A 576,716-nucleotide genomic window follows, 5' to 3' on the forward strand; every position below is an offset into this window, starting at 1 on the left:
CTTGTAACTTGCTTTAGTTAATGGGACATTAGAAACCATGAATAGCACTTTGGCACTGGGGCTTGCTTTCTTGCTGAGGCCACTGTATAAATGAGCCCAAGCTAGTGTCTTGAGAATGAGAGGCTGTGTGGAGAGGAACCAATGTACCCTGGCTGTGAGCGAGACCACCCTGGATCATCCAACCAGCCAATCTGCCAGAGGACCACAGAGGAGCACACTCAGCAGAAATCAGCCAAGCTGGCCCAGACAGAACCACCCAGCAACCCCCAGAATGGTGAACTGAATAGTTGTTGTTTGGAACCACTAATATCTAGGTTGTTTGTTATGCGGCAAAAGCTAACTGATATACTTGATTACACTAAAGATTGTTTTCATTACATCTAAAAATTACCCAGAAGGAGAAATCATCTCTTCTGCAGTGACTTCCCTAAATGTCTCTCCCCTCGTATACCCTAAATGGCTAAGTTGGTGAACCCTCATATGTTTTTCTACAGAATCAGTGTTTATGTCTGCCTAATACTTGCCACGATAATTTCCACTTATGCTTTTCTGTTTGCCCTTGACCCTTGACTGTGAGACCTTAGGACAGAAACCTTGTCCCAATTATATTTCAAGCCCCTAACTCATTTCCCTGTGTTATGCTGAGATGAACAAAATGGAATATACCAAACGGTATCATTCATTTGTAGAATCTTAAAAAAAAAAAAAAAAGTGAACTTATTTACAAAACAGAAACAGACTCACAGACAGAAAATAAACTTGTAGTTACCAGAGGGGTAAGCGGGTGGGAAGGGATAAATTGGGAGTTCAAGATTTGGAGATACTAACTACTATGTATAAAATAGATAAACAACAAGTTTCTTCTGTATGGGGAACTATATTCAATATCTTGTAGTAGTGAAAAAGAATATGAAAACAAATATAAGTATGTATATGCATGGCAAACATTATGCTGTACCCCAGAAACTGACACAACATTGTAAAGTGACTATACTTCAATTCTTAAAAAGAGGGAAAAAAAGGAAAAAAGAAAAATGTAATTCTCTATTAAAAAAAAGAGGAAATGGAGAGTGAGATGCAGAAAGTAGCCAACAATAGTTTGCATTACTCACAGGCTGGAGCCTAGAATCTTCCGCCAGGACGATCCACACCTACTAAGCTCACAAGATCCCAAATGAACTGATGCTCATCTGGCTGAGGACCCACCAGAACATGCAAGTCTGTGTCTTGTGGGCCATGGATGATCTGCCTGCTTTACTTTATACACATTTCCAGGGGTAAAAAAAGTTTCATTCACATATTCCAAAGACATCTAATTTGTATTATTTTCCCCATTTTACAACCCATGCTGGGACAGGGAGATGCTCTGTTTACCCACAATGACATACCACAAGTCCCTCAGTCACAGGGAAATCCAGGCATGACTAAGGACAAAAAATAGCTTGCTTAGCCAGCTGCCACTGGGCCCAGCATGCTCTGAGCTGTATCTCCATCACCTTGCCCAGTCCTTACAGCTCTTGAAGAAGTTATGACCACACCCGTTTCACAGATGAGGGCTCAGAGACTCAGAGATGAAAAGCCTGAGGCCCAGGTAGAGGAACCAGCTTTTTCTGATTCCAAAATGCTGCTGCTGAAATGCGTGATATAAATGCTGTAGAGCCACCATTTTGATACCTTATTTCTCTCACCCACCCTTGGAGCTGACTCCCTTTGCAAAGGAGAAATCATCTCAGAAGTGTTGCTTTGCCAAAAGCCAGGCAGCCAGGAAAGGTGATGGTCCCTGGCTGGGCAATCTTGCATCACTGTTTGGCCTGTTAGCAAGACGGGGCTGCCGGAGACAGCCTCAGCAAAGCTGTCACCTAAGCATGTTGTTAGCAGGAAGGGTCGATGTGCAGTGGCAGGCAGTCAGACAGGGACAGCAGTGAGGAAGATTAAAATAATTACAGCTCTAATTGATCAGCTCTGCTCAAGAGGAGATTAAAAGGGAAAAGGCATATTGAAGAAGACACTTGACATCCGCCCTGGGCCAGATTCCATCTGTTGCTGTAGCCAGATCTCCTCCCCTCCCTCCTGGCCCTTGGTCCAGCAGCCCCCACTGCAGAGCCCAAGGCACAGCCTTGATGAAAGTCATTCTTTGTGGAAGGCATCAGGTCATGCTCCCATGAAGAACTGCTTTCACAAACAGCAGGGAGGAAGCAGCTCCGAGCAGTAGATGGTAGCCTCTCGTTGGCAATTTCCCAGCATCAGATTGCCAACAGCATGTGGAGAGCGAGGAAGGAGATGCCAAGAGCGAGGCCAGCCCAGGGCAGGGGGCTGGAGCAGCAAAGACAAGCCTGTGCCTTGTCATCCGATAACCTCACACCAGCAGACACAGCCTGGGCTCCCAGAGCATCAGCCCCAGATTCTGCTCAGCACACTTCCTGACTCAGCTTTTGGCTTCTTGTCATTTGGGAGCAGGGCCAGGGAGAAGTTTTGCCTTGTCCCTGGCACCCCTTTGTAGGGACTGTAGAAGGGCAGAAGCAGGGACTGGGGCCAGGGAGGAAATGAGAGGGCACATGAGGATGGAGGAGCAGCAGCCCTGGACTTGCCAAATCTATCTGTTTACACAGGGCCTGAGCAAGGTGAAGAGCAGGAGATGGGGAAACTGGAAAAACCTCCAGGCTGCCTTTCCCACATGCGTCCAGGCGATCATACCATCACACCGAGAAGAAGAACGGGGTGATATCTCCATCCTTTATGTCTGGGCTCACTTCTGACGTGATATGATGCAAAGGAGGACCAACGTAATCAGAGACCAGAAACCTCAAGGTTCACTTTCTATTATGGAAGCTGTGGCAGGAATCTGTACAGGGTTCAAAAGAAGGAATGGTGGGTCAAGAGATCAGGGCAGGGCGATCATTCATTCACCCTGAGGGCTGTGGAGAACCGAACCACTCCTCTCTCCTCACTGACAAGTTTAAGCCAGTGCTTCTTGAACTGAAATGTTCATACCAATCACTTGGATTTTAAAATGTGGATCATGATGCAGAAGGGCTGCAGGGTGAGGGCTGAGAATCTGCATTTCAGCAAGCTCTCAGGTGGTACTGACACTGCTGGTCCATGGATCACAGTTTGAGAAGCAAAAGTCTAAGTTGTTTCAGAAATAGACAAAAGAAACTCGGGGGGATCAAAGCACTTTTTTTTTTTTAATGTGATGTGATGTGATGAAGATTCTGCTGGCTTTGAAGATGGAATGGGGATATGAGCCAAGGAATGTGGGCAACATCTAAAATCAGGAAAAGCAAAGCATTGTTATTAATGTTAACTTGGGATTGGCAGTCACATCTGGACATAAGGCTACAATGGTCTCCATGTCTCTTTCTCCCTTCTCCTCCATCAGCTGAATTGAGGAGAGCTGCTCCTTGAAAGCAGGGGCATCCTGACTGATCCAGGACCACAGCAGGAGAAAATGGAAACCACAGAGCTGAGGGTTGGCTGGGCCAGGAGCAGACCTTGTTTTGTCTGCTGTATCAGTCAGCATAGGCTAGGTTATGCTGCAGTAACAAACAACCCACACATCTCAGGGGCTTAAAAAGATGTTTCTTTGTTACTCACATAAAACCTGCTGTGGGTATGGGTGACTCTCCAGGAATTTTCAGAACTCTACCTTGGCTTCCACCTCCTGGCACCTCCATGTCAACCTGAGCCCCCATGGTCTCCATGACAATGGGGTTGTGGAGCCAAGGACTGGCCATGAAATGCTTTCATCTGGAAGTGACACTGATCCCCTTTGCTCACATTTCTTTGACCAGAACAAGTCACACAGGGAAGAGCAGAGGAGGAAGAGGAAAGAAAGACAAATGAACTCACTTCCTCCTGGGGGGACAGTGAAGTGGAGGTTCCCCACCTGCAGTCCTCCACAACAGCTTGATTTGAGGATGAATCATGGTTTTATAAGAGGCACTTTTTATAAACTGATGTTATATTCTTACATCCTGCATATTCTAACATAATAGTCTCCTTTCAGGTGACCTAGGATAGTTTTTGTATTTTGGATTTTTTAAATGCTCTTAGGTTCCAATCAGAGGAACCAGGAATCCAGGAGACCCAATTTTTAGTTCCAAGTTACCCTCTTCCAGTTCTATGATGTTAGACAATTGGCTCATCTTTTTTTCTGTAAAATTGCACTGTATTGAAACTAGGTTGGCTATAGAGACACAATGAAATAACAGATGGGATGTTAAAAGTACAAATGTGGCAGGCTTTTGTTACATGCCTATGTCTGTCACAATATCTTTTTGCTCTTTCTCTCACCCTTTATATGAGAACACCAGACTGTCTTCAATTAATGTAAAAATAATTCTGGGTTTCCCAGGGATTATCTCCCAGATCTTCTAAAGTCCTCAGTCTTCAGCCACACCATCGTTCTCCTCTCTCTCTCCAGCTCAGGGATGGAGCAGAATGGAGCACAGAGGATGAGTGCAACAGACTGTGCTCAACCCTGCACAGCTGAAACTTCAACAGCGTATTTTAGGTCCTTTAAAAATACCCAGGATTAAAGCCAACATGGCAAAATGTTGAAATGTCATGTTTTCTTGCCTTAATCTGGTAAAGGATATTTCATAACAAAGGAAAACCATACCCAAAAGCCATCCAACATCATCCTTGATGGTGAAACGATAAATGATTTCCCTTTGAGATGGGAACTCCAGGGAATAAATCTAATAAAAGAGGTTTGAGACATCTAGCCCATAAAACCATGAAATCATATTGAGAGAAATTAAAGAATATCCAAATAGATGAGTTTGTCAGACAATATTGTAAAGATGTAAATTTTCTCTGTTTACCTATAGATTTGATGCAATACCAAACAATATCCCAACTGCCTGTGTTTATGTCAAAACTTACAAGCTTATTTTTAAATTATAAGCAAGTGCAAAGGGCCTCAAAGCCAAAGCAACCTTGAACAAGAAGAAAAAATTGGGATGATTTGCTCTCCCAGATATAAAAAAAATATTCCAAGCCTATGGTAACAAGTAGACAAGAATAGACAGTCAGAGCAATGGGGCATAAAAGAAACTGACCCATACATCAATGGACACTTGTTTTATGGCAAAATTTGCAGAACAGAGCAGTGGAAAAAAAAGAATGGATTTTTCATCAAATGGGACTGAATCCACTGAATATCCACTATGGAAGAAAATGAGTCTTTTAAACAAAATATTAATATCCATACAGAAACAGTGAAAAATGATGTACAAAGTCAATTAATCAATTTCATGTGGATTGTAAATCTAAATGAGAAAAGTAAAGTAATAATGCTGTTCAAAAACCCATAAAAGAATATATCTTCATATCCTTAGAGTAGGCCAAGATTATTTTAAGAGCACACAAACACACTAGTCATAAGGAAAAAAGCTGTTAAGTTCATCAAAAGACACCATTAAGAAAGTGAAATGACCAGGGAGGGGGTGGGTATAATTTAGTGGTAGAGCCTATGCTTAGCGTGCGTGAGGTCCTGGGATCAATTCCCAGCACCTCCATCAAAAAACAGAAAAAAGAAAATGAAGAAAGTGAAATGGTAAATCACAGGGTGGGAGAAGATATTTTCAACACATACAACTGATAAAGGGCTCATATTTAAACTATGTAAAGAGTTCCTACAAATCACTAAGTAAAAGGCAGAAAACCCAATAGGAAAATGGAAAGAATATTTGAGTAGTCACTTAATCAAGAAGGCTATCCAAACAATTAGTAAATACATGAAAAAGTAAACACATGTTCAACTTCATTTATCAGCAAGAGATTGCAAACTAAAACCACTTAAAGATACTCCTACACACACTCTGGAATGGTTAAAAATTTACAGACTGACAATACCAAGGGCTCAGAAGAATACAGAGCAACCAGAATGCAAGTTGGTGCATTCACCTTGGAAGACTGATGAAAAGTATTCATAAAGTTGAGCATAGATTTACCCCATGACCCAGTGATTCCACATGAATGAAAGAACACGTACAAGCATGCTCACAGCAGCATTGTTTGTAATAGCATAACTGGTAAGAACCCAAATGTCTGTAAACAGTGAAATGGGTAAGTAATTATTACATTCATGCAATAACATACCCCATAGTGATGAAAATGAGTGTTCTATATAATGATACACATGAATCTCACAAACATACCGTGAACTGAGAAAAGCCAACCACAAAAAAAGTATATATCATATGATATATAACAAAACAAGTAAAATGAATCATGATGTTATATTTCTGGATAATAGTCATCTTCGGGGAGAGAGGAGGGAGGGACAGTAATGGGATGGGCTATGGGGGGCTTCTGCAGTGCTGATCACGCTCCTTGTCTTGACCTGGGTGTCAGATACGCAAGTGTCATCATTTTGTGATAATTAATCGATCTAGACATTTACCATTGGTGCACATTTCTGGAAGCATACTCTACTTCAATAAAACTTTAACTATTAAAACTTTGAAATAACATTTTAAATGTCATGTTCCCTATTGGACGTAAGAGTGAGGGAGAATCCATAATCTATGATCGATGTTTCTAGGCATTTTTCCTAATGAAGGGAGACCAATATGTGCAAAATCATTGGGAGAATAAAATTATTTTCTTCAAAAAAAGAAAATATTTTCAGGCTTTTGTGATGAATATTGTTTATGCAAAGATAATAATCATCTTATCTGCTGAAAGAAGGTTCACTAGGCCGAAGAATGGAGTTCATTCTTCCCCAACAAAGAAGATTCAGAGAGCTGAGTCCCTGGGTGTTTTTACTTGGAAAGGTTCACATGAGGATACCACTGGCCCTGCAGAGAGTCACATGAAAGGATGAGGAGTCTGAATCCCCTAGGAGTACCATAATTATTTGCTAGCTCTCCTGTTTTGGAATTCGGTGATTCTCAAAAGCATCCTTTTTGTCCATGCTTCATCCAGCACACAACTCCTGACATTTATTTGCATCAGCCAACTTAAAGGGCACCACCTCTCACTCACCAGGCTGTGCCCAGGCTGCAATTCCTATAGAGGAACTCAGCAGGGTCAAGCTGAGAGGCCCTTGGTTCTTCTGCCGGCGCTGGTGTACCTGTGAGTGCTGGGAAGCGACGTGCACTCTGGCGAGAATCCTGTGTTCTCAGGTCCCTGAGACTCACAGCAGCACGCCGTGAGGAATCAGGACTGGGGATGATAAATCTGGCAGAACTGCTCTTGTCATTACCAGCAAGTTCCCTCTGCCTGGAATCTTAATAGATGGAGGTCACAAATAGAAGCCTCTTGCTACTATTTTTGAGAATAATAATGCAGCTGATATTTGAAGCAGCATCCCCAGCAGCACTCAAAATCCTTCCCATGTGGTGCTTTCATGAGCATTTATAGCACTTAGCTCTTCTGGCTTCTCAGACACCAAAAAGTAAGCAATTCAGAGACACCAACTGAGGGTGAAAATGATCCGTGGTGTTGAATACACACAGTACGTACTCCTGGAACACTTGTCAACCGTTGTCCCACCAGCAACAAAAATGTACTTTCAAGCACTCAACAGAATGCACTCAGCAGCAGACTTTAGTCTAATTGTGTCAGCGAGACGCTAACCAAAATAGTGCTCTAGAGAGGAGCGCCAACCTGCTCCGTTTCCATCACCACTGCCTATTTTAGGGCCCTTGCTGTTCCTCCCCTGGACTGCTGCGGGGGCGTCCCAGTTCACCCCAATACCAGCGTTGTCCAATTAGAACTTCTGTGATGTTGGCAATGTTCTGTGTCCGCCCCATCCAGTGTGGCAGCCACGAACCCCATATGACCAGTGAGCACCAGAAATGTGGCTCGTGTGACTGGGAAATTGAGTTTTTAAATTTAAATTTTTAATTTTAATTTAAATAGATACAAACGTTTATGGCTGGCATATTGAACAGCACAGCAGTGGCTCCTCCATGGCTCTCCCAGCCAATGTCTCCAGCGAGACAGCCCACAGCAATGACAAAATACACAAGAGTGGGGAGCAAGGATTGTAAAAAAAAAAACTAGAGAAGTGTGGCCTGGTACTCACAAATCTCCTTCCCCTTTTTTTTTTTTTTTTTTTTTGTTTCCTGAAAGAAAAGTGTGAAATCTGAATTATTTTTATAATGTTAAATCTCTGTCTTGAAAACATTAAAGACAAAATATCTTGGAACCAAGCCAACCCTTCCTGCTGATCCCATCCAGCCTGAGGGTCACCAGACTAGAATCTCTGTACCAGTTAACTTCCTAAGAGGAGGTGAAACTCTGTGACACCGCTGCTTCAAAAATCACTCTCCACCACCTACAAACAAAGCCCAGGCTCCCACCCAGACACTTGAGGACTCCCCCACTGTGGCCTCAACCTCTCTCTTCCCAGGCTCCCGGGCACACGGCCTTCTACTTGTGCTGGACTGATCTTGGGGTTAGTTCTGCACTTCACCCTCTGGGACGGTTTTCCATGTCCCCTGACCCTTAAATAAAACTCATCTCTTCTTCTCCAAGGATGCTGACAGTCAGGGGTCGGCCGCATGCCTTTTGTACTACGCGTTAGTCCCCGGAAACCAACCTTGTACAGCTTTGCTGTGAGGGCGAGCTACTTCATGAATGTTTGTCCAAGTCAGATGGATTGAACAGCAGTTCCTTACTTCACCCTTTCACAGCACTTTCCAGAGTTCCCAGAGATCTCGGTGTGTTCCAGAATAAACAGGCAGTTCAATAAAAGACAATGCAGCCGACTTAAGGAGAAACTTGTTTGAGTTCTTGGTCACAGTCCTTGGATTTTCATAGCTCAAAGCAGCCAGGGGCCCAGAAGGAAAAAAATCACACCCTAACCAGGAAAAGATTGATACATAACCACCCCAGAAAAAGAACGTAACAATGGCAGTTCTTTTCCTGAGTAAAGGAATAAAGATAATTTCAGAAGGAGTTTTATTCTTCCTACTTCTTAAACATTTTTCATGAAAATGTTATTTCTAGTTAAAAGGCATGCATGATTATGGAAGAAAAATAAAAGGGAAAGGAAATGGCAGAAGGAAAAAACACTCACTCATAATCACATTAGCCCCAAAATAACAACAATGTGTGCATTAGGCTTTTCTATAGCCTTCTTTTTTGTTTGTTTTCTGCCAGTATTTGGTATTCCACTTTTAAATCATCATTATAATACAAAAAATGTTCTTATGATACAAATAAACACTTTCACTTTCCATAACATTCCCTCAGGTGGACGTGCTATGAATTATTTCTCTTTTGTTGGCCATTTAAATTATTTGCAAATTGCTTTCCCGTCAATAAAGTTCGAGGACCATCACCCATGCATGTCACGTTTTCAATATTTAGAATTATTTACTTAGAAAATATTTTTAAAAATAAAATTCCCAAGGCAAAGAGTTTGAATATCTTAATGGTTCTTACATAGAATGCTAAATTCACCACTTTCCTATTGAGATGTCAGAAGGGGAAAACAAATTTAGTGAGGGGGAGGGGAAATGAGCCGCTGACTGGCATCTTGTTCTCAGGCTTGCTCATGACCTGCCTGCAGGGAAAGCCCACTGCATTGTCCGGGGGAAGCATTTTCTCAGGGCTCAGGCCAGTAGAGGTGTGACCCATGAATTGGCAGATTTTCCTTGGCCAATTGCTTTTGACTTATTTAAAAAAAAAAAATAGTTACCACTATGACCAAGCCAGAGTCTGGCCTCTAGTTGTGGTTTCAAACAGACTCACTAAATTTAAAAACACAAAATCACATATGTGAGGCTTGTTCTGTTTTCTTTAGTCAGAGGCCTGCAGGATGTCTTGGGGATGGAGGGGTGGGGTGCACGTGAGGACCAGTGGGAGGATGCAGCCCCCACCCTTGCCTCCACTGTCTGGTTTGTCCACCGTCCTCCTCTTTTCAACTGGTTTGGGAGGACAAGGGACAGAAGGGATCTGGAGAGCCTAGTTTTGTGTATTAATAGCCTCTTCAATAATCCTGAGAAAAGAAGAAACTGTTCTTTCAAAATGGGAACCCAGAATTCTTTGGAATCAATATTTATTCTCATCTTTTTTAGGAAAAAATGAGAGAGTCAGACTCTTGGAGTGAAGCTTCTGCCCAGGTGGCCATGAATATTTTTTCCTTTTCTTTTTCTAATTTTGTAAGTTATGTCCAACTTTTTCAAGTTTTATATGCTATGACCAACCTGTTATTGACCAATTGATAGGAAAATTGGAGGAAGGCAGGGCAGTATCCTCATCCGCTCACACCTGTCAATCAGCCTTGCCTCGTCCTGGAGTCTTCACGCGACTTCTGAGTATTTGGCAATATGGACTTTCAGTCCTGGTGGCTTAGAACCACGGCCATCATCACTCCGATAATTAAAGTGTCACTTTTGCTCCAAGGTACTTTTTCAATGTTTGTTCTCAGACACCAGCATCAGAGCTGTAAAGAAGGGTTATGGGAATTATTAAGCAAGAGCGTATACCCGACGCACCTCTCATGCTGAGAGCTACACCGCGTTGGATTCAAGCACAGCTTTTGAGTTGTTCCCACCTGCTAGCCAAAACTTGTTTGGAAACATCTTGAGTCTGATGTGTCCAGGCCAGCTCTCCCCTGGTACATTTGCATGGAGGTAGAACAGATGGTCACCCCACATTAATAAAGACAATACAGCACCCCCCACCCAAAAGAACACAGACTCCAAAACCTGAAAGAAAAGAAAACATTTTGTCCTTGACGTTTCTTCAGAGAACCGTCAGGAAGTGCAGACTTGGGGAAAGCACCCTACAAGTGTCACAGGTCGGAAGGAGAGTCATCTGATAAAGCTCCCAGCCTGTCTCTTGCAGAACAGCTCAGTGTTTGAGGACAGGTTCTGCGTTCTAATGGACACCGCCTCCTGCAGTCCGCATGGTCAGCAATGTGTTTCCGACCACTTTCTGATTAATCCCTTAAGAAAAGAGAACACCTCTGCTCATGGTTAGAGCTTGAAGTTGAGGCCACTGTTTGGCCGATGAACTGACAAGTGGGGGTAGTGTGGTACCCCGACATGAGGGGCAAGTTTCTCATTAACACTGCAAGGGTCTCTGGCCCCATGATTGGAGTTTGATAGTAACACTTGCTACAAGTATGATTTAAAAAATGAAAGAAGAAAGGAGAACATCTCTCCTGGGAACAACTTTGTCATCACCTTTCCTTTTGAAGATTTTATCAAAGCAAACAAAACAGCGCTCCTTCTGGGTCATCACACTGAGGGCGACCTAAGCAAGAAAGAGGAAGAATGCAGTTCACGGCTTATACTTTCACATGCCTTCCTAAAATGACCCAGTGAGTCCTGTGTGCCACCCACCACTGCCAATCCAAGTACTTTGCTCTGCAAGGCTGGTCTTCTCACTTCCCCCGAACACACCCTGCAATTCCAGCCAGAGTCCACACTGCTCCTTTCGCATCTCCTGCTTAAGTGGCCTTCTTCGGAGCTGGTTTGTGCCTAACACCTCCCTCAGCTTGGAGGCTCCCACAGCTTATGGAGTCCTGACTTCTCTACTCTTGCCATCTCTCCATCCCACACAGTTCTTTTTCCTCCCAGGGTCCCACCTGTGCCCACCCCACTTCGCTTTCTCAGCCATGCTCAAAGAACCCCCAAGACAAGAACCAGATCATAATTTAACTATATTTTTATCTCCCCAAGAACCTAACAAAAAGTGGAGTTCATAAGGAGTGCTCGGGAAATGTTCCCACAGAGGGGAGAGGAAAACATCAAGGGGCAGAGAGGTTAAAAAGTCTGCCCAGGGGTAGGAGTTAATAAATGACAGAGCCAGTGTTCATGCCTCTTCAGCAGGTGGTGGTGGTGGTCGTCAGGACTGCGTGCTCACACTGTGAAGGTAAAGCAGCTTTGCTCCTCAGCCTCCCACCGAGCCTGGGCAAGAGAGAGCTGATGGCACTTAGCATGTGCAAACTTTCCCTCCTCTCCTGTGGGAACTGTGCTGGTCATGGTGCTAAGAAAATGGTCCAGAGCAGAAGAGGCTGCCAGGTGAGGAGTCCTGCCTAGTTTCTGATCACCCATCCCTGAGTGCCCCTGGGAGTGACCCAACCACAGCTCACTCTCCAGTTCCTTTCAGCCTCACTGTCCTTTCAGCTTCCCCGATCACCTTTCAGAGGGTAAATTCAGTCTCGTGTACTTAATCTTAAAGTCTCTTCCCCAGTTCTGGGAGGTGAACAAGGACAGAGCCCAACTTTCTAGGCTGAAAATAAAAAATCAAATTGAACTCATTTACTGACTCTAAATAGCCTCTGTATAACAGCCAAGCCACCCCTAATTAAGTCTAAAATGATGCTCTCCTATGAGCTGTGCTTTATCGATTATACTCAGCTCAGCACCAATCAATCATTCTATCTAGGATGTCTATTTCAAGCTGCAACTGATGAGTGAGGCTTTATAACACTTCGTGGGATATACATGGGCTCCAGCTGGACACTGGGAGGTTGTTATTCAACCTCCCAGGCAAAGGTTTCCACCAGAGGTCTTGGATGCACTCCTCTGTGTCCCAGTGAGGCCCAGGTTGCTGGGTCAGCAAAGTTCTGATCAGCAGACATAAGGACGCCTTGTGTTCCTGGACCCAAGGGGGGAAAAAACCCAAATTCATCCTTTCTGGGGTTTCACTAAAACTCTGTCTCTGAAGACTTGGTGTATAAAGAATCTATAGCTACATTATAAGTCACCCCAAACTTCCTGGCTGAACACAATTACTTATTCAGCTCATGATTCCAGGGGTTGGCGATCTGGGCTGGGCTCAGCTGGCTGGTTCTTCCGCTTGTCTCGGCTGGGCTCACCCACGTGTATCACACCAGCTGCCCAGCCAGCGGGGAGCTGGCTGATTTAGGATGCCCTCTGCTGAGACAGCTCCTCTCTTCCAGTGTCTCCTGCCCTCCAGCAGGATCCCCCAGGCTCGTTCACAGGTCTGCTGCTGGATGGGGCTCCACGAGCCGCAGGAGAGAGAAAGCAGTAATGCAGGAGTGGTTTTCAAGTCTCAGTTTACGTTGCATGTTTGCCTTCGTTCTGTTAGCCAAAGTGAGTCACACGGACAAATCCAGAGTCAGCTGACCACTTGATTCTCTAGCACAGTTTTAATCTACCCATGGTCCTGCATTTCGGCTAATTTGGAGGTGGGGGGAGCATGACTTGAGTTCCTGCCTACCTTTCATTTTCAAAACATTATCTCTTGATCATCTACCATGTAGCAAGCACGGCTGGAATCATCTACATGGGTTGCATGATCCACACAGTAATCCTACAGGGCAGGAATTGTTGTGTCTATGTCACAGACAAGGGAAATGAGGCTGACACAGTGAAGCGAGCGGCTGGTCCAAGGTCGCCCCTCTTCCATAAAATGGCAGAGATGGGATTTGAACTCAGTTTCATTTGAGGCCAAATTTCATGCTCTTAACTATCAACCACCCCTTCCTATAAACCCCTAAATGTTTATTAAAATGCTTTAGTGTTTTCCTTTTCAATTATGAGGCACTGGATAACTTGCTAGAGAGGATGGTGATTACTATGCATACACTGCCACAGGCAGATGTGTCTGCTTCCAGAAGGTTCTTCCTCAAGGCCTAGAGAAGCCCAGGAGTGAAGACAATACAAAGGCCCAGCTCTGCCCTCAGGCCTCTTCTGAAATGGGGCAGGTGAGCCGCAGGGAGCCACCGAGGCCAGGGCGGCTGTGGGTCCTCCGGGGGCATTCAGGGCTGCTGCGGGCCTGCCTGAGGGTACAACAGGGTGCCCCCAAAACAGAAAAAAGAGAATCACCCTCCACTTTCCAAGATGTCAAAGCCAGCTCCTCACATTTCACAGAGATAGATAACTGGCCGTGATTGGCATACAGCTTGGAAAGAAAAGGTGCCCTGGGACCCCCTCAGGGGTCTCAGAAGAGAATCCTAAAGGCAAGAGCCTCAGATTAAACTGCCAGGTTCCATTTGCAGAAAGGAAGCCGCCGCTGCCCCAGCGCCTCCCTCCAGGGTGAGCCCCAGGCGTTTACGCTCTTCGCTCTGCCGCTCCCAGCCCTGTGCTCACAGCGACCTGCAGAATCACAAGCTGCCAATTCAAGAGTCTGGAAACAGACTGGCTGGCTAGGAAGGGAATGAGCAGGGGGCTGGAAGGAGAGCAGGCCTGCTGCCCTTATTCAGTGCTCTGACAAGGGAACTGATTAGCGCATTGCAGCACGTAAGAGGGTTTGAATTACGGCTTCATATTATACTTTCACTGCAGCCCTGGAAGGAAGGTCAAGAAGGGACAACCACCTTGGCTTTGCAGGTGAATGTGGCACTGATCTCTGTGGGTAACCTGCCCAAGATAGTGCCCTGATTGTGCGGCTTCGGTAAGAGCCACACCCAGGTCTTCGGACATCATGGTTTATGTTTTATTTTGCTTTAAATTTTCTCTCATGCTTGGCTTTCTGTGGACACCCTCGGTTCTTGAATTATTTGATGAAAGGAGTGCTTCTGTAATTCTAAGCATGGCCTCCCCACTTCAGTTCCTACAGCCACAAGTAAAACACCCCAAAACAACTCCTGCCGTGGCTTACAGGGCCAACATGGGCTATATGGGAATTAACACAACAGCAGTTACTTGTTTCAATTTTCAAGGTAGTTTCAACAGTACTTTTGGGTACCTCTCAAAGACTAACTCACTGAGAAAACTGGCCGGAAGAAGAGGTTCAGAGTCCCTAAACCCTCACTGACTTGTTCCCAAGGCTGTAAGGTCCCATGGCTTGAAAACCTCCAGCTGTCTCCCTGAGCACACAGGACAGCCACCATGTTGTCAGCTGGTCCACAAGACCTGCCACCATTATTCATGCGGTTTTGTTTATTTTCCCTACATCCTCAGCTTTGGTTAACTGACTCCCCAAAGTTCTCCCCAGCTCCTCTTTGTAGGAGATGGACTTTGCTTTTAGAATTTGTTGAGGCCCATTCTTAAGGATGGTTAGGCAAAACAACCTGGACTCATCCTTGATTCTTTCCTCTCACACCCTGTGTTCAGTCCATCAGCAAACCCTGGTGGCTCAGCCATTCTCATCACCCCCACTGCTCTGTGGCTGGTCCAAGCCCAAAGCCTCCTCAGTGTGGATTATTTGACATGATCACATATCACACTTTGTGGTGGTTATTTTTACTGCACTGGGTCCTCTTTGAGGACGGAGACTATTATTTTTATATCTATGTACAAGAATGCCACTGTCTCATGTGTGAATAGCCATTTACAGTTCACCCGCATTTTTCTTCTCACATATTGGACTCCACCATTTCACAGGTGAGGACAGTGGTTCAGAAAGGTCACCTACTACAGCTAAAGGTACGGATCTCCCGGGTGATAGAGTGGGCCTTTGGGTTCCAAATCCATTGCCTTGTACCTTGGAGCAGGCACTCATTAAATGGTCATTGAAAAGTATCCTTACTTTTTCTAAACAAGAGTAGGCAAAGGTGGGAGGAAACTTGAACCCTGCATCTATTCAGGTGTGTGTTTTGAAAGAATTCACCAGGGCAATTTATTAACTTAATTAACATGCTAACCAATCAAGACATTATCCAGAGTTTTGTTTGCATTGTTATAGGCCCCTCAAAAGGAACTGAAGAATTTTTTTCACCGCCAGGAGTATTCAAAATGGCCCCAAATTGAAAACCATCCAAATTTTCATCAACAGGAAAATGGATTAAAAAAAAATACAGTATAATCACACAGTGGAATCCTACAAGGCAATGATAACAAATATAAATGAAACATTGTTACAAGTGAATCACACACGCATGATGTTGAGTGGGAAAAAAACAAAACACAAAGGAGTATGTACAGAATCATTCCATTTACACCAAGTCTAAGAACAGGAAAAAAAATATTGATGACAGATGTCAAAATAGTAGTTACTTCTGGATGGTGGGGAGGGTGACTTTTGATTATGAAAGGGTACAAGGGAGCACTATGAGGTGCTGGGGATATTCCATGACAAGATACAGCAAGCTCCAGCCATGGGACAAATCTGACCCATTGCCTGATTTGGTAAAGTTTTCTTGGGACACAACCAGGCCAATTTATTTACACACAGGCAATGACAGAAGGAGTATTACAAACAAAGACTTTCCCTCCCCCATTGCCCCACAGCCCGCTTTCCCCTTTGGTGACCATAAGTTTGTTTTCTATGTCTGTGAGCCTACTTCTGTTTTGTAAATAACTTCATTTGTATCATTTTTTTGAGATTCCACATATGAGGGATATCATATATTTGCTGTTCTCTGAGTTATTTAACTTAGTCTGATAATCTTTAGGTCCATCATGTTGCTGCAAATGGCATTATTTCATCTTTTTTATGGCTGAGTAATGTTCCAGTGTACTTATGCACCACATCTTCTTTATCCAGTCATTGTCAATAGACATGTAGGTCTGCAACTACCTGGCCCTCCACAGAAACAGTCTACTGACTTCAATTGTATATCGTGATCTGAGTAGTGGTTCCGAGCATGCTTACATATGAAAAACTCCATCAAACTATATACTTTCAATTCTTACTCTAAACACTTAAGAAGAAGGAAAGGAAGGGCAGGAAGGAGGGAGAAGGGAAACTTTAAAAATACAGAAATAGTCCTAGAACAAGTCACTTGTAAAGGTCATGCCGGGCATCCAGGGGTGGATGGGAAGAGATACAAGCACATTGTGAGCGAGAACTATGTCTGGAGCTGCCGAAAGGGGGAGTAATATTATTTTTCAAATGGACTCATTCCATCAAGGCTTTGCAACCATTTTTTGGAGTCACAGATGCTCTTGAGGCCCAACGTGAGCCTGAATCCTTACTCTCCTTCCTTCCTCAATGGGCGACTTTAAACAAGTACCTTACTATCGCCAGCCCTCAATTTCTTCATCTGTAAAATAAATATAATAATAATACCTATCTCAGTGTAGGAGAATTAAAGGGCATTAATATATATGAAGTGCTTCAAACAGAACCTGGGGAAGACCTCTCAGTAACCACTGATGAGAGAACACGATGGAAACCGTGATGCTCTCGCCAGAAAAAGAAACTCACGTACATTTGCAGGCTTTGAAGCAGGATAATGGGGCATGTAGGACATCCCATAAGCCCACAGTGGCCCTAGTTGTTGCAGTTAAGGCATCACAAAGGCATGGCAGGCCCTGGGCTGGCTCCAAAGCCCCAAGAACACTCAGGGCTGGCACACAGCACTCCTCTCATCGCAGACAACAAGCAACAGCCCTGAGGGGGGCCTCTGCCAGCCTGCTGGCACACTGACATCTAATTGTACCAGCTTCCATGCTAACTTGCCAGGTGATGGGATCCAGGAAGCGCTGCAGGGAAGCACTGAATGGCACCTGCTGTGGGACAAAGCCAGTCCTCTACCTGGAGCTGCGCCTGCGCGTACGAAGATGCAGGCAGTAGAGCCCACAGCAGCCAGGCTGAGACCAGAGCAGTCGGGATAATAGCTCATCAAATTCATTCATCTCCACTGCCTTCAGGGGCCATTTGTCATTTGGCAGAGCACAGCTGGCCTCCCCAGACATACATTGTTTGTAAGAACATGGCGGGGTGGCGGGGGAGTCATGTCCCAGACAGCTGGAAGGGCCCTGACTCCACTAGACAGGTGTTGTGATGCATTGCTCGGTGTGGGAGCCCAGACTTCCTCCACATGCAGCTTGGGGAGAGTGTGAGCAGGTGCCTGCTGGAGCCGTGCCCCTGGGACACGTGTGTTTGATGTTCCTTGGCACTCAGGGTTATCTGAGAGAGCTGAGGCCACTGGTTACTTCCTGCAGCCAGGCCTTACTGGCACCAGGGGCCATGAAAGGGCTGAGAATTGAACGAATTGCTGTCCTACCACAGGGAGGGGGTAGAGGAAGCTTTGTGATTTGTCTGCAAAGGACCAGATAGTCTCTCATCTTCTTACTGTTTCTCCAGCAGGAAGACAACCTAGATTCCTTAATGTTTTCTGATACCTTGTTCATACGTGAGCAGTAAGAATCAGACAACCTAACTACCTCAGCATCTTTTTCCCTAAGTAGGGATTATCTCGCTTGTTCTATCTGGCTTTTGGGGTTCTTGTAAAAGTCACTGACTGCTAATGGATCTGCTTCCAAATTCACTCACATTGTTGGCAGAATTCACTTCCTGGCAGCCACAAAACAAGGCTCTTGGCCAAAGGTCACCCTCAGCTTCTAGAGGCTCCTGCAGTCCCTTGCCATGTGGCTGTTTCCATAGTATGTGTCGCATGACATGGAAGCTTGCTTCCTCAAAGCCAGCAGAGGAGAAGAGAGCAAGTCTAGTAGCAAGAGTCATATATAATGTAACATCATAGGAGAAACATCCCATCAATTTGCCATATCCTGCTGGTTAGAAGCAAGTCACAGATTCTACCCACATTCAAAGGGAGGTGATTAGACACAGGTCTGAATACTAAGAGGCAGGAATCATGGAGTCACTGGAAAGTCTATTCATCATGGAGAATGAAAAGAGAAGTTCCAATCTAGGGAGCCATGGACATCAAGAGGAAGTGATCAGTTGTTAGGGATCCTGAGATCCAGAAGAAGAAAAGGTCAATCATATTGGTATTACTGAACTTCACCTTGAAGCATAGATGAGAAAAATATATATACACACAGAGCTCTCAGAGTTTGCACTGCAATCTCATATGTCACTTAACATTGCTGCACATCCTGCAATGGAGCTTCATTTGACAGAAGAAAAAGCTGAGATTCTAAGGGGTTGAGTAACTTTCCCAGGGTCACCAGCTGATAGATGACTAAGCCAGAACTGATATGCAGGACTTCCATTCCCTAAGTCCATGTATTTCTGTAGTTCGGTTGTAAAAGTGGATGATTTGACAGTGACATCAGCAGAAATGATGGAATAAAGACCTCTGAAAATCCTTTCCTCCATCAAAGCAGTAAGAACACTGGCAAAAAAAATTTTTTTTTAATAAAATACACTCTTAAGAGCTCTGAGAGTTAACCAAAGTCTTGCAACACTGTGGAGAGTCTTCATTCCAGAAAAAATGTTTGAATCTTGGTAAGAACAGATAGTGGTACTTTAACTTGTCCTGTACCCATCTCCTCTCGCCAGCCCCATGGTAGCCTTGAAAACTAATAGCCACAATTACAGTGAAAGCCAGCAGCCTAGAAGCCACTGCAGGGAAACACTCCTCAGATCATTCTACAAAATCTATGTGATCTCTATCAAACTGTCAATCAACTTTTTTCCAAAAATTAACAAAATGATCCTAAAATTCTTATGGAAATACAAAGCAGAATAACCCAGGATAACCAAAATCATCATGAAAAAGAACAAAGTTGAAAGACTAACATATCTCAATTTCAAGACATCCTATTAGCTACAGGAATCAAGACTATGTGGTACTAGCATAAGGATGGATACACGGAACAATGGAATAGAAGTGAGATTCCAAAAATAATTCCTTATGTTTATGCTCAGTTGATTTTCAACAGGGATGCCAAGACAATTAATGGCAAAAGAATAGTCTTTTCAACAAATGGTATTGAGACAACTGGATAGCTACATGCAAAAGAATGAAAAGTTGGATCCTTACCTCACATCATATAAAAATATTAACTCAAAATGTGTCAAAGACCTAAATGTAAAGACCTAAAACTCTTAAGAAGTAACCTTAAGCATAGATCTTGTGACTCTGGATGAGGCAATACTTTCTTAAATATGATACATACCACCCCCCCCAAAAAAAAGAATTAAAAAAAAAGAAAGAAAGATGAGTTTCATTGAAATTAAAAACTTTTGTGCTCTGAAAGATACTACCAAGAAAGTGAAAAGAAAATGTACAAAATGAGAGAAAATATTTGTAAATCACTTGTCTGAAAAAGGACTTGCATTCATAATATACAAAGAACTTTGACAACACAATTATTTTAAAAAAATAAACCAATTTTTTAAAGGGAGCAAAACATTTAAATAAGCATATCTACAAATGGACAGTAAGTCCATGAGAGGATGCTCAACATCATTAGTCATTAGGGAAACATGAATCAAACACAGTGAGATGCAGCTTTGCACCCTCTAGCACAGCTGTAATCAAAAAGACAGATAGTAACAAGTGTCGGAAAGAATGTGGAGCAATTAGAATCCTCACGCACAGCTGCTGGAAGAATGATACAGCAAAATGACACCGCTGCTGTGGAAGACTGGTAATTCCTCAAATGACAAAGACAGAGTTACCATGTGACCCAACAATTCCACTCTTAGGTATGTACCCAAGAGGACTGAAAACATATGTCCACATGCAAACTTGTATAAAATGTTTATAGGAGCATTATTCATAATAGTCAAGAGCAGAAACAACCCAAATGTCCATCAACTGATGAATGGACAAATAAAACTTGGGGTATTCAGACTACAATGGACTATCATTGAGCCACATAAATGAATGAAGTACTGATAAACTCTATAACATGGATGAGCCCCGAAAACATTATGCTAAGTGAAAAAAGCCAGACCCAAAAGGCTACGTATTACATCATTTTATTTGTATAAAATGTCCAAGATAGGCAAATCCATAGAGACATAAAATATGGAAATGGGAAATGACTGATAATGGGTACAAGGTTTCCTTTTGGGATGATGGAAATGTTCTGGAATTAGATAGTGATGATGGTTGCACAACTTTGGTATTGTACTGAAAATCACTGTATTGAGCACTTTTGGGTTGAATTTTATGGTATGTAAACTATATCTCAATTTTTAAAAAAGATTGATGAACTAATTAATGGAAAAGAAACTTGAAGTGTGAGAAATACACAATCATACAATATTACCTGCTCAGTATTAACCTTAGGATCTTTTCTGAGATTACTAATTAAATATTTGCCCAAATTGACTGTAAGTATATGTAGTATATATATCCCCATACACAAATGCTTAAAGTATCTTAAACAGTATGTCTGAGTGGGATGGGAGGTGAGACATCTTAAAAAGCTACTTAAGAATCATAGACATTTCTGGTTGGCACAGAAAATGGTACCATCACTGTTTGGAAGCTTCTTATAAAATTAAACAATATATATCTACCATATAATCCAGCAATTTCATTCTTAAATATTTACCAAACAGTAATGAAGGGATGTGTTCACAAAAGATTTGTACAAGAATATTCATAAAAGCCTTAGAAAAGCAACACCAACCTGGAAATAATCCAAATGTCTATCAACAGGGGAATAGTTAAAGACATTGTGGTATATCCATGCAGTGGAACACCATTCAGCAACAAAAAATGAATGAATCTCTCACAACAATAAAACTGAATTTCACCGACATCATATTCAGCAAAAGAAGCCAGACTCAAGATAGGATACACGGTAGGGGAACATGCTGAATTAATTTGCTGTGAAAGAAGTCAGAAAGTGCTGGTCTCCAGGGGAGAAGAGAATTGACCGGAAAGAAGCATGAGGTAACTTTCTAGAGTGACAAAAATGTTCTTTATCTTATTTTGCCTGGTAGTAATGTGATTGTATAGAATAATTCAAATCAACTGAACACCTATGATCTAATGAATTTTATTATATGTGATTTATAGTTCAAAACAAAAATTTTACACAAATTATATATTATATAGTTTTTATATACTATGTACAATGGTATATAGTTATATACAGTTATAATATTTTTTTAATTCAGAGAATTCTGATGTGCAACCACATTTAGGAAACACTGATTTCATCTAAGAACTCTTTTTTTTTTTTTCCTTAAGCTTCGGGAATAGCCTGTATAACAATTTCCATTTACCAACTTTTTTTTGAACTTCCAAGTGGACTCTGAATTGAATTGGCTTCAACAGCCTGCGGAAGCACCATTTTAAAGAATTAAGCCATACATTAATTTATTTTATAATGACAAATCCAGCTTTCTTCTAAGCCTTTAATTTCAATCATCTGTCTCCTCAGGGCAGAGCCTGGCTAAATTGTGTGCCTATGCTATTTCTCTAAAATTCCTAGTGCAAACAGAGAACATAGTTCCCGGACATAATTGATATGTTAGGGAGCACATTGTCACATTCTCTGTTATGACTATGGGAGGTGCACTTAGAGCGAACAGGAGGCTTGTGTTTACACAAGATGAGAACATCAAAGTGTTTCAGCTGAAGCTGCTGGTCACATTGATTTTACGGAGAAGTTGGCAGTACTGTCTGTATACAGAAAATCCCACACTCCACGGCAGCATGTCCTACATCTCCTGCAAGAGACGCCTTTGTCAACAAAGGCTTGCAGACAACCTTTCAGCCCTCAGAGTTATTCTTTGAGGGAGAAAGATTGAATAAACACTACAGAAAAAACACATCCCAGAGAGCACAGAGACCCTGCATCAAGAGAATTTAAAACCAGTTCTGGGGCTCAGAGTGACATCTTTGAGAACACTGACTAACTGGAGGGCAGGACTCCTAAGTTTATGGGAGAAGACTCAACAGTCCTTCAAAATGTGAACATGACACTTGCTAACCCCCAAAGCAATCATCCAGACATGCTCACTCTTAATTTTCCTTCACGTTAAAAAAGAAAAAAAAAAGAAAGAAAAAAAGAAAGAAAGAAATGAAAACAGGGTCAAGTATGAGCACTTAGTATTTGCAATGCAACAACTTCTGAGTGATGTCCATGAATGAAGTTTGGAAGGATGGTGGTCAACTCAATGTATTTTCTAATAAAAATTTTAATAGCTTGATTGAAAGCATACTATGTGGAAGGTACTGTTCCAAGAGTTTTAAGAACAGGAACTCACTTATTTCCTCAAAACAACCCTATGAGTTCAGCATTAATATTATCAGCATTCTATAGTTGAGAAAACTGAGGCCCCACAGTGGAAGTTAGTGGTGCCCAAGGGCAGGCAGCTAGTAAGTTTCCAAGCTGGGTTTTGAGTGGGGTTGGGCTGGCAAATTTGGCTGCAATTTGAAATGACCTGGGAAACTTTCAAAAATTCTGATACCTGGGAACCACTCCTAGATGCAGCCTGGGCATCTCCATTTTTTAAATCTAACCAGGTGATTCTAATTAACAACCAGGGTTGAGACCCACTAGTCCAGAACCCTCACAGCTTATGTCTCTGGTCTGCTGCCTTCTCTGAATCATTGACTGAAATTCTTCTTTAAAAAAAAAAATGTTTATCATTTTTTTAGAGGAGAAGATAAGTAGGCTTTTATTTATGTATTTATTTTTAATGGAGCTACTGGGGATTGAACCCCGGGCTTTGTGTATGCTAGGCACACACTCTACCACTGAGCTATATCCTCCCCTCTGAAATTCTTCTAAAGTGAGCCTCCCTAACCTAGGATTTGCAGACATCCAGGCTACAAACATTTCCAAAATTGAGTATTTTGTCACATACAATTTTCTTAGTAAGACAATTTCATCGGATTCTCTGAAATAACCTTGACTCAAAGTTAAGAACTATTCCAAAGGGAAGTATAAATCAGAACATATTGTAGCAAATGTCTCAGTGAGTATTTAATTTGCTTGGGTTTTTTTTTTTTTTTAATTTATCTCCTGTGGTGGCAGAGGAGCCAGAAAGTCACTTAGCTTTCAGGAGAAAATCACAGTGGAACCACAAAGATGTCCTTTTCCCTGAAGAAGGAAGTAGAAGCCCTGGGTAGCAATCAGGGTAGCAATGTGGTCTAGAAAAAGGGGATAAAGTGACAGGTTAGTGTACCTCAAGGAGGAGAAGCTGTAAGTCCCCGGTGAAGATGTGGAGTCAGGAGACTGCAGGTTTGCGATGGCTTGAAAAACAACCTGCTGACTTCCTAGGGTCCTTGTATACAGAGAACTGATAAGCTCAACCAAAGAAGAGCATGCACGGTGCAGCTGGCCCTCATAAGGCAGGTGGTTCCTTCCAGGAGCCCCAGCACCTTGGGCCAGCATTGTCCCTCAGGCTGAGAAGTTCTAAAAAAGAGAAACGGTGCTGACCTGGTGTAAGGAGATATTAGCAAAGATTATTGGCAGACATGATACCTGAAACCCCTCAGGTCTTTTGGAGGATTCATAAGCAAATGAGATAGTTTTCTTTGGTGTTCCATCTACCTGCCAACTGCTGGCAGCCTCTTATGCAAAGAAAGAGAAACAAAGAGGACAATGAGTTTTTCTGTGAATTTTCTAATTTATCAGAGAAAAAGTATCAAGAGCTTACTCTCCAGTGTAAGATAAATCCAAATTCAAATGTCCTCTCTGCCATTGACAAGTGATGTTGCTTTGAAAAAGAGCCTTAGATTCTCGAGCTCTCACCTGGGAAATGGGGATAATAATGCCACATACCTGCTAGGGTTGTTAGAAACACTGATGAGGCATGCATCTATAGTGCTGACCATGTGCAGCACACAGTAAGCCCTCAACAAATGCTAGCTATATTGAAAGGTATCTGATGTGGAGCATAGTTAGTACTCAGTAAATGTTTCTTCCATTCTTTTCTTTCTTCCCTTACCCTCCTGCAGTCAATTAAAATGGCCACAGAATCTTTATGGCTCATCCCATTAAATGAGTCTATTCCCTCACAACTTGACCCTAGGCTGGCTTTTAACTTGCTTAGGTGTCAGGCAGCCTTCTGTGTTTGCATCTCACGTGCTCTTTCAGCAGCTTCTCTTGCTCTTTGGGAATGCTGCTGCTGTGTGGAGAAGCCTGAGCTGGGATGCTGAAGATGTGTGACCCAGCCACAGGCCAGCACCACCCTGCCATACACAAAAGGGAAGTCATCCTGGACCTTCCATCCCTGATGAGCCTCCAGATGACAATAGCCACAGAGTGACCCCAACCAAGACCAGAGGAAGAACCACCAGGAAGTGCCTAGCCCAGAGGGCTGACTCACAGAACCATGACAGTATTTGTTGTTTTAAGCCACTAAATTTAGGGGTGGTTTGTTACACAGCAGTAGATAACTGATACATCTTCCTCCTTTCTTGTTCAGTATCAGTGAGCCTCCAGATGATTCAAATTTATTAGACATAGTTGAGAGCTAGGGGTTAGAAGATGGTACGAGAAGCTAGAATTTTGTAACAGGAGAGACTCAGATGCTTCCTGGCAGTTCCTGTAGGGCAGCTTCCACTGGAGCAAGAGAGAGATGCATTTGCTTGGTTGTCTTAAGTGAGCTCACTAACTTCCATCAATATCTCTGCAATTGCTCATTATCCCAGATGAAAAACAACATGCAGAATTGAACTGGAAGAAAGCACTCTAACTGCACTATATAGACATAACCTATAGATAACAGCCGCTTAAAGAATATGATGCCAAAGTATCTCTTAGCACCACAGAAAATGTGCACTGTGCAATTTTTAGGTTAACCAATTAAAAAACTCAAGCCCACTTAGAGGTTTATCCCAGAGACACAAGGGTAGTTCAACATACACAAATCAATCAATGTAATACATCACATCAGCAAGAGAAAGGACAAAAACCACAAGATCATCTCAATAGATGCAGAAAAAGCATTTGATAAAATTCAACACTAATTTATGATAAAAACTCTCACCAAAGTGGGTATAGAGGGAACACATCTCAACATAATAAAAGCTATATATGACAAACCTACAACCAGCATAGTACTCAACGGTGAAAAACTCAAAAGCTTCCCACTAAAATCTGCGACAAGACAAGGCTGCCCATTATCACCTCTCCTATTCAACATAGTCTTGGAAGTCCTAGCCACAGCAATCAGGCAAGAGAGAGAAAAAAAGGGATCCAGATTGGAAAAGAAGCAGTAAAAGTTCACTATATGCAGATGACATGATACTATATATAGAAAACCCTAAAAGGTCCACACAAAAACTACTAGAGCTGATCAAAGAATTCAGCAAGGTAGCAGGTTACAAGATTAACATACAAAAATCAGCTGCATTTCTTTACACTACCGATGAATCAACAGGAAAAGAGAGTAACGAAACAATCCCCTTTAAAATAGCACCCAAAGTCATAAAATACCTAGGAATAAATCTAACCAAGGAGGTGAAAGAATTATACATGGAGAACCATAAAACATTGATTAAGGAAATTAAAGAAGACTTAAAAAAAATGGAAAGACACCCCATGCTCCTGGATTTGAAGAATCAATATTGTTAAAATGGTCACACTGCCCAAGGCAATCTACAGATTTAATGCAATCCCTACCAAATTACCCAGGACATATTTCACAGAACTAGAACAAATCATAATAAAATTTATATGAAACCACAAAAGACCTAGAATTGCCAAAGCATCACTGAATAAAAAGAAAGAGGCTGGAGGAATAACTCTCCCAGACTTCAGACAATACTATAGAGCTACAGTAATTAAAACAGCATGGTATTGGTACAAAAACAGACATATGGACAAATGGAATAGAATAGAGAGCCCAGGAATGAACCCACAAACTTTTGGTCAACTCATTTTTGACAAAGGGGGCAAGATCTTACAATGTAATAAAGACAGTCTCTTCAGCAAATGGTGTTGGAAAACTGGACAGCAGCATGTAAATCAATGAAGCTAGAACACTCTCTTACACCATACACAAAAAATAAACTCAAAATGGATCAAACACTTAAATATAAGACAAGATACAATAAACCTCCTAGAAGAAAACATAGGCAAAACATTATCTTACATACATCTCAAAAATGTTCTCCTAGAACAGTCTACTCAAGCAATAGAAATAAAAGCAAGAATAAACAAATGGGACCTATTTAAACCTACTGCCTTCTGCACAGCAAAGGCAACCATAAGAAAACAAAATGACAACCTATGGAATGGGAGAAAATTTTTGCAAAAGATGATATCGACAAAGGCTTGATCTCCAGAGTATATAAGCAATTCATATGACTTAACAAGAAAAAACAAACAACCCAATCCAAAAATGGGCAGAAGATCTAAACAAGTAATTATCCAAGGAAGAAATACAAATGATCAATAGGCACATGAAAAAATGCTCAATATCACTAATTATCAGAGAAATGCAAGTCAGAACTACAATGAGGTATCACCTCACACCAGTCAGAATGGCCATCACTCAAAAGTCCACTAATGACAAATGCTGGAGAGGCTGTGGAAAAAAGGGAACCTTCCTTCACTGCTGGTGGGGATGCAGTTTGGTGCAGCCACTGTGGCAAACAGTATGGAGATTCCTCAAAAGACTAGGAATAGACTTGCCATATGACCCAGGAATCCCACTCCAGGGCATATATCCAGAAGGAACCCTACTTCGAAAAGACACCTGCACCCCAATGTTCATAGCAGCACTATTTACAATAGCCAAGACATGGAAGCAGCCAAAATGTCCATCAACAGATGACTGAATAAAGAAGAGGTGGTATATTTATACAATGGAATAACATTCAGCCATAAAAACTGACAACATAACGCCATTTGCAGCAACATGGATGTTCCTGGAGAATGCCATTCTAAGTGAAGTAAGCCAGAAAAAGAAAGAAAAATAGTATATATATGAGATCACTCATATGTGGAATCCAAAAAAAAAAAAAGAACATAAATATAAAACAGAAACAGACTCATAGACATAGAATACAAACTTGTGGTTGCCAAGGGTGGGGGTGGGGAGGGATAGACTGGGAGTTCAAAATTTGTAGATACTGAAAGGCATATGCAGAATAGATAAACAAGATTGTACTGTATAGCACAGGAAAATATATACAAGATCTTGTGGTAGCTCACAGCGAAAAAAAAATGTGACCATGAATATATGTATGTTCATGTATAGCTGAAAAATTTTACTCTACACTGGAATTTGACACAACATTGTAAAATGACTGTAACTCAATAAAAAAAGTTTTTAAAAAAACAACTTTGCATCAGAAACTAATTATATATTGTAAATATGATTAGTCATCTCAAGTAACTATAAGATGAAGATACTGTTTTGTCCATTCTGCAGATTTGCAAGCCAAGATGTGCCTCATTTAACTTACTTCTCAAGCTCTCACAATTACTCACTGGCTTAAGTAAAATACAAACTATCAGATTCTTTATTTAGAGCTTTTGATCTTCTCTAAATGTGTTGACCTTAAGATCCAGAATCAAGGTTTTGAGGTTATTGAGGAATAAAAATAAAGATATTCAGTCTATACCCTCCACTAATGGGCTTGGAAATATACTCAGGGGCTTCCCATTTCTCTCTGTCTTTCTGTTAAATGCCCAAGCCTAGAGACATCATTATACAAACTTCCCTGTAGAGAGGTTTGCCAGTGAGGTCTCTGCCTCTAATGTTCCTGACCTGCCTTGAGAGAGAGAGAGGCTGGGACTTGAAAAAAGGGGTCCTCAAAAAAGCAGTCACCAAGCTCCCAGGAGATCCATTCTCCAAGATGAGATGCAAATCTACCCAGTGGATGTCCCTGGCAACTCTGAGTAGATAATGATTTTCCTGATTCTTTAAGGTTTTGAGGGTCTCATCTTCCAGAGCAGTGATTCTTGATCTTGAGCTAACATTAGAATTAACTGGGGATTCAAATGACTCATTTTTTTTAATAACCTGTTCAACTCTCCACTCCTGGTAATGTCTTATGTCATGGTCAGTGTATGTCTTGGTTGCGCATTGGTAGAGAACTTACACTTGGTGTAATAAGCTCTGTACGTGGAGGTGAAGGGAAAATGTGGCAGAAAACATGGCTATCCCTTTGGACAGGCTGGGTCTGGGGAAAGATGTACATTTCCTGAGGAGTAACTCCGGACTTAGCGGGCAGTGCACTGCACAAGACTGGACAAAATCCATCTTCCTACACCTTGGCCTGCAGCTATGTAGAACGTGTGCCTAGTTTGAAGAACCAAAAAGATCATATTCTGTTAAGGAACCTGGAATTCATGACTCCCACTAAGAATTGATGGCCATTCTTTATACTATATCCAGAAAATGCTGTCGGTGTCTGGCTCTAAGTTCATCTCCTTACATGGACCCTCAACCTCCGAGGAATCCTTTTCTCTAGACCAAATACAAGATCTGCATTAACCCACCCGCCCCCAGCCAAAAAAATAGAGTGTCACAATTTTCCAAGCACCAGTACATAACTGGGCAAGCCTGCACATACCCCACACATCTTTACTCATCACCTAGGCTCTAATTAAGGGACACTAAAGCTCCAGGCAAGACCCATTGCCCTACAGCCATTGTCCTTGCTCAAGACTCTCCATCTGGTGCCCCAACATATCTGATGCCCGAGCTTTGGGATGGTGCATTGTAATTCACTGTGAAAATCATAAAGCAGAGTGTTTTCTCAGAGTGCCCACAATGCAGCAGACACTTCACAAATATGTACTGGATCAAGTACTATTGAATGCCCACTCCACTGGCCTCCTCACAAGCCAAAATTACGCTGCAATCAGCAAGGTCCTGCACCCAGGCACTGCAATAACCCAGATGCTTTGGAGAAGCAGCTGCCCCAACAAAGAGTTCAACCAGGCTCAGCCCTCCACAGATTCCCCAATGAAACTATTTCAGACTGTGAGCCCTTATCCATATGCAATTTTACAAAGACTTCTAAAAAATTTTTTCAAAGTCCAACACCAGTCCCACCTCCCTCTCTTCACAGGGAAATCAAGACAATAAGTCAGACCTTAGGATGTCCCTTCATGATTCTGCCACTCACCACAGAATATTCATGGCACCCTCTAAAAACATCCACTTTCCTACTCGCTTTTGGTCCTCCCCAAACAGATCAGTTTCTTCGTATAGATTTTTCCAATCTATGAGGTTCCACCTTCTCCATTTTAAAAAGGTATTCAGAAATGTGATGGACATCTCCCAAGACCACCCTGCTAATCTGTGGCAAGAGCCACAATCCAGAAATAAGGTCTTTTGGCTCCCGGTCCAAGGACACTTTTGCCAACATCAATTTAATGATCACTTGGAAAGTAATAAAATTAAAAATATTTAAGAGAGCAAAAAGCCATACATAAGGTGGATTCAGTTCTCATCTCCTCCTTTATCCTGGAAGAATATTATTAGCTATTAACTCTCTTAAGGACAGCAAGGAAGTGAACCATCTCATAATTGCTTCCCTCTAGTATAAAGGAAAAAAGAATGTCAATTCAATATCTAACTTGGGTGCAGGAGAATAAACAAGACCAATATAGAAATGATCCTTTTCTTAAAGGAGATTCATTGTGGAGTTCTTTTTTTCTCCTATTTCGCTGGCAAATTAAAAGCACTCACATTTTTTGAGCACCTAACAGGTGCCAGCACTATTAGAAGTATTTTAGACATGTGTACTCATTTTATCCTCAAAATAACCAATGGAGTAAGGTCTATTATCTCAATCTTATATATGAGGAAACTGAGGCATGGCATAGATGGCTTAATTAACTTAATAAAAGCCATGCTGCAAATTCTTGCTGAAATTTAGATTTAAACTCAGACTCTCTGGGTCCAGGGTGGTGTCCTCTGCTGATACTGCTTCATCACATTATGGGTAATATTAAGATCAAAACAGATGAATTTTTAGAAACAAGATATATTCTTGCCCCTGGATGCATTTTGCTCTGGCAACAGAGTCAAATATGAGATTTCCAACATCTCCTGCCTCTCAGACATGAATCATGGTGTCTTCCATCTGACAGAGCAGATTGCACTGTCATCCAGAAATATAGTCTATAAAAGGTTTCGTGGAGAACAGGGTAGAAACCACAGATGCACCCATCCTCTTCCTGCTGCCCACTTAGGATAAATTCAGCCGGTGCCATCTTGTCCCATGAACTTCTCCAGCTTGGACTAGAACTGGGCGCCCACTCATAGAATCAGTTCTAGACACGACCAGGCACACACAGGCCTTCCCATTATTCATTCTCTGTCATTTTTACGCTTTGCAGCTGAAGCCATGGTTAGTTCTTTTATTGGTTGATTTGTATATTTGTAAATATATTGGTGACAAGCCAATAGGAAAAAGGCATCTTTCTGAAAGGTAGTCCTATAGAATAAGTTGGAGATTACCTTGAGAAATCAAGGTTTAAGCATAGTGCTGTTGATTTAAAAAGTGGCCACAATTTTGCGAGATGAAGTCCACTTCTCCATCTCTTTAATCTTGGCTGTCCATGTGACATGTTTTAGACAATGGAACATCAGAAAATATGACACAAAATGAAGATTAAAGAGTATAAATTGAGACTTGTCTTCTCTGGTTGAAACCTTATAAGCATCATGTCAATGAGCCCTAGCTAGCCTGGTGAAAAAGAACCACGTAGGGGAAAACTTAGCCACCCCAGCCAACCGCCACCAATCCGTCAGACATGTGAGTGATGCCAGCTTAGATCAGTCAGCTGTCGGAAGACCCACTGGCTGACGACAGATGCATGACAGAGCCCAGCAGAGACCAGACCAGCTGGTCCATCCCGAAGAACCTCCAGCCAACCCACAGAATTATGAATTAAGTAAAATGGTTGATACTTTAAGCCACTAAGTTTAGGAGTGGCTGATAACATCTCAAAAGCTGATACACACGGCAAACCATGGGAAGTTAGCTGGAAAAAGCAAAAGGCCAGTGTAAAGCATATTATTGTAAAAGACAAGCAAGAGATGGGAATGCAGTGGATTTTGTTTCTTTACACCTGGAGCTAGTTAAAGTGTAGGTAATACACTTTTCAAAGAATGGTAAGGAACTTTAGAAAAGGTTTGTTTAAAGCCTTTTAAAGATTTGTTTAAAAAAACAAATGGTCTCTTCTGGAATAAGCAGAGCAAGACCTATGTCCATTTTGCAGACTGTCAAAAGGTCGCCAAAAACATTCTAGACATTACCCAGTAAATGTGACCCATTGGACCTTGTCCATATGAAGGATAGAACAAGCTTTTCCATCTTCATCATTGAAACCTCACATATTCTATTTAGCTGTTCTCACTATCAAAAAGATTCCACATTCATGTATCCAATCACTCCTCAAATATATATATCAACACATGCTGTGTTTCAAAGGGCAGTGCTTGATGCTGAAGCAAAACCAGTCATGGTTCCTACCCTAATGGCACATAGGTTTTGAAGGGGAAATGGGTGATAGATGGACAGATGAATGGATGGATAGATAGACAGACAGACAGACAAATGTATGTATGTATGTGACAAGTGACAAGTGCCACACAGGTGATTTGTGTCAAGCCAAAGTTAGGGAATTTGGCTTCATCAGGGAGGTTGCAGAAGCCTCCCTTTGAAAAGAATACTTGAGTTGGTATCTCAAGGATACATGGCATTAGGCACCCAGTTTGAGGAGTAAACACTCATTTGGGGCAGAAGGATCAACAATGCAAGGGCCTTACATTGTGAGAGAGGAAGTAAGAATGAAGGACTGAAAAAGACCAGGATGCCTGTGTCAGTGAGCGATAAAGGCCACAACTCAGCAGAAGCTTAGAGGATAATACTGACCTGCAACATAGCTAAGAAAGGCCCAGACTTTAGAAGGACCCAACTTTAGAAGGTTGGATTCGTCCAGCTCCATCCTTTTCTATGCGACAAAGATCTGGGGCTGAAAAGCTGTTGCCCTACCAGAGTTCATGCTCCCCCTTTTCTAAATCATTCTTCCGGTACAGGATATACAGAGTTCCTTCTTCAGAGAACCCATCCCTGCTTCCAGGGCCTGAATGACCTCTCTCTTGGGTCCATACTTCTGAGTGTAGACCATGTTATTGGGAAGGTAGCTCTAGTCCTGCAAAATGGCCACAGGACAGCTGTTGGTGGGACTGTGGACAGATGTTGGATATGTGGGTGGGGTGTCTATTTGGGCTCAAGACTTCTTTGATATGTTATGGTATGGAACTACAAAGAGCCCAGGAATTGAACTGGAAACAGCTTTCTAGTTTGTTACAAAGGTGTATTTGTCAATATAGAAAGCTAGAAAATATTTTATTTAACAGTTAGTTTGATTTATTATTTTTAAATATTCAGTTGTTGGACTTATAGGCCTCCGTTTCTACTCTTGCTCAGGGACCCACCAATGTTAGGCAGGTTTGCCAGGTAGCTAGGCAGTGGCCAAAGAACACAAAACCTTGCAGGTCAGTGCCTCTTAATCTTTAACATCCCTGTGAATTACCTGGGGATCTTGTAAAAATGCAGGCACTGATTCTGCATTTCTAACACATGTAGGGACCACACTTTAAGTAGGAAGGTTATAAAGCATGTTAAAATGTCTTGTTTTTATTTTTGCTTTTTGAGTTTTTTAATCTAAAGAGCCATTCTTTGGCTCACTTTGGTTCTTGAGGGATTTCAAGCAACATATTTTCCTTCTGAAAAGAGGACAATAGCTAGGATGTGAAGAAAAGACTAAAGGACAAGGAAATGTGCAGGCTACGTTGGGCAGGAGAGGAAGTAACCACACAGAGAGACATTTAGAAGGTGAGATCACAAGACTTGTTGAATTGGAGAGGGGGAGAAAAAAACAATGTGACCTCAGGAAAGACAAAGTTCAAAAACATGAACGAGTAAATAAAGGAATGAATGAATGGCCTGTCTTTCAGCAAAGACTTCCGAAGAGCAGAACTTAAGTCAGTCTTAGTGTTGTGTGTGATTTCAGAGAGTTGAGAGGCATTTTTTTCTGTCCCTTGTAAATAGTTGGAAGCCATCTTTAACCTTCCTGGGTTTTTTTTTTTTTTTTCCAGAGAGCTAAAATAACAGAAGTGACAGCAGTTATAATTATAGCCATAACCATCTTCAGTCATCTGCCTTCCTTCTGCATTTAGTAAGGTCATCTGAACAGTTTCTTTCCTTAATCAAGAGGCTAGAACACACACATGCTCTTCTCTAAGTGACTTCTCTGGTGCCCAAGTGATTAAGAACACTGCTCACTCTGCCCTTCCTCGGATGACATTCTGGACCCAAGCATCCTTTGGGAAGATGCTCTCTTCCTATGTTGGAGAGGGTCGGGGAGGGCTGCTCTCTCAAGAGAGGCTTGCTTGTATCCAGGTTGGGCTCTTGGGAATGCTTCCTGACTTCGGAGGAAACTTTACTTTCTTTGGGACATGGGAATAGGATTCAGGGTCCTCTGGGGCTAACCACTCAGCTGTGCCAGCTGCAGAAGCACGCTGCTCAGGGGAGCTGGAGCCTCAAGGGAACTGGTTATCACCAGCAGCACATGGCACACTGGATGTGATGCCGACAGCGGTTTGCTGCTCGGCTAACCCCACCCCCGCCTTCCTCTTCTCCAGCTTTCTTCAGTGACTCACGAAAGACACGAGAGGTAGACTTGGAGGAGCTTCCAGCCTAAATTCAGGAACAGTATCTTAGCTTTCTCATAAATAGTCGAGGAAAAATTGAAATTCAATGCACAGGACTCTCTGCCTCGTGTATCACTTAGTTCCCATTCTCACCCTGAAATGGTCCCTAAAGGGCAGGCTTGATTCACACACATCTCAAGAACATCTTTATCTTTTTTATCTTTATTTATTGTCCTCTTCTTGTCCAACTTGCTGCTTTGGAACTATGTACCAAATATTTATGTGTGTGTTTACTTCCTGGCTTTAACCCACTTCATCATTCCCTTCCATGAGGCTTTATTCTTCATGAAACCGGCTGTCTTCCCATAATGCCCATGAAAGCTGCACCCCCCGCCACCTTCCTCCTCCACAGTCACCATGTGAAGCTGCCTGACTCAAGTTTAATTCATAGGGACCCTTGTTTCTCTCTCACTCTATAGTAGCCTCAGAAAAAGGCATTTGGGTGATGTGCCCCATCCTCAGCCTTTCCTTTGCCTGGTCATGATGACTTGTAGACAAAGCCAAGTTCCTAGTGCTCAGGGCTCCTAAAACAGTGTGGGGACCCATAGGGGTGGGGCATCAAGAATGTTGCGGGCCTGGCGGTGCAGTAGGGAGCAGTGGGCCCTGTGGTATGCTGGACAGCACCCATCCCACTGAAAGGGGACAGACAGCCTCTTCTCAGGTCCGGCCAATAATGTCATACAGGAAGTTATCATCATACGATCCAATTTTTCACCAGAAATTAGAAATCCAATTTTAATGTTAAATCTTCAGATTTTTGGCTTCTGGCTCATTAACTAAAAAATAATGAAATAGCACATCTGCCAGCCTGCAGAGTAGGTCCTCTGGTCTGAGTTCTCTTGGCTTAAAGCACCCCATAAACACCTTCCCATCACAGGTATTTGGTAATACATTGTATTAGCTCACCTGGTTATTTTTACTCACAGTGCCCTGGATATCAAAAAGAAAACTAGTTAAAAGAGCTCAAAATGTTAGCCTACAGCTCCCAACATGTCTTCTATCAGGTTGTAATCTGAATATAACTGGACAAGCTTGAAGTTTCTCTTTGTTGTCAATGCATCTGAGAACAACAAAATCTGCCTTTAGAAGCTTGAAGAACAGCATTTGCCTTTATTCTAGATTTCCTTAAAGGGATGACACAAGAGTATTACCAAGGGCGTGGAATTCCTCTTAAAACTAATCTTTATTTTTTTTCCTGCCCAGAGTCCCACACAGCAGCTGCCAAGCAGATCCCAATCTTTCTTGCTGCCTCTGTGTAATCCCAAAATGTTCATTTCCCCCTTTTAGTGCCCCTCTGCTCGGAACGTGACTCTCCCATTCTGGGGAGAACACATTGCTTTTTTTCTCAAACAAATCAGCCCTCTTGAAGTGGAACTGTGGCAAGAAAAATCACACACCTAGAATGTAAGTTATCCTCATTATTTGGAGACTCTGTTATCACGCCACTCAAACAAGTGACCTCTGAAGAGTTTGTCACCTTCTTGCAACATTCCACCATCACTCCAAATCCCCAGAGCAGTAGCCGTGATCACTCATAGCTCCCAGGGAATTTTTCTGGACTTGAGCTAATTCTCCTTAAAACTAATTTGCTTAATGATTAGTCATCTCAGGATCAAGTTATTTAATATTTAATCCTGCTCTGAATCCTTTCTAGTATCTATCCTTTTTTGAAATCTATTTGGCTTTTTAATCATTTTTAAACTAATTTGCCTGTGGGTACTTCTGAATTATTCTTACATTTTAAATACCAAACTTGCATCATTTTGGAAATGTACCTTTTGGGTGTCTTTTGCTATTTTGCATGCAATTCAATATTTTAAGGATGTTTTAGCTAACTGTCTAATGAATTTATTTTTGTATTTAATTGAGACTTTAAGATCAAAAAAGTTTGCTGAAAGATACCAAAGAAGATACAAATAAATGGAAACATATCCTGTGTTCATGGACTGAAAGAATTAATATTGTTAAAACTTCTATACTGCCAAAAGCCATCTATAGTTTCAATGCAATCCTTATCAAAATTCCAAAGGCATTTTTTACAGAAGTAGAAAAAGCACTTCTAAAATTTATATGGGCCCGCAAAAGACCCCAACTAGCCAAATAAATCCTAAGTAAGAATAGGGAACTTCCTGTTTTGAGCTATAAAGATACTATACTACACTATAAAGATACTATAAAGATATAGTCATCTGCTAAGGGGATAATATTCAAAATATATAAAGAACTCATACGACTCAATAGAAAAAAAAAAAAACCTCAATTTAAAAATGAGTGAAGCACCTGAATAGACATTTCTCCAAAGAAGACATACAAAAGGCCAACAGAAACATGAAAATATGCTCAGCATCACTAGTCATTAGGGAAGTGCAAGTTAAAACCACAATAAGATATAACCTCACACTTGTTAGAATGGCCAGTGTCAAAAAGGTAAGAGATAACAAACGCTAGCATGAATATGGAGAAAAGAGAATCCTTGTGCACTGCTGGTACGATTGTAAATTGGTGCAGTCATAATGGAAAACAGTGTGGAAAATCTTCAAAAAAATCAAAAATAGAAGTACCATATGATCCAGGAATTTCAATTCTGGGAATTTATCCAAAGGAAATGAAAACAGTAACTTGAAAAAATATCCAAACTCCTATGTTCATAGCAGCATTATTTACAATAGACAAGACATGGAAAAAAACCTAAGTGTCCACTGATAGATGAATGGATAAAGAAGTTGTGTATATACACAGTAGAATATTATTTAGCCAAAAAAAAAAAAAGAGGAAACCAGGATTTCCTAGAATTAGTAGGCAATTTGCAACAACACGGATGGAATCTGAGGGTATTATGCCAAGTGGAAAAGTCAGACAGAGAAAAATAAATACTATATGATCTCACCTATATGGAATCTAAAAATTAAAAAAAAAAAGACAAAAACAAAACCCAAAAAAACTCATGGAAGAAGACATCAGACTGTGGTTACAAGTGGCAGAGGGTGGGAGAGGGTGAATTGGAGAAAGGTGGTCAAAAAGTCCCAACTTCCAGCTATAAATAAGTACTAGGAACGTACCATACAAGGTGACATTAGCTAGCACTGCTGTCTAACACATAGGAAAGTTGCTAAGAGAGTAAATCGTAAGAGTTCTTATCACAAGGGAATTTTTTTTTCTTTTTTCTTCTCGTTTCTTTCTTTTCACTTTCATATGAGAAGATGGATGTCAGCTGAACCTACTGTGGTCCTTGTTCCACAATATCTGTAAATCAAACCTTTGTGCTATCCGCCATAAACTTACACAGTGAAGCATGTCAATTACTTCTCAATAAAACTGGAAGAGAAAGGTTTGGATTCTAGATGACCTCTGTGTGCAGTGATGTGCCGTGGAGGTTCCGCACTGCCAGGGCAGGGCAACTACAGTGCTGTGTGTACCCTCTCCTGACACCGGCTCTGCCCACCCAGCCTGGCCCCTGCAGTCACAGGCATCACCAAGCTTCTCCACTGGACAGAAATTTTTGTCTCTTCTAGAGAGACAGTGGCCCTGTAATCCGTATAACCCAAAACTCTTCCTGAGAAACTTTATATCTATTCTGGAGAGCCTATTACTAATGACCAGAAGTAGCCAGCTTCCCTGCCACAGGACATAAAACCTCCCCAACCAGCATGGATTTGAGGGCCATCTCAGTGCCTTAGTGTCTGTTGGCTTTGGCTAAGTACTTGACCTCTATGAATCTCTAGTCTAGAGCTTCCTCCATCTTTAAATCGATAGAATCATAACTACCCTCACAAAGTTCTCGTTACAATTGATAAACATGTATCCATGAAGCGCAGGATACATGGGAGGCCTTCAGTGAGGGAGGAGGAGGCACAAGAGGAGGAAACTATCATTATTATTCTACAGAAAAGAGCATCTGAAACAAAACTGGCAGAACAACACTGTTTAAGAATTAGGGAAAACTACATGGTGATGCAAGAAGGCTTAGCCTTGAGCCCAGGGCTCCCACATAAGCAAAGGCTTGGGTGCCCCCCTGACGTGAGACCAGTGGAGCTGTCCAACTTGAAGAGGCCACATGCACTGGGACAATGAGGATGTCCACGGAACCTATGATGACTTAACCCTTGTTCACTGTCCTGTACTGGAAGTTTGGTGCTTCAGCACTTTGATACTTGGAAGAACCACTGGTCAAAGACCCTGCCCTTGTGTAATAATGCTAGATTTTGACTGACAGTAAAACAGTTCAGTAAACCTACAGAAGCCAACCTGGGTAGAGAGCCAGCACAGTAAGGACAGAAAGAAAGCAAGCCAGGGCCATGACCCAACTATGCTGGAAGCTTGGAACCATCTCTGGACTCTTCAATTATATGGGCTAATAAATCCCTATGCTTTAAAAAAAAAATAACCAGTAATGGATAGTTTATATTGTGTGTATTAGTGAAGCCACCAGATATTTGGTAAAACAAGTGAGTTTCCTATTCTGGTGTTGAGTCATAGAACAAATCTTTTTTCTTCCAGTTTTATTGAGCTATAATTGAAATACAGCACTGTATAAGTTCAAGGTGTACAGCATAATGATTTGACTTACATACATCATGAAATGATTATCACAGTAAGTTTAGTGAACATCCATTACCTCATATAGATACACAATAAAGAAATAGGAAAAAAAAGAATTAGAGAAAACTGCTCATGTCCACTGGGCCTATGACTTCATGGAAAAAAATCATTCTTTAGCACCTTCTCTGAAAAGGTCCAGAAAAAATGATGAAAGCAATCTACCCGAATTAAAATTATGGGGGAAAAAAATCAACTTTTCATCCTGTCCATTACCTCTTTGTTCCGCACCTCATGACCTTGGAAATATTTTTGGCCATTGTTTTGTCCAGAAATCCTCTGAATTACTGAGTCCAGGTTATATGTGTTTGTTCTTCCCTGGCTCCCAGGAACCCTCTCTACACCCCTTCATCAACTATTATATTTCTGTCTGCATCTGCCTCAGGCAACCGTTCTTTGTTGAAGGATTAATAGGTGATAAAAGAAGGTATGAACGCCCAGAAGCACCTGGGTGAGGCTCTTGCCCTGTCGTGTTGGAACTCGAAAGTAAAGCTAGAAAATACTGACGACGAAACATCTGACCCTTGCACTCTGTTTTCAAGGATCTGTAGAACACGCATCTCATATTACAAAGGGCAAATGTGTCAGGTGTGGAGAATATGTGTTCTTTCTGATCTGCCTTTATGTGCTCCATTTGGCCCCCTAGAGAGCGTTAGAAATGGAATATCCAAAGTGTGGGGCTCCTCCCCACCTCCAAGCCACCCTAAAGCTGGATCGTTCTCATTTTCCTGTTAACCAAGGAAGCTCGCTCTCATTAAACTTCTCTCCCCATTCTTCACTCTCAGGTTCATCTTACAGAATAAAACTGTCAGCACTCATTAGATATGACCAATGACTGCTAAGCTTACCCCAATGCCCAGTCCAATTTCCATAAAATCACACTCTGCTTTCCCAAACCAGAAGCAACCAAGAGTCCTCATAGAAACAGCGCCGCAGGAAAGATGCCCGCTGGGAGTGGGGACGTGCTCCTCGTAGTGCGCAGGCGCGGGCAGCCGCCGCTGTCAGCTCCCAGCTGGGGCAGCAGGTGGAGGAGAAACCATCCAGCCAGAGCCTATGAGGCCTGTGCTCCCCGCCGGCCCTGCGACTGTGCCCTGCCACTAACTAGCACAAGTCACTCCCCATCCAACTTCTCCCCAAAGCCAGGACTTGAGAACAGTGGGTAGGCCTTTTCCAGCTCCACGGGGCTCCTCAGTCTGCCTGGCCACCGAGCTCCCCAGGCTCCAGAAAGCCAGCTCCCGCACACCCGTGCAGAAACTGTAGCTCGACCTAAAACATTTTGTTGGTCTTTTGAAATTAGTGCAGATGTTTCCATCTTTCCAAGCTTCTCCTTCCTCTGTTTGATTCTTTGTTTTCCTTATTACAAAAGCAGCATATGCTTATTATAAAAACATTCACAGACACTGATCAGCAGAAGAAAAGAGAAATTGCCCCACAATGCCAGATTCCTCCAGTCTGTGATGTATAGTTGGAGTTTCTACATATTATCTGTAGCATTTTTCAACTGAATAATTCACTGACACATTTCTCCTCATCTTTTTATATCACTTGAAAACACAATTTTAATGGCTACAGTTACTGTCTTGTAAGATTGTCCCATGAATCAATTTGCAAATTTATATTTTTTTCTTTTGTTGATGTTTGTTTGTGCCATCCTGTCCTCTCTTCTTTGAATGATATACCTAGTTGCTCTAAGGAATATTAATATATACATAAAGAGCTCAGGTTTTTTTAATGGCTGCAAATTCTTTGAAACTCCCCCAGCTGAGAGGAGTATAATTCTGCTCCTCTTTAATCAGAGCTGGATTTATGATGCACCTGTAACTAAGAGAACAAGGCAGAAATGATGCTGTGTGATGACTAAGGCTGGACCAGGAGAGGCCAGGCAGCAACCACTGACTGTCTCAAGAGACTTGCTCTTAGCCTGCCTGCTCTCAATATACATTTCCTTGGAACCCAGCCGCCATGCTGTGAGGAAGCCCATGCGTCATGGAGGGGCCATGTGTAGGTGTTCTGGTCAACAGCTTGTCCTTTAGCCTGAGCGCCAGACATGTGAGTAAGGAAATCAACCCGGATGCTAACCCTCCAGCCCCAGCTGCTCAACCCCTAGATGTTCAAGTCACCCCAGCCAGTCAGGTCTTCCCAGCTGAGTCCTCAGTCATCATGGAGCAGGGAAGGGTCCTTCACTTTGCTATGTTCAAATTCCTGGATCACAGAATCTGTGAGCAAATAAGAGTTGTGGGTTCACACCACCAAGTTCAGGCGGTTTGAGCCAGCAGTAGTCCTTGGAGCACCATAGCCTAAAACTCACATGATTTGGAGGCATGATGGAAAGCACATTGTCAAAGACAGAGTTAGAATAGGAAAGTGGCTAAATGGATTTATCTTAGCCTACAAAGGAAAGGAAAAGACTGCAATTCAGGGAGGAGCTCTGTGTCTCATGTATAAATTTGTTAGCAGCATCATATTTTATGTTTGAAACAGACAGTCATGGATGCTTAAAATATCACTGAAGTTCTTATAAAAGAGAAGCTTGCAAAGAAAAAAAATTACAGTGAGCTCAAAAACAAAAATAATCTTAGCACCTCTGTTTGGAAAGAGATCATGGCTTACTCTGAAACAGGGCAATGTTGAAAAGTGGTTCAGAGTAAAAGTTTTGGAGTTAGATTCAGCTGGGTTTAAAATATAGCTCTATTACCACCTTACCAATTCCCTCATCTCTCAGGTAGAAAGAAGACCTCACTCACAAGTTTGCTGTGAGGATTAACGGGTGTAATGGCTGTCGTGTGCTCAGGATGGTGCCTGGTAGAGTTATACGTGGCCAACTGTCACTGTCATTATTGGTGTTTCTGTTTTGGCTACTATTATTGTTAGAGTCGTTCCAGCCTAGCAGAGGAGGAAGGATGATTGTTTTGCTTGGAGAAAGCGAAAACACAACAAAGAATATTTTGTTGCATTTTGTGATTCTGGTCACTGCGGTAAGGGAGAGAGTTTATGGTGTAGAGGGGAAGAGACAGTGGGATGGTTGGATGGAAAAGGGGAAAGGGATGATGCTCAGTCCCTGTGGGGTCCTAGGGTAGAGTCCTAAGAGACGTACATTTAAGTCAGAAGACCAGAGGACTTGAGTATATTCCCTTTCTTACTGCATTGGTGAGGCTTAAAGTTCACTCACTCAACCTTGCATTCAGTTAGAAGAGAAGTGTGCTTATACACTGGGATCCATGGAAGGCGTGATAAGGAAAAATTAGTAACAAACAGTACCCAGTCCTCCACAAACCCTCCCTATTCACGGTCAAGCTCTGTAGCTCACAGGTACTGTGATGTAAGACTGTAACAATTACAAAGCGCCCTGGAGGGAAAGAGAAAGGAAGGGGAAAAAACCTGTAAAAGTTGTAACAGTCTTTGACAGTTTACTAAGCTCTTTTCACTTTCACCATCTCAGTGAGTCTGAAAATAGATACTATTACTATTCTATTAATTTTACGGATGAGAAAACCAAGACAAAGAGGCTAAGAAAAGTATCCAAGGTCACAGGGCTAATAAGTGACAGAGGCGGACCTGAGACTCCATCTCCACCTGTTCTGGGTCAGCACTTGTGTCGCATCACTGGGACTCCACCAGCTACACGGTTTTGTTACGCCGAGGCAAAGACACAAAGCCCCCACCAAAGGCTTCCCATGCTTCGAAGCCTCCCTCGTAGTCAGTTTGGGCCATGTGACTAGAATTTAGAGCTAAACCAACATAAGTACTTGTGGGCTAAGGCAGTTCAGTGTCAGTGTGCCCCCTTCAAGGCTCTCTTCCCCTTGGGAAGGTACCATGGAGACCCATGTTGAAATGGCGGAGCCTCCAGAGGAAGGAGCCTGGATATCTGAGTGTCCATTTGGAAGAGCGCCTCCACCAGTCCATCAGATCTTGCAGGAGAGAGAAACTGTTCCTTGTTGAATGAAGCCTCTGAGATTTCAAGTCTTCTTACTCAATAGAGCCTCTCCTACCTGGCAAATACCAAACCCTGTAATTCTGTGCCCAGCACCATGCTTGGTCCTGAGGGTAACTGAAATTGTAAGAAAGTTTCTGCCTTTAAGAAACCGACAAAAGCTACTAAGCTATATACAAAGTGACGGGCTTTCTAAACAGATGGCCAGACAGAGCCAGCAACTTAGGACCCATAAATACCATTAACAGGCCCTGCCATCACCTTTGGGAAGAGTTGTCACGTAGGCACTGTTAGACAGTGGTTGCCATTTTTAAGATGTTGCTGCAGGTCAGCAATCCAAGGTGCCTGACTCTCCGCCTAAAGCCTCCACATCTACCTTTGCTGCTTCATGACTTTGCTTCATTTCAGGTATGTGATTGTGTTATCACTCTTAGTGCCTTTTGTCCAGACACCTGGTCCATGGCCTGGGTGTCATTTCCTCACCCCATCCTTGCCTCTTGTCTTGGAGCTAAAGTCTGCCCACGATGGCTGGTTTCAATCATGCTGTTACCTCTCTCCTGGCAGCCAAGGATAAGCACCATGTTCAGCATCCTGTTGACTAAACAGCTGGTCAGGAGAAAGGGTCTGTCACCTCGACCAAAGCCCTGTATACAGACTTTAGCAAACCACTCAGTCTGTTCATCTGCAAAGTGAGGAAGCCAGACAAGATGAGTACCGAGGTGTCTTCCAGTTGGAAAAATAATACTCATGATCATGTTACTAGTCAGTGCCAGTGAAGGGGTTAGGACCCCACTGTGGGCCACTGCCCTGTTTATCTGACACATGGTAGGGCTCAATGATTACATTACATTTGACACATGGAAATTTCTCAGGATAGTCACCCAAAAACTCAGTAATAACTTCCATAAATAGTGATTTGAAATCCTGCTTATTGTTTGAGAAAACATGTCCTCATTGCATTTTATCAACCCTGTCTCTTCCTCTTTTCTCCCTACTCTGTAGGATAAAGGAGAATTTGCTCCTTTATTCATCCACCTAATAAACATTTATTGAGTGAGCTTCAGTGGTGCCTGTGCTGTACCAGAGCTGGAGATACAAAGATAAAGAAAACGTGATCCCTGTTTGGAGACCCAAAGCATTTTTTCAGAAACAGGTCCAGGCTCGGGGGTGTCATGGATTGTAGTATGGGGTCCCCTCCTCAGGGTCACTCAGAAAGGGGTCTCAGGGTGGAGTCTTACAGCATAAGTAAGAGTTCACCAACTCTCATGGGTTATATGAACCTTTCACCCAGTTTACTCTCTAAGGGTAAACTGTCAGGTCTTCTGGAGAGCGAAGAAACAGTGCACCCTTTCCTTTCTCAACAGCCTGGTTTTGTCACTTGACTTCTGAGATCCTTGATTCACTAAAGACTCAATACCACCTATTTAGAATCCCCAAGGCCAAGAAGGCAGCTTCTGTCTTACTCCGAGTGGTTTCACAGCCTCCTTACTCTGGGGCAATCGAACTCAGCTCCTCTAGTTTTAGAAATGAGAGCCCTGGAGGGACAATAATTTCCAAAAAGAGTAGCTGTGTAGGGAATCACTTCAAAATGCCATCCCTGTAACAGAGAGCAGGCCCAAACACCCACGAGGTGGCAACGTGGTCTCTCACTGAGGCAGGAATCCAGCTCCACGTGTTATGGAACCAGCACCAGGCCAAAAATGTGAATCCCACGTCCTGGGAGGATGTTACACAGGAGAAGTCCCCTCATGAGCGAGGCAAGGCCAGGCCTCCAACACGACACCAACACGACACTAACACGTCACCCACGCGTCACAGTGGGCTTTGCGCTTCTCTCCCCATGTAAGTACTAATCCTCGTTAAGGATCCAAAGAAGCCATTCACATTTTCAGTAATTTATTGATTTCTCAGGGGTTAACTCTCAGAGAAGCCACCCTCACCTCTCTGACCTTCCCACCTACAGCCCAAGTTTTCCTCTGCAATAGTGTGTTATTGTAATTCTCGATTCTTTTAAAAAAATTTTTTTTAATTTTTAAAAAAATTTTATTTTATTTTTTGTTTTGGGGGATAATTAGGTGTGTTTGTTTATTTATTTGTTTGTTTGTTTGTTTAATATGGAGGTGCTAGGGATTGAACCCAGGAACTTGTGCACGCTAAGCATGCAGTCTACCACTCGGCTATACCCTCCCCCCTTGATTCTTAATTCATTTATCAAAAGGAACTTCTCCATTTTTGTTCATTAGTGAGTCCTCAGGTTTAGAAGAACAGTGACTAAAACATAGCAGGGTTTAAGTGGATTGTATTTGCAAATAGAAGGATTTGTAAAATCTTGAAGAAAAATGTAGAGTTTGCCTTCCTCATGAAGGAGTTCTGTCCCTGGATTCTAACCTTGGGAAAATACTTGAAAGCAAAAATGCAAATATATTTCCTGAGAGGACTAAGAGATGAGGCTATTACCCATCAAACCCAAGTCATTACAGGAAATACCTAAAATAGTCTGGATCCTAAATGAACCCCAGAGAGTCGAGGAACAAATGGGATCTCACCCACTCTTAGTCAAGAGAGCCAGGGATGGGCTGGGTGATACCCAAGAGGCTATAGTTCTCCACGGTTCTGGGGATAGGAACAGGGGTTCTCATTCAAGACAAAGAGAAGTGGGAAGGGGGTGAGGTCAAAGGGGAGAAGTAAGTGGGAAACAAATACTGGAAAGCTATGGGGACAGTCAGCAAGGTTGTTAAATCCCAGGGTAGGTGTCCAGAGTTATGCACCAAAGTCTGGCTGTGAATCCAGAGTCAGCATCTGGGAGATCAGATCAATCAAAACAAGGCATGAGTTGTGTGACACTGGGTGTGACTGGGAGAAGAAGGAGAGAGCTATCAAGAGCACTGCCACCGTGACAGCGTCACAGCAGGATGACAGGGGCTGCTGCCCTGGGCACCATGCTTTAGAGCCGAGTTGTCCAAGAGAGCTACAAATGCAAGCCATGTGGGTAACTAAAAGTTTTCTGTAACCACATTTTTTTAAAGGGACAAAAGAAACAACTGCAATACATTTAATGAGATATTTTAAATTCTTTTTTTTTCTTTGTACTCTTTCTTCAAAATCCAGTATGCACTTTATAATCAACTTATTCAGGAGCTCTCCATTTGGACTTGCCACACTGAAAGTGCTCAAAAACCACATGTGGTTAGTAGCCACCATATTGGATAGCACAACCTTAGGGCAACCCACTCTTCTGTTCTCTTCTGTCCTCTTCTGGCTATACCTCTCATCATGGGGCAAGGAATCTGTGAGGCCCAGGAGACCTACCTACCTCGATCCCTTACACCTCCTTCTAGATTATACATCAGACATCTGAGACTTTCAAATTCCCAGCCCAAAGGATCCACAGCCCACTTCCAAGGTTTGCATGGGTCCCTTCCCTGGGTACATCCGAGGGAAGGGACTACCCTTCTGAGGGTGAACTGGACTGCTGCTCTGTGCACTCTTGAACCTGAGGAGGTCCAAAGGGATGCCTGTTTGTAGGGGAGAGTAACAGAGCACGGACATGTGGGTTAAGATTCCTGTGCAGGACAGAGTTGGGGTGGGGAAGAGAAGAGAGGCAGGTCATTTGCTGACCCAGGGAGCCTGGCCATCTCTCTGCACACCACCATGTGCCAGTATAGAAACCCTAGTGTCTAAGAATTCCATATTTAAAAACTAAATTTGACAAGGTAGGAAAATAGAACATATCTTATTATTTAAGAGTTTGTTAGACTAATATATAACTTTAAAATATTCAGCTATAGTATGTGAGCCTCCATTTTTACTTGTGGCCTTGACTCCACAAATGCTGAAAGCAAACTTCATCCTCAGTTTTTATGATTTACTGTAATATCTGTTATTTACTTATTTATTTAATTTCTTATTTGTCTTTAAGGAAGGTATGAGGAAACTGGTCCATCTTAACAGATCAGGAGTACAATGAACTCTAAGTGACACAAAAGGAAAAATAAATTATTTGGCATAACGGTTTGAGGTTCAATTTTACTAAAGAAGATGAAGTTATATTCTTTCCACTATAGAAAGTGCCCCTGTTTCAATTAGCATAATTAATACCCTGATCTCTTTGTTCCCACAGAGCACTTTATTCAAAATTTATTTTTTGTAGACTACATTATACATCTTTGTTTTCTTCTGAAACACTTGTTCTTTATTTTGGGAAATCACAGACTCTTTGCATAGTAGTCTATTGAAAGCCATGAGTCCTCTCCCCAGGAAAAAATACATGTGCACAGTTGGGAGTACCATTTCATGGAGTTCAGGATGTTAATATCCCTGAGTTTGACTGGGCTTCATGAGGGAAGGCACTGATTCTGTTCTGCTCCATCTGAAACACACTCAGTGCCCAAGTCAGATAGGGTGAATCAGCAGTGTGTTTCAGATAACTATTGCCTTTTAAAAACCATCCCCAAACTTAGTGTCTTAAAAGAAGAGTGACCATTTATTGGTCAGGATTCCGCTATTCAGGCAGGAGACAGTAGGGATGGCTCTGCTCATGTGCTGTTGGCTGAGGCAGCTTGACTGGGGGAGTGGAGGAGCCAAGATGGCATCACTCACATTCTGGTGCCTTGGCTAGAACCAGCAGGGGCTGGATGGACTTCTCTCTGGCTCTCTTTCACTTTCCCTGTAGTCTCATAGCTCCCAGGACATCTCTCCACATGAGTTCTCCAGCAGGATGGTCAGACATCTTCATGGGAGTCCAAGGCATCAAGAGGGCACTTCGGCTTGTGTCGTGTTTGTTAATATCCCATTGGCCAAAACAAGTCACATGACCAAGCCCAGAGTCAGTGTGGGAGGGGATCGGATCACACAAGGGTGTAATTAGCAGAACATGTGGTTTTACTGGTGGACACCAGTAAGCAGTCTACAACACAGCCTTCTTGGAAAAAAAAAAAAAGGTGGGTAGACAATTATTAAAAGAGCAAATAACCTCTTAAAAATACTTCACAAGGAAAGTGGGGTGTCTACTTAATTCCTCCCATCAGACCAAAAGCCTCTTTCTCAGGGCATCTGACTAGATCATATCTTCCTGTTAGGCACTACCCAAGAACCCATGCCTTTCTTCCTAGCTATATATCATAGCTTGTAATAATGTGTTAGTGTAAATATCTGATTTCCTATCATCCAAACTAAACTATGTGCTCTTTAAGGACAGAGACCATACCTGTCTTGCTTACCATTACATCCCAGCTCCTGGAGCAGAAACAGGCACATAGTAGACTTTCATAAATATTTGAGGAAGGAAGGAAGGAAGAAAGAAAAGAGGAAGAAAAGGATAATGGGAGGAAGAAGGAAAGAAAAGGAAATTCCATATGGTGTAAGTTACAGGAGTTATGATTTGATTAACAGTGACAGTCATTTGATATTAGTGTGTGCCAGATATGAGGCTAAGGCTACTATCCCATGTAACCTCCAACAACCCTATGAGAATTAATATTATTCACTCCATTTTACAGATGAGGAGACTGAGGTTTACAGTGGTTATGTGATTTGCCCAAGGCTGACGAGCTAGCCAAGTGGCAGAACTGGCATTTGACCTTGAGCAGTCTGACCTCAGAACCCACACTGTTAATCACTCTTAACCTTTATAGCACCTCTGAGGACAAATTAATGTTCAAAAGCAAAGGAAAATACTTAACAATGCAAACTAATTTGAGTATCCCCTCAAGGACTTTGAAAAAAATATGAATATATACCCAAAAGAAAATGAAAGAAATGCTTATTGCTTTGAGGGGAAAAGAGGTTTCAAAAGAAAGGTGAAGATTTAGCAGGAAAATGGCCTGAAAAATGAAAGCATCAGGAAGATAATGAGGCAGAAAGGACTGACAGGGAGAGACGCTCGAGTGGGTGGACCTACATTTCATTAGGAAGGGGGTGATGCAAACACCTCCCAGAAGGTGGGAAAGAGGATCAGCTAGTTAAAGTATTCAAATTGGCTTAGCCAAAGACAGCTCCCAAGATGAGTCATAATTTCAAAGAATTATGGACAAAAAGTGTGCAAAATAGAAAATTTTATAGCAGGTACAAGTTTTTATTAATCACAAAACTCTCACATGAGACTTCTGGTTTTCCACTGCAAACAGAGATAAAATACATAAATCTTTCTCTATAGAAAAATTAAAAAGGTATATAGCCCACACTCACCAGAATAGCTAAAATGAAAAAGAGGTGAATAAAAACTAAGCATTAGTGAGGACGTAGAACAATGGAACTCTCATTACCTGTTGTACCCACTGAGGAAATCTGTCAGCATCAACTGAAACTGAACATACATGTGTATTCCATGACCCAACAGTGTCACTCCTGAGCACATACCCAACAGAAATGCATCCATGTATTCATGCAAAGATGTATAGAATGCTCAGCAGCACCATCCAGAATGGGCTCCAACTAAAAACCACTCAACTGCCCATCAACAGTAGAGGAGATAAATCAATCATGGTTATTCATACACTGGAATACTACACAGTAATGAGCATGAACAATGCACAGTTATGTACAAAATTATGGATAAACCTCAGAAACATGAACATTTAAAGTAAATTTTTTAAAAAAGAGGCAAACTACACTATGGAAATCAGGATACCCTTGTGGGAGAGGCAATTGTGCCTGAGAGAGACTACTTGGGCCATCATACATTTCTCCGTATGGATATTATACTTTCATAAAAAGGTCAGAGAAGTTATAGCCATGTTCAAAAACAAGATAAACATTGCCAAAAACCCCAAACTAAATAGTGTCATGAAGAAATAAGAAGAAGGAGTGGGTGAGAAAAAGTCAACAGAAGTCGTAGCATCTCCTAGTCATGATCTGTCAGGGACATAAGAGGATTGTTCTAGAGGTTCCCAGAGGAATCCTTAGGCTGGAGATTTGGGGAGAGTTCACATCCCCCCCCTTGTGATGTCCTTGTTTTAAGTCTCTCATCTTTCTTTCCCCAGCTCCAGGCATTGTGCCTTACACGTGGTGGGTTCAGAGGAAATGAATGAATGAGTGATGAATAAACAGAATGAAGTGTCTCTTCTTTAAAGGCTGTGCCTTCAGTTGGATTCCTCTAGCAGCAAGCCCTGACACAAGGAACGTGTGAGTTTATGTGGGTGATGCTCCCAGGAAGCACCTATGGGAGAGCAGGGAAGTGAGACAGAGAAGGGAAGGAGACAATAACCAAGTGAGTTAATGAGTGGATTTCCACACTGGGCAGCTGGGGCTCAATCCCACTGGGGAGCTCACAGTATGAAACATACCTCAGAGTGGTCCCACCTGAGGTGTGGGGAAGCTGGGGTTTTGATCCTCCAGCTTGCATTTGTCCTTGGTAAAGTCTGTGCCCACAGGGCTAACTCTTTGGCATGCCTTGAGTCACAGGTGCTTCCAGTAGGATGTCTTGGCATGGAGGGGGTTGCTGAAGGGAAGAGGGAGGGGCACCCAAAGCATCTGCTACAGGTGGCCATGAAAAAATCCTCTTCAGAAACATAATGTCATTTACCTCCAGTGATGGACATGGGCCATGACTGAGGACCAGAAAGAGAGGACTGAGGTTCAAGAGCTAAAAGTAGAAATCATAACAATCGCAATAGGAAACAACTCTAGAGCTCTCTTCCCACTCCTTGATGTTTAAATCCTTCCTTGTGATGGTCACTCAATGAACACCCATGAAGTAACCGACCTGAGAAGCTTCAAGGAAAACAGCAACTGAACTCCAAGTGTTTCACGTCCCTCTTTTCATCTGTCTGCCCCAGACTCTTAACTGGTTCACTCTGAGAAGGGGCATGGGCTGTCTGGTTCACGTGCTCATGCAACTTACAGCAAAAACGACCACAGTTTTCAACAATGAGGCATTGTACAAACTGGCTTCCTGTCCTCTGTTTCCATTCCAAGATCAATCAGAAGCTGGAAAGAATGCAAGATTCATTTTGAAATCTCCAGAAAAGTCATCCAGATGCCAAATTTTAAGATCAGTATTTAGAAGATTGAAGACTTGGCTACTTTGGAAGCAGAGACATTCTCGACCTGCTCTTGCCCAACCCCACTGATCTCATTAGAAATCTCCTCAACTGTGGCTGTTAATACCAATTCCGTAATACAGTGAAGCTTGGACTTAAATTTAAGTTTCTCAGTTAATCATCAAAATTCGCCTATCATGGTAGAGAAGGGAACTTCTAGTGCCATGTAATCTCAGATAATAAATGAGACGATGAAAGAGGATTTTTAACATGTTATAAACCCATAGGGCATTGAGACTACATAGGAGTTTTGAAGTGCTGGGTTGGGGGTGGGGAAAATTGAAAAAAATTAGTTCCAAGCAAAATCCATTTGGATACAGTTTCCAGAGGCAGAGGTATCAAGGGCCTGAATGTCTGGTGAGGAAAGGTTATTTAGACCTGCCCTTTCATAATTGCTCCCTGGAAAAAAGTAAAGTCTTTGGATGACCTTTTTGTTTGTGATATGGTGAAGCCACCAAAGCCAAGTATTATTGTTTATTAATCTGCAGTGGTGTCCATCCCAGTAGTGGGTACATAATGGGTTCTCAATAAAATATTGATTAGAATAAATATTTTAAGGTGTTTTGCATGGAGCCATGTTTAAAAGAAATCTCTCTGGAAATAATTTTCACATTTACAAAATTTTCAAAATGAGCTATCTTTTTAAAAAATCAAGAGTCTGGTATACCTGAGAAACTGTCGTGACAGCTGCAAAATCTGGAAGAATATTTGCCAAGGTTCTGGTAAGAGCTGCTTTCTCATCCTAGAGGGTATCTGGGGATGGGAAGGAAATGGTTCAAAAGATATGACTTGCCCTGACAGCCTACCTCTGTTTCTTTGTCTTGATGCTCCATCTTGTGGGAAAGTACAAATGAGAGCATTTAAGCTGTAAGCCACATCCCCTTTCTTCACTTCTCTTTTGTACTTAGCTCTTGCACTAGCTGAATGACATTCCCTTAGCATCTGTAATCGAGTTTTATAGACATTAAATTAGTTCCAAACAAAAGATCTGAAAAATATGTGAGAATATGATGTGTACAAGGTGGTCTGATCTGGATGGCCCTCCCACTTCCTTCCTCCTCATGGGAACAGAATTCAAGGCTGTTCTGATTAATGGTTTTTTGGCTGTTGGTTTTTTCTTACCCTAGCGTTCTGCCAGGCTTCTGAATTTCCTTGTCTCTTAAACAGAGCAGAGCTACTCAGTGAACAGTTTGGATCCCTTTGGTTTTAGAGAATTTTTTTCATCTTTTCCCCTGCTGGCAGTCATGTTGGTTTCTTGGGTTTTACTTTGCTTTGTAACTGACTTGTGGTTGGACACTGTTGGAGGGAGGTAGTTGGGAAAAGGGCCTGAAAGATAACACTATGTCAATTCTATTAATGCCAGGGAAACATGGACCAAAAAATAGATCTAAGATCAAGTCAGATTTAGCCTTTGGCCATGTGGGGGAGATTGTGCTTCTAAAGACATAGCCACAATGATAATCTCACACCCACTGCTTTTCTTATGATGTGACTATGACACTCCTCCCATTGAGATGTGGTGTCCATCCCCTCTCCCCCTGAGCTGGGGCTTGTGACTGTGGCAGAAGGAAAGCTATGTGACTTCTGAGTGCAGGTTATCAAAGGCTAGACAGTGTTCTCCTGGGACACTGGCTTGGAGTCCCAGGTTGCCGTGTAAGCAGCCTGAAGCAGCCATGCTGTGAGGAAGCCCAAAACAGCCCAAGCAGAGACCACATGAGAAGCTCTGAGACCACACAGTAGGAGAGAGATGTCCGCCAGCCACCACTGTGTCAAGTCCTGTAGTTCTGCTGCCGCCGCCTTCTACCTACAACCACTGGACTCCTGAGCCACGGCCACCACTGGGCCCTTCCTGAATCCCTGACCCTCAGAAACTATGAAAGACAGTAAAACTATTTTTGTTGTTCAAGTCACTAAGTTTTCGAGTGATTTGTTACCCAGCAATAGAAATCCTGAACACCACTCATGTCTTAAAAATTCTGACCATCCTGAATTGAAGAGAAAACAGAATTTAGATGAGACCCCGTTAATATCATATTATTTTCTTAGTGATAATTAGTATAATACATTTTCAACAACAAGAATATGGTTCATCAACCATGTGATTTTAGTTCTTCTCAACTAATTTGCTCATTTCTAAAGCTTTGTGTTACAAGACCATTTCAGGAGTATAAACCTAATATACCTAAACCAGGTAAACCCAACAAACCAAATTATAACCTTGGTGTGACAGAATAAATTAATTCAATCTGTCAGACATCTATGAACATGGTAACGTGTTATATAATTGGTTTTCAGATGGGAATTGCCCCCAGTTTTGACGGTCTGATCTTACAAAAGGCTGACTCAGTAGGGACTTGGTTTACTTGCATCAGGTGTACTTAATTGGCCTTGGTCTGCATTGTGGGAGGGAAAGAGCAGAGCTGACGTGTGTCCTGAATGTTGACTCAATGTCGGAATGACGAAAACACAGGTCGTGAATGGACAGAAACTAACTTCTTTGAAGCCAAATCCTTTAGTACATGGATTTTCACAGGATTCAGACACAAAGTGTACCCCACCAGGTAAGCTGCCATGTGCCTTGAGAATAAAGGACTGTATCAGATTTGGCTGGGTAACAAAGCACCCCAAATTTTAATGGCTTAAAGCAATAACCTTTTAATTTATTTTATGATTCTGCGGGTCACTTGAGTAGTTCTTCTGGCTTGGGTTGGCTCAGTTTATCTCTGTTGGACTGTCTTCTGTGACTATGGTCATTCGGCAGGGTGGCCAAGGGCTGGGCGATCTAGGACGGCCTCACTCAGACACTTGGCAGTTAACAGGCTGTCAGGCAATGGGGGGGGGGTTCTTCTCCTCATGGTCTCTTGTCCTCTGAAAGGCTAGCTTAGGCCAGGTGTCACCAGGGTCTCAAGATTCCAGATGCAGCAAGAGAGAGCAAACCCCAAAGTACAAGTTCCATTCAAGCCTCTGCTAACACCCCATTAATCAAGACAAATCACATGTCTAAGCCCAGATTCAGGGTGTGGAACACAGACTCCACCCTTGATGAGAAGAATGGCAAAGTCACATTGCAAAGAGGTGTCCATTCAGCAGAGGGCAGATTTTAGGGCCATTTTTGCAACCTGCCATCAGGAGTTGCTGATGGTCATACCATAAACCTACAGCAAAAATCCAAGAACCACAGCTTTCATTTCCTTCCACAGCTGCTGCCAAGAAGCATACAGACAATCCCGCCACCCCTTCCAGATCTGTAACAGCCTGTCATCTCCCAAAAAGGGCCAGAATATTTAGTTCTGGACAGTTAGCTCTGAGACACAGAACATAATATTTTTTTAAACACATAATGATACTGATTCAATATAACAGCTGTGAAAAGATCATAAAAGAAGAGGTTAGGGAAAGACCCATCAGAAATAAGATTAGAGATGATATTTTAGCTCTGCAGATTTCACTGGGCCTGGGGAAAAGATGCACAGAAAGAAAAAGGTTAGTTAACTTTCTCCCTCCTAATAAACATTATGAGGACAAATACTCTGTGCACATGTACCCTTTTGGCAGCCTGGTTAATTTGTTAAGCCCAACTGAACACACAAAGAGGCCTTTTATCTTCATCAAACCCGATGAGGATGAATGGCAAACTGCAGCATCATTAGTCTGGCCTGATGGGCTCCATCAAAGGATCTGGAAAGCTCTTAAATACCCAGATGACTTCAAGGTTGGTTGGGTTAGGGCTTGTTCGTCTCTTATAACAAACATTGGCTGCTCCTACCTCTACCCATAGACACAAACAAGCCATCATCAGCTTCCAAGTGCACGCAGCAGAGAAAGACGTGAGTGCACAAGCACACACAAGCACATGTACACCCACACACACACACACACACACACACACACACACACACTCAACCAGCATGATAACTGGGAGGGAGGTATGAGAGAGAAGAGGAAGATGGAGAAGACAGTATGTCCCCTGCTCTCTCTCTCTGGCCATATTGATGATGTGAGCTCATGGGAGGAGCCATCAAAGACATGGTTAAAAGCATAGGCTTTTGAGCAGACTGCCTGGGTTTGAATCCTGACTCCACCACTTTCTAACTGGGTTACTTAACCTCACCATGTCTCAGTGTCCTCATCTGTTAAAACAACAGAGCAACAAAATTCATGAGGCTACTGTGAAGGTGAAGAAAGCTACTATCCTTCAAGGGCTTGGAATAGAGCCTGCCCCGTCGTAAGCCCTATAAAAGTGTTACTGAAAAAACATGACCACCAGGGCCAGCATGAAGCCGCTGGAGAATGACTTTATAACACTCTGAGTTGCTTTGGAGCCCAAGGAACAAAGTGTGGCTGAAATCTTTATGAGCTTTGGAATGTACTGGAAGCTTTGGAATCATTCTTCTTAAACAGGAACCTTAAAATTAGAGTTGTGGGATGGGCAAAGGCAGGGATGGAGCCTCTCCAGGGCACATCAGACAGGAGAGGAAAGATAGTGGTGATGGATCATGTGACAACAGACAGACTACTTCATGGGTGCATGGAGAGTTCCTTTGTGGACCTTCCAGAAGTAAGATGCTGGGGGTGACTTGATCGTTAGGGTTTGGAATCATCAGGAGGTGTCTTCACCCTTGTGTTTGGCAACTGACGCTGACTTTCTCCTGGGATCTTCTCTCGGACTGTCAACCGGAGCATCCACAAATGGCCTCTCCATTGGCCTCAGCTTCCTCACAGCATGGCGAGCTCAGGGCATTCAAACTTCCCCTGTGGCAGGTCAGTGCTCCAAAAGTATCTCAGGTAATAAGGAAGAAACGGTACTGTTTTATGACCCAGACTCAGAAGTCACAGCACATTCCTTCTGCCACTTTCTATTAATAGTTAATGAGACACAGTCTTGCCCAAGTCAAAAGGAAGGGAGCCTAGACTGCACATCATGATGGATGATGTGTCAAGGTCACATGGCAGGCGAACGTGTAGAAAGGGAGATCTCGTCGCAGCTAAAATGCAATCTGCAACAGGGGCTATCAAGCCAGAAGACATCCGCATCACACACTTTTCATTTAATTTACCTTAACTTTGGATGAGCAAATTGTCCACTTAGCCTACACTATCCTGCTCTTTTTCTATGGCACTATAACAAAAGGCAGTCCCAGTAGTATGCAGCCATTTTGTGCTTCCTGATGGAATGGAGATTGGAAACTAGGAGGCAATTACATCTTTTGAAGCACAGCAATCCTATATGGTAAAAGGTTGACAGGACTTGGTATGTGAGTAAAGCTGGGTTAGCAAGCACAACGGGGAATGTATTGGCTCAGTGCATTGGCTCATGCAGGTGGAAAGATGCTGAATGGCTCATAGAACTGAAAGGAAGACCTACATGACTCAGGACCTCCAGGACAATAACTGGGGTCTCAGTCCTGCAAGCACCTCTTTCTCTGCCATCAGTCATCTCTGCTTGGCTCTTCCCTTTTTATGTGTTGTCCTTGTTGTCTCCTACTAACGACACGAGACCTTATCCATGAGGCTGCGAAAATGACCAACCAGTAACCACTTGGTAAGACAGAGCTTCTCCCGGTGTCATGTACCAGTTCCAGGGGAAGACTCTGATTGGCTCTGCTTGGGTCACATGACCTCACCCTGGGATTACTGTAGCTGGGGATGATGCTCTGTGCTGAGCTGAGGGGTGGGGTCACATATGTACTCCTTGGCCCAGGGGTTGGGATCTGTTGCATCTACTGAGTACATTTCTTTATCTAAACATATGTGTATACGCACATGCTTGGTCATGAAAATAAACAGTAACCCAAAGCCCTTATCTGCATCTACTCTAATGTATTCTGTTGTCCATAGGAATCTTGACCTGAAGAAAGAGCTGGCTATCTTAGCGCTAAGAGTAGACCAGTATACCTGTCTGGCAAGGACTGGAGAACAGTGATGGACATGCCAGGTGCTGGATGGAATTCTCAGGCAAAGGAATCAGATGGTGTTTAACTCTTCAATTTTAGCACCTTGAATCTTGGAGGGTCCCTGTTCTTCAGAAAGATGACATTGGCAGTGTGATCCTTCTGGATCAGAATATGCATCATGTCCTTCTCACTGGGTACAGAGCATTTCTCTCAGAAGACTGAAAGCAAGACTAGTGAGCTGCCTTTGTGCAGGGCTGGGCCGTGCCATTCAAATCCAACCCTCTTATTTGGTTCTAAAAACTTTTCCAGTGGCCCTTGTGGGGCCAGTGAGAGCTGCAGTTTTCAGAGGGTCTCTTAGAACCATTTTCGCAACCCTGAATCAATTCAACCTTTTTCAGTCTTCTTAGTGAGCTTGACAAATGGCTGTTCACAGGGGAAAAAATTTAGATATAAGATTTGATGTCTCGCTGGGTATAACTCTGAAACAAAATTCCTATTGGGTATCAAGGCGAGCATTCAGACTGCAGGGCTAATTGTTTCGCATGTGAACCCCTACACCCTGAAAGTGGTCACTTCTGTCCATCGGTCTCCATGGACTGAAAAGAACTTTCCAGCAGCTTGGGCACATCTCCTCACGATCAGGTGATCAGTAAATCATTTGCCTCGGTGCATTTTATGGTTGCCCAATACACCAACACGACAAAAGTTTGAATTAGATAATGCTCCTGTTTACTATCAGAAATTAGTCACCTCACAGGGCTGGCAGATACACAATTACAGTGTGAGCTTCTAGTAAGTGGAAGGTTTTTTTTTTTTGGGTTTTTTTTTTTTTTTTTTTTTTTTTTTTTGATCAGCTTCTAATAAACGCAGAAGATCAAAGGAAAATAACCACATCCCAAGATTTCTCAGTATCAATACTACAGGTTTATTGTTTATTTTTCTGGATTTATTGTTGCTCCTCATTTAATAATAAACAATATCATAGTTTGCAGAGCAACCATGGGATACTATTAAGGCAACATTAAACATGAATCCCAAACTTTCCATGTTTCTTCTGAGCCCGGAAAGGGACGCCTTCTGCAGGGTGTAGTGAATGTTCATACTGGAGAAAAGTTCCATTCTTGCCCCTACTAGACCCTGGATGCCGAGAAAACAGCCCATCATGTTAATAAATACATGTCACACCAGCATCCATGTTTACCATGAAAAGGAGTATCATACTTTGGTATCTGAGTGGGGGCATATTCCAGTGACTTTGAAAGCCTATGTATCTTTTTCTAAACATAATTCATCACATAATGATTGAATGCTTACTGCGTACAAGGGATGGTCCCCTGAGTTTCTCACACTTTGCAATCCATAGTCTAGGACCAGGACACTGGGATATCCAGCTTGTATGGACCCCCTCAGGGGTGAAACCTGAGTCCTCATCTCTGTTCTAGCTCTAATACCTGGCACACATAGGCACTAAGTAAATGCTCATAAATCAACAAACAATTCATGCCAACACAGAAGCAATGAAAGGGTGCAAAATGTTCCTGGAAGAGGAGATTCATAAATTGAATCTGAAAGGATGGGTGGAATTTTGTCCAGGAGGGGAAAATGGAAGAAGGATATCCCAGACAGAAGGAACAGGAGGGAGGCAGGGAGGGGAAAAACAGGAGGCGGGGGACTCTGAGATCTCAGAGCACTACGCCTGAGGGCAGAAAGGGAGCCACTGAAGGAGGCACCAGTCACGGAGCACCAGAGCGTGGGCTTGAGTCTGTGCACCGTGGGCAGTACCGGGGATAAGAAACAGAGACAGGTCGTGGTTGGCCTTCTGATTTAGGAAATTACTCAGGCTTCAGCGTGGAGATGGGGATCTGGAGGTCCTGCGAGAGAGGAGACAACTTAGGTGTTCTGGCCATCCTGACCCCCTTCTTTGCCACCACAGGTACACAGTACAAGCTGGCTTTGGACTGTTTCCATCCCAGTGTCTCCTGAGAATCTCAACAAGGTGGAAGAAAATAGCTCGGGGCCCCTTCTCAAGGCACCTCGAGTCCTGGACACTGGGCTTCAGGGGAGCACTTGGTCCCAGAGTAGAGCTTGGCCTCCTCACCCGGCCCCTCCCCTCCTCCCGTCAGTGGGCAGAGCCGGGAGGACAGGGGGCAGGGATGAAGTGTTGTCTCCTCTCTCCCAGTTTCAACATTTCTGAAGACAGGCCTCCCTCAGGGGCAAAGAGTCCTGGTCTCGAGCCACCACCGGGAGGACAACCGTAAACGAATGCATTGCCAACAAAGAGTTTCCCCCAGCGGGGGGAGGAGGCCACTTTACTCCATGATGATGACCATTAGAAACAGATCCAAAATCCCAGGCATCCCGGTTCACAGATGTCCCCAGACGGAGCACCCCGAGACCCCGCGTGAGCGCCAGACACTGTTCCCAAGGTGCTTTCAAGGACACTGTAGGTTTGGGAAGAAAAAAGCCCGAACCTTGTGCTGTTTTGTAAACATCGGAGACTGCTTACCTAATGTGAGCCCTTTCCAGGATAAATCTGTGAAGATAGAAAAGGTTTCTGAAGAAATAGTCAAGAAATCAAAGTGACTCAGACTAGAAAGAAAAGTGTCCGCGAGGACCCCCGACTCCTTTGAATCCAGGTGGCTGTTCTTTACAGCAAACGGAGTCTAACTGATTTGCCAGCTCCGTCAAAAACCCAGACAAGGAAATGTGCTTGCTTTGTAGCAGATGGGTTTAATCTGAACAGAGAGAGAGAGAGAGCTGACGGTGGGAAAGGTGATTAGGAACTGCAGTGGGTCACAGAGAGCCCCTCAGCTGGTTCCTGCTGCGTACTCCCTGTGCACCCACCCCGGGCACTGCCCTGTGCTGAGGGAAGTACTCATGAGCAGAACTAAGATTCCTGCCCAAGTGGAGCTTACATTCCAGCTCCGTGGGGTCTAAGGGGGACCAAACCAATGCGGCTCAGGGTGGCTGAGAGCTGCCAGGCACCTTAGCCCTGTGTGGGACAGTCCAATGTGGACAGTCCAGTGAGGGGGACAGCGGGGACAGCCAGGTACAGTGATGAGGAGGACAGGGCTTACCTCCAGGAGAACCAGGATGGGATTAAAGGATTTGGATGGGCAAAGAGGCAGGAAGAGTCCATGAACCTGGAGATGAGGTTTTGGGTTTTGACAAGGGCAGAACGTGAAGAAACTTGCAGCCACACTGAAAATAACGGACTGCATCTCGGAGAGAAAAGCATTCGCGGCGAGGTGGGAGATGAGGGCAGACCTGCTGAGATGAATAAAGGATGCTTGGAGAACGGCAGCGCCCAGAGCAAGAGGGCAATGAGGCACTTTAGTGAGGACACAGGTGGGATGATGTGACCCCGAGCAACAGCTAAAAGAATAGGATTCAGTTGCCGTTTGGATGGAATCCGTGAGAAGCAGCGGCCTGGAGGAGAGTGGCCGGGCCTTGTGAGTGGAAGGCAGGTGGTGTCACAGGCATGCATGGGGAGGAAGGCGGAAGAGAACACAAGAGCTGAGCTGAGTTCAGTATCGCTCAGACTTTAAGCGGACACATCCTAGCACGAGATGCACCAGGAGAGGATTCAGGAAACGACCTGCGCACGACCCCAGGTCCGGTGGCTCAAGGTATGTGAGGACTGCAGGTGTGGGAGCCAAGATGACAGCCTCAGAAAGGAACAGTGCATGACCATGGGCATATCAGGACACTGCATACTGGCTCGCTGCCTGCTGCCTGGAGGACGCCAGCCCAGTCCTGGGGTACAGCCTCCTTGCTCTTCAGAACCCTTTAGAAATGTGGTCTCCAGGCCCCTCACCTCCAGTGTGACTCGGAACGCTGGGCTCTGACTTTCCCTGGGATGTCCGACAACTGATTCAAACCCAGGTCCTCCCAGAGCTTGACGCGGGGGCGTACCTGAGTAGGGAAGTTCATTCACATCCCTGCTAATCCACTCTGCAAGTGATTGGACCCACGCTCTCCACACAGATCCCTGGTTTTAGGGGCACAGTGGATAAAGGGGAGCACGATGGATAAGAGGGAAGCACAGCATGCCTCCAAAGTTCTCCAGCCGTGGCCCTCCATCCTGAAGGTAGCATGATTCACAGCCAGGGCTCCCTGCTCTGTGGTCCCCTCGGAGGAGAAGCAGTGGCTGCACTTCAATGAGTTCTTCTCTCACTGGCCCGGGCAGCCAGGCCAGCACCGACTTCACGATGCCTGTGCTGCAGGAGTCAGTGTCTCCTGGGGACACCAAGCCTGGATGAGAGGCAGCTGTTTTCACCCCCTCCCTGGCTTGGCTCTGCCCCACCGTGGTTCTGCTTCCCTGCTTCTTGATGTCGGAGGTGCAGGGACAGTCCCAGCAGGTCAGCAACTCTCTTATCCACAATCAGAAAACCTCCTACACTTCACGCATCTCCACTAGGGACGTGTGGGGCGTCACCGCTGTGACACACGTCCACTCAACACGAGACAGCCCAAGGCATCATTTCCCTCGAAATGCTTAATGCGCTTTTACAGCAACCAGGACATGCGCCCACTGGAAATACCATAAGATTTCAGTTAACAGCAGACACCAAAAGACGACATAAAGAACCTAACAACAAGGCCCACTGGAGCCCTTTCATTCCTGCACGAAGTGGCGACCAGAGTCACGGGTGTGTGTAGACTAGCTCAGGGGTCGGCAGACTCCTATAAAGGGGCAGACAGTAAACATTTTAGACTGCTCTGGGCCAGATCTGTGCTGAAACTGTTCCACTCCGCCATCATAGCAGCCACCAACAATACAGACGCAACTGGGTGTGGCTGTTTCTTATAAAATGTTATCGACAGAGTGGGCAGTGGCCCACACGAGGCCTGCCAGCAGCAGCTGGCCAGGCAATATTTGATGTGGTGCAAAGAGATAGAGTAGGAGGAGAGAGAGAGCAAGGTCCCAGTAACAGCAAAGGGTTAAAGATGAGCAGTGTAGACGTCAGATTACAGTGCGGCAAAGAGTCATGGTTACGTGTGTGTACACACACATATAGACTTGTATAAGATACGTGTGCATGTATCATGTATGTACAGCTGTGTATATGGATATATGCACACACATCTATTTCGCTGTGTGTGTGTGCATTACACGCATACACTTGAGGATTCTTGTTTCCGGCAGTTTTGAAGATTGGATATACTGAATAAGCATCCTATCGAAAAAGCAATTCTGGATAAAATAATGCATCTCTGACCTGGATTGGGAGTCGGGAATCCTCAGAGGAACCCAGAAACAGAGGAGGAGCCCTCCGTGTTTGCATCAAACCAGGAAGGACATTGAGCTTTTCCTTTGTCAGCTGCCTGGGCTCCGGGGAAAGGCCTAGAAGCCTCGTCCAAGGGAGGCAAGGAACCGGACAGGAGCCCTGGTTGTGCTTATCCCACACCTGTCATCTTAGGGGTGGCACCGCTGGAGGGTCTCACGAGACTCAGTTTATACTCACAGAACAGCTGACAAAGAATTCAGCACAGTTGCAGCCGCAGAGCAACGATGTGTGTAGAAAGGGGTCAAGCGCAGGTGCGGCGGGCGGGGCATAGCTCAGTGGTCGAGCGCATGTCCTGGGTTCCACCCTTAATGAATGAATGAATGAATAAACCTAAGTACCCCAGCTCCCCCCAATTTTTTTAATTTAAAATTTTTTTAAAAAGGAAAAAGAAAGGGGTCAGAAGAGCACAGCTGAGTCTCATAGGAGAGCTCTTCTCTGCTGAGCACTGGTGCGTGCGCGCGTGTGGGCGCTCGCGTGCGCGTGTGCGTGCGTGTGCGTGCCTGCCCTGGTTGTGTGTGGCGGTGGGGCAGGCGGGTGAAGCGCCGTGGTACCTTGCTACCAGCAAACCTGTCCATGGTGGGCATCTCTTATAAACATATTCTAGCTACATGACCGATATTAATCATTCAAACACCGCCACCTCCAGCCGCCACCAAAACCAGGAACAAACCGGAAACTGGAAACCGGAAACTGGAACGTTGTTACTAATCAGTAATCACAGCTGACAGGCTGCTCCCTTCTGCTCCGTGATTCCAGGTGACCATTTATCAGTGAACAGACGCCAAAGGCTTAGCTGAGGGTCAGTAGCTCGGAAGACAAGCGTGTGTCAGTCTGGGCCAGCGGAGGTGACCGCGTGCCACACACCACATCCAGCTGGGACTCACAGTGTCAGGAACACCTCTGTGGTCCAAGAAGCCCCAAAAGATCATTTGACTTAGAGCAGCAGTGCCCCAGGTAACAGGCAGGAACACAGATCCTCTGTGGAGAAACTCAGTTTTAACCAGGGCCTCAAAGAACTCACACCAATCAAGTTCACAGACAAGCTGCAGGAGCAGGGAGTGTCCAGGGCAGGCACACAGATGCGGGTTAGGGCTAGTATGTCCAACCAGTCTGAGGAATTCAACCTAAGACCCCAATAGTCTATGAACCAATTGCCCTCGACCTTTAGCCAAGGATGCTCGAGTCAGGGAGTTTCTGTAAAACCAAACAGAACCTTCATGTTACAGCACTGCGATGGTAAACACACTAAGGAAGTGAACGCTGGGATGCTGGCTCTCAGCACAGCTTTGATAACATCAGAATCGTTAGAAAGAATCTTGGGAACGTCTCCCTTGCTGTCAGATAAGCCAACAGAAGTTTCCTACAGGAAAGTTATTCTAAAATATTCACCAAAGGGTCAATGGGAATCCTGAAACAAGGTGATGAGAAGATGACTTTTCTGATGCTGATTTCTACAAGAAGACCATGTATCGTTAAGGAAGCCGGAAAACAAGGAAGCGACAACAAGGTAAGAAGAAAGAAGGGGAGGAAGGGAAGAGAATGGATAAAATACCATCCTGAGGTTCTAAAAATCACTAAAGAGCAGCAAGGTGGATTTGAGTGAGAAAGTGTGATACTGTTCACTGAGGTCCTCAAGAACTTCCAGATGACCTGGCGCCCCAAAGCAGAGAGGTCTGGTTTCACACCCGCTGCCATTCCACAGGCGAGGAGGTTAACTTCAAAGACTCCACCAGCCTGCTGCCCTCTGTGGACGGGGCACCCAGCCTGGAGGACAGCAAGCAGAGCTCTGAAAAGGCTCTTTCTCTCGCCAGCCTAGACCTCCCTGTATCTGGGAGTTTACTTTTTGTGTGTTCATCCTCAGCGGCTCCTGACCTCTCCCTTCTGCCCTTTCAAAGAGCCAGCGCCCCGTGTCAAAAGGCCATGTGCTGCGCCGAAGTCTCAAACTGAGGATGGGAATGCATATTTGATCAAGATCTATGTAAATTCCACTCACCCACAGAGTGAATATTTCCCTTTGCTTTGAAAGTCCGGCTCACCTCTGTCTGTATTTGTGTTTCTTCAAGCAGCAAAGCCTTCATTTATTATTTTCCATCACTCTTTTATATTCAACCTCCCTCATTTTAAATTCCTTCTTAAAAAAGTAATGTCTCCCCCAATAGATACAGGCTTTACAAAAAGGTAAAAAAAAATCACAGCATATTTTTTGTACCTGGTGTCCTATATGTGAGCTGCTTCCAGGAACATCACTAAGCTAAACAAAGCCCAGCCCTTGCCATTTACCTTGACTACAGTTTTGAATCATATTTTGCCGCAAATGATATCCTTCTTAAAGCCCAAAGTTAAAACTTTAAATATTAAGTATTTTTTGTAACATATAATAGTGTTTAATAACACAGGAGTCATTTTCACTTTAATCTATCACATGAAGACCAAACCTATAAATTCCGGGTTTTTTTCCTCCTTTTTTTACTTCCTCTGAGAAGCCAACTAGGTTGTCCAGAGAGGCAATAAGAACTATGTGAGGATCTTATTACAATGCAGGTTCTGAGTCAGTAGGTCTGGGGTAGGGCTAAGATTGTGCATTTCTCACCGTCTCCCAGCAGCAGTTGACGTTGCTGGTCAGAGGACCACAAATGGGGAAGCAAAGAGACCACAGCAGTGGTTCTCACCTTGGCTCCACATGCAAATCCCCTGAGAAGCTCTAAAAGCAGAGTTGCCTGGGTTCCACCCCGCAGATGCTAATGGAATTGACCTGGAGGGTGCCTGGCATCAGACGTATATGAAAGCACCTGGGGGATGTTTTCCAAAGTGCAGCTCAGGTGGTTAAAAGTGGTCTAAGGTCACGTCCAGCTGGCAGGCATCCCCCATCCTCACCTGCGAGGGCAGAGTCTGTGGTTTTATATCTAGATCATTATGGAAGTGCAGCAATGCACATAGTGTTCTCAATGTCATCCATGTGCTTAAAAACCAAACAGGACTCCCGTGGGGTGAGTGATCAGACTCCCGTTCCCACTTACACTGAGCACGAGTGCATTTGGGCCAGTTGTTCCCATGGACACAATCTGACGGGTCCAATGTGAAAAGTCTTGCAGTCTTGCGTCTTTTATCCCATTTAAGCATCCCATACAAAAATTCTGGGAGGAAGAATCAGTCTTTTGCGTTCTCCAGATAGGAAGATTGAGGCCAAGGTAAATTCATTACTTGAATCATTAGAGGCTAGTCTAAGGCTGGGTTTCCCAAAAAGAAGTAATGTTCTATCTCCACCTTGTGGAACAACTAAATGTTTTGGCAAAGACTTAAGGTAAGGAGCTTAGGTTCCTGAGGATTTAAGAGTCAGCCTAAAATTGTCAGAGCCCCAGGCTGCAGCCTTCCTGATACTGAAGATGGGCAGTCTGGGTAAAACCCCTGCCTGCCTTAAAGACCCAGCAGGCTGCCCTCACACTTGCAGAGACCCCACCTGTGAAGACAGATACTGTGTGACTATCAAGGTTCCAACATATGTTGAAAGAAAGACAAATACAATGAAAGAAATTGTGAAAAGCAGGTTTGGCTAAGGACACAGGTAGAGAAGGGACATAATATTCAGAGCACTCCTTGGGCAAATTTAGAAAGCCTCTAGGCATCTGGAATTGCGGATAGTGATACACCTTCACTGATTCACTTTTGGAAACCTGTCTCAAGTCTACAGTTGTAACTCATCACTCTACTACTTCTTGGCAACTGGACCCTAGGTTCTGGTGAATTTTTCTAATGTGGTTGAACTTCTATATGAAAGGTCATCATTTCCTCCATTTATTTTTATCCCCTCTCTATGACCTCACAAATGCTGTTGAATAATGAGATGACCTTGGGGACACTAAATGAGCATTCCAGTGGCCAGATTCTGCTAGGTCAGAAAGGATCCAGTGGTTACATTCATGGTGAGGTTCCTGCCATGTTGATGTGTTGGTAAAACAAACCACTGCAAAAGGATTGTTTCAATGCAGAGTCCAAATCCAGGGCTCATTGTGAAGTCAACTATAACCAATCATCACCAGCATGTGAATGCAAATGGGGATCGAAATGTTGGGGTGACCATCAGCTTGCATTCAGACTTCAGCAGATCTATTCCATGTATTTCTGAAACTGCCAACGGGGGGTTCTGGTATGCGTTCAAAAGTCCCAAAGGGCACTGCTGCTGTCCTGCCAGGTCCCACTCCCCTCTGACATTGAGCCACTAAGTACTGCTGGTCAGCAATCTTGCCCGAAGGGCACCAAGTTAACTGCCACTTAGTGGGGTTCCCAAGCAGGGCTGCCTGTGCCCCAGTGTGTTCCAGTATTTCAGTCTCTGTGTCTAAAACCCAGGTATGCTTGGGTCTCTCTGAACAAACCAGAGTTGAATCCCAGCCACCATGTCTATTCACAATGTCTGCTCCCCTCCCACATTATGTAAGAGTCTTCCTAAAGCCCTTTTTTAATGATGAGTTTTCTTCCAGAAGACTCCAAGCAAATAAATGCCAGCTGGGCTCTCCCACTAGTCCACCAGTCATGCCCAGCCTTTCTGGACACAAGCAGGGGACCCAACTGAGACCAAGACAAAGACCATAAAAGCAGAAAGGTATTTAGCCATGAATCCAAAGAGATAAGTACAACTTTTTACTTATGGCCCCTTTTCAAAGCCAACAAACACATATTTAAGCTGACAAATGGTGAGCTGTTTGCTGTATCTGATATTTGAAAGGAAGCCCAAAATTTCCAGAACAGTAGGAATCTACCATGTGGTCTAGTTAGAGATGTTATTGGCATCAGAATAAACTTGCCAAATGGGAAAACCCAAATCAGATTATTATTCAGGTAAACAAATTTGAAAATGAAGGCTTTCCCTGATGCTTTTAACAAGGGGCGAGTGGACCCCTAAATCAAACATTTCATAAATAAATTAGCAAAATGCATTAGGTGACACTAACATTAATGACACACACCAGATTGCAGGGTACTTAATCAAATCTTTTCAATGTAGGCACTTCCATTGTGAAAGGGTCAGTACTACAGACAGCTCAGAAGACAAAGCAAGTCTCTCCGATGTTTCTGCCGTCACCAAATGTTTTTCTTCTGATCTGTCTCCAGACCTGACATTTTTTGCAAATTAAGTTGGATTACATTACCCATGATAGCTTAAATTCAATTATCCAAATAACTCACCAGCCAGCTCCACGACTAAATTATCCACCTGCTGCCTGAACTTTCAGGGTTTGACAGCACGCCGGCTTCATTTTTACTTTGAAAAGCAGAAGTAGACCTGAGTTTCTCTTGGACAATATCCTAGGAATTGTCTCCCCTTTTAACGTGACTTGAGGGATCACGGTCAGATCCTCCCTGTGAAAGACAAAACAAGACACACGTGTTCAGCCGCAAGGGCTGAACGTTGTCACTCCTCTCCTCCCGGTGCTATTCCTCTGATCTGCTTTTAAGCCCATTTATCACGGTTTCCAATTTTACACAATCACAATCTCAAAACACTGGAATAGACATCTTTATCTCTGTGCATCTCTCTAGCTCGAAAGGAAGCCACCTTTTTTTCTCCTCTTTAAAAAATTTTTATTAAAATTTTTTTTTGCTTTTACATTCTTTTTACTTTTCACTATTAGCGTATGTTTGGTTACCCTTTTTGAAAAAAGCAAAACAAAACAGACCAAAAAAAAAAAAAATGCTTTCTCTAAGGGCATCAGGGTCAGAGGTGGAAATCTACAGGAAATAAGCTAGCAGCAGGAAAAGACTCAGACACATGTGAAGTCCAGACTGAAGACAAAGGCACACATTCCAACGCTGCCCAAATCTCCTGCCTCAGGTTTTAGTTCTCTTTCCCTTGCTTGCTTTGCCCCAGCATCACTGGTCCTTTTTGCCCCTGGGAATGTACAAGAGTCCTGGTTTAGGGTTCTGGAGAAGTCACCTTTTTATTTATGAAAGTACTGTCCTATTACCTTTCCATGAGAGACCTTGTAGGTTTCTACTCTCTCCGATGGTGTGTAAAAGCTCACGTCTCCCTTCACTCATTGACACTTCATAACATACATTTTTAACTTTTTGCCATATGACAGGTCAAAACAGCAGGCCATCATTGGCCCCTACATTGCTATGGTTACTTGAGATTATACCTCTTTTCAGGCTTATTCGCCCCTTTTACACAGAGCTCTTAAACCTGGTATAGGGAGTTAGAATAGTCTTTTAAAGTATAAACAGAAAAAAAAAAAAGTCGTAAGATTAAAAACTGCCAAAATATATGTTGGTAGAAAATTTTCAACTAATGAAGACATGAGAGTCAGACTTCCAGCTAATACTGAATAAAAGGTAAAAGACATCAGAGAAATATAATTTCAAGGTTATATTTGAATAAAAGGATGGAAATAGAGAAGATGGTCTTAGACTGGGAGGCAGTTCTGAAAAGGGAGTGCTCAGAGATGAGGAGGGAACTGTGTTGTGATGGTCAGATCTGTTTCCTACAGCTGCCGAAACAGAAAACCACAAACTCACTGGGTTCCAGCAACACAGAGGTGCTCTGCAGGTCAGAGGTCTGGCAGGGCTCTCCCCAAGGCTAAGATCCTCCTCAAGGCTAAGGTTCCAGCAGCTGCATTTCTTTCTGGAGTCTCTAGTTTCCAAGGAAGGGTCTGTTTTCTGTCCATTTGGGTTCGTTGAAGTTGTAGGACCGAGGCCCCTGTTTACTCACTGGTTGTAAAGTGAGGGCTGTTCTCAGCTTCTAGAGTGGCTGCATTCCGGCCCTTTTCCCACATCTTCAACATTCAGGTGATGAGATTGAGCCCATCTAGGGAATCCAGGCCAATCTCGCTGTTTTAAATTCAGCTGCCTGGCATCCTTAATTTCATCTGCCATCTGAATTCATTTGCTGCCAAGTGACAGGACACACCCGCAGGTTCTAAGGATTAGGGCATCTCTGTGGTCCTGGGGGGAGAGAAGCATTGTTCTGCCTACCACAACCAGCCTGATATTAGGGATGTTCTCAAAAGCCCCAGAGAATGATAAACCTTGTATTTTTCTGGCTGAGTTCAAAACAAAAACAAAAGGTCTGACCTTCCTTAAAGCTGATTTGAGGAAGCCTTTGATTCACTCAGCTGCCAGCTGGAGTCTTTTTTCCTTTTCTTTCTCTGGATCCCCTCCCCTGACTGCCAGGCACTGGACACCATCCTGACTTTCCCTGTGGCTTTCCAGTGAGCCAGAGCCGCGTCCAGCTTCAAGGCAAAGTAGGAGACACAGCCCCTCCCTCCATCCGCGGCATACTTCATCCCCTGGGTACAAAGCAGCCCTGCCTCCACTGCCCGGTCTCCCTAGCTCTCTTGTGGAAAAGGCTTCTCCTGCTTCTGATGAGTCTTGGAAGGAGCTGGATGAGATGTACAACTCCCTTTATGTCCTCCCCTGTCTCCTCTGGTGACGGAGAACATTCAGGCAAATTGACACCTGGTAAACAACAGCTCATGAAATATGCACTGAGGGATCTGATTCTCTCTCCTTTTTTTTTTTTCCTACTTTCTTTTTATTTTATAAACTATTTGATTTTCTAAATAGGGATTAATCTAGTTAAAAGTTCTGTGTACTGAACTATTGTGTAATTTTTTATTGAAGTAAAATATACATAACATAAAATTTACAATTTTAACCATTTGAAAGTGCACAGTTCAGTGATATTAAGGGTCTCATAGAGTTTTTTTTTATTGAATTATAGTTGATTTACAATGTTGTGTTAGTTTCTGGTCTGGATCTCAGAGGTTTTTTTTTTAATGGATGGAGTAAATTTGTTTATTTAATAACTATTAAGTGCTCGTTCAAGTACATAGTTGAAAAGTTGTAACAAAATGCACAGAAAATGAAAGAGATAAGCTATGGAAAATGCAGAAGGTCCAGAGTAGACAGGACCAGGGAGGTTGTGTGTGAGGAAATTGGGGCTGCTTTGTGGAGACCCTGGGCCTTGAAGGGTAAATAAACAGAGCAGGGGGTGGAATTCAAGTCAAAGAAACAATTTGAGTAGCAGTCTTGGAGCTGGAAAAAGAAGGAGGTGTGTGAATATAAGCCATGAAAGATGAACTGAAGAGAAATCATACAATATAAAACTGGAAAAGATTTCCTAGGGAAGGCCAGATGGGAAGGGCCTGGAATGCAAAGCTAAATAATTTGAACTATAGATAAAAGAAAAAAAGACACTATGTTCACCTACAAAACAGAAACAGACCCGCAGACATAGTAAACAATCTTATGGTTACCAGGGAAAGGGGTGGGAGAGGGTAAACTGGGGAGTTTGAAATTTACAAATGTTAGCCACTATATAACCTTTAATGGGAAAAAAATATGGGAATGAATATATGTATGTATGTACATGATTGGAACACTGTGCTGTACACCAGAGTTTGACACATTGTAACTGATTGTACTTCAATTAGGGAAAAAAAAAAGGAAAAAAAAACTGAAAGTTTTTGAGTAGGGAGGTGATAAGGAATTGAGGGACAAGACAAGGACATTAATTACACTGTCACAATAGTTTAGGGAACAGGTAAGTGGACTCTGTACTAACAAGGGTAAGGGAAGGGAAATACCAGGAGAGGATTTACACCAGGCGTCTTCAGCTTCCATGCCTACGGGAATATAAGGTAAGACAGAGGAACTGGTGGGGGCTCGGGCGATCTAGATAGCCTGTCTTTCTCTCTCTCTCTTTTTTTTTTTTTTTTTTTTGGCTTGCTTACATTTTATTTTATTTTATTTTATTTTATTTTTATTTATATATGTCGTTTTTAAAACTGAAGTATAGTTGATGGACAATATTATGTTACAAGTATACAATATAGTGATTTACAATTTTTAAAGGCTATACTCCATTTACAGTTACTATAAAATACTGGCCATATTCCCCATGCTGTGCAGCACGTCCTTGTGGCTTATTTTACGTCTGATAGTTTGTACCTCTTAATCCTCCACCTCCATCTTGCCCCTCCCCCTCCCCCGATAACTGCTAGTTCCTTCTCTGTTCTTTTCTGTTACATTCACTAATTTGTTGCATTTTTTTTTTTTTAGATTCCACATGTAAGTGATATCTTACAGAATTTGTCTTTCTCTGTCTGACTTATTTCACTGAGCAAAACGCCCTCCAAGTCCAGCCATGCTGTACACCGGAAAATAATACAACATTTCAAATCAACTGTACTTGAATTAAAAAGCAAACAAACAAACCAACAACCCATTTAAAATATGGGCAGAAGAACTCTACATTTTTCCAAAAGAGGAAATGCAGATGGCCGAAAGGAACATGAAAAGTTGCTCAACATCACTAATATCAGGGAAGTGCAGATCAAAACCACAATGAGAAACCATCTCACACCTGTCAGAATGGCCATTATCAAAAAGAACAAATGTTGGCAAGGACGTGGAGAAGAGGGAACCCCTGTACACTGTTGGTGGGAATGCAAATTGGTGCAGCAACCATGGAAAACAATATGGAGGTTTCTCAAAAACCTAAAAATAGAACCACAATATGGCCCAGCAATTCCACTCCTGGGCATATATCCGAGAAAAACAAAAACATTAATTCAGAAAGATACGTACACCCCTCTATTAACAGCAGCATTATTTATCATTGCCAAGATACGGAAGCATCCTAAGTGCACATCAATAGATGAATGGATAATGAAGATGCAGCATAGATATGCAGTGGAATACAACTCACCCGTAAGAGAGAAGGACATTTTGCCATTTGCAGCCCTTCATTCCCCTCCCCTCTCTTTTTTCACTTCAAAAACCAGAATTTTATAACTGGCATAAACATTGCATCAAAAACAACAAAATACCTAGAAATAAACTTAACCAAGGAGGTTACTTATACTCTGAAAACTGTAAAACGTTGATGAAGGAAATTGAAGATGATACAAAGAAATGGAAAGATATCTTGTGCTCTTGGATTGGAAGAATCAACATTATCAAAATGGCCACATTACCCAAAGCAACCCACAGATCCAACACAACCCCCATCAAAATACTTATGACATTTTTCACAGAACTGAAACAAATAACTCCAAAGTCCACATGGAACCACAAAAGACCCCAACTTGCCACACAATCTTTTGTAGGTCTTTTCTTTTTTTCCTCTTTTTTCTTTTTGTTCTCTTTTCTTGTGGTTTCATGACTAGGGAAGTTCCTTTAACATTAGTTGTAAAGCTGGTCTGGTGGTGCTGAAATCTTTTAGCTTTTGTTCATTTGTGAAGCTTTGATTTCTCCATCAAGTCTGAATGAGAGCCTCGCTGGATAGAGTATTCTTGATTGTAAGTTTTCCCTTTCATCACTTTAAATATATCATGCCACTCCCTTCTGGCCTGTAGAGTTTCTGCTGAAAAATCAGCTTGATAACCTTATGGGAGTTCCCTTGTATGTTATTTGTTGCTTTTCTCTTGCTGATTTTAATATTTTCTCCTTATTCTTAATTTTTGTCAATTTGAATACTATTTCCTTGGTGTGTTCCTCTCTGGGTTGATCCCGTATAGAACTCTCTGCACTTTATGGACTTGGGTGACTGTTTCCTTTCCCATGCTGGGGAAATTTTCGGTCATTATCTCTTCAAAAATTTTCTCAGGTCCTTTCTCTCTCTCTTCTCTTTCTGGGACCCCTATAATGTGAATATTAGTGTGCTTCATGTTGTCGCCAGAGTTCTCTTAAACTATCTTCATTTCTTTTCATTCTTTTTTCTGTTCTGCAGTAGTGATTTCCACTAATCTGTCTTCTAGCTCACTGATCCATTCTTCTGCCTCATTTAGTCTGTTCTTGGTTCCTTCTAGTGTGCTGTTCATTTCAGTGATTTTAATCTTCAACTCTGGATATTCTTTATATTTTTCAACTCTTTTCTAAAATCTCCACTCTGTGCATCTATACTCCTCTTGAGTTCTCTGAACATCTTCACCATCATTACACTAAACTCTTTCTCGGTTAAATTGCCTATCTCCTCATCACTCATTACTTCTGGGATTTTTATCTTGTGCCTTGGCCTGGGAGATATTCCTCTGCCACCTCATATTGTCTGTCTTTCTATTTGTATTTTTAGGTAGGTTAGTTACATTTCTCGACCTTGGAGAGGTGACCCTCTGTGGGAGACATCCTGTGTGTCCCAGCAGTACACTCCTCTGTTGTCACCCAAGGGCCAGGGTCCAGCCAGTGCCAGTGTAGACTCTAGCCTGTGTTTGTGGATTCCTTCCATAGGCTTTGGGATTGTTGTTTTCTTATTTCTAGTACCTGCTGCTGGTGGATGAGGCTGGACTAGAGGCTTATGCAGGGTTCCTGGCAGGAGGAGCCAGTGCCTGCCCACTGCTGGGTGAAGCTTAGTCCTGGACCTCTGGTGGGCAGGGCTGTGTCTAGAGGCCTTTGTGGCTTAGGAAGTCTGCTGGTGGGTGGGGCTGTGTTCCCACCCTGTGTGTTGTTTGGCCTGGGGCTTTCCTACAGGCTGTTGGGTAGGGCTGGGTCTTGGTGCTAATGATCCAATCAAGATGTCAGTCCCCAGGAAAGCTCATGTAGATGAGCACTCCCAGAATGTCTGCCACCAGCTTTTATGTCCCCTGGGTGAGCCGCAGCCATCCCCTACCTCCCCAGGAGACCTTCCAAATCCAGCACGCAGGTCTGGCCCAGGTTCCTATGAAATCACTTCCTCTGCCCTTGAACCTGGCACACGTGAGATTCTGTGTAGGCTTCCCAAGACAATGAAGTCTCTGTTTCCCAGTCCTTCTCAGACCCGGAGTTTCCTCATCTGCAAAAATGAGTGTAATGAACACACTCAGAGCATCAACATGAAAACTGCAGAGGGCAGCCCTGGAGAAACCCAGAGCATCATGCAGGCAGCTTTTCTACCCTTTCCTTGTGGGCTGTAGGACCCACCCTTCTTCCCTCTCTACTCTTTGGACCCATTCTCCAGAATCATCTTGGAAGAAACCCAAAGCACTGAGTTTGAGTCTGCAGTCCTAAATCTTCATCTCCAAGCAAACCCATCACACTCCAGAGACCCAGGATAAAATGCCGCTGGGGTCCCATGACAGCCTCCTGGCCTTGTGGTGAAACTCAGAGCCTGGTCCACAGAGCAGAGACAGGAGAGACCAAAGCCCTAGTCCCAGCCCTGAGCACAGTGAACAATAAGCTGCCTGGGAGGGATCAGCTTGCTTGATTTTGGATGCTTCAAGCATATTAAACAGGAACCGAACAGCAACAATGGAAGCAAGACTCGGGGCAACGAAAGTGCAGCCATTAAATTTGCATGATTTCAGAGCTCGGGACATGAGTGTTCATCATTAGGGTGCTTTTTATGTCAGTGAATTTATAATGAACGTAGCTGCTGGAAATCAGCACTGCTCATGGCAATAGCTCAGCACATGACGCCAGCATTTTAGGAATTGTCATCAAAACCATTTCACTATAAAAACCAAAACCTTTAATAAGGGAAGAAACCTAAGTGCCCCGACACCATTTTTCAATGGGCTAGAAAGGTTCACAGCTTTCAGCTAATGCTTTCGTGCTGTGGAGCCTCGGGGAGGTCCGAAAAGAACTCGATAGAGAAAGTTTAGTAATTTGTTTAATTCACAGGTAGTGAAGTCTAGCTAGTTTCTAGCTCATAGCCTCCTGTCCAGAGTCATTTTCACAATATTTCAATCTCCAACCCAGCATCACACACACACACACACACACACACACACACACATTGATGAAGAGGCCACTCCTCAAGGGGCCAACCAAAAATTGAGTTTTCAATTTTTTGCTCAGTCCTACCCTAGGAATATCACCCTGACTTGCTAACTATGGGCCCCGCAGTTCGAGGACCCTCTTTTCAGGCTGAGGACCCCTAGACGGCAGAGCCTGAGATGAGGCTTGAGTGTAAATGGTTTACTTGGGGTGGGAGGCCTCAGGAAGCACTGGAAGGGAGCTGGGGATGAGACCGATGGCAAGCTGCCAATACAGAGTGTTGAGGTGAGCAGGTCACCACTGTGGACAGCCAGGGCTCAGTCCCATGGCCGGCCTCCGGGAGACCACATGGGGCACATCTCGCAGAATTCTAGTGATGAGAGAGCCGAGGTATTTATCCACCAATTTCTCTTTGTAGTTGGTTCAAGGCTGCACCAGGGAAACTCCTCTGCACTTCTGTCTGCCCCACACGCAGACCAAGAACAGTCCTGCAGCTGGCAGAAGCCCTCGGGCGTCTTCAGGTGCCAGCAATGGGAAGCTGTCAGCGTGGAGACACAGGAATGGTGAGCAGCATGAGAAAGTGGGCAGTGCACTGACAAGGTCCGCTTCACACTGCATATAAACCTGCCCAATTCCAGACTCTCCCACTTGTCTTCCCCCTCTTAACAGGCCACTCAGACATGGACCCTGGGAGCTCTCTCTGGAGGCCACTACCTGTGACATGCCTTTGTGCACAGTCCTGACCAGGACCCACACTGGCAAATAAAGGCAGTGGGGGCAGGTGCAGATGGGCCCCCAGTGAGAGGGAGAGGTTAAGAGCCTAGATGCTATGGTCCCACAGACTCCAGTCGGGACTGGAGTCCAGACCTCCTATTTCCCACTTCAAAGTTATATCAACACTAGGCCATGATATTTTTCCTGAGCCAGACCTATCAGCCAGATTTCTAAAAGGCCTCCCAAAAAAGCAGCCCCAAAGACGTGCCATAGTAACACTAGACTTGTCCAAACTCCACCACAGACCCAGCAGGAGAGACTTGATGCTTGGAGAGCTGTGAAATGCAACAAGAAAAGGCCGTTGTTTCCTGCAAGAGCCTGCAGGCATTCTGGGAGGGCACTGGGAAGGATAAACTCCAGCTTGGCAAACTCAGAGCGATGGCACAGACGTACACACTCATTATAATCCTAGGGCCCAGCACCAGGGAAGGAGAGCCATATGGAATTGATTGGGCATAGCAGGGCCCAGAAGATTGTAATTTAAAAACAATTTAATTATAAAAAGAAAAGAAGCAGACCCCAAAGGGAGGACAATGGCTGAGAGTGTACGTGAGAGAAAATTCTTGTGTATGTACGTCCAGGAGGAGAGACGGTGAGAGAAAAGCACAGAAATAAATAGAAAGACAGAGAACAAACTGAGGGGGAGAGTGAACGAGGGGAAAAATAAAAAAGGGGGAGGAGGGAAATAATTTGTTCCAGACAACAAAAAGTAATTCTGGTTGATTCCAGTTTAAAATTACCTCTTGGCAGAATATTCATAAAGCAGCGGGGAAGGATTAAATGAGGATCCTTCAGGAGAGGAGCTCCCAGATGGAGGAGCAGGAAGAAAGGGGGCATCTCTGCAGGTGTCTGCACTCAGTACTCACCGTCTCCTGTCAGAAACCCCCGCCAAAGACTCAAATTCCCAGGAGATAGAGTCTGGCCTATTTTTGATCACATGACCTACCTTTGGTTGAGGGTTTGGGGGACGGGTCTTGGTTCACAGTCTCACAGGGGTCACATAGAATGAGGGAGGGATGGTGGCACTGAAACACAGCAAGTGAGGCCAGGCAGGCAGAAGCATCAGACGTTCACTACCAACAGGGACCCCCAAGAGAGGAGGCCAGTGGGACTCAGAGTTAGCATAGGACCAGCAACAAACCTGGGAGAGACCAGGAAACACAAAGGGGAGGAGATGGATAAAGAGGAAAAAGGTACAGATGTAAGAAAAGGATGCAGAGGAGAGAAGGTAGATTAAAAAAAAAAAAAAAAAGGAAGAAATCCAGCTTCTATATGAGAAGTAGGAGCCAGGCAAGGGGCAAGGAGAGAAGAAAGTGGGGCAGGGATGGAGAGGATGTCAGGGAGTCACGTGGGCTCACTCATGACATCATGGATCTGTGATGATGTGAACTAGAGGCAAACTGTTTCCTGTGCCCCTGAAGTGGTTGGCAAGTAGGAGGGGCCCCCAGCCACCCTAAGAGAGTGAGGGTTGGCCTCCACTCCACTCGCTGTGGACACCCACTCTGTGATTTGCTGTCCACAATTGGTGCTGGTCCAGTTCTCTGCTGCTGCAAGACAAACCACCCCAAGACTTGGCAGCTTGAAACCATTGTTCTCACTCAGTGCTCTCTGGGTTGCCTGCACTCAGCTGACCAGCTTCCACGTGGCGTGTCTCATGCAGCTCAGTCAGATAGCAGCTGGGGAGGCAGCCTCTGAGCCGGGATATCCACGTTGGCACGTTCATAAGTGTGGAAGTTGATACTGCAGCTCAGCTGAGGCTGTCGACTGAAACACATCCATGGGGCTTAGGAGTTTCACAGCGTGGCAGCTGGGCTCTAAGAGGGACTGTCCCAGGAGGGAGCGTTCCAAGGGGTGGAAAGAGGAAGCTGTCAATCAAGCCAAGCTAAGCCTGAAGCTGGCCCAGCATCTCCTCTGTCCTGGTCAAAGTGGCCACAGCGGACTTTCAGGGATGATCCAGCTCCATGCTCTGTGAGGCTCCGACACACGGTGCATCCCCCGGCCTGGCTGGCCGGGCTCTTCACACTCTCATTATTACTAGTGTGGCTGGGACTCTTGTTTTTCTAATTCTCATATGTATTCTTTCAGTAGACCCATTACTTGCGCTTATGGAGTTTTTAAATCCCAAGATATCTTACTGACAAATATAGTTATTAAAACAATAATGGCCACCATTAAAGTGCTCACTGCATACCAAGCATTCACTGTCTCATTAATTCTCATGCCAACTTGAAAGAATTTACAGGTGAAGAAACTGAGTGTTTAGAGAGGAAGTTCAACATGAGGTTGGAGAAATTATTCAAAGTTGGATCAAAGAAAGTGAACTGGATTCAAAACTAGGTCTACTACATTCTAAATCTTCATCAGACTCTTCAGCACTGTTTTGAGGTCTTTTCTGCAGCAATGGGTAGCACCTTTACCATCCACTGGAACAAGACAGGGGGTAGAGCATCCTGCACCATCATGAGATCACAGTTTGCTCTTGGTTCTGAGCTGGAAGCCATGGGCTGATCCTTGGTGGACACCCGAAGGCCACAGTCAGGAGAGATCCTCTCCCATAAACTCCTTGTCTGAGAGAATAAGAAGGAGACTGCTGGGCAGGTGGACCCTGAGGACGTTCAGCTGGGGCTTCTTCAAGGAAACCAGACAGAGGACTGGAAAGAAAAGTCATCCTGTCACTTGCTCTGTTAGGCCACGTGGACACACAGAAACCACCCCAACGGCGAAGTTCCTCTGTCTCATAGGCAATCCAAACGTCTGTTTATCTAATTGTGCTTCTTTTTACACACACATACATATATATTTTACAACTGTGCCATCTGTGTTACCATGGTTAGGGTTGTGCCAGCGTTTCCATAAAACTGATAGTAAATCTTTATTTTCTGAGGTTCAGGAAGAGCTTATAAAAAGTGGATCTAGACTGAAACTCACTCCCAGCAATTTCCAGCCAAAATACTAAGAGATTTGTTGGCAAATTAAACAAACATCAGTTTACTTGGCAGGCTGAAAAAGTACAAAAGTTTACTATTTCCAGAGGCGAAGATGCATTCATAAAGAAGGAGAAAAAAGTAAATCCTGGTATAAACAAGATTATAGACTCACATTTAATTTTTATGTCTTTAGGCCATTCCTTTGGTTAACTTAAAATGTTAAAGTCAGTTTAGTACTGTAAAATCTACAGATGTTTCCTGATTACATTTGCTAGAGATCTTTTGATAAAAAAGCAGTAGAAATGGGCAATGGCTACCTTAGGCAAGAAGGAAATTCATCAGAAGTTTTGCCAGATCCCACAGGGTTACGGGGAGGAAGGGGAGGGCATGCTGAAGAGCCAGGGCTGAGAGGGGTGGACGCAGGTCCAAACGATCTGGGAGCATGAACCACTTGGTGGCACCAGGTCTAGAATGAAGGCACTCTAGCCCTTTCATCCTTCTTTGCAGCTTTTGGTCTAGATTCAAAATCCCAGCAAAGGGTGTGGGGACCCAAGCCTGTCATGTGACTGGTCCTTGCTTCTACTGCACCTGATCCTTAGGTCTGCACAGCAGTGGGGGAAGCATCCAGCAGCATCAGGTAGAACTTTCATAAAAGAGAGACAGAGATGGAGAGAGAAGAAGAAGGTGGGGGAGGGGAGGGGGAGGGAGGGAGAGAAAGAAAAAAAGATAGAAAAACAGAAAGAAAGAAGGAAGGAAGAAGAAAGAAAGAAAGAAAGGGAAAGAAAGAAAGAAAAAGAGAAAGAAAGAGAAAGAAGGAAAGAGAAAGAAAAGAAAAGAAGGAAGGACGGAAGAGGACAGAGAAGGAGGGAGGGAGGAAGGAGGAAAAAAGAAAAATAGCAAACCACGTGGATGTCAAATACTAGGGAACTGGTGGAGAGATTATGCTACAAATACACAATGGAATATTATATAATCATTTAAAGTTATAGGAAAAATACTCAGTGACTTGGAAAGCTGCAGCCAATACAGTTTTAAGTGAAAAAATAGGTTACCAAAGAGTATGTGCAATATAGTCCCATTTCAGAAAGGAATAGATAAACAAACAAGTAAAAAAGCATGTACACATGAAAAAAACTGGCGATGGGATTTCAAGTTATATTTAGTTTCTTATTTTAGCTAATCTCTGTGACCTATGTTTTTAAAAATAGATGTGTATTGCTTTTGAAAAGATGATAGAAAACAAAAACACTTTTCAGGTTCAAAAACCTCCTTCTATTGGCGCCCCCATGTTCTCTGCAGCATTAGTCACGATGGCTGAAGCACGGAAACAACTCGTGTCCATTGGTGGACGGATGGAGAAGGAAAATGTGATATATACACACACACAATGGAATATCATTCATCCATAAAGAAAGGAAGCCCTGCCATTTGCAACAGCATAGATGGGTCACCAGGGTATTATGCTAAGTGATATAAGTCAGACAGTAAAGGCAAATACTGTGTGATCTCACGTATGTGGACTCTGGAAAAAGAAAAACAAACAAATAGAACAGATTGGTGTTTGCCAGAGGTGGGGTGTGGGGAGTGGGTGAAATGGATGAAGGTGGCCAAAAGATACAAAGTTCTTATTAGTTATTATAAGTTAAAGTTATTTATAAGATAAATAAGTCCTGGGGATGTCATGTTAAAAAATAGCAAACAGACAAAACCCACCTCCTCCTGAATCTCTGAGGTATATTCAGCAAATAGTACTATTACCCCATCTCACAGATGGAGAAGTTGAGGCCCAGAGAGGATACAGTCAGGCGGAATCACAACACGGAGCTGAGGCAGGAGCCTGGCGCCCCAGCCTGCGAGCCCCAGTGCCCTCCCCTCTCCCCTCTTCCCTCTCCTCTCCAGGCGCGCTGCAGTCATCAGGATGTGACCTTGACAAAGCGGGTAGGACAAGGCAGCCGGCACAGCCCTCCTGTGAACCAGGCCCGCCTCCCCGCTGTCTTTAGCTCTGGGAGCTGCCTCAGAAGCCTATCGAATTTGGGCTTTTCCTCCTTTTTTTTTGTGGGAGAGGATCATTAAGGTGTTACTGGAAACTCCATGTGTCATATTGGAACTGCTGGATGTTACCTTCCATGGGCCGTTTTGAAATCATCTCTGCATCTGAAAGGTCACTACCACTGGCTAAATGGCATTGATTTCCTGGCATTTACAGATGTCCATGACGACTCCTGACGGGGCCCTTCATGGACTGAGGAGCTGAGCCAGTGGGAAGCCAGTGGCAAATATCTCCTCTGAACAGAGTCATCATAAGAGAAAAGCAAGCTGGAGGCTCGAGGTGAAGTACAGCCACCCTTTCCTGAGACGACTGTGGCCGCCGCATCCTCACAGCCCAGCCCACCCAGCCGCAGCCTGGGGGCTGGCATTTGGCCTTTGAAACCAGGACACCCAGGAGCTCCTGTTTGCAGCTCCTCCCTCCACCAAGCACCCAGTGAGTCGTGTTCCACAACAGACACTCAGACCCTAGAGTAGGCTTAGTGTCAGCAGGGCTGGGGCTGGGGTGCAGGGTCCGTGGGTGCTGCTTTTCCCCATGAATTCTGAAAGCTCTTAGAAAGAGCAGTACAATTTCATTTAAATGCTTTTAACTGGAGAGACCTCTGTCAGTGCCGAGGACTCGGGGTGGTGCCTGACGTCAGGAAGGCAGGTGAGCCGCAATCCACCCTCACATCACTTTCTAGCATCACTGCGGTGGCGTAAAGTCAGCAGTGAGTCTGTGCTCATCCCTTTGTTCGGCGCCCTACCATGGCCCCATGGCCCACGATCAAACGTTTGTTGAGAGCTTCAGACTAGGCTGTGTGTGAGGATGACGGAGACTTTCATCCAAGGGAAAAGATCAGATGGAAAGCCCAAAGCAAGTTAGTTCACTAATCTCCCAAACCAAACACATACGCCAAATTAATCCACAGAAATCCATATTCCGACCTCCTGTGTGGGTTTCTATTACTTGCTCTTTCCTGAGGCATTTAGGGAAGGGTAAGATCCTGGATTCTCTCCTAGGAAGTCTCAGGTTTCTGACAGGGGTAAAAGGAGCCTTGGGTCTAGTGTCTGGACTGAAGTACCAGCTCCACGCCCAGCAGCCACGTCACCCCAGAAAAGTTACCCATTCCAGTGGTGTTCGAAGCAGGGTCCAGGGCTCCCTGAGGAGTCCCTTTCAGGGCTGCACAGAACCAAATATTTTCCTAATATCACCACAATGTTAATTGCCTTTTTCACTCCCTTTCTCTCATGAGTGTGCGATGGAGTTTTCCAGAGACTACAAGATGTGTGATGTTATCACATCGATACTAAGGGAATATGTGCTTGGGTATTCTTGCATTTTAAATTTTTTGTTTTAAGTTCCGATGAGTAAGTATGGATTGAAATAGTCCACAAGAGCTCTCTGAGCTCCTCAGTAAGTTCTAAGAGTGTTTGAGAACCGCTGACCTAATCTCCTTGCCCCTCTGCCTCCAACAAATCAACAGGCTGTTGCAGAGATCAGATGAGATGAAGTACATGGCACTGGGGGCAACACACCAAAATCTACCCATCCCTGCCCAGTGCACCATTTCCCCAGCTTGTTCTGAGCACTCAGCGTTACCCTTCATGGAAATGGGTTTTATGCCTGTTTGGAAGCACACCATGCCCCCTCTCCTTAGTGCTAGGTCCTTGGCAGTATCCCAGGCCTTCCCCTTAGATCCACTTTCTGCCTCCAGCTCCCACTCCTGGCTTGTGTGTGTGCCCTCTCTGCAGATACCAGGTTCACTGCATCTCATCAGGTGTATCTGGTAGACATCATAAGACCACACCTCTGTGGGATGGAAGCAGGGTCTTTCTTAAAACGAGTGGTCCACCGCTCCAGGAAGTGGAGGGTTCCAATACAGCACCCAGAGCTTGGAGAAGACCCCTCCACGGTGTCTTTCTGGGTCTCGCTCTTGGGCCAAAATGGGGAGGAGTGTAGGTGGACTTGTGGTACCTTTCGGCAGCAGAGGAAAGATGAATCTTGGTACCTGCAGAGAGACCAGGTGCCTGGCAGAAAGGACGCCCTTGGTGGCAGGTTTCTTTGTACCTGTTACTCCCCAAATCCTCTGTATTAAATTCTCAGGGGCTCTTTGGTGCTTCAGAAAAAAGAAAACCCTGTATTTCCCCATCCTGGCATGTCTGAGATCTTGGAAGGACCATTTCCTCTACAAGAGGTTGACCCTGGCATTCTGCATGTGATGAAATAGAGCAGGAAAAGTTTGGAGGCAGGAAAATCCTCTAAGGATAGGGGAACAGAGAGGAAGTTTGGATTGAATTGATATTTTGGGACTGAAATGTCAGAGTTGATCTGATGTGAGGAGTGAGAGAAAGGGGGCAACTGAGGATAATGCTGAGGATTCTGGCTTGGAATACTGATGGAAGAGAGGCCATACAGAGTGTGGTGGAAAAAGAGTCAGACTGGGAGGGAAGAACAAGAGTGGTTAGAAATTCTGGTCTACATCTCAGGCTGAGGTTAGCCAGAAGGTCACAAAATGACAGCTGAATCCCTCAGGGACGGAGCTGTGCCTGGAGATGTTTCTGAAGCAAGCACAGCATAACCTGCAGCAGCTGGAACAATGAAGCTGGCAGAAAAGCAGCAATCTGTTTTGGAAGATTCTCCAGAGTCCCTGTCATTGGTTTTTATTGTCAACTGTCTTTCCTGACTGCACTTCTGGTCCCTGACTTGATTTCCCTCTTGGCCTTCAGATCTGCTTTTGTAATCCCCAAATCTTAGCCTTCTTCTGCTCGCCAGATCATCTCTCTTCCCAGACTTTGTCCTCCTGAATCCATCTGTAATGCTTTGAACATCCAAGGCAGATATCCCATGGCTAGTCCTGCTGTTCAGTTCAGCCCACACCCTTGCTTTTTGCGCAGTCCCAAGACCAGCCCAGGAAATCTTTTATTTTTGCCTTGCTGAGTCCCTTTACTAGAAGCTGAGGGAGGAGTGAGATCACAAAGGAAGAACATGTAGAACAAGAAAAGAGAAGGATCCCAGGAGAATGAGAACAATAAGCAGCCATTAGCAAACTTGAAAAACTCCCTTCTTCCTTCTGTGGTGTGCATTTTCAAGTCCTGTTTTCAAGGGAACGAATTTAAATAGCTGATTCGGAGAACTCATGTAACTTGGGTATATTTGGATTCAAGCCAGACCTCTCACCCTGAGAATGATTCAATTCATTGTAGCAAATGTTACTCCATTCAAAAGTCATATGTAACAACAAAAACAACAACAAAAATTTCTGCAGTCTGCACAGTGGTTTGTTGATTTGTAACAATTGTTTATATAAATAATCTCTTATATCTTAAGAATATAGGTGGTCCCTTATAATTCACTATTGACTGAAATACGTTGTTTACTAAATATTTTGCAGAAAGATGAGAAACGATACTAGTTGGGACCAAAAGTTTGCTTAGTTTGGCTCATTTGCAAGTTTTTGCTCAGTGATGGGTAAACTAAAGAACTATGGTAACTAAATTTCTTTCAAGGTGGTATTACAGTGTCAGAGGTATGGTTCATCTGTCAATTCTGACCTCAGTGACACTTTGTAAATTCCCCAAAATGCTACTTGTCAACTACTTGAAATGAGTAAAGTTGTATTAGTCAGGATAGGCTAGGTTATGCTGCAGTGACAAACAATCCCTAGATTTCACTGGTTTGAGCAGAAATGATTTATTTATGATACATGTTCATTACATGGAAGTGGAGGGGTTTGCTCCACATCATCTTCACTCAGACACCCAGGATGGTCACAAAAGCAAGAGAGAGAGGGGAAATGAGGAATCATCATTGACTTTCAGTCCTAGAAGTAACATATGTCATTCTGTTCACATTGTTTTAACCCACAAGTCACACAAGTTGGTCTGAGTTCAATGCGGAATTGAAAATAGAAAACTAAGTATTTATGAACAACTGAAAAATTCATCAGAATAAGAATAAAGACATCTTCATTTTTAAACTCTCTGTTCATCAGCAAGGTATTTAGCACGAAGACAAAAGCAGAGAAAGTAATACAATATAATGATCCCAGAACACATGTTGAAAATAAATTATATAATGTTAGGAACAAAATATTTAGGGAAAAGAGATCACATAATTCATATTTTATTATATCAATAAGATGCAAGCACTTTCAGTGACTTGCCCAAGATCACACAGCTAGTATGCAGTGGTCTTCTCACTTCTAGTCTAGCAATCTTTGTGGTAGGAGCCTTGCAAAAATAGAGTTTAAAAACTACAGTAGTAATAAAGGTACAGCTTGCAAGTGAATTCTTTTATGTTAAAAATATTATTTTTTGTCACCTAAGGTGAAGTAGAAAAGGACTGCCCCTTCTTCCACTGTTTTTCCAAACATTTTAAGTAGTTTTCATGTTCCCACTCAAAATTTCATAATATATACAGGGAGCTGTGATCCCAGAATCTTACAGATTCCTCAAGTGTGTTAAAGTATTTAAGTAGCCAAACCATGAGTCTCTGCTCTGCTTGCCTATCGAGTGTGTCCTCTGAGGTCACATGTACTGTCAGATGCTAGAAGTTGACATCATCTGCCTGACTGTGTTTCCTGGACAAGGATTTCTGAAAAGAAAAAAAGCAAATTGGGGGAAAGCCAAGATCCAAGGGGCACAGCCCTTCACAGAAGAACTTTAATCTCCTCTACGTTGGGACTGAAAGTCACCCTGCCATAAAGACCAGGAAATGTACTGCCTGGTTGTTTTTGTTTTTGCTGCTGCCCTTTTGGTTGTATTTGAGGGGATGTGAGGGCTGACCAGTACAGGAGCATAAGCATATTGTTTCTTCCTTAGTGTTCACAAAATTAAATGTGCAGTTCATCTAGACTTGAAAGGCTATAAGAAAGATATAAAAGCCAAAGAACTATAGCAAATGATTACAGCCCAAAGATTGCAGGATATAAGAACAAACTAGGGTGGAGGGTGTTCTCGTCAGCTAAAGAAGGAATTATTTGGTGGTTAAGATAAAATTAAAGTATCAAATCTATGAGAATAACCTACACTTACCAATAGTTATCATCTTGCAGTCTCAGCAATCTTAGATCCGGTGCATTCCACAGTTTCTGCGATGTTCACACCAAAGACCATATACGTGCCATCCAGCCATTCAGTGTTAACAGTGTGGATGGAAAACCAGGAACCATTTGTGTTCATGGATAAGATCCAAAAATTCATGTAATTCTGCATGAAATTCTCATCAGGAAATTTCTTCCCATGGATAGACTTGTTACCTGGGCCATTATGGTAGGTGAACACTCCATCCCAGCACAGAAACTCCAGAATAATTCTGTGAAAGCATCATCTTGAAAACCAAATCCATTCCTTCCAGTGCTGAAAAAACTGACATTTTTTGCTGTCATATGGAACTTACACTGAAAATAGCTTGATGAGATATAGCCTGGGCTCTCCCTCAATGTTGATGTTGACTAAGGCTGGGAGTGGGAGAAGAATGGGCTGGCAAGACCCTGGCTCTGACTGATATCATCTGCAAATCAAGGACCCAAATATTTTTAAAAGAACAAAGTTGAAAATACATGTATGAAAAACTCTAGAAGTATGTTAGCACATTTATGATTTCACTGACATTCTTCACAGGAGTGCAAGATGAATTATATAACAGTATTTAAAAATATGCTAGAATGGAAGTAGGAGTTGAAAGTATAGAGCATCTTACCGTCCCAGTACTTTCATTGCTTTATGAAATGCCTTTGCTAAACATAAGCTTCTAATCTGAACTTTGTTCAATTCACAAGCAAGTAAATGGAGGCACAAAATTGTGACCACCCTACTTGATCTCTCAGCAGCACTCAAAACTGTTGGCCGCTCCTTCCTTCTTGAAATATTCTCTTAGCATGACCAGGGCCCCAGGAAAATCATGAAGTCCCATTCCTTATACATATTTAACCACAAACACTGCTTCTGTATGTGGAGACCTGTTGTTGTGCTTTACCCTCTGGAGATACACCAGAAGACAAAGATCCACCTCTTCCTTGGCTTTCATGACTCAGTACTGTTTTGATTTTCTGCCCACTTCTCTGGCCCTTTTCTATCTCTAATATAGGTACACGCTTCTCTCTCTGGCCATCTAATATTGGAGCTCCTAAAAGTTTGGTCATTAAATTCTTTTTTTCTTCTCCCTTTATACTCTCTTTATTATAATCTATAAGACTGAGCCCTCCATGCTAATCCACAGCAGTGTGGTACCGTAGTCTCCCATTACCACTGATTCCAGCCTCATGCTGAGACAAGGTTGGCTCTAGCACCAAACATGATCAAAGCCCCATGGTGAACCATGCTATTCCAACCTTGCACCTGCCTAACCACAGGCACTTTCTGTCTGGGAAGGCTACACCCTTTGGAAAGATACCAGGGAATAGGGAGCCAGATGTTTCCATACATCCATAGAACTTGTGATTCTGGCTGATAACCTTCCCTAGAACATCCACCTCCACAGACAGGTGATCACCCAACCTGAGTATTCTCTTCACCAGCTTACTTATTCTTCCCTGTCAGGCCACTATGGTGCCTCAGGGGAGTTGAGACATAAATTTAATCTTCCTTGAGACTGGTTTCTATTTAATGTCTTTTCTATTAAGTCATAATTTCCTGTTTCTTTGTGTGTCTAGTAATTTTAGATTATATCCTGAGCATTGTGAATGTTATGTTTCATAGACATTGGATTCTGTTATGTTCCTCTGAAGGGTTTTGTTTTTGTTGTTGTTTTATTGCTTTTGTCTTGTTTTAGCAGGCATTCAACTTGGCTGTATTCAAACTCAAAACTCTATGCTCTCTGCAATGGGTGGCAGCTCAAATCTCAGGTCAATTCTTTTATCTTTTGTGGCATACCTGGATTCTGGCTCATGCATCCATGCTTGAGAGGTCAGAAAGATAATCCGGATGAGTTTATACATAGAATTTGGGGCTCCCCCTTTCTGGTTCTCACCTTTTCAGGGTTCTCCCTCTCTTTGCAGTGGCTGGGTATCCCTGGACTCTATCCTCTGGTTCCCGAGCCAGGAAGACTGTGGGTTTTATAAAGTTTTAGCCTACACACCCACTGCTGAGTGGGGATTTTCTTCAAGTTAGAAGTTGTAAAAAATGGGAAACTCTCCCAGTGCTGGTCCTTTCTTCCAAGGGTAGAACCCATTCCAGTTTCTGCTTGCTCTTGGTCACTTTCCAGTGCCTTCAGTGTGTACATTGTCCAGAGCGGCTCCTATTCCTCCTTAGAACCAGCCTCAAGGCAACTCCAGGGTTTGGATCTCCAATTCACTAGTTGTGATAGTTGTGTGACTCTGGAACCATTTTCTAAAATATAAAATGAATATAATGATCCCTAGCTTATAAAATTATTATGCATAATAAATCAGACAGTGAATGCAACAACCACACAATAAATGCCAGTGTACTCTCCCCACTCAGCCTCCAAATAAGTTCATAGTTAAAAGTCAAAAATAGACAATGGAGCCCATCTGGATCACATGAGAAAATGGTTTGTTTGTTTTTGTTTTTGAATGAATTATTATAAGATTGACAAAGGAGAGCCTGAAGCTGGCCAGGGCTGAGCCTTGTATTTTTAGAGGTCTATCCCATGTACTATTTTGTAGGCAGCTAAGCGATTTTGCCAATCAAATTGATGGTGACATATTTTCTTTCCTCTGCTGAAAACATTCAAGCATTTCCTGAACAACAGTTATATTCTATAGGTGAGTAATTTGCTATAGAAATTCCACTGTCTAAGGAAGGAAAATACAAATAGTATCATAAAACTTTTCATAATACCAATAAATGCAGTAGCATTTAACATGTTTCTTTAAGTTTCCCACAGGACTGAAATGCAAAGCCATAATAATATGTAGAAAAATAACTTGAAGTTTGGAATACATACACAAAAGTTCACTAACAGGAGACCAAACTAATGTACAATTGGGCATGAGAACCAAATTATAAATAGATCCATAATTTCTTAATTTCACTTGTTTACCAAAAACTGCTTACATCATGTAGATAAGCCCCTAATGAAAACACAGCAAGGAGTTAGGCAGGATATAACAGATTCACTTTTGAATGGGTTGCTTTTTAGCTGCTGGCCATGAGGGAAACATACAAGACAGTGCCTATTCCAAGAGTGAGTGGGAATTCCCTGGAAATGATCTCCTTCACCTGTTCTCTTAAAAGTTCCATTAGTATCTACATACCTGGGCCACCAATAAGTAGATTAGTGGTGCGTTTCAAAGTAGATTAGTGTTCCCTATGCATTTAACTAAAGTGGACTTCATTCCATCATCCTTAAGAGCAAAATTATGCAGAGAGAAATTCCTTATGTGCAGACATTGACGACAAATATGTCTCCTACTTGAGTCCTTAAAATGATCCAGTTGGCTGCAGAGTTCAGAATTTCTGGACTAACATACAGACTCATGCTTTTTCTCCTGAGAGCAGAAGTGTCACCTCTTCTGTGAGTGGAAAGGAAGCGGGGAAGCTCATGTCCCTGACATGATGTGACTCTCATACTTTCTAATATGGTCCCACTTACAAGTCATTTTGTTAAATGGTAAAAATATTCATGTCCTCCTTAAGTTAATAAACCTGCAAAGAGAGAAGTCAAATTGAGATGTTTCTCTGGCTCATAGAGTCAGGTCACTAGGCGTGGTCTCATCAGAGAGCACGTCTCAGGACTAGTTAGTGCCATAAACATCAAGAGAAATTATTTCATAGATGGGATGACAATGCTCTATTCTGCAGCTGGGTTGCCTTTTTATTGTAGCTTACCTCACAATAGCAAATGTTTCAGCCTTGAGCCATTTTATGTCCAAAAATGTACTTCACTGCCTGACTTTTTTCATAAGGACTATAACAAACGGCCACAAGACTCCTACCCTAGTGGTTTGCAACTATGGCTATTCATTAGAATCATCTAGGAAACATTTAAAAAGTGCATGCCTGGGCCTCACTCTCAGAAATTCTAATTTAACTAGCCTGGAATGGAGCCCAGGTATAGTATTTTTTTTTAAAGCACCCTAGTTAATTGTGCAGTCAAGGTGGAGAGTCAAGGCGGAAAACTGTTCCCTCCAATTCTCTCTCTGGTCGTAGCTTGCAAAAGTGAGCCTTTGTGGGTTCCAAGAAGATACAATCTTTCTTTCTTTCCTCTTTGTATTGATTCCCCTAAAGAATATTTTTACTCAGACCAAAGAGAATATCCATCCTTTGCACCTGACTCTGACTCTATCCCTTGGTGATGGGCAATGTGTGAAAAAAGGGAGCAGAGGGCCAAGCAGTTGGGAGGGGTCCAGGCTCACCTGATTCCTGCTGCTCTTTGAGAGGCACCCACGTGTCCCGATAATGACAGCAGAAGAGGAAGATAATCATTCAGGATGCGACTGTCCTAACGGGCACCAGAGGAGACCATGCATGGCCGGGGGCTGGTTGGGAGAGGTAAATCCAACAATAAAGAATGATCGTATTGAATATCTATTTCTGTGCACAATGGTGACCACTGTGTGGACCAAGTGGTGACAAACTCTCCCACGAGCCATCTCTCACTTGCTTCTCTGATTGTAGCTGAGCCCCAAAGCCCCAGGGGGTTTCCTTCCCCCCGCCCCAGCTCCATCAGCTCGTGTGCTGACACCATTTTTCAGAGTCTGTCTTAGCATTCTCCTCTATCTCACACATACACAAAATCTTTACCCTAAAGATTGATTCGGATTTTACAGGTGCTGCTTCAGTGACCCTCAGAAAGGATGCAGTGGCAATGTCTTATCTGTGAGAAGCCTAAAGATAACACAAACGAGACCCAGCTTGAACCACTGATGACACCCAGTACCAAATTTACCTCTGATTCAAAGTTGATGGGAAATAGTGAAACACAGCCAAGCAGGATTCCCTCAGGAAGACGCTAGACTGCCAGCCTAGCTCCCCAGACATCCGTTCTCTCCTGCCTCAGGACCGACAGGTTTCACTCAGGGGTTCAGCACCACCTCTTGTATGTTGCTTGAGCAGAGGACATGGTTCTGTTGCAGAAGACTTCCTCTTTACATCTGTACCTTTACAGCTATGCTTTTTTTACACCTCACCTCGATAGCATCTGACTTAACACAGAGATAATGCAAATGAGATTCGACATGAATCTTTGATCAGACCTAGTGCCAAATTTACCTCCGATTCAGTTTACAAGCAAGGGTAAGACACAGCAATTAGCAAACAAATTACCTAGGTTATGGGACATTTTCCAGTGAGACCTGTCCTGTAATGCCATAAATTTCAGGCTTATTTACAATAGGCAACTAGCACAGACTGGGTTTATCCTGGAAAAAAAAGCTCAGCGACAATAATTCTCCCTTATCTTCCTGGTGATATTGTTTATGTGTTTTCCAGGACATCTGGTTACCAGGGAGTTTGCAGGGGAATTTTTGTCTGTTTCATCTCTCCCTTTCCTGGATGCCCCAAATAAAGGCCGAAAACGGGCAACAGATTTTCCTTTTTAGCACTCGTATATTTTTAACAACGTTTCCATGCCCTGTGCCATTTTGACACCCCCAAGAAACCCCTGGAGCCGGCGGGGCAGGATTCTTCTCCCCTGAATAGAGCAAGGGGAGTTCAAACCCAGAAAAATGGAATGAGTCACGCAGAACCTTAAAGCAACTTGGGGACTGAAGCAACTTGGGAAATTCAGTCTTTGCTCCTTAATATTCTGTCTTAGACTTTCCCCTCTTCAACCCTGATTCTCTGTCAAGAACAATGAGTCTCCCCTGAAACTTACATGTATATAAAGGCAGAAAATAATTTGTTTTAAATGATGACCACTGGATAATGTATTATCTGTCCCAGTAACTCCTGAGAACCATAAACCCAAGAGCTCTGAGCAGTGTATGTGTTGGGGGGTTGAGGATGGGGGGTGGAGGCAGATGTCTTTCTAGCCACTGCTTCCCGGGAGGAGAAAGCAGCCCCCAGGTCGTGATAATGATGACCTGTTCTCTTATACACACAGAATGGTCCATCATTTAAAATTTAGAATAGCCTGTTCTTGCTGTATTCATCTATGAATCCCTGGTGCCTGGGAAAATGGACCCTACACATAGTAGGTGTACAGATGTTTCTGTTGGACTAGATATTCTATATTTGGAAACTCACCATATGCTTTTGAAGCAGGAAGTTCAGAAATAATTATCTATACTTGACAAATGAGGGAAATAATGCTTAAGGAAATTAAATGGCATGTTGAAGTTCACAGGTACTAAGTCTGCAAATCAGGGCTCATCCCCAGATCTTAGTGAACCTGAAGAAGGTTCTCCCCTCCCCCTGGCTTAGGTAAAGTCTATGAAAATGCCTTCCAGTCTCTTTTGCAACCAAGGTCAGCACCTTTACCCAATAATCTCTCCACTGATGATGTAACATTTGCCCCTAATAATCTCCAGTTCAATTCGTGTTACTCAAAATGCAGACCCCGAAAACCTTCTGGACCCTTGTAGTCAAGGGGGTGACAAGGTGAGGAGTGAAAACTGGGCACTTAGTGCAAAGGTCCTTAGCATCAAATACCCATGTGCCTTAAACAAGCCCTTCAGCCTAACAAGCTTCCACTTCCTTAGCTGTAGAAGGAAGCAGTTAAATAGCCCGTCACTGTGTCCACAGTGAGCTCTAAAAGTCTCTGGTAACTGCTACTTTTTTCCTGCAGTATGCACCTATTTAAGTGGGTCTTAAGAAACTGGAATTATATTTTCTTTTATTTTCTAGCCTCGTGGTGAGACAGTATAATTTCACTGCCTGTATGATTCCCCCAGGTGAGATGTGTGGCCGTCATCTTCAACCACTTTCTGGATTAATCCAGAGGAGAGCAATGAACCTCATCTTTCCCCAGGGTGTGACTCATTCAGTGTCGGGTCACTGCTGTGCCATTTAGGTATGTCCCTTCGCCCCGGAAATCGTAGGGGACCAGAAGACACATTTAAGACAACTCTTCCTTTAGGATTAGACAGAATAACCCAGAGCTCCCATCGACTAATGAAAACCTGTTTAAAGTTTCCCGAAGAGATCAAACAAATATCAAAGCAGCACAAAAGAAAGAGGGGAAAAGAGGGAGAGGAGTGAGAAATGGGGCAAAAGAAAAGGGAAAGCAAGAAAAAAGGAGGCAAGAAAAGAAAGGAACGAACTGAATTCAGGAAATTCTCGCCCCATGCTGGGCGTGTAATTCAGGTTGTTGGCTTGGATTTTCCCCACGACCGTGCGAACCTTCATCTGCACTTGGCGACTGAGGAGCCTGGGGCTCAGGGCGGCTGCAGGCTTACATCACTCCAGGGCCAGTCAGTGAGCAGCCGTCAATCAAGTGGGCAAGGGGGAGTTAGGTGCCCGGGACAGGAGAATGCGGGGAGACGGAGCGGGCTGGCTGCCCCCAAAAGAAAACAATGCCAGGCTCTCAGCAGCTAAACTGGATGTGTCTGGTGGCCAGCTTCAGCCATGGACATCTGGGTTTGCCCTCTGGTAGAGCAGCCTGGGATACAGGGAACTGTACTTCTGGCCAGTGCTCTGGCCACTTCAGGCTGCTTTTTTCATCAGCAGAGGACAGAATCGGTTTGGTCAAGGCTTACTTTACTTCTGTCCCTGTTCCTGGCAGCCCAGCAGAGTCAGCATTTCCAAACCCTGCCATTAAGTATTCCATCACGGACTTGCCCAGACACTCAGTGAGTGATGCGGATGTAAACACAACTATTGCTCTGAGGACCTTTAATCATTGGACCCAGCATGGCTGGGCTAAGAAATCCAGAGCCCTTTAGAGAGTCTCCCCTGCCCACTTAGCTCAGTCCCTAGGGGTGGGGAGTGGTTATCCGCTAAGGCCGCTGCTGTCAGTGATGGTCACCTCTCAGGGGGGACGGCCAGACTTGACCAGACACACCCTAGTCAACCCCCAGCTCCTCCCAGGAGCCCACCCTCCTTAGCCAAGAACACTGGAGCCTGGGACATGCCTCCTACTGGTTTAATTTTTCAAAAATGCATCCCACTCAGCAATATATATTTATAGGAATGCTTTGCTTAGCTAAAAGCCAAACAAGAGCCACTTTCTGATCATTCAAATGACAAAAAAAAAAAAAAAAAAAAAAGCCTGCATAAGAAATCTTACAGAGCTCCAGAAGTTGTAATTTTTATCCTGAAATTCTAGTCACATAAGAATCTGGGAGGTCCCCCTCAAATCCAGCCACCACAGTGATTATCTATTTAGAGGTATCATTTACCTCTTATTAATTCCCAATACACACATGTGTGTATTGATTTTTATCTGTTCATTGATACTCATCGTCAAGTCGTGGTAGAAGAGAGAGCCCTTTGGGTGTCCTTTGGGGTAATTTCCATGCATGGCTGATACCCAAAGCATCAGTGCCAACACTCTGGTCTCTCTCTGATGGTCACTGTCTTTTGTCCTGGTTCTGGGTCCAGCGTGAAGTCTCCTTATTCCCATGTGATGGGTTTGGTTGTTGTGACGCTCCTTCAGTCCCCCTCCTGTTAAATTCTACAGCCACACACTTTGTCATGTGACTTTGGAAAGCCCCCCGCTGCACAAGACAGAGTATTATTCCCCCACGTGAGTCATGCTGGGTTTGGCCCAATGATTGCTCTGGGGGATATAATCTGAGCAGAGAGCAGAGGCTTTGCACACGCTGCCCACCACGAGCAGAGCACGCCCACGGAGCCGCTGCCTCTGATGAGCCCGGGCCCCAGAATGGTGACACAGGAGCAAACCTGAATCCAGCCCAGAGCGAGAAGCAGAGCCATCCACTGATCTGAAGTCACAGGAGAAAGAAAAGCACCCTCTGTTGTTGTAACTGATTGAAGTTTTGGTGCTTTTATTGGCAGCATTACTGCAGTCATTGTAATTAATGCTCATTTCCAGGAGACACACCTTGAATCTAAACAATCTCTGGTCAGGACTACAGCCCAAAGCAGCTGTTACCTAGAAGACAAGGTCAATTGGATGCATGCAGAAAACGAGTGTGAGTGGCCCTCAAAGCAGCAGCCGAGCAATTCCCGCCTGAACAGTGACCATTTGTCTGGGAGGCTGAAGGTGACACAGTCCCACCAGGATATAAAATTCACACACATGGGCTCCGTATTTTGTGCTGTCGTCACTGAACAGGTTGTGGAAAACACGGGTCCTATGAGCGAGCGGTGCTTTTATAACACACGTCTTTCCTTCACCGCCTCCTGATTACAGGTGCAAAACAAGAACTGTGCAGGGTTTGTTCGAGTGCACACTCATACACATTGCCACGCCAGCCCCATTCCATGCAGCCTCCTGACTTTTCCCTTCTGCTTAATATAAGCTAAACTGTTTGCAGTTAAGCTGTTACACACAGGTAGTTAAACACAGGTTCTACTGTCAAATACTAATACTGCTCACCAAACCACCACAAGCACTATTCCATTCAAAAGTCACAGCAATTCTAGAAATTAGGGGTGATTAGAATTCCCATTTTGCAGATGAAGACATGAGGCTTAGCTGGGTGAAGTAACTTGTCTGAAGCTACACAACTAATTTATGCACCAAAATTTCAACCCAGGTCTCTCTGAGTCCAAAGCAGCCCCCTCCCTTAGCATCGGCCCCTCTTTTTGTCATCAATCTCCTCTCCTCTCCTCTCCTCTCCAATGTCAGGTAATTTGTTGGGCACCTAAGTTGAGCTCTGTTAGGCTCACAAGTTTATCAACCCTCAGCCCAGCCAGATCCTTTGTAGGCAAATAACACACAGGATCATGACAGTGGTTGTCTGACCTCTAGCTTTCAAAGGAAATAAGCACAAAACAACCCTACCTCACAATCATAGACGCCACGTGCCAGTTCCATGTGGGCATGCAAGATGACTTGGGCATAGAATAAGCTACAAATCTGCCTTCAAGGAAGGTGCCTTTGGGGGTAGTTCTCCTGGGGTAAATCCATTGATCCTTGGGGTAAATTTTATGAAAACTGGATGAAATACACCTACTAAGAAATCCTGACAAGTCAGTTGTGTTCTTCCCAAGAGCTGCTGCTGAAGGTGTCTTGAGATTGACCAACTCTTGGTCCCATAGGCAAGAAGCACCCTAAGAGGGAACCGAAGAATGACAGTAAGCACGAGCTTTTCTCTGTTTTCCTTGCACAAATGCGTCCTCCTTGGAAGTAAGTGCTGTAAGCGATGTAAAGAACACGGACGCTGGAGTCACACCGGGCTGGCCATAAAGCCCAGCTCAGCCATTCCCTTGTGGGACCCTGGGCGAGGGAACGGCCTCACCTCACCGTAAGTGTCCGTTTTCTGTCTCACAGATCGGGGATAATGTCTTAAGTTAGGTTTCCCAAAAGCGTATCCCAAGCATTTGTGTTATGAGGGAAGTGCTCCCAGGAGAACCTGGAAACTGAGTGGGGGAAGTGGGAGAGAAACATGGAGGAAACCACACGGGTGTAATTTCAGGCCAAAGTCCTGCACTGGGGAGCCCAGTCCTGGAGGGCACCCTGGGCTGGAAGTGATGCCTCAGTGCTGGCCCCACCCAAAGGCGCTTCCACACCCCTGCACCCGTTAGTCACTGTGGGGGCCGTGGGAGAGAGGGTGGATGTAAATTCTGGGGCGCTTTCATGTCTACAAAGCAAGCTCCACTTGGCCAAGGGAAATCCCATGGGAAGAACAGCCACAGGGGTTTACCATTGGAAGCAAGAGCGCACCGCGCCCGGGGCGCACAGAGGACCAAATGGGTGAAGAGGACCCAAGGTCCTCTGGGAGGGGCACCAACGCTTTTCACCACAATAGTACTTCTCCTTCTGGATCCTATCTGTATATGTAGATCTCCTGACCTGACACATAGAAGACACGTGGTAAATAATATGTGTTAGTGTTGTTATTATTATTACTATTATTATTATTGTAATTTACCCATAAAATCTTCCCCAAAATGACCTCACCAGGTTCATAGCCAGAAGTCTTACTTACTCTTATGTTGTGAAGCCCACATACTCCATTTACCAGACAGATTAATGCCTAAATACTGGTTTTGATACAGAAAAAAATGGGACACAAGAGGATGGCTGAGTCCCAGGTCCCGGTCGAATCTCCTGGGACTTGCCCAGCCAAGTGAAGGTCCTTGGCTTTGTGCAGGAAAGAATTCAAGAGCGAGCCGCAGTTGAGTAAAAGTAGAATTATTTAGAGAGATACACGCTCCGTAGACAGAGAGCAGGCGGTCTCAGAAGGCAAGGGGAAGGCCGCGAGGTGCGGGGCTGTTAGCTTTGATGGGCTTGGCAACTTCCTCTGCTAGCAAGTGGGAGGATTATTCCAGCTACTTTGGGCAGGGGCGGGATTCCCAGGAATTGGGTCACCATCCACTTATTGACCTTTCATGGTCAGCCTTGGAACTGTCGTGCACCTGTGGGCGTGCCATTCGGCATGCTAACGTATTATAATGCAGCTCAAGGTCCCCTGGGAGTGGAATCTTCCGCCATCTTGGTACTAAGCGTTGTGTCATTCTTCAGTGGTTGTGGCCTGCCCCCTTCCCTCTTGTCTCAATTTCACATCATCAGCTTTCTCCGGTGGGCACCACGTTTATCACCCGGTCTTTTGAGGATTTCCTCCGTCCTGTGGGGATGGCCTCTACTTGGTGTTACTCTACTCTCTCCTGCCAGGTGGGACGTTTGTGAGGGTGGCGGGCGGCCGAGGGCTCAGGGCTGAGGGCTGCTCTCTCTCAGCAGTGCCGCTGGGCCCCCAGCAGGACTTGCTGTCCCCAAATCCTCCTCTCTTGTGAAATAAACTTTTGGCCTTTTTAAGTTTTGCCTATTCATCCTCCCCCACTAAGAGCTAGGGGTTTCTTAAAATGACCCACAGTTCACAAAAGGGCTTCATGTCCCTTTGTGCCTAAGCTCCTACCCTCAAGAGTCCCGTGCTGCCCTGTCTCCCCAGGGGCTCAGGACACACACAGGAACGATGCAGCCTGGGCTTTATATAGTTAATCATCCTACACAATCAGCCTTCTCCATGCGCCAGGCAGGCGAGCTCATCTGTGAAGGAGCCTCCCCTCTGTGACTAATCCTCTATGTTACAGGATGGCGCATCCTTCCAGCTGCCCCTTCCGCCCATCAGCTTGGCAGAGCCCCGTCTGCTCACGGCTGGACACCTCCTCTGGCCACGCTAGTCCGGGCCTCGTTTTCCGGGCTGCTACCAGGGCTGAAATTAATCTAAGCAGAACCCCTTTCACAAGAGTGGCAGCAAAGATCCAATTCAATTTGCTTTCACTCAAGATTTCCCAGGAGTCGGGCCGAATGAGATAATCAATGACAATTACAGGGCTCGGCCTGCCTGGCGGCGCCACGGCGTTAAAAGTGGGGAGGATTTCTGCTTCAGTGCTCACCCAAGTTGGTGCCGATTCGAGCAGACCCATTCCTTTTCTCGGAGGCTCTAAGCCAAACACGCTACCAACACACTAGGAAGGTAGAGGCAGTGGGTCCTCCTGCCAAGAAAAGAGAATTCATTTTTGCTTCTCCTCCTGCCCCAGAACAACAACAGAAATGTACAGAGCATCTGGAGCAAAAATAAGTAGGCTGTTGGACCCAGTGATGCTGAAGAGATTTAATTCAGACGGGCTAAACTTTCCTTCTCTCAGCCAGAGGCTTGTCAATGCCTCTGCAAGTAATCCAATCAAAAGAAAGTATTAAATGACTTGTTGCTCCCACCTTAACCCAGAGAGGACTATCTTCTGCTTGGCTGACGGTTCTGAAAGATCACAACACCCAGGGAAGGAAAGTAGGAGCAAGTGACTCAAAAGGTTCAAAGAGGTCCTTCAGATTCCCCACATCCTCCCTGTCACTCCTGTCTTTCTTGCCTCTGCTAGTCTTGTACCAGCTCGCTGGGCGTGGGGGGCTCCCCCGAGGTCTGCACACTTTACAGAGACTGTGACCCAAAGTGGGGATGTGAGTGTGTATTAGTTATGTTACCTATTGCTGTGTAACAAATTGCCCCAAAACTTAGCAGCTGAAAATCACAAATGTGTACAATCACCCAGTTCCTGTGGGCTGGGAATCCAGGAGCATTTCTGCCATGTGATTCTGCCCTGTAGTCTCTCACAAGGCTGCCCTCTGGGTGTCAGCTGGGGCTGCATCCTCTCAAGGGTTGGCTTGGAGAGGATCAGGCCCTGAGCTTACCCAATAATGTGGCTGTTGGTAGGAGGCCTCAGAAGATCAGCTTCCAGGCTCACCACTGAGAGCCTTTGCACAGGGCTGTCTCACGGGCTGGCAGTTGGATCCTCCCAGAGCTCATGACCCAAGAGAGAGTGAGAGAAATCACCCATGATGGAAGCCACAGCCTTTTTGCAACCTAGCCCCAGAAGTGACTCACATCACTTTGCCATATTCTACTTGTTGAACTGAACCAGGAAGTCTGGGTCCCACTGCGAGGAAGAAGATTACACAGGGGCGTGAGCACAGGAGGCAGGGTCAATGAGATGGTCTCAGAGACGACTGGGACAGAAGGGGGACCTGTGCCCTAGGAGAGGTCAACTGAACGTGAAAATAGAAGGACGTCATTGTGTCAGGCACTGAGCCATACATGTCTGAACAAACATCTCTCTGTGCTATCGCTGATTCCAGGGAAGGGGGGGTGTGTCTGCACTCACACAGACTTGGTCCAGATGCTCAAGGTCAGAATCAGAGCCAGACTCAGGGCCTGCTTTCCCCAAAACTTCGCTGAAGCAGTGGGCTAAGGATGTGCATGCTGTGCAGGTGCTGCCTGGGTCCGGCATCCAGCACCCATGGTCAGCAGCACAGCCAGGACTGCAGGCAGGGACCACGGAGAGGTCAAGAGTAAGGGAGGAGAGAGGGAGGCCCTGGGCTAGCGAGTCTGGTTGGTGATCTCTTCTCTCCTTCTGTGTAAGACGGTTACAGCCATGGCCCAAGGATCACACCCCCCAGCGGCACACCCTCCTCCCACACTGACTCTGGGCTTGCCCATGGGACGTGCTTTGGCCAAGTCAACAGGATGTAAGCCCTATAAAAGGGCTAAACATTAAGGCTTGCCCTCTGGGAATACCACCCTGAGACCGTCACGCCATGAAGACTCCTCTTGCGAAGAAACCAGAATCAAAGAGCACATGGCAGGAAGTTCCAGCTTTCCTAGGTGGCCATCCAGATGGGCCCGGCCCCAGCCGACGTACCCCTCCAGCTGGGTGCGGCCTCCGGAGTGGTCCGGGGCAAACTGGCAGAGAATAATGGATCCAGGTTACTCAGAATTGTGAGAAATAGTAAGTGGCTGTTGCTTGAGGCCTCTAAGTGTAGGAGTGATTAGTTACCCAGAAATAGTTATCCGATATACTCTTACTACCACCAGAACTGTCAAACCTGCCAGCACAGACAATGGTGGAATTTAGAACAATCTTACGGTCCCAGAGGCCCCCAAGCCAAAAAGTAGTGTCTGCCCAATGCCTTCAATCCCTCTCTCTCTCAGGTACATCACAGAAGTAGTTAACAAACATCAGCTCTCTGGCTGTCCTTTTCTTCCCCAGAGGGCGTCTGGGCTTAGCTAAAGCAGCTGAATTCTACCACAGGTAAGTCTTCGCCTTAAAGGAGATTATCCTAAGAAATGACAAACCAAGGGCCCTTTCCAAGCCTGGGCTTCTTGAGAGTCCGGAGGAAATGAAATACAGAAATTCAGGATACACTGGGTTCTGAAAAGGCTTTGTGGGGAACAAGACATCAGTGCATCCCACTGTGTGATCCTCGGGGATGGTGTTCAGTACAGTGGCTACCGGGCTGCAAGGTCACCTGCCCAGGTAGCTCTCGAGGGAAATAGTTTTTCATTTACCAGCAGGTGAGTAGACTGGATCATTTGAATAACTTGAATGTCATGGGAGGCCACATCCTTCTGTCTGTCGAGAAGGACACGCTCTCCAGGCAACATGGCTATCACAGACAACGGCTTTTCCCTTGCCCCCTCCATCAGTGTGCAGAGTGGACACCCACTAGGAGGTGAGGGGCAGCATCCCACCCCGCTCCACCGCCTGGCAAAATTCCACTGGCTTCTCAAGACCCAGCCCCAGCATCACCTGCTCAGGGAAACATCGCTTGCTTTCATCCCCCCCAGCCCACATGGCTGAGCAAGGGCCCCGCAGTCTGCACCGTGACCTCATCACACCAGGGTTGGCTGTGCCCCTCTCCCAAGGACTTGGGGCCACTTTAAGAGAAAGGATTTTGCCGTGATCATCTGAATACACTTAGTAGGTACCTGACACGTGATACACATCTGGTGACAGCTGAATTCTTTCATTCAGAAAACACGTATCAAATTCCTACTTTGTGCCAGGTACGTGCTCTGAGGTCACAGCAGGGGACGGGACACACAAATTCCTGCCTTTAGGTTGCCTGGATTCCACTCAGAGGAGACAAACGATAAACAGAAATAAGTAAAATACAGAGTATACAAAAAGGAAATAGACGGCAAGCAGAAAAATAACACAGGAAAAGCGTACAAGGAGTAGCAGTTTTAACACAAGCTGATATTTGAGCAAGGACTTGAAGGCAGAGAGGGATTGAGCCAAGTGTGTCTGAGGGAAGAGCATTCTAGACACAGGAAACAGCCAGTGCAAAGGCCCTGAGGCAGGGGTACACCTAGATCATTTGAGGAGCAACAAGGAGGCCAGAGTGGCTCTAACTGTGCAAACGAGGGGGCTCCTTGTGGAAGATGAGACTGAACTGATAGTGGGCTCGGTGCAGTCTGTGTAGGGCTTTGCAGGGCGGAGTACAGATTTCAGCCTTTCTTCTGAGCAAGATGGGAAACCACTGGGGGATTCTGAGCAGAAAAAAAGGATTGATTGACAATTCAATTCAGCGAGAAAAGGACTGTGGGAAAGTGTGAGTGGAAGCAATTAGGAGGCAATAATAATAACCCTGGTGAGAGCCAGCAGGGGCTTGGAATAGGTGGTGAGGAGCGGTCAGACCCTGGGTGCGTTCTGAACGGCGTTTCCTAACAGATCCCAGTGGTGGGTGAGAGGCGGAGACGCAGGGGTCTCCAGGAACTCTGAGATCTGGGGTTTGAGCACCTGAGAGGGAGGACCGGCATTAGCTGAGGCAGGGGATGGCAGGGGGCCCAGGTGTGTGGATGGATTGGGGCCACCCTGCACACGTCGAGTTTTGCATTTTAGTGGAGATACTGAGGAAGCAGTGGGATGTCCGAGGCTGGAATCCCTGGGGGAGGTGTGGGCTAGAAGTGTACATGTGAAGGAATGAATACACTTGAGAGCCTTACTTCACTCTTCTGATTTCACTCTCCTCTGCAGAACCTGGGGGAGAGAGGATGCTAGTGAGATGTGAGATATGAGACCGGATCGTCTACCTCCTTCCCGGTGTGGACATCCATCGTTTAGACAACTGAGCAGCCCACACTGTTCACCTCATTGGCATCCTGCCTTCACCTGGCCTCTCTGCTTCTGATTCCATTTTTCAGGTTCCTGGAAGGCATCACTCTGTCAAACAGACTTCCCGGCGCAGCAGGAGAGCCAGCCGACAGCCGTGGGTGAGCAGCCCAGCCCCGGGGCTCCCAGACTCCCAGCTGAAGAGGCAATGCAGCCAGCAGAGGGAGGCACTGTCCTCCTGTCACCACTGGGCAGCAGTGGCTGCTGAGGGCAGGCAAGCAGCCGCCCACCAGGCAGAGGCGCAGAGGACCTGATTTTTCCAACACTGAACCCGAGGCTCTGCGCAGAATTGCCCTGGAAGTAGGGTGAGTACATGCCCAGCTTTGCCCAGGACTGCCTGGATTGGTGTCTTTTATTCCAGCAGTTATTAAAAGCACCTCCTTTCACTCTCAAAATTACAGCTTGCACAGTGACCTGTCTTAAAGCCTTTGGACATCTTTTACCCAAGAGCCCTAGCGTTCTGTTTCCCTGATGACCTTGAACTTTCTGACTTTTAAGCACTTAGGAATCCATTCAAACTCTGCAGACCAAACTTGGAAACACAGCAAATGTTCTAAATTATCATCTTCTTACTGTCCTCACCCATCCGCATCACCCTGCTGCCCACTTCCGCCCTGGAAAGAAAGGAACCAGGACCCTGGCAACAGTCTGCATATGACCCTCCACTTAGAAATCACCGGGGTCAAAGATGCCTTCAGGGTGCCTGGGCTTGCCTTCTTAAGCCCAACCCTCCTGAGAGTCGTGAAGCTGACAGTGCGAATAGCTCCAGTAATCTATGCAGCTGGCAGTGGTGGGGGGGTGGAGGGGGGACGGATAAAACCACACTCCCTGCTTCTGTATCCATTCATATAATCGCTCATCAATAACCTTTTTTCCCACTCATGCAACAAACACTTCTCAGCTGCTTCCTATATGCAAAGCGTAATAGAGGATACAGGAGAGATTCATGTCTTGACCTTACCCTTGGATCTAGCACAGGTCATCAACATGGGCAGAAATCACGCAAACCTGATGTAGCAAGTGAAAGGGACAAAAAAGGTCCAGCTGATGGGAAGGCAACCTGATGATATGAAATCCTCCCAGCATTCAGCCCGCATCCTGTGCGGTCTGTGCACTTGACAAGCATTTGTTAAAGTGCCACTTACCGAGGCCAGTCATGGACGTGCTTGGTCTCATTTAATCTTCGCAGCCGTTCTCCGAGGTCGGTACTATTGCTTCGGCTTTGTAGATGGGGAGCCCGAGGCTCAGACAAGTTGGCTGAACTGCTGAAGGTCATGTGGTTGCAGAACACACGCTGGAACCAAGGTCTGTGTGCGTGCCTTTTCCAGGTGCCGCCTCCAGCCCAGGCCCCCACTCTGCTGCAGGTGACAGTCATTTCCCTGGAACTCACAGCCGAGCCCTCATGGAAGGACCCCACCCTCTTCCTCTCTGGCTGAAGGCCAAGCTGGGTCTAGGGTGGGACGGCGCCCTGGCTTCAGCTGCAAGATTTGAGGGGGCACCCCAAAACTTCAATAATCAAGATAAGATAGTCTCATGTAATAGTTTTTAAAAATATAATTGACAATCTGCAGCACTTGGGCCGGCTGCCTGTCTCTGTAAATAAGATTTTATTACACTTCACACGTCAAGCCAGGGCACATCCATCGGCTGAACCTGCTCTGGTTTTCTTGTGGAAAAGAGACTTTCTCCGGCTTTTTAGCCCAGAGGACAGAGCGCTGGTCTGTAAATAAAGGCCACTTGGGTTGAGTCCTGGACAATCACAGTGACACCAGGAGGCAGATTGCTCTCTAATTCCTTCTCGGAGCAGGAGCGACCCTGATGCGATTTTCAGACATGGGCAGGAAAGTGCTTGGAGAGCTGGGCCAGAGTGGCCAGGAGCATGGAGGACCGTGCCGATGGCTCAAGTCCTGGGTGCCCGGAGGGATCAACTCGGCCATGTGGTATGACCAGAGAGGGACCCGGCACCACATCTCCCCACCATCAGTGTGAGGGGAGAGGTAGTTATTTCGAATGCACATGGTCTGCAGCTGCCTGGGCTCCACCGCACACGTGCAGAGACACCAGCACCAGAGCCGAGCAATTATTAACGGGGAAGGAGAGCGCTGGGGCCCCCAACAGCCATTTTTAACCGTGGACATTATTGCTCGATTTTGAGCTGCACCCAGGGACTCGTAACAGGAAGACATAGTGCTTGTTTGTGGAACTTTTATAGCTAATTGACATTTTTCCAGTGCTCCCCTGACAGCTGTAGTTACTCCTGATTGGAAGGGCCACGGAAAATATCAAGTTATGCACTGTCTCCAGAGGGGGCCGTATTTCTGATATACCACTGGAAAAAAAAAGAGTAAATAAAAAGCTGTCAAAATAAGCACGCTTGAAAGTGAGAAAAAGCAGCTGAAATGATTGGCAAAAGAGGTTCTCTTTGTGCAAAAATAAGGCATGCTGTGCTTATACTAATTGAGGATGTTTGACTCTCTGGGACTGTCAGATTTCCTCTCTTAGTCTTGGGAACATTTTCCTCCCTGCTATATCCGCTCTTTGCTTTACAGACAAAGGGGAACGCTGACATAAATGTCTCCTTTCCCAGCCTATGAGCCTCTTGCTACTTAGAGGTTCCCATGCTCTGTCCTTGGTGCTAGCAGAAGTCAGTGCATTGTATTCTGGTCTAAGTCAAGTTCATGAGACAAAAATAAATAGAATATGGAAATACGCACCCACAAATTACCCAGGAAGATTGGTAGCTAGAACAGCACAAGATACACCAACAGAAGTGAGGAATCACTTGGCATAAATGCCAGTTTGGGTTTGTAGAAACTCATGAGGGTCTGTGTGGATCCATTTACTCTAGGCTTCAATCTAATTTTCTTGACTCAAAAGAGTCACTGATTCATGTAGAATGAGTTCATTTGTGAACGTCATTTTCAAGACAGAACAATATTCCAGATGCAAACTACCACATATAACCAAGTTTTCTAGTGGCATGGGTGACTGTATCGCATCTTGCCAACCTGGAGGGCGCCAAGCCCCATACTTTCCTTAATTGAGAATATATCTCATGACAAGTATAAAAATCATACAATGCAATTGAATGGCTATATTTAGTATCCAACATCCATGTATCAAAACTTGTGCACTTGAGGCATAGGGGGGACTGTCAAGTATTTGCTCAAAGCCTATGTTCACTTACTTTGCACACAATTCAGATGAACTCAGAGATCAGATTTCTAAGTCAAAGCAGTAATTAAAGAGAGGAAGAGGAGTCCACAAACAATAAATGCTGGAGAGGGTGTGGAGAAAAGGGAACCCTCCTACACTGCTGGTGGGATGTAGTTTTGGTGCACCCACTGTGGAAAACAGTATGGAGATTCCTCAAAAAAATTAAAAATAGACTTACCATATGATCCAACAATCCCACTCCGGGGCATATATCCAGTGGGAACTCTAATTCAAAAAATATATACGCACCTCAGTGTTCATAGGCAGCACTATTTACAATAGCCAAGACATGGAAACAACCTAAATGCCCATCTACAGATGACTGGATAAAGAAGTTGTGGTATATTTATACAATGAAATACTACTCGGCCATAAAAAAGAATTAAATAATACAATTTGTAGCAACATGGATGGACCTAGAAATCATCATTCTAAGTAAAGTAAGCCAGAAAGATAGAGAAAAATACCATATGATACCACTCATATGTGGAATCTAAAAAAGAAAAAGAAAAAAGGGGACACTAATGAACTTATCTACAAAACAGAAACAGATTCACAGATAGTAAATAATCTTACAGTTACTGGGAGAAAGGGGGCGGGAAGGGATAAATTTGGGAGTTTGAGCAAATGTTAGCCACTATATATAAAAGTAGATAAACAACAAATTTCTTCTGTATAGCACAGGAAACTATATTCAATATCCTGTAATAACTTTTAATGAAAAAGAATATGAAAACAAACATATGTATGTATATGCGTGACTGGGACATTGTGCTACACCAGAAATTGACATATTGTAACTGACTGTATTTCAATTAAAAAATAGATATACATGTAAAAGGAAAATAAACAGAGAGGAAGAGGGGTTGCTAGAAGCAGTCACAGTGATGGCAGAGGGAAATAGCAAAGAACAACAGCCTGGCAACAATGGGAAAGATTTTTAATTCAAAAGAGTTAGACATGAGAACCCCATGAGTCCTGTACACCAAGTCTACCGGACACAGATCCGGGAGCCCAAGGTAGCCCTGTGGGCCTCCACGTAAAATACCAGCCAATATGATAAGGAATGCCCCGGAGCCACTCAGGGGAAAGTCACATTCTGGAGCTGCAGTTAAGGAGCAGGAAAGGATACATTTTAGAAAAAAAAAAAAATTCTAATTCCTAATGTTCATTAGAGTTGTTACCATCACAAATCAAGGGAAATTAAAGGGCAAACTTGGTCTCCAGTAAGAGAAACTCATCAAATTAACTTAAGCAAACAAGAGAGGGCATTAACTTCCCAAGTGAAACTTCACAGTTGATCTGGCTTCAGGTGCTTAAATGAATGTCATCAAAGTTCTCCATCTTTTCATCCTACTTCCCTCTGAAATTTTCTTTCATCCATCATTTCAGCACTGCAGGACAAACAGACCTTCTCTGCCTCAGTGGATGAAGCCTAAATCCTGGGAAGGGTTCTTACTGGCCCAGCTAGGGTCCTGTGTCATCCCTCAACCATTCCCCGTGGCCAGGGCAAGCTGTGCTCTGACTGTGGTCACACAGCCACACAGCCATACAGCCACACAGAGGCTGGGGAGGGGTGGGCGCAGCTCCATGGCCGTATGGGCTGAGAGGAGGCTCCTCTCCGGAGCCAGAGGAAAATCTGGAGGCTGATAGGCAAAGAAGGAGGTAAGGATGCTGTGTGATAAAAGCAAAGGATGTTGGCTGCACCATTAGCTATCATAAAAGCTCAGCTTCCTAGAATGACTCAGTGTCTGAGAGTTTTTGAATCCCAGGATCCCTAGGAGAGAGACTGCGATGGAGAATTGGGTGCAGGTGGATTTTTGCAGACGGCTCCGGGGACGGCATCGGGGAGGCACTGAGGGAAGCTGGGTTGAGCAGATGGAGGCGTCAGGATATCACGAATCTGCAACGGCCACCTCGCCTGTCCCGCAGAGAGAGCTCTGCGCTCAGACAGCCCTTCTGATTTACCCTGAACCGTGATGCGGGCAGCGCTTTGCACCTCCCGCGTTGACCAGTCACTGGATGTGCACCGCCCCCGGGGGAGGGTCCTAGTCTTGGGGGAGGGACTCCGCTGAGGGTCACCCCTGGCAACACCCCTGCGTCTAGGGAAACCGGTGCTCCATGCGGCTGCGGAGATCTGGGAGGAGCACCTGCCAGAAGCGTGCCCAAGCCGAGCCAGTGCAGCGAGGAGTCAGAGGAACTCTCCCGAATGTGAGGCCATGGGCTTCAGACTCTATCTACCCCGTACCGGCCACCAGCGTGGCCGGGAGGCACCGACCTCGGGAAAGGAGGCGGGCAGCCCCGCGGACAGGCGGGGGCCACGCCGCGGTCCGGAGCCCGGGGAAAGAAAGACGCCTTCGGTTTTGGAGCACCTGCTACGTGCCAGTTCCATCTGCGTTTCATTCTATCGCACACGGGATTCTAGGAGCACCAGATGATGAGAATGAAGATTCTCTGTAATTAATGAGCTATAATTAAGAAGAAAAGGTTCCAGAAACTTAAGTGCTGGTTCTTGGGGCCTTGTATTGAGAAAATTCTTTCCAAATTTAGATTACAGAAACCATACTAATAGCAGAAAAAAGAGGAACCCAAGGCTTCTGCTAAATCAGTTCAAGGACAAGAAAAAGACGAGTTATTCAAAAGTGAGCCCCAGGGGTGAGCAGCGCGCGTTTCTGAAAGTGTGTCAGGGGAAATCAATCCCCAAGAAGAGGTAGGAAACTAAGGGAAAGTCTTAAAAAGGGTAATCATGCAATCAGTCTACTTTTTGAAGGCTTCTTTTTAAAAGAGAATCTCTCTCACGCACACACACAAATTCCAGAAAATTAAGTATAAAGAGGGATGGGGTGTTCTAAAACAAAGAGCAATGAGATAAATGTCGTAGGACACGACCAGTTACACACAGAAGATGTGAGAAGTAACGTCCTCTCATTTGCCCTTGACTGCTTACCTTTTTTTTTTTTTTTAACAGAAGTTATTAACCTGGAGTTTGTAACTGAGCTGAAGAGGTCCAGGGTATGATACCTTGAAATTGATAAAGTGTGTGCATGCCCTCATGAGCATTCACCCTTCTGAGGAGAGTTTCCATAGGTTTCAGCAGGTGTTTAAAAGAGACCTTAATTCCCAAAATGTTTAAGAACCAATGTCCCAGCACAAATGGTGACTCTAGTGAGTAAACAGTTGTAACAGGAATAGAAAATATTGAGGAAGTGCTTTTATTTCCTTTTTTGAGTAGATTTCTCATTTTCGTAGTTCAAAATTAGAAATATCTAATAGTATTCAGTAAAGAGTTCTTCCACCTCCCCGGCCACATCTACATAATTTTCTGCCACATAGCAAATAATATTACTAGTGTTTGCACAGCTTCCCAAATGATGTATACTCTCTATATTTGTGTGTGTGTGTGTGTGTGTGTGCTTGCATACATCCTGTAACAAGACGTACAACCACAGACTCAGATGCATCACCTTTGTAAGGATGCACAGTCCCGACACGATTGTGTGTCCCCACGTTATGGCTGCCAACGGAGGGTGCCGCTGTCTTGTCAAACTTCCCTCTGAATTTTTAATGTTTTCATTTAAAATAGTATGTTTGACACAAAGGAGGTTATTAAAACTGTATAAAGCAAAGCAAAACAAGCCCAGGCGTAGCTTGTTATGGCTGCATTGACGTATGTGGTAATTATGTCAAGGTTTCTGCAGGCAGAGGAACAGAGATGTAACCTTGGCTCTGTTCACTGCTCTCCGAGGCAGGTGAAGCTCAGGGACCACTAAGCATGGATGCTGACCAGGTGGGTCTGGTGGGGACAGGCCAGCAGAAAGTGGGAAGAGACCAGCGAACATTTCAAAGCACTGGTGTCCAGAAGTGTGTTGGGTTTCTGGCATGTGTTATCCTATTTGACCACCAAAACCAACCTAGGTGACCCTCTCCCCACTTCATAGGCAAGGAAGTAAATGCATGGATGGTTCTCTGATGCAAAGCAGATCCACAGTCCCTTCTCAATAGCCTTTCAAATCCAGAATGTGCTGAATTCACAGAATGTTTCAGATTTGGAGAAGGTAACATGAGGCAGTGACCCGAGATCATGCGACGCTCCATCAGTCTGAAGTCAAGCTCCATTGTCATCTAACAGGAATACTTCTGCAGCAAAACAGGAAGATTGTCACAAAGAAGGACCAGTGAAAATTACAGATACTGCAACCTCACGTCACTTCCAGTCAAGTTTTGCACCATCGAGACTCTATCAAATCTTGGGGAAAAACAAAACAAAACTAAAAAACCTCTTTGATGTCAGAGTCCTTGGGTTTGGAATCATGAATTAGAAACGATGCACCATATTCATTTTTTTTCTGGTGTCATTTCCTTCCTTCCTTCCTCCCTCTTTCCCCTCCCTCCCTCCTTCAGTCCATCACCTCTTAATTCCAAGAATGTGTTCTGTAAGGTAATAATAGGTCTTATTTCTATCAACAGTCACCTCCCTTCCTGATTTGGGGGGAAATTGGGGTTAAAAATGTTTCTTTACTGAAGCAATGAAAGCAAACCTTGATATTACAAAATGCCTTGTGAATTTCCAAAAAAGGGAGCTAAGGTGCGTCTCTGTTCACAGACGACCATGGTTGGCCTCACAGACAGTGCCCCTCTCATAAACGATCCCTGGTGTGAGTCCCCTGCGCTCCTGGGCTTTCCGTGTGCCTCCTCCATCTCCAGAACTTCAGGCTCGTCCTGTGGATTAACTTGGAGAAAATCGGCTGAAACTTCTAAGGATCTCTGTTGCAATGTGGAAAACTAATCCTTGTGCTTGCCCAGAAAGAGCCCAAATTTTAGGGATCTTCCAGTGCTTATACTATAAGCATCTTAATAGATAATAAAGTAGAGCTTCAGAGATGAAGTGTTCTAAAATGGATTCTAGTTGAAAGTACAGATTCATTCAATGCTTTGTGGGTATGTGTTTAAATCAACAACACTGGAGCTTATGATCAATTGTGCAGGGCCCTCGTTTTTGGAATGGCAGCATTTTATGTGAGGAACATACACACACACACACACACACACACACACACACACTCACACACACAATCTAGGGAAACTTTTCATGAACGTAGCCAAAATAAATTATTAAGAAACATAAAAAAACAGAATTCTTTCTTGGTTTGCTTTTTTAAATTTAAAACTGACTATAAAAAATAAAATATATAGCCCACCATAAAAATTCTGAAAACAGAGAAAAGAATAAGGAAGGATATAATTCTCTGCTAGTTCTATCTTTGTGTGTGTGTATATAGTATCTATTCTATTTACATATAAATGTATATATTTTTATAATAATACAGTGTCTGTTATATTAATTAATAATATACTTAGATTGTTATTTATTAATTAAAACTAATAGGATGAGTATTATATGATACAACAAACTAATGTTAGTATTATATTAATAATTATATGTTTTAATAGTGGAATCATGATCATAACACTAGGTACCACTAATTGAGCTCTGATTATGAGCTAAATTTGCACATACCATTTATAAGCTGTTTACTTAGTAATTGCCTTCATTTAATTCTTCTAAGTCTCATGCAGGTGCTATGATGAATCTCCATTTTCCAGATAAGAAAACTTGAGAGCTCAGACAAGTGCAGTGTCTTTCCCGAGGTCACACAGCAGGTCGACGGTGCAGACTACCATTCAAGATCAGGCTGGCTCCGGAGCCTGCAGGCTCCCTCCCTGGGCTGTTAACATTCTCCTGTAAGCTGCTTTCTTCACTTAACGCGTCACATTTCTATTTCTATGTCAGTAAGTATAGACGGCATGGTAATTTCTAAGGGCTGCACTGCATTTCACTGTAATAGAGGCACAAATCTGTGAATTTGCTAAGCTCTTCCTCGATTTATAGGCATCTGTTCCATTTTTGTCTGGGTATTTCTGTTGTTACAGCATGACAGTAAGTGCTCCTGGACAATGCTGTGCATTTGTCTGATTATTTTTGTAGAATGTCAAGTGTCTATTGCGAGGTCACAGACCATCCTAAAACGTAATACCTTCTAACAGCAACAATTTATGATTTCTCACAGCTGTGTGGGTGGGCTGGGCTCAGCTGGGCAGTTCTTCTGCTCTGTGAGGTACGACTGAAGTCATCTTGAGAGCCGGCTGGTGCTAGGCCGTCTAAGCTGGTGTCCCTCACGTGTCTCCTGGTTGGTATTGTCTCTCAGCCAGAGCCTCTCTCTGCAAGTGGTCCCCCCAGTTGTAAAGCCAGACTTCTTTACATGGAAACTGTCAGACCCCCGAGGGCCTAGCCTCTGAAGGCGTACACTTCACTTCTGCCGCTATACACTTTATCAGTCAAAGCAAGTCTCCAGGTGGGCCAGAAGTCTGATGGGTGCATGACAATTCACGATGTAACAGAGTACGTGGGACCGGAGGAAACATTCTGGCCATCTTTGCAAACGATCTACTGATAAGTCAAAGCGCATGAAAATGACAAAGGCTTTTGACAAACACTGTCCCCCAGGGAAATTACACCAGTAACATCCCTTCAGCAGAGAATCAGAGTGCCTGTTTCTCTCTGTCTTCAGAAATCTCTTGGAACTTTTATCAGCCTGAGGTCTCTCTAATAATAGCACAGTGATGACTTCATTCTAATGTTTAATTTCTAGTAAAGTTGAACATCTGTTGGTATGTTCATGGGTCACTTAAATTTCTTTTGTTGGTTTTAAAATTGTGTGTTCATGTCCTTTGCCATTGTAAAAATCAAAGAGTTTTTAAAAAAACATTAAAAAAGTGGATTGTGTGCCCCTTTTATTAATTTGAAAGTGCTCTTTACTCTTCTTTATATTATTAATATTATGAGCTCTTATATTATTCATTCTTTGTCACATATGTTGCAAATTTTTTTCCCAGTTTTTGTTTTGTGTTGTTTCTGATGCAGACACCATCTGCATCCATTCCACACTAACATTCCCACCACGTCAGGCCCAGCTAGTCTAGATCCTCCCGTGCACCCCATCTCCTCAGGTACAACCTCATCCTGGCTACCATCCACCCTGTGGAGCATCTAAGATGCTAGTTTTGGGAGCTGGTCCAGGGAAATAAGCTGTGTGACCTGGCTCACTCTGGGCTGCATTTCTGGAGTCCAAAGTCCCCACCAGTCATGTTGGATACTTTTATAGTTCAGACTGGATCTGGGAAAAGAAACAGCAAGTTTAGGACATCTCAGAAGAGTTATCACAGCAAACCAAGGGTTCTCATTGCCCAGCAGGGAACCAAGGGAAGCTTGTTGCAGCGTCCTTGTAATGAGACAGTCACTGTTTCCATCCGTGCTTGTGGAGTGTCCCTGGAGACCAGCAGCTTCCCCTCCCCAGCATCAGAGCTGGGCGGCGGGCACCTCAGAAGAATGTCATTCAATGCAGAGAAGTCAGGCCTCTGAGCACTCTTCCAGGTTTGGAGAAGATTAAGCTGCAGCTTTGATGGCCCAGAAACACTAAATTGTGAGTCAGGCCTCTTTGATGGGAATTTGATGGGGAGGCTACAGTCCCCAGTTAGTCAAATACTAACCCAGGTATTCTGTGAAAGTCTTTTGCATATGTAATTAAAACCCCCAATCAGTTAACTTTAAGTAAGGGAGGTTGTCTTGGATAACGTGTGTGGGCTTGACTGAATCCATTGGAAGTAGAATCCATTGGCCTTAGAAGTAGGGCTGATAAACGTCCATCAACAGATGATTGGATAAAGAAGCTGGGGTATATATATGTAACAGAATGCTACTCGGCCATGTAAAGAATGAAATAATGCCGTTTACAGCAACATGGATGGAACTAGAGCTGATCATACTGAGTGAAGTAAGCCAGAAAGAGAAAGAAAAAATACCATATGATATCACTTACATGTGGAGTCAAAAAAAACCCACAAGTGAACTTATTTACAAAACAGTGACAGACTCCAGACTCACGGACATTGAAAACCAACTTACGGTTACCAGTGGGGAAAAGTGGGGAGGAAGAATAAATTAGGAGTTTGGGATTAGCAGATACAAACTACTGTATATAAAATAGATAAACAACAAGGCCCTACTGTAGAGCACAGGGAACAATATTCAATACCTTGTAGTAAACCATAATGAAAAACAATATGAAAAGGAATATATATATATATTTTTATTTAAAAGTGAATCTCTATGCTGTATACTAGAAATTAACACAACATTGTAAATCAACTTACTTCAATTAAAAAAAAAATTAGGGTCGAGATTTTAGAGAAAGAGAAAGGGAGAGGAAATCCCATCTGTGTGTTACAGCAACCTGAATCCCGTTGCGAGACCAAGCGACACTTGCAGGATTGGAGAACTCAGGTTTATTATGCTCGTAGGCCCAGAGGAGTCAACACTCCAAGCTCTGAACCCCTTCTGTAGGTTTACACAGGATTTTAAAGGGTTTTAAGTTTCGATTAAGTTCGTGCCATATGAAAATAAGGTTTAGAATGGACCAATCAGGAGTGGCCTTTCAGGAACCAATGGAATTTTAGGGGTAAATTTCGTTTTCCTAGAAGCAAGCCATTTTACAGAAGTGCAAAAGCGGGAAGGCAATGGCCCTGCCTGGGAGGTCTTGCTGTTCCCTTTGTGGGTTTTGCCCCTTCATGTGGACAACAGCTTCTGCCCATGCCTGTGGAGCCCACACTGCTGTGTCTTCCCTTCGTTAATGCTGCCCTGTGGATCTCAGACCTGCTTAGCCAGCCCACGGCTGCATGAGCATCCTCTCTGTGAGATGACAGGACCTCACTGAAAGCCAGGAAGCCTACCGGAGACCCCTTGGGCCTGGTTGTAAATACTGTCCCTGGACGGAGCCATGGAGGGAAAGAGGAGAGAGGGGGAGAAGCACGAGGAAGCAGGTTTCAGGGGCCGGGCCAGCCTGACCTGCTGAGGACCGAAGGGAAAGAGGAGGAAGGACGGATGGATCACATCTCGTTCGATGGTGGGGGGATGACCTGGGAGGTGGGAAGACTCTGCACTAAGGGCCCCAGTGCACACCTGCACAACTGTTTTGTGGTTTATAAACTGAGGCCATCTCTGCTCAAGAATCCTGTCCCCAGGCCTCTGCCAAACCTCCCCCCCTTCCTCTGAAATCTGATTTCACGCTCCGGCGTGCCATGACAGTCCCAGGTTGGGGACATCTGACTGCTGTTTCCAGACTTCCTAGAAACCCAGCTGTCTCCCTTCCCCCCTGTCCCACAGACACACGCGGGCAGTGGTCGCATCTGGCATGTCTGGGGGCCTCTGGCTGTCAACCTCCCCCTCCTCTCTGCTCCAGCTCGGAGCCTGGAAGCAGCTCTCCGCCCTTGGGGTCTGGGATAGCATCTCCAGTCCGTTCATGCTGGAGCAAGAAAGGCCGGTCCACCCCAAACGCAGTGTCTCCTTTCCTGCCCAATTCGGAAGGCCCAGGAATTTAGGCCAGAACAGTTTGAGAAGGAGTGGTGTTTCTCAGCAGCTTTGTTTGGGAGTCACATTTGACCCCTTCACCACCCCCTCATTCTTGTTGATCCCATCTCTGTGGGCGCCCACTCTCTCCTCCCATCCCCACGGAGGGTGCTCCTGCTAGGGCCCCTGTTCTCCATAGTCCCCCGGCTTTTCTCACTTCTTCCCTGTTGGCCCGCTGGTCCCTTTCCAGCACTAGCCTCAGGGATCCTTTTGGAATGCAAGTCATCACTACTCCCAGTTTCCAGCCCCACAACACACACACCAATCCAACTTAATAACATGGGGCACGCCAGGCACTGACCTAGGGGCAGCAGCAGAGAATGAAAATATAGTCTTGTGCACCCCCAAACTTAGCAGGTGGAGGGAGTCAGACAGAGACCCTGAAGCTGCCGGACAGATGAAAAACGTCCCGTTTTCCCACTGAGTCGGGGGTGACGTCTGACCCCTCACTGGGGGCTTTTCGAACTTGGCCCCAGCAGCCTCAGCCTTCACCCTGGCCCTCACACAGCCTCAGCACGCTGGGCCCCTGCTGGCCCCCAACACACTGAGATCATCCTCATCGCCCACTCCTGCTGGCGTGATAACCCTGGGGAGCACCCCCCACCCCATCGGTTTCCTGGTGAATTTCTCCCCGTGTTTCCAGGTGAGTTCCGATATCCCACCTCGGGGGTCTTCCTGAAGAATTATGAGGCTGGGAAGAAAGCCATCTGGGTCCCTTTTCTTGCAAGAATGACACTGACCGAAGCTGGCCAATGGTCTTTTAGCCTCGAGAGGGTGGAAACACTTCAGACAGCCATAGGGGGTGGTTCTGGGGAGGGAGCGGGAGGGAGGGAGGGAGGAGGGGAGAAGAGGGAGCCATCTGGAGCTGGCCTGGGTCGTGAACATCATCCCGCTCATCCATTCCATGACTTCTGTGCAGCACCTGCTGCCTATCGGGTGAGCCATGGACCTGTCCCCGCCACCTGCGTGCTGGTTGGCTAGAGGGAGGGGACAGGCGTGCAGACACGCCCACGTCCCCATCCTAGTCAGACCCCGGGGCCTAAGTTCACCAACTGGAGCTGGAAGCTGCAGTTGTATTTTTGTTTTTCTCCCACAGAACTTTGTCGCTGTCTCTGATACCAAGGAAACAGACGTGGTTGGAATAGAGGAGTCGGCACACTTAACTGACTGAGTTACTGAATGTGCGTAAGGCATAGTTCATATAGGGTAAAATTCACTCTTTACAGTGTTCAGCTTTATGAGTTTTGACAAACACATTTCATTATTGAAAAAATCATTATTAATGTAATGCTTGACTCAGTTCTCTAATACTTGTTTCCTATTTTTTTTTTTGCTGCATTTTCTTTGATCACCTCTGCATCAATGCTATATCATCTTTAGAGAAATAGAAAAATAGGCTTTTCTTGGTGTCCCCATTTGTTCCTGGAAATGACACATCTTGTGGGCCGTGCTTCTTGTCTGAAGCACCAGCTCGCTGATCTCCCTACACCAGCCCCTGGGGCCTTGGCCTCGGTGGTGCTGGTCCAGCTCAGCTAGGGCCCCACCCCCGCCCCCATCTCTCTGCAGCTGCTTCGGTGATGGAGGCAGCTTGTGGGCTCTGCCCACAGTGCTTGTGGGATCACTGAGTGTCAGGGATGATGCCAGAGCTGCGGGCAGAGACCACCCACCCCGACCCGCATGCCACGAACGGCTGGGCTGCTGCTTCCTCCCCAGGTCTTCACGGGAGAACCCAGCTCCCTTGGAAGGAGTCTGTGCACGTGAGAGGCTTAGGCTTAAACATCTTCAAGGTAAGTCTATCCGTCTCTGCCTCTGAATTTCCCTTAGGACAGCAGGGGTTTTCAGGAAGCAGCAACTCCTCAAGTCTCAAAAGATGCACCCTTCCATTCATCACTCTTCCACGCGGTGTGCAAATACAAAGATGGCGCGTGGGACCCTCTCGGTCCTGGGAGACCTCTTCCTGCTCCGGGAAAGAAAAGGGGCACACCTCAAACAGGCAGAGTCTGAGCTAGAGACTTGTGTTAAAAGGATGGTGGAAGAGGAAGTCGAACCTACGTGCTCGAACACGTTTTCTGAATTACCTGTATTTTGCCATTCCCTCTTTGCAGAGCGGATGATGGCTAGTGATAGAGATTGCTTAAAATATGTTGTATCTACTCAGACTTCCTCACTTTTAATTGAGTTCCCTTGAGTTGGTAGGTATGGGTTTGGCTTGTCCCCACTGATGAGCCCTGTGATGGTGTATTTTTCAGATGGCAAATGGAGACTGTTACAAGTCCCAGCCCTGGCACCTTTATGAGCTGAAGCTCTCCTCGTGGTTAGATGTATTCTCCCCCACTCGTCATCACCTGCACCGATGAGCCGGTAGTCTGTCATGGATACCAGAAACTTTAATGAAAATAAATGAAGTTCTTTCAGCCTCCTGGACAGCTTTTATTTCAAGAAGACAGAAAAACACCAGCCCAGCCAGTGTGGGCTGACTGGAGGGGTGAGATAGGAAAGCAAGCAAGAATTAATTGTTCATTTCATTGCTTGAGGATTTTATTACAGTACTGAATTGAGTTTGAGCCCCGGAACCAGAGGCTTTTCTGTATCATCAGAGTTAGTCATGTGATCCTGGAATCTCTAGCCTGTTCTCTTTCCTACGTGACCCCCCTGCTGCCTAACCTCGCCCACTTCCCTTTGCGCTACCTCTTGGACCTCTGGGCACAGGTGAGCGGAGAAGCTCCAGTGGGGAGACAGATCCCAGCTTAGCAGAAACGGCCACCACCTTAGGAAAGTAGTCACGCAGAAGGACCAACCACACACCGGGAAAAACAAAGCCAGGACTCCCATCTCCCACGTCCTTGCTCACAGGATGTTAACGTCTCTGGGAAATAGCCATTCCCAAGTCCTGAAGCTCAGAACAGCCAGAAAAACGTCGTTACAGTCTCTGAAGGTCAGTGTCACAGCCCAGAATCTGGAATGTGACCGCCGATCTCGCCTCTCCTGGGGATAAACACAGAGAAGCAACTTCTCAGGTGGGCAGCACTCAGATCGCTGGGGCAGGAGGGGTGAAGCTGCCCACCTTGAATGGAGAATCCGCGGGGGAACAGAGATGATTCCACACAGAAAACGACCATGGGAAACCACTGCGTTTACTCACAGCGTATAAACTCCCTTGCCAGACGTTCTGGAAACATCCTCACCTTTGACTGCCGGGCCTGCCCAGACTGTCGCTCTGCATCACAGGCTCATGGAATTAGAGTGGTCCTCGCCAGCGATCTTCTTGGTCCCAGGAGGGAAGAACATAGAAAAACCAAACTCCTTTTGGCCCAGGAATGGGTGTCCCAGGGTGTTTCAGTTCCCTGCCTTTTTAAAGCAGACTTTGAATAATTCTTTCCATTTCAAGAAAACTAACCTCTAGCAAAGCCCAAATGAGGCAGGAGATGCTTGCGGTAGCATTTCCCACGTGATGAGAACCCACTGCGTAGGTACACATGGTAGTGGCTGCTTTGAGAGAGGAGTGTCCAGTCTCTCGATTCCCCCCCAGTAAAGGTCTGGAACAATTTTATCTTTGCAGGTAAACCTGCTGGAGGGCAGAGGCCGTGGAGCTCAACTCCCAGGCCAGGGTGTCCCTTGCCCAGCAAGTAGTGCACACAGCAACTCAGGGATGCCCAGGGATGGGCTGAGTGGGGGTCTGGAGGGGACGGTTTCTAGATTGTTCTCGATTGAGAATCGACTGGTAGCTGCTGAGGGTTAGGTCCTGGAGGGCTTCAGCTGGAGCAGGAGCTCAGTGTGCGGGTTAGTGAGCACTGATCCCGCAGCTCCGAGCCCACCCGTCCCTACTCTGCTGGGGCCAGGACTCTGCAAACCTAGTTCTGCTCTGCCAGCGGCCTCCAGTTAGGCTCTGCCGAGACAGGGCACTGGGGGGAGACAGCGAGGCTGGGGGAGAGGGAAGGACATGTTCCCGATTATCTGCTTCCTGTTTCGGTGAGCATCACCCCAGCAACGCTTCCTGCTGGCTTCCTCCTGCCGATTAGATTACTTCCTGTTCTTGTCAGCGTTGCCTCAGCCTTGAAGCCCTGCCGCAGTGGCCATGCGCCCAGAAGTGGCAGCTGAAGTCAGTCTGCAGTTTCCTCGACCTTTGCCAACAAGCTTGGCCGTGGCCCGACCTTCAGAGATGCGGCCCCTCGTCCACAGAGGCCTGATCCCTACCCCAGCTAGGGACCTTTCCTTCCCCCCAGCGCTGACACCAGCAGCAACGCCGTGCCCCCTCCCCACAGGGGGTCGGTTTTAGCTCTGTGGGGGGCCTTTCATCCATGCTCTCAGTTTGAATAATTCCTCCATCTCGTGTTCTCCCAGCCCTCAGAATGGCAGCTGCTTCCTGCAGTTACTACCTCTGTGATAGCTTTGAGGTTTTTGTTTTGTTTTTACCTCCTCAGTTAACTGCAATTATTTTAAATTCTCTTCGTGAAGGTAACTGCTGTGACCTCCATCTCCTGACTCTCCCAGAGCATCCTCCCCTCATCCGGGCAGTGGCCCGGGGCCTGGAGCTAACACAGGACACTGACATCGGGGCCAGTTAGCTCTCTGCCCTGGGTAAGCCACCCTCCTTCAAGCTGTCTTACCGTCAGTAAAATTAAGAGATCGAGCTGATTCAGAGATGGCAAACGGCAACCACGGGCTGGGGCTGCCTGCAGATTTGATGGGTCCATTTCTGCAGCAGGACCTGAATTCCCTCCATGAGGTGTGTCCTCTCCATCCACACTGTGTTGTCCGTGTAGCTCCTGGATGGATCCGGGATCCAGAATGTTTCTAAGGCTCCTTCCAGCCCTGACCTGCTCTCGTCTCCCAGCAGGTGCGATGCTGTCCGCTTCACGTGGCCTTTGCTCGGAGCTTGGAGAATGCCCCATGAGGCGCAGGTGCGGGCAATGCAAGGAATAACTGGCCCCTCTGAGCAGCACGGACTGCTGGGAGGTGCTGAAAACCGGCCAAGTTGTGCTGTTCGGGCACTGCCGGGTGGTAACCTGCTCCTCGTCCACCCCAGATGCTGCCTTACTGGCAGGTTTGCAGGGAGAGACAGCGACTCTTCTTCTGCACGGCTCATGGATGCAGCCGGAGGCTTGGGCGCTGGGGAAGGGTGTTCGTGGTTCTCAGAAACTACAGGGGCTCCTGCCACGTCTGAGGGTCCCTGACTCAGTCAGGGGCCTGCCCAGCTCACTGGGGTCACAGCCACATGTGTCAGCAGGTGGTGTGCAGAGATGGGGAGGCACTTGGTAGAGGCAGCTGGACTCTGACTTACCTGCTGAGGAAAAGGGGCGTCCCAGACAGCCAGGAGGCCCTAGGTGACCCACCTCCTCCTTCCTCTGGTTTTTAACTTAAATAGATTTGTTAAAAGCTACGTGGGGAGACTTTGAAGAGCCCCCACTTCCCCAAATGAGCTCTTGCTTCAGGCGCGCGTACCCGTCCGGGCTCTGGGAAAGGAGGCTTTTGAGCCAGAACAGCTGAAGGACGTCGTCCCCATCAGAGAAAAGCGCTGGGCTCAGTGGTTTGAGATCTGCAGGGCCCGCTCTGCACGACCTGCCACCTGCCACCCTCCACGCAGCTGCCCCTCCCCCTCCCCACCACGTGCCCTGGTCCCGCGGCCTCTTGCTTCTGTGAGAAGCCACCACTGGCTGCAGCCAACAGTCCCCTACTGGTGATGCCGTCAGGGGTGGAGGCCAAGGGGGACCCTTTCCTGCCTGCGCCCAGCAGAGAAGCTGGTTCACTCAATGGCCCAGAGAATTCACGCAGGAACAGCAACAATCCTTCTGAAAGACGGCACTGAATCGTACAAACTGGGCCAGGCTGACATGGTTTGGAGGCCCCGGGTTAGGGTGCCAGCCTCTGGGCCACCCGGCCCGCTTCACTGAATCGCGTTCTCAGGGTGCCTGAGAGGTGTCTGCTCTCTAGTCCAGCAAAGGGGCGTCTCTGTCCATCCCCGGGATGGGTTTTAGGCTGTCTGTTTACTCTGAAAACAATCTTTCCCTTTGTGGGGGCGCTGGGGTGATTATGTCCAGGCCCAGCATGTAGAGAGGTGACCTGGCAGCCAGGTGGGGCTGCAGGTGGCATCCCCAGGCATAAAGAGAACCCAGCGCTCTGTGCCTAAACCGAGCCCCCAGCCAGCACGTGGCTCCCTGACAGCTGTGCCTGCATGAGGTGCCCTGGTCTGCTGTTTCCAAAGCCAGGAGGAGGTAGGAGCCCGAGGCGGGACCCGGACTTTACTGGGGCCTGCAGGCTCCTGCAGGATGGGGGTTTGGACACACGCAGCTGGACCGCCGATGGTCTGGGGAGATCATGCTACTCGAATGTGCCAAGGGTCAGAGTTGCAAGCGCAGGACAGCCGGCCCCTCGAGGGTGCACGACAGGGCAGCGCTCTTGGCACCGACCTTGCCCCCAGGTCAGTACTTAATCAGGAAGTTCGTGTCTCCCTAGGACACGTGGCTTAAAGGGTGAGTCTTAGTTGTCATGTGCTCTCATCTTCCTCCCCTGGAATATCCTTCTGAAACATGTTAGCTGATGGCAGGCACAAGCCCATTTGCAGAATTCTGGCCAGTGACCTCTCAGGTGCCCTGTCACCTGGCCTCTGCCTCCCTCTCCAGCCCGCCCCTCTCTGAAGCTCTTCCCTCTCTGAAGCTCTTCCCTGCACCTGGGGCACCTCTTTGCTCACATGGCACCTGCTCAGGGAGACCTTGGAGCCTCTAGGTTCTCCCCCAGCGCCTCCTACTCCTCCTTCCTAACATTTCTCCCAAGTTGCGGGCACGTAACTGCAACTCTTGGTCTGACTGTGAGTGGAGTGAGAGCCCCCTGAGGGCAGGCCCCTGGCCCCGCTGCTCACCCTGCACACGGCCACCTGGTGGGGACAAGGAGGAAGGCGCAGGAGAGTTTGTACTGAACTACTAGCAGGTGAAGCACGGAGCACTGATGGGCAGGCTGGTCCTCTAAGGACCAGGGATGAAGAGAACGCAGCCAGTTCTGAGCATGCTCCGTGCATCCCTCTCTCAGCCAGGCCCTCGACACAGCACGTGGCCAGTGGAGTCACCAGAATGGTCAGATTTGGGGCTGACCCTCCCTTCGCCCTCCCTGCTGCGGGAAGGGGACCGGGGCGGTGGCTATGACATGAGTTTACACTGATAACTTCAACTAGGGCAAGCACCATCCACACCTCTGGACCTTTGGGGACTTACCTCACTATGTCTGCCCCTTCCCCCTCCCAGCCCGCAAGGGGTACAGAGCAGGAGAGGGGCCAGCTCACAGAGAACGGCTCGCCCCATGTGCTAATGAGGTGGGGGAGGCAGTGGCCTGCACAGCGGGGGCCAGCTCAGCCGGACCAGCTTTCCCATCAGGCTCGCACACGTCCCAGACAGCAGACAGCGGGCCCAGGGACCGCCAGTCTTCAGATGAGCCCTCCGCTCCAGACCCTGAGGGGACCGCTGCCCTCCTGGGGGCTGCCCAGTGTCAGAAAGTGTGGGAAGTCCCTTATAAATGTAAACATGACTTTCCCATCCCCTTAGAGAGGATAAAAAGCCAGGCTCTTAACATAACTCGCACTCTCTGTGAATCAATTGCTATTACATTCATCAAAATTAGGGTTTAAAACACTATATGGGAAAAAGTCACACAAGACGGCAAGCCACCTCCACCTTGTCCACGGCTTCTAGTTTGTTTTCAGGAGAAAAGCTAATAGAGCTTAGAATCAACCAAAGTGCAAATATTAAAAGAAGCTCTTAATCACCACAAATTGGTATTACTGTCCGCTCTGATTCTTTTCTCTGAAGCTTTGAAGCAACAGCTTTGTCCCCCCTCCCCCCTCGCCTCCCTCCCTGCTGGGGAGGGCAGGAGACTCAGAGGGAGCAGACCCTGGGGCTGCTCTGCAGTGAGAAGCTCTCAGGCACAACTTGAAGTGCTTCTGGAAAGATACAAACACTTCTGCAAATACTAACTGGGCAGACGGATTCCGGACACTTTGGGGAAAGCAACTGCTTTCAAGCAGAGAAGATATTTAACAATATTTTTCATGGTTTTTTTTCCCCAGATTTAAATTCTGGAGACCGGTTTCTCTTTTCGGTGACCTGCCTTAACGGTAGTGAGCAGCTGTGTAACGCTAACCCTGCGCGAGGCTCTCGGCTTTGTGCGGGTGCATCTTCCCCGTGCGTTTCCAGTTTTGTCCTAGTGCCCCTCCCCATCTTCATCTTAAAGACAGATGGCTTGCCCATCTTTTTTGCAAACACATCTTGTCTCTCTCTGAACGGGGGAGGGTCTGCCTTATCCAGCAACAGAGAAGGAACAAATCCAAACTGATGGATCTCAAATTTGCACAGAAGGGTCCTTTTTCGGAGAGGTAGTCCTTAGGGAAAAAGCCTCATTATTTTCAAATAAAGGCGTTCCAAGTGAGTATAGTTAAAGAAAGGACATTTTGCATTTAGTCATTTTGCAAGAGATGCACAGAAGGGAGAACCTTCCAGAAAGTCACGGGGTAGCCTTGGGTGCCAGAGCCTGGAGTCTGCAATTCCCCGGTGAGAAGTGCCTGATGTTTGCAGGGAACAGGGATGAACTCACATCCTTGAACCCCTTCAGTTCAGTCAGCTGGCTTTCTGTCCCTCCCTTATTTTAAATGTTACTGGTCCTACTGGACTCCCAAATAAAGAAGCCTCTGGAGGTAGCAGCCTGGCCAACTCCAGCATGACCCAGCAAGCTCCCCGTTATCACTGTAGGCTCAATCTGAAACATGAGGCTGTAGAATTTATAATGAGAAATGTGTGGATTTGTTTTGACTTGGAAATAACTCTGTACGTGTGAAATTAAAAATGTGGGCATCACAGAATCATTTTCCACCTAATGTATGAGCATCAGAAAAATCACTCAAAACTGAAGAGAAAAAGAAGTCAGTAATCACGGTGGAAAGAGCCCTTGTTATTAAAATGAGGGTTACACAGGAGTCATTCGTCAAGAATGAGCTTCCTTAGATGAATGGTCTTAAGTTTTCCCAAAACATAAACCACTTGTCATGATAACTTAAATAAATGTAAGCATTTGACTTTGCCATGGAGTCATTTTACCTAAATTTCCAGACTCCTCTTATTTGAAGAAAAAAAAAAAAGACCTTTCCAAGAACAAATTCTAACTTGAACCACTCCTGCGGGTGTGTGTCACAGGAAGACGGAGGACAGGGGCTCGTGGGGCAGAAACGTTCAGCTCTGGACCCATGACACCTCCAGGCACCATTTTAAGCATTTGTAAAAGACAGCGAATTTAAAAACCTCTTTTCAACACAGCCGCTTGGGAACAGGACACCACTGAATATTCTCTCGTGCGTCAGGCTTGAACTGTCACCTGTGTTCTCTCTGAGGGGATAGGGGTGGCTTGCGGTGGGTGCAAAATGAGTAGTAACCCACCACGGCACAGTACCACACTGCTCCCTGCCTCCAAGAGCAAGTCTGAGGAGACGGTGGGGCAGGCAGGGGACTGTGTGCTGCGGGACGTGTTGGGGGGAGGGGGGAATCCCATCCATACAGGTTGAACCCAGAACAGCAACGTGGCCCAGCTCTGAGGCTGGGCACCACATCTCCACCAGAGCTACGCTTCTGAGTTCATGGATGCTCTAAGCTACGAAAGCTTCTGGTTCCTTCTGTTCTGACTCTGAAACATATGCTGTCTAGAGCTCTGAGTGGGTAGATGGGGGCCAGACTGAGCAGAATGAGATCTTCCTGCATACAAACATAAATAGAAGCGCCTTGGGGCCTGGGTACCCTGTTCATGAATCTTCAGAGCATCTCTACCTCATGGGCCAAGAATCTTCTAGGTGTCTGTCATTAAGGAGCCAGCATGACTTGCTTACCCGTTACTCACATGCCTAAGTTAATTACAGGGCTGAATTTGAATCTTGTTAATTCAGAAACAGCAGGACCTGGTGGGAGCCAGGCCGAAGGGCGCTACACCGCCTGCGATCAGACACGGGTTTGGTCTAGGAGGGCATGCTAAAACTACCTGAAGAATTCTGCTGCGTTCCTTGGATTTGTCCAACTGACTACAAAAGTATTTACAGATTGATGGCACCTCAATCTGAACTGCCTGGAGTGTCACCTTGGCATTCCTTTGTTATTTGATGCACTTGAAAGTAATAAAATCTGTATTTGCTAATTTTCCTTTACTCTTTTCAATGAGTCCAAATTAATGAAGCTTCTTTAATTTTCTCATCTGTCATCCGTCTTCTCTTCACTCCAGGAAGGGATTCCATTATTTGTTTAGAGGAGACTTTCCATTGGCCTGTCCCCTTTCCCTCCAGTTTTACTCAGATCAAGGTGCCTTTGAGTCTGATTAGAAGTGTGGAGTTCACATCTAAACACTGGGGACAGTCCCTCCGCCCGTCGCCGCGGGCTGGAACGGAACCCAGAGGTCACCCTGGGCAGCAGCTTCATTTTCAGGTGGGGACAGAGGTTCAGAGAAGTGAAGTGACCCTCGCATGTCACAGGCAGCTTCACCCAGAGCCTGTCAGGTCTTGAACCCTAAACTCAACACTAATTACCTAAGGTGAGGATTGGAGTCAAAGGGTCTTCCAATTTCCTGCACTTCTGACAAACACAGGTCTATTCTTGCCAAGTTGTTACTGTGTCCTGTGTGATTTTAGTAAAATGCCTGCCCTAAGGCTGGCCTCGGATACAAGTCCAAGAGGGCGGGAGACAGATTATCCGATCAGCTGAAGAAAACCATTTAGTTTACTCAGCAGAAGAGGGACAATCATCAGCGCTTCGACTCCTTTTAAATAAATGACCCATGGTTAATTATTATCTCCCAGCTTTTATCCTTTAATCTCTAGGTTTAAATTCTCCAGCAGTAATTGCCCCTAACCTACGCCTGTAATCACAACTGCAGACAAAAGCAAATCTTCCTGCAGCAATTAAAAAAAAAAATCCTCCTTTTTTTCATGCTAAACTATGATATCTAATTAGTACAATAATAGTTCTCCCCTTATCGGGATAATTGCATCTTTAAATATATTTTTCAGATTGGAGAGCTCTGTTGTGAAGGCATTCGAGAAGACTGAATGCCAGCATGTTTTGTTACCCATTCATTTGTGACTTCAGTCATTACTATAACGACATCTTCTGCAACATGATTGCTAAATTATACATTAGGTATCTTTCCAAGCATATTAGATAAATTTTTAAACAGACCAGTAGGAATGATCATGTCACAAACTTCAACTGAGCTACAGGATAGATTCCATAACTTCATTTAATACTGACAACGGCTCAATTTAAATCTTGAAAAACCAAATGCCTTTAATAAATTTGGTGTGAATGATTATATATTTTGATACAACTATCATACAAGAGTGCATACATATATAAATCACGAGTAGAATTATATACATTTCAATATATACCCCATATATATTTTTTCTACTCACATTTCTCTCTTTAGTAGAACAAAGTAGTTTTACTGTACATAGATGTGCAATGCTACATTAAGTCCTGAGTCATTTAAGGAATCATTAATAAGCTACAGTAAATTCTAGTCTTTCAGCTAAAGATCCAGTCGATTCAGCAATAAAAATGTGAAGAAAATGTTTAAAAATATGCATTTAGCGAGGTGCTTGTTTTGTGCTTAGCAGAGAAAGCTAGAAAGCGTACAGCAGCCATTTGGGTAAATTTTCTCGAATATTCAAGATTAAACAAGTATCGTATTTGAATGGATTTATCAAAGTTTTAAGTGATGTCACCAACATCCAATTTGTCAAGCATGGAAGACTCCAGTCATGACTGGACTGAAAATCCCTTTTGCAGAATATGAAATTCTGTGTAAACATCAGCGTTTAGGTATTATACAAAAGTTCAGACTCAAACAGGGAAAAACGGAAATATAGTGAAGTAATTTTAAAGGCTTTTCTTCGGATACAGCCAGCCACATGGAAGGAATATAAAAAATAAGAGTGTATTTGGCGACAGAGGAAACCAGATGCAAGTCATTAGGGAGTTCTGGTCAACCCCCACTTCGGGAAGCCCCAGGCTGGCTTGGCTCTGAGGGTCCAGGGTAATCGAGCCATAAGGACAGACTCCGAGCACAACAAGGAGGAAGCAGACAGGGAAAAGGCCACATTCAACTGTGATGGACAGTCACAGCTGCCCGGCAGGGTCACCATCGGCAAGCCCGGCCTCCTGGGTGTGAACCCGTGAGGGGCCCAGGCCCTGCACCGGGGGGCCGCGCTCGGACGAGAAGGCACTGCGTCGGTGTTCCTCCATCACCCGCGCTACCCCGTCCCGTGGCTGCTGTAGTCAAAGACTCCTTTCTTGAAGAAGGGCGAGAACTCGCACACGGTGTGTTTGGACAGCGTCAGCCCCACCTTGTCGATGTGCAGGGGAGACGTCGCGGATTGCAGCATCACGCTGAAAAAGTCCCTGAGGTACCTCTGGGGAAGAGACAAGAGGCAAAAGCACGGTCAAGACACTGCTGGGGGCAGTCGAGGGGAGGAGAGGCTCGTCCAGAGGCACGTCCCTCCCAGCGCGGAGGAGCCGTCCTCAGACACAGCGCGCGGGAACCTCCCTGCCTGCCTTCCGCTCGTCACGCCAGCCTGAGGGACACAGCCACCACGTCCACCGTGCAGGGGACGCTTCTGTGGCTCAGAGCTGACTCCCAGACATGGCTCAGGCCTGCCTGCCTGCAGACAGCGCAGAGGACCGCCAGGCGGTGCCGGGCAGGGAGCGGGTGGGGGTCTGGGGCAGGGGGCGGGCTTTCCAGCCACAGTGCCGCTAGTTAATACCCTGTTTTTAATGAAGTCATTTCCCTCCCAACTCACTCATTAAATAGAAAGACAAGTAAGCAGAGAACAAGAAGGCCGGCCGTTGGCACGATGCTAAACGTGCATTTTTACAGCACAGACGCTCTGCTTGGATCCTGCTGATAAACTACAGGCAAAGAAATACTGGGGACAAGAGGGTCAGTTCCAAGCACGGATATTTACAGATTGTTCTGCAAATCCTACGATCACCAGTGAAAGTAAGTCCTTGCTAAGATGACCTGCTCTGAACCCCTTGTCGCCCCTCCCCCGTGCCAGAGCAGCTGCCTCTTTGGGCCGCGAACACCCAGAGCACGTCTGAGACTGGGAACCGGGACGCTGGGCTGGCATCAGACGCGGGTGCTGGCGGGATGCATTAAAGAAAAGGGGACACACAGAAATAGTGTATTTCAGGTCAGGCAAATGTTTATCTCTAACAGAAAATGGGGCGGATGGGGCGGTTTTAGGCCTGAATCTTTATTACTGTCTCAGCTTGTTTAAAAAAATATAAATCCTGTTGCAAACTTAGAAATTAAACATAGTAATTATGAACTCAGTAACAAAAGAAGCGTGTCTATGAAACATGGCCTGGAACAGTGGTCCCCAACCAGGGATGATCTGCTCCGTAACAGAGATACAGAGATATTTTTTGTCCCTGGGCGGTGGGTGGGGGTGGAGGCCAGGGACGAGGCTAACATACTTGCCCAGTACAACCTCTGTGCAAAGAACTGTTGGGCTCCAGATGCCAATAGTGCCACAGCTGGGACACCGTGGCCTGGGGGAAGTTGAACTCAGCTACCTGCATGAACTGCCAACTTCAAATTTACCTCTGAAAGGAGACATTCTGCTCAAGGACAATTTGGTAGCTACTGCCTTAAAAACAGTAACAAGGATCACTAATAATTAACATTTGTGTAGGAATTTACAGTTTCTAAAAATCTTTAGCATCTAATTTTTAATGCTTTGTGGAAGTATAACTGATGCCTGGTAACCGCATATTTCAAATGTCCAATCTGAGGCGTGCTGATACGGGTATAGGCTCATGAAACCATCCCCAGAGCAAGAAGACAAACATTCATACCACAGCCCAAGGTTCCCTGCATCATCTAATTTGAGGTTATCTTCATACTCTGCCTAGAATTACCTCTTTTTATTACTGTAACACCCATCATCAGGTGAGCAAGTCTAGTAATCAAGAGAAGAGACTTGAAAACAACGGGTTTTAACTCACATTCTCTTTCCTTTATCCAATATTCCTCTCATTAGTCTTGTGGTAATCCCTCAAGAAAGGCTCTTGAAACAGAAACCAGGTCCAGGTAAGAAGGTGCCAAGACCAACTGCTCCAGTCCTTATTTGCACCAGAGACGCAAAAGGGAACCTTCCTGGACTTTTCTTTGGGGAGGGAGGCTGAGAACACCCACCCAGAGGGACCTGAGGGCCATCACACAGGGTTGCTAGACAATATGGACCATGCCCAGCCAGCCAGCGCTTGGGATGAAAAGCACGTGTGCGAAATGCAGAGTGAGATGATGGGGCACGTGGAAGACGGGGCACCTGCCGTGGTGCCTGGAGCCACACCCTGTCTGCGGTGCAAAGCGGAAAAAGAGCCGGCATCTCAACAGCTCCCATGCAGCCGCTGTGTCTCCCAGGGCGTGAAAATGCAGGCTGACGCTCATGACAAACTCGCCTTCAAGATGAATCGTCAGGATGGAAGGTGTTTAAATCCAGGAACAGGTGCTGTATCAACATTTGTCTTAATTAGTTCACCAGGCAGGGGCCCTTTAAAGGGCCTGCCAAGCCTGAAGGGATAATGAAGAGAGACGTGGAAGTAAAAACCATAAATAAAAGAAAGGGAAAGAGAATGTACTGGAGACCCCGTTCCCCGCCCCGGCAGCACTATACAGAGAGAGGACGACTGCTGCAGGTGATGCAACTGCTCAAACTGAACACATTAGCGTGCCTCGAGGAAACCTCGAGATGGAAGGATCTGAGGCAACTGATTCTAAATATTAGGGATGAGCTTTTTCTTTGCAAAACAAATCTCCACTCAGCAGGGTCGGGCAGCCTTGGCTCCCTTTACGTAGACCGCTTCCTTGGTTAAAGAAACACCGTGATTAGGAAGTGTTCCTCGCAGTGACCTCGGAGTGCTCTGAAGTGTATGTGGTGATGTGTGACCTTGGCTGGTGGTTCCAGAGCCACATGCGTGAAGTGGACAGAGCCAGTTCCTCCTGGTGAATGACAAACCCAAAGACCAGGGCTGGGGGCACAAAACGGAACCAAAATTCCAGATGGTTCCTGAGGTCACGGACAGCACCTCACTCTTCTGTGTAATCTCCCACCATCCCCGGCACACCACCAGGCGGGGGAAAGTGCTTACAGGAAATCTTCATGACTGACTTTGATGGTTAAGTTCAAAAAATTGAAGTGAATAGAGAGAAAATGGCATTCCTCATAAATGTATAGCCTAATGAGTTTTTAAAAACTGAATGCACCAGTGTGATCAGAGCACGATAGAAATACTACGATACTTTTAGAGCCCAGACAGCCCTCCTCACCGCCCCCTCACAACCCTTCCCTTCCCCAGCCGCTGTCCTGGCTTTGGCACTACTGATGGGCTTTGCCAGTTTTTGAACCTCATGTTGACAGGATCACACAGGAGATACTCTCTTGAAGTTAAGGACAGCCGTGGTGTGTTCGTTTTCGCCGCTGTGCAGTATTCCGTGTGACCACGCCCACCCACTGACTCTGGCAGTTTGGTTCTTCTGTCTGCATCTTCTTCAGTGATGAAACCTACTCCCACAGAATGGTGTCTGGTGCATGGGATCTTGCGAGCACCGGGTCCAGGGGCAGAGACAGTGATTGCACAGAAACCTGGGCCAGACTGGCCTGCTGGTTTTGGAAGTTCTCCTGGGGAGGTAGGGGATGGCTGCGGCTCACTCAGGGGACATAAAAGCTGGTGGCGGACATTCCGGGGGTGTTCATCTACATGAGCTTTCCTGGATTGCATCATTAGCACCAAGACCCAGCCCCACCCAATAGTCTGTAGGCTTAAAGGCTGGGAAGCCTCAGGCCAAACAACATACTAAGTGGGAACACAGCCTCACCCATCAGCAGATGTTCTGAGCCACAATCACCTCTAGACAAGGCCCTACCCACCAGAGGTCCAGGCCGAGCTGCACCCAGCAGTGGGCAGGCACCGGCTCCTCCTGCCAGGAAACCTGTACAAGCCTCTAGTCCAGCCCTATCCACAGGAATGGTGTCTGGTGAGTCAAGTTTATGACTATTCCTCCAGGAAAGAAGTTTCCCCTTAGGGCTGCAAGCCTCAGGCCAAGACCAGCCAACACGCTAGGAGTCTGCTACTGCACGTGTTCAACATACACTATCATTATATAAAATCTGCACCTACGTGCACACATACTTATATTAGTCATTTTTGCTGCCTGAGCGCCCAGTGTCTTCCACAGCACCTGTGGCTGAAGGGAGAAAATTAAAGTGCTTCTTGTCACAGCTACCCTTTTACTGTTGACCCAGAGACACCCCTGCCGCTGCTGGTGTGTGGAAACCCGCCCAGGACCGAGCCGCCTCCCCAGGGCAGTGCACCTGACGGAAGAGGGTCCCAGCGCCTGAAGGCCAGCGGGCTCGGGGGGCAAAGCAGAACGATCCCTGAAATGCAGTGTCCAGTTTTCTGTTTCTTTCACACGGCATCTTCTCTGTTAAAAGCAGAAATAAAAGCAGGCATATTTAAAATCTTGGGACCCCTCAGGGACCACATAAGGCCTGCAACCCTTGCCCGCCCTGGTGGGGTGGCGGGTGTCACACCGGATGCTTGGTCAAACGCCCTGGATCGGGGCCGCTGAGAACAGAGCTGCACCCGCGGCGGCTGTGCAGGGATGCAGCCCTGCCTCAGAGGCTCAGAGGATGAAAGTCAGACAAAATCCAACCTTCTTTCAGTAAGACTGTGAGCCGGGGATGGAGTGGCGGAGCCAGAGGGGGCCTGCGGATGTCTGAGCCTTAGCCACTGAGGAAGGGGGGAGGCGCCAGGAGGGGACAGGGCACAGAGGGGCTGGCAGGGGAGGGTGGCTGGGACAGAGCGGGGAACAGCAGCGAAGGGGGAGAAGGAAGACAGTGCCACCGTATTGGGGGTGGAGGCCCGCAAGCTGTTTCTCAAGGTGGCAAAAAAGACTTGAGAATGGCAGATATATTAGATACTTATCTAGGTTTTTTTACTCTTTGTCGCTTGGACCAACACTAAAACATGAGGTGTTTTCTTACCAGCACTTCCAGGAAAATCAAATTCAGACAGCTAATCTTTAAGGCACACTTTGGGATGACGCAGAGTACCTTGATTTCATAACCTGCCTTTCTTCTCTTTCTTCTACTGTCCTTTCTTCTGTGGCCATATTTGACTGTTTTTTAAAGTTAATCTACACAGGGGCTGTGAGCGGGATGGGGAGACGTGCAAGTTCCTGGGAGGCACAGGCCCCCATGGGTCAGTTCCAAATAAAGTGTTAAACTGGCAGGTGCTTTGAAAAAAGATCCCCCCACCACAGACACAAAGTCCTGTAGAGGACCACGGACTTGCAAAGGGGAGGCCGACAGAGGCCAGTGGAAGGATGCAGACACACAGACTGTCAGAGACCCTGTGCCAGGGTAAGTTGTCCTTATTCCCCTTTACCTCTTACCTGCCAGCATCCTTCCGAGTGCCTCCTTAGGACGGTCCCCCACGTGTCCACACCAGGCTGACCAGCCGAGTGCCTCCTTAGGACGGTCCCCCACGTGCCCACGCCAGGCTGACCAGCCACCACCTCACCCCTCTCATGGAGAGACCACTTATCAGCAGTTTACAACGCCCCAGGAACAGCCAGAACTTTCAGTGGTGTATCTCATCTGATGACCACAACAATGCTCTGAGGTAGGGGCTGTTATGAGCTCCATCTTCTGGATGAAACAACTGAGGCCCAGGAGGCTTCAGAAATGTCCCAAAGGTCAGAGCGTAGATGTGGGAGCTCCAGGACTCACACCTGGATCTTCTAGCACCAGAGGCTGGGTCTCAATTACCAGGCTGCCGTCCACCGTGTCCGCCACCCCCTTTCTCCAGGGGACCCCCTCTCCTGAGCACTGAGATCTCAGTGGGCCAGGCCATCTGTGCTGGGCATCCTGGCTGCTTTAGCCAGAGACACTGCCTTTCCCGTCCCACCAACGCTCTCACGGAGACCAGGGGCACCAGGTGATCTGGAGTTAACGTTCCACACACACTGGGGAAAAGACCTCTTTCCGAGGCTTATACCCTTCCACGTGGAGCCCCACGTGGCTCTGCTCAGGCTCCGCTATCTTACTTACTGGAGAAAATGCCCTTGGTGGGCGCTAACCATTACTTGACTGCCCTTGCTCTGTTTCCCAGCCCTCAGAGCATTCACATTTCCTCCTGAAAAACCACCTTCCCCTCCCTTGGGGACTGGTTATCTGGCTGACTTAGGGCAGAGGGCTGGTGGTTTTCTCCCATCCATACTCCGGGATGGGCACCTCATAGCCAGAGAGCTAAGCAAAGACACCACCTGGAGGCTGCTGGGACCCAGGGTCCTCGGGACAAGACTCTTCTAGAAGGCAGAGCCGCTGCCATACAGCATCTCAAGAGTTTATGCAAGAAATTCAGGGCAGATTCAGGAGGGCTTTTGGTCTGCCCAGTCCCAAGCCCACTTGCTTACAGTGACCACGGGCATTTCCTACTGTTTGCCATCAAGTTAACTGATGCTCCCCTTGGGGTTGGCAGGTACCTGTCACAACCAGAGGAAACCTTCCATCAACACCACATCCAACTCCTGGGAGGGTAGTCTGTTGAGATCAAGGCATCTGCCCAGGGCACTTCTCTTAGGAAGAGGTCAACTCCAGGAGGCTTTCGTGAATACTGTTTCAGATGGGTCAGTGGTCCTACAGGTCGCTGCCAGCCAAGCACGAAGCTGGAGGCTCCTGCCCCAAACCCAGAGACACACACAGGCCCACCTTTAAAGTGCCACCGCCGTTTCAAAACACAATCACCAAACACCATTAATCTTTTGAACCAAGACACAGGCGAATATGGTCTATTGGCTGTGTTAATGAGTTCTGAAAGGCGAAAACACACTCCCTACGGCAATACAAGGTAATTCGGCAAGAATTTAGTCAATTATTTTAGAGCTTTAGCCGGGCACCTCAATCAATACACTGCATTGAGGAAAAAAAAAAAAGGAAAGGAAATATAACGTGCTGCTTACATGCTACTTCACTTTAAACATTCTTGAAGAGGGTCGTTAACATGATTCATGGGTGACCTGCAGTATAGCGGCAGTCTCGGCTCTGGCTGAGAGGAAAGAACCCAGTTCCCGGAGTTACCTGGGTACAAGCCGGCCTCCAGGTAGCCTCTGCTGAGCTTCTCTTTTCAGCTCGGGAGATTCTGCATGAAATGCTGGTCTGCTCAGAGGGGTGACCATGTGCTCTACAGACCGTCCAGGCAGAAACCAGCGAGGTCAGCAGGGTGCTGGATGATGGCACCACTCCCACCTCGCAGCCATTCCCTTTCAGGTCTGGGATTTGGAAAGAAGGGAAGGTTTGAGACCTGGGAAAGGAGAGGTGCGTGGTACCCAAGCTCAGCAAACAATGTGAACAGGGAGCCAGGCCAGAGAGGGGAGGCTCAGCGTGGGGAGGAGCAGGGCTGGAAGGAGAATGTGGGGGACCTTGAATCTGGGTGTGGGTTCGCAGGCACTTTGTTCAAAGCCTTTCCCAGTTCAGCAGAGCCTACGACGCCCGAGACATGCCGAGGAGGCGGAAGACAGATGAGGAAACAGATCTCAAGAGGCAGTGACTTAGCCGAGGTCAACCGACTGTAGGAAGCTCTTCAAATTCATGAGAAATCCTTGAAATTCTCAAGGTGGATCCTTTAAGCCTACAACATAAGGTGTAAATGTCAAGGCAACCTTTCTCTTTGGGGCCATCCATACCTGCTCATGGGGTATCTCGGAATTCACCTTGAATTTCAATCAACCGCCGTGTGTGTGTGTGTGTGTGTGTGTGTGTGTGTGTGTGTGTGTGTGTGTGTGTGTGTGTGTGTGTGTGTGTGTGATGTAGGAATGAGAAATGGGCCTCAGAAGCATTTCAAAGACCTTACTGTTTTATCTTTTGGCTTCTTTCCTTCTATTTTAATTAGCAGGGGGATAAAATCGTGACCACTTTATGTTAAGAAGTTTCCGTTTTAATAGGGCTCATGACTCTAACTGCAGCCTACTGCTTTATTCGTGTGCAATATTTCACCCCAGCTGTGTCACCCTAATGATTTCCCAGCCATCTCATTGTTGTGGAGCTCTCTTCATTTTACAAAATTTCTAACATCAATCCATAATTTAATTTAAAGTTATTGAAATTATTAAAATTGAAATGTTCTTTAAAAATGTAATAGGGCTTTAGCCACCTCTCCGCTGTGACATATTGACAGACATGACAGTTCAGTGGCATTCCTCATTTCCTGAAGTCATTAGCCATGGTGGCAGCTTAAAGACAACTATCAGTCTGATACGACTTAGAGCTTCCGCTTACCTTGCTGTACTTGGAGAATTCATCATTGACTGGTGGGCTCTGAAGATGGATCCGACCTGGACGGAGACCCACGGGGGTATTTCTAGATCCGACAGAGGTCTGGTCATCATTGGCCAGGTGTTATGAATTGACACAGTGGGTCAATATTATTCACCCAGCCAAGTCTCCCCAGTTCTAAACTCCTATATATTCTCATCTGAACACCTCTCTCTGGCTATCCAGGAATCCTAAAAATGTGTCTCCACTGAATCAACCACACCAGGTTCCTTTCCCGGCATGCCCCCCAATTTCCTCCATACTCTGATAAAATTAGGACAGTCTGAGTCAAGCAACTCAATCATCTGCCGGGTGCCCAGTGCTGAACACGGCAGTCACAGCACCGCCCCTGCCCTCCTGCGCCGTCAGGATCACTCTGACGGTGCCGCGCTCCTGTCTAAACTCTGCTTGTCCTTTCAGGGCTGAACCAGTTTATTCTCTGTTGATGCCTCTCTCTTCAGACCCCATTCATGCACCCAGCAAATATTTCCTGACAGCATTCCTCCTGCTGGCACTACTGCAGACTCAGTGATGGACGAGCCTCATTCCTGGCTGAGTCACGTGCAGGCCTTTGGGGAGACGGAACGGGAAAAGCAGGAATTAAAACACGGCTCCCAGGAAAAGGAACGAGGTGCTTCTAGAGAGCCTGGGGAAGGCATCCACCCTAGTCTGGAGAACTGGCAACCTGAGGGGTGAGTATTGAGGTGGGAAGCCCCATAAAAAGACCGGCAGGACCCCCAAGCAGGGCCACTACTCTCCTACCAGCACCATCCGGTTCCCTGGCCCAGAGGCTCTATCTCACTTCTTGCCTCTGAAATGGCTTACTTACCCCTAAAATTCTATTGGTTCCCTGAGCTCACTTCTGATTGGTTACTTCCTTCACTCCTGATTGGTTATTACTCTCACCTCTGATCGGTCCATTCCCCTCACTCCTGATTGGTTATTTCTCTCACTCCTGATTGATCTATTTCTATAAAGCTTGTTCCTAGTTGGTCAACTTCTATGATACTTTATTTGCATATGATGTTGCAAAGTGTAAAACTGGCAGCCTATAAAGGCCTGTGTAAACCTACAGCTGGGGTCTTGGAATGTTAACTCCTCTGGGCCTGCTGGCATAATAAATCTGAGTTCTCCAACTCTCCAAGTGCTGCTTGGTCTCTCGCCCAGATCAAGGTTGCTATCACAACTGAGCTGTAACACCGAGCTGTAACACATTTTTCTGCAACCCTGGACAAAGATGCTGAAGGAAGCCTGTTCTAGGCAGTGGGCAGAGCAACAAGCCTCATGGTGGGGAAGCAGAGCTGGGGGCAGGGCCAGCAGTCCAGCAGGCCTGGACTGTGCACTATGCAGTGTGGGGGACACGCTGCTCACAGGTCAGCTCTCCACCAGGTCCCAGATGGGGATCCCACCCTGTGCTCTGACGGCCTCTCTTCTCTCTGTTCCATCCAGTCCTGCCGGGGCTTGGGTGGAGCCTGTGGACTTGTTTTAATCAAGAGAATGCCTTGGAGGTAACGCTGACAGTGAAGAGGTCACCTTGCAGGTTCTGGTGTCCCTGCCAAGCCCAGTCCTGAGTGGGGCTATGTTCAGAATGCAGTCAGATCAGCGGCCTGACCGGATAGTGACACTTGGAAGAGACGAATTGCCCGCTGAGCCCTGCCCACGTTCCAGAACCTCAGCATCACAGCAAAAATGGTGGTTTCCTTAAGGCACTAAGTTTTGGGGTAGTTTATTACTCAGTGACAGATTACCAAAACACATGTGTTTGGGAATAAGGGAAGAGATGAGGGGATAAATGAAATTAGCCAAAGCAGAACAGAAAATGCTTTGGTTTCTAATTTATGACTAGCCATAAATTACAGTCCTGCCCTGCTTCATGCCAACCTCTTCCAGCCTCTTCTGCATTTCTAATGAATCTTTCTGTCTCAGCAGGTATTTCTCTTCTGTCCTAGGTTTTAAAGTAAATCCTTGGAATAAGTAGTCATCATTTGAAATATGGCATTCATTTCTTGATGTTACATAGAATTCCGAGAGCTCCGAGCTAAAATTCATCAGGGTGGAAACGTTAGTCGTGATTACAGGATCCAAACTATTCATTACAGCTATTCAGAGACTCTTCTTTATGAGTTTAATGACATAAGCGTATTGTATTGAATTATTATGGTACTGCATCAATTGCACTCATAAATTTAATATACTCAGTCTGGTTCACATATTCTAATAAAATCCAGCAAGCTTTAAAAATTTTATAAGGGACGTGCATTTAAAGTCCACGTGATATTCGGTTTTTACAGGCTGCGTTCTCGCTTGGAGCATGGAGGAGCTCCAAGGAGCCTGAAGGCCGGCCAGCGGGCTCGGGGGGAAGCCGTGCAAGCAAACGAGCCCCATCAGAAAGCCCGGAGTCTGGCTGGACCAAGAAGTGGGCTGAGCTCTTCTCCAGCACAGGTCACTGTCCGTGCCATCTTTTTGGCTCACGGAGGGGAAGAGAGGAGTTGAGTGTCTGCTATACGTATGAGCCGGAAGGGACCACACGTGTCAGGAGGAGACACAGAGCTTTCAGACCATCTCCCAGGCCCTGCTCTCAACTTCGTGTGGTTGAAGCAAAACATGGGAGGAGCCCAGCTTCCAAGGCTCAGCCCGGTTCTTTGATTTTTATTTACTGGATCAATGTAAGAGATTGATACTGAGCCAAACACATGTGCGGAGCAACCCAGCATCCTCACCGTGGAGGGGAGGCACACCTGGGCCGTCGGGACCGTGAGGCTGCTGGAGTCCAGCCACACACCGCGAGCCAGCTCCCGGGGACTCGGTCACCCTGCAGCCACCACGCTGGGCGCCAGGACAGGAAGTCCCTGAACTCCTCTGCGCCTCTGTTTCCTCATCTGACTGTCTTTTTAGGATCAGAATATTAAATGAGCTACTGTCTGTAAAGTGCTCGGAGCAGGGCCCGACTTGCAGGGTCTATTAAGTCAACGTCACTGTCACCTACACAGCTTTGTCCTCTGGGAGTTAATGGGCAAATGTGTTAATCTTCTCCTCTTTCAGATGTTTATAAACACATGGGCTTAAAGCATGGAAGTATTTAACGCTTCCCCCTTCAAAGGAAGGCAGGAGGTGGCAGGGATCTGCGACGCCTTTTCCCAGTCACTTCGTATCAGATATTGGCAGACCCTTTCTTGCAAGAGCTGCTTTAAAGTAAGGAAGAGTTAAGACGTTTTTCAAAATGGGGTACCATATTACAAAGAAGTTAAAAAAAATACCTAACCATGCCAGGTAAATTAATTATCCCCCAAAGATCATTTTAAGATACATTTTGGAGACTGAGATTCTGTAAAGTGCCATCTGGGAAAAAAACCAAAACAAAAACAGACACAAGCCAAAAAGAATCTATTCTTTTCTTTGTTTCTAAGCTCACGATTCCTTCTGGCGCTGTACAAACCTTCAAAGAGGTTCCTGACATTTGGAGAGAGAAGGACCACTTTCAATGACCCACTTGACTGACAGGTTTTCAAATGAGAATCTTGCTGTGTGGCATCTCCTGGCTCTAACGTACTTACACTCAAACTCAAAGAACCAGGTCCTGAACACTTAAGAATCAAGAGGCGGTTGCACATTAATTACCGGCATCCCAGGGTCTCCCTTTCAGTGGAACCGGGAGCTGCTGCGGGCGATGCTTCGGGAACCCTGAACGGCTACCTCTTTCCTCTCCACCAGCTGTGCCTGTGGTCCGGCAGGACGATGCTTCCCTTTGAAGTCTGGCCTAAGGTCATCTGTATGTGGATGGCAAGTTTTCCTTGGCAGTCCCTGAACTGGGCCACCACTGAGTAACACGGAGTCCCTAAATTCAGGCCAGGAGGGTAAGCTCCTGAGACTCAGGGTGGGGAGACCCACTGCCCCTTTTATTTTCCTCTGGACTCGGGGCTCTTGACAATCCCTGTGGGACTATTTGCCTTGCAGATTATCCTCCAGCCTTGAGAGTCATTTCTCAGTGTCCACACACTGCCCTACACCCCGGGGAGGGGGCGCCACGGTCATGCCCCAGGTGTGATGAGGACTGGGGCCCCGACGGGTGGGCCTGTGACCCTGCCGCACAGAGAAGATTAGACAGGGATTTGGATTATCTGCACCAATGATCCCCTTCACAGGGGACAATGACTGCGGCTTAACGACGTCAGGGAAGGTGGAGGCGGGGAGAAAAGCCAGATCAAAACTTCCCTAAATAGAACATCTCTCATTTTCAAAAAGGAGGGAGTAGGTCTATATTTCACATAGGGAAACGAAAATAAATTCCACTGCCAAACAGATACGAGCTACAGAATTAAGCATCTATGTTAAAAATGCACGCCTTGCATCCATGTCCTTCCTGCATGGGGCTGTGCTCGTAAAAGACGTTCTCCATTAGGTGATGGGTGCAAAGGTGGCCGTTAGGTAATATTTACTGATCTTGACAAACAACAAGAGGTTTTCTTTCCTCAGTACCTTGTGGCAAAATTTCACAGGTTTACAGTGTCTTCTTTCTCCTGAACAAGGGATATTTACTAATTTACTATAGAGAATGACGCCTCTCAATTTATGCTTCAAAGTCAAACTTTAGAAACTTGTAGCGCTGTCCTGGACATCTCTTATAGCCTGAGCAGCTGCTGCCAAAGAAAAGCAGAGGACGTTGCCCACAAGGTGGGTGATCACACCCGTGCTTCCCTGGATGCTCGCGTCTGGCCGCATTCAACGCCAGGCGAACCCCAAAACTGTAAGCATCAGTCTTTCAGTCGGCAAGACTTTTAACATCAGCGGCTGTTTTCAACAGAAAGGCTGGGCTGGTATTTCAGTAAAAGTTAAGGAATACTGACAACACGTGAATGAAAAGAAGCTTGTTCAGGTGAAAAGGAAATCTCACCAGTTAGGGGGTCCTGGAGAAAGTGATGGGGGGGGTGTTTAATCTAAGACACGGGGGCTAATCTGACAGCCGCAGACCCAGCCACAGGAAAACTCCCTTTCCAAGGAAGAAATGTCAGTTTCTGTGGACTGCACTGTTGCTCAGATATACCCAGATTCTTTCAAGTAACAAACTGCAAATAAATGCAAACTGGAAGGCGTGCAGTATAAATGCAAAAGGAAAGGTGTGGCAGCGACCCCATATACCGAGAACATAAACAGCCTCAGGAGACAGAGGAGATGGGCCCCCGCCGCTCACAGCCTCACCGCAGAGCCCTGGACGAGATCACGGTGGCCCAGCGGCTCCTGCTTCCAGCTGGCTAAAAAAAATCCACTCAGAGAAAGGCAGTGACTTCCTTTCCTGCCATTTTCTTCTCTGATCAGCAATTCATTTTTCTTGATTTCAATAGTAGTTTCTTCATTTTACTTATAAATCATATGAAACAGGTAATCTCCATTAGAAAACAGATTAGAGACAGTTTTTTTTTTTTTCTTTTGGTTGCCTGGGATGAATATTATATATGTAAATGGAAACGCTCTGCAGCGAACTGCTGGGAATAAAGGTAAGCCTCCCTAAAAATGGATGGGCGCTTTACGTGGGCCAACAGCAAAGACAAAACTTGTATGGAATTGGAACAAACTGAAGTTCTTATCTGTCACCAGAAACCCTGCTGTCCAAGGGCTGCGACAGTCCTGACTCACTACCACTGTGAAGCGCAAGAGGTGCGTAAAGCAGGAGAAGCATCGCTGGGGGAGAAAAGTGACCGGCGGAATCCTGGAACAAAGACGCCGTTCACAGAGGCCACAAAGGACAGAATGGAGGTTCGCCGGCACAGGCCACAGGGAGCACCTTTCATCTAAGGAAAGCCCAGCTTACTGGGGAACAAGTCTGAATAAACGGAGTGAAGGGAACTGAAGCATCTTCAAGAAAGCCCAGTGCCAAGTGTGCGGCTGTGGAAGAGAGGACAGGTCGTCCCCAGTGCTGATGCACACAGCGCGCTGACTACGTCGCAACGTAGTGGAGGCAGGACGGAGACTGGCTCTTAAGCAAATGTGCTGGGAGAATTTTGACCGTGTCTTTTGGGCTTTTGCAACAGAGGAAATGTATGAGGAGGAACTGACACCAATGGAAATAAACAAAATTGGCTATTTCCAGAAGCAAGAAGCTTGGCCTCTGGAAGATGCAAAAATAAACAGCGGGATGTTAAAACAAGGGAGGACGGCGAGGTGGACCGCAAGGCACAGTGCTTCTTGAACAGTCTGCGGGGAGGAAACAGTTGAGGGGGAGAGCAAGAGAAATGAAAGCAGAGGAGGGAGGAAAGTGAGAGGAGGACCCGGCCAGGAGGCTCAGCACAAGCAAATGGGATTCCAGAAAGAAACAGAAAAGAGAAAATCGTCACAAAAACCTCCCAGAGATGAAGGATGTGAGGCAGAGAAAGCCCACGCGGACAGCCACACCAAACGCTGGGGACGAGGAGGGGCCCTGGAGCTCTCGCTGGGAGAGAGGCAGAGAGAATCACGTCACACACGAAGGATCGGGAATCAAAATGGCTTTGAGCTGCCTGACAGCAGCACTGGAGTCAGAAGACAAAGAAGCCATCCCTTTGAAGTTCAGAATGAAAATGGTTTCCAACTAACAGATGCAGCCAGGGTGCGGGTGAAGAAAGACACTGTCAGAGACGTGCCCCCAGACGTGGACCTCTTACACGTGCATTCGCAGGAGGCTGCGGGAGGTGTGCGCCACCAGAACGAGGGAGTGAGTCAGGAACGAGGACCTGGAGCACAGGGAGCCAGGGAACCGACTCGAGAGAGCAGAGGATGATGGAGGAGGGAGGACAGGGAGGATGTGAACCGGGTGGACGCGAGCACGTCCGAAACTGACACGGATTTTAAAAAAGGTTTAAAAACTACACACAGACACAAAACAGCAACAGTTTCACACTCACACAGACACACACACGCACACTCACAGCAAAATGGTCAGAAAGGGTACACGCCCCACCTGTAAGGGCAGTTCCCTTGGGCAGGTGACTCAGTTTGAGATCCTCTGAGAGCAGAGACTGGGGTCATTTACTTAGGGGGACTGGACACAGACACAGAGGGGTGGGAAAGCGAGGGAAGAGGAGAAAAGTCAGTGCAGGGGTGCCGCAGAGGAGGTTACTGGGCTCCGTCCCGCTGGGGGCTCTGAGAGACAGGGAGCAGGTGCTTCCGAGTCGTCCCTGTGATGGAGGGGAGGCGGGCATACTGACCCCAGCCTTGCATCCCTCCAGGTCTCAGAGTTCCCTCCAGGGCCTCTGGACAGGCCGGATCAGGCTTGAGGGAGTGGCCTTGGCTTTGGAGAAGCCCGAGGGGGCAGAGCTGAGAGGCCCTCAAGGCAAGGGCCATGCCAGCCCACAGGGGAACGACCAGCCCCGGCCAGTGTCACAGGGAGGGCGTGAGGGTGGGACTCAGACTAGCACATGGACGTGTCAGCCCTGGGATGGGACTGGGGTGGCGATGACAAAAGGGTTCCCGGCTGCAGCAGGCCTGTGGCTCGGGCTCCCCACACTGGGTAGCCGGTGACGGGGACCAGGCCTTTGCTCCAGGCTCCAGCTGCTTTTTCCTCCCAGTGCTCTCCCTGTGTGCTTGGCACGTGGTTTTCTGATGAGGACTTTCTGACTTTGCAGCAAACGTACTCATTATTTTCCTAAGGCTAAACAGGTATTTTTGAAGGGTTTAAAATACAAGTTTTACTGCAGCCTTAGGCGGTAAGAACTCAGGTGAAGAGCTTAGGCACTGGCCTAAGTGAAGCCATCATCAAATGACTGCAAAGCATTCAGAAACGGCGCCTGTGAGCTCCCTACCCACCCACTGTCTCAGCTCACACCCACCAGACCGGACTGCAGCATCTCCATGGGAGAATCTCCCGAGCAGCACCTGGACAGGAGTATCTCTGGGGCAGCATCTCCATGGGAGCATCCCTGTGGGAGCATCTCCCCAGGAGCACATCCAGGGCAGCACCTCCCCGGGAGCACCTCTGCGGGAGCACCTCCGAGATGGCTGCCAGCCAGGAGCTCCTGGGCCTGGGCTGCACTGCAATCACTTCCAGGAATTCCTGGGCTTTATGTTTTTACAAGATTCTTATCTTATTCCATTACGTAACTCTATCTATATAATTTATACAATACACAGTATTATACCCATATCTAGATCTATATCCAATATTGAATTTGATCTAAAACTGCCATCTCTATACACATCTATAACCTGCATCTGTATTACACACCTATATAACTACATTTATCATTATGCCTATCCACATAATATATAATGAAATCAACACAATTTTACCTTATTAGATAATTCTTTACCTTATTTTGTAATTAATACTATATATATATATATATATCATTGCCCTCCTCCTCCTCCAGTGAGAAATTAAGATTGTGATGCATTTACCACAACATGATCAGGGCTCCCCGGTGGCAATCCAGATCCCGGGAAGAGCAAAGAACTTCACGGGGACACCCCTTATTACGCCCAGACGGTGTGTGCACTGGGGGAAAGGCTAAAGCAGCAGCCTCCAGCAGAAAGAAGCAAGTATAACCGAACAAACATGAGCACTGCTAGAAATTAACGGCGTAAACATGACACTGTCGTACACGTGACTCCGAATGGTTAGGAATTCCTAACGATTTTAGTAACTCGGCGTCACGGGAAGGTGGTCAGTGCTCTCCCACCCTCCATCACCGCCAGTCTTTCCCTCTCCTTTTAGCTGTATTTTATCTGGCACTTCCCCTGGGCCCGGGAGCTAATTAAGTGCTTCAGTGTAAAAGGCCTTTCCTCCCCATCCATCCCTGTTGTGCCACAGCATGAATGTGAGATGTGAGGGGTGGCAGAATGAGGAAACACTAAAATGGTACTTAATTATGCAGAGCAAACAATGAGGTCAACAGCAGCCTGGAGCTACATCTGGCAGGCCAGGTACCGCCTGGTACGGGCGCCAGAGAAGGGAGCTGCAGCCGCCTCCTCCGTCTGTCCCTGCCACGTGGGATGCCTCCTTCTGCTCCACGGCAATGAGACATTTAATAAAAGAAAACAAACAGTGATGTCTCGTGTCTCTAGACGGAGAGCTGGGACAGCCCTCCAGCTGTTTGACGCTGCAGTGCTCAGGCTTCGCTTCATATTGCTTTAAAAAGTGGTGGGGAGATGAGGACTGTCTACACCCAACTTCACAGTGGGGCTGCCCGGCTCCAAAGTCCGCCAGCGTGAGATGTGCTGCGCTACGTCCCCCTGACGCCATTTCCTTCAACAGAAAAGAGCTGGTGAATCTCTGTTGTATCTGTCAAGCCCCACACACCCTATAAAGGAGCACGGCCCAGAAGATGACATATGTTACTGATTTAATGGGGCCTGCACATGACGTGGGACTGTACCTGGGACTGACATCAGAATATCAAAAGCCCAACAAAAGGAAAACATTACCCCTGCAGCTAGCTGTATCTGGGGTGAACAGAAATGGCTTCTGTCACTGTTAGTTTGATACGTCAACTTGGCTGGGCCACAAGGGGCCCGGATGTTTGGTCAAGCATTATTCTGGTGTGTCTGGGGGGTGTTTTTAGATGAGGTGAACATTGCAGGCAATAGATGAGCTGGTGCACCACAGAGCTGGGCTGCAAATGCAGGTCTGATTCGAGAACCTTCTGTGTTATTCCAACACCACGTGGAGTTTCCCCTCTTTCCCAAATCTTTGTCCTAGATCACAGCATCTTCAGCAGCTCTGACTTCACGGAGCGCCAAGAGGAAACAGCCCCCAAACTCCAGCTCAGTCTCCTCTGACGCAGTGACAGCCACTTAATCCCCTTCAAAGACTCTGCCTCCGCGGATGGTGGTAACGGACTGGTAACCGACAACAGCCGCTGCTAATACGAACAACCAGATAGCGAGAAAAGGCGAGTAAATAAAAACGTTAACTGAGGAAGGAAATGGCTCTTTCTGGGCAGAATTTCTCACCCTCTGCCTCTTTCGATAACGGTCCTACCATTCTCCGTTCTGCAGGATCAGCAGAGCGCAGACGGAAAGACGTTCGATTAAGCACAGAATTGCTGGGTATCTTTCAAGTAGCCAAGTAAGTGGGAAAACTCAAGGATTTTCACCTCCTGAAATTTACTTTGAAGCTGAAAGGGTTCGACCTAATAAGTGTCTAAACCAAATGATTCTACTGTTGGAACTGAAGGTTTGAAAGTAACGTAAAACTAAAGCAGAACGAGACACCGTTGTTCGTCAGAAAAGCCGGCCTGTGTGCTGCAGGCCCCATGACCCGGGAAAGTGGCACCTGGCTCGGGGAGGGTTAGGGTGAGGGCTGGGGGCACTGGGGGGGGCATACCAATACAGCAGCTGCTGCTAACACTCTTATTACACGGCGGGTGAGGCACGTGAACTGTCAAGACTTTATTTTGAAAGCAGCTCTTCATTTACCTCACTGTCCCCGTGAGAAAAGACGACACCTGTGAGCTCTGGGTGACCCTCTGTTGTGAGGAAAAGAAACGAACCCGGCCGAGAGCTGGCCCGGCTCCCACAGCGCAGCTCAGTATGTTCCTGTCAACTGCCAACAATTCCACAGGACACGCAATCAGGCAGGGCTGCTCTGTGACCATGAGACAGCAAGACAGACTGACAGACCACTCCACAACTGTGTCGGAACACAAAACCACGAGCACTGTACAAACCATGAAAATGAGCGAATATCCCCCTACTCTGGCTAATAGGGTGGCTGCTGTGCTTTTATCAGTCATGGGTTTTAACCCCACTCTGTTCTTTTTGCTTCCTCTTCTGTAAATTATTGACACCCAGTCACAGAATTAGCCCAGCATCCAATCCAGAGCAAAGCCTCGCTTCCTTGCACTCTGCCCTGAATGACTAAACCTAACCCCAAGTCCTATTATAAATTCTTGGTAACACCTTGCTGAATGACCCCTGCTTCCCATGGTATCTGTTCTTCCTCAGTGCAGTGAGTTACTAAATAGAACACTGTTAAAAAGTAGGTGTGTTTCTGGGGGGTCACCAGCTGAAAGGCATTGACACTGTGTATTTCCTCACAGGCAGAAGCTCAGAGGATGCACCAGGGAAGCCGCGCCTCTCGGTGGGCGGTCTTGCCATCAGCGACCTGGGAGAAGTGCAAAGGGAACACAGCGGCTGTGAGTGACAGCTACGTGTGAATGCAGTGGGGCTGCGCTCATCTCATGATGATCCTGGGCCCCCGATCCTTCTCACACTGGACGACAGCGCGACTGTGATTAAATCGTCAGAAAGCATTTCCACTTTTCCGATGATAATTTTACAGGTTGAAAGAAAGGCTGGTTTTACAGCATGAGATTCCTGGCATCTTCCAGGTATCACCATGAATAAAAATGTTCACATAATTTAGTGTCTCTGCCCTCAGAAATGGATTTTGCAAGGTGATGTGACAAATGGAGACGCTCACGCTGCGACACACTATGAGCTCTTTGTCCGTCCCTGGCTCTTAAGGCAGATCTGAGATGTGCGGGAGGCACCCTCACTTCACTGTCATTGTCCTCATCCCTGCCGCCATCTTCACACTCACCGTCGCACCACCTCTGTTTCTGAGCGCTCCTCTGTGTACCGGGGTGCAGGCTATGCACGTGGTCTCACTCAGTCCTCAGGTCGACTCCTGGAAGGTGGAGGTATCATTTACCCTCATTTTACAGATCAGGAAAATGACAGTGACATTAACTCCAAAGGAGCAAAGCCAGGATCCAAGCCCAGGACGACCTGCTCCAAGGCCCGCACTCTTAGCTTCATGCTATTTGTATCTGTCTTAATAAAGCTCCAGCTAACGAGGTGCATGTGGGGAAGACAGAGGAAGGGGCCCTGGCTGCTGCCTTCTCTAGCACCTTCAGGAGAACGTCCTAGAAACTTCTCAGGATCTGACTTCCAAAGGTGGTGTTTTATTCTTGAAAGCTTTACTGTTTTGGAGGATCCCACCTGTTTTCATTAATTATAGTTACTCCTTGAAATGCTAGACTATTGAGATGATTAGTAGAAATGTTTCCAAGGAGATGAGAACATTCTCTGAAATTAGTGATCCGAAATGCAGCTCTCATCCATCAACAAAAACCAAACCCAAAACTCATGTATTTGGAGCTAGTGTGAGCAGATTTTCTGAGAATTCAGTGAATAATTCAGTGAATGGGAAGCATGTGTGAAATATGGGAGATGAAGAATTTAATTAGATGATGATTCTGCTGCCTTCAAGTAATGGAAAAGTACAACAGGGAAGATCTGAGATGTGAATGTACCTTCTTATACCAGCAAGAAAGTAATTGGAGTCTTACAAGAAGTAAGGTCAAGTCTCACAGACATTCCAGAACAAAGTGTGCAGGGAGACCCAACCCCGCCTCGAGCTCAGGGCGAGCGGAGCAGTGTGGGAAGGAGTAGCTCCCAAACACACTCGAATGAACCGAGGCTTCGCCACCGACTGGCTGCGCCACCTTCTCTATCCTCCCCGAGACCCAGTTTTCTCGCCTGTAAAATGGAGATGATAATAGAGGTCACCCCAACAGCTGGCGGGAGGAGTAAATGGCAGGGCATAGACGCATTCCACGTCGTAAACTCCCCGTGCACCTGAGACGGCAGCAGCTGTGTGTGAAAGCACACGGGACTGCCAGGATCCCACCAGTCTGACCCACGACAGTGGCAGGTTCAGCCTAACAGTGACGAGATCTGGCGCCTTTCTGCTCAAAGATGACTCATCAGGCAGACTGATGTGACCCCTTCCCGCTACCTCACAGTCTCGTCTGCCAGCCTCCGTCTCCTGGGCTGCTGTCCGCATCACAAGAAGGGAGCTGGGAAACGGTCACACGTGGGGAGTGTCGCGATCATACCCCTTGGACTAACCAGCCAGCAGGGCCCGCCCACGACGCACACACTTAACACGGGGCTGGTCCCGGGGCCGCCATGGCGGCGACAGGGAGACGCACCCGCGTTAGAAACCGTCAAAGCGTCTAGGGTTCTTTACGAGCAAGAGCACCAGTCGGCACAGGAGCATGAGCTGCAAAGCAGAAACAGGCCAGATTCCAGCCAAACTGCTCCAGGTACAAGCCGGACTTGTCACGATAACTGTGTGGCTGGAGCTGATACAAGCTTATCAATAAGAGTTAGTGCTGGAGCCAGACTCACGCTCCTCCGTCTCCCATCACCCGTCTCTCACTCAGCCCTGCCTCCTTGTGATGCAGCGGGCTGCACGCGCAGACCCTGGCCCCACACTGCCACCGCCACCGCCGCCGCCGCCGCCACACACACCAATGTTCATCTCCCCGGGGGGGATCTTCATCGCTAAAACATCCCATAATTTCTGTAAAAAATGACCTATCATTTTTTACAATGATTATTTTAACATTTTTACAAATAAGATTTTGCTTACATAAGATGAAAAGTGGCAACATGGTGTCTATGTCTTTAATGTGAAAACATTTCATACTTTTTTGCTGAGAGACTCAAACACAGCATCCAAATCCTGGAAATATTTTAAATATTTTGATAGCGAGGAAGATCGAAACGTGACTGACTGCTTGCTTAAAACACAGCATTATACGGCTCAATCAGCATGAAGAAGTTTATAAAGCTGCCTTTCTGGATTTTAAAAATTGTCAGATAACTCCCTGTGAGCAAACACTATGTACGTTAGCGTACCAGTACAAATGTGTCCTCCTGGAATCCGTCTTTCTGGGTGTGCCTGTGTACTTAATCACAGCTCTAGGTAAAGGTTCACACAGAAACTTACAAACATATACTCTTAGGAGGAAAGAAATGTCTCAATTATCTTGACTGTCTATGTAACACCCAGCACCGTCTCCAACATGTATTAGGAATTAAATAAATGTACATCGAATTAAATCAACGAGGAAACTCAGGGAAAAGAAATGTTAATTTTCACATGAAAATGAACTAAATCAGTGACTACTGATATTAGATCAAAAAAAAAATCACAATAGTTGCAGAAAGCTAATCCAAGGGTCTCAGATGAACTTTCCGTTAAAGCAAAGTTGAATTGCACTCTCTCCTTGAAAAGAACAACTATTCTAGGATGTGACTGTGGACGCTGAAGAGATGCATCTCCTTTAAAATGTAAACCCCTATATCCACAAGGTGTGGAAGCCACCAGAGAAACAGTCCCAGGCACGGGAAGGGTCTTTGTATTGAAAGAGACGTTAAACTCACGGTTACCAGGTGGGAAAGGGGGTGGGAAGGGATAAACGGGGAGTTCGAGATGTGCAGGTGCTAACCACTATCTATAAAATAAACAAGTTTCTTTTTGCACAACACAAGGAACTATATTCAATATCTTATAGGAACCTACAATGAAAAAGGATCTGAAATGAATATATGTGTGTATACATATGACTGAAACATGAAGCTGTACACCAGAAATTGACACAACACTGTAAACTGACTACACGTCAATTAAAAAAAAAAAAAAAGAAACATTAACGCAGAACGCTGTCCGTCAACTGCTGGCTCAGTGGGGCTAAGTGATAAAGTAGGAGATGCTGAAAGAACAAACATGGGTTCCACCTGAAGGTACCAAGTATGAAAGAGTGGCCTGGACGTCGCCCTGACTCTGGAGGCTGCAGGGGAAAGACGAGAGGCCCTGAGAGCGGGGTCACAGGATGCCCGCCCTGCGGTGGCACCGCTGCCCCACGGGGATTCAAGCAGAGCCCTGAGGCTGAGCAGGGATGACGACAGCCTCTTTTCTGTTAGTTTACAAACTTGTTTTTATAGATCGCCATCTGCATCTTCCAATCAAAGGCAAGTCTGGATAACTGAGGCAGGTAAGAGCTTGGCAAAGAAAACCATCACTGGTTCTATTGTTATTTTTATATTTTTTGTACGCTACTTGCTCAAGGAGGCTCACCACGGAAATTCTTCGAGTGAATGTCAATCCTTCAGTCGGGCATTAGGGTCATGTCACCTCCCAGGATGACTTATAGAGGCCTGCAAGGACCCATCCAAGCCTCAGGTGTAATAGTTCCAGGGCCTTTTCAAACGTGTAATTCTCCACGTTAACTCCCGTGCTGTGCCTGTAAGCATGGCCACACCCTCACACTCGGCTCTTCTCCGAGCAGTTCTATGCTGAGGATCTCAAAACTCTAAGATGCCCTTCATGGACCACAGTACCCTACTCTCTAGATTCCCCATGGCCCCCACTCACCTCCTTTTGCTCTCTCAGGAAACTCCAGCCTCAGGATGTTTCCCCACCCCTCGGTGCCCTGGCTTTCACTGGCCTCCACAGGCAAGCATCTCAACCTGGCCATCTCCAGGAATGAGGTTCACACCTGGTTTTTACGGAGGACTTCACATTTCAGAAAGGGCTGCCTTGGGCCTTCCCTTATTCGATTTCATTTGCAATGGGTCTTATTTTTATTCCTCTTAAAGGAGTAGCAGCAGAGGGGACTCTGCGAGGCCCCCAGGAAGCCTGCTGGCCAGAGCGAGCACTTTGTCATCTCTTCCTGTCTGCCTCAGTGGCCCACCACGGCGAGAGAGTCGCCAACAACCGAGGGCCACCTGCGACCACGCCTCAGCACAGACACTGCCTCAGTGGCACCCAGTGCCAACCAAACAAGCAGCTCTGTCCAGAAAAGAAACACACGCTGTACAAAGCAGTCAACCGTGTGTGCTGGTGGGGAGGCACTCAGAGAAACAGCAGGTGTGCTGAACCCAAGTTCTCCATGGAGCTGGCTCAGAAGAGGGAGTTACAACAAGACAAACAAAACCTAACCAGGACGAAAATAGGTATGCGTCTTTTTGCTTTCAACCATCTTGAAAAAGTAACAATGATGCAATACTATAAATCTTCAGTTAATTAATTCAACTTCTTGGCAGCAAGCTCCGTACCCCCATTCCGCACCGTGTCCCATCTGTCTACGTGAATATTTAGTTCTCACCCACCGCCTGCTTCCCAACCCTTAGAATAAATGTACCTCCTTAAAAGCTGGGAAAACGCTCTGTGAGGCCAGAGCGGGAGGCCTTGTATTGTAAGTAAACTGATGTCAGTCCTGACAGTCTGCTGCTGCCACCTCCCGTGTTAATGAGGCAGCACCTTCACACTTGAGAATCAGAGTTCAGTGACTAAGGGGACTGATTCTCACCGGTCAGACGGCCAATGCTCTTCACACAGAGAAAGGAAAGCTTAATTCCATTACCTCTAAGTGACTTCGCCTCTCAGCAATCACCCGTTCGTCCTTGTTTCCAAACAGTTTCTTTGGAGGGAATTCAAGGGTAGCAAGCTGAAATAGACATTTTACAAGAGATGCATTAATGTCACACCTATGGTCTCGGGCTCTTATTACCCTGTCATTTGGACTCTCCATCATGGGGTAAAAAAAGACAGAGGTCAGAAGTGTAAAGATGGTAGGTCCTGCCTTCCTTGACCACCAACTGTGTGACCTTGGAAAGGTCATGTGAGGCACCACAAAGATCAAAAGAGAGAGAGGACTGACGGGGACGCAAAGGAAGGAGAGACTGGAGTCTCAATGTTTTGTCCCAGACGACACATTGGACTCTGCCAGATGGTGTTTCACAAGTTTTATTTTATAAAACACGAGTTTGTTATTCTTTTAGCCCCTCCTTATACTAAAATTCAATTGTTTTTGTGCTGAGGCGAGATTTTGAAAACTCAGCTTGCATACTACCTGAACATTCTGTGAGAGTTCTCAGACCGTTACAACGGCTCTTTAAGCCTTCCACGTTGCCTTTCCTCAGCTACTGATGCGAATGAAGACTGCCCGTGTGAAGAGACGGCTTCTCTTTCAGTCTTTTCTCCTTATTTCCCAGGGAATAAAGGTTCAGAAGTTGCTCTAGCCAGGTCTTGGAATTTCACAGGTGTTTTCCTCATGCTTCTCCTCTTGCAAGTATAAAAATCGTAATAAAAACGTGTATTATGGACTCCAAGGCAAGAAAGGACTCTCTAATCTGGTGGGAACCTGACCAGCCAGTGTCACTTTGGCTGAATGAATGCTAAGCGGTAATAGTTACTGGTGTTGATGAAATTCCCTATTTTCTTCCTTCCTCGCCTTGTCAGATTCAGACGCATTGAGAGGCCAAAGAAACATTATTCAGGAAGCGTGAACATTTCTCCCACGATATAGGTCGCAATATGCCACAAAATTCCTGTTCTATACACATGCAGATCTTAGTTGATTTAAATTTATATTGCCACAGTGGGAGTCAAAAATTAAGAACTAGCGTCTGTATATATAGCACTGTGAAAACTTAGCACTCAAGTAGAATACACATACAGACGAGATCGGGCGCGTTCAGGGTGGTATGGCCGTGGACAGAATACACACACAGAAAACGCACGTGTCATAAATGCACAACCTGATGAATTTTCAACATCTCAACACGCTGCAACCACCACCCAGATCAAGAAACAGACCATCCCCAGCACCCTGGGGAAGACACCCAAGTACCCCCCTCCTCTGTCCCTTCCTGTTCTGTACAAAGGCTGGCGCCAGCCTGACTTCTAACAGCATCATTTAGTTTTTCCCAGTTTTGAACCTCATGTTAAACGGTGCCACGCGGCATGAACCCTCGTGTGTCTACGATCATCGCTCCGCCTCACAGTTGAGAGATCTGTCCATGTGTCACGTGCAGTCAGTCTGCTCTCTCCTGGGATTGAATGGGATTCCATCGCGTGAACACCCACTGCAGATTTGGTCGGTCTCTTGTTATTGGGCTTTTGGCTGGCCTCCAGTTTCTGGCCACTAGGCATTGCGCTGCTATGAACATTTTCCTGTAGGTTTCCTGATAAACATACGCAGGGATTCCTACTGGCCATAGTCTTATGGGTAGGCCACATGGAATGCAAGTGTTCAGCTGTGTTTGAGATGATCAAATGGTCTCCAAAGCGGCTGTTCTAACTGACACTCCCACCAGCAGTGATTAAGAGACCCCAGCGCTTCAGACCCTCGCCGTCCCCTGGTGCTGTGTCTTCTTCATCTTACGGTTCTGGTGGCGATGCCGTGACTTCCACCGTGGTTCACACTTGCATTTTTCTAGTGAGCTTGGCGTTGAGCATCTTTTCACATACGTGCTCACTGACCATCTGGTAACTCATTTTGGGGACGTGTCCGCTCAATTCTTTGAGCTATTGGTATACACCTTTTTCTTATTAAGAGTGATTCTCCCTTTTCATTCCCTTCAAAGTGTCTCTGATGACTTTATAGCCCTTTTCAAAAGTGAACCGAAGTCGGGCAGAGATGTGCTCCTTGCACACTCAAGTGCCGTCTCCAGCAAAGCCGGGAACCCTTCGGGTGGACGGGGTGTGGCCCCCCTTCCTCCTCCTTTTCTCACCAGTGGTCCAACTGGGCTGCTGACATTCAAATTCAAAATCGGTTCCCGGTAAAGAGAAAGACCACGGGCGCTGCGGTAAGACAGGCCCAATCTGAGCCTTGGTGTGAACCACTGACCAGCTAACTAGGCTGTGCTTCTCCGAGCCTGTGTATTCTCTGCTGAAAAAACAATGCAGACGATGGTACTCAACACGAGCAGGTTTCTGTGAAGATTTGGTTAAGTCATGCGGAATGGACCTTAGCTACTCTCGTGAGTTACCAGGCCTCTGGGTAGCACTAAGAAAGTGGCAGGCCACATCCCCTGGTCCCTTCCACCCGCCCCTGCCCCCATCCCTGGACTGGTGATGTGGTTCAAGGAGCAAAACTTTTCTGGAACCCTGGCTTCATCGGCCCAAACACACTACCCATACGGTGCAGCTTAGGGAAGACAGGTACCCAGAGCGTGTCTTCTGGGCTTCATCCAGCCTCAAATTCATCTTGAACACATGTGTTCCCCTGCCCCACCCCCAACCCAAATGTGGTGATACTGACAGCCTGGCAAGCATGCTTTCACAGTTGGATGTTTTGTCATTTTCCTATGTGGCTGATGAGGTGGCGTGGTTTCTGCCAGGGGAAATTTACAGTCACACTAGCATGCTCAGTCGGATGCGGTGCACTGAAAGGACCCCAGGCAGCTAAACCGGGTGCAGAACAAGCATTTAAATTTCCTCGTAGTCAACAGCAGCCCTCCATCCTGAGATAGAGGCTAACAGTTTGTGCTATGACTATCCACCCTGTGAAATAACTCCGTATAAATTATGTGTTAACACTGTTGCTCAGATTTTAGGAAGAAAAGGGCAAACTTAAACAGCATCGAGGCACATTGTCATAGGACCATAATGGTCACCAGTCCCGCTTCAGAGATAAAGAAATGCAGGGTCAGAGCTCAGGGACTTAAGAAGGTTCCAAGTCGTGGGGTGGCTGAGTTAAGGCGAGGAATCGGGACTGACTGTAGGTTTTCACGGCAAGGATGTAAAAGGTGTCTGCAGGGTATAGAAGCCCCTCCCCAAGTCCTCAAGCGTCTAGAATTCAGATGAAAGACAGTAACCCTTCCTTCAGTGGATGAACTGGAAAAATGAGGGACAGCTGCTGCCAGTGGTCAAAGGTTCAAAGGGAGCCGTCGACGGAACCACACTGAGGACCTGCACCCAACAAGGCGTCAGGGACAGCAGCGGGGTGGCAGGAAGGGGGTGAGTCTGCAGGCAGGCTCCCCGGAAGTCTGTCCTGGGATGTACAGGATGGTAGTTCCTGTCACCCTACTCTTCACATAATAAAACACAAGAATGATGGAGCGAAGTGTGGGAGGGAGGGAGAAAAGGAAAAGGAGCAAAAGTTCCGACGTGATTCAGGGTGAACACACGTGGCCTCGCCCATGTCCTCCTGGTGGGGCTGGGATGTGAACAAGCTGAAGCAGAAGGGCAAAGCTGTGAGGCAAGTTCTTAAAAAAAGTATTACCTCCATTAAAATAATTATATTTACATCAGAAACAGCCTTCCAACCTCTTCCCTCGATAGAACAGCAAACCCCCTCCATTTCTCCTTGTTAGAGCATCTTGGCAGTGCTCTTTGGGCCTTACTATCCACAGGCTCTTAGGCTGAATGAGATGAGGTTGCCAGTTCTCAAGTTCAGAATGGCTGAAAATCAGCAATCCCATCCGGTTAAACCCCGCATAAAACTGTGACATCTTTTAAACGACCACTAAGGCCAGGACACGTTTCCAGCTGCCTTCACCTGCCAAGCGTAAACATTTTCACTTGATGGATTGTTGACTGGTTGTATCTAAACCAATAGCCTTTCAAAAGGAAATTTTTTTTCTGAAGGCATTCAAAACTGAAACAGAAGCAGAAATATATTAAAGAATATGCAACACTGAGCAGCCAAGGAGTTGTGGAAACAGCACGGGAGTCACCGGAGCCATTCAGGGGCCAACAACTGTTGACGTGGGACAAATGATAGGACCACTCCCAACATCAGCCCAGCCTTCAGAAAGAGGGGAAAAAGAAAAACAAAGACCACCACAGGCTTTACTTGGATTAGGGGAAAGAGAGCAGGAACGTTGCTCTATTCTTAATATTACAAAGTCCCTATAATCCTTTATAATGTTACACACCTTTAAATATTATAAAATCCTTAAAAGAGTTCAGAGATCTGGGCAGAAAAGAAGCCTGAACTTTTTCTCTCCAAAATATAAAGCCACAACCTCGTTTATTTTAAAACAGAACAGCAAAAGCAACCCTCTCTAGGTTTTATTTCTGAATTGTGAATTGTTTAAACTGCCCCAAATATTTTTAAAAAATGGACAATTTACCAAGACAGAAAGAACCACTAGTCAGGACAAATTATGTGCCTGGAGAGCCAAAAAAAGGGGAAAAAATATCTCTTCTATTTTGCAAGAAGTGTTGCTGTCTGAAAAGTAATATTTCCAACAAATTAAGAATACAAGGAAGGCTCCGGGCGGGGTGACCCTGAGCTGCCCCCTCGCTTCTCTGCTCCCGTCCTGCACACTTTGACATCTACTGTCTGGGTGGTTGGTTGGCTTCTCATGTTAAACAGAAACTTTTAAATAAAATCAGTATTATTTGGACATCTGCATTTCTTCTCAAGTTCTGTACATTTAAAAATTTTCATTTTTACTGCTTCATTTTTTTAGTCTAGCAGACAGTGGAGATCTGATTTCCAGGAGAAACACTGTCAGGAACAGTAAATGGCCATCCGCAGGTGGGGAGACTCCTTTTCGATTTCCTTTGGAACCGCTGATGAAGGAAACAGTGTCCTACGTTTCTCAAAATTAAAGTTTCTGAAGTTCTGTGTTCCTCACAATAACTGAATTTTAAAGGAACTCAGATAAATATTTGTTATTTGTATAAAATTGATCGAAATACTTAAGATTCAGTTATGAGCAAAAAATAATTTTCTTTTTTTAAAATAAGATTTCATTTTCTGGTAGAATCGGCTTGCTAATTTCTACCCCAAAAGAATGTTGGGATTTTTATTGGGATTGTATTGAATATACAGATCATCTGGGGAAGAAGTGACATTATCAAGTACTGAGTTCACCACTCCATGGGGGGAAGAAAAGATTCCATTTTCGTAAAGAGTGAGAACCATCATTTCTTCTTATAACTTGCATGGAGAGAGTCTCATGTTAAAAAATGTGATTAAAACGGAAATAATCTTTCCTCAAACCATAGCATTGGATGGAACAGCTCTGGTTACAGATGGTGGAGTAAAGCCTTTATTTGCTCCCCTTAGCTCCTTCAAAAGCACCAAAAACAACAGAAGAGATGAAAAGTAGAGGAGGCACTCTGTCACCCAACTAGGAAACCACCACAGCCCAAGGGGCAGGTCTGGCGGTCCCGGGGAGCGGAGCCTCCCCCCACCCCACCCCTCCCAGCTGTCCACCTGAGAGGGTGTCCCAACTCCCAGGTATTCCATGACGCTGCGATTAAAGAGACAAGCTGGGGACAAGGAGAAGGCAGGGGCACCTGCAGCAGAGAGGAGGGCAGCGGGGGCTGGGAGAGGAGGACCTGGGCTGCTCAAGGTGTTGGAGGGAGAAATGGCCAGAGGAGGCACTGCCACAGACGGTGACCCTCAGCCCTCGTCAACATCAGAAAATAATGGAAGATGTGTAGCAATGCAAAGGAGAGAGATGGACAAAAAAATTCAGAAAAGTTCCAGGCAAAGGTTTAGGTACATGGTAGCTGGCAGGCCTCCTCCTCTCCAGTTATCTGTCCCCTCGTTGTCCCCATGATTCACTGGTGTCCCCCACCCTGCAAAAACTAGTCCACTTCACTTAAAGATGAGAAATAATTAGAAGGAACCAAAACTGAACTATGAATCAAAGGGCGTTGAGGAGATGCTGAATGAAAGATAAGCAAAAGGCAGACAAAGAAGAGACACAGAAAAGACAGGAAGAATTCAGGCAAGAAATTACCTGTAGTCTTAAGGAACCACAAACATCGTCTCTAAAGAAAGAGCCAAAAGAAGTGAATGACACATCGTTTTTTTTTAATATTTTTTCCTAGAATCACATTTAGTTCGGAGGTGGTAGTGGAGAAAAATTTAATTTGAAGTTGAGCAATTTCGTCAGTTTTACTTGATTTTCTTTCACTTCTGTTAAATTCAAAATTAAACTTAATGCTTATAATTAAACATAGCATATCTAGAAGGATAGTGTTATAAAATGATTTCATTCTTTATTCCTATTCTTTTTATTTCCTCATTTTAAGTTCTTTCTATCAATCTACATATCCATCCCTTTATCTGTGCCTTTTCATTTAAGTACTTAAAATAATGCCCATTAAATGGTCATATTAATTATATTTAGATGAATGATTTTGAGTCATCTGCTGCTTTCTTCTTATATTCTGTGAATTTTTTTTATAAATGAGCATGCATCATTTTTATAGAAACAATAAAAAGTGATTATGCCTTTTACAAATTGAATGTAACAGTTAAATTAACACCATAAGCCTTTTTCTTTTCATAACCTGGGATTTGGGGCAATCAGATTTCCAGTCTCAGCTCAGCAAAGAGCTGGCTGTATAATCTCTCTAGTTCCTGGTTTCATCATCTTTTAAAATGAAGGAGCTGAACTAAGAATTTAAGTTTCCTTTCAGTGCTGAAATTCTGTATCCCAGGTGCTGACGATTAGAATCTCTCTACACTGAGTTAGAAGCAGCACTTTAGATACCATGGAGATATTTTCCCTATTATCTTGGCTGTCTTGCTTTTGAGGAGTGTACCTTACTGCCTGTAAAATCTTCATAGCAGCCGTATTTGAAGGAAGGCAAACACGTGCACAGGGAAAACAGAGCCTGATATAAGAACGAAATGCTCATCTTCAAGGGGTTGTAGAATAGGAGGATGGAGACAAACAGGGATGCAGTATTCATAAGAAAACCCTTAAAATGTTCTCTTTCTGGGTTGGACCATGAGCTCGCCTCTCCTCGCAACCACAACAAAACTACAACCGACTTCTGAACAGCCATTGAGAAAAAAGACTGGAGCCTAGTGAAATGCTCTCTTCCTGCTAAAGCCGTGTCCTTACAGCAGGGCTGGGAAATGATACTAAGACTTTCGTGCTCTTATAGGAAAACTGTACATTAAAGTTAAAAATGATGACTGAGGTCAAATACATTAGATATTTACGGGAGACGGGACAGGCCTAGAGAACACTGGGAGAAAACTTACCAGCCCCATGGCCTACTTTGTACAATAAAGAAACTTGATTATGCAGAGTAAAACATAGGAAACAAATAGATGAGAATAAAAATAGCACATTTCTAACATTTCTTTGGCTGAAGAGAAACATAACGACAAGAATATTCTGTAATTTAGTAAATGAAACATAGTCTAAAGACAAGAGGACTGAAATAAAAGCCTTTTAAAAAATGAAATCGATAATTTTGAGGCCAACTGGTTTCCAATGAAATTTGTCTTGCCTTCCTCACTGCCAGTGGAGTCTAAAAATCCAAATTAGTAACGTTATTCTGCATGTTCAAGAAACAAGCTGCTGACTTCTAAGCTGAACAGTATCGCTGTATCAAGAATGATGAATAGAGTCAGATAAGGCAGTGGTTCCTTAGAATAACACTAGCATAGCCGTTTTATGGAATTATTTGTGAATCTCAGTTTTGGGGAAATTAAAGCATTGAGCTTCCATTCACCCACCAAATTGGCCAGCTATGTGTATCTGTACGTACATTTGAAACATGATCAGCATTCTCTGTTGCTGTCATATTTCTCAATGATCTCAATGATCTCAGAGCGAAACCTTCATCTACAAGATGACTTTTCCTTTTCTAATTCCCAGTGAACTGACACAGACTAATTTCTCCTAAGAGCCACCATGCTCAAATCCTGACTTAGGTCGGCCAGCCTGCTGCCACCAAGAAGACAAATTAAATGTAATGGAAACGTTTGCTCTTATTAGAAGCCTTTCTCTCTTGGCCAAGTGCACTTTCTAGGTTAGCCAGGTGGTCTTGGAGGCAACAGCACAGGTTTTGATAAATGGCATCGTTGTTCCTTTGGATATAAATAACGGCAGCCCTAATATAGGAAAGAAATTAAAATGAGCAGTAAAAAGACTTGCCCATCTTTTATGATTTTATAACAATTAAGCAGCTAAAACTGGATTATAAGTCACTGAAAAAAATCTGAGAATAACTAATAAAGTATGGGATCTCTACTAACGAAAGGAAAACATTTGACTTTTGTTACCACCTAATAAAAGTGTACTTTATTGTCGTTCCTCATTTACGAGGCACCTTCTTCACTCCTGTAATACTTGGCTACCTAACCGGTACCCGGTGTTTAAAGACTAGAGGGGAAAATTCTATATGGCACACTAATTGGTCAAATCAGCTCTAAGCTGTCTCCTGCCAGCAGACGCTCCTCCACGACAGTGTCTGAAGCACCCACACCCTGCGTGGTAGTGGTTGTAAATTTCAGCCGCCCCAGCTTTGGAGAAATGCAAATAATGAAAACTCATCAAAGGGCTGCCGTAATTCTCACGGCTGACTAGATGGAAGCATTTCTGACGACTCAGAATTAATGGCAGCTCCCAAGGCCTTATAAGAACAGCTGTCACTGAGAAATACACTCAAAAACAAACAAGCAATTCTCTTCCAAGTTTGATTTGTTAGGGGCACGAAGCAGCAACTCTTCAGGACAACCTAGATGCATTATTAAAGGAGCAATCAGCTCCCTTTAGACCTCTGCTACGGGAAAGTGTGTGTAGACACGTGCTCTGAGCCCCGCCCCGAGCTTGGCACATTCTAGAAGCTCATTAAGGATCTGCTCAACGGACAAGGCAGAATCCTTTGCTGGCCGTCCACGTTGCACAGCCAGCAATTAGGACATTCCACTACAGAAGGCTGCTGCCCTGTCCTCACTGAAGTGCTAAACCTCAGTGAGACCCTAGGTATAAACCCATGGTTGGAAATAAAGTTAGGATTGCACCGACTTTGCTATATTTGGGGTAAAAGATTGTAACTTTTCCACATGAACTCCCACTCCTTCCAAAGCCAGTGTCAGTTTTATTTAGGCATAAGCCAGTGACGATGGATTTGAGGACATTCACACAGGTCATGACAATTTTTCAAAGTGAGAAACATTTCAGATCTGTGAGAATTTAATATTGCATTTTTCAGAATAATTATGCAGTTGAATCAACCCAAACTTGTTTCCAAAAATTAGCCTTACGATCGTGCAGTCTCAGGGACAGAGACATGACAGGAACTGGTCATTATCATGACATTCAACAGAGGGAACCCTAGTTCCCATCCATGGGGTCTTGGCTCTGTAACAGGTTCTTACAGGGAACAGACTTGCTTCTCTCTGGTCTCATTGGGAGACACTGAAAACTCCACCTCCCTGACTGAACATGGTCATGGACAGGGAGACTCAGGACAAAGGAGGGGGACTAGGAGTCAGGGGACACGCACCTTTCCTGTGCCCCGAGTCTTGGTGCGACTTGGAACAAGCCTCTCTGGGTACTTGACTCCTCATTTCTAAAATGAGAAACTGGACCACTCCATCTGTTAGGCCCCTCGGAGCACCTGTGTCTCACAGCGTGCAGACGGTGCCAACTCACTGTTAGAGAAGCTTCCTTGCTGGCTGGAGAGGAAAACCTGGGTTGTTGGGCTTTTTTTTTTTCAGTTTTAAAATGAATTTATTAAAGAGTGGTCTTACAAAGGCAACAACATAAAAAGAAAGCTCTGTTTCTTCATGCTGCATAATAAAGGCAACGTCAGAGGGTCAGAGTCACCGGCTTCCTCCTGCTGGGATCTCTGCCAGCTCAGCACAGCGCAGGCGCTTCCGCGGTGCTAGAACAGGCTTTTTTTTTTTAAAGTCTCTTCGATGCTTCACTTCAAAAAGCAATAAACAACAACAGAGCATGGCACTAAAAAAGCTATCTTTTCCTATTCAGTCTGTAGTGCTGGCACCACCACAGGCTCCAGTTTTCACTTTTCCCACTTTAATAAGTTTAATACGCTTCCCAGTCTTTGGTGACCAAAGAAGCAATCAACATGTTTTCGTCATCTAGGTTTAAACCTTCTGTAATTAATTCTGACAAGATCACTTGTCACTGGAAATCACGTTTTAGGTCTGGTGATCGATAACAACGAGTCAGTGAAAAATCAACTAATGCTTCCAAGGTGGGTGCAGGAGAAGCGGCAGGCAGCCTCCCAACCAGGGGTCCCGAGGGCAGCCTCCGGGGGATATTCTTCCCCAACTACACACTCTCAGGCCCCACGTCAGATGCGCTGAAGCAGAATTTCCTCGTTTGGGGCCTGGATCCGCATTTCTTGGAGAAGATTCCCAGCTAATTGATGCCTTTTGCTCCCCAACCCGCCTCTGAAAGCAGTGACTCGAATGCCGATCGCCTATCAGGCGGGGAGGAAGCTGTGCTACAAGCCACGCGGTGAGATACCCGGGCCTCTGATAACTGAAGCTGGCAGCCTTGTACTCGTGCCTACATGGCTGTTTGCTGCTTGAGCATTCCAGGGGGCCGAGTGCCTGGTGCAGCTGAATTCATCTCAGGCTTACTGAACGCTCCCCGTGGCTGTGGTTGGTAGCGTTGTAATCTGGGTAGTGAGTAGATCTACCATTTTTATATTAAATTTAGAATGCTGGTTATAAAACTGTTTAGAATGCATCTCAGTGATGGATAGTAAATGGGCGTCCAAGACAAATACAAGGCCAAGAGCCAGTTTCTTTTCTTTCCCTTTTCTGGAGCTGCTTTGGGGAAATTACTTGGAAAATAGCGAAGGTGAGAAATGGTCCTATCAGTACAAACGGAAAGTCCATATTCTAATTAAATAAGCCCTTGCCTGATCGTTTTCTCCCCTCCCAGTGGTATTTGCTGGGCACCAGAGACAGCCGGACGTGGGGCTGAATGGCTGCTCTGACACAGCGATCTTTCATGTTTTACCCGAGGCTCTGAAAATACTTCTCTCCCTCAGTGCTGCACGCAGGAGGGGCCCTCTGGGGATGTGGCTGATGGAGGCGGGTTCTGTGTGGCGCTCGGGGACTCTGTGGTGACTTGGCTGCGATGCAAGCAGGCAGCCGGCCTGTCCAAGCACCTTATGCTCTCACCACACACGTGCATTAAGGCTCCCTTAGCATTTATTTTGATGGTATGTTTTAATACCTAAAATATCCCATTTTTCCAGGTTCCTCCTCTTGCCTCTGGGCAGAATCACTATTAGCCAAGACGACAAAAGGGCCCTCAGTGATCGATTCCAGTGCTAACCGCTTTCCCTGTGCTGTGACTCTTCCCAGGCGTGAGGTGCCCACCAGGCTCCAGCGCTCGGAGGGGAGGGCTCCTTGAAAAATGTCCTAAAATAAAGTCCTCTGAAAATCCAGCAGAGGTGGCATCTCTGAGCCTCCCAGAAGGAGCAGCTCTCAGTGACCCTCTGATGCTCCAGGCCTGTGTCTGTCACTTTATTACATGCGTCAGAGCCCACCAGACCACACACCCAAAAGAGGGGAGGGGGATGGGAAACCAGGTCTTCACTATTCATTCCAGTGGCTGAAAGCTGATGTGGTTTTAAAACATTCTTTCTTTTCAGCTTCTTGATGAGCTATGCTCTTGTGACTCAGACTATGACCTGGATCCGCAGGTAAACTTCACGGACAAGACACGTGGACAGGGACTCTGCCTCGACCGTGGAGAAAAGAAGAGAGAACACTTAACGGGGCTTTGTTTCTGAGCACATAACTTGACTGATGCTTAAAAGGATGATGCCGATTTTAATAGAGTAAAAAATGCGCAGTTTCCACAGAGATAAAGAGCACTGTGGAAGTGATCTGAGTGACAAAATGTCAAAGGCAGGCTCTTCAGCAGACGCCAACACTTCAGAGTTGCTCTCGCACCGTATTTCATCTGAGGCTCTCACAATCGGTCACGAGCTAGCTGTGGCCTTACCGTTTTACAGATGTGGTATCTGAAAACACAGGGTTTAATCCAGTTAAGAGTCACAAGGTCAGTGCAGAGGGCGGGGGAAGCAGGCAAGGAAAGCGGGGAGGAGCTGTCATCTTGCACAATACACGTCAGTGTATCAAGAGGGCAAATTAATTCAAAACAAAAGGCGGAGCTGTTTAGAATCCAGAAGAAAATGCTAAGATTAAAGGAAATACACAAATAAAAATAAAACAACAGTTTCAAAAATCTTGACTAACGCAGCCCCCCCCCCCCCCCCCGTGAGAGCTCAGCCCACGGGGGCGCGAATCAGGAAGCGGGAGGAGCGTTAATCGTACGTGTGGTCCACACCACCTGCTGTCAGCCTGCTCCCTCTGTGGTGTTACTTAGGACAGATAACTTAGTTTCTTTCTTTATTCTATATTTATTTGCCACCAGGCAAAATGACAGACTAACTTTTTCCTTGGTTCCTGCTTTTTCCTGCTCTCAGCTCCCCAGCCCAGCGTTTCGGGGACCCAGAGGCTTCTCATCCTTTCGATCCGTCAGCTCACTTGGCCTGTGAGACCCCCAAGTTCCTTCTGTTTCCTCCAGACACACTTTCTACCGAGTAATCAACCACCCTCCCCCTTTTACTTGGGTCACCACCCGAGGGGTGCCCCTTGGGGGTCCTTCAGTTGCCATCACGCTCCTTAAGGACACATTAGAGTAAATAATTGAGCAAATGAATGTGAGTGAACAGGGAGATCTGAAGACTGAGCTGAAACCTCCTCACTCATGGGGGTGAAGGCCCTCAGGGCTCTCGGCCCACCCGGTCTCTGTGTGTCCTTTCCTAATCATGGTTTGTCATAAATTACGTCTCTCAGAACAGCTGTGGGATCACCACATCTCTTCACAGATGCAGTCTGCGCATGCAGACAAGCAGGTATCTCCAAGCGCCCACTGGGCCGGAGTCACAGCAGCAAAACTCAGGAAACTGCCCGTATGTCCATCACGAGGACTGTACACCAGGACAGGTGGTGTGCCCGCTTGGTTACTAGGCGCCACGGCTCATGGTAAAATGATACACTGCTTGATGAACTGATGAACTGCTTTGTGGACCAGGGAAATGACAGCACACGGCTTCTCCGGGAAAGGTCACTCCCGTAACTGCTCATGTCCCTTGTAGGGACTCTGGAAGTCCTGCCCATGGACCTGCTCCCAGAGACGGGCTCTCCTGCTGTACTTGGTTCTAGGGCAGAGTGGTTCTCCATTCTGCCCACGTGGGCCTCATCTCCTAGCAGTTACGCCCTGGGAGAGGCGGGGCAGAGAGAACAGCCCCTGGACAGCTGTGTGGACCGCGGCCGATGATGCTGCCAGCCCCTCCTGCCTCGGCCCTGCTGGGGAGCAGTGACCTCTGTGTGACTTCGTGCCCAGGTCACTACGTGTGGCCTGTGGGGGTCCTGTGAGTCCGAGTGTGTGGCTGGGCCCAAGAAGACCTTCTGAGGGCACTGCAAATGGCTCCATCTGAGGGCTAGATCAGGAGGAACTTTCATAGTCTATGTGTGTATCTCTGAATAATTTCAATCTTTCACTATAAACATGTAATTATCTGGAGATTAAAAAAAAAGAAAAGATTACTGAAGGAAAAAAACAACTCTCCATAACAGAAACTGTGACATCAAACTCCTTCAGAGGCACTTCCCCAGGAAAGCATGGCTAGAATTCCAGAAGGAAAAGGGAATGAGGAGGGTGTCATTTTAGACAAAGTTCTGAAAGTTTATAAGCTACAGCCAACACCAAAGTTCTGAAGTGAAAGAAGATTCTCTATCTTGGCAAGTAAATTACAAATTCTGGATAAACTGAATTCAAGTGTGTTTTTTCAATATTTTTTTTCAGTTTGGTTACAAATTTGGAGCCTTAAGTGACTAGGTAAATTTAACATGTATCGTTAAAAAAGAGATCGTCAACCACTTTTTTGTGCAATTTAGAGACCAAGAGTAGCTGTCTGTTTCTGCTTCCACAGAAACAGTGAGCCCAGTTTGGTTCAGGCAAACTTGATTCCACTAGGAACTGAAACAGCCACCCCTGCGAGGAGGCTCTCAGCATCCTTCCATAGGAGCCCTTCCGTTCTCTTTCCTGAGGAAGTTGTCCCTTCAAGTCCAGTGATTTCCAGGATGCTGCCAGGCCAAATGGACCATCTGGAGGTAGCTGACTACTTGAAGAAGATAAACATTGTGTTCAGAGGTGGCAGTGACACCAGCAAGAACGAGAGCGATCATAATGGATGAACACCTAACACACGGACTATTGATCTCAAGCCCCAACAAACGCTCGGTGACTAAGAGGTGAAGCGAAGCTGCACAAAAGAAATGTCAACTTTACGGAAAAAAAAAAATAAAGCTGATACTCATCTTGATATTTAAGCTTCATCTGCAAATGTTAAATGGACAATGCTGCCCTCTCACCAAAGTGAGATTTACCACGACTTAGAATGACATGCTGCTGTGTTTTTAGAGATAACAGTTTTTCTCCTGTTTTCTGTTTGTATTTTATTGTTTGGTTAGAAATAGGAACTAGAGGTGAACTGTCTGGGCTTCTGCTCACGGCTGTGGCACAAGAGGTAAGCTCGCCCACCCCAGAGCCCACGACCGTCAGAGGCACACACGGCCCAGCAGGAAGCGCCGGTGAACAAGGAGGACTCAGCGCTGCGGCACGGAAAAGCTCCGCGGCTTTGGTGGCCCTGCAGCTTGTAATGAGCACAGGTTCCCTCCCTCCAGGCAGCTTGTCTTCGGATCTCAGGATGCAGGTTCAACCACTGCTCACATGCTCCTTTCCCTTTCAAATACATGCACACATGTCTGCGGCTTCTCTTTCATAACTCACTCTTCTTCTGTCCTTATGAGAAAGAAACTGTAAGCCACAAGGTTGGACGCAGCATGGAAAGGCACCTTCCCATCTTGGCTATTGTTTAGATCACGAGTCTGTCTTCAGGAGAGGGGTTTTGGGGAGAAGTCATCTATGAACAGAATGGAAATTCCAGCTGGCTTTCAATGTTCAGACTGTCTCTTAATTCCAGCCGGTGGTTTCCTATAGCACTAAGAATAAAATCCATAGTGCCACGCGATCAGGTCCCTACCCAAGCCCCTGCCCTCCTCTCCTCACACTTGCCATCTTCATGGGTCTTCTGGTTCTGGAAAGGCCCCAAGCTTGGTCCCACCCCAGGGCCTTTGCACTTGCTGTTCCCACTACTTCAGATGTGCTCACCTCCAGATCTGTATGCCTGGCTCCTTTTCAGCATTCAGAACTCAGCTCAATCGCCCCCTCTGAGATGGCCTTTCCGTCCTGTCCATCCACACCACACTGCCACACCACCTTGTATTTTTCTCCACAGTGCTTAACATGATCTGAAGTCCTCTTATTTGTTGTTTTTTTTGTGTGTGTTGTTTATTGCTCATTCTCTCTGCTTCCTGAGAGGTGGGGTGTGGCTGTCTCACAAGTGCTTGCACAGTGTGGAGCTGCTCCCTGCAGGCATAGGATCAAATGAAGGAGGAAACCAGCTCGATTTTCTTCATTTGGAGGTCACTTAATTTTTTCAGCCTGTATGTAATACACTCTTTTTCCTCTTGAAAATAATTTTACATATGTGATAATCTCTGTTCATTCATTTTTCCTGGTACCAGGCATCCGTCTCAGTTCACAGTTTCACATCCTTGTTAACCTCACGTAAGCTGTCTTCTATTATATCTTTTAAATTTTATGTTTATTATTTTATGTTTTTAATTTTATGTTTATTGCTTCTGTCTGCTCTAAAACTTTCTTTCAAAACACCAATTAGAACTGTGTATTAATTCTTTGCAAACTCATTTAAATATCTCTCACCTCATATTTCAACTAAAATGCCATTTTGTCAGGGAGCCCAAGCCTAAAACATCCTTACCCTAAGGGCCCAATATCTTCTGCTCATCACTTTTTACCGATATTTTTCCTACAAGGCATGTACCTCACTTAAAATGCTAATTGCCACATGGAATGCTTAGTTTTAAGTGTTAGTTATTATTATATTTTCCTGGTCTACTGTCAGTCTGTCTCGATATAAATTTAAGATACATAAAGGAAGACACTTTTATTCCTGTCCACTACGGTATTCCTAGAGTCCAGAAAAATGTGCATATGTAGAATGGTGTTGAACAAATTAGCATCGAAAGAACTGATATGAAATAAATCATGGAATAAATGACATATATATAAAATAAAATAAAATCCTGGTAAAGTCTGTGCCCTTTTGTTTCAAGTAAACTGTTTTTTTTTTCCCCATCTACTAACGTGGGAATTTAGTATGTTAATATGAAAATCTGCACATTATTCAAGTACCGATGCGGTAACTTATAATTAAGCAGTTACTGAGCCGCAAAGCTCGCTAAAACAAGTTGCTCTGTACGTTTGATATGTACACGATTACCTCTCCTTCCTACTGTCAATATTAACTTGAGACACAAAGAATAAATTGCAGAAACAAACTTAATAACTTGACCTTGATGGAGCTGCTTCTGAAACTGAAGCCTCTTGGGAACACTGAACTATAATTCATGCCTGAAGCTTCTTCAGTTTTTAATAGAATACTATTATGATAACAACGGAATTTCAGAGACAGCTCAGTTTTACCTGGACTCGAGATTCTTCTACACATCAAGGAACCATTTTATCAACAGAAAAGTATTTCTCTTTCTAGTGTATATCAGATAAGAGAGTGTGGAAACCATGGAGATGTTAAGGAAACATTATGCATTTAATATGAAACAAATTAGGGACACACGTCTGTCTAAACTATTTTTTAGACTATCATAAAAAACTATAAAAATAGTGCTGAAAAGCGATACTCAGGAAAAACAAGCTAAACAGACGACTGCTGATTGATTTGTAGTCAGTTCACATCAAAAGAGCTGTGCCTACAAGGTTCCTTTAGTTCAAGTAAAAATAAACAAACAGATACTACTAACGATTCACTTGGAAGATACACATTCATTTTAAGAATACTTTTCTTTGCTTTAAAGTATCTTAAAAGCCAGTCTTTGTCCCAAAATAAGATCACTAATGTATCCAAACCCTCTGGATATCCGATCAGAGGCATGAAACAGCGCCTTGCCTCCAGATAATTCAACGTTTACTGTCTGCCTCCACTCCATGTTTGACAGCAAATTTACTCCTCGTTATGTGGAAGTTTAAGCACCAATGTAGTCTTTTTTTAAGAGAAAAAAGGGCCAATTCCTATTGAAAAGTGTATTACTATTTCATTTTAATTTGAGAAGCTGTAAATTGATTCAAATATTTATTTAAAATTCATCGTAAAATTTACGAAAAGGACAGAATTCTTTTATTGCCACTTTACTATCATTCAAAATTTTGCCTTCAGAAAAATGTTCACATTGTGTAAGAATACATATGGAGCAGAGGCCAAAAATTAAAAAGTTATCTTTTTTTGTTTTTTGGGTTTTTTTTTTTTTGAATCATTGACTTTGTATTTATTTGCATATGTGACCAGGTTAATACAAAATCAGTTTTCAGAGTTTGGATAGAAGGCTCCTAAGTTACCAAGATCCCTGGGAAATGCTCACGCTGGCCCTGGAAATGACAGCTGTGTCACAGAAGCTGGGGGTGCTGTGTGACTTACTCTGATTCTTCACCCTGCACTGACCCCTCCTCCAGGCAGTAAGTACATATATGGGTCAGATACTAACAAAAAAAGCAACTGCTTGCTCATTGTTTTAATACCTATGGATGATGAGGGACCTTCTCAAAATAGCTTTGGTGGATGCCAGGTGGTGAGACCCGAGACAACTGGTGAAACCACATTTCATGCCTGAAAGTCACACTTCGAATCCTGATAAAAAGCTATCTTTGAAAGATGAGTAACTGAAATAAAACTTGGTGACATAAGCTAATACCTAAAGAGAAAGGGCTGGGATGGGAGGGAGGGGAGAGGGCACTGATAATGCAATCAACTCATTTATTTTATAAGACAAATGTTCTTAACTGGAAAGAATTGTTTCATAACTTACCTCTGCATATTTTAACTTCAATGTTTTATGCATTTCTCGAAAACGACTGTAACGCCTGAATACGGTCCACGTCTCGTCTAAGACAGTAATCTATTCACCAGGAAAGTCAAAATAAATCAGCATTAATTACAGGCAAAAGTGGCTAAATTTGTTTAAAATAATTTAAAAATTAACAAAAAGTGATTAGCATGTAAATTTCATCAGAATTGAAAACATTAATCTAGCTGCATAAATAAGACTTATAAATAATCATTGTACTCTGCTTGAGTATGCATCTGTGGTTCCCAAATCTGCTTGTAAGCAGCATGTGCCTCTGTAAAATGAGGGACAAAGTTACCTCTCAATGGCTTATAAAAAGTGTCCCTTAACTCCCCACTTGTGGTGTAACATGGAAACCCCATAGCGTGACCTTCCTGTTACAGAGAGTGCCCAGATGGAATGTTTACACATTTAATATAAAATGTCAGTGCGGGTTACCAGACGCCACCACAGTGGACAAGAGGGAAACAGACGAGAGAAGGAGCAGCAGAGAAACAAAGAAGGACGAGGAGGAGTGGGAGGAGGACAAAGGGGTAAAAAAAAACCCTTCCTGCATCTCAGTGATTATCTGTATGAAAACACACGCTACGTTCTGCTTTACTGCAGGATTCTCAGTCCAGCCTTTAACCGGCAGTTGAACTGACCGTCCCTATTGAAGGACGAGGTGGATATTCTGGCGCCCCCCGGTCACATACCAAGGTCACGGGGACCAGGAGAGGCTAGGAGACACCACCAGCCCCCTTCCAAGTCGTACTGGAAAACACAGGCTCATGAGTCTCAAATTCCTCTCTCACTTCCGCCCTTTTCTCCCAGCTCCAGACCCACGTCCCCATCTAGGAGACATCTTTCTTCAGATTGTCACACAGGAACTTCAAGATCAGCTTGTCTGAAACCGAACTCGACACATTCTCTCTTGTCTCAACCCTGCTCCTTCTCTGTCCATTTCATCTCGGTGAGTCGCACCACCACCCGCCAAGCTATGCCAGCCGGATGCCGATCCCCGGCTCCCCCCAACATGCCACAGGCCGACAAGCACCAGGATCTGCTCCTTTGGCCTCCCAGACACTCCCTGGCGCTCTGCCCTTCCGTCTCTCACCGTCACCACCATCTCACTCTGGGCCACCAGCTCCCATGTGGCTTCGGCCATGCCTCTCCCAGTTGTCAGTGTCCACAGGTGTCCCCTCCAGTCCCTTCTCTGCACAACCAACGTGGGAGCGTTTTTTTTAGCAGCAGTATTTTTCTGTTTTCATTTTTCAGTTTTATTAGGTAGAATTGTTACAATTTGACTGCACAAATAACATATGTTGCATGTAAATACATGAATACAATACGCTGCACATATTTTAAAATTTACATACATGTACTGTTCATTGTCTCTAAGAACGTTTAGAGCTTTAGCTTTTTAAACTTACATAGTTATCAAAGGAATGAAGCCAACCATAAAATAAGAATTAATTCAAACAGATACATACACCCTGCTACTAACAGCAACATTATTTATAATTGCATCCTAAGTGCCCATCAATAGATGAATGGATAAAGATGCAGCATATATACGTGATGGAATACAACTCACCCATAAGAGAGAAGGATATTTTGCCATTTGCAGCCCTTCACTTACTGTTTTTTCACTTCAAAAACCAGAATTTTAAAACTGGCATAAACACTTCCATTGCACCAAAAATAACAATATATCTAGAAATAAACTTAATCAAGGAGGTTACCTATACTCTGAAAACCATAAAATACTGATGAAGGAAACTGAAGATGATACAAAGAAATGGAAAGATTTCTTGTGCTCTTGGATTGGAAGAATCAACGTTATCAAAATGGCCAAACTACCCGAAGCAGTCCACAGACCCAGTGCAACCCTGACAGGGAAGCTTTTTAAAACTTAAATCTGATCATTCTCACACTCCCCTCCCTTAGGTTCCCTAATAGCTTCACGCTGCTCCTGGGAAAAGACCCACATTTTTAAACTTAAAGACTCAATTTTAAATCCGTAACCCACTGCCAGGAGCAGACTCGCATCCAGCCTCTTTCCCTCCCCTCAGGTGTCTCCACTCCTGGGCAGCCCCTGAATGCACCCACCCCTACCCACGCTGGTGGGATGCTGGGCAGCTGTAAGGCTTTGAAGCTGGTTTGCAAGTCAGCCAAACTTGGGGAACACGGACCCCACCGAGGCACCATGAGCAAGGCCGGCATGATCAGCAAGGGGGCTCCTTAGGGTAAGAGCAGAGCAATTCACCACCCCGGCCAGACACAAAGCAGGTGTCGAGAGAGAACCAGCAGGAGTGGGCGTGATGCTGCTGGCTTGCCAAGAAAGCCCAGGAAGTTAACGGACCCACACCCATGACCTGGGAGTAGTGAGACGGAGGATGAGCACAGGGAGACCACCCTGTCCCGGGACTCTGGAATCCACAGTCCCAGAAGGAGCCTGGGTCTCCCTCCTCCCCCAGACTCGAGTGCTCCCTGCCTCTCTGACCGCTTCCACTTCCTCTTGAACTCACAGGGAGTCGTGCAAATCCTCCCATCCTCAGCCTCTCCTGGGAGCATCCCCTTCACCTTCGCTCTCACTGAAACCTGCCTCTCCCCGAGGAACCCTCCCCGCCGTGGCCTCTCAAGTAGGGGCTGTGTTCTTTCTTCCACACCCGTCATCCCCTCGTGCCGGGATGGGGGTAGACACTCTTGGGCATCCATCCACCTTTCAACCCACTTCTCCTCCAGCCTTTCTAAACCCCCTCCTATGTGGAGCCCACGCCTTCACATCCTCCCTGGGTCCATCCTTCTCGCAGGCAGTTCACCTGACAGCCCCGACTCCTTGCACACCTTAGGTTTTGCTCCCTGTTATCTGCTCCAGCACTACGGAACTCCTGCCGCAAATCTTGGTAATTTCAGCAACTAACAGACGACCCCTCCAAGGCCCTGACCTCCTGCTCCTTGACCTCTGCTGTGGTTCCTTCCTCACTCAGCTGGGGAACCACGGGCAGGCAATACAACCTCTGCCTTACATTCAACCTCCGATCTCTTCGTTCTGCTCTTGAAATTCCCTGGACTAAGCGAGACCACAGTCCGGGTTAAACCCAGCCGTCTGCTTACTCCCGACCTGCACTGCCTGGCAGGGTGGGGCTGAAGGGAGACATGCCACCAAAGGGCTGCCTGGTCCCCTGTGAAAGTCACTGTCACCACTTTCAAGTGAGCCTGGACGTCTCCCACCAGTCAGTCCACAACTCCCAGCTCCACCCACTCTTCCGTTCTCTTAGGTAACAGTTTTCTAAATAGCTTACTTACTTCATCGTTCTCCTCAAGCCTTCACCACCTCTTTCCCTGTCCTCACTCTCAGATGATAACCCGAATTCCTATTTCACTGAGAAAATGGAGGCGATCAAAAGAACACTTCGACAAGCACCGTCAACCCTGTCTACCCCTCGCCGCCATCTGCCCTGTACTGTCCATTCCCCCCAGTTACCCGGCATCAGACACACATCACTGCCCCCAGTGAAGGCCGACCCCTCCTCTTAACACCGGGTTCCTCCCCGTCCTGCCTTCTGAAGGATGCTGCAATCATCTTCTCTCTCCTGCGCTGACACGTTCCCGTCTCTGCGAGATTACTTCCGTCAGCACCCGAACTAGCCACTACTTCTACCACCCTGAACGCCTTTCCCTTCCAGCTCTCTCCTCATCTCTGTCCTTCCTATTATAGCAAACTCCTTGGGAGACTTTCTTCTTGAGGTCATCAGTTTCCTTCTTCCCACTATCCCTTGAGTCCACTAGCCGCCTCGCCATTCCACTCACTGCTCTTACCTCCTCGCACCAAGGTCGTCAACAGCCCCCACCGGTCACTTCACGCTGACCCACTGGGCACCTCTTGTTCTTGATCTTACTGGATGTATCGCAGGGCTTGATGGGACCGACACCTCCTCTTCGAAACGCTGTGTTCCTGTGGCTGCCAGGCTGCTGCCTCTCTTACCTTAGTTTCCCTCTGCTGGGATTTCTCCTCATCCCTCTGATCTCTAACAACAAAGTGTCCCAGAACTTGGCCCTTCAATGTGTTTTATTTTCTCCCGGAGCTCATTCTCTCAGTGATCGCATCTCACCTCATCGCTTCAATTTATACTGACGATTCCCGGGGCGCTCGTATGTCCCCTGCACCCAGACTCATCCATCCAACTGCCTACTTGCTACGTCTGCCTACTTGCATCTCAAGCTTAACGTGCAAAACTTACCAGAATTAACCTCACCCAAGCTTGCTCCCCTTCCTGCTCCCCCATCTCAGTAATGGCAATGCCAGCCCTTACCTGTTCAGTCCAGAAACGCTGGCATCACCCTTGAGGCTCCTCTTTCTCCCCACACCCAAGCAGTCCGCAAACCCTATCCACCAAACCCCAAAATACAATGAGAATCTGACACCAATCACCATCACCCCTGCTGACATCTTGGTTTAAGCCACCATCATCTCTTGCCTGTATTATTTTTAACAGCCTCCTACTTGGCCCCCCCTTGCTTCTGCTTTTGCCCCACCCCCCACCCCAATAGTCCCTCCATTCGTTTCTCATGTTAAAAATTAAGTTTCAGATGAGGCCATTTCTTTGCTCAGATGGGACATCCTCCCACAGGCGCCCCAGCTCACTCAGGGCACAACAAGTTCAAGTTCTTCCGCTGACCTACAAGGATCTCTACGACCTGTCTCCTCCCTGGCCTCATCTCTGACGACTCCTTCCCCTGACTCTGCCTTCCTTGCTCATCCAGGATACATCGAACATGCTACACAGTGAGGATGGCCTCGGGAACACTGGACGTGATTTTTCCTCCTTCTGGAATGTTCTTTCTACATGCCTAGCTCCCTCACTTCCTTCAAGTCTTTGCTCAAGAGCCAGTTTGTCAGTGATGCCTTCTCTGGATATGCTCCCGAAAACTGCCCCCGCCCCCACCTCCACATTACTTACTCCTCTCTTATTTTTCTTCTAAGCACATCTTACTACCGAACATGGTACTGTCATACCTCTGAGATCCTGTGGGTTTGGGTCCAGACCACCACAGTAAAGTGTATATCGCAACAAAGCAAGTCACATGACTATTTTGGTTTCCCAGTACACATAGAAGTTATGTTTACATCACACTGCAGCCTGTTAAGTGTGTAATAGCATTAGGTCTACGAAACCAATGTACATACCTTAATTAAAAGATACTTTATTGCTAAAAGATGCTAACCATCATCTGACAACACAGGATTGCCACAAACTTTAATTTGTATTAAAAAAAAAAAGAAAAGTGCTTATCTGAGAAGTGCGGTAAAAGAAGGTATGCCTGTATATATTTATTTCTATGTCTTGGTTTTTGTCTCTTTCCCACTGAAAGAAGTTGCAGGAGAGGTGGGATTTCTAGCTCGTTTCACCACACCTGGGAAGGGGACCTGACACACCAAGGGCATCCTGATGAAGAGCTGGAGGATGGAGCCCCAAGACGGGCTTGTCTTAAATGTACTCAGGTTTAGCAGCAATGTTTTGGTGCATCTCTGGTACAAGAGCTGGCCTCAAGCAAAAGCAGGGTCCAGATATGGATTCAGATAATGGGACACCAGCTTGTGCGGCTCTGGCCTTCAGTTTCTTCTTCTTTATCGCTTTCACAGCTCATTAACGTTGGACCACTTTTTGAAATCTCTAATTAATGAAACGGCTACTTCAAATCGACCTCGTAATTTGAGGTTTCATTCCTCTTTCCCACGGTGGCCCCAGAACAGTGCTTTTATAAGGGATACCAATTTCTCTAACAACTTGCCCAGACCAAATATCGGGGAGGGCACACACGGCTGAGTGACTTCCCGGGCAGCAGAACCAGGGACTCTGGGGACAAGATGACAAGACAGCAAGATAAAACCCCCGAGAGAGCCCCCAAAAGCATCCAGTGCACCTCCTTCTGCTTTCTCAGTATGAGCCCCCAGTGCCCAAAATGGGATGTGAGATGCCACCACGGAGGGTGGAGCTGGGAGGAGCCAGAAAGATGGCCTGGTGTGGGGGGAGCTCTCCAAGGGGCGTAGATGTATTTCTTTGAATTGGGCTTCACGAGGGCCATAGAGGTACCGGAGGGCCCTGTCTTCCCTCTGCCATGCTGGCGACTCCGAGTCTCACCATTAATGAATAGGGAGGGGACTCTCTGGAGCCGCTAACATGGTACATAATTTCCCCCAAATACTGAACAATGAAGATCATTATTGACGCCGTCTTGGTAATGGCTCATTTTGTTGCCTCCTTGTTGATATTCCAATAGACTCACATTAATAAACCCACACACACATCTCAGAGACTTCTGCCTTCCGCGTATTTCTGAACCAGCAGTTCTCAGAGTGAGATGCCCGTCTGGCGGCGAGCTTCCCTTGGGAACTTGTTAGAAGCGCAGTCTGAGGTCCCACCCACACTTACTTGGGCTGGAACTCTGGGGTGGGGCCCAGCAACCTGTGTTTTAATAAAATCTCGAGGGGCCTCTGATGCAGGTTTCCGCTGGAGCAGCTGTAACCCCCCATTAGCGCTGCTACCTCCAAACCGGAGGCGGGGATTCGTGGAGAACGTGGCGCGTTCTCAGTGTGTCTAACACAGGCTTAGAGTGAGACACAGAGTTGCAGGTTTTTTCCCCTTGAGATGTGCACCTGAATCCAGGTTAAATGTGGGGATTACAAAGGCTCATGCTCCCTGCCTGCCCCCTCCCCTCCCAAAGCAAGAGCCCTTGGCGTGTCCCCTGGGACCTGTTCCAGCTGACCCAGTGCTGCCCTTCTAACCCCAGCTCCCAGTGGACTGAAAATCTGACACTTAAGAAACAGGGCACATCTATCAGTCTTTGGATGGATCTTCTGGGTGGCCTCCTCTGCTGCCCACCCCATCCCATGGCCGGACTCATCCTGCTTGGCCTCAGGGCGGGTCCAAGTACGGGTCCTCCCTCGGCGTCCCTGCTTCTCCCCCTTCCCCTCCGAAGGATGGCTCCCTCCTCCACGACTCCTTAGCACGTAACTCACTCTCTATTCAGGGAACATGTCCCAGAGTATCAACTATATAATCAATCTTGCACTGATCAATCTACATAACTGACACTGATTACATAAACGTCTCTCCACCTTACAATATTTTAAGATCTTGTGGTGGCTCACAGCGAAAAAAAGAATGTGACAAGGAATATATATATATCATGTATAACTGAAAAGTTGTGCTCTACCCTGGAAATTGACACAACATTGTAAAATGACTATAACTCAATAAAAAAAAAATGTTAAAAAAAAAAGATTTTAAGCCTTCTGAGGGAACAGGCCTTTGGCAGTGATTGGGGTGGAGGCGGGAGGACTCCCGCGGAAGGGACGGGTGTTTCCTGAGCTGCCACCACGTGCAGACACGGCAGCAGGTGCCGGGGGTTCCCTGAGAGGTGTACTTAGCAGGTAAGGCGCCAGTACCTTGGCTCTACTAACTCTGCTCTGGTGGCTTCTCTGAGGTCCACCTGAATCAAAGGTTATTTTAGTCAGTCACACAATAGCATATTTTTTTGTTTTATGTGCACTGAGAATATGGTGCATTCTCAATATATTTGTAACACAAGTTTACAGTGGGGCATAGAGAGAGTCCCTACTTCTTTACCCTTGAGATTTTCTCCTGAATCCAGGTTAAACACAGGGATTACGAAGCCTCAAGTCCCTGCTTTGTATGGAAAACACAGAAGTCTCCACTTGTCCATCAACATGTGAACAAGACAAGGACAGTGAGGATGAAGGAAGACGACCATCGTGGCACCACGGAAACAGTGGGTGAGGCAGCCACGTGGGCCCCCTCTGGTCCAACCCTCCTCGGTCACAGGGACATCCTCACACCGAGAGCTGGGGAAACAGCACACGTGAGGTTGGGGAAAGCTACCAGAAAGTAGAAATAGACAGTAGAGTCTTAATTTGCCCCAAATTAAAATTGGGCCCAGAATGAGGTGCTGATGCAGAGATGAGGGACAAAAGGTCACTACACCAAATAAACCAGGTCGGACACCCAACTGCCTTCCTCAGTGCTGAGAACGCAGGGCATCGCTACCACGTAACTTTGAGGAGCAAATTCATTACTTCTCTCCCACCGGCTGGTTCTGCTGATACAAATCCATCTTTCCTGGGCTGTAAAATGATCAAACGCAACTTAAACACCATAAATGTGTCCACAAGATGAACTGCAGTCACTTATGGACAATTCTCCATTGAGTGCTTTCCACGTATTTATGTTACATACATATTTTGCTGGTTTAAGGATGGTTGATTTTAAGACCTGTCATGAGTACATATTTGCGTGTGTACATCTCCCGTATAAGAAGCAGGATCAACAATTTTTCATCCAAAGAAAAACACTCCAACCGGCCCCATGTAAATAAGCAGTTACTTGCAGAGGTCTTTTCAACAACACTTATTTTTTTTAACATTTGGAGGAGCTTCCTCAAGTATATACCAACGAAGTTCCTTGGATTTAGTAACAGTTTTGAGAAAATGGTCTAATATCAACCAATATTTACTAAGACAAGCTTCGTCAGATTTTGGCAAAATATAGTCTTATGCAGCAACGTAACTATGAACACACTTCAGGAATCATAAAATACATTACAAACAGAGTCTGGCTTTAGTGAAAAATGATTTGGGGGTAAGAATGAGTGCAAGTAGGTGTGAGAAAAAAACTCCCCCCAAAACACATCAAGAAACAAGAGGTGGAAGGAAAAAAAAAAGAAAAGAAACCAGGGGTGGTCTCTACACGGCCTTGAAAGGGGTGGGTCCTGTTAACTGAGGCGCAGTCTGTTTCTGAACATGGTCCTCGGGGTGTGCAGGCGTGGGGATGAAGGCCACAGAAGAGGGCTGAGGCCGGCACCTCCCTGCCCCCACCCCTGCCTTAGCAAGGGGACAGCAGTTGGAGCTCCCAAGGGACATCTAGGAAGGGAGGGAGGGAACACTGGTGCTTTGGGGAGAACATAACTCTCTAAGGGGGTATTGCCAGTTCTCTGCTCTGAGATGTGCAATGAACTTCCCTCTTTGGTTCCCCAGGGAAACTTCAACCAAGTTTATATACTCTTCCGTCTGGGAAATCAAAGGAGTGCTGAGCTCTGCTGCCTAGTGGACACAAAGGAAAAGACACTGTGTCAGCGACCATCCAGAGGACTGGAGGCAAGGAGACAGCTGTCATCTGAACCATGCAAGTCCTCAAACTGTGTAATGAGGTCCTGAACTGAGCATGTGCCACCCCCCCGCCCCCGCTGCAGTGGGCCCCGTGAACCAGCAGCTCTTCCAGCTACAGAAATTCCTAAGGGAAGAAGATGGGCGCTGGCAGGAGGACGTGGTCTTAGGGCCAGCGCGCCGCACAGGGAAAGGGGAGACCAAGGTCCAACCCTCCATCTGCCCCCATCTGGCAGTAACGTGGAAGGGAGGTTATGGTGTTTAGAGAGTGAAGACTGCTGGAAAGAGGAGAGCCATGCAGATGTAAGATTATTCAGCCAGGAGATGCCCCAGACATCCTCTGTGCAGGTGCATCACCAACAAGCACAGACAGTGGCTGGAGCCTCTGGCTTCTGAACCCGGTCTGAACCTGGTGCGCCGCGCAGAAAGGAGCCTGGCGGTAGACCGCTGCGCTACACCGTGCTCTGCACAACCACAAAGTGATGCAGAATCAAATGGGGCTTTCTAGCCGGCCAAGAGCTCAGCTTCCTCAACAACTAGAAATATGACTTCTTTACGCTTCAGCACCTCCACAATGCGGGTGATACCGTTAATTTCAGTATACTTAACTTTATACAGTAATTTGAAGGTAAATTGGATGCAATGTACAAAGACCCTAAGATTCTGGTAAGATGGATGCCTTTCAAATCTAAGATCATTACTTCTCCCCTCCCCTAACACCTCTGTGAAACAGGTGAGGAACAGGGAACACTATTCCACCTTAAAATGGTGGGAAATTGCAAGAATGACAGCCTATAAGCAGTTCTCCTTCAAATTATCCAGGCATTCAGAGGCAAAGCACAGAATGCAAACTCTCTACCAGTCATCGCTGGAGACTGGAATAATGAAAAGCTCTGAATGAAGACAGACCTGGGTCCTGACTTTAGCCCAGTCACTAACTAGCTGTGTGACTCTGACTAAGTCACGCAACCCCTCCAGCCTCAGTTTCCTCATCTGTGAAACGGACTCACAACACCTGACCTATAGATGAACTGAAAAACGTGAAAGCAACTGGCAGAGCGCTGGGGTGCTCGGTCACCGTAACTCCTGCACCCTGATCGCATTCCTAGAAAGGCCTTCCATCACGCACTGTTATGTGAAAGGCCAGGGTGCTGGTGGGCAGGAAGTGCACAAAGGGAAGTTCCTTTTTGTGTATATTTTAGATGAATTTTGATGATTTCTACATATTGTTTCCATGATGATTTGACCACATTTTCCCCTGTAATTATTATGATATATTTTAATTATGTCCCATTCAAATAAAAATGGATACTTAAAAAAAAACAGGGAGGGGGCAGTTCAAACCATTCTGTGACTGCCTTTAAAACAAATTTTATTCTGGGAAGACATGTCAAACGCCCCCAAATTCTGAAATTAAGGAAAGGAAATATTAATATTATGGAAAACCAAATTTAAAATGAAAATTCGAAGGATGGACTGCAAGGTGGTAACGGCTTGTGTTCTGTGCTTGCGACTCCACCTCACTCCCCGTTCATCACTCCTCACGTGTGCAGCACCGACTTTGTGAAGATCAACACAGCCACCCAAGTAAAGCAATATAAAAGTTTAGTTTTGGGTTGAAACAGGAAAAGGGAAAAAAATGTTTCTTTCTTATTCTTTTCAGTGAAAGGCAACATTCTCAAAGAGATAGGAGGGATGCTTAAAAAAAAAACAAACTTAGGATAAAATATGATTCTTTAAGTCCCAATGTTATTTCTTTCATTTTTTATTTATGTTTGAAAATAGCACACAGATTGAATATTTGAATGTAGATGGACCGCATCTCAGGCAACGCTCCGTTTGTCTCGGCTCTGCTCACACACATGCAGGGGAGTCAATTTATCACGACATAAGAAGCAGAGATTCAGGAGCCAACACACAAATCCTTCTGAACGTTTACATCCTATCAAGTGGGGAGTATTTCTAAAAGATGCATGTGTGCACAGTTTACCAAATAAATTGGAATGGCTCTTGTTTCTGTTCTGCCAAATAAAGAGAAACTTCTCTGACTGTAAATGTGACTGCTTCAGCTCCCAGACTGCACATTTTCTGGGCATTTCCTCCTCGTGCCTCTTGGCAGGTCTACCCACCATCAAATTCTCTAAGTTTGTCAAAACTTAAACAGTTGGCCCAATTTACAAAGTGCCTGTGACTTGGCCAGAATTCAAGAAAAAAAATGAAAGCACACAGAAAAATAACTGCAAAATCTGAAAACAGGCAAGGATTTGGAAATGGTCAGTGTCCAGGGTGACACTAACATATGGCCTTGACTTCCAAAAAGTGCTGGAAGTAGTGATGATTATCCAATAAAATAAGGGAGGGGGCGGCGTGGAGATGACAGCTTTCTGCACTGTCGGGTGAGAACATGCCAGCAAACGCCAACCTACAAACCACAACGTCTCCACACAGTGGGGAGCTGTTTAGTAACAAAAAGAAACAAGTTACTGTTACACTTAAGTGCACGGATGGGTCTCCCAGTCACAGGAAGCGGGGGCAGAGGGGCCCGGAAGAGTAAATGGCCTCATCCCCACGGCACATCCAAACAGACCCAAGTAATCCGCAGTTACGGAAAGCGGGTCAGGGCTCGCCTGGAGCATGAGAAACTCTCTGCGATGATGGAAAAGTTCTGTCCTGATTGGGGTGCTCTCTCTAGGGGGTGCACACGTATGTCAAATACACTTAACACATGCGCACATTTCACTGGGTGTAAATTATGCCTCAACAAAGCTGATTTAAAAAATTAAACATGACCAAAACCCCCAAATTTTATACTAATTGACTCTCACAGTTAGTTCATAAAAGAAAGTTGTTTTTTATCCCCCAAATAAAGACAGAAAAGACAGTCCTTTTGAATTAAAAGCTCTATTTTTCCCATTTTAAAGCCCAGTGATGGGAGCCTCCTCAGGACTCATCAGGGAATTAGATGAGCATCTGGGAACCACCTTTCTCTTCCTGACTTCCCGCAAGGTCCCCTCCCTGCACCCTCCCCCGCACATTCCTTTAACAGGGAGGAGCATCTGGCAACGAACAGATCAGGCTGGAGGATTGCAGCTACCAGACTGGGCACTAAAATGGAAACGGGCAGGAATAAGGAACAATTTAAGTAACTAATAAATTCTATTTAAAGCAGAGAGTAGGAAAGGGCAGGAGGTAGAGGCAACAGGAAGGGAAGGGCGAGGGAGAAGCTGGCAGACAAGCCTTCTGGAGCTGCCACCCATCCACGTGCCAGTGTCCTCATGGGCTCTTGGGGACCTGCCACCTCAGCCACTGGAGACGTGTGTCTGGTGGGTCCCGTGTGCGCCTGAGTCAGCTTGGCTCCTTAGATGAACTGGATATAGACTATGTATGTATGTATGTATGCATCTGTCTGTCTATCTGTCTATCTATCCTTCTTTTCCTTCAAAGAAGCTCTAACTAGAATAGACTCTAAGAAATATATACACAAGATCTTGTGGTAGCCCACAGTGGGAAAAAAAATGTGACAATGAATATAAGTATGTTCATGTATAACTGAAAAATTGTGCTCTACACTGGAATTTGACACAACATTGTAAAATAACTATAACTCTAAAAAATGTTAGAAAACAAAAAAGAATATCCTCTAGGAAAAAAATAGAATAAGAACACTTTCAAAAAAAAAAAAAAAAAGAAAATAATACTGTGTACCTTCCTCTTCTTAAAGCCATTGGCTCACCAAGAGAAGAATTTAGTAGCAGCCAAAATATTACCCTGAGTGTGACTTTTTGTTCTAGAAAACGTTGCCCGTGCATGAAATACAGTGATGGGGACAAAAAGGGCTGGCATAGCTGACTTTTAAGCTGAGAAACACTGTGGGGGAATAAATGACGAAAAGAAAAACAAAACAGAAAACCCCAAGCCCTCAGTAAGACACAACAGCACATGGAAAGTCATTAAGGGGTTTGAGTCCCAGGGTGCAATCTCACTCACTCCTGACACCTTCATATTTTTATTTATTTTTAATAACAAGCACTTGTCCAGCACTCAGGATGTGGCTGGAACACTTCCAAGCTCTTCACAGACACAAGCTCCCACGGTCCTCACGCCAACCCAGCCAAGGGACTTCCTCGTCCCCATCTGAGGGGTGAGCCCAGCGAGGTTACGGAGGAGTCACACTCCCCCGGCACTTTTCCGACAGCTACGCTTCTGTTCCAACTTGGCTACTTTGTCTCATTCTAGGCGGGAAAGAATATTCCCATCACATTTGTTCCTAGTACTGGGCCCTGCTGCTTCTGTCATTGGGGTACCCCCCCAGCCCCCCGGAACAGGGGGCCCTCAGTCCACCTCCCCATGAACGCACGAGACAGCCCTTCCTACTGGGAGCCCTGTGAATTCTCCAGACACACGGTCCCTGCCCACCTCCGGTGCTGACGAGGACAGCTCCTGGGATGAGAACAAAAAGCCAGGAGGAGCAGGACACGCCTGCAGACAGGGCTTTGATCAGCTCAGAGAAAGCGGGCCTGGATTCTGAACGGAGCCGGCTACTTCCTGTGTTTGGTTTCCCTAACTTGCCTTCACAAGGGCATCTTCACAATTCTGGCCAGCTCTGCATACGGCTAGGACTGTAATTTGTTGCAATTTTTATTTAAATCAACCCAGTTAAAAAAAAATTAAACATCTTCTTTATTCACATCTTCAGTTCTATGCATGAAATCAATTTAATAGTTATATTTTCTTAACATATTTATCTATTAAAATAAAGGAAACTTATGTACCCATTGAAATCACTGCGTGTCCCCCAGTGCTGTGCGTCCTGTGTTTTGGAGAATTCAAAATCTGAGCTGGTGAAAGCCAGTTTCTACCCTCTAGTTTAAAAATACGGAAATAACACAAACACACCTTCGGAAATGGTCTTTATGTATGAATACATCATATACGTACAAACGGAACTCTACACACACACACTCTTAAATGGCTGAGGAAAGAAAGACCAGAATTAGGCATGAGGTTGGGGGCATGAGGTGGACGTACTGGATCGAGGACATGGTGGGACATTTTAATGAAAAAATGCAGGATCTGGCCAGTCAAGTCCAACCACCACCACCACCACCACACAGGTATCATGTCTTTTCAACAGAAATCTCAAATATATAAACTAATGCACAGCTTTTGTTTTTAAAAAGGGAGGGAAACTCACTATATAGAAATAAGAATCACCAAACTTCATTAGAAAAGTTATTTGCGTTGTTTCTCAAGGAAGAGTGAAAAGACACACATGCCTCAAGGTAGGACCCTGGAGCCCGGGGCTCCCCTGAGACGTGCTGGGAGGCGGGGGAGGGGGCTGGTCTCCTTAGCCCTCCTCCCTCCACAGTAGCTCCAGGCTTATCTGCTTCTACAGGGTCCTTCCTCATAAGAGATCATTTGAAGAAAGGGCTCAGCTAAGAAGAAATCTGGAAACCACTGGTGGTGTCCAATTGCCTCTTTTACCAATGAGGAAACTGAAGCTCAGAGCACGTCAAGAGTTTGGGTCACTCAGCAAACCACAGCTGAATCCGAGTCCAAAGCACTCGACCTCCAGATTCCGGTGTTTGGCCTGACCAAAGCCACCTCCCAGCTCTCCCTCCCGCAGCCACGGAATGGCGATCCTCCCAGGCGCCATTACATCAACGCCCTCGCCTGCCCTTGAAAACGCAGAAGTGCGATGAGCCGTTCACCCCGAGGAGGGGGTGGCGGACAGCAGTACTGAGTGAGCTGTTAGGAGTCTGTGGAAGTCAACTAGAAATATGATGAAGTCATTATTTTGGGATGGGATGATGTGAGTTTAACAGGCACATCTCTTTCTGAAAAGTTGTATAAATCAAGTAACGCCTGAACAGATTATTAGGAGAGCTTCCTGCTGAGCAGCAACAGAATCACGCCAAGGGAAACAGCAGTAGGAAGCGCGGCGGCAGCTCTGACTCCTCCTTTATCATCCACCAAACACCAGACTCAGCGCTTCTCACGCATCTGACATCCCCGTAGTAGCAGAAATATTATCGGCCCCAATTTTATAGATTAAAAAATTGAGCCTAAGCCACGGTAGGGTGACCAGCTGTCCTGGTTTGCCCGGCAGTGAATGGTTTCCTGAGGTGCAGAGCTGTCAACACTGAAAGTAGGGACAATCGGGCAACTGGGGGAGGGGCTGGGGCTGGTGACCACACCTGTGGGGCCGGTCAGGGATGGAACCTGCGGGTCTGCCCGCCTCCCCACCCGCCACCGCCTTCTCTGGGGTAATTCCTCTCCATGTGTTACAGGCCAGACTTCCACACACTGATTTAAAGAAGGGCGTGGCCAGTACCGTGGGAAACACGTACACAGGTGGCTCCATCTCCCCTTACAAAACAGACAGACGGCACCGCAGAGCCGCAGGCCTCCACCCTCCAGAAGAGTGAAGAGGGAACACTTACCTTGACCTCAAACTCGAAGTGCTCGTCCTTCCCTTGCCCGCAGAGCACGTAGCGCGGAATACTAATTTTGATGGGGTCCTTCAGGTCGCCTGGATTTGCTCCCAAAGAGCGAGAAACCATCCTCTGTCAAAGGCACATTGGGGAGAACAAAGAGATGGAGATCACTCGACTGCCAACACCACGCGCTTCAAGCAGAGAACAGAGCATCGGACCAGCAGCGTTTATTTAGAAAAGTGCCGGGTCCCTTTGAAAGAGAAACTCTGAGTCTCTCTCACGACAAAAGACCATGTCTTTAGGGATGCCACTCCAAAGAGGCAGGGCTAAAGCACTTCAAAATGTTGTCTGGCTTTGATGTTCCTTCCAATTTACAAGAACAAGTGAAAAAAGGGGCAGATTACACATCTTGAGTTTAAAAAAAATCAGTATAAACCAGATTCTTTGCTGAAAAGTCTTGATCACGGAACAGCTTCTTTTTCCTTCCCAGACTGTCAGACGGCTGCACGTAAAGCAACAAGGCTGGAGATTTTATTCAAATACACATGGTTAACTTCTGGGCATTTTCGTAAGGCAGGGTGGAGTGGAGAGGTCTTTAAACCACCATTAAAAAGAACCCCAGGTGTGTTCTTGAGGCGCCTTCTGATTAATAATCAACTTAGCTCTGACAAACGCTTATGGTCTGGATGGTGGGGAGGCTGAGGCGCCTGTGGAAGATGCATTTAAAAAAAACTTCAAAATGAGTTCTCTTGAGTGTGAATGGGAGTAAGTCTCTGAAAAATCCTTACCACTTACACTCACCTAGGGCTTTAAAAAACATAATACGTTTTTGAAGCAGTAATAACATAATTAAAATAATAATGATACGTAGCATTTATTGAACACTGACTGTCACCTAGAACTGCGCTGAAGGCTGATACGCATTGTTTCATTGAATCCTCATGACCCCTCCCCACCATGAGGCATTAACCATTATTAACCCAATTTATCAGCTGAGAGGCCCAAGGCCGAGAGCGGAGGTACCTTGTAAGAGTTTAGGTAACTTAGAGGCAAGTGGAAGAACCAGGATTCGAACTTGGGTTAACCGAGAGGGCCCACCGGTCACAGCACTGCACAGCTTTCATGAAATTTCATTTGTCCGTTTATTGAAGTAGAGTTCATTTGTAATATTGTTTTAGTTTCATGTGTACAGAAAAGTGATTCAGTTACACGTATATATTTTTCCAGATTCTTTTCCATTATAGGCTATTCCAAGGTACTGAATATGGTTCCCTGTGCTGTGCAGTAGGGCTCTGTGGTCTATCTGTTTATATATGGCCGTGTGCCTCTGATAACCCCCACCCCAATGTACCCCTCGCCCCGCTTCCCTCTTGGGTTATCGTCAGTTTGTTTTCTATGTCAGTCTGTTTCTGTTTTGTATATAGATTCCTTTGTATTATTTTTTAGATTCCACATATAAGTGATATCATACAATATGTGACTTTCTCTGTCTGACTCACCTCACTCAGCAACTATCATGAAATTTTAAAATAAGCCCGTCCACCAAAGATAAGAGCTAATGAACACTTCAATGCACACAGAATTTAAGAGGACAGAAACCCCATGAATATTCAGTTAAACTCACTTATTTGACCAAAAAGACAAGGCAGGCAACAAGCTGCATTTCCCTCAGGCAGAAAGGGGTCCTGGACCTTGGACCCTCAGCTAGGTGTGGCAGGAAGGTCCCCTGTGCTGTGTGTGAAAGCTCGGGCCTCTGGGTGACACTCAGTCATGCAACTGGTCTCAGGTGGCCGCTTGGGACGGCACAGACATCTCGGCATGATCTGAAGTCACCAAAGCCTTTTACAGTATCTTACTCGTTCACTGTGTGGCTGGTTACCCAAAACAGGAGCTGTTCATCTTCCTGCAATGGTACCTCTGCACAGCTGTCCTTGGTGTCAAAAACCACAGTGCAAACGCCTAAAAAGAGAGCTTCTCAACACGTGTATTGCCAAAGACCTTTCAATTCACCAAGAGTATATTTCTAAATCACTGTAAAAGTAAACATTTCCCAAAACATGGAATGTGCTTATCTATTTGAAGGTGAAAAGACTGAGAAATAATCCAGTGGTTCTATTTATTTTCAACAAACAGATTTAAGAAATGTCTTTGACCTCAAAGGCCACCCACGGTTTAGCCATGGAGTCCTTAATCTGCGGCCTTAACTCTGAAAGTCTGTGGGGTGCTTATAACTATATTTTTCAAGCAGGAACATAACCTCTTTTCCAGATGTGACCTGGTCCCTTGGGAAATGCACTGGGTCCAGCGCACGTGTGCCTTTGGAGTTGCGAGGGGAGAGGCGTGGGGTCCGAAAGCAGAACCACCCCAGCAGAGGGGGGACGCGGCTGCTGGGATTTTCAGCAACAGTTGCTAACACCAGTTTAGAAGTCAAGACCCGCTCGCTCCACCTCGGGAGGGCCCTGGATCCTCCCTACCTGCTTCACCCAAAGGCCCTACGGCAGCCACCTCTGCACAGCCACAGGCTCCGTCCTAAGAGGCAAGAATGGAGAAAAGGAGGAAGGAAGAAGGGCAGTGACTGTCCCCCTTCGATCAATAGGAACCGTGTATTATCATGTGTATTAACGGGACCTCAAAAAGGAGTGCATGACAATATCAACGTGTGTAACACACTCGGTCCTGAAACTCGACCCTTGCCTACCCCCTGAAGCAATCACACAAGAGGGGCGTGGGCTCCACGTGGTGTTCACTTGATGGACTCAGAGGCAGAGGAGCAGACACAGGATCTGGTCTCTGAGTCACAGTCGCCCACTCTCTCTGCGCCTCCATTTCACCATCTACAGAAATGGGCGGGGAGTTTTCCGAACCTCATCCACGTGGCAGGAACCCAGCTGTGAACAAGGCACGGTCCCGCCCTGTGGGACAAGCAAACTGGTAATTGCAGCAGGATTAGACAGTTACTGAGTGAAAAAAGAAATGTGCACATTGCTATATAAATGCCGTAAATTTTACTAAGGAAAAAGAGCAGTCAAAACCGCCCAGGTACGCTGTTAACCAAGCGATGGAGACCTAACTGTGACCACCCAACGCCTTTTCCACTGGCATCTCCCGCTAGGACGCGCAGTCAGACATCGCGGGCTTTCACTGATCGCCAGCACCGGGCCAGGGCCAGCAGCACCGGGCACCTTTCACAAAGTGTCTGTAACCTCTAAGACCCTTAGTGTTGTGGCTGGAGAACAGGTTCTTGCCTCGCGCAGGAAAGAATTCAAGAACAAGGCGTGGTAAAGTGAAAGCCAGTTTATTTAGAGAGAGACACACTGCGTGGACAGGGTGTGGCCCGTCTCACTCAGAAGGGAGAGCGGCTTAGGAGACGCACACTCCAGAGGCAGAGTGTAGACCATCTCAGAAGGCAAGAAAGAGGGCGACCACAAGGCACAGAGTTGTTAGTTTTCATGGGCTCGGTAATTTCACAGGCTAATGAGCAGAAGGATTGTTCCAATTACTTTGGAGAAGGGGTGGGGATTCCTAGGAATCGGGCCCCCACCCACTTTATGAGCTTTTACGGTCAGCCTGGGAACCGTCACGGTGCCACCGGGTGAGCCAAGAGGCTCCAGGTCTACTGGAGGCCAAAGCTTCCGCCATCCTGGTTCTAACCAGTTGGTCCTGCCCTCAATAGCTGGGTCATTCCTTCAGTGGTTTGCCCTGCTCCCTTCCCTCCTGTCTCAGTTTTTCTCAGCTGCATTAGGTTTTTTCTTTTTTTACTGGAGTACAGTTGGCAATGTTGTTAGTTTCTGGTGTAGAGCACAGAGGTTCAGTTATGCAGGTGAACATGCTCCTTTTCATTCTAAGCTGTTACAAGGTGTTGAATACGGTTCCCTGCGCTGTACAGTAGAACCTTATTGTCCATTTTATATACAGTAGTATTTGCAAAGTTTTAAACAAAGATTTGGTTTTTCTACTCTAGGTGGACCATATTCTAAAGTTAGCAAACATTACCTTAACTTTCTGTTTTTCTGTGTCAGCTTTCTAAGTGGGTTAAGACTATAACTGATGGTCTGGTTATTACATCGGCATTTTAAGACTAGAAAGTTCTTTATTTCTAAGAATAAATAATTGTGAAATTGATTGCTAATGAAAAGTTGCTTGAAGCTTAGGCTCATAAATCCTTCAAAGAAAAAAATTACTGCCTTTGATAACTGAACTGGGTTTATGAATTCTGTAGAGACCAGTTATCCAGGAGAAACTGGATCTTACAACATTACATGGCCCCCTAGATCCAGGACAGCCCTTTACACACCAGGACATGCACGTGACCTCAAGAGGTGGTTCTGGGTGGTATACAAGGGCCACTGTCCCGTTCAGGGCCAGACAGTGAAGAATAACTGAAGAGGACATTACTGTTCATTATTTGCACGTTGTCAGAGTCTCACACTGTTGCCTGTGGCCACAGTTCACTTCAATCTCACCTGACTGCACAGTGACTAAAAATTAACAGGTGTAGAGAAATGAACACCTGCAGAAATGAATTACAAAGAATAAGCCAGGGATTCGAAGACATCTGAGCAAAAGCATAGAGAAAAATCAAAAGAGTATGTGTTTCCATCAAATCACTGCTGCAACGTAACTTGTAGACATTACTTTTTGAAGTCAATTTGATGAGAAACGTTGAATTCTCAGGATACAGTATGAAAGGTTCCTGACATTCTCAGCTATGTTTCTGCTGAGCAGGAAGGAAAACTAACATAAATGTCTCCTGAATTTATTTTTTATTTGAAAGTAGCTGTGTTTTGAATATCTTGAGTTTTATGGTAGGCAAGTAAATGTATACTGTGTCATATTATATCCTATTACTTATGAGAGCTTTTAAATTTCTATGAAATTATTTATTTTGGAATCAGTCAGTTTCTTGGCATGTGGCAAAGAGGATTCTTAGACCTGGAAGGGGAAGCTGATGACATGTCACAGTTGGAGGTAAGGAAACAGGAAAGTCTGTATGTTTGGAAGCACGTCTTGCAGTGGATCTTGATAAAGTCATAGGACACGTCAAGGAATTTTAAATGCACCGTGGAGTGGTTCTATTCAGAAATAAAAGGTCAGGGAAAAGTGAGTAATTAGCAACCTGGATTACATTTCTACACATAAGAAATACCATCCTTTAAAATAAGATACAAAGAAATATTTTTCTGGTAACTTTGAGTGAAACAATGTACTGTGTCAACAAATACACTGTTTTTCCATTGATGGGGAAACACTACAGTTGGGACCTCAGCCAAAAGAAGCAGACAGAACACAGGCTACGTTTTGAATGTGCAGATTAGCATCTTCTCTTCGGCAGGCTGTCTCCTTCAAAAGGGGCAAATTAAGGAAACTAATAGGAAGTAGCATTAACAGCCACTCCGACTGCTGTCGGCACTGCAGAGGGCACGGGATGGACCAATTCTACAGGGAGCCGTCAGCATTTCCTCCTAAATGCTCTAATTACATGCCAGATGGCTGAATTCAGTATGTGCTTTAACTATGACAAGGTCAGACCTCAGGACTGCCATCTGATCTCCCAAACATCCAAGCTTTACTTCTAAAATACAGGCAAACCTGGGCTTTTATCAGATTTAACAAAATTAGTTAATTCTCCTTCCTCTGCTCCAGCAAAGCCCGTATTTCTAAGTCCTTCTTTTTCAACCACACGTGCCACAGGATAGTTCTGATTAGAGCTATTTATGCATCAAGTACCCACTGTAACCCAGCAGTTTGAAAACGGGGGTCTGGGGCAGAGATGGCGAGGATCTGTGACATTCTCAAATACGAGCCATGTCATGAGAAACTGGGCGTAGAGGTAACCTGTGTGGGCAGGTGCCACTTACAATCATGGCAAAGAGCCCAGACGTGCTTGTGTTCCTCTGCAGAAGGTGAGGCTCCCTGTGCAGAGAAGGGACGTGGGGCTAGTACCACACCACCTCTGAAGGCTTAGTCCAGACAACGGAACGGGATTTGCTAAGGCACGTGGCACTCCCGCCTGGTACCCACGGTACCATCCCTGTCAAGGTCAGGACTTACAGCCCGACACGTGGAAACACTCTAACTGTGTCTCATTTTAGAAGGTGAGTTTAGAAGACTCACATCAGGAAACAGAAATAGGAGCTTTCAATCAAAGGAGTATTTCTTTTATCTTGATCTGCATCTATATTTATACATCATTAAGGATAAATTACAAGTTGTGTTGGATCCAGACGCTTGTGGACTAACTTGAGTTTAGTGGTTTGGGGAAAAATTCCAATCTGTGATTCTTACTAGATTATTTCACCCATGTGGATCTGAATTGATCAACACTGTTTCAAGATTTGAAAATGCTGAACATCTGGCAAATGTTTCAACTTGAAAGTACTAAAAATGTCCCCATCTTTCTCCAAAGAACGTTAATGGTCATTGTCTCTGGATAACCCGTCATTCAATGGTCAGTTTAAGAAAAGACTAAAAAGCAGGTCTGGTATGACTGACTGAGAACATGACAGTAATTGCCAAGTGGCCCTTGTTATTAAATATGACGACAGGCAGTTCAGGACGCCAGGACGGAAGGGCAGGTCTTCTCCCTCCTGGCCTGATGACGTCTCTGAGGCCCCAGCAAAAGCACCGCTCACCTTCACCCACTGACTCCTGCTGAGCCCCGGTTTCGGCTCAAACTGTGCTGAATTCTAAGGTTCAGTAGAAACCAGAGTCGGGGTGGGGGACTCGTGGGGACTCTCTATCAGGTTTCTGTAGAGCACACATTCCAACTGAAGGAGCAACTCTGGGCACACGAGGTCATCAGTACCACATTGACACAACGGTTATATCCACGCTTTTCTCCTACAGGAGCCAAAATGCAGGAAGTAAAAAGGAGACACACGGCATACAAGAGACAATGGAATTGCAAAGAAACTTGTAAGGCAATTAATTCCTAAAAAAAGAAGAAAGAAAAAAAGAGAAAGAAAAAAAAACTCATAAAAAGAAAAATAATCTTTAATGTCTAGAAATTCCAAGAAAAAAGCTTACAAGTCAGAAAAAAATCAACAATTCTTCCAATTATTCATTCCTATGGGAAAAAAAAAAAACGTATACAGGCAATGTTGAGAATAACCGTGACTGGGAGGCAACACTGTGCAAAGAACGCGTGTTCTCGGGTAAGGTCTGGGCTTGCGTTCCAATTCTCAATCGAGCCATCCTTTCAGACATGAACTGGAGCAGGATGACAATCTCCCAGCCCAGGAGAACCGCTGTGGGGCTCCAAAGGAACAACACGCGGGAAAGAACTGGGCAACGTAAGCCACAATATAAAGGGTGACTAGGGTGTTACCACCGTAATCCACTGCGTCTTCAGCAACAGAAGACTTTAACAAGACGGTAGAATAAAAAACATGAGTAGTGACTTATAACAGACTCTCTCTCCTTTACACCAACTGTGTTATTCAGTTCCATTCCTTATCAAGGAGGTTTTTAAAAATTACAAGGGTGCATCTTTAACAAGAGATTGGACGGTGGAGGTTTGGAAACTGGGTTGTGTAAGAACCAGCAGAGGGACTGAAAAGCCTTGGAGGTCAAGAAAAAAGCAGAAGGTGAGAGAGAGAGAGAGAGAGAGAGAACTGTCTTCTTGAAAGGGTTGTGACATACCAGCACTGTGGAACAGACTTGTTCTGTTCTGTGACAGGGACAGACAGACAGCAGATGGAGACCATGATCAGGAAGGTTATGGGAAGAACGGTCTAACAGTGAGAGCAGGTCCCAGGAAATAAGCTGCTTCAGAGACAGACAACGGTCAGCCCATGGAGGTGTCAAGCAAAGATGGAAAATAAGTTCAGCTAGTCACTAGTGCCTAGATACCTCCATTAAAGAGAGGTCCTACAAGTTTTACCTGAATGTTATCGTCATTGGACTCTGGGGACCCTGACGCAGCTCAGCCGTGGTCCCAGTTCTCTCTCCCAGCAGCAGGAAGAGGGGGAAGAGCAGCAGATACCCTCGCTATGGCTTCTCGGTGAATGGAGTGCACACTTCCTTGCCCCTTGACTTTGGACTTGGAGGTGTGACTTGTGCTGGCCAATGGGATGTTAGCAGACATGACGCAAGGTTGCCTTTTTGTGCTTCTGTCAGCAACATCATGACCACTGCCCCTTCTGCACAGGCCCCAGAATGAGACATGTGGTGCAGACCAACCCTCGCTGAGCTGGAGATGACCCCAGCCCACGCCAGAGCTGCCTCAATTGACTTACAAACCATTAGTGAGAAAGGAAAGCTTTTTCTTTTGTACGTCACTAAAATTTTGAGGGTTGTTTGATAGCTGGCAATAGCTGACTGATACAACACATCTATCACAAAAGACACGTTAAAAAATGAAGCAGTGCTGTCTAACTGTGTTACTATATTAACAAAGGACCCCGTTAGAAACTGGTCTATCCAACCATCTGCTTGACCATCAGAGAAGCACTAATAAAACTGCTCTGATCTACTTATCATTCAAAACTTTAAATCATCTAGGAAAAAGAATGTAAATAAAAATTACTATAATTACTACTGCCGGAAGGCATAAGTATTCTCTCCAAAGGATGTGCACACATTTTTTTCTTACGTAATGAGAACGGGGAGACAAACTGTTTTGAAATGTTTTTCAACAAAGACTAAATAAATTCACCCTGCCAACCGCAAGTCTGCTAAACAGGCAGCTGTGTGCAAAATGGATTTTAATCAAATCAGATGAAATCACTGTTTCAAAAGTACTCAAAGAGGTATTGTCTGGACGGCACTAATAAGCCCCACGACGTAAATGTTTATGCCAATATCACAACAATGCTAACTGCCACTTTAATAAAGTATGCATGAACCTGTTTTTTGTTTTCTGATGCAGGAACTCATTACAACGGAGGAGATGGTCCTCAGGCTGGATGGCGAGGCTCCCGTGCCTGATCCACTAGGGCAGGCTCCCGGCTCAGACCTCCCAGAGATGAGCCAGTGAGCCAGAGCGGGGCCCTAGGATGGAAGTCATGAGGATAACAGCACAAACGCTACTCCCCCAGCTTCTCCAGGCATCACGGCAACCCTAACCCTCACTTCACGGATGGGAAATCAGTCTCATACCGGGAACTGTATTTGCTCTCAAGGTGGGAGGAGTGACATGTAAAACCCGAATTTCTGGAGGCTGCGTCTACCATGTAGGGAGAACCAAACGTGCCCCTCGCCCTGGCCGACTTGGACCATTAAGCAGACTGAAGGAGGTACCGCTGGTAATGGGATCTGCATGCAAGCTCGTCCCTGCTACATGTCCCATCAATGGACAACATTAAACACTGTGATTTATAACATAGCAGAATTACCGTTCTCACCTATGAGGACCAGCCTGTCTGTCTAATACATACATACCACTCTGCTAAAGCTGTGCGCTGCTGATGTGTTGTTTCCTCTCCAACCACAGCATCCCTCTGCCGGCATCTCCGACTCCACTCTCTCTGCCCTTCATGACCACTCACTCTGTTCTTCTTATCAAGAACAGGTGAGAAAATACACAATGAGACCATTTAAACTAGGGAACATGTTACTGATATTACAAGACTATCATGGTTTATTTTGGAAATTTCTTCCATGGTAGAACACCTACCAGCCAAGACTGGGAAAGGGTAACTCATTTTAGTGATGTCCTTATCACAGACTCAAAAGCCTTCACATATAAGGCAATAGGGTGTGTGTGGGTGTGTGTGTGTGTGTGTGTGTGTGGGTGGGTTGGTGGGTGGGTGTGTAGGTGTGTGCACTGTGGAAGAGGTAAAACATCTGAATTCTATTTCCTCCAAAAGACAAACAGCCTCACTTGGTCACCACCAGCCAGCGTAAGTGGACCCTGCCATACTCTGTAGGGTCCTGCCTCTCCCTGCTTGCTTCCCCAGGACCTGGGAGAGGAAGACAAATGCAGAAAACATAGACCAAGTAAAGCACCTCTCGGTCACCTCTGCTGGGGAAGAGGAGACATGTGCACTCTGGCCAGTGGGAGCCGGTCAGTTTCTGGAAGGATTAGCCCTGACATCGGCCCTGTCATGGAGGAGGGATGGGGGCTACAACACGTACGGTGCACATTACCCAGAGATCTGGTCAGAGCAGAGAGTGATCCCTCCAGGCCAGGCTAAAACGGCCGAGCGGCTCCACTGCGGATGGCACTCCACCAGTGGTGACCGCGGGCTCAGCGGGACGCGGCTGCAGGGAAGGAGCGTGGGGGGGGGGGCAGGGGCGAGGTGGGCATCCCTCCTCCTGAGACTGTGGAAGCCCAAGGAACAGGAGAGCATGGGCAGGGCAGCCCAGGTCGGATGAACTAACACTCAAAGACGTGTAAGCTGATGCCTCAGAGGAACGTGAACAGAGGTGGTCTGTAAAAGGGAGAGGGTCAGCCAGAGGAGGGAGATGCCGAGAGCCCAGTCTGAGGCCTCCCGCAGGGCAGGAGGGCGACACCTGAGAGGTGCCTGCCAAGGGGAGACGGGCCTGAGGCCGCCCTGGGTGGGGACGCGTCTCGAGGTGAGGCCAGCAGGACACCTTGGTCAGAGGCTGGGAGAGGGGGTGAGCTGAGGGGCAGGTGGGAGGGTGGCCAGGGAAGCACCGAGGCTCCGAGGTGGCCTCTGTCTGCTAAGACAGCAATGGCGACCGAGCAGGAGGCCAGTGCACACCAACACTGAGAGGGGCCGGGCACGTGGGGGCAGGTGGCCCAGGGGAAGGGGCGTCAAAGCTAAGCCAACAAGGAAAGAGCCGAAATCACACACGATGGAAAGGAACAGTCCAGAAGACGGAAAGGAGGAAGGAAAAGTGATGACCTGAGGGCGACGACCCCGCAGGGTCCCACATGTCGTGGGGGGAGGGCGTTTGCAAGCCCCAGGGCATCTGGGGAAACCGGACGTGTCACTGCTGCTCTGCTACAGAGCCGTCCCGACCATGGCCCGTGCGGGGGGTGTCGCGAAGGCCCCTGCCAGACCCGGCCCCTTCTCGGGCAGCCCAGATCCGCCAGCCAGGGCCAGCAGAAGCAGACGGACTCTGAGGCCGAAGGCCACACGTCAACATGAAGCTGACAGAGTCGGAGCTGCTCCCCTCAGCCGACAGCGCGGTGGGCCCAGCGCACAAGGCTGGGGTCCAGGAGTGAAGCGGGCGGCGAGAGAGGAGCTGCACCCGCACTCTGCGATCTCCTCTTTTATTTTACTGTTGCTACTTTAAATATTTACATTTTCAGTTTATACAGGTCTGCATTTTTCCAGTTTCAAGTCAGCTAGCTACACGGAGAAGCTACCCCTTGTCCTGGACTGTTTTCATCATGTTTACTTTTATGAACAATTTCGAAAGACATGCAGACCATTCTTACACGCCTGCGCCCTAGAGCCTTGTCAAGTGTGAGATCAGCCACAGAGCCTCATCGTGAGAGTTGAGGGTCAGTTTCCAGACCTCAGGGGCCACACTCTGACCACCCTCCGGACACAAGGTGCTGGAGCACAACTGGACGTTCTGGGCTCCTCGAGAGGGCTCTGCGGGACTGCTTCTTGAACCTGCCGCTAGTTGGAGTTTTTGCAAGAAGACAAGTTCCACCGTTGGTGGTGTTTTGGTCTCCGGAACGACAACACACCTGAACTCACTTAGAGCCCGGCACCGGGTCACATCAAATCGCGGCCCTGGAGGCGGCGTACTGAGTGCGCGGGTGTGGGGGTAGAACACGCGGTCCTCCCTCACCAGGGCAACGTGGGTGTTCAGAAGGACTAGCGACTGGCAGTGGCCTTGGCCGGCGTCACCCTCGACTCTGACCGTCGTGTAGAGCAACAGCTGAACCTCTGCCAGGGAGGGGACGCTGCCTTCCAGATTTCTGTGAAGAAAGTAAATCAGGTCCACCGAAGTATTCTGGAATTTGGATGACCACCGAACGCCGCTGGCCAAGACTAAATCAGGGACGTCTGCCCTCCAGTCGAGAGAGAGCTGGACCAGATCTTGTTGGAACAAAGGATGGAGAGTGCAGGCAGTGGCCTCAGCCTCGGACGTCAGGACCCTCAGGAGGTCTCGGCATATCTGTTGACAGAGGTTTTTGTTGTAACTAAAGACGGTGAGCAGGAGACTCTCTGCAGAGCCCAGGAGCCGAATGCTCTGCCCACCAAAGCCGACGTGAATCTCCTGCAGCCCAGAGAGCGGCAGAGCATGAAAAATGCCCACAGAGCCCGGGTGATGCCCGGACGGAGCCAGCGCGTACAGAGCTGAGTGGACCAAGAGCAGACACGCCGGCCGAGGGGCGGGCTCCGCGCAGTTTGCCACCGCAAGCCAGTACACGCCTTGGACCTCATGAATGTCGCCTACAAGTTCTGGCAGGGAGGCAGCCACGAGCTCCAAGAAGTCTTTTAAAGGGCACTCTTGAAGTTTCAGCATCTGGTCTGGGAATCGCACGAGGGTCTGCTTAAACACGGAGCCCCTTCCGGCATCTCCAGGTTCGAGGCAGCAAACGGAGCCTGGCGAGGAGTCTGGCAACGCGGCAGCTGCGGGGGCAGGAGGCAGGGCTGGTGCTCTGTAAGGCACTGTGCTCCCTGCCGGCCCAACAGCCCCTGCCTCTCCACTGCTGCCGCCAACCTGAGCTTCTTCGGGAGAAGAATGAGCTTCAGATGATGCCCCACGTGACTCCAGGAGCGTGTCCAGGGGTAAGAGTTTCAGGATCGGCAGCCTGCCAACAAATGCTGCTACGTGGGTGGTGAGGCTGCTGGGGTCACACAGGCTCCCCACTTGCCTGGCGTGGCTGATCACCCTCGTGCCCGCCTGCCACAGGTGACTGCTGGTGTCTTTATAAAGGTCTGAGAACCGGTGGTAAAAATACCCCAGCCCACTGTTTCCCTCTGTCCTGAGGGTCCTCGGTGACCCTGGAGAGCGGACTGCTGCAGCTGCTGACTCTTCCTCGCCTTCCTGCTCCCGACAGAGCTTCGCAGCTGCTGCCCTTGGAGGAATGCTGTCGCCAGAAGCGCCTTCAGAGACGACGAGGCAGAGGAGCTGATGCTGCCAGGTCTGCTGGCCCTCGCTCCCTACGGACACTTCCCGGAACGTGCGCTGCAGCAAAGTCCAGCTGGACGTGATCCCTGGGCTGTGCTCACCTCTGTGAGTCGTCGGCTCACAGACGTTTTCGGACTTACCCTGAGAATGTTCTGCGACGCTGGTGCTGCTTTCATTAAGAAAAGAGAGTTTAGGTAGTTCAGAATGTTGTGGTTGAAAATCACACTCAGGATGACTGTATTCGCAATCACTGTTGTGCAACGGCCCGTGTGCTGCAGGCTGAGACCCCCGCAGGTGGGTTCCCCCACCTGGCGCCCAGGAAGGGGCGGTGGGGCCAGAGATGCTCTGGGTTGCGGGACGGCTCTGGCGGTGGTTCTGGTCCACCTCCCTCCTCTCCTCTCGGCCAGGAGCATCCAAGACATCTTCGGGCAGTAACGGGGCAAGAGAGCTTTTCTGTCAAAAACAGGTGAAATGAGGGGTGGCACCTTTCATGACTCTTTTGCATGTGAAGATTCCTGCAGTCATTGGTTTCATCATGTGGATTAATGCAGAGGTTAAATCGAAAGCCTACGCCATTCATGTTGATTGATCCATGATTTAGGAACAGAGAATCTGATTCACACACAGAGCATCAATTTCTGTAATTACATCTCTTACAAATCGCCAGATATTTTGGTAGAAATAGGTTGGATGGGATTGGTCTACAGTATCCATTTCTTGGTCTAATATTTCATTTACTCAAAAATAAAATCTTAAGAGTTTTGATTCAATCTTCAAAGTGTCAAATTTAGTTCTGAAAATTAGTCCCTGACCATCTGTGCAAAATGGAAGCGTAATCAGGGCATAATTGATGCAAAACAGAAACTGACACGCATTCCAAGCCCAGTCATGTTTGTCTCGCCTCCTGGTTTGTTTCACGGGAATCTGTCACTATATCTGCCCTGGTGAGACGGCCATCACGGTGTCTACAAACCAGCACCAGGAAAGGGCCCCCGCCAGCCTGCGGCAGGCCAGGCGCGTGGACACAGTGTTCCGTTCTTCACAAGTTTATGGGCTGAGGAGGCAGACATCCAGGGAAGACGGCGTCACTCCTGGGTGGCTGGGTTGAGCGCGTGGTGGCGGCCACTCGGGCAGGCCTCCCGTGGAATGCCCACCCCTCCACTGCTCACTCTGTTCAATGATGTAAGACTCCTATCATTTCGTGGTTTTGCTTTTTTTATTTTTTAATTTAGGAGTGTATGGGAAGGACAAGTCCCTCAGTGCAGGAGAACAGAAGTAAAGCCCTACAAATCGTACACCCAAATAAGCCCTGGCTTGACAGTCCTCCAGAGAAATGAGCTAATCAACCGAGAGTGTTTCCTCCGTACCACTGCCAGCGCGCAGTCTGTGAAGCAAGCAGGGCTTCTCAAACACCAAGAAGCACTCGGCTTCAGTTCCAAACCCCCTATCTGATCCTGATTACATAATTCTGCCTTTTAAATGCAGACCAAGGGAAAGGATACTGTTACAAATGAAAAACTGGGCAAAGGGCCTCCACCACAGCTCCATGCCGTTCAAATAAAGTCAGAGCAGTTTGCAGCCGGCAGGATTCCGTTTAATTTTAAGTCATATAATAGCTTGCCTTCCCTATTAGCCATTAATCTCACTGGGACTTCAAAATTCTAATTATGCAACTAAACATTAAGGAAATTTAATCACACGAGCATGCCGTAATTTAAGACGACCCCATCAATCTGAAAAGTCATTACCTACCTCATATTTTAGCTTACGTTGAATGGTGCCATTGTGAAGTTTCTCATTATCCTGAAAAGAAAATAAAAGCCCTCTATATTAAATTATACCATGTTCACAGAGGAGGGAAGAGAACTGATTTGATTAGAAATATTTATGGGAACAAAATTCTAAAGAAACATACTTGTCATTCAACAATGATAACCCTTCTAGAGAATTTCCATTCCCAAGGAAAACCTGACTGTATCGATCCATCTGCCTGTAAGAGGACTTAACCATTTATTCTGAGGCTTAAAACTCTAAGAATAATATTAAAGGCAAGATTTCCTCAGGACAGTTCTTAAAGTGCTGGGTAGAAATGAAATGCATTTCGATAAAAACTAACTTGTCACAAGTATTTATCTCCTCGAAGGCAAAATTGTATTTCTACTTGGGATAATTTAACCAGTAAATGAAATACTTAGGGAAATTGGCTGTATTGTTGGAGAAATAAGACAGGTGTTACATGCAGAATTTTTATAAATCAAAACAAAGTAAATTACGTGTTTTAGGAAGCTTCATACTCAGTTAAGATTTTCCCCTGTAAGTTCAAATTTTAAATAAATACTCTTGAATTAACACCATTTGTAAACAGTTCAGCTCCACCCAAGCAATATTTAATTTTTCTAGAACATCCTACGTCTTAATTCTCTCACTGAGAAACAGTCAGTAAAAGACCCACTGCCGGCTACTTATTGAAAGGTCATCGTGAAAACCAATGACCGTATTGTCTGCTCCTTCACTCACCTTCCCCGTATCCGCAGGGGGACTGCTGCTGCCACCAGTCAGGCGATGCAGGTCCTGGAGACGTCTCTGGACTTCTTCCTCAATGTAAGCACTGATCCTGAAAACAGAGGACACGGGGGTGCTCAACCTCTTCTAACCACACAGGGCATTTTGAGATCCTTCCTTTATTCTGCCCTTTATAACCGAGAACCTTCTTGTTCTAAATATCAAACGTAATGACAACTCAGGACGGCAAACATTTTTCTACTTTCTAAGACATCCAGTGCCACGTGTTCACTGTCAGGGTTTTCCCCAAACAGGAGAGAACTGGATGGATGGCAGGATCTCGGGAATGGAAGGCAGACTAAGGGACCCCATCCAAATCTCTCCTGGATTTCCTGAGCGGAGCCCCTGATGCCGGGGAGGGGAGAGTCACAGACACTGGTTTCAGACGGCTGTGGTCTCAGGACCACACTTCACTCACTGAGCCTCAGTTTCCTGACACACAAAACGGTGATAGCTATTTCTCACAAGACACATTTCAGAGGATTAAAAAGAGAAACAAAAAGAAGTGCATGTACTCTCTACAAATCTTCACCACTGGACAGACAGTGTCTCACACTGCTCCTGCTCTGTCTGGTCACCTTTCCTTGGCCGAGAGATGCCACATTTGAAAGGTCTCTACCTTCCAAAACTCCTGGCAAAGGGCCAAGACAGCCAAAGCCACAAGCAGCTGACTTTTGAGGCAGTTGTCAGTCGAACATCTGGTACCCCTTACAGTGCAGGGGCAAGTGTCTGAGTACAACCACCTGCCCGGGAGACCAGAGAACTCTGGTTCCGTCTTAAATCTTTTGAGTGGCTCAGACCTGTCCAAAGGCAAGGCTCACTCAGGTCTAGGCTCCCTGACCCCAGTCCTACAGACACTGAATTAGATGGATTATCTGAGATGAACTGTTCAATATGTTTACTTCTAGCACACTAGGGAAAAAATCACAGGTATAACCCTATAAAATAGCTCTGTACTGTTGGCCATGGCTAAACGACCTTCTGATATGTTGGGTACAGAGACGAATGCTTCAGGTGAAACAGCCCGGAAGGATGGAGTTAGGGTAATAAAATGCAGTATTTACCTGTGACTATTTCAGTAAAGAAAACCACGTGTGAGTGCACCCGAGCGAAGGCCTCTTACAAATGAATTATCTCCCCAGACAGACCTTTACTTAAATTTTAAACAAGCATCACAGAAGATGCAGACTTAGGTTTAGAGGACTACAGAGGCTCACGCCATGCTGAGCACATTCTGAGATCCAAATATCCATCTCCTAATGCCCAGGGCTCAGACTGCCCGATGTGAAATGTCCCTGTGACACAGATGGGGTCGAGGGATGTGAGAAGACTGATCAAGTCGATGTGCCCAAGGGCTCTAAGCACAGAGCAATTCACAGTGCCACTCAAGGCGAAATCATCTTCCTATAGGGACATCAGATACATATTTATGCTAGCCAGGATCATTCTGAGTCGACGGGGGCAGTACTTGTGACACCTCATCTGTTTGTAATCAATGACTTCTGTAAGCTGTCAGCACAAGGTCCTTCTTCTTGGTATAATTCAATTAACTCTGCTTTTCTGTTCCTCTCAGCCTGACCTGGCATCAGTCCTTTCTCGATGAGCTGGTTTCCCTGAACCTTAACTCTACCTTCTCACGACGACCACTTGCACCAGAATTCCTTGGGTTTGGCTGGCCAGGTCTCAGGTCTGGGGACCTTTAAATGACACCTCTGCCTCACCCGACCCCGGGCCAGGCAGCAGCTGATCAGGACAAAGTCTGTCTCAAGGACACACACTGCTTGTCGCCTTTGACATACAAACTGATCGATATAAAGTACAGTGAGTCATTCAGTCACATCAGAAGCAGGCATGACATCAGTTTAGTGTCCAGTACCTGGCATCCATCAGAGGGACCAGGTGAGACCTGGCAGCACTGGACGGGAGGCTGGAGGAAGCAGGCTTTCCCTCCGAGGTCCCAGGATGCCCTTTCTGACCACCGTCAGCCTCGCAGACCTTCTGCTTCAGCTGCTGGATTTCCTGCTCTAACCTGCAGAGATGCAAGTTCTGTGAATCCCTCCGTTAACAGCATCTCCTGAGCACCTGCACTAGAAACCAGGGGAGACCCAAACAAAAACAGTGAAAGAGCTTCACCTTCCGGCAGAAAAGCTACCCCATATCTGTGAGACAAGGTATGAGATGTAACAGGCCACCAGAGGGGTTCAGGACAAGTTTAGGGCAAGTGCTCTGGCATCCAAAAGTTGGAGAGAGCTCTACCATCAAGGGCAAAGACATCCCCACTGTGCTCAGCAAAGCCTCAGAGGTAGATGCACAGGATTCTGAGCCCCAACCCTGGCTTCACCAAAATAGCTGCTTGTTGACTGTGTATCAGATCCCACTAAACACTTCTGTTTGACCAAAGAGATCTTGGCTTTAAAGAATTTTTTAAAACCATCAATCTAGGAGAGCCTTCATGGTCAAGGCAGTTCTAAGTCGAGTCTTTAGATGCTGGTGGGAATTTGGACACTTGGAGACGATGGTGGAAGGTTCCCCAGGTGCAGAAGGCAATATGAACAAAGAAGCTAACCCACGAAAGCCAGCAATCTGTGTGGAGGCAGCAGGTGTGGAGAAGGGAAATGGTTCATAAACAACTAGGAAAGCAGGCTGAGTATCTGGAGAAATTAACATAAAACATATATTGTGGAACCAAACATTTATTTCTAATGAAAATGATACATGTACTATGAGGTCAAGTGTGTGCAAGGCTGGTCTCCCACCGACTCAGGGAACACAAGACACACTGGGGGTTGCATCCCACTCCCTTTCATGAAACCTGAGTCTCAGTTTCTTTACATATCAAATGAGAGGGTCAATTAGTCTCTCCAAACTCCTTTGGCTTCAAAATTCCGAGATTCTAGCTTCAGATGCTGACATAGCACGATGCCACCAGCTCTCTGGTGTCACCAGCAGTGATGTGACTGCTCTATTCCGAACGGTTCTTGGCTCTCGGAAATGAGGTCATGGGAACACCAGGGCAGGTGCCCCCAGGCTCCGGAGGAGGTGACACCCAGCTTAACTCAGCCTTTTGTCTGGTTAGCGAGTACTTACTGAGCAGCTGCTTGAAGAGCATGGAGTATTCTCAGAGGAGGAGGGAATAAGGTGTTAGGGGCCAGGCGGGCAAAGGACCAGGGAACAATGTTAACCCAGAAGTTCAGAGATGTAAGGAAAACGAGCCAGATGCAAGCAGGTGGTCACCAATGTTTTGATTAAGATGACGTCTACAGAGTTGTTCAAAGACATTCTCGGGGCTGGGCAGTGGGAAAGGCTCCAATGGGGCCCTGAAGGCTAAGCAGGACTTAGACAGGGGGTTAAGGGACAGCAGGGCGTCCCAGCACACGTGAAGAGCCAGCCTGCCCGGCAGCAGCTCTGCGGTTAGCAGACGGGGGACAAAGTGGCCCCGAGCTGGATGGTCAGGAGACCTGGATTCGACATGCAACTCTGCCGTTTTCTAACTGCCTGACACTTGTCCCCGGTGGCTGTATAACCATTGAGGGAAAAGAAGAAAGCAAATGGGTTACATTTTGTTCATAAAGCAAGCTGACAAGGAAAGACAAGTTCAGTGCAGTAATCGTCCAGTTTGGCTCCACGTGAATTGGAAATTTCGCGGCCGTGGGTTTTGACAAGCGGTGAAGTCAGGGTGCATGGTGGGCCCTGCCGCAGCCGTGAGAACCAAGAAAGATAACAAGACACAAAACCCACACCCCCGGAGAGCTGCAGGGCCTTAACAGCCAAAGCAAAGCACTCAGGATTTGTTGGCCTGAATCAGGGCTTAGCAAGGTCCATTCCATCAAAACACATGCAGCTCAGAGCCTCCTCTGCGTGGCTTCTGGAGGAGCGCCGACATCACGAAATCACTTTGGTGCAAATCACCACGTGTATCCACTGTAACAGAGTATTAATACGACACGGCCAGGGAGCGAAGTTGGTTGACAAAAGCTGGAGACACGGGGCTAAAAGCTCACGTTGCATTCTAACCTAGCACCGCAGGATACGAATTGAGGGCGTGCCCTCCGCCCCTCTAAATGTCCTGGGCCTGGAGCTTTGTCCAGCAATTTCATTTACATAACGTACCTACAATCATTTTCTTAAACCGCAGACCTATTTCTCTGAAGTCACAGCATTATGGTTTTTGATTGTCACCTGGTGCTGTCTTGCCCCAGGGAATTACCGGAGAGCGTGGTAAACAGACTCCAGTTTAAGCAGATGTTTGAGAGGAGGTGGCCCTGACCTCTCCAGGCAGGACCATGGATGGAGGCTGCAGCAACTCCTCATCAGCATGGACCCCAGGCTCCACCAAGGTCAAGATGGGCTCCTAGACACGAGAAGACCGGGCTTCGGCTGCAGCCCCTCGGGAGGTACTGTGGGGGACAGCGTTCCAGGCTCCCAGACCTGGGCTTCACTTAAGATCTCAACCGACCAAAGGGTCTGGAACTAAAGAAAATGCACAGGCCCAGGCTCTCCCTGTGAGGGTGAGGACACTGTGGCCTCAAATGGACGCGCCTGCCCACGGCTGCAGGGCAGGAAGGGGCCAGGCAGGGCATGAGTCCCCTTGCAGGACAACAAATCAGTGATGTGTGCAGACCAAGTGACCGTCAGCCTCTCTGGGAGTCTTGGCATCGCGTCTGCAGGGCTGGCAGAGAAAGCCTTCTCCAGTTCACGTATTTATTTGTCTTGAGAGCCTACCAGGAGTGTGGTGTTGGGGAATGGGGTGGTGGTGGGAGATAAATATTCTTTCTTTACCATGAAAATCGTGCTAGTTCCTGGTCCCTGACATCAAAAGAAGTATCAGTAAATCATCACCCAACGTGCTTGAATACACTGCCGTGTCTGCAACATCCGGAGGCTTGTTTGTTTATTGCTCAGTACAGAATCTCCAGGCCTCCCCGCAAACACTGTGAATCAGGAGGGTTGGGGAGGACTGTTCTGCAGTTCGCTGCTAGGTTTGGAGATCAGGGTCCATGTAACCTAAGGACGCGGGGGCGAGGCTTCCCCAGAACAAGTGCTGGTCATGGTCACGGTCACAGGGAAGACGTGCAGTCAGGGGGGAGGATGGGGAGGGAAAGAGGGAGGACGGAGAGGGAAAGAGGGAGGAAGGGGAGGGAAAGAGGGAGGAAGGGGAGGGAATGGGCAGCGGAGGGAAAGGGAGTCAAGGGCAGGGAAGGGAGGGCGGGGTGGGGGGACAGAACAGAGGAGGGGAGAAGCGGCACCGGGCTGGAGGCTCACAGTCCTCTGTATGGACCAAATACGAAACACACTTGGAGCTCAGGGAGGCAATGGACAAGGGCTCTGTTTCCCCTTTTTTTCAACTTTAGGCCAGTGATTCTAAAACAAGGGTTCTAAAGAAAAAGAAAAGGCGGCTTAGGGGTACTTTTCTCAGGTTTGGTAAAACAGACATTTGCTGGTAGATCAGAGAATGCAAAGGATGAAGGAATTACTTTTTAAAGAGACAGCGAGAGGCACAGCCATCAGGGGCAGAAATGCACCATCACCGGCCACGGTGTCCCCGCGGCTCCACTCACCTCTCCCGGTCCTTCTCCAGGGCTTCCTGCTTGGCCCCCGGGCTGGCCTGGAGCCCTGACTGCTCGTCACCATCACTGCCGGGCAGGGTGGCCGGCTTCAGCCTCTGCTCGTCCGTCCCCAGGCCCCGGGCAGCGCGCCTCTGCAGAGCTGAGTGCCTCCTCTCCAGCCTGGCCACGGCCTGCTCCAGGACCTCTCTCTGCTGCTTCTCCCGGGACTCCAGGATCTCCTTCTCCTTCCTCCTTACCTTCTCCTCCTGCCGGGCTATGTTGGCCGTGAACTCGAAGGTGGCCTGGAGCTTCTGCAGCTGGCTGGCGCTGGCCTGGTACTGTGCCAGCTGCTCCTCTTTTTCTTCCATCTCTTTCTCCACTTGATAGAGAGTGTTGTCTAGGCCCAGAGGACCCGCGTCAAGGATCTCCAAGGCTCTCTGCTTTTCCTCTATCAGCGTCGGCAAATGACTCTGCAGGAGGCACTGGAGCTGGCGTTCCTTGTGCTGCAGCCTGCACTCGGCCGCCTTTATGTTCTCTAAACCTTGAGCCGCCTGGGCGACGTCTGTGACACCCCCGTCACTTTTCTCCCATGACCTAAATTCTCCTTCGTTTCCAGATTTTAAGTGCTCCAGGATTTCCCGTTCCTCCTCGACCTCCTTTCGCAGGAGGTCCTTCTGCTGAACCAGGTCCTGCTCCAGGTTGGCCAGCTTGACCAGCTGCCTCCGCTTGAACTCGAAGAACTGCAGCTGCGCCCTCTCCCGGTCGTCGCCGTCGGCGTCCCCCTTGGCCGGGGCCTCCCGCACGCGCAGGAGGGACTCGCGGATGCGGGCCAGGTCGCCCCGCTCCGCCTCCACGCGCTGCACCTCGCCGCGCCGCAGCAGCCGCAGCCCCTCCTGCTTCTCGCGGAGCTGCTCCTCCAGGTGCGCCACCAGCAGGACCTGCCCCTTCTCCTGCTCCTCCAGCCTCCTCTTCTCCAGCTCCAGCCTGGCGTGCTGGTCGTCTTTTTCCCTCTTGAGCCGGTCCAGCTCCTGAAACATCTGGGCCGTCTCGGCCCGCTCGTGGCTGTCCAGCTCCTGGGGCAGCTGGAGTTCCTCCTGGACGCGGAGCAAGCTCTCCTCTTCCTGCTTCTTCTTCTGCAGCTCGGTCTCCTGATGCTCCCTCAGCCTCTCCTCCTCGAACTTCTCCTTCTCGGCCAGCAGATCCTTGAGCTTGCTCTCCAGGTGGAAGCTGCGGCGCTTGAGGCTTTCCTCCTGCTGGCGAATCTGCAGCTGGACCAGCTCCGTCTCCTTGCGCTGCGTCTCCACCTCCTGCTGCATCCGCTCTAGCGCAGCCTTATCCGACTTCTGCTTCTCCTCCATCTCTTCTATGAGTTTCCTGCAACGCAAACCATCAGCTGATCATGATTTGATCCCCAGGTTCAAATGCAGCTCTAACTTCGCCCGAGACTGACACGTCCTGGAAATGGACGTTCAGCAGGAAGACAAACCCTTCGCTAAAGTAAGGAAGACGGCAAACTGCGTTCCTTCTCACACCGGGGGGTGTGGTGTGTAATTTTTCCACTCTGTTAACTGTCCAACATATCATTTACCTAATCTCCTGAAGTAGCCTCTAATACCACTTCTTTGCAGCACCTATAAGCATAATGTGTTATGCACAATATAATTTTAAAAGCTCCCTGAGCGCAAAGAGAAGGAGCCATGCCCAATTTAAATTTAAATGTGTATAATTTTATTCAGCCCAGTGGCTAAAACTCAATGGAAATTCGGTTACAAAATGACGTTAAATAAAAATGCTTATGCTGCCCTCAACGCATCAGGGTCAAACATCAAAGTCAAGATAACCCGCCCTTCACTGCTCCAGCTCAAGTAACTACCTGACACTTAGCATTTAATCGCTAGTTTAGGACAAGTGTTCCTCGCCAAATGACCCAAAATATTAGTTTATTGATGAATAACATTGAAAATAATGGGAATCTCCAGGGACTCTTCAACCCGTGACTTGGGAGGGTCACATGTCATGTTGTGTTTTGGACAGCAAACGCTCCTCACTGGGTGCTGAGACAATGTTTCGATTCCTCAGAGTCCGGCCTCCATCTCCTCAGCCACCAAAGCTCTACCCTACATGATGCTGGAAACTGAACTCCTTCACCTGTAACATCCAGACTCCACACTCTAGGAAACACATCTGGTGTGTAGATTTTCTATGGCCTTAGTTTCTACTCTAATATCTGTCCTTGGTCCAATTCCTAGCCTGTTGATTAGGACAGGAATAAAAGAAGGATAAAACACTAATATTTTATCAAAGGATTATATTCAGAACATATTAAAAAAAAAAAAAACTCTCCAAATCAATTAAATAATCAGATGCACACACACACCCCCCTAAAAGAAAAGTTAAGAACACAAAGGGGTGAATTAGGGAATGGAATACAAATGGCCAGTGTCACAAGGAAAGATGTTTAAAAAGTAAGGAGGCATAAGAAAGGGTAATTCTCATTCTTCTGGCTTTTTTAAGGGTGATAATATTAAGGAAGATATACTTTATTAGTTAAATTTAAACAAACCCATATTTGGTGTATCAAAGTGTAATGAGTGCATTAAATTTGCCTTCTGACTCTATTCCACAACCTATCTCACAAATATTTGAAGACGAACTATTTAAAAAATTCACACATGAAGTAAAATGAACTCGCCGAACAGAAATGAGCTACACTCATCAGACATGTAAGTGATGGGCATGGACCAGAGGGAGATGACAGAAACACAGGGGAGCTCGGTCCAGGACATCCACACAGGCACCCACCACTACGTGCTGCTGAGACCACACGGCTTACCTTTTACTTTCTAACTTCTCAAGTTCTTCACGCTGTTGCCGCTCAAATTCAAGCCTAATAAAATCAAGTGAAAATGAGTCACTTTCATTCTATGTAGTTACATGTCACAAAGAGAATCAGTTTCTCAAGTTATGATTTTTAATCGCTATGGATTAGCACGTTTAAAATGTATTCTTTGCACTATGACTACGATTAGAAATTAGACATACTTTGGGGGGTGCTTGAATTCAGGCTGAAAAGAACATATTTTACTTGAAGGAAGGCAAACAAAACACCACCGTGTGGAAAAAAGCAGGGGTAAAGGAGATTTCTAAACAACAGCATGTCTACTCCATGCAGCCCAGCCACTGATGAGAATATAGAAACGGAGAATCTCTACCTCAGACAGATGGGTCCTTTTACAGGAAAAAGACTGCCAGGGAGGGAGGGAGAGAGAGAAAGCAGACATCAATTAAGGAAAGAATTAACTGGGGGAACATCAGGAGAAAAGCAGTAAGGTACTTACAAGCCAAAAGCCACGCACAAATTGAAACACCTTTTTACACGCGTCAAATTTCCCAACCATTTCTTGAAGCAAACACCCCAACGAGTCAGCTGTTGGATTTTACACACTTCCCATGGCAATCATTACACTAATAATAACTGGGTACTAATAATGATTGCCAACAGAAGCCAAATGCACATTTTTACTGCTTGATAGATGGTTATTCTCCATGTAGGTTTCTCAAGGCCCTCCTGTAATTAGCAGTCATATGATATAGGAGTTACTGGGGGCTACAGACTGTGAACCAGCCGCCCACAGTGGTAGCAAGATAAAGGGGGCTGGGGTCACTGGGAATTCTAAAACAACTCGCTCAAATACTGATGACAGAAGTTGATTTCTTCTCGAATACTAGATTTAATTACTTCAAGATTTCACTACTCCTATTAAACAGCATGAACTGTTAATTCTTAAACTTAGACATTTTCCTGTTGTGGATTCAGATACAGCTGAAAAAGGCTGAACTATGGAAAAATTCATCATCAATTGTTTTCCTTGGGTACCGTGCATATCCAGGTTGGCTACGGCTACCTTTACAGTGAGCTAACAAGGTTTCAAATAGATCTGTTATCAATTTAACTTGGGCTCCAATTGAGAGTAAGATGTCCGGTGGCTTCTGTGAGCAGAACTGAGCACTGTGTTGAGTGATTTACACATTTTCTTACTTTGTCTTCCCAGCAAATCCTGAAGAGAGCAAATCATATCTCCATTCTACAGATGAGGAACCCAGAGCTCAGATTTGCGAAAGAACTAGTCCAAGGTCACAACGGTCAGACACGGGGGAGCCAGGACTTGAACCCACATGAGCCTGCTTGCAAAACAGCCTCAGTTTATTCATTTTATGAGCAGTGTTTAAGTTTGTGATATATAATAAAAGTATTAAATCCTTCACTGAAACTTGTTTAGGGTGAGATTTATCTTCTTATCAAATGAGAATAATCTGTGGACCGATGGCATTTCCATCCACGAGAAATGAATCTCATAAACACACATGAAACGTATTTATTTGCTAGTTCCCGAGCCCTGTCCATGGGCCATTCCGCTAAGCAGGCACAGGGCTGCACTGAAGTTCATATGTGATCATTCCTTTCATGTCACAATAAACTGAACCCTGCGGATGCTTCCTAGTAGGTATTTTTAGACTTCAGAAGAGTTCAGTCTTCCCAGAGATAATTACAGTAAAAAAAAAAAAATTACTGGATAAATCACTTTCAAAACCTGAGGGTTTTCCTAATACAACTGTCTTTACTCTCGATTTTTATTTTCTGTGAACAGCTCAACGTGACCATCAGTAGACAATGTCGCTCTGCTCTGACAGTGTCAAACTGCACAGTCATAAGCCAAATGCTGCCCTGAGAGGTTCGAATGAAAACCTATCACCTGAGGACAGTTTACAAGTGCAGGTGCTGGGCTGGCCACTTGGCAAGCAACACCCTCACTCTGTCCTCCCAACCCTAGCGGGTCTCATCCCCACTTTATAAAACAGGACACTGAGGCTGACAGCCAGTCCCGAGCGGGTGGGGGAGGCGGGGCTCAAATCAGTGTGGCACTAAAATCTGTGCTGCTAACCACTGCAACTGTTGCTAGCGAGCTGTGCGGTCTCAGAAGGCCATAAAATGTGAGTTTTGATATTTTCATCTACGTCTTTCATCCAGCACAGTGACAGGTGCTGTGCTAGGCACAGGGAATCCAGCAGGCAGTGAGGGAGATGTGGTCGCTGACCCTGCAGGGCTCCTAGTCTGGAAGTGACAGCTGAATAAATGCAGGGGTGCGTCATGAGCCACGACTGCGGAAGGACATGATGTTATAACATAAGGAGTGGGTGCTGGTCTCGGAATCTGGCAGCACCCAGAATCAAGGCAAGCGTCCCAGGGAAGCTTCTATCTAAGCTGCGCCCTTCCTCCTCGTGCATGACGACGTGGAAACTCAACGGGACAACAGAAGCCTTGGAAGTGCCAACTCTGAACTTGACTCTAATAGTGGCAGAAAAATGTCTTGGAACACAGTTGTCGAAGAGCAGAGAGAACAGAAGAGGTGGTGGGGTGTAAGAACTGATAAGGACAAGCAGAAAGACATGGCTGCGTATCACTCGAGCTTGGAGACTGTCGGTTTACAGAGGCCCCCCCACCCCGGTCCCTGTGACCACGTTGCTTTCTTTGTAGTTTTGAGCTGAGATGCCCAGATGCAAGTTCAGGGCAGCGAGACAGTTCAATGATTCCAGCAGGATCCTGGCAAGCAGGAAAACCAAAGGACCACTTGAGGATTTGGGGAGAGGCTGGCGTAAGTGCTGGCGATGAAGACTTGATTGGACTGGACAGTAAGTGGGGGGAAGACAAGGCTTCCAGGCAGAAATAAGAAAGCAAAGACATTTCCAGGCTGGAGAAGTGAATGCTACTTAAGTAACTAGTTGGTAGGACGTGTTATCCCCTGGAACCACCGAGATAACAGCAGGGCTCAGGAAGACCAAGGTGAGGCTTAGAAGGAAATGCCAGGAAGGCAGCAGAGGACAGCAGTGAGGAGGGGCAAAGGCACCGGAAATGAACAGATCAGGACTGCCCCGCAGGGCAGACGGGCGGTCCTGGTAGGGGATGCCTAACCGTCTGGGCTGATGAGACCACTGGTCCTAATGAAGAAGAATGAATTCATTTCTGTGACCTGCTTCTAAATAGGAAAAAAAAAAAAAGTTTGATTGCTTTCTACTGAAAGCAGGATGTCTTTGGTAAATAATGATCCCCATTTCCTCAAAAATAAGAGTTAAAAAAATAATTAAGATGCTCAGTCTTAAAGTTCCAAACAGTCTGAGGAGCATCGTAATTACACAGTAGGGAACTGTATTTTAAACATGAGCTGATATCAGCTGTTGTTGGTACAGTTTAGCCTCTGCTAAATATCACCTATTTACTAATCATACTTTAAAATGCACCTCTTTCCACAATCAGTGATGATTATTTCAGATAGCAAACCTCAACAGACTGTAAAATATAAACGCGAGTGTGTTAATATCCAGGAAAAATACCAACTGTGATTGTATTTTAATGGGGCTACATTGTAAATAACCGTAATTCACTGTCTTACTTTACTGAAATTATCTTGGCCCCAAATGCTAATTTCCTAAATGTTATAATTAAAAGGAAAACCAGAAAAAGGATACAAGTTTTGCAGCTGTTTTTTAGCATTTTAAAATGACAGTTGGAAGTATATACACTGTGTTAGGTCCAACAAAAAATGCGTAGCACACAATCTATTTTTATGAGAAACAGCACCCCCCCCCTTTTTTTTTTGCATTGAAAGGCATCTAACATTTTTAGGTATAACTGCACGCCTTGCAATTTATATTCCTGTTGTCATCAGCAACAAAAAAGCAAGAGGGTGGGAATTTCTCAGTTCGCACCATTACGTTGAAAGTGAGACTGTGATTATCAAAAAAAAAGGAAAGAAAAAAAAAATTTTAACGAACGGAAAAGCACGCACTTTGAGTCCCTGTGTTGTCCCAATGGTGATTAGGTTTGTACCGCAGATGTTTCACTTTCTAAACGGAGGAATGTGGCCACTCAAGTCCAGCCGACACTTGACCTGGCAGCTGCAGGGCGGGGTGAACAGGGTGTGGAAGCTGAGGGCCAGACCCCAGCTGAAGGGGGCTCTCACCTGACAGTGGAGCTGAGCTGGGGGGAGGTGGCTCCTGCATGGAGGGTTTCAGTAGGTATGTGCACAGGTAAGGGAAAGGCCCTTGGTCAGTGGGGAGGACTTTCAGGTTATCATCAAACCCAGGGATGACTCTGTGGGTGTGTGACAATGCACAGGGCCTGCGTTCATGCGATGCTGTACTGTTGGCACCTTGAAATTCTTAGCATTTGAACAAGGGGGCCCCCATTTTGATTATGCACTGAGCCCTGCAAATTATGCACCTGGTTCTGAGCAAGTACATGCCATTTTTCAAAGCACCCCGGCCCGTTGCCCGGAATGGCTGGCGGTATTCTGGTCAAGGACGGACGGAAGGGAGCTAGAACAGACTAGAACTCAGTGTAGATGGTTCACTTCTCCCGGAGCCTTCACAAGAGGTAGGTTTTGACCACAGTGGGTCTGTAATCACTTGGACCAGAACAGCCGACCTTCTCACCACTCTCACCATCCTTGAGAACTTCTTACAGCCAGTCTCAAACCACCTGACGAAGAGCAAACCCCGAGGAGACCAGCGAGTCCTGAAGACTAAAGAGAGGGTCCGGAGTTGGGTGCTGGAGTTTCTGCAGGTCCTATCCCGTCGTGCCCTGACCTTGAGAACCTTGTTATTCTAGATGTTCCTTAAAGGCTGAGCTGAAACCAGACACTACGCCAAGTAGGCAGAGGGAGACTCATGAAAGGAAGACCCCGGCCATTCACCCAGACTCTGGCTCTTCATGGGCCGGCCCTGCAGGCTCCCTGCGTGCATCACGGCTCACGTAGGCTCTCCCTAGCGAGCTAAGAACAGCTGCTTTATAGAGTCTCCCAGTCTCCCTACTTCCCCCCAAATCACCGTGCAACACAACAGTGGACAGCCCTGATACAACTGCGATTCGAAGTGCGCGTACCTAGATGAGGGGCTCACCATGCAATCCGATCCAGGAAGTTATTAAGCCCCTTTTAAGTAAAAGTCAGAGTTTATAACACAAATATCCCTAGCAGTCTGCGGGTGGTTTTCTAATGAACTTTCAAATCCCGGGTCTAGAAAGTACCCAGGGAAGACTGCCCAGGAGCCAGCCGTAAGGCTTTTGTAAGCAAATAGAAAGTGCTTGAAGAAACAAAGATTACCAATCCCCCTCGCCCCACCCCCCACCCCCCCTCTACTTTCCAGCTCAGAGACTGAGGCCCAGAGCGCCTTCAGGAGAGGCCCAAGGTGACCTTGTGAGAGAAGCTAAGAGGAAAGTTCTCATATTCCGACTCCTCCCCCTTCTTACTTAAACTCTAGAATGCCATCTCACCTCCTCAACCAGACCGGTAACGTGCATCCCAGAACAGTCCCCAGGTTAAAGCTGGTTCACCAGCCCTGCTGGACAAACCAGAAGGGTGGCCCCCCCGGGGAACTTCCCGTCACTCCGCTCAGCCACGCCTGCCACACATCCGACAAGCCTTCACCAAGCACCTACCAGGAGCAAGGCAGTGTGCTGGGCGCAGAGTGGATAAACTACCCCAAGCAAAGGAAGGAGTTAAGAGCCTTGTTTGGCTTTTGCTTAGAATAAAGCGAAGCAGCAAGAAATAAAAGTCAGAAGTGAGACAGTAGGCTGTCCCCTGGGTCCATCTGCTCACGCCATGCTGGCCGAGGCTGACACTCTCGGGGGCACCTTCCCGGGACAATCTTTCCTGCCACTGCCCTGCGTGGGCCTCCGCACAAGGCACGGAGCACAAGGTACAGGGGCCAGGGGTCCACGTATCACCGATCCACTGGATCCACATGCCTTCCAGGTGTCAGGCACCACCCCGGGCCCTGCAGACTCAGCACAGAGAACCCAGTTCCTGCTGTCACAACCCTTCTGTTCCAGCGAGGGGGAAGCCTAACTCATGGTGAGAATGTTGTGTGCCAAGTGCTATGAAAAAGAATGAAGCCAGGAGGGAGGGTCAAGAGAGACGGGGACAATCAGGAGAGAGCTGAGGGCAGGGAGTGACTGTGAGGAGGCAGCTAGTGCCACTGAAGGACAAGCTGAGGACCAGGGGACAGTGGTGGCATGAGAGCAATTTTGGCCCAGACCACCCAGGGCCCTGCAGGTCACAGAGGGCAGCCAGCCCTGTCCACCAGGGATCCTCGAGGACAGAGACCCGCCTTAGCTGACGGTGCATCCTGGGGCCTCCTGCCAGGCACGTAGTAGGTGTTCAACCCACAACTGCTATAGGTAGTGATCTGAAGCCAGTGACGTGAGGCCCAGAGCCAGACCACAATTCCAGAGTCACTGAGCACCCGGGCAAGGGGGAGACGTCGTCAGCCAGTGCAGAGCTCTCTCTGCCTCAAGAAATAACAACTCGGCGGTGCTTCCAGCCTCCTCAAGATTAAGGTAATTAACTGCAGCAAGTGTAGAAGACACAGGGGAGTGAAGTACAGTGAAGCCCCTCATCACGATTGCCGCATCTCAGTACAGGGCCTTTAGTCCTCACAGCTGAACATACAGATGCGGGAGCCTGCAGGTCTATTTTGTAGCCTTTTCCTCTTAATTCATACTTTGGACAGGCCCCCAAATCATTAGCAGTTCTTCCATAGCAAAGTGTAACATCATAATGTTATGATGTAACACAGTAATGTTATGACGTAATTGCAACTTTGCAATTTAGAGGCACCAGGACCACGTGAGCCGTCTCATACTGCAGGGAACGAACGTGGTAGAGGATCCTAGCCAAACAGTTTGGTGGGATCTACACCGGGTCGCCCAAGAAGAGGCTGGTTTAAGAAATGAAAAGCTGCGCGTATCTGTGGGCAAGGGGAGAAGAGAGAGCAGAGAAGGGAAGTCTGAAGATGCGAAAAAGACTTAAAATGCACCACGGTTCCTCTGCCCTGGCAAGACATCGTGGAGGCGAAGAGTTTTACATGTCTGCTCCGCACACCTGGGACTCCTGCAACGTTGCGCTGAAGGATGAAACGCTCCCACGTCTAACCAGGCCCTGCGTGAAGTGGGAGCCTCGAGGCTGACGGGGCTGAGGGTGGTCCAGGCAGCGCCGTCCGCACCCCCGACCCTCCCTCCACCGCCCCCTCCTCTTCTAGGTCGTCAAGCCCCCCTTTCTTTCTCTCTCTCCCTGACACCTCTCCCTCCACCTTCCTCCCCTTGTTTCTTTAATGTGAGCCGCAGGTAGCATCAAATAAGGTGCTCAGGGGCGTGTGGATTTAGCTGAAGACACAATAAAGCTGAAAAGATTTACATAAGCTGATTAAATGCAATGCAATCAACAACTTATTTGGGAAAAAAGGAAAAAAGAAATGGTTCCAAAAGTCCTTAATGATTAGAGTTACATTATGACATAAACAGGAAGATGAGCATTCAATGGCCCACGGGAAAGTTCCCAGGAAAATGTTACAAGAAAAAGCAGAACACTGAACGTATCTCGACTGTGGTCTCAATTTTGTTTTCTTTAAATGCTCTTTAAAATGCATGATTACAGCATCTGATGTACAATTAAATATATATAGTATAAAATTTAAATATTACAAATATAAACCAATCATTGTTTCTTGGTGGAAGGACTCTGAATACCTGTGATTATTCATTTCTGAGTGTTTTACTTTTTTGTAATAAGCATTTCAATTTATAATGAGACAAACTACCTGTTTCAAAATTTTGTCTTAATCTACTGTGGCTGTACAACCATTTTACTTTCTTTTTGCTCCTTCAAATCTCTAGCCCATTTCCATTCATCTCCAGCAGTGATGATGATGAACCCAAGTGGATCAAAAGAGACGGTGAATAACATCTGGAGTCGCTGGTGGCAGACGGCTGTTCAAGGTTAGAATTACGGTCTGGGATGGAAGAAGAGCCAGGGGGCAGGAAGTTCCTCCTTGGGGCACAGCAATTCTCTCTCACACACATTCGATCAACAAGCACTTCTCAAACACCTACTTAGAAGCAGGGATACATTATTAAGAAAATTAAAACTTTTTACTAAATATACTAAAAATACTCCACTAAATATACAGACCGAGAGTAGGCAAATGGTCGCAGCAACAGAGACAGTTACACTGTGGAAGATGGTACCACAGAAGGACAGAGTGATTAGCCAAGGAGACGACATGAGGACTGGGGCTGGCAGGGCCTCCCGGAGGAAGTGGCACTTAACCCGAGATCCTGGAGACTGTCTACGGCTTAGGGGTGTGAGGAACGGACGAGCGTTCCAGGAGGAGGAAATGGCACGTTTCCAGTGAAGGCCTGGGAGCAAGAACAGACGTGTGTGTAGAACCACCAGATGAGTCAACAAGTCTCAGTGCGCTCGTGGCATGCGATCGAGGTACTTCAGGATGTTCCCTCAAAGGAAAACCACGCTGCCATGTAGGATTAAGAGGACTCTATCGCCTTCCACCCCTGCCCGCAACGGCCGTCCATCCCGTCACCCGGGGGCGCCTCCCTTCCTCGGCTGGCCCGCGCAGTGCAGCTTCAGCGTGTGCAGTGACACGATGCTGCGGGCGGCAGACGTGCAGCCCCGCACAGACGGCGCAAACCTAAAGCAACCCAGAGAAGACGGGCTGCACTTTGAATCCAATAGCGCGTCTTTCTGCCTCCGTGGAAAACAGGAAAACACAGGCGCTCATGACTGAAAGCGGCTCGCGGTGGGATTGCATTCAAGGACAAGAAAGATAAAAGCTAAGTCAGTACAGACAGACCTCGTTTTACTGCGCTTTGCAGGTTACTGCTTTTTCTTCTTTTTTTTTTTTTTTTTTGACAAGTTAAAGGTCTGTGACAACCCTGCGTCGAGAAGTCTGTCAGTGCCATTTTCCCAGCAGCATCTGCTCAATTTGTGTCTCTGTGTCACCTCTTGGTAATTCTCCTGATACTCAGGCTTTTCCATTATTATCATATTTGTCATGATGGTCTGTGACCAATGATCTTTGATGCTACTACTGTAAAAACATCATAGCTCGCTGAAGGCTCAATTGATGGTCAGCATTTTTTAGCTGTAAGTGTTTTTTAGACATGATGCTATTGCACACTTAACTTAAGTATAATGGAATAATGCAGCATAAACAATTTTTAAATGCACTGGTAAATCAAAATATTTGTGACTCTCTTTATTCCGATATTTGCTTCATCACGTAGTCTGGAACCGAACGCGTGTGCCTGGAACTGACACTGCTCTCTGTTAATGGAAGGAAGAAGCTCACTTCCTTCCACTGCCTTCATCACAAGCTCCACGAGACCATGCATCTTCACAAGCTGTTTAAGACACTCCACAGCAACTGCAAAGTCAGTAAATGGTCCATAAAAAAGCAGCACCACTGAGACCAAAGACTGGAGAGGAAGTCAGCCTTGCAGAGAAGCAAACTTTTGAAAAATGGTAATTCCCAATAAAACAAACCAGCAGAGACAAACACGGTAAACAACCATCAGCTAAACACAGGCTAACTACCAAATCACCCGAAATACAAATATTGCCAAGTACAGGCATAAAACCTGCATGCTCAAGGTCAGCAAAAGAAGGGAAAAAAAAGGTTAAAGCAATTAATAAAGTCCCAGAAAGTGAGAGAAGACAGAAGAGTGGAGCTGGCACCTCCAGGCAATGTGACCTTTCCTCCCACGATGTGCAGTGAGGACCATGACCTCACCTGAAGGTGCAGGTCTCACCAAGAGCATCTCCAGCTATGGCCAGAGGGTTTCTGAGCCCCTTCTACATTGGTATGAATTCAGAGGGAAACTGAATTCACTTAGTACACGTTTACTGCATGTCTATTAAGTTCCAGGTGCTGTGCTGGGCACGGAGCAAACAACAAAACTCAATTCCGTGCCTGTTTTCTGCAAGCTCACGTACAATAGAGTGAAGCTAAGGTTCAGTACAGCGAAGGACACACCCCTTTACTGGTGTCTCATTTCTTTCCCTGCGGTATGACGTAGTGTGGTGTATTTATCCTTCTGGCTGACGGAAGAGGGGAGGGGGGAGGGGGGAAGAAACGGGTAGGGGAGAACCTAAGGAAGAAACAGGGGAGGGGCTGGAGAGAGGAAGGAAAATGACACGACTTTCTTCCCCCGTAACTGTTGTCAGCTGTCAGGTAAGAAGACCCCACTATCTGGGTGCCTTTGGCTTTTTGCATCCCAACCCCAGAATGCTCGTTCGGAATCCAGTTCCTTCCAGCTTTACATTCTGAGATCCCATCCTGACTCCTAGCCAGAAAGGAGCAGGAAGGCTGGAGCTAAGCACGTACACATTCTCGTACAGCTTGGAGCTCAGTACAGGACAAGTTTGGTGCTTGGTGAGTCCTTGGTGACGATCGGGATGCCAGGACATGCTTCCAGGGAGAGCCACTGTTAGCAGGATTCCCCAGATGGCAGTTCCTGTGCACACAGCTTAAAGCTGCATCCTAGAGCGTGTGCTTACATGGACACAGTCCACACTTCAACAGGATCCCTCTGCAGTTTGCAAGCAAGTGGAAATTCTCATGCAGGTCAGGGGGAAATGAATGGTGGAGACATATGCAACCATCCCATAGAACAATCTATGAACCGGTTCCAAGAGCCTTAAAACTATATACACCCTCTGCCAGGTAATCCCATCCTCCTTTTTTCTCCCCTGAGGAAATAATCAGGGATAAACACAGAGAGTTCGCTATAAACGTCACCGCCACTGCTTGTCATAGCTCAAAACTAGACAACAAAGTACCTGCCAACAGCAGATCAGCACGGTACAGACTGTGCACATAACGGACTCTCACATGGAAGTTAAAACGATATAGGATCGAGTTCCCGTCAAACTGGCGGAGTGGTAGGACCACAAGCTCGCCTCTCCTCACGACTACAACGAAACCACAACTGAATGCTAAACAACTTTCGAAAAAAGACTGGAACCTGCAAGAAGGATCTTCTGCAACTGGAAACATAAAGAGGCAACCACGGCAGGAAGGTGGGGGGGCATGCTCGTGATATAATTGGGCTTCATACCCACCGTGTGGGCAACACAAGCTGAAGATTTGTTAAGTCGCAGGGCCCCCCCACCCCAGGAGTGAAAGCTCTAAGCCCCACGTCAGGCTGCCCAGCTCGGGTCCTGGCACTGGGAAGGGAAGGAGACCCCAGGGCATCTGGTTTTGAAGGCCAGGGGGATTTGGCTCTGGAAGCCTCACGGGACTGGGGGAAACGGAGACTCCATTCACTTGAGAAGTGTACACGGAAACTTACAGCACCAGGTCCAAGGGCAGAGGCAGTGATTTCACAGGAACCTGGGCCAGGCCTGCCTGCTGGATTTGGAGGGTCTCCTGGGGACGTGGGGGGTGGCTGCGGCTCACTCTGGGGACATAAAAGCTGGTGGCAGACATTTTGGGAGTGTTAATCTGCATGAGCTTTCCCGGAGGCTGATATCTTGATTGGATCATTAGCACCAAGACCAAGCCCCACCCAACAGCCTGCAGGGAAGCCTCAGGCCAGACCACACACAGGGTGGAACATGGCCCCATCTATCAGCAGACTTCCTAGGCCACAAAGGCCTCAGGACACAGCCCACCCACCAGAGGTCCAAGACCAAGCTTCACCCAGCAGTGGGCAGGCACTGGCTGCTCCTGCCAGGAAACCTGCATAAGCCTCTAGTCCAGCCCCATCCACCAGGCGCAGATACTAGAAATAAGAAAACAACAATCCCAAAGCCTGTGGAAGGAATCCACAAACACATAGAAAGACAGACAGGAATATGTCCCAGGCCAAGGCACAAGATAAAATCCCAGAAGAAGAGATAAGTGATGAGAAAGAGTTTAAAGTAGTGATGGCGAAGATGTTCAGAGAACTCAAGAGGAGTACAGATGCACAGAGTGAAGTTTTTAAGCAAAGAGTTGGAAAATATAAAGAACACCCAAACAGAGTTGAAGAACAAAATCACTGAAATGAACAGCACACTAGAAGGAACCAAGAATAGACTAAATGAGGCAGAAGAACAGATCAGTGAGCTAGAAGACAGATTAGTGGAAATCACTACTTCAGAACAGAAAAAAGAAGAAAGAATGAAAAGGAATGAGGATAGTTTAAGAGAACTCTGGGACAACATGAAGCACTCTAATATTTGCATTATAGGGGTCCCAGAAAGAGAGAGAGAAAGGACCTGAGAAAATTTCTGGAGCGATAATCACTGAAAACTTCCCCAACTTGGGAAAGGAAACAGTCACCCAAGTCCTGGAAGCGCAGAGAGTTCCACACAGGATCAACCCAAAGAGGAGCACACCAAGGCACATGGTCATCAAATTGACAACAACTAAGGATAAGGAGAAAATGTCAAAATTAGCAAGAGAAAAGCAACGAATAACATACAAGGGAACTCCCATAAGGTTATCAGCTGATTTCTCAGCAGAAACTCTACAGGCCAGAAGGGAGTGGCACAACATATATAAAGTGATGCAAGGGGGAAACTTACAACCAAGAATATCTATCCAGCAAGGCTCTTGTTCAGACTTGAGAAATCAAAAGCTTCACAGATAAACAAAAGCTAAAAGAATTCAGCACCACCAAGCCAGCTCTGCAACAAATATTAGGACCTTCTCTAATCATCAAACCATAAGAAAAGTGAACAAAAAGAAGAAAGAGAGAAAAAAAAAAAAAGACCTACAAAAGATTGTTTTGGCTATTCGGGGTCTTTTTGTGGTTTCCTTACAAATTTTGGAATTGTTTGTTCTAGTTCTGTGAGGAATGTCGCGAGTATTTTTACGGGGGTTGCATTGGATCTGTGGACTGCTTTGGGTAGTGTGGCCATTTTGATAGTGTTAATTTTTCCAATCCAAGAGCACAAGAAATCTTTCCATTTCTTTGTGTCATTTTGGTTTTCAGAGAATAAGTAACCTCCTTGGTTAAGTTTATTTCTAGGTATTCTGTTGTTTTTGATGTAATGGAAATGTCTCTGCCAGTTACAAAATTCTGGTTTTTCAAGTGGAAAAAAAAAAAAGCGAATGAAGGGCCACAAATGGCAAAATATCCTTCTTTCTTATGGGTGAGCTGTACCCCATTACCTATATACATGCTGCATCCCCGTTATCTATTCGACTACTGATGTGCACTTAGGATGCTTCCATATCTTGGCAATTATAAATAATGTTGCTGTTAATAGCAGGGTGTATGTATCTGTTTGAATTAACTCTTATTATGTGGTTGGCTTTATTCCTTTGATAACTATGTAAGTTTAAAAAGCTAAAGCTCTAAACATTCTTAGAAACAATGAACAGTACATACATGTAAATTAAAAGATGTATGTGCAGTTAAAAAAAAAAAAAGATCTATCAAGCCATGAAAGACACAGGAGAAACTTAAAAGACACATTACTGAATGAAAGAAGCTGGTCTGAAAAGGCTACAAATTGTATGATTCCAAACAAATGACATTCTAGAAAAGGTACAGCTAGAGAAACAATAAAAAGATCGTGGTTTCCATGGGTTTGGGGAGAGGGAGGGAGGGAAGAATGAATAGATGGAGCACAAGGGATTTTTAGGGCAATGAAATTATTCTGTATGATAGTATAGTGGTGGCTACATGTCATTATGCATCTGTCAAAACTCATAGAATGTACAACATCAAGACTGAACCCTAATGTAAACGATGGACTTTGGTTGATAATAATGTGCCCATGTTGGTTCATCGATTGTACCAAATACATTGCACAGATGAGTGATGTTGAGGGCAGGGGAGTAGATATGTGTGGGTGGGGAGGGCTACGTGCAAACTCTGTATTTTCTGCTCAATTCTGTTGTGAACCTGAAACTGCTATAAAAGAATAAAGTCTATTAAGAAAAATGATGTAGGATCATATATACGAAAGCAAAAGATACACAAGTGCAAAAAACTCTTACAAGTCAGTGTGAACACATGTGGGTAAAAGAATACATACAAATGAGTACAAAAATAAATGTGTGTGTATATATATATATATATATGTAAAATGTAAGTACATATATAACGCATGCACGCACGCACACACACACCCACGGAGAGAGGCAGTGATGGCCAGACAGTGAAACAGACAGAGGCAGAGACCGGACAACAGGAACATGTTAACTGCAGTAATTTCTTCTTTTTTGCTTGTTTGTGATTTCTGAATTTTCCATAATGAACACATTAAAATAAAAATTTAGGTTAAAAGCAGTCATCATGCATCCATCTTCATCCCCTGATCTGGGATGACCTCAGATGGTCTTCAGAGTTGGGGCCCTTCCGCAGCTACTGAGCTCTGAGTGGTCCTGACACCCACTGGCCCACCTCGACGCTGCACCCCATGAAGCTCCTCGGATGGCTTACCCAACACAGGTCTGATTTCTTACTTTGGATATTTTTTGGACCAACTGGGTTTGAAACTCAGGCGTCTGCCCTCTTCAGAATTTAATTATCCACATCCACTATACCCATTTAACTGCGCTCGCTATTGGTCAGTGCTTGAAGGTGGTTAACGCACAAGCGAAAATTTCTCCCTTGATCTTCCAGACTGAAACGAACTTGAAATGTATATAATTTTGCTTAGAGAACTTTCAAAAAGCTGTGAAAGCTTCCACCTTCTGCCAAGTTGGCTGCCTGTTCGCCGTCTCAGAGCAAGAACGGAGGCTGTCTAAGGAGTGGGCTTGGCTGCTTCTTAAAGACACTGCGCTACTGAGGAGGAATGTTTCCTCTGCAGCAAAATTCATTCCTGGCAAAGACCCTGGCTGGGCGCTTCTCCAAAGTGGAGCTAACTCCCAAAGGAAGGCACCAGGATGCTTTGCCTCATCCAAATATTCTCTGGCACCAAGCAGCACGCATGTGTGCATACAAATCCTGGTTCCCAGAGAGCCTGCGATGTGATGTGGGCCAGCAGTAAGTTCCTAAACTACCTTAGAAATGATACACCCAACATTTTGTGCCCAGTTGGGCTGATAAAATGTTCTTAGATAGCAAAGACTTCACTTTTAAAAACTCCAAATCTTACTATGATTCAGAGCTTGGGTTTTTTTTAGACATGGGCTATTTGGAGAATTACTAGGTTGCCTGTTGAACAAAGACAAAAAACCAGCTGCTTTGAAGGTAAGCTGGATATTACTGGATACAATAATTTGCAAACCAGATGTTCTTCTTTCAGAGAGCTCTGTTCTAAGAGGAACTGAGTACTAAGTAGTATACGTTTTTAATCTATTGCAGAAAAACCATACTCGGATTTATATGGTATCAAGGAAACCGAGAGATATGTCCATTTGTAACAGCTAAGAAGGCCATAAAACATGCGAATGAGCTGGCTGAACCAAGCCTGGCAGGGCTCGAGGCGCTCAGAGGGAAAAGGATCGGCGTCAGATTTACTTTCATCAGTTACTCACCACCCCTACGGAGGAAGCTGGATTTGACATGTTCTGTCTTTCTGTATTTCCAAACACTGTTTTCTAAACTGGACATTCTTGAGGAAATGGAAGGAAAACAAAAGAGTGCAGAAAAACCACAACGAGGTACCAGCTTCACTAACAAAAACAAAACAAAACAAAAAATAAACTAACAAGAAAAAACTAGAAAATGACACATACTGGTGAGGATGTGGGGAAACCAGAGCCTCGTGCACTGTTAGTGGGACTGTGAAACAGTGCACCTCCCGTAGAAAACAGTGCAGCAGTTTCTCAAAAAATCAAAAACAGAATTACCATAGGAGCCAACAATCCCACCTCTGGGCATATATCCACAAGAATTGAAAGCAGGGACTCACAACAGGTATTTGTACATCCAGGTTCATAGCAGCATCATTCACAATTGCCAAGAAATGGTGTCCACTGACAGGTGAATGGATAAATAAGATGTGGTAATATACATGTGATAGAATATTATGCAGCCGTAAAAAGGGAGAAATTCTGATACCTGCTAAAATGTGCATGAACTTTGAGGACATTAAGTCAAATAGCTAGTCACAAAAAGATAAATACTCTATGAATCCACTTCTATACCCAGAGCCAAATTCAGAGACAGAACAGAAGGGTGGTTGCCAGCGTGACAGGGAGGAAGAGTTGGGACATTATCCTTTAATGGGTAGAGTTTCCGTCTTCTGAGAAGAGTTCTGGAGGTTGGCGGCAACAATGTGAACACACTTAACAGCCACTGAACCACACACTTAAAAATGGTTAAGATGGCAAATTTTATGTAAAGTGTGTCTTAGCACAATTTAACAAAAGAGTGAAGAAATGAGTCAGCAAATGCTTACTAAGTACACAGAAAACCATTCTCTGTTGTATTTTGGGCTGTGCATTTTAATCATAGTCATAAATTCTAAACACGCCACCCACAACTCACAAAAACGTTACACACGCGCAGATGTGATGAGTGTGCAACAGAACCCGGGCTGCAAATTCCCCTCCTCCTAGTCCCTCCTGCCTGAGCCCCGAAGCGCATTTCCTCAAAGCACGGCTGTCTGTCTAGACAAGCGAGCGGCACGCGCCCAGGCCGGGCTTTCGGAAGCTCCCCAGCCCGCGGACCCTCGGCACAACTCCTGCCCGCACACACCATGTCTGCTCACAGTGCCGGCCTCCCCCAGCACGTCTCTCCAGAGGAGCACTCCTCCCCACGCACACGCCTCGGGTCCCACACGGAATCCAGTTCACCTGTGAATCCTGGACGGAATTCTCCGGTGGAGCTGGGGGGATGATGTGGGGCTCCCACATGGCAGGGGTCCAGGCCTCACTCTCTGTTCTCTGAGGTAAAGCATCTTTAACAGACTTCTCCCGTCTTCCTGTCTTCAACATCGGAGGCAGAAGTACCAGACCAGAGACTCGGGGGAGGTACTGCCGAGGTTCCTCATGACCTGCTACGCCCTCCTCGCCACCCTCCCCGACAGGGCTCCCGGCTACTTCCTGCAGGCTGCGTACTGCCATGGCACTGAGAGCACGCAGAATGGGGTGAGAACCGGGGGAGCACTCTACAGGAAGAAAGGCCCGGCCCCCCGAGCTTGAGGGTAAGCGGGTTCCAGTTACTCGGCCTACAGCGCAGATCCCAATACGCCCCTGGAGCTGATCTCAGTGTGGAGAAAGACTCCTTCTGGAAGTCTCTGGGTTTCTAAACGAGCCAACACATGACAAGGCCTGGCTACAGGAAGGGCATCCCTTCCGAGGCACATCTGCTCTCCTCCCGCGGGACCTCGGCCCTGGATCACACGCTCCCTGGCCTTCGCGCCCAGCGGGCTCACGTGCCTGTGTGCGTTCTCCTGGGCAGAGAAAACACTGCCCTGACGCTGACGGGCCGACTGCACACAGCAGACCCTCGGCAAACACGCTCTGCTCTACTGAAGCACCTCAGTCCTATGTTTCCATCTTGAGAAACGAACATGCTCTTGTGTCCTGGGAGTCGATTTAAGTAACAATTATTTAGTTCATCCAAGTATTGAACTTACTTTGTTCAGTTTTCTTCCTGTTTATCGTGTGGTGCTTCGTTTAGCCCAAGGGCATGTACACCTGTAACATCAAAAAAGGTGCGAACAGCACGGCTTAGCCGCATCCGGCTTGTTTCCCGAGAGGCTGGAGCAGATCACTCTGCAAGGCGTCTGCTGCCCATAAACCAGAGGAGGCAACTTTTCTCCAGTTATGTTCTAATTCATGGGTAATCATTCTCCACAGCAGGTGGCAAGTTGAAAGGGGCTGAAGGCAGGGAGGATGAAGGTCTGACGAAGTGTTAGGTCATTTGCATTTGAATTTGTACAAATGAGTACTGCTCGGGTAGCAGATACGAAATGCATCTGCCAGGTGGACAGGGTGCGTGGTGGTATCCGAGGCACCTAGAACCGTCTCCTTAGGCGGCTGCAGGCTGTTTCCTGTCGAAGTCTCTGCCCACCTGGGCCCAAGCCTTCCCTTCACCATGAGGGGCTCCCTGAGTTTTGCTTGAGGATCCGGAACCTGACTGTGAGGTTATCCAACTGCTGCAGTGTCACCTGGGAACTGACCCGTGCCACGCAGAAACGTTCCTTCGCATCAAATGCTATTTTCCACCATTTGGAACATCCATGTCCAGTGGAATCAGCAAAAACCTTCCCCTGAAGGACTCATGTATCTCACTAAAATTTCATTCTTAATCTGTTTGCTAAACATTTACCAAGCACATTACATGACAGAACACAGAAGTTAGTAAGAGGAGCCTCTGACAGTGAAGATTTCCCATCTAATATTAGGAAAGACACTCACACGGTGTTTTTTTTTTAAAGCTTTCAAAAAGTCAACATTGATTACTTTGAAAATGTTCAAGACTTTAAAAACGTCCAAAGGCCTAAAGATACCCAGGTTTCAGATAAGGTTACATGCAGGCACTGCCTTTAGGTTTCTCCGTCGCTAAAGCCTGAATTTCAAACTGTTCAGTGCTATACTCTCATGATCCCTCCACCTGGGGAGTGCTGAATGCCTCTGGTTTTTGGCACACTTTATCAAAAGTTACCGCTCCAACAGTGATGAGAAAAACAAAGGCGGTAGTGATCACTGTCACCAAAACGAGAACGTTACCATCCAGAGAGAAAGTCACCATAGCAATGGCAAAAGTCAAAATGGTTAATCCAGTAAAGAATCCAAAGAATCATTGCAGAATCCATGTGAGCACTTTACCTGGGTTACTCTCTGCAACCAGGTCTGCTGACTATTAACCTGAGGTGCTGAGATCATGAGCCGGTTCGGTACTAAATGCAGCTCTGAACGCAGAGACTGAACTTGCCCCCAGCCACCGGCCCAACTCAGTGCTCTCGTGGCCCCCACCTCAGGAGCAGCTGCACCATCTGCCCGAGGACTTAACCCTGATGCCTGGGACCCCGCCTCGGTCCTCTGATGCTCCACCTCCATGGTTACCAGCCAGACCCAAGCCACTGCCACCTCCCACCTGGACTTCGAGCTTGGAGATGAACCCAAGCAAGCCCTCTCTGTACCCAGCAAGGGCTGAGCCAGCCACACGGCACAGAAGCGGCTTTCTCAATGGCCTCTGGCTTTTATGCTGCATTCTCCAAATGACACACACCCTAGTATTTACAGGACATTTGTCTTCTGTTTCCTCTACTGCTTAAAAACCTCAAATGGTTTCCCAGCACTTTTAGGAAACAGTCAAACTCCTTCTGGTGGCCTCCAAGGCCCCCAGCCGCCCACCTCACCTCTGCCCACTCCTGCAGCTCAACTCCATCTGCCCTGGACTCTCCCCATGACTCAGTCGGATGCCACTACGCTTGCTTCTGGAACACTCTCCACTCTCACCTTCCCCGCTGCACAAGCGTCATCCTCCCTCCACTCAGGTCTTAGTTTAAATGTCCCCTCCTCAGGGAGCCCTCCCTGATCACGCCATCCAATTCCACCTAAGCCATTTTATTTTCATTTCATGTTCATTTTCTGCCTATCTTTGTAAATTACCTGTGATCGCTTCTCTCGAGCAGCAAGCTGCAAACCGACCCCAGGTCCTGTTGGTAGCTGTGCCCCTGTGGGGAGAACCAGGGAGGCTTCCCAGGAGGCGCTCAGAAAGGGCTTGCTGACAGATGCGGGTACATTGCAAAGAAGAGGAAATCGGGGTGACAGGACTGGAGCCCTGACAGTGAGGAAGGGACATTTATTTCTGACTGGAGGGAGGAGAGTTGGGAACAGCGTTGGGGGAGATGGCATGTACTACACTTTGAGGAGATTCATGCCGGGCCCTGGAACACGCAAATGAAAAGCCCCAAGGGAGCTGGTGGGGCGGGTTGGGGGGGTCCCCAGGACATGGGAGGGCAGGGCTGGGAGGAGGACGCAGTCAACGGGGGCTGAGTGATGTGGTGAAGGGCTGGGATCTGAGGTTTCAGACCACAGAAAATCAATGAAAAGTCTTGGGGATGAAACTAGTACACTCTGACCTACATTGTGCAGACACAGAGAAAAACTGTTTTAACTTCAAAACCAGCCAGTGACAGAAAACAGCAGGACTGTGGAGAGACTACACGTTCTCCTGTGTTCAGAGGACTGAAAAGAAGGCCTGAGGTCCCCTCTGTAAACACCAGGGAAAGAGGGGCCCACAGGTGGTGACCCTGGGTCTCAGAGGACAGGCTGAATGCAGACCCCTTGCTGGTTCTCAGAGGCACTAAGCAGCCACAGAACATTCCCAAGTGTTTTCACAGTAGAAGCCACCACCGTCAAGGACACCGAAGCAGGGACCCGGATTCCAGGACTGGAACTGGGTTTCGAGCGGGGAGATGAAGCCAAGCAAGCCCCCTCCACACCCGGCAAAGGCTGAACCAGCCACACAGCACGAGCAGGTGAGGATGTGCGATTTCAGGTGACGTTAACCCTGAAGACCTGCGTGTTACATTAAGCCTGCATAAAGCGAGCATACGAATGAGTCAGTCTCCGTCATGCTTAAAGGAGGAAGGTCAAACTACCAGAAGGGCTTAAAGACCTATGATGAAACGTGCCTCCTGGAAGTACCAATAACCCGGTTGTTCTGAGACTGTTCTCCCGTGTCAGGGGCCTCACCAGTCACCACGGCTGAGTCCAGGCAGATTTATTCAACGGGCACAACTCTTCTCAGTGACCGTGTAATAAGATGGAAAGGCTTCACGAGTGGTGCAGGGAAAGGCTGACCCAGGGAGGAACGTGCTTGCATGTGCTCCCAGAAGGTCTGGGAGGAGGAGGCGCACAAGAGCCTGCAGCCATGGGGGTGCGCTCCCCGGGCAGGAGGCCCCTCTACGAGCAGACACAGGGCAGGGCGGTCACGTAGCGGGCAAGGGAAGGGTGCGCTCTGCACCCGCTGCCTTCCGCTCATGACGGGCAATGATGGGCATGTGCTCCCACGTGGCACACTTCCAACTGGTCCATCTGGGGACGGCCTTCCAAGGTCAGTCAGGCTAGGGATCCAGAAATGGGATCAATGGCCCCTCCAAGTTGCAAACTCCTACAGGAGTGAAGAAATTCCCTGCAGGCACGGTGCTTTCCACAAACCAGAGTCCTGACCTGAGCGGAGGGAGGGAAGGTGCAGCCTTGGGGAGAAGTGCTGAGCCAGGGGTCATGGGCGATGTCACTGGCCTCTGGTCTGAAGCCACTGCCCAAGTGGAGGAGGGCAGGTGGTCATTGGTGGGGAGTCAGACAGACCTGGACACACACCGCAGCTCTGCCCACAAAGCCGAGGTGGGCAGACCTACAACGATTCTCTACACGTGAAACTGAGAAAAAGTCAACGTGAGAAATTCTAGGAGAGGCGCTTGGTGCCGCGCCTGCGCACAGTGACTACGAAACAGACACCAGCTCTGATTCTTTCACTCAGCTAGCAATCTACCGCCACTGTGTCACAGGAGGTTCTCCTTGTGGGAAAGAGACAATCACAGGACTTCACTAAACGAGAAAGGACCCCAGAATCCTTTCATCCAGTTCCCCGTTTGGGGGCACTTTCATTATCATTTCACGAGTGAAACCACAAAGGGCCTGAGCAGCTCTGCCGGCCGCAAGGTCACCTGCCACAAGTCCCTTTAAAACACTACCGCTGTCCTCAGTGGTCCCCTAGCACCTGCAAGTACTGCACATAGCTTCCTGGGATCCAAAGCCCTGCGAGGCAGTGTTGTCTCTGCTATTACACTAAGTTTAGGACATGAAACGAAAGCGCCTACCTAAGCCGAAGGGACTGTGCACTGAGCACTCAAAGTGCCGACTCTGACAGCCCTGCAGGTGAGAATGAGGCTGAACAACCCTTATCCGTGCCTGCCCGCTGTTCAGCGGAGACCCAGGATGCGTCCTCCCATTTGAGTCGTGACTGTAACTAAGTAAAAGGATGTGCAGACAGCGAGGGGTGGAAAGGAAGCTGGAAAATGATGACAGCTGATCTGACAGCGAGTCCTAACTGCAGAAGTTTTATTTTTACCTTATTTTTTTTTTAAGTGACTTTAATGGAGTCGCAACAAAGACCACCAGGGCAACAATCACAGGGAAGGGCGCGCCGCTGTCCACTCACCCTGGGTTGTACAACATGATGGCGGAGAGGTTCTCACAGGACTTGGAGAGGTCGGTCATGGACAGGCTGAGGGAGGACAGGAGGCCACTCTACGAGCAGACACAGGGCAGGGCGGTTACGTCGCAGGCAAGGGAAGGCTGCACTCTGCACCCGCTGCCTTCCGCTCATGACGGGCAATGAGGGGCGTGTGCTCCCGAGTGGCACACTTCCAACTGGTCCATCTGGGGACGGCCCGCCAAGGACAGTCAGGCTAGGGATCCACCTGGAGCCCAAGCCCCACACTAAGCACCACTGGGGCCCAGCATGCTCGGACAGGAACCACAGTCCTGTCGGTCCCCTGATTAGGCTGCTGCGTTCAGGGGAGGGAAAGGCTCATGGCATCTTTGCCATCCCCTGCTCCCCGGCAGGTATGGTACCCTGGCAGCAGCAGCCCACACACTTGCTGAGGGGATGCAGATGCGGATGCAGAGGGAGGAGAAGGGAGACGAAAATAGCCAGAGCTGGACCTGTCCACAGAAAGCCAGTGGCAAATGTGTTTTCTTCCTTCTCTGTCTCTGCAACTGTGTCCCAGAAAGGGCCCCAGGGAGACCCTGGCTGAACAGGTAAGAGGCTTCACTGGCTGGGAATGGCAGCCTAGAGAAGGTGGGCTTCGTGACTTTCTCGTTAGTTCCCATCTAAGGTGCTGCGTAACTCAGGGTGAAGGGCAAACCCTTCTGGGTCAGCAGGCCAGGGCGGCAGCCCCAGCTCCCCACTTGCTGGCTATGGAACAGGTGAGTCTCAGTTTCTCATCTGGAGCCCCTGTGACGTGGGGGTAATGATGGCCTCAGTAGAGATAAAGTGGTCCACGTGGGAGTGCTGCTCATGGCCATACCAGCCATGACTATGACCGTCCTCGGTCTAAGGACAGCCCTGGGTCCCTAGACAGACTTCTCCTCCTCTCTCTGGTCCTCTGCCCACCTCCCCCATCCAGCACTTGAAGTGCCCTCTGGATGGTCCAGCCAATCAAGCTGGAGTCACCCCCTCTCTGCTTCACACCCCAATCAAAAATCCAATTTACTGAAAATGAAAATAAAAAATGAGCAAACTTTGAGATGACAGTGATTCTGATACTGGGTTAACTCCCAAAACAGATGCTTGTAAGTGGAAGTCAGTCTCCACTTAATGGAAAATGATGTCCATCTCCACTGCGGGGGATGAAGGGCTGAGGAGGAGGGTCCAGAATGAGTGTTTCTCCTTCTGCTCTGGCTTTTACCTGCCACCCGACTTCCTCAGGCCATCGCCCACTGGGAAGCAAACCCCTAGAATCAATTCAGGCTGCAGGGCTTTTCAGGTGGTTAGGGCTCCAGTAAGTCACGCTGCTGGCGTAGAGTGGAGATCCCCCGGCCCAGCCTCCCGCCTCCCTGCTCCAGAGCACAGTTGGTGCCTGGAGGCCCCATGCTACTCACCTTCCTCTTCTCCCTGAGCTTGGCGGCCTCCTTTGGGTGGTTAAAGCGAAACATGTTGGTCCTCCCCAGGAGTATGACAGCACCTAAGAACACACAAAACCGCCATGAGTTTCGGCGAGCAGCCTGGTCGGTCGGCAACATCCTCACGTGGGATTCTACAGCTGAAGTGTAATTTCCAGTGTCCTGTAAAACAACACAATAAAGGAAAGCTTTAGTCGCAAAAGTCTGCTTACATAAGCCAATTTTAAATCTTCAAATGCTTTTACTTTTATAGCCAAGTGTCGCGATACTTCTGTTGCCCAGGGCAGAAGTGATGGGTCTGAACATTACAATATCGTATGAGATTTAAAACTTACTACACCGATAATTATTTTGATTGTTGAGAAGAAAAACAGAAATCAGTTCTCCAAAGAGATGCTGGAATATCAAGAAAAGAAAAGCATAAGGTCACCAATTTAGGGAACGTTTATTAATGTTGATAAAAGTAGAAACCTCAAAGGAAAGTACTTTCAAAAGAAAACATGGTGAAACCCCAGAGTACAGGTCACTATTACCAAAATCTCCCTCAGAACTCGACAGGGAGAAAAGTGTGCACATGTCATGTCTACTTCCATGTAAAAACGCTGCTTCTTGTTAAAAACCCTGTTAAAATGTAGGTGGCCACACTGGACAGACAAGAATGGTTCCTTTTGATTGACAAGTGTTCTGCTTATTCAGAAAACGATTACAAGGGGCAAGAGAATTGAGTGTAAATGCCCCAGGGTAACAAAATCACCAGCTGGGGAGAGAAATCTCAGCTTGATTGAGCAAATACATGCTTCCTAAGGCCGGAGCCGTCCGAAGCTGGCACGGATGTCGCAGGAGGCACTGAGCCCCTTGTCCCTGGGGGGATTTAAGAGATTCAGACTCTTAGCTGGTCCCATTGACAACTGAGAGTCTGCCAGGCCTCAGAACAGGCCCCCATGTTCAATCTTTGCCCTGAAAAATTATGCAACTGATTTGGGAAGGTAAGACCCTCGTACTGCAAGTCACCCATGAAGCATCTAAGTGCGGAGTGAGGGTACTGTAGGTGGGGACAGGCTCTGGCACCGAGGACCTGAGCTGGGTCTCACAGGACAGTAGAGGACAAGAGAGGTGCCCCATGTGAGGGTGACCGTGGGGAGGGTCTGAGCCTTAGACAGGAGATGAGCCTCCTGACTCTGGAGAAAGGAGAGAGTCAAGTCCAGCCAAAATGCAGGACATCTGAAGACTCCATATTGGATAGATGAGGCCAAAACAGACCGTGAAGCCTTGGCAGCTGGGATAAAGGATCTGCAACAAAGCTCAGAAAGACTGGTGACCAAAGAGAAATTCCAGCTCGTGGATATCCTGGGCGTCCTGTGCAAATCTCAAAAACAAAACCATTAGCTGTGAACACTTAAAAATCTATAGTTTTCACAAAGAAGTCTGAGTTTCTGGCTTCACTTCAAAAATGAGAAGCTCCGGGATAAGTAGATCTGTGCTGTCACTGGGCTGCTGGCGGCCGCCCCTTGTGGGCAGGACCCGGGACCTCTCGCTGACCACAGGCCCCAGCCTCCCACTCAGGGACTGTCTCCCCCTGGACCCTGCAGCTAACGTCATTGCCCCAGACAGCTCCTCCCGGGCCTCACACCGGCAGACCTGCCTGCCTATTCGACACACTGTCTCAGATTCTCGTTTCAAATGCAATTATGGTTAAAGCCTATCAGGTTTAGATCATAACCACAGGGAGCGACTGAAGGGTTGTTCAGTAGAAATGGAGTCACTGTGAGCAGGAGGACACAGTTCTAGGAGACTCGGAAGGGCAGCAGTGGGTGTGATCCACACTACAACCTGCTTGTCCCCGGTGTGTAACACTGCGTCTGTGTATTTTCCAGTTATGGAAAGGTACCCTTACTACAATGAAGAAAGGTGTTTCCCACGCCTTTTATGACTAGGACTCAAAACTGTGTGCCGCACAGAAAGTCAGAAACTAAACAGCCACGTCCAGGACATATGTGAATTTAATGCTCTTAAAGTGACAATAGAGATTAATAAGGCAATCTCATCAGAGGGGTTAATTACATCAAATCCAATTCTTTTTTCCCCTGTTAATCAAGTGCCCAGCCATGCAAGTTGAAAATTGCCAAAATATGTTAATGGAAAAATAGAATAGTATTTCAGAGACCTAATTCATATCTCATTAAATCACTGAAAATAATCTTGCCACTCATGTGTTTGCACAAAATACACATATCAAGTCACCAGTGCTTCCCTCCAGATCTTAAATTCTCTCTCATTACGAATGACTCCTTGATCTGAGGTTTAATGTGATTAATCAGAGCAGATGGACTTTCTATGATGCACTTAATTTGTCATTTTTAAAGAACATCTAAACCTCCTTGAGATACATGATGGCATCTTTGAGATTACTGAGCGCTCGTTCAGTCCTTGAGGCCAGACAAATTCCAGACGGTCTTAAAGGGAGATGGAGGGGAAATGGCAAGATGGAAGGGTAGACAAAGGCTCTTGTTAACAAAAAAAGGCCTTTGGTCAATCTCTGAATGAAACCACGAATGCTAGTTCCACTGGAGATTTTCTACTTTTGATATTTCAGGTACCCTGAAAAACACGTAAACATTTCTGGTGATTTCTAAGGAGTGCAGTGATAATGATCATGAATATCACTGTTAATGACCATCCTCAAATTTTATGTGAGATTTTCTAAATTCTGACTACTGCGCAAATAAACCTACTTTTTTTTTTTTAACTAAATGTTGTCATTTGAATATTTCTGAGGTGAAGGTGTTGGAATTATTTCGTTCTGGGTTACAACTAAGAGGAACAAACACAACAACCATTCCCAAATCTGCGTGGTCCATGGTAACATAAGCTTACAGGCCAGAAACAGGGGGCCCCTTGCAATTCTGCCTCGGGGCTCCACATTCTGAAATTAATCATGCTTTAGAAAGGCCCTCCTCAGCCCACTGCCCCCCCCCATACAGACAGGATGCAACACACTGTCAAACCACGCCCGCTGGAAGTTTTAGACACAGCAGCCAGGAAAGCAAAGTTCTGTCTGTAAACACATCATTTTCCCAAATAGCATTGCATGGGAGGTCGGGATGAAGGAGGGCTCTTTTTTCATTTCCTAATTCAAGCAAAAAAAAAAAAAAAAAAAAAAAGTGCATTCTGTGTGACAATTCTTCTGATTTAGTCTTTAAAATATTTATTAAAATAAGTTATGGCAATGGCATCACTTGGGGGACCTGCTGAAGTCTGATTTCCACTAACCGACGCCAGTACTTAACAGATCACACAATGTGTTCCAGGGCCGTGGACTCTCATGACACTGGCTTTTAAGACACTTGAAATGTAGTAATTGTTCTTTATCTCAGAAATGGCTTTGGGTAGCGAGGTGGGGAAGATTTGAGATCTGACACGGTGCTTGTGGTGGGTGAGAAAGTTTCACAGGGATTCTACTGGATGCAAACACGTCACGTGGCTTGCGGCGGACAGCTGGAATGGACGAGTGACAAACACTTGGCCTCACAGGCAGCCAGCAGGTGTCCGTACCAAAGCACAGATCCTCTGGACCTCCAGTGAGGACCTGTGATCCCTTACCAAAGAGCCACAGAGGCCTCTCCTTTTCAATGTTTATAGTTCAAATGTGGATTTACAATTTCCTGCTCTAGATAAATCACTTAAACCTTTGTTTACCTTTGGCAAAGTGAAAATTGCAAACTTAGATTCTGGGACCCTGGAACAGAAAGAAAATTGATTTTCAGTCTTCTTTATTGAGATTTGCAGTCAAATAACCCCCAAGAATTATTTGTCCAACTGCACACACCACAGGCTTGAGCATGGAGCTTTATAAAATTTCAAGATGCCCCGTCCCATCTGCAAAGAAGTTTTTAGACGTGCGGGTGTCTAGGTGTGAGATGAGGGATGAGAGAGAGAGATGCATTTTTCTTCTTAAAGCCTCAGGGAAGATACAAAAGAGTAAATGGAGCAGGTCTGATCCTTCAGAAAGAAAATGGAAAAAGTATATGAAATAATTAGGGGATGATTCCATATAGTAGGCAATAAAATGTTAAATTCTAAGGTATTGAATGGAAAGCATTATTAACTATCAAACTATAAGTACCTCTAAATACACAGGGGACTGGGTCCAGGATGCCAAAATCCCAGATGCTCCAGTCCCTTTTATAAAATGGCCTGGTATTTGCATATAAACTACCCACGTCCTCCCCTGTACTTTAAATCATCTCTAGATTACTTATAATACCTAATACACTGTAAATGCTATGTAAATAGTTGCCAAAGCACAGAAAATTCAAGTTTTATAGTTTTTGGAACTTTCTGGAATTTTTTCCCGGAGTATTTCCAACCTCCTAGTGGTTGGTTGAATCCACTAGGATGCAGAACCCGCAGGTGCAGAGGGCTGACTGCAATTTTCTTTCCATTCACACCTAGTCGTTCATCTTCTTCGTTGCCAACAATACTCCTTATTCTGCTGGTAACGATCTCAACTATTCACGTGCTCCAAGTTGTCAATATTCCAAAGTTCCTTCCAAAATGCCTCCCTCCTCCTGTCTTCCTAAATACCAACAGTCTCCTAGCTTCATCACCCCCCTTCTCTACTGCGCGCCTCCAGGCCGCCCTTGGCCGTCCAGGCCGGGCTGTCCTTCACCTCCGCGACCACGTGACGTCTCCCGAGTGGTGCGCACCCTGCACGGGAAATCCCTGCCGCCAGTCTGGGAACCCGGGCGCTACAAACGCGTCACGATTCTGCAGCCAGGGCTACTTGGTCTCCCGCCGCTTCTGCCCCCTACCTCACCCGCTCTCCAGTCTACAGATAATTCTTCACTAAACACTTTGGTCGAAGTACACCTGAGTCACTTTCTCACCGTGGACCATTATGACAAATTCACTTACTCACTTTGGAATCCAGCTGCGGGTAAATCTCTCCTTGGTCACCTTGGTCAGCAGTCTAAAGCCACCTAGGGGACAAGTCCTGGTCCCGCCTGAGGTGGAGCAGCGCCCTCCCCAGCCTCTCCCTGTGAGCGTAGCTACGGCCAAGGGCCTGACGGGTCACCTGCAGCGGGCACTCGAGGGCCCTGAAAAGAACAGAAGCAGGTGGACTGAAGGAGACCAGCACCTAAAGCAGCACTGAACCCATGAGGAATTTCCCACTGCCTTCCCCTAGCGGCCCCAGCTTCATCTGGGAGGAAACCCAAAGTCGGCATCAGTGCAAAAGAGAGAAGTCCAGGAGCAGCCCCCTAGCTCGGGGCCAGGAGGGAGAGGGGCCAGCAGCAGCGGCAGCAGCAGGGCCCACAGGGGCCCGCCCCCAGGAGGGAGGGGCGAGTCTCTGTCCAATCACAGGAGCTGTGGGCCCAGGAGGGTGGGGCGGACCCTGGTTGCTTTATTTTTCCTCTCTGACGCCCTCACCACTTGGCCCCGGACATGGGCACTAGCACAGGAGGAACACGAAGGAATAATATAAGTAAAGCTTCAGATTTCTAGCAGTGGGGGGCGAGGCGGCGGGTAGAACAGGAAAGATCCAAGAAACCAGGAAGTACCTGGGAGGTGGCATGGAGGGCAAAGCTCATCAGGAAAGCGACCTCATGGAATTGTTTAGGAACTCCCGGGCCACCCCCAACTCTGCAGGCACGGAGCTGACCACTGACAGCTCCCTGAGAGTTTAAAAACGGGATGAAAAGACCACTGCTAAGCTTCCAGGCTGCCCACTGGATGGCACACACCCGGGATGGACTGCAAAGGCTTTGAAAACCAAATAGGCATTGGAGCCAGAATCATGACCCATAGAGACTGGTTCTCACTTACAGTCTAAATCCAACCGGGTCAACTGCCTGCTAAAACAAGCAAGCAAAAAATCAACACTTCCCAGAGGATTCAAACAAGACCCAGAGTCTTACAACACAATATAAAAATGTCCAAAATATAATTCAGTATTACTCAGCATATAAAGAACTAGAAAAACCTCAACTTGCATGGCAAAAACCAAACAAGTGATGCTAATGCTCAGATCACAAAATTTTAAATCAGCTATTATAAGTGTTCAAACAATTTATCCGATAGGGAGCCCGGAAAACCGTGTGTGTCGATGGGGAGGGTGGGGATCACAGGAGAATACCTAGATGAAACAAGATAAGCAAAATGTTAATAATTATTGAAATTGGGTGATGGGTAATGAAGGTTAGTTAAAATATTCTCTATTTTGTGTATGTTTGAAAACTCCATAATTAAAAAAAAAATTCAGTTTTCTATATCAAATGACTTAGAAATAAAAAGGATGTGCCTTAAAAAAAAAAAGTTCAAACTCGGGTGAACACTCTTGGAAGGTAAGTAATTTCAACAAAGAAATAAAGGATATGAAGAAGAATCAAATATTCCAACTGAAAATTACAAAAACCAAAATTAAAAAACTCATTGTTTGATTGATTCAGTGGCAGAATGGAGATGACAAAGTAAAAAAAAAAAAGAAAAATCAGTGAATGTGAGGACAGATCAACTGAAATTATCTCATCTGAAAAGCAAAGAGGGGGAGGGTACAGCTCTAGCGGCAGAGTGCGTGCCCAGCAGGCAGGAGGCCTTGAGTTCAATCCCCAGTACCTCTGTTAAATAAATAAATAAACCTAATTACCTCCCCCACAAAAAAGAAAAGAAAAGCAAAAAGAAAAAAGTTTGCCGGAAGATGAAAATAATTAAACAGAGCCTCAGACTCTGTGGGACAACACTACAATAATTAACACTCATGTAACAGGGTCCCAGACAGAGTGTGATGCAGAAAAACAATATTTAAAAAAATAATGGCTGAGAACTTCTCAAATCTGGAGAAAGACAGAAACCCACAGATGCAAGAAGCTTGTTAAACATCAAACAGGTAAACTCCAAGAAATCTACACCAAGTCACACAGTGAAGCCACCCTAAGGGGGTGTCCAGCTGAAAATGAAACTTAAAAAGGAGTGAGTGATCATGATAAATAGATGTGATGATTCAAACAAGAGAAGAAGGGAGTTAAAGAAATGGACAAAGGGTTGTCTCCTGCACCAAAGTCTGGGCAAGACTTCATGACTAGCCTTGGTCCTCATACTAAAGTGTGCATCAGAATCTCCTGCAGGAAAAAGGAGCCCTCCTACACTGCTGGTGGGAATGTAAGCTGGCGCAGCCATCATGGAGGGCAGCCTGGAGATTCCTCAAAAAACTAAAAACAGACTTACCCTATGATCCAGCAATCACACTCCTGGGCACATTATCTGGAGAAAATTATAATTTGAAAAGACACGTGCACCCCAGTGTTCACAGCAGCACTATTTACAATAGCCAAGACATGGAAACAGCCTAAATGTCCATCTACAGATGACTGGAGAAAGAAGATATGGTTTATTCATACAATGGAATATTATTCAGCCTTAAAAAAAGAATGAAATCATGCCATCTGCAGCAACATGGACGGACCCAGAGATGATCATATTAAATGAAGTAATACAGAGAAAGACAAATACCATGATGTCACTTATATGTGGAATCTAAAAAAAAAAAATGATACTCGTCTTATTTACAAAACAGAAACAGACTCACAGACATAGAAAACAAACTGTGGTTACCAAAGGGGAAAGGGTGGGGAGGAAAAAATTAGGAATCTGGGATTAACAGATACACATTACTATATATAAAACAGATAACCAAAAAGCACCTACTATATTGCACAGGGAACTATACTCAATTTCTTGTAAAAACATATAATGGAAACGAATCTGAAAAAAACATATGTATGTATACATGTAACTGAATCACTTTGTTGTATACCTGAATCTAACATTGTAAATCAACTACACTTTAATTATAAAAAAATTTTTTTGAACTCTCCTGCAGGACTTATAAAAAAAAAATCATCCAGACTGCTGGACCCACTCCCAGATTTTTTGATTCCACAGGTCAAGGATGGGGCCTGGGAATCTGCATTTTGAAAAGCTACCAGGCGATGTTGATCTTGCTGAGCTGGGGACACACTCTAAGAACCACTGGCTTTGGGTACAGTCTTTAAAACAGGTGGGGATCTGCTCCTCAAAAGTTCCTGCTGAATGAATCAGCCACGTGCAAGTAACAGGTGTCAGATCTGCAGGCCTCACACCTGCGGAAGAAATCTAATGAGTGCTCAAGGACAAAGACAGGTGAGTCACATGGGAGGTGAGACACAGATCTGCTGGCTCTTTGTAACATGTAAAAGGTCTTGTCTGTTCACTAGACATCTTGGCTAAACTGCTCAAAAATTTACCTTCCTTTCTAGTTCCACTAAAATTCTTTTTAATTTGTCACTGCACAACTCATAGCAGGCCTTCGGCAGATGAAAGTTTAATCAAAGGCTCTCAGCTCCACTCCCTAGACAATCACCTGTTCCCTCTAAGAGCTTGCATAGATGCAAATATATTTTGGCACTCGAGCGTGATGCGCTCAAGTGCACCTGCGCGCCGACTCCCCAGGTGGAGGTTCTGCAGCCCTTCTCACAGGACAGAGGAACGTCAGTGGCTCTGACAAACCAGCAGGACCAAAGGAGGCCACTGCTATGAACGGAAAAATTAATGAGAGTTGACAACTATCAGCTTTAAAGTAATATATTACAGAAAAAATAAGAAAAAATACTAATACTAAATTAAATACTAATAATTAAAATAAGAGAGAATAGTTTCTGGCCATTCTAAGGCCAAGGTTGAAATTTTTCATTATAACCTATCTGATTTTTTCGTACATTTCATAGTAAATACAGGAGAAAAAAAGAAAAAAAGAAAAATCTCAGGTCTGAGACTCTACCAAACATAGCTCAAGGCTTACGGACTGGACACCGAGGTCAATGCAAAGACCTCCTCATTCTGTGGGATCGTGGGAGTGAGGGAAAGGACACCTCAGAGAACACACCACTGAAGGGCACACAAAGATGCGAGGCCGCGTATCCTAGAAGAACCCACAAACGAGGAGAAAGCCTTCGCAGGCAGGGCCTTGGGCAACACATGTTACAGACGTCGTCACGTTTAATGCTCACAGGACCAGCAGATGGTTTTCTTTTTAGTGACGTTAATCAGATGGAAACACTGCCGTCACTTAAGGCAGAGGAAGTACCATTTATGCAATCTGAAAGGAGTGAGGAAGTTAACTGATACAGGTAAAAAATTTCCCCTGCAATGGAGACAGTCTGCTAAGCACAGCTAAATCTCCTATTAGTTGACACTCACAAGTGTCTTAAGTGATCTTTATAAGGAAGTGGTAATTACTACACGTGCTTTTCAATGACACAGCCTAACACATACATTTCCAAATGAAGTCTAATTTACTAATGGAAGGAAACCTTTAAATACCAAGTATCAGCAATCTACTAGAAGTTGGTGGTAAAAAGTTAGGATTCCTAGGTGAACCAGGAATCCAGTTAAACGTGGTGTTAATATGGTTAGATCTTATTACATTATAGTATCTGCATTCTCTGTGCTTGATAACTTTATTAAAAAATCATTTCATGGGTAAAAGCCAAAGCAGTTTGTGGAGTATGAGTATGCTTGCTTCCCTGTTATTATTATGTACATATACCTTTTTAATTTAATTTAATTAAGTACATATAACTTTTTTTTTGGTTTACTCTTTTTTTTTCCTTTAAAAAATAAAAATCTTACAGATACAGCTGAATATCCTTTTGCCTGATCAAGCCCCTCCCCACTTCTCCAACAGTTAACACTATTCTAATGTAGGCATGTTTGAGTCCCATTCACTTTTTTTTTTTTTAATTTTTACTACTTGTATTTGTAACAATAAACAATATAACAGATTATATTGTGTTTAAAAAACACGCTCCAGTTCTCATTTTAATACTCAAAAATTAAGAAAGTGGTGAACTCTAAACCTCAATTTCTGAAGAACTGTCCATGTTTTTCCTTTGATGGAATCTTTTGGTCTTAAAGTGCATAGATCAAAAAAAAAAAAAAGTTACCATCTTGCTCTCTCACGTAGTGTCTTGAAACACAAAGCCAGCTTACATCTCACTGCCCCAAGACCCGCTAATGACACTTCTACTCAGTGTACCGTGTTTTAGTGCTTTAGCATTTCCATGTCGATTTCATTAGCATTGACACTGCGGAAGCTGTCGGCCGCACAGCAGAATTCCGAAGGAACGCAAGCCCATCAGGTCTGAAAACCAGGGCACCGAGGTAATAAGACACGTAAGAGTGCCCTGCAGGGAAAGACCAGGCTGACAATTAACCTTCAATGCCAATTAGCACTACTACTTTCTTAGGACAAGTCATAGCTCCAATATGAAGATCAAAAATTTAGTTCCAGCCATCTCTAACTTGAATAGGCATATTTTTTTCTAATGGACTTCAAAAGTTTAAGATTAAAAAAAAAAAAGTTGATAAAAAATACTGCATGGGAGATAGACTTATTATTTACTTACCTTGCCCCAATCCATAAGAGAATTAGAGACATAATCATAGCCACATAAGTACATGGCAATGGAATGATAAGCAATTTCTCTAAACTAAACAAATAAGGTAGTAATTTTTGAAGGGAGATGGAAGGATAACCCCAATATTAAATTCCAAGTGGCTCCCATATTAAACAATATACACTGTAAAAGTTCCTTGTTCAGTCTGTAGTGTGGATTTCTGAACTTGTTACTGAAGGCAAGTTCCTGTGCCCGCCACGCCATAAGGCCAAAGTGAAACATGAGTTTGGAGCAGAGAAAGGTTTACTGCAGGGCCGAGCAAGGAGGACGGGGTGGCTTATGCTCAGGAAAACCCCAAACTCCCCGAAGGGTTTCAGCAAAGCATATTTAAAGGCCAGGTGAGGAATGGGGGTTGCAGGCATGTGATCAGCTTGTGCAAAGTCTCTGGTTGATGTGGAGGTAACAGGGCGGTCAACACTACCAACCCCCAGGCGCCAGAATGTCTGGGGGCTACGGGCTCTCGATCCTCATGTGGCTAATTTCTTCCCTTTAGTGGTGGTTTTTAGCATCTGAAAACTCAGGAAATAAACATGAGATACTATGATCTGGGTCCTTCGGAAAGGAGCTGCAGCAGAGGACATGGGGGAGGGGTCTGACCCTGGAAGGGCCCCACAGGGTCCTGCTCGGTTACAAACTCACATTCTCACAAAAACATCACACACAGAACAGCTTCCAAGCAAATCCACAAGAGCCTATTTAACCCATAACAGGGCAGGAGCCACGGTCACTGGAATCCACCTGGCAGCCTTCTTGGCGTCCAGGCGCCAGGACGGTGGTGGTGTAAGTTCCGGAAGCTCCAGAGAAACAAGGCTGGCAGGGAAGGCACAGAGGAAACAGTTCGATGGCTGGGCCACAACGCAGGGGAGCAGCAGCCGAAGTCAACTCTGGGGGCTACTTGGGGTCCCAGCACTGCTTATGCCCGAGAATGCCTCAAAGTAATCCCAACTGTAACTCCTTCTGAAACTTTCTGTGAGGGGCTCCACTAACACAGCAGGCTGCATGTGAGGTGTCTGGAAGAACAACACACAAGACTGGGAAGCCCTGGGGTCCAGACACTGCATTCTTTGGGCCTCACTTCCCCATGTGGTTTTAAATCGATCTCCTCAAAGGCTCTCTGTGCTCGTAATAGTCAAAATAGATTATTATATAGAATATATAAGAAAGGTTTTTTCTTTTCTATTTTTGAGCAGGTCATGTATATAGCCCTGTTCAGAATTTCATATACACGAATAAACACAATTCACCAAGCACATAAATTAAAAGCCTTCAAAGTTTTACAGCAGGAAATAGATGAAGACTCAAACACAAGGGGCATACTAACTAAACAGAAGTCCCAAGATGAAAATATGTATTTTAAAAAATGAAAACAAGTCAAATGAAATTAGAATCTAATTTCTCAAAGGATATTTTAGCTTGACAAAATGAGTCTAAAATTTCTTTGAAAAAAGTTAATAGGCATGAATAGCAAAAACCACTCAGATAAGGATGGCAATTAAAGTATATTCCAACACAACAAGTGTTAAAACTGTGAGATACTGGGTCTAAAAATACAGAACAAAGTAAAGCCAAGATATAGATACAGTACTTTGGGCTACTTTTTTCTTTTCTTGAAGGGGAGGGGAAGTAATCAGGTTTATTTATCATTATTGTATCTTTTTTTTAATGGCGGTCCTGGGGATTGAACCCAGGACCTTGTGCATGCTAAGCACACCCTCCCACTGATCTATACCCTCCCCCTTGTGTGACTTCTTAATTTTTTTGGTAAAGTAAGTTTCTTCAAAAGGGAGGACAGACAGGTGGTCTGGCTGTGGTCCAAAACCAGTGACATACTTCATTTGTGGGGTCATGTGTCAACTGTGTACCCTCCAGTTACACCTGTTGTTCATGCAAGTCTATGTGTTCTCAGCCAGAGACTGCACTGAAGAGCCTTACATAGTGAACTCTTGTCTGTCAGTCAATTATGGTGACTTTCTGGGCTCAGGGCAGAGACACCTTCTCACCATGATTAGCACTGGTGCCTGGCAAGAACCAGATTCCTCACCCCTTACTGCCAGGGCTGTTATCCTGGCTACAAAAAACAAAAAAAAAAACAAAAAAAAAACAGGAAATGCTGCTTTGGTAATGATCACTGGGTGCTCACTGTTTCCTGGGCTGGTCACCTACTACTGCTGACCTCTGACCTTCCTGGCCAGCTCCAGGGCACCAGATGTCTCCCAAGCTCAACTAACCTTGAGACTGAAAAATACTAAGAGTAAAAAGCTGATGGAGAGACCCGTGGGTGGATGGGTGGATGACTGGAGATGGGTGCACGGGTGGGTACTCCATCCGCTGCTTTTAGAATCTCTTTGATGGATTCTGTGAATGTCCCACAATGATCCCACTGGTCCAGACTACCTGTCCTTCGTTTCTGAGATAACTCCTTGGAACTGATTTCTGGTATGACTTCATCAACACACATAAACCACGTGCTTTCCAGTCCCCATCTGACAAATTCCTATGTCACAGCAGATATGGCATTACAGTATGTAACCATGAAAAACTGTAATTATAAAAAATACACATACTATACCCAAAAGGGCTTAAGATATAATGTCAACTTCTCTCTTTCCTTCCTTCTTGCACAGCTCAGTACAAAAGCCATCACACAGGGCTGAGCACAGTAAGCATCAGCTTGTGAACAGAAGGAAGTCTTGGCGTGGGGTGAGGAAGGTGTCTGCACCAGGAGAAGGGTGAGGGCGATGGTGGCCCGGCATGGGGTGTCACAGCCTGAGCTGGAAGAAGAGGGTCCCTGAACGAGGAAGGCGCAGAAGTGACAGGGTACTGGTTACATAATGGGAATCAAGTTTATCACTGTCAGAACAGGGGCTACAGATAAGAAAAGGGAGAAAACTAGAAAGAACTCAAAGGAACTGGGTTAGAATTAGAAGTATTGCTGTGAACTCCTAGTTAGCACTACAGATTGTGAAATACAGGTATGTCAATATACCAATATAAACAGACACAGAAATAGCGTTGTAAATGTGGTTTGCACACACACGCGCATTTCCCTAACTCTGTTAACCGACAGGGCCTGTGAGCAGCAACACTTCAACAGCAGTCGAGTGCCCAGGTCTTGGTTTCTAAATCCCATTCCCACTAAAAGGAAGCAGGGTTCCTTGGAGAACTGGCTGGTTCCAGAAAAGGACTGGATGAGCCTGGAATATCTTGTTGTGTCAGAAAGTAAGGAAGTGGTAACAGATGATAGGGACAAGCCAAAAGAACACAAAACCCAACTTGAAGGAATTCCCACTGGGACAATTTGGTCATCAAAACAAGTAATGATAGAAATGGACCAAAAGGTACCAAACAGAATAGCAAGACATGTGATGCCATCCATTTAAATAAATGAATGAATAAATAACCGGCAAGAAGAGAAAGCTCTTTCTTGCAGTAAAAAGCCAACTAACAAGGGTAGAAGGAAGAAAATCGCCATGTGTCAGCCATCAGAGTAATAATTACATCAGCTCCCCCCACCCCCACCAAGGGAAACCAATGGATTCTAAAACCAGCGGGTGAAAGTATGATACAGAATGGCATATTTACGATCCCAAAGTGCCTTTGCAATATTCTCTTTAAAGAAAGGGGTGAGAGATTAACTTCAGAGAGAAGAAGCCTTGCACGCTCCTCCTGAAGGGAATAATTACAACGAGCATCCTCGGTCATGGGACAAACAGAAACCACGGACCAGGACATGAGAAAAACAAAGCATCAGTTCTCTGGCATTACTGTCAAAAATAGTGCTAGTCTACTCACGAGGAAGCAGCAGATAAATTCTACGTTTATGTAGAAGAACATTCCACAATGTATCTGACCAGCAGTTTTCAAAACTGCCACAGTCACAAAAGTCAAGGAAAGATCAAGGAACATTTCCAGACTGAAGGAGACTAGAGACATGGCCAAAAATGCAACACGATGCCGGACTGAATAACGGACACTGTTGGGACAAACGGCCAAACTTGAAGGGGGTCTGAGAATCTGCTGGTAGGAATGCACCTGGTACTTCCTTAACTTGGATGGTCACGTTGGCATTCCGTCGGAGAATGCCACTGTTTGAAGGAAACACACAGAACTACTCAGGGGATATAGGAGCATCAACAGTTCCAAATATCCTGAAATGAAAAAGTTCTTGCAAATTTTCTACAATACTGAAACAATTTCAAAAGAAAAAAGAATATGATACCAGATCCTGTATGTATAATTATTCATAAAAAGGATGTAAATAAAGTAATCAAATTAATAAAAGAAGCCACTGTGTTAAGGTTTTGTATTTGAAGGTCACTTTTTTCACTTAAATTCCTTTAAAGTCATATTTCCGTAACAGCAATAGCTTTCAAGCTACTACATATATGTTTAATTTAACAAGACAACAGGCATTTTATAAAGAAGTCCTCCCGCAAAACAGAAGAGAACACAGCCTCATGAAGCCAACAGTCTTTGTCCTTCTTACAACAACCAGCAGTTCATCCTAAGAGGCACATGTTCCCCCGTTACCGAGCCAACTTGTTTCCTAGAAACAACATATACAAGGAATCCCAAACCAAAAGCCCAGTACCTTGATTTAGGTGTGTGGCCTCCATGATCTGAACACCATTCACAGAGCACTGGGACCCACTCAAGGGGATCAGGGTCACCGTTCCCCCGACATTTTCAAAGATACAGTGCTCACTCTCCAAGTCGAGGCCATGAAGAACTGAGATGGAAAAAAAGAGAAAGAAAACATTTCATTTGGTATCTAGAGCAATAATCCCCAACCTCTATTTATGTTGAATAGTCCTCCTTTCCCATACAAAACTGCAAGGTGAACATATTTCAGGAGTTCGTGGTGTCAACTGAGAGTCCTGCCCCTTGAATGTTACTCCATGGGTCTGGACGTCACCTGTACAGGGAAAAACGTTCTGGCGTGTTCATTTGTTTCATCTTCAGGGAGAAAAGAGTTGAGTAACTTATCTTAACTGAATACCACTGAGTCACTCTGTTTGAGGCTGAATAAATTTCCTCCACCAGCCACCCCAAGGTCACAGTACAGTGGAGGGGACAAAAGGGCCCATGGCCCAAGGACTCATGACTCCACACTGATGGACACTGCATTCCAGGGGCACAAACCCAAGGTGAACGTGGCTGGGCTTGGATCCTGGGAGGCCAAGGAAATGTCCAGAAGCTGCATCAGGCCGGTCCTGAGAGAGTCTGACCTCCGCAGGCCTCTGAGAGCTTGCGGCTAAGGGGCCCTGCTCCCAGGTGACTGTTCTGAGCTGTTCTTGTTTGATGAACGGCCAGGCACGGATATGAACGCCGGTCAAACACACCCACATGATCTCCGGCACAGCTCCTGGCTGGCTTCTCAGAAGCGCCAGCCAAGCAGCTCCCACTGTTCCTCAGGGAACTGCAGACGGAGCTTGTGTGTTCAGAGAAAACACGTGCTCTTAGCATTTACCACCTTTCATAACAAGCCCAAAGGTCAAACACGATCATTTAACGATGAGAAGAGAAGGCCTGGTGCCTAGTTCTACCCAAAGCCAGCTGAACCTAAGGACTTTAGGGAACTGGTTTTCAGTTCTCCCAGCTTCACAATAAATAGCAAATACCCGTGGGGATATGTGAGCATTGGCTTGATTAACAGCTTACATTTGGCAAGAAGGCTGGTTCATCACCAGCCCCCAAACAAACCAACCAACCAAGTTCATGCCGTATAGCACAGGGAACTAACTCCAGTATCTTGTAGTAACTTAGTGTGAAAAAGGATATGAAAACAAATATATGTATGTTCATGTATGACTGAAGCATTGTGCTGCACACCAGAAACTGACACAACATTGTAAACTGATTACGCTTCAATAAACACACACACCCCACCCAAAAAAAAAAAACAGCTGAGAAGATACAATTCTTCCCCTGGCAATCCCCACCTTGTCCCCGCTCAAACACATACACGCACATGCACACACTCTCTGTCACCACTGCATGGATTCCCTAAGTCATGCTTAAAGCCTGGCAAGACCTCACCAGGCGCAGGGGCTGAATCACCGGTAACTGCACCTCACAAAGGCTTCGGGGAAACCCAGGAAGTTGTGCTCCATACATGTGCGAGCTGTGTGTTCGGGTGTGTGTGTCCTGTTTTCCGTCGTCATCTTTACACAGGTGTCAACTGGGAAAGATTTCTCATTAAAGGGTCTTACATCCTTTATCTGTACCTGTGAGCACACTGCCATCAATCACTCCCTGCTGTGACAAGACTCGAGTGATTTAAACAACGGTTCACTTGAACGACGTGACAGAGGATAGATGTGTGCTGGGTGAGGAGGAGGAGCCACAGTGCCATTTTATCCGCTCAGCTAACTGCTCGGCATTATTCCTTTGAGTTCAAAACTATAGACTACACATGTCGGTCAATATTGTATTAAAAATAAATATATAAACCTAACCCCCCCCCAAAAAAGTTCACTAAATAAATAAAAATACAAAAACGGGAAAAAAGGAATCACTGGGAAGTGGGAATTGATAAAGATTTTCAGAGGAGGGTATAGCTAATGTGGTAGAGCACATGCTTAGCATGCATGAGGCCCTGGGTTCAAGCCCCAGTACCTCCTCCAAAAATATGTGAATAAACTTAATTACTTCCCCACCAAAAAAAAAAGGTTCTCACCAATATCTTGTTCTGTTGAAGCATCTTCTCTACCGACATATGTCTGACCTTCCTGGGAAGAAAAGTCAAGAAAAATGTGTTAGCAAGAACATGAGGAGCGGTCTGTTCCTCCATCTTTCATTGAAACCCAAGCAACCTGGTGACCGATGGGCTGAGCTCCGTCCTGGGCAGACCACAGCCTCGGCGCACCTGGAGTTAACGGCTGCCTGTGTTGTCTGGACAGCGGCAGGACTCCCGAGGCTGGGCGCCGGACCAGGGCTAGGCTCCTGCACCAGCACGCGTCAGTCACCTGCCCGGGACAGCAGTCTCACTGAGGTTCCCGATCCTTTCTGATACGTCTCCCCTCCATGGCCAGGGGTTTCTTGTGTCTACAGGCACAGCTTATGGGCACAAAGCACAAGTGCAAGACCATTCTCATTTTAAGTCATGGATCGAGAGAGGATTCCCAAGTCAAGGTCACAGAGGCAACCACTGAGACAGATGCGGGAACTCTGCTCTCTTGACACGGACAGCCTGCTCAGGACCAGGCGGGAGACACAACTTTATAATTAACACAGGGGGCCAGGAAACCGTACATACAACAAATCCCAGTTTGAGATGCTTTTAACTTTTCTTTCTTGGTTTGTCTGCCTTTTGTTACTTACATTCCACTTACTGATTCTACAAATGAGAAGGCAGAGTGAATGGCTCTTAGCTGTAGGACTACACAAAATGGGCACTTCTAATACCATGGAATCCCAGTGAACTGCTGGACATCCCCAAAGGGCTCAAGGATTTGTTGCACGTTCTCTACTGTCATGGCTGTGTCGCGGACACGGAGGATTACCATGGACCTTGCTAGTGTCCAAAGGGAAAGCTGAAAACAAAATGAACTTGTTCCACTCAAGTAGCTTCTACCTTCAAGTGGTACAAGATGATCCCAGTGCTCAGAAGGTCGTCATCAATGCCAATCAAATGCGGCAGCTCAGAATCCAGAACAACGCCAATCCCTTCCTTCCTCAGGGCCAGAGTCTGTTCCTGAAATCGGGAGGAAAAGAAGAGGAAAAGGTTACTCTGGGGAAAGAAAACTTCATATTCGGTGCTCTTTAGAGTATTAAGATGAGCCACGTTTTATTTTTCATCCAAAAAAAATTGGCAAGAAAACAGACTATAAACTTCGTGTTGAAATCCTGGCCTAGAGTGCGCAAAGTGAGCTTGGAACATATAAAAAATGAATTCAATTTACTGCCTGATAAAGATTCATATATATATATTAACACGCATGCGCACACGCGAAGCTAAGCTCACACTTTGCCTTCCTTAGGAAGGGTCCTAGGACCACTCGACCACAACGCCATCTTTCCCCTCTTCAGAATCTTTATCTCACTTAACACCGAGATGTCTCTTGACTTGGTGGCTCTTGTCTCCAGCTACTGGGGTCGAACTGCACGTGATCCTAAGTGCGACCCTTCCCTGTGCAGGAGCCACCCTCAAACAGAGGTACCTGACCCTCTGTCTCCTGCATCACCTCCTATCCACTGGATCACTCTCACCTGCACACAAACCTGCACAGATCTCCAACCAACCACCACCCCCACCTCCCGTGGCCTGGGGTCTTCCTCCAACTGCCACCAATTTCTCTGTGCCCCTTAAGAGCAAATCACCTCCAAAGAGTTCCCTACATTTGTGGTTCTCCAGTTCCTCCCCTCGGGCTTCTCTCTTGAACCCACTTCCATGGAGTCTTTCATCCTAGGAACTCGAGCATCTACAGTCATTCCCTTGAGGATCTCATCCTGACTCTTGACTCGTCTATATTATAGACATAATCTATATAGTTGTCCCTGGATACCAACAGGGGATTAGTTCCAGGATCCCTGTAGATACAAAATCTGAGGATGCTCAAGTCCCTTATATAAAAGGACACAGTAATTATGCTGTACACCAGAAACTGACAAAATTGTAATTGACTTCAATAAAAAAAATTATAAATAAAAAGGACATAGTATTTGCATATAACCTATGCACATCCTCCCTTATACTTTAAACCATTTCTAGATTACTTATAATACCTAATACAATATAAATACTACGTAAATAGTTCTAAATATAGTGAAAATGCTATGTAAATCTTTGCTGGAGCATGGCAAATTCCAATTTTGCTTTTTGGAACTATTTGAATTTTTTTCTCCAAATATTGTTGATCTGTGGCTGGGTGACTCCATGGATGTGGAGCCGGCAGATAGGGAGGGCTGTGTTGTGTGATGACTCTCAGATCTAACTCTCCCAGCAGACCTCCCCCTCAAAACACCACACTCATGGTACATCCACCTGCCGGCCTCAACACATCTGCAGGGATGCTGAACAGGCAGCTCAGACTTAATGCACAGCAAGTCCAGCCCATGATGCCCCCCTCCTCCCACTCCTGCATCCCACCCCATCTCAGTAAATGCCAGCATTCCCTGCAGTTTCCTGGACCAAAAACGAGGCTGTCCTTTGCTCTTTTTCCTCCTCTAAACCCTCTAGTACTTAGTGTTGACTCGACCTTCAAAACATTCCACGATCTAGTAACCACAAACCAGCGGCGCCACATTCCTGCCAGGTCCCAGCCGTCATCACCTGCACCTGGACAGCTGCGGGAACCCGGATGCCACCACTCCCACCCCGACCATGGTCCCCGCTCTCCCCGTCAGCCAGAGGGACATTGCGGCAGGCCTCTGCGCTGCTTGGGTCAAGTAGCTGGCCTGCCTCTCATGAGAGAAAAGCCGCCCTCTCTGTCCGGTTCTACAAGCTCCACATCACCTCACCTCCAACTGATCCCTGCAGCTGGCCCCCGCTCACTCCTCTCCAGGACCCGACGCTCCCTGCTTTCCCTCAGACGGGCCGCCCGCACCCCCTCCAGCTTTGGTCACTGCCGTTCCTTCTGCTTTGTGGGCTGCCGTTTCCTCTGTCCCTTCCGAGGGTTCCCACTCGGCACCACTAACGCTCTGGACCAGATGGTTCCTTCTCATGAGGGGCCGTCCGTGCTCCCGAGGAGGTGTAGCAGCGTCCCTGGCCGCTGCCCGTTCGATGCCAATAACACCCACTCTCCCCCGAGATGCGACAACCAAAGACGTCTCCAGACGCTGGCAAATGTCCCCTCGGGAACAAATCTGCCCCAGTTGAGAAGAAAGGTCTTCGATGTCTGCATACCTTGGCCCTCACCTCCTCAGGACTCTGCACAAAAGCCACCTTCCCCATCACCCCATACAAATGAGCAACCGCCAGCCTCTCCTGTCCTGATGCATTTCTCCCCTTGGCAAGCATCACTCTGTGATGTGTTACAAACAGCTTCACCACTAGTCCCGACTGGACTGAGACCCAGGGCCCGATTCCACGTCTGGCACAGGGGAGCTCCTGAATCAGTATTTGTCAAATCAACAAGTGAGGGGCAGACACGTGGAGTTCAGAGGGTCGAGAGCAGCCTCTCAGGGCAGAGACTGGGAGGCCCACCACCGGCAGCGCATCTGACCCAAGATAAGAGACCTCGAAATCAGGCTTCCAGGAAAGTCCTGGGTGGGAGGCAGATGCCAGGAGACTGAAGGTGAAAGTTCCACCCTGGAGGTTAGGCTGTGCTGACTTCAGACTGAGTCACATCCAAGAGCATGAGGCTGTGTTCGGTGATTCCAGGTTGGCGGGAGCAGCAGACGAGCCAGCCCAGCTGCTGACAGGCCGCAGGTCAGAGATGCCCTGGGGAGTCTCCATCTCCCCCCAACCCCCTGCAACCAGATGCAGCTCCTCAGCCCCAGGGCCCAGCAGGGCCTGAAGCATAACTGGATCTCCTGACATTCCTGGACTGAATACACGCATTTCATGTCGTTGAAACATTAAAACAATGTACGAAGTCTGCCACTCTCCCGGTGAAGAATTCAGAACTTCGCAGCCTTGCAGAGAAGGGGCCCCTGAGAGGCTCTGGGACAAAGCGGTGGCCAGAGAGGAGGCCCTGCCTTCATCTCTGCAGACAGCCGCGCCTCCCCTGCACACACGCAGAGCGGGAGTCGGGCCAGAGGGTGACTGAGTGAAGCGGTGAAAGGAGACAGTTAAAAAACACACACACACACACACACATAAAAATCATCACTTGAGAGAAAGCAATTTAATTTAACGGCCATTAAATAGATACGCAGAGAAAATGACCAATGCATAACTTAGATTCAAGAAAAGGAAATGAAGTGTTTCATTGTTCTGCAATGACTCCTCGTATCAGCTGGGCTCCCGCCCCGGAGCCAGAGCCTCAGGCTTGGAGGCCAGAGACCTCAGTCACCCTGATTTGCAACACCAAGGCCCCTGCAAGTCTTGGCTGAAATGAACGATCTCAGCAAACCCACCCCGCTCCTGCCTCTCCGATCCTGCCAGGATCTCTGCTTCCCCCTTGCCCGCAGAATTCAAATCAAAAAAAATTTTTTTAAGATATATATTATGGAGGAGAACTTAATCATACAGCTCCATCTCGTGAAAAAATGTTCTCAGTGGGAGCTCTGAACTCTGCCAGCACCGCACACCCGGCAGGCGGCTCCTGGCGGTGGACTGTTCCAGGCCTCCCTGTCCATGTGGAAAGGGAGGGACTGTTCCCCTAAGTCCAGAGATAGATGCATTTTCTTTCTGCAGAAAAGTGGACAATAACCCAAAAGGGGGGAGCAGTATTTTAAATTCTAGTTGCTCCCACTAGAGAAATTGGACTTTATCTCAGTTTAGTTTAATATATTTTTTAAAACCCATTGAAAAACACTTCTTATTTTCCTTCCTTAAAACAAGTCTTACAGACTTTGAAGATCATTTGAAATTCATAACTTCAGAGCTTTAGGTCAAAGGCATTACTTGTCCCCACCCAGATCCACACTCACAGACACACACACACACTTCCATACAGGATGGGTGAAACCTGAATTAAGAGTACGTTTTTCAGGACTGGGAGTGGGGGCAGATGAATTTATGATTAATGCTGCCCTGAAGCTCTGTGACATTCAAGCTGCATTCACTATATGATATTATAAAAGTGTCACCTCATAAAACTAGAAACGAGGGTTTAAATCATTGCTCAAGTGAAAAAGTAATTTCAGACAAAAATATCTATCACGTATAAAATATTTATTGAGTGGCATCTACTGTTATGCATAATTTATGAAACACCTCTTTGATAAGATGCAATATTTAACAGAGCAGAGCTGGCAATCCCTTCCCCAGCTCCAGGCACACCGGGTCCCAAAGAGAGAAAGCGCTAAAATCTGCACAGCTCACATATTCTGTACTAAACAAAGCTTCCGGCACCAGGACTCACATAAAAAGGAAACTACCGCCTGATAAAAGTGTCAAAACACAGCGTCCGCTTAAACATGTTCATCACATTTGCAAACAGTACCTTCAATATGTTTTTCTTCAGCCTCTGAATTTAAAACGTGTGTCCAGTGCCGGGACGACAGCAGCCCCACTCCTGCCACATCCCAGGGGGCCAGATGAGTGATGGGCAGGGCCTCCCAGATGCAGGGGCGAGGACCACCCGGGGCCTGGGCCACCGGAGTGTCCCATGTAACCACCACATCCGTTTATTGGATTGAGCAGGAATCCCGCCTCTTTTCATCATAACCATATCCTCAGGATCTAGCACTGTGTCTGAGAAAACGCAACAACTTTCCTGAACAAAGAAGGGAAAATCAAGTCAAAAACTAGTCAACAAGAAAGCCTTTTTTCCCCCTCTCGAGAAGCCGTCCTGAGAGCTAGACCTTGCCTGGGAAATACTGGGAAAACTCTGACCGTGTGTCTGCCCCACAGACTGAAGAACTTTTGAGGCACGGAGGCTGCGTTTCCTCACGTCGAGTATGTGAGTGAATATGGCTGCACACAGCAGTCACTCAGTACATGCTGATATTCTGTATTCTGGCGCTGTAGGCAGTAAGTGATTTTACAGGACTGTTTCTGTTGCTGTCAGCCAAGAATCAAGTCAGCATCCTTTCATGAAAATTTAGTCCATAAAGAAATACAGGTTTCACCAACCAGTAGAATTTTCTGCAGTTGCCCTACAGCACAGTGCACTTAATTTCTGCAAACCTGACTACATCACGCAGCAGAAGAGGAAGGGGGTGCCATGGTCGGGGCTGAGAGCACCCGCCCCGGAGGGGGACGAAGAGGGAGGGCGGAGGCAGGCAGACAGGAAGATGCACAAAAAATAAAATCATCCTCTGGCAAAGATGTGTCTTAATTTTTTTTAGAAAATTGTTTGTGATTTCATGAATTTAACAGAAGGAAAAGAAACCGAAGTCTTTGCTGAATTTCAACCAAACTTTTCTTCATCACCAGAGACACTTCGTAAAATATCCTTCTAAGTTAAGACATAATGAGACATATTTAGAGGTGGGCAGAACTGTGTGTGCACCTTTCTCATATGTGCTTTGGCTTTGAGTACCACTACCCAAGCTCATCATGTCTGAGAAACCCACCTTCCGTCCTGGCACCTGAATGACATCGTAGCCGTGTCACCCTGGGCATGCTGGATGGTACCTTCTCTCCCTCAGCACGTCAAGGGCACGGCTCCACCATCTTCAGAAATTAAATGCTGTACTAAGGAATCAGGAAGCTAGTCTGACTTTTGAGTCTGTGGCAGATAACCTGTTGTTCTGACCCTGGATGTTTGAAGAATTTCTCCTTTATTTTGAAACTCAAAAGCTTAATTAGGATAGATACCAGTGTTAAACACTCTGTACTCCGAATTTTCCTGTAACATGATATGTTGTTCTGATCTGCAGACTCAGCCCTTTTGTTTATTTCGTTTTCATTTCATGAGAGTTATCTTGTTTCATATTCCATTTTCTGTCTCACGTGTGGACTGTGTTTCGGGGACACCAATTATCCTTGTACCACACTGTCTGTCTTCATCTTCCGGCTTCTGACCACTCTACCATCCTGATCACTTCGCTTGTGTTCACTGAGATTATCAAGACTTTCATTTTCAGTAATTTCAGTGGTTTCGATTCTTTCTCTTGACATTTCTGATTTTACTTATTAGTCCTGTGATGGTTCTCGTTTGGGACCCCAGTCTTTCTTTAGATCTGCAATCTTTTTCCATCTTACTCTCCTTTCATCATCTTGCTCTGTCGGCTGAATTCCCGTTTCTCATTAACTTGGTCACAGAACGAAACAACTCTAAGGACCTCCCTTCTACGCCTGAGGTATGTTTTCATCTACAGCTTCGTCTTCTGCCTTCTGCAGCTATATTTTCTTTGCTTCTTTCTCTTTATCCATCCATTCATCACTACATTTATGTTTATATAATCACCCTACTTTTCCCCTTCATCTGTGTGTGCTCAGGTGTATGTTTCCAGAAATCCCGCATGCTCTAACACAGGACGGGCCGCTCTGTGACCCTCATCCCACCATATCTGTGACCCTTCTGGTTTGAAGACTGCATGGGTCGGTCTGTGTTCTACCCATTTTCTCTAGCCAGATGGGGCGGCAGAGGGCCAGGAAGTCTCAACTGAAGAACCGAAAAGGCTTTGTTTGAATTCCTGGGCCTGTCCTCTCTAAAACTGGCATCCACCTCCTGCCCGAGAAGAGCCCCCTGCAGTGGGGACGCTGGCTGCCAGGCTCCCAGCCCTTCACCTGGGGTCAGCTCTGCCTTCCCTGTCATCCTAGCTGCCACCAGCAGTCATTTCTGTGACTCCCCTCAGAGAACAGGAAGGCCACTGCGTTCCTGCCCAGATCGGAGGGCACGGGGAGGGCTTTAGAATCCTCACTGACTCAGCTTCGAGGCGCAGGCATGGGAAGCCCACCTGAGCAGGCCCTCCACCGCGGCTGGCTCAGGACCCCCTTCATCTGCTCCCTTTTGTGAACTCATGAGGCGTCTCTGCTGAGGGATGAGATGTTTGCTTCTGATTATTATCTCTTCACTTCTTTGAAATTTGTGATGTCATCTCCACCTGCCTCCTCAAGAAGAGGATTTCAGAAGGCTCCAAAAAGGAAGGGAGAAAACCAGGGGTGCTCCAGGTTGGGGTGGGGGCGTCCTTTGATCAAAGACAGTGGCAGAAAACATGGGCACGGACACAAGGGACCACTGGACATGCATTTAACTGCTCAACATGACAAAGAATGGTCTGGAAAGCCAGGCAGATGGTCATTATTTGATCCAGAAACCTGGATGCCATTGAGAATTGTGAAAACAGAGTTGGCTGATACTCAGAAGATGAACTGACAAGGATGCACAGGACGAACAGGAATATCAGAAAAGGGGAGTGGAACCAGGAAGGAAGGAACAGCCCGATGGACTCCATGTGACAATTAGTTTAGACTGATTAACCTTAAGTAACGACTTCCTTCTCAACTGTTTTGCATATTCCTCTTAATTAGAAATAAGGAAACTGAAGAGCTTGTAAGAGTTGCAAAAATTTGATAAGCATCACAAAGATTTTTATTGCTAGGGAAAAAATCCTGACATTTTCCACTAGTACCTTCCAGAGAGCCCAGTGAGTGGAAATTGCGGACTTATTAAAAATCATTCACCAATTTGACAAGCAAGTGTATCAGGTAATTTGCATGTTTCTTTTCTAATACACAAATGATACACAGTCATTGTCAACACAACCAATTAGCTCTGAAATCCTGAAAGTACACGGACAGACAGTCACCCAGGAGCTAGCTTCCAGTTCATTCTTTTGCTCACAGAAAAACTCCTGTCCACCTACCAGACAGGGGAGACAGCCGCCAAGATTACCAGGATGTCAAGGAAGCAGTGTGTGGCCACTGTCTCAGCCACATCCCGCCCTGTGCTCACACAGCCGGCGCGAGCAGTGAGGACCGCAGTGCGTGCCGGCCAGCAGCACGTTCCACGTCCCTGTGACACTGCCTGGCAAACAGGATCCTTCGTGTGAGAGCTCTATGAATTATGCTCCTCAAACCATAGTAAGTCTTGTTTCCTTTTAAAAAAAAAAAATTACAAACACAGGGAGGGGAAAGAACAGTCTGTGGGAGTTAAGGACTGGAAAGCTACCTAAACTGAAGTCTGGCAGGTACCCCAGACCCAGAGAGGCCAGGGAGGACCCGGAATCAGCCTTTGTCAGAATGAGGCTCCCAGCAGGACATGGCCAGGGTGAGACGGCAGAACTAGCAGTCCACCGGGTGGGAGAAGAAAGGAAGGCTCCAGTAGGTCAAGCGAGGGGTCACCTTGGTCCCTCTTTTTGTCTCTAACCCCAAGGCCTGACCACCAGTACCATCAGCTCTGCCCGCTTGGCGCAGTCGGAGTCATCCAGGACCTTCCGTGTCCACTGTCCCTACTCTGACCACCTTCTGCTTAGTCTCTGCCACCCCTAGTCGTCCTGCTTCCTCTCTCGCTACCCTACAATCCGTTACCCATATGACGGCCAGAGCCTTCCTTCCAAAATGTCCAGAGGGCACACACAAAATGCTGCAATGGTTTCTCACACAGCGGCCGCACCTCACTCAGTCAGGCCCAACCCACCTCTGCTACCTCGTCCCCCTCCTCTCTCCGCGCGACTCCCAGCACTCCAGCCACAGCGGCCTTCTCATTCCCACCCAGGGCCTTTGCACTTGCTGTTCCTCTGCCTGGGAAACTCTTCCTTGAATCTCAAGGCTTGCCCTATCTTGTCAATCAGCTCTTACCGCACATGTTGCCTGCTTTCTGAAGATCGAAGTCACCAGTGAATAAGATAGACAAGGTCCTTGCTCCCGGGCACAATCTATGACTCTCCAGCTGGCTCAGAGCACTCCAGTCTATCAAAATGACATATTGTCTGTCTGCTCCTCCAGAAAGCAAACAGTGGGCCCAGGAAAACAAGTCAAGCCCAGGGAAAGAGAGCGCAGGCTGGCTTGGCGAGAGCTGAGCCCCCGCTCTGACTCCAGGGCTGAGACCGTCTCTTACCTTCCCTATCTGTGTGCTCCCTGCTGGGCAAAAGCAGCTCTGGAACCTCAAAAGAAGACTCAAAATGGCCAGAATAAGATAGAAGCTTATATTGGAGTCCTGTTTACACATGAAGGTTTGATTCCAAAAGACAACCATCACAAATTATTTAACAAGGGTCTACAACATCAGTACGTAGCATCAGGAAGTTGCCATCAGACTGGCACCTATTACATCATAAAAATGGAAGGAGGAACGCAGAAGTCTTGCTTTTTACACGACTTTGACGCAATCACATTACAGTACCTGGTCAAAAGAAACACATTTAGGACAGATGGTGAACAGTCCCAGACTCGCCAGGGCAGAAACAGGAAGGGAAGAACCTGGCAACCACCTCCTCCACGGCACTAACAAACCTACATTTCCCGGCATTATCGGCAATCAGCCCCTAAACAGTGGACAGAATTAATATTGTCCTTTTAATGAACAGAAACTCTTGGGGCAGCTCAGTTTCCACTCCACTTCGCATTGCAGAAACCTCATTCTTTATTTAAACGCTGAACAGCTAACTGTTGGCAGACAGTTCAAGAAGACACTATGTAGATCTTTCTGATGAAACAGCCCTCTGCCGGCTGAGCAAATCACCCAGATGTCGGTGTTTAAATTATGCAAAATGCATAATATCAATTAAAGAAATTACGTGTGAAAATATGCAAGAGCAAATTTCCTCACATTAATATTTAACTAGACTTTTTCAGGAGAGCAGGATCTTGTGATCACAAGCACTTGAGTATAGCTGACTTAAATTAGAAGCCCAAAATACTCAGGAGGGCTCACCGGAAGGTTCTTCAAGGGCATTTTTATGCAGTGCAAACTCTACCCCGAGGTAAGACAGCTGAGCAAAAGGCCACTCTCAGTGACGTGCTCTAACCCGGACAGCTTCCGTCTGACGCTGGCCGTAAACGGGGGCTTGTGAAGCTGGCTTCTCCTGCTTCTTCCCCACGAACAAGTCGCACCCGTCTCCACCTCCAGCCTCTGTACGCGATCATGTCGGTCGGGGCAGCCTTCTGGTTCCTCCCAGTCCTGAATCTCATCCATCCTTCCCCCTCCCCTGGGAAACACTTAGAGCCTACCCGTCTGTTCACAGAGGACCCTTCCTCTCAGAGCCCACAGTGATCTGGCCTGACCATCTGCGTCTTCACAGACCAACTATCGTCTTTTTACATACTGAACTGCTCATTTAGCTGCCAGACCAGTGGGCCACCCAAGGAATTTTTAAAAATACCCCGCCTGAGCCCTGCAGCGGTCCTTGAAATAAGCATCTCATTTCAAGATGGACCCGAGCATGCGTAGTATTTTAGGCTCCCGGGTATATCGCATCCATAAGTTTCTGCATCCCCCAAAGAACTGACACCTCTGTTCTGCAGGGTGCACCTTGAGGATGCTCAAAGGGGTAACTGCTGCAATTCCCCCTCCAGTCAGCTGCTTTTCACCTCACTCAGCTAACACGTATGAGCATCTGCAAGCACCCATCAGGCGCTAGTCTATGCAGGGGCTGTGTCAGTGGATAATGTAACATCCCTTATGCATTCTCTACAGCTACCTCTATATTGTTATCTGGGTACAGATCTGAACCTACATGCATGTTATATGCAAAGATACATGCATATTATACAAACCTATCTATAGATATATGTATGGACCACTCTGTTCATCTTGAGATTGATTATGTCTACTTATCAGTATTAAAGATTGCAGCTGTTATCATTAACATCCATAACTTGCTCTTCTCCATTAACAATCAGAATGACCAAAAAAAAAAAGAAGAAAGAAGAAAGCAAACAAAAAACCTGAAATTCAGAACTAGCATTTCTGTTTAACCAAAAAGTTTCAAGGTCCTGGTACCTTGCAGAGTTATTCCAAATATTTAATCCAACGAATTTTTGCCCATGAGGAATTCGCACAGACTTTCAGAGTAATAACAAAATCCAACCCCGCTGGCAAGCTGGACACTGAGACCAGGGCCCAGTCACAGGCCGCACACCCTTCCGCCTGCGCTCCACTCGGTCACTCAGCACCACCCGCCGGACTGTAACGGGCCAGGTCCCAGGAGCCTGACGCACCTCTGTACCGACGTCCCGGTGAGAAAGCTGGTCTTCTCACCGTGGGCAATGCATTAGCTTGACACCAGTTCCTCCAGGGAGCCAGTACCATCAGACCCACTTCACAAAGGCAGGAGCCACAGTGGGACAGTGACCCTCCCTGACCCAGCACACAGTTCCCCGCAGACCCAGCAGCCTAGGAAGGTCAGAACCAGGAAGCAGAAGGGGGTGCTGTGCAGTCACCCACCATGGTCGCAGCTGAAAGGTACATTTGGAGGCTTCACAGCTGGACCCCAGAGCTCCCCACCTGGCTGGAGAGGTAAAAAAAAAAAAAAAAAAAGAAAAGAAAAAAACTGAGCCTTGAAGAGACTGCCTCACCTGCCGAAGCCACACAGCTCAACTCTGAGCAGCAGTTCTCCCACGTGCATGCTGTCAGCCCTCCTCGTGCTGCCCCCAGGCCCACACGGCAAAGCTCACATCTTTGCAAGTTTATACCTGCACTTATAATCGCCCACGTTTGCTATACTGATCATTCAAATAATCTCAGTTAAGCCTTTCGAGTCTACAGTAAACGAAGAAAAAGAAAAAAGGAAAAGGAAGCCCATCAAACCTCGGGAAGCTTTGAGGCATCACTAAGTAACGGCCATGCTAAAAACAAAACAAAGCTTTAAATCACAGAACAAAGTTAAACCAGTCTCAGCTGATTGACTGAGTACAGGTAAGCAAGTGGCAGATACCAGGAAAAACAGAAATTCCATCACAGTGTGATTCACACTACTGGATAACCAGAAAACTCAAAACAGTCCACTAAATTACACAGAACACGACTTCAGTTTCTGTTTAAAATGTCTATGAAGGATACACATGATTCGTGTGTGTTAGTCAGCTTGGTCACACCACAGACTAGTTGGCTTTGATGAGAAAAACTGATTTTTCACAGAGGCTGGGAAGTCCAAGATCAAGGCGTTGGCAAGGCAAGTTTTGTTCTGAGGCCTCTTCTCTTGGCTTGTAGGAGGCCACCGTCTGCTGCGCACTCACGTGGCCTTTCCTGGGCATGTGCACACGCTGGGGGAGAAAGGTTTCCCTTTCTTCCCCTTCTTATTAGAGGAATTCTACTGGGTTAGGGTCCCCTTCCTCAATTTCCTCCTAAAGACCGTATCTCCAAACACAGTCGCACTGGGAACCAGGGTTTCAACGTATGAATTTTGGAGGGTGTCAATTCAGTCATAGCACAGTGTGTGTCTAATATATACATCATATACTTATAAATAGGGAACATATCAGAAATACAATAAATAGATATGAGAAAGAGAGAAAAAAAGAGAGACACTGAGTCTAACAGAGACATCTCACGCAAATTAGAAACAGAGATTGCCGTCTCTGGGTAGTTTTTTTCTTTATACTTTTTCACTTTCCAAATGTTCTCTAATACATTTATAATTAAAATAACACAATGCAGGTGATAAAGATTTTTTAAATAAAATTCTTACAGTTTTCAGTGTATAGGTCTTTGAGCTTTTTGGTTAAATTTATTCCTAGTTATTTTGTTCTCCTTGAGTAAATCTTAAAAGCTCTCATAAGAAAAAAATGAATAACTATGTGAGGTGATGGAATGATAACTAAACTTACTGTGGTGATCATTTTGCAGTGCACATATATCTCATCATCACATTGGACACTAAAACTAATAATGTTTTAAAATGAATTATATTTCAATAAAAGTGGGGGGGAAAAGACTGAAAAAAAAAAAAAAAAGAACAGAAAATCTGCAGAAGCCTAAGGAACTTTTCAGTCACCCTTTTATCAGCAGAAATCACACCTGAAAGACCTGGTAGTGGTTTCAGTAAAAATTCACCCTCCTCCACAGGCATCAGGAACACACCCTCGAAAATAGAATTTAAAACTCTATGTGGGGACTCGTAAGGGCGCCTCTGCATGATGCTGTGATGTCACATGGCATCTGGGTTCCTGGCTCCTAATTAAGCCTAAAGAAAGAAATATTAAAGCAAAGATCCTCCAGTTCACCTTTTTTGCAAGCTGCTTTTTAAATTCTTTCACATAAAGTAGAGAGGGGATTTTTTAAAAAAAGAGGAAGCAGTCTTGTCTAACAAGTGAAAGGCTGAGGTTGATTCCTAGACTGGGTACAGAGATCTCATTTGCTTCTCAGCCACTTGAGTCAGTGTCATAATCAGAAGGAAATCTAGAAAAATGTTAGGAGGAAATGGAGAGAGAGGAGGGAGAATAGGAGGCGGAAGAGAGGTAGGAGAAGAAAAGGGAAAGGGGCCAACTTCTGGCTTCTCACAATTTCTTTCGAGAAGGTGCTCACTGCCGGCATCCTGGTGAGTCAGTGAAGACCATCCCCCCAGGGGTGGGCTCTCTGCTTCTCCCAGTTAGTAATAAAGCCTGCATTTCATGGAGAAGAGAGAGCACAGGCCCCCTTTCCTCCATTAACCCACTGTCCACCCTGATCACTAAAATCAGCCCCATGAATTAGACCGTTCAGATAGCTGTTTACACCACGAGCAGTGACTGCCTGTCTGGAGCGCACATCCACAACGGCACAGAAGTGAGCTTCTACCCTGGCCGGGCAGCAAACTTCGGGGGAAGAAAAGAAAGCCCAGCACTGAGAGATGTGACCAAGCACTTGATGAACGACTAAATAAACTCTCCTCTAGGAACCCAAGGAGTTAATACTTTCCAAATGGTCTGCCACTCAAATCCCGTCCCTCCAAGTTCATGTCCTCTACATCACAAGACAATACTTTCCATGAACACCAATCCCAAAAGACCAGCTCCTCCTCCCCGAGTCAATTTAGCAGGAATATATGTGTGTCTCTTGGTTATATAAACACTCTTACGGTCAACAATATTTCACACAAGTATTCCTGTAAGTGATACATTACACTTTGAAACATTAATAATATACCTTTAGCAAGATAAATTGCACAATAAATCAGAAAGGGCACATTCACTCAGATTATGCACAAGAGGACTTTCAAAAGTCCAAATACAGTTGAGAATGCTGACTGCACAAGGCCCCAGTAGTTTATTAAAATATGAAACATAACCCTCTTTTAAAAAGAGAAATTACATTTGAAAGCTCTTTACAAGTAAAGTGTATGGCTGAAGTCACAGAACTGTTCAAGGAAACATGAAATTCAAGATTAAAAACTAGTGTTTCCTGATCTGGTCTGTTAACAGTAAACAAAATAAAAGGTACACATGCAACACTTTCCCATTACACACTTCAGTTACTGTTGCTAATAAATGTCATGCCCACCACTTACCTAAACACCTAACTTCTCACAATCACAGCCAATAAAGAGCCGAAAGCAAGCAAACAGCTCTTCCCTGAGCCATCATGAAATCCACACCTTACAATCCACATCCTTCACTTGTTAAGAAACTATTTACAAGTTGTAAACTGGATACAAGCACTCTGGGAAACTGGCAGCATCCTGTACAGTTAAGTGACACGTACAGGCCGCGACCCATCGCTCCAGACTTGGGACCTGCCCGGCAGCAGTCCCCTGGGCCAGGCTGCCTGTTTTTGTGCTCTGTGTGCTAAGAATGAGCTTTACATTCTGAGGAGGTTGAAAAAAGTCAAAAGAAGAATCACATTCTATGATGTGTGAAAACTACATGAAATTCAAAATTCCATGTCCACAGGGGAAGCTTTATGAAAACGCACGCCACGTTCATTCACCTCTGCGTTGTCCGTGGCTGATCCAGGCTCCCGCAGCCCAGGTGCGGCCGGTGACACGGCCATGTGGCCCGCCCGACAGACGCAGGGTGCTGACCCCTGCACTATGGAGGTGCACACGCGTGGTCACCAAAAGACATGCTCAAGAATGCTGACGCCAACACTGCCCAAAACACTCCCACAAAAACCCGCAAACTACCCAGCAGGCTGCTGAGAGAAGAAAGGGTAAACAGCCGGCTATTCCCACAGTGGAACAACATATCTCAGAGGTGAGGACAGCAGACAACAGCCACAGGAAACACCACAGCCTACTGGGGGGTGGGGGTGGGGGGGAGCCCAGGTAAACGGGAAAAATCGTACGTGATTTTACGGGTCTGGGGTTCAAAAACTGGCTTCTGTACATAGAAACCAGGACAACGGTTACTTTTCAAGGAGGGAACAGTGACCAGCAGGGGACGGCTGGGGCTAGCAGGTCCTGTTTCTTTATCGGAATGTTAGTTACAAGATGAACCCGCGCTGTCAGCGTGGTTCAAACTGGACACTGATGATCTCTGCACACGGCTGTTCTGTGTCAACACTTAAATGAAAAGTCTACCAAGAGTTTTAAAAAATGCACAGTTTACATGGGCTTGACAACGTGACTCCGTGACCCACTGCAGAGGAGACATGGCCCCTGCGGAATGAGGAAGGACACACGTGGGAGAGGCGGGGCCGCCCGAGGGGCGGGTACCAGGACCTGAGCTTCCCCTGCACTCACGGCTGCCCCACCACCGCGCACCATCTCCAACCCCAGGAGGCAGAAGGTGGGGCAGAGCTAGTACCAAGTGTGGCATCAAAATGCCTGCAAAGGAGCATAAAACGTAGCTAAGTCTCCAGACGACGGTGTCTGGGTCGCTACGGAACACTCGGGGCTCAGGCTGAAGTGTCACCCCTCGCCTCGCAGGGGCTTGGGCTTCTCACCACCCCGCCCGCCGGCCTGGAGAGGCCCCTCCCCAGAGGTGGCGCCCCAGGGCCGGACCTCGTTCCAGCCCTGGCGAGGCTCATCTCCCTCCTCGGGAATTCTTCCGTGGTTCACATCAATGCCTAGAACACACCCGGCCAGGACAAGCACGCAGGCACTGTCCCATAGCTCTACTGTGCTTACAATGCGGGGGAAGCGTGATATTTCCTAAAACATTTCCACTCCAAGTGGGTAACATGAGTTTCTCCACTCTAAAGTGCAAACCTGTGTAACCCAGAAAACAGAAACTTGGAGCAAATGTCCCACGCACGAGAGCAGATAAGGAACCATCTCCTTGGATGTTAAACCATCACCAGCAATCCACCCTGGATGATTTTGCAAAAGGTGAAAAAACAAAGTACAGGTCAATTTTTGTACTGTACTAGTATTCCGTTGCTGCATAACAAATTATCACAAATGTAGCGGCTTAAAGCAGTACAAATACGCTGCTCACAGTCCCCATGGGTCAGAAGCCCACACAGGGGTAGCTGTTCCCTGCTCAGGGTCTCTCGGGGTCACCGTCAAGGTGCTGGCCAGCACTGTGCTCTCATCTGAGGCTCAGGGCCCTCTTCCAGGCCTATTCAAGTTGGTGACAGAGCTCAGTTCCTTATGGTTGTAGGACTGAAGTCCTTGTTTTGGGGTGGGTTTGTTGCTGTTTTTGTTGTTGGCTGTAGGCTGGGGGTCACCCTCAGGTCATAGCCAGAAGCCACCACAACATGACGGTTGATTTCACAGCTGGCAGGAGACTCTCTCCAGTCTGCTCTGACACAGTCTCACGTGACGTCACATAACCGTGGCAGTGCACCCCTCGTGCTCACAGGCCTTGCTCACCACACTGAGAGGAGGGGTCACACAGGGTGTGCCCAGCGCAGGAGGAGCCTTGAGCCAACTTAGAACTCTGCCTCCCACAAAATGAGTCAAGGTTAGTTTACCTCTTAAAGGAATTTACAACTTTAAAAACAGGTATTTTTTTCTTCTGAGACATTTAGTATCTCAAGTTTCATAGAACTAATATTAGCTTAACTAAGGGGGTTTTTTTCCTTTAATCAGAAAATAAACTAAATTCGTTCTACTAAGTTTGTTTTCTCCCAAAAAAGAAAAAAACATATATATATCCAGTTGCAGTTAAGCAGAATATCTGAGGGAATGTTCAGTTGCAGGAATGAAGTTCTTTCTGTTATGTCTGTCCTCAAAATATCCTCAATCTGTCCTTCCTTTCTGAGTGTAATGAAATGTGTGGAGGAGGCAGCACTGCCAGGGGATTACTTCAACATTGGACTCACAAAGGATGTTAACCTGAGACCAAGAACAGGAAAAGAGATTATATTCTTTTCATCCATTTTTTGCATAAAATTATATATAAATAGAAGATTATGCAGAATAGAAGCTGTAACAACAACCCACGGTATTCATCCATCAAAGAAAGGATGTGTTCTCTGGCTTTGCGGATTCCTCCTGCTGGCATTCTGTAAGGCTTTGCTTTATAATTAACACACTTCTAATACGCCCAGCAAAAAATGGAACTATTTACCAAGTTATAGGCATGTCCATAGGAGTCAACTGAGGTCAAGACTACGCCTGCACCTCTCTGCACCTCCCGTGGTTTCTGGCACACACAGTAGGCATCTTATCATTGCTGGATGGATACGTGGGTTCTTGCAAGATGTAACAACAACACTGGTGGAACAAGAGACATCAGCTCAGTCTCAAGGTACTCCTTATGGGGATATTTTGTTCTAGTTCTGGTATCTTTGTTGTTGTTTGTTTTGAGCAAGGAAAAGATAACACTGGGGCAGCACTTACTGCAAACCTGAAGACTGAGCAGCTGTGGCCGGGCTGTGTTCTGTTTTGTGCAGTGCTTGGTATTCTCCGTAGAATTACGTTACTGAACTTGGGGACAGCCTCTATTTACAGGCACCCCGCATCTGCTGCTCAGGAGAAGCAGGGCTCTGTCACCCCACTTCCTAGATTCAATCCTGACCTTGGGTGCCCGCCTAACCTTGTTCTCCCAGTTTCTATAGAGTGCTTATCTCAGAATGCACGTGAGTTTGCATATGGTGGTCTTGGTGCACAAACCACTCAGGAACCAGGGAAGAGTTCAGTGAAGGTGACATCCTTACAGCTTCATCATTATAACACACTGACTTCTCAGCAGGGCTAAGGTTCCCTTGGAAAAATACCTGTCTCCCCTGAAATGCAGGGATCCTCTCAGAGACAGCCTTGTCCAATCTGAGACACAGCCCATGGCAGGTTTCATGTTGAAGAACTCAGATATGCTTTTTAAAATTATCAACAGATTGTTATTTCAACTAATTTTTTTTTTGAACCAGTGGTATACATGGAACAAAATTCCAACTGTAAAGTAAAAGGAGGGTGTACTTGACTGCAGGTTGTGCCAGCACCCTCCCCTCCCACAGATTCTGCCAGATGGGCAGCCCGTGGAAGGGCGCTAGCCTACAGCACAAGTTTGATGCCACCAGTGCCCTGGAAAGAGTGGGCAAGATGAAGCAAGAAAAGGAGGTTCTCATCTCTAATAAAAACAAAATTTACCCTTGTGCACCAACTACAAGATGTGAGAACAATTAGGGATGCTGAAAGTCCACTTCTTTGCTAAAAGGTAAATTCCAAAGTTGAGGAGAACCCACAGAGGCGAGCAATTCCACTGTGACTTTAATGAGAACGGTGTCAAACATTAGCCGATTCCAACCTCAGCAGCCCTGTGGTCTTATCAAAACCCCATATCAGGGTTAGTTTTCACTTTATCTAATGAACTGGATGTCTGGCTTCAGCAGACATTTCTGAAATGTCACAATGCACCTCAGGGCTGCAACTGAACCGGGGGCCCCTCTCCTGCACCACTTTGATTCCATTAGTGCTCGCCGACGGGGCACTTCACGCCTGCATCCTCCCATGCCACGGTAATGCCGTCAATTTATCCTTTATTAACCCAATTAAATTACAGAAATGTTAAGTAATGGAAATCTACAAAATTATAACAGTCTCTTAGAATAGATTATGCCCTTAATTTAATTCAAAAAAGAGACCTTTGGTTACCTAAAAAGTCCCTGGATTCTAAAAACAAGAAATAATATGTGCATCTAATTTCTAGAGCTCATACTATCTAAATCCTAAGTATTGTATCAATTCTGGCTCAAAACAGCAGTAGGCACGCTAGGCAGAATGGTGGATTTCTGAAGACTTTACAGAGCGGGCAGTAAGTGCTCCTAAATAAAACTTGAGAAAATATTAGGAGTCCAAAAAAAAAAAAAAAGTTGCCCCTACACTGGGTTAAGTCCACCCACGTTCACCAACTCACATTGCTTCTTAAGAACAAGAACCTGGTCTTTTTTAACTTGGTTTTCAGAGTCTCTGCACAGAGCAGACACTCAAACACGAAATGGATGCTCCCCTGTAAACTAAGCAGAACTTTAGATCCTTCAAATAATGGACTGCACTTGAAAACAGGAAAAGAGGAAAGAGTTTAATGCCTCTCCTTAGGGGCTTATCTGATTTACATTGATGTGGGCCACTAAGAACATCTTTTCATTTTTTTTCTTTCTCTTGTTCTAAAAAATTTACTATGACATCAAAATTCTACCTTTAAATTAGACAGTAGAAGAAAGTTGCCTATTAAGTAATAAATCACAGACTTGTTCTGATGTGAATATGGTCCAATGTTTTTGATCACCTTCTTGAATTAAGATCAGAGGCACGCCCCCACTTCACTAATCATGGGAAGAGTAGGGGAGGGGTCCTAGAGAATGACCTACAATTTCACTAGGGAAAGAGGGGGTGCGCTGAAACTCACACTGGAAAATCCCACTGGAAATGTCCACAAGTTCAAAGCTCTCACACAGAGCTCCGCCTTGTGGAGCAGCTGCTAACACCATGGGGGCCGCTCCACACTCCCACCTATCTCTGCCTTGAGGTGCCACTGAAACACAGACAGCAAAGCAAACCAACCAACCCTCTGGAAGTTAGAAATACTGGGCCACATCCTGAGAGAGACTTCCATCAGTAAACCACGGACTTGCTGAGGAAAAACAGCAAGGCCAAGACAGAAAGACAGACTTCTCCTCCTGCCGCTCCACAACCCCTCTGCCAATTCTCAGCAGGAGAAGCCTCCTTTCTGAAGCCGCCTAGACCATTTCATCAACGCACCCAACCATCCCCAATGCTAGTTCTCTTTCTGCATCGTCACTCGCAGCCAGGATGGAAGGAAGGAGCCACTGCACCCTGTGTCCTGGCCTACGATGGAGGTGACGAGGAGGGATGGAGGGACGGACAGCTGCTCATGCACAATCATGCTGCATTTCTGCCAAGGCACAAAATGCAGATGTTTCCCTTTATTCTGAACAGATTGTCCTTTAAATGATCCCATAAAACACAGCAGGAACAGGCCATCTCTCTTCAGAAGGGCAAGCTAAGCTACACAAACGATGGGAGGATGCCAAGAATTTGGCAAAGGGCGGTCCACTGGACCAGCCCTCCAGCTTGCATCTGGCACAAGGAAGGCAGCGACAGGGACCCAAGAAAATCTCCAACCAGGGAAGAGCAACCACAAACAACGAGCTCAAGGAACCACAATCGGAAGAACTACAGCATCACAGCATTAACCACCATCGACCAGCATCGCGGACAAGAAACAAGCAGCAGGGCTCACAGCGAGAACCAACACAGGGGTGCTCCCTGCAAGGTGTAAGGAACAAGGAGGTACAAGATGACAGAGAAGGGGAACCTGCGTTAAAGAAAGCAGGTATTCCAGTGAACAGAGGAGAGCACGTGAGACAAGCTTTGGAGTTGATGGAAAAAGAAGCTGAAAGAAGGCTGGCAGCTGACAAGGAAAAATGTCTCTGAATAAGAAAGCAAAAGAAGTATGTGAAAATGTCTAATTAGAGAAATAAATTTAAAAGTCCTACAGGCATGAAAATAAAAGGGGGAAATCTGCACAAATGGAACAAACTTCAGACTGATCCAGGAAGTCCTCATGGCAACATGAACTCCAGGACCCGGGAGAGCGGCGCACACAGCTCCTGCAGGGTAAAAGGTCAAGAGTGAAAAAGAATTCTGCACCCACGTGGCTTTGCCATTTGCAGAAGCAGCAAAAACACCAAAAGACAGTCTGAAAACTTGCTCTGAGCTGATCAACCAGAGGTGATCTAAATAAACAGAAAGCCTGGGAATGGAGGTGGGCAGGGGTGATATGGGCTAAAACCCGCAGCGCTGAAACCATTTCAAAATGAAGGCCGCTTTCATCAAGGGTTGGAAATAAGGTTATAAAACTGGATGTAACTGTCAAAATAGACAGGTAAATTAAGTAGAATTATTAATAACAGAATATAAAACCTCTCATTGCACCATCAACAGTAAAATGGATGGCAGATGGGAGAGGGGATTACCAGAAAAATACATGCTCGAACTGAACTGAGTTCACATAATTTGGTTCAACAAAAATTCACTGAGTATCTCAGTGAGCAAGGCCGCACAGCCCACGGACACGAACCAGAAACAGAGTCTTTAAGGAGGGGAGCTCTGAGACGGAACTGCAGAAATGCTGGAGGAAAGTGTAGGTCATTAAGGGGACAAAGAAAAGCAGGGAAAAGTCTACCTTTCAGAAGAGCGGGTCTTATCCCTGGCATGCCGTGGAAGGCCGGGCCGTGAACGGGAAAGGCAAACAGAAATTTTTTTTTAATTCTAAATGCAATCCGGCCTACCTCCGTATGAATCTATGGTAAAGTTCACTTGTGTTTGAGTTTTAACCTCTTCTTATTTTATAGGTTTTTGCTAATTTAGATCAGAAAAGAAATAAATATGAAGCTAGGAGAGACACGAGGACCTACACACAACCCCCAGCATCAGTGCCCGCACGACCTGGGACACGACTCCACAAACGAGCCCGCTCTACCGCCGAGCACTCGCACACAGACTCCGAACACCCGCCGGTGTCCGCCAGCTTGAAGTATCAGAATTGCAGGTTATTGGCTTCCAGTTGGCCAAGTTCTACTGCAGAAGCTTTCCCAGCAAAGGGCAGGAGCGCCCAGGAGCATGTGGGGACTCTGTGACCACACGAGCAAACGCACCCCTGCACAGCAGGCCCGCTCTCTGCCCGAGCGCCCCCGTTACACGGGCTTCACTGTTAGTACCTCTGCTCCCACCTGCTGTCTCAGAGTCACGCGCTGTCTCTGTCCTTGGGCTGTAAGGTCTTTAGAAACAAGGGCAGCGCCTCACTGGGTCTGTAACCCCAGCACCTGACAGCACCTGGCATACAGTACACACTGAACAAATGATGTGGGACTGAGGTTTAAGTGAGAAGAGACCCAGGACACTCGGAAACAGAGTATTTCAGATCCACACTTTGACTGACAAGAGTTCAATTCAGAAAAGACATGAATGTGGCCCTCTTTGGAGAGAGAGAAATAGAAAAACGGTGTAAGCAGGTTACAGCTTCCTGTCTTCCACCCAAGAAGACTGCAGTTTGTCTTATGTGACAAGTAATGTGAGGATACAAGTCACATGCAGGGCGGTCTGGGTGGTGACGGGGTCGCCTTCTACACCCCTGCCTCTTCCTAGACAGGTTTGGGTCATTTGAATTCTCTATATCCATGTTTCTTCCCCATTACATTGAAAATAAACTTGTCAGCACATATTCTGCAAGCTGCCTTCCAAGCTCACATAGAAAGAAAAATACAAATGAGAAAGACTGAAATAGAGCAAGTCAATTAGCATCTCCTGTGGCTCATGACTTCAGGGAAAACATTTCTATAATTGTAACCTCCTTATTTGGCTTTCTGATGGAGACATTTATAGCAGCAAATGCAAGATGCTGCTAGACTCGGGAGACATAAAAATACATTTCACAGAATAACGAGGAACAGGAAAAACAATGCAGCTCCTCTCGCCCCCCTCGGAAAGTTTACGAAGCACACACAACTGCACTTCTCTTGCTATTTAGATTTTCACTGATGGTGATTCTTGATAAACCACAAGTGACCCAAAGTCACTCTCCAAAGTAACTTGAAGACATTTTTCTTTGGATCATCATGCTATTTGCATAAAAGCAAAATGATTACCACCATGTCAAAAAAAAATCATTTCTCAAAATATTTTAGTCAAGTTCATTTAAATCCCTCTCTTGTGAACTTGGCAAACAGAAGTCAGAAGAGAAAGTAATGATTAAACAAACTTCATCTCATGTACACACTGCCCAGCTCTGTGGTTCTGGTGAAGACCACGTACCCAACGCACGCGACGCGTTCCCAGAGTCGGGAACCAAATTTTTTGGTCTTTATTTAGACCTTAGTTTCATTTTACTTAAATCAGTATTTTGAAAATAAACTCACGTTTACCTGTTTTAAAAGGAACACTTAGGACCTATCCGGGTTCTGGGAGGAGCGTGGGACTTGCCCAAAATGAATCTCCCCACTTTTCCTACAGATTATGAAAAGCAACCAGGAGAATAAGCAAAGCCTCTGATGATGCCTACTTCACATAATGTGACCATGTGGGGGTCCCGACAGAAGGCACGGAGGCGACATCTGTGCGCAGGGGAGAGGAGGCCCCAGGGAAGAGCGGGGGAGGGGCGTGAAGGACGTCCAGGCAGCAGACCCGGAGGAAAACAGCAAAACAAGTTACCACCAGGAGGAGGGGGGCTCCTTACCTGGAGCTGCTCTGGGCAGGTCTGTGAAAGAGCAGGCTAGAGCAGGAAGCACTGGGGAGGCAGGGAGAAAAGGCGTGGAAAGTGGTAGAAGAGACAAGAGTCAGCACCTTGCAGTGAAGAAGGCAGCCCTTCAGCAGCAGCAGCAGCAGAAGACGCGTTATACTGAGAAACGGAAGGCTGCTCTAAGTCCCCTGCCCGTCCGGGACGCTGATGCTAGTAAATCATTCAGGAAAACACAAATAATTCGAATAGGAATAAAAGAGCAAATAAAACTGCCATATCCGCTAGAGAAAAAGGAAATATTATTTCTCAGCAGAAGAAAACTCACCAGAAAAATCCAGCTGCAATGCTAGAAAGTTGCCGTGACACAGTCCAAGAATTCAAAGTTACATCTACACAACCATAGGAGGGGAGAAGAACATGTGCACAATCGGGAAGGAAGAAAAGGGGAAAAAATTGAGAAATCAAGACAATTACTTGGCCCTTAAATAAAACATTCTCTTAATTTCACTCCTAAGAGAAACGCACAGCAACACAACCAGGAACTATGTCCAGTTCTCTCGGGCTGGAGAAATTTTGCAGTTTGACAACACACTGTCGAGAGGCTGTGCAGCAAGCGAAACGGTGCAGCCCCATGGAAAGAATTCCACATTAATTTATCCTCAACTTGAGAATTTCGCTTCGAGGGTTCTGTCCTATAGATTTGAAGAAAAAAGTACAAAATGATTTTCTTGTACAAAAAACACACACGCGTGACTCGGTTACTCCTTACAATACTGTTTATACTCCAGAAGCTTGAAGACAAAATGCCCAGCAATACAGAAATCTCGGGGACTATCCATCCACGCAATGATGTCCAGTGCGGTTATTAAAAAATGGGGAAAATCTATTAAGGAGAACTAGGATACACTGCTAAATGAATAAAACACAAGATGCAGAACAACGTATACATTTTCTTTTTTTTTTTTGTAGAAAGCGTGGAGAATAAAAATATACATTCATATTTGCTTTCCCAAAGCATAAAGCATATTCATATATTCCTATTTTCCAAAAGAAAAACTTGAAAGGTAAGTAACTGATAAAAATGGTTACCTATGGGGGCAAAGATAAAAGTAAGATTTATCTCTATATACCTTTCTACATCAATTTAGGTTACAGATTTGCATAAATGTAATATATATGCACATACATAATAAACACACATACAATTATATGTGCAATTTAAATTTTTTAATCCCAAAATTGAAAACAACCCAAAATAAACGAATCCAAGCATTCATCAGGATGAAAATATAACCACATCAACAATCATCATTTCAAGTGAATTTATAACAAAGCACTCCGACTATAACCCATCCTTAACAGAAGGCACTCTAAGGACAACAGACCTACAGATGTAAACAATACTCATTAATTTTATTATTAGTTATAATATCAGTAATGCTGTTTTGAAACAACTTTCAAGTCAAATAAGTAATAAATAGAATAAATCAAATAAATATTTTGTGAATGGTCTTAGGAATCAAGACTTCCAGTGAAGGGGAAAGACAGATAATTATGAGATCAAGCAAATCAAACACGAAGATGGTATTTATGAAATGGCTTAGAAGTCGCAGCCCCTCAGCAGCAAGGGGCACACCACTTTTCAGGGGTTGGTCTCCAATGCAGTTCATCCCCAGCAGGAACCAGAGCTCCCTAAAGAAAGGGCTGGTTTCAACTGTCAGACAGAATGCGCGCCTGGGACACCCTGTTCTGGCAGACAGCAAGAACGCTTTCAAAGATTTACAAGGCTGTGTAGGAACACAGGTTGAAAAACAGCCACTGAACAAAGTTGTGAGAGTTTGTACATCAAAAAAATGACTATAATTGACTAAATAAAACACACTGAAGCCAGGAAATCCCATATTCTATATAAATACTCAAAAAACAAAAAGCCAAGGAGAAAAAAAAAATCTTTATTTGTCATCACTTGAAGTAGCTATGAAACCAACTCCTTACCTTAAAAAAAAGATAATTAAAGAAAAAAATTAAGCATTTATCCTGACTTTTCAGAAGATCTAAATGGGTCCTGGTGATAAGGTAAAGCTCAACTTTACAGAAAAATGCTGGCTAATGGAGGAGGGATGGTAACATCAGAAGGCATTCTGCAACTCCTAATGACAGCATTGATTCAGGCAAGAATTACCAACTGTTGTCAAACCCAAGAGGTACTAGAAGCAAAAGAAAGGAAAAAAACGTGAAAACAGAAATTAAAGATTTAAAATTAAAAACGAAAAACAAATCAAGAGGTAAATAGTTCATAGGAACTAAAGTGAAAACTTACATTCTTTATTTCCACTCTAATGCCCAACAAAAGTGTGTATACAATAAAGACAAAAACCAAACATAATAATACATATTATATTATTATATTATATAAGTATATTACAAATATATTATTATAACATATACATTATATAATACATAATATACTGTTAATTACATTATATAATATATAATACTAATTATATAGCATATTGGCTATAATATATATATTATAATATTGATATATAATAATATATATTATTATTATTATCGGGGAGAAACCAAGACAAAGGGCAGTAGGCTAAATCAGGGAGTAAGGACAGGCTATAAGCTGCCTGCCAGGAAGTCCTACATACACATTCTTTTAGAGCCAGACAAACTTCTGACCATAAATATATCTGCCATTACAAAAGCGGACCTGCCTGGCTAGCGGTTCACAGTGTCTGTGAGTTAAAAACAAAACCTCTTCTCAGCACAGTCCCCACCCTCCCTGAGCCCAAGAGAACTGCCCCATGGGTCTCAGAGACAGGAGGGCAAGTTCCCAGATTAAACACGGGAGCCTGCTTTCTCGGGTTTTCTTACCATGTCCTTCAATACAGGTTAACGGGATGTGGCCAAAAATCAGTTCAGCTGAAGCAAGTCTACTGGGAGCTAATATGATCCGGTCTGGATATATAATTCCGAAGGTCTGACCGAATCCAGGGAAAGATTTCTAAGGATTAAAATCCAACTCACCACATTCTCTGATCTTGCTAAAAACAGTCTCGCTTTTCTTCTTATTCCAATTTAAAGCCCCCACCTGTGCACACACACACATACACACACAGGCACACACACATCCTTTATTCCAAAGCATACGTAACCTGTGTGCTCTTTAATCAGGATGGTCCTGATGGAAGATGGGGCCCTTTGAGCCCCACAGAGTAATCTTAGAGAAGAAAAAGACGGCACTAAAAGAGACCACTTATATCCTAACAGCTCAAATGTAAGTAACTTGCCCAAATTACACAGTTAGGGACTGGACCTTATAACCTGACTTCAGAGACCAGGACATTCAACATGACACCAACATCCCAGAACCACGGATGATGTCCCATGATTTCAGCTGCAGCTGGCTCGGGGAAGAAAATGAAGACGTGACCCGCACGGGCTCGCCACCCCAGGGGGCTGGGAGGGCAGCGGAGCAGCCGGGCTCGGCCAGCCCGCCTTGCCGCACACAGCTCCAGGCTTCGGGAGACCATTGCCTATTTCTGAAGCCTCAGGGTAGCAACAGATCTATGATGCCTGAAGATTCCATCCAAGTATCAAGTAAGACACAGAAACATAAATGAGGACAATCTCCCTCCTCACCCTGTTCTCCAAATGCTCTCATTTGCAGGCCAATACAAGCACAACAAATGAAATGGGTCCCAAGTTAGAATTCCGGCAACTTCTTACTCTTGCCAATGACACTGATAAATAACAATTTACTTTAGTACATGTTCTGAGAGACCTTTGGTCAAATTAAGTTTCAGAGTTGTGCATTCAGAGTGTTTCCTTTTTGTGCAAACTATATATATATACACATGAGCAACCTGTGCCAGTAACCTAATTATTTCTAAATCCGTGTGCATTGTTGCCAAATGACAATGATACACATTCTGAAAAGGACAAAAAAATAAACAATGTTGAAAAATTTCTGTGAGCAATATCTCAGTCCAGAAATCACACTCATTGCTGTTCACCTACTAACGAAAAGTCAATGGCTGACTTTAAATGAAGTTACAGACTTAGGATTTAACGTCCTTCATTTCTACTCGATGAGACCTTAAAACAGGGCAGTGAGGGGTGGCTACTGAATGTCCCCTGCCCTCTGAAACCCTCACTTGCTTCACCCATGAAAAGCCTGGCTGCGGTTTATAATCTAATATGAAACAGCTGAGCAGGCCGTGTGTGAACGCTCCCTAGCTGAGACGCGGGCACAAAAAAAAAGGCCTACAAATAATGGCTTAAAAGGTCTTAACTTCATGCAGTCTTGAAGCTTCCAGCTCAAGGTGTTTACAGAGTCCCCGTAAGGCCTCCCCAGATAAGGAGGTGACCTCCGACGTGGACAAGGACCTGAAACAGGGCATCATGATAACCCAGGGAAGCTTCACTGCTCAGCCACGCCTGCGTCACTCACTGCCAAGGTCATGGTAAAACGGATGGATGGAAAATCCTTTCATTCTTTTGAGAAGAGAAAAACCAACCCACACGAACCCAAGTAGAGCACAACCAAGAGGACACTCCAAGGCCGGTGTTTCGGGAGGCGGGGGTGGGCGAGGTGGCAGTCTCCTTTTGGCTTCACGAGGCCTTCTACCTTAACCAGTCATGAAATCCGTTAAAGATTCTGCCACAACTCAGATCAAAATCATGTAGTTTTATTGTGAGCCACTTTCCTACCCAAATGCAGCGGCCGTGAGAACAGCCCAGAGGCTCTGATGTGCGGAAGACAGCAGCACACACAACCAACGAAACGAGCGAGTCCGGCAGAGAAACAAAGGCGACAGGAAATTAGTGCAGTTGCTCACACGGAGGAACACCTCACCCTCTCACAGTTCCCCCTTTTCCAACAATGAGTTGCTTTTGTCACCTAGGCAACTGCTCCCCCGAGGGTGGGCATGAAAATAACAATTATTAAGAAATCAAATTCTATTATAAAAGTCAAAACAGGAAGCCACTGGTGAAATTCACGTTCTAAAAGCATTTCTGGTGTCAATTTTTAATTAATGGTCTGATGTGGACGGGTGGCATATGCCTTCTTTTTTCCCAGAAATCTCTGTCTTTATGAATAAATGCAGTTAATATTCTAAAATGATATGCAGTTGTTTGAAACATCATGCTTAACAAAATGCTAAATTCTAGTTAGGATTAAGTTCAGGAAATAGCTAATATTAGGTGGAATGAAAAGTGAAGGAAAACAGGCAGGTGAGACGGAGGAAGGAAGAAAGAAAAAGAGGGAGGGAGAAAATCCACGTACAAACGTGCGTGCATGCACGCGCGCACGCGCACACACACACACACAGACATACACAGAGGCGCACGCACACACACAGACTCTCTCTCTCTCTCTCTCTCTCTCCCTCTCCCTCTCCCTCTCCCTCCCTCTCCCTCTCCCTCTCCCTCCCTCTCCCTCTCCCTCTCCCCCTCTCCCCCTCTCCCTCTCTCCCTCTCTCCCTCTCTCTCTCTCTCCACACCCCGCCAGCCACTCTGCAGGAAAGCCAAAGAGATTAATTAGATGATTTCTGGAAAGCACTTTGAATGCTTTGGAGGAAAGGTGTAATATAAATGCAAGGTATCAGTTTTCTTATTATTCCAAAAGGAATTTTCATTCACTTCCAGATGAAACATAATACAACTTATATCCAGTCGGCTTTCTTTTAACAATGAAAATAAATCAAATCAGAAGTCTTTTTAGAACTTACATTCAGCAAACACCAATTCCCCATTTGCCAACTCTAATGCTTGTATGATTATCATTTTTTTAACAAGTGCCTGGAGTCACGATTCCTTGCCAAACTAAATTACTATAAATTTAATTACAGGCATATAGGTATGTCTCACTTTTGATAATTATGCCCTCGTCACCAAGACAATCACGCACAAACATTTACTGACTACCTGCTCTGAGTGACACAGAAGCGTGGGAGGGGGTGGCTGACCTCAAGGAGCTTGCAACTATGGGGAGATAACAAAGGTGCTGTAAAAATTAATGGACAGAAACTTCAGTTAAAATAGTCTGGAGACCAGGACGGGGAGCTCTCATGCCCTACTAGGAAAGCGGAGCCCAACAGGAAGAAGGGCTTCCTCTTCCAGCCCCGCCAGAGCTTAGCTGGTGAGAGGCTGTCACGACCCAGCCAAGGTACAGCCTCTCTACATCTAACTCCCACCTCCTCCAGGGGACCCTTTCTTTACTTTGCCCCTCCCGACTTCCTCCTCCCCACTTCAAAAGAGGTCTCCTCTCCTTGCTGTGCAGGAACTTGCAAGAGGCTCACCATGGCTGCAGACTCCAGACTGCAATTCTTTGTTGATCCCAAATCAACTCATTTCTGCTGGAGAAATAACTGGCAGTCTGTTTGTTTTAGGTCAACAACTAAAACAGAAAAACTATCCACTAACATATTTACCAACACTGAGGTTGGGAGTGGGTGTCAGGTGTTCTCCAAAGACTTTTCCTAAAAGTCTAGACCTTCCTTCATCAAGTTCTAAACCATTGTCTGAAATGGAACTCCATTCTGGGGAAAATGCCCTAAAAGGAACAGCACACGTCGCCGGCTCTCGAGTGCACTGGCATCTGTCCCTGGGACTCGGAGCCATCACTGCAACCTCACGCGGCTCAACTGCAAGGGAACTCGGTCTGCCCTCGGCTGGAGCGGCTGAAGCGGGTGAGGAGTCTGCTTTCATTCTAAACCGAAGAGCCATCAAAGCGCTCAGATTTGCAGAAATCATGCTGCCTCTTTTAAACCAGCGGGTTGTCTTTCAACCCTGCTCTCTGGGCCTGGCTCCTCACAGCTCCTCTCCCACCTCTAATTTGCTCTCTGCTGATCTCCTGGGGGCTGGGAAACTCAAAACTCCTTCTTAGGATTTGTGCACTGCAGGGTCCCTCACCTGAGTGTCAGTTTCTAAAACTTCCCAAGTCCTGTGCAGCTTTCCTCGGCCTTTTGACCTTGCTCCAAGGCCCCGCCCTGTTTCCGCGCCCGCTACTTCTCGGGGAGCTGAAACTGTCAGAGTCACCCGTCTCATCTCTCTACTCACAGATGCCCACTTTAAAAGAAAAAAAGTATAAAAATGGGGAGAATAAGGAGTAGCCCTGGCGGGGGGGGGGGGGGTGGTAGGTAAAATCTACACAATGGAAACTTCAAGTCGTTTCTTCTATTGATCCAGACAGAACAAGACAGACGTGACCAACACCTGCACACCTCACGGTAACATGCCTTTAAGATAAACAGAAAACGTCACAAAGAAGTACAAATAAAAATTAAATGCAGGTTGGCTGCAAGTAGGAAAAATGGTCTAAGATTTCTTCTCAACCCAGGATTTGGAAGAAAACAGAGTGCACATTTAGCTTTAACAAAAATATCATGAGTTCTCCAGGCAATCCAGCTATAGTTTGCACGTAGAAGTCGTGAACACTTCAGGAACGATATCTCCATTCACCTGAGAGATAAATCAATGAAGAGGAAAGGGGTAACCAGTAGCCAAGTACACTGGAGGGAAGCAATGAAAATCAGAAAAAGTATTGTGTTTAATCTAAATACAGCCTAGATACAGAGAGAGATGAAAGAAAGAGACCTTTAAAAAAGATAGTGTGATAATAAATCAATTATCTGAAATCAAAACCTCAACTCATGGAAATTTTAAAAACCAACATTCTCCTAAATATCCACTGAGACAATAAAGAAAATAAAACTATAATTAGAAAATAAAATTAAAATTAGAAAATGTTGAGTAATTATACAAAAATATAAAATTACACATCAAAATATATAGGATGCTGCCAAATTTATACTCAAAGGAAAATGCACAGCCTTCTAGAATTTCATTTTTCTACAAATGGCATAAAAATAAACAAAATTTTTTAAAAATACCAAAGAAAGAGAATAGGGAAATAAGACATAAGCAGAAATACTTTGAAAACAAAAGACAAACACAAGACTTGAAGGTACACACAGAGGAAAAAAGAAAGACAAACCCTTTAATACATCTAACAAAAAAAGGGAAAGTGTAAAATATACAAAATTAACAAGAAAGACACAGAAGCAGCACTCTTTGAGTAGCTTTCCAACCTTTTTTCTTCTTTAACTCACTTAGAAAAAAGAACCCAAAACTTAAGAAACCCATTGGTTCTTCTCTCCATGAAAAAACAAAAAATAGGAAAGAAACAAAATCACGTCATCTCTGCTTAAAATAAACGGTCCCCTTTTATCCATCACTACACCTGAAAAGATTAAACACACATGACAAACTATCCAGTCACAACAATCCAGTCTTGAGGTAGTTTATCATTTATATAGAAAACAATTCCAAGAATATCAATGATTGAAAATATCGCCCAACTGAAGCCCAACTGAAGACACTGACTGACAGCAGAGCTCTTCTGGAAATCACAGGCCTCAGTGGAATGCTGACTAGGACTTCTCAATTTACCCTTGTAAATACCAAGTTTTGCTGGCCTAATAAATTACTAAAAAGTAACTGTTAAGTATGAAAACAAACACCCACAGAGGGAAGGGTATAGCTCAGTGGAAGAGCGCAGTGCTTAGCATTTCATTCATGAAGTCCTGGGTTCAAGCCCTGGTACTTCCATTAAAAAAATGATAATAACAAATAAATGAATAAATAAGCCTAATTACCACCTCCTCCCCTGCCCCCCAAAAACACCCACAGAATGGTGTGCCATATGCCCAGATGAATTACAAAAAAAAAGCATGAATTTTTAGTAAGTTTCTGTCCTACTAGAACAAAGGTGGGTATCTGAGAATTCTTGTCCAAAAGCAGAAGTCTCAAACTGAAGTTTCTAAAAATGTAAACTTCAGGAGGTATTAGGCACGGACAGCTTTCAGGGGGTCAGTTTCCAGATCTCTAACTTCCGCACGTGTGCTTTTCTGAAACGGAGCTGCCTGCAAAGTCACCTGCGAGGCACACCCCAACTCTGCTCTCCGCCCTCACCTCCTTTTTGACACTCGCTCTTCTTCCTTTTTACACCAGAAAGCACACCAGTTACCCATCCTAACTTGCCTACAGCGCACTCAAGGTGCCAGAGAGAAACTTGGAGTATTTGTTTTAAACTGAAGCCCCCTTAATAATCTAGGCATATTATAGGACCTCTTCCTTTCTCTTCTGGCAAACCTGGGGACAGAATCTGGGTGTTTCGACCTGTGCTGGGATGCTCTGGATTTAGACACAGCAGGGTGTCCTGACAAGCAGAGGGACAGGGCATGTTGCAGACAGTCTCTTTATATTAGGTTGGCAAAGGCACTGTCCCCAGCTCTCCACATCCAATTATCCTTGCACTGGGAAACAGAAGTGACAGAGATGCCAGACACATAGATCCTAACGTATTTGTTTCAACTGAAGAATGAAGTTAGATGCTTTTAAACTAAAATCTGTATTTTCTAACCGGAATGACAATAATTCTACAGCAACATGGTTTTCACCACACACACACACGCACACGCACACACATCAGAGACAAAAGTACATTTAAAAGAGTTAATAATATAAAAATGCACTTCCAACCTTTCCAGTGTACACTGAGTTTTTTAAAGTGCCTTTTAAAGTGAAAAAGCAACAGGTATGATTGATAGTTGTCTGATAAGCCAGGGTAAAGCCTTTTTTGGTAAACTTCCCAGAAACTGAGAAAGTGAGTGGTTCTAACGACTGGGTAACAAAGCCTTTGTAGAAGTCGGGTGGCTTCCAATTCTTAACTTTCAACAAAGTGGAAGGAGGACCAAGCCTCAGCTGCCAGCACACTGAGCGATGACAGCTTTTGGAAAGAGGTCACCACGTAATTTTTTGCGTATCACCGAAAACCATTCTGAAGACTGAAAGGACATTGTGCAAGCAGCCCTCCCACACGTGCATCAACCTACGTGACACACCTACGTGAAAAGGTGTGTCAGGGCCACATCTGTGCCCCCCCATCAATGTCACCGTGAGCCGTCATTAACTGAAGGGGACGTCCCCTGCGTTTTGTTAAATGACACAGCTCTCATAGCACGTTTAATGTTTAATAATCAGATATCAAAATGTATACTTCTGTTGCTTTGAGAAAGTATGTACCATAAATAATTATAATGGTACTCACTCTGGAAAAAACTCTCTTAATAATGACAGCCTCGTGGTTATAGAAAATATTTTTAATTACATTTAAATTTACTCGCATGGTTTTATTAAAAGGGATTATAAGATGATCAAAGAAAAACTTCCAAGCACAAAAATATCTTAAACTAGGAAAAACTTCTGTAGGGCAAATTGGATATCTGAATTCAAGGAGAAAAGAATGATGTGAAATTTCCAACAGTTAAAAAGAGGGACCTTTAATGGATGTTGGTGGATATTGAATCCCTATGGTTTTATATTTCACTGGATTCATTTAAAGAGTGATGTTATTTTAAAACGTCATTATTTGAAATCCACCAAAAATTCCATCATGTGCAGATGTTAAATGTGTGACAAAACATAGATACCAACTTACAAATATTCAGGTGAATGCAGAGTTTCACAAAATTCCTTAAGCAGGTATGCAAATGAAAAAGTCACAAGGCCTCTGCCCTCTGGTCCCCAGCAGGGCTGCAGCTGATGACAGCATGCAATCCAGGCTCCATGCTCAAATCGCTCCTCTGGGCACCCTGCACCTGCTGGTACGTTCTTTTTTTTTTTCCACACTTGTCAACATTGCACTTTACGTCTGAACAAAACAATAACAATACATGACATTTGATGTGATTATTTGCTTAATTAACGATGGCAAGACTGCCTGAAAACTTCCATCTCACTGGCAAAACTGGGCACAAATAGTTAACAAAGCAGACATCAAAATCAACCAGCCTTAAAACTGAACTCTAAGTACAAACACTCAAAATAATCCACATAAGCCAATAATCTACCTCTGAACATCACATACAGCTGGGCTGAAAGTTGAACTAAAGACAATTGTTGGTAAAGCTGAAAAACAACTAAAAAATGGGATAGAGTAGCTCCATGAAGATCAGTCTGCGATGGCACAAAGAAGATCCGTGCTACACAGTCCATGTGAGAAATGGTGCAGACTGAAAATGTCAGGAGAAAAGGAAAGGAAGAAAAGGAGACAGAGACGGGTGAGTCAGGTGGAACTTGAGTGGACGTGACTTGAGAGAGGGCATGGCATTTGAGATCATTGCGCAGGGGCCTGGTTTGAATGACTTGGTAAAAGTGTGATGATACCTGCCTTTCATTAGTGTAGGGGATTGGTACGTTCTTTGAACAAGCTAGACTCTCAATTTCTGTTTGTTTTTCATACTTATATCCCAGTTGCTGACCACAATGGCAAACAATAGTCATGCAAAAGTGTTGATTTTAAAAATGAAATAAAATAAAATGACATTTGCAAAAGGTTCAAGAGCCATTCCCTGCTCTTTGAGAACTTGTTCAAGCCAAACACTGATCAGACACAAGACAGCAGGTGGGTTGAACTCTGGAATACATGAAGAGAGGCCAGGAGGTGAGCTCCTAACCACTATGAATTCTAGGAGTGGCCTCTGATAAATCATCATCAAGTGTCCATCCACTTAAAAATAAACGTCAAGGAGACAAGGACTCCTGCTCTATTGCAAAAGCAGACTTAAGAAAATGAATACACGCCCAGAGAAGCATCTCCAGCTCCTAGAAGAAAGAAGTGCTTAACCCTGGGATGGGAAAGGATTTCAAGCAATCATTTATTCTAGCGTATTCTCTGCCTCGAGATAAAACCAGAATAAACCAATTCCACGCAGAGCTGGGGGCTGCACTGTGATTTAACCACAATGAATGGAGGGTCAAGAGGTTCTTAACAGAAAAGGCTCTTAGCTCCACAGCCTCTCCGGTCCTGGGAGGGGGTCAGACGACCCCAGTCCGTCACCCAGCCTCTGTCCTCCACCTGTGGAGCATTCCGCAAGCCTCTAAAGGCCTGCGTGCAGCCATTTCAGTGGGCCTCTGCATTATTTATTCTAAACCATTTTAATATGTGTTAATTTAAAACATGTGGTTGCATATCTGTACATACACATTCCTATACAGAAGCATGCAGGCATCTGCAAAGTCTACACATGAATTATTTTAACTGAGTCAACAACTGAAGGTGAAAGAAAAAAATCACTTTCAAGCTTTCCAATAAGAATCCAATATGCACATTTTTTAAGTGTACAGCATTTACTTAATCACATCATACATTAAGGTCTACACAACCAAGGCCAAGCAAAGCAGATCTATCTTTTCTCTCACATAAAAAAAATCCTAAGTGCAGTTCTTAGTGAACAGACAATGAAATCATTCCTCCTGTACTTCTTTCCTTCCTCTCTTGAATTTAAGAAATCCGTAAGAAAAAAAGAATGATGGACGCTCGATGATAGTGGATGGAGACTGAGTCTGTCTTGTCCCACATCCCCGCTGTCTGGCGCCCAGCCTGGACCACAGCAGGAACAAGTATGTGCTGAACACGTGATACAACAGTGGTCCAAATGGAAAGGATGGGTCTCACTACCGCAAGTCTCAGGTGTGGAGGGGAGGTAGGTAATACAGCAATATATTTTTTTAATTGAAGTATAGTTAATTTACGATGTTGTGTTAGTTTCTAGTGTACAGCATAGTGACTCAGTCATATATATATACATATATACATATATGTGTATATACATATATATGTGATTTTTCACATTCATTTCCATTACAGGCTATTACAAGATACTGAATATAGTTTCCTGTGCTGTACAGTAGGACCTTGTTATTTATCTATTTTATATATAGTAGTGTGTATCTGTTCATCCCAAACTCCTAATTTACCCCTCCCCACCTTCCCCTTTGGTAACCGTAAGTTTGTTTTCTATGTCTGTGTCTCTGTTTTGTAAGTAAGTTCATATGTGTCATTTTTTGGATTCCACAAATAAGTGATATCATGATATTTGTCTTTCTCTAATATAGCAGTTTTAAATGAAGTTTGCTTGGCTTATTTATATTGATATATGATTTTTCCAGCTTTACTATTACTGACATTTAACATATGTAAGTTTAAGGTGTACAATGTGATGATTCGATAACCATGTATATTGCAAAACAACTGCCATGATAAGGTCAGTTAGCACCCCATCCCCTCATGCAGTTCCCTTTTGGTGTGTGTGGTGACAACATGCAAGATCCACTGCTCTCTTAATAGCTTTCAAGTACATGGCACAGTATTAACCACAGTCACCAGGCTGCACGTTAGATCCCAGAACTTACTCCTCTTATGACTGGAAATTTGTACCCTTTGACCAACACCTCCCCATTTCCCCCACTCCCCAGGCCTCGGCAACCACTATTTGATTCTCAATTTCTATGAGTTTAGCTTTTTTAGATTCAATATATAAGTGAGATCACACAGTATTTTTCTCTGTCTCCCTTATTTCCCTGAGCATAATACCCTCAAGGGCCATCGCCTTGTGCAGAAGGCAGGATTTCTCTCTTTTTAATAGCTGAACAATATTCCATTGTGTATATATACATCTTTTTTATCCATCCACCCATAAATTAGGTGTTTTCATGTCTTGGCTATTGTGAATGATGCTGCAATGAACACGGGGGTGCAGATATCTCTTCCAGACAGTGACTTTATTTCCTTCAGGTACACATACCCAGAAGTGAGACTGCTGAATTATATGGTACCTCTATTTTTACTTTTTTGAGGAACCTCCATGCTGTTTTCCAAGTGGCTGCACCAATTTACATTCCCACCAACAGTGCACAAGGGTTCCCTTCTCTCCACATCCTTGCAAACACTTGTTATCTTGTCTTTTTGATAACAGCCATTCTGACAGGTGTGAGGTGATAGCTCACTGTGGTTCTGACTTGCATTTCCCTGATAATTAGTGATGCTGAGCATCTTTTCAGCTACCTGTTGGCCATGTGTACATCTTCTTTGGAAAAAATGTCTATTCAGGTCGTCTGCCCATTTTTTAATCACACTGTTTACTTTTAATGGTATTAAGTTGTAGGCATTCTTTATATATTTTGGATATTAATACTTCATCAGATAGCTGATATGGAAATATTTCCTCCTACTCCGTAGGTTGCCTTTTCATTCTGCTCTTTCCTTTGCTGTGTAGAAGCTTTTTAGTTTAATGTGGTCCTGCTTGCTTATTTTTGCTTTTATTGCTTGCACTTTTGGTGTTATCTCCAAAAAATCATTGCCAAGACCACTGTCAAGAAGCCTTTTCCCTATGTTTTCTTATAATAGCATTGCAGTTTCGGGGCTTACATTTGAGTCTTTAATCCATTTCGAGTTAATTTTTGTGAGTGGCACAAGATGCGGCCTAATTTCATTCTTCTGCCTGGAATGTCCAGTTCTCCCAACAACATTTTAACTAAAGAGACAATCCTTCCCCATCTCCTATCCTTGGCTCCCCTGTCGAACGTCAGCTGACTGAACGTGCATGGGCTTCTTTCTGAGCTAGTTCTGTTCCACTGGTCTAGGCGTTTGTTCATTTGTCAGACCGTACTGCTTTTGATTACTAGAGCTTTGTAATAACAGTATAAATTACTATAATGAGCAACAAATGACTCAACACAGATAAGGGCTTGAATGAGAATCCCATTCTGTGATTAATTTCAGAGGAAAAAAAGGAACCAACCTCTGTTTTCTAGCCCACCATGTAAGGAATTCAGAAGTCACCACACGACCCTAATAGTAAGTAAAAACCTAAGGGGGAAAGAAACCTAAAAAATCAACAACTCTTCTTAGATCTGTCAGAGAAGTGGGGTCACAGGGCAAACTGCTGCACCCACAGCAAGACAGACAGACAGTCAGGCACAGACAATCATGACTTACTGGCGCAGAAAGCCGTGAGAAGGGTCCAGGGCAGGAAGACCTAAATGTAATTTGACAAATTGGTAGAGGCTCAGCATGGACAGGCCTGATGGTTGAAAACCCCAGGGAGGTTTAGGCATGGTGGTGGAGGGGGGAGGACCCTAAGCTTTTGTGAGATCTTCTCCAGGAGCCCCCCAGGTCCCCACACAGAGCATCAGAGAAAAATCCCCGAGCTTCCAGTGGAAGGTGGGGGAAGCAGTCATTTTTGCACACCCAGAGCATTTTGTTCTCAACAAGGTTTGCCCTCATAACCCGCCTGGGGGAGAAGAAATACCCAGCTCCAGCCCCTCCAGCCACCCTGTCCCTCCTAAGGGGTCAGGTGGGGAGGGTATGACTGAGAAGCACGGTCACACTCTGTCCAGGGGCCAGGCTCACCAGAAGATGAGCCCTAAAGCCAGGACTACAGAATGCCTCCCCTCCCAAACCTCACCAGGACGATACTACAGGCCGGTTATCAGCGTCCCCCTCACATAGGACATCATGTCCACCTTTCAGCTAAAAATGACGAGGTCTGCAGAAAGGTAACAGCAGTCTGGAGCGCTGAAAAGGCATCAGAACCAAAGTCACACAGGCAGGAAGGTTGGAATCACCAGACTAAGACCTTTTTAAAACTATAATTAATATGCTAAGGGCTCTAATGGAGAAAACAGACGAGGCGCAAGAACCCTTCACAAAAGTTAACTCAAAATGGGTCACAGATCTAAATGCAAAACACAAAACTATAAAGTTCCTGGAAGACAAAATGGGAGAAAACCGAGATGACTTCTGGCATGGAGATCACTTCTCAGCTACAACATCAAAGGCACTATCAGTGAAAGACGTCATCGCCGAGCTGGACTTCATTAGAAATAAAACCTTCTGCTCTAGGATAGACTTTGTCAAGACAATTAGAGGATCAGCACAAACTGGGAAAAAATATTTGCACCCTTGGTGTTGTACACTCCATGGCCTTTGACACACGTCCCAGCGTAGAAGTTTCTGCCCTAAAAATCTTCTCTGTTCCACATGTTCGTCCCTCCCTCCCCCAACCTAACCTCCAGCAACCACTGATCTTTTCACTGTCTCCATGGTTTTACCTTTTCCAGGACGCCATCTGGTTGGAATCCTACAGTATGTAGGCTTTTCAGAATGGCTTCTTTCACTTAGTAATATGCATGTGGTCCCTAAAATGTTCACTGTCTAGTCCTTTACAGGAAATTCTTGCAGGACCTGTGCAAAGCAGTTGGAGGGATTGCCTCTTCACATGTGTTACTCCAGCGAGGTAAAAATGATTATCATCCCCATTTTAGAAAGAGGAAGCGAAGACTGATCAAGATTAAGTAGTCTGGCCAAAGTCACACGTGAACAAGTCAGGCTTCAACCCCAAATTAACTGCTCAGAGTAGATGCCTTAACCACCAAGCTCTGCTGAGTGGGAGCTGGGGGCGTAACTTAACCCTAATGCTACGTGAGCAAAGAAACCTTCACTGGTACAGAGGTAAAGCCTAAGCCGTCTCTGGAAAGGACAGTCTCCCACGCATCCTGGAGAAACACTTCCTGAATCCCATCATGTGACTGGCACCGCAGGAGTCCCAATGTTTCCATGGTAACATCACGCCATTTGCTCCTGACCCTCTGCGGATGGAGCCAGAACCTCTCGGTGGACTCTGTCTTTGGCCCTCGTGGCCTATTCCATGTGCCATCGCCACACCAACCCCGCTCCAAGGACTGAGTCATCATTTCAGCATCTTGCTCCCAGAGCTAAACAGACTTTGGTGGGCCAACCTAAGAACCTGACCTCCACTGAACACCAGTACTCATTGGACAGAGATGGGATCCTGGTTCTGAGAAGCTAAGCACATCAGTCATTGCTCAGAACGCAGCTATCTTATAAGACAGCGGGTTTTTAGCAGAGAACTTTTCACCATTTCAATAGCAAAAGACCAAAAGGCAACCTAGAAGAGTTTTAAAAAGCATTTTTGTTCTAAGGGATCCATTTAGGCTACAAGTTTTCTTAAATTCTGGACGCAAAACTGAAAAAGGCCCCTTGGCTTAGAGCCAAACAGCAACCCTCAGCACACAGCAAGCTGAACGTGAGCAGCCCCGGGCACACGAGGACAGAAAGGTGCTCCCAAACTTCTATCAGCAAACCTGTTTAATTTTGTTCAATTCAGTATTGCTCAACTTATCTGAACTTTTCTTATCTGGGCTTTTTTCTCTCTCTCTCTCTAGGAACTGCATGAGCCCAGGAACAGCCTCTGAACACACAGCTCCAGATGTCTGCTTCGTGTCGAGAACCGAACTAAGGCCTAGACCTCGGGGCTGGCAGGATGTATGTGAAACGCAGAACTGCCAAGTGTTAACCAAACAAAGGTGTCCTGTGACAGAGATACACAGGGACCAGGGAACACACTTCAGGAAATACTGCTGGGGGAGAGGGTCCTGGACTGAGAATCAGAAGATTATCTTCTGATCTAAACCTGGACACCGACTGCCTGTGCTGAGGTGTCAGAAGCTCCCAACCATGGCATGAAAAGGTTGGAAAAGACCTGCTCTAAAACCAGATCTATTTGAATATGCTATGCCATTAATTCAATGTGAAATGAGAGAAATGGATAAGAAATTGCAATATACCACTTAGCCACTTCAAAAGACATCCTGATGGCTCAGATAATGAAATCAAACGGGAAAAATGTCTTCAGAATGTATGTTCAGAATTTAAATTTAGCTCTGAGTATTTTTCCTGAGGCAATAATGAAGCGGTAAGAGCTTTAAAGGGGAAACGAGGTCCGCTGCCACCTGAGACAGGCTCTTCCTCCAGCCTCAGCACCCCAGCCCCTGGCCCCTCGCCCCAAAAGCACTGAGTTTCCCGGGAAACCCCAGTTCCCCAGGGCGAGGGCGTCTTCTGAGCTCAGGCCATCAGACAGCTTTTATTACCCAACCCAGGACTCCCAACAGCAACTCAACTCTACCCTGGCTTCAAGGTCAATGAGGTCAACTCCTCTCCGAACCCTTCCTGACACCCTCAGACCATCTTCCAGAAGGCTTGACCTGCTGACCAAGCCCTCCTCTGGGTCTTCACCAATCCTAAGACTGATTTCTGGCCATCTTGGCCATTTATTGGCTGTGTGACAAGTTCCTTATCTACTCCAGTTCCCATTTCCTATAATGGAATAATGAGCATCCACATGGTAAGATTGTTACATGATTCCAATAAATTACTACCCGTGAAGTGCTGAGGACAGTGTTCGGCACATCAGAGTACCTGTGGTCAAAACCACCTTCTGCTTTCCCTTTCTTCCTCAGGAACAAAAACCCAGTTTTGCTGGGGATGGCACTGTGGCCAGCTGAAGAAACCACTTCCCAGCCTTCCCTGCAGCCAGAAGGGGCCACGCAGCATAGCTCTACAAAGAGGCATAAGCCAAAGCTGCCAATCTGGGCTGAAAAGAGGGACAAACTCAGCTGACTTACGCCCCACTGCCCCTCCCCACTCCTCGACGAGATCGCAGACGTGGTGATGTGGTTGCAGAAACTGTCTTGAAGACCAAGAGAACTATAAGCCCTCAGCTCTGAGCGCGCCACGGAATCCCTGCCGCCTAGCTCTGTCGCTGTCACCCGGTGAGGGAGAAAGGACAGCCCTGAGCTGGCTCACGGCACCTCTTCCCCTGGTGCTGTTGTCTGCAGCCAAATGCATCCCTGATACAGTGAACTCTTACTAACCCACCACCTGTAACCATTTATTTCATTATTTGTTTAAAGTTTGGTTCCCCCCAGATGGCAAGTGTCTTATTCATGTTGCCACCGTCTCTCTCACCCACCCAGCAGGTGCTCAAAAATGTAAAATGCACGAATGAAGTGACAACAAGGCCATCGTAGTTTGTCCCTAGTTTTTTCCCAAAAGAAAAAAAGAATTTTCCTCTTCCCTCACTACCTAAACCGAACATCCTTTAGATGCTTTAGCATTGATAAAAGTGCTCACGGAGTGCCTGAAACCACAGTCCTTTATTTAACAAGCCCTAAGCACATTCTGTTCCAAGCACTACTTTCAATGCTTTTCACAAGCGACTCCTCTAATCCTCACAACAGCCAGGTACCGTTATCTCCCTCTCACAGATGAGGAGGCTGAAGCACTGAGAGGTCAACAAGCCGCCCAAGGTCACACAGCTGCAACTGGCAGAGCCGGGGCTGGGTTCCACGCAGCTGGGCTCCAGAGTTCATGGCCCTGTCAATTCTCTGCCACCTCCCAGTCACCAACGGAGGCAGCACCTCCTTCTTCCTGTTTCTACGTAAACGAGGAAAAAGCTGGGAGAAAATTTAGTCTGAACATCTATCAAGGTCCTTGGCTCCACAAACCAGCAGAAATCAAGCAAGAAAACGCTGTGTCCACTATAAGAAGAGCTAAGGTTACTTTGCTGAAGGAAATATTATCAAATGCACGACTGGGATAGAAAGAGGCAAAGAGTTGTGTGTGTATTTTAATTCTCTTCAAAACTTCTAGAGTTGAAAATGAGGAAAACTCAAGATAAAAGAAGAAATAGAGTTACAAGAGAAGTCTTCTAAGGGGCAAATGTAAGCAAAGGATAAATAAGGCTCTCTAGTAGCAAGCAAATCAAAATGACCACCTAACACCAGATTAAGAAAAATCATTTACCTGTTAGATATTATCCAGGTTCTCTAATCTTGAAGCAACTTTGGGAAAACTATTTTAAAAACTGAAAAAAGGACCTCTCAAAACATGAAGGCACGTTTACATCTCTTAGCAGCAACTCTCAACTCGGCTGCAAGAAGCCAGTCCTTATACTTAACTCTTCACAGTTCTCCTCGCACAGATTAGCATCCGGACATCAGCACCCAGGCCCAGGTCCACAGAGCACACGTGTTATGACCTTCCAGACAAATTCACTATCAAGGACCCCGGCAGTCAAAGCGGAGAGAGAGCTGCTTCTTCCTAACTCCAGTGACATCTAGTGCTAAGAAACGGAAATGCACCCAGGAACACAACGTCCTTCCAATTAGCACCATGTTAACTGCATATTATAAAACAGGAATGTGTATAACTCAAAAATATAGGGCTCTTTCCATAATTGGAACTGAGAATTGTCAACTGTCTTCTAACCCAAAATTCAAAATATCTCAAAAGATAAGCCCATTGAGAAGACACACTTCTTTGATTGAGGGGAAGAAATCACTTTGCTCTCCAAATTTTTGTTTGTTATAAATACAAACATAGCTTTATTTACTTACAGCAGGCTGGGATGTTAGGAGAGTCTGCAGACATTAAAAGATTCCTGTTAAATTTAACCAAAAAGCACTCTGGCTTAATGTGACAATAAATACAAGCCATTAATTCAAAACCAACTTCAAAAATCTCTGAAGGAGCATAATTTAAATGCAGATGAAGCCCATTATAGAATGGTTTGCTGATTTAAATATGCCATGGGCTAAATCCTGTCTCCAAATTTTACATATTAAAATTATATTCTAAAAGATGCAGGCTAGCCAATTCTCTTTATCAAAGTAAAGCACCATTTTGGAATTAAGAATCAAAGGCATTTGGGAACCATTTTAAATAAAAGATAAGTAAGATATAATTAAAGAGCACTGGATGAGGAGGAAAAAAACAGAATCTAGCCCTGGTTCTAACTCTAGAACTTCAATACCAACTCATTTAATTTCTCTTGGCTTCAAATCCCTTATTTAAAAAAAAAAGGGGGGGTGGGGGGGATGAAGAGAGGAAGAATGTCACCCGATTTCCCTCTCACCCCTCGTCCTGACAGCCTATGTTCTATGAACAAGATGATCTTTAACACCTCCTTGAGCATTTTTTAAAAATGACTTACACCACACACAATGACGCAGCACTTCAGGAAGACAGTCCTAAGTACGGCTAAGACTCAACAAAGGAGATGTGAACTGAAATCAGCGTGAGGTATATAAAGGTTTCTTCAGGACGTTTAGATGATGGCCCCTGACCCGGATCAAAGACATCTTTAATCGCATCCACTGTGACCTTGTACTTTCTAAACCATAAGGCTTGCCTTTGTCACTAAACCAGGATATTCATAAACATGCTGGTCAAGTGAGGTCTGGGTACCAGAGTAAGTTTAGGTCTTTGTTTAGTTCACAGAGAATGTTTATCAAAAAGCCTCTCTAAGATGAGGAAAGAGATCCAGGTAATTTAAAACATGCCTGGAGTTTCCTAATATAGTCATGGACGTTACCCTCTCACTTTGCAGAGAAAGTGGTGGCCTAGCTAAAAGCAACCGCTGTGGGTTAGAGAAGAGACCTCAGGGGGTGGGGGAGGGGGGGACCAGGAGAATGAGTTGTCCAGCTCAACCAAGACAGGAAATGAGGTAAGTTGAACCCAAAAGACCTACTAGATTTTGGTCGGTTCCAGATAACCACCTGGGTGTGCCCCCAGTATCTCAGGAAGTCCCCCTACTGCCCGCCCCGGGCACTTGTGAGGAGTGAATGCAGGAGGGAGTAACAGTTCTCCAGGACCACAGGGGCCAGTCTACGCGTCAGCCAAGCCAGGGGAGCTGGAGGAGGCTGGAGGCGCAGCCTGGACGGAGGACAGGAAATCCCGGGACAGGTCTCTTGATGACCGGGTCCAAGGCAAAGACATTTAGAAAATGAGGCTAATTAAAAATAATATACCATCAGGAAACTCAAAACAGAACCACAGCGTGATACCACTGCACACCCAACGAAAATGGCTAAAATAAACAAACAAAAAGACAGAAAACAGCAAATGTTGGTGAGGAGGTGGGAAAACCCAGCCCCTCACGCGTGGCAGGTGGGAATGTCAGTGGTGCAAACACTTTGGAAAACTGCTTTCAGTTCCTGCTGAAGTGGGGCGTGCACCTGCTCTCTGACCCAGCAGTTCTGCTCCTGGAGGAATACCCAACAGAAAGGCTCATGCGCCCCCAGCACGTGCCGTTCACAGGCCCGCTCACGGCAGCGCTGTTCCCCAGTCACAACCAGGAACAGCCCAATTCAAAGAGCAGAATGAATAAACCAACTGACGTAGCCACATCTTGCAATACGACGCAACAGTTAAAACAAACACCACTATAGGCGGACTCACTAACACGACGCTGAACGAGTGAAGCCTGTCACCAAAATAGCACACTGGGTGCAATCCCCAATGTACTAAGTGTACGGGCGGGATCAGCAGAGCTACGCCTCTAGAGTCAAGCCAGACCGCTTCCTTGGAGGGAGTAATGACTAGAAGGGGTCCCGAGGGGACGCGGAGGGGCTGGCAGTGCTCCGTTTCTTCACCCAGACACCGGGATGTGTGGGTGCGTTTACCTGGGGAAACCCACCAAGCAGGACACTTAGCATTTGTGTAATCTTCCGCGTGCATGTGACACGTAAACACCCAGACTGAGACCAGGCTCCCAGGGTGCGCTCAGAAAGGAAGAGTGGTCCAAACAAAGGAGTTCTGCAGCAAGGGACAACAAGGAAGCCCCCTGAGAGCCGTGAAGACACAGAAACCAGGCGGGGTCCCACGGGGGTAAGTCCCCGAAGCCCCCTGAGAAAGGACCCACGTCCTTCTCAGACGGAAGGGGTCCTGAGGGCTCCCCTAACCCTCCCACTTGTCCATGACTGAAAAAAACAGACAGAGAGAACGAATCCTTCGGTCAAGGTCACACAACTAGTTAGGGACAAGTCCAAGAGTAAAAAGCCAGTCACCTCAGTTCTATGACTTAACTGATTAGAAAATAACCAAGACATTTCAAAAGAACGAATGGTGCTGCCAGCCAGAATGGGACAGACTCCACGGACATGGTTTTCGTCCGTCTCATTTCATGAGAGAAGCAGACAGGGGAAGGGGGACCTCAGAAAGAGCAGAGAAAGCAGTCTCAGAGAAACGGGGAACACAGCACACTGCAGACAAAACAGAGCAGAAGGACCGCTGCACCCCTGCATCGCAAAAACACAACACTCTGCACGTCTGGACCACTCTTCCTTGCCAAAGAGCACATTTCAGATCTCTGTTCTATAAACAACCACCACTGCAGTTAAGTGCATAGGACAATCTCACGTGACGTAAAGAACTACCTATAAAGGTAGACAAGGATGCACAACTGGCTGGACACACTTCAAAAAAAAAGTCTGAAAGATGTTCAGAGAAATCATGCATGTAAGAACAAACTTTAATAACCCATTAGGAAAAAAAAATGATACCCAGGAAATAATCATGATTCTTTTCTTACAAAAATGACTAGAAATGAGCCAAGGCAGAAGAAATGACTACGCCCAATGCTGGTGGAAATAAAAATCCTCAGGATTCTGATTAAAGAAAGAGCATCACAAGTGCAAAGGGAAACCTGAGCCGTTACTTCAGAGGAAGCAAACCTTGTCCTGACATTTATGGAGATCACAGAGCAGACGGTGTGTACACAGGAGCCGTCGGCTATGTTGGTTTTTAAAACTTTGATGAACAGTCAAATTCACAGCAAATAAAGGGTCACTTTTTCAGAACTCCTTTTTTCATTAATCTTTAAAACATGAAGAAGGAAAAAAAAGTCAATGGTCAGAGAAAGACAAAAAAAACAATGAATTAGAACATAAAAAAAAATAGTGAGGTCAATCTGAAACATTTAAGAACTAGACAGCATAGTGAGGTCGCAAGTCACCTTCAAGACAGGGTTCAAATTCTGACCTCACTACTCCTTCCTTAACCGAGTGCCCTCTGGGCCTCAGTTTCCTTGTCTGTAAAGTGAAAAATTACATACATACACCCCTCAGAAGGCTGCTTAGCAGAACAAATTAATACATATGATACTTAAAACTGCAGTGCAGGTGGCTACTGAAAACTTCAGATGTGACTAATGCAGTGAGAAAACCAACCTTTCAACTTCTATGTAACTCGCTGGTTTAAATTTTTAAATTGCGCTCCATTAAGTTACTGGAAGACTTAAATATCTGAAACATAGTTTGCATAAGAATCTACTTTTCAACTGTAAATTTTATAAAATCAAAACACATATCAAGTGTATCTAACGTAAATTTAGCACTGAATTGATATTCACTGTAAACGTAAAATTCACGCCACAGCAAAGATGCATTAAAAAAAAGATTATGTTCCTCATTAATAATTTTATATTGATTATGTCAAATGGTAATTTTTTATATAATGGGTTAAATAAAATGTACTGTTAAAATTAATTTCAGCTCTTTCATTTTAAATGTGGCTATTAGGAAATTTAAATTCCCATATGTGGCTTGCATTACATTTCTGTTAAACAGTGCTGCCTTAGAACAATGCCTGCCACATAGTTAAGGCTGCAGTAAATATTATCCACTGTTATTTCTATTAATATTATCATTATTAATTACTAAGTGCAAGGCAGTTTGAGGAGCTCCGAAAACAATTAAAACAGGTCTCTACCTTCTGGACCTCAGAATCCAGCAAGGAAAACCAGACACCGTAACAGCTTTACAGATCACAAATGATTAAATATTTATCTGTGAAAAGAAGGAAACTTGCAGGAAAGAAAAGTCTACAAAGAGTGTATTCACCTCACTGAAGACCTTTGAAATTGCCGTTCTAAAAAACTACAGAGACCAGAATCTGTGTTAACCACCCAATTAGACCAGATCCAGATGCAAACAGAAAACAAAACAAAACAAAACATTACGTGAGGAACCCACACAGACTGAAGGCAAACATCTGCTCTTTGTGGATGGAGGTGGGGGAGCTGCTTCTGAGAGTCCAGACCTCATCCACTGGGGGGTCCTGTCTGGCTCCCGAAGCCCAGCCTGCACTGAGAGGCAACTGGGAGTAAGGGACGTCTGGATCTGGATCGGGGACACTCTGATCATAAACACTGGGCAGACAAGTGCAGGAGAAAAGCAGCCGGAGCCAAATTCTCACCAGGATGGAAGCCAGAAAAGGGGGCCCAGGGAAGGCACACACCCAGCAATGCAGGGTCAAGTGTGCTTCTAGAAGCACTACTCTTAATAACCAAGAGATGATAACTCAAATGGAGATCACCGACAGGAGAATGGATAACCAGAGTGTGCACAGCTGCGTAATCAAGCAGACAGCACTGCTGACCATGGCACGGATGAATCCGAACGTCAACATGCTGCACAGAGAGCCAGAAACACACAGAGGATGTGCTGCAGGAGCAGGCCAAACCCATCCAGGCAACGGCTGTCAGAGCACCTCCGGGAGATGAGGATCGGAAGGACTGGGGAGGGACCAGAGGGAACCTCTGCGGAGTAGGAGACAACTCTGTTCCTCCATCTGGGTGTGGGTCACAGGGGTGCACACACACACACACAAAAATCCGTGAGCTGTACAGTTCTCCGGGTTTGCACACTTTAAAGGTGCACACTTTGTGTATGCTGAACCTCAATTAAAAAGGAAAAAATCTCAAATAGTTTTTTAAAAGGTCCTGTGAACAAATCACCCTATTTAACAAAAAATAATCTATTCAGCTGAAATATCTTTTCAAATGCCATCACCCAACGTCTCCAAATGCTTGCATGAGCCTACAATCCGGAAGCTACAGAATACTGCAAGAAGTTACGTGCGCCGTGTTTTCCTGGGAGCCCGTGCCTGGGCCACAGACACGTGGACATGTGCTTTAAGTGATAATCTTCCACGTGCTTAGGGCTGCAGGTCCCAACTCTTGGGAGGCTCAGGGAACTTGTTTAGAAATAGAGATTTGGGGGTACCATCTCCAACAACTCTCCTCCCATGACTCTACAGATCCCAGAAAATGGTCTTTTTAAAAAAGTTCCCAAGGGATTCTGAGTGGAAACCACTTCTGTGTGAAAAATCAGCTTCTGTGACATGCACAAATCAGCTTCTGTGACATGCACAAATTGGCTTTCGAGACACTCGACTTAGCAACTTAAAGAGAACCAGAGCTAGTTCTGCTGTTAGATTTCAGTCCAATCTGCTCAAAGTGCCAGTACAATTTTTACTTTAATAGCAAGGACAAGAAAGACTAACAGAGAATACATTAATAGAGAGTAGACTGGATCTAGAAGAAAATGAGCATTTTTGGTGACACTTGTGTTATGAGGTTCTTTCAAGGAGAAATCACAGCTGTCTGGAAATAACTCTTCTCATGTACAGACACACAACTTGCTCGGAAAAGCTGTTTTTAGCTGGCAAAGCCGGCACCGTAAAGCTTTCTATGAGATGTTAGAAATTTACAACCACCTCCCTCCTTGCAAGTATCAGAACATCCTGGTGACAAATAGAAACATGCAATTCCATGTTCGCTTTTCAGTAGATGCCCACTGCTAATTACCCTGTCTTACAGATACATACGTCTCATAACCACCACTTTTGTTTGCTAAGAGACTCGGAGCTCTACCACCTGGAGTGAAAAGAAAGGATGGTCATCCTTAAATGATGCAAAGGCAAAACCCACCCAGATGCTAAGGAACAGTAATCTCCTAAAACCTGCGGCTGCAAATGGAAGGCAGTGCCAACTCGCCGCTCGTAGCAACCGTTGCTAGGTGGACGGGGCTGGGAAACACTAAGCGAAAAGGGTCAGCTGGAAACGAAGCCCAATTCAAAACCACATATGAAAAGCGGAAGAAGAGAACACACGCTCATTAAGGGCTCATTTTAAATCACATAATCCATGCAAAAAGGGCACGAGAAATGTGTTTAAATACATGGAGTTCATCGTGTGCCATCCTTCAATCCTAATGCCAGGAAAGAGTGATTTCTCCTGTACGGAGTATCTACGCCACAGTGCAGATAGTCAGGGGCCCTTTCACATACAAGCGCATTACAGGACTCCTGAGTCCTACAGGAAATGTATGAAAGTATTTTCTCTTAAGAAATAAAAGAGTATTTCAACTAAGTTGCATCTTCTGTTTGCCTTGAATATATACTACAGTAAGTGCCTGGTTCTACATCTACGGTGGAAAATGCGGATGGCATCACCAAGATTCACCTGCTCCCCCACCCCACAGTGCACTGCAGCTGCTGCGAATGGGCCTGACCTGACCCCAGCTCAAGAGGAGGGTCCTGGTTCATCTCAGCCAATCAGAGAAATTCATTCTCTTATCAAAGTGACTGATTTAGGTAACCAGGCCTAAGCTGGTCAGCACAAGGCCCCAGGGATTGGTTCACAAACGCATCAATCAGTCAGCACAAAGCTCAGAATTTTGCTGGAGACTCCGAAACCCAGACCCTTTGAATATAAACCATGTGGTAGGTAAATATAAAGCTCTGCTTGCTGCTCTCACTTTGCCTGAGAGCCTGACAATGAACTCTTCAAAAAGGCAAAGCCAGAAATAGTCCCAGAGAACCTGAGCCAGTGCCCTGATCAAACCATGCTTAAATCCCATCCCTACCTCCAGACCACCTAATAAATCCCTTTATCATTTAAGCCAATTTGGAATTGGGTTTTCTGTTATTTGAAATTAACAAACAAACATAAAATGCTACATGATGAAATGTCTTAGAGGTAATGACACTTCATAGCTGTGTAAAACTAAACTTTCAAAAGTTTGCATCTACATAATTTCTGTCCAGTTGGGAAGACACATTACTGGCAAACCAGTTTCACATATAAGAGGGTGGATTCAGAGCAAAGAAGTAAGAGAAAAATCATATGTTGGATTATACGTGGAATCTAAAAAAAGCCTAAAAACTAAACAACATGAAACTGAGCTTACAGATACAGAGAACAGATTGGTGGCTTGTTGGTTGCCAGAGGTGAGGGGGGTGGGGAATGAAATGGGTGAAGGGGATCAAAAGATATAAAGTAAGTAAGTCCGGGGATGTAACACACAGCATGGCGACTACAGTTAATAATACCGTATTGTATACTTGAAGTTGCTAAGACAACAGATCTAAAAGTTCTCACAAGAAAAAATTTTTATAATTATATATTGATGAAGAATTTTTTATTTTACTTTATATTTTTTGTACATACATATTTTTATCGCTTAGCTAGACGTACTGTGATCACTTCACAACATACACAAAAATTGAACCATTATGTTGTACACCTGAAACTAACATAATGTTAGAAGTCAATAATACCTCAATTTAAAAAAAGGGGGGGGAATTAGTTAACACTACTGTAACGCTTACAACACTGACTACGTGCTGGTCACTGTTCTAAATGCTCCACACCTACTTATTTCTCGCCGTCTCTGACAGGGTCTGTCGCTGTCTGCATCTTGCAGGGAGGTTCTGAGACAAGGAAAGGCCAAAGTGACTGAGGCTGGAACGCGCACAGACCCAAGTCATTAGGCCACCAGGCTGAGAGCCATCTCTCCGCTCCCAGGCTCTCTCCACCTCCACCCACTCGTCTCCAAACTCCCAGCTCTTAGAACTCCTGCAAGGTGAGGTAAGTGTGTTCCTGGATGACATCAACAATGAACAAGTTGTACCATGAAATGGTTGCTTTTCAAGCTTTCCTGCCAACAAAACCAAGTTCCCACAGTTGGGTACGCCCTCTAAGTCCAGGTGCACATAAAGCACCTCCGTACGGCTGGGCAGTCTCTTCCTCCCGATTGTGGCAGTAAACACGCAGCTGGAGCCTGACGGCTCCCGTGGCTCACTGCAAAAGACCAGAAGGGAAGCCCCGCGTGCATTCACAGTAATTTATCACACTGTTCCAATGTTTCACAGGGCGCATTTGTCTGATTTCTGAGCCTTCTGCTTCTGAAACGTTATTCCAAAGTAAGAACCAACAGATACTTGCAATACGTTAATTTATGAGCACCCCCTGTGGGATGAAAACTGCCACGGAAAATAAGGCAGGCTGGGCGTTATTAACACATCACAGCTGGTTCTGGGAACAGCTCGCTTAGCCTCTGACCCTGCCAGGTTCTCAGGCATCTCCCTATCAATTATCAAATCCCAGTTCAAGAGAACAATGAACTTTGTTTATTTCTTCACCTTTCACCTTAAAAAACAGTTGCAAGAGCAGAACTTTAGAGGGAGGGAACACACAGTCTCATGGGAATTAGCAGCCAGAGTCTAACTTTAAGGAGGTCAACAAATTAACAACTGCATTCTATATAAAGCGCAGTAACATGCTTCTCTTGCTTCGGAGCAAGCAAGAGCCAGCAAGATAATGTGTGTGAATGCACTGAAAAAAATGCAGAGCTTTGCCCTCGGGGGTACCAACAATGACTTCTGTTCAGACAGACACAAAGTCATCCACATTCACCTGCACACGAAAGCAGGGAGGCAGTTTGTCTTAATGCTGTAAACAGTACGCATGACCGTCCTAGGTCAAATCCTAGGGCATCAAATGCCCAAAAAGCTCTTCACAAGGAAGCGACCCACGGTTGAAAGAGCTGTCTCCTCCGTAACCCAAAATCGGAGCAGAACCAATGTCCATGAACAGAGCTCCCTACTACAGCTACCGCAGCTTCAATTCTTGTACCAGAAAGAGGTCAAGGTTAACAATTCTAAAGGAGACACAGGCCACCAAAAAATATCATCTCTCATCGCTTTGTGGGTTACCTGGAAACCAGAGAATCCAGAGCCCTGGGCAGCAGGGATCCAGAAACCGCGAACCTGGCCTGCCACAAGCCCACGGAGCACCAGCCCCAGTTATCAGTGCTGCTTCCAATGACGTCCCGTTACAGCCCCAACACGACATATCCACAAAACGGAAAACTGCTGACAGCACGAAAAAATTGTTTTATAGGTTGCCATAATATTCCAGAGACAAAAAGTCAGCTGATTGATTCTATCATAAAACAGAAATAAGTTGGTTTAAAGTATGCCTCTCCATGAAATTCAAACTCAGACAATCTTAAGCCAGTAAAGGACTCCAATTTCATTTTATTATATTCCTTATTAGTCAAAACATTCTGAAAGGGTGAAAAATGTTCTTCCAGCAACGTGTGACCCACTCCTGCCATGGGCTTGTAGTATCCCGCCCTTCTACTCCCTAGAGATGGACTATTAAGACAATTTAAACTTAAGTCAGTTACATCAGGACCCAATCATCACAGATTCAAACATGTGCCCTCCTCCAAATTCAACTTGACAAACGTAGTTTACTGTAAGAAAAGAAAATCCATACAATTAATGTTTGGGGAAAAATAACTTTAACTCAAACTTGCGCTTGTCCAAGGCTTGGACAGGAGGCTCACTTTTGAAGGACAAGTCTCTCCAAGTCCCTCTGCCCATGAGCCGTCTGTTCCCCAGACCCACGCCTCCCCCGCACCAAGCCATAGTCTAATGAAATCACGAAAGTAAGTCACGTACCGGAGTAATCAAAGGGTATGTTTGCAGTAGGGAAGAGACCCTATTTCTTCTGGGAAAAGAATATATACATATATCTGGGAGAATATCCGGTCAAGCCGGCGGCGTGGTAGGACTACGAGCTCGCCTCTCCTCACGACTACAATGAAACCACAACTGACTGCTAAACAACCATCGAAAACAGACAAGGACCTAGCAAAAAAGACCTTCTGCAACTGGAAACATAAAGAGGGAACCACGGCAGGACAGTAGGAAGGGCATGCTCCCAATACTATTGGGCCCCATACCCCCGGGGTGAGTGACCCACAAGCTGAAGATCTGTTAAGTCGCAGAGGCCCCCCCACAGGAGTGAGAGCTCTAAGCCCCACGTCAGGCTCCCCTGCTTGGGTCCCGGCACTGGGAAGGAAGGAGACCCCAGGGCATCTGGTTTTGAAGGCCAGGGGGGCTTGGCTCTGGGAGCCTCATTGGACTGGGGGAAACGGAGACTCCATTCGTGTGAGAAGCATACACGAAAACTCACATGCACCAGGTCCAAGGGCAGAGGCAGTGACTTCACAGGAACCTGGGCCAGGCCTGCCTGCTGGATTTGGAGGGTCTCCTGGTCCCGTGGGGGGTGGCTGCGGCTCACTCAGGGGACATAAAAGCTGGTGGTGGACATTCCAGGAGTGTTAATCTGCATGAGCTTTCCTGGAGGCTGACATCTTGATTGGATCATTAGCACCAAGACCGAGCCCCACCCAATAGCCTGCAGGGAAGCCTCAGGCCAGATGACATACAGGCTGGGAACACAGCCCCACCCATCAGCAGACTTCCTAGGCCACAAAGGCCTCTAGACACAGCCCACCCACCAGTTGTCCAGGACCGAGCTTCACCCAACTGTGGGCAGGCACTGGCTCCTCCTGCCAGGAACCCTGCATAAGCCTCTAGTCCAGCCTCGTCCAGCCTCATCCACCAGGGCAGATACCAGAAATAAGAAAACAATAATTCCAAAGCCTGTGGAAGGAATCCACACACACATAGAAAGATAGACTATATATGGTGGCAAAGGAATATCTCCCAGGCCAAGGTACAGGATAAAATCCCAGAAGAAGAAATAAGTGAGGAGGAGATAGGCAATTTATTTGACAAATAGTTTAGAGTAATGATGGCAAAGATGTTCAGAGAACTCAAGAGGAGTATAGATGCACAGAGTGAAGTTTTTAAGCAAAGAGTTGGAAAATATAAAGAATACCCAAACAGAGTTGAAGAACACAATCACGGAAATGAACAGCACACTAGAAGGAACCAAGAACAGACTAAATGAGGCAGAAGAACAGATCAGTGAGCTAGAAGACAGATTAGTGGAAATCACTACTGCAAAAGAGAAGAAAGAAAAAATAATGAAAATAAATGAGGATAGTTTAAGAGAACTCTGGGACATGAAGTGCTCTAATATTCACATTATGGGGGTCCCTGGAAGAGGAGAGAGACAGAGAAAGGACCTGAGAAAATTTTTGGAGAGATAATAACCGAAAACTTCCCCAACTTGGGAAAGGAAACAGTCACCCAAGTCCTGGAAGCGCAGACAGTTCCACACAGGATCAACCCAAAGAGGAGCACACCAAAGCACACAGTCATCAAATTGACAACAATTAAGGATAAGGAGAAAATATTAAAATTAGCAAGAGAAAAGCAACGAATAACATACAAGGGAGCTCCCATAAGCTTATCAGCTGATTTTTCAGCAGAAACTCTACAGGCCAGAAGGGAGTGGCACAACATATATAAACTGATGCAAGGGGGAAACTTACAACCAAGAACATCTATCCAGCAAGGCTCTCATTCACACTTGATGGGAGATATCAAAAGCTTCACAGATAAACAAAAGCTAAAAGATTTCAGTACCACCAAGCCAGCTTTGCAACTAATGTTAAAGGACCGTAAGAAAAGAGAAAAGAAGAAAGAAGAAAAAAAAAAGAGAGAGAGAGACCTACAAAAGATTGCTTTGGCTATGTGAGGTCTTTAGTGGTTCCTTATAAATTTCGGAATTGTTTGTTCTAGTTCTGTGAGGAATGTCGCGAGTATTTTGATGGGGGTTGTGCTGGATCTGTGGGTTGCTCTGGGTAGTGTGACCATTTTGATAGCGTTGGTTCTTCCAATCCAAGAGCACAAGAAATCTTTCCATTTCTTTGTGTCATTTCGGTTTGCAGAGAATAGGTAACCTCCTTGGTTAGGTTTATTTCTAGGTATTTTGTTGTTTTTGATGTAATGGAAATGTATGCTAGTTATAGAATTCTGGGTTTTGAAGTGAAAAAAAAAGTAAATGAAGGGCTGCAAATGGCAAAATATCCTTCTTTTTTATGGGTGAGTTGTATTCATATATATACATATACACACTGCATCTCCATTATCTGTTCAACTACTGATGTGCACTTAGGATGCTTCCATATCTTGGCAATTATAAATAATGTTGCTGTTAATAGCAGGGTGTATGTACCTTTTTGAGTTAATTCTTAGTTTGTGGTTGGCTTTATTCCTTTGATAACTATGTAAGTTTAAAAAGCTAAAACTCTAACTGTTCTTAGAAACAATGAACAGTACATATATATAAATATAAAAACATACACGCAGTATATAAAAAGAAATGAGCTATCAAGCCATGAAAGACATGGAAGAGACTTAAAAGACATATTACTAAATGAAAGAAGCCAGTCTGAAAAGGTTACAAACTGTATGATTCCAACCAAATGACATTCTGGAAAAGGCACACCTACAGAAACAATAAAAAGACCATGGTTCCCAGGGGTTTGGGGAGAGGGAGGGAGGGAGGCAGGAATGAATAGATGGAGCACAAGGGATTTTTAGGGCAATGAAATTATTCTGTATGATTGTATAGTGGTGGCTACATGTCATTATGCATTTGTCAAAGCCCATAGAATATACAACAGCAAGAGTGAACTCTAATGTAAACAATGGACTTTGGTTGATAATAATGTGTCCATGTTGGTTCATTGATTGTACCAAATACGCCACACTGATGAGGGATGTTGAGAGTAGGGAAGGATATATGTGTGGGTGGGGAGGGCTATGTGCAAACGCTCCATATTTTCTGCTCATTTCTGCTGTAAACCTGAAACTGCTCTAAAAGAATAAAGTCTATTAAAAAAAAAGAATATATATGTATGTGTGTGTATATAACTGAATCACTATGCTCTACACCAGAAACCAACACATTATAAATCAACTCTACTTCATTTTTTTAATTTAAAGAAAAAGAAAAGAAAGAAGAAAAAAGAAAGAAGAAAGAAAAGAAAAGAAAGAAAAAAGAAAAAAGAAAAGAGAAAGGAAGGAAGGAAGGAAGAAAGGAAGAAAGAAAGAAAGGAAGGAAGAAAGGAAGAAAGAAAGGAAGAAAAGAAAGAAAAGAAAAAGAAAGGAAAGAAAGAAAGAAAAGGAGAGAAAGAAAGAGAGAGAGAGAGAAAGAAATGAAAGAAAGGAAAGAAAGAAGGAAGGAAGGAAGGAAGGAAGGAAGGAAGGAAGGAAGGAAGGAAGGAAAATCAGCCTGGCCCTGGGAGATTTGGCAATATATATGAGCAGTGACTTCAGTGGGGTGAGTATAGCTCAGTGGTAGATGGCATGCTTAGCATGCACAAGGTCCTGGTTTCAATCCCCAGTACCTCCATTAAAAGAAATTAAATAAATAGATAAATAAATATACCTAATTACCCCCCCAAACAAACAAACAAGCAAACAAAAACGCCAAAACCTAAAAAATACCACTACCACTAATAAAAGCACTAGCACTGCTCCTTCCAACAAGCAATTCCACAAAACAAACAAACAAACAAGACACTGAGAAGAAGAGCCAGTGCGGAACGGACCAGAACAGAGAGCACGCCGTGCGCGGCTCAGGACAAACCCTGCCCAGAGTCAGCGCCCCCCTGCCGCACCGTCTGCCACACATGCGCCATAAGCTGCAGTCCAAACAGGCTGTGGTTTATTCTGAAGCACAGAGCTCAAGGAGTTGTCTGGACGTCAGGTAACAGATCCCTGGGCATTTTGTTTTAATGTTTTGGTAAGTACGTTAAGAAGAAGCCATTGGGGTGAGTCCTTATCCAGTCTAACCCAGCCCCGTATAGGCAGAGATGAGGACACGGAGGGCAACGAGGCCTGCAGGCACACAGAGAAAAAGGCCACGTGAGGGCCCAGCGAGCAGGCGGCCGTCCGCAAGTCAGGGACAGAGCGAGGCTTCAGGACAAACCAACCCTGTCAACACCTTGACCTTGGACTTCTAGCCCCAGAACTGTGAGCACATAAATGTCTGCTGTTTAAGCCCCAGCCTGCGATGTCTTGTTACGACAGCCCTAGCAAACTAACATAAAGGTTTTGGTTTTGTTTCTTGATGCTGCTTTAATCCGGTAAGTCTTCACCGCATGCCTCCTCTATGAGAAGCAGAGTTCTAGGTGCTGGTTCACAGAATCATCTAGAGACAGTCCTTGCCCAGATCCTCCCCCTGTTTAGAGGGAGAAATCGAGACCACCAAACTCCAAGTATGATGAAGCCTGTGACAGAGGCAGCACCAAACCTTTTCAAAAGCAGAGCAAACAAAACCACCCCACCTGGGAAGTGGGCAAGAATAGGGACCGGAGAGCTCCAAGGTGGGTTCAGACGGCGAAGAGAGGGGAGCATCTCAAACGATGGAGCAACACAGGCAAACCCAGCACCCAGTGCGCACAGGGCCCAGCAAGACGCCCAGCCGGGCGGTGGGGGACTGTGACAGGACACGTGAGACGGAGAGGGAGGTCAGTGACTCCGGGGACACGTGACGGAGCTTGGACTTTAATTTCTAGAAGATGAAGACTAATGAAAATAAAGAAGGTAGATTAAGGGGCAAGAGAGCAGAAACACAGCATAGACCGTAGAGGGTAACACACCGCACAGTACCCACCTGCCTTACCATCGCCTCTTCAAAAGCAACACGCTTTCCACTGACGTTCACTCCTTTCCTGATCACCCCGACCCTTTTCACCTCTTTCCTTGTGACTCAGATATAAGAAAGAGGTTGCCATCGCCCGACTTCCAAGCTGGGGACTACGGAGTGACAATGTGGGTAAGGGTCACGACCCAGTGACTCAGAAAGAGAATTGAAGCCTGAGACGGACCCGGCAGATACAAGCTAGAGGCTTGTGCGTTGTCACCACGGCGCCATCAGCCTGGCTGCAAACAGCCGTCGCCCTTTGTCACTGCGCCTTTCACGCCCTCCACCCCACACGACACACCCAGGACTCCACTCATCCACAGCAAGGAAAGCCACAGACCAGACCAGGAAGAAGGGGACAAAGGTACTCGTTGGCTTCTGAGCATCTAACAGCTCAGGATCTAGTGATTTCCAGGGAAGTTAGGGGACTTTCCAGGCTATTTCTGACCTCAAGGGACCTGTGCCTTCCACACCGACTTGAGACGCTGTCCCTGCGTCAGAAGGGCCCCCCTGGCGTGTGCTGATAAACTCACCTCAGGTCTCATAACGGGCCCGGGCAGGACAAGCACACAGCACAGTTAGAATGACAAGGACAAAGAAAGCCACTGTGAGGAATGAGAAGACAGAGCAGCCTCTCCTCCTCAGTCCCTCCTCCGACCACACCCACGAGGCTGCCCTCAAGCGACGTGCCAATGAAGCTGGGCGAGGAGCAGCGACAGTGCCGGCTCTCACTGCGCCAGGAGGTACCGCTGTCCTTGCGCCTCCCTTCAGCCCCTGGACGGTCTGCCTCCCAGTCTCCTCCTGCAAGGTCTCGCCTTAGACGTTCAGGGTTCGGGGCGTGGACGGGCTGATAGATGACAAATCGGCAGAGTGAACAACTGGGTCCCAATGCTGAAGACAATCCTGGGAATTCACCGCATCGCTTGGCCTGTCTTACAAAATGGGCAAGTGTAGGGCCAGCGCAAGCTCCCAGAATTCAAAGACTCGGGTTTTAACACCAGCACATGTCGATCACACTGCTGATCTCAAAGCAGGCGTGTACATTTATGCCCCACCCCCGGCCTTTTTGTGGGTGAAATCCACCTCCTCCTAGACTTTCTGTTCAGCCAAGTGACCTGCTCTGGTCATGACACAAGCAGAAGGTTGAAATGTACTCATATGACCAGGCTTGACCCATTACACGCTGGCCATGACCGTGAGAAGATCATGCCCCGGACGACCAGCTGGTCCAGAGGGATGAGGGACGTGGAGCAGACCTGGAGCCCACCCACAGCCTGCATCCAAGCCCAGCCAAACTGGAGCAGCCCAGCCCGCCCCCAGCCAACCTGCATGAGGGGAAGTAAACATTGGTTTACGCCACTGGGTTGGAGGGGGTCTATGCAGTATAATTGGAATAATAGCCAAGAACAAGCAGTAGAAATACAGGAAAAAGAATGACACAAACCACATAGGTATGAACTCAACAAATCACAATCTCTTCCCATCAACTTCCAAAGAACGTTTCCAAAAACATTTGAGTGGCCCACTTCTTCACCTCTGCCCTCAGGCACGATCTTCCAATAAGAGATGAAAACAGCTTTGAAATACCAAACGTGTGCAAAAAAACAACTCTGGGTTTCAAACACAAATACCAGCAGAGAAATCCAAAAAGGGTTTGTGAGGTCAAAAGAAGGAAAAAAATCTGAAATATCACTAGCCTTTCTCATAACCTTCCACACCTAGCACATATCATATTTCTATTCTTCTCATCTTGAAAGTTATAAAACATAAAAATAATAAGATTTATGAAAAAGAGAATTGAAACTGAAAAAAGATTTAGCTTCAGGGCCCAGAATAACTTTATGAGAAGCAGCATCAGAGAAAGTTCAGGGGTCACCATGGTGGCTCTCGGCGTGGACACCTCTGCGGGGCTGTTTTAAAACCCCCGCCACGGTGACAGGGAGAAAGTCAGTGGACGAGATGGGCTGAAACCTCTCCACTCACTGCTGCACTGCCTCCTGGGCACTCTGTATACTGATGACCTTTCACACAATAACTACTTGGTTTCCATTTTCCTTACATGGAGCAGATTTTAGCTCCCTCCCTGGCAAATTTGCTGAGGAAAGCATACATCGTGTCAGGAACAGTCCAACGACCGGGCTTCATAAGTCTAGGGCGTGGTACTGCTTCTTCAAGATGACGCAACGTCAATGATGGAAACCGTTCACAGCCTTGCTGTGCGTCATCTATACCTCGTTGTTCAGAAACGTACGACTGAAGCATTGTGCTGTACACCAGAAACTGACACAACGCTGTAAACTGACTACACTTCAATTAAAAAAAATAAAGTTAAAAACAAAAACAAAAAAAAAAAAAGAAATGCAACTGAAGTCTCTGCTCAGTTTCCTGCACAGAAACCTCTCCGTGAAACCAACGGTGAGAAAGTACCTCAGAACGACCCGACACCACCAGGAGGAAAGAGAAGGAAGTCTGGCCGCAGGAGCCCTCACTTACTCAGTGCTTCCTGTAACCAGAGAGGACGCCTCTGGGCCCATCACCACCCATGACCTCCGAGGACGGCAGCTCCCCCTCTGCCCATGAGAGCCAGTCCGCTTAACCCCAGGGCAGGCTGAGTCGCCTAACGGTACGAGGGAATTTTACCCAGCATGATGCTGACCTCACGCTCAGAGCTACTCCACGCCGTTAAGTCTGCCCCCAGGAAACGGCCACCAGGCGCCGCACTTTCACGTGAAGGGCGCCCCAGTCAGGGCTCTGCCAAGACGTGTCGTTAAACCTCGTCTATCCAGCCTCGCCAATACCGGAGGGAGATCTTCATCCTTTGGGGAAGTTTTACCTCAATAGACCTCAAAAACAAACCTAGGATTCAGTCACCGACTCTGAACTCCTCCTCGCACGTGGAAGGACAGACATTATCAAAGCAGAAAACTGGAGTCTGAACCTCAAACCTGACGTAGCTGACCCTCCACGGATGACACAAGTTTCTTACCAACTCAGCAAAAAACGGGGCCATAAAGAAATGTGTATTTTGAAGCACGGAATATGAAAAACCAGAGGCCGTCACTGACATCTTCTCTCAATGAGTCTTGCAGAAAATGCAGACCATCACGGCCTTTGAAACCTACAGAAAAAATTCTAATAGGAAATTCTTAGTTGAGAAATTTCCTTAGTCTAGCCAGGCTACAAACATGTATTCTTCAATATTGCCATCGGAAGTTTGTTTTTGTTTTTTTTTTTCCTTTAACACATCGCTTTCGTATTGGGTTTAACAAAAGCAGAAAGGCAGACTGGATGTCCTCGGATATATTAAGTGCAGATTAATACGTGTTCAGTCAAAAATAGAAAAAGTCCACGATTGAGAGCAAACACGTTAAGCACCAGCATCGTCTCTGTGGGTTAAAACACGCATGGCTGTAATGGCTACCTTTTCCATTTCTTCAAAATCAAACCAGACTCCCAACCTCCCAAAAGTCACTAATCAGTTCCACTGACCTGACCCAAAGCAAAGCACACCATCGCCTTCTTTGCGAGAGAAAGAAAAAGTTTTACAGATTTAAGCCAGCACAGTAAGATTACGACACCTTTTTTAGAGTCCTTACTTTCAAAATGTTTTGGGTTTCATTCCACTTGTTTGTCCATTCTTTGGTCAATTCTTGAACCTAAAAGGGAAAAAGACACATATGTGATCGCTCCATTGAAAGTAAAACTTATTGTGATTTTATTCTAGAACGTTTCCAAGCTCTTACAGATTGTGGACGGATGTACTATACTTTTTTTTTTAATTAGATAGCAATTTCTCTCTGTGAAGGAACCATCACCAAATATAAATCAAACAAGCTGATCTCACCCTGCAACCTACATTGTAGCAAAGGAAAGAACAGAAACAAATCTGTCTAGTTGCCTGGAGCAGACTTTTTTTCATGGTGGACTTAAATAAAAGCTGCTTCCTTGGATATTAACCAAAATTACACGTTCAAAGATGACAACATCCCACTAAATGGGTTGATTTTTCCTGATCACACTTCCAGTCCTGAGAAACACTGATTTACTTTCCTAATTAGATGCGGTGATTAAATCACCTCGGGTGCTGCGGTTTTCTTTTAGGAGATAATCTGCTTTTGTAGCTAATTAATAGGGTTTATAAATCTCATTCTATCTTTAAAAAAAAAAAAAGGGTGGCTCTTCAATTGACTCAGTAAAAGCAAAACTCTTTTGATAAAAATCAGCTTCTTTCCCGTCTGCTGTAACTTAGGGGAGAAAGTATCCCCCACTGTCGAATGCAGCACAGTGGGAAACTGCTGCTCCAAGTTAATGAAAAATATTCTGCTAGTTCCATAAACCTTTTTAAATGACCTTAGTGAGTAACCCACTAAGAAGCAAAAAGTGATACTTGAATGAGAGGTAGAAAAAAGAAATAATGGAAAAATCCTGTAAAAGGAGGCATACTCAGGGCTAAAGGAGAGTGACCTCCCAGGGGTAGAGGAGGGGACGCATCGCTCCAAAGCCCTGTCCCTTCTGTCCTCCAGGACTCCTGCCACCTACCCACTCCCAACAGCAGACACCATCCCATTTCAAAGGCTGGCCTTCCCACTGGTAGGTGATCCTGTTTAACAGGTCAAAATGAACGCCCAGAAGGCACCTGGTTATACTCCCGCTGCTCAGAGGAAGACTTGCCACAGGCCATCAAGTCTGGTAAGTGGGAAGGGCGGGAGTCAGCGACCTTCCTGACAGACAGCGGTCTGTTACCCACAGGAAGCGGAGGAACCAGCGTGATGGTTTATCCCACAGCAAAACCACAACACCTCTCACCCACCGGCACCCATTCAGCGGGCATTCATTTCACTCCTCAGCTGACCTTTTGTTTTAATAATGTATCTTCTTCTACTAGCAACTAATGTCAACACTATCATCTCCTTGGTGAAAAACAAAAGAAACAGGACTGAGCCTCCCTGACTTTGTTTTTCGCTTGTTTTCAGGGGTTAGGCAAGCGTCCTGGTCCCTCTGGAACCGGCCACACACGCAGGATTTCGCGGCGTCACTTGAGGGGCGCCAGTCCCAGGGCCTCTACCGGTGGCAAGAGGAATCGGGGGGCTTTCAGTTTTGGAAAAGTTTTCCAAGCGGGAGCATTCTTCCGCCTTCTCCCCCTACAGAAGGGGAAAATAGCAGGGGGGTGAATTCACTAACTTACAACAATTAACAGATTCTCACAGGCAATTTATCTGAGAAACACAAAGCATTTAATAAGAAATGTTTCTTCATTTCACCAACAGATAAGTCCTCCCTGAAGAAATGTGAAGCCAATCAATCCTTTTCCAGTTCAACCAAGTATCTTGAGTTTAAAACAAATAGTAAGTGTGCCTCGGGTTTACTTTACTTTTGAATTTAAACCAAATAATCTTCATTTATAATTTTTTTAAAAAAAAACGCAGAGTCTGATACCACCTGTAATAATGAGACCAGTTGGTAAGATTTACAGCTAAGAGGCGCCAACAATTTCAAAAGGTCAGCAAAAACCTAGATGGAAATTTAGAAAATGTTATAAACAAGAGGGGCAGTCATTTATGTCCCAGCATGGATAATGGATTAAATTAAAATGTTTATTGCTTTCTATTAACTTGCTAGGTATTCCTGAGAACTATTAGTAAGAAACAATTTAAGACAATATCCAGACATTTCAAAGCACTCAAAATTAAGAGTCTGAAGAACTAAAATACAAAATGTCAAGAGAAAAATAGGGATTAAGAAACTAATATTGTCACTAATGCTATTATCAGCAAATTAATCAGCATAATTATCCAGGGAAGCGTCAACACGTTCCTCATTACCCCCCAGATGACACCTTCGATGCTGCGTATTCTTGGAAGAGCTTTACCAACAGAACCCAATTTTCCTTCTCAATCTGTTTTAACCATTCAGCACAGTGAACAAAACCCACTCCGAAAATGTCCTTAATGCCTGTTTCTCCTTTCACAGAGGATTCTATTTAAAAAAAAAAAAAAAGTATCGAATCAGGTCAGCCTTGAAATGAGTTTTCAAAAAGCGCCAGCACAGAAACCGTGGCTTCAGCCCACAACACTCTGTCTCCCAGCCACTCACTGCCCCCCTCACCCCGCCTCAGATCCCACCTCGCTTAAGAGCAACTAACCATCTGCTCAGAGGATTCAGTGATTCCTCAAGCGCAACTTCCCGCTGGAAAGAAAAGGATGACGCAAGACTCGACGGCGGTCATGGCAGAGCCCTGGGGACCAGCACCATGAACACGGCCTCCCTCTCCCACCAATTCCGAAGGCCCGAGAGGCCTCCCCGCCGCCTCGCACGGCCCGCGTGTGAATCTCGGTTGCAGTCAGTTAACCATCGTGTGCCAGGCAGATCCCATTTCTTACGTCACAGAGAGCTTGAGGAGATACATGGGAAGTCAACTGTAGTGCTTCTTTAGAACTGGGGTGGGACAGGGGAGTGGCAACTATTATCACAGAAGAAAATGAGTCTCAGAAAGCAGGTATTAAAACGTGCGCACTAAAAACAGTAAAAGTTATCCTTCGAAAAAAATAAATAACAAGTCAAGGTGTCACTTACTCTTGCTTCATTCTGCTGAAGTTTCTCCTCCATACTTAAGGCCGTGGGAGAGTCTAAGAGGGCAATCTACGATTTAAACCACAAAAATGAGCAGTTAGTCAACAGCAACAATCTGGAGGCAGGATCTGTCCACGACACTGCAAATCATCAAAAGTTGCCAAATAAACAATTAAACAGAGGTAGAAAGTACTGCTCTGTACGCCTCCCTGAAAGTGCCAATCATCATTAAATCTTTAAGCCACGGAGTACATATCTCATAATATTCAAATCCACGGCAACCTGGTAAACCTACATTTGCAACACAAATTAGCAAAGAGGAGGAAAAAGACAAACATGTAACATACTGACATTTTACCAAAATCAAACACAGTCTAAATCCCTAGATCCTAAAGGATTTGTCTGTTTTGAATATGCACAAAGTACAAATTCAAAAAGTAAGAAGCGTTCAGTCGGGCTCAACTGCAGGCTTTTGAGATTCATCCATGCTGACACTTGCAAATGCAACTCCTTTATCGTCACTGCTGGACTGCAGTCCGCAGACGGGATGGCTATACCACCACCTGGGTATCCATTTCCTTATCCGTGTTGCAAAGGTATGACGACTGACATGAGACTGGTCATGTCAGGTCAGCCTCGGGGGGACAAAGACAGAGACCAGAGATGCAAACGCAGCCAGGTGAGGTGCAGAGGGACTTTGGCTGCATTTGTAACTCACAACCTGAAAGGCAGGGACATGGGGCTCCCAAAGATGTCACCAGAAAGAAAGAAGGAAGGGCGTCCCCCTCCCTCCCCATCCCCTGGGCAGCCTCTCCTACCCAGATTGCTACATAAATGTGCAGTTATTCTGGGCATATGTAAGCATATTTTTGGCACTTTTCTAAACATACAGCATGATCGCCATTCCGAATAGTGCCTTTTTCACTTAACAATCTATCTTGGGGAAAAGTTAGTACCAGTAAGTCCACTTCATTCTTTTTAACAACTCCAGTTCCGCTGTTCAGTATTCCCTTGTAAAGATATCCTGCCGTTTACAGCAGTGTGTTCCTATTAACAGACACGCAGGTCTTTCTCATCTGCCTTCCCTGCGAAGCTACCATCTTACACCAGCTGCCAGCAGCAGTACGCGTGGCTGCATCAACAGAACAAATTCCTAGGAGGGAATCTGCGAGTCAGCTCTATGAACGATTTTTCTTAATTGCCCAGGTGTCCTCCCCTAGAGGCTGCAGTAATTTTTTCACTATCATTTACTCTTCAATTTCTATTAAAAAGAATGGAACCCACAAGGTGATCCTGAGGCTCAGTTAAACATTCAGTCTAACAAGACCACCTGGGCCACACGTGGCATCTGTGTGCTGGGCCGAGGACAGAGCCGTGGCCGGGAGGGCGAGGGCCTCACTGCAGTCCCAGGTGACTGTCTCTGGGCCCCTTGAGGGGTCCAGATTCAAACACCCCACACGAGGTGACTTCTCCTGTAACAGACGCACGACCTCCAGGGCGGGCCAAGGACACCAAGCACCACCACAACAGGGGGACCCAGAGCCACGTGGTTTACACACTGTCCACCCTAATCCCGACAAAGCTCACCTGGTAGGGGTCATGGTTATCACTAGAGATGTTGTCTGATTACAAGCTGGCATCTCACTTTTATTCAGTTTACTGAGAAGGAAGCCAGCAAGTTAGCCTTTAGTAAAGGCAAGTCACCTTTAGTGAAGGGAAAGCTTTGTTAACTCATTACCACGACGCATCACTGCATACCCTGCATGTCGTCCTGCACCAGGATGGTACCCAGCAAACATCTCCCACTGAAGAATGTGGGTGCCAGGTGTTGCTACAACTGTAGTTTGTTATATGGTTGACAATTCTCAAAACCATCAGTAACCCCTTCACAACACGGTGAATCTTAGACTCCGCTGTTAGGATTTTTCATCTACAATCAGAGCGGAAACATTCTTACCACACCGTCAGTTCAGGAGACCGTCACTAACAGAACATATGCATGCAGGCTCCTGTTTTGAAGCGCATGTAAAAAAAGATCGACCTAAATCCTTTAAAAGATACCTTTGGTAAAATTAAACCATTTTCAATTAAATTATTCCTTGCAAGCTGTCTGGCTAGGAGAAAAATGTTCAGGATTAAATAACACTCAGATTAAAGTCCTGTGTTGAACCAGGAGTAACACTCCATCAAAACTGCAGCAACCTCGCACCTCCCACCCCTGCCCCTTCACTGTGCAGTCAAGGGTTTCATCTTTGCCCAGCTGGTGAGTGTCAAGGACCTCTCCTCATTTTTAAGAACTTCGGGGTATAATGTCCATGCAGTGAAATTCAGAGGCTGATGCCTCTCTCTGTACCCACATCCGCACACAGACCCGCGTCGCCACCCTTCAGATCTGCGCTGACCACACTGCAAGTGGTGCTGAGCACACGTCCACACGTTCAGAAGCCACTTCAAACTCTCTTCTCTGTAAACTATACTCATGTGCGTTGTTCATTTTTCTGTCTGGTTTGATCTTATTTTTCTAAGAGGCTCTTTTCATAATAAGGAAAGCAGTTTTTTGCAGCATGAGTCAGCAATCTTTTTCCTGGTTTGTATCGATCAGAACAAATTTTCATTATATCATGTAAGTATGCTGGGGCCTTACTTATTTCTGTCCCCGTGAGCGCTCACGGCACGGGAAAGAGGAGGTGAAGTTCCCTGTGACAGGTGTGTGTGCGGCTCTGTCTCCTGCAATTTCCTACAGTCGTCTTGTTTTTTTCCTCTCCTTTCATGAAAACTGACTTCACATTTGATCTTAATCATGAATCGCACTTTTCGTCATGACAAAGGGCTGTTTTAAGGCTCACGCAACGCTGTTTCTGCCCTGTCTTCTTTCCCCTTGAATTGGGTCTTTGCCAAGTCTCACAAACACATCAACTAGTTTTCTTTTGCGACCCTCTCTGAGATGTGTCCACCGTAAAGGTTCACATGTAATGACATTTCTGTTCTCCAGCTATTGTTTAAAGTTCAGCTGTGACTCCAGTTACACAAACGAGAAATCCTGCCTACTTCCGTCTTTTCTTCCTCAAAGTCTTCTTTGCTGCCGGGGCTGTCCTTGCTCATTTCATCTCTGTATTGCTTCATTTTCTCGTTACCTTCAGATACATTCAAGAGAGAGGAGTTAACAGACATTTTCCCTCTGCCAAATTCAAAGCAGAAGTCTGAAAATATGCTTCAAATATAACAAAAGAGAACACGTGAAGAGACAAGAGATTCAAGTGCTCGACTTCATTTATCATCTGAGAAGCACAAACTAAACCCATCCTGTGACACCGCTCTGCACCCAGCAGAATGGTTATGATGAAAAACAGGCAATACCACGTAGTGACAAGGACCTGCAGCAACCAGAACTGGCATCTTCATATCCTGATCGTGCTGTAAGTCGGTATAACTTTCTTAAATTATTTGGCAGTATCCACCAAAACTGAACATACGTACACCCCCTGACACACCAACTCCACTCTTGGGTATAAACAGTGCAGACATGTACCTGTACATTCACAAAAAGACATAGAGAAGGAAGTCCAAGCAGCACTGAGAGCCCCAAAAAGGAACCTCCCCAAAGCTCATCAGAAACAGAGCTGGGACACACTTGCATGGTGGAACACAACACAGCCCCAAAATTGACGATAAACGGATCTACAACTTCCTGGACCACCGTGGATGCATCTTACAAATACAATGTTGAGTAAAAGTAGGATCAAAAGAGTACATATTTCATGATTATATTTATAGAAAGAACAAAAACCGGCAAAACTAAAAACTAATCTACGCCTTTAGAAGTCAGGATAGTGGCTACCCTTGAGGGGAAGGGCAAACAGCAGCCGGAAAGGACCATGAAGACGAGTTGCTAGGGTGCTGGTACCTTCTGTTTCGTGATGGAATGCAGGTTCGATGGGTGAATTCAGCCTGTGAAAATTCACTGATTCATATACTTACAATGTGTATAATTCTTCAATAAAAAGTTCACATATACATATATGTATAAACTACCACATAAATATATCTGTGTATCTATGTACCAGGAGAAGCAAGAACACGTCAGAATCTTTCGCTTTAACAGTGCTTCTGAAATTCTGATACACATAGCACTTTGCAGTGGCAAGTACATAAAATTATCAGAAGCAGGAGTTTTTATCTGGCTGTACTTAAACAAATAACCCAGAAGCAGGACTGATGTGAGTAATATTTTCAGCGAACCACGGCAGCATTTGGGATGGAACACTGTGGGAATACAGCCATGTCATCAGGAAAATGTACAGAGGAGCTTTTAATGGACACATAAGCACACCTGCTTATTTGGAGCAGCACAAATTTAATTAATGTCGGATAAGCCTGTATTGTCTCACAGTAATTTACAGCTTCAGAGTGATAAATTATTTTAAATTGGACTCTTCTTTTTACTGTAATGTATTAAGTTTATCAAAGAACATAATCTTTACTGCATCCTAAAATAGACAGCTATCTTTTCCATCCTCACTGGCCCCCACAAACTACAGTAAAAATAATCCTTCAATTACTGTGGGTGGTCTTTTGACCACAAAAGAACCAAGACAAAATGTCACAAAATATAAGGCAACTGGCACCTCTGAAGACATTCCTCAGGCAGAATTTGTCAAAGTTTTAATAAAGGTTTTCCATCCACGTGATAGGCTCCTTTCTAGGATTTCCTTAGTTTAGTTTTAAAAGTTTGATCTTTCTTTTCCTTCATTTTCATGACTTAGTAACATGTTAAGTACAAGAAATTTAAGAATTTTCCAGGCACTCTCCTTTCCCTGCGGTAGTTTGGGTGAGCCCATCAAGTCGTCCTACTTCAGGTAAACGTTTTAAAAACTTTGGAAAAAGATCCCAGTAACAAGGTGTTTTAGTGGAAATGAGCACTGCGGTTCATGTCAGAAGTGCTGTGAGCCTGCCAGCACCACACGCAGCTGGACCATGCACGCCGACAGCTTCCTTTTGCACGCGAGAAGGCTCCGCATGCAAGAGGAAAACGTACATGGAGGTATTTCTACATACGGAGCAATTCCTACCCCACCGCGGTCAGCCAGCTCACAGGGAAGGGCTGTCAGTTGTTCCAGGGCAGAGGAAACCCAGGTGTCCAGCCGTCAATGCTCTCACAGGTCAGACCACTTACGGGATGTCGAGGGCTTCGAGGGCCACACGTTCCTGGACGGAAAACTGCTCTAAAGGGAGCACTTTGCATTTAAAGAAAAGTATTTTTTTTTTTTAATAAGACTTCAGACATCCATTCCTGGGTTAGGGAAATGGGAAGAAATATACCTTTGTTTATTTCTAACTCCCATTTAACTTGAACATTTTCAAAAGCTACCCCTGATTTTCTCTCACAACAGTGGCCCCATCAGAGCCTGGCACACCGCGATCACAGAACGTGGCTCTGTCTGCGTGCGGTGCAGATTACACGGAGGTTTACCGTGAAAAATACGAAAGGACAAGGCTCCTTCACTAAACACAGAAAGACCCTGAAGCGAGGCTGCTTCAACAACCAGGCAGGAGCCCAGACATCGTCTCAGCCAGGCCGCAGGCATGTCACACCTGTCACTGTGTCAGCATCAGCGCTTCCACAGTGGGCGATGCTACATTCAGAAAGCTGTTCAGATGGGTCTTTCAGTCTGCTAAAATACAGTTAAGTCATAAAATGCATGGGTAGAATTTTAAATATTACTCCAAGCACCTCAGTTTCCTTCCACTAATGGACATTATGCTGCTACTCCTATTGCAGGCTAAATTCCCATTCATAATTGATAACCATTAGGTAGTTAGTCATTTCAGGTCTAGGGGATAAAATCTCACACACGGAGCACACGAGGACGCAAAGGCCGACAGGAGGGCGATGTGCAGGACAGCCCGACTCACGCCTCCACAGCTTTACTGAGCACTTGTTTACTCAAGTCCATGCAGTGGGTGAGACAAGTGTCTCAGGCGGATCTAGAAAGAGACGCCATTACTCAGAGAAGGTGACCCACGGACCTCAGAGGAACCGACCTGACTGCCCTGAGCAAGCAGCGTCTTCAGCCTGGCGATTTCCGCTCGCAGCTCCCGGATGAGCCTGACGTTGGGGTCCTCGTTGACGGTGGGCTTGTTGATGATGTTTTTGGCTCTGTTTGCATAGCGGAGGGTGCTGAGGGTCTCCCCGTAATGGACATCAGCGGGTGAAATGGCTGTGAAGCATGAATTCAGAAAACAATTTACCCAGCACTCCGTCTCATTTGAACACAAAGTCGATTTGTAATTTAAAAGTCAGATTAACCCCGGGTCATTGGAGAGAGTAAATATTCATTGCCACGGTCATGAATATTAAAAATGATCTCAGACCCCTTGGAAGGGCACTCATTGTACCAAATTAAATGCCATTTCGCACGTCGTAAGTTTAGAATCAGCCATCTAACTAAATCTAAAGTGAGATATGAGACACTCCGCTGCAGTTTAGGGAGTTTCCTCTGTTGAAAGTGTAAGAGGAGGGTTTCAAGACTCTTAACCCTTCTCAATATGAAGTAGAAATTAAAATGCTTTTAAAAACTCAGGCAAAATCTACCATCTGTGAAAGTCCAGAGCGTGAAAATTTTTGAAAAGAGTCAGTAAATCAGCTCGTTCTTTTCTGCCTAAAGCTTCTGGCTAATCGCAGCCCCACCCCACCCACCCCCACGACAAACTGTGGGGCTTAACTGACCCCACTGCTGCATCGTCTGGGGTGCACACCCTGGGGCAGACCCTCTGCCTCCAGTTCCCAGGAGGCTTAGTGGGTGGGGTGATGTGGAAATGGGGGGAGGGGGCCACGGGGAGTGGAGTTAGGAGGGAGAGAGCTTCTGAGTTCCCCTCGACAGTTATCTGCCCTTTGCACACTTTTTTTCTCTCCTCTGCTTCTTCCAGTTAATTAATGAAAACAGAGAGGTAAAGTGTTACTGTTATGGTTCTTTGCTGTATTTACTGTTTTTTTTTTCCCTCTCAATTCTTAAATTCCACATTTACTGCTTTAAAATAGAAAAACAAAGTTGGTTTACTTTGACTTAATGTCCCTACAGTGACCTTCGCCCACAAGGAGCAGAGTAGAAGTTTCTATCCTGTCTTTTAAGTGAAGAAAAGCTGACATCACCCTGCGAGTATCCTAGCTCGCAAAACTGGGAACGTGGCAGTGTGTGTGCCTAAGACGGGGGGAGCGAGTTAACACAGTGCTGTCGGCTGGATCACAGTAGGTGATTGTCTTCAAAACAGAAAAACTACTTTTTTAATAAAAAAGGTGCTATTTCCTAATGAGACACTTGAAACTTCAATATTTACAGCTAATTCACAGAAAACACTATACACTGAGGGAAAAAAAACTTCAGACTCTTACTCGCAATCATGATGGTTTTAGAGTTTCCTCCAAGGCTGTCTTTTAACAACCAAGTCAAAACAGAATCCCTGTAAGGCACAAAAACTTGTTTCTTCTTTACAAAAGGGTTAGATGCATCCTGAGATAAATCAGCTGGAGGGGGAAAGAAAAAAGGGGGGAAAAAATTAAAGACAATTATTTAAGTTTTTTTTTTCCCCTAATTTGGCTTCAAAAAACCAGATGTGTAACACAAACATGAAACGTTTAAGTGCTTCTTACTAACACAGCAGCACCAGAATGAGCGGAGGCGGGAGTCGCCCCGAACCCACCTAAGGCAGAGATGACGTTCCCCAGGGTCACGAGGGACTTGTTGATGTTCCCGCCCTCCTTGAGGCGGACCCCGGTGGCCCCCGTGGCATCCGCGCGCTCGCTTCCCGCGAGGTCCACTAAGTGGATCTTGCTGACGGTCTCGCACGGCATTTCAGAGTCAAACTTTGCCTGGGGTGAAACACAGAAGCAAAACCGAAAAGTATGAAGACCCCTGGCGCTGTTGATAGTGCAAATTCCAATTGTTTTCCACGCCTCATACTCATCTCTCGGGGGAGTTTGTTTTTTTTTTTTTAATTTTGTTGTTTCATCAGCCTTCTTACTGACTACAGAAACTAAACTGAATACAGTAGGAATCTACCAGACGTGACTCTTAAACTTTCTGAAGAACTCTGTATTCCGTGACTCAAATCACGTGGTCATTCTCAAAAAGGGCTGAGTCCGACGGTGACAGTTCAGGAGACTAAGGCCCTGAGGGGGGCACTCAACAAAGAAAAATACAAGTAAACAAATGACTGCTTTTGTTCTCATCTAAAAATCTTCAATATTACAGGCACAACGGCTTTCCAAAACATGATAAATATAGACAATTAGGTGAAAGATCATTCAACCATTATTTGATGTTAAAATTCGATTTATTTCACAATTACAAAATAGTGAAAATCTTTTTTCTTTTTTTTGGCGAGGGGAGGTAATTAGGTTTACTTATTTATTTTTAGAGGAGGTGCCGGGGATTGAACCCAGGACCTCCCGTGCATGCTAAGAATGCACTCTACCGCTTGAGCTACACCTTCCCCTTACAAAACAGTGAAAATCTTAAGTATTATATTCTTTGGTTCTGGATTCTACCAAAATTTTACATTCCTAAAGATTTTTAACCTATGCTTTACAGGCTGAACCAAAATGCCAAAAAGAAATCACTACATTTTGATTGAAACGTAAGCCCCTTAGATACAGGGGTGGCCACATTCTAATTCGCATTTACCAGAAAGCAGGAGAAAACCAGGCAACAACAGTGAATCAAAAGACAATGTCTAACGAAAGGCAAACTTGTGAAGAATGCACCGGGAGTTGTTCCAGCTGACCCCAGAGAACGTTTTCATTTTCTCTGCTCTCTGGTCCCCCTCGTTAATGAAAGGTTATGTTATGTCTCTCTCTCTCCAACGTGCTCAATGGTTAAGACAGGCCAGGTTAAGACTTATCCAAACCCCAACATGTGCTCAAGTTCTGGGAGGACCCTACATCTTCCCATTCATCGGTTCCACCACATACTTACGCCGAGTCATTCCCACGCATGTTCAAAACACTCTCTGCCTCCTGATCGGAACAACTTCTTAACATCAGTACTTAAGAATGTCCCTTGTCCTTTAATATCATTCTAATAATTGTAATCAGCATTGTGGGATGAGTCCCACAGAGCAATAATGCGCCACAATGAGTTACTCACCTGGGCCTCCAGCTGGCCTGACTCGCAATCCATCATCTCCCACAGAGCTTGCAACAAGGAAAACTCTGGCTTAATTAAGCACAAAGCAAGTTTTCTTTTTTTATTTTTTCATGTCAAGAACAGGGCAGAAGCCTGCTGAGTATTTCTTAAGGGCGCACATCAGGACACCTCAAATGAGTGGGACTGCACCCAGGGAGAAACTCAGCACCCAGCACACGTTCAACCCTAACTACAAGACCAGGGCAGCTGGCCACCTCTGCCGCGGCTCCCGCTCAGCAAGGTCGGTCCTCAGCGGCAGGTAAAGCCCTCAGGCTGGAGCCAGCAGGCCCTGCAGCCGCCCTCACCTGTGTGAACTTGATGGTGAAGATGGCATGAGACCGGCTGCTGACGTCGTTCATCCCGGTGGCGGCAGTGGTCCGGTTGATGTTGCCTGCGTCCATGAGCTCTTCGACGTCACCGTAATTCTGCACCAAGTGTTTGGACAAATCTGAAAAATCAAGAGGGTGTGAGGAAACCTACCCAATATATCGTCCATGGGAAAGGAAATGCACCTCTACAAACTAATGCGCAGCGGTGCAAACCTGCTGACTTGTTCCGACAGGGTGGTGGTGGCTGATAACCAGCCTCGGGAGCTGGGCTGCCTCAGGTCCCGCCCCAGCTCTGCGGCTTCCGAGAACACTTACCTGGTTGTAAACAGGTCACTTAACCTCACTGGGCCTCTGTCACCTCACCTGACACTGCGTACCCATCCCCTGCGGCATTTAGGATAACCTAACTGAGAGCTACCATCACCAGCCTCACTACCGTCAACCACAGCCAGAGAAATGCGCACACTACTTCCACGCAAAACCCTACAGCACCCTCTTTAAATCCTTTTCAGACACTTTTTATTCATCCTTTTGGAAACATTCATATGGTTTTAAAGCCAAAGGCTACAAAAAGTATTCTGTGTAAAGGGTCTCCCCCCTCCTCCACCCGATAACCCCCCCCTTTCTGTCAGGAAACCCAACGTTATGAGTTTCTCCAGGCCTTTCCAGAAATAACCATACGTATACAGGCAGTTACACATATATAAAACCAGCTCCTTCTCCCCTTTCACACGTGGCAGCCTACCATACACACTGTTTCGCATCCTGCTCTTTTCTGTGCAGTGGTACACTGAAGAACATTCTGTATCAGTTAAGGTGATTCATTCATTTTTGTGGCTGCAGAGCACTCGACCGTACACATGTTCCAAATTAACAGTCTCCTATTAAGACTGTAGAGGTTGTTTAGATTTTGTTTCCAATACAAATAATGCTGCTACAAGTAATCTTGTATATAGGTCTTTACCAACATGTGACAATTTCTGCAGAATAAATTCTTGAGGGGTGGAATTGCTAGATCAAAGCACATTAGAAATTCTGATGCAACTGCACAGCTGTTCTCCATGGAAGGCAAGTCACACCCAGCAACAGCAAAGCCTAAGACTGCCCATCTCCCAACCTGTTTCATCAGGTTTCCCCACATCAGCTGGGGACAGGGAACAGATGCTATCTCAAAGAATTTTTATTTTGCTTTTCTCTGATTATGAGCGAGGCTGAGCATTCTTTCCTCCATTTAAAAACCACCAGTGTTTCCATTTTTGTGGACAGTCTAGTCGCACTCTTTGTTCATTCTTCTCCTTGGTGCTGCAGCTGTCCTTATTAATTTATATGTGCTCTTTATATATTAGGGAAACTAGTCCTTTGTCTGAAACTTGCACTGAAAATACTTTCTTCACTTTGTAAGTTGTGGTTTTACTTATATCTTATGGTGTTTCTGCCAAGTATAAAGTTGGCTTTTTGTTTTGTTTTGTTTTACCATTTCAAAGTTAACACTTTCATTTCATGGTTACTGGATTTTAAGTAAAAAATTTTTTAAACTTTCCTTTCTCCATTTCTAGAAAAAAGTAACTCAGAGTTTCTCACAGTCATTATGTCACTTTTTACATTTAAATCTTTGACCCATTTGCCATTTGCCTTAGCATAAAAACTGAGCTCTGGTACCTATTTTCTTGTTTTCCCTCCCAGACAGGTTAATAACCCATATTCCCCTGATGTTTCAACAGCAGATCTGTTAGAAACTAAATCCCCAGTAAGTATCTCCATCAGATTCTGGATGTTTTACCCTCTTTGATTATTCTGTCTCTTCACAAGCCAGCTTTATACCATGTGGTAACATCTGATAAGACAATTAAAGGGGAAACATGAAGGCACAGATAGGCTAAAACTATTAACAATAATAGTTATCCCACCCTCCACAAAACAAATACATAGTTCCACACCTCACGTTGGGCAGAACAGGCAAAAGTTCAATTAAACATTTACTAACATGTAGATGGCGTCCTGTCAGTGCACCTGGTATCTCCAGGTCAAAAAGGCAACAGAAACAGGAACACCTTCAAACCCATGACGAGCCTTCAGCCTGGCCTCCAGGAAGCCACACAGGAAGGACCACAGCCACGGGAAAGCCCACAGGCCGGCCGGCCGGCCAGCCGCTGCTCCCCTGCTGCACACAGCGGAGGTGTGGAGAGCTGACTATTCTAAGGACAGCCTTTAATCCAGCCTACTGCTAAAATAATGAGCAAGGGCCAGCCCGTTACCCATCACCCCTTGGGACACCCCTCACAACGGACTGTGACACAGGCCGTGAACCACAGCACGAAGGCCAAGCACCACGGCACAGGAAACTGCAAATCCTCTTCTCAAAGGTGAGAGCTCTCAGATTCTCCCTATAGGCACATGGTACCATGAAGGTCAGTAAAAACACACCGCTATCACGCACAGCCATTGAAAGAGACCGGTTAGGTTGCTTATCTTGCCTGAGAACTTTGGAAAACAAGTTTCTCGAGTTCTCAAAGCCAGAGGAAATCTACTGGCAAGCCCCACAAAGTCAGCAGATGCCCAGTGAAGTACAAATGCATTAAACGAACAGCGGGTAGTGACAGAACACGTCATTTTTACTAGAATAAAAAGTCCAAAAGTAATTTTTTTTTAAATCTCACCATTAGCCTAGACTTTTTTTTCTCTGAAACTCTTATTTTTACAAAAATTCCCAAGAAGAATAAGGATGTGAAAATTCACTCTATTCACTCTTACCCTCAACATAAGGTCCCTCTTTTGGATGCTCCCGGACTCGTAAATTGAAGGTTTTGGATGACTTCCGGCGAAGTAGATCTCTCACACGTTCATTATAAATTTCTAAGTAGCTAAAAGGTCCAAATAGAGTTGAGTTCAGTAAAGTGATTTCAGACATTAATAACAACGACAGCACCAGCCACATCCGTGTGGGTGGTGACCACTTTACCTGGAGTATTTCACTACATCAGCCCAGAGGCAAGTACCAGTATCATCCCCATTTTACAGGGAAGACAATAGAGGCTGAGGGTGATTTAAATACCTTGTCCAAGGCCACACAGCCACGGAGAGGTCAGGCAGCAAGGAGGACACTTGATTGCTACGTCTGCCCCCAAACCACTGTCTCCTCACACAGGTTTAAGTTTAAGGAGGACAAAAACACCTCCACCATCCAGACTGATTTAAAGATTAGATTTACAGTGATCCTACCGACAAAAAGAACCACACAAGTCTTATTCAACTGAAGAATAAGGCAAGGAGGTAGACACTGAAAGGCCAGATGCTTCCTCCATTTGAGGTGAGCATCTGACATGCGTTTCTGACCAAGCTGCATGCCTGACCTCTACCAGCCTCCCAAACCCTCATCCAAATGGTACCCGAGAAAGTCACTGAAGACATATGTGCTTTGAGCTTTATTGCCAACTCTCACAGTACAGGAGGGGAAGGAGTAGACTCTCCTTTCAGGAATCCAAAGCCTTTATCCATTCCTTGTGCCCCGAATCAAGCTCACACTCAGTGACTCAGGCCACACCATGGACTCTACCTGACTTCGGTTCGGAAAGACGCTTCATCCCATCTGGTGGTCTCATTTATCCGACTGAAGAGCCCTTCGCAGATCCGGGGTATTAAGCCAGAATCGCCCTGCAGTGGGAGGAACGTCTCAGCTGTCACTTGAACTAAAAGCAATCCATGACTGCCTTTGGAATCTGCTGGAGTGGACTCAGATTCCCGGGGCCCACAGGCCCACCCCAGGGCCCCAGGCACACCACCCACCCCGCCAGGACTGCTTCCTCCTCTCGGAAATGAGAGGACTGAGCTTTCTAGTTTCTAGTTAGGGACCACGGCAATAGGCAGTCACCAGCTGTTAATCGGCCAAATCGTGGCTGGCAGACACAAAGGGACTTATTCTCTAGTTTTCAAACAGGACAATCTACTGCTATAAAACCCATGTTACAAATCTAATCTGGTCAGAGGACAAAAAAAAAAGTTGAAATACACACTCAGCAGAGAAGAAACATTAATGTAATCTTAGTAAGTCCTCAAAGTAGCTAAGAATTGTCTTAAAATTTAGGTGATGACCACATTAAAAGATGCAGTGTATCCCTGCTTTGATGCAGGAACACTTGCACTGGCCTCCCTGACAGGAACGTTCTGACACCCCGTATCACTTAGGCAGCGTGGGCAGCACCAGTAATATGCACACTTTCGCCAGCACCGAGAAGCTTATGAACTTCAGAACGGGGCTAAAGACGAGGAAAATGTTCCTGTTAGAGGCCGAAACTTTAGGGCTTCCGTGATGTCTTCTGAAGTCCCTCCCTCCCTTCACCCGATCTCCCACCCAAAAAGTTTTTTTTAAATATCACCCCAAGTTTAGGAATTTTTTTTTCCTTTATACCATTGACTCAGCACCAATTCTTGTCAAGAAAAATTATACCTTTCATCACATATTTTGTTCTTACTTTAAAAAACAAAATAAAAATACCCAAACAGTCCTCAACCATAAGGTCAGAGAAAAACAGCTGTAATTTATGAGTGCTTTATAGATGTGGAAATTCCATAAAACAGCTAAGAGGGAGTCAACATGCAAACTTCATTTTTAGAGGAGGCGTTTTTCCCGAAGGCACAGTGGGAAAGTAGGAAGAGAGCAGTATCCCTAAGAGGAAATGTAAAACTCTTAAAACTGTCTGTTCTTCACTTAAATCCATCCCTACTCTCCAGCACCGAGGGTTCGCAGCACAGCTTTGAGCTCCTCCTCTTGGAAAGGTCAAGCCTGGATTTAAGACGCCAGGACCCATGCACTGAAGGGCCTGCATCTGGAAAGACCGGCCCTGCTTTAACGCACTACAGCTTCCAGCAACCACCGAGCGCTAGCGTTCAAGGCACCACTGAGCCCGCAGCAGGAAGCCCTGGGACCCTCCCCTCGAACCCCCACTTCCAGAGCAGGCCGCCGCTCTGAGCATCAGCGGACAGTGTCACCACGACATCAGAAAAGTAAAACACACAAGCACTATGCAGACCTGAGGAAACACAGAACGGGATAAGGCCCTACAACGATGTCTAGTTTTCCCTAATCCGTATGTGGGGGCAAGTGTACCTTTAAAGGCTTTACTTTATACAGCCCACCCGCCAAACTGCACACGATGTTTATGACTTGTAGGTGCGCTCTGTATAACCTGTGTAATTCTTACACCTTTTATGTATTTGCAGGATGTATGTAGCGTCTTTCCACCAAAGAGATTTTTTTTTTACATTTTTCTTGTGAAAAAGTGTTTTGAATAATTTTAAAAAGAACAGAGTTCAGTAATTTTATTCAAACTGTTGGGTTGGCAGGAAAGAAGAATAAATTACTTGTGGGCCCAGCATACTTTTTTGATAAGATTATAAAGCCTTTAAAAATGGAAGATGAACTGAGACTCGCATCCATTATTCATGCTTATAAAACTTAAAACTCTTTCTAATTTAAAATATCTCAAAGGAAATTTAGTCCAACTTACTACTGAGTTTTATCTTACTGCTAAAGAATGATCAGAACATGAAAAGCAAGTCAGTACAGACCACGTGATGAAAGGGGTCGTTTTTATCAGCCCAAAGAGAGAGAACGAGAAACTCCCTCCCCACACAGTGCAAACCACGTACAGAATCTCCCATCATGGTGTACGACTTCCCTGATCCAGTCTGTCCGTACGCAAAGACACAGGCGTTATAACCTTCAAACGCAGACTTCACAACATCTGTACCGAGGGTTTTGAAAACCTGAATGCAAAAAGAAAAAAGAAAAAAAACACAAAAGATACAATGACAATTACCATGGATTTTCATAAAAGCCATTTTAATAAAAAAAAAAAAAGCATTCCTGAATGCTATTTTCATCTCAGAAGGATTACACCCTATAAATAAATCACTGCAGAGCCGTTAACAACAGAATACACGTGCACTCCAGTTTTTAATCAAAAGGAAACTTTTTAAGGAAGCAAAAAGCAACCCCATCCTTTTTCCCCACTTAAGTTAACAAAAAATTCCTGAAATATAAAAATGTAAACAAGGCAAAATGACAATTATGTGTAGAAGCAAAGATGATTTTAAAGCCTGATGATTTACCATTTCAGAGTTAAATAAACTTATAAAGTGATTCACTGTATCAGAGCTTCTATAAACTAAATATTCAAAACCTGAAAGTCACGACAACCAGAAGGTATGGCTCAAACCATGCCAAATCAACGGCATCGTTTTAAGAGTCCGGCTACTCATCGAAATAGTCTCGGGAGGCCCCTGCAGAGCTGAGTGATGGGTGAGTGCGGATGAGGCTGGATGCCTGGGCCCCTCCAGTCAGAGTGCAGATGCTTCTTTCTATTTGGACACTTGCCCGGGAGGGGGAGGGCGGGAAGGCTAACTGTGTGGGGCCTGGCTGGCACCTGCAGTGGCCGGAGTCATGTCCACTGCCCCACACAACTGCAGTGGGACACCTCGGGGGACGGAGGGAATGAAGGACAAATACCTGACCCCCACAATGGATGGAAATGAGAACTTCCAAACCCCCACAAGCTTTCACGTTGCCTCCTGCCCTCTCGGACCAGCACACGAAGGGCACCCGGAACACGTCCCCGCTTCAAAGACAAAGCCCGTGGGCAGCCGGAGAGATACCGGAGGGAAGGAGCGCGACCGAGCTCCCAGGCAGAGCCAGAGAACGGTGTGCAGTCACCGCCATCCACAGTGGGGCCCCATCGAGCCCCAGGAGGGTTCAGTCCCTGTGAGTGGTGCCGGGTGAGCACCATCTCCCGCGGGGAGGGGGGCCCTCGGGCCGGGTCACCCCCCCCCCGCCCCGCCCAGACAGGGCTGAGGATCACTGGCCAGCATGCGCCCTCCTCCACATCGGCAGCCCTGCCGCCAACACACCTGTCACCCAAGACGAGATAAAAGGACTCCGCTCTCTTCAAGCACCATCCTCCCACCACCTTGTTTAGAATCAGTGTCCTTGGTCTCGTCAAAGAGTCACACACGATCACGGCAACCGAGCCCCTTCCACAGATGGCCACCGCCTTACTCTCAGCCGTTCTGAGTCAATTCACACCCATTTCAGCTTCAGGAGCTGATATTCTCTGACCTCAGTCTCAAATTCTGCTGACTCAGTCAACTCTCGACTACAAGAGCCACCAAACTCTGTCCCGTCGTGTCCTCTGTCCTCACAGAAACACTGGGGGAGGGGGGGGGCAATGTCGCTAGATCCGTTTTCCAGGAGGAGAGCTGGCTCACCGAGCATGCAGTGAGGGGCAGAGTTGGCATCTGCACCCGGCCTATCTGACCCCTAAGTCTATGCTTCTAAAGGCCTCATCGCTGAGTCCTCTCTTCCCACATTCTTGACACCAACCTGGAGACCCCGACCCTACCCCGGGGGCCTCCCCCCAAGGAACGCCCCTGCACACACACGCATTTCTGTGAAGAAGCAGAACCAGGAATCCCAGGGGCACTCTGGGCTCCAGATCACCTGTCCGAGGTTCGTATATGGACCAGAAGGAAAACTAAATATTTCTCCAATTATCTCCAGTTAAACAGAAAACAAGAGGCAGATATCTTCTTTACCATTTCTCAGAGTGCCACTGGACAGAAAGAACAGCCTTCCGAAAAACTCCCAAAGAACACACGCATGACCTCCTCCCATGCTTAAATCTGCGGCTAAAACAGAGTCATAGAAAATGTCCATGACTTTTACCATGACGTTCCACTTACACCAAACCCAAAAGTTTTCAAAATGAAATTCTTCCCCAGGGTTAAAATCCCCGCCCACTATCTACCTTTCCTTTATTCTCCGGAAAGCTACCTCAGCTGGCGTCTGCCAGGCTGGGGTGGAGGGTGGGGGATGCAGGGGGCTGGGGCTGGGGGCCACAACCTCCACAGGCCTAGAGGCACTGAGACCCAGGCCTGGCTCAGTCTCAGGTTTGTCGTCTGGGACCCAGAGAAGCAGCAGGACACTGCCCACCTCTCCAGGGCTCCCGGCAAGGAAGAGACCGTCCCAGGGCAGCGCCCACAGAGGACTGATTCCCCGTCATCTAGCAAACCAGGGCGGGGATGAGATGGACGTCCTGCCCTCCCCCACAGGCCTGGAAGCCCCGCTGAGCTCCTCCTCCACTAGGGTACCCCCTCCCCCTCCCCCTCCACCCTGGGCTCCTCTGAGTGTCTGGAAGGCTGACTTCCAGAGTAAAGGGAGGCATCTCCGGGCCTCACTTCGGGGAAACTGCCCACAAGAGGGCACCGTTCAAACAGAAGACTGTCCCGTCCAACTCCTCAACTGGGGGATTTTAGGTTTCAAGCTTCTGGCGGGGGGGGGGGGGGGGGGGAGGAGAATCAAGGAACAGGCTGAGTGAGATCAAAGCCTCCCTTCGGAGTCTGAAGAACCATTAAGAAAATGAGACCTTCCTAATGGTCTTTAATTTGCATGACTATGGAATTAAACTGCTCACTAATTTTTTTCCTACATCTAAAATTAACTTGGAAGGGAGCAATATGAATGGTCATCTTACTTGGAATTTGTTTAACATTAAAGGAAACTTGATTTGAACTATAGTAATGAGCATATGTCTTCTCAAGATCCCTTTATGTTTAAAAGATTACAAAAAGAGAAGAAAAGACTAGAGCCACATCACGCTAAGCCCGCAGCTTCCCCTGAGCAAGCTGTCAGCCCAGTTCCTGGGCAGGACCCAGCCGCGTGAGTAGCTACGACACCAGCGATGAAAGTCGGGGCTGAGGAAGAGAACCCTCTCTTTAGGAGTGCTGAAAAACTAGGTATTTTCCTGTGTCTCTGCTGGTGTTAGTAACATGTGGTTCAGTGTTTACTAACATATCTCAAGGCTTTTTTACTTTTGAACTGAGTGTACCGATCAGCTGAGATCGTCCCACAGCCTAAGAACACAAAACATCTGAAGCCCACACAGTGGAAGCGGGGTGCCTCCTCCCCAGGTGAACACTCCTCACAACCTCAAACTTTTTAAACTCTGGGCATGCATTTGTAACCTGCAAAACAACTAACCGTGCTGCTGCTCCCCTGACCTTGACTCTCCTTGAACCCAGGAAACCCAGCTGCTCCCATAAATTCACCACCCGCCACCGCAGAGGAGTCCTCGGTGACCGGAGACCTTGACGGCCCTCATCCATCCTCTGGTGGAGACGCTCTGAGGACTGTGCCACAAACTAGCTTTTCCCTCAAACTCCCTTGTACCAGCCACTTCATTCCCACTCCTCTGTTAAAGCCAAAATCTGGATTCTAACGGCTGTGACATTCTCTCTATTCCTCACCAGACTCCTAGCCACCAGCGTGGATTAATCCAGTTACCTCAGCACCAAAGTCAAGCTCACTCACTCGCTCACCCACTTATTCATGCAGCAGGCCCCTAGACGTATCCACCACTAAGGACACACCTCTCTTCTCTCTCTCATCCTTAAGACCCTCCAGTGGTTTCTCCACCGCCCTATACGTCAGCCCCATGATCTGAACTCTGCTACTATTCAGCCAATTAGATCAATGGACTTGAGCAAATTATTTAAGCTAAGTCTCTTCCACGAAGAAAAACGGAGCTAAGGTTGACCTCATTTGGCTCTCATGAGGATTCAACGGGTCAGCAAACATGAGCACCAAGCAGCGTTTCTGACTCGGACACAAACTCGAGCCACAAGAGTTCACCCTTCTTCTCCCGGCCCCTCGTCCACACCAGGTCTCTCCCATGGCCCCAGTCCTGCTGCCGGTCCTTTCCAGGTCTCCCCGACACTGAGTCAGCAGCTTCCAATACCATCACTCCAGTCCTCTCCTTGGAACAACTTTCCTATGTTCACAGCGTATCTTGACACCAACATTTACATCTCCTCCGAGAGCCTCTGTCCTCCACAAACCACTTTTCAGCCAGCTATGCTTCTCAGATGTTAAGGAGTGTGCAGATCACCTGGGGATCTTGCCAAAAAAAAAAAAAAAAAAAAAAAAGCACTTTGATTCAGTAGGTCTGGAACGGTTCCTGAAACTCTGCACTCCTGCCACTTTTCCTGGCAATGCTGATGATTCTGGTAGATGGACAACAAATTAGACAGTGATACCACTTCAAGATGCCATCGCCTGGCTTACAACCCAGGGCAGGCGGGGCAGGAGCTGTCATCTCATTTTACCACCTGGAAACCTGAAGCAATGTCTCCAAAGAAACTGCTAAGAAGGCCAGATGAGACGCCACGTTCTTCCCCCCACACCTGTGCACCCCCATAACCCCACCCCACTCCACTCTAACACCCTCCTTGTCCCACCCAGGGGAATACACCTGTCCCTCTGGTCACGTGACACAGGGGCGTGTGATGGTCTCCTGGAGCATCTTTGGGTCAGTTCTCATCTGCTCAGGTCATGTCTACATTTAGATCACAGACACCTACAGCACAGGTTTCCTGGACAAATTCCAGCTTCATTCTAGTTCTGGGAAGATTAGGAACCAAATGTTCTTTCTAGAACCTATGATGACTCACCCAAGCAGGGGAATTGTGACTTGGGTTTGAAGTCTACCTCCTAAAGCTCGGTATGGCAGCAGGACTCAAGGCCAAGTGGCTTATCCCAGGCAGATGTCAGAGATACTGAGGGTCCAGTTGCAGATCACCGCAATAAAGCGAGAATCGCAATGAAGTGAGTCACACGAATGTTTTGTCTCTCAGTCCACATAAAAGTCACGTTTATACTATACTGTAGTCTACTAAGTGTATAGTAGCATTATGTCTAAAAAAATAATAGGCCTACCTTAATTTAAAAATACTTTCTTGTTAAAAAATCCTAACCATCATCTGCGCCTTTAACAAGTCGTAATCTTTTTGCAGTAATAACATGAACATGGGTAACATGATCACAGACCACGACAAATATAATAATAATGAAAAAGTTTGAAATACTGCAAGAATTACCAAAATGTGACAGAGACATGAAGTGAAGCAAACGCTGTTGGAAAATGGTACCAATAGACTCGCTTGGCCACAACCTTCAATTTGCAAAAAAATGCAGTAACTACAAAGCACAGCAAAGCAAAGCGCAGTAAAATCAGGCACACCTGCCAACGTCCCCCCAAAAGGGCTTCATTTGCAGAGCTCCTTTAAAACAGTGATCATGGCCGAGTTTTGAAATAAAAATTATGATCATGCTCAGAAGTGGGAAAAAAAAAAATCAAACCCTCTCAGGCTGAAGATAAATGATGCTGTGTAACAACCAAAAAGCTGAGTTAGCAAAGGCTAATTTTATATAAGTCATATTCAGAAAAAAAACTAGCAAGATGCTTTAAAGCATTTTAGGATAGGGATGTTTTTTCTTGGCACAATAACAAACCAAAATAGAGTATTTGAAAGTATCATACCATTTCTTGTGAAACATAATCTGGACTTTTAGTATCAGCAGAATAAAAAGAGAAGTCATAGGTGAAGGTCTTGGTCCGTTCTCTTCCTGAGTCCCCGGTCCCTCCTTCCGGTATCTGGAGAGAGATGATCGAGAGGGTAATAACGATATAAAGAGCCCTGTTGGCTGACAAGCAACCTATCCAATTCAAGAGAAAAAAAACTTCACAAAAAATATACAATAATCACCATTTCCCACTATTTACACCCTGACTCAAATCCATTTCACTCCTCCTGACCACTTCCTGAATGAATGAATGAATGAATGAATGAGAAACAAACAAACAAGCAAACCTGAGCTTCTCCCAGTAGCTCAGGCTCTGTACTCAAGGCTACTTCTCTGGACCTTTTATCATGATTACCTGATGTGAACCTGACACTCCAGCCAGACTCTGGTTTTTTGTTTTTTTTTTTCTGGCTTCATTGCTTTTTACTGTCCCCTCCACCCAAAACCACCAGAGCTGGCGTCTACACAACTCCGGGGGTGCTATTCACATAGATCACGATGTGACTAGCAGTGGCCCCACCAGAAACTCCAGGTCAGAGGCTTCCTCGTCCACGAACCTTCCTTTGGGCACTCCATCCAGAAGTAATTTCTACCCCTCTGAGAGACTAGGCCCTCCCAGGACACAGCATAATATGACTTTATTGCATTTGTCTGCATACATCTTGCCTACCTTGTAGATACCTAAACTGAACCAGAAACCATGTTTAGAAATCTTCATATGCCACCAAAGCCTGGCACAGTTCCCTGGACATATGCTGAATATAATTAATCATCATATTTTCTAACATATGCAGGTACTATAAAGAAAATTTTTAAGGTTCTAATTATTAAAATGTTAAAAATCCAGGGCTCTATTCTGGTTATAACAGACAAGGAAATGTTTGTACAACTCAAAAAGCAACAGAGTGATCAAAGAAAACAGATTCCATAACACACAAAGAAAGGAGACTCATCCAAGGCCAGGGGACTCCTTGCTCGGTTTCAGTAAATACAGTTTTTGAATGATTAGACCTCTACCACAGCACCGTGAGCACACAGAGATACACGAAGCAGAGCAAAGATGACTGACAGCGGAGAACGGACGAGGGCTGACCGGCAGCAGCATGAGAAGATGCAGGAGGTCGGAGGAGGGAAAGCTGGGTGCGGGCCAGGTGGAGCTGGAAGGGGGTCTGGGGTCAGAGGAGAAAGCAAGACACGCCCCTGGAGAACGCCTCAGACCAAGGGCCACCAGAGCCCCAGAGGCGGCCTCTCCAAGCACCCAGAGCACCGCCCGGTCAGGAGACGGGCGCATTCCCCAGCGTCCACCCCTGGAGATCAAGTTGCACAACTTTAAACTGGATCTCAAAGTGCCCGGTCCCTTGAAGCACGAAGTAACAGAAATCCAAGCAGAGGCTGATCTGCACTTGGCTGGGGGCCAGAAGGCCTCCGAAACCCAAATCTGTGAGCTGACAACAAACACGGACAGAGAGCGGGGTTGACTCCATAACGTACACGATTCCTTTATTACTGATTTCTCACTCCTCTTTTCCCCCTAAGTAGAAAGTACTCAGGGTCCTTTGCAAGTTCAGACCAAAGGAAAAACCAGGATATTTTAAGTACAAAAAGAAGAACTCGCCATCTTAGAAAATGCTGTTTGTTTGGTTTTTTTTTTAATTTTTCATCTCCTGGTTTTTGAATAATAATACCAGCTCCTCTTGCAAAGCTTACAGAATTAATTATCTGCATTAAAAATGAAAACAGATCTGGGGCCAAAGCATATTTAATGATCTACAGTGAGCCAGTGGCCAGGCTAGGGGTCCACATAAAACTGTCTGGGTAGGAGTAAACCAATATGCTCACATCCCAGAGCTCCAGCTCAGACCTGTTTCCCAGATCAATGAAACCAGGGACGAGAGAGGAAACAGCATCAACCCTTTGGCATCACCACTGAGCCCAGGCCAAGTGCAAGCTGACGTGGTGAACTGAACTGAGAAGGGAGGAGAATGGAAACAGCAGGTGTGTCTATTTACCCACAAACCATCTGGTGCTGAAACAAACATGGAACTCGTGGAACTGGAGCCAAGGTCAGGTCGCTACTTGCCTTTAAGTTTGTGATTGTTGTTTTGCTTTTCTCCATTTGAATAATGAATTTGGCTTCCAAGTCCTTTTCCCTGCAACACAAATAATTCAGTGTTGGTTAGAAGAGAAAAGAATGTTTTTAAATTGTTTGTTGTATTTACTTTTTACATATGGCGGTTTGTTTGTAAATGGCATATGAAGCACAACCTCTGACACTCCCCCCAAATTCTTACTAACAGGAATATTAAGACACACAAAACAGATGTCACCATCAAAAACTTAGGACTGAAAATACTGTGTTGTCGAAACCTGGAAGAATTTCTACCTGGAAGCCAAAAGAAGTGTAAGTGAAAAGACAGAAACCATGGATGGCTGTGTGACTGAGGAAAATGGCAGCCCCATGGAGCTGGTCCAAAAAAAATGACACCTTATCCCTTCATCCAGGATGAGAACTAAGAAGAAAAGTAAAGTGAGTGGTCACAACCAGGTGCTACTTCTAGAGGCAGCCCGGACACTGTCCCCTGCCCTCAACCTTGTCTCTACATTCATTCAGAAACTGTAATTCCTAGAAAACATCAGAACAGGAAATTAAGAGAACTCCTAAAAAGTGCAGTTCTCTGGGGGAAATGAGCATACACCCACGCAGTGGAGCGTGATGTCACTGGAAAAGGAAGGAGGAAGGTCTCTGTGTTATATACCGGTGTGGATGGAGGCCAGGAGATATTAAGTGGAAAATGCGAGGTGTAGAAAAGTACACACAGAATGCCACCACTTATATTTAAAGATAAAAAGGACATCCCATTTATTTTTCAAAAGGTTACCTATGGAGAAAGAAGATGAAGTGGAAGACACAGGGACAGAAGCTAAATCCACAAAAATACCTTGATCTCTAGGTCATCTTTAGAACATAAAAATAATTCACACAAAAATAAAACAATATTTTAAAATAACCTAAAACACAAAAGAAAGTTGAAGCAAATGAACTTAACCATGTGCCACATGGTGAGGAAAGGTCTCAATGACAACTGTCTGGAGGAATCTAATCCAAGGAGAGAAAGAACTACAAAGAAATCTTAAAGCTTTTTCAGGAATCGTATTTTTAATGATAAAACAATTGTAGTTATTCTGGGATTTCTGTTTATGAAGTGTGGAATAATACATGAGTAATTATGTTGCTGCCACTGAGAATCAAAGTTTTTGGTAGAAAGGAGATAGAAACATTAGATTTGTTAAAAAGAAACTATGGGGTCAAAATGGAGTCACTGATGCTAAGTCCCACCAAGACAATACCTGACTTAATGCAGTTTCAGCCTCTCCCAGGAGCAGAGTCTTGAACCAATCAGTCTGGAATTTCCTGGTCGACACTAATAAGGTAACTTGCCTGGTGAGACCCCAGTCTTCCCCAAGGGAAGCTGACTTTGCCTGAAATAACCCATTTTTTAACTTCCTGGTCACACCCTCCTTCTGCCTATCAAAGCCTTCCATCTTGTGTAGCTCCTAGGAGGGCCTTTCTACCTGCCAGATGGGATGCTGCCCGATGCATGAATCACTGAATAAAGCCAATCAGGTTTTCATATTTACTCAGCTGAATTTTTTTAAGACAGATTGATGAGGCTAGGTAAAAACTCCGTAGTCCTGAATCAGATGGGAAAGACTAACACGGAGTTTATCTGAAATTGAAAGAAAAGTACTCCCTAGCTTTGTCCTCTGTAAAGGCCTAGAATCTTAAGCCTAAATTATAGTATCTGAATACCATTTTCCACTAAAGTAAGCCATGGCTCTTTGGAGAAAGACTCAATCCAAATACGGGCAGACCTTGGAGATACTGTGGGCTGGGTTCCAGACCACTGCAATAAAGTGACTATCACAACACAGTGAGTCACAGGAATTTTTTGTTTCCCAGAGCATATAAAAGTTATGTTTAAAGTGTGCAACAGCATTATGTCTAAAACAACAAAGTACATGCCTTAATTAAAGAATACTTTATTGCTAAAAAGTGCTAACCGTTGTCTGCCTCAGTGTTGACGGCTGTTGACCGGGGTGGCTGTGGCTACTTCTTAATATAACAAGTAACTCTTCCTCATCCATTGACTCTTCCTTCTATGAACAATTTCTCTGTAGGAAGAGATGCTGTTTGATAGCATTTAAACCACAGACTCAAAATTGGAGTCAATCCTCTCAAAGTCTGCTGCTGCTATATCAACTAAGCCATTTCAACGATCTTCACAGCATCTCCACCAGGACTCAATTCCATCTCAAGCAACCACTTTCTTTGCTCGTCCAGAAGAAGCACCTTTTCCTCCGTTAAAGTTTTATCATGAGATTATAGCAATTCAGTCACATCTTTAGGCTCCATGTCCGATTCTGATTCTCTTGCTGTTTCCACCACATCTGCAGGGACTTCCTCCACTGAGGTCGTGAAACCCTCAAAGTCATCCATGAGGGTTGGAGTCAACTTCTTTCAAACACCTGCTAATGTTGGCATTTTGACCTCTTCCCATGAATCATGAACGTTCTTACTGGCATCTAGAATGCTGACTCCCTTCCAGAAGGTTTTCAGTTTACTTTGCCCAGATCCATCAGAGGAATCACTGTCTATAGCAACTACGGCCTCACGAAATCTATAATAAGATTTTAAATAATCTAAATAATAATTTTAAAGTTGAAATGACTCCTCGGCCCAGGGGCTGCAGAGCGGATGCTGTGCTAGCCGCATGGAAACAGCACACACCTCCTTGTCCATCTCCATCAGAGCTCCTGGGCGAGCAGGTGCGCTGTCAGTGAGCAGTAATATTTTGAAAGGAATCTTTTTTTTCTGAGCAGCAGGTCTCAGCCGTGGGCTTAAAATACTCAGTAACGTGTTGAAAACAGATGTGCTGTCATCCAGGCTTTGTTGCTCCACCTAGAGAGCGCAGGCACAGTGGGTGAGCATCACTCTTAAGGGCCCTGGGATTTCTGGAATGACAAATGAGCTCTGGCTTCAGCTTTAAGTCACCGTCCGCATCAGCCCCTAACAAGAGAGTCAGCATGTCCTTTGCAGCTCTGAAGGCACTGACTTCTCCTCTCCAGCTGTGAAAGTCCTGGATGGCATCTTCTTCCAACAGAAGGCTCTTTCGTCTGCACTGACGGTCTTGTTCAGTGTAGCCACCTTCATTCATCATCTTAAGCAGATCTTCTGGAGAACGTGCTGCAGCTTCTGCATCAGCACTTCTGCTTCACTTGGTGCGCTGATGTCAAGGAGACGGCTTCGTTCCTTAAACTTCATGAACGAATCTTTGCCAGCTTGAAACTCTTCTTCTGCAGCTTCCTCACCTCTCTCAGCCTTCACGGAATTGAAGAAAGTTATGGTCTGGCTCTGGATGAGGCTTTGGCTTAAGAGATCGTTGTGGCTGGTGTGATCTGTCCAGACCACTCGGACTTTCTCCATGTCGGCAACAAGCCTGTTTTGTTTTCTTATCCATGTGTTCACTGGGGCATCACTTTTACTGTCCTTCAGGAACTTTCCCCTGCATTCACAACCTGGCTCACTGTCTGGCACAGGAGACCTAATTTTTGGCCTGTCTCAGCTTTCAACACACCTTCCTCACTAGGCTTACTTATGTCTAGCTTTTGACTTAAAGTGAGAGACATGGGACTCCCCCTATTGCTCAATCACCTAGAGGCCCTTTAGAGGCTATTAAGGCCTAATCCCACTATTGCTATGTCAGGGACCAGGGAGGCCCGAGCAGAGGGAGAGGCAGGGAACAGCCAGTCTCTGGAGCAGTCAGAACACACACAGCATTTACTCATTAAGTCTGCCGTCTCGTTTGCGCACAGTTCATGGCACTGAAAACAATTACGGCAGAAACATCAAAGATGACTGATCACGGATCACCATGACAAATACAATAATAAAAGTTTGAAATATTGTGAGAATTATCAAAACATGACACAGAGACACGAAGTGAGCAGATGCTGTTGGAAAAATGATGTCGATGGTCTTGCTCGAAGCAGGGTTGCCATAAACCTTCAATCTGTAAAACACGCGGTACGTGTGAAGCATAGTGAAGGATAGTAAACGAGGGGCTGCTCGCGTAAGAAGGCAGGAACGCCGCATGTCAAACGTTACTAGGTTGTCTCAGCAACTTCCGAAACGGCTCCCAATGACCCCTGCCTCCAGGTATCTGTGCCCTGGTGATGCTCAGCCCTGGAGAGGGGCCTGGACCCAGGGACTCGCTTCCAATGACCAACACGCCCCAAAGTGACGATCTGGACAGACCCACAGAGCAGGGGACCGAGTCCGTCAGCAACCAGCAGGGTCAGCTTGGAAGCCCCCCACCCCCAGCCATGCTGGAGGGCACCTGGACTGCTGCCTTGAGAGAGACCCCGGGTAGAGGGACCCGGGTACCCTCCACCCAGACGTCCGCCTCCCAGAAAGTGTGAGATAATAAATGTTGCTTCCAGACCTTAAGTTCCAGGGTGATTTGTCACACAGTAAGATAACGGATACAAGGGCTTTGTCCGTTGGATGAGGATGCAGGAGGCGACCTCAAGAAGTTCCCATGGGCCCAAGTTGAGCAGCAAAAAGAGTAATAACTTCGACAGACAGAAACATAAAATATGCATAAACTTATGGACTCATAATTTAAAAATAAAAACAGAATGCCCCCCTTTGGAGAATCAAATAAATTACCACATTATTTTGGGAGCTAGTAAATAAAGGGAAAGAATCAAGCATTTACCCTGCATTTCCTGAACAACCTGCACTCCAGGGTCACCAAACAGCTGCTGGGGCAAGTAGCTCACACAAGGAGGGGGAGGGAGGGGACTGGCGGAGCATCACTTTGCAGCAGGCTAATTAACGGTCTCAGGGAGTGACCATCAATGGCTGCCGACTCTCCGACAGCCAGACAAGCTGCGCATCTGAAATAAAGGACCAAACCAACACCGCTGCCCCAGAATTCTTGCCCCTTCCCCACCTAAAAGGCCTGACTCTGACCTGGATCTGACGACAAGGCAGTGCACCAGTGAACAACACAGCGGGCAGGGGAAAGCGTAGAACGGTGCCGGGGGCAATCAGCAAAACCCAGCCTCTGGGAAGGACGGCAGGGAAGTGACCCAGCTTACTCAGCACCAACACCACACAGCGGGAAATACAAAGATGGGAGCGGAACCTACAGATTAAGAAAGACTTCAGAGACATATCAACCGAAAAAGCGTCTTTAGAAATTGTTAAGATATGTAGGGAAATGTTAACACTGACTAGATGTTTGACGACATTAAGGAATTACTGCTACTTTAGGTGTGATAATGGTAGCATGATGATTTTAAAAGTTCCTAACCTTTTAAAGAGACATTGAAATATTTACAAATGAAATGATATGATGTCTGGGATTTATTTAAAAATAATCCTCGGGTTGGGGGAGGGGAAATAGCTCAGCGGCAGGAAACATCCTCAGCATACACAAAGTCCTGGATTCAATCCCTGGTACCTCCATTAAAAATAATAATAATAATTAATCAATCAATCAATCAATAAATGTCCTGGAGGGGGTGAGGAGGCAGGAGGGGGGGTTGGAGCCAGGTAGGGGAGCACCCTGGCCACCTCAGGATGAACAGAAACAAAATAAATACCAGCCAGAACAATTAAGCCCCAAGAGCACATTGTAGCAAACACCATTCAAGAACTCCAGTGGCCCCCAGGGCTGTGTTGAACGTTTCCAACCCAGGAGGAAGAAGCATACGGCTGGGCAAACAGAGCAACGGCTTAAAGACAAATGAATAAAATCCCTCCTACATGCAAGGAGCTCCCACTTCAACCCCCCAGGTCCTGGGCAGCAACACTGCGGACCCCAAAGTGAGTCCTGCCCCAGGGACATCCATGTTCATGTGGAAAACACATACTTCACACGGTGACCCCTCTCCTACAGCATTCAACTACCAAAGGGACGTTCTGCCCAGCAAGAGAGCCACAGAGATCCGCACTGTTAACACCCCAGACAGCCACATCTCGGACCCTCCCGTCTCCACGTGGGTCATTTCTCAACCACTCACTAACCTACGGGGTCAAGATCTTACACTTTAAAACCACTAGTATTGTCAACAGGGACCTGCTGGGAGCACAAAACCATCCAGGGATCTCGGAGGATTAGATGTGACCACGACAGGTGCTCACACCACCTGCAATTCTTGCTTATAAAACATGAAGGAAGGCAGGTCACAGGGTGCCCACCCCTCTGCTGGGAAGCCGGAGGTTAAGTAACTCCAAGGCTGGGAGCCTCAGAGCTTCGGAGCAGCTGAGTTTAAAGGGTCCTTCACACGATCACTTGTTCCAACCTGCAGGTAACCATGACAGCACTTTGATATGATATCAAAGTTTAAATTTGCTAGTTTAAATTAACGTCCACTCTATCAAAATACCAGGAAAGATACTGACAGAAAGACTGGTATGTAACGTGAGCGCCCACTTCTGAAATCAAAAACCAAGATGCTCGGGGGGTTCCCAGGGGTTCACAACCTTGAAATGGCAGATGCTGGGGTGCAGTGGGCGGGGGGTGGGGGTGCGGCAGGCTCACTGTTCCGAGGGCCCAGAGCTTTCCTTGGCTTCTCAACGAGCTCTGTGCCCCAAAAGGCAGGAACCCCAGATCAGACCCTTGTGGTTCAAAGTACAGTCCAGGAACCAGTAGGTCTGGGGCTGTGTTAGAAATGAGGGGTCTCGGGCCCCATTGTGGACCCACTGAATGGAACCTGCTTGAACAGGGGCCCTGAAGGTTGAGAATCTCGGCTCTGACATCCTCCGAACACGACACGGTCACAGCTGGTCTTACAGTTACTCTCATGAAACAGACTCCACCAAGTCATCTCCCTGCAACCTGGAAAACTCACTAACTGTGTTCTTTGACCTTTAAGTCTTACTTGTAAAATCACATGACAGGCCTGGCTATCACCTAAGCCAGCGGACACTCTGCTCTTTGCTCTTAAGTTGCACAGTGGCTTCTGCCCGAGAGCAATAAATATCTAACATCATCAGATCCAAGGAGTCATCTGAGTGTTGTGACATCCAGGCTCCCTCGCTTGTAGCTCCTTGCCAAGCTTCAAGCCCTTTCTATACCCAGGCGGCTTCCCAATGTCAATGGAAAGCTGCTGCCAAAAGCTTGAGGTCATTTTAAAAACTAATCCCAGATCATCGTGATTAATATGGCAGCCGTCTGTTCCAGAAAGAAAATGTCACAAATAACAAGTTCCTAGATCATTTCCCTCTTAAGCATAAAAACTCAAACCCTAAGAAAAAGATGTACCTTTACTGTGAGGATAACCTCTAAGTCTAGTATTATAAATGCAAAGACGCCAGCTAGAGTGTCAGCCACAGACTGCAGATCTCACCCTGGCTCCTGAAAATCCTTCTGGCCAAGTCTGCGCAACCCCCGCAGAGCGGTTATGACGGCAGGGGTTACTGAACGCTGACATGAACCCTTTGGTGCATTCATCCCCAAGAGACTCCAGGAGGGCTCTCAACTGTCCAAGTACTTCAGAGATGGAAGAAAGGATGAGGGTAGGCCCACCTGGCTCAGCGCCCTCATCCACTAGAGACCAGCTTCTGCTGGTGGCCTCCTCCCCATGCCCAGGGCCTCTAACTACCACAGGGGAATTCGCGTCCACATCACACCCCCTCCTCCTCCCATCCAATGGTCAGTTACCCAGTCCCGTCTGATCTAGCATCAGGTTACCGACCTGGGCCACCTGTCCCCTCTGAGCAGGCACCGTCCCAGGTCAGGCCACCGCCACCTCCCCCTGGTCTCTTTGCCTCCAGCCTTGTCCCCTCCCACCCACACTGCACTCTGCTGTCAGAGGGCTTCCTTCCAAACGCCCCGGGCGCCACGTGGCTCCTCCCAGGCCACGCGGCAAAGCCCCACACCCAGCGGGACACAAAGGCCGTCTGACCTGGCCCTGCCGCGTGGCAGCGCCCTACACCTGCCCCTCCTACCCTTCCCCAGGCCAACGCCCCGCTGGCCCTGTACACAGCCTCGACTTCATGCCGCCGCTAAGCCTCTGCCCACCCCACAGTTAGGTGACCCACCACTAGTCTCACCCCCAAGGCTCGGAAGCTCTCAGGAGTAAGGACTCTGCCTTCTGGGTCGACATCCCCGGGCCCTGGTGCAGGGCCTCACCTGTGAGGTGGCTGAGTGTGTTGGACTGACTGCAGCATTAAATGAATGCTCCCCCCATGGCCTACTCTTCACCAGGTGCGTCCCCCACTTAAGGCCACTCTCCCTACCGCACCCAATCCCAGGTGCTGGCTCTCCCACCCAGACGCCTGAGCGAGGCTTGTTCCATGAACCTTCAGAAACACCTGCCCAGCTCATCCCACCCACGTGCCCTCGGCCCCTGCTGGTGCCATCTTTCCAGTTGGTCTAGAATGATCCCAGAGAAGCCAGAACCCCAACTGCCTCCTCACCCACATCCTGGGTCCCCCAAGCACAAAGGCGACACCCAAGTCAGTACCAGTGCCTTGTCCTCTGATCCTTCAGCGGAAAACTGCGGAACACCGGGCACGGGGAGCTCCCACGGCCTCAGGGTAATTTCCTCTCACGTTTAAGAAACTTGGGAAATAAATCTTGACATTTTTCTCATATTGAGGAAAATAAATAATCCTAAAATATTATTTGAACATCGATTTGATAATAGAGCAAAATAAATGATGTCTCTCCCTGGCCACGTTGGTGAATTGGGTTTCTCAAGCGAAAAGTCAATTACGGTCCACTCATATAAATAAGTAATTTATCTGAAAGGTCTGGAAACTAGACCATAAGATGCTACAAATGAACCAGCTGGAGTAAGGAAGCTGAGAGTTATAGATCAATACTGAGGGAGGAGGAAGGAGGAGAAAGGAAAAGGGAAAAGACATAAAATAGCCAACCAGAGAAAGAGATGAATTATGTCAGCTCTCAGATGTGACAGCAGGAGAAAGTTTACTAGGAAAAAACAACTCTATGCTAATTCAAATATTTTGAAAATTGATTCCACTCTTGCAGCTGATGGTTACTTGGTCATTCCAGAACAAAACAGCTGGACTGGGTGGCGTGAGAGCTCCAGACTCGGCCATCAGCCAGGAAGGCGCTAAAGAGAGGCTCATTCACCCTGAGTTCTGAAGTGAGCCGGCCTCCCCAGATCCACCTTACAAGTCACATACAATGAACCAGTATTTAGCTGCCTTCATTCTGGTGACAGGACACTCAATAGTAACAATGTTAAGCTCTATTTTTAAAATGAATGCATGTGCGTAACCTTTAAAAACTGAATCACTATATTGTACACCTGTAACTTATGTAATATTGTACATTAACTATACTTCATTAGAAAATACAATTAAACTTAAAATAAATAAGATAAAAACAAAAAGAATGCATGACCTCCTCGGGTACGACCATGGGAAGAAGTCCAACGAACACTGCTAAGTGGAGAAAGAACCACCTTTCAGCTCCTTCTAAGGCGGCACTTCACTGGGTGGCCTCCTCCCGTCCTCTGAATGCCCAATTCCAGAACAAAAATCCAGACCAGGGCTATGCCTGCTGCGCCATCACTGCTGGTCCAGCTGGGGCTTCTCTTCTGAACTCTAAACGCCGAGGCACAGAGAAATACCGCCAGGCGGGGAGAAAGCTGGTGGTAAAAGAGCACCACCTTTGCAGGAAAAAAGAAAAAAGGGGCAAAGGGAAGGAAAAATAACATGTCCATACACTGAGTAACTACCTCCCCAGTTCCACTCGAGGTGGTGCGTAACTGGTACCACCACAGAAGCACAGGGGCAAGTTCATTCAGTACGTACAAGGGCTGCCTTCCTCCGGGCGTGGGGCTTAATTCTGGTCCCAGTTGAGAAAAGCTGGGAGAAAGCTCAAGAATTTCATACATTAAAAAACTCAAGCCCCAAATCAGAAGGACTAAATTTTGCTCAAAGACTGAAGACAAGAATGACACTTTCACAGGGAATCTTGGACACTCTGCAGGGAGAACACCTTGAGGGCCAAGACGAGGCTCTGGGAAACGGAGGTGACAAAGAGAGGGGACTCAGAAGAGGAGACCCCGCCCATCACGGTCTCACCCAGAGAGAAACTGAGGCCGTGGAGGTGAAGTGAGTTGCTCACAGTTGATCCCACAGAGTCAGCGTTGGGAAAGGTCGGGGTAATTCAAAATTAAGCCAGCAGTCAATACTTCAAAACCACAGAGAACTGCTGAGGGCAAGCCAGCACCCCTGACTTGATTTCAGCTCCATCTCCTGAATGTGGAAGTTCTGTGAGCTCAGGCCCTCATGGGATCCCGGTGGGGAGGTCAGCACATTTAAGGAGCCCACACGAAGATTAGTCTAAACAGGGTACAAGGCAGCAGCTGCGTCAGGGGCTGGATAGGCGGCGCAAGAAGCCCACTCAGCCTCGTCTCCCACACCCGCCTGGTCACCCAGGCTCCCCTGCCACATTCCACACTAGTCCTTCCTCCAGGACTCATGAAGACCGCCATGCTGGCCCCTCTGCCTGGAAGGTACTTTCTCCTCCGCCCCATTTACCTTTCAACACCCTTAAAGTTGTCTCCTCCTCCAGGAAGCCTTCCCAGAACACCCCTTAGCCAATTATCTGCAGTGTGATTTCCCATAACACATGACCGCAGTTTTCACTTTCTACCCATTTACTGCAGGGCAACTGTATTTGTCTTCCCCACCAGGCTAGACGCTTCCTGAAGGCAGAGATAATACTTTTTATACATCCCACAGTACCTCCACGGTCCTTACACACACAGCAAGCCCTTGGATGGATGAATGAATGGACAAATGAATGAGTCAGCAGATGAAAGAATCTTAACAGCTGAACTGAAAACAAGATGCTTTTCTTAACCTCAAGCACTAACTTGAAGTAAATGCTTCTGAGTTTATTACATATTTTCAAAGTTTAAATGTAGGTGTGTTTTCCCACATAAATACCAGCTCACTTGGCAGATGTTAACTCCAAAGGCAGACACGAAGCTCACTCTTCCCGCAGGCCCACAGCTGTGACTCTGACTCCAGGACCAAGGCATGGGGACCTTCTGTCTCTTTTGAGTCATGAGAAAGAGGAAGACCAAGGACGTGCACGTGCCCGAACTTCCTCGATGTGCTTCCTCAGACACACAAACAACACATTCACAACCAAAAAGCGGACGCATAAAGGAAGGGATGGAAGAGAAACCCTGAGGACATAAGGACATCTGTTAATACTTCTTTTGTTTTCCTGGGTTCAGACACTAAATCAACGACTTAATGCACAAAAATATCCACGAAATTCAAAAAAAGCGAGTCTGCTCTCTGCCCACACCATCACTACAACACTCCTTCCAGACTTACCTCCATTTCAGAAAAATGTTCTCAGTGGCAGCGTTAGAGAAAACAAATAATACAATAGCTGGTCTGTATAAAGAAGACTGAGTCCTTTTATAACGCCAGCTAAATATTTGCTACGAAGTACCAAACTGTGGGACTTCTCTTCAGAAGACTTCGCTTCGAGTCAGAGCGGAACAAGGTGCAGCCCTGGTCTCGGGGAGCATCTCCACCAAGCACGGTGTCTGCTGTCACCCAGCAGAGCAGTTTAGCCGTTGTGCAGGGAGCCCTGGGCTGCGGGGAGTTCGTTCAATCCTGACTCTCAGGAGCTCTCTGACTCTGACACTTTATTTAACTTTGCAAGCCTTTGTTTCCTCACCTGTAAAATGGCTGAACAGAACCCGAAAGGGCGACTGTGCAGCAGTGGCGTGGGCACGGGGCTGCTCTCGTGCAGAATTTTTTGCTGAAAGACGTGACAGAGGAAAGCAAGCGACAGGAGGCCAGGCACACGGCGGACAACCATGAGCTCTTCCGTCTCCCCCACGAACCCAAGATCCAGCCATGCATTCAGCAAGCGTTTACGGTGCCTCCCCTGCCCTCTGGGGACTTACATGCTGGTGGGACAACTCATTTTAACAAAGCCTTTCCAATCCTTTCCTGAAACAGGTGGAAATGGAGGAAATTCAGAAGACACATTTTGCCAAATTTTCGAGCGAGATCTCATCAAAATCGAGGAACCACCATATAGCTGATCTTCATAAATTGTATTAAATGCTTATCTTCATCAACACAATCCAGAGGCCACAATTTATCAAAAATAAGAGTATCAGAAACACCAAAATTCTCTGACCAATTTTTAAATACCTGTGATTACATCTGGTTACTCTGACCATGCACTGACTGTCCCCTCTGCAGACAGGTGGCACATGTTGTCCTTCCCGCACGGTGCCCAGAAGCCCCCCCTGCCCCCCCCCAGGCAACGGGCAATGCACACTCACATATTAAGTTAATGGAGGGGAGGGTACAGCTCAGTGGAAGTGTGTGTACTTAGCATGCACAAGGTCCTGAGTTCAATCTCCAGTACCTCCACTTAAAAATAAATAAACCTAATAAAATAAATTAATTAATGGGAGCGACAGTGGCCAGAGGCAGGAGTAGGTCAATGGACAAACACATGCGTCTCCACTTACAAGGCTCTCTGGGGGATACAGGAAAGGATAATCATATCCCTTGCCCTTGAACGGCCCATGATGACCCCACGTGGGCAAGAGCAAACTGGCTGTAAAAGCAAAGCCAGTTTGGGGGTCGGGTGAGCGGCTCTCCACACGCCAGGCACAGGAGGCCAGACCAGGATTGACCCGGCCTGGGCTAGCTGGTAAGGGAACACAGTCAGCCCAGAAAGGAGGCCCCATCGTTGCCTAAAGCAGCACCCACATTTGTTATACTGGGAGGGGAGAGTCCCCAGAAAGTTTCTGTCCAGGACATCCTCTGAAAAGCCAGATGAGTCACAACGCCGTCCTCGGTGCCAGGACATCCTAGCCAACGAGGGGCCACCCCTGCCGACCTGGGCCCTCACCCCTCCCCAGGCCACACCAGCCAGACACGGAGAAGGCCACACCTCGCCTTGCTTCCTGAGCCGTAAGCGACCAAGTCAGGAGGATGCAGACACACTTCAGCAGGTTTTCATTTTGCCATCACCCAGGAATCACCAGGACGTCTGCAGAAGAGTGGGCAGGCCTTACCCAGGACGCCCAAGACCATGTCCAGTAAATCACCTCTGATCACGGCCCCCGCCCCAGGACTCTCCCTGGGGCTCTAAAGCTGCTGATGCCCGGGTGCACCCCATATCCCTGAAATTCAGCTCTCGGGGTGGGTAGCCTCAGCTGAGATGCAAGGCCAGCATCTTAACCCCCTGGTTTCCCCACTTCCCTCGCTGAGCATCTCCAAGGGACAAGCTGGGGCTCACCCACCATCAGATGTCACCACCAAAGCCCGAAAAGGAGAACAAACCACAACTCGGACCTGTGAGAAACCAGATGAGAGAGTGGGAAACAGACCAAGCAGGCCACCAAACCCCTCGGCAGAGGGGAGCACACCCTGAGGCGCAGGCAGGCAGCGGGCTCAGCACTGCGGCCGAGGTCGGGGGTCTGAAGAGCCAGGCTGAGGTTCTGGATCTCTAACAGACCAACCCTTCGTAGACCACTGGGCCTGTCTGCCCATCACAAAAGCTTCCTCCAAGAGGGCACCAGGCTCAGAGGGCGGACGGTGTGCAACCAAGCCATGCAGGCACAGTCAAAATCCTGACTTAGCGTCACCAGCACAGCTCACAGAAATTCCTCTTAGGGCCACATCTCCCAGGAGCCCTCACCCCTCGTCCCCCTTTCCTGATCTCCGTGGCATCCAGGAAAGGACCAGCATGTCTAATCTCAAGGATGCTGTGGCACAACAGCGGGACAAGTGCAGGATGCTCAAAGGTGACACCTCCCCAAACACGGACATCACTGACACCGCAGGAAAGTGGGAAGGGGAAGAATCCAGAGTCAACAGTGAGTTTTACATAAAACAAGGAAAAGAGAAGGATTTTTTTAAACCTCCATTCCAAACCAGAAGTTTTACAACGGCACCCCAGGGCGAGGACTGGTATACTCTGCATTCTAAAACACCCTTAATTAGTTGTATCTTACAAACCTGAGCATTTTACGTACAAGTCTGGGTTTCGGACTTCTCTAGAAGCACGGGAGGTCACGGCACTCCTGCATTCACATGCACAGGACAGCTGCTCCTTGCCTGGGGCCCCAGACGCCGGCGCTCACACCCACACGGGAAACCCAGAGACTTCACAGAAGGGATCATGCCTCTATCAGCAGAACCCTTTTTTTAAATGACTAACTGGCAGACAATTTAGAGTATCTGACTGGCTTCTCAAACTTCATGTACTTTCTGCTGGATTTCATAATCTTCTTCCCCCCACGGTGCCCCTACAGGAGACAGAGCCATGAGGAGGCTGGCAGAAGCGATGAAACTAATCAAGCTGATTTTTAACAAAATAAAACATGATTTCACCTAGCCAGGAGCAAACAAGGCTTGATTTGTTCAGGTATTTAGGATTTATTAAAGAAACTACCAGAGTGGGGCTTTGTCTCATTTCCTTCTGTCCTTCCAGTGTGGGCTTCACCCTAATTCTCACTCTTCCTGACTGCTTGACAGCACCCTCACCTCTGGATGTCCTCAAGGTGCGCAGCTTTTGAAGAATGAAGCTGCCGTTCCCCAGAGCTGTAATGCAGGTGTAATACTAGCAGGTTCTTAAGTCAAGAATTCATCCCAGTTTCCTTTAAGTTGAATACATTACCCCAACTGTCAGGCAGAAATAAAAGAAATCACCTCGTCATCAAGCCAGAAGGGCCAGAGGTAAGAAAGTCCTCTGATGTCACCACACTTTCTGCAATAAAACAGACAGATCGCAAAACAGGTCTGGCCTCACTTCCTTGGCCTGGCTGAGCAGACCGTCCGTGCGCAGTAAAGCAGGCCCCTCCTACGGCGGCCCTGGGAGGGCCAAAGAGGTCTCCAGTTGCGCCTGGCTAAGACCTGCACCCCTCACGTGGACCGCATCTCAAAGGCGAGGGGAGGAGGGGGCAGGAGCCGGCATGTCCTATGAGGCGCTCCCTGCCGGAGGCCCAGAGGCCTGCTCCTGCGATAACAGGATGGCATCAAAGGAGCGGCTCTACTTCTGTCTCACCAAGTCCTCCCCTCCCAAGTCTCGCCTCTCTGGTCTTTTATGATGAGTCAAGCTTTTTATTTCGGCCTCCAAGCTGCCGCACACCAACGCTGCCTCTGAGCCCCTCAGGTTTCATGGCCCTGCCGTTTACATTTTCAAAGCTTGACAAACCCGGTTTAGCATCTGAAATAGGAAATTCTCCGATGGATGGGAGTGTTAAGAAACAGGGCCCTTGGCTGCCCGCCAGTCACACGGGGAAAGGACATGAGAACAGAAGTGTGTGCCTCTGAAGTCAAACAGGTGGGTAAGATCACATCACGCTGAAGCCACACAGAGGAAGCGAAGCTCTGTTATCGTACCAGCAAATGCAATATTAACACACAGCTGCCATGAACTGCTCCCAGCCCCTCACCTGAGGCCTCTGGGCTTCCACCCGCTGCACCCACCTTCCGGGCCAAGGCCCACTTCAGGTCTAGCCAAGCCGTCCATCCCTCTAAGGGCCTCCCCTGATGCCCCAAGTCTCAGGGAGACCCCGACTCCCACCGCGGGCTGCACAGTACCGCAGGACCTGGTCCCACTGAGGCAAGGACTACGCCCTCCTGGTGCCCGGCCGAATCCCCAGCAGGCAGCCCAGTGGCTGTTAAAGGCTTGCAGGGAGAAGGGCTCTGCGAGGTCAAAACTATTTTCATCCTGATACCAGGACATCACTTGCCTTTTCACTCTCGCTCACTCACGAGTACAGTGCAGTTTTCCAGACACTGCAAGATGTGCCATGACAGACCGTCCTCGTGGCTAAGGGATTGTCTGCTTCGCATTCCCATGTTCTTAACATGTCTGTTTCAGTTTCTCATGTGGTGAAGACACTGCTATAACCCATAAAAACTCTTTGGGGTCCTCAGTAATTTTAAGGTATCCCCAAAACCTTGAGAACTGCTGGTCTAGCACAAGGCCTGACATACACCTGGCAGAGTTTAAATACTTTGTGAATGATCAATCAATCAGCCAAAGATGGGAAGATGAAACCTCTTTCTATCAACATACTGATGTCTAGTCTGTAGTCTGTTACGGGCAAAAGGTGGAAAAAAAGAGGTGCACAAGGGTCCGTTCACTGTTTTTTGGTTGAGAAAGGAAAGAAACAGATTCCCCAGCCAGTTGGCTGGGTAGGTAAGTGGATGGGTGGTGAGGGGACAAGTGAGTGGGCAGACGGGGTGAGGGGTCACAAGGGTGGACAGGCGGGTGCACAGACGCTGACCTGCCGGATGGCGGCCAGACAGCTGGTGGCAGGGCAGACGAGTGGGAAAGTTCCAGCCCCTCCATGTTCAGTCACTCCAATGGCCCCCAAACCTGTCTGGTAGCTGTCAGTCTCACTCGCCGCCTTCTAACACACAAATCTCATCCTGTTAACGCCCATTGGTGAAATGGTCCCCACTACCTCCAGAATTAGCTTTAAGTTAATTCCTTTTAGAACAAAGGGTAGGAAGAAAAAAACAGTAAAGTCCAGACAGCACAACCCGCATAATCCGCCCTCCCCTCCCACCTCTCCGCCCCGCCCCCACCTCTCCACCCCGCCCTCTCCAGCCATCTATCTGAAGATTCAGCCATGTCACTGTACTCTGCAGCTCCCGAATTCCACTCTACAGTTTAGGGCTTCTATACACTTTCTACTTAAAATGCCACTGCCCACCGTGTCTGCTAGGCCAGCTCATTCTATGGAGCCCCGCGCTCAGTCACAGACCCCCCGGGATGTGGCCCCAGCCCTGAGAAGGAGCTCCGCTCAGCACCCCTGCACCCCAACACTGCCCCGCGGTGAATACCCAACACTACTCAGAGAACTTGGGACACTCTTCCTGCGCCTGCTGTTCCCAGGAGATCACGAGCTCCTGGAGAGCAGGGATCACACCCTCGTTCATCACCACCAAAGGAAAAAGCCCAATGAAAACTTGGTGGCTGCAGAGATGCCAAGGTCACAGGAAAACGCCTGCTCCTCACCACTCTGGGCCTGAGCAGGCCTTAGAGCTCAACTTCTGCCGACACAGCCACCTGCAGACTTGAGCTCACACTGACTGTCGCTTCTCCAAGCAGCCACCACGCTTCATCACCTACACAGCAGAACCTCACAGCTGGTGACAGGCGGGTCAAGTCCTCGTCACTGATCATGTCAGACTCTGCTCCACCGTCACACGACTCATGTGAAATCTCAAGAGCTACAACACAAAATACCTGCTCTGTGCAAGCACTTCACAGCTATTAACTCCTTAAGCCACTGAAATAAACTTGCATTTAAGGTTTTACTGTCCGCATTGTACACATGAGGAAAGAAGAGGCCAGAAGACTAAAGCATCCTCTAGAAAACCACGTAGGTAGTCAGTGGCAGCACCCGGATGCACCCCTGGGCCCATCAGATTTCCCTCCCCTTCAGCCTCCCTGCCTCTATCACCCCTTCACTGTACTGTGCCCTGTGTCAAAGTCCGGGATTATGGGGCAGTGAAATCTGTGTCGCCAATTTAATCAAGCAACAGTCCAGCAGTACCCTTCCAGGAAAAAGCTCACATACCCAAAAGCAGTTTCTCTTGTGCAGAAAGCACTTAATATCTGCTGAAGGAAGGGAGGAAGGAAGGGAGGGAGGGAGGGAGCGAAGAAGGAGAAATGGCAAATCAATAACTACAAACATATTCCAAAGGCTAAGGAAGATGGTACAGAAGACAAATCAGATTTTTCCAGGACTGATTAGCAATAGCTGTCTCTCAAAAGTCAGAGCAGAATAAAAGGCAGAGGGAAAGGATGGCAAAAGCAGAAACAACCACAAAATGCTCTGACTCTTCAAAGTCAAGAGAGAGGAATTCCAGCCAAGATCAAATTAGAGACAATCAAATCAGTTCCAGGGCACTTACGCTCCAGGAAAGAAGGAATAAATTCCTTCCACTGACTCTCTAATTCATTTATTAGTCATCAGAAAGAACAGAAAATCTGAAAACTGTCTGTTAGTAGAACGGGCAGCTTAAGATACCACTGGAAATAAGGTTCCCTTGAGGAAAAGCCTGCCTTTGGAGTGTTCCGACCTTCCCTTCTTGGCACCCTCCTCCTCCCCACACACTGAACACCGGCGCCCACCTCCCCAGCTCACCTTCAGGGGCTGTCCTCTGCCAATAGAATAAAGCCTGTGGATCTCAGTGCTGGAAGGACCCCAGGCTCGCCCAAGTGCAAGCTCTGTGGCCTGACGCTCTGGCCTAGGGATCAGCCCTGCCCATCACACCTGTCCCCTCGACGGAATGGCTCTGGGCCTCCTCCCGCTGCTCCGACACTCGGCCTTCTGCTGTGAGCCCGCTGGTCACTCACCGCCAGCCTGAGCTTCCCGAGGGCAGAGACCATGCCCACTGGTGTCCCCAGGGTCTAACAGGATATCACACACTTCACGGGTGGCCACTGAAGTCGTGCAGGGTGAATGATCACGTGGATCATCACGGTCACACGTCTACACCTCTCGCTCAAATCATCCCACCTCTATTCTTGGCCTTAGGGTCCATTCTCCACCAGCAGCCAGAGTGACCTCCAGACAATTTAAGTCAGATCAGGTCGCTTCCATTCTCTCAGCCTTCCGACAGCCCCAACCACACTTCAAATAAAGCCCAAGACCTCCCCGTGGCTTCCTGGGCCCCCCATAAGCACCGCACGTACCCCCACACCCCCCACCGAGAGCACACGCCAGGCCCGCTCCTGCCTCGGGGCCTCTGCAGTGCTCTTCCTTCTGTTTAGAACCTTCTTCCCAGACGTCCCCACAGTCACCACCTTCCAGCACCTGCACAGAGTCCCTCCCTGGCCCCTGTTATCTGTGGTGGCCTGGCCCTTTACTCTGCTTCGTTTTCTTTATAGAACTTGCAACCACCTGCCATTACGTATGGTCCATTGGTTACTCACGAGACCCACGCTGTCCAAGGTGGCAGCTACCAGCCACCTGTGGCTACTGAGCACTTGAGATGTGGCTGGTCCAAACCGGGTTGTGCTGTAAGTGCAAAATACAACCCAGATTTCAAAGACTTAGTACCCAAAAAAAAGTTTTTTAAAAAATCAACAAATAAGGAAGACACAGGGTAGGCCTAGTTGTGATAAGTGCTGTAAAGAGAAAACATTGAGAGGGGGACAGAAAACACCATGGGTGGGGGCTGGTATTTCCAATGAGACAGAGGAGGCGACATCTGCGCAAAGACTCTCAGGAAGGAGGAAGTGGGACCGCAGACATCTGGGTCTCCACACCTCCAGCAGACAGAAATGCGACGCAAAGGCATCACTGATCGGAATGGAGAAGCCATCCCTCTGGACACAGGGTGCATGGAAATAGAGAGCTTCCCCCTTTATGTTATAGGCCTGTCACCCGAGGGCAGTTTCCCCAGCCAGTAAGTCGCTCCCAGGCTTCCTCGCAGCCACGTGTGGCCACGTGACCAACAGAAGGTGAGCGCTAGTGACATGTCTCTTCCACACCAAGGAGGCCAAGAAGTGGGTGTGCCTTCCCCACCTGCTGGCTCCCTTCCACTGGCTGGAGAGAGAGGCCAGCCTGAGCCCCAGGAGAGAGAGAAAAGTCACCTACTTACGTGAGCAGAAGATAAACTTCTTTGGTAGCTTTAGGGCTAAGCCATTAAAATGTGAGGGGAAATGTGTTACAGACGCCAGCAAGGGCCCTTCCACACCTGATTACCTCCCCCCTCTGGAGCTGAGGACCTGCTGCGACCTACCCCCTTCTTTGTGCGCAGGGCTCGTCCCACGGCTGACTGCAGGCCCGCCTGTCCCCACGGACACTAAGTGTGCGAGCCCTGTGCAACAGCAGATTTAACCAATCGCACCTAAAACCAATCCTGACACACCACCGAGACTGGCCTCCTACTCACTCTGAACTCCAAGCCCTTCCACCCCATCGAGGGTTAAAGGTCCCCCCACCAACCCTGTCCTTTTCATCAGACACTGGAACTGAACAGTTAATCCAACCAAGGCATTAGCAGCTCAAACAACAAAGCTCGCCAAGAGTCAAACTTCCTCAATCATTTGAACAGACAGAGGTACTCGGGGGAAACGTTACCCACTGTTACCCTTAATATATTAGAATAGTCAAAGTTGGCCATAAGAACAAGAAAAGCTTAATTAAGGAGGAGATGTTTTACAAGACAACTAAATGCCTTGTGTGATCTTGGACTGAATCTTGGACCAGAGAAAAAGACGGCACAGGGCAATTTGGAAAATGTGACTGAATCAGATGGGTGGATAACACTGCATCAGTGACACTCTCCCGGTTTTTACTACAGTTGCACAAGGTGATAACGCTCGGAGAAGTTGGATGAAAGACACATGAGAACTCTGCACTATTTTTGCAATCTTTTGTACATATTTCAAAATAAAAAATTTTTTAATGTTTTAAAAAAAAAAGTCTCCACGCATCATCACACGCGAGCCCAGCCCAGGACGGCTGACGTCTTCCGCACAGCTGCCCTTCTGCCTGACCGCGCAGGAGGGGCTCCTGTAAAAGCACTAACTTAGGGAAAGGAATAAAACAGACGAAAATCTACTATTTTTTAAAGCTTTATCCCCGCAACTTTTTTCCCTTTTGAGCTCGTCTCCATCACCCTGAATCATTTTTTTCCTGACAGCTCCCTGGGGAACCTCTAAACTGAGGTTTAGAAGCACCTCACGAAGTGATCTGCCTGTGCCCCACACTGAGTCGGTATCGGGGCTTAGACTGTTAATAAGTCCTGAAAATAAGAATCAGTAGGTGCACCCAGGCAAGGCAGCACGAGACCACAAGGCCACGAGGGCTTAAGAAAGCAAGCTCCTGAGAGTGGACATCCCATGGTGGGTTCAGAATCCTAACTCTCTGAAGTTGAAAATTCTTATTCTAAGCTTTATTTATCCTCTTGAGATGATAAACCCCATCCCCACCCCCACCTCCAGGAGGAAACAGGACTGAATTTCTAACAGCATTCTACTTTCAACGTTCTCTCATGGAAAAAAAAAATCAGATCTTACCAAGTTCTGCTCTGAATACTAGATTCACTACACCAATGTTTTCAAACTGCCGACCATAAAATCAGTTTAGAGGATAACAACCATGTTTTTTTTTTTAATTAATGAAATAGTAGAGAGTAGAAAGGAGCGTGCATTGGGCTGATAGATGTCTCACTGCAAGATGTCTTAAGTACATAGTCCTGCACAATCGTCAGCCTTCCAAAGCACAAATGTCCTTCATTTTCAATACAATTAACTCTTTTTCACTAAGTCAGAGGGGAAAAAAAATGTTTTAAATGGATCTTATGTTCACAATAACATTTATTAGAAAATCTGAAATGTGTTCCCACAGACAAAAAATACTGTTGTACACTTAAGTCAAAAACTTTTCCTGCAAAGTATTTCCCTCATACGAGTGCATTACAAAGAGGAAAAAATGAAACATTACAGTGGGGAAACCCCACACACACCACCTCGACCAAGTGATCAAAGTCAGCATCCCCAGGGACGGGACAGACTGGCGCCACGAACCCCCTGGGACAGGAAACGGGGGCTCAGTATCACGTGGTTTTCTCATCAAAACTGCGTACCTTCAACTGAATCATGACTAGACATCAGAAGAACCCAAATGAGGGCTACTCTACAAAATGACTGGCATTCTTCTGAGGCTGAGAAACTGCCGCAGACCAGGAGAGATTTGGGAGACACAGCAACGACCCGCTGGGTGGGGTTCGGCAGCAGATCCTGGAACAGAAGAAGGATGCTGGGGGAAAGCTGCACCATCACTCCCGCTGCCCTGGGTCATCCCTGAGTTCTGACGCCGGGGTTACGTAAGATGCTCATGTCTGGGGAAGCTGGGTGAAGCGTACGTGGGAACTTTAAGTCTAAAATTATTTCAAGTTAAACAGTGAAGACAAACCTTTCCTGAAGGAACATGAGTGCTCTGTCCATAAACTATGTATCAGTGAAACATAGTGTTTTAGCTCAAATATTCTAACCTTGAGCATTTGATGTGCAATTTGTGTATAATTAACGCAATACACAGGGAAAGCCCGAAGCTGTCCGTCCATACCCAGGCTTCTCCCTGTCCCGTCCCCCTGTATAAAATAAAGCAGCACAAGTTTAATACCAAATCGTATTTACTAAAAACTCTTAGTCACTGAAGAGCAGTTTTTAAACTACTGGTACTCACACACTGTGTAAGCACATCGTATACATTAAGATACTGTTAAATTTTGTGTATGAAGAAACATCAGCCACTAGCTTCACGTTATCTAAAAGGGAAAAACCTCCATGTGCTCCAAGCACCATGAGTCAGCACCAGCACTGCCCTCCCTGGGGAGCCACAGTCACCCCAGAAACCACGGCACCTTCTATCCAGCAGCCCCCCAAACCCGGAAGCCTTCCTTCTCCAACCCCTAACTCCCTACCTGCTTTCTTCTCCTCTTCTTTAAAACAAAAGCAGACACACACACACCCACTTCTCCTGGGCTGAGCCCAGGTCTGCGATGCCCAGGTGAGGGCTGGGGTCTGAGTGCCCCACGCAAGCAGCAGAGGAGACCAGGAAGACTGTATTCCGGGAGCCAAACTGCACAGGTGAACACGGCTTAGCCCTCACCTTCCTTTAACCCCTCCATTACCTGGAAGGGCAGTCCGCAGGTGCCACCTCCAGGCCCTCACCCCCCGGGCTCCCGCCTGCACGGTATCACCTGAAATAGTTCCCTCCAGAGACAGGAGCCAGTCACCTCCCCGGCCAGCTGGGCTAAGGACCTCAACCTGCAGCCAGGGACCCCATCTGCTTCCCTCCTTGTTGGTCACGATGTCCCTTCTCCTTCCTCCCTCCCTCTCTCCACTGCCTGGCCCTCCACTCCGGCCTCTGTCAGTAACAAGGTGATTGTAAAAATCAGCAGCAGCTCTGACTTGTCAGCAGTGTGCTGACACTCCACGTACACGCTCTTCCATCTAAACCCCTCAACAACTGATGCAGTTTCATTTTTCAGCAGCGGCTCTCACATGCTGTGGCTTCAGCATCCTTTTACAACGCTTTAAAATTACCAAGGAGCCCAGAGAGCTTTTACGACTGTTGCTACAGCCATTTACAGTTACCACATCAGAAATGAAAAGTGGGAAGTTTTTAAGACCCAGAATGCACAGCACCCAGGATGCACAACATCATGACACATCGCGTAGCTTCTGGAAAACTCCACTGCGCCCTCATGAGAGATGAGCATAAAGGAGAAAGTACCACAGTGTGGCTGTGAAAACAGTGCTGACTTGTGAACCCCTCAAAAGAGGCTCCGTGATTCCCAGCTGGCCCCGGACCACACTTGGCGCATCCCTGTGTGACAAGAGAAGAAACGAGGTCTAGGACTAAAACCCACCTGCCCAGGTCACTCAGCCACCTACCGACAGCTCTCCTGTAACCCCGGTCACGGAGTTCTGCAATCCACACCCCTTCACTCTTCACCATGGTCCTCCTCGGAGACAACACACAGCCTCTGTCACCTTCAAGTGACCCACCTCCAAATGTGCATCTGGAGAGCTGATAACCCACCTGAGCTCCTGCTGCCTGGATCCCCCACCAGCATCCTGAGCCCAACTCAACTGGCCGCCATGGCCCTCGCCCCGACCAGCTCCTGGCCTAGGGAAGGGTCACTGCTCCACTAAGCAGGCCCCAGTCACTCAGTCGATCATCGGACTCTTTGCCTCTCTATGTCCTACTGATCGGTCTTCAGGATGTCTCTTGCAAATGCAAAAAACAGGATATAAAACAGTTATGCTTTATGTCACTTCACAAACAGGAAAAAAAGACTGGATTCAAAGGCACCAAAACTTGAGGAGGAGTTATCTCTGGACCATGGAATTATGAGGGATTTTTGATTTGATTTCTTTGGTACACTTTCCAGCACATGTTTTTTAAAAGCATACATTTATTTCCACAATCAGAAAATACCATGAAAGCTTCTTCAGGGTTTGGTTTGTAAGTTTTATCCTTTGACTGTGCCCTTCTTCATTACTTACAACTCCAACCCAGTCCAGAACCCCACCGTTACGGGCCGTACCTCCGTTCTCTGTGCGATCCTCCCACGCTGGCCTCTGCCCACTCACATGGACACCTGAGGCCGCCAGGGCTCACAGCCCACAACACTGCGTGAGGGGTGCGTGAGGGACACTTGGCCCAGACCTTGGCAAACAGTTAAGAAATGTTCATTGTTGCTGGAGCTGGTATGACTATTTCTCTACCCTGCTGCCAGATGAACCGGCTGAAAGCACTAACTGGCAAATGACGACCGTTTTAAAGCCATCAGTAGCTCCCAGTGCTTGATAATAATAGCCGATATTTATAGGGCCCGATACTGTTAGCAAGTGTCACCTCACTCAGTCACCACCTCCGCCCCACCTCCCCCGGGTGGCCCTGCGAAGATCTCTGTCTTACAGATGAAGAAACGGAAGCACAGAGCACTTGAGTAAAGTGCCAAGGCACAGAGCAAGCACGTGCACGGGCAGGGGTCAAACCCAGCTCAGTCTTACTGTCCAAAAGAACTTTCCGCGATGGGCGCGCTCTATATCTGCACGGCTCAGTATGTAGCTACTGGGCATTTGAGATGTGACCTGTGCAACTAAGTAACTACATTTTAAATTGCATTTAATGTTAATTTAAGTAGCTGCAGGCAGCCAATGGCTATGACACTGGCCAGCACAGGACTGGAGTATAAAAGCCCCAACTCCTAGCTTAACCAAGAAAAGCCCTCATGACACCCTGCCCACTCACCTCTCACCCAATCTTTACAAAAAGCTTCTAAAAATCTTATAAATCCTACAAAAGTTAGTCTAAGATCCCTGGTAACTGTACTCAGGGCCATCTGCCAGCCATCCCCACCCTCTAAGTCTTCTGTACAGCAGCGGGGCTTTAGAAATGAGAGTAAGAGGGGAGGGTACAGCTCAGTGGTAGAGCACGTGCTTAGCATGCATGAGGTCCTGGGTTCAATCCCCAGTACCTCCGTTCAAAATAATAATAACAACAACAACAACAACAACAACAACAATAATAAAATTTTTAAAAAGAAATGAGAGTAAGAAAGACTTCAGTTCAAATCCGGACTCCACAGTGACCTGGCTGTGTGACCCCAGGCAGGCTGTTTCAGTCTCTGAGCCCGGCTCCCCGTCCATCTGCAAAACGGAGTGACTATGCTAACTTCCTAAAAGCATCAGCCAGGCACTTCACAGACACTCTCTAAATGGTGGCGGGTAACACCTCCTTCAGGGCTCAGTTCAAACTCCACAGTCTCATCTAAGAGACCCTGGAAAGCCACGGAGAGCTTCCTCCAGCCTGCAATATCCCCTAGAGGCTCTCTCTCAACAGCACTGACTCTACTGTTATTTTTGTGTGTGGTGTGTCCATCTTCTCTGCCACAAGCCGGCTGTCCCCAAAGGCCAAGGGCTTCTGTCATCAGTTAGCCCCAAGACAACAAGTCACCAGATGAAGGGCTCTGGAAGGAAGTGGATCCAGGTCAGCTCAGCTTTCTAATCTGAGGGGTCTCAGTTTCCCCTCTGCAAAATGGGGATAAAAAGTCAGGGAGCTGGTGGGAGGGGAAGTGAAGCTGCCCAGGTAGACAAATGAGCCAGGTGCCTGCGGTGCGCCTTGTGACAGACACCTCCCACCCTTAATACGAGAAGCTGGCGTCCCCATCACACGCCCAAGAGAGCACCACGGAACTGTTTTCCTGACATCCTTGCTCTTAAAATGGGAAGACTTCAGTACGCTCTAAAGAGTTCAACCCCAATCAAAATACCTTGGGCATTTTTTCTTTCTCTTTTTCACTAGATCAACATGATACAAAAGTCTACCTGAGCGGCTAATCAGAGAGGCTGAGAACAGTCACAGAATAAAAGGCATGCGTGGACTTATCTTATCAGATGAGAAAGCACGTTATAAAGCTAAAAGCTGGCTGGTCTGTTGCCAGCACTCGGCAAAAACAATTTTTTGGGTAAAACATTTTTTAAATACTTGTTATTGAATCAAGTTACAATTATTAAATCCTAAAAGTAACAGTAATAACAGCAGCCAGTCTTCACAGAGCCCTTGCTACCTGCCAGGGACTGTGAGAGCTTTGGCCCCACGCAGTGTCCCTTTTGAACCTCACAACAGTGTTTTTCCCACTGCCAACTGCAAGTCATCGGTGGATCTAGCATTTTTTAAAGTGGGACAGAATAAAATAGGACAGAATAGAAATTAGGAGTGAATTGCATGTAATACCTCTTAAATCTTTTACCTATCTACAGAGCTTCAACATAAAATGTGCTTTTTAGCCTTCTCGCTAAAATCTGGAACAAGTCAAGGATGCCCACTCTCACCATTTCTATTCAGCATAGTCCTGGAAGTCCTAGCCACAGCCATCAGGCAAGAAAAAGAAAGAAAGGGGATCCAAATTGGAAGGAAGAGGTAAAATTGTCACTATATGCAGATGACATGATACTACATATAGAAAATCCTAAAGATTCCACACAAAAACTACTGGAACTGATAAATGAATTCAGCAAGGTAGCAGGATACAAGGTTAACATACAGAAATTGGTTGCATTTCTTTACACTAACAATGAAATACCAGAGGAAAAGTTTAAAAAAAAAAAACGTTTTAAAATCACATCAAAAAATACTCAGGAATAAACCTGACCAAGGAGGTGAAAAGACTTACATGCAGAGAACTATAAAACACTGATAAGTAAATCTGAAGGTGATTCAAAGAAATGGAAAGATATCCCATGTTCTTGGATTGGAAAAGTTAATACTGTTAAAATAGCCATACCATTACTGAACACAAGTTCATATGCCCGATGCACAGTGAGATCAAACAAACCAAAAAGCTGGAGTTTGAGGCAGAGAAAGGTTTACTGAACGGCTGAGCAAGGAGAACAGGTGGCTTATACCCAAAAAACCGGACCCTCACCTCCTCGAGTGGTTTCAGCTGAGCATTTTTTAAAGGCGCGCTGAGGGAAGGGTGACCCAGAGGCTGTGATCAGCTGTGCGCAATTCTGATTGGTTGACGGTGCTCAGTCCTTAGGCACCAGAAGGTCTGGGGGCTATGTGCTCATGATCATCACATAGTTAATTTCTCCCATTTGGTGGTAGTTTTTAGCATCTGAAAAATTCAGGAAATATGCATGAGATGCTATTACCTGGGAACTTCAGGGAGGAGCTACAGCAGAGGATATGTGGGAGGGGTGGGGGCCTGTCCCAGGAAGACCCCATGGGGTCCTGCTCAGTTAAGATACTACTCACAGCAATGTACAGATTTAATGTCATTCCTATCAAATTACCGATGACATTTTTCACAGAACTAGAACAAATAATCCTAAAATTTATATGGAACAATGAAAGGCCCAGAATTGCCAAAGCAATCCTGAGGAAAAAGAACAAAGCTGTGGGCACAACTCTTCCAGACTTCAGACAATATTACAGTTACAGTAATCAAAACAGCATGGCATTGGCATAAAAACAGACATATGGATCAATGGAACAGAATAGACAGCCCAGAAATAAACCCCACACACCTCTGGTCAATTAATCTTTGGCAAAGGAGGCAAGAACTTATAATGAAGAAAAGACAGTCTTTTCGACATATGGTGTTGGGAAAGCTGGACAGTCGCATATAAATCAGTGAAGTCAGAACACTCACATCATACATAAAAATAAACTCAAAGTGGCTTAAAGACTTAAATAAAAGACATGACACCATAAAACTCCTAACAGAGAACACAGGCAAAACATTCTCTGACATAAATTGTAGCAATGTTTTCTTAGGTCGGTCTCGAAAGGCAATAGAAATAAAAGCAAAAATAAACAAACGGAACCTAATCAAACTTATAAGCTTTTGCACAGCAAAAGAAACCATCAACAAAATGAAAGGTAACCTACAGAATGGGAGAAAATATTTGCAAATGATATGACCAACAAGCGTTTTTAATTACTATAAGACTATTAATGAGCCAACTAAAAACTCAAACAGTAAAAGAAAAATAAGCCTTCTATCTTCATCTAACAGGTTCTCCATCAGTCAGTTCTCTTCTTCAGAGTGACCACTGTCAGGCTTTTTATGAATTATTCTATTCAGATATGGGGGTGTGTGTGCGCCTGTATGTATACATTTTTTAACACAACTCTACTATAGTGTGTGTGTGTAGATATCTTGTTTTTCTCACTTAATTCCCTACCTTGGAACTCTTTTAAGATCAACACGTTCTTTTGTAAACACTACATAGCATTCTTCCAAATGAATAGGCCACAATTTAACAAATCCTCCATCATTGCACATTTAGGTCATTTACGATTTTTTTGTGGTTACAATGATGATGCAGAAACATCCTTACACATATATCTTGGTAGGCAGGAATATAATCAGTAAAGTAAAATCTCAGAAATAAAATTTCTCAGCCAAAGAGTTTATAAACTTCTCGTCTTGACAGCTACTGTCAAATTTACCAATATGAAAGTTTCAGAAGTCCTGGCCCTTTATGACTCCATCACCATTCCCTTGCCAGCACTCAGTGTTTTCAGTTAATATGCACCGATCTCACTGGTGAAAAACGATTTCTGATGGCTACTGTAACTTGCAAGCCTTTCCTCATGTGTTAGGCCCAATGTTTTTGGTTGGTCATTTGTATCCCTCTTTCCTTTTCACTGCCAACTCCCGGATCTTTGAAAGTGCTCTTTGGAAGGTTACCAACGCTCTTGTCCCCAAGACCAAGGACCTCATCTTACTGACGTCATCAGAGCACCGTCCCAGCAACATCCGACACCAACCACCACCACCCCCTCCAGGAGACCCTCCTCCTTCCCCACCGTGACCACTTACTGTGCTGTACTTGTCCACGAGCTGCAAGCCAATTTTCTCCCTGGAATCCTAAAAAGAAGCACATCCTAGGGTCTAATCCCTGATTCCCTTTTCTTCTCTGTAAACATTTTTTAATCTACTGTAGAGATCTGTTTTATACATAAAAATAAGATTTTCTCTTCCTAAGAAAGTTCCTCCTCACTGTAACATTCTCAAACTGTCACCTACATGCAAAAGTTTTCCAAATGTCAATCCTCACATCACCTGAAACCCATGTTTTTAACAGTCTGCTGAACACCAGCAGAGACAGATGTCCTTCCCACACTTCAGGTAATGAACAGGGTCAACACGTGGGCGGGACTCACCCTGGGCCAGACACTGTGCTTGTCCTGATGCTCGCTGCATCTCATGCAAGTCTCACTCGACCTGACCGTCCACCTTCCCCAAACCTCTTCCACCTCCTTGCACATCAAACCTCAGTTAATGACCGTGTTCTTCCCCTTTCCCGCCTTCCCACCCAGTGAACTGCCAAATCCTGTCCATTCTGCCAGCAAACCGTCTCTATGGATCTTCCCAGCTTTCCCATCTCCACATCTGGCCCAGACTCCGCTTCCTTCCTCATCCTGCTGCTTCTTGCCCGCATCCTGCTTCCACCACCACCTCTTCCCTTCTGGGAATACAAATATCATCACATCAATCTACCTTCTCAAAGCACATGGCTTCTGGATATGTTTCCTGCCTCCTCTCCATGGAACTGGGCTCCAGGCCCACACTGTCAAGACATGTGCTCACAGCACCCCTCCCAGCCCGCCCAGTGTTTCATGACAGTCCGACCAGTATGCAGTCCCTCCCGCACCAGACAGTATGCTCCTGGAAGACACGTATCAGACCTCATTCGCCTTGTCTCCCAGGCAGCACAATGCCGTGCACTTGGTAGGCGCTTATTAAGTGCTTTCTAAAGTTACTCAATACAGTCTTGTAGTACGCGCTCCATAACATCTTTATTCCAAAGAAGGAAATGAACTTCCATATATATGTAAATCCAAAATAAAGAAAAATCTTTTTAAATCATGTAAACGACCTCGGGGTCCATTTCTCTTGTATGATTGAATACACTTAGAAACATGTATATTCTCTTAGAACTTATAAAAAAGTCAAACTCCTCCCCTAAAAAGTTTTAGAAATAACTTAAAAATCACAAAAGCACTGGTTTCCAATCGTCACAAATCAGAACCATGACTCCCCATTTGCTAAAAGAAAAACAGATTCAGACGAGTCAAAGAAGGTTCTGGCAGTCTCTTGATTTCATGATCTTCTGATACTCCAGTCAGCTGTCAGAACTACCAGTGACCTGCAAAGCCGATACAACCAAAGGAGCAAAGGCCATATGGTAAGTCAAATATCCAACTTGATTGAGAAGCCAATAAAAACCAATGGCCTTGTGTAAACTGCTCCTATCGTTTGGAAGGAGACACATCCCACTTAGATCTACTTCATTCCTTAAAATTATACCAATTTAAAAAGTAACTTTCTAAATCATCTTTCTTAACTGATTATAAAGTGCGCATTGAAAAGGAGACACAGATTATTCTTCAGTGAATTTAGAGTCAAACCATTCTGAAAAGCATTACTTTGCAGAAACATACAAGATTAAATGCTGAATGTGTTTCTAATCTCCCCACCTTAACATCAGCATATTTTAAACACGTGTACTTAAGTGCCCTTGATTTTTTTTTTTCCAGGAAGCAAAACTTTGTTAAGCTTTCCCACCCACTCTTTAACCTGAAGTTAAGAACTGCTAAACTACCAATTAGAAGTTAGGGTTCACATTCAGGGAATAGAAATGACCTCTTATTAAGAAACTAAAAAGTAACACTGTTAATCGTTAGAGAACTTCTGAGTTTGCATAATTGAGGGGAGTTCGCCTGACACCTTTGGTGCTCCCCTCAAAGGAGTTACACCTTTCTGAAAGTGATCCCTAGATGCTTTTTAAAGGAGGAACAAGCAAACTTCCCCGAATTAGTGGGACCGGGAAGAGTTTACAGTAATCTGCGTGGCCTGGGGAACTCTTCACTCCCAGGGTGCCCTCCAGGGCAGCGTGAAAGAGACGGCAAAGCTTCAAGTGCCCCGGGCCCCCAGAGGCCACAGCCAGGGCCCAGTGGGCCGGAGACCCGCTCTTGACACTTAAGTCGAGGCTAGCCTTGGAGGGGAGTTGGAGACCCACTTCCTCCAGGTAGGGACGCGTCGGGGACGGCCTGCGCCCCGCCCCCCACCACTCACCTGCGATTCATGGGCCGGACCCTCACAGCCACCTTGACCGATGCCATTGCTCATCCCGGCCCGGCCCGCGCGGGCTCCCACCTGCCCAGCGCCCCGCGGCCGCCCGCGACTCTCGAGACTCGGCCGGCGGTTCCCGCCCACTTCCCCCTCTGCCCCCGCCCCTCCGCTCTCGGCCGGACCCGGCGGCCCGCGGCGGCCCCACCTGCCCGGCCACTGCGCATGCCCAGAGGGGCTCCAGCCCGCGAGATCCTTGCGCCGGGGTTTGGTGGCGGCCCGGAGGCGCGGAGGGGCGGGGCCTGGGCGCCTGGGCGGGGCTGGGATGGGCGGGGCCGGGATGCCTGGGCGCCGCCGCCGGAGGTTGGGAAATCGGGCAGATCCACACTGCAGGCAGTGCCCTGGGAGTCGCCCAAAATTGAAGAATTTCAGGAAAGCTTAAAACCCAGCCTCCTCCCCTGAAAAACGGGAGAAGAATGAAGAGGAGAGGTTCGCAATAATTTAATGTCAGCGCAAGGACCACAACCCTGGGATCAGATTACCAAAAACACAGTTCTTCAGTCCTTAGCAAGGACCTGGCTTTACCCCACTGTGCAGGAGTTAACTCATCCAATTTACAGAGCTAGAAACTGAGGCACAGAGATTAGCACAGTTTGTTGGTGGGCAACTCCTCTGTGGTCGTCTCCACTACTCCGAGGCTGTCCAAGCATGGGTTTTGAGCCCCTCAACTCAGGGATAACAAGAAATGAAAATTAAAAGGGTATTGAGGGGTAGGAAGGGACAGACTGGGATTTCAAAATGTAGAATAGATAAACAAAATTATGTTGTATAGCACAGGGAAATATATACAAGATCTTGTGGTAGCTCACAGCGGAAAAAAAATGTAACAATGAATATATGTATGTTCATGTATAACTGAAAAATTGTGCTCTACACTGGAATTTGACACATTGTAAAATGACTGTAACTCAATAAAAAAATGTAAAAAAAAAAAGGGGGGTATTGAGAGTTTTAAATGCAAATAAGAATGTCTATAGTGACCAAAATCAGATCTTCATTGCACTTTTTTTGCACTTATGTTACAGTTTAGTAGTTTTAACCTTAAGGGAGTTAGAGGTGGGGACCACCGTCTCCTGGCAATTTAGGGATTCTCTGGTAGAAGTGAGGTCTGACTCAGTCTCTTTTTGTAAATAGCGCCCCCTCCCCACACACACACACACTGTCCCCCGCTCCCCTCTCCCGGAGAATGTACATTCATTCGTTCATTCGGGTATTGGGCATTCGTTAACACACACCCAGGACCCAACCTGTGAACCACTGGATTACCTGAAGGCCACGTTAACGAGGGCATCAATCAGCCCTGCCTTCTTCTTGCTGCCCCACTCAGGGACGCTTAGCCCACCCACTCCAGCCCTAGGACTCCATCCTTCCTGCCTCTGGTCCCACAATTGACAAGTGGGGGCGAGAAGGCCCAGAGAATACAGGGCCCCGTCCTCAAGATCCACTGGGCCCCCACGTTCCTAATGGGGCGACAAAGGGATACTCTGCCCGACCCGCCGGTATTTCACGCCCGCAGGCACCCGGGAGGTGGCTGGCAGCGGCTCTAAGGTAGGTGGCATGGCCGGGTCCGAGGGGCTGCCCCTCTAGCAAGCCAGGCTCTGATGGAGACCGCAACGAATGGAGGCTGGGCTCCTGGGTTTGAGCCGCAGCTTCAGGCTAGCACTGAGAGTCTTCCAGTCTGCATTACTGGGCACCTTGGGACTTTTTGCTTTATCTGCATATCAGGAACAACTTAATGCATTAAGTGGGATGATACCTGCGAACATGTGGCCCACTCAAAGAGCTTCCCTAGAGCCCTGAGGCTAGCCAGGAATCAGCACCCCCACGTGTTTCTAGCGCCCAGAGAATACCCAGGCTTTTCCCCCTTGTGGGGCGCGGAGCTGGGTGCGGATTTGATCACGGGGTTGGGAGGAAACCAGAAGCGCCGGGCTCCGAAGGCAGGCCACGCATGCGCAGTAGCGGCGGGCGGGTTTAAGACGCCACCAAAGGGCCCGCGCGGCGCCCCGGCCGCCGGGGCAGGGGCGGGGCCCGCCTTATATGGGAGCTGCGCGGGGACAAACTGCTCCGGCCGCCTCCGCGGTGGGCGTGGCCCAATCCCCACGGGAGCCGCCGCTGCCTCCCGGCTTGTCACCACCCTGTCCCTTCCCAGGCCTCAGCGCACTGAACCCCCAAGGGGCCCAGAGACGGCAAAGCCAGCTCAACTCCTAAAGACCACAAATTAGACAAACTTTGTAGGAGGAGTTCTAGTTTACTCACTAAAGCGATTTCTGTGTCTGGGTCCTTAATTTTTGTTTGGAAGGGTTCATTCATTCGTTAATTTATTTCCAACACCCTACTCTTGCCTATCAGCCCCCTGTCCCTTGATGGCACTGCCATTTGACGAAACAGACCATTGCAGCCCGCAGACTGTTCAGCCCCCACCCATCACTCCTGGAGCTGAAGGAGGCGGGGAGGCATCAACGCACGCGGGGCAGGACGGAACAGAGACTTAGCCGGAGGGTATTTGTAACAGAGAGTGAAAGAAGTCTCTGAAAGGGAAGATTAATTAGAAGATAAGGGGTTGGCTCATCTTAAACTTTAACATACTTTCAAGTACTTTGCAAAAAAGCACTCATACTTTCAAGTACTTTGCAAACGTTATCGCTTTATACAAATAAACTGGGGAATCTGGTGTGTAGGAGGGTTCCCTTTTCTCCACACCCTCTCCAACGTTTATAAATAGACTGTTTAATGATGGCCATTCTGACTGGTATGAGGTGATACCTCATTGTAGTTTTGATTCGCATTTCTCTAATAATTAGTGATATTGAGCATCTTTTCATGTGTCTGTTGGCCATCTGGATGTCGTCTTTGGAAAACTGTCTATTTAGGTCTTCTGCCCATTTTTGATTTTTTTTAAGCTGTATGAGCTGTTTGTATATTTTGGAAGTTTGTCCCTTGTCAGTCATGTAATTTGCAAATATTTTCTCCTATTCTGTAGACTGTCTTTTCATTTTGTTTATGGTTTCCATAAAAAAGAATGAAATAATGCCATTTGCAGCAACATGGATGGACCTAGAGATTATCATATTAAGTGAAGTAAGTCAGACAGAGAAAGACAAATATCATCTATCACTTATACGTGGAATCTAAAAAAAAAAAAAGAGATACAAATTCTATTTACAAACCAAGAACAGACTCACAGACATAGAAAACAAACTGTGGTTACCAAAGGGGAAAGGGTGGGGAGGGATTAAATAAGCGGTTAGGGATTAACAGACATACTTTACTATATATAAAATAGATAAATAACAAGGACCTACTGTGTAAGCATAGGGAACTATATTTAATTTCTTGTAGTGGCATATAATGGAAAAGAATCTGAAAAGAAATATACATATAGTATGTATATGTATAGCACAATCACTTTGCTGTACACCTGAAACTAACATTGTAAACCAACCACAATTCAATTAAAAATTTAAAAATTAAAAAAAAAAAAAGGTTAGTCTGGGTTTCTTGGTTGGGCAAGGCAGCCTTCAGAGAAGGCATGCCCAGTGACTCTGTTGGAGCTCAGCTGGCTGATGTCCCACTGACTAAAGTCAGCAAGCCCAGCATGGGTGGGGGAGATGTGGGGGGGTGGGGATGTGGGTGGCGGCAGGTATTAAACACCAGGAGCCACCAAAGTTACAAACCTACCAGCAGGTCTGTGACCTTGGATGAGAGAAAAAAATAAGTTACATCTATAAGAGCCTTTAAGTAAATCATTAATTTTAGTAATATGAGAGATTTTGACACCTCTAGAAATCACGACATTTTTGTGTTAAATTAGAATTGTTGCAGCTTTCTCAAATTGGTAAAAATCATTATTCCTTTGAAATGATCGTAGTCATTAGACTGACACTAAATCTTTTATTTAATAGAGCCACATGTGTTACTCTAGCACAAATTTATTTTCCTAATACCTTGCTAACAATATTTTATTGTAATTGATTTCCCTTTTAATCCCATGTATTTTGTTCTCTGCATTTAAAAATGTTATTCTGAAAATGTTGCTTTCACTAGGCAACCAAAAGGGTTCAGGGTACAAAAACATTTAAGAACCCACAGTTTAGAAATTCGTTTGAATGAGTGAAGGGTATTTCTATTTTCTGAAAAAGGCTGAATGGAAGGAAGGAAAGATTCTGAAGCCCAAGTTAAAACCCATATGATAGTAAATGAGAATGGGGTATTAACCTAATTACCATGAAGGCCTCTCCATTTGTGTGTGTGTGTGTGTGTTGGTTTAATTTTGTTTGCTTGTTTTATGTAGCTTATTTGGGCCTTCACTTACTGGATTTTTTTTTATTTGAAGTATAATCAGTTTACAATGTTGTGTCAATTTCTGGTGTACAGCATAATGTTTCAGTCATACATATATATACATATATTCATTTTCATATGCTTTTTCATTATAGGTTACTACAAGTTATTGAATATAGTTCCCTGAGCTATACAGAAGGAGCTTGTTGTATATCTATTTTATTTCACTTATTATTGAATTCTTTTTTTTTCCCCCTGAAGTTTAGCAATCTCATTACTACCAAATAGTTGTGAGTGATTTAAATTCCCTGAGACTTAGCTTCTTAATGTCAAAGTGACATAGCATTGGGATTGAATGTTCACTCCATCTCAAAATATTTGAATCATCTTGAAAGACCACTATCAGGAGGAAAATACCATATTTCTATCAGCTGAATGTACAGTTACGTATTTTTCCTCTAGCCTCTGAGGAGTAAAGTTGATTTACTCTCTCACAAACATGATTTTTGGAAAACCTTGATAAACAGCAGACTGGAACTCTTAAATGGGAACAAAGAATACAACTGATATCTCAGAAACCCATCTGTTTTCCTAAGTGCAGGAAGTCCTGACCTGAAGCATTATACCACACAGTACGCACAATACCTTCTTGTGGGAGTACCTTACATCACCGGGCTTAACGCTGAATTTAGGAAGTAGGCAGTGAGGCAGTAAACAAATGTGTTATAGTATCAGAGACAGGAATCACAGATATCAAATCCAAACACAGAACAATTTTCATGTTCTAAGTCACAAAATTTAAAGGTAAATTTAGGATCTTCTAAAATACTGAACATTAAAAGCAAAGATCATTTGAGAAAGTGTACTTTGGGGCCCGAGAGTGAAACCAGCTCCAAAGCAACAGTAAAGATAAACACAGAAGTCATACATAGTAATTTTGCTGCAAAGATGTAGGCAGGTAGCCATGAATGGCAGATTCCTTTTACAGCAGAAGTGAATGAAGAAATCACAACAGACTCAATTTAATAGAAGCTATCACCCTAAATCATAGTCATTTTATGGACTAAGATGAAAAAAAGATTGTTTTCAATTACATATAACTAAACCTCTGGTCACAAAGCGTTCAGAATTGGTGGACTTTCTAGTGCCTGTAGCTGCATTTCAACTTCTTCAGAGCAAGAAACCCCATTCAGCTGAAGGGATGGGGAAAAGTTTCATGGATGAATTCACTGTGGAGATGGACCTTGCAGGAGGAATCGCGTCTGAACCTTGAGATGGAGGAGGAGCTGACTTCTGCAACAGAGGAAATACGTGAACAAGTTTTCAGAGACAGGAAAGCAAGGGTCCTGGCCCGGGAATAGTGAGAAAGCCTCTTTACCTAAAGCTGAGTGTCAGAAGTTTAAAGATAGTGACACATTCTTCCCCTCCCTGTATTTGTACCTTGCAATATCACCATGCAGCAACCCCCAATCAGGGAGGGAGTCTGTTTCTCCCCATTTCACTAGACTGGCCTTGTAACTTGCTTTGGCCCCTCCCATGCAACACAGTTAACTTTTGTTACTTCCAACCCAGGCCTTAAAAGGTTCCACTCTTGCTCCAGGGACCCTGCTGCTGTCACAGGAGCAAGCCCAAGCTAGCCTGCTGAATGATGGCATGACCAGTCAAACCCAGCGCCACAGCCAACAGCCAACCACCAGACGCGGGAGCGGGGTCGCCTTGCAGCAGCCAGCCTCAGCCCAGAATGACAGAGCCTGTCCAGACCAGCAGAACCACCAAGCAGACCCGTGGGCTGAAGGGGATCAGAATATGCCACCCCAGATGCACCACTGTGGTGTAAGAATTATCTTAATCCGAAGTCAATTAAAAAGAAGCCCAACACAGAAAGAGCTCTTTGCCCTTCCCACCTGCCTAAAACCAGGACATGAATTTCCCTTTGTGAAGGTCTTTCTCTTCCCCGCCCCCATACCAAGAGAAGAACAACCCTTATTCCCCAAGACAGAAAGTCAGCAAACCTTACTAAACTAACCCTTCTCTTCCCCCATATGTTTACCTTCCCACAACTTGCAGCCACTAGGAGCCCCTCTACAATGTTATCACCTTTTGTTAAAATAATAAGCTCCCAGGACTAACTCTTTGGGGAGTTTTTATTCCTTTTCTGGGATGGCCTCCATGTACATACAAAATAAACCCTTTCTTCTCTTAATCTGTATTTTGTCAGTTTCATTTGCATACCTTGGGTTAGCAACTGAAGAGAATAGAGGGAAAGTGTTTTTTTGCCCTTCCTGACAAGACCCCTGAGCAATAAACCAATGGTTGTTGTTTAAGCCATCTGATTTAGGACATGTGTGTGTTATTGCTTGCATCCAAATACATCCTATCTCATATAATGAGAAAGGTTTGGGGTGGATATGATAATTCAAGAATCCTGTTCATCCTATAGAAATATGAGTGACAAAAAGCACCACTCACTGTGTTACTCATTGAAGAATTTGCAACCTTCATTTTCTGTGTCTCTCTTCCAATCAGATTATAAACACTTTAAGGGCCAAGAGCAGGTCTTACAGCTGTGTGTATTCCCGGGAGTGCCAGACTGGCAAACGTTGACGCTGACACTTAGCAAAACCGATAAACTCATTACACTATTCTGTTTCTGTAGATGGCCATTATATAAACATGAATTCCTATGTGATGATTCTTTGGCCCATTTTGTCCCTTTCTCATCCTCTAACCAGGTCATAATGTGAAGGGTATGCCATTTGTTACTGTCAAGCTTAATTAAGCCCATTATAATTCGCTAACCCCTGTTCTTGCTTTGTAATTAACATTGATTAACACAAACAAGTACGAAATAGGCCATCAGCGCTTTCCCGAAGTGCTGATTACAATTATGTTGGTAATTCAGTACAGCACAGAAGATGGCGGGGTAGTAATTTGCACGGTTTTTATACCCAGAGACAAATATGTTACCACGCAAAACTAGCCTAGAAACAATACAGTTTGTTCATCGGATTCACCTGATTAAACCTTCACCCTGTTAACCCCCCATGACTGTTGAAACCTTGGGTAGAACAGCTCCAAGTCGCTTGCTTCATCGCATCCCTGGACTGAAAGAGGGCAGCACTTCAAAGCAGACAGAAGGAAGTGGAGTGTCCAGTCACAGCAAAGCAGCCCCAAGGCTCACAACAGACAACTATGGGGCCAAGATTGCATTTTGTAGTTCTGGGATAAGTCCAGGGTTTGATGGCAGCAGACCGAAGTTTCACAACAATACGTGCCCAGAGGTATTGGATCTGAACAGCTCTGAGTGACTGATGACTTGCAAATAAACTCTATCCTCCTACTCGAAATATAAAAATACAAACAAACAAAATTAATATTCTAGTAAACCCAAGACCATGTTTAAGTTCCCTCAGAGGTCAGGGATGTATTGTTGGCATTCGGGTCAAGAGACAGCCGCCCTGCTCACCTGTGACTATGGTCGACTGCCAGTGGGAATGTGCACGTCATGGAACTTCTGCATATTTGTAGGAATAAAGGTGGGATGTTTAGGGGCTGCAGCTGTGCTTTACAAAACAAGTGAGTGAGCCTCCGCCCCGCTGCCCTCCAGGGAAGGATGAACAGAATTGATACCATCAGAACAAGTCCTTCCCGTGCAGATGACTTGGTAATGAGACCAGGGAGTTCTTACTATTACTGCTCCAGAAAGTATGCACGGAAATCGTTCAAACCCTCTAAAGGAGTGTTAGGACAAAATGGGGTGTTTCAAAGTCGTTACTGAAAGAGTAGCAATGTTCATGGAGATCCCTGAGACACCGAGACTTCCGTGGACGTGTGTGGCCCATCGAGAAAAAACCTGCCTGATGGAAAAACACAGAGAATTTGCTGAAAGTTCTATAGCATCTAAGTATTGAACAGGGAGTCTGAACCCAAATGTGTGTGTGTTCTGAACGGGGCTTTCTCTCACTCTCTTTTTTTTTTTTTTTAACCCCTTTCTCCCAGCAGAGGATGTATTGGAGAAAGTGCTAGAAATGGAAAAGCAGCTGTCAGAGGCAGACTTTACAACCTCTAAACTGTATCTTGTTCCTATAGTTTCTCTGCTTTAGGATGTCTTGTAAATGGATCGTACAGTATAAGTCTCACTCTTTTCACTTAGTGTAATACATTTGAGATTCATCCATGTAGTTGTTTCCATATTTCCTTCCCTTTTATTCCTGAGTAGTAGTTAATCACACCACATTCTGTATATCCCTTCATCAGTTAAAGGACACTTGGGTTATTTCCAGATTGCTGACAATTAGGAATAAAGCCACTATAAATGTTCACATACAGGGTTTTGTGTGGATCTGAGATTTCTTTTTTTTTTTTTTTTTTTTTTTTTGGTAGGTAAAAACCCAGGAAGTGGATTTTTTGGTCTATGCTAAGCACATGTTGAACTTTGTTATTTTTTTAAGCCTAACGGTTTCCCGGAGAGCTCATACCATTTTGCATCCCCCTCAGCAGCAGGTAAAACTTTTCATTGCTGCATTTTCTCATCGGCACCAGGCATCGCAAGTTTTTTAAAAATCATTTGACTAGGTGTGTGGCACAGAGTTTTGAAGCTGAGCAAACATGTTCACAGACTTTATTGCTGTCTTCAGAGAAGACTTAAAATCAGTCTTAAATATTAACTATATGTATATGCGAGCAACTTGGCTGCATGCTAGTTAAGAAGTTCATATTAATGATCTTGCCTGGAATCACCTGCACTCAGTCTAGTTTGACCAGTTTGTTTATAACTCAAGCAGCATCAGCACCAATGTCCTTAGCATGCTTGCTAAGGGTGAGAGTCCGGTACCTTACTCGCAGCTGCCCTGCAGGTGACACCTAAATGTTGTGGCTCCTCACTTCCTTTGGCATCTTGAAAACACTTTAAAACCGAGCTCTGAGCGCCTTGTTTATGTGTGTTTTCTGTACCCAGAAAATGAGACATCCCGCCGGCTTCTACTTTGAAGAATGTATCCATCAAAAACACTCTAAAATGGAGAAAGAAAAAAGATGCTTCTTGTAGCAAACAAACTGTCCTGCTCAGGGGATTGCTAGAGAATTCAATCACTTTCCTGCTCTGCCTTCAAAAAGCACGGAGCCAAATGCAGTTTTCTCCATGTAACCAAGGCTGACTTTTCTGACTTGGGCAGAAAACACACATAGTTGGAACCTGGTCCTCAGATTTGTCACATGAATCTCTCACTGGCCTGTTGCTTCTCTCTGGACCTCATTGCTAATGCCTTATTCATTTGCATCCATCCGCCCCATCAGCTGGTTCTAACGGCCTGCTGTCAGCAATTAGACACCAATGCCTGCGCCACCTCCTCTATGTTATGCATGTCCCCCGTCTCCCGCTGCCCCGGCAGTTCCCATTTTTCTGCCTCATCTCCAGAGGAACACACCAGACATCCTCAGCTGCATCTTCTCTTTTTTCTAAATTTCATTACTTATTGTAAATAGATAACATATGCACAAAGGATAAATTCAAAAGGTACAATGGGGCACAGAGCTAGAACTCTCTTCATTTCCTTCCCTGGTTCCTCAGTTCTCTCGTTCAAACAGTAACTACTGTTACCAGTGTCTCGTGCCCTTCCAGAAAGAGGTAGTCTGTACCTTGACAATATACAATCTAGAGATTTTTATTCTTTGCAGAAATGGTAACAATTTTTAATACCTTTTTGCACCTTGTTTTTTTTTTTTTTTTTTACATAAAATGTGTATCCTGTAAAACCTTTAATTTCACTATACCTGCATATACTACTGTGTGTACCTCAGTAGGTTTGCCTTTTTCTTTTAAAGAGTTGTTTAATGTTCAATGTCATGTATGGGCCTTAATTTATTTTACTATAGTCTTTTTAAAAGTATCTGAAATAGGGGAAGACGGAGAAGATGGCGGAGTAGAAGGACGCTCGCAGGTCACCCTCTCCCACAAATACACCAAGACCCACATCTACAGACCCACTCAGCAACCAGAGCACCTGTGGAACTCCGACAGAACATCGCCCTCTTCAAAAGATAAAGACGCCAAAAATCTGGTAGGAGAAAAGGAAAAAAGAAAGAACAAAAGGCAAAGCAGCGCGGGACGGGTCCCGCGGGGAGGGAGCGGCAAAGGAGGACTGGCGCGCGCTCGCTGGGTCTCCCCTCTCCAACTGAGAGGCCAGCGGGACGGAGGGGGAGCCTCCGAGGCTAGGATCTGTACAGAGAAGCCCTTGACTAACAGAACTAAGTTAAAGGGGCACAGAGCGTCCCCCCGACGCCCAGCCTGAGACGCGGGCCGGCAGCCGCGGGCAGGGCCAGGCTGCACAAGCTGGGCGGAGGACGGAAGTGGCTGCACGGAGGCAGCCCCCGGGGAACGCAAGGGGCTGCGCGCCTTGGCTGTGGGTGCACAGGGTAGAACAACCTGGGCCCTCCATAAAACAGCAAGGTTGATGTGCTCTTGGGGGAAGGGTGCACACCCCCATCTCTGAAAACCCGCGGAAAGTTTTCGGGGGAAGAGAGGCGGGGCTCAGGCACAGCCGCCATATCCTCCGCGCTGAGCACTCAGGCGGGGGCGGGGGCGAAACCTGCATCCGCACCGAAGGGCTTAGCAGCCTCAAAGGCCAGACTGGGACTGGCCTGCAGCCCGGGGCAGATAGGATCCTTCCATCCTGGTCCCTCACAGAACTTGCTCCACAAAGACAAACAAGGAGCTGGGTTTTGGCTCGGAGCAGGGACAGGGCTGTCCCTCGGTCTTCCCCGAGCCCACCCGCGGAGCACCGACCAGGGCGGAGCGCGCAGCCGCACAGAGCAGCGGAGCTACCGGCAACGGCGCAGGTAGAGGGAGAGCGGCCCCCCGCCTTTCGGGCAGGAACACAGCCCCTGACCGAGGTGCTGGGAGGGGGCACGACCCGCCCTCCTACCGGGCCAGTCTGCAACATCTGACTGCGGCATCCGGAGGGGCAGCGACCCGCCCGCCCACAGCAGAGAGCTGCACCTGACCCAGTGTTAGGAGGAGGCCTGATCTGCTTGCCGACAGGTGCTGGGAGCAGCACAGAAGAGGGCGCCAACGGAGGGCCTCTGAAAACAGCAAGCTGAGCTTCCAGAACAGGACGAAGACAGAAAGACTTCACATTAAAAGCACACCGACTCCAGGAGAACACCAACAAACCCCCCCCCCCTTTTTTTTTAATCTGTTTTTACCTGCTCTATTTTCTATTACTCTCTTAATCTTTACTTCTTAATTCATTTCTATTTCTCTTGGGTTTTGATGTCCTGCTATTGATTACACACAGGTTTCAAATACATCTATTCATCTCCCCCCCCCATTTTTTTTGTAAAGGTTTCAAAAGGACATCTCAACCCGATTAATACTCTGCTTCAACTCACTCTTCTATTATTCATTATACACTGTTTTCAAACCCTCTTTCTCCCTTCTTTTAAAATTCTTTCTCTCTTTCTCTTATTTTTTTTTCTTTTTTTCCTAAGTTCTATTCCTAAATAGGCATCAGATAGATAAAATCCTTAAGGACCAAAATAAACAACTGATACTCCATAAACCACAGTGCCAAAGAGGTATGATCAAGATGAAGAAGCAGAAAAACCTTTCCCAATTAAAAGAACAAGAGAAATCCCCTGAAAGAAAGATCAACAAAATAGACATTGATAGCCTACTAGATCAAGATTTCAAAAAAGGAGTGATCGAATTGCTGAAGGAATTAAAAGAGATAGTGTTTAGAGATATAAAATATGTCAAAAATGAAATTGAAGCTATAAAGAAGAGCCAAGTAGAATGGGTAAACTCATTGACAGAGATGAGGAATGATCTAATAGCTGTGCAAAGCCGACTAGATAATGCAGAGGAACGAATTAGTGATCTAGAAGACAGGGCAATAGAAAGCACCCATTCAGAAGAACTACAAGAGAAGCAAATAAAAAATAATGAAAATAGCATAAGGGACCTATGGGATAATATAAAGCGTCCCAATCTTCGCATAATAGGGGTCCCAGAAGGAGAAGAAAGATCAAAGGGGATTGAAAAGGTTTTTGAAGAAATCATGACTGAAAACTTCCCAAACTTAAAGAAGGAATCAGATATCCAAGTACAGGAAGCTCAGAGGGTCCCAAACAGGAAGAACCCAAATAGACCCACACCAAGACATATCATAATCAGGATGGCCAGAGTCAAGGATAAAGAAATGATTCTAAAGGCAGCAAGAGAAAAGCAAAGAGTAAGTTACAAGGGAACCCCCATAAGGCTCTCAGCTGATTTCTCTACACAAACACTACAGGCCAGAAGGGAGTGGCAAGACATATTCAAAGCCCTGAATGAAAAAAAGATGCAGCCTAGGATCCTTTATCCAGCAAGGCTATCCTTGAGGATAGAAGGAGAAATAAAGAATTTCACAGACAAAAAGAAGCTGCAGGAGTTTAGCAACACTAAACCCATGCTAAAAGAAATATTGAAAGGGCTATTCTAAATAGAAAAGCAGCAGGATGCTACAGAAATGAGAAACACACAACTGGAAAGGTGATAACTCATGAATTACAAATAAAGTAAACATGAAATTATAAAAGAAGACATACAAATCACTGAGAGTGGGAGAGGGAGGCAGGGAAATATAGAATTTTCTTTCTTTCTTTTTTAAATTTTTTTAACAGTAGGATGGGTTTGAGATCATGTTACTATCAGTTTAATAAAAACAGTTATAGTAATGGGTTGATAGATTTACAAAAAAGGGTAACCACAAGCCAAAAATTTACAAAGGAGTCACAAAAATTAAATAAAATCCATGATAATACAAAAGAAAATTACCAAACCACAAAAGGAAGAAGAAAGGAACAAAGAGGACATACCAATTCAACTGCAAAGATAAGTTCAAAATGGCAATAAACACACATCTATCATTAATTACTGTAAATGTTAATGGACTAAATGCTCCAGTCAAAAGACACAGAGTGGCAGACTGGATAATAAAGCAAGAACCTTCAATATGCTGCATACAAGAGACCCACTTTAGGGAGAAGGACACATATAGATTGAGAGTGAAAGGATGGAAAAGGATATTCCATGCAAATGGAAAAGCCAAAAAAGCAGGTGTTGCAGTACTGATTTCAGACAAAATAGACTTTAAAACAAAGGCCATAAAGAAAGATAAAGAAGGACATTTTATAATGATTAAAGGAGTGATACAAGATGAGGATATTACACTTGTTAATATATATGCACCCAATATAGGAGCACCTAAGTACATACAAGAATTACTAACAGAGATAAAGGGGGATATTGATGGGAATACAATCATAGTTGGAGATTTTAACACTGCATTAACATCACTAGACAGATCTTCCAGACAGAAAATAAACAAGGCAACAGAGAAATTAAATACTACAATAGAAAAACTAGTTTGGGTGGATATTTTCAGAGCATTACACCCCCCAAAAATAGGATATACATTCTTTTCAAGTGCACATGGAACATTTTCCAGGATCGATCATGTACTTGGGCACAAAAGAAACCTCAACAATTTTAAGAAGATAGAAATTATCTCAAGCGTCTTTACTGACCACAATGCCATGAAACTGGAAATCAACAACAGAGAAACAAAGGAGAAAAAAAGGAAAGCATGGAGATTAGACAATATGTTATTGAAAAAACAATGGATCAATGAGGAAATCAAAGCTGAAATTAAAAAATACCTTGAGACAAATGATAATGAAAGCACAACCACTCAAAACCTATGGGACACAGCAAAGGCAGTGCTAAGAGGGAAGCTTATAGCGATACAGGCCTTCCTCAAAAAAGAAGAACAATCTCAAATAAACAATTTAACCCACCACCCGAATGAATTAGAAAAAGAAGAACAAAAAGCCCCAAAAAGCAGCAGAAGGAAGGAAATAATAAAGATCAGAGAGGAATTAAATACAATAGAGATTAACAAGACCATAGAAAAAATCAACCAAACCAAAAGCTGTTTTTTTGAAAAAGTAAATAAAATCGACAAACCTCTGGCCAAACTCACAAAGAAGAAAAAAGAGAGAGCAAAAATTAGCAAAATAAGAAAGGAAAATGGAGAAATTACAACAAACAAAATAGAAATACAGAATATCATACGAGAATATTATGAAAAACTATATGGAACCAAACTGGATAACCTAGAGGAGATGGACAAGTTTCTGGAAACATACTGTCCACCAAAACTGAATCAAGAAGAATCTGAACACTTGAACAATCTGATCACTAGAAAGGAAATAGAAATAGCAATTAAAAACCTCCCTACAAATAAAAGTCCAGGACTGGACGGCTTCACCAGGGAATTCTACCAAACATACAAAGAAGAACTCATACCAGTCCTTCTCAAACTCTTCAGGACGATTAAAAAGGAAGGAATACTCCCAAACTCATTCTATGAAGCCACCATCACCCTGATACCAAAACCAGGCAAAGACACTACAAAAAAAGAGAATTATAGGCCAATATCACTGATGAACATAGACGCCAAAATCCTCACCAAAATTTTAGCAAATAGAATCCAACAACACATAAAAAAGATTATACATCATGACCAAGTGGGGTTCATCCCAGGGACACAAGGCTGGTTCAACACACGCAAATCATTCAGTGTAATACATCACATCAACAAGAGAAAGACAAAAACCACATGATCATCTCAATCAATGCAGAAAAAGCATTTGATAAAATTCAACATCCATTTATGATAAAAACTCTCGCCAAAGTGGGTATAGAGGAAACATATCTCAACATAATAAAAGCTATATATGACAAACCTACAGCCAGCATAGTACTCAACAGTGAAAAACTCAAAGGCTTCCCACTAAAATCTGGGACAAGACAAGGATGCCCACTATCACCACTCCTATTCAACATAGTCCTAGAAGTCCTAGCCACAGCAGTCAGGCAAGAGAAAGAAATAAAAGGGATCCAAATTGGAAAAGAAGAGGTAAAAGTGTCATTATATGCTGATGCCTTGTTACTATATATAGAAAACCCTAAAAGGTCCACACAAAAGCTACTAGAGCTGATTGAAGAATTCAGCAAGGTAGCAGGTTACCAAATTAACGTTCAAAAATCAGTTGCATTTCTTTACACTAACGATAAATCAACAGAAGAAGAAAGTAAAGAAACAATCCCCTTTAAAATAGCACCCAAAGTAATAAAATATCTGGGAATAAATCTAACCAAGGAGGTGAAAGAATTATACACAGAAAACTGTAAATCATTGATGAAGGAAATGAAAGAAGACTTTAAAAAATGGAAAGATATTCCATGCTCTTGGATTGGAAGAATCAATATTGTTAAAATGGTCACACTGCCCAAGGCAATCTACAGATTTAATGCAATCCCTATCCAATTACCCAGGACATATTTCACAGAACTAGAAAAAATCATAATAAAATTCATATGGAACCATCAAAGACCTAGAATTGCCAAAGCATTACTGTAGAGAAAGAAAGAGGCTGGAGGAATAACTCTCCCAGACTTCAGACAACACTATAGAGCTACAGTCATCAAGACAGCATGGTATTGGTACCAAAACAGACATATAGACAAATGGAACAGAAGAGAGAGCCCAGAAATGAACCCACAAACTTTTGGTCAACTCATCTTTGACAAAGGAGGCAAGAATATACATTGGAATGAAGACAGTCTCTTCAGCAAATGGTGTTGGGAAAACTGGACAGCAGCATGTAAAACAATGAAGCTAGAACACTCCCTTACACCATATACAAAAATAAACTCAAAATGGATTAAAGACTTAAACATAAGACAAGATACAATAAACCTCCTAGAGGAAAACATAGGCAAAACATTATCTGACATACATTTAAAAAATTTTCTCCTAGAAGAAATAAAAGCAAGAAGAAACAAATGGGACCTAATGAAACTTACAAGCTTCTGCACAGCAAAGGAAACCAGAAGTAAAACAAGAAGAAAACCTACGGAATGGGAGAAAATTTTTGCAAGTGAAACCGACAAAGGCTTGATCTCCAGAATATATAAGCAGCTCATAAGACTCAATAAGAAAAAAATAAACAACCCAATCCAAAAATGGGCAGAGGACCTAAACAAGCAATTCTCCAAGGAAGACATACAAATGATCAAAAAGCACATGAAAAAATGCTCAATATCACTAATTATCAGAGAAATGCAAATCAAAACTACAATGAGGTATCACCCCACACCAGTCAGAATGGCCGTCATTCAAAAATCCACAAATGACAAATGCTGGAGAGGCTGTGGAGAAAGGGGAACCCTCCTACACTGCTGGTGGGAATTCAGTTTGGTGCAGCCACTATGGAAAACAGTGTGGAGATTCCTCAAAAGACTAGGAATAGACTTACCATATGACCCAGGAATCCCACTCCTGGGCTTGTATCCAGAAGGAAATCTACTTCAGGATGACACCTGCACCCCAATGTTCATAGCAGCACTATTTACAATAGCCAAAACATGGAAACAGCCTAAATGTCCATCAACAGATGACTGGATAAGGAAGATGTGGTATATTTATACAATGGAATACTACTCAGCCATAAAAACCGACAACATAATGCCATTTGCAGCAACATGGTAGCTCCTGGAGAATGTCATTCTAAGTGAAGTAAGCCAGAAAGAGAAAGAAAAATACCATATGAGATTGCTCATATGTGGAATCTAAAAAACAAAAACAAAAACAAACAAACAAACAAAAACAAAGCGTAAATAAAGGACAGAAATAGACTCACAGACAGAGAATACAGACTTGTGGTTACCAGGGGGGTGGAGGGTGGGAAGGGATAGACTGGGATTTCAAAATTTAGAATAGACTACACTGTATAGCACAGGGAAATATACACAAAATGTTATGATAACTCACAGAGAAAAAAATGTGACAATGAGTGTGTATATGTCCATGAATAACTGAAAAATTGTGCTGAACACTGGAATTTGACACAACATTGTAAAATGATTATAAATCAATAAAAAATGTTAAAAAAAGTATCTGAAATAATGACTTAGTAGCTTAAACAAGATAGGAGTGTATAGCATGAGAAAGATGAACAGAGTTAGGTGGCTCAGGGCTAGTGTTGGTAACTACAATCTTGGAGACTGAAGGTCTTTCTTATCTTGTTTTCCCTCTGTTCTTAAGAAGCACAAGGATTTCTCCTCATGTTTGAAGAGGCTGCTTGAGCTCCAGCCTTCACTTCTGCATTCCAGCCTGAAGACCAACATGCTCCCTGTCTAAAAGGATACTTCCCAGTTAGCAAAGTACTTTTAGTTATATCCCATTTTTCCAAAACTTAGTCACAAATCTACATCTAGCTGGAAGGGACGATGGGAAATGTCACCACAATCCAGGGAGCCAGTTAAAAACTGGGGATTCTATTAAGAAAGAAAGAGAGGAGAATGGCTGTTGGGGTACAACAATCAGTTTCTGTCCCAGAATTGTTGCCAGTCCTTTTACTGTTACATATACTGCTGAGATAAGTATCTTTGTGAACATTCTATTTCACACTATGTGGGAAGGTCTGTAGAATTTCTAGGTCATAGTGTGTGTGCATTTTATAAAAATTATTTCATGGGTATTACCAGGTGCCTTCCACTGACAACTCATACCAATGTTATGTACTGCCTGTCACCCCACATCCTCAACAGTTCCAAGTGTGCTCGCATTTTATTGTTTTTATCTTTACCAGTACGACAGCCAAAATACTGAAATACAGTATCCCAAATTGTCTTAATTGGGCTTAATAGGACCTTCTCTTATTTTTAGTGGAGCTGAGTATTTTTTCAAAGGTCTAGGAATATTTTGTTTTTCCTCATCTCTGAACTGTTTCCATCACTTCCTCATTTGTTTATTGGATCATTTCCTTGTTACTCTGTAGAAATTCTTCGTAAGTTGGGGAAATTAGCATTTTCAGTAGTACAGATGATAAATATTTATTTCACAGTTTTGGCTTTGTGTATTGTCTTTGTTTTCATGACTTTTTTTTAAAGAGGAGTGAGCCTTTATTTCCTTGTTTCACAAGGAAATCTTGGCTGAGTTGGTTGCTGTTTGGTGATTCATCAGAGGGATCCATGACCATCTCCTCGTCCCAGTCTCCAGTCTCCCTCTTCCTCTGCTTCAACCTTGGCTGGGGCTGGGGGAGTAGCCGTGAGAACAGCAGCCACACACGGAGATGCATCAGCCAAAAAGCCTCGACTTTTGCAGCAAGCAGAAAGGTTTAATCAGTTTCCACAGACCAAGCCAGGACCCGCTTGTACCTGCTGGCAGTGAAAGGCGTCCTGATGCAGCAGGTGGGTAACCCATCTGCAGACACAGGCTGGCAATGCTGCAGACACCCCCTAGGAAGCAAGGATACAGTTTCCTCTGTGATGCCAAGAACCTCGGGTCGTAATGCTGGATGAGGAGCCTGAGGGCGAAGGGAAGCTGTTCCGCGTGTTCATCAATGTAGCTTCCTGGCTTCTCTCTTTGTTTCCAGTCTTAATTAGCTGCATGCGACTCAGGATTTCAATTTTTTCTTTCTAGTGTAATTAAATTGATCTCTTTTTAAAGAATGCTTTTGGGTTTTGTGACATTATTCAGAAGGCGCTTCCCATACCAAAATCATAAACTAAATTCTCTTTTTCATACTAATAATAATTACAAAGAGGCTGCAACTTGATTTATTTTCACACGACTTCTGGTTATCCTGGCCCCAACCTATCCATCCTCCCCCACTGATTTGATAGCTTGGCTGCATCTTAAAGGAAGACAGCAGTTCTCTTTCACTTATAATGAATACATTCTTAATTCCACTTTCTATTTGATGTACCCTGTACTGTCACTGATATTACCCATTACATCTTAGAATTATGTATTGCAGTTGTATCCAATTTGCAATGAGGAGAGTCAGGCATTCTGACTCATCTGCCCACAGCCTAGATTCCAAACTGTGTAATGCTAAGCCGTAGAGAGTTGATGGGGAAGAAATTCAGGCTTTAGAGGTTTTTATAAGCTGAATTGTGTCTGCCCCAGATTCCTGTGTCAAAGCCCTAACCCTCAGGACCTCACAATGTAGCTGTGTTTGGACATAGGGTCTTGAAAGAGGGAATTAGGTTAAAATGAGGTCATAGGGGTGGGCCCTAATCCAACATGTTGGGTGTCCTTAGAAGAAAAGGAAATCGAGACACAGACACACAGAGGGAAGGCCGCCTGAAGACACAGGGTGGAGACGGCTGTCTGCCAGCCAAGGAGAGAGTCCTCAGAAGAAACCAATCCTGTTGACACCTCGATCTCAGATTTTGAGCCTCCAGAACTGTGGGAAAATAAAAATAGATTTCTGTGGTTTAAGTCACTTTGCTACGACAGTCCTGGGAAATTCATACAGAGGGATGCAGACCTGGCTGAATTGATTAGGGGTCTTTGGCTGCAAGTCTTAGCAGTTTAGTTAGATCTATGGTCTTAGGTCCTGCTCCCTGGACTCTGGATGCGATCTGCACACAGCCAGGGTATTGGAAGTGCTCTCAGGATCCACGCCAGTGAGGGAGTCAAGGCAGCGGGAAAGCTGAGCTGTGATGGGACTGCAGCAGAGGCCTCCATTGACAGGGAGCTCTGGACCTGACATGGCCTGGAGGGTGCTCCAGATGGAGGCAAGGGAGCTGAGTCTTTAACCCCAGCAGCCTGCCCCTGGCAGAGGTTCTAAACTAGGTGAGGGAGCTCCATGTGGCTGAGGGTAGGTTCTGGGAGGGCCTCTGCTGGGAGCCACTGGGGGCCGGTCCTGCTTGTGGCTGGACCACAAGCTCCCGTCCCGAGAGAGGGCATCTGACGCTCCACCCCTGCATCCACCTGCCCACTCAAAAGGGAAGTTCACGGCACAGGGGGCAACCTCAGGGAGCAGCCCTCGGGAAGGACATGGCCCAGGGCAGTCTCAAGAGTTTGGAATGCAGGACCAAGTGCGACAGTTTCTCTCAGCAACAACCACTGGGGTGAATCCACCCCCACCATCATTGCACCATTCCTTTCAGGATTCAGATTAACAGGAGAGAAAGTCTACTTAACCTGACTTTGCTCACCTACTTGCCTTTTGGGCAGAGGAGGCATGTCCCCGGAAATCTGCACATGGGGGAAGGCTGGTTCCGAAAAAGGGCCAACGGCAATGTCATCACTGGAAGGGAGATGGACACTGAGCAGACGAAAATGACGTGTCCACTGGCCCCAGGCCGTCTAAGTTGGAATCTCAGTCTTGGGTGTTCAAAATAGTTTGAACTCACAAAACTTTAAGTGCTTCATCTGTAAAGTAGAAATAATATTACCTAACTCACAGGACTTTTCAGACTTAAGTGATCTCTCTCTGTGTTAAAGTGTACATGTATGTGTGTGTGTCTACATGGACAAATTATGCATACCTACGTGTATATACACACTTGTATATTCATGATATCATTCATTTGAGTGTCTATAATTTCTAGGATCTCATCAAGTACAGCTGATCCTTGAACAACATGGGTATTAGGAGCATCCACCCTCCCCCCAGTGGAATATCCACGTATAATTTATAGTCTGTCTTCTGTATACATAGTTCCTCGTATCCACAGTTCCACATCCCTGGTTTCAGCCACTCAGATCACGCAGTACCGGTGTGTTTACTATTGGAAAAAACAAAGATCCACATATAAGTGGACCCACACAAAGCCACTTTGTTCAAGGGTCATCAGTATTTTCCATCATTTCATCATTTGTTTTGCTGCCCCACCTCTTCTCTGAGAACAAGAGGGACACCTTGTCTTTTTGAATGTGCGAATCCCCAACTGCTACACCTGGAAAACCCCTCAGAGATGCTGTCTCTTCTTGCAGAGAGAACTGTGGAGTTGGCAAAATTTTACATTATATTCTGCATACTGGGCTTGGGGTGTGTATGATTTTGCATCACTCACACACACACACACACACACACACACACACACACACACACACACACACAGAACATAGTCAGGACTGAAATGAGAAAACCAAACAGAGACTTTGCCTAATAGGTCATCTTCTATGTACAAGCAGAGCCTTCTCCAGGGTTCTCAACACCAGATGGTCTGAGGCAGGGGCAGGATGAGGGCTGGATAGCTGGTGTCAGGACACGGGAGGCTATCAACAAAGGTCAGATAGCAATGAAGTTCCAGAGAAGAGCACCCAGTCCTCTTTCTTTCTTTGCTGATTCTAGAGAGTGACACCTATCACGGGACCAGACAGAACTTGCATGGAGAAGAGGTGGTGAGAAGAGGGTGAGAGGAGATTGGCATTTTCTCTCAAAGATCTATTTTGAAAAAGAGATCTCGTTCCAGAAACAGCATGTCAACTACACTCCCACACGCCGCCACCAAGAGGGATGGCCCCTGTGGACACTTCTCAGTTTGCATATATTTCCCCTCCGAGGTCACACGAACAGCCGATACATCCATTTCTCCAGCGTAAAAGCCATCATGGAGGTCTCCTTGTCAGAGGTGATGAGGAGCGTTGATGGAGTGGGGTAATGATATCGCAGAGTGATCGAAAGGGTCTGGGATGTGATTTCCTGTTTGATTCAGACAAAATAAAACCATTATCTGTGCCTCATCTTTTTCTAAAGAGATTTTTCCCAAGCTCTTCTGTGCCTGAAGCCTGTTGCAGCACTAAGGGACAATATTAGACTGTCACCATTATGGGTCAGTTCATCACCACAGTCAGCCTCCAATCTCCTTGAACTCCTTGCAGTGGAAATGACTTCTCTGGGTTTACCTTATTTCTGGGTATTTTGTCTTTTGAAAAAGTTGGTGGAGTCATCCATTAGCTGCAGAGAGCTGTTGGATAGCCCATACTCAGGGCCCTGGGGAGCTTGCAGGTAGCTGTCTGGGAGTGACCTGCACCCCCATTAGTTCGTGGGTCAGCAGAAATGAGACGCTCAAGCATGTGGATATTGGGTGGGTGGGGGGGTGGCAAGTGTTTGCCTAACCAGGTTAAGGGTATACTTGATGTTGAAGAGCATAGTGCATTTTTTGGTGCATTTCTTATCTGTCACTAAGGCATGCCCAGGTCAGTAGGCTCAGGTGGCCAGGCCACAGTGAGGATGTCAGGAGAGCTTTCAGTAACTTCACACTTATACTTGTACCCTCTGCTAACCTAGGAAGCCACTTCATTAATGTTCTGTCCCCTGGTCCTGCTTTACTCAACAGTAGCCCATCCATTACCAGACCCACTAGGTAATTTTCAGGTATCAGGCTGCTGGCTCTACACTGCAAAAAGCTTTTCCATCCTAGGGGCTTTTCAGGGCAGGCTTCAGTCCAGCCCTGCACACCTTCGCATGAGCAGTAGGAAAAGGTCCTGTGGGCTGTTGCTTCTCCCAGGATCAAAATCTCTTTAATTCACCTCCATAGGTGGGTGCAGCAAAGGTATATAGTCATCAACTTGTCCATTGGTTGTTTTTTTTTTAATTGTGATAAAATATGCATAACCTAAAATTTACCTTTTAACCATTTTTAAATGTACAGTTCAGTGGCATTAAGTACATTCACATCATTGTACAACCATGACCACCATCCATCTTCCAGAACTCTCCCATCTTCTTAAACTCAGTCCTCATTAAACAATAACTCCCCATTCCTTCCACCCCCCAGGCCCTGGCAACCACCATTCTACTTTCTGTCTCTATGAATGTGATTATTCTAGGTCCCTCATATAAGTGTATTCACACACTATTTGTCCTTCTGTAACTGGCCTATTTCCCTTAGCATAATGTCTCTAAAATTCATCTATGTTGCAGCATGTATCAGAATTTTATTCCTTTTTTAAGGCTGAATATTACATTGTGTAAATATAACACATTTTGTTTATCCAGTCATGCATCAGTGAACATTTGGATCATTTCCACCTTTTGGCTATTGTTGCTATGAACATAGTTGTGTAAATATCTGTTCAAGTCCCAGTTTTCAATGCTTTGGTATGTATCCAGAAGCAGGGTTGCTGGTTTGGGTGGTAGCTCGATGGTTAGTTTTTTGAGGAACTACAATACTATTTTCCACAAGGTTGTATCATTTTACATTCTGTCCAGCAAGGCACAGATTTCCAGCTTCTCCAGATTCTTGACAACATTTATTACTTTCTGCTTTTTTTTTTTAAATAAAAGTCATCCTAATGGGTATTCTGTTGGTGTTTTTAAAAGTACAGATCACTATTCATTTATAAAATTTCTTTGAAATAAAGGGAAGGAAAGGAATATGGAAAGAAAACCAATGAGAAGAAGTCACTGAGTACTGAACCAAGAGATTAATCACTTAAAGAAGGGAGTGGTGTGTATGTGTGTGTGTGTGTGTGTGTGTGTGTGTGTGTGCATTTTATAACAGTCACTCTCATCAGAATCTTGTTGCTGGTGACTGGGCCCATTTAGGATCTGAGAGGATGGATACTTGAATCTTTCATATTTCTAAAATTTCTCACATATATTCTCAAGCAATAAGCTGAGACCACTGTCATCCTTTTAATCCATTAGCTCCACAGAACTAAAATATACTTAACAATAATAATAATATCAATAAAAACAGGCTGATGGCCACCTGGAAGGAGATATTTGCAATATCTAAAATTGATGGGGGTAAAAAAAGACAAACGAACTTACTTACAAAACAGAAACAGACTCACAGACATAGAAAACAAACTTATGGTTACAGGGGGAAGTGGAGGTGAAGAGATAAACTGGGAGTTCGAGATTTGCAGATGCTGACTGGTATATATAAAATAAACAAGTTTATACTGTATAGCACAGTGAACTATATTCAGTATCTTGTAGTAGCTTACAGTAAAAAAAGAATATGAAAACGAATACGTGTATATTCATGTATGACTGAAGCATTGTGCTGTACACCAGAAATTGATACAACATTGTAAACTATACTTCAATAAAAAAAAATAAATAAAAATAAATTAAAAAATAAAATTGATGGGGATGAACATTTAAAATATACAAATAACTCCTGTAAATCAATAGGGAAAATCAAGAAATCAAATAGAAAAATAAGTGAAGAATCTGGATAAACACATTATAGATAGGGAAGTCTGAAGGATGAAATACATGGAAAAAACCTTCAGCTTCACTAGAAGTCAGGGAAATAACAATGAAAACAAAGAATTCACATTGTACCCTTAAGAACAGCAAAACCTAAAAAACTTAAAAAAAAAAAAAAAGGCAAGTGTTTATGAGCAGGCCAAGAACTTCCATGCACTGCTGTTGGAAATGGAAATTCAGAGAGCTGTTCTAGAAAATAAACTGATAATTTTGCATGACCTGAAATATGTTTAAGACAAAAGAGACAGAAAGCTCTTTCTTGAATACCCCAGAGCAATTCTTGGATAGGTCTGTGAGAAAATAACTAATGAGGATGTTTTTCTCAACATTGTGTGTGGTACGAGGGTGTGGAGAAAAGCAATTTGGTATCCATCACAATAAGGCCAGATTAAAAAAAAAAAATAGTGGATGCGCCATGGATTAGGATAGAGCAGTTAGAAGCCACAGATTAAAGGTATGTTCATCAGCATGGAGATATGATAAAACAAAATGTTAAGAAAAAAAATCAGGAAACAGACTGATACATACAGCACATCGCCTTTAATACCATTTATGTCCACTAAAACACACAGATACAAAACAGCACGAAGTGCTTTTAAAGGATACATGCATACTTGGGACGTGTATCAGCACATTAGAATGGTGCCTAGGAGAGGGAAAGTGGGATGGAAGTGAGAATTAGAAACAAAAAGGGAAATAACAGAAATAAAACAAGAGAAGGGACCTTCAGCAGACCACAGAGGAGAGCATGATGATGATGATAATAGACCTCGTTAGCTCATATTACACAGAGCTGAGGACAAAACATAAAATAAAACAAAGGAAAAAAGCAATAGAAGATCCAATGATCAACATCTGAGCTAATTGTTCTCCATCCTACATCATGATGTCTGCATGTATATATCTGTCTCCCACCACCCAGAAGAGTCCAGCATAGATAGTGAGCAGTCCTACATAATAAACATAAAAGCTTTCCTTATACTTAATAGTGAAAGACTGAATGCTTTCTCCTGAGATATGGAACAAGGCAAGTCTGATCTCACTACTTTTATTCACTATTGTACTGGAGGTTGTAGAAAGGGCAGGAAAGAAAGAAAGAAAGAAAGAAAGAAAGAAAGAAAGAAAGAAAGAAAGAAAGAAAGAAAGAAAGAAAGAGAGAAAGAAAGAGAGAAAGAAAGAGAGAAAGAAAGAGAGAAAGAAAGAGAGAAAGAAAGAGAGAAAGAAAGAGAGAAAGAAAGGAAAGTAAGAAAGAAAGAAAGAAAGAAAAGAAAGAAAAGAAAAGAAAGAAAAGAAAGAAAGAAAAGAAAGAAAAGAAAGAAAGGATGGAAGGAAGGAAAGAAGAAAAGAAAGAAAAGAAAGGAAGGAAGGAAGGAAGGAAGGAAGGAAGGAAGGAAGGAAGGAAGGAAGAAAGGAAGGAAGGAAGGAAGAAAGAAAAGGAAGGAAGGAAGGAAGGAAGAAAGAAATTCATGGCAGCCAGATTGGAAAATAATTTTTACGTTATTCTCTATTTGCAGATGAGATGATCTTATATATAGAAAATTAAGTTCAGCAATATTGTAGGATATAAGATTAATGACAAAAATCAAATGTATTTCTACACACTAGGAAGGAACAATCCAAAAATGAATTTAATGCTCAATATCACTAAATATCAGAGAAATACAAATAAAAACTACAATGAGATAACATTCTCATACCAGTCAGAATGGCCATCATTAAAAAGTCCACAAACAATAAATACTGGAGAGGGTGTGGAGAAAAGGGAACCCAGATACACTGTTGATGGGAATGTAGTTTGGTGCTGCTGTTGTGGAAAACAGTATGGTGATTCCTTCAAAAGCTAAAAAGAGACTTACCATATGATCCAGCAATCCCACTCCTGAGCGTATATCTGGAGGGAACTCAAATTTAAAAAGACACATGCACCCCAATGTTCATAGCAGCACTATATACAATAGCCAAGACATGAAAACAACCCAAATGTCCATCAACAGATGACTGGATAAAGAAGTTGTGGTATGTGTATATACAATGGAATACAATAGTATTCCATTATAGTATTCAAATAATGTCATTTGAAGCAACATGGATGAACCTGGAGATTGTCATGCGAAGTGAAGTAAGCCAGAAAGAGAAAGAAAAATACCATATGATGTCACTTATATGTGGAATCTTAAAAAAAAAAAGACAAATGAACTTATCTATAAACCAGAAACAGACTCACAGACATAAAAACAAACTTAGGGTTACCAGGGGGGAATGGGGTGGGAAGGGATAAGTTGGGAGTTTGAGATTTGCAGATACACACTACTATATATAAAATAGATAAACAATAAGTTTATATTGTAAAGCACAGGGAACTATATTCAATATCTTGAATGCAAAAGAATATGAAAACAAATATATGTGTGTATATGTATGGCTGAACTATTATGCTGTACAACAGAAGCTGACACAACATTGTAAACTAATGATACTTCAATAAATTTTTTTAAAAACAATTCAAAAAAAAGTAAAGGAAGAAGCCCATCAACAGCAGTAAAAAATTTTTTTTAATTAAAAAAATGAATTTTAAGAACTTTAGTATCAAAAAGAATAAAATATTTAGGAATAAATGTCCTTAAGTACAAAACTTATACCCTGAAAACTACAAAACATTGTTGAAAAGAAATTAAATAAAATATAAATAAATGAAAAGATATCTCATTCGTGGATAAATAGACATATTATTGTTAAGATGACAATACTCCCCAAATTGACCTACATATTCAACACAATCCCTACCAAAAATCTCAGCTGGCTTTCTTGCAGAAATAATCAAGGTGTTGCTAAAATCAGTAAAAATCCAAAGGACCCAGAATAACCAAAACAATTTTGAAAAAGAAAAACAAGACGGAAGACTCACACTTCCCAATTTAAAAACTAACTACAGAAGTATGATAATTGGGTCTGGGTGGTACCAGATTAGGATAGACATATAGACCAGTGAAATCGAACTTAGAATCCAGAAATAAGTCCCTTATATTTATGGTTAGTTGATTTTTGACAAGGGTGCCAAGACAATTTAGTCAGGTTAAAAATAGTCTCTTCAATAAATGGTGCTGGGGCAACTGTATATCCACATGCAAAAGAATGAAGTTGGACTCCTTTCTTACATCATTAACTCAAAATAAATCTTAGACCTAAATGTAGAGCTAAAAATTATACAATTCTTAGAAGAAAACATAGGAATAAATCTTGTGACCTTGAGTTAGGCACTGGTTCTTTTGTATATGATACCAAAAGTACAAATGCCAAAGGGAAAACCAGATAAATTGAATTTGATTTAAAATTAAAAACAATATGCTTCAGAGGAAACCATTAAGAAAGTGAAAAGACAACCCATATAAGTGGAGGAAATGCTTTACAATATTTGCAAATCATATGTCTGTTAAGGGAATCAGACAACAACTTTGGCAATATAAAGAACCCAATTTAAAAATGAATGAAGTTTCTAAATAATCATTTCTCTAAAGAAGATATACAAAAGCCCCATAAATACATGAAAAGATACTCAGTATTATGAGTCCCTAGGGAGCTGCAACTCAAAACCACAGTGAGATCCCACTTCATGCCTACTTGGATAGTTATCATCAAAAAGACTCATAATAACAAGTGTTGGCAAAGACATGGAAAAATTGAAACCCTTTGCTGGTGAGAATGTTAATTTGTCTAGCCACTTTGGAAAACCATTTGGCAGTTCCTCAAAATGTCACACAGAGAATTACCATATGATTCAGGAATTCAATTTCTAGGTATAAATTCAAAAGATTTGAAAATATATGTCCATTCAAACACTTACAAATACCTATAGCAAAATTACTCAAAATAGCCAATAAATGGAAACAACTCAAATATCTGTAACTGATGAGAGGACAAGCAAAACGTGATACAGCCATACAGTGGAATACTACGCAGCAATGAAAAGAAATGAAGAACTAATACATGCTACAGCAAGAATGAACCTTGACGATGTTACGCTAAGGAAAAGAAGGCAGTCACAAAAGATCATATATGAATTCATTCATAACAAATGTGTTCCACAGCCAAATCTGTAGAGACAGAAGGTAGATTAGTGGTTGCCAGGGGCTTGGGGAAGGGAAGAATGGGAGGTGACTTCTCATGGGTATATTTTTTAGGGGCGATAACATTCTAAAATTAGTAGGGAAATTTGCACAATTCCTTGAATATATGAAACACCATGGAACTGTACACATTAAATGGCTAATTGCATTGGTATATGAATGGTATGTGAATAAAGTTGCTTTAAAAAAACCCTAATCTAAAAAAAAAAAAAAAAACCAACCCAAATCCAAGCTTTGTTTCAATGTTGTTTTTTAACATCACTTTATGTGTCTCTATGCTGAAAGTCAGCATTGGAGAGGAAAGGAGAACTAATTTAGAGCTTTGAAAGAAGAATGCCAAATACTTTGCTTTAAAAGATCAGTCACTTAGGGATGAAGTGACACACAAAATAAATGTAGAAATAAGCATTTTTCTCCTGTCACATAGCATGAACACACTGACTGCTATGAAAACAAAAAAAGAGAAAATTCCAGTAATGTTTGGCTAAAATATACTGTTATATTTAACAGTGCCAAGAAAAAAATTTCAAAGCACTAGAGCTAGATGCTCTTCATATTATGTCTCTAGGTTTGATACCAAAACTGTTCACTTTGAAGATAGTGAGGACATAGCATACCAGAAGGGAAATATGTGAAGGGGGTGTTTTATGTGTGACTCTGGGAAGGAATTGTCCCCTGGTTGGGAATATGCAGCAGGAACCCATCATCAGACTGTGACACGACCAACACAGCTGTGGTACGCCGAGAAAGACTGCATCCATTATCCACGGTAGACCTTGGTCATCTCCACCGAGACAAAAGAAGTCTTACTTCCATTTCTTTGTTGTGCCTTACAGTGCACATGAAATGGCTCAAGTCCAAACCTTGAACCGTGTCATTCACTTATATGAGCTATTTCCACCAGTAAATGTTCAACAGTTACCTAAGTGGAGTGCCATATTTGTCAGGCTAATGATACAACACATTCCATAATCAACATGCTGGACTTTATAAAAGAATTCCCTTTCTACAGGTGAAGTATTTGTTCAGCCTGGTCTAAATTAAATAAATAAGCACTTCAGGAGACAGAACTGTGTATTTTTTTTTCAAGGTCCATCAATTTATATGTATTTAATAAGTTGGAAAGAAATGGTGCAGAATGGAGTGGTACAGAAAAGACTACCAAAACCATAATGATAAAATGACAGAAGATGCATCTAAGAGACAGACCTACCAGGCTTCTCAGGGCGCTCACCCCTGCAGCAGCCCCAGGGACCTTTCCTTACAAGACAAGTATTTGTTTATAGAAGTTCAACATGGTAGGAAGGCGACCCTATTTGTGCAATAAAAAAGTCCCAAGTGATATGACTCAGAATTGTTTACAAAATCAGTTGTCAAGTTTATTTTCCTCAGTCTGAGGAATTTCTAATTTCAATGTTTGGCATCTCTTTATCTGCCTGAGAAGCCTCTGGGCTAATCATAAATTTGGGCAAAGCTGAATTATTCAGCCTATCTACCTTTGTGCTTTTGTGACCCTGGCAGGCTGCCTGGAATAAAAATTTGGAAGTATCCCAGAATGTCCCAATAGACATAAATAAAACAAACTAAATGAAAAATGTCTACATTTAAAAAATAATTTAAAAGCTGTCAGCTAATCAGAAAAAAAAGGCCTCATTTCCGTATAATTCAAGTTCAGCTCATGGCACATATAACTGGTATTAAAATACATAGATAATCGTCTGATTAGTTTGATCATTATTCAGACAACCACATCAGATAATTTAAGTCAAAACAAAACAGAAAATTTAAGAGATGTCTTTTCTGGGAAGCAACCAAGCTTGAACGGACCCTGGATGTATGACATAGTCAACTGTCTATGTGTATAATTTCCTAGAGATCCTGGTCCCCCAGAAAGGCCCATGTGCATCAGCACTGCAGTGACACAGAGGTCTCTCCCTTGTACTGGATCCCGGAGCAGAGTGCAGAGATGTAGGAGGAGACAACTCACCAGAAACCAAATTCATACTCACGCTGTTGGCAAAGCAACACCAAAATGGCTCCAAGAGATAATGAGACGGGGGTGGGGTGGGGGGCGGGGGAAGGGTCGGGGGGAGGTCGGCCTAAGGTTTAATTCAGCCGGATTAACTGGCTGGTGAAGATGGGCAATTCATTATTTCAAATTTTATTCCCAACAAATCAAGAACTGACATTCAATAGTGATGTCATTCATCCTTCACTGAATCCACAAGCATAAAGAGAATTACTTGACTCAAGATTCCTGCTCTCATCTTCCTCCTTGTTTTCTGGGGGGAGACAAGTAAACAAGTTCCATACCTTGGGATGGGGGCTAAGGTAACAGGATGGTACAGAAATCAGATGCTTCCAACACATCTGTGAGCTTCAAGCCCACCAGCCACAGGGGAACTTGATCTGGCTGGAGGAAAGAAGTGCATTTAACTCCTACCGTGCTAAGTAAGGAGCAGCGGGTGGGGCACATGGTCTGCGCACCTGGCTGAGAGAGCCTTAGCTGCCCTGGAAACAAAACACACACCAGGCTTCTGATTTGTCAAATGTTTGCCAGGGTTGTTTGTTTGTTTGTTTGTTTGTTTGTTTGTTTGTTTGTTTCTTGGTGATAAGAATATGCATTATGAGGAAGAGTGTAGGGGAGATCCAATGCATCAGACACCAGCCTCCAGAGATTCAAGTTTCCATTCCAGTAAATACTATGCACAAGGGTGAAAAAAGTTCAGGTTTCTTCCCTAAGTCCTACCGTTAATAAGTGCTGAGAGTGAGACTCAGTGATTGCAGCAAAGTGGTAAAACCAACTCTGAGGCATGGCTCTCAGTCCCTGGGGGAGGATGAGGAGGCCCGAGGAGGCCCTCGGAGGCTCCAAGGAACACAGAGACTGGAGCAGCTAATTGTGTTTCCGGGGCCCACATCCATGGGCACTTGTCAATCACCCTCCTTATTCACCTGAGTTAAGCAGAGAGGGGGGCCTCCAGATATGGGAGGGGCTGTTAGTGGCTGCGCACTTTGGCGGCACAGCTGGAGAGGTGGTCTGCTTTGTCCTGCACAACTTCTTTCATCCTTCAGGTCCTTTCTGTTATTATAACTGAGATAGAATTGACGTGGAACATTGTAGTCATTTTAGGTGCACAACACAATGAACTGATATACACGTATGTTGTGAAATGATCACCACAGTAAGTTTAGTTAATCTCTCTCACCATATGTAGTTACAACATTTTTTTCTTGCAATAACTTTTAAAAGCTACACTTTAAGCAACTTGTGATCATACAGCAGTGTTAGCTGTAGTCTGTTGTATATTACATCCCCAGGACTAATTCATCTTGTAACTAGAAACTTGTGCCTTTTGTCTACCTTCATCCATTTCACGTCCCACCCCTCTGTCCCCCACCTCTGGCAACTATCAGTCTGTTCTTTGTATCTGTGAGCTTGGTTTTCTGTCTTTGTTTTGTTTTGTTTTGTTTTTAGATTCTACATATAAATTAGATCATACAGTATTTGCCTTTCTCTGTATGGTTTATTTCACTTAGCATAATACCCTAAGGGTCCACTCCATGTTGTTGCAAATGGCAGGATTTCCTTCTTTTTCATGGCTAAATAATATTCATATATCTCTCACATTTTCTTATCCGTCATCCATCGGTGGACACTTAGGTTGCTTCCATGTCTTAGTAAATAATGCTGCAATGAATGGGGGGGTGCAGCTATCTTTTGGAGGTAGTGATTTTACTTTCTTCAGGTTCTTTTTTTTAAAGCAAAACTTCTTTTAATATCTTTTGGAATTATACTATAGTTTTACAAGATTCCAACATTGGGGGAAAGAGAGGTGAAGGATATATGGGACTTCCCATAAATTTCTTTGCAGCTTCCTCTGAATCTATAATTATTTCAAAGTAAAAAGTCTTTAAAGTCTGTGTGTGCATTAGGCATAAAGTAAAATAATAATAAAGTCTCTCATTATTTAAAAACATAAGTCCTGGATGCATATTTGTCAGGGATGTGTTTTACCTTAGATAAGGTTTTACACAACTGTCACGTAATATCGCATCCTCATCAGACTGGTATCCATTTAATTCCTGAATTCCTTCATCCGCTGAGTGTTAGTTGAGCACCTATTACATGCCAGGGCGTTGCTATAGGTGCCGGGCGTAGAATGTGAAGTGAAAATACGCTTTGTCCTCATGATTCTTAAAATTTAGTAGGGAAGACAGCCATTTAAAAAATCTCAAAAGAAATGCATAATTGTCATTATGACAAATACTCTGAAGGAGAAGCAAATGAGGGGATAAAAGAAGCCTCCTTTGGAATTCTTACAAGGACTAAATGATACCACATGTGAGGTACTTTTAATTGTATTAGGTTCTTCACAAATGTTACCGGCCATTAATATTTGGTGCAGACATGGACGTCAGTTTTCTCTCAAACCCAGTCCTTCTCAAAGTGCCCCAATCACTAGCAGCTTCAGTTAGCTCATCCCTCTCTTTGACGGGACATCCTTTCCCTGCTCGACCACCTGGGAAATTTAGATGTCCCTGTCCACCCACCCAGGCACATACACGCAGCCCCTCACACACAGCCTGAAATGCACACTGCACAGAAGCACAGCCTGGCATAGGCCTCTGAAAAACTGGCTTTGGATTCTCTGAGCAGCTGGCTTCCTTCACAAATGACTTCAGGGCAGTCTGAAACCGGCTTCTTTGAAGGGCCTGCAAGCAAGCCACTGGGAGGGATCCAAGGCTTGGCTTTTGAGGAATTGCCAAGTTCAGTTTTCAAAGAGTGGTGCATCTGCTGATGTCATTATCTCTTCCCAAAGAAGGAGACCCTTGACCTACTTCCCTGTCATGGAAATCCCTGGGAACCTTCTGTGTGGCCAGAGCCATTCACCTTTCAAGCACAGAAACACTTCTTTCTTGACACCAGAGCTGAAAAGCATGGGCGCATGGGTGTGTTGCCATATGGGGACCGAGATTTCGAGGAATGAGAGGACAAGGAATGTCAGTGGAGAAAGTCACTTCCCAAAGGGGACTCCGGGAGCCACACTGTCATCAGACAAGAGCCTCAGGACGGAATTATCTTGGTGTTAAACAAGCTGTTTCTGAGATGCAATCAACTCACCTAATGTTGGGGATGGGGGAAATTGAAGATGCATCTGAAATTCATGCCATAAATGGTGACGAGAGAACAGGAGAGAAACAGGAGATGGGGTGAGGGAGAGGATGAGTTTGGTCCCACTGAACTGGAAGGGCTGGACACCATCTAGCAGAAGTGTTCAGAGGACAGCTAGCCATTCACACCTTCAGCCTCAGCCAGGGACTGAGATGAGAGGCCATCTGAACAGAGGAGGCTGTTGAAGTGGTGGAAGCAGTCAAGCTCACTCAGGGAGAGCCAGGGACCAGTCACTGCCAATGAGATCCCAACTCAGCCGCTCTCCCAAGCCCACCTCTTGTGATCCTTTGACCAATCACTGCGTCCTTGCTCCCTGCATCTCCATACACATCCTGCCTGCCTCCGCCTTCCACAGGATCCACTTCTCTACTGTGTTTGATGAAAGGAGACCAAAGCACCTGGCAGAGACACAAGCTCGGTGGCTGGCTTAAGACACGGTACCGTGCTCACCTGCCTCAGCCCCTCATCCTCAAAGGGTGGTGATGGGAGTTCCTGCCCCAGGGTGTTACTGGGAGTATTCCAGCTTTTGACACAGTATCTGTTAGTGCTCAATAAATGTCAGCTATTATTAATAGTTGGAAAGGAGCTGGACACAGACTATGTACAATATCACATCAAAGTAGCAATTTGCTTTAGATTGTCAACTGTTAACAATAAAATTCATGATACCCCAAATTTTATAACACATGCTGGACACTTGCATATACCCGCATACATATGTAAGCATCCAAGTACCTGAACACACACAGACACGCCCCTGCCCCCACCCCTGTGCCTGCGTACACCTTACTTCCTCGGGAAACATTACTGCGCCTGTACTGTTTTTCTTCAGAGCACTTGGTTGCAGTTACAATTTTGCATTTCTTTGCACGACTATTTGAAGTCTCTCTTTCCACTGGGTTGTAAGGATCACGAGGGGATGGAAGAATCCATAGACCCACTGCCTAGCACTGACTGTGGCATGTAGTAAGAGCTCAGTAATGATTTAATGGCTGAATCAATGGACGGATTGGAGGCTGGTAACGGGTAGACAGTGGCATCTGAACATTGGCTACAGATGTTATTCCAGCATCAAATAACCTGAGACAAGTGGACTTGTTTACTCATCTAGTTCCCTAAGAGACTTGTAAATTGAGTTTTGTTTTTTAAAACTTGAAAAACAAAACGAGTCGTGAATGAATCAAAGTGGATTTCTGGATCATGTATATGTGATGTAACATCTCAAAACCAAATTTCTCCCCAGCCTTGCTCCTTTCCCATTGTCGGTGTACACCAACTCCTTGAAGGGGGTGTTAAACTCAACCAACTTAACAAGCAAATGTTTTCTGAGAGCTGATTATGTGTATGACATTACACTAGCACTCCACGAACATGGCACGATGTATGCCTTCCAAGGAGCTTTAATGTTGTAAAGATAGACATATTTTGAAAATTAGCATCTGCCATTTCTAACATTTATTGAATTCTTCCGACCTTTCAAACACTATTCAAGGCTGACCATTCTTTAACTTCATGATGACTCTTTGAAGCAGGCGTGAATTATTACCATTTTATATTGAAGAAGCTGAGGCATAGGGATACTGTTACCAACTCAAGATCACACAGCTATCTAGAGAGCCAGCCCTCAGAACCGTGCTGTTTACCACCACACTCCATTTTCTCTCAGCAGGGCAGCTGAAGGTTACAGTGGGATGTATGTTCGGAGATTAAGTGGACAAAATTTGGTTTATCTTTTTAGTTTTCCCTTGGACAGCGTACCCAAGAAATTAAAATAATCTCCTGATTGCTTTTAGAAATCGCACAGCCTTCTTGGTTGTGAAAGTAAATTGTTTCAGAAATTCTGAATGCAGGATGTAACACTGGTCCAAGAACATTATTTTTTTCATTGTTTCTGATTGTATCAATAATTATTAGATGCAACTCAATCCTTTACAATGTATATGGGTTTTATTCTCTGGCATGGGGTGACCATATCCCAGCGTGCTATTCTAAAACTCACTGGACACCTGCATCTTCAAGGGAGGCTGGGAAACATAGATTACAAAAAAATCTGAGTTAACTGTCTAACAACATAGAGGTTCTGCTACTAAGAAGGTTAAAATAAAACCTATTTAGACAACTTGCAAGCTCCGTAGCCTCCCTTACTGTGATGGTTTTAAAATATGTCTATAAATTCTTGCACATTTCTCTCATTGAGAGGTGGCGTCTGTGTCTCAGCACTTGAATCTGGGTTGGTCTTAGTCACTCACTGATAACCAATGGAATGCAGAGGAAGTGATACTATAAGACTTCCGAGGCTGGGTCACAAAAGGCCTTACCTGTTTCTTTTGAACACGCACTCTCATGATACCCCTTCTCAGTGCTCCCTCTGGGGACTCAGCCTCTATACTTTGAGAAACTTCAAGCCACACTGAAAGGCTACCTGCATGTTGTCAGTTCCAGCAGAGCCAACTCTTTGAGTTTTCCCAGTCCAGACACCAGACATGTCAGCAAAGGACTCTCTGATGACTCCAGTCCCAGGACACAAGGTCACCTACAACCTCCATGCTTTTCAAGATGTTAATAGCAGAGATAAGCCATTTCCTCTTTGCCCTGCCTGGATTCTAAACCCACAGAATCTGTGAATTTAATGCAATGGCTATTTTAAGCCATGGGGTTTGGGGGGTGGTTTGTTATGAGACAATGGTGTCTAGAACTTCTCCCTGCACCAGAAGGAGATAACTGCTCCTAAATATTTCTATTACTGTCTAGTCACACATCTGCACTCTCTATAACTTCTAGTACCTAGGACCCAGTCGTCTTCACTAAATGTTTATTTAATGAACGAGCTATGTGCAATATTTATAATTTGTTCTTGTTACTTTTGAATGTTCCATCACCTCTGCTAAACTGTGAAAGCTAAGGCAGGGACTATCTCTAAGGGTATATAGTAGGTTCTCAATTAAACTCTGTAGTGGGGGGGTATAGCTCAAGTGGTAGGTACAGTGCATGCATAGCATGCATGAGGTCTTGGGTTCAAACCCCAGTGCCCATAAATACATACATATATAAACAAACTTAGTTACCCCCCCCAAAAAATAAATAAAATAAAATAAATAATAAAGAATTAAAAAAAACAACTCCATGGGATTGAATTTGCAGTGGCCTTTGGGCCTCTCTTTGAGCATACACAGGGTGGATCTGGCTGCCTCCTCTAACACTGACCATAAAGATTTATGTTTCATGTTTAGAGAAAAGCAACACAGGGAAACATCAAATCAGGGCAAAGGGATGTCAATTACAGTCCAACAACGTACACACCTGGGCTCGTAGCCCAGACACCTTCTGGGCCTGACTGTCTCAGCCACACACACACTTGGAGGTGTCTGGCCCTGAGGAGGAATGAAGCCGGCGTTGAGGGCCTGGGCCCACTTTCTGATATTCTTTCCACCTACAAGTCAGCGAGTGCCCCCAGTGAGCGCAGCTTAGAAGCTGGGTGCATGCTGCATTCCCAAGACTGTGGCTCGGAGCATGGCGGCTAAGCAGTAGTTAGGGCACAGCGACCGCATCCACATCCTCTAACCACCAGTGCTGCTGGATGTGCCACGTTAAATGCCCGACATTCCAGCCTGCTTACCAGCCCGGGTATGCTGGGTTATACCACGGTTATAAACATTCTCAGTATCTCGAAAGTTTATTCCAACAAAATTTATTTCTCGCTCCCCTACAGGTCTAACATGGGTCAGTAGACTGACTTCAACACAGGCTTTCAAATGCTGGAGAGGGTGTGGAGAAAAGGGAGCCCTCCTACACTGCTAGTGGGAATGCAGTTTGGTGCAGCCATTATGGAAAACAGTATGGAGATTCCTCACAAAACTTAAAAAAAAAAATAGACTTACCATATAATCCAGTAATCCCACTTCTGGGTACATACCTGCAGGCAACTCTAATTCGAAAAGACACCTGCACCCCAATGTTCATAGAAGCACTATTTACAATAGCCAAGACATGAAAGCAACTTAAATGTCCATTGACAGATGACTGGATTAAGAATCTGTGGTATATTTATACAATGGAACACTACTCAGCCATAAAAAGAGAATAAAATAATGCCATTTGCAGCAACATGGATGGACCTAGAGATCATCATTCTAAGCGAAGTAAGCCAGAAAGAGGAAGAAAAATACCATATGATATCAGTCACATGTGAAATCTAAAAAAAAAGACACTGTGAACTCATCTACAAAACAGAAACACACTCACAGACTTAGTAAACAATCTTATGGTTACTGGAGAAAGAAAGTGGGAAGGGACAAATTTGGGAGTTTAAGATTTACAAATGTTAGCCACTGTATGTAAAAATAGATTTTAAAAAAGTTTCTTCTGTATAGCACAGTGAACTACATTCAATATCTTGTAATAACCCTTATTGAAAAAAAGTGAAAATGAATATATGTATGTATATGCATGACTGGGACATTGTGCTGTACACCAGAAATTGACACATTCTAATTGACTGTACTTCAATAAAAAGTAATTTAAAAAAACAGGCTTTCAAATGCTGAGGCAGGATACACAAATGTGGCAAATCACACACTGGTCCTTAAAGCTTCCACCATAAGTGCCACATGCCACCTCCACTAACATTTAATTGGCCTAAGAGGGTCATGTGACCACACCTGATTAAAACGGGGATGGAGAAGTCCCACCTATCACTTGCTGAGAAGGCGGGAAGTCAGAACACTAAATCCCACGAATGAGCATCCGAGGTGTGTGTGTGCCTCTACCGCTGCTGAAATGCAAATACGCCCAGGACAGGGGCCCCAGGTCGCCCATCAGCAGCCATTAACAACCTCATGTGGTTGTTCTACTGTATTTTCCTTGAGAATAAGTCTTGACATGATCAGGAAAATATTCATGGAGACTAAAAAAAGACAGTGACTTAGATCACAGGAAGATGACCTAGGACTCTCCGAGGACTCTCACCGGAAGGCTGCTGGGAAGTGAACAGAGAAGTGAAAGTCCAGCTCAGGAGGGAGGAGACGACAGCTCCTGAAACCACGGTGTCTCGATTCTGTCCCTGGGGAGCTGGACACTCTAGGACAGACCATTTTACTTCTCACATCTTGGCTCCCAACATACTCTAAGCCTACTGGGGCCACAGGGCACCCTCCCCGTGTATGAGACTATCAGACTCTCACAGGCAAGGAAACTCACAAATACAGGGTGAGAGAGGCACAGAGCAGGAGAGAGAGCCGGTGAGAGAGAAATACGGCAAAGCCCAAAACGGGTGCCGCGGAGGGGAAGCCAGTGTCTATTCCAGAGGCAAGAAGTGCTTACCTTTTTCCAGATCCCCTGGCTTACCACTCCCCACAAGACCCTCAGCCCTACAGGATCTACCCTAGGCCCTTTCAAATGGCAGGACAGGTCTCTAAACATTTCTCCTGTCAATTTACGAAAGACCAAATCTTCATTCTAGGTCGAGAGGAAACCGATCAAGCTCCCCTTTACATCCAGAGCTGCCCTTGAAAATACGAGCTTATTAACCTCTGAGCAGGTGAAGGCAAGAATAGAGGGCTCCTAGGACAAAGCTCAGCCAAGAGAGACTCCACGGGCAGGTTTTATTAGTAATATAACCTCTTCTCCAGGAGTTTTATGGGGAGCCGTCAGGCAGCAGAAACCTTGGCGGCAGAAACCACCCAGCTGCTTGGGATCTGAAGGCTGCGTATTCTCTGTGGGGTCTTGATGTATTTTTAAGAAGACAGGTAGGAATTACTTATTTCTCCCAGTGTATGATTTCTCATTTTTCTTCCAGCAGAAATGGGGAATGGATTGCTCTGGGATTTGCAAGCTTCCTGAGCATTCCAGAGGGTGGCAGTTGGCAGGACAGTAATGACTTAGGTCTCCTCCAAGGGTGGTCCCTTCATTACGGGGACAGGCTGGGCTCTCGCTCCATCATTCATACCCTGCCACTCCATCCGCCGCTCCACTTCCCCCTCTGTCCATCACAGATGCACACCCTGCATACTGGCCTGTCTCTGTCTGGGACAGCCTGTCACCCTCATGGGCCACCCCCCACAAATGGGGCACAGGCTGGGGCAAGCCCGATGGAGTCCCATCCCCCTCCCTCCCTGCCGACACACACATACACACACAAATGCACACAGATATGTACACACATGTGCACACACGGACATTCAAGAGAACTTGCCCTTAAGTGAACATGAAGGCTGAGAAATGAATGCTGAGTCTTAAGGAGAGAGGTGTGCAAGCGGGGAGAGCTGGCCCCACCCGTTTACATTTGGGGAGGGTGAGGAGGCAAGGTTATTGGTTCATTAGAGGTGCCAGCACTGCAGAGCAAAGGAAGGGACTGAGTTTCACAATCTACTCATTCACATCTTTGTCACATCCTCCTAACAGACACATAGAGGAGTGACCGTCTAGGACTGTATGCAGTGATACGGAAGAATCTCTTAGATGTAATCTCATAATCTCGTGCAAAAGACAGAAAACACAAATGAGGACTGAACACTCTTTTCAAATGTAAAAAAACCCGAAAGGGTTGGGGGCAGGGAAGCCATGATAGTGATGGGCCAGTGGCTGAAAGGCGACGGGAGGGACTCCGGGGAGCTGGTCACGCCCTGGTTCTTGTTCTGGGTGCTGGTCATGTAAGAGTACGACATTTGTGAAAATTCATCACTGATTTGCATGAAACAACCACAACAAGCCAATCATGTCCCTCCCCCGCTTCCAGGGTTTCCTGGCTGACCCCTGTTTATATGACAGATTCTAAATACCCAGCTTGCTCCACTGACACTTCTCCAGGAAGCCCTCCTTGATTCCCCTCATCCCTCGTAACTCAGTTATAACGCGGACTCTATCACGTGGAAACCCGTCTGATCTTTGGATGTTTCTCCAATTAGATCCTGGGCATTTCTAGGGCAGTGGCTGGGCCTTACTTTTGGGTCTGGTTGCCCCAGCACAGTGCCTGGCATGTCATGTCAAGGACACTCTATAAATGCTTCATAAACAAATGGATAAATGAATGAGTAAACAAACGACCTCATAGCCTGTTAGAGACCCAGGCCACCCCGGTGCCAGCAGCACAGGGCCCCACCACGGACACAGGGAGGGAGGGCATCAGGAGTCAGCTTCCTGGCATCGTGGCTCCTTCTCTTTGACACACCACTCTCCCCCGGACTTACCCCTATTTGGCCTCCTGCCCCATTACCCCACTGAAAGATCTCTAGCTTCTGTCAATAATGACCTGATAAATGTCCAATCCAACGGACTCTTCTCGAGCTTCACTGCGGGGTTCTCTCTGGGGCATCTCATGCTGTCGAACACGTCCTCTTCTCCTGAAAACCTCACTCTCTGCTGGCCTCTTGGGTCTCCTCCTACCTCCCTGACAATTCCTTCTTAGGCTCCTCTCCAGGCCTCTCAGTCTTCATTCTCAAGCACTCAGGCCTCAGGCCATCTCCCACCCTCCACAGCCACACGCCCATCTCCCACTTGCCCGTGTCTCTCAGCTCTGGGACCTTGAGAGCCAATGTTCTACTGGAGAGCTCCTCTGAGGCTCCCCACAGACATCCAAGATCCAACACCGGACACCAAACTTATCTTTTTCTCTCCCAAATCTATTCTTCTTCTTTTGCAAAGACCTTGATTTTAAAGAATGGTGTCACCATCCACCTCTACCCAGGCCAGGAACCTGGGGGTGATGCCTCCCTGTCCCTCACCTCTCCTAACAAATCAGCTTTAAGTCCCAGGTGCTTCCTTCTTAATGTCGCACCCACTTGTTACCTCTTCTTCACCCTCATGACTATGGCTTCAGTTCTGGTCCCTGCTCAGAAGTTTGCAATAAGCTTCCTGCTCTCTCCACTGCTAGACTTCATTCTGGGCCAGCAGGACAGGACCTTCCTGAAATGCAAATCAGGTCACATTGTTTCTTGACTTCAAACCCTTGTAAGTGTCCTCTTTGCTCCAGGTTCTTTCCGATGTCCTTACCTCACACTGTTAGAGCAGGCAGAGAGCTAGGTATGAGCCAAAAAGGGGGGATGAAGGCCAAATGGCAGGAATTGGGCAAAAAGGAGGGGTGTGGGCCAAGTGCAGGACACCCTACATCATGTGAACAACAGGGGTCTCTGGGCAGAGAAAGAAAAGTAGGAACCTCTGGGCTGACACGCAGTCACATATTTGGGGTGACAAGGGGCCTAGAGGTCGACAGAGAAAGGTGAGAAAAGGCAGGACTCTCCAGTGTCCAGATGTAATCTCTTGTTCATTATGCCCTCATTTCAATAAAATTAGCTTTGCAGATTAGAAGTACCCATCGTGCACTGACAACCATGATGCTTCTGATCCAGCAAAATAAGGACAAAAATCTCTCCTCCCCCAAGGAGGGTGGAGCTGGGATGAAAAATCAAGGAATATGACCTCAAATCCCTCCTTCCTCAATGAATATTCCGCCCATTCATTTTCACACCCCGTGTAATCAACTTGCCGAAGAAACTTGGGGCAGCTGCTTGCCTGAGCCTGCTCGCTCTCCCCTTGAAAGGGTACTGTCTGTCTCTCAATAAATCCCCACTTTACCTGCTTAACCTCCGTGTCACGTCTCTGAATTCTTTCTGCAACAGGACAAGAGCCTAGTAACTGGCAATATCACAAGTCAGCATGGCCACCGTTAAAAACCCTATAAATAGTAAATGCTGGAGAGGGTGTGGAGAAAAAGGAACCTCCCTGCACTGCTGGCAGGAATGTAAATTGGTGAAGCCATGGAGGACAGTATGGAGTTTCCTTATAAAACTAAAAATAGACTTACCATATGATCCAGTAATCCCAATCCTGGGCATATATTCAGACAAAACTAAAATTTGAAAAGACACATGCACCCAAATGTTCATAGCAGCACTATTACCATAGCCAAGACATGGAAACAACCCAAATATCCATCAACAGATGACTGCATAAAGAAGATGTGGTATATATATACACAATGGAATACTACTCAGCCATAAAAAGAATGAAATAATGCCATTTACAGCAACATGGTTAGACCTAGAGGTCGTCATTCTAAGTGAAGTAAACCAGAAAGAGAAAGAAAAATATCATATTATCACTGACATGAGGAATCTGAAAAAAAAAATGATACAAAGTCTATTTACAGACTCATCCACATGGAAAACAAACTCTGGTTACCAAAGGGAAAAGGACAGGGATGGATAAATTAGGGGTTGGGGTTTAACAGATACATGCTACTATATATAAAATAGATAAACAACAAGGACCTACTGTATAGCACAGGGAACTATATTCAATTTCTTATATTAACATATAATGAAAAAAATGGACTGCAAAGGCCTTCCATGATCTGGCCTGGCCTGTGACTTCCTCCCTAGCCTTATGTGTCACCACACCCTACTCCACCCTCAGCATCTGAGAACTTACTGCTTTTTAACAACCCAGAATGTTTGGTGCCTCTATGCCTTGGCTCTTGCTCTGAGTACCCACGTCTGTCTAGAACACCACCCTGTAAGGCCCATGACCGAGGGTCTCCCTGCTGAACCCCTGCCTAACCTCATCTTCCCAGCCTCAACTCAGGGTCACTTCTTGGAGAATACTTTTCTCAAGCCTCCACGGCCTTGGCAGACCTGGCCATGCCTCCCCTGACCCTCATTGGCCCCCTGGACCTCTTCCACGGCATGAACCATACCAATGCCCTGGCTGGGTTCCACGTGCACCTTCCCCTTCTAAACCTCGGTGGCCATGATGATGCTCAATGTGTGCCTCAGTGTGTGCAGTGACCAGCACAGGGTTGACAGAAGCACTCAGTAAAAGGCCTAGGAAATGTTGCTACTGGATGAATTACTCGGTGACTTTATCTCTGTAATTCACACGGAGGAAGAAAGAAACAGTACAGAAAGGCATAGCCAAATTCTCAATAAATGGGAAAACCTCAAGCACAGTGTGATGACCTATGCAGTGGAGAACCGCCGTTTTGCTTGGCCCCTCGGTAACAGGGGACCCTCAGCTTTCCTCTGGGGGAGCCACTTCCCTCCACAGATGCTCTCCTGGTGGGCTCTCGGGGGTAGATCAACCAGACCCCTGGAAATCTGAAACTTGAGTGAATCTTACAAAAACATAAAATAATCCCCTCTGTCTAGAAGCTCAACACCACTCTGGTTCCTGTCCTCTCTGGGACACACCTCCTCACATGTTCTTCCTATTTTGTGGGTACCCATATTCCTCTATTAAATTGTATTTCTCCCTTCATTGGGCTGAACGTGGTGTCTTTGCTTGCACTTACAGAACCTTTCTAGAGCTAACGATGCACAAGCTTGTTTTCTGTCCCTAGACCTGTTCCAGCTGCTGCTTTCCCAGAAGTCCAACCTCATCTCAGGTGGTTGACCTGGTGTCTGCATTTTCCTGTGAACACCTGCTTCTCCACTCTTCTTAACGCCGCCACTTCTGGTACCTACCTGACTGTGATGTTAACAGGGGAGTTATTTAAAAGCAGAGACCCTGAGACCTTAAAGAGAAGGACAGTCTTTACTACTTCTTCCTAGCAAGATGCTGTCTGATTTGGTGGGAGTTCAGATTTCTGTCTCCGAACTGTGAACGATGTTATCACAGGCATTTTCCGCATTGAATTTCCTCTTGGAGAGAGTTGTTGGTTGGGAAATCTTGGCCCAGTGGCACACAGAGACCTGGGGTAAGGGGACTGCAAAGGACTTTCACTGGCCTGAGGCTGTGAAGTGGCTCCTGGAGACAAGTGTTTGGCTGGTCTGCACAACACAAGCTAAGTGGATGTGGAGACATTCAACTCATGCTTTGCCTTTGCCAAGTTCAGCTGACAGTCAAGTGAGAGGCATGACCTGTGCTCCAGCCTCTCCCAACCCCAACACAGTTCCTTGAGAAACTGGGAGAATCCACAGCCACTGACTCCAGTTCAGCTGCCACCACAGCAGGAGTTACAGCTGTCCTTCCAGGTCCCCGGGTTTCACGGCTGTGGAGTCCACCAACCATGGATAGAAAATATTTGAAAAAAGAATTCAAGAAAGTTCCAAACAGCAAAACTTGAATTTGCCACGTGCTGGCAATTATTGACATAGCATTTATATTTTATTTACAACCATTTATGTAGTATTTACATAGTATTAGGTATCATAAGTAATCTGGAGGTGATTTCAAGTATAAGGGATGTTGTGTGTGGGTTATATGCAAATTCTACATGGTTTATATAAGGGACTTAGGGATTTTGGTATCTGCAGGGATCCTGGAAACAATACCCCATGGATACCAAGGGGCAATCATACTTAAAATTCCATCACTTCTTCAACAGTTTCAGTATAATCACTCCAGCAGTATCCATGTCCTGCCTTCTCTCCAGTGTCAACTTCAGACTTAATGTAGCACAGACTCTAAATGTTAGCAGGGTGATGAAGAGGAAGACCTCTTAAGAAATCTCAAGCCTTGAGATCCCGAGCGAGCCTTGGCACAAGTGGCCTCTTAAGACTTCATCACCTCGGCTGAGAGGAAAGCAGCCTATCCTGAATTATGCCTGCTCCAAAGCTGGCCCACTTCTGTACTAGCTTGACCTCAGTAAAAAAAGAAAAAATGAAACATCCTTTGAAGAATGTCACTAAATTGTCTTAGCCTTGCACAGACTAACACAGCCAATTTCCTGATCTCTTTTTAAAAGCTGTTTCTCCACTGTCTCAACAAGTGCTCTGGTCTAAGCCCTGGTGGCTCAAAGTGTCCACAACCAGCAACAGCAGCACCCCTGGGTACCAGACTCTCTATCCCATCCCAGATCTGGCAAATTCAAATCTACCCTTTCCAGAATTTCAGGGATGCACATTTAAGTTTGAGAAACAGCCACTGAGACCAGTGGTTCTGAAACTTTAGTAGGCATCAGAAATCCCAAGATGCCTGCTAAAACCCAAATTTCTAAAACTAAAAATAGACTTACCATATGATCTAGCAATTCCACTCCTGGATATATTCAGAGAAAAATATAATTCAAAAAGACACATGCACCCCAATGTTCATAGCAGCAGTATTTACAATAGACAAGACATGGAAATAACCCAAATGTCCATCAATAGATGACTGGATAAAGAAGACACACACACACACACACACACACACACACACACACACACACACACACACACACACTGGAATACTACACAGCCATAAAAAGAATGAAAATAATACCATTTGCAGCAACATGGATCAACCTGGAGATCGTCATTCCAAGTGAAGTGAATCAAAAAGAGAAAGAAAAATGCCATATATGTCACTTATATGTGGAATCTAAAACAGAACACAAATGAACTTACCTATAAAACAGAAAGAGATTCACATAAAGAGCAACTTATGGTTACCAGGAATTAAAGGGGGATGGAAAGGGATAAACTAGGAATTTAAAAGTTGGACCTCTTGGGAAGTGATGGAAATGTTAGCTAACTTGATTGTGGTGGTGTTTCATGGGTGTACACATCTATCAAAAAGAAAAAAAAAGAGATTTTTCCAGTCAAGATGGTGGAGTGGTACTACCATGAGCTCTCCTCTCCTCACGACTGCAATGAAACCACAACTGACTGCTAAACACTCAAGGAAAAAAGCCTGGAACCTAGCAAAAAAGATTTTCTGCAACTGGAAACATAGAGGGAACCACAGCAGGACAGTAGGAGGGGTGTGCTCGCAATATAATTGGGCCCCGTAACCCTCGGTGGGTGACCCACAAGCTGAAGATTTGTTAAGTTGCAGAGGCCCTACCACAGGAGTGAGAGCTCTAAGCCCCATGTCAGGGTCCCCAGCTAGGGTCCTGGCATTGGGAAGAGAAGGAGACCTCAGGACATCTGGTTTTGAAGGCCAGGGGGACTTGGCTCTGGGAGCCTCAAGAGACTGGGAGAAACAAAGACTCCATTTGTACATGGAAGATCACCAGGTCCAAGGGCAGAGGCAGTGATTTCATAGGAACCTGGTCCAGACCTGCCTGCTGGATTTGGAGGGTCTCCTGGGGACATGGGGGATGGCTGCAGCTCACTCAGGGGACATAAAAGCTGGTGGTGGACATTCCAGGGGTGTTCATCTACATGAGCTTTCCTGGAGGCTGACGTCTTGATTGGATCATTGGCACCAAGACCTAGCCCCACCTGACAGCCTGTAGGGAAACTTCAGGACAAACAACATACAAGGTGGGAACACAGCCACACCCATCAGCAGACCTCCTAAGCCACAAAGGCCTCTAGACACAGCCCTACCCACCAGAGATCCAGGACCAAGCTTCACCCAGCAGTAGGCAGGAAATGGCTCCTCCTGCCAGGAAACCTGCATAAGCCCCTAGTCCAGCCCCATCCACCAGGGGCAGATACTAGAAATAAGAAAACAATAATCCCAAAGCCTGTGGAAGGAATCCACACACACATAGAAAGATAGACAATACGAGGTGGCAAAGGAATATCTCCCAGGCCAAGGTACAAGATAAAATCCTAGAAGAAGAGATAAGTGATGAGAAAGAGTTTAAAGTAGTGATGGCGAAGATGTTCAGAGAACTCAAGAGGAGTACAGATGCACAGAGTGAAGTTTTTAGCAAAGAGTTGGAAAATATAAAGAACACCCAGAGTTGAAGAATAAAATCACTGAAATGAACAACACACTAGAAGGAACCAAGAACAGACTAAATGAGGCAGAAAAATGGATCAGTGAGCTAGAAGACAGATTAGTGGAAATCACTACTGCAGAATAGAAAAAAGAAAAAAAGAAAAAAAAAGGAATGAGGATAACTTAAGAGAACTCTGGGACAACATGAAACACTCTAATATTTGCATTATAGGAGTCCCAGAAAGGGATGAGAGAGAGAAAGGACCTGAGAAAAATTTTGGAAAGATAATCACTGAAAACATCCCCAACTTGGGAAAGGAAACTGTCACCCAAGTCCAGGAAGTGCAGACGGTACCACACAGGATCAACCCAAAGAGGAACACACCAAGGCACATGGTCATCAAATTGACAATTAAGGATAAGGAGAAAATATTAAAATTAGCAAGAACAAAGCAATGAATAACATACAAGGGAACTCCCATAATGTTTTCAGTTGATTTCTCAGCAGAAACTCTACAGGCCAGAAGGGAGTGGCACGATATATCTAAAATGATGCGAGGGGGAAACTTACAAATAAGGATACTCTACCCAGCAAGGCTCTCAGTCAGACTTGATGGAGAAATCAAAAGCTTCACAGATAAACACAAGCTAAAAGATTTCAGCACCACCAAGCCAGCTTTACAGCAAACGTTAAGGGACATTCTCTAGTCATCAAACCATAAGAAAAGAGAACAAAAAGAAGAAAGAGAGAAAAAGACAGACCTACAAAAGATTGCTTTGGCTGTTAGGGGTCTTTAGTGGTTCCTTATAAATTGTGGAATTGTTTGTTCTAGTTCTGTGAGGAATGTCATGAGTGTTTTGACTGGGGTTGTGCTGGATCTGTGGATTGCTTTGGGTAGTGTGACCATTTTGATAATGTTGATTCTTCCAATCCAAGAGCACAAGAAATCTTTCCATTTCTTTGTGTCATTTCGGTTTTCAGAGTGTAGGTAACCTCCTTGGTTAGGTTTATTTCTAGGTATTTTGTTGTTTTTGATGTAATGGAAATGTCTCTGCCAGTTATAAAAGTCTGGTTTTTGAAGTGAAAAAAAAGTGAATGAAGGGCTGCAAAAGGCAAAATATCCTTCTTTTTTCTGGGTGAGTTGCATTCATATGTATACATATACACACTGCATCTCCATTATCTGTTCAACTACTGATGTGCACTTAGGATGCTTCCATATCTTGGCAATTATAAATAATGTTGCTGTTAATAGCAGGGTGTATGTATCTTTCTGAGTTAATTCTTAGTTTGTGGTTGGCTTTATTCCTTTGATAACTATGTAAGTTTAAAAAGCGAAATCTCTAAACGTTCTTAGAAACAATGAACAGTACATATATCTAAATTGAAAGATGTATGTGCAGTAAAAAAAAAAAAAAAGATCTATCAAGCCATGAAAGACACAGGAGAAACGTAAAAGACATATTACTAAATGAAAGAAGCCAGTCTGAAAAGGCTACAAACTGCACGATTTCAACCAAATGACATTCTGGAAAAGGCACAGCTACACAAACAATAAAAATATTGTGGTTTCCAGGGGTTTGGGGAGAGGGAGGGAGGGGAGAATGAATAGATGGAGCACAGGGGATTTTTAAGGCAACGAAATTATTCTGTATGATAGTATAGTGGTGGCTACATGTCATTACACATTTGCCAAAACCCATAGAATGTACAACATCAAGAGTAAATCCTAACGTAAACTATGAAAAAAAAAAAAAAAAGAAGAACTAATTCCTGAGTCAAACTAATGCTTAAGGGTTTGGAAGAAAAGTGGAAACCATCAGTGGAGTCACAGAAGGAAAGGTCAATCAGTTTATAAAAAACAGAAACCAGCAACAGAAACAATTATAAAAATGGTAGAATGTACTGAACTGGAATCTATATGATGGAAGCATTTCAAAGAGAGAGAGAGACTGACTGGCTGTGTCAAATGAAGCCAATAAACAGAAGTATGGATTGAGAAATCTTTTTTTCCTGTGATAGAATTGTTCTAAAATGGGATTGTGAGGGAGACATTTACACACACAAAAACCAAAGAATTTTGTATTTAAATGAGTGAATTTATGGCATGTAAATCATAGCTCAAAAAATCTCTTTCAAAATGAAGGAGTATTTAGCTCATGTCTACCCAGTAGAGCTGCTCCCAGGTATTCGCCTCACAGGGGAAATGAAAAACAGGTATTTAGAGAAAAGATGCATGCATATATATACAAAAATATTCATTCATAATAACCCACACTTGAACTAACCCAAACGTCCATTATTAAGAGAATGGATTCATATTTTGTGATATAATCTTACAAGATCAAATTATTCAGCCCTACAAACAGAATGAATGGCATAGTCAAATAAAACCATGTAGCCCTAATGACATTACTTAGAGCAAAAGAGACAGACATCAAAGAATACATTGTGATTTTTTCATTTTTATCAAGTTCAGCCACCATCAGACTGATGGATGCATGTCGTGAGAGTGTATTTCAACTGAAATGTGACAGAGGGCATATATTCTGTTAATGGATGTGACTCAAACATATGGCTCATACACTGACTTTTCTGATACTGTTGAGGGTTAGGAATTTGAAAGATTTGTGAAATCATAAACTTTACATTGACACTTTTCGCTATACTTTTATTGTATATGGATATAAACACAAAAAGAAAGAGGTAAGAAAAAATTAACCATTAGACAACAATGGAGAAAATGACATTTTAGTTACAACCTTCTCCTCTGACAAGCCCCCTCCTCCCCACTGACACTGACCAGATAATGACCAATCCAGGATGTCAGTTGCTGGTTGGGTTCCAGGCGGAATGTTGGGTTGTCCCCTGGGGCTTGTTGTGGCTAGGGGATCCATGGTAACTGGGCAGAGCCCTGGGTGGGTCAGTGCCATGGAGGGGCTGCTGTCCTCTGTGGAGCTTGGCTTCGGGCTGATCCTTAGGTCGCTGAGTGCGGTCCTGGTGGTGCTGCTGCCCAAAGGCCTGTGTTCTCAGCTCATGTTCCAGAGCCTCCCCTGGGAGACAGCATTGAGTCCACCTGTCCTCACCTTATTGCTCAGTATTTTATTTACTTTCAGACTTATTCAGTCTGTTACAAGTCAAGTTAATAGAAGAAGTGAAAAGCAACTGGCAAAAACACTGGCTGCATAGATCCAGGAGAAGTGCCACCTCATCGACCTGCTTTATGTGGCTAAACAGGAGTGTGCCAGGATGGAGACAACTCTAAAGGACGCCGGGCTACAGAAGGAGCCGGTAAATACACGCAGCCTCGCTGACACCTACAGAAAGCTGATGACGGCCAACCTGAGCTGGAGGAAGGAAATCAATTTTCTCATCCAAGAACTGAAGAGAGAGAGACCCCTGCAGTCTATACAAGAAGAGATGGCGGAGATGCTAAAGGTGCTCAAGTTCCTGGAGGAGGTCGCGAGAATCAGCGCATCACAAGGGGCTTTTACACACCAGCCAGGGGACCGAGCACCGAGTCCTGATGGCCCCTCTCCCAGGAGTGGGCCCTCGTGTTAAAGCCGTGCTGTTCCCTCCCCTCCACTCAGGCCTCCCAAGCAGCCAGGCTGCATTCACTCACTCAGTCAGGTCTCCATCTGAGCTGCACCGAGGCCAGTGGATGGAGGGCAGTCCCCTCCTCTGGACCAGAGTTCCTCCAACTTTGACAGTGAGCACAGCAGTGAGCTCCTTCGTGGTCAGCATCTCTCATCTAAATTCCCAGAACACACCATGAAGCATGGGGCTTTTTTAATATTCAGCCAATGTTTGGATTCTCTCTTATTAGTTGTGAAAGAGATGTTGTAATTGAGACTGATCTTCTACTTAGTTAGAATCTATATTAAGCCTCATTTCTCAAGACAGTTTGGGTAACTATTATATATCAGCCATGTAAGTGAAGTGTATATAGATATTCTGTGTACTAATATCACATTATAATTTGAAAATGTATGCAATTTGTCAATATAAACTTCTAGATGGCCGTAGCATTTATTTCTAGAGTTTAATTCTGAGGTCATATGTTTAAGTCAAGAGCCTTTTTTCACCTGAGTATGTAGAGTTTAGAAAAAAAGATGAACTTTTTAAAATGAAGTTAAATTGTACTCTTAGAAGAAAGTTTTATCATTTAATTTTTATATTCTGCTATAACAATATCCATAATAAAAAATAAATTTGATAAATTTAAAAAAAGAAAAAGAAGAAGAATGGTAAAAAAATTTTTTTCTGGGCATGTGGTAGGTGTCCCATGCCTTTGTTAGTGGAGTGACTGACTCCAGGCTTGGCTCGCAGGGTTGAATTCTCTTGGAAATCAGCTAAACTTCTCATGCCTAACACCCCAGCCATCAGAGGCAAAAAGAGCTGTCCACCCTTAGTTCCCTCTGCCCACACTCATCTGGCACCTTCTCTTCCTCCCACCTGCCCATTGCCTTGTCCTGCCTGACTCTTCCATGAAAGCTCAGCAGGACCACGCAGGTAAACAGAGCCTCATCCCTGAATGTTCCCTCTACCTCTGGCCTTACCGAGCCCTCCCTGGCTCTGCCCCAGGTCAGCCATTCCTTGAATACCCCTGCATGATGGCTTCTCCCTCTTGTAAGACACTTGCACTTCAGGGCTTGGATGTGGGGGAGACCGCCTGCTCCCACTCAGACCCCTCCACCTTCTTGGGATCCCATTCCATCCTCTGAGGCTCTTGGACGCCACCTTCCTTCTCCTGGGTGACAGCAGCAGTGATCTTCACCACACCCTACCTGACCCACCCATTCTCCACCGGAGTAGCTCAGATACTCACCCTAAAATGCAACTGGACTGCTCCATTGTCCTAAGAGGGAAAGTGGAGCTCCTAACCTTGGCTATAATATTAAGATCTGCAGCCCGGCCCCATGTCCTGCCATCCCTGCCCTGGTTCTGTGCTCTAGCTGTTCTAAACCGCCTCTGCCCAGACCCATTCACACTCTCTTCCTTGCTTTTTTTCCCCCTAAATCCCCACTTACTCTTCATGACTCAACCTAAATGTTGTGTCCTCTAGAGAATCTTCCCTGATCCCCTGACTGACTCCTGTGGGTTGTCCCTGATGGAGGTACCCAGAGAGCCCGGTGTCTCCATCTACCCTGTTGACAACAGTGTTTCTTCATGGCCTTTTACTTGTCCGCTCTCTGCCCATACACCCAGCAGGGTGTCTGACTCACTCTCTGTTCACACCACTTAGGGCTCTGTTCCCTGCAAGTTACGGAAACCACCCAAACGGTGCTTTAAACAGATAAGGAAGTTTGTTCTCACATAGCAAGAAGCCTGGAGGTCCCTTTCAGTGATTTGATAATGCTGCCAGTGACTGATTCCTTCACCATTTTTGCTGCAACATCTTTAATACACGGTTTTTGTCCCTCATGCTCATTTCAAGTTCCCAAGGTCCCTCTCCAGCTTTGTGTCTATTTTCCAGAGATGAGGGAGGGTGAAGAACAGAGGAGCCCGTGGATTGAGTCAGCCCATTTCAAGCTGCAAGGAGGGCTGGGACATGCAGTTTGTAACCTGACACACTGCTGCCCTGAACAAAATTGGCATTTTCTTAACAGGAGTATGAATATCAAGAGAAAGCTCTGGGTGTCTGCCATATCCTAGAATCTCCAGAACTGATCACAACTAGCCTAGAGGGGGGGCTCAGTAAACACTGGTTGAATGAATGAATCAGCTGCAATATATACCCACAGCCAGATCCATGGGGACCTAGAAGAAAGACAACAGAATCGGACAGGTGGTGCCGGTGGGATAGGAATTGACTCATCCCTGCTTTGGCAGAGAGGGAGACCTTTCCTGCACTCTCTCCTGGGATTTCTCACAGGTTTTTGTTGTCTTGTCTCCAAGTTCCCTCCATCCCTGGGCCCTGGGTGCTCCCATGATGATCTTCACTGGGCAGCCCTGGGGCTCAATGAGCTCTCACACCAGCATGATTTTCCCAGAGTGCTCTAGGTCTAAGGTACTCCTCCTCCCAGCTAGAACAATTTTTACTGTAGTAAAATTTGCAAATGCAAATGGGCAAAAAAGACAAAAACAAAAGACTTCCACAAACCCATCAACATTTTGATGTAGAGTCCTCTAAAACTGTTCTATGTATACATTTTTAAAAACAGTTTTGGAGTGTATACCCAGTACTGTTTTGTCATTCCTCAGTTTAGTTTATCATAAACAACTTTCCATGCCCATTAAGAAAAGTTTGCCATAATTTAAAGTACTGCTGCCATGGATTCCATTGTAATGTCTTGTTTTTGCTTCACTTTCTACCCGCGGCTCCACAGATCAGACCCCAGGGCTTAAATCCAATATGTCAGCTTGGTTCTTGTGAGAAGGAGGTGCCAGGATGGAACGAGATGGGCGGGAAGCTTCCTGGGCAAAAGGCCTACAAAGAATAAAAGGAAGAGGAAACAAGATTGGGTAGGAAGGGTCCTCAGGGCGGATAAACCTCTGCATCATGTGGAAAGAGAGGGCGGCTTGGGGAAGATTGGGTAAGGTGAACCCCAGACTGCACTGCATCTCTGAGAGACTTGCAGCCAGACCAGTGGGGAGCCTTGGCAAGGACTGCTCGTTGGCAGGTCCCTGGCAAGAATGACCTGACTCTAGTACCTCCACCATGTTTCATCATTTGCTGGCCTCAGCGTGAATGCTGAGTGGATCTGAAGTTGCAGCAGCTGGAGGCTCGCAGCCAATGCCACTCCTCTCAGCAGGTTCTCTTAGAACATCATGGATGCCATATGCATGCTCTCAGAGATTCAGTTATTTCCAGCAGAGTATGAAGACAGAGCATTACCTAATTAGTGTAAAATAGTAGGCTAGCCATTCTGTGCCCAGAAACTAAGCTTTTCTACTGGGGCAAAGGTTGAGGAAGGCATCCCCACATGCTGGCAGCAGTCAGGGTCATATTGGTTTCATAGTGGTGACTGTGGACAAGCTATTTGTCCAGCTGATGACAGAGGAAGGACACCCGAGAGAGGGTCAGCAATAATTAGGAGATAAGTAAGCCCACGGTGTATGGGAGGAAGAATGATGTGCTTGCTGAGGACAATAACTCTCTCAGGCTCCTACAGGACTGCCTTCTGGGCCCCTCATGATACCCATCAATCTGACAGCCGGTATTGATCTCTGAAGATTGACCGTGACTACTTGAAGCATGCCTCTTCCAGGTGGATAGCTACTGCAGCCCTGCTTGGTGGAGAAGTTTTATTTTAACTGTTTCAGCACACTTCAGTACTCCCTCTCATCCAAGGACTAAAAATTCCAATGTTTACAAGGGGCTTCTTCCCTAGAAGTGAGACAGGAGGGAAGGGGTCAGGGCACAACAGTAAAAGAATGACACAGCAATTGAGGACAGGATATAAACCAGTTAGAACCAAGATGGTGGGAGATTCGACTTTCAGTAGACCTTGAGCTTCATGATAGGCTCTCTGTAATACACTGGCTGTTAAATGTCACACCCAAGGCACCATGACAGCTCCCAGGCTGACCATAAAATGCCAAAAAAGTGGGTGGTGGCCCAATTTCTTGAAATCCCTGTCCCCAAATCCCCAAAATAGTTGGAATAATCCTCCCACTTGTTAGCATATGAAATTACCCAGCCCATAAAAACTAACCATACTCTACACCTCGGGGCTGCCTCTCTAGCCTTCTGAGATGGCCAGCACTCTGTCTATGGAGTGTGTATCTCCCTGAACAAGCTTACTTTCACTTGACTGTGTCTCACTTTAGAATGCTTTCCTGCGGAGAACCTATTCTCTGGCAACGGGGAATTTTACCGCATTTGCTGTGTTGCAGGAGCACTCACTCTCAGGAGAGGGAATGAGAGGGGAAAGGGTGGGGCAGGGGAAGAAGATAAACAAGGATGTGGCGTCAGCTGGAGTGAAGGGGCTCCAGCCTGATGCCCGGGCAGCCCTGCAGCAGGAAACACCACAGCGTTGGCCCCACATTGAGGCAAGGACACCAGCCTCTTGGATGCTTATGTCAGCCAGTCATTAGTGGGAAGAGTACCTGGTGGGAAAGGGCACACAACCACTCAGGAAGCGGCCCCCACTTCACTGAGGACAATGACCTGGAGAAGGGAACGGCTGTGATTCACAGAAGGTCGAGGATGGGATGCTGGCCTGGGTCACAGTCAGCATCTACTAAGCATCTTTTGAGTGATGTATACCTGTGGCATTAAGAAAAAGGGGGCGGGTGGTAGCTCAGAGGCGGAGTGCAGGACGAGCTCCTGGCTTCTTTCCACTGCAAGGAAAAAGAAAGAAAGGCAGAAAGGCAGGAAGGCAGGCAGGAAGAAAGAAAGAAAAGAAAGAAAAGAAAGAAAAGAAAGAAAAGAAAGAAAGAAAGAAAGAAAGAAAGAAAGAAAGAAAGAAAGAAAGAAAGAAAGAAAGAAAGAAAGAAAGAAAGAAAGAAAAGAAAAAAGAAAAAAAAAAGAAAGAAAGAAAGAAAAGAAAGAAAAGAAAGAGAAAAGAAAGAAAGAAAAGAAAAACTGAAAAGAAAAGAAGAGGGAGAGACAGGTACTATGGCAAATGGGGAAGATAGGCTAGGTCTAAAGGAGCCACCTGGACCTCCCTATCAGCCAATTATGACCAGCTCACATTGCCAGTTATCTGATGAGAGGAGCTGAATCTGGATTTTTAAAGCTTGAGCAAACACTAGGAAGGCAAACAAAACCCCACGGGGGTCTTGGGACACCACTTCCATGCTGTCCTTCCTGCTCAGCCGGCAGAGCCCAGGGCCTCAGGATGCTTGCATCATCTCAGAGCTAGAGGCTGAGTGGGGGCACTGGGTGAAACAGTGTAGTGAAGCAATTAGAATTGGGTTCCACTACAAGTGGAAGAAAAAAAAAAAAAAAGGAATGGCTTAAAGAAAACTGTTTTGTCCTCTTGACTGTAAATGGAGTCCAGAGGTAAACTGTTCAGTGCTGGTAGGGAAGATCTGTAATCCTCAAGGACTCAGGCTGTCTCTGCTTTCTGCTCTGCCGTTTTGAAAGTGTGGCTTGCTTCTTACGATTTGCAGCTGGGCTACCCAAGGCAGGAGCCACATCACAGCCGCCCTGTTGTGATGTGGCTGGTCCTAATTAATATTCCAAAGATTTAGCATGATTTAAAAAATATTATTAAAATTTAATTTTCATTCATAGCAACCCTACTTACAATAGCCAAGATATGAACGCAACCTAAATGCCCACTGACAGATGACTGGGTAAAGAAGATGTGGTATATATAAAATGGGGGGAGATGAGGTCAAGATGGCAGAGTAGTAGGACACTCGTAGCTCACCCTCTCCCACAGATACACCAAGACTCACATCCACGGACCCACTCAGCCAACCAGAGTACTTGCGGAACTCTGACAGAACATTGTCCTCTTCAAAAGACAAAGATGCCAAAAATCCCTTTTATTCCTACATAGGCATTAGATAGATAAATAAACTCCTTTAAGGACCATAATAGATAACTGATACTCCATAAGCCACAGTGCCAGAGAGATATGAGCAAGATGAAGAAGCAGAGAAACCATTCCCAATTAAAAGAACAAGAGAAATCCCCTGAAAGTATGATCAATGAAATAGACATTGATAGCCTACTAGATCAAGATTTCAAAAAAGGAGTGATTAAAGTACTGAAGGAAATAAAAGAGATAGTGTTTAGAGACATAAAATATGTCAAAAAATGAAATTGAAGCTATAAAGAAGAGCCAAGAAGAATTGGTAAACTCATTGGCTGAGATGAGAACTGATCTAAAGGCTGTGCAAAGCAGACTAGATAATGCAGAGGAACGAATGAGTGACCTAGAAGATATGACAACAGAAAGCACCCAATCAGAACAACTGCAAGATAAACAAATAAAAACAAATGAAAGCAACATAAGGGACCTATGGTATAATATAAAGCATGCCAATCTTCACATAATAGGCGCCCCAGAAAGGGAAGAAAGATCATAGGGGATTGGAAAGGTATTTGAAGAAATCATGACTGAAAACTTCCCAAACTTAAAGAAGGAATCAGATATCCAAGTACAGGAAGTTCAAAAGGTCCCAAACAGGAAGAATCCAAACAGACCTACACCAAGACATATCATAATCAGGATGGCCAGAGTCAAGGATAAAGAAATGATCCTAAAGGAAGCAAGAGAAAAGCAGAGTGAGCTACAAGGGAACCCCCATAAGGCTCTCAGCTGATTTCTCTACACAAACACTACAGGCCAGAAGGGAGTGGCAAGATATATTCAAAGTCCTGAATGAAAAAAAAGATGCAGCCTAGGACACTTTATCCAGCAAGGTTATCCTTTAGGATAGAAGGAGAGAGAAAGAATTTCACAGACAAGCAAAAACTAAAAGAGTTTAGCAACACTAAACCCATGCTAAAAGAAATATTGAAAGTTCTACTCTAAATAGAAAAGCAGCAGGATGCTACAGAAATGAGACACTCATAACTGGAAAGGTGATAACTCATGAATTACAAATAAAATAAACACAAAATTGTAAAATAAAACAACATCTAAATCATTTAGAGTGGGAGAGGGAAGCAAGAAAATATAGAGTTTTTTTCCTTTCTTTTTTAAATTTTTTGTTTTCGGTAGGATGGGTTCGAGATATAATAATGGGCTAATAGACTTACAGAAAAGGGTAACCACAAGTCAATAACTTACAAGGGAGTCACAAAAACTAAATAAAATCCATGAGAATACAAAGGAAAATTACCAAACCACAAAAGGAAGAATAAAGGAACAAAGAGAAATACCAAATCAACTGCAAAGAGAAGTTCAAAATGGCAATAAACATACATCTATCATTAATTACTGTAAGTGTTAATGGACTAAATGCTCCAGTCAAAAGACATAGAGTGGCAGACTGGATAATAAAGCAAGAACCTTCAATATGCTGCATACAAGAGACCCACTTTAGGGAGAAGGACACATATAGATTGAGAGTGAAAGGATGGAAAAGGATACTCCATGCAAATGGAAAAGCCAAAAAAGCAGGTGTAGCAGTACTGATTTCAGACAAAATAGACTTTAAAACAAAGGCCATAAAGAAAGATAGAGAAGGACATTTTATAATGATTAAAGGAGTGATTCAAGATGAGGATATTACACTCGTTAATACATATGCACCCAACATAGAAGCACCTAAATACATAAAACGATTACTAACAGAGATAAAGGGGGATATCGATGGGAATACAATCATAGTTGGAGATTTTAACACCACATTAACATCACTAGGCAGATCTTCCAGACAGAAAATAAATAAGGCAAGAGAGACTAAATAATACAATAGAAAAATTAGATTTGGTGTATATTTTCAGAGAATTACACCCCCCAAAAATAGGATATACATTTTTTAACAGTTGGTTTTTATTTTTTTTTAACATTTTTTATTGATTTATAATCACTTTACAACGTTGTGTCAAATTCCACTGTAGAGCACAATTTTTCAGTTATACATGAACATACATATATTCATTGTCACATTTTTTTCTCTGCGAGCTACCATAAGATCTTGTGTATATTTCCCTGTGCTATACAGTATAATGTTATTTATCTATTCTATAGTTTTGAAATCCCATCTATCCCTTGCCACCCTCTGCCCCCTTGGCAACCACAAGTTTATATTCTATGTCTGTGAGTCTATTTCTGTTTTGTATTTATGCTTTGTTTGTTTTTGTCTTTTTTTTTTTTTTTTTAGATTCCACATATGAGCAATCTCATATGGTATTTTTCTTTCTCTTTCTGGCTTATTTCACTTAGAATGACATTCTCCAGGAGCATCCATGTTGCTGCAAATGGCGTTATGTTGTCAGTTTTTATGGCTGAGTATTATTCCATTGTATAAATATACCACCTCTTCTTTATCCAGTCATCTGTTGATGGACATTTAGGCTGTTTCCATGTCTTGGCTATTGTAAATAGTGCTGCTATGAACATTGGGATGCAGGTGTCATTTTGAAGTAGGGTTCCTTCTGGATATATGCCCAGGAGCGGGATTCCTGGGTCATACAGTAAGTCTATTCCTAGTCTTTTGAGGAATCTCCATACTGTTTTCCACAGTGGCTGCACCAAACTGCATTCCCACCAGCAGTGTAGGAGGGTTTCCTTTTCTCCACAGCCTCTCCAGCATTTGTCATTTGTGGGCTTTTGAATGATGGCCATTCTGACTGGTGTAAGGTGATACCTCATTGTAGTTTTCATTTGCATTTCTCTGATAATTAGTGATATTGAGCATTTTTTCTTGTGCCTATTGATCATTTGTATGCCTTCCTTGGAGAATTGCTTGTTTAGGTCTTTTGCCCATTTTTGGATTGGGTTGTTTATTTTTTTTCTTATTGAGTCGTATGAGCTGCTTACATATTCTGGAGACCAAGCCTTTGTCTGTTTCATTTGCAAAAACTTTTTCCCATTCTGTAGGTTGTCTTTTTGTTTTACCTATGATTTCCTTTGCTGTGCAGAAGCTTGTAAGTTTCATTAGGTCCCATTTGTTTATTCTTGCTTTTATTTCTATTGCTTGAGTAGACTGTTCTAGGAGAACATTTTTGAGATGTATGTCAGATAATGTTTTGCCTATATTTTCCTCTAGGAGGTTTATTGTATCTTGTTTTATGTTTAAGTCTTTGATCCATTTTGAGTTGATTTTTGTGTATGGTGTAAGGGAGTGTTCTAGTTTCATTGCTTTACATGCTTTTGTCCAGTTTTCCCAACACCATTTGCTGAAGACACTGTCTTTATTCCATTGTATATTCTTGCCTCCTTTGTCAAAGATTATTTGACCAGAAGTTTGTGGGTTCATTTCTGGGCTCTCTATTCTGTTCCACTGGTCTATATGTCTGTTTTTGTACCAACACCATGCTGTCTTGATGACTGTAGCTCTATAGTATTGTCTGAAGTCTGGGAGAGTTATTCCTCCAGTCTCTTTCTTTTTCTTCAGTAATGTTTTGGCAATTCTAGGTCTTTTGTGGTTCCATATAAATTTTATTATGATTTGTTCTAGTTCTGTGAAATATGTCCTGGATAATTTGATAGGGGTTGCATTAAATCTGTAGATTGCCTTGGGCAGTGTGACCATTTTAACAATATTGATTCTTCCAATCCAAGAGCATAGGATAACTTTCCATTTTAAAGTCTTCTTTCTTCTTTCATTTCCTTCATCAATGGTTTATAGTTTTCTGTGTATAATTCTTTCACCTCCTTGGTTAGATTTATTCCTAGGTATTTTATTACTTTGGGTACTATTTTAAAGGGGATTGTTCCTTTACTTTCTTTTTCTTTTGATTCATCATTAATGAAAAGAAATGCAACTGATTTTTGAACATTAATCTTGTAACCTGCTACCTTGCTGAATTCTTTGATCAGCTCTAGTAGTTTTTGTGTGGACCTTTTAGGGTTTTCTACATATAGTAACATGTCATCGGCATATACTGACACTTTTACCTCTTCTTTTCCAATCTAGATCCCTTTTATTTCTCTCTCTTGCCTTATTGCTGTGGCTAGGACTTCCAGGACTATGTTGAATAGGAGTGGTGATAGTGGGCATCCTTGTCTTGTCCCAGATTTAGTGGGAAGCTTTTGAGTTTTTCACCATTGAGTACAATGCTGGCTGTAGGTTTGTCATATATATATAGCTTTTATTATGTTGAGATATGTTCCCTCTATACCCACTTTGGTGAGAGTTTTTATCATAAATGGGTGTTGAATTTTATCAAATGCTTTTTCTGCATCGATTGAGATGATCATGTGGTTTTTGTCCTTTCTCTTGTTGATGTGATGTATTACATTGATTGATTTGCGTATGTTGAACCTTCCTTGTGTCCCTGGGATGAACCCCACTTGGTCATGCTGTATAATCTTTTTTATGTGTTGTTGGATTCTATTTGCTAAAATTTTGGTGAGGATTTTGGCGTCTATGTTCATCAGTGATATTGGCCTATAATTCTCTTTTTTTGTAGTGTCTTTGCCTGGTTTTGGTATCAGGGTGATGGTGGCTTCATAGATAAGTTTGGGAGTATTCCCTTCTTTTCAATCTTCTGGAAGAGTTTGAGAAGGACTGATATGAGTTGTGCTCTGTATGTTTGGTAGAATTCCCCAGTGATGCTGTCTGGTCCTGGACTTTTAGTTGTAGGGAGGTTTTTTATTGCTATTTCAATTTCATTTCTAGTGATCAGTTTGTTCAAGTGGTCAGTTTCTTCTTGATTCAGTCTTGGTGGACTGTATGTTTCCAGAAATTTGTCCATCTCCTCTAGGTTATCCAGTTTGGTTCCATATAGTTTTTCATAATATTCTTGTGTGATATTATGTATTTCTATTTTATTTGTTGTAATTTCTCCATTTTCCTTTCTTATTTTGCTAATTTGTGCTCTCTCTTTTTTCTTCTTTGTAAGTTTGGCCGGAGGTTTGTCCATATTATTTACTTTTTCAAAAAATCAGCTTTTGGTTTGATTGACTTTTTCTATGGTTTTTGTAATCTCTATTTTATTTATTTCCTCCCTGATCTTTATAATTTCCTTCCTTCTGCTGCCTTTTGCAGTTTTTTGTTCTTCTATTTCTAGTTCTTTTAGTTGGTGGGTTATATTGTTTATTTGAGATTGTTCTTCTTTTTTGAGGAAGGCCTGTATCACTATAAACTTCCCTCTTAGCACTGCCTTTGCTGTGACCCATAAATTTTGTGTGGTTGTACTTTCATCTTCATTTGTCTCAAGGTATTTTTTAATTTCAGCTTTGATTTCCTGATTGACCCATTGGTTTTTTAATAGCATATTGTTTAATCTCCATGCTTTCCTTTTTTTCTCCTTTGTTTCTCTGTTGTTGGTTTCTAGTTTCATGGCATTGTGTTCAGTAAATGTGCTTCAGATAATTTCTATCTTCTTAAAATTGTTGAGGTTTCTTTTGTGCCCAAGTACATGATCAATCCTAGAAAATGTTCCATGTGCACTTGAAAAGAATGAATATCCTAATAAAAGCAAGAATAAACAAATGGGACCTAATGAAACTTACAAGCTTCTGCACAGCAAAGGAAATCATAGGTAAAACAAAAAGACAACCTACAGAATGGGAAAAAGTTTTTGCAAATGAAACAGACAAAGGCTTGGTCTCCAGAATATGTAAGCAGCTCATACGACTCAATAAGAAAAAAAATAAACAACCCAATCCAAAAATGGGCAAAAGACCTAAACAAGCAATTCTCCAAGGAAGGCATACAAATGATCAATAGGCACAAGAAAAAATGCTCAATATCACTAATTATCAGAGAAATGCAAATGAAAACTACAATGAGGTATCACCTTACACCAGTCAGAATGGCCATCATTCAAAAGCCCACAAATGACAAATGCTGGAGAGGCTGTGGAGAAAAGGAAACCCTCCTACACTGCTGGTGGGAATGCAGTTTGGTGCAGCCACTGTGGAAAACAGTATGGAGATTCCTCAAAAGACTAGGAATAGACTTACTGTATGACCCAGGAATCCCGCTCCTGGGCATATATCCAGAAGGAACCCTACTTCAAAATGACACCTGCATCCCAATGTTCATAGCAGCACTATTTACAATAGCCAAGACATGGAAACAGCCTAAATGTCCATCAACAGATGACTGGATAAAGAAGAGGTGGTATATTTATACAATGGAATAATACTCAGCCATAAAAACTGACAACATAACGCCATTTGCAGCAACATGGATGCTCCTGGAGAATGTCATTCTAAGTGAAATAAGCCAGAAAGAGAAAGAAAAATACCATATGAGATTGCTCATATGTGGAATCTAAAAAAAAAAAAAAAAAAGACAAAAACAAACAAAGCATAAATACAAAACAGAAATAGACTCACAGACATAGAATATAAACTTGTGGTTGCCAAGGGGGCAGAGGGTGGCAAGGGATAGATGGGATTTCAAAACTATAGAATAGATAAATAACATTATACTGTATAGCACAGGGAAATATACACAAGATCTTATGGTAGCTCGCAGAGAAAAAAATGTGACAATGAATATATGTATGTTCATGTATAACTGAAAAATTGTGCTCTACAGTGGAATTTGACACAACGTTGTAAAGTGATTATAAATCAATAAAAAATGTTAAAAAAATAAAATGGTATATTGCTCAACTATAAAGAAAGAATGAAGTAATGTCATTTGCAGCAACATGGATGGACCTAGAGATTATCACACTATGTGACATAAGTCAAAGACAAATATCATATAATATCACGTATATTTGGAATGTAACAAAATGATACAAATGAACTTTTTTACAACACAGAAATAGACTCACAGGCACAGAAAACAAACGCATGCTTACCTAAGATAGGGAAAGGGCAAGGGAGGGATATATTAGGAGTTTGGGATTAATTAGCAGATATACGTTAATGTGTATAAAGTAGATAACTAACAAGGACCTACTGTACAGCACAGGGAACTATACTCAATATGTTGTAATAACCTTTAATGGAAAATAACTTGGAAAAGAATATATATATATATATATATACACACACATATATATATATACATATATATATATAAATAAATAAGCTGAATACTTTGCTGTATACTTGAACTAACAGAACATTGTAAATCATCTATACTTAGATAAAAACAATTTTAAAAAGGTTTAAAAGATGTAATTTGCCTGTTTCTTTCTGATTGGGATGAGTGCCTGTACTGACTGCCTTAGTAAGTGAGCCCCTTGAAGCAAGAACTTGGTCTCCCTCACCCTTGAACTCCTAATCCCATAAAAAGCACAACGCATCATCTGTTACATAGATGAAAACAAGCCTGGCAGGTACTTTAAGGTGAATGACCCTCTAAAGGGACTTCGTCACCAGCTGACCTCTCTTGCAAATCCCCGCGTGCTTGTCAGGCTGTCTGTCCCCCTCTGAAAACTGCACTTGTATCTTCCCTTCTCTTCAGGCCACTCTCCTATCCTCCAAATCCCTTCCACTGTCTGTGCAGCACATCCTGCAGCGGTCTGGGCATCTACCTTAGCTGGGCTACTGCAAGCCCCTCCTTCCCGCCGAGATGCCTTTAGGTGTTTCCCCAGTAAAGACCAGTCTCTCTCATAGAGTTGATTTCCTAAAATTAAGGATGTTCTCCCCTAACCTTGGGTTTTAAAGAAGATGAAGGAAGGTGAGGCAGACCTTGGCCTTTATGGAGCTTTTCTGTATAGATGGTTCACTTTTCTTAAAAAAAAAAAGGAAAACAATATATAAAATAGTGTGTGTATATATATACATAATAGTATATATATATATGATATGTATTATACACACACTAATTAATGTCAGTTTTCTGATAGTGGGTTTATATTGGCTCAAAACATATCATAAATGAAAATGTATCTTTTCATCATTGATCATTGGAATCTAACCAAAATAATTTTTTCATTCAAATTAAACCTGTTCCCTCCAGAAGGAAAAGGACTGAGCAACAATAGTCAAGCTCTTCTTCTCTCTGGGTCTTAGTGGAAGGTGAGCCTGGGAGAAAATAAATATCCGTCACTTCAGTGGGCCAGCCCCTGGGAGGCCAGGCCTGAAGGCATGGGAGGTGGTGGGGAGGGCCCCTGTGATGGGCCCGCTGAGCTGGGGTTACAGGTCTCTCTGGTTTAGGGAAGACGGAGGCCTGAGAAGCCAGCCGGGTCCTCCTGCCTCCTCCGTCTCAAGGCAGATGCAGCTGAGCCAGGAGTCACCTCTCCCTCTGGGCCATGGGGGAAGAGAGGGGGCTGGAGGGCGTCCTTTCTTCCTTTACTTTCACCCATGTCACCAGTATGTTTTCTTCTTCCCCTGTAAGGGCCCAGGGTTAAAGGTCACTTAGGTGAACACATCCATGTGGGTGGGCTAAAGAAAGCTGAGGTGAAAGCACATTGATCTGTTCTGCTCAGTCCATGGAAGATACATACTTCCAGCTTTGAACTATGCATCTGTTTTTCTCCCTCCCACCTTCTTCCCTTCTTCCCTCCCCAACTCCATCAAGTAGAAAACCGAGGGGTAGAATCTGGCTGGGGTAGGAGCATAACTAATGCAGGCTCTACCATCGTCTCATTGACTTGGGAGGGATGAGCCCAGGAGGTAAGAGAGAGACCTTTATCCTCACGCCATCCTTTGGTAACCGCCCACATTTCCCCACTTTCTCACTCAGTCCTCACCATGAATGTCATCCTTTGCCATGAATGTCAGAGCCAGTTCACCCTGCTCCTCACCATGCTGGACCTTTACGCCCATGCTAGCCTCCCTCTCTGTCTTGGACTGAGGCACGAGAAAAATCCCTTTTAATTCCTGGGTCAACCAACAACATTAGGGTTTTTCAAACGTTGCATTTAGAGCTAAGGGAAGCAACAATGACCAATAGCCAAACAAGGAAACCTAGACATGAGCAAAGGTAGAGAAGGCAGCTCTCGGCCCAACGTGGGTTAGACCCACAGGGCAGTGAGGGCTGAGCAAGACCCTGCCTGACTCCGAGCTGCCGGGGAGGAGAGCTGGGAGGGAGAGTCAGAGTCAGGCTGCCTGGGTTCCAGGGGTCTGCTTCGTGTGACCTCAGGTAAGTCAGTAGATGCTTTTTGTTTGTTTTCTTATCTACTAATTCAACCCCTACTTGCAGGGTGGGTTAAATGAGTTCAGATTCAATGTGTTAAGGATTCCAGGAGCTAATGTATGTGGGAGTTCTTTCCTCAGAGTCTGGCCACAGGACGTGCTGAACAAATTTAGCTATCATTATCATTATCACTAGAAATCAGACAGAAGCATGGCCTTGGGCCCATATTGACTTACTCTGTGAAAACTTTCTCCAGAGAGTGAAAAACTAGTTGATTTTTCACACCACAGGCATCACTGTTAACAGGCTGTGCCCTGAGCCAGTATCAGCCTTTTAGAAACTTGGAAATAATCAGCTTTGTGCAGACTTTAAGGCAACCAAGTCCTCTTCCTTTCCATGGAGTCCCATTAGAGGGAATCCCATTAGTGGTCTCCTTCTCACAAAGGACTTGAGTGTCACTCTCTGATGCTTACGCCTGGATTTTGTGTGTAAAGAGATGATGCCCTCACGTGGTGCTCACCTCTGGTGTCTCATCATCTCCTGCAGCTGGATCTGAAGGATGTGCTGGCTTGGGGCAACTGGCTCCTTCCCTCCCTCCTTCCCTCCTATTCCTTCTTCCTGACCTTTCTTCTGATTCTGCTTCGTTTTTGCTTTTCATGATTATTCTGTAGCACAGGGACAATAACTTTCCTTCTGTCCTTCTGAGTTCTTGGCTGAGAGGTCCCTGTCATAGAAGATAGATTAACAGGAGAAAAAGAAAAACAGTTTTTATTATGCATGTATAGAAGCCCCACAAAGACTCAAAAGAAGGCCAGACAGCTGAGGCTTATAGACCCTCCAGAGCTAGGACAAGGGACAGGGCTCTGGGTGTTTCAGAGGAGGGGGCAATCCGAGAAGAGGAAATGTTTGGTAGACAAAGCTTGCCCAGCCTTGCAGATAAATCTCTCCAGGGGAAGGTTATCTCTGGTAATAGCTCTCTTCCTGGGACAAGTCCCCTTTCTAATGTAAATTTCTCTTATAAAAAGATAACTTACACTCTGTTTTTAGAGCTTCTCCTGTATCTGCAGTTTCTCAAAATAATCAGCTCAAAATAGTCCTGATGCCAAAGAGGCATATTTAGGGGTGGGATAATCTACTCCCCTTCACTTCCCATCATTTAAAGAAGCCAGGAGAAAAGAGCTGGGTGTTCATGACTCCGCCCTTGCCTTGAAGGGTGGACATCAGGCACTTCTCAGGCTCCTCAAAACACCACAGAGGCAGCGAGCAGCTCATTTGCGTGTGACTTGCTCTTTCTGGATGTTTAGCCACATTTTCTCCTTGGTACTCAGCTCTGGGGTGGTTCAGCTGAGGCTTTCTCAGTGTGTGCTTGCTCTGATTCTGATGGCTCAAAGGGAACTTCTCTAACTTTAGATGAACGCTAGGAGGTTTTAAATGATTGTTTCCCAAAGTGTATTTCAAGGGTGTGTTTTCTAGTAGAGTAATGGACATTCCCATATTAGAGGAGTCTATGATCAAAGAAATTTTTGATCACGGTGTTGGACAGATTTTTAAAAAATTAGCTCACAGGACACACCAATATCTTTAAAAGTTTAATATGCATTCTGAATCTGCAAAGGATTAAGTTCTAATTTGAATAATTCACACATCTACATGCACACACATAAATGAGAGATAAAGAACACATCTCAGAGCACCAGTTCTTACTAAGCACCCTTTGAGAAATGAAGATTGAAACACCAGAATACTATACAACCATGAAAAAGAATGCAGGAGGTGTATACATGATTTCTTAGGACGATGTCCATGCTACATTAGTAGAAACAAAAGTTTCTCAACAATATATATACATTATTTTCATTAGGAAAATAACAGGTAGGTGAATGTAAATATGCCTGGTGGACATAGAAAGAGGCTAGAGGTGTGTCTCTCACAGTGGAATTATGCCCACCCCCTCCACCATGGGGTAGTGAGGGGGCTGGAGGGGTGTGAAGGAGGAGTTCATTTTATTTATTTCATAAATAAATACAATAATTATGGGGGAATTCTGAACTATTTTGCTCTGTGGATTTCCTATATTTTCAAAATAGAACCCTTAAAAATTCATGATGAACACACCCAGTGGAAGTCATCATTCACTTTCTCCTTATGCTTCTACTACTATTAAAGGTTTTGATGAACTGAAAACAAGTTTTACACCCAGTGCTGGAGCTTTGGGTTTTATTGTTATCATGAGGAATGTCTGCCTGTCACTTAAATTTGACCATTAGTTTCAGTTTCTTGAAAGAAAAAAAATTTACCTCTCTCAGCTTTCCAATTTCAGTCAAGAATGTTGGCCAGAGATAAATACGTAAGGGAATAAATGAAGAATAGGTGTTCATGGTTGACATCTAATTGCTGCAGAGCTAGGAGGTAGAAAAATGCGACAGTCTCTATAGAATCTTTTCTTTCTTCCCCTGATCGACCTGTCTCCCATCAGCTGAAATGGAACAATTTGTTGGTTTTCTTTCTTAACTGTACCAGGGAGATGTTTTAATAACTCTTTGTTGGTGAGCTCTTGGTACCGCCAATATATTTCCCCTATCAGCCAGTTTTGTCCGCGTTGTTCACAGAACTGTTGCTACGTCCTTTGAGAAATGGAGACACTGTTACAGTTAAGTAATAAAGAGATAATGCTGGGTGACAAATGCCTGTAGAAGCAAGAGCCAGCGACATTTAATAATATCCGGTGAGTGATGACTGTTCTCATGTTTACAATTTGAAACAAAGAAAACTGGTTGCAGGTATCCTGCAGCAGACCTTTACTATCTCTTTTTTCTGTTTCTTGTACCAGTTGCCTGGTTCCTGACTCTTAGACCAGGACAGGGAGGGGCTATGGACCACCATGAGACTGAAGATGTTGCATAGGTTGGGGTGGTAACTTATGTTGGGTTGCCCCCAGCCCCTTCCAAGCAGAATCTGAGATAAGGGTTTGAATGCACCAGTAGGGGAATGGGCAAGCAAGGTGGGAAGGGAGGAAGGCAATTCAAGGAGCATGATGGTCAGGTTGCTCCTTCAGTGGGTGACTGGGGCGTGGTCCTGCTGGGAACATCTGGGAGACTATGGAGAATGTGCCTCAGAACTGAGATGTCCAAGAGGCCAGGAAACTGGGCATTTATCTTCTAACTCCCGTTCCTTTTTGGCTGATGGCTGCTTCTTCTGAGTGTGTCCCTCATATCTCCAGATGGTTCTGTGGGTGGACTGAGCATGCCAGAGAAAGCCTGTAGCATATCCCAGGTGTTTGAAGTGCATGCATGGAAAGGTGGGTGCCAAGCAGATACAGGCAGGGTGTGGACAGCATCTTTCATAGGTGAAATGCACAAAGGTAAGTTCTGTGATGTTGTTATGTGATCCCACAAGTTGGATTAGCCTAACTTTCTATTAACATTGGAATAAGGCTCAGAGAAAGGAAGGAAAAAGGAAGAAGAGGAAAGGAGACAGAAGAGGGGTGGGAAAGGCAAAGAAAAATGAGGGGAAGAAGAAGAAAACATTTGATGGAGGAAGTCCCGAGTGGCAGATGGTATTGGCAAAGTGCGCTCGTACTGTAGGCCAGCTGTGTTGTCAACATCTGCGCCCATTTATATGGAAACAGAACAGGAAGAGCTCAGGAAGGGAGAGTGAAGACAATTTTTGCAGTAAAGACTGTAGCTATCTCTCAATAAGAACCTTCATTACTGCCACTTAAAAAGAACCAGGGGGAGGGTATATCTCAGTGGTAGAGTGCGTGCTTAGCATGCATGAGGTCCTGGGTTCAATCCCCAGTACTTCCAATCAAAAATAAATAAATAAATAACTTAGCCCCCCCAAAAAAGAACCAAGCCTTCTGTTGGTTGTTTCCCACATATTAATTGTAATTGTCACATGGAGCCTGTGAGGTGGGTCTTACTGTCCTGTGTTAAAGATGACAACATGGAGGCACAGAGAAGCTAAGATGACCCGTAAGCTACTATTTGCATCAGAACCAGCTGCAAAATTCATGTTCTTTCCCCTGCAGGGAACGACTTCTCTACAGTGGAAGGTCTCCTGGGGACATAGGGGATGGCTGTGGCTCACTCAGGGACATAAAAGCTGGTGGCAGACATTCTGGGAATGTTCACCTACATGAGCTTTCCTGGAGGCTGACATCTTGATTGGATCATTAGCACCAAGACCGAGCCCCACCCAACAGCCTGCAGGGAAGCCTCAGGCCAGACAAAATACAAGGTGGGAACACAGCCCCACCCATCAGCAGACCTCCTGAGCCAGCTCTGAGAAAGACTCCATCCTGCAAAAACTGAACTTGGAGCCAGGTGGAGCACATCGGCTCAAGCAGCCCAGCCCTTGACAGTTAAGTCTTTGGCTTCGACACGAGAACCTAACCAGTTTGATTTGGCCTAACGTGTTAGGCTGATGGCAATTCCCAAGCCATGGAGGATGGAAGCACATCGTACAGGATGGACGCCTATTTCGCCCTTCCAGGACCGCCCTTCCATGCACCTGCCCCCAGCCTCCTGCAGACAGCCCAGCTCCCGGAGGATTGTAGACTCTAAGCACGTCTGGTGATGTCATCCTTTGTGTGGAGACACTACGGGAGGAGGCCCACCAGCCGCAGGTGGTGACTGCACCTGACTGCTTTGGGGGCATGTACAAGGATCCACTTTGGGAATTAATAGAAATAACTCATGTCTTAGGTCAAGTGTCTTAAAAGCAGAGTCTGAGACAGGCTTCATTTGGAAGGCAATTCACTGGGATGGGGAACAAGGTCTTCTGAGTTTAAGAGGGGCTGCTAAGCCAGAAGACACTTTGCGTACAGGAGTAATAAGTCAGCTGGAGCAATCAAGACAGCCGTGAAGCTGGGTAACTGAGTCAAACCAATACCTTCATAGAAACACGGGGATCTGTGTCTGTAATAGGCAAGTGGCAACTGAACTTCATCTTTGTTTTAAAAATGGGCTCTGGGCCTTTTAGGCTGACTTTTTTTTTTTTTTTTAAGGAACTAGGGAGAATCCAGGAGAGGCTTGACCACTTGGCATCCTAGAGAAATCTGGCCAACAAGATTTGATGTGTTGACAACTCCATGTAGGACTCCTTCTAGGCAACTTAAGTTGTCAGACCCTGCCTGTCTCTGGAGTGACCCAGGGATGTCAGGAGAGCACACAGAAAACTTTCTTTCCCCAGGCCTGAGTCTCGATGTCGCACAGAGTGATCATGTGCTAGCTTTACTGCTCCAAGCATTTGACACCAGGAGGAGATGACTTCCCCAGGGACACACTACTGTATCGGACTGTGACACCCGACCTAATGTACATAGGAAGACCCCTGCTTAGCTTCCTGTATTTTTTCTTATTTAGCTTTAGCTCCTCAGGGATGGGAGCTTTGCCTAACTGAGTACCTGACCCTCAACAAATATTTGGCGAATGAATGAATGAGTGAATGGGTGCTGAGTCCATGCCTCTTGGAGTTGCCGCTGCTCTGGACCCACCCTTCCATGCTCTGCCTTTGGATGCAGAGCCTTGCGAACTGCATGGCTCCCTGTCAGCTGGCTTCCAGGCAGGTGCTGCTGAGAGGAGGCTCTAAGGGAGACTGGAAGGCCGGAAGTGGGACTTGGTAGTGCAGGGGCAGGGGGACTTCATCGTTCCTCTTTTGCTGCTATCCCTGTCAGCATGGTTCCACCAGAGCACTTTCCCCAGTGGATTTCATTGGCTCTGGTTTTCAACTTCATCCCACTCTCCCGGAACAAGCCTCACATCCCCTTAGAAGGACCAGCCACAGCTGTGTGGTTCTTTAAGGGTCTGCGTCTAGCTCCACAGGGCTCCTCCTCCTTGTTTCCAGATTCTCTCAGAACCCTGATTTCTTCCCTTTGTTCCTCTGGCCCAAAGGAGGCAACTGCTTCCTGCAGTTACTACCTCAATGTCTCCTTTTGCTTTCCTCCAATAACTGGGTGATTACGTTCTCTCTGTTAAAATACCTTGTGTGCCTTTCGTTTTCTGGATGCTGACTCTTACATGATCTTGTAGTAACCCTGTGGTTTAGGTATTATGGTCTCCATTTTGCAGATAAGGAAAGTGGTGCAAAGAACTGTTAGGAGCATTCCCAAGTTTACGCATCTGGGGCATGTTGGAAAAGGCAGCGTGTTGTGGTCAATCTGAATTCGAATTCTGCCCTTACTGTTTACTGTGGTTTTTTTACCTTTAATTTTACATTCAGAAAAACTCATCCTTTCTAGTGTGTGGGTCGATGAGTTTGGACAAACTAATATAGTTGTGATACTTGCCGTGCAATCAAGATACAGAATAGCCCCATCATCGCTCCAAATCCCCTCCCACTGCCCCATCAGTGCTTCCCCCACCTCTAGCTCTTGGCAATCACTGAGCATTTTCTATTCTTATAATTTTGTCTTTCCCAGAATATCATATAAATGAGCTCACATAGAATGTAGCTTTTTGAGTCTGGCATGTTTAATTCAGCATAATTCCTATGAGATTCATCCATGTTTGTGTGGAAGTCCATTCCTTTTTGTTGCTGAGTGGTGTTCTTTTATGTGGATGTATAATAGTTTTTTTCATTCACCAGTTGAGGGACATTTAGATTCTTTCTAGCTTCTAGTTTCTAGGGTGAACACAAATACAGCAGCTATAGATATTCACTTACGGGTTTTTGTGTGGACATAAGTTTTTATTTTTAATGGGTACGTACTTAGAGGTGGGATTTCTGTTTTGTGTGCTGACTATTTATCTAACTTTGCAAGAGAAGTGCCCAGATCGTTTTCTCGGGGGCTGAGTCATTGTGCAGCATCCCCAGTACTGCATGAGCGTTCCCGTTGCTCCACATCCTTGGCGGCACTTGGCATTGTCAGGTTTTGTTTTTGTTTTAATATTTTAATATATTTTTATTATTATTTCTTTCAACGGAGGTGCCAGCGATTGAACCCAGGACCTCATACATGCTAAGCATGCACTCTACCGCTGAGCTCTACCCTCCCCCCTGTTTCTTTTTTAATTTCAGTAATTTCCGTAGGTGTGCTGTGATGCAGCACATTATGAAAGCATCTGGGTGGGACTTTGGCCCACGTAAGTTCACCTTGGAAGGCTGCAGAGCATCGTGGCCAAGAGTCCAGACCCTGCAGTCGGTCAGCTTTGGTGCTCACCACCTTTGTAAACATGGGCCTCAGTTTCCTCATCTGTAAGATGAGGGTAATAACATAATAACTATTTTAAAAGGTTGTTGTGAAGGTTAAACGAGTTAATATACGTAAAGCACTGGTGCAGGATTAATGACCTAAGTGATGCTCTTTATTGCTATTATATTACTGGATCACTGCTTGGCTCGCCTGGTACCCCAGTCTGCATAAAAACAAAGCTGAGAGATCATACCTTGGACTCCTAACAGCAAATGGTGGAGCTTTTGGATTGCATCTTCCATCTCCTTAAATTGCTACACCATCGTTCTTTTTGGAAGCCATTCTGTGTGTAAGGCCATGCCCATCCTCACTTTGTGAAAGTCCGATTTTAAAGATAGCATGTGAACTTCAGTGAGTAAAGAAAGCATTTGAATTGTTACAAAGTCCCACCTCTGTCCAAACAATATGCTTTTAATAGGCACACAGCCTGTGATTTATGCTACTTCCCTTTGATCTGCAGTGCGGTATGCATCGCCAACAGTGAGATGAAATTACCCTGCAGTCACACACCGGAGCTCATCCTTGCAGTCACTGCAGAAGGAAAGCCTCATTACCCCACAATTTGCGCTTCAAAAACAAACATACAACCTTCTCTCCCTCTAGTGGCACATTGAAAAAGCAGCCTGAAGTATCGCAGAGGCCAGTCTTGCCTATTAAATCAAGGGAAACAAACAGCAAGTTTACCCAAGACTTGGGAGATTCATAACATTTGCTTATTATTGATTGTGGGGAGAAGTTGGCATTTTTTTTCCCGCCAGATGATCTTGCTGTCGGGACAACAGGCTGGAGCATAGCCATAGGAGTTCTGTGATTTATCTGCACTTGGCACTTTATTTTTTATTAAAAATAATAAAATAGGAGGCTACAGATATTGGGTAGTCAGGGATTCTGATTGCAGGCAGCCTCTTGGGAGAATGAGACACTGCCCTGTCCTGCCTGTTAAGGGTTTATTAGCTCTGAGTAATGATACCTTACTGCAGGGGGTTGGATAGTGTCTCCCCCAAACTCAGGTCTGCCTGGAAGCACAGAATGTGACCTTATTTGGACGTAAGATGTAATAGGTCAAGATGAGGTCACATTAAATTAAGGTGAGCCTTAAACCCACTAACTAGTGTCCTTACAAGAAGAGGAGGGGATGCACAGGGAGACAGACACCCGGGGAAGAAGCTCATGTGAAGATGTAGGTGGAGACTGGAGTGATGCGTCCACCAGCCAAGGAATGGCAGGGACCACTGAGGGTGGCCAGCTGCCACTGAAACTGAGAGACATGGAGAGGTTCTCCAGAATCTTCCCAAGGAACCAACCCTGCTGACACTATGATTTTGGATTCTGGACTCTTGAATTGTGAGAGAATACACTTCTGTTGGTTTGTGCCACCCAATTTGTGGTAAATTGTTACAGTCACCCTAGGAAGCGAATACACTTACTCCGATGGACAAGATCGGGGCCCTTTCCACAGCGGCTACTATGTGCCTGGCATTCCATGAGCAGTTTGTGTCAATGAACTCATTTGATTCTCACTGTAGTACAGGGGTAGCTACTATTTTAATGCATGGTTTTCAGATGAGCAAAGTGAGTCTCTGGGAAACCACGTGACTCGCTGTGGTTCAGATGTGGCTGCTCCATGTTCTTTCATACCTGGCAAGGCTCTGAGGTTGTTCTTTTACTATTTCACTTAAATCACTTGTCTGTTCGTTTTAAACTTTGTTTCACTGAAGAATGTATCACATATAGTAAACTGTGCAAACCTTTCATATAAATAGTGTAGTGAGTCTTTACGTATGTGGGTACCCTACAGATCACCACCCCAGAAGACCCTGCCACAGCTCTTCCCAGATGATATGGTTTCAAGACTTTTTAATATGAAAATAGTACAAAAAGTCGTATAGATTCTTTTTTTAAGTATATATATTTAGGGTTTTTTTGAGAGGGAGAGGTAATTAGGTTTATTATTTATTTACAGAGTTACTGGGGATTGAACCCAAGACCTTGTGAGTGTTAAGCATGCACTCTACCACTGAGCTCTACCCTCCCCCTCAGATTCTTTATAAGACTTGAAAACATAACAAAGCTATGAAAATCAATCATTGTCTCTTCACATTGCCCCTTATTCCCACATCCAGTGTTAATCATTGTTAACGTGTGAGGTGTGTATCCTTCTAGACCTTTTCTATATTAGAGTTTTATTTATGTATGCAGATACGCATATAACCTTGTAAAGCATATGTGTTTTGTACGTGTATATGTGTGTGCACATACATGCACAAACACACATAAATGCACAAACACACATAAATGCACAAACACACATGCATGCCCACACACATTGTTTTCCTAAGATGGTATAATTTTGTAAGTATCCTGAAACTTGCCATCTTTTCACTTAATAAAAAGTCCTACCATTTTTTTATCTTTAGTTCCTATAGACCTACCTGGAAAAGAGTAACACTGGGACTGCCATCAGTCATTTCTACTTTAGTATGAAAAAAGTTCTCTAGATGAAGATACTGGGCAAGAAAGGAGGGTGGAGCAGACTTTCCAGTCTGGCCCACTCCACTCCACTTCATTCCACTTCTGATGGCCATACTGCTAGAGGTTGGAAAGATAATGCCTGCATTTGAAAGACTCCCTTGCACCTTAGGGAACCAAATTAATTCTAGGAGATACCTGTGGTACTTGGAAGGCAGCAGTGAGCCAGCTAGCTCCTTCTTCCCTTCTATGTTTCTCTGGGGAAGTGTGGTTCTAGAGAGGTGGGGCTGAGGGGCCTATTTATCAGGAAGGATCACAGGCAAAGTTACATGTTCTTGGAGGTAAGAGTGTGATGGTGGCTTCCTGACCCCAGATCAGCTCAGAGCCTGTGTGGCCTGGGGGCCAGGGGAAGGGTGTGTGGCTTCCTGATCGTGGCCAGGAAGCAGCTGCTTTGGGAGGCCTGTCTGGGAGTCCTCAGCCAAGGGCCCTGTTGCTGTCCTCTCAATGGTTTTGTAAAATCTACCTCCCTGTAGTAAATCCCTTTCTATTTAAAACCAGGTAGCTTCTGACAACTCTAATTAAACTATTACAGAAAAAAAGAAGGAAGAGCAGAGAAAGGCGAAGACTGGAAACTTCTACTTTGGGACAACGTCTCTAAATTATTCACATACACTAATGGAAATGAATCATTTCAATTCATTAATTGATAATGAGATGAGTAATACCCAATAGACAATGGCTGGCAAACACTGGCTTTTATCACTGTGTTAGAACTTAATTTAATACAGGTGTTTCATGCCCTGGAAGTTCATACTGCCTTTGGGAATCCCCACCTTGGGGACATGTGACAACCCCCTCTTTCAACACTTCTCCTCAGTGAACTCTTCCTGGATGAAGGCGACTGAAGTCATCTCTCAGTCTGAGTTCTCAGCTTGGTGGCACTGGAGGTAGATTCCAACAAACGAAGTATCATGATTTTCAGATGTCTTCTAAGCCAGTTCTGTCTTTTTGTCCCTCCTTTTCTTTTTCTTTTTTTTTTTTTTTTTTAATTTTAAAAGAAAGTCATTTCCACACTAAAGCACCTGGCTGCTGAGAATATGCCCAACAGTCTGACCCATCTTCATTTCTGTTTCTTTCAGCCCCGTCCAGAGTGAAAAGGGGAAAAGACTGTGTTGGACTAGCTGTGAAGACGTTATGAAGAGGGTTCTCCAGCACTGATACCAGCACGCGTGCTGGCTGCAGTGGCCTGAAGTGCTCTTGAAAACCTCTTGAATCTATTTAGAACTTCTGTAGTTTTCCAAAAGAATATTTTTACCTGTCTTCAAGTATGTGAGCAAAACCAATTTTCCAAAAGAGCAGCCTTACAAAGTAAGTGGAGCATAACAACACCAACGCTCTGTAAGCATTGTGCACGTGCAGGACTTGCTTCTTTGTGAATCATATTGAGAGAGGGAGAAAGGGAGAGAGACCCTAGTCCTTCTCTGTTCAGGGCACCATCCTTGGAGCTACAGAATTTTTGGGTGCTCTTTTTTTCTGTACAGTCTTTGAATCAGACCTGGACTCCTTTCTGGCACTAGGGAGAAGAAATTCATCTTCTTACCTCCAGCCCCCCAAGCCATCTCCAAAGCCCAGTCTCCGCTGTCTGGTTTCGATCTCAGCTGACTCCTGGGACTCAGCCTTCCCTCTGTGCTGTGGCTCCGCCCCATCAGAGCCTGGAGGTGGAGGGAGACAAGCTCTTCTCTGCCTTTGTCTTCTTTCCTGCCCTGACGACAAGAATGCACATCTTATAGTGGTTTTGCCACTGACATCGCCAAAGAGAAACCAACAGGGAAAGACAAAACAACTGGCAAGGTTAAGTCCTTGGCACCTGGGTCTCTGGACGCTGGCTTCTAACATTTCCATTTTCATGCTAATTACAATAGAAATACACACCCCCGAGGATGGTGCTGGCCAATCACACCCCCTCTTTCTATGGGGCTCTCAGTGAAGACGCGGCCAGGCCTGCTCCATGAGAACCCTTAGCATCCTCAATCACCGCAGGTGCACAACATCCCACGTTGCTGCCTCCCTCCTGCACCAGAAATCCATTCCCATTACTTTCTACTGACCAGAGTATTTAAAAATAACTTTCATAATTTAGAGCAAGCATTGGCAAACTACGACTCCCAAGCCAAATCTGGCCGCAGCCTATTTTGGTATAGTCCTCAAACTAATGTATGTATTATATATATAATATAATAATATATGTAATGTGTACTATGTATAAAGATATATATTTGATAGCATGTATACAATACATGTTATAATATATATAAAAATAGATATATATACTTAAAAGAGATATATATATCTAAAATATATACAAATATCTGAAATATGTAAAATGAAGAGATATATATATACCTTATATACGTACCTAAAAGACATATAGATACCTATAATAGACACTGTATATATGCAAAACATATGTATAAATACATATATGAGACTTACCTAAGGATCTCGAAGGGGGTTCCAGGGCAAGTCTTCCCAGAATGTGCCACTTTGACCTGCAGACTATTTTGCGATGAAGTCCATCAAGACCCCGCAGATTCAAAAATAACACAAAACAAAAACAAAAACAATCTTTGACCTTAAACTACCTAAAAGAATTCAGATAGGGGGCCTGACCCAGAAAGAGAGCCATTACCAAGAGGGAGTTTTTACTGGAATGAGCCGTCGCCACTTCAGGACAAAGATCTAATGACCAAAGATTCGCTTTTCTTATCATCCCGTGAATCATCACCCTCCTCCCCTGTGAAGTGCCAAGCCCCTTATGTACAGCTCACAGCGGCACATAAGCCTCGATTACTGACTTGTCTCTGGGCCTCATCGTCCTTGTGGGGTCCCTGTATGTATGTAATTAAATTTGTTTTTTTTTACTCTCCTGTTAACCTGTCTTACGTCAGTTTGATAATTAGATCAGTCAAAAAACCTAGAAGGGTAGAGGAAAAACTTTCCTTTCCAACTGAGTGTGTGTATATATACCTAAATGATATTAGCTCCTGCGCCACCACGGGTAGCTCAGTAGAGGATGCTTGGAATGAAGCTGTGTTTAGGCTTGGCCTGAATGAGATGTGTGATTGATTAGTGATGCTCAAGTGTGCACCTGCCCTCCTGGATAGACCCTGCGAAAGGCACTGATTGGGAGCTTTCCCCCTCATGCGTTATTCTATAGGATTGGCTGCCCAGTGACTTTACACATTGTGAAGTGACGGTTGCCCCGCTGTGACTGGAGTCGTGGCTCTGAACTCTGTTGGCTCCTTGACCAGCAGGCACTGCCCAGAGTCCTGGGCTGACCCTGCTGGGATGAAGACATTGCAGGATGTTCAGTCAGATGATATGCCCAGGGCAGATTATGTAATGTGTGCACATTCTGGTTTTCTTGTCTGAGTCGGGACACACAGGACACTTCCAGTATCCACCTGAATCCCCTCACTTTGTGCAAAGAGACAGCTTCTTAATTCCCACGACAAGCAACGAGGGCTTTCTTCCTGAGGGCTTTCTGTGAGCCTTTCAGGAGCGGGCTTAGCCTTTGTGCAGGGCAAGGTAGAAAGTGCTGGGGAGTTAATACCTAGGACATAACTCAGAGCCGATAAATACCCCAGCTTCCTCTCCCCTTAGATGTGACATCTCTGATGTGTGTTCTGCACAATCTCCTGGAATTCACCAGTAGTTTTAAACTCTATTTTCCCACGTCTGTAACCTGCTTTTTAACCCCGTCCTCCCACTTGGAACTGTATTTTGTGCTGCTTATGAAAATGACCCTCTTAGATCTCTGACCCCAGAGAGTATGGAAGACCCACGTCCTGCTAATGCACTCAGAAATCCATCACCATGTTGGACTCAGATCTGTGCTTCCCATGGGCTGTGTGCTGCCAGGGTCTCAGCCCAGCAGGGAAACTGAGGCAGGCTCAGTTTTGAGAGACACTGAGCTCCTTTAACTGCTGATTATGACTCAGGAACTTGCCACTGACTTTGCCAAAACTTCCTTAGAACTGCAGCACTGTCTAAGACTTTCCCACCCCAGCCTTCTTCCTTCTTTCTGCTGCATGGAGGTGATAACTGCAGCTCCATCTACATTTTTAGCCTCACAAGGGGTTTCCCAATATATCTCTTTCATGTCTAATCCTGTCTTTCTTGGAGGACCCAAGCTAAGGCAGCAAACTTCCTTTCTTTATCCCGCTCCTCCCCTCCCCTACAGAGGCTTCCTGTGATCACCTTCCAAATGAACACTTACATCTGGGGGCTGGCTTCTGTGGGACCCCAACCTCCATAGCATTTCATAAGCATTTTTCTAATGTTGTGTTTATGAGGCAAGCCCAGGCTGACCAACTATGTAATCTCTTGTACCTCAGATGCACAACTCAAGCTTCCATTGGGAAAACCCACATTTCAATGGCCTAATGAGGTAAATAAAGCTAACAGCAGTCTGTGTTGTAGTGTTGTGGTGTTTTAGCTTCAGGGGTTCATACAAACCTATTAAATCAGTTGTGGCCCTACTGCTATCTTCTAATGTGAACTGAGTGTCAAAAATCATTATCATCCTTAGTTAGCCAAAAAAAAAAAAATAAATTTATCAATAGCTGGCTTGCAAATGACTCTTCTCTGTGTTACTTCATGTAGATTGTATAACACAAATCCATTGTCAATATTTGCCTTGCAAGAATTTCTTTAGCATGGAGCAGCAAAGCTGAAAATATTTCATACAAAACAGACCTGGGGATAATAAGACTGTGAACATATTCTTTCAAGAGACACATAAGATCCCAGAAAGAGAAGAGAGACAAGAAAGGACCTCAGAAATTATTCAAAGAGATAATAGCCAAAAATGTCCCTAACTTAGGAAACAGTCACCCAAGGCCAGGAAGTGCAGAGAGTTCCATACAGGATTAACCCAAAAAGAAACACACTGAGGCACACAGGAATCAAACTGACAAAAATTAAGAATAAGGAGAAAATGTTAAAATCAGCAAGAGAAAAGCAACAAATAATGTACAAGGGAACGCCTATGAAGTTATCAGCTGATTTTTCAGCAGAAACTCTAAAGGCCAGAAGGGAGTGGCATGATATATTTGAAGTGATGAAAGGGAAAAATTTACAATCAAGAATACTCTATTCAGCAAGGCTGTCATTCAAATTTGATGGAGAAATCAAAAGCTTCACAGGTAAACAAAAGCTAGAAGAATTCCACACCTCCAAACCAGCTTTATAACAAATGTTAAAGGAGCTTCTTTAGTCATCAAACCACAAGAACAGAACAAAAAGAAGAAAGAGAAAAAAAAAAAAAAAAAGACCTACAAAGCAAACTAAAAAAAATTAGCAAAATGGCAATAAGAACATATGTATTGACAATTACCTTAAATGTAAATGGATTAAATGCTCCAGCCAAAAGACATAGACTGGCTGAATGGATACAAAAACAGGAACCATATATATGCTGTGTACAAGAGACCCACTTCAGAGCTAGAGACACATGCAGGCTGAAAGTGAGGGGATGGAAAAAATATTCCATGTAAATGAAAACCAAAAGAAAGCTGGAGTAGCAATACTTATGTCAGATAAAATAGATTTTAAAATAAACACTGTTAGAAGGGGAAAAGAAGGACACTACATAATGCTCAAGGAATCAATCCAAGAAGAAGACATAACAATTATAAGTATATAAACACCCAACACAGGAGCACCTCAATATATAAAGCAATTGTTAACAGACATAAAAAGAGAAATTGACAATAACACAATAATAGTGGGGTACTTTAACACCCCACTTACATCAATGGACAGATCACCCAGACAGAAAATCAATAAGGAAATACAGGGCCTAAATGACACATTAGACCAGATGGACTTAACTGATATTTATAGAGCATTCCATTCAAAAATGACAGAATACATGTTCTTTTCAGGTGCCCATGGAACATTCTCCAGAATCAACCACATGTTGGCCCACAAGGCAAGCCTCAGTAAATTTAAGAAACTGAAATTATACCAAGCATCTTTTTGGGCCACAGCACTACACGGTTAGACTACAAGGTAAAAACTACAGAAACTGCAAACACGTGGAGGCTAAACAATATGCTACTAAACAACCAATGGACCACTGAGAAATCAAAGAGGAAATCTAAAAGTACTTTGAGACAAATGAAAATGAAAACACAACAACCCAAAACCTCTGGGATGTAGCAAAATCAGTTCTAAGAGGGAAGTTTATAGTAGTTATACAAGCCCACCTCAGAAAACAAGAAAAATATCAAATAAACAACCTAACCTTATACCTAAAACAGCTGGAGAAAGAAGAACAAACCAACTCCGAAGTTAGTAGAAGAAAAGAAATCATAAAAATCAGAGCAGAAATAAGTGAGACAGAGACTTAAAACAATAGACGAGGTCAATGAAACTAAAAGTTGGTTATTTGAAAAGATAAACAAAATTGATAAACACTTGGTCAGACTCATCAAGAAAAAAAGGAAGGGGGCTCAAATTAATAAAATCAGAAATGAAAAAGGAAGTCACAACTGACACCACAGAAATACAAGGGATCATAAGAGACTACTATAAGCAACTATACGCCAACAAGAAGGACAACCTAGAAGAAATGGACAATTTCTTAGAAAGGTACAATTTGCCAAGACTGAATCAAGAAGAAATAGAAAATATGAATAGACCAATTACCTGTACTGAAACTAAATCAGCAACTTTCAACTAACTAAATCAAAACTCCCAACAAACAACAGTTCAAGACTAGATGACTTTACAGGCGAATTCTACCATTTAGAGAAGAGTTAACACCTACCCTTCTGAAACTATTCCAAAAAATTACAGAGGAAGGAACACTTCCAAACTCAGGCCGCTATCACCCTGATACCAAAACCAGACAAAGTTATCACACAAAAAAAGAAAATTACAGGCCAATATCACTTATGAACATAGAGGCAAAAATCCTCAGCAAAATACTAGCAAATCAACTCCAACAATGAATTAAAAAGACCATACACTATGACCAAGTGGGATTTATCCCAGGGGTGCAAGGCTTTTTCAATATCTGAAAATCAATCAATGTGATACACCACATTAACAAACTGAAGAATAAAAACCATATGATCATCTCAATAGATGCAGAAAAAACTTTTGATAAAATTCAATATTCGTTTATGATAAAAAACTCTCCAGAAGGTGGGCGTAAACAGAACAAACCTCAACATAATAAAGGCCATATATGACAAACCCACAGCTAACATCATACTCAATGATGAAAAGCTGAAAGCATTTCCTCTAAGATCAGGAACAAGACAAGGATGCCCACTCTTGCCACTTTTATTCAACATAGTTTTGGAAGTCCTAGCCATAGCAATCAGAGAAGAAGAAGAAATGAAGGGAGTCCAAATCAGAAAAGAAGAAGTAAAACTGTCACTGTTCGTGGATGACATGATACTATACATAGAAAACCCTAAAGAAGCAACCAGAAAACTACTAGAACTCATCAATAAATTTACTAAGTTGCAGGATACAAAATCAATATACAGAAATTAGTTGCATTTCTATACACTAACAATGAAATAGCAGAAAAATAAATTGAGGAAACAATCCCATTTACCATCACACCAAAAAGGATAAAATACCTGGGAATAAACCTACCCAAGGAGGCAAAGGACCTGCACTCCAAAAACTATATGACATTGACGAAAGATATTGAAGATGACAAACAGATGGAAGGATATACCATGTTCTTGGATTGGAAGAATCAATATTTTTTAAATGGCCATACTGCCCAAGGCAATATACAGAATCAATGCAATCCCTATCAAATTACCAACGACATTTTTCACAGAACTGGAACAAAAAAAAAAATGTTAAAATTTGTATGAAAACACAAAAGACCCCAAATTGCCAAAACAGATTTGAAAAAGGAGAATGGAGATAGGAGCATGACTTCATGCTCCCTGACTTCAGACTATACTATAAAGCTACAGTAATCAAAACAGTGTGGTACTAGCACAAAAAAAGACACATAGATCAATGAAACAGGATAGAAAGTCCAGAAATAAACCCACACACTTATGGTCAATTACTCTATGACAAAGGAGGCAGGAACATATAATGGAGAAAAGACAGTCTCTTCAACAAGTGGTGCTGGGAAAACTGGACAGCTACCTGTAAAAGACTGAAATTAGAAATTCTCTAACATCATATACAAAAATCAACTTAAAATGGATTGAAGACTTAAATGTAAGACCAGATATTATAAAACTCCTAGAGGAAAACATAGGTACAACACTCTTGGGCATAAATCACAGCAAAATTTTTTTTGAACCAGCTCCTAGAGTAATGGAAGTAGAGCAAAGATAAACAAATAGGATCTAATTAAACTTAAAAGCTTTTGCACAACTAAGGATGTCAGCAACAAAACGGAAAGATAACTTACAGAATGGGCGAAAACATTTAAAAATGATGCAATCGACAAGGGAATAATTTCCAAAATATACAAACAGCTCATACAGCTTAATTAAAAAAAAATCAAGCAGCCCAATCAAAAAATGGGCAGAATACCTAAATAGACATCTCTCCAAAGAAGACATCCACATGGCCAATGGGCATATGAAAAAAAGCTCAGCATCACTAACTGTTAGAGAAATGCAAATCAAAACTGCAATGAGATTGTCACCTCACACCACTCAGAATGGCCATCATTAGAAAGTCCACAAATGATAAGTGCTGGAGAGGCTGTGGAGAAAAAGGAAACTTCCTACACTGTTGGTGGGAATGTAAATAGGTGCAGCCACTATGGAGGACAGTATGGAGATTCCTCAAAAAACTAAAAGTGGACTTACCATATGATCCAGCAATCCCACTTCTGGAAATACATCTGGAGGAAAATATAATTTGAAAAGACACACATACCCCAGTGTTCACAGCAGCACTATTTACAATAGCCAAGGCACAGAAACAATCTAAATGTCCATTGACAGATGACTGGATAAAGAAAATGTGGTATAGTTATACAATGGAATACTACTCAACCATAAAAAATAATAAAATAATGCCATTTGCAGCAACATGGATGGACCTGGAGACTCGTTTCTGAGCTTTGTCTAGATACTACACCTGCTTGGTGCTCAAAAACCTAAGTGTTCTGAGTAAACTGAGACCTAACAAGCAGGAGGATAAATCTTGCATGATGTATAAATTTCTAAGTTTAAAAGGAGCCAGAATTCATGAGAAAAGTGGTATTTAGATATCAGAATATTATCTGATGTTAAATATGTAATTTTTGGAGGCATTGTTAATTTTCAGGCACTTAACTTCCTAATTCAGAAAAGTCAATAGAGCTTTTTTTTTTTTCCTTATGTGAGAACCAAATATCCATCTTTGTGACTGTGTGGGGAATACAGGTCTTAGGATGGCTAGTTTTTCTCTGTGAGTTAACATTCTAATTCAGCCAATCAGCTTCTTGGCAAAGTGGCTGGCGTGCTTAAGAGCCAGAAATACGTCCTTAGTTATTTGTTGGTTAGGAGTGCGTGTGTGTGGTGTGTGGTGGTGGGGGGTGTTACTGCACAAAAGTTTTTGGGCCTGATGCACAGTGAGGCCAAAGAAACCAAAAAATCAGTTTGGAGCAGAGAAAATTTCATGGTAGGGCCAAGCAAGGAGGATGGGTGGGTCACGCTCAAAAATCCCGAACTCCCCAATAGCTTCTGAGGAAAACGATTTTATAACAAAATCCAGGGTGAGGGCTGCAAGGTGTGTGACTTTCATCTGATTGGTTGGTGGTGAGGTAAGAGAGCGGTGCTCCAGGAATCTTGTGCTGAGCCTGAAGGTACCATGCCCCACCTGGGTGGGCACCTTAATTCCTGCAGAAGAACTCAGATATCCTTAGGTATATTCCACAAGGAGAAACAGGACCCTGCCCCAAGGCTGCACTACTGTTTCTAGACTGTTCTTCCATTGTCTGTGCACTTCCTCCCTTCCCTGATCAGCAACTGTTTGAATCTGCCCTTTGGAGCTCAGGGAAGGTCAAGAAGGCTGAATGAAGTCTATTTCTTAAAACAAGAAATGTGGGACACAGAAAGGATTTGTACCAGGGAGGACCTCACAGCATTCTGCTCTGTTTCAGGGGTGTTGGTCCCTCTCCAGTGTTCGTCAACATGGCTGTGGGCCAGAGAATCATAGTATCTTCCCCAAAACACTCCCTCTTCAGTTTATTCTTTGGTTCACTCCTGGGGGGTGGATATACTCGTTGCCCCCTTTAACATCCTTTCTTCCAGCTCCCATCTCCTGTGTTGTGACCTGACTGGGAAATTCCATGCTGGTTTCAGCTTCCTAAAACAAGTGTGTTTCTGTGGCTGGAACAATTGGGTGAAAGTCTAAAGGCCCAGGTGACTTTTATCTTCGATGCTACTTGTGTAGCTGAGCTGGGAGCAGTTGTGAAGTAAGAGTTGAGAACTGCATCTTTGTTGGAATGTTTGCAAATACAAATAAATATATTGCTCCAGAAGAACACTGAATAGAGGTTGTTATCGAAAAGTTATACTAACATGATTTTTTAAAACTCTGTGGAACATTTAGTCTGGAAGATGTCAGAGTTATCAGCTCCTGTTTTTATCTGTGAGAAAACGTAGAAGCTGTTGGAGTTTGGGAGGAAGAAAAACTTTTCCTAGAGGAAACCCTCTTAGGTTTAGTACCTGAAATCTGAGAAATAAACAGACAAAAGACAGATTAACAGAGGAACAGACAATTTTTAATCGATGTTATTATTTTTTACGTGCATGCAGGATTCACAGAAAGGAAGTAAAAATTCAAAGAAGCAGCTAAACTGGGGGTGAGGCTGCTTATATACCATTTTAACAAAGGGTGATAAATTGTGGAGAAGTGACTAGACAAGAGGAAGGGAGTTTGGGCTTCTAAGAGGGATATGTTTTGGGAAAACAACTAGGAAATATGTAAGGAAATCTACTGGAAGATAAGGATTATTTTAGTAAAGTTTGTCTATGCAGATTCATTCAGTGTGACCACTCCCCCAGCCCCATCTCCAGAGATAAGAGTAAGTCTCTTCGTCCTGGTACAGAAGGACACCTTCCTCAAAGGAAAATTAATGCCCTGCCTTTTGGCATATGAGGAGTGGGCAGAGAACTTGTCCTGCATCAGTTCTCTTAGGTTCAAAATAATCCTTATGCCAGAGCAACATAGTTTGGGGTGGCATATTCTGATCCCCTTCTGATTCTAAGAGGATCAAAGAGAAATCATTGTATAGCAGGTCATCCTGACATACAGAACATCTGGTTTAAACCTCAGAATGAAGGAGCAGAGGGGAAAGCTCACCTACCTTGAGAGCACAGGGCACGAAAAGCAGAGATGAATTAGGGCTTTCTTTGTCATATCCCAGAAAAGAGAAATCAGAAACTCCAAATGTCAAAGTTAAAAGGGAAGGAAGAAAGAATTTCCTGCAGCCTGTCAACTTTGAAGATGAAGAAATGGGAGTCCAGAGAAGCTAAGTGATCTGTCCACACTGACCTAAACACATAGACTAACTGATTGTGGGATGGGAACCCACTTACTAAATGGACCAGTTAGGGAGCTTCCAGCTGCAAGAAACAGAAATGGCTTGAGCAGTGAGGGCTCATGACCTCTCACAAGAAGTGTTGTCAAGAACCTACTGTACAGCACAGGGAACTATAGTCAGTTTCTTGTAGCAAGCTATAATGAAAAAGAATCTGAAAATATATGTACTTGTAAATGTATATATAACTGAATCGGTTAGCTGTACATCTGAAATTAACATTGTAAATCAACCACCCTTCAATAAAAAATAAAATTTAAAAAAATTATGGGAGAGAAAAAAATGAAGTGCTGCCGGAGCGTAGCACCAAGGTTACAGGAACCACACATTTTATTAGCCAGGATTACTTAAACCATGTCAAGGCAATTCCCTTCCTACCCCTTGGGGGTAGTATGTCACCAAAAGAGGGTAAATACAGAATAGATTCAGAAATCTTGCTTCAAGAAAGAAAGAGGGGAAGGAAGGGATTAGATAAAGAACCAACACCTGGATCTGGAACCCAGCACCCAGGGACCTTCACAACTGACACAAGGTTTACTTTAGAATTTGGGGATAAATCCAGTAAAGGTCAATGGATATTCAGAACAATGTTTTTGGATAATGAGACTGAGATGTATCACTAAAAGGGCTCAAGGCTGTCACCGAAAATCTCATCAAGAAGGCATCACTTAACACTTAATTAATTTGAAATAAACTACATTCTTGGAAACTAGCAAGTCCATGCCTAGGGGCTGTTTGTGGCTGATAATAATGCAACTGAAAATGAGAGAGTAAAAATTCTTCCAGCTCCCACCCATATGAAGGACAGAGGGTGCCTACCTTATCCAGCCCCAGTTTTGTCTCAGGAAAGCGACCTTCTGTGGCAGAGTAAATCTGCTGGTCTCTGACATGTGCAAGATAAATGATCACACAAGACCCCCATATCCCTCTGCTCTGATGCTCTGTCTTCTCGTAAAACCTGCAAGCAACCTCCTAATGATGTTTTAGCTTTCCCACTACCTTAATCCTGGGAAAGAGGCATCTTGGATGAGATCTTGAATACTGAGAAGGCATCTATCTCCTCTATTGCAAATTAATAAACTGGCATCATTCTGACATACATGTCTAGTGTGTCTTTGATGGGTTGGGTTTGTGATTAGAAATGAAAAATAAACAAGTCAGTCCTGGACAACCACAGATGAAGACCAGACCACAAACCCACGTTGTCCATGTCAAGGGCAGACACTTTAGGGGGTCCTACTGGAAGATGCAACTTGCCAACCCGTGACATGAGCCTCACTCACTCCCCTCTCCTCCTCTGTTGCTCGGCCACCACTGCACTTTGGGGCAGGACTCTGCAAGCTGACATATATCAAAACTGAGTTGGCTCCTGGTGGAGAGGTTTCCTTCTCCTCTTCTGCCATGTTCCCTGTGTGGTCCTGCTGCCCCAGCTACAGACTCTCGGCTCCCCAGTCCTCACTGGGGGCTGTGCAGACCTGAAGATTGATGAGTTCTCTGGGCTGCAGGGAGATCTGTAGAGCTCTGGCCTCCTGGAGGACATTAGTTTGGCCCCATTTCCCATTGGTGGTAATTGAATGTCAGGGTAACAGATGGAGGGTGCGGAGAATGAATGGCAATCTCGCATTCCAGGACTTCGTGGAGGAAGGCAGGGTTATGATTTTCAGATTTCAAGAGTTTTAAAGTTTTGGGTTATTTTGGTGTCCACTCTTAACTTTTGGAGGGAATTTGGCAAGTAAAGAAAATGCAAGAAATCCTAATTTCTCAACTCTGGTTTCTAAAAATTCTCTTTATGGGAATTGACACAGAACCATCTAAGGAGAGACCTCCAAGACTGACTATAGCGAACCAGAAAGAATTCAGGAGTTAAAGCACCTGCTTAGACATTTATTCACCATTATGAGTCTAGGAAGTCATCTTGTCCTGCCCACAAATACTAAAATGTTTGTCCTACCTACATCAGTATATGGGACTTTGGTTAATTTGATTTTTCATCATCCATTCCTGTCCAGGTATATTATCTTTTCTTTTAGGAAACCACCCGTCCTCTTGGCCCATGAGTTTAGCTGAAGATGATCCTCTCTGCCCCTGGTCTTGGCAGAGGCCAGACGATCCAGCACTGGCCAAACAGTGTATTCTGTGGATCTTCTCAGAAGTTGTAGGGAAAGAAAGGGTTTTCCACAATCCTTTTAGGGTGACTGGCTGGGTCTGAAAATTAAACTGACAAAGATTAACAAGAGAAAAACATACTCATGTTATTAAGTTTTTACATGTGCATAAGAACCTTCATAAGAGAATGAAGACCTGAAGAAGTGACTGGAGCGGGCAGCTTTTAAACCTTTTAGACAAAGAAACAATTCATTTGTGAAGAATTGATAAGATACAGGGGTTTGGGCTGGAGGGAGTAAATGGGGAAGAGGTATCGAGGAAGATGAGGGTGAGTTGATCAACAGTTATTTGCAGATTCCACTGGTGCCGTCTCTGGGCTGATAAGAGTCTGTCTCCAGTAAAAGGAAAATTGATTTCTTGTTTTTTAGGCAGAAAGGAGAGGGCTTTTTTTTCTGCATTTACTGCTTCTTAATTGCTTTCAGATGAAAATAATTTTGATACTAAAGAGGCATATTTTGAGGTGACATATTTTGGTTTCCTTTAAAGTTGGCCCAGCAACGGGAGTTAATTTTGGGGCTCCTCTTGGAGCACCTGGAAAAGAGAAACCACCTTTCCTATGGCATTTCACGAGGGAGCCAGCTTCGTATCGCTTTGCTCACTGTTGTGTCCTCATCCACACACAGCAAGTACGAGATAGTTTTTGAATGACTGACTCCACCAAGTTGAGAGAGTGACAGGAGAGGGTGTATTCAGAAGGGCTAAGAAAGTGCGAAAGGGGGGTACAAACGTGCAAGGACCTTCACACCCACCTGGTCTCTAAGCACAAGCAAGGAAAAGTTTTGGCCCCATCAGGGAGGGAGTAGAGACAGAAAGGATCTAGAAACATCTCTCCCACTTAGAATCCCATTAACTATGGAAAAAAATGAACAACTTGTTTAAATCAAATCCTTGTCTCAGGGTCTGCTCCTGGGAGAAACCGAAGGAGGCGCAGGATCTGGGGTTATGATGACATGTTTTGCTTGCTGATCTTCAGAAGCTTACAGATTGGGAGGCTAAGACCTACACACGAGTTTTGAGAGCCTAAAATTGACAAGGCTAAATGCCTCCCAAAAAGTGCATGTAGCAGATATTTGGAGGGAAAACCAAGAAGCCAGAACTTTGCAAATTGTGCCAAGGGGTCAAATGCAGATTCCCAGTTCCCTCTGTGCCAGTCGAGTTGCTGTGAGTGACCGTGTCCCTGGAAAGGAGAAGCTGTGCAGGAAACCTGTTTGGTGTCAGTCCGAGAAATACGGGCAGCCCATCTGCATGTCCTTTAGTGACCTTCCGGAATGACAGCCAAGCCACCCATGCTTCCCTGTTTGTAAATGATAGAGATCTCATTTCTGGGGATGTTGGGATTCATGTGGCAGCCGCAGTGCCATTAGACCTGGAAGATGCTCTGTTCTCATTCCTGTCTCCTGGCAACATAGCACCAGATGCTGCTGTGAATATTAACGATCCTCATTCGTGTAACCTTTAGCGCCTTCCTCCAGCTCCTCCAGGCTGCAGCAGGGGACCGCTGCTATCTGCTTCTGCAGTCTCCATCTCAACAAATCTTTTCTGCTTCTCCTCCTGTTTGCGAAAAGAACTATTAATGAGATTTTTATCTAAGGAGATGGTTTTTACTTCTCTGCAGACACACTGCGCTTTCCAAGCCAGATTTCTAACAAAGAAAATGGCACTCCCATTCCGCCAGAGTTTGTCTGTGATGGTTCTTGTTGACTTTATCTGCTGGGTGGAATATGCAATTTGTCTAATATCTTTGCTTCCCCATGTGAAGGGTTTGAAAATAAACATGGAACTGGGCAAAGGGGGAAATCAAATAGCACTAAAATCTCAATGGGTTTCATAGTTCTTATCAGTTCCCAGCAACTTCAGGGCTGGAGTGATGTGTGTAACAGTGGTCACCCCAGGCTCGCCTGTCTGCGGTCCTTCGGCTTCTCGTGCTAAGGTGCATCCCCTTAAACGGCAAGGCGAGTGGAATTGCTCCAGCCTGGGCTGCCTCATTCACTCAGTTATTCGCTCTGCTCCTTTATACCTCTAACATATTCGCCAGAAGTTGTTCTTGAGAGTAAATCAAAGCACCGCAGAGAGTAGAATCCTTCCCTTCCCTTTCCTCTTCCTTTCCCCCCCTAATATTTAGTGACAAGCAAAACTAGTGGCTTCAGAACACACACTTCAGAGGGATCCACCTGGTTGGGGATTCCTGCACTTGCTGCTCCATCTCGTCCAGCCTCAGTTTCCTATCTGTCAAATGGAGCTGAAGGCACCCACCTCCCCGGGTTGTCAATAAATGAAATGACTTAAGATCCGTGAAATGCTTAGCCCGGTGTCTGGTCCACAGTAAGGACTCTGTAAGTGGAAGCTTGGTAGGGTGGACTGTTTAATCAATGGCCCCCAATGATCCTGGTGTTGCCACCACTCATAGAGACCCTAGAGTTGGCCATGTGACTTGTCCTTACAATGGGACATCAGCAAACGTGGCTGAAGCAGAGGCTGGAGATGTGCTTGTGCACTGGGGCATTCCCTCTGGGAGAGCTGTCCCCACTATAGGAGGAAGCTCAGTCCAACCTGCTGGAAGGACCACAGGGAGAGAGAGGCCCAGCCAACCCTGAAGCTGAATGCAGCTGCCCGAGCGAGACCAGCTCAAGGCAAGAACGCCATGAGGCTAACCACGGAGGGCTGAGAAAAAAAATATGTGCCCAAGGCACTAAGCTTTTTTTTTTTTTTAAACATTTTTTAAATTGAGTTATAATCATTTTACAATGTTGTGTCAAATTCCAGTGTAGAGCGCAATTTTTCAGTTATACATGAACATACATACATTCATGGTCACATTCTCTCACTGTGAGCCACCACAAGATCCTGTATATATTTCCCTGTGCTACACAGTACAATCTTGTTTTTCTATTCTACATTTTGAAATCCTAGTCTGTCCCTTCCTACCCCCTGTCCCCCTGGCAACCACAAATTTGTATTCTATGTCTATGAGTCCGTTTCTGTTTTTCATTTATTTATTTTTTTTTAGATTCCGCATATGAGCAATTTCATATGGTATTTTTCTTTCTATTTCTGGCTTACTTCACTTAGAATGACATTCTCCAGGAAAATCCATGTTGCTGCAAATGGCGTTATGTTGTCAGTTTTTATAGCTGAATAGTACTCCATTGTATAAATAGACCATTTCTTCTTTATTCAGTCATCTGTTGATGGACATTTAGGCTGTTTCCATGTCTTGGGTATTGTAAATACTGCTGCTGTGAACATTGGGGTACAGGTGTCATTTTGAAGTAGGTTCCTTCTGGGTTTATGCCCAGGAGTGGGGTTCCTGGGTCATACAGTAAGTCTATCCTAGTCTTTTGAGGAATTTCCATACTGTTTTCCACAGTGGCTGCACCAAACTGCATTCCCACCAGCAGCGTAGGAGGGTTCCCCTTTCTCCACAGCCTCTCCAGCATTTGTCATTTGTGGGCTTTTGAATGATGGCCATTCTGACTGGTGTGACGTGATACCTCATTGTAGGTTTGACTTGCATTTCTCTGGTAATTAGTGATATGGAGCATTTTTTTCATGTGCCTATTGGTCGTTTGTATGTCTTCCTTGGAGAATTGCTTGTTTAGGTCTTCTGCCCATTTTTGGATTGGGTTGTTTGTTTTTTTCTTATTAAGTCATATGAGCTGCTTATATATTCTGGAGATCAAGCCTTTGTCAGTTTCATTTGCAAAAATTTTCTCCCATTCCGTAGGTTGTCTTTTTGTTTTACCTATGATTTCCTTTGCTGTGCAGAAGCTTGGAAGTTTCATTAGGTCCCATTTGTTTATTCTTGCTTTTATTTCTATTGCTTGGGTAGACTGTTCTAGGAGAGCATTTTTGAGATGTATGTCAGATAATGTTTTGCCTATATCTTCTTCTAAGAGGTTTATTGTATCTTGTCTTATGTTTAAGTCTTTGATCCATTTTGAGTTGATTTTTGTGTATGATGTAAGGGAGTGTTCTAGCTTCATTGATTTACATGCTGCTGTCCAGTTTTCCCAATACCATTTGCTGAAGACATTGTCTTTATTCCATTGTATATTCTTGCCTCCTTTGTCGAAGATTAGTTGACCAAAAGTTTGTGGGTTCATTTCTGGGCTCTCTATTCTGTTCTATTGGTCTATGTGTCTGTTTTTGTACTAATACCATGCTGTCTTGATGACTGTAGCTCTATAGTATTGTCTGAAGTCTGGGAGAGTTATTCCTCCAGCCTGTTTCTTTTTCTTCAAGAATGTTTTGGCAATTCTAGGTCTTTGATGGTTCCATATAAATTTTATTATGATTTGTTCTAGTTTTGTGAAATATGTCCTGGGTAATTTGATAGGGATTGCATTAAATCTGTAGATTGCCTTGGGCAGTGTGACCATTTTAACAATATTGATTCTTCCAATCCAGGAGCATGGGTTATCTTTCTATTTTTTTAAGTCTTCTTTAATTTCCTTCATCAATGGTTTATAGTTTTCCATGTATAAGTCTTTCACCTCCTTGGTTAGATTTATTCCTAGGTATTTTATTACTTTGGGTGCTATTTTAAAGGGGATTATTTCTTTACTTTCTTTTTCTGTTGATTCATCATTAGTGTGAAGAAATGCAACTGATTTTTGTACGTTAATCTTGTAACCTGCTACCTTGCTGAATTCTTTGATTATTTCTAGTAGTTTTTGTGTGGACCTTTTAGGGTTTTCTATATATAGTATCATGTCATCTGCATATAGCCAAGTCACTAAGCTTTCATATCATTTGTTCTGCAGCAGAAGCTAACTGGTGTACCTAAAGGCAGCTGCTTTCATAACTGCCATCTTGTGTAACCCACATAATACTTCTGTGGGGCAGGTGATGTTATTTTCCACTTTTCTGGTGACAACATGAAGGCTCAAGACTCAGGTAGTGTCTCCTTGGTTGTCCAGACCCTCCTGATAGTTGCTGAGGAAGATGTGCAAGGCACGGGGCATGTTTATTTACCTATCTAATGCTCTAATTGAAGTATAGTTGATTTATAATGTTGTGTTAGTTTCAGGTGTACAGCAAAGTGTTTCAGTTTTACATATACATATATATATATATATGTATTTTTCTTCAGATTCTTTTCCATTATAGGTTATTACAAGATGTTGAATATAGTTCCCTGTGTAGGACCTTGTTGTTTATCTATTTTATATTTACTAGTGTGTATCTGTTAATCCCAAACTCCTAATTTATCCCTCCCCACCCCCATTTCCCCTTTGGTAACCATCATTTTGTATCCTATGTCTGTGAGTTTGTTTGTTTTGTAAGTCCATTTGTATCATTTTTCAGATTCCACATATAAGTGATATCATATGATATTTGTCTTTCTCTGGCTGACTTATTTCATTTAGTATGATAATCCCTAAGTCCATTCATGTTGCTGCAAATGGCATTACTTCATTTGTTTTTTATGGCTGAGTGATATTCCATTGTATATATACCACATCTTCTTTATCCAGTCATCTGTCAATGGACACTTAGGTTGCTTCCATGTCTTGGCTGTTGTAAATAGTGCTGCTGTGAAATTTGGGATTTTCATCTTTTCCAGACATATGTACAGGGCATATTTAAACACTGTTCTTAGATGAAACAGAATCTTTTCATGCAGGTAGAACCCTATGTTGGATCTCTTGGTATTTGTCAGATGTTCTAATAATATACAGTCAAGAAAGCATGACTGAGCTGAGGAAGTGAGCTTACAAACTAACCCAGCTCTCCTCCCTGCCTTAATGAAGGAGGCTGGCAAGAGTTTCTCATCTGACATTGCTGATCACTGTTGATGGCTTTGCAGGTGCACTGGTGTCATTTTCCTGAACAACAGAGGAATGGAAGCTTCTTCAGGCTGCAGGTTCTGAGAGCTTACATGCAAGGTGGTCTTTCTGATGTCCTCTCCACTCCAATTCTGGGCTGACTTTCTCTCAGTAGAATAAGTTATTGCACTCCCAAAATGGCCCCAAATTTCCATCATTAGAAATGGCTAAACTTTTTGGTTATACTTTGTAGTCTCTATAGGTCTCCTAGAAAATTCAAATATCCCCCAAAGGACAGTACATCAGTCTAGTTAATTCCTTCGTATGGAATGGGACATAGGGTAGATTTATATTGGTTGGTGGTCAACGTTGAGCCACAGATGTAATTTTCAATTTTCCAGTAGCTGCATTAAAAAGTATACAGAAACTGGTGGAATTAATTTCTAAAATTTTATCTAACCCAATTTCAAACTTTCTATTTCAACATGTGATCAATATTAAAAAAATTATTAATGAGATACTTCACAATAATTTTTCTTACCAAGTCTTCAGAATCTTCAATGTGTTTCAGATTTATAGCACATCTCAAGTCTGACTCGCCACCTCCCCAGTATTCGGTAGCCATACATGGCTAGTGGCTACCATGTTGACATCACGGGTCTAAAGACTCAGTTTACTGGATTGTAAAGTGGGGACAGTGAGCTGCCCTCATGTGCTGTGCACATTAAATACAATCACAAGCGAAAGTTCTGTGTCATCCCTGCAGGACTTCGGGGGGGTGACCCAAAAGTCTTCTTGCAGATTTAATCTTTAACAATTTCAGAAATATCAATGTTACAACCTACCGAAACCATCCTTTGGAAGTTTGTTTCAATTGACTTGATACTTAATTACTTTCACAAATTTTAAATAGTATATTTTAAATTTAATTTTTTAGGTGCCACAGTCTCTGGGTGATGCTTTCTCAGGCTGGTGGCTCTGTAGTGGGGTCCTCTTGCTTGGCAGAGTCATCACTTGATGTAGATCCATTAGGCTGTATTTTGCGAGTCACATCAAAAGCGTCATGTATAAAATGAAGACTTGGTGATGGGATGATGACTGAACAGCAGCTGATAAAAATTTACAACATTGGGAAACTGACTAAAGCAAAACCTAGCACAGGATGGTGGTGACGTTGAATTTAATAAGAACATATTACTACCATAAAATTGTAATAATTAATCTTTCAGATGCTATTTGTTTTAGGTTTACACCATCTACACTCCAAAGTAATTAAAGCTTAAATTGGCACTAGCCTTCTGGAAACCCAGTATTTATGTTATTTGCTGAAAAGTTGATTAGAATTGTTTCCCCCAATCAATCCTAGCCTGTCTCCACAGAATTATCCCCCAAAGGGCTGTGCTGCGGAGGCTGTTTTGCCAGCTCTGAGGGTTGGGAAATCTGTGGTGATGCACACTTCTTACATGGTCAGGAAAAGTCCTCACTCTGATCTGTCTGTGAGAATGAAGACCTACTTTGAGATCAAGCAGCCTTTTTCCCTGCACTGTGGGACAATGAGGCTGCTTTGCATTTTTCAGGAGTCATGAGGGGAGGGACCCTGCAGAAGTGCGCAGAGATCTTAGGTATTGCATGTAAACCGCCATGTCTAGGCGAAGCACAGTAGTTGGATAAGTGATAATGAAAATCCCCCAGGAATGCCTCCATAACTTGTTTTCAAATCAGAAGAATCCATGCCTTTCGAAGGCTATGGTTAAGATTGTCATTAGTCCATTTGTCCACCTTTGTGTTTATTAAGAAAAAGTGTCCCTTCCTCTGGGAGAGAAACAGCCCTGCCCCAGGGCACGTGGCTTGGTGACTGGAGTCTGACTGGATTTCAGCCCCAGTTCAACTGCTTGATGGGGTGTCTTTGTAGACAACATGTACCACTGTACCTGGCAGCCCTGGCTCCTCCCTATTCCCATTGCCTCTCAAGACTGACATGGTACAAGTGGGGCAGCCATGTGGTTGGCTCATAGACCAGTTTGGATAATCCATTGTTGGGCTGTGGTCCATTACCCTGCCTTCCAAAATCAGTCAAACAGAATACTCATCTTTTTTTTTTTTTGACTTTGTTTTGTTAAATCTTTTTCAACCCTCATCGCAATTTTTATTTTATTTTATTTTATTTTATTTTAGTGGGAGGAGGTAATAAAGTTTACTTATTTATTTTTAGAGGAGGTATAGGGGATTGAACCCAGGACCTTTTGTATGCCGAGCATGCACTCTACCACTTGAGCTATACCCTACCCCTGAATACTCACATTTTAAGGACAAGAAAGGGGGAAAAAAAGACTCTTAATGTCCTTAATATTATTTAGGGACAATAGAACTTCAACTTCTAACCACTGCCATACCACTAAAAGACATTTCATTTCACTGATCTTTTACCCTTTTCCCTAGAGCAATTGGATATACCACATGTCACAAGACCAAAGGATATTTATCCCCAATAATTTAAAACTGGAACCCAAAAGGGAAGGAATGCCCTTGTATCACTGTCTAAATGAGTTGAACTGCTCCCCAAGTGAAGCCATGGCCCTTCAAGCCAGAAGATTACACATATTTACCCAACACATGAAAAAATAACACTGAAATTATGTCTAGTTCATTTTCTCTGGCTTTGATTAGAGGTTAAACAATTCCCAAAGAATGGTAAAAACAAGAGAAAATATACATTCCCCATGTGTCAGAGCAGATGGCATATGCAAACTCGATGAACTGATGATAAAAATACACACCCGTAGTATTGACACTTATTGGTGCAAAGAGAATTTTGAAAATCAAATTGGCCTCAATGATGGAGAGATAATCATTTGGCTTTATGACTCTAACTGAAAATGGAAAGAGAACTTGTTCCCTAGTTTCAGAAAGAATTTTAGAACTACCCAGGCACTTCCTATAATTGCACCATTACTTTTGATGAAAATGACAGGTCAGGAAATTTTCATTTTCTTATGCCGCTTCTGGACTAGTAAACACTGCCTTTTCTCACTCCCTGTCACCTACACGCACAAACACACATGCTTTAGTTAGTCTGTCATAATTCAATGCAGTAGTTAATTCCTTTCCTCCTAATTCTCTCCTTCACATCCTGTGGTTATACTCTGAACTCATCCAGAGAAATGCAAAGACAAGCTGCCTTTTCATTTAACTTTGTTCTCGGGAGCACAGAAGAGCTCCACTTTCAGCTGCTATATGTACAGACACTGTTGGTCTCCTGTCCCTATCTTGTTGCATTCACCATCCAAATACTGGCTGACAGTATTCTTCTGCAAGATTGCTACTCTCAGCTTGATGGCTTTCTCTCAACGTGTGTGGACCGAGTCAGAAATGCCAGAGTTAATGCCATCAGAAATATCATTTAGTCAGTGATGGATGAGAGTTGGAGGATAAATACCCCAGCTCCCTCATCCCTTGAACAAGGGACAGTGTGCTCCAGACTGTCTTCTCACCTAGAGACCTGCAGACAAGGGTTATTGAACAAAATATAAAATGCCCAGTTAAATTTGAAATTCAGTTAAGCAATGAATAATTTTTCAAGTAAGATCTATCTTAAATATTGCATGGGACATTCTTGAACTAAAAAAAAAATTATTTGTTGTTTTTCAGACATTCAAATTTAGTGGAATCTTTTTATTTACCAAATTTGGTAACCCAGCCCTAGAGAAATTGAACCCCAGTTGTCCATATGGTGCCCTGTTGAAATGGCAGAAGGTTTTGGCCTCCTTCCCTGTATCATTTCACCTTTTTCCTACCAATGCTTCCTGGGATTCCCTTCTACCTAAGGCCAGGTTCCCTAGAAGTAGGTCCTGAGAAGGGGGTTCTAACATAAGTGATTTATTGAGATGGTGCTCTTAGGAGAAATCCTGAAAGTGCACAGGGAAGCAGGATAGGACAGAAGGGGCTGAGCAATGATGTGGTTTTAGGAAGAGTCCACTTTCAGCCTGATTGCATGGGGTGCTCTGGAGAGCATGACTGACATCCCAGGGTTATCATAGCATGAGTTGAAAGAGACTGATTTTGCTACCTCCCCACTGCCATCCCCTATTATTCAGTTGTTGGCTGTGGTTTACCCAGATCAGTGCAAGGAAGAGGGATGTGGGCAGACACCAACAACATCTACAGTACCTCCCAAACAGCTTGCCCTCATATCTTTGTCTCAGGGTGTGTCTCTGGGCAGACTGAACTTAAAACTCTATTAGTAAAGTTCTTGATGGTTCCTACTTCCTCAAAGATAATCATTTCCCCAAGGACTAAATTCTGTAACTCCCTTGAGGGATGGAATTGCAACTTATTTGCAATATTTCACACGTAAAAAATAGTCAACAAATATGTGTTGAATTGAATTGTACATAGACACATAACTGATGTATCAATAATATACCTATTAATAAAAATCATACTTTGTTTTATGTCCACTACATGAACTAGGCACTGTATTAGATTACTCATTTTAAAATTCAAAGAACAAAAAAAGCATTGCAATCATGTCTTGAAAATACACTGGAACTAGTCCCAGCCTTGTTATATCTTTAGTGAATTAATAAATTATGGGAACTCAGATTCCTGCTAAGTGTCACTGAAGCACAGACACAGTAGCTAGGGGATGGAAGTTGAGGGAGGATAAAACATCTGTCTTCTGACAATATTTCCCCCGATGAGCTCTCCTTTCATGTAGGCAGCTATGTCAAGGAAATACACAGCATTGCCAGAATGCTTGCTGAGAACCAGAAGGCCCACTCATCAAAGTGGCCATTGTTTAGATCTCAAGTTGTTGCATCTTCCAAAGAAGCCACTCAGCCCTAATGACACTGCTTCATGGGCACCAAATCTTCAGGGGATGGGTGCTGGGGTAGGAGGAACAATGGATGGGACACTGAGGCACCAGGTTGATGCACTCAGTTTGGACAAAGCCAGGCAACCTAGCTTTTGTAGGGCAATGGTAGTGGCCTTGGGACATGGGACACACTAGATTTAATGGAACTCAGTCACCACTGGATCAGGTCAGACATAAAAGAGAATGATCAGAACTTGAGGCATGGGAACCACAACAGGAACATATATAATGTGCCCTTGAGTCTTTAAGTGCCCCGTTTGAAGACAGACTTGGTCCTGGAGGCAATTAGTCAACCATCTTGGGAACTGGAGGAATAGAGGTAAGTTTTCAGGAAATATTTGTTTTTCAAAAGAAGAGGTCCAGAATATTTGATGTTGTGCATGGTCAGGGTGTGTGTATACCTACTGAGCCAAACCCTGGCAGTTAGAGGCAGTAGGCAAGCTTGGCGCTCAGGGGCATGAAAGCTGGGTGATGGAAGGGGGTGAGGATTGGACAAAAACGTAGGAGCTGCTGTAGAAATAAGGGACCATTAAAGAGAAAGCTAATGATCAGCCACTTTGGACAACTCTTTGATGTGTCTATAAAAACTAAGCATTTGAATACTCTATCATCTGGTGATTCCACTCCACCGTATACGCCCAGCAGAGAAATTACAGCAAAAGTTCAGCGAAAGTGAAATACAGAAATGATCATGGCATTTTTATTTCTTGACCTGGGTTTTGGTTACTCTGTTACACTGGTGAGTTCAGCTTGCAAAAATTTGTGGAGCTGTACACTTAGAATTAATTCTGTCTGGATATTATTCTTCAATAAAACATTAAATGACAATATAAAAAAAGAAAATTATGGAATAGGTAAGACACAATTCACCTATGTCCTAACTGTGCCAAGTGGCAAACTCCACCTTTGTTTCCTATAGATCATGTAAAGGGGGAGATGATTCAGGTAGTTGAAGAGTCACTGACTTTCAGAGTGTGATGGGGTAGTACTCAGCTCCTTCCAGCACCCCCGAAGCAGACATCCCCACTATACGATTCCAGAAAGGTCATTCTGGGGATGCATTTAGATAGTCTGTCGTTTCAGTGATAACTGTTGCTTGGAAGTCTGCATAAGTGAAAATGCAGATTCAGAAGACACGTCCAAGACACCAGCAGTAGGGGTTCCCAGATCTTCATGCTCAGTTACACAGCAACGGGGCTACTTCCTTCTGTCCCATAATTTTCTTCAGGTTGTCGACTCCCTGGTAATCTCTGCTGGAATATGGCCCAGTGAGGCCTCTTTGGTCTTAGTTCTATGATCTAAGTGTTTCTCCAGGGTGCTTAATTCAAATTCCCAAGAATTCCTGAGCTCAACTTTTCATAGGCTGACGATAAGCTGGTGAACAGACAGACCTTGAATGAGGCGGCTTCTCCTGGACTCGTCAGCTGGGGTGCTGGTGAGTCGGGGTGACATGGTAGAAGTCATTTGGCTACGTCAGCATCGCCTGACTCTGGGCAGTTTTTTTCTAGAAGAGTGTATGGTCTTCCCAGGATTCATACCTACGACTTCTCTATACTCCCTTCTTCCTTTAGTTTCCAAAGTCAAATTATCAAAGCAATCTTTTAGTATAAATTTACTTTTGTCCACCTGGTCTGAGTCTTCCCTTACTTTTAACCTAAGCAGAGTCAACTGTCAAATTTCCAAGTGATAATGATGGAATGCGCCCCTCAAATTCTCAGAATATCCTGAACCTTCATCTGGGGTGTGAGTTTCCACCTCCCTTTCATCCCAATCATTCGTCAGGGCTCCTCAGCAGAGGCAACAATGGTGGGTTCCTGGTTTACCCCTTTTAACCTCCCTGCTGCCTACCTTTTCTAACAGCGATGCTCACCAGCAGTGCAATGGTCAAAAAGTGGCCGAGTGGAGGCAGGAGCCAGGGTGCTGAATCATGCGCTTTTGAAAAGCAAGACTTGATGGAGCTAGGGGCTTCCTGGGGAGACCGGAGGGGATGGATGGGCACTTTTGGCTGGGAGCGCGGACGCCCATCCACGGGGATGCACCACGGGATCCATGCAGCTTGGCAGCATTATAAAGGCTGAAGTTTATTCAAGGTTTCACTTGAATAAATTCTTCTTGAACACTGTCTCCAGGGAATTTCCACAAATCCGTTTTGTCAGAGAGCTCAGAATTCATCCTTTTTTGGCTCTCTGTTGCTCAAAGCAAGTAGAAACCCAAGGGATCCAGCCTGTCTATGTAAAATAAACACTGTTCTTCCCAGAGCAGCTGAGCCCGAGGAAAGTGAGGCCAGGAAGTGCACAGGACCCAAGGCTGAAGCAAGCTGAAGTGTCCCCATCCCTTCCTCACATGCCTCTCCCTGCCTGGAGAGTAAATGGAGGGGTGCAGTGCAGACTCTTTCCTCGACTACCAAGCCTTGGTCTATATGCTCTTACTTCTAATGTACTTTTTCATATTTTTGCCTTCAGAGGCTTTTCTGGCCCAAATCATTGTCCCTCCCCTTTGCCTGCACACCCCTAGGCTTTCGCCATCTGCCTAGTCCTGCCTAATCTCAATGATGAGCTAATACACATTTGCATGCCAAGGTGTCAATGACTGATGATGTTATAAATGATGACTGCCTCAGGGTCACCCCCAGCATCCTGGCCACTGCCACTCGCTATTAATGATGGGCCTTGACGTTCCAGCCTTATTCCAGGCCACTCTAATGACTCAGATGCTTTGGACAGAGCACACTAGACTTGTACTGCCAGCCACAGCTGGGATTCAGACCTCAGCCAAGCTTGGAGTACCCAGGCTCCCCTAAATCAGAGCATCTCCCCTCCACCATAGATAATGCTCGGGGCCCAGCCACACCTTCCTCTTGTTTGCCTCTCAGCCAGTTGGAAGCTGCTGTCTGAATTTTTAGGTGCTGCACACCCAGTTTCTGAGCCCGTCTGACCAAGGGCAAGCAGGCTGCCAGCTGCCACGTCCCACCAGGAGCAGGTGGTTGGTCTGGCTGTGATGGCCAAATGTAGCTGGCAGTAGCCCAGCTCCTGAAGGTGGTGCTGCGACAGTGAGTCAAGGAGCTGTTTCTGCCCTCCTACAGCTCACGGATGGAAAATCTATCTAAAACCTGGGCTGGAAGGGAGGTATGTGGCATGAAGAGGGCCTAGAACAGAGGAATTTGACCTGCTCGGGGAGTTGAGCTGAGATCTGCAGGAAAAGAAGGTTGGTAAGGCACATGGGGTGGGGGGAAGCCCCACACAGAAGGGACAGCCGGCCCTGGGGAGGGATGGGCACAGCTATTCAAGGAGTTGAAAGACTCAGCACTGGTTGGTGTGCCCAGGGGGAGGAGGGTGGGGCTGCACCATGGAGGGCCTTTTGTTCAGGCATCATAAGGGCTGGTCCTGATCAGAAGAGCACTGGCGTTCCATCAGAGGGAAAAAGACGGAGGGGCCTGGAGCTTCCAGCCCAGCCAAGAGCACTGCGGCAATGATGGGTCATGAGATCTAAAGTGCATCAAGAGGCAAGTATAGCAAAGAGAAGGCTGATGGGAGAAAACAAAGCGACTGTGACCATGATGCTCCCATCAAAGAGAAGAGTGGTCCTAGTGAAGTGATTCAAGTAGTGAGCAGGGCATTCACTGGCCTCTGCCTTGGCTTCTGAAGGGTGCTATTAGGAACGTCTTTGTGGAGGCGCGGAGGTGGGAAGGGAGAAGGCAGCCACAGGCAGGCATGTCTAAGGCGTTAGCACTGAGAAGAGCAGGGAGGCAGGGAGTGTGGGACAGGGAGCGAGATTTTAACAGGAATCCATTTGTTTGGTTAGCTGGAGCTAGGGACAGCTTTTATATTTTGCTTATTTTTCTCTTAATATTAGAGAAAAATATGAATATACCTATTTCCATTGACAGATTATTCTTGACTATTATTATTTTTTTTCCTGAGGGGCAGTCTTTAAAAAATCTTGGGAAATAATATCAAATTTTGAAATGTTGAAAAAATGAAGTGTTCTAAGGATGTCATGAGGAGCATCCGTGTCCTTGAAAAGGGATGTCAGGGAAGATAGAAATTACAGGTTAAAGATTGGGGAGAGGGGCTTGCCTCAGAAAACTCCCCTGGAGGTTAATGAGGACTTTTTGTTGAATAAATGTTATTTTCATTCACAGTATTCCAGGGAAATGCACAGTTTGGACAACATAAAATCAAGACCTGCAGGATGAAAGCTATTTTCTCGGAATTGCACAGACCCGGAAGGGCATGCCATGAACTGTGTCAGCCTCACCACTCACATCCTTGCCCACCTTCCTCCTGCAGGAAAAAAATTTTTTGATCCACTTGTACAAAAAGGAAAGGGATAATTAAGTGACTGATATTTGAGGCTTTTGTTTCTCTAAGACAGTGTCAAAGTTATAAGAATTTTAAATTGTAATAAATGTCCTAAAATTATTTTCCCTTTCTCCCAAGTGTGTAGAAATGTATGATTTTTTTTTATCAGAGTTTTATTAGATTGCCTATTTCACCTTACTCTCCCTGGACCTGTAAGTTTTAAATCTTTTTATTTCTTACTAATCTAATGGTTTGGTTGGCAGACTAAACATTTATTCCGAATTTTGCCCTACTTTTACCGATACATTTGTTAAATGCTAACAAATAATGAAACTAAAAACAAATAAAATATGGCCTATGGCATCATTCAAGTTAAGCCACCTTTCTGGTAAAATATTTCAATGTATTATGGTGATCATATTTGATCACCAAATCAAGTACCCTTTACCAAATTAGGAAATATGGGGAAAAAATCTTGTTTGCAATTACAGTGTTCGATGACACTACTCATGGCTGCTACACCAGGTGACAAAGATGCATGGAGACAGGTGGCTTATTTCTAATGATAAGTAAGAGCAGGTCAGACCTCCAGGGCCAATTTGCTATTTTTCAAGCACCACCTAGATTTTCAGTCCTATGAGACACAAGAGGGCCAGAGTGAAAAGACAATAATTATTGTTAAGACGAGTTTATTTCACTGAAAAATAAAACAAGCTTTGGATTCTTAGCTTTATTCTTTTTTTCCTTAGTATTTTAGTAATCTCAGCAGTAAATACAGAGAAAAAAAGTCAATTTTCTCTTTTTCTTCCCTTTCAAAAATGACTTACAGGGATGTTGGATTATTCAGACAATGTCAGTAAGCCTATTATTGACAGTATGATTTGGGTCTCCAAGTCATCCAGGTATGTATGTTCTCTACAATTAAAAAAAAAGTTTTTAAAAATTTAAATTAACTATTATTAATTTTTAAATGGAGGTATACTGGGGATTGAACCCAGGACCCTTTGCATGCTAAACAGGCATTCTACCACTGAGCTACACCCCCCACCCCCATTCTCCACAATTTTAAAACACATCTATTACTTGTTTACATTTGCTGTATTGGATTAACTGATTTTTGCAAATGCTTCATAAATAGGTTTAATTTTCTACCAAATTTAATGTCTTTTAATTTAAAGAGAACAGCAATATTTAATAGGATATTAAAATGAGAATTTTATCTCAAGTTTCTACCAAGACCCCGACAGGCTTAAAAACAGAACAGATGCTAAAATTTCTCACATTTCATAGTGAGATTCTGGGTCAATTATGCAAAAGAACTAGTTGGTGATCCAGCCAACAGCCACTTCTTGGTATTTTTTTCCTCCCCATCTTTCACCCACGCCTTGATGAAGGGGGCAGGGGCAGTTGCTTTTCCCATATCTCTAGCCTATTGAAAAGAGCGCTGAGGGGATCCTCTGAGCACTTGACATTCTTCTTGTGAGGTCAAGGGTAATTTAAAGTCCCAGTTCTGGCCCTATCTCTCTGTTGATACCCACAGCTGATGCCTGCCCCCTTCCTAGTGCGGGGCCATTGCAAATCATCATCACTAACCTGTTAGGGTTGCTGTTTTACAAATCCACAACTTTGGCCAGTTAGGGAAGTTGGGTAGCAGAGCCTACATGTGCACTAATGGTACCTAGAGTTAGTATATATCAGGGTTGGCTCATTTGCACATGACCCATCCTAGCAAGGGTCTGAGTAGCAAGACCCTTGGGGGAACCAATCACAGAGAAGGTCCTAATACAGAGAACAAGAACCATGGGTACTGACAGCTCGATGGCATCTGTTCTCACTACAAGGGCATGAGCTGTTTGCCTGAAGCTGGGTGGTCCAGTTGCTAGCCAGAGCCCTGGACTTCACTTGTACGAGATCCAGTCCACAGTTATAGTTGTGGCAGACACCAGGGAGGAAGCTTCCACACCCGCAAGGTGACTAATGGCCAAAGCTCATCACACTGGACAGTTGAGATAGAAGCATTTCACTGTATGGAAACTGTATCTTAAAAACAAGCATTGATGTCTAGCTGATAACACTCACACTGACGTGTTTAGGGGTGATGTGTCCTGATACCTGCAACCTACTAATCAATGCATCAAAAATAAGATGGACTGGTAGGTAGTTTTGTGATAGAGCAGACAAAGAAAAGTGTCAAAAATTGTGGAATCTAGACAGTGGGTGTCTGGAGCTCATTGTACAATTTTTTCAATTTTTTAAAAATGTTTGAAGGTTTTCATAATAAAATGCTAGAAAAAAATGTAAGCAAAGTAATTTCTGTGCCAAATAAAGGACTTTGGATGGACTACAGAGGAAATAAAAATAATTAGTGATGAATAATACATTTGGTTATCTACAATAAATGCATAAATGTTTATAAAAACAAATGACCAAAATTGACTCTAAAGAGGTAGAAAACTTGTCTAAGTGGATAATTTTTTTGTATTTTTTGTTTTTTTAATGGAGGTACTGGGGATTGAACTTGGGACCTCGTGCGAGCTAAGCACACACACTGCCCCTGAGATCTACCCTCCTCTTGATAATTTTTTAAAAATGATTTTTAAACAATGTCAAGTATGAGTAAAGTGGTTACCCAAGGGGGTGCAAGTATGAACAGGGAGAGGTTTGATGAGAAGGCAAGACACTGGGGGCACTAAGGACAGGGAAGGAATTGGGTACCAGAAAACCGACCATTGTTACTAGCTTAGCTTCGTGGTCTAAGGTGATGGTTTCTAGCCTTATTTGATTACACTAAGGGTTAGAGCCATGGTTCTCCAACTTGGGTGTGCCTCACAGTCCCCTGGAGGACTTGTTAAGATGTCAGTTGCTGGGCCCTACCTCCAGAGTTTATAATTCCGTTAAGTCTGAGGGGCAGGGTGAGCTGAAGGTTTTGCGTTTCTAAAAAGGTCCCAGGTGTTGCTGCAGCCACTGGCCCAGGCTCACATGCTGAGCAGCAGGGGCCTGAGTAAGGTTACTACTGTATCAGTCATTCGCCCCATATACACCTGCTGTCTTTATAATCTCAGCAACTCATCGCGGAAACAGATCGTTTGTCCAGGCAAATGATTACAGGCAGAGATTCAGATGTGAGAAAACCCACCCAGGATTTGTCGCCAAGGAACGTGTATATAATAATTTTGGTCATCTTCTCTGTCTATATCCTTGCATTTCTATTAAAATATTATAATTTTCTCTTTTTCGAGGGGTTCATGTAGTATCACTTATGTGGGAAGATAGCTGTTTGTTCTTCCCAGATGTATACAGTTTAAAGAGATTATAGTTTACATTAAAGCATTAATTATTCATGTTAATTATATTAAAGGACTGTAATTAGTTTTGAAGGGTATGTCCCCAAGCTGGCAAAAGGCGAGGATGGCCTAATGGTGATTACAGCTAATAACACTGTCCTGCACACCTGAATGTTGCTAAGCGGGTAGTCCTTAAATGTTCTCACCACTAAAAAGAAACAGTAATTATACGATAGGAAGGAGGTGTGGTAGCTAATGCTACCGAGGGGGTCATTTTGCAATACGTAAATGCATCAAAGCGTCCTGTCGTTCACCTTAACCTTAGACAATGTTCCATGTCAATTGTGTCTCAATAAAGCCAGGAAAAAAAAAAGAAAAAAAAAGGAATAAAGCTCACTTATCAAATCTTTCATAAACACCACATGTAAGTGGATCTCTCTGTGTACACGTGTTACATACACACACGTACACGCACTAATATCTTAGAGGCAAAGGGCCTCCTTGAATTAGCTTTTTTTTTCTGCTTTAAGCGGGCGAGGTAATTAGGTTTATTTATTTATTTATATTTGGAGGAGGTGCTGGGGATTGAACCCAGGACCTCGTGCATGCTAAGCACGTACTCTACCACTTGAAATATACCCTCCCCCCTCCTTAAATTTGAATAGTATTTTTTTTTCACATCTCAATTTGGGATAAAAAAATGTTGCTGTGGTGCCTTTCCCTGCCCCTCCCAAACCCCACCCCAGTGACTAGACAAATAAGACAGTGGTCACTGCTGACAACTGAATTTGTAGCTGGGAAGCTGGAGGAAAAAGTGAAAAAATCTCTCAAAACTGAAATAAAAATCACAAGGGAAAAAAAAAATAAAAGATTCGGAGGCCAGATCCAGGAGCCCTAAGTGAGACTAACAGGCATTCCAGATGGAGCAGACGGGACAGATGGGCAGCAGTTAATCACTCACATAATTGAAAACTTTGCTCATTTGACAAAAGACTTGGTTTGCAGATACAAGTGCTCCCAGAGTTCCAAATGTGATTAATGAAAAAAGACACACACTTCTGCACATCCTGGTAAAATAATAAATTAAGGATAAACAGTAAAATGTTCCTTTCCCAAGTAGACGGAAAGGGTAACTTCAGCACCATGCCATGGCCTGAGACGGGCCACTCCCATTTCTCCTGTTTCAGGAACTCCCAGGCTCCAGAAGAGCATCTGCTTTCTCCCTACTTGCTTCGCTTTGTGTGGAGGATTAGAGACGACTGCAGATTCTTTTGTCCCTCACTTTTGAGAGGTGGGTTTTTTTTTCTTCTCCCTAGAGTCTGGGCTGGCCCAGGGGCTGCTTCCCCATTAGAAGGTGACAGGGTGGTGCAGGGCCTGTCCCAGGCCCCGTCTGTAAGAGGACTAGCTGCTTCTCAGCCCTGCTCCTTAGAGCACTCACTCCTGGGAAAGACTGCTTACCCGGCTGCCAGCTGTGGGGGAGCCCAAGCCACGTGGAGAGGCCCCGAGCAGGATTCCTGCTGGCAGCCCACTGAGCTCACAGGTCTGGAAAAGATGGTCAGGATCAGAACCCCCGTTAGTGGACGGGGAGGGAGATGCCAGAATGGATAGGCTTCAGTAATCTTACCCAGCTTCACCTCCTTGGCCAGGCTCAGCGGAGCCCCTTCAAGGAGAATCCAACAGAGTGTCTGTAAGCTGAGCATTTCCTTCTCTTCCTGGTTAGCCCTTTATAGTGGGGTTATGTACGGTCCCCCCACCCCGAGTGTTACTGAGAAATAACTGACATACGTGACTGTAAGTTTAAGGTGCACAGCATGATGGTTTGATTTACACACATTGTGAAATAATTACCACCATAGGTTTAGTTAACATCCATTAACTCATACAGATATAATGAAAAGAAAAGAAATCTGTGGTGAGAACTCTTAAGATCTATTCTTAACAACTTCCCTACGCTATATCATACAGTGTTAACTACAACTAGTTGTCATGTTGTATATGGCATATGGGTATTCTGGGGTATACTTCTGGACCTTTGTGATAGTATTTAATCTCCTCTATTGCCAAGACCCAAATCTTCTGCCAGGATCCTATAGAACAGGGTTGTGGGGAAGCAGCCAATAGATGCCCCTGATCATCTAAGACAAAGGAAAGTGTTGGGCTGTTAGGCCATGAAATGCCAGCCCAATGAGTATTGTTACCATGAGATCCAAAACCAACCAAACAAACAAGTAAAAGACCCCAAACCCAGTCAGGAAGGACGTGGATCCTACTAGGGTACTATAGTAAAAATGTCTTTTATTTTCTGTACTCTGGTATTGTTTGTTTTAGAAGGGGGAGGTAATTGGGTTTCTTCATTGATTTCTGCTTGGAGGAAGTACTGGAGATTGAACCCAGGACCTCTTGGGTGGTGAGCATGCGCTCTACTACTTGAGCTATACCCTTCCCCCTGTTTTGAGTATTCTGATGTTTAAACATCTAGGCTTTTGCTGACCCTTGAAGTGCTTGTTAGCCAATTCCTAGAGACAGTCAACAACTCACCCACAAGCAAGCTTTTCAAATGCAAACCAACCAACCCAGATCCCTCCCCACCCCCCACTTCATCAGGCTCTCACACTCTGGGCCGCTATCCATCTGCCCTGACTACCCCAGGGCTGGGTACCCGACAACCAAAGACAGCCCAGTGGCCCAGAGCCCACTGAAATCAGTTCAAATGAGCCAAACCTAACTTTGCTTACCCTGCCTTGCTCGGAACTGTCAGGAGAAAGGAAGTGAAGGGAGCCGGACTGAACAGGGAATAAAAGCTAACCAAGGATGTGGGTTCAGGTATGGACAAGCTTCAGCCGGATCTCACAGAGCATAGATCCACCTGAGTTGCCTGACCTTAAGGCAAGAAGGCCAGCCTTTTAAACTCCCTGTTAGTGGTTGACTGTGGGCAGCTGGGGCTTGGGGTGCCATGGTGCACTGTTGTTATGGGCTGATCTTTGTGTCCCTCAGATTCCTATGCTGAAGTCCTAACCCCCAGGACCTCAGAAAGTGACTATTTGGAGATACGTTCTTTAAAGAGATAGTGAAGTTAGAATGAGGTCATGAGGGTGGGCCCTAACCCACCATGACTGGTGTCTTTATAAGAAGAGGACATCTGAACACACACACACGGAGAACTCCATGCAAGACATCAGAAGAGTATGGCCACCCACAAGCCAAGGAGAGGGACCTCAGAATGAAGCCAATGTCGCAAACACCTTGGTCTTGGACCTCTGGCCTCCAGAACTGTAAGGAGATAAATCTCTGTTGTTTCAAGCCACCCAGTCTGCAGCCCCAGCAGATGAATGCACCTTTGACCAAGGGCAATTTGCTGGAGAAGGGAGCAGCTGTGCATGGTGTTAGCCACCAACACGCCCAGTAGATGGGGACGGATGCCCTGCCTGGTAAAGGGACCCACGCGCGAAGGTTATGGTGTAGCACTGAGGGATCTCTTAAAGGGTGCCCTACACGCTTTTAGAAACCAGTATTTATTTAGCTTCTACTCTGGGTCATTCTCCGAGGACTCAGAGGGACGGGGGAGAATGGAGGTGGATTACCTGACTGCCATGATCTCCTAGCTTGGTACTTTCATCTTTTTCCCAGAGCAGAAATGAAAGGGAGATGGAGCCTGACATGAAGCAGAGGAGGGAAAGGAGGGTGTGGCTTGTGTTTCTTAATTGGGAAGCGGAGCAGGACCTGCTGGGTAAATGGGGGTGTCTATGGCAACCTGCCACCTCTCCTCCCATCACCCAATAAAGCACGAACCATCTTAATAACATGAGAAAGGCATCGTTAGACAGGCTGCCTTCCCTCGTTACCATAATCCACTCTTTCCCCTAATGTTTTTACGTTTTTTACTCTTGCCTGCTGGGTGAGAAATTTTAAGGAAGGCAAATTAAATTATTGCTGAGGTTTATCAAGTTGATTTTTCCACCCAATCACTTTCTGTGCTTAATAAAGCGAAGGAAAGTTTATTGACTAGAAACTTCTGCAGGATGCTTTATGAGCAGGGTAGTGAAACATAATTCTTCTTAATGGTCAGAAAGTTGGCTACTTCAAACCTGCGGTATGATTTTCATCAGTGAAACGGAACTCACTTTTTCAAGAGTTTACTCCGTTTTACTTTCCACCGGCTGTATTAAATTGCTACTAAGCAAGACAAATTCCTTCCATAATTTGGATAGCGCATTTTGGGACAGGATCACATAAATCTTGGTGCGACGAGGAAGCCTCCATCACCCTGATATAGGAAGGCCATCATAAAAGAGAACACAGTTATGCTGCCTGAGTCGGGAAGAATGTGAAGTAGCTACATTCAACAGAGTCGGGTCTTCCTATGTTTAAATAAAGCAGGAGGAAATCTAAGACCCTGCCTTTGTGCACAGAGGTGGATCCACCACACAGCAAATAAAACTTACGCTTAGGGGCTCCTACATACACGAGCACTTCCATGGCTCTGTATCAAAGTCTTTGTTCATTAAAGTTTTTATTCCTTTCTTTTAAAATGGACCCCACATTGAATCATCTCCAGGCTTCCCACACCTGAAACTGCCCCCTCTTGGATGTAATTTTGCCCAAAGAAATTATTATGGGTAAGACACTTGAGTCAGCACCAATGGAGAGCCCAAAGGGGGAATATTCAGTACATACACCTGTTGCTTTGAGCCCACAGGACAGACTTCTGTCAGCAACGATTCCCCGAGGTAAGTGCTGTGTGGAGCCCTGTATCAGGTGTTTAGCTGGTCCCTGCTGTGGATCCATTCGGGCAGCCATGTGAAGATTGCACTCCATCAGATCATTTTATGAAGATTTAGTCTATCTGTTGGCCAGTGTTTCCCAACTGGGGGCGATTCTGCTTCCCAGGGAACATTTGGTAAAGTCTGGAGACAGCTTTGGTCACCATGACTGACAGGGTGCTAGTGGCATCTGGCAAGTAGAGAGGCCAGGGATGCTGGTAAACACCCTGCCATGCACAGGGCGGCTCTCTGAACTGAAGAATAGTCTGGCTCCAAGCATCAGTGGTAACACAACTGAGAAAGCTGGCTGTAGAGAGCAGAGATGAAGATTCTGGCATCAGGGTCCATAGATCTAAACTCAGGCTTCCACTTGCTGGATCTTGAAGCCTCCGTTTCCTCATCTGAAAGTGGGGACAATATTAGTATCCATCTCTCAGGGTTGTTGAGATGGTTCCACGAAGTAACAGAGGTAAGATGCTCAGCTAGCCCAGAGCCTTGCTTAGGGCACTCACAAAGTGCTGGCCCCATTGCTATTATTTTATTTAAATCCTAACATTTTATGTACTTTGAATAATGACACATATTTACTTCCTTCCAAGGGTTGACCTCTTAAGAACTCTACTTCTCTGTCTAAAATAAGAAGGAGGAACTTGATCAGCAGTATTTAGACTTAGCTCAAAGCAGTCGAGATTTAGTGATGACCCCTGCTCTTCTCTCATTCCAGAAGTTTCCGTGGTAGATGGGGCAGGGGGATCCAGGGTGGGGAGCTAGAAATCCTCAGCTCTAACTCAGGTAGATCAGCTCAGATTTGATCCGTTTCGTTTCTGCTTTGAGTAAGTGTTTTAAAAACAAACTGAAACATTATTGAACTAAGAGCTTCACTCCAGCTAAAATGTGTCATGATTATGTAATCATTTAAAATACTTTCAACACCTGTAAGCCCCAATAAATGTCTGAAGCATTTGTCTGAAGATACCAAGGGACATCTTTTTTTCTGTGAAACGTTAGTAGGTTTTTATGGGAAGCACAATAAAGCCAGAGAGAAAAAGATGTCATTAAAATTGAGTCTGGGAGGGATGTTCTTTGTCTAGATTTTCTTGGTCAACGTCGTGACTCTTATCTTCATACAGGACCCACCTCATCCAGGTATCCGCGTATAAACATACGTACAGAGGTTCATCAGCATGTGGATTTGTAGTCTGAGGAGAGAAATCTGTGCCTTGCATTGGGTAAACATACATGTCACTGAACAGAACGATGTTACAGGGGTTCTGATTTGCAGCTCCAGTCTTTAACCAGGGTGGGGAAGGGACATGCTTTGGGGCTGAGCTGGACTTTCTCATGCATTTTCCTGGTCTCACAGGTCTGGTCTGCCTGGGAGCACCCTCTCTGTGTTGTGCTGGGATTGTGCCTGTGGCTCCAGGAAGGACTAACTCTGCAGATGCTGACAGCTCCGTGTCTGCTTTCTCTCGGAGGGACAGCTGTCATCTGGGGCCCGCATCCTTTCAGGATGCGATGTTCTAAAAGGCCCTCCACTGGCATCAATCTCTTCTGCCTGAAGACTGATCAGGAAGAGAGCCAAACCTGTGGACAGGACTGGATACCTCCTGGGTGGCAGCATTAAATAACTTCCCAGCCCTACTCGTTCAGGGTGTCCTGGTTGTTGGTCCAAGGCACCATGTCTATGGGTGACCTGCCTTTCATATTTGTAGGACCATGGCAAGAATACAAATGGAGGCTCTCAGCCTGTGGTTGGCCTAGTCTCCTTACCCCTGACTCCATCCCGCACAGCATGGGACCTTGTACCCATATGTGGACACCTAAGCCTACAAGTTTAAGCCCCATTCATATCCTCCACAAAAAGCCACCCTTTGGACATAAGGGTGCATAACTTAGCATGGTCATGCTTGAGAGGAAAGGCCAAGGAGAGAGGTTGTGCAGAGGGTCCCAAGGTCTGAATGAATGTATGGGGTCTCTGGGTGGGCACATTCCCTAAGCCCTGCACACACCCACTCTGGAAAAGGGCCAGAGCAAGGCCACTACAGTACAAGGCCAGGGCAAGGGAGTTTCTTTCCTGGGTCCAAGGATGGTGCTACAGTCCCCAGTGGAATGATGTTATTGTACCTAATTTCTGCTTCTTACTTTACTCATTCAATGACACTATGCAGAAATCCTTACACACCATAATTTGTTCTCCTTTGATGCCTGCATACTATTTCATGGTATAGATGTGTCATAATTTACCCAGCCATGTCTTTGTTAATGGACATTGACAGACCAGTGTTCAGTTTTCAGTTACGAACAATGCTGTCGTAAGTGTACGTCCTTACCTATGATGGTGTTATTCCTTAGGATTTTTGTATCTCCAGGAGTGGAAGTGATACACCAAGAATAAACAACTTAGACTCTACTGGATGGTGCCAAATGGTCAAGACACATGGGAAAAGATGCTCAATTCACTAGTCATCAGGGAAATGCAACTTAACCTACCAGTGAAGCATTACTTTACAACCATCAGTTCGAAAAATTGTGGGAAAAATAAAGCTGTAACATTAGTATAACTCTAGGGAGAAGCAGAAGGCCTCATACCTTGCTGATGGAAACATGAAATGCCCCAACCCTCCTGGAAGGCGGCTTAAAGCTTATTTATAGGGTCATAAAAATAAGTCCCTCATCTCTTCATGTTTCTTTCCACGTCTGTGAATACACACGTGATGGCACGATCAGCTCGCCTCCGTGTGGATTATGCCTGCCCCTCTCCCAGGGAGTGGAGTCGGAAGGCTGAGGCTCATGTACTTCGTGCACCAGCCGCAAACCTCACGGGGGCTCTGAGAACCTCATCTCCTGGGTGGCGGTGGCCGATGTCACTCATCTTGGACACACAGGGATGGAATAAAAGTGTGAGACTGTTGAGGAAAGCAGGCTCAACAGATAAGCTCTGAGCAAGCTCCCCTTTCCTTGATTCAGCAAGTTTTCAGTTCAGACGCCCCCAAATTTGGTTCTCTCCAAAGTCCCTATCTGGCTATGAGGAAGCCCATAATTCTTTTCCAGAGGACTCCCTCCAGTTGAGAAATTTCTAGCCGTAATTCAGTAGTGTCCTCTGTTTTCTTCTGGGTCAAGCAGGCTGTTAGCCTCGGTACTCACCACCCCCGTCCCCATCCGTGTCCAGTGCTTCTGGAAATGCTATGGATTTTCAGTACGGTTGATAAAACAGAGATAAAAAGCCCAATTTTTCTTTTTATGATAGATATGACTAATTAACTATAAATGTCAAGTATCCACAACTTAATTAATTCCAGTTCATTTAACTACTGTAATTAGATTTTTTCCCAAACAAAGCAACAGTCTGTTTTCGAAGGTCATAGACTAATATTACAATGAACAGGCTGAGAGGCCTGTACTTCGGATGAAACGTAACTGATGGCTGGTGACTGTGGGGGAAAAAGACCACACAAAATAAAAAATAATTGGCAGGCTGATGAATAGAGTTTGTTCGAAATGTATACTTAATGCATCTTTGATTAATAGTGCCAATGAGTCCTTGAAATTAAGCCTTAAAAAATTTTAGAGACTTTTCATTACAAAAAGAAGATTGAAAAAAGAAATCTGACTGGAGTTTGAGTCAGACAGACCCACAAGAAGTCAGAATTCTAATTAGTGGGAAATGTCTCTTTTGTTTAAAAAAAAGCTATTTAGATGGGCATATTCGATTACACATACATCAAAGTTCTCCAAGGCATAGTCTTGATGGGGAGAGATTTAATCAAGGAAGGGTTAACTTGTTTGCCTTAAAAAAAAAAAAACTTAAGAGATTCTGAAGATTCTGGTCGGGGCCCCTGGTAACTGGGAGAGGGGTTTTGAAGGCTATTCAAAAGGCAGTAAAAGAGGGGGAGACCCAGGCTACATGAATGGGCATGTGTTCACCCACCTGTGGGCAGCGGGACTCTACCAAAAATGGAAGGAATTTCCCAAGGAGTGAATGTGGTCAACGTAGTTCAAAATGGAGATGTCTATTATTCAATTTTAATGCGTTTTCTGTGCTTCCTTCTGCCACCATTTTCCCAAGAATCAAATTAAAGTCTCCCAAATGGAACTGGCTTGTGACAGAGGTGTGTTTGGGAAAGAAGGAAGCCAGCTGTGTCGGACATGGGCTGAGGACACGTGGAAGGAAGGTGGCAGCTGTAGGGGCCAGCAGGAGCTGGGTGCAGTAGGCAGCAGGGGCAGAGGAGAAGCATACGGCAGGGAGGATGACCAGTAGAAAGAACACCTTCCCGACACCCCCCAGAGGTAACGGCCAGGACCTGGACCTCTGGTAGTGCATGTGTGGGGCTGTTGACCTGACACAAATAGATGCCCAGGTGTTTCTCCAGCAATGAGGGATTTACTCAGGATCAGCAGAGAATCACAACTCAGGGTGTGCAACCATGTGAGCTGCCTGCAAGTCCCACACGACAAGGGAAGGGTAGAGCTTTTGTAGAGAGGACAAGGAAGTGCCTGTGGTAAACAAGGAATCCACAGCTTTTCATTGGCTGAGTCCTTGCCAGGAAAGAAGAGGAGTCTTTCTTCTTCCTGTTGGGCTCTGCTGTTGTCATCACAGGGCGTGAGAGCTCCCCCTTCTGGTCACCCAGTTAGGTTTAATTGAGGTTTCTGTCTATTAATTTTTCACTGGGCACAGGACATAGATAGGGCACAGGACTTTTTCATAGTTTTTTACTGACTCATTCCCTTTATTTACCCATTTTCAATTGGTTCACTTCCATCCTTCCATGGTTTCCAATTAACTTTTAAGTGATTGTGAACTCACGTATTTAAACATATTTGTTAAATTTTAATCATTTGCAGCCATCATCTTTATTAGTGCTCAGATTGTCCCATCTCTGGCCCAAGGGCGACTCTTGAAATTGCATTTTTTACAAGCCATTTAAAAAATTTTAGATATAGTTGACACATAACGTTATATTGCTTTCTGGTGTACAACGTAATGACTTGGTATTTGTACAGACTGTGAAATGATCACCACCATAAGTCTAGTTAACATCTACCACCTTCCATTGCTACAATTTCTTTCCTAGTGATGAAAGCTTTTAAGGTCTACTTAAATGATTTTTAAAGTGGCACAAGCCATTCTTAACATGAAGCCACTTTTAAGCCACTTTGTTGTTGCTGTTGTTAATGGAGGCACTGGGGATTGAACCTGGGAACATGCGCTCTACCGCTGAGCTACACCCCCCACCCCCTAAGCCACCATTTAATAGGAAGAAAAAGGGTAGCTGTAGGGACACTGAGGCAGAAGACATCTGTGAACCGGCATTCTTCCAGCTCCTCTTATCCCCTCTTCCTTTCATCCCTCTTCTGTAAAGCACCAGATCACTTGACCTTAGTTCAGGCATCTTATCAGACTCAAAGGGAAACCGTGACTCGGTTCTGAAGTGCCCACTATGGCCCAGGCTGTGCCAGACGATGCTTTCGGCTCTAGTGGCCTGCTTCTTGACTCTGATCATCTAGTATGTCCCACTGTTGGTGAACACAGTCCCAGCGGTGACTTTCTCAACTTGGCCTAGATGGTAACATCTGAATGGGAGTCAACTTGTCAGATTAAATTGGCCGAGGCGCCCACGATAAAAGCCAGAGTGAAAGGTCATCATTGTTCAGTAGTTTGGGTAATGCTTCCTTCCTGAATGGCCCGCCGTGATTGATAGACAGGGGAGCTTCATCCTTGCAGGGAGTTTCCAAGCATAGGCAATTGGGTTCATGGCCCATGGCCAGAGTGGGCACATGGAGATGCCACTGCTGATGGCATTGCTGACCCTGCTGTAACTGTGATGAAACTGGTAAGAGCAGAGTAGAACTCCTTCTTCCTGTTTACTTGAGCTGTTTATAAATGTCATGTTTCGAATTTCCAGAAGCCTTCCCTCCAAACTCTTCTTGAATTCTCAGGAAGGGCATCTGTCTGTGTGGTTCTCACTTTCTCAGATGCTCAAGGGCCAGGAAGTCTTTCTGGGGCAGATTTTCTGTGAGGCTGCTGTCTTTGGAAAGATCATGTCAGGGTCCTGGGGAGCAGAGGGGTCAATGGTGAGGACAGTGACTCCCTGCTCCAATCTTCTTCCATCTCTGTGGCCAGTTCAGTGTTCACCACAATGGCCTGGCGTGGAGACAAGGGACCATTTGAAAAATTCTCTCCCTACCCTGATGTAGAAAAGATAGAGTCAGACAAGTTTGCACCTTGGCTCTAACATTCGTTAATTATATGGGTTTGAACATTGACACTGGGTTCTTTGTAAAACAGACTCAGAGAAAGAAGTCTTGAGGGCCAGTAGTTTGCTTGGGAAGTGACTCTTGGAAGCGCTGGTATGGGAGAGCGGAAGGGAGGCAGGAAGGGAAGGTGCAAGATGCATTCATGAGAAATTGACTACTGTGGGCAACTGCATCTCATTCCCACTGGGGGACGCTGGGAGGGGGTGCAGAGCATGCCTCAGCATCACCCCACACAGGAGGAGAGGAAGCCAGGGGTATTTATCCACTGACATCTATCCATGGGGGGTGGGGACTGCTCCCAGCAGTGTTAACACTCCAGCCTTTCTGTTCTCTGTGTATGGGCTGAGTTTGCAGCTGCAGCCAGAGAAAACCAGGCAAAAGGTAACAGGTGCTTGTTGTAAGAAGCCTCTGGCCTGGAGGTAAACGAGTGTGTGTGAGTGGTGAATCTGCTACAAACATGCTAGGCAATGTCTCTAGGCCTTGGTGTCCTGATATGAAAAATGGAGATCACATTAGCTACTTTTCCAGGTTCTTGTGAAGGGTAAGAAGCTAATGTGATGGAAGTACTTGGCAGAGAGCACTCCAAGTAGGCACCTTCCTTTTTCTTGCAGAAACTCCATAGCTATGACAGCAAAGAATCTTGCCAACAGGCTCCAGACTTTACAGAATTGGGGGGAAGGGGGAGGTGGGTTGGGGGAAGTGGGTAGACACTGGGCTGAGCAGTGTTGACGGACAGGAATAAAAGCATCAGGTAGAGGATTGTATCCTTGTCCATGGGGATCCTTTAATATATTTGCATAGAAAGATAAGATTTCTGCAGTTTCTTCACTGAGTTTTCCCAATGGCACCTCTTTAGTATAATATGCAATGTGTTTCAGAAGCCAAATTGCTGCCTGGCATCTTAAAATGGAATCTTTGCTTTGGGAACAGGCAGCAGAACATGAATAATATGTACCAATATATTTCCTTCCAGTCTTCAGAAAATGATGTACTTTCTGTCATTAACCCAACACATCCCACACTCCCTTTTAGGAGGGGAAATCATCTCATGGGGGCATTTGAGATGCCTGTCATTCTTGCTTCTTCCATTTGACAGTTGCAGAGACAGGACAAGAGGGACATCCTGGTAAACAGGCTATCGACTCTAGTCCTCATGAATTGGTAATAGCCAGAGCCTCATAAAAGAAAATGAGAACATTATACTCTGTTTCTCAAATTGGGCTCTGGTAAATGGGTTACACATGGCTTTGAATCTTCTCTTGGCGAGGAAGACAGCACAGCTTGCATGCATTTGTGGGCGGGCGGGGCTAAGTGTGTGTGTGGTATGTGTGTGGTGTGTTTTAGGGGATGGCCCAGGCTAAGGAATAACTAGGATCAGAGACCTAGCCCATCATATCTCTTTTTGTTCTTACCTTGAGATTAATGTATCAGTCAGGATAGGCTAGGCTACACCAAGATAACAAACAGCCCTTAAATTTCAGTGTCTTATACACACAAAGATTGATTTCTTACTCCTTATATGTGTCCATCAAGGGTCAGCTGGGAACTGAACTCTGCCTCTGTGTATCTGATTTCCCTCCAGGATCCAGGCTGATCAAGGGCCATTATCTGAGAAGTTTCTAGTAGCTATGGAAAAGCCGAGAGAGAGCGAGCCCTGGATCATTCTCCATCAATAATTAAATGCTCAACCTGGCAGTGACGCACATCACTTGTGCTCACAGCTTATTGCCCAGAATTGGTCATGGTTACCAATCAACCCCAAGGGCTCTAGGAAGACCAATACTAACACGTACCCAGAGACAACTGGAACGTTTGATGAACAGCAGTGACAACCACCTGATGGCCAGTCAGCTTGGGGTCATCATTAGCTTCCTGCTATTATACAGAAATGCCCCATCTCAGAGACACAGTATCACCATATTCAAGATATAAAATTTCAATCATTTGTTTCTAGACCAGCTCTGTCCAACAGAACTTTCTACAGTAACGGAAATATTCTCTGCATTGTCCAGTACAGTAGCCTCTAGCCAGGTATAGATATTAAGCACTTGAAACGTGGCTAGGATGACTCAGGGACTAATTTTTAAATTTGTATTGAACTTTAGTTAACTTAAATTTAAATTCGAATAACCACTAGTGGCTGCTGTGTTGACCAACAAAGTTCTTGACCGCTGAAGGCACATTGTGGGTTTACTGTCCATCAGCAAGTGTAACAATAACATTACCTTCCCTCTTCTATTTGTACTGCATTCTATAGTTTTCAAAATGCTACTATATACACGACTCGTCTCCTATGATTCTCCCAACATCCCTAGGGGGTAGACAAGGAAGGTAATATTACAATGCCAATTTCATAGATACGAAAACCAAGATTCAGGAGTTTAAGTGATTTGCTCATGAAAATGGGAGGATTAGTGGTTCAAAGACTAGAAACCAAGTGTCCAGGCAGAGGTGTGCCTTGTTTGACGTTCTGTGCACCGCTCAGCACGATACTTGGCCCTCAACAAATATTTGACCCAACACTTGAAAACTCTAAGAATGTCAAAGCTAGCCCACCTCTTCCTCCTTGGAAGCGCTTGTTTTCACAGGCATTTCCACAGCACCCTTTTCAGTACTACTCCATGCTAATCATAGTGTTAGCTTATATTAATCACACTCTTTCTTGAATTGGTATCTGTCAGTGTAATGTATGGATTTCTTTTTTTATCCAATTAAGTTGTAAACTCTTTAAGTTTAGAAACTTTTCTTTTTTTGGCAATTTCCTCAGTGCCCAGTAGGGTGGCCAACTCTCCCAGTTTGTCTGAGAGTGAGAGATTTCTTAGAATGCAGGACTTTTTAGTGCCCAAACAAGGATAGGCCCAGGCATTGGGACAGCTGGGCACCCAGGGGTCTGGCACAAGGCTGAGTTCACAGATTAAACTGAATTGAATATGAAAATAGTAAAACTGTGTATAAATCACAACACTTAACCACAGTCACCTGAGCATCGTAGGTACTCCATAAGTGCTTTATCTCAACTTACGACAAAAATGAAGGATGATAAATTTTTCATATGCTTCCCATGTCGTAACAGCAAACTAAGGAAATGGATTGTTGGGGGAACTGTGTGATGCCAGTAGACCTCTCTTCTTCTGTTTTTACATCAGGTTTTAATGTTATTTCAAAGTCAACTTTAAAGAGAAATTATGTAGTGCTGATCTTGGATGCAGCAGGCACTGTTAACAGCACACACAATCAAATGATGGCCTTTTTCAAAAGCTTCCATTGACTTTAGGTAACTATTCTAAAGTTCAAATGTTTATTTTCAAACTTTGATGCTTTCACTCATTCTCTGAAATAACCATAACCTTCTATCTCTCTGGGAAACAAGGCCAAGCAAGCTCTGGCCTTGTGGCTTTTCCAAGTCTCTACTCTCAAAGCAGGACCAGAGCTTTGATTTTGATCTGTGGATCTGGCACGGGGGTGGGGGCGAGGCTCATTCTCTATTGTGCTTTGAGCCTCTGAATGCCTCAAGACAGTATATTGATTTTCTTGACTTTTCAAATGAGAAGGTGCCTTTTGAATATTAATAAGGCCACTCTCTACGCATCTCCTGAATGATGATCCCCTTCTGCATTTGTGTGCAGAATAGCAATGCCTTGAGTGTTTCTCATCACAATATGCAGCTTTGCTGATTTCTGCATCACGATCACCTGGTGAACTTCACCAGGACCTCTGCTGGCCCTCGTTTTATCCAAGAGCTGTGTTTTTTAAAAACTGGGGGTTAATCTAACTTACAGAAATCAAATGCTTTGGCATCTGGTATCTGCAAGGATGTTGTAGAAGACAGCTTATGCAACGTGGAGAGGGACTGGTCCAAGTGACTCAGCCCCTCTCCCTGAAGTCTGAGATCTTGTGAGTTTGGGTATCCTTACCTCTGTTTTACTGCTAAGTAATTTTGGAGATTTGTCTCTTTCATTCCTGTGTGATTTTCAATTAGCAATGGCCTCTAATACTTTAGTTTAGACTTACTCCCACGGACATGCCCAGAACAGGATCTCAATTAGCAGGTGTGACGTCCATATGTGCAGATGGGCAGCAGAGATGGAGAAAAAAACAGTGTTGTGTGCATTGCCTGCCATGAAATTGGTAGAAGAAGAAATTGCTTTCTGAGGTCCTCTTGACCAATCCCTAGGGCCCGTGAACATAGATTTGGAGATGGGAAGGGAATGCAAAGAATGTCAGGGCACTTTTGGCCTTGACCACAGAGAAGGTGCAATTACAGTGGGATCTTCAAGCAAAAGGAATCCAAGGAATGTTTCGAGTTGAACTACAGAATAAAATTAAGACCCACTGAAGAGCTTCAGGTCTTCAGTTTGCCAATTAAGCATTTGCCATCATGACTCAAACCCTCCTCCGGGATCTGCCAATACCCAGGCTGAGCCCCAAACCAACTGAGCCAGAATCACCAGGGTGGGATCCAGTCATTCTTTTTTTTAAAGATTTTCCAGCTGATTCCAATGTGCAGCCCAGTCTTAGGACCACTTAGTAAAAGACTGTCATGTTGTGAGTTCCTTGAAAAAAGGTCATTAGGGAGGCTTCTCTGGGGTGATGGAAAGAGCTCACGGGAGGTGTATGTGGCCAAATTCTGGAATTTGCTTCTCAGTTCAGTGCTCTGTTTCTAATCCTCACAACTATGGCATGAGACAGATTCATATTAGGTCCAATTTATGCACCTTTCCAAATTTCCTCAGATGCAAGGAGAATCTTGCTGCCACCATCAACTTGTGTCTTGTTAACCCAGGAGTGTGTTCTTGCTTTGTCTATGTTCCCCTAACCTGAGGGTGTGAAGACAGTGAGTTCCCGGCCACCGACTTGAGATTTGGTGTCTCCTCAATTAGTCTTTACTCTCACTGTGACTCTGATTCTGTGCTGCTGTTCGGCATCCTTATGATTGAATAGCTGTCTGCTTTTTCTCGCAGAAAACTCAATATTCTGCCTCCTTATATTTGCATACCTTCCATCCCTGTCTCACTCTCCTTTCCTCCTCACTCTCGCTGCCCTGGGGTTGGACCCCTCAGGAAAATGCTGAGAGGAAATTTCGCCACATATTTTATCTTGAAGGGGACCCGAGCTAAAACAGTATTATTATTCCAACAAATGCTGGTCTGTCCGTCTCCAAAGTCCATGCCCTTTTCATTCTTTTCTCTCTTTTTTACTGCCTTCAAGGAGGGAGGAAAACTGGATCTTGATCTCTGCTTTGACACTGACTTTTTGTAAAATCTCAGGAAAGCCACTTGTCTTCTTGAAGTCTGTTTCCTGATCTGTGGGATGAGAGAGCTGGGCTATCAGATGTCCTTACACTTCCAGATTCTGTGAATTTCTTTGACAGTTGGGTGAAACCTATGGGTTTTTTCTCAGAACAATGTTTTTAAGTTCATAAAATAAAGTATACATTGAATTACAAAAAACCTACAATCATATTGAAATACACCTCTCATGAGAATATATGCATGCATATCTCACAAAATGTGTGATATGGTTCAGATCCAGGCGTTCTGGTTTTGGAGACTGAACTCTTAACCTCCATGCTCTACAGCTTCCAGGCATAAAGAATTAAAAAGCACAAAACGTAGGTAATCACACCCCCCTGATAGACTTAACAGTCCATCAGTATACACAGCACCCCTAAGGGCAGGCACGAGTTACAGAGAAATTTTAGCTGGTACTAAAACCACCCCCACAACAGCCAGTCACGGCAGAAAAGGAAACAAGCAACCACCACGGTGATCCTGTGTTTGGGTGGCTGGTCATCCTTCCTGGACCGTCTGCAGGTGGGCCTCAGGCAGGGAGGGCAGACGCCCTGGGAAGGTTTTCCTGGGCATAGTTTAAGTCTTTTCTTTACCTGTGAGATCTAAAAAGAGACGCAACTCCTATAGGAGAAGAAGATGGGTCATTCTTAGCTCATCGTTGACGTTTTACTATTTATAGTCAACCAATATTTATTAAATGCTAAAATTGACTGAATTGTGCCCACCCCCCTCCAAATTCTATGTTGAAGCCCTAACTCCCAATATGACTAAATTTGGCAATAGGGCCTTTAAAGAGATAATTGTGTTTAAGTGAGGTCATAAGGATGGGGCCCTAAGCCAGTAGGATCAGTGTCCTTATAAGAAGAGGAAGAGACACCAGGGATGTGTGAACACGAGACAAGGCCACGTGAGGACACAGCAAGAAGGCTGCCATCTGCAATGCAAGGAGGGAGGCCTCAGGAAAGCCCAGCCCTGCCGACACCTTCACCTTGGGCTTCCGCGCTCCGGAACTGTGAGGAAACACATTTCTGTTGCTTAGTCCCCAGTCTGCGGTGTTTTGTTATGACAGCCCTGGCAAACCAACGCCTAATGAAGATGCTAGATGCGCTTACACGTTGTTTCATTAAATCATCACATGCAGAGGAACGCTGGGGCCATCTTCTACTGGCTTGTGAGAGCCAACTTGAAAAAGTTTTTAGCAGTTTTGTGCATTGGTTTTAAAAACCTCCATTATTAAAATGTAAGCTCTGTAAACTTAAAATGAAATAAATTGTTATTTTTTTAAACGTGATGAATATGCAAAACCCATCTGTCAGCAGCCTTAAGTAAGTAGCTGTGGGGCCCAGGCCAAAGTTCACAATTGCTTGCACCTGGTAAGAGGTAATGTACGCATGCGCTAGTAGTGTTACGTAAGCCTTAGGAACAAAGAAATGAACAGTGCGCATGCACGGGCAAAATAGATAAAAGCAGGACAAATGTGCCACATGGGCGCGTGCCATGGTGTTGACCTAAAAGGAAGTGCTGAGTGCCACCTCCACGGCCACCCGCTGCACGCGCCACCCGCTTGTACGGGAATAAAAGCGCTGTTTCGCTCCGTGTCCGCTCCTCGCGCAGTCTGTTTTGCGGCACGTCAGCTCCTCGCGCCTTCTCCCAGCTGGGGCAGCTCACCTCTTCGGATCCCTCTTCAGCCTCCCTCGGCTGACACCATCACTTCCCGATTCTTTTACTACAATTTACTATTATCTATGTTCTTGAAGTTAAGTCTGTTGTGTGGAATGGTGGAAACACTGCACAATGATACGCTACACAGGTTTGGTAATGCCAGGGTGGTAGTTTGAAATAGGCCAGGGTGGGGATTGACACCTTGGAAATTGGTAAACAGTACAAATCAGATTTTTTTCCACCCCCAGAGAGCTAGTTGCTCAGCATTGACCAGCATATCCCTGAGCATAATCATCCCATAAAGGAGGTCATCCAATTCCAGATTTATAAGTGAGGACCCCCCAGCTACTAAAGCTTAAGACTCAGGCAAGAACTAAGCCTCCAGGGCTCCTGCGTGATCCCACACTGCCTCTCTGTGCACCCAGGAGGGACTGCTGTAGCGCCTCGTCTCAGCCAGGCTGCCCAGCAGAAATCAGATTAAAAGGGGCTTGTGCTCCGGGTGAAGGTCTAGACCCCGCCCCCTAAATGTCTCTGCCCAGCATGACCATTGTGTAATTCTAACACCCAGTAGAATTAAGGCCGCTGGCTATAAATCCCAAGAAAATGGGAGAAAGCCGTGGGTGGAGTTCTCTTTTACAACCACAATTTGCGGACCGTTGTAAAGTACTTTAATTGCTCCTCAGTATAGGAGTTGCCTGTGTGTGTTTGCAGCACAGTCAAGACTAATGAGCGGAGGGCTGAGTCCAGGCACCTGCGGAGTTGGTAACAGAAGCCCTGGTCATTCAGAGATGGATGTACTGAAATGTGGACTGAAGACACAGCAGGGAGTCTTCAAAATAACTCTCAGAGAAGCTTCTTTGATGAGCTGAGGCAATTCAGCAGCTTCTGCCCTGTGCATTCAGGCTCGTGAATCACTCAGTTTTGCAGGCATTGCAAGACATCTCAAACTATGCAGTTAAAGGAAATGTGCTTGCTGCAGTAGCATGAACGATCCACTGCCAGTAATTTTGCTCAAGTACCTTCCATTTTAAGGGAAATTTTGATTTTTGTTTTTGTTCATTGTTGGGTGCACATGCATTTAAAAAGGCTAATTATTGAACCACTCCAAAAAGAATCTTGCAGAAGTCATTTTCCCTGGAGAATATTCCCCAGGGGAACTTTGAAGACATTAAATGTGTTCATTTAACCTCTAAAACTGAGAGAGTCTAAAGCCCAGTTTATCTAGGCTGTGGGCGTGGAACACCTGGAGAGCTTTGGAAATCCTAATGCCTCTGTCCCGCCACCCAGAGATACGAACTGAAGTGGTCTGGTCTGGGTGTTCGGATTTTTTAAAGCTATCCAGAAGCCATTTTTGGAAACCATTTTTCTAAAACTTTGCATCTCAAAGTGTTGTTGATGTGTGCACCAGTGGCATCAGCCTCACCAGGGAGCTTATTAGAAACACAGAACTTTGCCCCAGCCACGCTGAATCAGTCTGCATTTTGACACGATCTCTAGATGATTCAACTGTGCAGCCAAAGTTGAGATTGTCTAGAACCCAGAAAAAGAATGCTAGAAGCTGACCTCATGAAGGACATCGCCTGTCTTCCTTAACTCAGGCTAGAGATGGTCTTTTTTTCTCTCCTCCATATCTAGCTAGGTGCCATTTCCTGTTGATTTTCCTTTCAAATAAATCTGTCTTGTGTCTCACAAGCTGGCTCCCGCCAGCCCCTTTCATCTTTCTTGTGGGCACCAGCTGAAATAAATCCTTTCACTACCTCTGCTCAGAAAATTTCAACACACTCCTATTTCCCATCATTTCAGATGTGAATTTCTCTGCCTGGATCCAAGGCCATCCCACATCTGGCTCCAGGTGACCTGTCTAACCTGATTTCCCCCGTATGTCCCTCTCACGCCAGCTGGTCTTTTCACTAAGTCACAAGATGCCAGGCAGCTCCCCTTTATCTTGGCTCCTGGAAAGCCATTCCCTTGCCACCTTCCCTCTGCCTCTCCAAACCTCATTCACCTCTCATGGCCACTTCCCTTTGCTCTGAATGCCTCCTGCACCTATATCCCCAAACAATTATTAGCTCCGCCTCTTCTCACATCGGTCAATTTTCAGGCTCCGAGGACCAACTGGGCTGGAGCTCTAACACAGGGCTAAATGCACCCTGGAGATGAACTCAGCTGCTCTCTGTTCAGAATAGGCCTGGCCTCTCTCCCTCCCTCCCCCAAGGACGCCACCCCAGCTGATGGTGCTCCATGACCACCCCAATGATGACCCCTTGCTCCCAGCATTTAGTTCAGGCCTGCTGTTTTTGCCTCTTCCATCAGACTAGGGGCCCTTAGGTTCAGTCCTGAAGTATCTCTGGGTTCAGTGTTGTCATCACTAAGTTAGCAGGTGGGTCCCGGTGCCACCTGCGGGCAAGTCACCCTCCCAGGTGGTGGAGGTGGGTGGAGAGACATGGGGACAGAGGTCATTCAAGGGATAATGGTAATAATAACTTGCCTGTGTGGTGGGCTATCTGTACGCTGAGCATGATTCTAAGTGTTTTATACATTATTTCTTTATTTAGAAAAACTTTTTACTGTAAAATAAAACATAGACACAGAAAATCAAACAAAACAAATAATGAACTATTATAAGGCACATACCCTTCTGAACACCACTCTGATCAAGAAACAGAACCTCCTGGTGATCCTAGGTACCCCTACCTGTCCCACCCTCATCAGAAACTCTTGTTTCCTTTCCCCCAAAAACAAACCCATTATTTTAACTTTTTTGTGTATGTGCTAAAATACATATCATAAAACTGACCTTTTTAAAGCATACAATTAAGTGGCATTAAGTACATTCACATCCTTGTGCAACCATCACCACTTTCCACCTCTGGAACTTACTCATTTTCCCCAACTGAGATTCTGTCCCCATTAAACAAAGCCCCATTTCCCCTCCCCAGCCCCTGGCAACCAAGATTCTACTTTCTGTCTCTATGTATTCGGCTACTCTGTGTCCTTCTTATAAACTGACTCATTCAGGATTTGTCCTTCTGTTTCACTTAGCACAGTGTCTTTAGTGAGGTCCCTTCATGTTGTGTCCTGGGCCAGAATTTCCTTCCTTTTGAAGGCTGAATAATATTTCACTGTATGTATGCACTACATGTTTTTTTCCTTTTTCAGTTGCATGTGCTACATTTTGTTTATCCATTCATTTGTTGATGGACACTTGGGTTGCTTCCACCTTTTGGCTATTGTGAATAATGCTGCTGTGAACATGGGTGTACAAATACGTATCTTGATTTTTAGAATAAACACATTATTAATAGTTTTATCATCCAATCGCACATTTCCAAGCACTTTCATTTGGTCTTGGCCATTCCTTACATTTTAATATTTCCTTTAATTCTCTCTCTCCTTTTTTTTAACAGTAAAACAAAAAAGTTTATTTGCTCTTTAAATTTCATGGATTTAAATACACTCTATTTGATTTGCTGTGGAGTGAAAACCTCCTTTAACTGCCCCCCCCCAATAAGATGCTTAGTGTCTGCAAAGGGCTTAAAAAGTCAGATAAAGAACTCAGAGGAGGGAATGAAACAACCTTCTGAAGACATCCCTGTCAAGGGAAAGCTGACTCCTCCCTGACCCTGAAAAACAGCCACAGGGAAATCCAAAGGCACATTATCTGCCAGCCTCAGTACTTGGCCGGCCCACGCCTGTCCTGAGGAATTACTGGAGCATACGAATTTTACCCTTTCTCCACGACCCACAGCTAGGGTTAGAACACACCAGCAGGCTGCAGACACCCACGCGGGTGACTGCCTAGGATCCAGAGACTCCATTTCACAGCCAAAACCCCTCCTTTAATTCTCTCTTAATATACACTTATAAAATGCTATTTCTTGTCCTGGAAAACTATGCAATAGGTATTATTCATGCCCCTATTATACAGATGAGGACACTGAGGCTTTTCAAGGCCAAAAAGCTAGAAGCTGCTGGAGCCAGAATTAAGATACAAATATATCAATTCCCAAAAATGCTTTTTCAACTACATGGCTCTTTTTTTTTTTTTTATATAACTTTGGGTTCATGATATTAGCACAGCCATGCAAGACCCTAGACTCATATTAGTGTCACCTGGGCAGCTGTAAAAACAAAACCACGAAAGGGTCCCACCTTAAACCAATTAAATTTCTTGCTTGTAGAGCTCCAGCATGTTTGAAAAACATCCAAGGGATCCTCGTAGTGCATTAGCTCCTTCCTCAACTGCCTAAGGAAGCCTTGATTGTTTGATCAGCATGTATATTTCCATTCAGGACCTCCAATGGGGGGTGGGGGAGGAAACAGGAAGTACCACCAGCCATTGTAAATTAGAAAAAAAAAATCTCCATCAAAGCAGTCCCCCTGCACTTCAAATATACCCCTATATATTTGATGAACCTAAGAGTCAGGCTTCAGTTGTCATAGCAACAAGGCAGGTGGGAGAGGAATGACTGAATGCACTGCCCTGGAAGCCTTAACTCCCCGCTCTGACATCCTGCAGTGAGCTGAGCCTTTCTTTCACCTATTCAGGCAAGTTATTGATTAACTGAGCCCTTCCAGGGCAGGTCTATGGGGACTGCTGTCTCAGGTACTTCTTGCTGTGGTTGTCATGACCTGACCAATTAGGGCCAGGCAGGCACCCACTGGGTCACAGCCGGTCCTGGAGGAGTTGCAGTTCCAACTTCTTTCCCTTAAAGCAGTAGACCAAAGTGCACGTAGCAAGGATGAGGTCATGATTTATGGGATTTTGTGCAAAAACAGAAGTTAGGTTTAATTGCCTAACATTTTATGGTTACCTTCTCTTTAAGCAGCCATTCTTCAAAGAGATGCATTCCACGAGCCAACCATTCCTTACTGGGGTAAGTAAACCATTTGCAAAAATAGCCACAATAATTTCCCTTGCAGGCTCCACATCTCCATGCAAGGTGACTTTGCAGCATCTTTCGTCAGGAGATGAAGGCCCTGAGTCCAGGCTGGTATTGGGACTCGTTTGGCCATTACAAGGTGGAGAACCAGCACCTGCTAGTTCCAAGCCTTGGGGTCAAGGGGTCTTACACACTTCTTTTTTGCTCTCTTGGGATCTTTTCCATTACTACCATGAGAACAAGCCCAGGCCAGCCTCCTGGAGAATGAGACACCACAGGAAACAGACATGAGCATCTGAAGTACCTCTAGACCAGGCAACTCAGCCACTGACTGCAGATGCATGAGTGAGCCCAGTCAAGACCAGAGGAACAACCAGCTGAGCCCTAGACCCAGGGCTAACCCACACAGTCATAAGCCAAGTAAATGGTTATTGTTTTAAGCCACTAACTTTGGGGTGGTCTATTACACAGAAAAGTCATGTGTTGTGTATACATCCACTAACACAGTAAAATTTTTTATTTTTTATTAAGGATAAGTGACTCTCAAATGTTTCCTAGATGGATGCCTACTCTGATACAGAAAGAGATTCATCCCTGCCATTCAGAAATTAATAGACATTTTTTGAATAATGAGGCACCTGGAGCCTTTTGCCATTTGTACAAACTGATTGAGACTTGCTGAGGAGTCCTAAGAAACTCAAATTGCCAAAAAAAATTCCACTTGGCAGTGATCTGAATGTACTAGAGAGAAATCTGGGATTCACCAGTAGAGAAGTGATGGGTAAAGCTAGGGAAGTGAATAGAAACTCTGAGAGACAAAGCAGACAGAGTTTAGTTTGGGGTGGAGGCTGCTTTAGGTGGTATGGTCATAGAAAGTCTCTCTCATGAGGTGACTGTTGAGCTGAGACCCAAAAGACAAGAAGGAATGATCATGGCTCAAGCCAAAGAATGAGGGTTCCAAACAGAAAGGTCAACAAGTGCAAAGGCCCTGAGGTGAGGAGAAAGGCTTACTTGAGGAACAGAAAAGTTGGCATCACTGGAACAGGCTGATGGAGGGGAGTGCAGGAGAGGTGGCTGGACAGGTAGGCAGGGGTTAGTCCTGTTGGCTGTGGTAGGTGATCTGGATTTTAAGTAAATGCAATAAAGAGGAAGGTATTAGAAAAGTAGCATAATCTGAGGTTGATTATGGCGAGCAAGGGTGCTGGCTGCAGTTAGGAAACAGGAAGTCTTGAGGAAGTTGACGGAGGCTTGGAAGGGATGGCAGGTGCGTGGAGAGAAGCGGATGAGTTTGGGGAATAGAAACCAGTAAATGGAGGAGGCACTTTCAGTCTTCAGAACTCGAGTATCACAAGCTTCTTAGATGAAGCATGCCCTCCACACCAACATGCTATAAATACACAGTGAAATGGATGTCATTAGAGGTGAATTTTCACCTCATCATTTAAAAAATTTAAGTGGCGAGAAATGGGAAGTTGACTGAGTTCCTCCAACTCTTCAAATCCTTTGAAGACTATGATGTTTCCAAAGGGAAATGAAATATACATATAAATTTGGCAACAAAAGTTTCCAAATTTCCATTTATGGGCCGACTGAAATGGAGAGTGATTTTCCAAGTAGACATTTCTCTCCTTTCTTTGCAGAAGCTGGTGCTGATCAGTGATGTCATTACAGTAGAAACAAAGCGGCCAGTGTAATATGACCTGGACTGACAGTGAGTTGCTTTCTATCCTGAGCGAGCAGGCAGTTGAAGACACTGTTGACCACCGGACCTGCCTTTTGAGTGTGTGTTCTCTCTTCAGGGCTTTCTTTACAGCTAATCTGGTGTCATTTAGCATCATACTCCTTGAGCTCATGAAACAGTGTATCTGAAATGATTAACATTATATAAAATATTGTGATTAAAGCCATTTCTTTGGCTTCACTTTCATGGTATGCCTACCATAAACACTGAATGACTCTCATCGTGAGAAAACAACAAACCCAAATCAGGGGGTAACCAGTGTGTACTCTTCAAAATGTCAAGGTTGTAAAGAACAAAGAAAGGCTTGAGGAACTGTTCCAGATTAAAGAGAAATATATGCAATGTTTGACTGGAGATGAAAGAACATTACTGAGAGAACTGATGCAGTTTGAATATGGCCTGTACATCCAATAATAACATTGCACCAGTGTGAAATAGCCAGGATTCGGTAACTGTGTGATAATGACAGAAGGGAATATCCTTCTTCATGGAATATGTGGGCTGAGGTATTTAGAGGTAAAGGGTTATGATGTTTGAAGTTCTGAATTCGTTCAGCAAGAAAAAATGGGAAAAATACATAATATTTTTATATTTAATATAATATGGCATAATATTTTTGATGAATTTTTACAAAGGGTATACAGGTGTTCATTGTTTCATTTTTGAAACTCTTCCATGAGTTTGAAATGCACCATTTAAATTGAACACTTAAAAAAGTTAAAAAAAAAAAAAAGAAAAGAAAAATCCGTCTTCCTTTACCATGGGCAAACACCCAAATTAGGTATTTCTAACTGTGACTGCTCACACACGAGGAAACCACAGCAGCTCAAGGAGAAATGTGCCTGGGACTCACAGCAGAAGGTTCTGGAATCGTTCTTGTCCAGACCTTCGAGGTGTCGATATCTGAACCTATTCTGTTGTGTGTACAGCCCCAGTTCTTCTGGCTTCTGGATTTTTGCAGCATCTTTCTGCTCTCCATCTGTGATTGTTCTCTGGTTTTCTCCCCTCAGCACCTCTTTTAATGTCTGAGGTTCTGATTCAGTTCCTCTGCTGAGACTAAGACAGTCCTGTTGAGCACCGTCTAGTTCTGCAGAGTGCTGGGAGAGGAACAGGGGTCCACCGTGTGGCTTGTCTGTTGGCAGGATCCCAGCCAGAGGTCCAGAAGCCACCACACCCTGGCCCACTCCTGCTCCTGTCTTTGCTACCTCTAGGCTGGAAGCGCCCTACATGTCACAGAAGTCCTCCCCTACACGTGTTTTCACTTTGTATGGTACAATCTTATTTCCCTTCAGATCTACCAAAAACACCTCTTCATGTTTCCCATCCTGATTGTGTATTTATTTATTTATTTAATTTTTTATTGAAGTTATTATGTCAATTACAATGTGTCAGTTTCTGGTGTACAGCACAGTGTCCCAGTCATGCATATACATACATATATTTGTTTTCATATTTTATTTTTAAATATATATTTCTCCTTCAGTGTCTGAGATTGTGTAATGGGAAGAGGTTACCGAATATTGTCAGGAGCAGCCTCTCTCTGAATAGGCTTTAAAAATTGTTCTCTTTTAAGTTTTGTTATCAAAGAGCACAGGAAATAGTCTTGAATTTATTTATTACAAGGTGTTATCTTTATTTTCTATCAGGGTTATATTTCAGCTCCTTGAAAGCATATTGCATTATAGAGATGCTCTTGTTAAAAAAGAAATCTTTTGAAGAATGCCGAGGGTTATCTTGGCAGAAATCCACAGTACACAGACCTCCAAGAGACTACAACATGCAGTCGTCCAGATAAATGACCCTGTGAGGGGAGGCACAATTCTGCATCTGCCAGTGCTGCATGTGTGTGTGTGTGTGTATGTGTGCACGCACCTGTGTGTGTACACACGTGCAGGTGTATATGCATGCATATGCTTTTAACACACAAGTTTTATTTGCAATTTCATGTTAGTGACTAGTTATTGGCCAAGACTTGAATTGGGAAATAAATTAGGAAGTAAGTGTGAGGAGAACTTGTATCTGTCCCATTAGGAAGATTCTCCTGGGGAGAAAAGATAAAATATAACTTCCCCCTTTTCCTCCACAAAATAACAAATTCAGCATTAAGGTTCTGCTCTCTTGTACGTAAAGTTTGGGTTTCAAATGCAACTTCTGACCATTTACTCTGACTGGCAACAGTGCACCCTCCTCTCTTGCACTCATTTCTTCTGTGCTTATCATTTATTCCCCTATTTGCTGTATTAGTTAATTTTTGCTTTGCAGTGAAACACCCTGACTATTATGGGGGTTAAAACAACAGTCAGTTACTTTAGCTTAGGGGTTGACTGGGTGTTCTTCAGTCCGGGTAAGGCTTGGCTGATCTCAGCTGGGCTCATTCATGCATCCGTGGTCAGCTGGTGATTTGACTGAGGGCTGCCTGGCCACTGGCTGCAGTGATGGGGAAGCTGGTCTGATTGGTCCACGTGTCTCCCAGCATCTAGCAGGTCAGCTTCTGCTCCCGCACGTGGGGCCGGGCTACCGCAGCTGAAAGGGTAAAACTCAAAGCATGAGCCCCCCTGGGCCTCAGCCAGCCTCACTCTTGTTAATGTCCCACTGCTTGAAGCCAGTCACAAGGTCAAGAATATACTCAAGGGGTGAAAGAATGAAAGAATTTGTGGCCATTTTGCAATTGATCAAGTAAGTCACATTTTAATTAATTCTATGAATTCAGTGTCTCCATACACATTAAAGATTTCTCCACAAAATTCAAGCCATTAAGAAAAAATATCATGGGGAAATTACAGCAATCACATAGTAATTTCTTACTCTGAAACAACATGAGATCCACTTTTTTTTTTTTTAAATCCATGTGATTTTGGGCAAGTCATTTAGCTTGGGAATTAGATTTTTTAACATTTAAAATGAAGGGTTGGATTGGATTGTCTCTGAGGACCCTCTTCTGACTCCATTATTAGTAAAGAGAAATTTGACAGAAGATGTATAAAAACAAAGAAAAATTCTTTATATGCAAGAATTTTGTTCTTATAAATTCTTCCAAATAAAGGATTTACAAGAAAAAAACTCAGGCATTTCTGTTCCAAGCCCTAAGTATTTTCAGATTTGAACTTTGGATACTTAATCCCAAAGAAAAATTTTCATCTTCCCTCAAACCTTTTCCAACATGTCTGCTCCGTCTTTGACCAGATTTCCTATGAAGAGAACAAACCGATGGATTTCCTCCTTACGTTCTTGCCTTGCTGTGCTCTCTCCCACCTCAGATCAACTCTGACCTCGTTGAGAGGGACTGTGGCCTATACCATCTTTTTGTTCCTAGTAATTAGTGTCACATGTCAATCATCAATAAACATTGGTTGAATGAGTGGAAGAAAATTGAGCTGATTGTCCACACTGAGTAGAAGAACAAAAAGGTTCTTTAAAAACTGGAACAGCATATATATTTTTGGAAACTGGAAAACAGTGGAGGCTGCACCTCCAGTCTAAGTTAGAGGTTTTCTACCTTCAACATAAAGCAATTTGATTTACTATGGCCATGAGAGTGGGAACACAGTTTGCTCTGTAAGGTGGGGGGAGCCTGAGTTCTCCAGCACACAAATCAGAGATCCCGTTTCGTTTGGAACAGAAGAAGGTGGTAAGGAAATGAAAGTGCAGCCACTATCTGGGCATCACTGATCCGGAGCGCTAAAGCCACCTGAACCACACAGGTCCCCAAGGGTAAGCGCAGGACTGGCGCCAGCCCTCCCAGCAGCAGGGAGGCCATGCATGCACACAGCCCTGTTGGTCTACGTGCTCTAGTCCATTTCCCATCAACAGAATGAGCACCAGGGGGGAGAAATGGAGGAAAACAGCCTCCTCATGTTCACCCAAGAAAGCCAGCATTTGGATAATCAGCAGGTGATAGGAGATTTTTTTTTTTTTCAAAGTCATTGACTTTCCATTCAAGCTTTGTCATGATTCTGTCCTGGGTTTTGGCCAAGATTATCTCTGAAACTAAAAGATGGAAATAAACAAACTCACATTAAGCCATAGGATTTGATTTCTTCCATGTAACTTAAATATGCAACAATAACACCAATCACAAGAAAATGTTCAATTAGCAAAGAAGAAAACCCTGCCATTTTCATTGACTCAAAGTAGAGCTATGAAATTTAATGCAAGATCATTTATTGATTAACCCAGCGAAGTAGGTTCTAGAAACCAGTCTTGTAGAGGATAAAAATGTCTGATTTGGGAAAAATTATATTCAAGGGATTCATATTCATTTCAAACCTCAAAGTGTGGCTAATAACAAAAAATTGAGGCCTTAAGCTTCTGATTAAAATCGATTCAGAAGTGGCCTTCCCCAAAGCCAAGGAAATGCAATAGAAATCCTCCTGTCTCTTGCACGGCTGTTCTCCAATTAATTAATTAACCCTTGATTGTTCCGCCCACTGCTCCAGGGAGGGAGAGACATGGTGGAGTACTGCCGTCTCAATGATAAAGAACACGAGGCAATGAGATGTAAAGTGATCACTTAAGTCGCAGAAGGAATCCAGGTTAGAACACAGCACAGAACGCACGCCCTCCCAGTGTCCTCTGGGCATCTTCAAATAAGCGGATGGTGGCTCTTCATTCTCCACCAAAGCAGCCTTTTCAACTTAGAGCAGGAGGCAGTCAGACTCAGCACCACATTTCCTGTAGCCTTTCAAGAGAAGCAGCTACGATGCCCTGTGGTACCTAGATCCCCCAGTGTCGAATATTTACAAATAGCTTGAAAAAGAGAGAGGAAAATGGTTGTACATAAACATGGACATCACACTGGATCTTTATTTTCTTATGACTGGCTGCATCCTAAAGGGAACTGGAAATTTAAAGTTGGGAACAGATCTTCAGAGCATTGTGATGGCCCAGACACACTGACAAACATGCTTTTTAAAACATTTTTAAGTAGTTTCTTCCGCACCATCTGGAGGGACTGAAGTTCAATGCAGCCAGTGTGTTGGTGGCTATAACAACACTGTTGAGTCCAAAAGCTCTTTATTTCAAGATTAAGAAGAATATGAGAAATTCGAATTGGAATATATCGGAAGACTGGAAGGAGTAGGTGCTGTTCATAAGTTGGCAGAGAGACCGTGAAATCCCATCTGAAGAGCAGGAACAACTTGGCTCCACACGTTCCCTTCATTCAAATTCATGGAGGAAGAAATTAACAGCGTCTGAAGTGCCTCAGAGCGAGGGTGGATGTGACAAGCGCAGAAGGACTTACCGAAGGCAGGAACCCGGCTCTGCGTGGCAGGGTTACTGAAAGTGTCTTTATTCACTTTTGAACTGCTCAGAGGGAAAAAAGAAAGAAAAATCTAGTAGAAGCAGATGTTTCCTTCTCAATGTTTTTTAGCAAACACTCTGAGCAGTTGGGCCCAGTCGCTGCTTCCCTTGGTCCGCACGGGCTGTCATAGACTGCAGTTGGTGGACCACTGGATAGCAAACGGCCTGGGTGGAAACTGCTTCAGTGTGTGCACCCACCTCACTCCCCAGGCAGCCAGGGTTCAGAACTCCCTGTGAATCCCGATGTTGCTGGGGAAAAGGAACCTTCCAGCCCCAGCTTGGAGGGATGAAGTCAGGGTCCCAGGATCTTGGTCAAGGACTCAAATTGTCTTCCTAGCTGTTATAGGATGGATTGTGCCCACGACCCTGCCTTTCATATGCTGAAGCCCTAACCCCCAGTAGCTCAGAATGTGACTATATTTGGAGATGGGGTTTTAAAGAGGTGATGAAATTAAAATGAGGTCCCGAGAGTGGGCACTAATCCAGTCTGACTGGTGTCCTTATAAGAAGAGGACGTTAGGACACAGAGAGACACGAGGGGTGCACACCCACCGAGCAAAGGCCACATGAGGTCATGGGGAGGCGGTGGCCGTCTGCAAGCCAAGGAGGGGGCCTGGGGAGAAGTCACATCTTTGTGGACGTCCAGCCTCCAGAACTAGGAAAATAAAATTCTGCTGTGTGAGCCACCCAGCCTGTGTACTTTGTTGGGCAGCCCAAGCAGATCAAGGCATCATGTGTGCAAAGGAGCAGACTCCCTGGGTCCAGGAACGCAACAGGGGCTCAAAAATGTTTGCTGAATGAGTGAATGAATGAAATGGACATGCTTCTCCTTCAGTTTCCTCATTTCTCTAAAGGAGGCACCGTTACAGTTACTCTATCACAGGGCGGTGGCTGGAAGTACCTGTCAAGTCCTTTAGAACACTGTGGCGGGCACGTGGTAAACCCATAAAAGTGTTTGATATTATGACCTTTCTCGTTAAGCTTTGTGTTAGTTTTCATCTTTGGGGGCTTTATAGACAATGAGCCATAAAGTAGGCAGGGAGATACGTACTTGAGCACCAGGAGTATTTTCCCACAGAACTTGGGCTGTTTCTCTCTGTTACACCCAGTTGGTTTGTGGACCAGAAAGTTGCAGAGGTTAGAAATGGAGGAGATGGGTCCCCTCACCTCTGGCTCATCCTTTGACGGCCGGGTTAGGTTGTTCATGACAGTTTGGTGTTTTATACCAGGGGTGGGAATGGCAGGTGGGAGGAATGAACCGCTATGATTTACTTTCCCTGCTCTCCCACCTCTCTAGTCCCAGCAAAGGCATCGGACCCCATGCAGGCAAGACTTGGACCTGGACGTCCATTGAGGGGGAGGTGGGAGAAAGGCCAAGTTCCTACATCAGTGCTTTAAGGGGTAGAACCGTCATGATTTTTGTCTTAACAACTCTTCCCCTGACCACTAGATTTTACTTCTCTTTGGTTACCCCAAGTTACTACCCATCCCTCTACAGCACAAGCCCCCGAGTAAAGCTAACTGAGCCAACTTTTGCTCTCTATGTCATGATTACGGAGCCAGCCTCCTACATGCTCCATTAATCTCTCAAACCATCCTCAGACTTGAGCTGCCATAAAAGTGTTTCCAATTTTAACAGCAGGCTGTTTATCCGACATCTTGGGGGGTGCCCATGCCCCTTCTGGGCCCCTGTGTTCTTTCCATTTCCCCGCTGCATTATTATTAACTTGAAGTTTCTCTCACTGTTGATTGCCTGTACGTTTGCCCACATCCTGCAGCCCCTTTTGGGCAGGAGTTTGTGGAGAGCACGCCTGGCAGGGTCAGGTAACCAGTCCCAACGTGTGCACAGAGGGAGCTCAATGACTCAGGGATGGGATGGGAGGTGCTGGTCACACGTCCAGCTCTACCTTTGATCTTTTGGCCCATCTGGAGCACCTCGATTCTTGATTATTCTTTCTGAGCAGTCAGTGTCATGAAGCACATCGAAACTGACAGGTGTGCCATTAAGAGGCCAGGCAGAGAGGGAGAGCATTTTAAGTTTTCAATTTTGAAATGCCGGCTGTCTCCAGGAAAAGTCGGTTTGGCTAATAGGTGGGTGGGGAGCATGGCACACAAAGGATGCGTGAGCTTACAGCAGCAGCCGCAGTGAGGTGGATTGAGACAGGTGCCAATGAGGGAAGAGAAAAAGGGGAACCTGTCCCAGCCAGCTGTCAGCCCTGAATGCAAAGGGTGACAGCTGGGAAGGCTGCTGACAAGGAGAGAGAAAAAGAGGACGATAGAGCAGAAAGTGAGGAAGAAATCTGGCAAGTGCAGCCTCCCACCTTGCACCTGTTCAGTAAAGGATGCTCTGCCCCGCCCTACGCGTGGCCTGACCCCCAGGGACCTGGGACACATGGGTAGCCAGTCGAGCACAGAGGGCTGGCTGGCCCCAGGGCCTCCTTCCTGGCCACTGGAATTTCCTCCTGTGAACCAAAGTCAAAGAATTTTTCTTTTAGTCTTTTTCCCATAGGCGTTTAAAAGAAAATAAAACCATAGGATATTAGAGCTACAAGCAAGCTTGGGGATATTCTTAATAACCCTTCATTTCACCCTGCCCAGGAGCACACAGGGATGCTGGAATGGGTGATTGCCTGCTACATGCCAACCACAGCTCGCCACTTCCCTGTTTGTTTCCTAGTGTGCTTTTTATTGACGTATAACATCCTCTGATCAAAATTCACGAATCCTAAGTGTATGGCTGTTTGCGTTTCACAAAGTGAATACATTGTACCCATGTAACGAGCATCCATATTAAGCAATGTATCATTCCCAGCACCTCAGAAGCCCTCACGGTGCCTCTTTCCAAAGGTGGCCTCTATCTTGATCTCTAGTAAGATAGATCCATTTGCCTGTTTTTGAAATCTGTATAAATAAAACCAAACAAGAAGGCCCATTTTATGTTTGGCTTCTTTTACTCACTCACTTTTCATTATATTTGCAAGATTTATCCATGTCATTGCATGTAGCAATAGTTGGTCCATTTTTGTTGTCATGTAATATTCCATTGTGTGAATAGATATACCATACTCAATCTCGTTATCCATTACACTGTTGAAAGACTTATGGGTGGCTTCCAGTTTGGGGTTATTGTATATAGTGCCCTGAGCACATTTGTGTAGTTGATTTTGCCTGTACACATGCATGTCTACTGAGCATTTAACAGGGAAAGGAGTTGTGATGTATTCATACGTTCAGCTTTAGTAGATACGGCCAAACACATTTTGAAAGTGGTTGTGCTAATTTACACTCCCCCAGCAACATATGTGTACTGTCTGCCTTTTTCACTTTAGCTATTCCAGAATATGGGTTACAATTTGCTTTTGAAACTCAAAGATTTGGAGTAAGGTTTATCCCCTTAGTGGGAATATTCAGTGAGCTTCTTAGTACACTGATTCCTGGTTTCTGATGCCTACTGCCGGAGCAATCTACAGGATGCTGTCAACCTGAAAATATTTAATACCTAAGGTGGAATGATTCAGAAAAAGTATGAGGCAAAACTTGAGATGTTTCTAACAGGCCACAATTAAGTACTAAGAGTTTGGAATCAATGTTAAATGCTCTCTTAATGTTTGTTAGATGCTGGGTACTAAATAAATACACAGTAGAATCAGTCCCTGAGTGCAGAGAGGGAGCGAGAAGACAGGTCACTGGGGCTGGGAAAAGCTTCAGGAATGAAATGGGACTTCAGCAGGGCCTTTCAGTGCAGGACGCTGGCGGGCAGAGGCAACTAGACAGTATTTCATGACACTTTCTGTGCAGATGGGCGTGCATATTTGTATATGTAACACAGAGCAAATATTTTAGTATCAACCATTACCTGAATTGCCAGCACCTCAGGGAGAGGCATGATTATGTCAGAAACACAAGGCGCAGAGATCAACTCATGGAATATTTCAGAGAATTAGTGCCATTCTTCAAGTTTCAGATTGTCTTCTTAGATCTCGCATTAGCTGTGACTTCAGTCATTTAGAGCTTTGAAATAAAGGGGAGTTACATGATTTGTATGTTGTCATCTGTTCAGAGTGGGGAAATGGATTCTACCACATCTATTTCCTACTTCACATTTCAAAATAATGAAGCAAATCTCCCATTTCTTGTAGGCACTTAAAGAGAATAAATGTTACCACAATGATATATCACTAGAAAGGTCTTTATGATGCTTTTAATTTGGTGGGTACCTTTTTTTACCTCTTAAATAAGAAATTTGACAGAGAGGGTCTTGTCTCCATATTTTATTTTTTACTTTTTGTTCTTAGAAAACAAAACCTCAGGCAACATCTCCTCCTAAGAAGTACATTTCCAGCCTTGTTTATCACTAGGTGAGTCCATATAACTAAGTACTGTCCAAAGTGATGTAAATAGAAGTATAGTTTGAGACTTCTGAGATGTCTACCTAAAAGACAGTGGGATAAGCCTTCTTCTTTCTTCCTTTCTGCTGTCCGGAATGTGAATATAATGGCTGGAACCCCAGCAGCCGCCTTGGACCATGAGGTGATCTTTTGAATGAAAGTGGAAAAATAGAGCAGAAGAAATAGAGGGACATTTGATCCATGAAGACTGTGGAACTGCCCTAGCTTGCTGCTTTTCAGTTGTCTTTTATGTGATAAAACTTTGTGAAGCTAAGCCACCACAAACGAATCTCTGCTCTTAGCACTTGAACATGACATGATTTACCATTGATGCAGATGAATAGAAATGTACCATCCATACTTCCCAACCTACACACTGTGGCCTGATGCTGTTTCCCTCCCCGCAGTCTTCCCAGTGGAGAGGGGTTTGCACCTGGCTCCCTGTTTGGCTTCCTGCACTATTCATCAATGTCACTATTGGGCCAGTCTTGTTTATTCCCTTTCCCTGTGGGTTGATCTCAAGACTGTGGGGAAAAGAAGAAAATCTCTCCTCCCATAAAGAGTGCAGACTTCTGTTATGGCCTTTATATCAGAGACACCCCTGTCCCAAAGGACTTGAGGCACCTTGAGAGGGTCATGATCTTGTTGCTTTGGCCTCTCACCCAGAAATACGAGAAGACTATTTCTCCAGAAAGCTCACGTGGCAGTTTGTATTTTCCAGAAGCGAACCCAAGAATATCTCTGGTCCCACAGGAACTTCAAGAAGTTTTCCACCTCTCTCATCACAAGTGGAGCCTATGTCTCCTTCCTCAATCTCTCTCTCTCTCTCCAAGTGCATTTCTAGTTCTGAACTGCCATGTAAGCACTCCACTAGCCTGAAGTCACCATGCTGGGAAGGCCACACAGAAGTAGAGACAGACGCCCAAGGATGCCAGATGCTCCCATCCCACAGCTGTTTGGGTCTTGCCAGCTCAGATGCCAGGCATAGGAATGAGAAAGCCTTCAAAATGACCCCAACCCCAGCCTGATGTGAGATGCTTTGAGCAGAAGCTGCTTGGTTGGGCCTGCTCAACCCCCAGAACCATGAGAAAAAACATAGAAAGATTGTTGTAGTTTAAAGCCACTAATTTTTCAGACAATTTGTTCACAGTGATAGGAAACCAAAACAGCCCAACAGGCTGCACATCAGGGCAGAACCTGCATAACTTCCCTTAATAGATTTTGCTTCGGGTCTGGAGACCTTAGAACCCTCTGACTACATGGCGTGAGACTTCTTTCTGGGCCTCCAAGAGCCTCATCACTCCCAGGGGCACACTTTGTCCAAGGAGGATTGTGTAGGTGACTTTTTGGAAGACAGAAGTGAGTTGAATAGAGGGTGAAAAGACCTTGGAATTGACTACTGGGTTTTTTGGTACACATTCTTGTGAAGTTCCTGGGGGTTTAGAATAGGGCAGAAGGGAAGGGACAAGGTTCTTGGAGGAGAGGTGACTCGTGTCCCTCTGTAATCTTTCCCGGGGCTGCAGAGGTTAGGGGTGGCCCTCAGTTTGGCTTTTATTACTCCCATTTTACAGAGGTAGAAACCGAGCCTTAGAGGGGCTAAGTATTTTGCACAAGCTCTCATACCTAGTAAGTGTCAAAGGCAAGATTTGACTCATCTCACCACCCGGTCTGGCAAGAGATAAAACAATTGATGATGACATGAAATGAATTATGTAGAAAACTATCCATCCAGCTTGGCTCTTGGAATGGCCAACCTGGCTTACAGTTGTTTGGCTGAGGAACAGGGTGAACACTAACAGTGCCTTTGGAAAAGGGTGAGAGGGTGCCTCCCACTACAGACTCTGAGAGACGGGACTCCAGAGAGTGGACGTCCTCTCCAGTGTCCCTCCTTTGCGTGTGTATATAAATCTGCAAGCCGGGAAGTGACAAGTAACTGAGCAGGCGTGTCACGACCTACACTTGACCCACTCGACTTTAATTATTAAATACCCCATAGTCTGCTTGACGGGCCTCATCACTATCAGGACAGAACCGAAATGTCGCTATTGGGATTCTTGCTATGTGAGAGCAGGCAGGGACCTTGGAGAGACCATGAGAAGCAGCCATTCATTTTACAGACAGAGACACCAAGGCCCAGAGTAAGTTAATGGCTCCGCTTGCATGTCGAACAGCATGAAACAGGGCTGAGATGGAGCCAGCTTGGACCAACTTGCAGGGATCCATTTTCAAACTTGAAGGAATTTTGCAAGCCTGTGACCATGATGGGAATATTTACACCACAAGAATTGGCAAACTCTCCAAATCAGGGCTCTCCTCTCCTCTCCTCCCACTGCAGAACGAGTTGTTAAACATTTGCCAGCACAGCTTTGGCCTTGACATCCTCTCCTGTCTTGAGATGTGGAATGGAGGTCCCCTGGGCTCTCGGCTTTCCCTCTGTTCTCACCAGCCTGTTACCCTGTGCTCCCTTGCGTGTTACTCATCAAGGTACAGCTCCCACAATGTAGGGCTTCCTGTCCAGATTTCACTCCAAAATCTCCAGACTTCTCTATCCAACTGCCTGCTTGACGGCCCCACCTGGACATCTCACAGTTGACTGAAATTTAACCTATTCCAAATAAAACATGTGACTCCCCGCTGCGTCCTCCAGCCTGCTCCCACATCAACACCACTCACTGCTACTCCCCCACTCACTGCTACTCCCCCAGTATTCACCCTGGAAAACAAGGACGTATCCTTGATTATTCCCTTCTCTTCCTCATGGTGTGGGTTAAATTGTGCCCTCAAAAAGATATGTTGAAGTCCTAACCCCTGGTACTTGTGAATGTGATCTAATTAGAAACAGGATTTTGCAGATGTAATTAAGATGTGAGATGAGATCATACTTGTGAAAAAAAAAATTAATAAACAGGAACCTCAATTAATTGGAGTTAGGAGACCAGAAGGGGAGCTCTCACACCCTCTGACAACAGCAGAGCCCAGCGGGAGAAGAAAGACTCCTCCTCCTTCCTGGCAAGGACTCAGCCAATGAACAGCCGTGGACTCTGCTCACTGTAGCAGCCCCAACTTCCTTTCTTCTCTAAAAAAGCATTCTCCTTCCCTTGTCATGCAGGGAATTGCATGTGGCTCAGCGTGGTTGCAGACCCAGAATTACAATTCTCTGCTGATCCCGAATAAACCCATCTCCTGGAGAAATATCTGGCAGTCTGTTTGTTTCAGGTCAATGTACTGGAGTAGGGTGGATCCTTAATCCAGTGTGACTGGTGTGCTTACAAGAAGAGGAGAAGAGACACAGAGACACACAGGACAGAGGCCAGGTGATGACTGGCAGAGATTAGAGTGATGTGTCTGTAAAGCTGAGGCACACCAAGGCTTGCCAGCCACAGCATAACACCAGAAAGGCATGGAATAGAATGTCCCCTAGAGCTTCAGAGACAGCAAGGCCAATACCTTGATTTCAAACACCTAGCCTTCAAAACTGTGACAGAATAAATTTCTGTTCTTTTAAGTCACCTAATTTGTGACAGTCATACAGCAGCCCTAGGACACTATATTATTTCACAACCCTATGCTCTCCACATTCAATCCACCAGCAAGAGCTGTCAGTTATGTTTCCAGAGTGAATGCAAATCTGTCCACTTCTCTGATGCCACATTAATTCAAGTTGCCCTCATCATCAGCGTGGACACTGCAGCCATTTCCTAACTAGTCCAGACTTGACCCCTCCAATTCATTCAGAAAGATCTCCACAAAGCCTCAGATGACATTCCTCCTCTGCTTAAACATCTGATTTCCATTGCTCTTAGCATAGCATCCAAATGTCTTAACATGGCTTGCAAGATGCCACCTGATCTCCTGATCTTTGAAGCCTCACCCTCTCCCTCCATTCTCCAGCTACACTGGTCTTTTTTTTTTTTTTTTTCCTTCAAGGTTGGCAAATTCCTTCTCATCTCAGGGCTTTTGCAAGAAGTATTTACTCTGCCTGGGGAACTCTCCATTGCCTTCCTCCTATTGACTATCTTTCTAACTGCCTGTTCCTTCTTACCTTTAGGTCTATAAAGTCTTCCCTCCACCTCTGCTTTTTTTTCCCTCTTTCTTCCTTCCTTCCTCCCTTCTTTCTTTCTCTCTCTTTCTCTCTTTCCCTTTCTTCCTTCCTTCCCTCCTTTCTTTCTTTCTTTCTTTCTTTCTCTTTCTTTCTTTCTTTCTTTCTTTCTTTCTTTCTTTCTTTCTTTCTTTCTCTTTCTTTCTTTCTTTCTCTTTCTTTCTTTCTTTCTCTTTCTTTCTTTCTTTCTTTCTTTCTTTCTTTCTTTCTTTCTTTCTTTCTTTCTCTTTCATTTCCCTTTCTTTCTTTCTTTCTTTCTTTCTTTCTTTCTTTCTTTCTTTCTTTCTTTCTTTCTTTCTTTCTCTTTCATTTCCCTTTCTTTCTTTCTTTCTTTCTTTCTTTCTTTCTTTCTCTTTCTTTATTTCCCTTTCTTTCTTTCTTTCTTTCTTTCTTTCTTTTTCTTTCTTTCTTTCTTTCTTTCTTTCTTTCTTTCTTTCTTTCTTTCTTTCTTTCTTTCTTTCTTTCTTTCTTTCTCTTTCTTTCTTTCTTTCCCTTTCTTTCTTTCTTTTTCTTTCTTTCTTTCTTTCCTTTCTCTCTCTCTCTCTCCCCTTCCCTCCCTCTCTCTCTCTCTCTGATAGATTGCATTTTCAAAGATGGTCATGAAGAAGAGTCACATATCACTCACCTTCTATGACCCAAGACACTGCAGCACCGGAGGCAGCCCAAATATCTTCAGAAAGCATCCCCCGGAGAAACAAGCTGGACCACTGTGCCATCAGCAAGTTCCCCTGGACCACTGCGCCATCATCAAGTTCCTCTGACCACCGAGTCAGCCATGAAGACAATAGAAGACACCTCACTCATGTTCACTGTGGATGTCAAGGCCAACGAGCACCAGGTCAAACAGGCTGTGAAGGAGCTCTATGACATTGATGTGGCCAAGGTCAACACCGGATCAGGCCTGATGGCGAGGAGGCATATGTTTGACTGGCTCCTGGCTATACTTTGGATGTTGCCAACAAAATTGGGATCACCTAAAGTGAGTTCAGTTGGCTAACTCTAAATACAATTTTTTTTACCCTAAAAAAGGTGGTCATAATAGTATACCCCCTCCTATAAGCTTTCTACAGTGTGAATTTGCCATTCCCACATCAATAAATGGAATGCAATTTCCTTCCCCTTGAATCTAGGCTGGCCTTATGACTCACTTGTAACCAACAAGACATTGTGAAATGCTTTGCTGTGTGACCCTCCAGGCTCGGTCCAGAAAGGCCATGAAGCTTCCACCTAATTTTCTTGGGGTGCTTGGTTTGGGGGAATCCCACCCCTATGTAAGAAATAACTGCCCTAAGACCACCAGGCTGGAAACACCTTGCCTGGTCATTCCAGTTAGCAGTCCCTTGTGAGCTCAGTCTTTTAGCCACTTCTGCCACCAGACCTGTGAGTCCCACTGAGTGACTTCAATCACTTCCAGGAGTAGAACCACCCAGTCACTCCATGACTGAAGTCCTGACCCACACAGTCCATGAGACATGATCGAACAGTTGTTGTTTCAAACCATTACTTTTGGGGGTAGTTTGTCATGCAGCGATGGGAACACCTCCCCTGCAGTTACTCACAAACACTGACTTATTGGTCTGACCCCTTGGAGAGACTGGAAGCTCCATGAGAGCAGGTGGCACACCTGTGTTGCTCGCTGTCGGGCCTTAAGTCCCTAACACAGGATTCCCGATGTTGTAGGTGTTCAGCAAGGATAAGAGGGTCCCAAAGTCTTCGTGCACAGACTTCCAGGCTATCTGTGCTGAATGAAGAAAGGGACAAACTCCTGTCTTAGCCACTTGTAATGGAATCTGACATTTGCAATTTTAGTCATGAAGGAAATAACTTAGAACTAATTTCTTTCAGGCTCCTAAGCTGACCAGTCTTATTTAGAACCTTCTACTGAAATGACAAAATGTATTAAAAGTTATATTAATATCTTTCAGGAGCTGAAGTAACTTGGTAATTTTAAATGTCAGAAAGTAGCTTCATATTAAAGCTGGAAAAAAAGACTATGATTAAAGGGAGGTGATCCAATATCAATAAGAGATAAACCCTATTTCTTATTTTTTTCACCATCCATTTTAATAAACTCATTAACCCATGTGATGATGTTTCTACCAGAGGATTTTGGAGAAATGCACAATAGTTGAACTGACCCACATTCACCTTAAACAAAATAGAACAGGAAGTACCAGCCTCATTTACATAATTGTTTTGGATTCCCCAGACAGAAATAATTTTCAGGGTTGTCTTGTCCGAACATAATCTGCAATTTAAACTAGAGGCTTCATCTTTTTTCCTCTCAACTTCCTTGTGATAAGAATCCAAACTGTCTCATGATGTTAAATCTGCCCTGAAATGTTTTATACATATCCTGGTCTGTTGTTGCAAGATGATTCTGACCACCCTAAAATTCGAGTGTGAACATGACATCTCTTTATTTCTTCAGAATCCTTTTCTGAAAGTATGTGAAAGTGCTACTAACCACTAATTCTCCTCTCAGCTGGGCTTGAATATATTTTCTTATACCATCATTTTACAGAAGTGCACAATAAATCTGGGATTAAATTACTCAGTGAAGGTCACTCAGAAGATAGATCATATAGTTGTAAATTGATTATTTTGATTTCCCTTCAGAAAGATTGAATCACCTCAGATACAAAACTTCTTATGCACTTAAGAACAGTCTATAATTGTGAAACTTCTTGTAAAAAACTCTTTTGAACTTTCTAAGAATTATTTCTCAGAGGTGTTTTAAATTAGTGTATAAGTCAGGATGGGTTAGGCTATGCCACATAAACAAATATCCCAGAATCTTAGTTAATTATTTCTTGCTGATGTTACACAGCCAATTTGAACTGGTATACGTGTGGGTAAGGGAGCTGTCCTCTGATCACTGAAGTCACTTGGGGACCTAAGCCTGAGGGAGGTTCCATCTTAGATCACAAAGTCAGGGAAGAGGACACTTGGTAAGTTCTGCACTGGCTGACGACGCTTCTGCCTGAAACTGATGCATAGCTCATGGCCTCATGCTTCATTAGCCAAAGCAAGTTACAAGACTGTGCCAATTTTCAGAGAGTGTGGAGAAGAAGTCCTCCATGAGCCTGGAAGGAGACAAGAACCAGCATGTGTGTGCTCAGCTGCAGTGACTACCACAAATTAGAAGGTGACCCAGAGCCTCACAGTCAGGTAATCTCTTGTCAAGAGGGAATAGAAACTCCAGACTTTCTCACTCTCACTTAAGATTTACTTCCAAATGTCCAAGAGAAGGCAGTTAAAATAAGGGAGAGTTTCAGATACATAGAAGAAACAGTCAATTTGTGTTTGCATGAGAAGGTAGGATTCTGTGTCTATTATGTGACACTGGCTAATCGACCAAGCACTTTTTTTTTTAATTTAATTTATTTTATTTTTAGGGGGTGGAGGTAATTAGGTTTACTTATTTATTTATTTTTTGAGGAGGTACTGGATTGAGCCCAGGACCCTGTGTACACTGAGCATGCACTCTACCACTTGCGCTATGCCCATTGCTCCCAAACCAAGCACTCAAGAGGAAATGCTTAGGGTCTTGTAACCCAAAATGTGGAATCAGCAGCAGAAGCATCTCCTGGGGGCTTGCTCTAAATGCAAATTCTCGGGCCCTAGCCAGCTCTACCAAATCAAAATTTGATTTTAACAAAACCAGTAGGAAATCCGTGTACACATTAACGTTTGAGAGGCAATGGATTAGGATATCTAGGGTCTGCTCAGGAAATCAATGATACATCATGCTTGAAATTACATAATTGAGGTCCTACATTTTTTAAAAGTTTCCTTTTTAAAATTTGAATTTTTTAATTGTCATAGGGCTTAAGCCTTAAAAAAGATTCACAGCATTGAATCACAGAAGCAAAACCTGCTGTACTTAAGAATTTTATCTGCATAATAATTTGCCTGTTAGGTGGGCCTCATGGGATTGGCATCTTATTTTTCCAGTCTTGAAGAGAATGGGAGTCATATGATGTCACTTTAGTGGACTTCAAGGGGAGGTCAGATTGTACCATGTGGAGCACAACCTATGCATAATGTTGAACATTAAGAAGTTCAGGTTTTCCACTACAATTCTTTGAATTAGTTATTAAGTCTTCAAAGGCAAACTACCACTTCCAAACTATGTAGAATGCAGACATTATCATAGCCTATCTCAGATTCCACATAATTTGGGGAGAGGGTATCATTCTCACATATGTGAAAGACATTCTATTATTAACATTAACAAAGTAGTACATATCAGAGGTGAGAGTCATCATTTTTTCCCCTTCCCTTAAAACAAGAATATTTCTCAAAAGCATAAAATAGAAGGACTGAAGTGAATAAAAGAAAATGATACAACAAAATGCTTTCCTTCCTAAATTGTGGGGATCGGAGAGCTTTTTTGGGAAGATTCAGCAGACATCATTCCAACAAGCTAGGAAAAGCTAAACCTGATTTGATGCTCAACAATAGTGCCTCAATTTGTTTAATGCTTTTGTGAAAATAATTTCACTCTACATAAATTTCTTAATGTAATCACCACCTGGGGAGATAAAAAAGATACAAACAAATTGCCATACATTTTACAGTTCTATCTAACATAAATAAGGCAAAATTTATCCACAGTTTTATGATGCATTTTCCTTTAAACATGGCTCCATCTCAAAACGACTGCAGCAAGATACTGAAAACATCAATGAGAAACATAAAACACGTTCAGATAAGGTAGGAAAATATTTGTGTATTCAGAGTCACTAAGAAACGCCTCAGTTATCCTTATAATTTAACTGTCTTGACATGGTTTTATTCCCAGCTGTTGGCAGTAATTTTTCTGCTGCCTCTGAAATAAGCGAGTTTCATCTTCAGTAGATGCATTAAGCTCGGCTAGAGCTGCAGCGCTGCCTCTGGGTGTAGTTTGGTAAACAACCTGTTTTATAGGAAAGTAAATCATCTTGCTTAACTGAGATTTGAGAATCTGGACTGAGCAGAACTCAGAGTAAACCCATTTGCTTTTCTATTATTTTTAAAATATGTGAGTTTTTGGCATCTGATTACCGATCTGATCCTCAAGAGGGGAATCTGACTATAAGGAGGTGATGGTTGTTTTTATGGTACATCTAACCAAAGTTTGGGTGTTAAAATGCTCTTAATATAGTTAGGTAACCAGGCCATGCAAGGCTTCTCACAAGACAGGGAAAACCCCTTTCTCCCCTTCTTTCCTTTCCCAGTCCTACTTTCAATGACTGTTTCTCGAAATCACTCAGGAAACCACTGAGGACAATTAACATGTTATTGGAAAGCCCAGAGCAACTGCCCAAGGACAGGAAAATGGAAAGAGCATGCAGATCATTGCCCCTGAATTGATATTAGATGATTTTCTTCTTGTAATATATAGTAGCCATTGTTTAATTGTTAACAAAACAATTCTGTGTTTCAGGGCTTCTGTGTTTCCTGTGGTATTTGCTTCAGGGCTCTGTGTTTCCCATGGTATTTGCTGCCCAAGCAGAGTGTCTTTGCAAAGTCTTACCTTACTCTTTTTTAATAGTTATGATGAGCTCTTAGCCAGAACCACATACATAATACAGTTTAGCCATCCTCATTGTCATCGAGTGGAATTAATTGCTCAGATGCCCAAATTAATGCACAGGGCAGCTTGTCTCTTGTTATTCAGCAATGCTTTTATTTCGTTTATACTCTCGTTTAATGTTTTAAGGATAATCTCTTTCTATCCTTTCATAATTACTTAGCTGAGGCAGGACTATTTACCTTCCTTCTAATTTTTATATCTCTATAAGAAAATAACTCTTTTCTATGACTGCTTCATATTATTTCCTACATTTATGCGCATCTCCATAAGACATCACATTTTTACAGTGTTGCTAATTTTCCAAGAAGCATCATTCGTTCATTCAATACACACTTATTATCAGCTACTTTTCTAGTTACTGAAGGTACTGAGTGAACAAAGCAGAGAAAAATCCCTACCCTCAAGAAGCTTACATTATTTTTAAGTAGTTACAACTTCAGGAGATCTTTTAAAATAAAAATCCCCAATTTATAAAACAAATCTATTTGGCCTCTTTATCCATATGTCCAAGTCATAGTCAGCATTTAGAAAAACATTTATGAACCATTTATTTTGTGTCTGACAATGTGTTGATCACTTTACATTTTGCTCACTTAATCCTTACAATAACTCCAGAAGGAGGTACTGTTATGATCCTTAAAGATGAGGACAGTGAGGCTCAGAAACATTAGTTAAGGGGAAGATACATAATTAGATTTTTCTTGGCTCTCAACAACCATTTCATATTCCAGATGATGCTTTCCACACATTTGATGAGTGGATGAATGAATGCATGTACTTTCTGGATTCAAGCTCTTCAGTAAAGTGTTGGAAAAGAGTCCCCTCAGAGTCCCAAGAACTGGAGGAGACTTGATAGGCAGGTATTGGCTGCTCTGAAGGTGATATTAAACCAGGGTCAGCCAGAGCCCAGAGAAGGATGAAATCAAGGCATCTGCCACCTTAGTCAGCATTAGGGGCTGTACCTATAAAACTATGCAGAGGGTCCCTGACTTATATTTTTTTTTTACTGTATGATGGTGGAAAAGTGATATGTGTTCAATAAAAACCAGACTTCAAATTTTGAATGATGGTCTTTTCCTTGGCTAGCGATATGCAGTAGACACTAGCTGTGTCTTGATGCTGGGCATAAAGCCACGGCTCCTGGACCGACACATCATCATGAGGGTGAACTACATTAGGTACCCAAATTACCATCGTGTTGTTCACTTTCAGTTCAGTATTCAATAAATTACATGAGATGTTCAACATAAAATAAGCTTTGCATAGATGATTTTGCCCAACTGTAGGGTAATGTGAGCGTTCTGACCTCATTTAAGGTAGGCTTGGTTAAGCTGTGATGTTCAGTAGATTAGGTGTACTAAATGCATTTGCATTTGGGTGTTACACTGTTTTCAGTTTACAGCTGGGTTTGTCAGGATTTAACCCCATCATAAGCCCAGGAAGATCTTTATGGGATTTTGGAAAGATGGAAGGCACCTGTTGCATTGAGTATACCAGCATAAACTCACGGTGGGGGAAATGAATCACTGCCTTTCCCCATGCCCTCACTCCGTGGCCCCAGGATTTCAGTTTAATTGCACACTGTTCCCAAAAGCCTCCTTCCCTTTTCCCATTTCCCCTTCTCACCTTTTCTCCCCGCCCGTCAGATGCGCGTGCGCAGGGAGATTCCACACCGCCGCCTGGAAAACGGGGGAATCGATCCACTCTGGGCTCGGCTTCTCGACTTGTCGGCACTCGATTGAGGCGCTCTCTACCGTTACTTCCGGTGCCTGCTCCACTTCCTGTTTCCGGCTCGTGGCTGTTAGGAGACGCCGCGGACGCTTCAGGTGAGCTGGCTCGCGTTCTGCCTCGGTTTTTCCGCTACCCGGGCTGCTGGTTGCGCTCGGGCCGGCGCTCCGCGGTGGGAGCCGGGGGTGGACGAGGCGGGGTGCTGGGTCCGGGACACGTGCGGCCCGGTGTTGGCGGAGGGTGGGCGAGGGAGTGAGGGGGCGAGGAGGGATGGAAACTGACGCGCGGGTCCTGCGAGGCCTCTGGGCTTAGGAACCTTGTCTCTAGAGGGACGGGACGCGGCCGGGAATTGCGTGGCCGCTCCCTGGGGCTTCTGGCCGGCCCATGGGCATGTGTGCCTGGGTCTAGGAAGGCGGAAAGTTATGGTCTCGTTGTGCGAGGCGTTTACAGCTCTCCGTGAGCTTCAGCTGCCTGCCGGAGGCTCCCTTTTAGATATGGGGGGAGATTCCCGGTGTCCCTGCGCTAGGCCAGGCCACCATCAAACCTCGCATGAAATAATGCAAGAACCTCTTCTCTGCTTTCGGTTTGATCTCTGTTACTTTCCTTTCATCGTTGTTTCCGCGACCCTAGTCCCCCAGGTTTCAGTTTAGGGGGTCACAAGTCCCTGAGAAGCATCACCTTTCATGTGTTACCCTCACAAGTAACAGGCCCTGTTTTGTAGTCTCTTTCCTTGTCTGTCATCCAGTGCTATTCACATACAGTGAGTGTAAATATTCATGAAATGAAGGAATATGTGGAGCACTAAGGAAATAAAGCAAGGTGAAAACTTGCAATTGAAACTGTGAAAAATGAAAGGGTGGTGAGTGTGAAAGAAAACTACAACAGAGGAAATAAGGGCTGAATTCTCTGGCCTCCTGCTCATCAGCTGTGTGCCAGTGGGCTAGGACTGGTATTAACCTGACATTAGCGACAGCTGCGTGAAATGCTTACTGCTGATAGCAGAACTTTGTCTCTTTTAGTCTTCTGAGCTCCACTGGATAAGTTCTGTTACCACCCCCGTTTTACAGATGTGGACCTGGGAGGTTAAGCAGCTTGCCCTCGGTCAAGCAGCTAGTCAGAAGCATAGACAGGATCTGTATTTCCATCAGGCTGGCACTAGAATCTAAGCTCTTAACTATCATGCAGTACCGCTCCAGTCTTTCAGGTGTGTTACACGTGACTGGAGGCAGGGCTGTTGGTGATGGTGTATATAAATTAAGTAATAAATATGAAAATGCTTCTTAAGTGTACCCATGAAATAGTTCTTGGCAAACTTCATTAATGTTCTAGCTTAATGATTTTTATTGGGTGTACATTTGCTAGTTTATTTTTCATTGTTCACTTCTACTCAGTTTTTAAATTTCATTGAAAAAGAAAAGTTATCTCATTAGGCAGATGGAAAAAACAGTATCACTTGTCATAAGTGAAAGATAAATATAAAAATAAATGTATTGAATAAATTATGTTATTAAAGTCTGACTAGATAATAGTGCCCAACCAAGTTTTCAGCCTGAGAACAATTCTCGTTTTGTTTAAAAAGGAAGGCTGGCAAGTTCTGAGAGGTTTTAGGCTGCTGCCAAACTGATATTTTCTGACATTTGGAATTGAAAGAATTGAACAGTTAATAACCTTGTGTCGTGTCCACAGTGCCACACTCCATGTGAATTAATCCTCCCTGTTGATAACAATATTTACCATCTCTTTAGGCTGTTTGAACAGTATAACCTAAAACATGGATATCAGACCAAATCATACAATTTATATCAACAATATGAATGACAAAATTAAAAAAGAAGGTAAGTGCTTGTAAGAAAATGACTAAAATGTGTTTAATTACTACCATCTTAAAAATTCTACTGCTTCAAAAGTTCTCATCTCAGTATTTTTCTCAGTGCTTCAAATGATCTATCCCTTTTTGTAAGGATTTTAAGTCTTTTTAAAGATAAAAATAGGGGCTGAAAATGTGGTGACTCTCTCTTCACTCATCGATGAAATGATTTCAAAACCTTTAAAATTAGACAGCCAATGGGAATAGTATGATGTTTTTATTAAAATATGTAACTTCGTATAAATAAATGAATGGGCACGATCAGGGCAGTGTCGTTTTATGAAGCTTTTTGTCATCGTTTCATTCACAAATAACTTGTTTCTCCTCTAACTTTGTGCAGAATTGAAGAGATCCCTGTATGCTCTGTTTTCTCAGTTTGGCCATGTAGTAGATATTGTGGCTTTAAAGACCATGAAGATGAGGGGGCAAGCCTTTGTTATATTTAAGGAACTGGGCTCTTCCACAAATGCCTTGAGACAGTTACAGGGGTTTCCATTTTATGGCAAACCAATGGTAAGTCACTTTAATCACTGTTACTGATATGCTAGATTTATAAATATGCCCTTGAAAATATGGCAGTTGCTTTTCTGCTTTTAATTGTGTGTTAGAGCAAGTATGCGTTTATTTTATTTACATGCTTATTTTTATACAAAAACAGTAGTAGAGTTTATAATTCACTTCTTAGTTTATGATGGTTCAAATAGGCAAAAACAAAGTACATTGAGATGTAGAATATTTTAAAGACAATGTCAGTATAGACAGTACTTTTGTCTCAGAAGAACTAGAAATTGATCATTGTTCAGAGATTAAAAAGAAACATCTGTTTGTAAAATGGTAAAACAACACAAAAGTCATGGGTCAAAGAGGAAATCCAGTCTGAGGTTTTAGAAAATGCTTAGTGAAATACTGCATATCAGAAGCACTGCAGTCCAGAGAAAGCAGTGATCTAAGGATAATTCATAGATTTAAAGTCATAGCTTTATTAATGAATAACAATGAAAATGAAATAGTTACGCATGGAAAGTTTTAAACTCAGGAGTGACATGTAGGATTTCGCATTTAGCTGCTGGATGGTTATTGGATTGTGGGAGGGACTGAAGGGGAGTAGGGAACTCAGGAGATGCTGGTGTGAGTTGGAGATGGAGAGGATCGGAGCGGGATGGAGACAGTGTACGTAGCAGGGGTTCTGCGTGTGTACACACGGAGTGCAGAGCAAAGTGCTTTCCTTCTGGAACTGGAATGTGATGGAAGGGGTGTTGGGGAAAGAGCCAAGGCCCACAGTTTCCAAGACCCACGTTGTCATTCTGGTTCTGCCGTTGGCTGGCTCTGTGCACATGTTCAGTTTCACCACGTATAAAATATAAGCATGTTGCATATTCTTTGGTCTAATTCACCAGTGACCAAAAACTCTGTAAAGGACCAGGTAACAAATATTTTAGGCTTTGTGCCACATATGGCTTTTGTTGCATATTCTTTGTGTGTGTGTTTTTAAACAGTCCTTTGAAATTGTTTAAAAAAACAAGGGAAAGGAAGAAAAGTTCTTAACTCATAGGCCTTACAGAAAAAGGCCATGGACTGGATCTGGCCCCTGATCTGTAGTGCAGACCACTTTATTTGATTCCTTTATTTTTCAAGTGAAGAATCAGGCACAGAAAGTTTGTCTTGATATGATTTGTGGACTTAAAAGCTAGTCTCCTGACACCCAGTATTGTGTTTTTTTTCCCCTCCCTAAACTAGGATTCAGCTCCCTATCTGTAAAAGGCCAGATAGCAAATATTTTAGGCTTTACGAGCCAGCTAATCTCTTTTGCAGTGACTTAACTTTGCCATCGTGGCAGGAAAAGCAGCCACGGATGGTATGCAGGTGGCTGGGTGTGGCTGTGTTCCAGGAAGACCTAATGTACAAAAACAGGCCGTGTTGGCAGCGGTCAGGAAGTTGAGGACTTCTGAACCAGGCTGCTTAATTCAGGACTGAGCACTTTTTGTCAGTTATACTGGAGCAAGTTTTCTTCTCTTCAATCCAGCTCTCCTTTTCCCGTCATTTCCCACACAACTGGACACCATGTATGTGGGAAGTCCTATTCTGGAAAACTGTGGGATGGTACCTGCATACCCTGATTTTCAGTAAATTGGGATTTCCTGAAACCGGTTTATCTGAGTATTAGTAGTATGAAAAAACAGCATAATTGAGATCTCAGTTGGCAGTGGCATAAAACTGGGTTTTAGTTTAAATCTAGAATGACATTAGTGTAGAGGAGCAGTTTCTTCCCATAGAGGCTTTGGGGCTGTTTTGCTAAGTTGAGATGACAGGTTTGCGTGTGCCTTTTACTCAGATTCAGGAGAGCTGGATCTTTTTGCTCTGTTTGGCACTGGCTTCACCTTGCCAACTAATTATTTAAAAGCAATGGGAAAAGCCTATTAGACTGATCTCGTTTTGAAGGTATTTTAGGAGGTCTGTTCTCTGCCTTCAGGAAAGTCGTAGTTACAGCCCGATCTCCAGCATCCTGGAAGAGGGGAAAGAATGTTCCGTGAGCTGCCCTGTTCGTATTTACTTAGGTGGTTTCAGTTGCTCGTCTGTTGTAACTCCAACATACTGGATCAGAAATGGACAAAATTTTCTCTGACTTGGAACTCAGAACGAAATTATTCTCTGTGATTCAAGGACATTTGGTTATTTAATTCCAAAAATACCTCAGTAAAGTCAGAACCTTCTTCCTAATGGCTTCTGTCATGAAACCTTTGGTATAAGTGTAAATCTTGTGCCTTCTCCAAGCTGTGGGTGGATTTTTTTCCCTTATCCAGTATAAACCCGGGTTTTTCAACACCGTCACTTGACATTTTGAACTGAATAGTTTTTTTTTGTTGTTGGGGCTGTCTTGTTTGTTGTATAGCGTGTTTACCAGCATCTCTGGCCTCTGTCCCTCCCACCACGTGCCAGTAGCGGCACAGTCTGTGCCTCAGGCAGCAGTGCCCGCTGCCTCCCGGTGGGCACACTCTCCTCTGGTTGAGAACTGCTGCTCTGGGCCGGCCAGCTAAGAGGAGGGCTGAGATCAGAGATGTTCACAGGTCATAGGGGCAAATACAGGGTCACCCAGGAGCTATTCGGGTCAGTAAGAAGGTTGAAGACCGAGGGGGGTTGGGAGGGAATCCTTGGGGCCAAGTCAGAGTTAGTCTAAACCTGTTTCTCTTGGTTAGATGAGGACGTGCAAGGCCAGCAGGGCTGCTTGCAGGGGTAAGTCCACTTGGAGCTGCCGTAGTGCAGCAGCCAAGAGGCCCCAGAAAGCCTCGGGCCTGGGGTGTCGTGGGAGGCCTGCTCCCCTCCTTACCCCTGTATATTCATCTGTAGCTGAAGTAAAAGGAAAGAACTGCTATGGTTTTAACAAATCCCTTGCTTCCAAACCCACATTACTTTAAAATGTCACTTGTTCCCTTCAGACTGAAATCAAATTCGTGCCATCCAAGACAATTTTAGGGAGTGATAGGTAGGACTGTGGTGTTTTGATGTAATCAGAGAGGGTAGTTTCAGCCCTTTCAGCTCCAGCGAAGAAGCGTTCCCTTGACTTGGAAGGCGCGTTTTGCAAGTAGGTGCGCCCTAGGTGACAGTGTAACTCACAGCAAAAGTTTTGGGACAGATAACTGGTGTCAAATTTAGCTGTGTGATAGTGCTTTAGGCCGGGGCTCAAAGTGTGGGCCCCACCACCCCCTTTGTGTTTGTCAGAAGTGCAGAGTCAGCCCACCAGACCCTCTGCATCAGAACCTGCTCTCTTACTAGCTGTCCAGGTAGTTGGAAGGCACGTTCAAGTTTATGAAACGGTGTCCTAGACCGGTGGTGTTCAGCGCTTGCTCCCAGTGTGTGCTGTGTCTGCTGGCCGTGGCCTGTCATTCAGGCAAGTGGCCTGGTTACACTAGCTGTGATACCGTCCTTTTGTTTCCATTCAAAGCTTTTTAAATTTAAGTTGATGCCACTCTTAGTCATTTCATTTAAAAATAATAGACCAGATTCAAAGGAAAGTCATTTTCAATCTTTGTTACTTCAACTTTGGAAGTAACAGATTCCACATACATCTTGACCCTCAACCGAGTGTCCCTACTAAGAGATAGACAGCTTTCCAGTGTGGTTTTCTCTGTTCTTTCACATTAGAGAAGCAGTGGTGCAGATACTCCAGATACTTCTTTTTCCCATATGACAATCTTTGGTTTTCCTTCTAACAAACACAGCTGGATCTAACCTTGTCTCAGTTGTGAGTCATGGGCCATGGTTTATTTTCATTTGGTGCTCAGTAGATTTGACAGATTTCCTTAAAGGATGTGTTTAAAATTAGCTTGTGTTGGCTTAATGAAATTTGAAATATTAATGACAAGTGTAAAAAGCCAGCAGCATAATGAAAAGTAACCTGTTTTCAAATAAAACAGCGAATCCAGTATGCAAAAACGGATTCTGATATAATCTCTAAAATGCGTGGCACTTTTGCTGACAAAGAAAAGAAAAAAGAAAAGAAAAAAGCCAAAACTGTGGAACAGACTGCAGCAACCGCCAACAAAAAGCCTGGTCAGGTAAGATGGGCAGAAGTTCGTATTTTTTTTTTTTTGGTTATTTTTGGTTCGTATTTAAAAAATTTGTTAAAGATGTCTGTTTTCTACTTGAGGGGTGATCTTTGAGGCATGCATGTGCCTGTGTGTGTCTTTAAAAGGTGGATTTTTAAGAAGCTGGAATGGTTGCTCAAGTTAAAATACTTTTGTTTAAGCAACAAATTAAAACATAAGCCTTTACTTATGGAGATTTATGTTAAACAGTTTTATTTGAATTTGCCTGACATTTTATTCCATCATTCTCCAGAATATGTTTATATCTTTTGGCTTATTTGTCAAATTCTGTGTACAAATGATACTGTAGATACTGTGTTTAATCATGAGTATCCCACTCAAAGCTGCTTTCTTAAAGCCTTATTTAAAATACCAGATAAGGGTGAAATTGTCATCCAAAAAGTAGTTACTTTTGGATGGAAAGTGATTAGAAATCAGTTTTACTATGTATAATGCTTGACTTTTTTCTCATTGTTTAAAAAAAAGAAAGACTGGTCCTTGGTTTTTCTTGTATGTATTTCTCCATAGTTTTAAAGCTCAGAGGTTGAATGTTATGATATAGTCTTTAAGCTAGGGTGAGACCTTTCAAAAATATTTGGTAAATTAAATACATAAATGCTTGAATCATAGTTTTAAGATGTAAATTCTTAAAGTAAAGTCAAATGGTATAAAAAATCCGTTAATGTTATTTTTACTCAGGAATTATAAACACCTGCTTTTTATTTATTTATTTTTAATAGAGGGTTGGAAATTTTAACTATTTCTCAATTTTTTTGGTCTAGGGAACACCAAATTCAGCTAATACCCAAGGAAATGCAACACCAAATCCTCAGGTAATGTTGTTTTGCCAAGTGATACTTACCTTAAAATAAAATTGCACAACAATAATATACAATAACCTGTATGTCTCCAAAAACTGAAAATGATTCCATCTGTGAGCCACAGTACTTTAAAATTATGTAGCACTTTAATGTGGAAACTCACTCCTTAAAACATTTTAATTTTCTTTAAGAAGGTGAAAACAAAACCGGACTTTATTCCTTGCTGCCAGAATGGATCAGTGACAGAATCAAAATGACAGATTCTGTTTCCACCACAGTACGTGGCCCAGAGCGTTACAGACCTTGTGGCTTGGGATCCATTCCAGTTGGCTGAAGCACTTAACCATCTTTCTAATAAAGTTGTTGTGCAGCTACCTTTGCTCTTATTTCCTCAGCACAAATATAGTTAAGGCTTCTGATACAGTTGTTTTTAGAAACCAAATGTTCCCAATAAAAGCCTCCAAGTGAAGGCCTCAGTTTTGTACTAACGGTTTCTTGGTTTCTTGGGTGCTGGAGTCTGGCACGATCCTTACAGCCACGGAGTTCCTCGCACCGCTGGGGAACTTTTCTGATTTCCAGTTATTTGCATTTTCTTACATTATCTACTTCTTCGAAGACTTTCAGCAGTTACAGTCCCGTTCACAGATGCCAGCACTTAATGCTCTAAGCCCTGGGTTGTTCTTTACATTTCATGTTTTTTCTTCCGTGAAATTAGCCTGAAGGCAGAGAGGCTTTTATATAAGGACCCTTCACCTGCAGTTCCCCACAACCTCAGGGTACAGTGTCAGATTAGTTTAATATCTAATGACAGTGCCTGTTTCTCCTTACTTGTGTGTAACTCTATTGCGTGTGCATCTCATTTACTTGCAGAAAGCATTAAAAAATCACCGCGTAGTGGTTCTAAGTGGAAATCTTCCTAGTTCCAAATTTTCTTGCACACTAGGAGGTAGCAAACGATAGTGCAGAAGAATTGAATCCGAGGGTTGACCAGCTGAGGCTGGTCTTGTTAGAATTATTTATGTAATTCAGGTTACAGCCCTCCAACTCCAGCTGACCTCCAGATGCTTAAAACTCAATACTGTTGCATAAGCTGTTAATTTAACACTTAAAAACTGTTAATAAGGTTTGTAGGCTTCCACATTTGTATTTAGTGACTTGAGTGTCTACCTTGTTTAGTTATTGTTAGGTTTTTGTTTATTTCTCTGGTGTCATTATTTTTGAGTTTTAGTGTTTGATGGAATGAGATTTCATAAGCTTTAAACTGTGGAATGTAGTTCTCTCAAGTTTAGATTTTAATGTAAGAGCCAAATGGCTTACTGTATCTTTTTATACTTAGAAGAGCTAACTTCGCCTTTTCTTTTTGATAGGTTCCTGATTACCCTCCAAACTATATTTTATTCCTTAATAACTTACCAGAAGAGACTAATGAGATGATGTTATCCATGCTGTTTAATCAGTAAGTTTTCTTCATAAACAAGTCTGTTCTGAGAGCCTCCTGACAGGACAGTTAGCACTTCCTGGGTTGACTCCATCTGTGTGTCACACGGCAGTAATTCCTTACAGCTTCATCGATTTGCTGCAGGATTAATCATGACTTGAAACCAGTCTGGAGATTTAGCAAATAAAGAGCTAAATTACGTCTGATGTTTGAATTAAAATAAGAAGCAAAGCTTTGGTGGGATGACAGAAATGGAATTAGTTTACATGATTCCTGTCATTCTTTTCATAATATTAACTGTATTTTAGACTCTTTCGTCCTCCTCAGGATTCTTGGTAGGATGTGATGCTTTTCCTGGACCAGTATCAGGAAGTTGCTTACAAATGTAACCACAGAATAGACATGTATGCATGTGAGGTCATTTATGTGCTTGCATATATGGAAATTGTTTACACGTGTAAGAATCCTTTTTCTCCTTTACAGGTTCCCTGGTTTCAAGGAAGTACGTCTAGTACCTGGGAGGCATGACATTGCTTTTGTTGAATTTGAAAATGACGGCCAGGCTGGGGCTGCCAGGGATGCGTTACAAGGGTTCAAGATCACGCCGTCCCACGCCATGAAGATCACGTACGCCAAGAAATAACAACTGGGACAGTTGCCTTCCAAGGACTGGGCATTATTTATAGTTTTCATTTTGGTAACAGTTGGTCAGGCCATTTTAATAGTTGTGTGTGGAGCAGGGGGAAGTATATGTGAAATTTTTGTAAAGGATTTTAAAATATTACCTAGTCTTTGTTTAGCCTTAGTGAACTATGAACTATGAAGGCCTTAATTTTGTACAATAAACTTTTATTTGTATTCTATACGTAACACTTCATTTATTGGCCCCCTGACCTATCATCAGATGTTCATGCTGGTCTAGAGCGTGTCTTAGGATGCTTTTCTGCTGTTATTTGGGAGCGACTAATAGTAGAGAAACATTGAGCCGCTTTGATTAAAGGAGAGTTAGATCAAGCACTTGGTAAGAGTTCTTGTAATGTTTTCTGTGCATGTGAAGTGCCAACCTAGAGTTAAGCTTTTTTTTTTCTCTTGTGAATGACTTATTAATGATAAAAATGCTCATCCTGGGTGTTGGAAGGAAACGAGGCCTGGGCGGGCTCTGGCGTTGTCTTCTTCAGATCAGTGAGCACAGTGTCCTGCTGGTAGGAGGCATTTCACAGGTCTTTCCATTCAGTTTTCAATTGAATAAAGGTCATTTCAGAGTCACTGTATTCACTGTACTCTGGGAAAACAAAAGGAACGAAGATACTGTCTTCAAACTTCACATTTTAGGCTCTCGCCCTCCTGGGGCGGAGCGTGCCTGAGGACTCCCTGCTCAGTCAGTACCAGCCGCTTTATGAAAGACCCCAGCAGAAGGGTTTTGTCAGGCTCATCTGTTTGAAGACCAGGAGGCCGACTTGGCAGAGGTTGTCAGTTCTGATCTTGCTGCTGCTTTGTGCTTCCTAGACACCAGTGCTCCGGTGTCGCCAAAGCTCATTTTCTGTAACGTGATTTCTACCTAAGAGTCAGTCCCCTGCTAGTAAAACCATGGGTGTCTTTGGAAGTGGACAGTGTTTTGTATGGCTGGCACATGTTAAAGTGACACTGTTGGCCACTTTTTGTGTTCTTGCTTTAATATTTCCTTGAACAAAACTTTTCCTTATCACTTAGAACTTTTCTGTGTGTTTATGGAATATATATGGGATGTTATGGAAAGATTGCTTTTAGACTTAGGTAGACTGTTCTCACATCACTTGTGCGTATGTAAGGAAGAAAAAGAAGAATTTTTATTTCTTAAACTTTGTGGCATGCAGAGGCTGACTCCTGTAGATAACTGTGACCTGCTTGTCCAATTCCTGCACGTCCGTAAGGCATATTGACAGCGAGCTGCCAGGAGAAGGGCCGTGCTCTTGTGTGCCAACAGCAGTGCCGACCGCTGCTCGCCGTCAGCGGCCGTCCTTAGCTCGTCTCAGAACAGGAATGTGGCCCCGCTTTGAGTGGCGGTCTGGGAGGAAGCAGGTCACAGTGGCTGGGGTGGGAGGGTGGGAGGCGGAGATGGGAGGAGGTCATGGAGGCCCTTTTTCTGGGCTTGCTTTCTCTGAACTGGAGAACTGTTACAGGATTTTTAAAATCGAGTTACTTACATGTAATGACATTCCCCAGTTAGAGTTCAATTTGATGAGTTTTGGCAATTGTGTACAGTTGTGTCATGGCCAAGACAGAGCATCCTGTCACCCCTCAAAAGCAAGGGCTCCCTTGTGCCCTCGACCCTCAGCCACCACTGGCCTGCTCTGTGTCACCCCGTTGTGCCCTGTCTAGAAAGCTTTTGAGGGTCATCTCTGCTGTGTGCATCAGCAGTTTTCTGCCAGTGGGTGGGCCTTTGGGTTCTTTCCAGTCTGGGTCTATTATGAATAAAGTGGCCTGAACATTCACAGACAAGTCTGTGGACATAGGTTCTGTTAGAAGATTTCGAGCGGAGTGACGACTGATTACTTCTGAAAGCTTTTTGATAAAATCTCCAGTTTGTATAAAAGTGGCCAAAATAGAGCTCCCGTAAACCTTTTTGAACTGTCAGTGGTGGGGGAAATTTCTCCCTCTACCTCTCTTGAGTTCTTGTGACTGGACTAATAATAAATTTTACACAAAGCAGAGTAACAGGAGAAAAACACATTTTAATTTGTGTGCACAGAGGTGTCATAGAAATGGGACCTACGTTTATAGTGGCCAAAGCAGGCAGCTTTTATATGTTTTACAGAGAGAGAAAGTAAAGGTGAAGTGACCAGGCAAAGGAACCTGGGTTTGGGAAACTCAATTAGTGACGCAGCCAAACAGTTTGGCCCTAAGGTAGTAAATTAAAGAAGCAACAAGTTTTGTTTATACAGGCTTCTTGACTGAATTTCCGATCTGTTCTACCTCCAGATGCGGGGGTGCTCCTTTCACATGAGAGATGTATTTCCTGCTTTCTTTCATTGGCAGTTTCTTAAGTAACCTTCATTCAAAAGAATCAATATGCCATTGTGGCTTATTTTAGGGAAGCCCCCCTGAGACCCAACAGAACCATTTGAGAGTGTGTTGACCTGGTTGCTTGTTATCCCTTAATGCTTGAGTGTGGATTCCTTGGTATAAGACCCCTCTTCCACGTGACTTCTAGATGACCAGCACCATCAGGAGATAACATTAATCCAATTTGCTGGTGACCCAGGAATCCAATCCAGAATCCTGTGCTGAGTGTAGTTGTCATGTCTCTTCAGTCTCCTGTCAGGTCCTCAGCCTGTCCTCACCTTTCATGATCTTAATTTTATATAGTGATATCATATCTCTTTATCTATGGGTATTTCTGTACTATTACATTAAAAATGATGAATTTACAGCAACATCTCTGATTGCAGACCCACAGCACAAGGTTATTCTGGCCTCTCCCTCTCCTTGTAACTCTTTTCTCCATCAATCCCAGTGTATCTGCTAGCTGCAGTCTGAAGAAGATTCCATCGAACTAGGATCTTCTGAGCATCCCTGCCTTACTCACCTGTAGGAGTGGGAGCTGGGCGGAGTGTATGGAGAGAGTAGAAGTTTCTATCCATCTAGTGGAGATGTTCTCAGCTCTGAATTTAACCTTCAGCTTTGGCTGCGTGTTGGAATCATCTGGGAAATATTTTCAGATACCCAGGCCTAATCTACCCCATATCAATTAAATCCCATCTCTAGGGGTGAGACCCAGTCGTCGGTATTTCTTAAGCTCCCCGAGTGATCGCAATGTTGAGTCGACATTAAGAGCTAACAAAGCAGATTTCTGCCTTTATGAAGTAGGTTATAATGATTAGACTATTAGTTCCAACTGTAGTGTCCAAAGGCCGTCTGCTGACGAACAGAAGATAGTGTCAAAGTGAGAGCTGCTGTGAGGGGCCCACGTCTCCATGTTTAAGTTTTGAAGTGTTTTCTGTTTGAGTGTTTAACGGGAAATGTATCCAGAAAAGACCTGATGGCAAACGTGAAGTCCTGGCTCAAAACTTTTCTGTATCTGGTTTGCTCTCAAGCAGCACTTTTTTCAAGCTTTGATATTCATATGAATCACTTGTGCATCTTGTTAAAAAGTAGATTCCGATTTAGCAGGTTTAGGGTGCGGTCTGAGAGGCTTTATTTCTGTAAAGTGATGCTAAAGTTGCTGGTCTGGGAGCCATACTTCAGTGGCAAGACCCCAGCATGTCTGCCCTAATCATTTAGTCAACGAGTCTTTTTTTTTTTTTAATGGAGGTACTGGGGATTGAACTCAGGGCCTTGTGCATGCTAAGCACCTACCTGAGGCAATGAGTCTTAATTTGAAGGGTGCTATGAATTGCTTTTTATTTTCCTAATTAAAAAAGTTAAATTTGGGGGGGGATAATTAGGTTTATTTACCTTTTAGAGGAGGTAATGAGAATTGAACCCGGGACCTCATGCATGCTAAACACGCACTCTACCACTTGAGCTATACCCTCCCCCCTTGAATTTCTTTTTAAATCTGATAAAACCTAGGGACTTTCCCCAGAAAATAAAATACACATATGTGCCCGTACACACCGAAGCATACGATTTCAGGGGGCTCGTGTTCATTCAATAGGTAGCCACTGATGAGCCCGAGTATTTTTCTGGGTGCTAGTGAGAGAGTGACGGACAAGACAGAGACAGCCCCCACTTTGTGGAGTTTTCATTGTGGGGTCGGGACAAACCACCACCAAGTTAAACAAGGCACGTCAGATAGGGCATCAGAACAGGGTACCACGTAATGGTCACGTGATGGACCGATTATGTTGGAGGAGTGAGGGAGTGGCTCTAACTGGTCTGTCGGTGGAGACATCTTGACTGGAGACCTAAGACCAGAGTCCGGAAGAACAGTATCCCAGGCAATAAACCCGGAGGGCCTGAGTCTGAGATGCACTGCGAAGTTTCAAAAGATGGAGTGGCTGGTGTGGTGGGAACAGAGCCAGTGAGGGAGAGTGACAGAAGGTGACTTCAGAGGGGCCAGATCACACAAGGCCTTGTACATCAGGGTGAGGAGGCTGCTTCCCACCTGTAGACTGGGCCAAGCCCATTTTTGGACCCTGCCAGAGCCATGGCTTCCATTTTAAGAACTCCAGACCGAGAAGCTCATTTAGGAACTAAAGAAAAAAAAAAGGTCTTTGGGGATTAAAGGCTCCGAGAATTCGTCTGAAAATCCAGAGGAAGGAGGTAAGCAAGCTCAGGACAGAGCCCTTCTCTGAACCCCCCAGTGTGCGGTGACCGGAGTGTCCCGCCAGGCACGACAGCTTGCTGAGTTATTGTTAAGTCTTTTCTTTCTTTGGGGGAGGGGAGGCAATGAGGTGTCCACTTATTTATTTCAATGGCAGTACTGGGGACTGAACCCAGGACTTTGTGCATGCTAAGCATGCACTCTTCACTGAGCTCTGCCCTCCCTTCCCTGTCAGTTTGAATTCCTACTTGTAAACAAAGTTTTACAAAAAGGCCTCTGGTCTCCACCCAGTCTCTGCCCCACTGCAGAACACAAAGACATCCCAGGCCGGCCCAGGAAGTGCTCAGAAGGCTGGGAATCTCTTTTCTTAATTCTCCACCTTCAAATGGCCCATAGTGGCCTTGTGTTAGCATCAGCTTAGTTGGCTAAGTTGTCATGACAACATGTGGCTTCATTCAGGGTTCCGTTGTGCTCTGGGGGGCCTGCCTGCCGTATGGCCATCTGAGTTGGCGCAGTCCCCATTTCTGAAATTGCCTATTAAATGGCAATTGTCTTTTAACTCTCCTGTGTTTATGCTGGCTGGAGACCGGAAGTCCGTGACACAGCGGCCTGATCAGGATTCAGAAGATTAATCAACACCGTCATTTTCTGAGAGACCCTCTTAGGCTCCTAGATTACAGGAAGGACAAATGTACTGGCATTCTGCTTGCAAAAGTGATTTCTAACTCACCCTTCCCTTGGAGTGAAACAGGAAGTAAAGGACTTAAAACTCCAATTCTAAGTTGTCAGGGTGCGTGGGAACAGCCCAGGACCACAGTCCTGCTGGGTGACCTTTAGGTGGGGCGGTTAAGAAAGGCGTCTCTGGCCTGGGCTGGGCCTCAGCTTCCTCGCCTGTAATGAAGATAATGAATTAAACAAGGTTCCAAATCAGAGCCAGCCGTGGAGAAAAGCCTCTGAAAATAACCCCCCCACAGCCCCCACACCACACACACCCAGACAGCACAGCCTTACTACCTGCACACACACCCCAAAACCATCGAACTATTTAAATCATACTATAGGTGCATTTTGCTTCACCAGTTTATCCCTTGGAAAACTGTTTCGCCCCTATTTTGTACGTAGAAAAGTCCTCCCTCATTTTTTGAGGTGATCACAACTTGGGGGAGGCTGGAGGGGGTTCTCCTCTAAAACCTTATCATCTGGCATGTTGGGCAGTGTATCCTGACAGGGCCTCTATGCTAGAAATAATGGGGGCCCCTAATGAGGGAGAAGCAGCCCCAAAGCCCCTATAACAAGCAGCAGCTTACTGTCTCCTTGTCCCAGTAGAAAGTAAACCCTTGGGGCCAGGGCCTTTTACAATTCACTGCTGTATTTCTAGTTTCTAGAACAGGGCCTGCCACATAGCAGGTGCTCAGTGAGTATTGCTCACTAGCTGGAGCCAGTATGAGCCCTTGAACATTGCTGGCTTGTAGCAGGGCCCCTCTTTCCACTGGAAAGAGGCCAGGAAGCAGGCAAGGTGGGCATGGGGGCCCCGGGAGGAACACCAGCCTCCTGATTTACCCCCTTCTCTGTGAGCCATGAGCATTTTGAGACTGAATTTCAGAAGTCTCAGAGAGAGGAGGCAGAAAAAATCCTGTTCCACTTTTTCCCAACCCACCCACCACTTCCTTTCCCCATTAGTAGGGTCTGGATATGACAAGAGCTAGTGTGTGACAGTTCTTGTCTGCCCAGGACAGACGCGACTCCTAAGAATCCTATCTTAAGTGATTTGTAAACGTGAGCATCCTTTACTTCTCTGTTATGTAGACCCAGATGTTCATTAAATGTTTAAATCAAAATTATTTGTATTAAGGATATAGAACTCACATTTTCACCAGACTCCTACAGTTAGTGTATCTTTGCTCACAAGTTGAAAGAATATGAGGGTTGAACTAAAAAGAAAAATTTTTTAATGTCCATCAACAGATGACTAGATAAAGAAGCATTCGTGCATTTATACAATGGAATACTACTCAGCCATAAAAAAGACTAAATAATGCCATTTACGGCAACATGGATGGACCTGGAGATTGTCATTCTAAGTGAAGTAAGCCAGAAAGAGAAAGAAAAATACCATATGATATCATTCATATGTGGACTCTAAACAAAGGAAAAAGAAGACACTAATGAACTTACCTACAAAACAGAAAAAGACTCACAGACATAGTAAACAAACTTACGGTTACCAGGGTTGGGGGAAGTGGGTGGGAAGGAATAAATTGGAAGCTCAAGATTTGCAAATATTAACTACTACATATAAAATAGATAAACAATAAGTTTCTTCTGTATAGCACAGTGAACTATATTCAATACCTTGTAGTAATCGATAATGAAAAAGAATATGAAAATGAATATATGTATGTATACATATGACTGAACTATTATGCTGTACCTCAGAAATTGACACAACACTGTAAACTGACAATACTTCAATTAAAAAATATTTTTAAATGACTTAAAATTCTCAGAGTTCTTTCAGCAACGTCTTCCTGATGCAATAAATTACAGCTAAAGTGACTTTAGCAATGGTGGACCATTTGAGATACCATTTATGTGTAAAAGAGACACAAAAAAGTCCAAAGATTTTCTTTGGAAAATCAGATGCTAAATAGCCCCTGGGGTCCAGTAGCTGTTATGAAAGCAGAGGAGTGGTAGTCACCTCCCCATTGGCCGGGGACTCACCCAGATGTCTGGCTTTCACATAAAAGACAGGAAGCAGCGAAGTCAGCCTCCACTTCCACTCAAAGGGCGAAAGCAAACACAGCAAAAAAGGAAGATGGCAAGACAGTGGTTACTCTTCCTCCCAGGGCTTGTGGCGGTGTGTGCCGTGCACGGGATATTTATGGACAGACTTGCCTCCAAGAAGCTGTGTGCAGATGACGAGTGTGTCTGTAAGGACTTTTTTATGCCTTTCATTACCTTTCTATTAAATAATTGGAAGAAATGTCCACTAAGAGCATAGAATCTGATTGTACTTTGAGCTGAATCTTCTCTAATGTGTATGAGATTAGCATCATTTCTCCTGGTCTGTGCCTTTTGTGTATCACAATGAAGAATTTACTTGGCTAAGATTCTGATGGATGCAGCTTTAATACCTTATCTTACTCTCCTGGAATTGAACCTGAGCTGGGAGGCGTTAGTCCCACTGATTACCTACTGCTCTAATATGCTTTGCCTTTTTACTGTTATAAAATCCAGGAGCCAATACTTTTCTCTTCTAGATATTTATTTCAATGTATTTTTCTTCCAGATACTATTTCTCTGGCCAGAGCTCAGGAAGATTACAATGCCCCGGACTGTAGATTCATTAATGTCAAAAAAGGGCAGCGGATCTATGTTTACTCAAAGCTGGTAAAAGAAAATGAAGCTGGAGAATTTTGGGCTGGCAGTGTAAGACAAGATAATTAAAAATATATACACAGCTTGACATATGTTGCTCTTAATTTTTCCCCTATTTCCTATCTTCTGTGCCGTTTAATGTTTAAAACTAGCCATTAAGAACAATGCAGCGGCTGTGGAGGCAAGTGCGAAAATTTGTGTGTATTTGCTTTTTATTGCATTTTGAGGAAACAAAGAAAATTTCATAACAAAACCAAATGTAGGTTGATTTGATGTCTTGGCAAGAAAAACTAGTCAAACACATGGGGGCTTGAATATCCCTAAGAGTCTGAACCTCATTCAAAAATATTCGAGTGGATTTGCCAAGTAAAAGGCATGTGTGCTGGCAGTCAGTCTACGTTTCAATATTTTTAAGGAAACTTTAGCACCCTCTTTGATTCCAAAGAATCTGCTTTCTTTTGTTAAAATATGCAGGGGTGGGCCCTGGGGAAGGATGAAGAAGGACTGATTTTCTGTCCTCAACTGCAGCCCCACAGATAGATTCTTGTCATGAAGAATGAAATATTAAATTCATTCAGGTATCTGTTCATTTGAATTTTTAAAAACTGAAACAGTCCTTTGAAAGTCTTTTGAAATAACAGTGTCTATTCACTTAGAAAAAAAAAAGGTACAGACTTTTTTTTTATGGGTTCCAAAAAAGATTTCAGGCAGCTCACAGGACTGCATACAGTAAAGGAATGGTTGAATGGTTAGACTAGTCAGAGAGGCCACAGAAGACATGATGCACAATTTCTGTGGGCTGACTTAGTTGCCGTTAAGTGAACTTCAAATTTGGGTCTGAGCTCCCCCAGAATCCAGCCTGAAAGCAAGGCATTGGCGGTTACCCAGTTCTCATGGACAGCAGAGAGGATGCCTGAGTGTTTCTGGAAGACTCACATCAGCTTTCTGTTACACTTCTGGGCACTCAGGTGTATGGCGATCAGCAGGAGGACGAGATGGGAACTGTGGGTTATTTCCCCCGCAACTTGGTCCAGGAGCAACATGTGTACCAGGAAGCCACCAAGGAAGTCCCCACCACGGTAAGCATCTCTGGGGACCAGAGAAGGACTCAGATCTTGGGGTGATGTAGATGTAGGAGGATGTTAGAAATGTGTCATGCAATTTACAAGATGCATCAAGCAAAGCCCCCCCCCCACTTCCAGTGGTGGCATCTCTGAGATTTGGGGTGTCGACTGAAATAAATCACACAATGTGAAAGTTAAGTTTTATTTGGGGCAAAATGAGGACTGTTGCCCAGGAGACAGCATCCCAGAAAGTTCTGAGAAACTGTTCCAAAGAGGCAGGGGGAAAACTCAGTATTATATATGATTTCACTGAAGAGGGTACATGCAGTCAAGCACACGTTTAGAGAGAGGCTTGCTGCTGGTCACCGTTAATGACGTTGGTGCTTTTCTAGATATGAGGAGGTGCAAGACTTGGGTCCGTAAGTTCTTCTCCTGAAAATATCTGACTATCTGAAGATCTGCTCAGCCAGTTTTCCCAGAACACAGAGCGCCCCATTCCTGATCTCCATCCTGAGCTCCTTTCAGGGAGTGTTGGAGGTCAGCAGCTTCAGTGGCTCGTGATTTAATCCAAGCAGAGTTAAATGGCAAGTGCCAATACAATCCTTATAGAGGCAGATGACAAGCGCCAAGTTTTAGTTAGCAGGGGGAAGATTTATACCTACTGTCAACGTTGAAAGATTAGTGAACTTTATCTACCAACCCCCTTTTGTTTTCGACGCAAGTTATCATGGAAAGGACTCCATGCCACAAAGAAAGAAACCAAAGTAGTATTAACTGACTTACTGATGGGTACACTTACTGACTTGGGCTGGGAAAAATATTGGCACCTGCATTAAATAAAATCAAAACATTCTGGAAAACTTTCTCATGCCTAATTTTTGTGGAAGATAGACTCTACTTATGTAAAATAAAATAAATTATACTCATCCTAATGCTGTGGGGTCTTCTCAACCTACAGAGAAATGAAAGATCACCTTTGAGCTACTTGGCAAGGTGGTTGTTTTGAAGCAGTTCTCCGGGAGCTAACTACTGTGTGAAACAACTTTCAAACATTGTCCAACCTACAGAAGTGTGACCCACTTGTCATGGCATCTTAACATTGACCTTGAATGTATCAAATAACCATCAATTAAAAGTGTATTTGTGAACCTTCATTTTAAGTAGTTTTTGACTTAAAGTGATACTTAAGTCATACTCTTTTGGGTTCAACCTTTGCTTATTTTAAATCTCAATTTCCCTTTGATTATGATTGACGTATGATTTAAAAAAAAGAATCTACATCTGTTTTCTGGCCCTGCATGCTCGGTTCAATCTTTTCTTGCTTTTTTCTTTTCCAGGATGTTGATTTCTTCTGCGAGTAAGAAGTTAGACAAATGGACAGATAGAAAGGAAACACCAAAAATAAAGAAAAAAGCAAAAACAATGAAAAAAATAATGTCCCTAATTTCTGAGTTTTATTTCAAGGGTTTATTATCTCACAGGAGGGCTGGGGCTTGGGGCTGGAGACCACAGGTAAAGGTGCGGGCTAGGCTGGTGGGAGGGGACAACGAGAAGGGGGGAGGGGTCTCTTTGTCTGGCCTTCCCAGCGCCTGGAGCAGGGTGACGTTTGACTCAAGTGGGTGCATGAAAGTAGAGAATTATTTTTCAGCCTAGAGAATCTTCCCTGGAAGATGGTTCATTTGTAGTTATGTCTAAACAGTAATTCTTCCCAGTTCTTTGGATACCTGTATAAACCTGGTAGGCCATAGTTCTTTTCTGTGGATACAGTATTTTCTACTTTTTTGTCTCTTGGCCAGTTGGAATGTTATAATGTACTCAAAGGGGCTGTGTCATCAAGGAATATGCTAGGATTGTTGTTACTTTTAATATTTGATGCCTTTGGGATGTGAAGTTTTTGAGGGAGAAAAAGAGCTCTTTTTTGAACAATGCCACTAAATTTAATCTGTCTAAATAATGTCTTACAAATTATTTCAGTTGAAGAATTTTACCTTCTAAATGAACAATTTACCTTTCCTCAAGTTTTAAATAATTTTAAATTTAAATTTTAAGAAAACAATTTTAAAGTTAAATTAAATTTTAAATATTTAAAATTTTAAATAAGTTGTGGTGGGGCGCTTTATGAAATATTTGTGATGGAATAGTTTACCCTTATTCTGTGCTGTCACAGGGTATTATTCAAGCTTCAAGTCAAAAGATAAAGTAAAAAAAAAAAAAGTCTGTGAGTTGTTTTCTCTACTTCTATTCCATCTTCAAATTTCTTCTTCCTGTGCCAATTCCCCCAGTGAAGGATGATGTGTGTTAGGAAATCTGGTGAGGGGAAATGGGTTTGGTGATCCTAAGAGACCCACAAGTTTTTCTACATTTAACTGGAAATCGGCTTTGGTTGTGTATTACTAATGTAATTCTTTCAATGTAGTCTTGTGCTTTTGTTTGTTTACATGTAATTAAAATGCCTATACTACACCCCCCTCCAAAATTCACAATTTCTGAGTTCAAAAAAAATTTTTTTTAAAATAATCTCACCTTGAGGTGTAGAATGTCTGGGAGGTGGGGGTCGGGAATGGGATTTGCTTCTCAGCTTTTTGGGGTCTGGTCACCCCACAAACATGAAGGGGCAAAGTGGAGCCTTGGATCCCAGAGCTGTGTTCCAGCCGTGCCGACTGTCATTTAGGATGAATCCTTTTGCCAAACTCTAATGGAGGTTAGTCAAGTAAAATGGTACCCCTCCAAAAAAAGCTCCCCAAACTCAAACCCATCTGTTTCTCTTGTTCTGTCCCATACAAAGTTTTCAGGCCTCATCCAGGGCCCTTGGCACAATTTTAAGGTAAGAGGCATTTATCCTGCCTCTTTCTATCTGCTTCTTACTTGCTGGCCCCCACTTCCAGACACCCCATCACCCCTCCAGCACCCCCACTGTGCCCTCAGTCTGCCCAAATCCCCCATCTGTCTGGCCTCAGGCATCCAGCCTCACCTGCCAGGCACTGGGCTTCTGGCTGCAGGGTCGCTCCTGGCCCAGATCAGCTCCCACACACAGGACGGGTCTCACCCATGAGTTCTGAGATGGTCAGTTGAGTTAAATCTCCGGGGGGGCTTATCTGCATGAAAAGAACAAAAGCACTTGCAGAAACTTTAAACACCACCTAGGCTCTGGGAATGCAAAATGCTGTTCCTGGGCTGGCAGCGGAGTGAGGACCTCACCTGGGAGCTGGTTAGAATGCAGAATCTCAGGGCCCACTGCAGACCTTCTGAATCAAAATCTGCATCTTTGTTTTTAAGTTGAAGTACAGTCAATTAGAATGTGTCAATTTCTGGTGTACTGCACAATGTCCCAGGCATGCATATACATACATATATTCATTTTCATAAAAGGTTATTACAAGATATTGAACATAGTTCCCTATGCTATACAAAAGAAACATTTTTTAAAAAATTATTTTTATATATAGTGGCTAACATTTGTAAATCTCAAACTCCCAAATTTATCCCCTCCCACCCCCTTCCCCGGTTAACCATGAGATTGTTTACTATGTCTGCAAGTCTGTTTTTGTTTTATAGGTAAGTTCATAGTGTCTTTTTTTTTTTTTAGATTCCAAATATGAGTGATATATGGTATTTTTCTTTCTCTCTCTGGCTTACTTCACTTAGAATGACGATATCTAGGTCCATCCATGTTGCTTCAAATGGCATTATTTTCTCTTTTTTATGGCTGTGTAGTATTCCATTGTATAAATATACCACTTCTTCTTTATCCAGTCATCTGTTGATGGACATTTAGGCTGTTCCCATGTCTTAGCTATTGTAAATAGTGCTACTATGAACATTGGGGTGCAGGTGTCTTTTCGAATTACGTTCCCTCTGGATATATACCCAGGAGTGGAACTGCTGGATCATATGGTGAGTCTATTTTTAGTTTTTTGTCCATACTGTTTTCCACAGTGGCTGCACCAAACTGCATTCCCACCAGCAGTGTAGGAGGGTTCCCTTTTCTCCATACACTCTCCAGCATTTATAAAATCTGCAACTTAACCAGACCCTCGGAAATTCAAGGACACCTTGTAGGAAGGGAAAAACTTCCTTCTACCCTTCTAGTCTCTGTGAATGGACCTAAGAATTAAACTGATGCAAGACAGATTAACAGGAGCAAAGCATACACAAGCATACACAGGCTTCCTCCCTCTCTCATCCTCCTGCATCCTCAAAGAATGTAGCAAATGGCAGGAGGCCATCAGCCCGCCTTGCTCTCTGATGCCCAGACAATAGTGATGCTGCTTGATTTCTGTCATTCCTTCTGAGTGCTTGCAATTGTGGCGTATCCTTGGGATGACAAGTAAGTAAGTGGCTGGAGGTCTTATGGAGTAAATCTCTTGCAGTCCTGCAGAAACTATTAACATTGACCTAATTAATGAGACTGTAGATCTGCAAGGCATCTCGTTTTCAGAGCACAGGCCTTAGAGTTCCCTTTCCTGGCAATTTCCCTGGAACATTCAGCAAATGGCAAGAAAAGGGCAATTTAAGGCAGGGCTTTTAAATTGTTTTATTTATTGAAATACAGTCGATTTACAATGTATAAATTTCTGGTGTACAGCATAGTGATTCAGTTATACATATATATTCCTTTTCATATTCTTTTTCATTATAGGCCATTACAAGGTATTGAATATAGTTCCCTGTGCCGTACAGTAGGACCTTGCTGTTTATCTATTTTATATACCGTGGTTAGTATCTGCAAATAGCTCAGTGGTAGAGTGCGTGCTTGGCGTGCATGAAGTCCGGGGTTCTTTTCCCCAGTGCCTCTGTTAAGGGAAAGAAACAAACAATTCGGGCAAGAGAAGAGCGAGTCAAAGGCTTCCCCCAGGCCCCTCTTTCGGGTAGAGTGCATGCTTGGCATGACTAGGTTAGGTTCTATTCCCAGTTCTGCCATTAAAAAAAAAGTCAAGGCAGGGCATCCATTACCTGCTGAAGGCGCTGTGAGCGCATCCCTGCCCACTGGGTAGCATATTCTGCTGTGACAGCATTCCTTTGTGTTAAAAGTCGTACCTCTTGTTCAAGGGGCCGGTGGTTGGTCGTGCTGCTTCCACTTTCTGCAAACCTGCAAGAGGTAAATCAGAATCCCCATCAGATATTAAGATTAGAGACCCCTCTTTTCGACTCCTGACCATGAATTCATCAGACTAGTCCTAGAAAGAGTTTTGTTTTGGTTTTTTCTGACTTGCTGTGTTAAATGGAGTAACCAATGTGACGGTCAGAATGGTCAGGCCTCCAGTCGACTTTTACCAGCACCATCCAGAAGATTGGGGTCCCCCCTCTCTCCCTGCCCCAACAGCTTTTGTGAAGACACAGTTGGTGTGAAAAATATTTGAGTCACTGTTGACTTTGTTCATTGTTCGCAGTGTGACTAAATGCAGGAGCGGTTTTGTTGCAATCGAGTTTTAGAAAGCCCTCGCGTATTTCATAGGCTTCGAAAACCTAGACTGAAGGTGTCGGCTGGCACTTTTCACATCACGCACTCCTGAGCCTTGGTAAGTGTGGGCGTTTATTGCTTTCCATGTTTATTGGCTGCGCCCTCGTGGATCCAATTCAATGCAGGGAAATAGGAGGCGCATGTGTGTAGTATGTATGTATGCATGTATTTTTTTGTTTGCTTTTTACATGTTGTCATCTATTTATTTGCATTAGCAATATACCTGACTCGCCCTCGTCAGTCTAATGCATTCATTTCCAACTTTATTGCTCTAAATTACCAGTATCAGCCAGTAATTGGTTTCTTTTTTTTTTATATTGAAGTACAGTCAATTACAATGTGTCAGTCTCTGGTGCACAGCACAATGTCCCAGTCATGCATATACATACATGTATTCATTTTCATATTTTTTTCATTAAAGGTTATTATAAGATTTTGAACATAGTTCCCTGTGCTATACAAAAGAAATTTTAAAAAACCTATTTTTATACGTAGTGGCTAACGTTTGCAAATCTCAAACTCCCATATTTATCCCCTCCCACCCCCTTTCCCTGGTGACCATAAGATTGTTTATTGAGTCTGTGTCGTGCAGTAATTAAACAAATCTCTGGAGGGAGTGGGAGTTTCAGCTCTGAACAGAGAGAAGAAAGAGGAGGAAATAACAGGCTGATTTCTCCGACAATCAGCCTCATCTATCTGAAGTGGTGAAAAAAGAGAGAGAAAAGGAAATCGCAAAAACTCATAGTATTCCATGTTCTACCCTTGAAATACAATTTTTGTGACCTAAAGACCTTTCTGTGCTACAACATTTTCTCAGATGTATCACCTACAAATACCCTGATGTACCAGTAATTTAATCAAGAAAATAATATATTGATCCACGTGCTTTGTACAACCTACCCTGTAACCCATTATTAACAGAGACAGGGAATGCTCCCCAACCCGTGGTTTAAATATTTTTCTAAATGGAAATTGACTTTTCTGTCACACTTGAGCAATTGTTTTAATCATTTTTCTCAAGAGTACGCTACGCTAAAGTCAGTGCGTTTTGGGAGGTAAAAAATGAGGTTGTGTTGCTAATATCTTCCCTTCCTTCCTGCCTCTCATCCCTCGCGCATACTTCTCCTCTTTGCTGCAGTGTGTGAATTTATTCTGGCCAAATGTGTCGGTCGAGATGGGGATGTTCATTTGTTTGAGTAATCCTATGTCAAGATGGGGAGAAAAAAAAAAGTGCATGCCGGCTTTTAGATTTCTACAAACCATAGTCACAAAACCTGAGTTGTCATCCGTGGGTGTGCATCTACCTGCCTCGCTGGACCCGCAGTCACTCAGCCCTTGTCTAAGCGATCCTGCCCCTTGTGACTCCAGCATGACCTAAGGGTTGAGTAATATGCTCCTAGATCTTTCCCTGAGCCTTCAGCTACTAGTGTCAATGCCACCACAAGCGGATCAGCAGACAAAGTTGAGTCTTGAATCCCCAGGACCACAAGAGACACATTGGTTCCCGGAATCAGCCTCAGCCAGGCTCAGGGGACTGTGGATGGAGAACAGGTCAGCTGGATAGACTCGCGATGTTGGCCTTCCTGCAGGAAAAGGCAGGGAAGTGATGGCACCACTCTAGGTAATATGAGTTCCCAAACCCCACTGTTATCTGAAGCAGACAGATAGATGATCATGGGGGAAAGGAACCAACTTTTTTTGAGCAGAACTGTAAACCAGTGTCTTAGACGTGGTTCCCCAGAAGCAGATCCTGAGAAGAGGTCTTAACATGCAGTGATTTATGGAAGAATGACTCCCAGGGGAAGCAGGCGAGGGTGAGGGGACAGTAGGAAAGGGGTGGGGCTCAGCAAGGAGCAACCCCAGGTAAAGCTTTGCAGTCCTGGCTCCTGCCTCGTCCCACCCAGGCCTCGGTGCTGGAAGTTACACCCCAGAGGCCATCGGGACCCACCTGAGGAAGCTGAGTATTCTTCTGGCCCATCGTTGTGGCCCAGACATTGACTAAGGGTTGCAGAAGGGGACCATCGTTTCCAGGCGGTTCTGGCTTTCTTTGTAGGTGGACAAGGGGGACAGAGGAGGCTGCAGCTGCCCAGGTGCCTGGCACCCCTGCAACGGCCTCCAGGGGCATCTGGGGGGGCCCGACCTTGTCTGCTGTAGCCCAAGCTCTGCACAACATGCTTCATTTCATTTCATCCTCACAGCATCCTGTCTCTGCCACATTCTTTGTGGGCATGAGGCGGCTAACATAGTCTCAGGTTTCCTCCTCAGTCTGCTTCCCTGGACCCGGAACTTTCTGAGGCGCAAGTTAGTGAGAGACTTTGGTGGGACCAGGGTGACATCCAGTGGTGAGCTTGGGACCTAGCACACAGAGAGACGTCCTCACGCCAGGCTGCAAGCATCCTTCACAGCAGCATTTAGCGTCAGCAATATCAGGGCTGCCTTCTGAGACGCACTCTGCTGCACACGCCACCCTTCCTTCCATCACACATAGTCTTAAAATCTGCTTGTCACAGGGCGAAGACCGGGGATTCATAAACCACCATTGCTGACCTTGTAATACATTCAGCTGATTAAAAAATGCACACGTTAGGGGAAAGCTGACTTTTCGCTTTAGACCCATTGTGCCTGTTTGCCTTGGATAGGGAGCCTGCGGAGTCTATAGATTGTTTCAGCTGGCTTAATTCATTTAGGAAATGCAGCAAATGGCACCATGAACTCAGAGAGTAGGAGCTTCTGCAGAAAAAAATTAACAAAGCCCCCTGCCCCCTCCAGGGTGTCATGGGGGTGGCTGAAGACATGGGACTCGACACCCCAGGTCACTTTTTTTTCCCCAAGGCAAGAAAATTAAAAAACATAGTGAAAGTTTTCACATGCAATAGATTTTAGTTTGTATTTTTTCCATCAATATGGTTATTCTTTTATTTTTTTTTACTCTTATTTTTTATCGAAGTATAGTCAGTTTACTATGCTAGTTTCAGGTGTACAGCAGAGTGATTCAGTTATACATATACATACATACACACATATATGTATTTTCAGTTTCCTTTCCATTACTGCTCATTACAAGAAATTGAATATAGTTCCCTGTGCTATACATTAGGTCCTTGTTATTTATCTATTTTATATGTTAGTAATGTGTATCTGATAATCCCAGACTCCTACTCTATCCCTCCCCCCACCCCTTTCCGCCCTGGTAACCACGGTTTGCTTTCTATGTCCGTGAGTCTGTTCCACATCTCTCTTTTATAAACTGTGGGGGGAGGGATCTGCACCAGGCCACCTGGCTTCAAGACCACGAGCCGTCCACACCACCATGCTGGAATGTGATGAAAGAAGAGCAGTCTGGATTTCTACGTCATCTAACGGGGCGGTTCTCTACTGAGGGCGATTTTGACCACATCCCCCAGTCTCGGGGACATCTGGCAGTGTCTGAAGACAGTTGATTGTCTCCGCTGGAGGCAGGCACTGCTGGCATCCAGTGGGTAGGGGCCAGAGACGCTGCTAAACGTTCTATAATGCCCAAGACAGACCCCAGTCAAGAGTAACCCAGACCCAAGTGACAAGAGTCCAGGTTGAGAAAGTCTACTCTAAGGGGTGATGTTAATCAGTAAGTGAACTTTGAAAGAACAATTGTTCGGTGAGCGATCATCTGGCTGTGTGTTTTCCAAGCCCAGTCTGGGGTAAGGAACCGGTAGGTAGAGCCGGATACCTGAAAAACGTCAGTTCGGGCACATCCGGACACACATCCCCGACACCTCCCAGCGCTGTGACGCAGCCCACAGAGGTTCCATTCTGCAATCAGCCTGTTACAACTGACCATCGGCAATTCCCCGTCTCCAGGATTTTAAACACGGTCCTCTCGCTTCAAGTCCTAGCTGTGCACACCCTGTTCCCTGAGGAACGTTTCACCAAACGCCCCTCAGCAGCTCTGGGAGGGCTCGGGGCTGGTGACAGGCTGACAGAGGATGGGGGCTGAAGGCTATTTGCATTTCTTCCAGCATCTATTCTCTGTCCTAGAGGACTAGGAGAATGCTTAATTGCTTTTCAAACAGCTATCATGTCTTCCTCTCTTTACAGCTTCTTCCAGAAGACGATTACAATGTCCCATTATTTTTCAAGCAAAAACAGCGCTGCCCCACCCCCTCAGTACTGTACACACTGTTGATTTCAGCAGCACCGGCTGCCTTTACCTGACACGGATCTCTTCTCCCTTTATTCCCCCTCCTTTGCTGCTGACATCCTGTTTAACCATTCTCGGGAGGGCTTCCTAGGCACACAATTATATGTATAGAGTCTCTGTACATTTGTGGATACAATTAAAATTTAAACACTGCACATTTAGCCCAGTGTTGACACTTCTCATTCCTTAGAGGAAGAATTTACTTAAACATTAATAACTAAATGTGCCGTGTACTTTTCAGCACACGCTTCAATTCCGAGAAGGGAAGAGATATTACACGGCTCGCATTTGTTCAAATTGTGGGTTTGTTTTTAAAAGATGTGTAATTAGATACCTAAAGCCGGATTTGAAATTGATTCCTTTATCTCATAGTGGAAACATGAATGAATGTAGACTTTTTTTAAGATTTTTTTTTTTTTAAATGGAGGTACTGGGAACTGAACCCAGGACCTTGTGCGAGTTAAACATGTGCTCTACCACTGAGCTATGACCACCCCAACATAGACTTTTGGATGAAACCTAAATATCACCTTTGCTTGTTATGGTTCGTGAGCTTGAATGGGGCTGGTGTAATTTTTTTTGAAGTTGCTATTGCTTTAAGTTTAAAAGAAAGAAGACATTATTGTGCTTCTCTGTAAAAGCTCTTGCCCTCATGTGACATAGTACTGTGATTTTCAAAATGGACAATCTGAACAACAGGAAAGTAGAAGACAGCTAAAATACACACTAGGGGTAGGAATTTGGGTCTGAGTACTGCAAATCCTACACCCCCATGCCTTCTCCTCTCCTGTGACTCCTGACAAGGGAGGGGCACCCAGAGGGCGAAAGAACCAAGTAAGTTGCAAATTATCAGCTTCTTTAACCACTAGGCAAACATTCAGAGATGCCCCCATCTCCTAATACAGGGCGTCGGCGCTATAGGCTGGATTGGAGAGTGTGGCTCAGGCTGGGACGTCTGCCTAAGGTTTCTGAGTCCCTTCTTCCTCGCGTCTGGGTCACCTGGGTCTGTGGCACAGGATGTAACTAGACACGTGCACACCTGGCTGATCCCACTCAAGTACAGATGGAGAAGCCCCAGCAGCAGAGAGGAAGGAGAGCAGGTGCTCTGGACACCTGAACCATGGCATCTGCATCTCTTGGCCTTATGGCCTTTTTGGTCACTCACTGGAGTGTGCGCTCCACTTTCAGGGCAGTCTGGAAGCACCAGAGGATGAGCATCTCCGGGGAGGACCCCTCACCCAAGGATGGATGGGGACTGATGTGCAGGATATCAGGACCCCAGCCTTGGAGGGGATAACTCCTAGGTGTGTAGTCTACACTGTCTGCCAGAGGGTCCAGTGAAACTGAGGTCCAGGTGCCCACAGAGACGACTTCCTTGATAACAAGCTCTCCGTGGCCGTCTTCTCCCCGCCTCCCTTTCCCATGCCTCTATCATGATCCCTGGAATTGTTTCTACTCCTATCCTTGTTTCAGAGTCCATTTCTTGGGAAACCTAAACCAAGATAGAAAGTATGGCTGGTTCTGTCCTTAACAGGCAGGCCCTCTGCAGGGAAGCTGGAAGCAAATCTGAACGAACGAAGCAGGCCTGGCGTGCAGGAGGTGAGAGGGAAGGAGTCGGCAGAGCTGTACATCCCCCAAGCCCAGCGCTCCCCACGCACTAGTGGAACTTGGCCCAGTGAGCGTCTGACCACTCAGATGTGAAATTCCTTCTCCACTGGGGAAGAGATGGTGGGAGGCAGAGTGGTAGAAAGGTTGGGACTTCCCTCTCAGGTTCCTGTCCCATCCCACCCTCCAAAAAAGAGAAAAGCCAAAATAAAAAATTCCCCTCCCAACAGCGCAGATGTCTCCCTGGCTAGTCCCACGTCGGAGTGGCGAGCATTCCAAGCTGCCTGTGGTCACAGCTCCCTGCATGCGTCCGTCCCCGCAGGAAGACAGAATCATATTTGACTCTATTTCATATCCAAAGCCTCCTAAATCATTCCCACACACCCATCGCTTCCATGTTCATCGTGGTAGGACTTACTATTCAAATAAGATAGCTCTTCAGTTCCTCCACTTTGTGGATTGAACAAGACTCAGAGCCATGAAAACCTTGTAGTGTATGTAGCAGTTCGAGTGTATTTTATTAAAAGGTAAGATTATGCTCGAGGCAAAGGTTAGGCAAACATTTACTGAACACCTTGGCACTCAACAGGCAGGGAACATTTTCTCAAGTCGGGAAGCTGAACAAAATGGCTGCTAGGTTAAGAAAGGTCTTTACTTAAAGGTCAAACCAAAATATAATGGGAACGATAAAAACAGTTTGAAATAGGCTTTTTTCCCTCTAAAAAAAGGAGAGACGGGTTCTAGGTGGAGATTTGTTTCTTCTTTCAAAGTTTCAAAAGTTCATGTGTCAGTTTTAGAAATACAATTATTCTCAAGAAACAAATGTATAAATTGAAGGGGTGCAGTTAAGGTGGTCCTCAGTGTAGCCTCAAATTTGAACAGGAGAAAAATTACCAACCTCCATCTTCCAAGCGCGATCCAACTAAACACCCTGCTCCTTCCTGACACCTGCTCCTCAGGAACCCCCATTTTCCAGATCGCCAGTCCGGGACCCCACTTCCCAAGGGGACAGCTGGATAGGGAGTAGAGCATCCATTCTTGAACCTGCCCTGGGCCAGAAACCCGACATCTCACAAATACACCTAGCACAGCACCTTTCTGCCAAAGGAAGGAATGCAGAGGCTGGCGGGTTGCTGGGGCGATCACCCAGGTTTGGGAAGCGCCTTAATTTTCCTCAAGTCTCACTTGTAGCAGGTCACCAATACTTGCATATTTGTCACATGGTCAAATGAATGAAGAAGCGGAGGTGTTGTTCGCTGTTTTCCTAAGCCTTTGGCCACGCTCTCCCATAGGAAGTCCCAGCACCTTTTCTCATGTTCACCTGATTTAACCAAACCCTCTCAGAAGCTTGTTGGACTTTTTGTTACATGGTATAAAAATGATGCTCTGATATATCTGGATTTAATGAATGGTTTTTCCTCTCTGAGATTTATGGTAGATCATTAACTTTTCTAAGGTTCACTGGCACTAGTTAAATTTTTGAAACACCGCTTCACTGGTTGGTGAATAGTCACTGCTCTGAACCTCTTTGAATGTCATTTCATTGCCACCCCACCCCTCACAAGTCCCTCCCCTGGGATCTATCAGGACCTCTAACAGTTCCAAGTTTAATGTCCTCAGGACTCTGCTCCATCTGTGGATTTTTTACGTGACACTGACGAATCACAATTTGTTAAGCTACTGAGCGTTTGGTTACTTGCAGCCCAATGAATTCTTATCTGATAAGCATGCTCTGGTTGGGGCCATACTAGCGTCCATGTCATGGCCCTATCGTGGTCCCAGGACACAGCCACATTATGGTCCTGGCAGTAGCATCACCCATGCTCATTTGATCTCTCTGACAACTTTGGCGTGTGGTCTGAAAGAAGGAGACTGAGCCTTGACTTGAGGAGAGACCCATAAAAAGCAGAATCATGGAATAAGTAAGAATTTCAGGGTAATCAGAGGTGGATAATTTGGACTTCCTCCTTCTGAAGAAAAAGGAAAGAGGCCCATAAAGTGTACAAGCAGGATGAAAGGTTTATTAGAGAGAAAACTTTGGAAACTGCTGAGTGGTAATATTTCCAACCCAAGTTAATAACTTGCTGGAAACCCAAGAGGAAGGCATTTCATCTTAGCTTTGCCATTAAGCACGAAGCTGAAACTTTTGGCACATGATTCATAATCCTGAGAGCTCTGCAGATTTCATTGAAAAGTACTGAATAAAGCCTGACACCTCCCAAGGTGTCCCGTAGCCTGGGATATGGAGAGATAAGGGGCTTTTTTCCAAGGTCAGACTCTAGGCAGCAGAGCTCACATGGCTATGAGTAGGTTAAAAAAGAGGTACACGCACGCGTGCACACACACATACACACACACATATACATACACACACACATACACACACAAAGACACATACACACACACAGACACATACACATACACACACACACACACACACACATATACGCACATACACACACACACATTGTATTTTCCAAAGATGGCTCCGTCAGCATGTCCCACCGTCTCCCACGCTCTTCTTACAATGGGCATAGACTCTCCTCCATCAAGATGTTCCTTCCCCTGCGTCCCAGTGGGCCTGTGACTGCAGTGGAAGTGGCACTATGCTACTCCCAAGACTAGGACATAAAAGGCAGTGCAGCTTTCGCTGGCGCCTTCGGGATCCTTGACCTGGGAATCCTGCCACCAGCCACATGGAAGGGCCACTGGAGATGTTCGGCCACAAGCCCAGCTGACAGTCAGCCTTGACCACCCATCATCAGTGTCGGCAGCAGCGGCTCTGTGAACGAGTGAGGCTTCAGAAGTTCCCAGCCCCCAGCCTTCGAGCTGCTCCAGGGGGGTGATGTGGAGCAGCAATGAGCTGTCCCCATTGAACACTTCCCAAACTGCACATCCACGGGCAAACCAAGTGTTGTTTTAAACCACTAAGCTTAGGAGAAGTTTGAGATGCCGCAACAGCTTGCCCGCCTTTCCCACCTGTGAGTGTAACGTTCACAAGCGTTGCTCAGATGTCACTCACGACAGAGGCTGTACCTGCAGAGACAAGGTCTACCAGATGCATGCGCTGGCCCAAGTGGAGCCATGAAGGCCAAGTTCTGGGTCTTAACAAAGCCTAACCTGCCATGAAGTCATTCCTCTTGGGAATGATTGGCAGAAATACTGGTCCCAGCTTTTTAATGGTCCTGGTTTTAGTTTCCCTGTTTGAGAAAAAATGAAAGATGAAAGTCAAGGGGTATTTGATAGAAACCACCAACTGATCCCCCGAATCTGTTTTGCCCTTCCTCTAGCAGCAAGTTCCTAAGTCTCAGCGGCACACAGACCCCTCAGAATAAAGACCCTGTCACAGGATCTCGTGATGGCCCACCTCTCTCCTCCGGCCTCTGTCTAACCTCACTACAGCTGTGGAGACAGGTCCACGCACTCGTCCTCTTCATTGTTTTCTCCTGAAGGCCGTATTCATTTTTCTTCTCTTCCTTTTTAATTGAAATAAAAATGTATATGACCTAAAATTCACCCTTTTGACCATTTTAAAGTGTATAAGTTAGGATTTTTTAAGTATAGTCACAATGTTGTGCAACCATAATTCCTATCTAATTCCAAAGGATATCAACATAAAAGAAACCCTGTGCTGCTTATTAAGCAGTAACTCTCCGTTCTGCCCTGCCCCCAGCCTTTGGCAAACGCTAATCTACTTTATGTCTCTATGGACTTGCTTATTCTGGACATTTTCTATAAATAGAATTATATAACATGTAGCTCTTTTTTTGTCTGGCTTTTCCACTTAATATTTTCACGGTTCATCCATCTTATAGCATATATTAGTATTTCTTTCATTGGCTGCATAATATTCCATTATATGGATATACCACATTTTGTTTATCTATTGATAAGTTAATGGATATTTAGGTTGTTTCCACTTTGGGCCTATTATGAATAATGCTTGTATTCATGTGCAAATTTTTGTGGAATACATTTTCATTTCTCTTGGGTACAGACATAGGAGTGGAATTGCTGGGTCTTATAGTAATACTGTGGTAAACTTTTTAAGAAAGAGCCAAAATGTTTTTCGCAGTCAGCTGTATCCGTCTACTTTCCCAGCAGACACGTACTAAGTTCCAATTTCTCCTCGTCCCTTCCAACAGTTATTATAACTATTATTTTTGTATTTGTATGTGAAGGGACATTTCACTGCAGTTTTGACTTGCATTTCCCTCATGACTAACAATGCTGAGCATCTTTTCATGTGCTTATCGGCCATTTGTATCTCTTTTTTGAGAAATGACGATTCAAGCACTCAACTTGGTTTTTAATTGAGTTGTTTGTCTTTTTGTAGGGGTTCTTCCTAGATTCCGGTTTCTGGATCCTCATCAGATAAATAATTGGTACATTTTCTCCCATTATGTAGGTTTTCTTTAAAGCTTTGTAGTAGTGTCTTCTGATGTATAAAAGTTTTCAATTTTAATGAGTCAAATATCTCTTTTCTTTGTGACTGCCTGTGCTTTGTTGCCATGCTTATGAAACTGTGACCTCATCCAGGGTCCTGAAGATTTATACCTGTTTCTGTGATGACAAAACTGATATTTTGTGTTGCATCTTGGGCATTTTACTGTGTGACAACCCTGCTCGCACCCAGAGTCTGGACATTTAGATAAAGACCTGAGCTTAATTCCCACCGCAACTTCCCACTTTGTTTTCCCAGGGAAACTTTTAAAATAGATACTTAGAGTTATTTGATAAAGCCATTATCTTCTATGTGCTGCAAAACTTATTGACTTATTATGTTTATTGTGTACTCTGCTTCCCCCAGTAGAATGTAAGCTCCACCAGGGGAGAGATTGCTGTCTGTTTTATTCTGACTCTTAGCCATTTTAAGAAGACTGAAATTATACCAAGTATTTTTTTCTGGCTATAATGGCATGAAGGTAGAAATCAATAAAAGGAGGAAAGCTGGAAAATTCACAAATATGTGGAAATTAAAAAAAAAAACCACTTCTGAACAACCAATCGGTCAAAGATGAAATCAAAAGGGAAATTTAAATAGTCTTGAAATCAATGAAAATGGAAATGCAACACACCAAACCTACGAGATGCCACAAAAGTGGTTCTAAGAGGGAATTTTATAGCAATAAATGTTAAAATTAAGAAAAAGGAAGATCTCAAACAACCCAACCTTAAATCTCAAGGAACTAGAAAAAGAGGAACAACTTAATTAAGCACAAAGTTAGCGGGAGGAAAAAAATATAACAAAGATCAGAGTAGAAATAAATGAAATAGAGATCTGAAAAACAACAGAAACTAAGAGCTGGTTTTTGAAAAGACTAGAAAAGGATAAACCTGTAGCTAGACTAACAAAGAAAAAAAGAGAGAAGACTCAAATAAATAAAATCATAAATGAAAGAAGAGACATTACAACTCATGCCATGGAAATGCAAAGAATCATAAGAAACCCCTGTGAACAATTACAGGCTCTCACATTGGACAACCTGGAAGAAATGGATAGATTCCTAGAAACAAACAGCCTATCAAGCCTGTGTCATGAGGAAATAGAAAATTGGGACACAGCAGTAAAAAGGTTAAATAAAAAGTAAAAATATTGAATCAGTAATAAAAAACCTTCTGACAAAGACCAGCCCAGGACCAGATGATTTCACTGAGCCATCTGTTTGAGTTCTACCAAACACTCAAAAGGACTTACTGCCAGTCCTTCTCAAACTCTTCCAAAAATTGAAGAGGAGGGAATACTCCCAAAGAGTGTTTTACAAAGAAAATACCAATAAAAGATGTAAGAGTAAACTAAATACATAGCTTTCAGGAAGGGCAGGCAGGTGTAAGAGGACCGGGAGGTGGGAGTGGTCTCCGGGGCAAGCCAGCTAACCCACGCGTTCTCTGAGTCTCCTCCCTCGCTCTCATCCCTGTTCTCAGCCTGTCTGCTTCGTCATTACTTCTCCGACTCTCCGTGTTCATGGCTCGTGGTGAAAATGTCAGGGCTTCAGAATTTACACACCCTGGGATCAAGTCTCCAGGGGGATTCGTGACATTGCTGCATTCCAGCTTCAGATTCTTACAAGAGAGACTATCTCACTGGCCCAGTTTGGCTTCACTGGGAAACCGGAACCCAAACATCCATGGCTGTCCAGCTGGGGGTGGTTATGGCTTTGCAGGCTGTAAACACAGCACACGCGGGGAACTGGAGAAACATTCCAAGGGGCAGCAGTGCATCCCTGCATATTACTCATGTGTCTGCATAGTCAATATTGATGGCCCAGCTCAGCCTGAGCAACTTTCTATGCATTTTCCTGCAGTTTGCTTAGCTTATGGGTGATTTGTGGACTGCACAGTGATGAGAAAATCTGGTGATTTGTGGTTACAGCAAAGAAAGCTGTGTTTGCACATGTAAACTGTGTCAATACAAGGCAGAGAAAGGCATGATTTAAATGGTGTTATGAAGGTAATTTTAGCATCTATTGATGTACTGAAGCCAAAAAAAAAAAAAAAAACTTTTGTCTTTAGAGGATAAGGAAGAGATTAAGTATAGTTTTCAAAAATTGATTTTTATAAACTCTAAGGATTGAAGTTTGTTTTTGTTGCCTTTATTTCAAGGTTGGGAAGATAGAAAAATTTAGAGGAGTTCAGAGGCATGAGAGAAAGTCAGTCCTATGTGAGAAAATATGACTCTTGAAGACTGTCTTAGAGACAAAGAAGAAATCCATTTATTATGTATGTCATGAGTGGTTAACTCTAAGTGCAGGGGAAGGAAAGAAAGATTGCTGAAAAGTAAGAAGAAATAAATGAGGAGTGTGAGAAGCCTATTTGGCCCAATTTGGAAGAATAAAGGGAAGGAAAAATCAATACAGATTTATTCCTTGACTTCATCTGGAAGGAAAATAAAAGTAACTGCTGAAAATAGCCAGAAAGTTTTAAAAGAGAAAGAACATGAAGAATAGTGTGTTTCTCCTAATATAAAAACAGGCTGGACAGCTACAAGAATTAAAGTTGTGATGCATGAGTCCAAAACCTAACAAACAGACCAAGAAAGCAAAGTAATGAGCCCTGAAAGAGATCCTCAAATGTTAAACATTTTCGAAATAGGATAAAGGAAATATCACAAATCAGCCATGAAATGGTGTAAGGGGAAAGTTAGATCTGTGATTCATATGACACGCTCAAATAGCATTCAGCCAAAGGGAGTGAATGGAAACAAAACAAAGGAAAGAAGTTAAGACTTATCAGATGAGCTAGGAACAGAGTAGATGAAGCTTGGCTGAATTTGGATGGGAAATGACTTCCTTCTCTTCAAAGTAAGGGAAGACCCCACAATTGCTCACTACATGTCTGGTGGGAAAGTAGAAGGATACAGCTGACTGTGAAAAACATTTTGGCTCTTTCTTAAAAAGTTAATCACAGTATTACTATAAGACCCAGCAATTCCATTCCTATGTCTGTACCCAAGAGGTCACAAAGTGAGAGATGACTTTCACGGGAAGTAACTGTCTCCTAGGCAGGTCTGAACTGGCAGGGTCAGGACCATCAGGTTCTCAAAACTGTGTTTCTCACACTACGATCAGGAGACCAGCTGATCTGAGATAATTGTTAAGGAAGAAAGAAAGGCAGGAAGGAAGCAAGGGAGGGAGGGAGGGAGTGGGGGGGGCAATTCTTTTTTAATTAAAAAGAAATTTAGATTCTATCTTAGACAAACTGAATTAAAATCTCTGGCAATACAGTTCAGGACTCCATGTATTTTCACCCACATTTTAAACACGATATCAAGGTTTAAGAATTATTGACTTAAAAGAAGCACTGCTATGTAGACCAGAAGGAGAATGTTTTAACAGAGGTGCTAGAACATTCTGTGGTTCCCCTCCTGTGGTGTCCCAGGGGTGCCCACAGAAAGGTGCTGGTTACTGGTCAAGGACAAGACAGGTCTCTGAGTCTGGCCCCTCCGCCCACCCCTCACAGCCCCTGTCTTCCTGTCTGGGTTCAGGGCAGGCGGTTGGAATCGACAGGTAAAAGGGCAAAAGAGATCTTTCTAGACAGTGTCTGGAAGGATTTTCTATCACTTGGAGGAAAAGTAAATCACCCATAAGCTAAGCAAATTATAAGGATGTTTCCCAGATTGAGCAGGACAGTCAATATTGTCTACGCAGACACCTCAGTAGTATGCAGAGATGCGCTGGTGCCCTTTGGAGCGTTTTCCAGTCTTTTATTAAGTTCTATATTAGATGTGCAAAAATTTTAAACGATGCAATTATTCTTACCTTTTTTTTTGGAAAACAATATTACTTTTTATAAAGATGTTATTTATGTTAATACACAATGGCTTTATTATTGCTATTTTAACACATAAAGAAATATTAAATTTTTGTTTTCAGTTTATAGTACTATACATACTGATCCTCAATATCGGTCCTCAATAATTTTGGGATACAAAGTAGGTTCTACCAGCAAAAGCCTTGAGAACTATTTTAGTGTGCAATTCAATACCACACGTCACCAGCAGATGGCACCAAGAACACACGTTGCAGGTTCCCCTGCAAGGGCTTAAATTTGAGGTGTCAGGTTCGGCAACACGCAGGTGATTTCCACCATTGACTTAAGGAGTCCAGAATTTCGTACCTGAGCTGATGGTGAGGAGGGAGACAATAAAGAGAGGAAGACCATCTTCAAGTCTTAATAAAGTCCCAGGAGAACGTGTGATCATCCCTAGGGAAGGAAAGAAGAAAACCAAAACAGAAGACGGTCCCAAAGTTGCAAAGAGGGGTGGGACAAGCACGTTTCAGGGGCACCACCTGCATCGGCGAGCACTGCGCACCTGCGCCGGGTCTCAAGGCTGGAAAGCGTCTCTGGATTCCCGGGTGTTAAATGAGATCAGACTTTTGCCCGAAGGAAGTCCTTTCACTGCTCTGGTCGCACTTTACGCAAAGAGGAAGATTTCCTGTTGTGAACATGAAGTTACTGTGACACTTGGCCCCGTTGGCCCTGGCGTCACCCTCCACAAACTCGATCTATCTCGCCAAATTCACGCAAGTAGTTCCCTGCGTGTGATAATTCACAGTCCTGTAGCTACGGTTTACCTGGAGATGCCAGTTCTCCAGGACTGTGAAAAAGTACAGGATATAGTGTACATTCAGGTCGCGTGTTCCTTGGGACATCGGTTCTGAAAAAGCCACACCCTTCCGAAGACGCAGTGCCCACCGCCTGGAATATAACCACGATCACCGTCGCTCACTCTGTAAGGTCTGCCGTCCTAATCGCCCGCCCCACGAGCAATGCTCTAAAACGCTGATGCTTGCCCTCCGTGTCCTGCCGTCGGATCGCTCAGAGGTCAGCCACCCTCTGGCTGCCCGCTGCCCTGCAGTCCGCGCCGTGAGGCCGTCACGGTCCTGAGCTTCGGTTCTGGGGCAGAGCCGCGTCCTTCTCTGCCCTCTCTTCTCCGTTCCTGTTCTGCATCTGAGTCCCGCTCGCTGTGCTGGCTCACGCTCACCGCTTTGTTCCTCCTGATTTTCATTTCTCTGCCTTCCTCAAGGGAATCCCTGAGACTTGTGCCGATTTAGTACCCCCGGCCTTGCTCCGGGAGACTCCTACCTACTGCCCTCCACCCACTGCCAGGCGAGAACAGGCTGTGGCTGCTTCTTCATCGGCAGAAGAGGAGCCTCATCTGGAGCCGGCATGTGCAGGAGAGTAGAGTTTAATTTCCTGTGCAGCTCATTGATCACAGTTCTGTATTCCCTGCCTTCCAAAGAGCCAGGTCAGGCAAACTTGACCATCACTGCCCTAGCTGGTCCATATCTCAGACCGGATCTAAAAGACCCAGAGTTTCTGGAGGCTTAAGATTATGGAGCCTTCTCAGCCTCCAGACTCCGGCTTCCCACCCTTCCCTGACTCGCAGTCTCTGTTTTGCCCCATGATGTACAAACCTCAATACCTTCTTAGCATTTTACCAGAAGCCCACCCACTCAAAGCACTGTGCACCCATGGGACATTTTAGGAGAGTTCAGAGAACACCACAGAAGCAGTGTTGCCATGGAGCCGAATCTGCACCATTTCCCTTTGCCAGATCCCCCCTCCCTGGTCCCAGCCTTCCACCTTGCTGGCTCTTTTCTCCCCGTCCTTCATTTGCTCTCTTCTCTTTCCTCATCTCTCCCTTTTCTTCCTGAATCATAAGTACTTTTCCTTCTTCAGGAAAAAAGGCTGCTTTTGCCTCCCCTTCCTCACCTTGGCCCTGGGATGTGCCCCCTCATTCAAGGTCTCACCATCCAACCCAGTATATACCAGGCAACTGAAAAACAAAACAAGAGATGTTCTTTATGGCTAAATAATGGATGGCAATTTCTTGACCTCATTATTAGTTTAGCACACAGTTTCTTTTTATCTCATTTTAAGTGTAGTGGATTTACAGTGCTAGTTTCAGATGTACAGCAAAGCAATTCAGTTATACATATACATACATATATTTTCAGTTTATTTTCTATTATGGCTCATTACAAGAAATTGAATATAGCTCCCTGTGCTATACAGTAGGTCCTTGTTGTTCATCTGTTTTATATATAGTATTGTGTGTCTGTTAATCCCAAACTTCTAATCTATCCCTCCCCTTTCCTTCCCCTCAGTAACCACAGTTTGTTTTCAATGTCTGTGAGTCTATTTCTCATTTGTAATAAGTTTTTTTTAGATTCTACATATAAGTGACATCATGTGATACTTGTCTTTCTCTGTCTGACTTACTTCACTTAGTATGATAATCTCTAGATCCATCCATGTTGCTGCAGATGGCATTATTTTATTCTTTTTTATGACTAAGTAATATTCCATTGCATACATTCATATATTTTATATATATATATGTGCATTTTCTTTATCCAGTCATCTGTTGATGGACATTTAGACTGTTTCCATGTCTTGGCTACTGTAAATAGTGCTGTTATGAACATTGGGGCACACAGTTTCTATAAAGTCAGGATTCCCTCACATGCATGGTTTACTTGGGGGGTGACAGAGGAGGGAGGAAAGGCAAGAAGAGCAGAGCACTGACAAACAAAGGTGCTGGGACACTCCTGTGCGAGTCTCTATGTGGATACATGCGTTCTTTTCTCCTGGGAGTTGCCAAGCAGCAGAATGACTGGGATGTATCTGAAACTAGGTTTAAATTTTTTAAAAAAATTGTCAAACTCTTCCAAAGTGGTTGTAACCTTTTACATTTGCACCAGCTGTATATGTGTGAAGGATCTGGTTTTTCCAAGACCTGTATTTAAAAAATTACAAAGCAGCACTGAGTGAAAATAAAGGAGCCAGATGTGTGTTCATGAGTCACAAGGCTGAAGAGTGTTGAGAGGTTAATTCTCCCCAGACTGACGTACAGATTCAGTGCAGTATCGCTCAAAATCCCAGCAGGTATTTTTTGGGGTAAAAACTGATAAGCTGATTCTAACATTCATACAGAAATGCAAAAGACCTAGGACAGACAAAGTAACTTTGAGGAAGAACAGCAGAGCTGAGGGGATAACTTGACCTGATTTCAAGAAGTATAATAAATCTGGGCCATGTTTTAAAATTCCCATGCCCAGTCCACGCTGCAGATGGATGAAACCTCGGCATCTAAGGGTGGGGCCCAGCGGCCAGAGATTTTGAGGCTCCCAGTTAATTCCTCTGTGCAGCCCTCAGTGAAAATCCGTTTCAGAAGCTTCTTAAGTGAACATATCTTGTGAGACCACTAGGGGGCATCCTAAGCTCATGGCTGCGGGGACTTGCGGGCATCTAAACAGACAATCACGCAGACATTCCGCAGCCGAAATTTTTTCAGATAATCAGATAATGTGGGGGGAAAGAGGAAAGAATAAAGAAAATAAGACTGATGCTCACTGCCTCTGAACCTTAAAAATACATTAAATATTTATCAAGCGCGGCTTGAGAATGCCTTTATTGGTTTTTGGTTCTGTGTTGACGGCATCTTGGTATGAAATGGAGCACATGCTATTTTGTAGATTCTAAGATGATCTTGGTGGCTAATGGAATTTTAGATTTATCCTGGCACTTGGAACCTTATAAAATGGGGCCCTCGTTTACCCTCCTATGGTCTCCTAAGCTCGTCCAGGCCCCTACATAAACCCTCAGTCTCAGCCACACTGGTCTAGTCTAATCACCTTTTCCCCAAAATTGAGGTCCTGCTCCCTCCAACCTCTGAGATCCCCAGACGGGAAGGACTCAGGTCGCCCCTCCCCGGATGCCCTCTGGTTCTCTCCAGCCCTCAGGGACCCTTCCCCTCAGGCCCCGTCACATCTCCTGCCGGGGCACTGGCTGGGAACTTACAACAGGACAGCCCCTGTCATTCTGAAAGGCTTCATACCTATTCTGGTGGACCATATCATAATGCTGTTGACTCCACCTCTTAAATTTTTTTTAATTTTATGTTTTTAGTTGAAGTATAGTCGGTTTACAATGCTGTGTAAATTTCTGGTGTACAGTATGGTGATTCAGTTATACGTATATATTCCTTTTCATATTCTTTTTCATTATAGGCTGCTACGAGATATTGAATATATTTCCCTGTGCTATACAGTAGGACCTTGTTGTTTATCTATTTTATATATAGTAGTTAGTATCTGCAAATACTGAACTCCCAATTTATCCTTTCCCACTCTGTTCCCCACCCCCAACTCTGTAACCATAAGTTTGTTTTGTATGTCTGTGAATCTGGACCCTATCCTTAATTTAATAATCATTGGTAGTGCTTGCTTGTAGACGGTTGAGTGATATTTGCTTGATGAAAAATTTTGTTATGATTAGTTGAGCTTAAAGTGAGCCTCTTGAGAAAGGGCCATGTTTCACCGTCCCCTGCCGAGTGCTCAGCATCCTGCCTCGAGCAGAGCGGGCACTTGCAGCACGATTGCTGCCTTGAGACAGATGTGTCCAAGTTCAATATTTTCTTGCTTTAAGCTGAATCTTTCTTCTCCTTCTCTTTCTCCTCCCTCCTCCGTTTTCTCCTCCTCTGACTCTTTTAAAGAGACAGCTTAGTGCAATCTGGCTCTGGGCTGCCATTTCTCTCTCCTCCCCTCCCCTCCCCTCCCTCTTTCTTATACATGCACAACTGTGACATAATTAGAAACATATATTTGGTCTCTGCCCCCAGTTCCTGGCACAGAGCTTCCAAAACCCTTGTAATTTCCTGAGTGACAGCAGTGCTGGGAGCATCTTTTTTGTTCTAAATATTTGATTTTTGACCACAGTTCCTGACACAGAGCTCCTGAATCCCTTGGAATTCCCTGTGTGACAGGAGCATGTTCTGTTCTAATGAGGCAACTCTGGGTGGGCTCCCCGATGGCTTCTGAACGGGGGCTGGTCACCAGAAAGACCAAGCCATGATTAAAAGCTTGGGACTTTCAGCTCCCTCCCTCATCCTCCAGGAAGGGAGAGAGGTTGGAGATTGAATTAAAATCAATTCATGCCTACGTGATGAGGCCTCCATAAAAAAAATTCCTCAACTAGGGGTTTCGGAGAGTCTCTGGGTTGGTGAATATATCCGTGTGTGTGTGCAGGGGCGATGCACCCAACTCCACAGGGACAGAAGCTCCGAGCTTGGGATGCTATGCACTCCTTTATCTGGCTGTTCATCTGTATCCTTTATCATATCCTTTACAATAAACCAGTAAATGTGTTTCCCTGAGTTCTGTGAGCCATTTTTGCAAATTATGGAACCTGGGATGGCATCCTGGGAACCTCTGATCTACAGATGGCTGGTCAGTATAGGTGATGACCTGTAACAGCATGTGAAGTGGGGGCAAGCTTGTGTGTGGGGAGCTGACCCTTAACATGTGAGGTCTTGTGGACTCTGGGTAGTCAGTGTCAGAGCTGAATTACACTGTGGGATGCCCTCTGCAGCTGACATCGGGAGAACTGGAGAATGATTGTTAGTAAGAAGAAAACCACTACACATTTAAGATCAGAAGAAATGGTTTTCCTTGAGCTTTTCAGTTAACACAGTAAATAACAAGATTGAAGCAGTGATGAGCAGAAGCAGCGGGTGAGGTATTTACAACAACCCTAATGAGGTCTGCACGTGGCTGTGATTTTATTGGTGACAGTCACATGCACAGCCAACGTTGCTGTGGTTTATCAACCTACATTCACGACTGAGTAAAAAGTTAAATTGCTAGAATTTAGTGAAAATAGAGATGTATTTTCTCCCTATGTATGCTCACAAAACTTCTCCATTTTATCTAGAAACTTCTGGTGGCAGGAAAAGTCTGTGATCTCCCAGGTTAAAAACCTCTCTTGTAGAACAACACGTTAAATACATTTTTTTTTCTTTAATGGTCAAATGAATTCTATTTCCTTTTTTTATTTATCTAAAAAAATTTCATATCTTCAGGAAAGTGTCTAAGCTGCTGTCTTTGAGTGAAAGGTCAGGTGGGGAACCTGAGACCAACATCAGTGGTTCTCAGCCTTAAGCATCGGAATCACCCAGAGGGCTTGTTCAACCCAGAGGGAAGGGCTTTCCTCTAGAGCTTCCGATTCAGTGGGGCCGGGAGTCAGCGGCTCCAGCAAGTTTCCGGCGGTGTTCATATCGCTGGTCTGGGAAGCCTCTTGGAGAACCAGCCCCTTGTAAGAGTTTGTCCTCCTGACGCTCTGAGGATTTGAACTGGGCAAGTAACTGTCTTGGAAGGAGAGTTTGGTGCAGTCCAGGTGAAGCAGGGGAGCCTTGGTGTGTGCTCGTGAGGGTCAGGGGGCTGTGGGAGGAGCAGAGGGGCTGGGCTGTGTGTGGGCGCTGCAGGCAGACCGGGGCGGCAGGAGACTTGGATGTCCTGCCCGCACCCCCGGTGCCACCTCAGTTTGCCCGCAGCTGCGGCCTTCACTGTCCGGCACGCTGACTCCGTCCTGAGCTAGGACTCTCAGGCGCACCAGCAGGGTCTGCTCCGCTGCACACAGGGAGAGGGACCCTCTCGCGGCAGGGTCCACCCATGGGAGTCCTTCCCAGCCGCCCTGACCTCCCCGCAGCCCACGTGCTTCCCTGCGCTTGAGAGCCGCCTGCCCGCAGCAGGGACCACTCACTGCATCTCCCTGTAAGGGCCGTTAGCACTGTTCCTGCCGCACGCTCTCCTCTCTCCCCACTGCTCCCTGGAATCACCTTCCAAATAAATCTACCGGTTCCCCAGTGCTTGCCCCGGGGGGCTGCTCTGGGGGGAAATTCAACCTAAGATGTGCAATCGAATCCGAGCCTGCCACTCGCCCTCTGGGTGCCCCGGAGTGGGCTGTCTCTCGGCTCCGTTTTCTCATCGGTACCTCGGGGACCGCGCTGCCGACTTCGCCGTTATCACGAAGGTGGACCGAGATCTCACGCACGGGGCCCCTGGGCCAGCGCCTGGCAGCGGGCGCGGGGGCTCAGGGGAGCTTCGTCCGCGCCGCCCTGGGGCTGGCCGCCGTGTGGGGGGAAGCGGGAGGAAGGCAGAGGAAGGAAGGAATCTGTCAGGTCGGAGAGGCAGGAGGCGAGGGGCCAGCCGGGTGGGAGCGGGCGGCGGCACCTGCATCCCGGGACGCAGCCCTCGGCCTCAGAGCGCGGGACTGGCGGTGCGAGCGCGCGGCGGCCTCGCATCCTCTGAGCCGACCTGCCTGGGCCCTGGGATTTACAAAGCCGCACCCACGGCACCTTTCACAAAATAGGTGGGGCTTTAGCTGTCGGGTTTTGAGCGGAGAAGATTGTTTGCCTCACTGATCCGGCGACGTGCCTCCTACCTTTCCCCGCCTCCCGCTTCTCATTTCAGGAAGTGGGTTTGCCTCTTTTATTATTATTTTGATCATTTTATAGCAGATATATTAATGAGACAGCTGGCATTCACTGGTTTGTTTGACCATGGGTCTCTTTATTTATTTATGGTTTGGTTAAAATCCTGCAAAATAGAAAAAGAAGGAAAGAAAAATCTTTAAAATTAATTTCAGAGTTCCTGGCTCAGCAGCCTCTCCCCTCCCAGCCAATAACTGGATGTTGGAACGGCATCCGGACAGGAGGCACCGCCGGAGAGAGGTCAGTGTGAGTCGCCTCTTCACTCTCCACCCCCTTTGCGTGAATTTTCATGCAGCTCTGCCCGTGGGGACACGTTTCTAAGCACATTTGCTGCAGGCGGAGGCCTCTGAAGGACAGAAATAGAGCAAGACAGAGGCAGATACTGTGAAGAAAGCTGCCACGCAAGAGAAACCAAAAACAAATACACATGTAGAGCAGCGAATCAGTTTCTTGTAGTTGAAAATAATTTAAAAAGGCAGTATCCATGAGCTCACCCTCAGTGGAGAGCATCTTTCTTCTGAGGAACCTGTGTGTGTGTGTGTGTGTGTGTGATGTGAGGCTTGGAGCCGTGGACGTGGACGTGGACGTGGGCTTTGTCCCAGGGAGCCTGCACCAGCCAGTGCTGTGCGTCTCTCTGGCTCCTGGCAGAGCAACGGAAACGACAGAGGGCCAGGGAGATCGCAGCCCGTTTCAAATAGACGAGTGGAATTTAAGATGCAGACGATTAAAAGCTAAGGAGCTGAGGTGAGCCAGCTCCTCCTTTGACAGATCATGGCTGCCTGTTCCCTCAGCCACGGGCCAAGCCAGGATTGTGTCCGGGATTCATAGCTGATATGTTGTGATTTTTTTGCACAGCACCCCTGGGACCTTGAAAAGATCTTTTCTTTTTCTTTTTCTTTTTGAAATTATTTCATTTATTAAAAAAATGAAATTCCTGGGAATTGAACCCCAGACCTTGGGCATGCCAAGCATGCGCTCTACCCCTCCCCGAAAGTATCATTTCTTATGTAAATAGTTTTAACCTTCAGATTTCATTGCATGACATCCTTGTTACATAGTGTGTGTGTATATATATACGTGCAAGATGTCAAATATCAGATATACAGGTGTGCACACACACACAGTGAAGAGAGAGAGACAGAGAGACTCTTAAACACAGAGCCCAGAAAATTGCATTTAATTCACTTTGCCAAAGGAGACTGTCACTAAAAGCTTGTGAACAGAATATTGATAAAAACAACATTTCCTTTCAAGAAATTTACTGTGGTAATGGATGGCTTAATTATCTAAGAATTGGTAGTACTGGGGTTGGTGATTACAAGCAGAAAGACTGGCTTGGAAGCTCTTGAAGATTGTCTGGGTAAGAAATAAGGAGAACTCACTCAGCAGCCCCAGGTCTAGTCTTAGACATGAGTCAACAGCGTGGAGAGACGTGGATGGGTAGGATGACCATGACACGAGATGTCCCCACGGGCGGGGGGGGGAACTAAAGGAGGGAGCCACAGGTAGTTCAGAAATGCAACGTCGTCTATCCATCCTTGAGTCAGGACCTCATTAAACGAGCCCACCCCCAGTTATTCATAGCATTGTAAAGTTCTCACGCGGATGCTGTGTGTCCTTCGGCCTCTGCTATCCTAACGTTCCTCATACGGTCCGTTCCCACAGGCCTGAGGACTTCTCCCTTACACCACCGGTGTGAAGGATCAGTTTTATACAAACGTGTTTTATATTATAAAGAAGGCAGCCTTTTAACGTTGAATATACTCTGTTTAAGATGGAATTTGCTCTCACTTTATAAGATCAGCTGAACTATCTCAGAGAGAGAGAGAAGACAGCCTCCTCATCTTGGGGATGGGGAGGTGGTACTTTGGAGCACACGGAAGACCTTAACTCTAGCCCCGAGCTCCCCAGGGATGGCAGGACCTGAGGAGGGAAGAGGGTGTCAGCATGAATGTCTTTAAAGGCTGGACATTAAGAAATATGGTCTTGGGGAATTGGAGGAAAGAAGCTCCAGTGGTCCAGCTTATGGTCCGTGGGATGGACACTTGAGAGGGACGACCTTGTGGTTTTCCTGAGCCAGACTCCGTATTTTCTCGATGTCATATAAAAAAGCTCTGGGCTCTTTAGGATCCAAAGAGGGGGTGAGGGAGCCCCAATAACACTGATATTGGATGGACAACTTACTGGCCTTTGTAAATGGAAACTGGGAGCCAGGTTTAATTTGCTTTAAAGAATCAAGAAATAGGATGATTCATCTGCCCAAATACTGGGGGCCGTAAACACCTGTCACAATGATTAGAATGCAGGGCTCTGCACTCTTGTTGGGCTGAGTTTTTTGAGGTGTTTTGTATGGCTGCTTTAAACAACCTCTTTGCTGTGAAACTCCCAGCTTCCTGAGCTGGTTGGTGCTCGGGTGGAAATCTACTACAGTCAGTGCCATCAGTGGCTTGGGAAATAGAAGATATGTTGTGGATAATGTTTTTGAGCCCTGTTAAAGGTGTATGGGCATCTAAGATAAGTTCTTTCTGAGCCTCGCCCATGGCAATTCCACCCCTGCCACACCATTCTGAAGATTAGCATCCGGCACCCCTACGTTGGTGTCCTCCCCGTGCTGGGAAATACAAAGTGAGCCAGGATGGGGCTCCTGGATGGAGATGGGGATGAGCCCAGAGTGAGTCTGAAGTATTTTCTGAGCCTAATGCAGGTCACTAAACAGAATAATCCCACCTTATCCAGTGAATCGTGAACAGCCAAGCCCAGGACACTCAGCATCATTAGCAGGGAAGGCTCAGCCCACGTGCACATCGAGGACGCTGCCATGTTTCCTTCTTGTCTCAGGAATGCCTTCCATCTGCTCTCTCTGAGGACACCTGGGGCTGCAAGAGTCAAATTTAAGTGTGACCTGTTCCCGTGGGGAATTACTCTCTTTTGAGAATTTTCCTTTCGCATGTCTTCTGTATCTTTAGACCTGTACCCAATGTCATTAAGTCAAGAAGTACATTTTACACTCTGTCATCTGTGGCTTGCCTGACATGCTTAGGACATTCCTGTGGAATTGATGAAACACAGAGGTTGTCTGTAAATATGCCCACAACCCAGTCATAAACCCATGGCCCCACTGTGTGAAGAACTTTCATTTAAAGAGCTCATTTCAGCCGTCTCTTGTCCTGTGCGGTTAGTGTTGTCACCTCTGCTGAAGAGGAAAACTAGTTTCAGATCAGAAATAAACAGGAAGCATTTTCTTTTCTTTTCTTTTCTTTTCTTTTCTTTTTTTTTTTCACTGAAAGAAAAACAAGTCTGTCAACCTCGGTACCCTTTAATTCTTTAACTAAGATGTAATAAGATGTAGCTTTATCCTGTAGAATGCTGGGTTAATTCTTTAAAAAATACACACACACACACACACACACACACACACACACACACACTCAAACAAAAAACCTCCAGTCATCTAAATGGTAAAATTATTTGCTTAGGATCTTCTACCAGGATTTCTGAATAAAAATCTTGAGATTCTGCACCAAGTCCTGGAATTCGTTTTGCAGAATAGGGAGTAGATAATTCTGCACTGGTCCAGAGAACATCTTAGAATAATGAGTGGGAGTTATTTTAGGAGGCGTCCTTAAATCCGATATGTGAAAGAACTTTCTTTTAAAGAATGACATAACTGCATATTCATAATACACTCTATATTTTTAAAACCCCCAGTTTCTAGAGCAGTCTTTATGGTATGATGCTGTTTTTATCAAAAAGAAAATGTGCATATGTGCACAGTAAAAAAAAAGTTCGATAGGACGGAGTTTAAAATGATAACGGTGTGTTCTTCTTTCTCTTTATTCATCTATGTTTTCAGATGTTTATCCACTAGCCTGCATTTCTTGTGTCATAAAAATAATAGTGTGGAAAAAAGTAAGAGGATTTATTAAAGGTTAGAGCTGTTCAAAGATGGAGCAGGTTCTAAGGCAATAAAGCCCCATCACCAGAAGTAATGAGCAGAGAGAGAAGGGTGATTGACAGATATTCCAGAGAAGGGGAGCCTTCCGCTTAGTTGCGGCTGGGAGAAGATGGGCTCTAATTCCCAGCTCAGCCCCGGGGTCTGTAACTTAGAATTCCTCTCATGTGGGCTATATTTTTCAAAGCCAATTATAAATATTCAGACAGTCATGGCTCCTGGTCACTTGAAGTGAAGAGACAGCTAGGGTATTTTTAACCAGTGTTAAATCTCGAACATCCTTGGTATGTATTTTTTCCAACGTGAGCGAAGTGAAAAAGGTACCATTTTGTGCAGAGGCTGGGCCGGTTGCATAGTGACTGTCAGCACCCCCAAACAGACCTGCGTCCTCCTGGCAGCCCCCTTTCATCGTCCCTGATGTAAGCCACGCTAGCAGCCTCTTGATGGCAAATTGCTAACTTCTCTACAAAGTAAATAAAATAATTGACAAATAAAGGATAACCCAGATTTCCCTGACATGATCCAGTCTATCCCTTTTTTTTTTCTTTTTAACCTGAAAGCATTTTAACTGGCAGTGATCTTCCTCTCTAGGCAGGCTCTAAGAAAGAAAGAGAAGGTCCCATGACAGGGTCTGTCCATGGAGAAGCCATTAGAACATCAGTTCAGCCCCTTTGGCTGCACAAACACCTTTCTCTAGAAATGAGAAAAAGCTATTTGTAGAGGATCGAAGCAACGCTTCCTCGCGGGGCAGATAGGAGCTGAGGGACCTCTGCAAGAGAGAGAGTTTAACCATTTCATGGGTCTCTCGAACCTCACATTGTGGAGTGAAAGGAACTCTGAAAAGAAACACGAGTTCATAAAGCCCCAGAGATGGAAGAAAAGACACAGAATACTGCATACATTTTCTTCCCATTCCTTTTTTTTTTTCTTCAGTGTGTTAGGCTGGCGGGACGTGGCGGGCTGGCTCCGCACCTGCTGTTCCCTTAGATGCTGGGCAGTCCTCGGCTTGTCCTGAGTTATCTATCAGAAATAATGAGGAGGTTGGCAGTTGCCGCTGTGCAGATCACAGCCAGCAGACAGGGCATCTCTCCTCAAGTAAACTCACACTTATTCTGGGAAGATCTCATGAGAAAAAAAAAATGAAGTTCAACTAATGAGAGATATTTTCTGCAGCATAGTTTTCTTTGCCCTTTTTTTTTAACCTCTAGGCGAGAAGGGGAGTCTGACACAGTTTTTGTTAATTATGGGATATTCTGTCAGCATCTTGTGTCTGTTTTTGACATTGGGCTTTCCAACGGCACGGGACGGTGAGGCCTCAAAGCTCACAACAAGTTTAACTATGTACCATGTTCATTGATTGCCCTAAACCAGCGTTCTGAGCTCGAGCTGCAGTCCTTCAGCATATCGAAGTCTTTGTAGGTGGTTCGTTTTCCATCCTCCCCCTCCATGCACAATGTATTGCACAGACAGATGGCATCGCAGCCCAAAGGAATGTGCCCCTTTTAAATAAAAAACACGTTATCACCTTACAGCATCAATTATTTCACATTGTTGTGCTTCCTTCTGGTCCTTATCTGTATTACATATGGTGCATATGTATTTTACAGAGGTACTTGTAGAATAACCCAACGATTATTGCTTTTATCTTCTGCAATTTTCAGTTAACTCTGTGTCATAAACACCTTTTGTGACTCATCGTGGTTGTGTAACTACGTGACATAATTCCATAGGTAGGATGTACCTTGACTTCCCGAGGCTGCTCTTCTTATTGAACTTCTGGGTCATTTTATATTCCCGCTATTCTAGATTTGATAAAAAACATTCTCTGTTTACATTTTACTAAAGATACAAACTATCCCTTGAGCCCCTAATGGGTTAGTAGGGGTGCCACTCACCGTGCGGTTGTTTGCCAGTGTCCTGACACATGATTATAACGCCACTAGTTTGTGTATGAGGCGTCCGCTTTCTACTGATTGGCTTTCTGGGAAACTAGAATTGAAACACAGTGCCGTGAGGGCCACTTATGTCTGAAAATGAAGTTCATTTGAAAAAGCAATTTAAGAAAATCCAAAAGGACCTTGATTAACTAGAACGCTTGAGTAGAGAGTGTTCAAGTTAATTGAATCCCCTGGTATTTGCTACTGCTGTTATTATTAGCTTATGTTTATAGAGAGGTTAAAAAAACTATTTCCATGATATAAAGCTTTAAATTATGTAACTCGGGGTTGATTAAAAAAAAAACAAAACTTGTTCCTTCTTTCTCTTGGGTCCCAGCGTTGTGTGTGAAATGTGCATCATGGCCTGTGTCTCGGTGGGGCCACCAACTGCCTGTCGCATGGTGAGTGTAATTCCACCTCTTTGAGAGGGTGCCTCGCAGACTCTCCTGGTGTCATTCTGAATGCGGTGAGGGTGTAACATTGTCCACGCAGCTGGAGTAGAGACCCCAACATGGTGGGACTTGGGGATTATCTACAGGACCCGAGGCACCCTTCTGCAGGTATGACAGTTTCAACAAAATTCCAGATGTGAGTATTTGGGTCTGTCTGCTTGCTCTTTCTCATCACAGTGGATTGCCACAGAAATTCTAGATAACCAAGGACTTCATCATTTAAGATCCATTTTTTTTTTAATATCACTTTGTGGTTATATTTAAAGTTCTATTGCGTATACTCTTGGATTTTTGTTTTTTGGTTTTTTTGAAACAGCCAAAGCAGTTGCTACTGAAAACATTCACTGGTCTTAGTCTTGGTTGTGCTGTTAACTCGCTTAGCAGGACTGCATTAAGTAGCAAAGTGAGGACGTTTGGTTTACTGTCATTCTTCTGCTAACTTGTGTCTCTACACTGTGCTAGGATATGTGCTAGGTGATCAGAACACAGAGATAAAAGACAACGTGTGGGGCAATTTGGTGTGATGGTCAAACAGACCAGGGCTTGAATCCCAGCTTTGCCGTTTATTGGGAAAACTTGGGAAGATTCCTCGGCCTCCCTATCTGTGCAGAGAGCAACAGGAGAAAGTCCAGAAGCCCAGTTCATGACTTTCTTCTGTTTCTCTCTGCATAGTTAGACAGGTCGAGTAATTTTTGAGGTTTTTTAAGTTTAAGGAGGGTAGGAAGGACTTCATTGTTCTTGGGCACCTATTATAACTTTTCCTTCTACGAATGCTGAGGGAAATCTGCTTCACCTCTTGGAGTGCAGTGCTGGCCAGTAAGATGAGCTCTGAGCTCACAAAAGGAACACGGAGTCTCCTGGGGTAGGAGGAACCCTCGTTTCCCCAACTTTAGAATGGAAGACCAGTTGGGGTGGGTCAGAATGACTGGCCAAAATCCACAGAAAAAAAGGCCAAAGCAGGGTGTTTCTGGAGGACTAGACCTGGCCCTGATCCTGAGGGGGTGCCCAGTGGGCATTCTGGGTTCCCAGGGTGACACCCACCATCCTTTTGGGAGCAAAATTTGAAATTTATAAGATTATGTAATGCTGTACCTCTGTAACTATGTGTGTGTGAGAGTGTAACTGAGCTCTCTTTCAAGTTTTTTTTTTTTTTCTGCAGCCTATGTTGAAATTTAAGCAGCAACTTCCCTCACAAAGGAATACCAAGCAGTAGTGAGAAGTATGAAGTACAGTCTCTGGTACGGGTTGTCCTTTGAAGGACACCTTGCCACCCATCATTGTGCAGGGGATTCACCGTGAATCTAGTGTTCAAGACTCAGAAACCATCCCACACACTCATGTTTCTCACCTCTTCTCTCAGGTGACATTCCTTCATTGATTTCCCTTATGTTGTTTTGCAGGTGTCCCCCTGCCCTCTCACCAGGACCTTCAGATACATCTCTGCTCTCCATCCTTCCTACTGACATCAGTTATAACTTCCTCAAATCCGTTTATAAAAAGGACTCTTTCTTCCTAAAAGAATCTGGGATGGAGCTTGACTCCAGAAGAAACTCTAAACTCCTTTGTCTAACATCTTGTCCCCACTCACCTGTCTGGTCTTCTTCCCAATGCGTCCTTTCCTGCACCCACAGGTTTTGTGAAACTCCACTAGATTTGTCTAATTTGCTCTGTGGGTTTTTTTTGCTCCTGGGATACCATCTTCTCCGTTTTCCTAACTTTTGAAATTGTATCTTCAATGTCCTGTTCTCCTCTATGAAATCATCTTTGATCTGAACCTCCCCTCCGATTTGGAAGCCATCTCTCCTTCCTTCATGCTCCTGCTGTGAGTCATTCGGACATTCTCCCACGTAACCTCTTGGATGCAGGAGTCAGGAAATCATAAAAGACTCCTATGTGAGGAATATATATGTAAGCGTTTTCAGCATATGGACGGTTTCTCTAAGTCATGGGATTAGATGAGGTCACTTAGGAGAGAGTATAGACAGACATGCTGGCCAAGAAGAACATCAGAATTCGGAAGTCCAGGGGTGTGGCTCCTGTTGCATTATCTTCGTATGATCGTGTGAGTCTAGCTCAGAGCAAGCATCAATCACTAGTCAATAATTGGAATTAAAAATGGAGTCAGCCTTTCCTGAGCACTAAGTTTCAAGCGTTTGAGGTGTCCCTCTGCCAGGGATGGAAGAGGGGGTCAATTGAACCCTTTTTCAGAATGCTGGTCCATGAGCCACGTCTTTCCCACCAACCACTGCCCTAAGGAACAGCAGGTTATTGATAGATT

General features: G+C 44.9%; 3 protein-coding genes and 1 non-coding gene across 12 annotated transcripts; 3 read left to right on the forward strand and 1 right to left on the reverse strand.

The window, feature by feature from the left end:
- The first annotated feature begins 10,929 nt into the window (after positions 1–10,929).
- Positions 10,930–11,089, forward strand: LOC116147543 (small nucleolar RNA SNORA62/SNORA6 family). The gene has a single exon (XR_004131102.2). It is a non-coding gene; the product is annotated as a small nucleolar RNA SNORA62/SNORA6 family (small nucleolar RNA).
- Positions 11,090–125,719: 114,630 nt separating this feature from the next.
- On the reverse strand, positions 125,720–369,721 carry KIF16B (kinesin family member 16B). 9 transcript variants are annotated; one of them, XM_064475897.1, is made up of 27 exons: positions 369,483–369,674; positions 338,373–338,442; positions 336,249–336,362; positions 330,526–330,642; positions 328,433–328,530; positions 327,631–327,740; positions 324,856–324,998; positions 323,067–323,235; positions 322,759–322,890; positions 321,411–321,586; positions 315,372–315,437; positions 312,395–312,454; positions 250,327–250,446; positions 249,430–249,481; positions 247,342–247,479; positions 232,240–232,322; positions 230,795–230,883; positions 209,091–209,123; positions 208,712–208,765; positions 205,891–207,252; positions 202,209–202,361; positions 200,288–200,384; positions 199,523–199,573; positions 184,775–184,897; positions 169,124–169,213; positions 150,971–151,054; positions 125,720–126,872 (listed from the first exon to the last, which is right to left on the reverse strand). In XM_064475897.1, exons 1-27 carry the CDS (start codon positions 369,527–369,529, stop codon positions 126,714–126,716), a joined length of 3,990 nt encoding a protein of 1,329 aa, XP_064331967.1. In that variant the 5' UTR covers positions 369,530–369,674; the 3' UTR covers positions 125,720–126,713. The 9 variants fall into 9 exon arrangements, with proteins under 9 accessions (XP_064331967.1, XP_064331968.1, XP_031290137.2 ...); XM_064475899.1 differs by lacking the exon at positions 125,720–126,872 and adding an exon at positions 145,105–146,439 and having other exon boundaries at positions 369,483–369,675; XM_064475898.1 differs by lacking the exon at positions 150,971–151,054 and having other exon boundaries at positions 369,483–369,676.
- A 152,997-nt stretch (positions 369,722–522,718) lies between these two features.
- Positions 522,719–532,255, forward strand: SNRPB2 (small nuclear ribonucleoprotein polypeptide B2). Its single transcript, XM_010986065.3, has 7 exons — positions 522,719–522,781; positions 524,429–524,518; positions 524,891–525,063; positions 528,963–529,103; positions 529,916–529,966; positions 531,322–531,410; positions 531,876–532,255. Exons 2-7 carry the CDS (start codon positions 524,455–524,457, stop codon positions 532,033–532,035), a joined length of 678 nt encoding a protein of 225 aa, XP_010984367.1. The 5' UTR covers positions 522,719–522,781; positions 524,429–524,454; the 3' UTR covers positions 532,036–532,255.
- Positions 532,256–539,416: 7,161 nt separating this feature from the next.
- On the forward strand, positions 539,417–542,502 carry OTOR (otoraplin). Its single transcript, XM_010986067.1, has 4 exons — positions 539,417–539,567; positions 539,927–540,066; positions 540,984–541,094; positions 542,417–542,502. Exons 1-4 carry the CDS (start codon positions 539,453–539,455, stop codon positions 542,438–542,440), a joined length of 390 nt encoding a protein of 129 aa, XP_010984369.1. The 5' UTR covers positions 539,417–539,452; the 3' UTR covers positions 542,441–542,502.
- The last annotated feature ends 34,214 nt before the right edge of the window (positions 542,503–576,716 follow it).

Source organism: Camelus dromedarius, chromosome 18 (assembly GCF_036321535.1).
Source record: "Camelus dromedarius isolate mCamDro1 chromosome 18, mCamDro1.pat, whole genome shotgun sequence".
In the NCBI taxonomy this organism is placed as follows: Eukaryota; Metazoa; Chordata; class Mammalia; order Artiodactyla; family Camelidae; genus Camelus; species Camelus dromedarius.

Coding starts and splice junctions, on each gene's coding strand:
- KIF16B (XM_031434270.2), bottom strand. CDS start 369,529: ATGGCATCGGTCAAGGTGGCTGTGAGGGTCCGGCCCATGAATCGCAG. Junction 327,741..328,432: donor TCTTTCCGAACCGAAGTCAG/GTAGAGTCCATG, acceptor TGGACCTTTTAG/CTACTTAGAAATTTATAATG. Junction 199,574..200,287: donor CCCCTGCGGATACGGGGAAG/GTGAGTGAAGGA, acceptor TTTTCTTTTCAG/GATAATGAGAAACTTCACAA.
- OTOR (XM_010986067.1), top strand. CDS start 539,453: ATGGCAAGACAGTGGTTACTCTTCCTCCCAGGGCTTGTGGCGGTGTGT. Junction 539,568..539,926: donor TGCAGATGACGAGTGTGTCT/GTAAGGACTTTT, acceptor TTTTTCTTCCAG/ATACTATTTCTCTGGCCAGA. Junction 541,095..542,416: donor CCAAGGAAGTCCCCACCACG/GTAAGCATCTCT, acceptor TTTCTTTTCCAG/GATGTTGATTTCTTCTGCGA.
- SNRPB2 (XM_010986065.3), top strand. CDS start 524,455: ATGGATATCAGACCAAATCATACAATTTATATCAACAATATGAATGAC. Junction 525,064..528,962: donor CATTTTATGGCAAACCAATG/GTAAGTCACTTT, acceptor CAAATAAAACAG/CGAATCCAGTATGCAAAAAC. Junction 529,967..531,321: donor ATGCAACACCAAATCCTCAG/GTAATGTTGTTT, acceptor TCTTTTTGATAG/GTTCCTGATTACCCTCCAAA.